Source organism: Eupeodes corollae, chromosome 2 (genome assembly GCF_945859685.1).
Source record: "Eupeodes corollae chromosome 2, idEupCoro1.1, whole genome shotgun sequence".
Taxonomy (NCBI): Eukaryota; Metazoa; Arthropoda; class Insecta; order Diptera; family Syrphidae; genus Eupeodes; species Eupeodes corollae.
In genome coordinates, this window is record NC_079148.1 from 126,566,831 (window position 1) to 127,143,546 (window position 576,716).

The 576,716-nt window shown below is 33.3% G+C and overlaps 14 protein-coding genes across 15 annotated transcripts; 5 read left to right on the forward strand and 9 right to left on the reverse strand.

Annotated features, from left to right (window-relative positions):
- The first annotated feature begins 17,333 nt into the window (after window positions 1-17,333).
- On the forward strand, window positions 17,334-18,691 carry LOC129947276 (uncharacterized). Its single transcript, XM_056057787.1, has 3 exons — window positions 17,334-17,516; window positions 17,574-17,757; window positions 17,828-18,691. Coding segments are annotated over exons 1-3 (924 nt in total). The 5' UTR covers window positions 17,334-17,514; the 3' UTR covers window positions 18,566-18,691.
- Window positions 18,692-19,971: 1,280 nt separating this feature from the next.
- On the reverse strand, window positions 19,972-23,862 carry LOC129947746 (nucleolar protein dao-5). Its single transcript, XM_056058426.1, has 6 exons — window positions 23,592-23,862; window positions 23,388-23,532; window positions 23,249-23,317; window positions 21,615-21,659; window positions 20,391-21,454; window positions 19,972-20,331 (listed from the first exon to the last, which is right to left on the reverse strand). The coding sequence occupies exons 1-6, from the start codon at window positions 23,781-23,783 to the stop codon at window positions 20,077-20,079; spliced, it is 1,770 nt and encodes a 589-aa protein (XP_055914401.1). The 5' UTR covers window positions 23,784-23,862; the 3' UTR covers window positions 19,972-20,076.
- On the forward strand, window positions 21,494-23,357 carry LOC129947747 (uncharacterized). The gene has a single exon (XM_056058428.1). It carries the CDS (start codon window positions 21,693-21,695, stop codon window positions 23,241-23,243), a length of 1,551 nt encoding a protein of 516 aa, XP_055914403.1. The 5' UTR covers window positions 21,494-21,692; the 3' UTR covers window positions 23,244-23,357.
- Window positions 23,863-27,539: 3,677 nt separating the features above from the next.
- LOC129946419 (ATP synthase subunit beta, mitochondrial-like) lies at window positions 27,540-29,866 on the reverse strand. 2 transcript variants are annotated; one of them, XM_056056605.1, is made up of 6 exons: window positions 29,747-29,866; window positions 29,602-29,679; window positions 29,381-29,539; window positions 29,172-29,314; window positions 29,000-29,110; window positions 27,540-28,943 (listed from the first exon to the last, which is right to left on the reverse strand). In XM_056056605.1, exons 1-6 carry the CDS (start codon window positions 29,769-29,771, stop codon window positions 27,645-27,647), a joined length of 1,815 nt encoding a protein of 604 aa, XP_055912580.1. In that variant the 5' UTR covers window positions 29,772-29,866; the 3' UTR covers window positions 27,540-27,644. The 2 variants fall into 2 exon arrangements, with proteins under 2 accessions (XP_055912580.1, XP_055912579.1); XM_056056604.1 differs by having other exon boundaries at window positions 29,172-29,326.
- A 6,194-nt stretch (window positions 29,867-36,060) lies between these two features.
- LOC129947953 (uncharacterized) lies at window positions 36,061-40,942 on the forward strand. The gene is made up of 4 exons (XM_056058737.1): window positions 36,061-36,360; window positions 39,278-39,388; window positions 39,467-39,811; window positions 40,560-40,942. Exons 1-4 carry the CDS (start codon window positions 36,214-36,216, stop codon window positions 40,707-40,709), a joined length of 753 nt encoding a protein of 250 aa, XP_055914712.1. The 5' UTR covers window positions 36,061-36,213; the 3' UTR covers window positions 40,710-40,942.
- A 12,252-nt stretch (window positions 40,943-53,194) lies between these two features.
- LOC129946006 (uncharacterized) lies at window positions 53,195-53,617 on the reverse strand. Its single transcript, XM_056056010.1, has one exon. It carries the CDS (start codon window positions 53,549-53,551, stop codon window positions 53,330-53,332), a length of 222 nt encoding a protein of 73 aa, XP_055911985.1. The 5' UTR covers window positions 53,552-53,617; the 3' UTR covers window positions 53,195-53,329.
- Window positions 53,618-69,109: 15,492 nt separating this feature from the next.
- On the reverse strand, window positions 69,110-71,427 carry LOC129947079 (tyrosine--tRNA ligase, cytoplasmic). The gene is made up of 7 exons (XM_056057512.1): window positions 71,004-71,427; window positions 70,809-70,951; window positions 70,464-70,759; window positions 70,036-70,402; window positions 69,627-69,971; window positions 69,437-69,554; window positions 69,110-69,379 (listed from the first exon to the last, which is right to left on the reverse strand). Exons 1-7 carry the CDS (start codon window positions 71,202-71,204, stop codon window positions 69,251-69,253), a joined length of 1,599 nt encoding a protein of 532 aa, XP_055913487.1. The 5' UTR covers window positions 71,205-71,427; the 3' UTR covers window positions 69,110-69,250.
- A 3,272-nt stretch (window positions 71,428-74,699) lies between these two features.
- LOC129948296 (elongation factor-like GTPase 1) lies at window positions 74,700-294,968 on the forward strand. The gene is made up of 11 exons (XM_056059249.1): window positions 74,700-74,936; window positions 74,998-75,227; window positions 75,283-76,140; window positions 76,198-76,532; window positions 76,591-76,879; window positions 76,945-77,155; window positions 77,216-77,349; window positions 77,414-77,846; window positions 77,923-78,036; window positions 278,290-278,474; window positions 294,720-294,968. The coding sequence occupies exons 1-11, from the start codon at window positions 74,807-74,809 to the stop codon at window positions 294,906-294,908; spliced, it is 3,108 nt and encodes a 1,035-aa protein (XP_055915224.1). The 5' UTR covers window positions 74,700-74,806; the 3' UTR covers window positions 294,909-294,968.
- Window positions 85,049-170,411, reverse strand: LOC129948297 (serine-rich adhesin for platelets). Its single transcript, XM_056059250.1, has 5 exons — window positions 168,344-170,411; window positions 100,295-100,446; window positions 99,976-100,054; window positions 86,640-86,790; window positions 85,049-86,419 (listed from the first exon to the last, which is right to left on the reverse strand). Exons 1-5 carry the CDS (start codon window positions 169,958-169,960, stop codon window positions 85,638-85,640), a joined length of 2,781 nt encoding a protein of 926 aa, XP_055915225.1. The 5' UTR covers window positions 169,961-170,411; the 3' UTR covers window positions 85,049-85,637.
- Window positions 233,827-271,865, reverse strand: LOC129948298 (protein giant-lens). The gene is made up of 4 exons (XM_056059251.1): window positions 269,789-271,865; window positions 236,288-236,994; window positions 236,015-236,186; window positions 233,827-235,128 (listed from the first exon to the last, which is right to left on the reverse strand). The coding sequence occupies exons 1-4, from the start codon at window positions 270,113-270,115 to the stop codon at window positions 234,916-234,918; spliced, it is 1,419 nt and encodes a 472-aa protein (XP_055915226.1). The 5' UTR covers window positions 270,116-271,865; the 3' UTR covers window positions 233,827-234,915.
- Window positions 294,969-300,547: 5,579 nt separating the features above from the next.
- LOC129944006 (proton-coupled folate transporter) lies at window positions 300,548-314,804 on the reverse strand. The gene is made up of 9 exons (XM_056053130.1): window positions 314,645-314,804; window positions 308,295-308,557; window positions 302,265-302,498; window positions 302,030-302,204; window positions 301,775-301,963; window positions 301,603-301,709; window positions 301,207-301,545; window positions 300,824-301,146; window positions 300,548-300,753 (listed from the first exon to the last, which is right to left on the reverse strand). Exons 2-9 carry the CDS (start codon window positions 308,304-308,306, stop codon window positions 300,594-300,596), a joined length of 1,539 nt encoding a protein of 512 aa, XP_055909105.1. The 5' UTR covers window positions 308,307-308,557; window positions 314,645-314,804; the 3' UTR covers window positions 300,548-300,593.
- Window positions 314,805-322,358: 7,554 nt separating this feature from the next.
- Window positions 322,359-328,747, forward strand: LOC129944005 (protein scarlet). The gene is made up of 7 exons (XM_056053129.1): window positions 322,359-322,798; window positions 326,553-326,602; window positions 326,655-326,791; window positions 326,843-327,808; window positions 327,997-328,238; window positions 328,297-328,397; window positions 328,464-328,747. Exons 1-7 carry the CDS (start codon window positions 322,461-322,463, stop codon window positions 328,637-328,639), a joined length of 2,010 nt encoding a protein of 669 aa, XP_055909104.1. The 5' UTR covers window positions 322,359-322,460; the 3' UTR covers window positions 328,640-328,747.
- Window positions 328,748-334,413: 5,666 nt separating this feature from the next.
- Window positions 334,414-451,435, reverse strand: LOC129944004 (adenylate cyclase type 6). The gene is made up of 28 exons (XM_056053128.1): window positions 450,484-451,435; window positions 414,903-415,018; window positions 414,355-414,582; window positions 413,957-414,077; window positions 397,956-398,083; window positions 397,245-397,750; window positions 383,808-384,100; window positions 383,418-383,538; window positions 383,117-383,276; window positions 382,749-382,898; window positions 372,564-372,685; window positions 371,486-371,578; window positions 371,106-371,252; window positions 363,546-363,704; window positions 355,595-355,739; window positions 355,358-355,449; window positions 355,116-355,275; window positions 354,907-355,004; window positions 354,735-354,825; window positions 354,522-354,635; window positions 344,679-344,870; window positions 344,450-344,607; window positions 344,208-344,341; window positions 343,877-343,986; window positions 343,218-343,387; window positions 339,279-339,460; window positions 338,865-338,989; window positions 334,414-337,450 (listed from the first exon to the last, which is right to left on the reverse strand). The coding sequence occupies exons 2-28, from the start codon at window positions 415,014-415,016 to the stop codon at window positions 336,278-336,280; spliced, it is 5,286 nt and encodes a 1,761-aa protein (XP_055909103.1). The 5' UTR covers window positions 415,017-415,018; window positions 450,484-451,435; the 3' UTR covers window positions 334,414-336,277.
- On the reverse strand, window positions 428,507-429,457 carry LOC129945233 (uncharacterized). The gene has a single exon (XM_056054893.1). The coding sequence runs from the start codon at window positions 429,455-429,457 to the stop codon at window positions 428,507-428,509; it is 951 nt and encodes a 316-aa protein (XP_055910868.1).
- Window positions 451,436-576,716: the final 125,281 nt, after the last annotated feature.

Below are 576,716 nucleotides of genomic sequence, written 5' to 3' on the forward strand. Positions count from 1 at the left end.
AAATTATTTGGACTGTTTAATAAATGCATAATCAATATTCAAAATAATGTATAAATCTTGTTTTGGTTCCCATTCATATTGAGGAAGATGGCGGTTGGTGCTACAAACGTGTTGTTTCGAAATTCTTCATTTTTTTTTGAAAAACCTTAGGTGTACCTTTTTTGAAAAACCTTAATATATACCTCAAAAAGGATAAATCCAAAAATATACATATAAGACGGTTGGTTTCTTCTTTTATTTTGAATTATTTGCTTAGGTGCATAACCCTTATTCAATAAAATACATATAATCTTCAAGTTGGTAGTTACCTTGATGTAGCCTAGATAATCATAAGAAGCTTATTTTATGCATGGTTTAGTTTTCAATGGCTGCAACTGTTTCCTCCATTTTCAGATTTCAAAATGGAGAAAATACCGCCGCAAGATTTATAAGAATGTGAAGACTTTTTTGTTTTAGTTTCTTTTTATTTAGTTTAGGTCATTGAGCTGCCGATGTACCTTAGCCTTAAGAAATGTTAAGGAGTTTTTTTACATTAAATCGTTTGTAAGCTTTTTCAAAATCCTTCATTATGTTTACTTTATAAGTTATTGTTCAAGATAGTTTAACTGTCCTTTTTTGTTTTGTTTTTTTTTTTGGGTCAGTGAAAGAACCATTTTGATGTTATGTTCGAAGTCGAAAACAACGTTTTTGAAACAATTTACACGTTAAAAACTTTGATGTTTGGTTTTTATTAAGAAAACAATTAGGGGGCACTTTTCTAAAAGTCTCAATAAGATGTTACTTAAGTGCATATCACTTCTCACAAGCAGGATAGTTTTGCCTTCTTCTTCTTAATTAATTTTGACAACGAACTTCTCCACTTCTTGGTTCTGTGGTTTTGAACGAATTTCGATTATTTTCTTTCGTTTTTCTAATATACCAATATTGTATTTTGGTATGTTTTAAGGACAAGCTTTATATTACAAGTTCAACATAGAAGAAGCAGAGAGTTCTAAAATTCCGACGGGAAAAAAATACCATGTTTTGATAAACATTTGTCTCAACTAAATGCGAAACATTTTCCAATTTTCTGTCAAGATTTCTGTCTTAACATTTTTCTGAGTATTTTTTGTTCAATTATTTACCTTTTTCTTTGTTTAACTATTTCTCTCTTTGATTTTTTAGTTAAAATGTCCTTCTTTCATCCTTTTACCTGGGTTCTATATAAATTCTATTCTCGTATCAGTCGAAGGTGGTACAGGGATGATGGGAAAAGCAGGGATGATTGTTTTTGATTTTACACTCACACCAGTTGAGTCTTCTTATTTTTTGTTTAATTTTTTTCAATTAAATGAGTTAAAAATTTTAACTAAATTTTCAACAAAATCACTTTTCAACATTTAAACTTTTTGAAAAAACAAAAAAACTAAAACTTTTCAATTGTTTTTCATTTCAAAAAATCACTTTGAATTTGAATTAAATTTTTGTTTCAATATTTTATTTCTTGCGCAGTCGAATATTCTACCTGTAACCATCTCTGAGTGCCGAATTGAAATGTTTATTCGTAAAACATGGATAAAAATGAGGTACACAAGGAGTAAGTTTTCAAAGAGATTCCATGGCCGTTGATAGAAGCAGGAGGAAAACAAATTTGCATGAAAAAATATAAATCTGAAGATCGGCACGTACGCCATATTTTCATTTAACTTGGCTGTTACCAGTCAAGTACAGAGATGACTGCCTGTAAGGTCACCCGCAGTTTTTGGATTTAAATCAAAATATGGAGCGTGTACAGTAGGTACCAAGTACCATTATTACGAAACGAATAACTCTTCATGCAAACAGGATGGTTTTTAGTTTGAAATGCAGTTTTAAATTTCAATTAAATTCAATTGACCAAAACTGAACTAGAATAGTTGCAACAATTTATTGTGTGTGTGTTTTTTTTTTGTTCGTAGAGCTATAGGTATGGGATGTGACGTCGTCGGCATCCTGACGTTAATAAAAGTAAAAGAAAAAACATCCCTGTGTTGCTATATTTTTGTCGCAGTTTTCAAAGACCAAGTAAAATTAAATGCCGAAGAACGTTTAAATTTCTAAAGAAAATATATAAAAATAAACAGCATTTGACCATAGGTGGTTTAACATTTTTTAAAAAAAAAAAAGGTTACACATTTGTAAATGATTGAAGGACAGTTTTGCAAAGAGATATCTGTTTAAAACGTTTAACATTCACAGACGTATTAATATCACTTGTGTATGTAGAAGGTTAAACAATATAAGCGAACCTAAACTGTTTACAATTAATGAAAAGGTTCTGTTGGGCGCCACTTTTTTATATTTAATGGTTTTTACTTTTTATTAAATTGAGTTGAAAATCGTTAATAAGAATAAAAACATTACTTTTTCAATAAAAGAATAAATCTTCAAGGATTGTTGGGCGCTAATTAAATTATGATTCATTTTTGGTAACCAAAACAACATTTTTTAGAAAGCATAAAACGGAGGATTTAATTTTTTTGTTTTGAAAAAAAGATTTTTTATAGGAATCTAGATTACAAAAATATAAATTAAAAATGGGAGATATTTAGATTGTTTTAAATAATTTACGAAACAATTATGACCTTATAGAAAATTGGACGGAAAAAACTGACTTCAATTATTGTATGGCTCTATTATTAAAAAACTGTCAATTCGAATTTTTTAAAAATCTTACCAAATGTTGAAAACAATATTTCTTATAAGATAAAATTAGTTTGAAGCCAATATTTAAAATTTTTGAAGAGATTTTTGAGTCGAAAATCAATTTTTACCAACTTATTTAAATTTTTTTTTAGGTTTTTATTTTTTGTAAAAAAGCTGTCAATTCGATTTTTCTCAAAATTTGTCCTAATGTTGAAAACAATATTTCTTATAAGAAAAAATTAATTGCAAGCTATTATCTCAAAGTTTTTAAAAGATATTTTAGTCTAAAATCATTTTTTACCAACTTTTGTTAATTTTTTTTTTCGGTTTTCATTTTTTTATAAAAAAAAACTGTCAATTCGATTTTTTTCAAACTTTAACTGAATGTTGGCAACAATATTTTTTGAAAGATAAAAGTAAATTAAAGCCAATATCTCAAAGTTTTGAAAAGATATTTGAGTCGAAAATCAATTTTTACCAACTTTTATATATTTTTTTTAGGTTTTTTATTTTTTGTAAAAAAACTGTCCGTTCGATTTTTCTCAACATTTTTCAAAATGTTGAAAACAATATTTTTTATAAGATAAATAATATTGAAGCCCAAATTTCATATTTTTGAAAAGATATTTCAATCGATATTCAATAATGTTTAATGTTTGTTTTTTTTAGATTTTTATTTTAGCTATGGACGACGAAAAAAACGTCGCGAACGTACAAACGTACGTACACACGCATGCACAGACATCTTTCTAAAAATCTTTTATTTCGACTCTAGGAACCTTGAAACGTCGAGAAATGTAAAAATTTTCAATTTGACAAATCGGACCCATTACAATAACTTCCTATGGGAAGTTAAAAATATACGCTTTTAAAAGTTCTTATTGATTTAAAAAAAAAACAATAACCGTTTTTTAGACCATAGCATAAAATTGGCCACAATTTTTTTCTGTAAACAATTAAATTATAAATATATTATAAGTAAAAAAGATCTATACTTTCTTAAGAAAAAATAAAACCGCTTGAAATTAGAAAAAAATATATTATTTTGTTTTATTTATTATTATATTTATTTAAGATGTTTCGATCAATCAAAAATTAAACAATAGTTGATTAGTTTGTTGTTAATTCGTGACATAAAAGATGTTTTAGTAAGAGAAGAAAGAAGGTTTTTAAATGTTAATTGAAATTTAAATTCTATTCTAAAGAAGAATTACATTTCTTTTCGGTGTTCTGCTCTTTAAAAAACTTAACCAAATCTTTTAAGTTAAATTAACAGGCGCTTTCATCGGTTTCAAAAGTCAATAGTTTGAATGAAATAAACTATCATTTTTTTTTCTTACTAATACTTTGATTTTAGTGTTAATTTCAGTCAGTGCGACTTTTTAAAATTCTGAAACAATGTCTTTAAATCTGAGATTTAATATTCTGAGTTGATTTCTTAGAAAGAAAGAAATTGAATTTATAAACTTCCAAAATAATGGCAATGCTTCAAAAATTATTAATGAAATAAATAAAAACACACGCCAAAGGATTTTGGTATTTTTATAACCTAAGTTATTAGAATAATGTACGATACAAAAAATTAAAATTCAAAAAGAGTTGAATGCAAGCTCCAAAATATTTCATTATGGTATTGAACAAATTCAAAAGTTTTTTGAACAAAATTAATGCAAAATTTAAAATTTGTTTGCATTAAAACAATTTTTAAATGCAACAATGGTGGATACAGACTTTTGATTAGGAGGGGGGGCTTACACACTTAACATAACGAGTTTTTGAGCACCCCTTAAAAATGTTCTGTAAAGGAGCTTGACAAAATTACAATAAAAAAATGTGAATACATGTTATCGTTACATTTAGTATTTCAAGGGCTAAATTGAAAATGTTTGTTATTAGATTCTTTAACAAAACTGTTGTCATGCATGGCATGGCCTAACTATTTAATTTCGCCGGCTCCTTGCATATGAAGGCATTCTAACGGCTCGCGTACACTAAAACCGAATTATCGGCCGATATCGGGTCGGAACAATTTGGACGAGATTCTCGAACGTTCGACTGCATACACTGCTTCCAACCGCGGACAATATCGGTATAGAGTCTTAATTTGTGAAGCTTGAATGTAAAAAAAATATTTTTTCGTCGATGTTTATGGGTTAATGAAATATTTATGCAAAGAAAAGAACTGAAGATTTGAAATTACAACCTATCAAATGTTTCAATATTTCTTTACATAAAACTCCCAAATCTATGAAAAGAAAAACGTGGATTTTGAGTTATTGGCAGCAATTTTTTACAGAGTTTTGTATGTTTTTGTGATTGGGTATCTTAGGTCGGGATTCTGTTGAGGTTGCCGGGTGCGATAACGTTGGGGAAGCAGGCTTTGATACATTTGGCTGAGGTTCCGTATTGTATTCTTGGCTGGGACTCCATATTTTATTTGGTTTGATTAAAGTGAGTCGTAGTAAGCCCAACCATACTTTTTGTTTTCGGTGTACTCTTTTTGGAATTGGTCCCTTAACTTAATACTCCACTTTTTCTTTATATCCGCAATAGTCAGTTCCATCTCTGAAGAAACTTCGGCCCATAGCTGTTAAGCAATGTCTCTGTTATTATTAGTTTTTGAAAATTTATCCCAGAGAGGTGCCCTTTTGTGAATACAATTAATTAATTTTTCGTTATTTTTTGTTCTTGAACTTTATGGTATGAATTTACCCGACAACGGAGGAAAAATCCAAACATGTTTGGATTATTTCGGTTCATGGGTTATCGGGCTTCATCGGACGTTATAGGACGATACCGCTTTCAGTGGTGTATATATATGTACGTGCTCTCTTTCCTGTGGAAACCTGAGATTTGTTTGCTTCCCAAAAGATCCAAATCTAATTTTGGCTTGGGTTAAAGCTTGTGGAAAACAAAATGTGAATACCAGCTTTGCACAAATATGCTCGTTGCATTTTAAAGAAGACGATTATTGTCTTAAAGATAAATTGATGAATGTGCCATTGCCTAAATCAAAACTTGAAAGCCGTACCAACCAGAAACATAGCTGAAAGTTGCGGTGACAATGCGCGTGCTTTATCAAGGGCTCTAAGGGCGGATAAAAGGAACAACCGAAGAACTGTGGCAGGTTGCCTCCAACATTATGAAGAGAAAGAAAATATTTCACCCGATGTGCAAAAACAATTGCAGCATGTTGTCGAGAGGGGAAATTCAATTTTAACTCAAACAAAGTAGGTTCATTTTTATATTAAAATATTAAAAAGCATTGTGTTAAATTAAAATTTTGCTTCAAATAATCGAGTTGGAGAAACAGTAGCAGCTTTGCCAAAAAGAAAATAACAACCGCAACCTTGAAAGCTCTGTTGCATCTATTTTTACTGATGGCCAGATGAAACGACTAAAGAATCCCAAAAAAAAATGTATCAACCGTCACAGTTCTGAAACCATCGGAATATGTTCAAGTGGTTATGGTTAGAGGTCTGAGTGGAAGTTGGAAGCAACCAGTCTTCTATGATTATGACTGTAGAATGACGGCAAGTATATCCTACAAAACATAATTATTACTCTACACCAAGTGGACTTCACTATCGTTGCAATTGTTTCTGATATGGGTTCAACAAATCAAGGACTATGGAGAGAGCTAGAACTTACAACGGACAATACTTATTTTGAGAATTCCGTAGACGAAAACTTAAAAATATTCGTATTTGCCGATGTTCCCCACCATTAAACTGTTCAACTATAAAAACTAAATTCTAAACTCTGAATCTCTTGAAGAACTACTTCAACTACCTTTATGCTCAGAAGTCAAAATTATCCGCCTAATGTTAAACAAGCTGGGCGACAAAAAGTTAAATTAGCCACACAACTTTTTTCGCACACTGAATCTTGTGCCATCGAGAGGGCATTTTCGTTTGGACTTTTAAAATGAGAAAATTCTTTTATTTGTGCCTACTGCATGAAAGTTGTAAACCACTGGTTTGATGTATTTAATTCTAAAGTGCCAAAAATTGACACCAGGGATTGAATGATGGCGTATGGGCTTTCACTTGATATTCAAAATAAAATTTTGCAAAAAATGACTGATTTAATATCGAATATATTAGCTCCGAAACGAAAAGCTCTACTTCCATTTCAAAGGAGTATATTAATATCGAACTCATCATTGCCTCAGCTTTGCAATTATTTAAAAGTATATAATATGGAGTTCATCTTGACGTATCGACTAAATCAAGATGTTTTTTTTTGCGTAATACGTGCAAAAGGTGGCTTGCATGACCAACTGCTTTAGAATTTAAATATCGCCTGCGATCATACTTATTAGGTAGATTTTAAGTTTCAATATTAAATAAACGCATTTATATTATTATTTTTATAACAAATAGTACCTATATTTTATTTTGTTATCGTCATTTCACTTATTGTATGTTTTTCATAGGAAGAAATGAAACATTGCTTCATACAAGTCAGAGTAGCAACGTAGAAGAAGACGATGAAACAAATATTTTAAGACTGAACTTCAATGAAAAAGAAAATATTGTGATAACGGAGAATTTGTTCAAGACTCTTAGAACGAACGATGATGAGACTGAAGAGAAAACTGAACCAACTGTGATCTGGAGTGAATTTGAAGAATTGGAGTTTGAAGAATTGAAATATGATGCATTAGAAAACTTAGCTGGGTATATACTTAAACGTATTGACATAACGTCTAAAGCCTAGTACATACTTGTGAACCATCTCGTGAACCCATACAAATTTCAGTTTTTGGTTCACCCGTGAACTTGCTCGTGAAGCTGAGTGGAGAACAAAGTGGAGAGTTTTCGTTCACGGGCAATTCACGTGCAAAATGTACGGGAACTGTTCGTGAAGCTGAAATCAAATGTTCACAACGTGTACTCACAAGTGTGTACCAGTGAGCAATGTCAAAAGTTCATTTTCTCCACTGGCGAACGTTCACTTCACGAGGAAGTATGTACTAGGCTTAAGCAAGAAAAGCAAACCTCATTTACATGGGTTGATGCAATATATGAAGGTGGTCTGCACAAACCATCTCCAGAAGTTATGGAAAAAATTGTTGCTCTTGAAAACATATTTATTAAAATCAATAGAAATAAGATACATGTGATAAGTGATAAGTGATTACTTAAATTTTCACTTAACAAACTGTGATGATGTAAATTTACCTAAAAAAGTTAAACTTTTGTTCTTTAGTTGTAGACTTTATTTTAGAATAAAGTCTTTAAATAATATTAATAACGAAAAAAGAAACAAACATACAAAAAAGAATACAAATTATTACTCAAAAGAGAAATACCTATAGTCAATCTTTTTATTTCAAAGATCATACATCAGATAGGAATGAAAAGAAAGCAAAGAAAATAAGGTCAACAAATTAAATAATGGTATACATATGTCGATACCCTGGCCATATTATTAGACGCACTTTAGATTTTATGCAAAATCTTAATATCCAGCTATTTTAATCAGGTTTTCGAATAATTGAATGCATTTAAATTATTTTTTATGCAGAATTATAAACTCCTTTCTAGATTATTTTCAGTTTTTTGTTGTTGTTATTTTTGTAATTTTGTTCAATATTTTGTATACTGTCAATGCGTGATTTGACTGTTTCCTGAATTTGTGGGTGATGATTCCACACGTGAATTATTCTTTCAATAAGTGACTGCATCTTTAGCTACTTCCCTCTTCATCAGCTCCCACACGTTTTCAATTGGGTTCATATTAGGCTGTTTCCCGGCCAGTCCAAGGGATGTTTTCTTCCCTCAAATAAGTTTTTATGGACCGGGCTGTGTGGCATCGAGCTCCATCTTGCATAAAAATGTAACCATACATCCATTCTTGAACGTTGAAACTATTGCGAATAATCTAATAATTATAAAAATTCTGCAGTGCTTTTAATAATAAGGTCAGGGACTGTATATCACATGCCTTCACCCTAGTTTGCCAAAGCAGGGCGTTAGTTACCAACACTGTTTACCCGCCGAAGTGCATATTTTTTTAATATAAATTTGTCACGTGACAAGGTTGGACCACATTTTTAAAACAGTATTTTATACAATTATATTTGTTATCCAATAAACAATAGTTAAATACATTTTTCTTTAACAAATTAGATAATACTTAAAATTCAACATTGTGCAACTGGCTTCTAAAGAAATGTGTTGTATAGGTTTGTGCAATACATTGAAACATACAGTTGTGTTCATAAAAATAGCAGTATTTGTATTCGAAAACTGTGTTTGGAGAGAAAAACGTGCCAAAATATTCAAGACATCCTAGGCTTCTTAGCAAAAATGGTCAGTAACGCCTTAAAATGGCAAAATAAATTGAAAACGCGAGGCTCAAAAAGGATGGCTACTGAAAGAACAGTCAAATTATTCAGTAAGCAAAACAGAACCCTTCCATAGGCTAACATAGGAAAATAAGAAATGGACTTGAACTGTCTGTTAGCGCTGTTATAAGCAAAGTTACCAGCCTGAAGTCCACGCAAGGTACCATTCTTGACGAAAAGAAATGTGGCAAAGAGAATGAAGTTTGTTAAAGCACATAGAGATTGAGCAAAAGAGAAATGGAGGAATGTTCTGTGGAGCGATGAAAGCAAAGTCGTTCTTTTTGGATCCAAGGGTTGTCGAGAATATGTGAGAAATGCAGCAAACGATCCACGGTACACTATCAAAACAGAGAAGCATGGTGGAGGAAAAATTATGTTATTGGCTTGCTTTTCATATTACGGGGTCGGGCCTATTTATCCTATGGGGGGTATAATTGATGCAACCGAGTATATGAAATGATCGAGGAGGTCATGTTACCCTATGCTGAAGAATTCGAAAGAATTGTGGGAAGCAGTGCTTGATTCGTGGAACGCAATACCAATCGAGAGGTGTCAGGTTTTAGTGGAATCGATGTCACGTAGATGCGAAGCAGTCATACAAAACAATGGTTATGCAACAAAATACTAATTGTATAAGCTAATATTATTTGTGTACTTTCATATAACTTATTACAGTTGTTCTTACTTCTTACGTAATAGATCTTGCACTGCTATTTTTATGAACAGTCATATATTTAAAAAGCGGTTTCTACTGTGACAAACCTAACGGTAAAAAATCGATACTACTTATTTTCTGTTATTACGAATAAAATATTTTAGTTTGTTATAAATTTAGTTTGTTATGAAATATATTATAACGTTGATATTGAATGCCTTTTTGTTTTATTTGGAGAGCACTGCTATTTATATGAACACAACTGTAGATTTTTTCCGAAAATAATATATTCTGTTCTTGTTGCTATTCCTACACATTAAAAAAATTCAATATTAAGAATGTTCTGCCTTTTTTAGCGAATTTTCTTCTGATGCTCCCATTTTCAGTCTGATAACTCGTAGATTGGAACCTGATGCCAGAAGACAAATTCAAAATAAATTAATGTTTTGGGTGAACGTTTTGAAATCTATTTGATCAAAAAGTAGTACAAAAAATTAAACATTAAAGAGAGAAAAATGGTTGTTTACAGAATCTCTTTTCTCTCTAATTTTCAAAAGATTCAAAGCTTTTTATTTTACATAAATGAAAAGATATGACATGCAAACTATGCATTCTAATAATCCATTAGTTTGACGATAGTGCCATTTTTGCTGTTATTGAAATTCACCTCAAAAAGTAGATTTATTCAATTTATTAAGATCTTAAAAGTTTTTGTATTTAATATATATCATTTTTTTTAATTATTTATGCTGGCAACAGGAGACTAATTTTCGAATTGATGTTCCTGAATTTATTGTTTGCATTAAAATTTGTACATTTCTGCATGGAAGTGTCTCTTAATTTATTTCGTTTCCTATACCGAAAGATTTCTAATATTAAGTAATACCAGATTTAACTTAAAATCGAAGACCACATATAATATAATAGTTTATGCTCTAGAGAAATAGCCAGCTGCATGCCTCCCCTTAAACAGTTCAACCGCGCTTCTAGGTATGCTCATCAGTATACCCTCGAACTCAACTTCGGTCGTACTGTCAAGTACATGGATTCGTTTTTTAGCCGTACTACGTGAATGTGCAATGCCTTTCGACTCGTCCTATTCCTATTTATTGCAATATTCAGGAATTCAAAACCAATGTGCATTGATATCTCCTTTAAGCACTCTCTCCTCTTCATAGTGCTTAGAATGTGCCTCTACATATTAAGGATATTTATATCCCCTTGAATGTGCTATTATTATAAACAAAAAAGCAAGGATGGTTTCATACTAGTTCTTGTTAAATTTTACATACATTGAAATAAAGGCCAAAGATATGCTATTAACTTACTTATTAATAAAAAACTAACTGAGATAATAATTTAAAAAAATTGTCTGTTTCGAAAATTTTAAACAATCAATCTTCATCCAGGTTTGTTCAAAATATTTTGGTTTTAAAAACTATATTCTTGTTGCCTGATTGGACTCAAATTTTTTTATAAAATTTGTTATTGCTTATCTAATAGGGATGGTTTTAATCATTGAAAACAAACATTGACAGGTCGTTTATAGCTATCCTTTAAAATTTATGCTATTGAAAAAAAATCCTGATTGGAAGCCATCGAACAAATTTTACTGACAGAAATCTGTCATTGGAATTGTGTGAAATCGGAACCCAAATCAATGGAACTATTCGTTTCAATTTTGAACATAAAAGCATCAGCTGTACAGGAAAATGAATTTCCGTTCGGAAAATAGAAAAATACATTTTCAGAGAAAACGACTGCACAATTTCATTTTTTTTTTCCTCAAGAAAATCTTTGGGTGATTTCCGATCGATCATTATATCATTTTCATTTATACCTATTTGACAAAGTGAAACTTCGTCAAATATCGATTCAAAAATGTTCGCAGATCGATTTCAATGATAGCTATAACTGGTCCCAAATACATTTTTAGCGAAAAATAAATGCGCAATTACACTCTTTTTCTCAAAAAAAATGTTACCGGGTCGATTTCAATGATAGCTATAACTGTCTTTATGTACTTAAAGTTGTCGTCGACGATTCCGAATTTCGGTAGAATTTATTTTGTAATTTGTAGACATTGCTTGTTCCTGCAATTTACTTTGATGAAAATGTTGAGTTTATTGATGATAAATGAAAAAATGCGTTTTTATAAATTAAATTTAGAGTTTGTAAGTTCCCATTGAAAAACCCGATAAAACAAATAAATTGAATGAATCTTTGTTCTTTTTTTTTTTGTAGACATTTTGTTTGTCGCTCGAATTAAAATGTTGTTCAATAAATTGGTTAATAATAACGGGTTATCCATTTTGCAGTTTAAAAAGTATATTATTTCAGTTTAAAGTCTGACATTTACGAAAATAAATCACTTAACTATCGCACAACGGATAAAAATTGTTAAAACCTTCTACAAAAATGGTGATTTTGCCACAGCCACTTATTGTGCTTTAAGAAGAGATTATGGTTTACAAAAAATCTTCCAACTACGCAAGCAATTGGCAAAACTGTAAAGAAATTTGAAAAGATCGGATTGGTTACAGTTATTCTAAGGCCGGTGCATCATCGTTTCACTTGTACCACTAAAAATATTGCTACTGTAAGTGAAAGTGTTGCCGAAGACCCGAATGTGTCGATTCCTCGTCGTTCTCAGGAATTAGGTCTGTTTTACGGCACATTATGGCATATTTTGCATATGGATTTGAACCTACATCCATACAAAGTCCAGCACACACAACAGCTGAAACACATTTCTCACTCGGGGGGTATGTTAATAAACAAAATTGTCGTATTTGGGGTTCTGAGAATCTTCAAGTAATTGAAGAGAGGCCATTATATCTACAAAAAGAATATGGCTTTATTGCAAGAGACATTTTCGCGTAACTACTCGTGGTGGCGATATCAACTGGCCACCAAGGTCAAGCGATTTGAACCCGCTTCACTTTTTTTCTGGGGCTATGCAAAAGTCCGTGTTTATGCATACAAACATTTAATTCTTGAGCATTTAAAAACCAACCACCTAACAGATTTGTTGGCATTGTCGAATACGTAATCGATACATAAGAAACAAGGAATCTCTTTTCTAAATGCAACATATAAGATCTTAACAACAATGTTACAGAAACGACTTATAGGATGGATTAAGACGCGAAGTGTGCTAAACGATATTTTTGTCCTCAGGAGCCTTGCTGAAAGCTTTTGCATGCAGGGTAAAAAATTGTATGTATTTTTCATTGATTTCAAAGCAGCTTTCGACACAATCAACAAAGGTGCCTTACTTTACAAATTGTTCAATCTGGGATTTTCGTTGAAGTTCGGCCTTATACTCGAAGAGTTGTACAGATGAACGCGGGCTGCAGTTTGGAATTAAGCGGAACTTTCGGATTGGTTTGCAACCTCGTCAGGAGTGAGGCAGGGATGCACACAGAGTCCTACCCTCTTTTCGCTCTTCATAAATGATCTAATTGATTTCCTTCATGGAGGAGTTGACTTTGCGGGAGAGCGTATTAAAGTATTGATGTTGGCGGATGATATAGTCTTGTTTGCTTACTCCCGAGAAACACTCCAACTTGTGATAAACAAGATTTACAATTACTGTTGTTTATGGAATTTGATTGTCAACACTTAAAAATCCAAGGTGATGATTTTTAAAAGAGGAGGTGGACGGAACGCATCGAATGAAAAGTAGGTGTTTAACGGAGAGCACATTGAATGCGTCAAAGAGTACAAATACCTAGGCGTCATCTGTTCGAGCAACTTAAACATGGAAAAGCATCTAGTAGAAAAACTGCACAAAGCAAAAACAGCTATATTTATATCATGAAAAAGAGTTTTTATGAACGTCAAAATAGCACATAGTATAAAATACAAAGTATTTGAATCTGTAGTACGGCGCCCAAGTTTGGGGATGTAAAAAGTTTCTCACAGTGGAGAAACTACTACGTTTCACTACGTGAAAAGAGTATTTCGTGTCTGCCATTGAACACACCAAACTATGTTATTCTTATTATGCTAGAGACAGGACTTTCACCTCTATTCGTCAAAACCCTTAAACTGCAAGCGGACTATTTCCTGAAAGTTTTCAATATGCCTGATTCCTGACTGGTCAAGAAAGTAGCTCTTAAAGCAGTACAAAATCAAAATAGCTGGTACAGGGAGTGGAATTGCCTCGCCGAAGGATGTATGTAACGTGGAATTCAATTTAAACGTTGGAAGTATATCAAGTTGCAAGGATATCTTATATGATGTGATTGGGAAAGTAGATGAAAAATGTAGAGAAGATTATGTAGCTGAAGCTGCCGAGTCCTTATTCAGAACTATTTATAGAAGGCTGAACCACAATCTTGCTGAAAGAAATTACTTCAGTGATCCAAATAGTGTGAACGAGATTTCAACAATGATTAGACTCCGAAGCGAACTTATAAGTCTGAATTTCATACCACATAGACCCGAATTTCCATTGGAGTGCAGTATGAGCAATCTTAGAGAAAGAGAGGACGTAATTCATTTCGTTGGAAAATGCCCTACTTTAAAGGAAACAAGAAGGAGCTTTTTTGGAAGTGACTTCTTATCGGATGAACAAGTTTTTGCCTTCCTCAAGGAGATGAATGTCGGCAATTTGTATAAACATTGCAAAATCGCGTAAAGTTATAGATCTAGAATTATTAACGAAGATATCTGATTTATCAAACAATAATCCACTTTAATTAATTCAAACTTAAAGTTGAAAAATTATCTTCTTTTTTAAATCCACTAAACAATTATAAAAGCTAATTACAATATTTGTATAATTTATGATAATTGTCAATCTGGCAAACGTCAATTGCCATGTCATAATGATTTTTGTTTGTATATAGGTACGTATGTAAAAACATGATTTGTTTAATGTATTTATAATATTCTAATAAAAAAAATCTAAAGCTAATCATCATGGTGTGCCCCAGGGATCTGTTTTATCTCCAACACTCTTTCTCATTTTTATTAATGATCTTCTGTCTGCAACATCTAATCCAATACATTGTTTCGCGGACGATAGTACTCTTAGCTTTTCATATTCGTTTTCAGACTCACATCCCTCTTCTTCGGATGTGAAACTGCAACGACAAAATATGATAAGCTCATTAAATTCCGAACTAAACAGCATTGTTCAATGCGGATTAAAAAACCGCGTGAAGTTTAATGCTTCGAAAACCCAATGCTGTCTTGTATCGTTAAAGCGAGATATACCCCCATTGCCATTGTCCATGGATGGCACTTGCATCAATGAGACTGAACACCTCGATAATGATCACACACGCGATGTCGCCAAAAATGCCGCAAGGTGTTTGGGTTTCCTTAGGTGATGCAAGAAATATTTCACCCCTTCTGATCTGGCTGTTATCTACAAGACTTACATACGTCCAAAGCTTGAGTATAACTCCCATCTCTGGGCTGGTGCTCCTGCAACTTACTTAAGCCTCTTGGATAGTATTGAACGTAGAGCATTTAAATTGATACATGATAATATCATCATACCTTTTTACCGTTATTTTCACGGCTTATGCTCTAGTGAAATAGCCAGTTGCATTCCTTCCCTTAAACAGTTCAACCGTAATACTCGCGCTTCTAGGAATGCTCGTACTACTCGAATGTGGAATGCCTTACCACACTCTGTCTTTCCTAGTCATTGCAATATTCAGGAATTCAAAACCAATGTGCACCGACATCTCCTTTTAAACCCTCTCTCCTCTTCCTAGTGCTCACACTGTGCCTCTGCATAATAAGGGTAGTAATATCCCCTTGAGTGTGTGTTTATTATAAAAAAAAAGAAAGAAACGATCTGCGATACACGTACCAGATATTGATCAGGGTCAATTTGAATTGATAGTTGAGCTTCTTTTCTTTTGATTAGAAATGAAAATTTTGTACTGATCAAAAATAACACAAACAATGTTTTCGAAAAAAAAGTTTCATTGCGCAGTTATTTTTCTCTAAAAATGTATTTCTCTATTTTCCGGACGGAAATTCATTTTCCTGAACAGCTAACACTTTTATGTTCAAAAGTGAAACGAATTGTTCCACTGATTTGTGTTCCTATTTGACATTTTTCCAATGACAGATTTCTGCCGGTAAAAATTTGTCAATGGATTTTAATCAGGAATTTTTTTTCAATGGCAGACATTTCTAATGATAGCTATTAACAACCTTTCAAAAAAATTCCAATGTTTGTTCTCAATAATAAAAACCAATGATAGCTATAACTAGCGTCTTAAATTAAATTGGAGGTATTAAGAAATCAGTAAGACCTCCCTGATGCCATCGGAACAATACAAAATTGAAACGCAATCAGTATAAGGGGCCAGTTATAGCTATCAGTAAAATGCATCAGTAAAATTTGAAACAGGAGGAATTTGAAATGTTTTACTGATGAGCGATCATAGCAATCAGTAAATTTACGTCATTAAATTAATCGAGCTTCGCGCCTCAGACAATTTTTTTGCTGTTGCTTTCATCAGTAAAATTTTTAATGATGTGATCGGAACAGCAAAAAATTGAAACACGAACAATAAAACGAAATGGAATTTCTTTTGACTTTTGGCAGTCAGCTGTTCAGTAAAATGAAATTTCATCATTAAAAAAATTAAAATGGATTTATAAATTAAATAAAACTTTAAATGCATTGTTTCTTTTTGAAAAAAATACTTCAATATAGGATTCATCTTATTGCATCAATCTTTTGTTAGAAATAAATCTATAACACGCTCAAAAACTAAAAACAAAAATTTTACTGATGGATTTTACTGATAGCTATAACCGGCCCCTAACAGAATAGAATTTTGAGGGATTTTGCAGTCAGCTGTTCAGTAAAAATTAAACTTTTATCATTCGTGATTTCTCAATACCTCCAATTTAATTACGTTAATTTCCAGATCAGAAGAGTTGAAACATTTCTTGCACCGACAAAGAAGAAATCCTAACCACTTTGCAGAATTGTTTGTATTTTCGAATACGTAATCATTCCATATGGAAAGTTGATTAGGGGCCAATTATAGCTATCATTGAAATCAATCTGGAAAATGTTTTGAGTGGATGTTTGAGAGTGTTTTCTTTTGATTAGAAATGAAAATTTTGTATTGATCGAAAATTTTTAGCTAAAAATGTATTTTTCGGACGGAAATTCGTTTAAATGAAAGCTGTTAATTTATGTTCAAAATTGAAACGAATTATTCCACTGATTTCTGTTCCAATTTCACACATTTCCAATGACAGATTTTTGAATTTTACTGTGGATTTCAATCAGGAATTTTTTTTGTAAATGGGAGAAATTTTTAATGATCGCTATAAAAGGCCTGCTTATAAAATTCAAATTTATGGTTTCAATGATGAAAACCAATAATAGCTCTAATTGGCCCCTCAGTTTGTTGCAATTGACGTTCACAGGAAACAGAATTAAGTTTTTGAAGCATTGAATTCTTCATGGTTAATAATATCCTAATGGACAAAACTTCCAATCTAGAAATAAAAGTGAAAAACTGAGGGTTATCAGTGAAACAGTTAAATGAATAAGAAGTGGCAAACATAAGATCGGTTATGAATTTAAAGAAGGAAGAAAGTCGGAAAGAAACGGAGCCAGCATTTATTTTGCGACTTTCCGATATGAAAGATTTAATGGGCCCTATCGTGAAAGAGATTTCCCGGGAAATATTTCCCACGTTCGAAAAATTCGTATCGTGAATGATGTTCGAAATTCCCCTCGGAATTTATTGCTATCGTGAACAATATTTGCATGGGAAATTTGATGTGATTTCTCTGGAATTTTTCCGCATTTATTTTGGCGGAGAAATTAAGGCGAGACGGAGCAATGTAAGTGCATTTGAAACTTTTTTGATAAATAAAAACAATTTTTTAATGTTATTATAGGACGAACTCAACAAATCAAAACCAATTAGAACTTCTGGTTAGTATTATGGAAAAGAATACGGATATAGCGACTGGATTTACCACCTATAGAGAAAAAGAAGATTTGGCAAAGTTTTGGAAGAAAACGGAGACGGAGCTCAATAGCCTTGGTCCACCAATCAAATCCATATCCGATTGGAAAAAAGTAATATTTTGTTTACAAAATTATAATGCTTGTGGCTCTAAAAATGTTTTTCTTTTTTCAATACAAACAGGTATGGCTCGACAAAAAAAAATATATTCGGAACAAAATGTCAGAAAATATAAAAAATAAAAAAGCTACCGGAGGAGGTCAATTTAAGGAACACAAATTTTCGCGTTTGGAGGAAACCATCATCAGAATATGTTCCATGAAGGATTCGATAGAAGGTTGCCGAAATGCATCTTCATTTGGATTACCTTCGTGTAGTAAAAAAAGGAAAATGGGCAACCAAGATAAAGAAAACGTTCCCTCACTTCAAGCAAGTTTGGAATGTGTTCTTGACTTCGATGAAAGTCATTCTAAGTCTCCAGTAGATCGTCAACAAATTGAACCAGAACCCCAGCCTGTCGCTGATGACATTATGAATTCAAGCAAATCGTCAAAAAAAAGAAAATCATTTAATACGACGAACCCAGAATATCTAGAACAAGAGCTTTCTATTCAAAAAGAGATTTGCACTAAAATAGGAAAAGCCGTCGATTTTCTGGAAAGTCATCAAGAGGAATTTTCTCAAAAAGTACAAAAAATTTACCGATCTATAGATAGGCTCTATGATCAGCAAAAACTTATGTTGAAAGAAATGTGTCGCCATAACATCCAATTGGAACAGCAAAAACAACAAAAGTTTGAAGAAATTAAACGCCACAATAACAAAATGGAAAACTTGAGACTCAAAGAAATTGAATCGAAGATAAAATTTAAAGAGGACCTCATTCAAATTGAGGAAGAAAAGCTCCGAAAGATGCAATAATTTGTTTTAAGTGAAGAAAGTTTTGTAACCAGTTACTTTATTTATTTTATGTAGTGAAATATTTTTATGTTTATTTTTTTGCTTATTTTATTTATTTTTTTAATAATAATAATATATATATATACATATAGATATGTTTGTGAAGTTCCTGACTGTGAATTGAAGATGATGTGATATATCAAATAAAAAAAAATAAGTTTCAAATGCTGTTTCTGCCCTGATTTCTGACCTGATTGCACTTTTTTTTGTTTCTTCCTCCTCCACCGCCAGTAATACAAATCCTATGCTATGCATTTTAAAGATTTAAAATTCGATGTAACCAAAACAAAAATTATTTCAAACAACAAGAAATGTAACTGTCAAAACAGTGTTTTTAGATGGAGGGACTTTTTATTCTTCAAATTCTTCAAGAGTCAAAGAGGACAATTTTATGCTATTTTATGCCAATTTTGAGAAAACAAAAGTACCATATAATTCTTCCTTCACATGAAAAAAAAAGAACGCATTTTAAATATTCCGGAACGAATAAATAAAAACCGCAAAATGATTTATCCGGAATATTCTTCTGAATAAAGAAACGTAAAATGATGTTTCAAATATTCTTAATGAATAAAGAAACAAAGTTGATGTTTTAAAAGATTTTACAAATTCATAATAGGGGAAATTTGTTTGGGATATTGTTTTATTGTACAGGGAATTTTAGGGAATTTCAACTAACAATTAAATTTTTTTTAAGTAAGATCCTATGATAACACTGCACACAATTCGAAATTGAGTTCCGAAAAAAATTTGTTTTTTCGATGTTGGTAGTTATTTCCCTGGGAAAAATTTATTCCGAGGGAAATTCACGATAACTCGAAATGTTTCTTGGGAATGAAACTTTCCGTGGGAAATAAAATTCCCCGGGAGATTCCCGATAAGGCCCAATTTGTAATCCAAGAAGGAATTCGTCAACATCAAAAACACACATTTGAAGTCTTGTTCATTTATGTAAGTAAAAGGGTTTTCTTTTTATTCAAGATAAACACATGCTCACAATAAAATTCCTAAGAAAACAAAACCTTGGGTAAACAAAAAAATTTAAGCACTGTAAATAACTTCTTTTACTATTTTGTGTATCATCCTATGATAAATACATAAATGTTTTCGCTAGAATAATTCAGTTGTAAATGTTTTACAGAACACTGCATATGAGGATTTTTAAATTAAGTAAAAATAGATATCGATCGAAATTATTAAAGCTCATAAGCTTGAGTTCAAGAACTTACCTAACTTGCTCAGAAATAAATAACATGTTCCTTTCAAAAATTCAGTTTTCAAAATGATATTTAATTTCCTGAAGCTTCACGAATTCAAATTTTGTTCCCGTTTAAAGATAAAAATCCCATTCTCCCTGAAACAATAAATTCTTCGTGCACAGCACTTTTAAGCTGTAAAATTAATTTTTATTTTTGTTCATGAAATTCTGAGTCTTAAATCAACACAATAAACTATTTTTACTAATTTACTTTTCAGTCTGTAGATTTTTTTGGTAAACTGTCCAATAACTCTTTATATTGTTCTACAGAACCCATTTCATGTTTTGATATGAAAATCACTTGCTGGGGTTTCTCTAGAGCTTTCTCATTTGCTGCTGCTTCTTCTATTTTCTTGGCTTTCTTAGATTCTTTGATTTTATTTCGCACCTTATTGCCTAGTCGGGATGCTGCTAATACTTTGCTAACTCTTCTGCTATTTAGCCATCGATCGTTCCAAGATTCTGTTTTCTGCAACACAAAATGGAAAGAATTCAATTTTTTGGCTCTTAGAACTTATTTATATTTACCTTTTTTATTTTTGCTTCTTCATCACTTGAATCATCTAAACAAATGATATCTTCGGGCTTTGTCACCTCCTCCACATCATCTTCCATGTGTTCCTTCATCTCATTGACAAGATCTCCGCCTTCTAGAGAAATCACATCGTCATTGTCATCATCTTCACTCTCGGAAAGTTCCACCCTTTCTGAAGCCTGATCTTTGTTTTCGGAAAACGGTTTTTTCTCGGAGTCAATTTTGTCCACAGTCTGAGTAGTGTCAGGATCTTTGCTGTTACCTTCCGCTTGATTTATAGAGTTGTCAGTTTTATCGGTTTCAGAAGCAGTAGTCTCAATTTTTTTTACTTTAGGTTCTTCTTCATCTTCGTCCACAATTTCACCTTCTTCTTCACTTTCTGGTTTTTCAACTTCTTTGGGTGAAGTACTGACTTTCGAAGGCTCATCTGCATTGTCAGGTTTCTTTGGAGGAGCTTCGATATTTACAACGCTTAAGATTTCCAGCTGTTGAGAACTCTTAGCCACCGCTACAGTCGATGTTGCCGTCTCAGGAACAGCAGTTTCTACTTGATTGTTAGCAACTTTTTTCTCCTCATCCGAATCACTTATGCAGAGGGTTTCGGGAACAGCAACAATTGGAATCACATCAGGCGATGGTGAGCGGGCTTCTTTTTTGGGAACAACTTCCTCAGTTGTTTTTCGATTGTCAGTTTCAGTTGATTTACTCTCATCGTAGCTATTCTCCTCGCCTTGAGTTTGTTTACGGAAATTCCGTTTCAATTTGATACGTTTCGATGGAACAGCAGGTTCTCCATTTGGTATTATAACGGTGAGGGTTGAATTTGATGTTTTTTTGCCAGCTTCAGAAGATTTTCCATTTGATGAGCTACCATTTGTGGTTTTGCTGGATTTTTTACGTGCGGCAGCAGCTGATGGAGGCCTCTGCTTTGGTGGTCCCTCTTCCTCGGAATCTGTGTTGACTTCTATTTTGGTAACCGGCTCTAGAGCTAGCTGCGAGCGAATAGCACGGGCTCTGGCTTGTAATTCAAGAAGTTCCAACACACTGAATTGTTTGTCTAAAAAAAAGGAAATACAAAGTTAGTTTTTTTTTTTGGAAAAAATTATTTATTTTTATTTTTCAATATTTGAAGTAAAAATTTTTATTAAATAAACAAAATTAAATCAAAATTCTTTTTAAAGAAAAACGCATCTAAATTATTTTGTAAAAATACTTACTTCCATCATCGGTGGCTTCCTTCTTCACCTTTTGTTTCTTTCTGCCTGAAATAGAACCGAAAAGAAAAAGATCAGAAAATGGAAAATGAATTAAAGAGGCCATCCGAACTGATTCGGCTTTTTGTGAATCCTCATATCCCAACTAAAGAAGAATTCCATGAGGTGACTCCGACTCAACTCGAAGAATACATTACCGAGACCAAAGAGAAGAAATCTAAATCCGAACACAAACGGAATAAATATCATGAACTGGCCATAATGGCAAAAGTAGACCACCTCACCACAGAAGCAGAATTAGAGAGGTTACTGCATAGCGACGTTCGAACTTTGATTGTCCAGAAGAATTACAACAGTCCAAAAGATTTCAAACAAATTTGTGAGAAAATCGAAAAGTGCGTGGATAGATTCTATTCAGAAAACCAGCACAGAACTCCAATTGGAGTGGCAGTGGAGATAAATGGAGAACTTTTGATTTCAGGTCGAATGAGAAACAATCGAAGTGTCTTTCTGGAGATGGGTCATATTATCGTTTTGACCAACAATAAGGACTACCAAAACTGTTGTTTCAAGGAAATCTTGTACGTGAGCAATTTGTGGAGATATTCGGAAGTTGTGGGCCTTGGAGACGTTTTTGTGATGGGAGCGGGAAGTCAAATTGTGACGAAAGTCGTAAAATGTGGCCCTATGCAGTCAATCACTGTGAAAGTTATGAAACCAGGTCTCCTGACTTCATTCATGCGTTGTAAGTTGCCCTATTACATCGAAGCTAAGGAGCTAAGTGAAAAGGACATTGCAGACATCGACGAAGCTGTGAAAAATGGAGCTCATTTCCTTATGATTCCCGGAATTAAAAGTGCTCCATTCTTGAAGTTCACTAAGGAACACATCGGAGAAGATATTGGCTTGCTGGGATCAATCGACTTGGAGTATTTGGAATCGAAGTTCATTGATATGGCAGATTTTCTGCTAGAACTTGATGGGGTCGTATTGAACGATATCATTTATCCAGCTTCACAGAAGCTTTTGGCAAACCCCATATCCCAGTGTAAACATCTTCAGAAGCCAATGATAGGGAGAGTTCCATTGGATTCATGCAAAGATTTCAAGAAACTAGAGAATCACATGAGATTCAAGCAAATGGATTGTTTGTTAATCCAGAAGAGTCCACTTCGACAGAAGTTTCCTCTCATCGCGAAGAAGTTACTCCCAGTTGGGAATCTTAAACTGAATCTCCCTCCAATTGATAGTTTGTCATGTAAGGATGGAATAATTAACTTTGTTCTGCGAATTATCTACTCGATTCCTTGTCAGGGACTTGTGATTACTAATTCGTGCTCGAAAGCGGCTGTAGCATTTTCGTATTATCAAATCTATTGCCCTGTAATAGTTGTCGTGGATAATGATCAAATGGCACGTGTATTGAACCTTAGAAAGAACCTCAAAACTGTTATTTGCGGCGATAAGAACCTAGCTATGGATTTGGGTATCGATTTTGGTCGAAAACAGGGAATTTTCACAACGGGTGACTTTATCATTTCAATTTCGGACAGTTTGGAGGCGAACTCTCAGGTTTGTGTGAATCTTAGGGCGCACTTTCTGCCTCCAATAGTACAAGAATTGTTTAGCTAACTTACCGGCGCCTTTGGAAACCTTGGATTCGGCAATATCGCTGTCTGATGATATCTCTTCCAGGGATATGTGCTCTGTAGATAAAAAAGAATAAAACATGTTCTTAAAATAGTATTCTCCTTTGTTTGTTTGAGAATTTCTAACCAGTTACAGCATTTACTTCATCCTCACTTGAAGTCTCTGTGTCGGTTGGACATTTGGTTGAATTGATGATGGACAGGAGACGTTTCTTTGAAATCCCAAGGATCTCATTTAAGCACTGTTCTTGTATGTCTTCCAAATTGTTTTTCTAGCAAGTATAACAAGTGGTTTAGGAGTGAAAGAACCTTGTTAAATAATGTGCTATACCTTTAAGAAGTCTGGAGCTAAATTTGTGATCGTTTTTGGTTTCAGGGATGAGAATATTTGTCGAATTAATTCAACTCTATCGTCGACATAATGTTCCATGGGCATTATGAGATGGTCATCCTCCTTTTTGATTTTAATTGGTTCAGGGATTTTAGATGATTTTGACTTTTTCTTTAATTTTGAAGAACTCATTGTGTGGATTTAGTATTTATTTATTATTTATTTAGAAAATAATTAATTTTGGCTGAAATGAATGAGAATTCTTGTATTTAGTTGGTCTTGACATATGAAATGTCAAAACAAGAGGTATGTTTGTTTTGTTGATTTATTTTTGTGCATTGGATGTGTTCAAGAAGAAAAAGTCATGTCGCTGGGTTTACACAGCAGCGGAAAAAGTTATTTTATTTTTCTGATTGACGTTTAGAATGTATAGTGAGTTTTTATTTGAAATATGATTTTTGTGTTTATCTTAGATTATATTTCATGCAACCTTCAAAAATTCAAATCAATTTCAGGTTGTTTAGCTATGTTTTTAGAAAAGTCCAGAAGTGTGAATTATATTTCTTTATATTTATTAAGCTGGATACGAAATTGATGTTATCTTATGAAATTAATTAACTTAACTGATAAAGAATTTCCTTTCTCTTAGACTATGTTCACATTGCAAACTGTTTTCATATGGGATTTTACATTGAATATCTCATTATTCGGGCAACTGTCACTTTTGAAGCTGTCATCTTTTGATATTTCATATAAACATCACCTTTTATAAAACCAAATACAACACTCATTAAAAACACAATGATATCGTTAAAACTCACTAAAATTACTAAGCTTGACGTTTAAGAGTTTGAAGTGTCAAGTTGGGTTAAACTTAAGCTCCCGCAAAAGATTTAAATAATTTGAAATTTGTTAATTAGTTAAACATTTATTTAGTGTTAAAAGCGTTCTGGGGCTAAATAAGAAGGTGAGTCGGCAGTCGGTGTTATATTAAGTAAACTAAGAGCATATTTACACCAAAATGTCTTTGAGACGAACGCCCCCTAACAATTCCCAACACAAGAGAAATAATGCTGATAATTCAGCAAAGAGGCAGCATAGAGACTTAACTCCATCTCCCTTATCATCGATGGGCAATTCATCGTTATCGGATTCGTCGAGAATGGTGGTCGGGAATTTGGCAGTTGACGATCTAAGATTATTAATCCAATCTTCCGTGTCCTCGCTTCTTGATGATAAACTGAAAAATATGGCTAAGAAGGCGGACATGGAGGATATTAGCCAACAAAGTAACAAATCGCTGCAAACACAGCTGGAAAACATGCGGACACGATGTTCGACCTTGGAGCGACAGATGGAGATGCTCGAAAAAAAGTTTTAGGAGCAGAATGTAATTGTTCACTTGCCAAAACCAAATGGTGTTAGCGCCATTGAAAGAACGAAAACTCTTTGTCTTGAAATGTTACGGTCTGACAAAATGACAAAATCCGAAGGGTACGCGAGCTCCACTCGAATGGAAATGTTGCAAATATTATTGTCGAGTTGCAAGACAAAAATGATGCAATTCAATTGCTAAGGACTAGGACAAATTTTGTCGGCACTGGTATTTCGATGCACAAGGACTTTCCCATGGCAGCAAGAGAACGTCGGAAAAGAATAATCAACCTGAGAAACAACGTAACAGCTAAAAACAAGGATTTAAAACCAATAATTAGAGGCGAAACATTAAAATTAAATGAAATCACATTTGACTTTGATAAAAACAACAACCTTGCGAGTGACAGTTCTGATGGATTGACGTTTTTTCAACAACTGATCGGGGATGGTACAGAGGTTCCTGCTTTCACCGCAGCTAATACTTATGCGGGAAACACAATGAAGTCGTATAGTAGCCGTTCTTTTAATAACCTAAGTAGCTCAAATTGTAATTTTTAGTTAAAATACCGTCTGCCGTATTAAATGTTATCGTAACCTATCAACAAGTAATAATTGTAATTATTCAGTTCTTTCTTATAATGTATCAGATCTAACCAATGAGACCTTATTTAGTAGCTTTTATAACTATGTTAACAGCTATGATTTTGTATTTTTGTTTGAAACCTTTGTAATATGATAAATTTGAAAATAATTTGAAACCAGTAATCAAATTACATTTATACGCTTAAAAATTGGAAACCAGAAACTTATAATCTTACCACATTAGATGTGGGAATGAAACCGGATTAGTAAATGAATTTGCTGGAATAATACGTCATTCCAAAGATGAAACGTGTAATGCTAGAGGAAAGAGATTACTTGACCTATGTGACACCTTTGGACTGCGAATTGTGAACGGGACATCCGCATCACACGAGTTTGGTGAACTAACTTTTGTTGGAGCACAAGGAAAATCTGTCATAGATTATTGCCTGATAGGAGGGACATGGAGCGACTATTTTCTTGATTTTAAAGTTGATGTAGTGACATTCTCGGAACATCTACCCACAACTATGAAGTTACGAGTCGGTGGATGTGAGGAGGATGGTATCGTTTACAATTGATACCAAAATTAAAGTGGAATCCTAATTACCTAGCTTCCTATCAGAATAGTCTCAATTCTTTATTGATGAATGTGGATTCCGAAATAGCATCGATCACAAATTCAATAAGATCTGCATATCCAGCCTTTAGAACCAACCATAGGAAGACATTGCCAATAGAACCTTGGTTTGATAGTCAGTGTATGCGTGCTAGACAGGGATCTTTTACGTGGTTGAAGACCCTTCGAGTTTACAATAATGAATACAGAAAAAATAAATTTTTAGAAGCCAATAAAATATAGAACGACCTTTGTAAACAAAAACGAAACCAATATTTTTGGAGTCTAGTAAAGCTCTTGTTATAAGCGTAGCCGAGATTCCCAGCGAGTTGCCGGGCCCCAGCTCTGCAGCTAAAAATAATTAAAAAACGCGCTGAAGGTCATCCAGATTAATCTGAAGCACTCTAATTGTGCTTTAGATAATCCTTAGGGAGGAAAACTTCGACATTGGATAAACGGCCTCAAGGTGCGAGGCCTCCAAGACAACCAATACGACCTCTTTTATAAAACCGCAGTCAAGACCAAGGTAATCCCAGAACTTGTATTTTAGCTATGAAACATTTAAAAGGTTTTTATGGCCAAATTTTAGCACTCCCAATCTGACAGTTGTCAGATTTGAAGATAAGAATACACAGGGTTTGTTGTTGGCCTCTTTTTACTCTGCCATAATGCACCAAAACCTCCGGAGGAGGTGTGCAAAATCATAACCGAAGCTAACATCAAAAAGGCAAACCTTCTGATCGGAGGCGACGCAAATGCTCGGCATATCCTTTGGGGAAGTTCTGTGATCAACGAACGAGGTGAGTCACTTTTTGATTTTATTATTGAAAATAATATGATCATTTGTAACAGAGGCAATACTCACACTTTCGTCTTTCCGAGCTCGAATAATTATGATGGATGGGAGGATGTACTTGATGTTACTTTAGTAAACAACCGTAATTTATTAGTGGAGAATTGGAGAGTTTCCCCATTGAATTCGTTTTCGGATCACAAGTGGAAAAACCCTCCGCCTTACAGAACGCGTAGTTTTAAAATCGACAGCTACACTCTGACAATTGTTTCTATGGACAGGTTCAGACGAAATAAAATCAACGAAAAATTTCCTTCCAATTAAGGCAACATTATTGGAAAATAAGTCCAGAAAAATCCCCCTAACTATCATGCCAAATCCACTTATGTCAAAATGACAGCTAATCATCTATTTCATTCAGCTGAAAGCTAAACTTTATTATTTTAGAATTTAATTATTGTCTGCAAAACTATATTTAACGTTTTCTGTAAGAAATGTAATCAATATTTTATATAAAAACCCTGGTCGAAATGAACGTTCAAAAAATACAAAATGAAAAAATGATTTATTTTACTAATTGAAAACTCATTTGCTGAAATTTATTAAGTATAAAATTAAAATTATAAATAATAACAAGTTTCAACATTTGTTTTGTTTTGAAAAATAACGGCGCAAATAAAATCTACATATTTTCTAGTTCAGCAGTTAACTTTCTAGCTTTCTCATGGACATCATCAATACTTCCTACCATATAGAAAGCAATCTCTGGATAATCATCCATTTCACCATTGAGTATCTTTTCAAAACCATCGATTGTTTTCTCAAGTGGGACAAGAATACCAGGCTGCCCGGTAAAGACTTCAGCTACTTGAAACGGTTGTGCAAGGAATCGCTGAATTTTTCTAGCTCTTGCTACAATCAACTTATCTGCTTCTGACAATTCGTCTATGCCAAGAATAGCTATGATGTCCTGGAGTGATTTATAACTTTGCAATAATTGTTGTACACCTCGGGCAACATTATAATGCCTGAATCCCACAATTTTGGGATCCATAATCCTTGATGTTGAGTCGAGGGGATCAACTGCCGGAAATATGCCCAATTCAGCTATTTGTCTTGACAGAACTGTTGTTGCATCTAAATGAGAGAAAGTTGCAGCTGGAGATGGATCACTAAGATCATCAGCTGGAACATAAACGGCCTGCACTGAGGTTATAGATCCGTTTGTTGTGCTTGTTATTCGCTCTTGCATTGTTCCCATGTCTGTTCCCAATGTGGGCTGATAGCCAACTGCCGATGGTATTCTTCCCAAGAGTGCTGAAATTTCAGCTCCAGCTTGAGTGAACCGATATATGTTGTCAATAAATAACAAAACATCTTGACCTTCAACGTCTCTAAAATACTCTGCTATTGAAAGACCTGTCAAAGCAACTCTGAGTCTGGCTCCTGGTGGCTCATTCATCTGTCCATAGACCAAGGCAACTTTGGAACTATCATCATCCAGAGAGATCACATTTGATTCTATCATCTCCGTATAAAGATCATTTCCTTCCCGAGTTCTCTCACCAACACCCACAAACACCGAGTACCCTCCGTGCTTTTTGGCAATGTTATTTATAAGTTCCATGATCAGAACAGTCTTACCCACTCCAGCCCCTCCAAAAAGACCAACTTTTCCACCCTTCACATAAGGTGCCAAAAGGTCTATAATCTTGATTCCAGTTTCAAAAAGCATTGGCTCCACATTAAGAGATGTCAATACTGGAGGTTCACCATGAATAAAGGAATATTGTTGTGTTTCAATGGGACCACGTTCGTCAATAGGTTCGCCGATAACATTAATTATGCGTCCAAGTGCAGCCTTACCCACGGGTACTCTAATGGGATAACCAGTATCGACAACTTCCATGCCTCTCACTAAGCCCTCTGTGCTGTCCATTGCAACAGTACGGACAATATTGTTGCCAATATGATGAAAAACCTTTAGAATCAAAAGTTGAGCTATGTCTTTCGAAAAACCAAATAACTTATGCCTACCTCCAAAACAAGCTTTTGTGAGCAATCCCACTTTATCTCGATGGCATTAAAAAGATTTGGAATTTTATCTGGAAAGTACACATCGACTACTGGTCCTATAATAGCATGGATCTTGAAAAAATCAACTCGAAATTTAATATAATGGTAGATTAGGAAACAAACAAAATCAAACCTTTCCAACTAAAGGCGGAGGCCTCAAGATGATATCATACTTGTCCAAAGGAGTTGTTTTGGTTTCGTCTTCGAGATTCTTCGGCTCAGGGATACAATCTTGTTCTGGAGGATCGCGTGAATCATCTGACAGTTTATTTGGATCTGAAAAAGTCTCTGGGAAAGTTTCAGACATAGAATATTAAATCTTGATGGTTTTCAAGGTCTTACTTGAATTAAGTCCAATTGATTCTTTTTCAGCAACATATCGTTGAGTTGAATTCTTTAAAAGGTTTTGCTTAGGATCTCCGAATGGAATTACACTTTGATCAGTAAAAGCTTGAAAAGTTGTGTTTTCATCATTATTAATGTTCTTTTGAAATTGTTCATCTTTTTAGTAATAGAAAAATTATATTTACAAATTGTTACAATTAAATATTATCCAAGTTTACCGATTATTGACTGTGAAAAACATCTGTACAATTCCCTTGATCGATCCAAATTAAGTAACGTCTTTCTACTGGACTGGCCTTTAATTTTGAAGAACAAATTCTAGAAGTTGCCTATGAAATGAAAGAATGTTATGAGAAAACTTACCAACATTTTGTATTATCCTAAACATCTTTAAATTGTCTTACAGGTAATAAACTTTGAACAGAAATGAATAAAAATGTATTTTTGATTCATAAAAAGAAAAGCAGATTAGGTAATGTTTACTTTGTTTAAAATTCTGCAATAGGTATAGAATGACAGTGGTTTTAAAAAACATATTTTTGATATGTTATCCTTATTTTAACCTTAGCCTTTAGTTTAACTTTTATAGGAATCGATAAACTGGAACCAATTGAAACAAATAGCAGTCCTTTTCCCCACCAAAAGGTGCATTTTTAATTACCGCCGATACCAAAATGAATATTGATTCACTTATGGGGTTTTCCATTCCATTTATCCATTTCTGTGAAAACACAAGTTTTCCCTGGTTTTGCATTCCTTGGGGCAAAATAAATTGATTTATTTTTAATTTAAGATCAAATCTGCAGATCTTTATTTTTCAGCAGATTTGCTCCTTTTCTACCAATAGGTAGGTAGAAATGGCGATCTCAAGGCAACCTAGCCTGAGATCCAATTAGCGCTGTAGCGCGCCCTTTTGATACCAAAAACTCGTTTGAAATGTGATAGAAAGGGAAAGATTTATAAAGAAGCTTCATAGCGGTTATGTTAGAGCCATTTTGTCGCATTGAAGATTAAATCTCTATTCTTTGTCTCAGATAGCTCATCAAGTTCTTGAAAAAATGCTTTTCCAAAGTATTTCATTCTAGTGTTTGCCAAAGCTGGACATTTACAGAGGAAATAGATTATCGTTTCACTTTCTCTTTGGTCACTACAACTACGGCAAAAGGTGTTGTAAGATATACTCAACTTATCTGCATGAACTCCTATAGGGCAATGTCCGGTACAAACCACAACAATCCTGGCTATGTCTTGCCTTGGCCTGCACAGCAGATCGTTTGTACGGGTTTTATCATAGGTGGGCCAAATCTTTCTAGATATAATGCAGTTGGGTAAATTGCTCCACCTTCAGTTTGATTCAGTTTGGTAGATAGAAAAGATTTTACCCTTCATAGCAGCAAGAGGAATGTTAACCATTTCCGCAAGTGAGCTATGAAGGGCCGATCCTTGCCTGGCTAGCTCGTCAGCCCGTTCATTTCCCACGACACCACTATGGCCCGGAACTCAGATCAGGGTGACACCGAGGTTAATATTCAGGCTCGCAAGCCCATCGTGACATTGCTGGACCAATTTAGACGAGGATGTCTCCGAGTTAATGGCTTTGACAGCTGCCTGACTGTCTGTAAAGATAGCCGCATTTCGGTTTTGGTTTGGGTTTTGTTTAAGTATCTTACATGCCTCCCTTATTGCCAGCAGTTCAGCCTGAAAAACGCTAGCAAAGTCAGGAAGCCTAAAGGATTTGGCTACATTTATGGACTCAGAAAAGATCCCAGAACCAACTCCGCACTCCATCTTTGAGCCAACAGTAAAGATGGTTGTGTCGAAACCTATCGACACGATGTCATCCTCCCAATCTTCTCTCGATAGGAAAATAAACTTAAAACCTTTACTATGGCTCAAAGTAGGAGTGTAGTAGTCAGTGTCTACCGAGATAATATCTGAGGGAATCAATTTCGTTGTGTTGCTGTGACCATAAGGTTTTGACAACCAGCTGTTTGATTCCTTCAGCCTTTATATATAGCGCTGCAGAGGTCGATTGGTAGAAGATCCAAAATAACGTTTAAGGCGTCCGTTGGGCAAGTACGCATGGCCCCAGTGGTGCCCACGCAAGCTGTTCTCTAAACCTTCTTTAGCTTATCAATATTATAGGCTTTGCTAAGAGTAGGCCACCACACAATCGAACCATATGTTAAGATTGGACGTACTACGGCTGTGTACTTCCATAAAATCATCTTCGATTGAAGTCCCTACTTTTTGCCGAAAGTTTTGCTGCAGGCGTAGCAGGCAACACAGACCTTTTTAACCCGTACTTCAATATTTAGTTTTCAGTTTAGTTTAGGGTCGAGTATGACTCCCAAATATTTTGCACTGAAAGACAATGATAGGATTTGACCGTTGAGTCGAGGTAGCGTGAAGGGCGGTACTTTAGTTTTGGTGGTAAAGAACAACAGTTCAGTTTTACTTTGGTTAACTCCTAGTCCACAACTCGTGGCCAAGTTTGCTAAAAGCTGACTCCGTGATTTCACTAATCACAGAGGTGTACATTCCTGACAACAATAGCACCAAATCATCCGCATAGGCTACCGCCTTCACTCCACATCTCTCTAATTTAACGAGATTGTATCCATGACCAGAAGCCATAGAAGAGGCGAAAGGACACCACCCTGGGGTGTTCCCCTACTCACGTGTTTCGTTGCGATTGTATTGCCTAGAGTGGCTCGAATCTTCTTACCACTGACCATGGAAATAATCCATTCTCGAATGAAGTCTTCTACACGGAACTTAACGAGCGATTCTTCTATGGATTCTGTAAGGACGTTGTTAAAAGCAACTTCTATGTCTAGGAAGGTGGCAAGAGTAAATTCTTTATAATGGATTGTTTGTTCTACAGTACGCACTACCTCATGGAGGGCAGTCTCCGTATATTTGCCCTTAAGATAAGCATGCTGAGAGCTTTCGAGAGGTTGTCCAACTAGGATTTCTCTAATATGGTAATCAAGAATGCGCTCCAAGGTTTTAAGCACAAAAGATGTTAAGCTTATTGGTCTGAAATCCTTCGCGGATTCGTGACCTCGGCTACCCACTTTCGGGATAAAACTACTTTGATATGTCTCCACGACATGGGCACATGTTTGAGAAGGAGACATCCTTTGAAAATTTGTTCCAGTCATGGAGCTGCCACATCATGCAACTTTTGAAGCATAACTGCCAGTATGCCATCCATGCCTGGAGATTTACATGGAGAAAAAGTATTGATGGCCCACAAAATATTTTCTCTGGTTATAACGGAATTGACTTGCTCCATATGAGCTACGTTTAGCTCTGTGGTTTCAAGCGATTCGGGGTTATCACTCTCGCAACCCGGAAAGTGCGTCTTCATCAGTAGCTCTCTATTCTCTCCAGCCTTGTCTTTTGGCTGATGACAGGGCTTGCTTGTAAATTTTAAGAGAGTCTTTATACGGTTGGTAAAACTTATGTTTGTTGCAGATATTGAAAATTGTCCTCGTCATTTTCCTAAGACTCGACAGTTCTTCATTCCACCACGAAGGAAGGGTTTTACGGCTATATTTAACTGGGCAAGAGACTCTAAAAGCTTTACCTATAGAAGTTTCAAAGGTTTTCACCTTTGAATCAAGGTCTCCTATCGATTCAGTGAGATTCGGTAAGTTGCTTAATTTGGAATTCGCAATTTGACTGAATTTCGTCCGGTCAGTTCTTTTGGGATTTCTATAAGGCGGAGGGTTTTCCGACTCAAAATTAATATGAAAAAGAATCCACTTGTGATCCAAAAACGACCTTCAGCGAGTTTTTTAATTATTTTTAGCTGCAGAGCTGGGGCCCGGCAACTCGCTGGGGAACTCGACTCCGCTTATAACATCGTCAACCCCGACGTTGTCATCAGCTTTGTCGGTGCCTGTTCCCCGACTCTGCAGAATTTTAATTTTGGCATTCCTTATGCCAAAACTGAGTTTGTATTCGGCCTTTTCGAGAGCCTCTAGACTCACTAATCCTCAGAAGGTAAGAGGTGCTGGTCCTTTGCGGTTCTTCTGCTTTAACTAAAGCCCAATTTTGCCTCTGAAGACCGCTGATCAGGTCCCGTCGGCTTGGCTTTATGCTCATAAGCGGTAACCAAATGCGAGCCTTCGACAGTCTAGGGATGTCCTTAGCTGAGATAAGCTTTAGCTTCAAGCCCTCCCAGTCATTGCTAACCTTAGCAATGCTTTCATTAAGGAAATCCCTACAAAACCTGTCCGCACACTTAATTACCCTATGCTCCCTGAGCATCTCTCCAGAGTCAAAACTAGGGTATAGGCCCTCACTGTTTGTTATAGTGTATGAAAACACCATCTCACAGAGCTTGACCTCGATAGAGTTCCACACGTTTAGCAGACCTTTGCTGTTTGTGGAGAGCTCATCCACAACTCCTACGTGGAGGTCATCCCTGAAAACCTCACTAAGAGTACGCAGTTGCGCTGCTCCAGAAGATGGTGCTTTCACTGGCTTTGTCCTGTCGTCAAGCTTGCTCTTTTTCTGAGACGTGCAGATCTCTACCTGAGATCTGTTTCGCTTAACGGCCTTTTCTTGGCTGGCCAGATGGCTTTTTGGTTCCTGGAGTTGCACTGCTACTCGAGGGTTTCGGTTTTGTATACGCTTTAAGAAGTATAGGAATGCCCTGCCAAGGCATCGGATTGAGCTCGTTAGCGACTGGTTTGCCCCCAGCCTTTCATTCTTCGGCACGGATTATGTAAGACGCTCACACCTCCACTGAAATTAGGGACCCCGTATCTATGGTCAAATTGCAGTGGTAATGCTTCCTAATATTAAGGAGTAGGAAACTTCAGCAATTCAACCTGACCTTAGCTGATCTCCATCTTGACAACGTGCAAGACAACTGTGTTGATCATTACCGCACGGCACCCACTGGGAGGGTTTGAAACGAGGATCTTTGCCAGGCTTTTCTACCAATACTAATACAAATAGAAAAAAATTGTTTTGATTTGAATTTGATTAACCAACACTAATACAAATTTAAAAAATAGTTTTGATTTGAATTTGACAGCTCTACTGATTTCGTTAACACGTACAAAAATTTACACTTACACAACGTCAACAAAAAAACAATTACTTTCGTGTTCCATACACCAAGAAAAAAATCAATTTTTAAAGGAAATTTGAATTTACCCATGGAAAATCCCATTAAATATCTATTTTGGCATATATATTGATTTATTTTTTGATTTAATCTAAATTTTCCCTCTCTCGAACCAATTCAAAAAAATACAATTTTTATCTGTCAGTGTGTATAAAGTTTTTTTTTACGTTATGAAAATTTCGTTAAATATTTTTAAGAACATTTCTTCCTCAAATATTTCAATATTTGAAGCTTATCAAGTTTTTATCCTAATCCAATTTACCAAAATGTCATAATACAAACATTTTTCAGAATTAAATGAATCACGATTTCAGTTCTGACTGACAACTGATTGGTAATAAGTGTTTAATGTGTACATAAGTAAAATCTAGATCTTCAAAATGTATTTCAACTCATATTTATCTATAGAACCCCGTTTTGACATTTAATTCTTGCTGTAATGTTCTATTTTGACGTTTCATCATTTACGCTCCTTGTTGGTTCATAGGAGATAATCTAGTGAAGGTAATATGAACAAATGTCAAAAAGGGATGCCTAATATTTTCAAATTTGTTGTTTTGACACATTCAATCCAAAAACCTTATGTTTTAGCAATGAATAATTCCATAAAAATTGCTGAAATCTACTTTTTGACAGTTGTAACATCGTTGATGTCAGTTTAAAGTATTCTAACGGTTAACAAAGATTCTTATGATTAAGTTTGTCAATAGTTTCTAGGGTGAAATTTACAAAAGGAACTTTTTAATTTGCTGAGCTCTTTCTTATGTTTTTATAAATAAATTATACCTAGTTCAAGATTAAATAAATCCAAGCTTAAGTCACTTTTCCATTATACCAAACTTAAATAATCTACATAATGAAGCTTCATAATCTTTGACCTTTATTGTATAAAAATAGCTTTTCATTCAAATTAATTGATGGCAAAATTTCCAAACAACACAAAGTCGCATTTCCTCAGTCTTCTTGTCCATTGCATTTCTCTCATAGGTCACTTAAAAATGTTGTTTTTCTGATCTAGATTCCTTGATTAGAATACAATTGGATTTATTAATTTGATGGTGTAGTTATCCATGTGCAGTTTTGAACTAGAGTAGTTACTGCTCATATAATTTAGTGCATGCATCCCACGTGAGTGGCGCATTTCACAAACCAGACTATACTATTCTATTGAGCTTCCATCGAACCCGCGTATCTGATGATGTTCATCTACAAACCGCCCTCTTTCAAATTTTGTTGTCTAATTGGTTTAATATTTTGAAAATGCGTTTATTAATTTACCCCCATCATCGCATCCCGAAAGAAAAACGAAACCACATGCCCAAAAATACGGTGTGTTGACTCAGAGAGTCTTTATCATTTTTATAGAAATTATCTCTGACCGACAATAAGCGTAAAAACTCATAGTCTCAAGCTCATCAGACTGACCGACCATATAAAACAAGAGTCATGTTTATCTATATGTACCACAACTGACATATTACAGATCACACATCACATCATGATGACTATGAGCAATGCGGTGGAATGGCAATGACAGTCGGTTGTGACAATCGCCAGGGATCGTACTCGATTTAGTCCGAATATAGAGTTCAGAGTTCTCTCATTTAAAAATATAAAAATTGTGTTTTTTTCGTATAAATTTAGATCGGAACCGTCAAAGAAATTTACCATCCGCCGGGTTATGTACAGGTTACATGCAATAGTTCTGATCCTTTGCGGGATTCTTATAACGATAAGTCGAGGTGATACAATTGAAGATGGAACGAAACAGACCCAATCGCAGTTTTGTAAAAATGTTCGATCACAACATTCTTTGAATATACAAGAAGTGTGTACTTTATTATTCTCCTTTTATTTTGAATTATAAATGAACAAATTACCTACGTATTGAAAAGGGTGTTTTTTTGCAAACCTAAATGTGACTTTAAGTACAAAATTAGTTATAGGTAGTTCATGAAAAAAGATAAGATTGTGAAGAGACATCTGAATTCCTCAATCAAGTGTCCCAGTTTTTACTCAAAAAATGATATGAGACTATGCCCAAAAGTATTTTTAAAGATCTCATATTGTTTCTATCAGTTTCATGTTTTTTAAAATGAATTTGACTGAAATTTAGACTAAAATCACAGAAACTTACGGTAAACGAACAGATCTTTTATTTTACTGAACTAGACGTTAATTGATTTTGTGAACTGATTACACACTTTATGACATCTAAGTGCTTATTAATTCAGGAAAATTTTGACTTTTCCACAAAGTAAACCCAAAAACCTTGTTCGAATCTACTAAAAAATCAATTTTGGTAACAGAAGTTTAGTTTTTTATATTTAATAGTTCTAGTTTGCTGTCAAAAAAGTTAAATGGGAAAGTGAAATTTTAATTCTTTTTCTTAATTTTTGACGTTTTTTTATTTATTTTCCCATATTTCCAGTTTAACTTGATTGCATTAGAAAATTGACAAGTGAGTGACACTTCTGACTTATACAAAAAAAAACACTCTTTAAGAAAAAAAAGTTTCAACACTGCGTTAAACGCACTTCTGTCAATAGTTGATTGATATTTTTTATTCAATTAGTGACCCACAGATTATGACTTGTATGATGACTATGTTCTTTATGGTAAAAAATAATAAATGGTGTCAAATGTGAGTGTAATAAAATAAATAGCAATTGAATTTTCAATAAGGGTGTTGGCGCGATCTATTAGCATCTTTTATTTGTATATGTTTTTTGATGTTTTGTTCAAACGTAAAATGGGAAAATCTTCGATTTGGTGATAAGAGAGGTTCAAGGTTAAAAAATTAAATGAAATTTATTGTTTCTTTTGTATCAAGGAATGTTATTATTTTTATTTTTTTGTTGAGCGTTAATTGTCTATGTAAATAGATTTAACTTGCAGTCCAGTATACAAAACAAACTGTCATTTGGGGTCATAAATTCCGTTTAAAAATGACTTTGACGTATAATTATGGTGAATATTTGATAGATTTGAGTGATTTAGTTTATATTTTGAATTCACTTCGTCAGCGTGATATTTTTTTGTGTAAACCTAGCTAGTAGATTTTTGATCACGGATACTTTGGGATGCATACAAAAATTGTTGCCTCCATTTACACGGCGAAGCTAGGAGCAAGTGATTTTTTGACGTTTTCATATGTCATAGAAAGTTAAATTAATTCTATAACTTAAACTTTTCTAAAAAAACGATAAAAGGAGACAAAAAAAATGTAGACTAAAAAGATGCATAGCTTTATTTCGTCAAGTTTGCCAGTGGACATTGTGCTCTTGTTTAAAGTTTGACAACTCCATTTTAAGATTAAACTATCAAAATATGCAGACTAAAAGGTGTATAGCTTTATTTCGTCAAGTTTGCCAGTGAACATTGTACTCTTGTTTAAAGTTTGACAACTCCATTTTAAGATTAAACTATCAAAATATGCAGACTAAAAGGTGTATTGCTCAATTTTGTCACGTTTGACAGTTTCTAGGAACTAATGTTTTCTTAAGTAAAAGGAGACGAAACATATGTAGACTTAAAAGGTGTATAGCTTTATTTCGTCAAGTTTGCCAGGGGACATTTTGCTCTTGTTTTAAGTTTGACAACTCCATTTTAAGATTAAACTATCAAAATATACAGACTAAAAGGTGTATAGCTTTAATTCGTCAAGTTTGCCAGATTCTGGGAACTAATGTTTTCTTAAGTAAAAGGAGACGAAAAAAATGTAGAGACTTTAAAGGTGTATAGCATTATTTCGTCAAGTTTGCCAGTGAACATTGTACTCTTGTTTAAAGTTTGACAACTCCATTTTAAGATTAAACTATCAAAATATGCAGACTAAAAGGTGTATAGCTTTATTTCATCAAGTTTGCTAGTTTCTGGGAACTAATGTTTTCTTAAGTAAAAGGAGACGAAAAAAATGTTGAGACTTTAAAGGTGTATAGCTTTATTTGGTCAAGTTTGCCAGTAAACATTGTGCTCTTGTTTTAATTTTGACAACTCCCTTTTAAGATTAAACTATCAAAATATGTACACTTAAAGGTGTATAGCTTTATTTCGTCACTTTTGCCAGTAAACATTGTACTCTTGTTTAAAGTTTGACAACTCCATTTTAAGACTAAACTATCAAAATATGTAGACTTAAAGGTGTATAGCTTTATTTCGTCAAGTTTGCCAGTTTCTGGGAACTAATGTTTTCTTTAGTAAAAGGAGACGAAAAATATGTAGACTTTAAAGGTGTATAGCTTTATTTCGTCAAGTTTGCTAGTGAACATTGAATTCTCGTTTCAAGTTTGGCAACACTATTTTAAGCGATTAAACTATCAAATAAAATACATCAACACTCAATCAAACTTAATCTCCAAATCTCATTGAACAAATGGGTTTAAACATCTTTTAAACTGTCAAAAATTTGATAGAATTAAGTGATTTATTGTTATCGTTGGTAGTTTTTGCACTGATAATCTTGTTTTTGTTGATATTTTCTAGATTTAAGTTTGTACTCTGATATTTCGAAACCTTGACCTTAATTAATGCCGACTCATTCAGAATACTTATCAGACATCGTCTAAGAATGCGAATCACATTTGCATTTCAAATCAAAACCATTAGTTGCTTAAATTTCCTGCTGCAATCTGAAGTACTTGAACATCAACAGATGCACTTATGAGTACATCAAAGTTCATTGAAATATTACAATTATCAATTTTAAAAGAAAATATTGTTTTATTTATATTATATTGTTACAGATTACAGGGTTGTGGTATGGAAGTGAAATAATCGCACATACCGAAAGCAGTCCAGGAACTTATTACTATGATACTTGTGTTTTAATTCATTTGACCGATATCACGCAACAAGTATGTACTCAGTTTCTTCCTTGTTTTGTTCTTGTTTTTAATTAGAGTTTACTCCACTCTTAATTTATTTATATAAAGATGGCAGCAACAACAGAAAGGGCTTATGCACATGGCGGTAGTTATAAAAAGTCACCTCATCTACGACAAGATCCGCATAATCGTTACTTACGACTGGCTTGGAATGAAAGGGAAAATGATTTGGAATATACTCTTAACTATACGGAAGCTAATCCAGGTCTATGGATGAGTATTGGTGATCAGCGGGGGACGATGTTAGACTTGCAGTACAGTCAATTTCGGGGAACTATTCAAGTGGCGAAGGCTGTACATGATCATATAGTTCTGACGTTTTGTGACTTCAAAGTGAATAGTACGTTTTTCACGATTGTACTAACGAGACAGAAGCAAGGATTGGGAGAAGACGTAAGTTGATTTTGGTTTCGTTAAAATAATTATGCATTGCATGATATTGTCGTTTCAACTGTCAAAACTAAAAAATGGTCATGTTGAGGCGACATAAGGCAAGATTCTAGTATCTGTTTGGCTTGCTGCCAAAATAGTGTCCTCCAATTAAAGCAACTTTATTGGAAAGCTGACTGGAAAGTTAGTCAAGAGTAGGGAAGATTCCCAACTACCTTTCACTTATGTCAAAATGACAGCTGATCATAAAGTTTTTATTCAACTGAAAGCTGAACTTTATTAATCTACGATTTATTTATTTTCTGCATAATTCCAATTGTCATATGGAAAAATAGTAAGTAATACTCCTTTAAAGTATAAAATACAAGTCGATAGGACTTGTAGCTTGCGTGAGGAATGTTTTGTAGAAAATTTACGTTAAAAAATACGATTGACTGCAAATGAGGTCCTTTATGTTGTCTGAACCTGGCACTAGTATCAGTAGATTAAAGGAACTAGTATCAGTAGATTAAAGAAAACGCAAACAAATATCCGCCATGTGATAGAATTATCATGGTAACAGTTTCCGATTAATGTTCTGTGGATGGACTTTTGTTTTGACATTTTTAATACTGTGCAAATGTCAAAATTCAAATTTGAAATGCCATATTGACATTTATTACCCTCCGCAGTTTCTCGTGGGATTATTGGATTATTCAATCTGTAACTATTATTGAAAGCTTTATTGACTCTTTTATTTTATCTCTTCCAGGGTCTCCGAAGCATTCGATCACTTTTGGCACGACGAGGACTGGCAACCGACTCCATACGAAAAGTATGTTCATCAAGTGCAACTCACATTATTTCTTCAATGACACTTTCGATAATTCTGTCAATGTTTCTCTTCTTACGTTCAAATTGATATGAAGTAACAAACGTCCATCAAAACTTACAGCCACTTTACAATTCTCTGTCTCTTTATATTTACCAATTAATGTAATCTAATTTTTACAATAATATTCTTAAGCTTTCTACCATAGTTATATCATTTTTAATTTATTTTATTTTCTCTGGGACTTGCAAGTGGGCAGTTTTCATTTGTTACTTTAGAAGACTAAGCAGCATTAAAAAATAAAAGTTAAACAAGTAAAAATATTATGTTGTGTTGTTTATTTTTATGTTTTTATTTTTTTGTAGATCTTAAAGATCATCTATCTAAGAAAAATTTATTAAACAATTAATTTGGTTAGCCAATTAAACTCAATTATTACCGATTCAATAATTTACCAAAAAGACAAAAGTAAAAAATGTGTAGGTGGATTAATGTAGGCGATACACAAGTTGAAAATTATGTAATTTGTGATGGATAAGTTTTTAGGTTTTGTTTACATCATCTCACCATCATCGGTGGATATGTTGCAATTGAAAAGCAAACAACAGAATTTTTATTACAAATTTCATTCTAGCATGAATAATAAGTTAATATAAATGGGTTGGATCTTAATAAATTAATTGGATAATTTAATTTTTGATGTCGATTAACGCATGTTTAATTTGCATATCTATGAGAAATGTACTAACTAGAAGAGCTACTTTTTGATTAGGTTTGAAGACAGAACGGTTTTTTTTAATTTTTGATTATCTTGAGAAGGAAAAAGTCAATAACAGTTTGTCATCCTTGTTTTAAGTGCTTAGCTAAATTATTAAAATCTATAGAGAAGTAGGTTATCATGTCATTCTAGAATATGATGAATAAATTGACGATGGCTATTTTCGACACTTTCATGTCAAATTGACTATTACACAAACTACTCATCAGATTCTGTAATCATTGTGAATATCTTTTAATGATTTTCATCAAATAAATAAAAGAATTTGTTATTTATTTAAATCTGTCAAATAATCGAAAATGCTCTTTTTCTCGTTCCATAGGGGAAAAAAATTGATTTGTCTCTGTTCTTAAACAAATGTCCATTTTCCTGATGTAAAATGTAGTTTGTTCGATTGTAAACATTTAAGAATATTTTTCTTTATACGAAATCAACTTTAAATGAATTAGTTGATACATAATTTTCTTTTTCCTATACGAAAGCACACCAGTTCAATGAAAAACAAAATAATGATCAATCGTTTTCCATTGGACACAAACAATATAAATTTTATTTATTAAAAACAAAGTTGACTTATGGAAAACCTCATAAGAAAAATATGAAGAACAGGTGAAACATCATACTCTTTTTGTTTATTAGAGCAAAAATATAAATAATAAAACTAATACTTTAATACTTTATAGTATGCAAAAAAACTAGACGTGTTTTCTTCGTGGTCTAATAAATGTTCCTATTTTTATGCCAGACTCACAGTTTACTTACTTACTTACTTAAGGTGGCACTACAGTCCGGGGCGAACCTGGGCCTCAACCAACATGCGTCTCCAGCCAGCTCTGTCCCTAGCTAGCTGTCTCCATTGACCACTAAATCCATCTTCTTCTCTTCCGTCGCAATGCTCAGAAATGTTCCACTGACATCACGCTTTGATCTTCCAATTATGTCAATATCATCTGCGTATCCGAGTTATTGGACGGACCTTTGGAAGATTGTGCCTCTAGTGTTGACGGTTGAGTTTTGAACAATTCTTTCCAGAACGATGTTGAAGAAGTCGCATGACAGTGCATCGCCTTGTCTAAAACCTTTTTTGACATCAAATGCATCGGTGAGATTTTTTCCGACCGTGATAGAGCAGCGTGCATTCTCCATCGTCATTCTGCACAAACGGATAAGTTTGACAGGGATGCCAAAACTAGACATTGCTCGGCAGAGCTCTTCCCTATGGATGCTGTCATACGCGTCTTTAAAATCGATAAAAAGATGGTGGGTATCGATTTGAAGCTCCTGGTTTTTTCCAAGATCTGCCGTAGTGTGAAAATTTGATCGATAGTGGACTTTCCTGGTCTGAAACCACACTGATAGGGTCCTTTCAGGTTGTTGACGAACGGCTTCAGGCGTACACATAATACGGCAGAAAGGATCTTATATGCAATGTTAGGGAGACTTATGCCTCTGTAGTTGGCGCAATTTAGAGGGTCTCCTTCTTTATGTATTGGGCAAACTATGCCCATGTTCTCAACATAGACTGCGGTTCTACTACGATGTTCCCTGATCGTATTCAAAGGCTTCGGTTCGTGGCTGTTACCTTTGGGAGTTTTTTTTTACCTCTTGGTAAAATATACGAACCTCATTCCTGTTGTGACATCCCTCTATCTCCTTGATCACGCGCTTCTGGTGCTCTCTTTTTTTTCATCTAAGAAGTCGGTGTTCCTCTCTCCTCTTCTGCTCGTAGAGCTCGCGAGCAGCTCTAGTCCTTTTGTGCAGCGCCGTTTTGTATGCTTCTTGTTTCGCTGCGTGTGCTTGCCAGGGGTTTCGTGGTGGTCCGAGTCAATGTTGGCCTCTCGGAATGTTCGGATATCCTGGATACTGGAGAAGTGTCGTACGTCGATCGCAATGTGGTCAATCTGGTTGACGGTTGATTGATCAGGAGATTTCCATGTCCCCTTGTGGATATTGAGATGCGTGAACTGCGTACTAGCTACCAGAACGTCTCGCCCCGCAGCGAAATCGACCAGCCTGAAACCGTTGTCGGAGGTGGTGTCGTGCAGGCTGTATCTCCCGATTATGCCACCAAAGATGTCTTCTCTTCCTAGCTTGGCATTAAAATCTCCTAAGGCAAAATTAATGTCATAGCCAGGGCACTGCTCATAAGTTTTGTCCAAGAGCTCAAAGAATATGTGTTTGGTGTCTTCATCTTTCTCCTCTGTTTGGACATGGGCGCATATTAGGCTTATGTTGGCGAATTTAGCCTTGATGCGGATTGTCGTGATGCGCTCGTCCACACTGTTGAAACTCAAGACTTTTTGCCTGAGTCTAGTTCCAACAACAAATCCACACCCGTAGTATACATCGCAGTCTTTTAGTTTGCGTTTGCTCGGTCCATCCCATCGCACTTCTTGGATGGCGGTAATATCTGCCTTGCAGGGGTTTAGGGCTTCCGCTAATTGTTCGGCTGCACGTGGTCTGTTAAAGATCTTTACATTCCACGTACAGATGCGAATTTCGTTTTCCTTATATCGTTTGCTTGGTTTTCTACGTGGTCATGAAGTCACCCCAACGCCACAACCCCCAACCTGGAAGGCCAGATCCTCAGTATAACCCCAAGGACGGGGAGCCGGCGATAAACCGCTCCTTATAGGCCTGGGCTCCGAATAAGTCTTAAAAGCCCCATAAGATGTTCACTAAGAAGTTCAACCTTACTGGAAATGTAGACGCCACGGAAAGGTGCCTTAGTGGGACCACCCCTCCCCCTCTCTCGTTTGCTGCCGCCAGGTACTAGGCATCCGATGTTCACCGTTAAAAGTAATCACTTGTTGCATTTTAATTGAAATAATTTTGCTTTGTTTTCTGCGATTTAAAAATGCCTAAAGTGATTCCGCACTCTACCACGTGAGTTTAAACGGTCACGTAACCATGTTACGAAGAAAGAAGTGAAGAACATTGGCTTAAGAAAAGGTGTCCAAGTTTGTGCTGACGATATTGATTTGGAGGATATGAGTCGTAAATTTTCTACTTTCAAAACCCAATTTAGTTGTATGTCCTCAAGAATTGCAGATACCGATAGTATGAACGCATATTCAATTAATGTTGTATATATGGGTTCAAGTATATCAAGTAAATCAAAGCGCACTGGGATTCTACATCTTCTTCTTCATCACATAACTCACATCTTCAACACAATAATAAAATAACATCTACATAGCCCACTTCTTAGAAGGTATCCAAAATTATCTCTATTCCAAAACAGATTAAAGCAAAAGGGGTACAGACCCATATCTATACTTCCTTTTTTATTTAAAGCCAAACCACTCTTGACACTTCTGCAGTCAGGATTCCCGATGACATAAGACAGGCCTTAGACCTAAAATTAAAATTTACCTACTGCGATAACCGTACTTGACTATTCGAAGGTATTTTATTGCGTCGATTATAATCTTCTCTGTGATAAAGTGACTACTTACTTTAACTTTTCTTACACAACTAAAAACCTTATTTTTTCATATTTGACCAGTCGTATGCAAACCGTATCTTGTAATAGTATAAGCTTGCTGTTCATACTAGTGTTCCTTGAGGATCAATACTTGGGCCTTTACTTTTTTCGTTGTTTATTAATGATCTGCCTTCTGTTTTGTCTTTCTGTCAATACCATATCCACGCTGATGATGTTCAGTTATATATAAGCTTTCCTGAGAGGATATAGCTAAAATGAACATTGATCTTTAGTCTATATAAGATTGGTCGACCGCAACGGCCTTGAACTAAATCCTGCAAAAAATAAAGCTCCTCCAATATCGAATAAAAAACTCAAACCTGAGAACTTCCCTTCCGTTATATTAAATAATTCCATACTTGAATATGTTACACAAGTCAAAAAGTTAGGCTTGATCTTTAACAATAGACTAACTTGAAGTTTCCACATCGATACTATTGTGTCAAAGATTTATGCTTCGCCTATAATAACACCGAAGTGCTAGCTGTTTGTAGACCTTGGCTCTCATTGGGCTCAGAAATTAAATGAAGCATTTGATGCCCCTCGATTCGTTTTAAACCTTTGTAGATTTGATCATATCTCGTTTCGGGCTCGTTAACTTTTTAGCTGTAACCTTGAAGCTTTCTTCAAGTATCGGTGTTGTATTTTACTTTTCAATTTAATTGTTAAAAAGACTCCAAGTTATCTATCTAATAGACTTAATTATTGTTTCGCAAGCCGTTTTATACGTGTTTGACATCTGTCAGCCAATTTTTTGTTTATGCTGTCAGACTGTGGAATAATCTTTCCAGTCATATAAGGTCAAGAATATAAAACAGAAAGTTCCAAGAAATTTGTTTTGAAAATTTCTCCGACTTAAACTGAAGTTATGTATATAAATTTCATATTCTTTTAAATTTAATAAATTGTACATATGTATGTACGTAATAAATCCTGTACTTTATAAAAAAGTAAATATCAAATACCAAACATCAAAAAATCAAAATGTCAAATAAATGTTTATCAATACTCAACAAATAATTATTCAAAATCAATTTCTTACTTTTTTCTCTATTATCATTACTACTTTTTGTTGTTTTTTCATTAGTTATCGTTAATCAAATTTATTGAGGTCTTAATAAAGATAACAAAAGGACTTTTAACTCACCCCACCCTTTTCTTTTCTTATCTCAAAAATTGAAAACAATAGTTGCCAACATTCAATTAGGAAAAAAAAATAAACAATTTTCGCACTCAAGAAGTTCTTGTGAAAAAGATTGCCTTCAATGATTAATCATATCTTATGTAGTATGTCAGTTTTTTTAAATTATTATAGCCATTCAAGAAATATTCATATGGCCAAGAGAAAATTGAATCGAAGTACTTCAGATTCAAGACCTGCCTCCAAAAAGTTTAATTTACTATCAATTTAGTGATTGTAGTCTTTCTGACAGACGTCATTTATTCAAACGAGTAATTATTATCTGTTCAGGTTCAGATGTCTTTCCTAAGGAAAAAATAACCTTTGGGCCAACTATGGAGTAAAAGGGGGTTGGCTAGCATCATCACACATGGCGTAAGACCGTGCTTATTTGGACTACCGCAGACTCTATTATCAGTTTTGATTATTTGAAGTAAACATGCATTTAGAGTTTTTTTTTCTAATCTTAATTTGACAGCCGATAGAAAAAAAAAAAACAAGATAAGAATTTTTTTCAAAACAAAGTTTGAATTGACATGCAGACACGAAAAATATTGTTAACACGGAAACATTTAGATATGAGAGTTTCTGCTATCATTTAAATTGGCAATAGATGGTCTTAATTCAATTCCACCAATAAAATGGTTTTTGAGTTTAGGAAAAAGATTTTTGAAGTGTTTTCGCAGTCTTAAGGTTAAGGGAAGATAAATAATAATATTTTGTTATTGTTTTTGAAAATGATTAAAGACATTTCTTCACCATGTTTATGTGGAATGCTGGTGGTGAGTAACCAACAATATAACAAAGCTTTTACATCAACATCATATTATCATTGTCTAGAGAGCTTATCTTTTATTTTCTTTTTGTTTGATTTTTTTTTATTTTTATCAATTTATAAATCTACGCCTTTTATATGAAATTGTGATAAGAGCACGTTGGCAGAGGGTGTGCAACTTTCAAAAATTTCACATAGATTTACTAAAGCTAAGTACAGATAGTTGTCAGATAAAACATGTCAGATTATGTGAGTCTGACAATAATGTATGTGTATATCTTCCAATGAGCTGACATTATCGAAATATGTACGTATCAATGAAGAACTTCCTGTTCACACGGTTTTCTAGTTTTTTCCTAAAAATCTTATGATGAGATGATTCGATTTTACTTCAGTGTACAAGATTTATTATAACTGATGTTTATTTTTAAGAGGTATACAATTTTAAGTTGGCAACACTTCTTTAACTGGCGGCCATTTTTTCAGCTGTCAAGTGATTTATTTTTAGATTATGATTTAAATAGAAAAGTGACGTTCAAATCATTGTTTTCTTTGAAATATGTACAGAATTTAAAATATGAATTTTTTAGCGATTAACCTCATTTTTGGTTAAACAACCCTCAAGACTGTTTGGTGTGCCTTATGGGTTGGTAAAATAATTGGTGCGTTTTTATTGCATATGATACCGGCTAGAACATTATACTCAATGGTGGCCTCTGTAGGGCCATGGTTACTGTCTTTTTTGCTCAACAACCATGATGTGCATGACATTTCACACAGCTTGTGTCATAATTGATTTATTAAAGGAAACGTCAGTTTCACATTACGGGTACGTCAATTGGACAATTTACCAGTTGGAGGACAGCATTTGACGTGTATTTGCCAATATACGACTACAAATGTTGATAAACGTCATCGAAAGTTACACCTCTAGATTAAACATGCCAGAAATAATATTTATATAATTGAAATTCAAGAAAATTATCTTCCGACTAAAGTACATTTTTTTTTTTCAAAATTAAGTTTTATTTCATTTTAAAGTTTTTAACCTTTAAATAAACACCCATTATTAAAAATAAAATAATTATTAGTAATTGTCAAAATTCTCAAAAAACGACATTTGACCACTTTAAACGCACCGTCTGACAATAGCTGGAAAAAATGTTGCTAGCTAGTAACACAAGAAATTTATAATCTCACAAACATTTGTAGCATTTTCTTTGACACACTGGAAATTATTTTGATTTCTGACATACTGCTGTGCTCAATAGAAATTATTTGTTAACTTTACAGACCAACTGTACAATTAATTTATATTTTTCAACTTATTGTCACCCCTAAGCTGAGTGAATACGATTTGTAGGTCGTAGAATACTGTCAATGAAAAACATGCTTAAAATATATGTTACATCCGTGAAGTCTGCCCAATTATAAGTTTAAATTTAAATAGCTGTCAACTTATTATATGAACACGTATAATTTATTGTCAGACAATGGACAGGTTCAGGTGACATAAGGGACTTGAAAGTAAGGCAAGTTTCTGGTATCTAATTGGATATAGTTGCCAAAAAATTACCTCCCAATTAAGGCAAATTTAATGGAAAGTTCACTGGAATGTAAGTAAAAAAAAATCTCCCTAACTATCAAGTCAAGTCAGCTTATGTCAAAATGACAGTAAACCAAGTTTTTTCATTCAACTAAAAGTTGAACTTTATTTTTCTATGATTTTTTATTTTCTGAAAATTTTTATTAAATGTCTTGTGGAAAAGGGTTCCTTGTCAAATTGGAAAAGAAATAAGTAATATATTTTTACAATACAAATGTTGATTGACATGTACATAGCTTCCCTGAGGAGTGACAAAATAGTTTTTGGTAGTTTTTGTACGATGAACTGAAGGTTAGTGAAGTAAGGTTCTGAGTTTGAAATTTATGACAGTTAAAAAAGTATCTAACTGTCTTGTTCAAAATTTGCGTTCAGTGAATGCAGTTGACTGCAAATTAAGTCTCTTATGTTGTTTGAACCAGCCCAATATTTACCAGTCACCTGACAATAAAGTTATGCGTTTACACGGTTGGTAGAAAGTCAGTTAATCTCTTGAATTGTATGATGGATATTTAGGTAGCTATCTGACAGTAAATTCTCAGCCAACTTCTGACAGTAAATTGAAAGTAATTGGAAGTTCTACTTCTAACCGTGTAAGCACACATTTTTAAACTTTCTGGTAGATAATTGTCAAACATTCTAAGAATCGTTATAGCCTAAAACATACGTTTTAAATTTCTTATTTAACAAGAGAAATTCAATAACATTAGGGTAAACATGATTTAGGGTAAACACGATTTTTGCGTTAACTAAAATTTTCTTTAAATTAATAATTATGTAAACGTGGCTTTTAGTCAACAAAGAACTTGAAAATGGTATCTAGAGGTCAGTTGATGATCTAAAGCAAGAAAATAAAAATTAATAACTAATTTCAAAAGTCTATATGACTGCGCAAAACCTTTAATGCAAAAAATAATAGTTGAAAAAATTAACACGAAAGTACAGTCAACAATGATAATAATATTTATTCTGTATAGTTACTCTGGGGAACTATTTGTAGATTAAATTGTTTACTTATAAAAGTACGACCATTTTTTATCTTAACTATACTTATTATACATGGAACACAAATAAGGTGTACTTTATGCCTGTATGTATATAAGTTTATAAATTAATATGTGGTCGCACTTAGGACTTTAAACTATTTTAATCTTGTTTACTTTCCGAAAAGTGTTTTTTTTTTGTTAAGTTTGCCATATTATTGTTGTTAAATAATAATATAGTTATAAAATGATTGACTGCAAAGATGATTAAATAGATAAATACTTTGACATATAATAATTGAAAGTAATAAAACTTTGTTTATGTGGATTATGAGTGCTGTTTTGCAGTTGATTTTTTTAGTATTTTATAATATTTAACAGATTTTCAATAAGCCCACTATTTGGACAGCTGCCACATCTGAAGCTGTCATTTTTAACATTTGACAAGTAAAAAACTACGCCGTTACTTAAAATGCAAAATGTTCTACCGACATGACGTGATTTAACACCTTTGGACTTCTTTCTTTAGGACGACTTTAAAGACAAGGTCCAAAAAAGATTCTTTTTATATTTCTTAGGACACGGACATTTCTGAGATCTTAATAAACTTTTACGAATTAATGGTCTGATCATACTTTTTGTTTCTACTCTCATCGAAAGAAATTAGTGATATTTTGTTCTTTATTTATGACGTGCTCAACTTTAAAATTGTTAAGACTTACTTACTTACTTACTTAAGGTGGCGCTACAGTCCCGGGCAGACCTGGGCCTCAACCCACATGCCTCCCACCTCGGTCCATAGCTAGCTGTCTCCAGTTTCGCACGCCAAGTTGGTTGAGGTCCTCCCCCACCTGGGTGCGCAACGTGAGTCGCGGTCTTCCTCTACTAGGCTCCCTCGGGATTGGATTCGAAGACCTTCCGGGCTGGAGCGTTGAAGTCCATTCGCTCTACATGACCTAGCCATCTAAGCCGTTGGAGTTTCGTCGTCATTCTGCACAAACGGATAAGTTTAACAGGGATGCCAAAAAAAGACATTGCTCTGTAGAGCTCTTCCCTGTGGATGCTGTCATACGCGGTTTTAAAATCGATAAAGAGATGGTGGGTATCGATTTAAAGTTCCTGAGTTTTTTCCAAGATCTGCCGTAGTGTGAATATTTGGTCGATAGTGGACTTTCCTCGTCTGAAGCCGCACTGAGAAGGACCAATCAGGTTGTTGACGAATGGCTTTAGACGTTCACATAATACGGCAGAGAGGATCTTATAAGGAGACTGATGCCTCTGTAGTTGGAGCAAATTAAAGGGTCTCCTTTTTTATGTATTGGGCAAACTATGCCCATATTCTCAACATAGACTGCGGATCTACTACGATGTTCCCTGGTCGTATGCAAAGGCTTCGGTTCGTGGCTGGTGCCTTTGAGAGGTTTTTTTTTACCTTTTAGTAAAATTTACGAACCTCATTCCTGTTGTGACAGCCCTCTATCTCCTCGATCGCGCGCTTCTCGTACTCTCTTTTTTTCATCTCTCCTCTTCTGCTCGTAGAGCTCGCGAGAAGCTCTGGTCCTATTGCGCAGCGCCGTTTTGTATGCCTCTAGTTTTGCCGCGTGCGCTTGCCGCCATTCGCAGGGATTTCGCTGAAACCTAGCACTTTAGAAGCGGCATCTTTGATGGCTACAAGACAATGTTCCCACTGGTTTTCAATGCTTAATGCAGGCAGCATATGACTGCTTAAGAGGTTACTAGAGACTCGATCGTAAAAGGACATAGCAGTCTCTTGCGATTGTAGCCGTCTAACGTAGAAACTTCTCACAGTACTTCCTTGTTTTGGCTTGGACTGGGATATCAGCAGCCGTACCTTGGCTATAACGAGGTAGTGGTCCGAGTCAATGTTGGCCCCTCGGAATGTTCGGATATCCTGTATACTGGAGAAGTGTCTTGCGTCGATCGCAATGTAGTCAATCTGGTTCACATTTGATTGATCAGGAGATTTCCATGTCCCCTTGTGGATATCAAGATGTGTGAACTGCGTACCAGCTACCAGAACGTCTCGCCCGCAGCGAAATCTATCAGCCTGAATCCGTTGTCGGAGGAAGTGTCGTGCAGGCTGTGTCTCCCGATTATGCCACCAAAGATGTCTTCTCTTCCTAGCTTGGCATTAAAATCTCCTAAGGCAAAATTAATGTCATAGCCAGGGCACTGCTCATAAGTTTTGTCCAAGAGCTCAAAGAATATGTCTTTGGTGTCTTCATATTTCTTCTCTGTTGGCGCATGCGCGCATATTAGGCTTATGTTGGCGAATTTAGCCGGATTGTCGTGATGCGCTCGCTCACACTGTTGAAACTCAAGACTTTTTGCCTAAGCCTAGTTCCAACAATAAATCTACACCCAAATAGATGATGCCTTTGTTCTCGGTAGCAGTCGCCGTAGTATATATCACAGGGGGCTGCTGGGGTTAGAACCCAATATCCAGTTGAGGTACTAGGCAACCGATGTTCACCGTGGGGAGGTAAGAGTAGGAGTTGATAGACAGAGGTGGGTTTTGAGAAAAATCTGTGGACGCTTGTGTTCTCTTGAATGCACATGTGTACCATTTGAACATTTGTTAAGACCACTTGAGAAAAAAATTAAATAATCCAAGCCTTCAAACCCCCTTCAAACATGACATCATTTAAGACACTATTTTGTAAGTATACCTATATGTAATTGAATTGTCTTTGAAGTTGATCAAAGGTTATTTTGTATTTTGTGAAACTAAACTTCTCAATACATAGTTGATTCAAAATTAACAAAAAATCGTTTGTTAAAGATTATTGCATTTGCTTTCCGGAAGTAACACTCTGAAACTTCTTTGTTTCAATGATATATTTTTTCCCAAACCCTAACAAGAAAAATTCGGCTTCAAATTTTTGTTTGAATTGTTTCCTTTAAAAATAGAGTGTAGACCACAATGTTTTAGACAGTTTTTCTCCAAATCCTTATCAATTGTATGAATAAGTTTTAATAATAATAATAATTTAACAAAGGAAAAACCTATTATTTTCTTTCCTCCACTCCAAATTAAGGTTAATTTTCATTAAATTTCAATGACGTTTAAATGAATCTCCTAACTAAAAATCTGTTTTCCGAATCTTGTCAAGTTTTATATAGGTCAGTTCAAATTTTGAAATTTATAATGTAAATGCCTAAATGTGAACTGATCTGAACATGTCCTAAGTGAAGGAACGGAGCTTCGTAACCATGACAGATCATCGATATTAATAATTCAGATATTCTGATTTGAGCTTAGGAGAGTTTACAACAGAACGCAAATATTTAAACTGCCTTATCGGAAAACGACTCGTAATGACTTTTCTTTATTTCTTACCACCTTATTTATGTGATTAATCATTTTAAAGTCAATACTATAAAATGCTTTGTAGACACTTTGTCTACTGTCTACCTGATAATATGTCAACCTTCCACGCGGCGAAAAAGTGAACTTCTGAAAATTAGGTTATGTATTTTTTGTAACCATTTAAAAGGCTTACAATTTAATTTCTAAGCAAATAAATAAAAATAAAAAGAATTTGATTTTTGTTTTGAAATTTTTTATCGATTTTTATTATTATTCAAACTTATTCTAAATTTGTTTGTTTGTTTTTTTTTTCTTTTCCTTGATCACAACTAAAATTGGATTAATTTTTAGAATATTTTTTTTTGTACTCCGATCTTGCAGTTTCCTTATAACTGCAACCTTTTTGGTAGACCTTAGCAACTTTTAGCCACATATAAGCTTAATTTATCACAAATATTGTTAACATTTCTTTTGTTTGCTAATCTCTTATTAACTACATTATTTATATACAACAACTTAAAAAATAAATTTAAGGACACTGGTTTTCTATTTCAGTTAAGTTCTTAATTTCAATCACTTCCTGGTAAGGCCGGGACTTCTGAAATTTGTGGTGTAGTTTGTCAATCGAATATTTTGTGGTGGCAATTTTTGACTCTTGTCGAATTCGAAGGTTTTGTTGTATTTGTACATCTTGCCGGATTCCTTACATCTCCAGTATACAGTTTGGACAGCGTTACGTCCAGCAATGTAACGGGTGGTGGCTCCGACCAAGGCGTTAATATTATTTGCGGTCATTTTTGTTTTTTTTTTATTTAAAAATACAAATAAACACTTCAAAATATAAAATTCCACAAGTTAAAAATTCACTCTTTCTTTGGCTAAAGCTTTCTACGGTCTCTGGTTAATGGAAGCAATAGCAGGGCGTTTTATAAAGGTTTCAAGTGCTCTCAAAATATAATAAACATATAAGCGATTGGTGCGACGACGACGCCTCTGATGTGATGTTGTTGTTGTTGTGGATTGCTTATCTGATCATGTGAACACAGCGAGTCTGGGACTGGGAGGAGTGCTCGCTTCGGGTTTGTATAGTAGTATCTTTAGTAAACTCTTGTATAAGCTTGTAATTATTGTTTTTTTATAATAATTTTTATTATTTGTTTGCAAACAATAAAATTCTGATATGAAAAGCACTCGCTGAGTAGGTGATTGGAGAACTATTGGATGATGTGTTATTCAATAATATGAATTTACTATTTTTCTTTATTTTTTTTCTTGAATTTTATATTTTCAAATGATTCAAGAAAACATCTTGCATCGCATATAAAGATTTTAATCTTATTAAAATGCGTCAAAGAAATTCACCCTATAGACTTAGTTTCAGAAAGTACATAGTTTAATGTGCCAAGTTGACCTTTCAGGCCTCTAATAGAGTTTTTATATGCACTTTACGTCAGCTTAGATTTCAAAGCTAATATTTTAAGGGTGTGAGTAAACTAGTGAAACAACGCACAGAGGGCGATGTCAATACTCTTAATTTGGTTTTGTTTGACATTGAGAGGCAGAACAATAAAATGTAAAGTCCACATTGATACAAAATGTTGTCCTTGAAATACTAGTCGACTTCCGGCTTTTGCGTAGTTTTTGACAATGCTATTTTAATCAGGTATTATAAAAGAGCAAAATGTCAAAACTTTTGAAACAAAAAATCGGAAAAACTGACAACGAAAAGTGACAGATAACAATCTTACAGAAATCAAAGGAGAATACAAAATATTGACAAATTTTAGCGGTTAAAAATGATTGTAGCAAATGTATTACCATCGTGTCAACTTACAATTTTGTGTGACAATATTTCCTTAAACGTCATTGTCAACTTCATCTGACATTCCTGACAAAGTAAAGTCGAATCATCTAACTATCTGATATTGGCTGCGTTCAATCTCGTGTTGGATAGGGTATCTTGGATAGGTGGATTTTTAGATACCTTGTTGAACGAGTTGGATAGCTGTATTTAGATAGCTGTCAAAAAATAAAAACAACTTTCAGCTGTTCAAAAAAAGCACAGAAACGATTCACGTTTAACAGAAAATTATCCTAACAGAAACGAGGACTATTATGAAGACAAATACAAAAAGCTGAAATCAATTTTCAAGTTTCTTGAAACTCAACCATATGTTGAATTAGCTGTTCTGTCAGATACCTACATACCTCAGAAATTCTTTGATACCTTTGGATTCCTTTTTTGACATCTCAACTGTTTTTGATCTGCTGTTATTTTACACGTAAAAAGCTGGCAAAAATGTATCCGGATACCCTATTGTGAAACTTTGGGGCAAAATCTGCCAACCGTGTGGACGGATGAAATTTTTTCATTGATTTGGTTTATGTCAGTTCATTGGCATTGACAATATCGTATGATCTGACAATTGTCTGTGATTAACTGTTGTTAGTTTTGTATTTATTGTTTTTATTTTTTGAATTTTGAGATGTCAAAATGTCGGTTTTTTAAGCTTTTAAAAAATCTAATAGATTCTGGAATTTGAATAAGTATGTTTTTAAGTATAGCTTGACAATTCAGTTTGACATTTAGTTGAATGACTGTGTTTGTTTTTCTGGTTGGTTTTGAATTTTAATCCAATTTAGAAGAAGAAATGTAATGTTTGAAGGCGAACAATCGAAAACGTCAAAAAATTATACATTTTTTATATGATATGATTAACAAAGTGTTAACTGTCACTTGAAATACGTACACAGAATCGTAAGTTAAATACGAATTGCAAACCAAATTGTTATCTATAGAAACAAATTAGTTCCTTATCAAAATAATTACACTTCTACCCCCATCCAACTAATCTAGTGCCCAATTGACTTACTTATTTAATAATTATTATGAAATACTTTTTTTAATTTTTGGCAATGCTACTTTCATTGAAGTCAAAGTATTATCTGTGGAAAGTTTTTGTTGACTCAATTTAGTAAAAGCTAGAAGTCAACAAAGTCTGGGAATTCGTTTGCTATAAAATATTTTTCTCCAGGTTGTTTTTGTTTTTATTTTTTATCAGCACCACAGTGCGTGTCGAAATGATTGTGCTAAGAGGCATTCTCTTTCTTGGGCGATGATGATAAGCACAAATTTCTTGAAGCCTTGACAGTGAAAGGTACATCAAAATAGCGAAGTATTACATTAGGGTGTTTCAAAAATAATGTTCCTGCTTTTCTTGAATACATAATTTCGTACACTTAAAACGGATACATTGCTTTATAAGTTTTGATTTTGCTCTAGAAAAATTATGTTTCTAACTTATTTTTGAGTGTGTCGCTTTTGCATTTTTGTAATAAGTCTTGAAATGTCAACGACTTTTCACATCAATTTTCAGTTTTTATGATTATCTAAATCGAATTTTCTCATTTTCTAAAAAAGTTGTTTTTTATACAGAATTTTTCAAAATATTGAATTTTAAAAATTCTATAAAGGAAATTATCATAATTGTACCCAAACAAAAACACTGTTTAAAGAATTATTTTTCAAATGTACCGTTATAGGTATAAATGTTTTATTTATTTTCTTAAATCTAAATTTTATAAATATTCCAAATATTGGAGTCCAATAATTTCACAGTTTCACTTAAATTTAATTAATTCTTGTAATTAACACTATTTTTTTATTCCACACTTCTTATAAAATATTTAAATGTAAGTTTTATTTAATTTTTTAAAACACTTAGGTTGTTCTTCATCCCTTCCAAAATCACAGGTCTTACTATACTTGTAGATTCTTCCTGAAGGCGAAGTCCTCCAATACACAGTTTGTAAGGCATTTCGTCCTGGGATGAAACGAGTTGCTACTCCAAAAAGTCGTTTAACAGCTGACATATTGCTTAAGTTTTTATTGATTTGTTTGATATTTCGAAATATATTTTTCGAAAATTGTAATTTACCGGTTAAAAAATATCCGGATAACTTGAGAGTGCGTACGAGTATAAGAAAGTTTGATTTCTAATTTGTTGTGGGTGAATGTTCTTTGCTTTTATACATAATAATAGGGGTACAACTCAAAAAGTTCTTATCATAATGGATTTATTTAAACAAAAGCTATGCTAGCTAAAGGCTTTATTTGTTATCATTTTCGTTTTTATGCCTTCTATGAATTTTAGAATTAACTGTCATATAGAACAGGGATTTAGTAATTTTTCTACTAAATTTTTAATGAGTTCTAAATGTAAACAACAAATACTTTTAGATCACCTGTTGTTTGAATGGAATACAAGGTTCGTACAGCAAAAGTTAGATAAAGAATGTCTAGACCTCACAGGAAACTCAATACAAAACGGAAGTATTATTGTGAGATCTTATCAGAGAAACTAAAAAAATTACGATTTTTGAAAATCATTGTGTTTGGGGATTTTGAGAAAATTTATTGATAACAATTATTTTGACCAGAGACTTTATCTGGGAGAAAATTGATTTGACCAATGGAACTTTTTGGCTGTCATTTTGATGACATAAACAATTTATACTGATAAATTTCCATTGGTGATTTTTATAAAACAAACTGTGATTTGAAGAACTATACAAAGTATTTAGACAAAAATTGAAGTTTAGTAAAAGTTTTGATGGGACGTTTACTAAATTTTAACAACAATTTTTTGTATAAGATGAAATGAGTTTGTCAATATAGTTTTTATCTTTTCTTGTTCTCAAGGTATATTTGAGTTCAAAATCAATGTTCACTAATTTTTAGAAACCAAAGCTTTTACTTGGATTTTCTAAACATTTTATCAGATTCCAATAGTGTAATTTTTCGTACACAAATTAACACAATTATTTTTTTTATATACCAATCTTCTATGACGTCTAATGTGTAAAACAAATTTTAATTGAAGTCAGCATTATTGATTCGTGGGTTATTTTGTGTCAGCGGTTTTTATTTTTTTTAAATGCTATACCTTGTAAAAAAAGCCTTTTGAATTGTTTTATCAAATTTCTTCACATCTTGATGTTATTTTAGGTGTGTTCCAGACATTTCTCGCACTAAAAGTTGGTCAAATGTCAAATTTGAGGAGTAGGGATGAAATGCTCTCAGAGAGAAAACAAACTGTCAAAATGCCTGGAACGGTTTTCAACAAAAGTAAACTTATATTTATTTTAAATAAAAATAAAATCATTCCTAAAATTTTGCAACTTTACCAAAACTAAAATGAAAGTAAAAGAATTACTTGGGCAACCCTTAGTCAACCTTCTGTCATTACTTCCCGGAAACGTCAAATCAAATTTGACAGACAGAAATTTCTCGCACTAAATCTCCCAAAAAGGGGAAATGTTTTACTCTCTCGCGCGCGCTCTCTTTTGTAAGAATTAGCACAACTTTTAAAGGGTGGAACGACTTCGGACTAAAAATGACTGAAACTTTCAGTCTGAAACTGTTGGAAACTAGATGTGGAACAGAGCTTATGTTTCCAAAAAAGTATATAAAGTCGATGTGCCTGCTAGTTCTTGAAGTAAATTAAATTAAATTGAATTGGGTGGCGCAACAGTCCGTTGGGAACTAGGGCCTAGTGACTTAAAACTCTCAACCATTCATGTGTGCGAGTAATGTTGTCAGGAATGGAGGGGACCTACAGTTTATGTGCCGAATCCGAACGGCTAATTTGAAAAAGCACTTTTTCATGACAAGAATTATTCTTGAAGGATTTGTCCATTCCTTAAGAGGCAGTACCCGCGAAAATTAACTTTTTAAATGAGGTGGCAGAGGCAGGGATTGAACCCAAGACCCCTTGCACGACAGTCCAACGCATTAACTATCTTGCCACGGGTTTTTGAAGTAAAGCTGACTTAAAAAAAAGGTGTCCCAACCTTAGGTCTGTTCTCTTTTGAACAATTGTTAACTATGGTCGTTAAATCAAAAAAATGTTCAATTGTCATTGGGCATGGATAGTCGACATAAGGGGCTTGAAGATATGGCATGTTTCTAATATCTGATTGCCCAGCAGCCAAAAAATTGCCTACCAATTAAGGCAACTTTATTGTAACGATGACTGAAAAGTTAGTTAAATATCCCACTCTAATTCAAGTCCAATTATGTCAAAATGACAGCTAATCTAGTTTTTTCTTTCATTTAACTGAAAGCTGAACTTTATTACTATATAATTTCTTGATATTTACCTAAAAGAGAATAAGTAATGCTATAAGTCCTTACAATACAAATTAAAAGTTGTGATGGACTTGTAGCTTGTTTAAGGAGTGTTTATTAGATAATAATGTTCTTGGTAGTTTTTACACGATGAACTGAAGGTAAGTGCAGTAATGTTGAGAGTTTAAAATTTATGACACTTGAATAACTCATCCATGGTTAAATATTTAGTTTTTTTTAACCAAAGAATTGTTAACAATGAAAAGCAAAAAGATGAATCAACGAAAAACATTGGTCTGTATTCTGAGCTGAGTTGTGAATTGCTACAAATCATAACTATTTGACACTTCAGCAATGAGTTTAGGAACGATGTAATTAAGACAAATTGTGTTATAAATTGTAATTATTTAAAAATCTAGGAGCGACAATGGTTAACAATTCTTAACAATAGTTAGAAAAAGAACAGACTTCCTACATACACGTGCACAACAGACACCTCACTAAAAACCATGGATTTCGTTTCTAGTGACATTGAAAATTCGAGAAAAGTTAATTTAAGTCTGACTAATCGGAACAATTAAAACAAAAAATTTCCAAGTGGAATTTTGAAATAAATGTGACATGATTAAACGTCACATTTATTCCCGAAACTACTCTGAGAAAAATGAAAAATAATAAAACTCCTGACATAGATGACATTCCGATTGAATTCTACAAGAATAGTACGGAACCGTTTAAAAATCATCTTCTGGAGTATTTCCACAAACTTTACGAAAATTCTTTTGTTCCAAACAATTTTAACGAAGCGGCCAGAGAACTATAGAGGAATCTCAATTCTCAACTCGCTACGAAAGATTCTAACTTCAATTCTGTATGAAAGGTTGACGGAATGGATTGAGAACAACGACCGACTCACCATGTTCCAGGCAAGATTTCGGTCGGTCTACTCAAGACCATATACTCGCTCTGACGAGTATTATCAGGAGATCGATTGAGCAGAAAAAGAAATTATATGCCTGTTTTGTGGATTTCAAAGCAGCCTATTAAAAGGTAAATAGAAATGCTTTGATATACAAATTGCCACCTTTAGGAATTGACGTAAATTCTTAATGTTTTATTTCAAATTTCTTGCCTCATCTACTGCATCAGTGTGGGACGTAACTAAATTTTTTGAATAGCTTAAAACAACATCAGGTGTCCCGCAAGGGTGTATATTAAGCCCGATATTATTCGCCTTGTTTATTGATGTACTTCCGGGTGATGTTCTTCCAGGTGGAATACTCTTTGCCGGTATACAAATCAAAGTTTTGCTCTACGCCGACGATTGAGTTTTACTGTCTGACAATCCATCTACCCTTCAGCTGCAAATCAACAAACTTAATATATTTTGTGAATCCTGGAGTCTCTGCGTCATTACTAACAAGACAAAATAATAATATTTGAACCGCGTCAGAGAAGAAGATTCGAATAGGACAAATTGGTCCCTAAACAACGCGCCAATTGAGGTCGTTCATTATTTTAAATATATTGGAGTTTATCTGTCTTACAATCTTATATTTCGAAACACGTGAAAGAAAAAAGCAAGGAAGCCAAAGTAGCCCTGAAATTGGCCTAAGTTATACTCTAATCAAAAAATCGATCTTAAATCCAAATATCGGTACCCAAGTATTTGGATATTTTAAACTGGAGAAGTTTGAAGCCGTGCAAAGGTATTTCTTCAAACGCTCGTTCCGATTGCCTACTTCAACACCCAATCATGCTATATATGTAGAGTCTGGCATAACACCTCTTTACATTACAAAACCTTAAAAGCAACTCAGACTACATATTGAAAGTTTTGAGGAGAGATGAAAGAAGAATCAAATGCCTCCCCATTTAAGGAATGGAACCATATAGCTTCTTCAAATGGCAGTAATCTATTCTTTTTGGAGTCCAATTTGAATCAATGGCACACCATGTTCAATGATCTGATCGCCAGAACTTATGAACATATCTTCCGTGAGCACTTTCAAGAGCCTCAACAACATTTATTTAGAGCCCGCGTCGAAATACTGAATCTTAACTCTATGCTGCATTGAACTGATCTTTCACAAATCTGTAACCTTTGCCATACCAGAGAAGCAGAAGACATCACACACTTCTTTGCATCGTGTTTTCTACTATAAGAGATTCGACGGCTGTATTTCGAACTGAGTTTTCTTCCCCTAACTCGGCTCTATGGAATCCTTAATGGAGCTTTGGGTCTGTCTATACCTAGATACTGCAAACATGCTCTAAATTACCACAATAGTTTTCGCTTTTACAAACTATAAATTTCTTGTTTTTTATACATATAATTAGTTGAACTTATGTTTATTATTTGAATTTCAACTTCTTTACATTTAAATTGTGCTTTTGTTCTGAAATGTCAATCAGCAGACGGCAGAGTTGCCATGTCCATATTCTTAGAGAAAAACATTTGTTAATAATTTATATCTTAAAATAAAAAAACTATCTATTCCTAGGAATTAATTTTTCGCTTTTAATAGAGATATAAATAACTTTAACATTCCTTTCCTTTTTCTTAAATCTGTTCCATTATTTTACGAAGAAGAGAAATATAAAAATTATAGTAGAATAAATAGAATCAAATTGTTTTTTTTTTGTGTATTCATCTGAATTCTGAAATTCGCAAAAAAAATGATCTCATAGGTATTCTTAAGTTCATGTCTAGGTACTTATTGATAGCTGTTTATATTTTTTGTAAATAGTGTAATCAGTTTTGTTTGTGTGTTGTAATAATTCAACAATTCAATTGTTTTATAACACACCCTTAAGTTAATTAGTTCACTTCCTATCTGACAATAAATTGAAAAGTTCTATATGCGTTTTAGATTTAGACTTCAAAGAACTTATAAACAGTCATTACAGAATTAGTTGGACAAACAAGTTTAAATGATTTGTTAATCCTTAACTTATATTATATATACCTATTTATTATAATCTTATAAGAAAGGTCTTAACTTAGAGCTTCTGTATATTTATTATTCCAACGTTTGATATATAAGGTCCGCCGAATAACTTCTTTTTTTTGTTTAAATGCTATACAAATATCGAGTGTAGCACGTAGCGCCGTCCTGTTGAAACTAAATGTTGCTAATATCTTACTCTTCCTTTTGTGAACAAAAATTAGTTCAACATGACCCGATAACGATGCCATTGACTTAACGGCCACGCCTTGCTCATTTTCGAAGAAAAATGGCCCAATTATGCCTCAGCACCAAAATTTGAACAAGTTGAATTTTGACTGCGTAACCACTAGATTTGTGAATGCAAAACTACACTACAAAGCTAGTCAATCTGGAACTGTCATATTATTGACAAATGCAAATATATAGGTATAATAAGAAACCTTTTTGATTTGATAACTTTAACTTATCTTTTGTGTTTTTAAATTCAATAAAATCAAATTTGAATTTAAATATTAACCTTTTATTTCATATTGAATTCGTGTTACTTTACCGAGAAGCTGATTGTGAAAAGTCAAAATCATTCTCCACTTACTTTGTAGCCCAATTTTTTACAATACGTCGGAGGGGAAATTTCAACTACTTTTGTGGTTAGATTTAACCACGGGAGCTTATAATAATATACTCGTAAATGCATTCGTGAATGTAAACGATAGGAATTTTTCTTAGCTTTTGGCAGTCAGCTGTTCAGTAAAATGAAATTTTATCCTTAAAAAACTAAAATCCATTTATAAATTAAATAAAATTTTAAATGCGTCGTTTCTTTTTGAAAAAAAATACTTGAATATTGGATAGATTTTATTGCATTAATCTTTTGCAAGAAATAAATCTGTAACATGTTCAAAATCAAACATTTTGTTGATAGATCTTACTGATAGAAGCTATAACCGGCCCCTAAGTGTTACCATTCACGAAAGAAGCCCTAGTTGAAAAAAACGTTAGATGGCGGACCCTATCGGTATAAGTCAATTAGTGCCCGTGCGCCGTGGATTACGAAAGTAGTGTGATTTTTCTGTGAAAAAAATAGTGACGCAGTTTTCAAAATGGAAATATTTTAGACATAATTTATTTCATTTACGCATTAGATTATGTTTTATTTAAGTAAAATATTAATAACTTCTTTGTTTAATTAAAAAAAAGAAAAAGATGTAAAATTTTATGAAAATTATTTGGTGTCCGGGTACTGAAGCCCAAATTTTTAGCTGAGTTTAGTTTCCGGACAGGGTGTCCGGGTACTAAAATTTGTATGAAAATTTTAAATTCACATTTTTATACTTTTAAACGATATCTATAAGTATTTTGCTTAATTTAAGTTAAGAGTATTGCACCTTTCTCTCATAATTTTAGTACGCGGATAGTGTTTTTTTAACTAAGAAACTGGCTGTCCGGGTACTGACAATTTTAGTTAGGACAGTTTTATATTTTTACTTTTTGGTAGGAATTTCAAACATTATTATTTATATTTTTTAGATCTAACCCAATATGGAAGAAAACGAATTATCACTTGCCTTAGAAGACATGTGTAATTGTGGATTTCCCTTACAAAAAGATGATCTCCTTAATAAGGTTCAACAAATAATTAAGGACGAGAAAAGGGAAACCCCTTTTAAAAATGATAGGCCAGGCAAAACATCGCTCAGAAATTTTATGAAAAAAATCCTTCTTTGGCTATGAGGGAAGCTGAGAGCATCAGCAAAGGCTTAAGGTTTAAGGAGCTGCAAGATTACTTAAAAAGTATAAACCAATAAGGGGATCATGACGAAATCTAGAATGCCAAAAATCTCGAATGCCGAAAAACTCGAAAATAAAAAAAAATTATCTAGAACGCAAAAATCTCGAATCCACAAAAATCCCGAATTAACAAAAATCTCGAAAGACTCTATCTAGAAAAAAATCTCGAAAAAAAATAAAAATTCGAGATTTTTTTTTTGTATTTTAAAACAGTTAAAACTCAATAAAAAATAAATACATCAGTTTACCCAATATTTTATTTTCTGAGCAAGAAAAATAGTTGCATGACTAGCAATGTGCAATTGTATGATTGATAACTTTACTTGTCAACTTTAAGATTGTCAAGGAGAAGTAAAGGCCCAACTATAATAGGCATAAGCAAACATAAGCTTATGTCAAAAATCCAACGAAAATTCACTTAAGTTTGTGAAATTACTGCATAGCCATAATGCAATTTTGCTTACGTATCTACATGTCAGATTTTACTTATGCGGCGAGCGATTGGGATCGCTCTTGCTTAAGTGTGCTTAAGTTAACGAAACTGAGAAAAATTGAACGAAACGGAGCTAGACTCCATTATGTTCACTCGTATTGAGATTCTTTGTATTCGCACGTTTACTTATGCGCGCATATGCTAGCTTATGTCTATTATAGTTGGGCCTTAAGTTATCCAGAATGTATGTTTGATTTTTTGAGACAATTTTTAAAATTCGCGCGAATTTTAAACATTGTCTCAAAAATTCAAACATACATTCTAGATTTTTGCATTCGAGATTTTTTTTTTTTAGATTTTGGCATTTCGAGGTTTTATTTTCTAGATTTTTGTTTTCGAGATTTATTCCATTCTAGATTTTTGTTTTCGAGATTTTCATATTCGAGATTTTTACCTTCTAGATAATTAATTTCTAGATATCGTGGTACCCACCAATAGGACATCATGCAAGACCTATTAATTATTCTCAACGGCGATGGAAGTAGTTTTTGCCTTTATCCAAAAACTGGCAAAGTTATTGCACCAAAAGGTTATAAGAATATTTACCAGACATGTGCTGGTAATGAAAAAGAAACATTAACTGTGCTGATTGTTTTCTGTGCTGATGGGAAGTCCTCCAAAGGACATTGGAGAAAGTATGCCTCCATCTTGGATTCTTGGGAAAAACGAGAGCGGTTAGACGCGCAGTGAAACATTTTATGAATATGTCGTGTGCATAAACGCTCACTGGCAGACCAAGTAAAACGTCCAGCGATATTATTTGTTGATGGTCAAAAATCTCATTTGGCGTTGGAGTTAAGTGAATTTTGCTGCAAGGAGCCAATTATTGTATATGCATTACCAGCTAATACAACTCATATAATGCAACCAGCTGACGCGAGTGTGTTTAAGCCTTTGAAATCTGACTGGAAAAAGACTGTTTGTGAATGGCAAACTACGAATCTTGGACAATCACTATCGAAAAGAAATGTCTGCCCTCTTTTTAATGAGTACATTATGAAAAATAAAGATATGGCGACAAAAATCAGGAATGGATTTCGGAAATCCCTTTATCCCTTAAATCCAACTGCTGTCGATTTCTCAAAATGTGTGAAGAACACAGCTGAAAACCTTGTGATTGCCGAAGCTCCAAAATCTATAGAATCGCTGCCAGTGGATAAATTTAAATTTGCTGCTGAAGTGATTGAAAGCCTCTCAAGTCTGTTTTGGATATTATTGCTGCAGAAGCTTCGAAAGCTGACAGAGTGCCATCAACAAGCGATCTTGATATTACTATTAAATGACTCAAGCGTTGGGGTTTATTATCTTACCAATGATGGCACTCTAGAAAAGGAAACAGACACAGCGACCAGCTCAAACGTAAATCCGGGCAATGAGGATGTTTCACAACACTCTCCAGAGCGAGTTCCTATTTGCAATAGTTCTGAAGTCGCAATAGCAATGACTCCATCGACAAGTGCATAGTATCTTAGAGACTTGGCAACAAACACAGGCAGTTTTTCTCCGTCTACATTAAATGTACCATCTCCATCAAGCTCAACCATTTCTTCACACTTCTTCTATTCTAAGTTAAATACAGTTGACCAAAAAAAAAGAAGAATTTGAGAACGCCAAGTGCAATTTCATCTGAGGTGTGGAGAGAAATTTATGCCAGCAAAGAAAAACAAAACAAAAAAAAATCGAAGCTATTCAAAAACGGAAAGCAGAACGTTTAGAAAAGAAGAAAAACAAAATTTCAAATCCAAAAAATCAAAGAAAAATGTCAAGAATGTGGCGACGAATTGTAAAGCGATGTCGAAGACGATAATTTGAAAAATATTGGCTGTGATACGTGCATTAGATGGTTCCACGTTGTACCTCCATGGAAAACCTGAACTACAATATTGCAAGCACAAAAGATTTTATTTTCAACCATTGCTGTGAAATTTTACCATAATTATACCTAGTCTAGGTCAAAGTAGTTTATATCCCGAAAGTGAGTAGGCGAGGTCACGAATCCGTGAAGGATTTCAGACCAATAAGCTTAACATCTTTTGTGCTTAAAACCTTGGAGCGCATTCTTGATTACCATTTTAGAGAAATCCTAGTTGGACGACCTCTCGAAAGCTCTCAGCATGCCTATCTTAAGGACAAATCTACGGAGACTGCCCTCCATGAAGTAGTGCGTACTGTAGAACAAACAATCCATTATAAAGAATTTACTCTTGCCACCTTCCTAGACATAGAAGGTGCTTTTAACAACGTCCTTACAGAATCCATAGAAGAATCGCTCGTTAAGTTCGGTGTAGAAGACTTCATTCGAGAATGGATTATTTCCATGCTCAGTGGTAGGAAGATTCGAGCCACTCTAGGAAATACAATCGCAACTAAACACGTGAGTAGGGGAACACCCCAGGGTGGTGTCCTCTCGCCTCTTCTATGGCTTCTGGTCCTGTATACAATTCTCGTTAAATTAGAGAGATGTGGAGTGAAGGCGGTAGCCTATGCGGATGATTTGGTGCTTTTGGTGTGAGGAAAGTACACCTCTGTGATTATTGAAATCACGGAGTCAGCTTTGAAAAAAGTTAGCAACTGGGCCACAAATTGTGGACTAGGAGTTAACCACAGTAAAACTGATCTGTTGCTCTTTACCACCAAAACTAAAGTATCGCCCTTCACGCTACCTCGACTCAACGGTCAAATCCTATCATTGTCTTCCAGTGCAAAATATTTGGGAGTTATACTCGACCCTAAACTAAACTGGAAACTAAATATTGAAGTACAGGTTAAGAAGGCCTGTGTTGCCTTCTACGCCTGCAGCAAAACTTTCGGCAAAAAGTAGGGACTTCAGTCGAAGATGATTTTATGGACGTACACACACACAGCCGTAGTACGCCCTATCTTAACATATGGTTAGATTGTGTGGTGGCCTACTCTTAGCAAAGCCTATAATATTAATAAGCTAAAGAAGGTTCAGAGAACAGCTTGCTTGGGCACCACAGGGGCCATGCGTACTTGCCCAAAGGACGCCTTAAACGTTATTTTGGATCTTCTACCAATCGACCTTTTTATTAAATACATAGTTTCCTGCAGCGCTATTAGGCTGAAGGAATCAAACAGCTGGTTGTCAAAACCTTATGGTCACAGCAACACAACGAAATTGATTCCCTCAGATATTAGCCCGGCAGACACTGACTACTGCACTCTTACTTTGAGCCTTAGTAAGGGTTTTAAGGTTATTTTCCCATCCAGAGAAGATTGGGAGGATGACATCGTGTCGATAGTCTTTACTGACGGCTCAAAGATGGAGTGTGGAGTTAGTTCTGGGATCTTTTCTGAGTCCCTAAATGTAGCCAATTCCTTTAGGCTTCCTGACTTTGCTAGCGTTTTTCAGGCTGAACTGCTGGCAATAAGGGAGGCATGTAAGATACTTAAACAAATCCCAAACCAAAACCGAAATGCGACTATCTTCACAGACAATCAGGCAGCTGTCAAAGCTATTATTAACTCGGCCATATCCTCATCTAAATTGGTCCAGCAATGTCGCGATGAGCTTGCGAGCCTGAATATTAACCACGGTGTCACCCTGATCTGGGTTCCGGGCCAAAGTGGTATCGTGGGAAATGAACGGGCTGACGAGCTAGCCAGGCAAGGATCGGACCTTCATAGCTTACTTGCGGAAATGGTTAACATTCCTCTTGGTGCTATAAAGAATAAAATCTTTTCTTTCGCCGAAGGTGGCGCAATTTACCCAACTGCATTTTATCTAGGAAGACATGGCCCACCTATAACAAAACCCGTACAAACGATCTTCTATGCAGGCCAAGGCAAGACATAGCCAGTATTGTTGCGGTTTGTACCGGACATTGGCCTATAGGAGTTCATGCAGAGAAGTTGGGTATCTCTTACAACACCTTTTGCCGTAGTTGTAGTGACCAAAGAGAAAGTGAAAAGATAATCCATTTCCTCCGCAAATGCCCTGCTTTGGCAAAGACTAGAATGAAATCCTTTGGAAAAGCATTCTTTCAAGAACTTGTTGAGCTATCTGAGACAAAGATTAGAGACCTAATCTTTTTTCTCAATGCGACAAAATGGCTCTAACATAATCGCTATGAAGCTTCTCTATAAATATGTCCCTTTCAATCACAGGTCAAACGAGTTTTTGGTATCAAAACGGCGCACTACAGCGCTAATTCGATCTCAGGCTAGGTTGCATTGAGATCGCCATTTCTACCTACCACACCTAGTCTAAGGAGCGAAATTTGTGCTTGATTTAAAATTAATTTTAAATCAATATTTCGCGTTTATCTTTTTATTGTTTTACTAAATTTAAAGTCTGATTTTGTTTTTGTTATTTTATCTTATTATTATTTTGAATTATTTTTTGTTTCTTTTAAAATGTGAACCTAGAAGTAAGCTTAAGATTTAGTTAGGTAGACACTGTACTGATATTTTATTTATTTATTATTAATGTTACGAATCGTGTGAACAAATAAGTTCTTTTTTATTTACTGAATTTGAAGTCTGAATTTTCTTTTGTTAAAGTTTTTTTTATTTATTTTGAATTATTAATTTTTTAAACGTGCACCAAAAAGTGTTCTTAATTATAAGTAACTGAAGTTTGAAATAAACTAAATATTAATCGTTGTACTGTGTACAAGTGAGTATTCTATGTTCTATTCTATAAAAGTATAAAATACTTTTTTATGAATTCCTATTTGTTTTGTTTTTGTTAAATTAAATTACTTTTTAAGTTATGAAGGAAAAATTGTCAACAAAAATGTGATTTAAAGCGATGTCCGGGTACTAGTGCCTCTACCCTATAACATATTTCTTAATTGGATGTAAACTTCTTTGGTGTTGAAAATTTAAAGCAACTTTGCCAAGCATCATGCAAGTCTCTCCATAATTGTTTTAATCCTGCTTTATGCCCATTCCTGGCTTAAAAAGTCTGCTATAACTTTTTTTTAGTTCCTAACCTTGATTAAAATCCCAATTTAAAAACATCAAAATATTTTTGCTCATTTTTCTTTTTTATTCCCGGTCTTCATATCAAACAAATGCTTTTTTGCAAAACAAAAATATAAATAAGTAAATGCTTTTAGATGCGCAGTGTAAAAAGCTTATTAACGTCGACTTTGTAGCTTATTCCATTACTTAATGGTGCAATTAACCAATTTACTAATTAATACTTCTCCATTGGGGGCTTGCAAGTTGTTATCCCTCCAAACGGCAACACCTTTGCTGTTTGTCTTCAAATCGGCTTGAAGTTTATCCCAAACCTTACGACAAAACAAAATTAGATTTTGTTCAAGATAGAAGATTGTTCAGAAACTTACTTTCTTTTTGGGATTAAGTTCTTTATCTGGAGTTCCGGAATATCCTTCAACGGAAATTCTATCACCAGCATTTGATCCACTTGGAACGATGATTGGTTCCACTTCAGTATGTTCGGCACTTGAAATAAAAAGAAACCAAGTTATTAGGACAAAGGAAGACCATTTCGATGTGATTGTTAGAAGAACCTACTTTGAGGCACACAAAATCATGCCTTCGGAGAGGATTCCACGCATTTTGGCAGGTTTAAGATTGCACAGCACCAAAACCTTTCTCTGCTCAAGTTCCTCGATTGTTGCGAATTTTACCAAACCACTGACAATTGTACGTGGAGGTTCATCTGCGCCCATGTCAACTGTCGACACGTACAAAGTGTCAGCGTCGGGGTGACGCTTGACTTCAGTGATAAGTCCCACCCTGAGGTCCAGACGATGTGGGCCATCTTCAGTTGCTTCGGCGGCTGCAGCGGCGGTGTTGTTGTTCGCAGCGGTTTTACCTGCTTTTGCTGGTGGAGGGTAGGCCTGTGCACTGAGTTTTCTACACACAGAAAAAGAAAAACTTTGAGAATCTCAAGAAATCAAGAACTATCATGGAAACCTACTGAAGCTCAGGACTTTCGAATGTCTTCCTAATTGGCTCGAGGAGTTTATTGATGTACTTCTCTACTGCAGCCTTCAAATCTGCAGGATGCAGGTTATTCTCGGCAAAACAGGTCTCGAGCTCTGGGTAGGTCAAGAATGTGACATCTCCCCCGTTCTTCTCGTTCCTGTTGACGGTGAATCCTTCACCTTTGGGAAACAGTGAGAATAGCACGTGTTTCACAAACGACAGTAGACCATTGTCAGTGATGTTTCCAGGTTCGCAGAAGGCCTTCTTTAGCTTCTTCTTGACATTTGCTGGCGAGTCAAGCAAGTCAATTTTGGAATCTTCCTCCGATGAGGACATCTTGCCTCCAGCTAGACCGGGAACTGTTCAAAAAGATAAAGAATAGTCAGAATTTGTATGTTTACTTTGGGTGAATAATTTTACCCATTGGATTCATGAAATGGATACGCTTCTCGTAGCCCAACTGAGGCAGGTACTTCTCAGCGAAGGTGAAGATCTTTCGCTGATCCACACCACCGAACTGGGCATCGACTTTCAGGTACTCTTCGTCAAGTGCTTGCAATCCCGGATACAACAAACCAGACAACAGTGGATATTCGACTTGTTTGACGACTTCGGCTCCAGCTTTTCTCGCGTCGTGCTGAGTAACGACGGAAGTTAGTTTGTAGACGTCGAGTGTGTACTCCCTCGAGAGTTGGTAATCTGTTCCCTTAACAAACCTGAAGCGAAATCTTTAGTGTCATCCGATAAAGAATGAATTCAACTTACTTCAACTTCTCCAAAGGCACTCCGATTGAAGTCAGCATTGCTTTGATGGCTGCTTCATAGTATTGTGTCCTCAATTCAAGGAGTGACCATGGGGCCTTCATGTTGTCCAAGTAGGCGTGCAGATCAGCAAAGAGGATGGTAACCTAAACAAGACTTGTTATCGATTTCGGAGAACAATTGCAACCAGATACTAACCTCACATCCAGCTTTAAGGAAATCAGCAATTTTGGACATTGGGACAAAGTAAGCGACATGTGGTTTTCCTGTCGTCGCTGTTCCCCAATAGATCTTGATGTCACGTTCCTTAAGCAAAGTATTCAATTTCTCCTCGCCGAGAAATTCTTGAAGATTTCTCGTGATGAGTTCTTTCTTTTCTTCGGGTGTTTGGACAGACATGGTTTGGATTGATTTTTGTTCAGTTTTCTATTGGAAACGAATATCAGAGTGCGATAATTTGTGATTTTGGAATTTCACAAATTCTTTGAGTATTTACGATTGGTCGCAACAGAGAAGCTGGAGACCGATACCGATACCGATGAGTCGACGGAGAAGAATTTCCACAAAATCCTATTCGAAGGAAAAAACGTGTGGAGTGAAAGGGTTTCTTTTTCTTTGCAGAGAAAGAAACGTCATCAAAATTCGAATGCATTTGACATTTCTGATTTTGTTTTGGTTCCATATTTTGACAGTTTTGCTTTTGGATGATGCACTTTTAAGGTAAGGTTACAATAGACTTCTTAAGGGGTGTTCTTTTTTTTAAATAAATTTGTTCAGGTTTTGAAATTAATTGAATTTTTTGAGTCAATTATTTAAGTAAAATGACAGATATATTTTTGTATGATCTTGAGCGTGTCACAATTGCATATAAAATCTGGATAGGTCAATTTTTAGATACCTTATTGCACGAGTCGGATAGCTGTATTGAGATAGCTGTCAAAAATTAAAAACAACTTGTTATTGTCTATGATAATGTTGTAGCGCTTTTTGATATTTTTTAATTTTATTTCTAATTCCTTGTTGAAAAAATGTTCTTAGCCGGGTTTTTGGGTCTCGAAGCCGGTCCTTTCTCTTTCTGCATTCCTCCAGAAAGAGCAGAATGGATTTATGTTCCAACCTTATAAAAATGGAATATAGTGGTTCTTCTTGTAGTACCCGTGGAATGATGGTTAGTGCGTTGGACTGTCATGCAAGGGGTTTTGGGGTCAATCCCTGTCTGTGCCACCTTAATTTAAAAAAATTAATTTTCGCGGGTACTGCCTCCTCTTGCGAGGAATTGACAAATCCTTCAAGAGTAATTCTTGTCATGAAAGAGTGCTTTCTCAAATTAGCCGTTCGGATTCAGCCTAAAATTGAAGGTCCCTTCCATTCGTGACAACAGTACTCGCACACAGGAATGGTTGAGAGTTGTAAGTCACTAGGCTCTGGTTCACAACAGACTGTTGCGCTACCCAATTTAATTTTTATTTTAGTGATTCTTCTTTCGGTTTTTTGAATCATCTGAAAGAAAAACTTACCTTTCCTTTCAACGACCTTATTTGCTTGTAGCTCCAAAAGCTGTCCGACTCTGTCTGCTTTTTTACATAAAAACAATAAATAAAGCTTTATTTATTTCCACAAGATTAATATATTAACTAACATTACACTGAAATCAATTTTCAAGTTTTTTGAAATTCAACCCTGTGTTAAATCAGCTGTTCTGTCAGATATCTACATACCCCAGACATTCTTGGATACCTTTGGATTGATTTTTTGACATCTCAGGTGTTTTTGATCAGCTGTTATTTTAAACGTAAAACACTTACAAAAAGGTATCCCGATACCCTATCTGACTAAGATTGAACGCAGCCATTGTATGGAATATTTTTCTTGCGGAGTAGATAAATTCACTTTCAAATTTGATGAAGACAGTGATAAATATCCTTATTGATCCGAATTGTTGAATGAACCTTATCCCAGAGAGGTTTCCCATTGGTAAAATAAATAAATTTGTTTTTGATTTTACTCTTTTAATACTTTGAATGCTCATTTTGAGATAGAAAAGGGAACGAGGCATACTTTTTGTTTGAAACGTCAAAATAAGAGCTCTTGTACAAAAAATCAAATTGATTTTAATTATAATTTCTGATCTTATTTTTCTGGATCAAAATCAATGGTTTAATTATGTGTCATTTTGATGAAATTAGAAGTGAAAATCGTGTTTGCAATATTATGGAAGAATTTCTGATTCGGGTGGTTATAACGAAAGTGTGTCAAATGGATCACCTCGACTTAGTGATCAGTTGATCCCAAATTTAATCAGGTTACTTTCTTACTTACATAAGGTGGCGCTACAGTGCTGTGTGAAATAGGGCCTCACCCAACAAACTTCTCCATCTAGCTCGGTCACTAGCTAGATGTATCCAGTTTCGCGCTCCGAGTTTCCACTTGTGCGTGCCACTTGATCCGCGGTCTTCCTCTACTGCGCTGTCCTGTGGGTGTGGATTCAAAGACTTTCAGGGCCGAGGCATTGGTTTCCATTCCCTCTATGTGACCCAGCCATCTTAGTTGTTGGAATTGTACACTTCTGGTTAAGTCTACGTTGCTGTACAGCTTGTCGTTCCATCTTCTCCTCCACTCCCCTTCGATGCCATCGGAACAGTAGATCACACGACGAATTTTTCTCTCGAACCGACCCAAGATGCTTTCATCCGCTTTCGTCATAGTCCATGCTTCTGCACCGTATAGCAAGACGTTGATGATAAGTTATTATATAGTAAAACTTTGGTCCCTCGAGAGAGGACTTTACCACTCAATTGCTTTCTTAGTTCAAAGAATCAGCGGTTACCAAGAGTTATTCTGCGTTTGATCTCTGCGCTGGTGTTGTTTTCTGCGTTTACAGCGGAGCCTAGGTAGACGAAGTCATTGACTTCCTCAAAGTTACGTCTGTCGATGGTGACGTTTTGACCAAGACGTCGGTGTTGTATGTCCTTTCTTGATGACAGAATGTACTTTGTTTTGCACTCATTGATCGTTAAACCCATTTTTGCCGCCTCTGCCTCAATACTCACAAAAACCCCATTGACATCAGCTGAGTTCATCCGATTATGTCAATTTCATCAGCATATGCCAGTAATTGGACAGATTTTTGAAAGATAGTGCCTCTAGTATTGACGTGTGAGCTCTGCACTATTCTCTCAAGCACGATGTTAAAAAATTCGCATGATAACGTATCACCTTGTCTAAAACCTTTTTTGACATCGAAAGGTTCTGTTAAGTTGTTTCCAACCTTTATGGAGCACAGTGAATTTTCCATGGTCATCCTACACAAACGGCTCGTCCCTTTAGATGCTGTCATATGCGGTCTTGAAATCCATGAAAAATTGGGTGGTGTCGATTTGGTATTCTTGGGTTTTTTCCACAATCTGCCGTAATGTGAATATTTGATCAACTGTGGACTTTCCTGGTCTAAAACCACACTGATAAGGACCTATCAGGTTGTTGACGATGGGATTTAGACGTTCACATTTTACGACAGAGAAGATTTTATAAGCGATGTTAAGCAGAGTGATTCCTCTATAGTTGGTGCAGTTTAGAGGGTCTCCATTTTTCAGGATCGGGCAAACAATACTGAGGTTAATTTAATTAGCTGCCAAACGAAATAAGTCAATTAACAAATAAACACTTAATTTTTGTTTGGACATCAAAAATACAATATTACAGCTCTGTTACACATTTTCACAAGTCAAAGTTACTTTCAGTAGTTTTGAAAAAGCATAATACATATTAATATGAAAATAAAATAAAAATACACACAAATTAAAAATCGAGTTTCTATAACCTGGAACGCCACTAAAAAATGTTTGACAACCTTCACAAAATCTGAAATGTCAAAATATTTTTGTTTCGCGATTTGCAAAAAGTAAACAACGCACGTGTGGAAATTAAACTCGGAAAGTTTATTCTCAGCATAATTTTAATTTTAGTTTTTGGAATTTAATTATTATTTGTCAACTCGAAAGATGCCACACATCGACACCGAAGACTTTATCCAGCTACAAAAGGACATAACAAAAGTCCGAAATATTTGCATTCTAGCTCATGTTGACCATGGAAAGACAACTCTAGCCGATTCACTTGTTGCTAGCAATGGTAAGCAAAAGACTCAAGGTTTCTTATAAGATTCGATTAATTGGAATTTTTTGGGATGCAGGAATAATCTCACAACGTATGGCTGGGAAGCTACGTTACTTGGACAATCGAGAAGATGAACAGGAACGTGGAATCACCATGAAAAGCAGCAGTATTTCGTTGTACTACCGAGACGAAGAGATGACAAAGAATAAGGATTATCTTATAAATTTGATAGATTCTCCAGGACATGTTGACTTCTCCAGTGAGGTATCGACTGCTGTGAGGTTGTGTGATGGAGCTATTGTTGTGGTAAGTTTGTTTTGGGTCTTAAAAGGGGGTAGAAAGTGAAGAATAATTTTTTCAGGTTGATGTTGTTGAGGGAGTATGTCCGCAGACTCGAGCATGTCTTCAACAAACCTACGTAGAACATCTGAAACCAGTTTTGGTTCTAAATAAGATCGATAGATTGATAATGGAGAAGCAAATGACTCCCATTGATGCCTATTTTCATATCTCTCAAGTTCTTGAGCAAGTCAATGCAGTTCTTGGAAGTGTCTTTGCCTCCGATGTGTTGTCAAAGGAAGACACTTCAAAGAAAGACAATCATGAGTCTGCTCTCGAAGATGTTGATGACTCTGCTCTCTACTTCACTCCAGAAAATGGAAATGTCGTCTTCTGTTCAGCCTTCGATGGATGGGCTTTCTCCATAGGTGACTTCTCCAGGACCTATGCCGAGAGACTGGAAATCCCACGCGAAGAACTCGATAAAGTTCTATGGGGAGATTTCTATTATAATTCCAAGAAGAAATGCGCCATGCCTGGAGCTCAAGAAAAGGCCAAAAAGCCAATGTTTGTGCAATTTGTCTTGGAGAACATATGGAACTTGTATGATATTATTGTGGTAAGAAAAGACAAGGAGAAGTTGCCTGTGATAGCAGAGAAACTTGGCATCAAGCTTAGTCCGAGAGATCTCAAGATGGGCGACGTGAAGTCGCAAATCAAGGCTGTCCTTGGGCAGTGGCTTCCTGTGGACAAATCAATCTTGCACATGGTTATTCGACACATTCCTCAGCCGAATGTGATTTCTGATGAGAGAGCAGAGCGGTTGTTATTCCCGACGAATGTCGAGCTCACCACATATCCCCCAGAGACGTTGGCATTCAAAGAGGAATTCAAAAAGTGTGATGCTTCGAGTGAGAATGTTGTTGCATTTATATCAAAGGTGTGTATTTTTTTGTCTCTTTTAGCCAATTACCTAAAACAAGTTGTTATTCAATAGATGACCTCGTACCATACGTCTCAATTGCCGGAGAACAAACCAAAGCGTATGACGGAGCAAGAGATGTCGGAACGACGAGCAATCATTCGACAAAAGATCGAAGAAAGAAAGCAGTTGGCTGAGCAAGCGGCTCTGGAGCAAATCACAGCTGGAGTTCAAGAGATGACTAAAGAACCAAGTCAAACAGAAGTTGCGAAACCCGAGGAGCCTCTACCAGAACCAGAAGAGAAAAAGGAATTTGTCTTTGTTGCTTTTGCGAGAGTTTTCAGTGGAACTTTGAGAACTGGACAAAAGTTGTTTGTTTTATCTCCAAAACACGATCCCAGAAATACGAAGTTTGTTCATGTCCAGTTTTTGGGAGATGTTTTATTAGTTTTCTGTTTTTTTTTTTAGTCGAATTGCTACAGATTCACCTTTTGTAACCGAAGTTACTATTGGAGAGTTATACCTGTTTATGGGTGGGGAACTTCAACACCTGGATTCAGCACCAGCTGGAAGTATTGTTGGAATCGGAGGCTTGGAGAATGATGTAATCAAAACAGCTACACTCAGTAGTACGACGTTTTGCCCTTCATTTAGTGAACTTACCGTAATGGCCACACCGATTTTGAGAGTTGCCATTGAGACAGTCAATCCTCTGGACATGCCTAAGTTGATCAAAGGACTTAAACTTCTTAATCAGGTAAAACGAATTTGTTTGGTGGAGTCCTATTTTAAACTAACTATGTTTAAACTAATTTTTTTAAGGCTGATGCTTGTGTCCAAGTTTCAGTGGAACCTTCAGGAGAACATGTTATTACCACTCTTGGTGAAGTTCATGTAGAGAAATGTGTTCGGGACCTAGAAGAAAACTACGCTAAGGTGAAACTTAATGTCTCCAAACCAATTGTTTCCTTCCGAGAAACCATAGTTCCCGAAGCTACAATGGATATGGTTAATGAAGCAATTGTCAAAACAGGTCAGCTTAAAGTTTAACAAGTCTATGACAAGGTGCATTAAAATATTTCTGTCATTTTAGCCACTGACAAAGACATCAGTAAAAAAGTTATAACTCTTCAGACCGTCAATAAATTGGGAACAATCAAACTCATAGCTCTTCCTTTACCAGAAACTGTTGTAGAAATTCTTGAAAAATATTCAACTGTTTTCAAGGTACATAACTTTTTTTTGGGGTAACTTTTCAGTCTCTAAACAGATTTCTTGATTTTGTTTACAGGAACTTTCAAACATGACAAAAAATTCTGTGATTTCCGACAAATACAAAACACTCCTTGGACAAATTAAAAAATCCCTCGCCACTGCACTTGAAGAACTCGACTTAAAAGCTCTCTCCAATGCAACATCGAATCTAATCGATCGAATCTGGTCAATTGGACCGAGAAAATGTGGAACAAATATTCTTCTCAATCTTACTGATTATGAACACGTTAGTTTTTGGTTAGATGATCCTGATTCGGTTAAATCCGAGGCAAATGCTGAACATGATGTACGTCGTGACTATGATAGTTCTTTTGTTAATGGTTTCCAATTGACAACGACAGCGGGTCCATTGTGTGATGAACCAATGCAAGGAGTTTGTTTTGTTGTCTTAGAATGGACTGTGGATGCAAGTGATGAATTGAATTCTAAGTCTTATGGACCGTTTTCTGGTAAAAAAATAGAAGAATTTAAAAACAAAATTGAAAGAAAAATGAGTAATGATTGATTTTTGTTTTATAATTTTAGGTCAAGTTATGTCAACAGCAAAAGAAGCATGCAAACAAGCCTTTTGTAAACAACCTCAACGTTTGGTAACACCGATGTATAGTTGTAATATCGTTGTTAATGCTGAAGTTTTAGGTAAGTTATAGGTTTTAAAACTGTTTGATTTTTTGGTGGTTTAAATGCCCATCTTTCAAAGTACTCAATATTCCTCTCTAAGGTGGATTTAAGTACATGCTAATCCAACAACATACATTTTAGGGTGGGTCATTTTTTTAATTTAGCTGATTTTGAATTCTAATAGTAATGAAACGTGGCCAAATGGGCTTTATAATGACCAAATAAAATATTTGCTCATCGACAGTGAAAATTACCTTAGAAAACATTAAAATCCCATATTCAAATTTTCAAATTTAATTTTTTTTACAATCAAAAGCGGAAGGAACTTCATTACTTTAACTTATTTCAAAGCGTCAAATAGTTATTTTTATTCATGTGATCGTGACCAAAACGCTGAAAGTTTGTTTGATAATATCAATAATAATACAAAATAATAATAATATTCGATCGTCGACAAACAGGATTGGAAAAACAGAGAAACTTCTTTTAAAGTTAGCATCATTTCGAAATGGAAAAAACAAGTCGTTGTTATAAATGTCCAGTTTTTGGAGCAATGGAGGAACTCAAAGAAAATATTTTACCAACTTACGCAGATGTTATGAAGTTTTACGAATGGACCAGATTTCATCTTAGGTTAGATAGAAACACAAAGAAAGAACCGTCCTTTTATGATGTAGAAAAACTAGTTTCTCAGATGAGGAAAAAAGCATCTCTGCCAATAGTTACCAATGCTCAAATAATTCAGTTATTGAGATCATACTATGCAAAGTGTAAAAATTTAAATAAATCTTTAAAAAGATGTTCCGACGAAAAGAAGCAAATTTTTTTGAAACAAACCACAGTTTTGTTTGACATTTGCTTATGCAAATTCAAAGACATTTCTTAACGTATTTGTGCAAAAGAAAACAAAGTGCATAAAGAAAATCAAACCATTTTATGAGATCTGATGTTTCAAGATTCTGAACTGTAATAATATTTATTTTCAATACATCAAACATATAAAAATTAGTACAATTTGATAACGATAAAATAAACTAAGACTTTAAAAACAAAGTATCAAATCTCAACTTTCAACAAGATCAAAGATCTAAGAGAAAAATGAGGATAGGTAGTGTCGATCGTGTAGCTTCTGCCAAATTGCAAAAAAATAGAAAGATCAATAAGACGTTCGGCTTCAATAATACAAAAAGAGCAACAGAAAGAACAAAGAAAGGAGAAACTTAACAATTTATCTTCATCGTGTGATTCTGATAGTGACAACCTTTCCATAAGACCTACGTCAAACGAAAATGGAGAGATAAATAAACCCTCAACGTCTAAATCAAAGACCAAAAAAGACCACTATTATCCAAGACATGTGATAGGTATGCAGTTTTTGATAGGGCAGCAGCCGCCATTGTTTCTGCTGCACTTTATGATCTAAAGTCCGATGTAGAGACGATTGATAAATCTAAAATACGTCGAGAAAGAAACAAAGTACGGACCGAATTAACATCCAAAGCTTTATGTTCAAATCAAATGTTCCTGCTTTGTATTTCTATGGAATAAAATACAAAACTCTTGGTGTCGTTAAAAAGGGTACCAAAAGATACAAACAACGAGTACGCTGGCAGATTTGTCAGCAAAGAATTACAACTGCAGTGATCACCGAAAATTTTCCATCTTACTTAGCAAATAAAGCGCCTGGAAAGATGTCTCGTGCCCGATGGCTTATGAAAGCGAACAGAATACTCCGCCTTTACGTATTTACAGCAAATCCATCACAAAATTTAATTTATGTGGCAGATTTTGTTGTGATGGTTTATGCACCACTATGGTTTCAGATAAAGATGCATTCAAATATGCAAGGTCGGTTCAAGTGTTCAAGACATTTTTGGAAACTTATTGAGGAGTATCGATAAGTTCTCTCCTGAACTCAAGCAAGTTATAAATCCTGTAATCCAGCGAAATGCATACTTTGCACACCCTGAAAACCTTTTATTATCAATGTTAACAGATAGTACACTACACGTTCGGAAGCTTGCTGCCAAACGAATTCTCAAAGCTAGAAGTTCGACTCAAGAAACGTGCAACGAGTTTTTGAAGTCCCAAAAATTAATTTGTATGCTTCATCATACACTGATATGATAGATTGGCAGCAAAAAATTTATGAACCCCCAGTTTTAGAAGATGTTCCTAATGATGAAATTTTGAAAATTATAAATTCAAGGGGGGTAAGCAACTTAACGTTTTTGAGGCTGCCTTGCAACACCCAAGCAGTCGAACGTTCTGTCAAAATTGTTACCGAAGCTGCGATGTCTACATGTGATGACAAATCTAGACAGGGTCTAATTCAAGCAAAAATAGCGTCCAGAAAATACATGCCGAAATGTGAAAGCAAAAGTGTATTCTTTGATAAAAATATTCCAAAGACTCAAAAGTTCCAAATTTGTTCGTAATTTTTTAGACTTCCTCCCTTCCATTATACATACATTTCTAACCAAACATATGTAATTGAATTGATTTTAAGGCTTCGAAAGCAAAGCTTAACAGTAATCATAACATAATTTATAATCAAAATAATTTAATTATAAAGTTTACGCGTTGCTATGAAGTTTGAAAACGAATTTCGAATATAGGATTTCTGGGATTCCTCAAATTCCTTCCTTTCAGAAGAAACATTTTTTTTATAATAAGCGCACACTCAAAGAGATAATACTACCCTTATTATGGTTGAAAGGAGGTGTTGGTGCACATTTCCTGAATATTGCAATGGCTGGGAAAGACAGAGTGTGGCAAGGCATTCCACATTCGCATAGTACTTCTAAAGAACGAATCTCTGTACTTGACAGTATGACCGAAGTTGGGCTCGAGAGTATATTGATGAGCATTCCTAGAAGCGCGAGTATTACGGTTGAACTGTTTAGGTGGAGAAATGCAATTGGCTTTTTCTCTAGAGTATAAACCATTAAAATAACGGTAAAAAAGGCTGAGACAAGTAAAATTTCGACGATGTTCAAGCGACGTAAATGATCTTATGATGGTTATATCACCAAACCAATCAATCTAAACGCTCTACGTTCAATACTGTCCAAGATTCTTAAGTAAGTTGCAGGAGCACCAGCCCAGATATGGGAGTTATACTCAAGCTTTGGACGTATATAAGTCTTGTAGATAACAGCCAGATCAGAGGAGGAGCAAAACTTCTTGCATCACCTTACAAAACCTAAACATCTTGCGGCATTTTTGGCGACAACTCGTATGTAATCGTTCCACAAAAGGTGGTTGGTGACACACATACTGAGAATATTGAGATATTCAGTCCCCTTGATGCAAGTGCCATTTATGGATAATGGCAAGGGGAGTATATTTCGCTTTAACGATACTAGACAGCATTGGGTTTTCGAAGCATTAAACTCCACGCGGTTTTTTATTCCTCATTGTACAATGCTGTTTAGGTCGGAATTTATCGAGCTTATCATATTTTGTCGTTGCAGTTCCACATCCGAAGAAGAGGGATGTGATTTTGCAAACGAATATGAAAATCTAAGACTACTATCGTCAGCGAAACAATGTATTGGATTAGAAGTTGCAGACAAGAGATCATTAATAAAAATGAGAAAGAATGTTGGAGATAGAAAAGAGTCCTGAGGCTCACCAGCATTTATTTTGTGATTTTCAGACTTGAATCCATCCAAAACTACTTGTATTGAACGATTTAAAAGGTAATTTTTAATCCGATGAAGAAGAGATTCATGAAAACCGAAAGCACGCATTTTCGATAAGAGAGCCTGATGCCAAACCCTATCAAATGCTTTTGAAATAGGTATCAAGTGCAACAATCTTAATTTCTCCAAAACTATGTAAAGATTTGTTCCACTGTTCGGTGAGATGAACCATGAGATCACCAGTGGCCTATTGCTATGAAAGCCTCATTGTCAGTCATTAAGAAGCTTCCGTTCTTCAAGATATTTCTTGAGCTGATAATTAATCAGCGTTTCCATGACCTTGGAAAGAAGGGACGTAAGTGCAATCGGTCGATAATTAGACGATGAGGAAGATTCGCCTTTTTTGGGAATAGGCTGGACAAATGCGGTTTTCCATCCACTCGAAACGAGACCTGAGAAGTGGTTTTGCCAGCGTTGAAGAACACCTCTTCAGAACAATATCGGGGATACCATTCGGACTAGCGGATTTATGTATGAAGATCTTTTTGGACTCTCGCTACACGTACGAGTGCGAAAAAAGATTTGTCCATAGAATCACTAACTCGCTCAAGTACGGACGGAGGCATAACACTCACTGGCAGCGTTGAATTGGTGGCGAATTGCCTAGCAAAGAGATAAGCTTTCTCTAAAGAGCTAACAAATGTAGTGTCATTTTTAAACGAGCGTACGAACCGTGGAAAAAGAAGAATTCCTCATGTTTTTTACAAATGACCAAAAATTTGTACTGCCTTTTGGGACGTTGCAGTATTTTTTGCCGTAATTTTTGGTCATGTAAAAATTTGTTGTCTGTCGAATATGGGCGTTGCAGGCCTTCCTGGCTTGCCTGAACTTATTCCGTTTTGAAAGATCATCACTTTAGTCTTTACCGTGTTTACCTCTAAGCTCCATACCTTGCAATATTCTGCTAGTCTGTTTATCATTAATAAGGACGTGGGTGACTCAGCAAACATGACAATATCGTGGCATACATTATGTTTTTTACCAGCTTGTCACCAAACCTTACTTCACAAGGCAGATATTCAGTCAGGTCATCGAGAAACAGCGCGAAGAGCAAAGGACTTAAATTGCAACCTTTTCTTACTCCTCGATTGACTTCCAGTTTCTTTGATATATTTTCTCCATCAAATACGTACGCTTCAGTCTGTTGATGGAGCTTTTCCAAAGCTTTTACAAATTTGTAAGAAACTCCCAAGTTATACAGTTAGTAAAAACGGGCCCTTCGGTCGATTTTCTGTACATAATATACTATGAAGAAGCTATTTGTTACGCACCAATCAATTTATCATCGTCCGACGAATCAGTTGAATTATTCATTAAATGTTTTATCTTAAAACAATTTTGACTTAGAAGCTTTAATGTTTCTCTACTTTTTGTAAAAAGCTAAAAGTTTTTATTTTTTGACAGCTATCTCAATACAATTATCCGTAGCGTGATGATTAGTGCGTTAGACAGTCATACAAGGGGTTCTGGGTTCAATCCCTGTGTCACCTAACTTATTTCACGGAAACTGCCTCTTGCGAGGAATTGAAAAATCCTCCAAGAGTAATTCTTGTCATAAAAAAGTGCTTTCTCAAATTAGCCGTTCGGTTCGGCATATAAACTGTAGGTCCATTCCATCTCTGACAACATTACTCGCACACAGGAATGATTGAGAGTTGTAAGTCACTAGGCCCAGGTTCTTCATGGACTGTTCCGCCACCTAATTTTTTTTTATTTATCTCAATACAGCTATCCAACTCGTTCAATAGGGTAGGGGTTATAGGGGTTTCAAATGTCAGCGTTACTTGAAATTACAAAATTAAAGGTCTTATATTTTACTTAAAATTGTGAAAAACAATATAATGCAAGTTATCATCAACTTAAATAGAGAAAATCCAAAATGTTTGATTCTTTAAGTTGCATTCTTTTCTCAGCATTTTTTGTATGTACTTTTCTTTTGAATTAAATTTCAAAAGAATAAAACCAAAAATGTTCAGTACATACTGTCTTTAAGAACTCCTTTTGACTCTAGAATTTGCTCGTCATATCCGGTGTTTCGTTATAACCAATTTTCAATTTTGTGTTCCCTAAAAAAAGACATTATTAATTATTTTTAGAAGATTATAATTTATTTATGGTTAAGAAGCAACGTCATCTGTGTCTACAAATCAAGTTTTGACATTTAAGCCTTTTCTTCAATACTACAAGCATCATGCATTAGTTTTGAAACAAACTTTCCACCTAATACAATATTGGCAGTTCCTCTAGTTTTTTTAAATTGTTAAAAACGATATATTTTAAATTTAATTATTGTTATAATCGAAGTCGTTATAACTGATTTTGACTGTATTTTCAAATAATGGTCAGGTTCAGACAACATAAGGGATCTAGCCAAAAGCAACTAGTTAAATTTTCAAGTGTCATGAATTTCAAATTCAGAACTTTAGTTTATAAATCTCTATTTAAGTTAATAGTACAGAAACTACCAATAACATTATTGTCTACAAAACACTTCTCCGCAAGCTACAAGTCTATCACGATTTGTATTTTGTATCGAAATAAGTATTACATATTTCTTTGACAAGAATCCCTTTTACAGAAAACATTAAATGAAGTTGTGCAGAAAATAAATAAATTATAGAGTAATAAAGTTCAGCGCAGTTGAATGAAAAGACATGATCAACTGTCATTTTGACAGAAGTAAATTTGACTTAATCGTTAGGGATTTTTTTTTTGACTTACTTTCCAGTCAACTTTCCATTACAGCTGCCTGAATTGAAATGCAATTTTTGACAGCTAGCCAATCAGATACTAAAAGTTTGTCTAACTTTCAACTCCCTTATGTCGTCTAGACCTGTCCAATGCTATGAAACGTGTGTTTCATGTAAAGAGCTTTCCAATAAATTTTCTGTTAATTATGAAGCTGTCATCTTTTGACATTTCAAAAGGTTAGAACTACACCTATTCGATTTTCTAGCTGTCAAAAGAAGATCTGTTCTACTTTTTTAGCTTACATATATTATAACTCTCAGGTTGTGCTTATTTTTTCAATCAAAACAGGCTCTATGAGCTCTGAATTAAATGTCCAAGCTAATGGAGTAAAAAGCTGAGCATGTAGGATTTCATATTTGTTTTATGTGTATTGGCTAATTCTAAAGGATTTGACAGTTTAGTTCTTCAGTTTGTTTCAGAAATAAAGCGAAGAAAGTGTACTGTACTCAGCCCCTTTTGTATCCATAAGACACAATTAATGGCGCCTTATTTTTTCCAATTTACTTTAAAATAAAAACAATCAATTTAAATTGTACGTTTTTATTTTATTTCATTAATCTAGTAAATGCTCCTTAAATCTAAGTACAAAAAATAATAAAATAAATAAAAATAATTTATCTTTCAATCTTATAATTTAATTATTCTGATATTACATAGTTCTTGTATGTTCATCGATTTTCAATACGTTCACACTTATCTATGTTAAACTATGTACCTATTACATTTTTTTTAAATATGTAATTTAAATATTATTAAATTGTTTATAACATATTTTAAAAATATATATTTATAATCCCATATTTCTGGGTACATTTCTCTAATAAGCTCTCCAAAAAATACTTAATTTGGATCTGGAACTCAATTAAAGATCGTTCCCAAAAAAAAAATTAATACTCCTCCAAACCCTTCTACTACACAAAAATACATTTTAAGTTTTTGTTTTAATATATAATTAAATTGGCGACGAAAATAAATGATGATGCTAAATGGATACATGTTAGGGTGTAGCATAAATGAGCTTATCAAAATGGAAGTTTTCGTCGGCAGACATTTAGTTAATAATACTCCTAGCGGATATAGGCTTTTGATAGTAGGTTTTTTGTTTTGCGCTTTCAGTCACAGTCGAAAAATTAAATTTATAACGGTTCTTATTCCCTTAATTTAGTCCCACACTATTGATCGTTGAAATGCCATTGCTCGTTGCCATGGAAATTCCGGTGTACTCTCCTCACTGTCATAAATTTCCGTTTCGAAATCATCGGCATCATCAACTACTACTGATCTTTTGTCTCGTTTGGTAGCTGCTCCAGTGGCGGCCTCTAACGTCGTTGGAGACTCATCAATTTCAGCTGATGATGATGTCCGACTGATTTCTTCTGATTTTGTTTCGCTCGAAATGGGACTGATGCTACTGCTGCTGGGAGGACTGTCGCTTTCACTAACACCGCTACTGCTGCTGCTGCTACTCGAGCTGGTACTAGTGACGTCTTCATCTGTAGCTGGAATTGGTTTCTCTCCATTGCGTTCATTATTACGGCCATAAATGCCACCATTAAAACTAATTGATTCTGGATAATCATTGTGACTATTGTGGCCATGGTTGTTGGATGAACTGACAAATAGAGTTGAGGAACTTTCAGGTCGGTTCAGGTATTGATAGCTGTCTTGTTGATGGAGAGTATGATGTTGTGGAGGAGGCTGGTAGTTGAGACTGCTGCTGCCTCCTAGCGACGGTGAACCGTACGATGGTCGACTGTGGTCTTTTATCGAACTGTATTTGTTTTGGGAATTTGGAATGTAGTAAGGCTTCTGGAGTTGGTAGCGTTTTGGTGGTTGAACTGATGGTTTTCTTATTGAGAATCCAGGTTTAACACACATCATTCCGAACACACGAATACCGGGTACACTGGCGTATGTGGGTTGATCATGCGCCATTGGTCCCTCTGTGAAATAAATAAATTTAAAATTTGAGAAATTACTTTAATAATGGGGGTGTTCGTGCATAATTTTTCCCCGGAATGTTTTTTTTTCTCGAATTCTCATTTCGAAGGAAATGTACTTCCAAGAAGATTCAAGATACCATACAAAATTTGGAGAAAAGAAATATTCCGACGAAAATCAAGATCTCTGATAAGACTCAATGGGAATTCATATGTTACTTACCCATTTTGAAGTGATCAGGACATCTGCAAATAACCAAATAATGTGACTTTCCAGTGCGTGTATTTTGTAGAGCAAGCAATGACCAATCCTTAGGTGTGCGGCATTCCCGCATCTCAGTTATAGCTTCACATGTTTTTGCCAATGTTATTGCCTTTAAATAAAAGAATCCAAGAATATGAGTTTCAAAAATTGAAGAATCTTAAACTTAAAATAGAAAAATAAATTGTGAAACTTTTTTTTTCAGTAAAATGTTGCATTTTAATTTTAAAAAAAGTAACTTTAGAAAAAAAAGTGAACAGTATTCCATTAACAAATTTCCGCCACAACTACAGCTGTAATTCCACATCATTCCCAAAATTAGATTACTTCACGAATCCTACCTTCAAGGCCTTTCAAGGCCCTCATAAAATAATATTTACATATGTATAGGAAATATTTTGAAATTTCCACTTTCATGAAGTGTGTGTTCAACCTTAATTTAAATATGCATGTGGCGTTACTGTCGTTAAGATAAATATAAAAAAACAGTGGTAAAAAACGTCACAGCTGTCAGAATTCAACAAATTGTAAAATGTTACAAATCTACTGTCAAAAAAAAATTACAGATAGAAAGGTGCCCTCAAAATATAATTGAAAGTCAAACTTTGGACTTTTATTTATTAAATTTGCAAAACTTGTAAAGCCTTAAGACATAAAAAGTCGTTATGAAAAATTTGTTGTAATGCCGTTTGTAGAATGCCTGTCATTGGTTTTTTTTTCAAATGTCTCCATTTTTATTTTACAAACACTCGGTTATGTTTGTCTCTATAGATCTATTCGTCAATTTAGTTTGCAAAAGAATGCAGTCGTTTTGTGAATACAATGATTCAAATCAAACATTGCATTCAATTAACTTACCCAAATACTGAGGCTTCCAAATTTTCAATCTATAACAAGATTGCAATGTTAAACACTTGTTAAAGTCCTTGCATTCAAATGTTAAGACTTTATATCTATAAGTGTATTCAAGGAATATAATTTTTTTCAACAAATTTCGATGACTAAAAGTATCCTTTTAGCTTTTATTTTCTTCGTAAATGATTTTTAAAAAAGTAACCAAACACTTTAGTGTTAACATCCTTAAAATGTGACATCAAAAAGAATTCAACCTTAAAGAAGTCCATTTCTTGCAATAAACGAAAAGGAAGAAGGTTGAGACACATCTAGATTTATTTTTGTATGCTCGTATGTTGTAGCTTTTTTTTGACCATCTTACAATCATCTTTAAGACATCCAGCATACTCGCCAATATCTTTCCTCATATGAGGGACTTATCACACAATTTGTTCAATAGGGAAGCAGAGCAAAAGAAAAAAAAACTTCATTAACTTCAAACGGAAATTAGATTTTTTCCCCCCAAATGGGTACCTATAGATGTATAAAAATAAAAGAACTATACACACACTTCACACAACAAGGAAGCAAAATAGTAATAAAAAGCGATTCAAAAAGTCCATCTTCTTTTTTCTTGACGATGTTACGCTTACGATGTTTGATGGCCACATGCCTCGCAGGCAATTAAATTGCTAAACAATGTTCCAATCTTTTTAGCTTCGGGAATTGCCTGGATGATGATGTTGATGATGATGTCGATAGCGATGCCTGATGCCAGATGCCCGAAGTCTGATGCCCAACTTGGCCTAAGACGATGACTACCTTGAAGGCAACATGAAGATGAAAACATAAACAAAAAACTAAAAAAAAAATAAGAGCACGCTCTGTCATAATTAAGCAATAAAAGTTCAATGTTGCATAAAGCCGATTTCCGTGCCCGTTCCCATCAAAATATATGTACTGTTTATAAAGACAGGCAGACAGACGGACCCAAACAACAAAACACGAACAACTGATCTGCTTCGCCGCAGAATGGTCTTGGTCATATCTGGAAGCTGACCCTTAGTAATTTTCTAATTTCTCACCGTATTTTTGCTCCTATAAAATATCGTAGAAGAAGATTGGCGTTGTACCTCTTTTTTTTGTTATTACGAAGAGAACAAACTCTTTTGTTGCAATTCCCGGCATTTGAGCTTCTTTGTCAGGCGCATCATCTTATGTTAGAGGTGCATCTATATGTGCGAGGCCAGGCCGCTAAATTAGCTAAAGGTTAATTGCATTGTTTCTATCTTCTAAGGGGGCTCTACAAAACATAGTGATGGCTATCCGTGCTCCATCTATCTTTTGTTTGTTCGAATCCCAGATATTCCAGGCTAATGTAGTTTCAATGTCGAGCCGAACTGGCATAGAGAAGAAGCAACCCATGACAATGAGAGTGGAGTTAGAGTCTAGGTATAGTGACGAGGGATATACCTATCAGAATCCCCCTCTTATAAAAAAAAAGAAGAACACGCCACCAAAAACAACTTTATGATGCTCCTCCATCGATTACGGCATTTTGCCACCAGCAGCGGTATTGACGTGATTTTAGGGGTCTTCGTGTGGCTATAGCTTTTCATATATAAACGCAAATGTCTAAGAGAGGATATGTGTAGTCATAGATATGGAAGAACGTGTGGTTTAGTTGGGGGCTATGTCAAGATACCGATGAAAGGAGTAGCACTATAGCACAGCATCACAACATCAGCTGAATAATATCAAAAACTTTAACAAAATAAAACAACACTTTGGCTATGCCAACAGTCTACACATCTTCACCTATGTATCTAACTATAGGGTCTCGTCCCAGGTCTGGAGTTTCATTCTCGTCTCTGTTTTGATCACGATATCAAAACGGATCATCATGACATGAGCGCGTTGTGATCATTCTTTTTTGCTGTCTCCACCAGCACCACACGATTTGATGTTATTTTTCCGTTTTTAATGCAAAAGTTAAGAGAAAGATAATGTTGAATAAATTTGAGTGGTGACGTTTAAAAGTGGGCGGATTTGGTCTTAATGACACTTTAAGTACTGTACTAAAGTTGAAAAGAGGTGGGGCTCTGTTTTACCATTTCATTTAAAATCAGTTTTCGATAGACTTCAGAACGCCATTTTGGATTTGAATATGGTAGCCACGAATGTGTCAAAAAAAGTGTGATTTGATTTATGTTCTATTGGCAACAAAAAGTTAATTTAGTTTATATTAATTTGTCAAAAAAATAGATTTTGAATATTTAGTTAGATTTGTATACTTTAGATCAATTAAAACTTGAATTTTTAACACAGTAAATGAAACAAGATTTAAAATTGATTTTTGATTAATTTTGTGACGTTTCTTTTTGTCTTAAAACAATTGTCAATCTAACTGTCAGATTTGTATTTCCTTTTAAGCAAATTAACTTGAAATACCAAATATATGATAAGTCAAATTGATAGTTTAAAATGTTATTGTTTTTGTTCAAGTAGCGATAGATCCTGAGACACAATTTAATTCTGAAAATTTGATGTTAAATAAATATTAATCAATTTATTTTGCCCAATGGAACGCAAAAACAAGGCAAAAAACGAAAGAAATTGATTTATCAAGTTATGGAAAAATTCTAGAACAGTTCAGTTCTTCTGTTTGTTTTATAAATAAATCGGAAAGTTTTGCTCACGACGTATTCAGGGTCTACTCTGTTCTAAATTGAGCTTACCAAGAAAAACGTGTTTATTAACTTGAAACAGATTGTAGAACATATTGTCAAATATGTTTTATGGAAATAAAAATATTTTGATATTATGGTGGTTTGACAAGCATGTTTGAGAATATTTGTCAAGTCTGAATGAATTTAAATTGTATGGCTGAGTCACAAACACGCTTCAGCTTTGGCTTCACCTGACGTTTACGAGCTCAGCCATAGATCATCACAATGGAGCTTCGATCTTACGTTTTGTTTGACAATCGTAAGGAAAAGAACGTTATGTAACGTAATGTGACTCCAAATGGAAGTTCTAGTTCAATTATCTAAACATTTGCTTTGTGTGACAGCTCAACAGCTGTAAAAAATGTCAAAAAACAAAATATTTGCTCTTTGGAGGGATGAAATAATAGAAATGTCATTCAAAGCAACCTCGAAACAGGCCCACCGTAACGCAGACGAAGCCGAAGCTGAATCGTTTTTGTGATTCAGCCATTAAAAGCAGAATATAATGGTTTACTTTTCTCTAGTTGTCTTCAAGTTTAGAAATACAAATATCTTCCCTGTTTTTTTTAGCCGTGTTTATTAAATTAAAATTGATTATAGAAAAGATTGTCAAGTATGATGAATAGAAATTAAAATATTTCAATATTTTGATGTTTTGACAAGCAAATTTGAAAATATTTGTCATGCTGATAATAGTTGAATTTTAAATGCAGAAAAAAGAATACATTTTCTTTAGTTGTTTTAAAGCTGGGAAAATTTAAATTAAGGAAATATCTCCATCTTTTAAATCTGTTTTTATATTCCTTATAGGTTCGTAATGATTAAAATTCAAACCGGAAGTTTTGTTTGACAGCATGATTGACGAATGTAAACGCTGATGGTTCTATTTCACCACATGTTTGACGTTTTCTGACATTTTTTTAAATTTTCATCTTAACGACAGCAGCGCCAGTTTATGAGTTGAGTTGTTAAAAGTGCACATATAATAAATATAAGGCTGAATACCTACTTGATAAAATTTCAAAATCTCATGATAACATGATTTTTCCATCACATTTTTGACGTTTACGGCCATTTTTTGATTTTAATTTTCATCTTAACGACAGCAGCGCCAGCTTATGAGTTGAGTTCTTAAGATCTTACATACATATAATTAAATTAAAGCTGAATACCTACTTCATGAAATTTCAAAATCTCAAGCTTAAAATATTTTAGCTTTTTTTGAGGAGAGTTGCTATTTTTGGAAATTCAAGGCCCTTTAAAAAGTCTATTTCTATTTCGTCCCTTTTTTCTTGAAGTGTATTTATTAAGGAGAGAAACCCCAAAAAGAAACTGACTCACGACACGGATAAATTAGAAAGAAGCTCTTAAGGCATTCCTCTACCGCCCTTCGCCTACTCCTCCCCTCTTCCAAATATATCCCAGAATCGTAGAGGGTACTAAAAAAATAAAACAAGCAACAAAGAAACAAGCCACGCAAAACAAAATTTAAAATGAAAGATGCACCAACATCAGGAAAAAGGGAGTCAGTCACATGACCGCCACCGCATGTGCTTAGCATAAAAACGAAGAAGATTTTAACAAAAACCACTCTTGTATCTGAGACTACTCTATGCAGCCAAGACCTACTCTAGGTTCATCTTCGTCTTCATAGTTTTCCAATTGTAAGCTATATCATTGCAAATCAAAGAAGCTAACCTACAATGTGATGTGATTTGATGTGATGTGATGCGCTGTGGCGAAGGTGGCTTCTTCTAAAAACACAATACTCGTCTTATGAGATGTGAGAGGAGCAGAAATGTTTCTTCTTCTTTTCGAAGAAAACCCAACCCAGAGACGGAGCCGGAGAAGATAACGATGACGACGAAGATGCGATGGAATTCTATTCTAACGGAAAAGTCAGTGGTTGCTACTTAGCGGTTATGATGAATGACTTTGGGGTTAATGATATGACGATTATATTCGTATTGTTGATAATCAGATCGAAGATTTAATTTTAGCCAAGAGGAGGCATATACATTCAATATTTAGGGCAGGGCCAGATGGTAGAAGCGGAAAAAGACGTAGAGGCTTATAAGAGACTAGGATAAGATATGAAGTTGCATGACTTAAAATAATATATCGTATTTTGATTATGTTAATTTATTCGAAGAAGAACCAGCTTCAATTTATTGGTTCGAGTGAGAGGAAGTATGAATTTCCACACACATCATGCGGAATATAATAATAATAATAGAAGATTATCACTTTAATCCATTGAATGGAAATGAATGGATATTATGTGTGATGAAGTATTTTGATATGGAGATTAAGTTATGTGGTTAAGTAAATTAGTTCACAGAAGATGAACTGGAGGATTTCCTCTACAAATATAGGAGTTTAAAGTATCGATGGATTGTTGATCTTGGAAGGAGTTTAAAGTGTTAATCATTGAGGAGGAATTCTATGTTCTCCGCACTTAGGATAGTTCAAATCTCTCTCAAAGTATAAAGACTAAAGGAAATATTATTTTTTTCTCTAAAAAAATGTATTATTTCATTATTCAAAATAAGGGGTATCATTTTGTATAGCCCGCTATTTGACATTTGTTATGTTTTGACATTTGACAAATATACACTACGCCATAACTAAAAATGGAACGACACACCAACGTATTTAAATAGTTGAAATTCAACACAAAACTTGGGAATATTTTACAGTCAGAGTTCGCAAAACAATGGTACTTTCGGGTCGTCGTTGAAAGTGTTGAAAAATTTGAGCTTTTGGGACAAGTTTTTGATGTTAAGAATCGAAACTGAGAACATTACTGCTGTAGCTCGTCTGTAGTTTTGACGAAAGCCTACAATTATCGAGTCCTTGTCGATCCTAAGATTAAAAAATTGAGTATACGCCAGAGTAACCCACTTTTGTTTAAAGTCTAATAACGTCATATTTTGAGGTAACAGGAAGTTAATTTAATTTACGTAATGAACATGAAATATTTGATCTTAAATTAATTTGTTATATTTGTAGCTTCTTACTTTTAACCATGTACTGTATAAGATTAATGTCAGAGCAGGATACATTTTGTGTTTTAAAAAAAACTAAACACAATTGTTTTATTTCTGAATTTTCGTAAATTAACTGCTATCCGGTCACTTTATGGTCTATAGATTAGATAGGGTCAAACATTTAAGAAACAGAGAAATTTCACCTTTTCCTGGAATTAATTTTAACGTTCTTTTGAATAATCTGATTTGCAAAATGATTTTCTGATTAACAAAATGCAGAAGTAAAAATTAGATATTGTCAAAAATATTATTTTGAGAGTCCGTAAATTTTTAAAAAGATAATTTTATTTCCATCGAGTTGATCCCCGTATTTTTACTTGCATCTGTCAAAGCATCGACTTTTTCTTTGCATTTAATGAAACATTAGTAAATTATTTGTAAGGTTTTTAATTTGTAGTATTATAATTTTATAAAATTGAAACTGATTAAAAAACGGTTTCAAATACACTTTTAACTTCCACTATATCTCAAAAACGAGTAAAGATATCGACTTTAAATAAAAGTCAAACCCATTTCGTATAAAGTTTATTATAGAAGAACGTCATTTCTAAATTTTAACAAAGGCTGGGATGCAACTCACACTGATAACTTCCCATCCCTTCTGTTGACTTGTCTTGCTTAAAAGGTTTGTAGGCTTACGTGTTTTGTCATTAAAGTTGCCAGTTGTATAATTATAAAAAAATACAAAATGCAAGTGAGAGAAAGTATGGTTAATTTCAAAATTTATTTTTGTGAATGAGATCTTTCGTCGAAAACCAATTTTTTTTTAGATTTTTATATTGCCAAAAAACTGCTTATTCAATATTTCTCAACATTTTGCTAAATGTTAACAACAATATTTGTATAAAATAAAACTAGTTTTAAGCCAAGATCTCAAATTTTTGAAAAGACATTTGAGTCGAAAATCAATTTTTACCAACTTTTGGAAATATTTTTGTATGTTTTTATTTTGTATTAAAAAAAAACTGTAAACTCGTTTTTTCTTAAAATTGTATCATTTTTTGTCCTTAAAATCGTCGAGGTGACAATTATATATTTTTCAGTTTTTTTTTTGAATTTTAAAACAACCGTTCATTAGATTTTTTTCTAAAATATATTGTTCTATATTTTACTATATCTTCTGTAGTATAAAAATAAGTCGGGTTTTCCTTCCTGACCTGACGCTGTAACTATAGAACGCACAAACCGATTTCCTCGGTTTTGCATTCTCTGGAAAGGTCTCGGGCTCCGTGAGGTTTATAGCAGACAAAATTCAGGAAAAATTTCAACAGAAAGGCGGTAAACTCCGTTTAGCTTTCCATAGAAAGCTATTGTAAAAGTTCCGATTAGTGGAATTGATTTTTTTTTAATTTTTTGACGTTTTAAGGGCCCTATATTCTTAACTAAACCTTACTTACTTAGTTGTACATTTAGCAGTGCATTTGGAAGATGGACAAAGAGTTTACTTCACTGAGGCTAATGCTGCACAACGAGCTGATAGGCCACCATCGACAACATTGACTAGCTTCTTTGCAATGCGTGCAGCAGATCCATTCGCAGCGACGCGACGCTGATGCATGTTGAAATTGAAATTAAATGCCCAAGTATTACACTTGAATCAATCAACAAAGAAATTCCAACGTGTCAAACAAGGAACCTCAGTTCCAGATTGGCCACAGGTGTCTTCGACTGATAAGCTAGGTCGCATGTACACTGTTCATCCTAGAAATGATGAATGTTTTTATTTGTAAATGTACGAGGACCAAAATCATTTGCGCATTTGAAAACTGTGAATGGTCACCAATGCCAAAACAAAAAATGCACTTCAATGAAATGGATAATTTTCGGACAAGTACAACGCTTCTATTCAGTATTTACTTTGGAATCACTTTAATTTTTTACTCAAAGAAGTTAATTTTTGTAATCGAAATGAATTCATTACTGTTGTTAAATGAAATACCATCTTTTATTTTGACTCTAGGGACCTTGAAACGTCGTAAAATGTCAAATTTTTCCAGGGCCGTCTTTACCCTTTTGGGTGCCCTGGTTCGAAAATGGGGCCCCTTTATGATTATATAAAAATGTTATGTTATGTAATAAAGGCATACAGAAAAAATAATTAGTTATTGCAGCATTTAAAACATAAACAAAATAAAAATAAATATTTCATAAAAAAATTCAAAATAAAATAAACAAAATTTAATGAAGGGGTCTTTTTCTTGATTTAAAAATAGCAAAATCATTGATTACATCTTTAAAATCTCTGTTTCTGAGGATGTCGCTTTCTTGACATCAGCGACAAGCATGTCAATCTTTCTTGAATCATTGTAGCTCTGAGTTCGTTTTTGATTCTTTTTAATTTAGAGAGGGAACCTTCCACACTGCAATTGGTCAACTGAAGAAAATTTTTAGTGTAATTTCAACATTTGAAAATTCATATCAATTTCATTAGTTTTTAAAAAAATATAAAGCTCTACAATGTTGTCAGTTTTTTCATTTTTGTGTCAACTAATTTTCAAGAAGTCTTTTAAATACAGGCATTCAGCATGTAGTTCATCTCCGTACACATCTTCGGTGTAAAATTTAGCAAAAGATTTGCACTTCTCTTTAATTCTTCTGAATTCAGATTTTTAATCGTTGGCCAATCTTCGTATGTTTTAAATGAACGCTTAGTGTGTCGACAATGGGAAGAAGGGTTTCAATTTTAAATCTTTCTTTCCCAGTCAGAATTACTGAAGGTCCAGAGCCGTCAAAAAAAGTATGGCGTGTGCTTCTGCACTTCATCCTTTCAGAAAGGTCCTTATATTCGGAATCCGGGTTTTTTGTCTGGCTGATGAATCAAAGTTATCAAAATGGTCCCTGAGTCCAATTATAGATTCATCTATTGCACTCAGCAAATTTATTGCAACATCCAGGGTAATATTTTGGTTTTGAAGTAAAGTACTTGTTTTATTAATTATTTGCATTAAGAGTTAGAAAGTTCTGTAAGTATGGTAAATTCAAGCTTGCACATTTTTTTGCGAAGACTAAATGCTTCGTCTCTGGCCTCTCGTGCCTCTCCTAAATCGTTCGCTGTAGACATCAAAGCTTCTTCAATTTCTTGATGACCTTTATGTAAGGCGCTTACTGCATCAGCTCGCGCCGATCATCTTGTTTGAGAAAGACTTTTTAAAACTTTTTTTGGACCTAAATGAGCAGTCAACACACTCCATCGATGAGAAGATACCTAAAAGAAGTTATGCAATTTTTGAATAATGTCAAAGAATTTGGTTTCTTCTAAGACACACCCAGCGGCATGCACTCCTACCAAGTTTAATGAGTGCCCTGCATATGGTGCAAAAGTGGCAAATTTACATTTTTCTTTTATTCTTGCCTGCAGACCAGAAAACCCTCCCGAAATCTGTTATCAATCTGTTATCAAAACGTCATGATCCTCCAAAAACTTCAGTATGGTTTTTGCTAAATAATCAGATCTATGTTCGTTAATTGGAAGCTAAGTTTGGACACTAGGCATCAAAGCGCATTGAAATTTTTGTGTAAAACTGGATTTTGAAAATAATCAATGAATAGGTAAAAATTAAGAGATCGTTTTTATACGTTGCTTGCTTTGTTTTATTAAGAGCAGCTCTGTTCGGAATTTCCATACAAACTAACATCATAAATTGGTGTATCATTAGAAATTCCTGAATCATAATAGAATAGCTAATTCCGAATTAAATAAATAATGACGAAATATTAATTTTATATGTAATTTGACATATATTCTGGACGGAAATCTATAAAAGTGAAACTCACAATAACACATACGAATACAATGATGTTTGTTATTCATAAATGAAAATGTTCCTTGTATTATAATTATAATTTGCATTGTAGCTGCATTAATTGAGATTTCATGTCTGTGTCCACAGTCCGTTAAATCCACGGCACTTTTTTGCTGAAAAATTTAATGGAAAGCCTATTTGTCTAAAATGTGCAATTACTATGGGAAATTGTTATAGATTCTATGTTCATTGGTAATGCCGAATTTTATTCATGAAATCATAATGGGAAACCATTTTTTTACTTTGTAAGTCCCTTTTTCAGTAAGGTGTAGATAAGTGCAGGGATTAATGTATTGATTATTAATTACTTGCAGACGTTTCTCCTGCAATTGAAGTGAAATACGATGTCAGTTTTGGTAATTTTTCAATTAATTCTTTCTGTTGTTTAGATTTCTTCCTTTTCTCGGATCCACATATGTACATATAATTTCGCAGGGAATGTGATTTAAATTGTTCAGCAAGTAAAGTACGAATTCTGATCATTCATTATGCATCTAAAATTGTATCGAAATATTTTTTTTTTTTCTTGAAAATAGACCAATAGAGGTTAAATAATGTTTTAGCAATGTGGGGGCCCCTGGTGATTGCGGGGCCCTGGGCCTGGGCCCAGTGGGCTAAAGAGGGGTCTGAAATTTTCAATTCGATAAATCAGACCTATTACTATAACTTCCTATGGGAAGTTAACAATAATGTAGAGTTTTATTTTTTTAGAGTTATAGAACTTTAAGTTGGCAATACCATTTGGGCAGCCATTTTGTCAGTTGTTAAGTGACTTATTATAATTATAATCCTAAATAGGCTGTTGCATGCAATTTTGGCAGCAATTTTTTTAAGTTTTTATTTAAAAAAAATACCGAATGGATTTTTCCAACAATACTATCTTACGTTAACAACACCACTTAGCATAAAATGGAATAATTTTGAAATCAATATTTTCATCTGTTCTTGAAATATTCGAATCAAACTTCACTTTTGACCAATTTTGCGTATAGTATTTTTTTTTGATTCTTATTTTTTAATAACTATCAATTGGATTTTTCTACTAATTTTACCAAAACTTGAAAAAAACCATATTTTTCATAAAGGCAATATTTTAAATTGTTGGCAAGATGTTTGAAAATCAATTTTTAACCACTTAAGTCACTAGCCTTATAAGTTCGTGTGATATTTAGGGTCAACCAAAGTTTCCACTTTTTTTTTAATTCAAAGTTATAACCGCATCTTTTGATGTTACTATCTGTTAAACAACATTTATTAAAAGTCGATGTCTCCACTTGTTCTTAAATTATGAACCATAAACTGCTAAAAGTTGCTAAAATATTTTTTTGACTCAAGTATCTTGAAAAGAAATAGCGATATTTATTAAAAAGTTATTTTTATTTTAAATGTTTTGACAAACCTAAAATAAAAGAAAGATTGATTTATTTTCCCAGTAAAAAAAATCATTTAAATAAAATTTGTAGATACACAAAATTAGCTCGACTGTCAATATAAATTCAGTTAAAATTTTTATTTCAAGCGGTGATACACAATTGAAAATAGAAATCTGAATTTATCAACGGAAAAACATATAAAGCTTAGAATTGTTAAATTGTTGTCTTGTTTCATTTCACTTTTCTAATCATTATCCGCTTAATAATATTACCATAGTTTAAAACCAGACCTATGCCACTGTTCACAAACAATAAATCATCAATAAAACCTACTTCCCACATCGCACTCTTGTACCTGCCTTCTCAAAAATCCCAACAACCTACAATCACAAAAACCACAAAGCTCTTAACCTAACTCACTATGCACATAATTCTATGAAGTGCAATTCAACCTTAAAAAAAGAACCATACATTGACCGACCTATTTGTTTAATGAATGTAATCAAGTGAAATTTAAAAATCACTTTCAGAACGATTTTCATTATCCAGTTTTTATGTTTTTACTAATTTCATCTTCGAAACCAAAAGACCGAATCAAAACCTAGAATTATTTGTTAGAAAATTTTCTCACACACAACACAAATAGATATACAAATTTATGTAGATACAAATTTTGTTCACTTTATTAACATCACACCGCAATCTGACAACCACACAACATAACACACATAAATTCTCAAAGTTGATGATATCTTCAGAAACTTAAGTCTTCCGGCCCCAACGACGACGTAGTGTCCCTTCCCTGCTTTTCGCTTCTCCCCACTTAATCCCAATCCCACTCCGCTCTCATGTCCTCATTATAAAATGTGCTGTTCAAGATTGTTTTGAACTTTTCCACCCAATTTCATTCCAACCAAACGGTTATCTCAATTAACACCTGTAAATTGATTGTTTCTTAAATCATTGTATCCAATCGGAGAAGGTGCGATGGCACCGCGTCTTGGTCTTGGCCATGAGTATATACAACTCTACGTGAAGGTATATGATTTAGCTGTAATCCAATCGATTGGTTGTTTAACTTCGATCGCGTCGCATCGTCGTCGACCATCATCGTTGTCCCCATCTGGTAATCGGATTTTGCATGTGAGGAGACCACAACCTCATCTCGACCATCATCATCCAGAGAGGAAGAACCTGTATCCTTGTTGCCCTGGACTGGCCTGGTCTGGTCGATCGTGGAAATGTTAATGGAAATGTGTTTTAGCCCAAAAAGAGTTTTTTTTTGTTTGGTTGCTGTTGTTGTTTTGTCAAAAAAGAACATGACTATCTGCCAGCAGCGCAGGCTCAAGCGCAGCACGCTAGAGCTCAGATTTCTAACCACCACTGGTCATGTAGAGAGATGCAATTACCCTATAGCTGTATAAAGTGATCGCACAAGTGCACACTAACTGCCCATTTCGGGGCAATTATGTATTTCTTTTTAGTGGTTGTTTAAGGAATAGACTTACCTTCTTCTTTCCATCGCCGACCAATTTCGTTGTATGCTGATCGTCCTCGTTCAAACTGGCCGAACATGGATCCCGGTACCTGTAAAACAATCGATTTGGCTCACATTAATTTCTTGAACTTGTTGTGTGATGCTGCAGAGAAGGCAGGAAGTGAATTTGGCTATGGCTTATAGTTGAAGCTCATGAACCTCTCTATGTACATAGATGGTTTAACCATACAACATCATCTTCCTCGATCCTCTGCTACATTGAAACTTTGGGACTTTGGAACTTTGGGAGGATATATTATTTCGTGGTTAAGAAAAAGTCTTAAAATTACCTTGATGGGCATGCGCAGAGTGGTTGAGTGTAGTTAAGTCGTACGTAAACTGCATTGCAAACTTGTTGAATAGCGCACTCTGGTAGCAAATAGATATGTTGGTTATGTGGATAGTAATGGTATTTCGTTGGCTTTGCTGTCGCTGAAGTTTTCTAAAAACAAAAAACAAAAAAATGGATGTCGTTAAGAATTGTTTTATATTGTATCTTTCTATAGTTTGTAAAGGTTAACATTTAATGTATGGTATGGTTATAAAGACAGAAGCAATATTGTATTATCCTCTCTCATAGGGTCATAGACCGAGCCGAAGAGCACAGCAGCAGAGGACAGAGGGCTTTAGAGTAATTGTTATTGCACGTGATAATGGACAATGGAATGTGTTAAGGACATGGTTTCGTGCATGGATCGGGAAGTATTCCAAAAAGGAAGTACATATCACGAATTTGTTTCTGATCAAATATTTGAGTGTTTTGCTGAAAATACCTGAATTGGCAACATTTTTTACAAGCAGCTTGTGGTTAAGAGTTAAAGAGTTACAAAGTTCACGAATAGATTTAAGACTCTCCATATTATAGCAGGCAATGACAGCAAAATTTCCGTCTGTCAAAAAAATTAAAAATGGCGATAGATGTAATTACGGCTCTAAAAGTCTTCTTAACAACTTGTTTAAATAACATTTTGCACCTAAATACTTAAACATTTACGAAAAGGTAACACCAAATAAAAAATGGCATAAGCTTTTCAATAGATGTAAACCAAATAGAGTGATTTCTGATGGTAACTGAAAATTTGTTTCAATTTTATTCTAAAGTTCTGTCAAATTGGATTCAATTTGTGACTATTGTGAATTTGTTTTCTTTAACTTTCAAAATTTTCCAAGGAGGAAAGTTGATGGTACTTAAGCGACAAGAAAATACATATCACCTCAAGTAACGAAAACTAATTCATATCGAGTAAAATTATTCTAAGCGTCACTTATTATTGAAGCATTTTGTAATAAAGGGTGATTTTTTAAAAGCTGTAGGAAACTTTTTGTTCAAAAAAAAAAACTGATAGTACTGTCATTATAATAGTCCAAAGGCGTTCAATCGCATTATCTTTGAAGAGGTACGGTCCAAAGATTTAACCAGCCCATAAACCGCTCCAAACTGTGACTTTTTCTGGATGCATTGGTAGCTTTTGAAATGCTTCTGCCTGATATTCACTCAAAAATCAACAATTCTTGTTATTTACGTACCTATCTTACTTAGTTACTTATGGTGGCGCTACAGTCCTGTGTGAACTAGGGCCTCACCCAACAAACTTCTCCATCTAGCTCGGTCCCTAGCTAGATTTCTCCAGTTTCGCGCTCCAAGTTGGGTGAGGTCATCTTCCACTTGTGAGCGCCACCTGATCCGCGGTCTTCCTCTACTGCGCTGTCCTGTGGGTGTGGATTCGAAGACTTTCCGGGGCATTGGTATCCATGCGCTCTACGTGACCCAGCCATCTTAGTCGTTGGAATTTTACCTTTCTGGCTAAGTCTTCGTTGCTGTACAGCCCGTACAGCTCGTAGTTCGATCTTCTCCTCCACTCCCCTTCGATGCATACGGAACCGTAGATCACAGAAAGAACTTATCTCTCGAAGCGACCCAAGGTGCTTTTATCCGCTTTTGTCATAGTTCATGCTTCTGCACCGTATAGCAGGACGAAGGTGATAAGGGTCTTATATAGCAACGCTTTGGTCCCTCGAGAGAGGACTTTACCACTCAATTGCTTTTTTAGTCCAAAGAAATAGCGGTTAGCAAGAGTCATTCAGCGTTTGATCTCAGCGCTGGTGTTGTTTTCTGCGTTTACAGCGGAGCCTAGGTAGACGAAGTCCTTGACTACCTCAAAATTACGTCTGTCGATTGTGATGTTTTGACCAAAACGTCGGTGTTGTATGTCCTTTCTAGACGACAGCATGTACTTCGTTTTGCACTCATTAACCGTTAAACCCATTTTTGCCGCCTCTGCCTCAATACTCACAAAAGTCCCATTGACATCACGCTAAATTCTTCCGATTATGTCAATGTCATCAGCATATGCTAGTAATTGGACAGACTTTTGAAAGATAGTACCTCTAGTGTTGACGTGTGAGCTCTGCGCTATTCTTTCGAGCACGATGTTAAAAACAGACAGCGCATGACCTTGTCTAGAACCTTTTTCGACATCGAAAGGTTCTGTTAAGTTGTTTCCAACCTTTATGGAGCAGCGTTAATTCTCCATGGTCATCCTGCATAAACAGACGAGTATGACAGGGATGCCAAAACTAGATATGGCTCTATACAGCTCGTCCCCGTAGATGCTGTCATATGAGGCCTTGAAATCGATGAAAAGATGGTGGGTGTCGATTTGGTGTTTTTGTTTTTTTTTTCCAGGATCAGCCTTAATGTGAATATTTGATCAACTGTGGACTTTCCTGGTCTAAAACCACACTGATAAGGACCTATCAGGTTGTTGACGATGGGCTTTAGACGTTCACATATTACGGCAGAGAAGATTTTATAGGCGATGTTAAGTAGACTGATTCCTTTATAGTTGGTGCAGTTTAGAGGGTCTCCTTTTTTTAGGATCGGGCAAACAATACTGAGGTTCCATCCATCGGGCATGCTTTCTTCCGACCATATCTTACAGATTACGTACCTATCGCTGAACACAATTTTTCGGTAAAGAACCGCTCGATGAACTTTCTTAACAGAGCACGCATTTTGATAATAAAACTCAATAATTTGCGAGCGTTGTTCGTTTGTAAGACGAAACATTGTTAAATTATAGACCAAACTGAAGATATTTGACAGTGAAACAAAACACGAAAAGTGCGTCAGCTGTTTAAACCAGTGTTGCCAAAAAGATAAAAGCTCAAAAATCACCCTTTAAATACTTTTTTATTCTTTTTGAACATTTTGGCATTTTTTTGAGAAAAGTGTGTTTCTTGGTGAGTTGGATTACATGCTTTTTTTTAAAATACATAAAGTTTAAAAAAGAACCCCTTTTGATTCAAAAACTAAAATTCCTATTCTAATATAAAGTCAAACTAATGTTATACATACATTTTTTTAAAATAAAAGTAACTTACAACCACAATTTTCAAACATACAAAAAAAAACAAAAGCGAAACAATAAAATTGCCTCATTTATACAAAGCCTTTCTTGTTAAACGATATATTTCAAGCGTAACGCCTATCAAATTATCCAGAAAGAAACAAAAACTTTCAGTTTCATGAGTACTGAAACCAACATACCCATATTTACAATGTCATTACACCAAATTATTCGTTTAAGAAAAAAATACTTTATTTATACTTTTTGTCGATGATTTAAACGGCTTAGTGCCGCCCTAGGCGAATTTTTATTTCTCTTGAAGTTTTCGCTTTCGTTTTAAGTCTTTTATAACAATTGTAAAGAATATTTCCTCACATTAAAGAGTGTAATTTTATTTAAATGTTTTGTAAAGGTTTTGAAGATGACAGTGTTGAAGAAATCATTATAGGTAGGTGTCTAAATATTGATGAGACCAATTTTACTAAATAAGCTCATAAAAAAGAAAAGGTGACAAACTTACAACATTGTGAGACATTTAAGAACAAGTGAAAAGAAAAATGATTTTCTAGTCTGGAAATTAATTTAATGTATGAATTGTGGTGTACCGTTGATGAAAGTTGACGCATACTTAAATTTCAAATAAATTGAATTGAAGCTCATACGGTTTAGAACATATAAGGCTTTAATTCCATTTATATAAAATTTTAGTTTCACGTTGGGCGCCATCTAATACTATCTTAAAATTTATTTGTGGAATGTTTTCTTGTGATGCTCTCAATACAATTATATTTCTAGATACCAAGAAATCTTTTAGAAAAAATAAAAAAGATTAATAAATACTCTAAAGCTCCAAATGCTTCAAAAAGTGTTGGTGTAATAATTAGGCTAATTTTTAAAAATACCACCAGGTATCTTGAACTTGAATGAATAGTAAAGTATCAATATTCTTCAATTTCAAGTTGAACAAATAAATTGGATAGATGATCAGTGAAATTTAAAGCGTCAAAACACTAGCTGTCAAAAGGTCCGGCATGAGCTGTTTCTTTTTCTTATAATATGCGCACACTCAAGGAAATTTTACTACCCTTATTATACAGACGCACAGTGTGAGCCCTATGAAGAGGAGAGAGGGTTTGAAAGGTGATGTCCGTGCACATTGGTTTTGAATTCTTGAATATTGCAATGACTTTGAAAAACAGAGTGTAGTAAGGCATTCCACATTCGCGTAGTACGGCTAAAGAACGAATCTCTGTACTTGATAGTACGGCCAAAGTTGGACTCGAGGGTATGCTGATGAGCATCCCTAGATGCGTGAGTATTACGGTTGAACTGTTTAAGGGGATATGTGTCGCCTTAATGATACAAGACAGCATTGGGTTTTCGAAGCATTAAATTCCACGCAGTTTTTATTCCCCATTGTAAAATGCTGTTTAGGTCGGAATTTAAAAAGAGCGATGTGTTTCTAAAAACGAATATGAAAATCTAAAAGTGAGGCAGCAAACGAGAGAGGGGGGGGAGAGGTGTTTCCACTAAGGCACATCCAGACGTCAGCTGACGAGTTCTCGAGATGGCATCAACGTTAGCGTCTACAGTTCCAGTAATATTGAACTACTAAGTGAACACCTAAAAGGGCTTCTACGACTTATTTGAAGCCCAGGTCTATAATAAGCGGTTTTATCCGGGCCCCTGTCCTTGGAGTTATACTAAGGATCTGGCTCTCCAGGTTGAGGGTTGTGCCGTCGGGGGTGACGTCCTGGCCACGTAAAAACATCATAGTTGCGAAGCACCAACAAGCCTCCGATACGGACGGATTTACTGTTGACAACCTACACAAACGAATTAAGGACACTGAAGTTCGAATAAGCACGTGGAATTTTAGGTCCCTTATCAGACCACGTGTGGCCGAAGAATTAGCGGAGTCCCTAGACTGCTATAAAGCAGACATCACCTCCATCCAGGAAATACGATGGGATGGGCCGGGAAAAAAGATATTAAAGCTGCTGGAGTAGATGGCTTGAATGCCGAGCTCTTTAAAGCAGTTGGAGATAAGTTGGTTAGGAGCATACACCAACTTATCTGTAAGATATGGTCGGAAGAAAGCATGCCCGATAAATGGAACCTTAGTATTGTTTGCCCGATCCTAAAAAAAAGAAGACCATCTAAACTGCACGAACTATACAGGAATCAGTCTTCTTAACATAGCCTATAACATTTCTCTTCCGTAATATGCGAACGTCTAAAGCCCATCGCTCAAATATTCATATTACGGCAGATCCTGGAAAAAACCCAAGAACTCCAAATCGACACCCAAAATCTTTTCATCGATTTTAAGACCGCATATAACAGCATCTACAGGCACGAGTCATGTCTAGTTTTGGGATTCCTTGCCAAACTCGTCCGTTTGTGCAGGATGACCATGGAGAATTCACGCTGCTCCATAAAGGTTTGAAATAACTTAACAGAACCTTTTGATGTTCAAAAAGGTTTTAGACGAGTTTTTTAACATCGTGCTTGAAAGAATAGTGCAGAGCTTACACATCAACACTAGAAGCAATATCTTTCAAAAGTCTGTCCAATTTCTAGCATATGCTGATGACGTACATAATCGGAAGAACTCAGCGTGATGTCAATGTGGCTCTTGTGAGTATTGAGGCAGAGGGGGCAAAAATGGGTTTAACGGTTAATAAGGGCAAAACAAAGTACATGCTGTCGTCAAGAAAGGACATGCAACACCGACGTCTTAGTCAAGGACTTCGTCTACCTAGGCTCTGCTGTAAACGCAGAAATCAGCGCCAGCGCTGAGATCAAATGCAGAATAACTCATGCTTACCGCTGTTTCTTTGGGCTTAGAAAACTGCTATACAGTGCAGAAACATGGACTATGACAAAAGCGGATGAAAGCACCTTGGGTCGGTTCGAGAGAAAAGTTCTTTGTGTGATCTACGGTCCCGAATGCATCGAAGAGGATTGGAGGGAAGATGGAATGACGAGCTGTACGGGCTGTACAGCGACGTAGACTTAGCCAGAAGGGTAGAAGTCCAACGACTAAGATGGCTTGGTCACGTAGAGCGCATGTAAACCAATGCTCCGGCCCGGAAAGTCTTTAAATCCACATCCACAGGACAGCGCAATAGAAAAAGACCTTGAATCAGGTGGCGTGCACAAGCGGAAAGTGACCTCACCCAACTTGTAGCGCGAAACTGGAGACATCTAGCTAGGGACCGAGCTAGATGGAGAATTTTGTTGGGTTAGGCACACGCTCACATAGGGCTGTAGCGCCACCTTAAGTAAGTAAGTAACTATCGTCAGCGAAATAATGTATTGGATAAGAAGTTGCAGACAGGAGATAATTAATAAAATTGAGAAAAAATGTTGGAGATAGAACAGAGCCCTGGGGTACACCAGCATTTATTTAGTGGTTTTCAGACTTGAAGCCATCCAAAACTACTTGTATTGAACGATTCAAAAGGTAATTACTATTCCACTGAAAAAGGGATTCATGAAAACCGAAAGTACACATTTTCGATAAGAGAGCTTTAGAAATATCAAGTGCAATAATCTTACTTTCTCCAAAGCTATGTAATGGTTTGCTCCACCACTGTTCGGTATGATGAACCATGAGATTACCAGTGGACCTATTGCTTCGAAAGCCGTACTGACGGTCATTAAGAAGCTTTAGACCTTCAAAATATTTCTTGAATGTAATTAGTCAGCATTTCCATGACCTTGGAAAGAAGAGACGTAAGTGCAATCGGTCGGTAATTAGAGGGTGAGGAAGATTCGCATTTTTTGGGTATGGGCTGGAAAAATGCAGTTTTCTATCCGCTCGGAACGAGACCTGAATAGTAGGACAGATGAAAAAGCTTACTCAGTGGTTTTGCCCGCGTTGAAGAACACTTTTTCAGATATGTTGAGCCGTCTCGTTGAAACCATAGTTCCTAATATAATGATTGTTCAATTAAAGACCAATAGAGTGGATGAATATTCATTCGAGTCTTCTTCTACGCTGTGCTCTACCAGAAGCAATGACTTCTTCTATACACCCTGTACGACCTGTTTGTTGGTGCGTATTATTATTAAAAGTAAACGTGGTCCTCTGATAGATGATTGACCGTAAAATAGACGTAGTACGCGAAACGTATTTCGAACAGAATCAAGAATTTGGAAGTCTTTTTCAGGCGTCTGTCAGTTGAAGTACCAAACCAAACAAAAATAAATCATTTGATAGCTGAAAAAATAGTGGCCAGTTAAAATAGTGTTTCCACCACTTAACAGAACCCTAAAAAGCTTCAAAAATAATAATAATAACTTTTCCTGTAGTTAGTCAGTATTTAAGACGTCATTCTGGAAATTTATCGCTATTACTCTTTGTTGGTTCTAGTTTTCGAGTGTAAACTGATACTTTTGACAGTTTAAAGTCTCATTCCATGTTCAAACATAAACTTTGAAAAATTTCTGTTACGTCTGAGTTGATTTGACTTAATATCTAATCATTCTTTCCACATAGGTAGGTTTACTTCGTAGTCTTGTTAGACAAACTACCAACATTAATTCCACCTTAAATTCCTATCTCATCATACTACGAGTATAGACCTGTAATTTTAAATCTAACAATTAGTTTAATCCCTGTTCTTGTGTTCCTATATAGTATAAATATACCCATAGATGACTTTGCTTGTCTAGCTCTATGGAGATGGATAAATACCATGCACCTGTTGTGCAAGAAAACCTTCAACTTCAACAAAGTAGTTAATCGTTGGTGTTGTGCATCATCGGTAAATTCCAACTAATCACAAACGAAACTAACCCGTCAATTTTGTGAGTACATGATGCGTTTTTTTTTATAAAGTTGGACTCTTGAACTTGGACTTGGTCGAGAGGGGTCCGATCTTTAATGTTGCCTCTTTTTCACTTGAAAATCTTGAAAACCCCACATCAATTTTGATTTGAATTGTGCTAGACTTGAGCTGAAGTTAAGTTAAGTTAAGTTAAGTTAAGATGGACTGCGGAAATGAATATCAAATGCAATTACATTCTATTTTCTTTATCGTTTCATTTTATTTCGTTTTTTCATCTTTTGTTGTTGTTGTTGTATTTCGAATATCATCGTATCTCTGTAGATTTTTACCTTTTTTTCTTTGAAGTTGCATGCACCGCAGAGTCTATATTTTTCTATTAACCATGGTAAAGATGATGCCTTATAACAAAAAAGACCTAGTTCTCAGGACGTAAAAGATATAAAGGGGCATGGCTCATGATGATGGTGATGCTGGTGAAGCTTTATAATAATATAATAAGACTTTCCGCACCGGGCACGAAAAGATGTGAAAGTGTGAAAAACAACACTTTTTTCCTTTTCTTCCTCCACGACCTTACATATCTTCATATTGTTGCTTATGATGGTTGTGTCTTGGTCGTTTTCATCGTCATTGTTGTTGGACAAAAAAATAATATTCATGACTCCATAAAGTTCGAATAATTTTCTATTATTATTTCTTACTTTTTTTTCAATTTTTCTAAGTTTTTTCCACGATTCATTTTTTCTTCGTCTTTTTGTTTTGTTTCAATTCCCAAAGAACAATGCTCGTCATTCACGATTTGAAATACAAAAGGCCAAAGTCAAAGCCAAGAGCACCAAACCAAGTCACCACCGAGTCGTAAAACAAAGCCAACTTTGTTATTGGCGAGTATCTGATTGGAATACGTAGCACCATATCGTTTCTTGTGGTCATTTAAAAAAATAGAAAACATAACACAATTGATCTTCTCACAAGCTGTAGTAAGGATTGTCAAACGAATTAGAGGCTTCTGGTCTTTTGGTGTAATGGTGAGGTGACCATTAACGGAAGAAATCTGTTTCCAAATAGATGCAGTTGGAGCATATCACTTTCGTCTGTCTTAGCCAACAAAGTTATGAGTGGACTAGTTTTTTGGTATGAAGCTTTGTAGGTAATTTGGAGGAAACAAATTATGTTCCTAAACAGATTTGTTACTCTTACTGATAGTCTGGGGAGTTATGTTGCACTTTTTTTTAAACTTAAAAAAAAAGTTTGAATCTTGTCGATATCTAAGTTTGTTTAAACCAAATGGAAAATTTAATGGAAATTTCTGGAAACACTAGAAGATAGCAGTTTTGAAGAATACTACTTCCTTTGGGGTTTTGAACATAATTAGTTTTAAGATGGATTACTTAGAATTGGAAATGTTATCGAGAATAGAATTAAACTTACGAAAAAACCGAGTTTTAAAATATTTCGATATTAACCTTTTTCTAAGGACTGTAATTGTCAGTATCTAGTATTTGAAATCAAGGATCATGATTTTAGTTTTTTTTTATTGCTACCAGTCAACTTTTATCTAATCTTAGTATTTAGTGAAAATTGATGAGCTAGACATAAATGTTTTATGAAAAATGTATTACAAATAAAAAACATTTTCAAAAAGAAAGGAACTACTGTGAGTTAATGTCCCACAGTTATGAATACTATTAAAGTCCTTACCAAGTCAGATAATTTTGTGTTCAAATTCCCCTTTTTTTAAATCTCAATTTATAGTGTATGCTCAGAAATGAAAATTTTCCATTTATTCAAAAGTATTTTGATCTTACTTTTTAAAATCCAACCAATTAGCTCTATCAACGTTTTTAATAAAAGTTATTATCCTAATGTTTATGGTTCCATTTTTACCATTAAACCCAATCAATTTCTTTTTAAGTATTGTTTTTTTTTTTCTATAATTCTGTAACATATCGAACTCTTCCAGCCATCCAATAATGTCATTTTTACCTTCAGACGTTTTATTATAATTTTAATTGTCATTCAAAATATGAAAGCAAATGATTTACTGATCATGATTATAGGACGTTCATTATAATAAAACAACTTTTCACTGACTTTTCTGACATCCTATATGATGACTACATTCCAAAACTAGAATTAAAGCTTAAAAATTATACTTATAGTTTTTAAAAATTCATTAATTGTAAGAAGAAAGCGTGTGGGTACCCTAACTGATTCGACATCAAATAGTATTGAGCCGAGTATAATTGCGAGCATGTTTGCAAACTACTTTAAAGATGCTTTTCTAGATCATTATACTATTAGTTTCCCTAACACATCTACCACTGTTTCAAATTTCTCCACTTAAATTCTATCAATTACGTTATAAGTAAAAATATACTGTCTTTAATAGTATCCTACAACCTGACGAATGTTTTAGTCCTGGTTCCGTCGGTGTACCATCATCCATTTTAAAGAAATGTGCTGCGTATTTAGCACACCCGTTATGTGTCCTTTTTAACACGTCTTTAAGTCACTCGCTGTTTCCTTTTATCTGGAAGAGCTCCTTCATAATACCAGTACACAAAAAAGGTCCTAAGGACGAAATAATGAGCTACCGACCCCATGTTAAACTATCTGTGATACCTTAACTGTTTGAGTCAATCGTATGTAGCGTCCTCTCTTTTCACTGTAGTTCAATTATTTGTGGCAGCACTGTTACTAATCTGTTTTACTTTACGTCTTTTTGTTTAGATGTTTTTGAAAAACGTGAACAAGTAAATTGTATATTTACTGATTTCAGCAAGGCCTTTGACAAACAGTGTCATAAAACATAACGTTTAAAACTATCACAGGAAGGTTTTTACGACTATTTCATAAACTGGATCTTCTCTTAAATTTCTTAATGAGTTTTCAAGTTCATTTGTTGTGAATTATGGTGTCCCCCAGGGTAGTCACCTTGGTCCTATTCTATTTTTTTTTTATTTATAAATGAATTGGTTTCGATCATACAAAATTCGTCTGTCCGAATATATGCTGATGACATTAAAATTTTTAAGTAACTCTGCATCTGACAGTCTTCTCTTGCAAGAAGACTTAATATTATTTAGGAAATGGTGCAACAATAATCGTCTTGTTTTAAATGTTGACAAATGTAAAACCATGAGTTTTACGCGTAAAAAAGTTAAAATCGTTTTAAGTTATGTGTTTCATTCTTGACATTTAAGTAGAGTATATGTATTTTCTGACTTGGGTGCTGTCTTAAATTCTAAACTAATATTTAATGAACATATTAACTTCATAGTTAAAAAAAGCAAATAGAGTTCTGGGTTTTATTAAGAGATTTGACCGTGATTTTCGTGATCCATATGTCTTAAAATTATTTTTTGTTTCATTTTTTGAGATTAGTCAACTTACTACGCCGTAAACTTCACAAGACTCGAAGCCATTCAGAAAAGATTTTTGCGTTTTTGTCTACGAGCACTTTCATGATATTCAAACATTACCGCCTTATTCACACATAAATCTTCTTTGACAAATTATAGGATGTACTTGCAGTCTTGTTTTATTGTTGGAATAATAAACGGACAAATTTCATCACCATCAGTTCTTGTAAGTTTAAACTTTAGTTTTTGTCGTTCAAGTATAAGACTCGAGAATACTCCATTGAATACTATATTTAGCATATCAAACTATGCTGCAAATAGCCCCTTAAATCAATTGATTGAAATTTATAATGAATTTTACTCTTGTATTAATTCTCCAAATGATACTATAAAAAGTATAAATAGCAAATTAGTTGAAGTTTTAGATTTTAAGTATAGATTATATTCATAAGAATTGTTAACGTTAGTATTTACCGAATTATAATAATAAACAAAAGCATTATAACTCCATATTTAAAAACCTGTTTTTAAGTTAATAATATAACCGACTTTCTAACATCCCAGTCTATTTTGAAAATTCATTAAAATTACTGATTTACTATAATCCCAAGTTCTATGGTCTCAGTTCTTACCAATTAATACTTTTTATCCTATTTAAAGTGTTATTCTTTCAAAATTTCATAAAATTATAATTTCAAATTTTAAATTTCCATTCAGTGCATTTCAGTAGTGGCATGACGGTTAGTGCGTTGAACTGTCATACTAGAGGTCTTGAGTATAGGTTCTGCCTCTTGCGAGGAATCGACAAATTCTCCAAGAGTATTTCTTGTCATGAAAAGTTCTTTCTAAAATATCCGTTTGGATTCGACATAAACTGTAGGTCCCTTCCATCTCTGAAAAAACATTACTTACACACAGGAATGGTTGAAAGTTGTAAGTCACTAGGCTCTGGTTCTTTATGGACTGGTGCCCAGCCTTATTTATTTATTCAGTGCATTTCGCCTCATATTCACATTTAACTACCCATTTTTCACCATTCAGCTCTTTCATCATCCTTTTAAGTTAGGATCGTTCAAAATTTTTTGTTAACTCTGAGACACTTTAAGATTCCATTTTAAAACGATTAAGTCCCTTAATTCTCTAATTCCCACACTTTGAGGTCCCATTTGTTAATTTATAACCGAAGTCACTTAAATCCCATTTCCAAAATCCCGATGTTTTCTTTAAGTTGCTGTAAACTCACACTTCTTGGACTATATTGCATAAATTGTTATGTTGGTTGCGTATGGAAATGTGAATTGAGTTTTATTACTTCAGTTTCTTGTATTTTAGGAAGAAATCGAAAAAGAAAGAATTTATTAATTGGCGAGAGAGGTTTGTTCAAAGAATTATAAGGTAGTATCTCCCGAGTATATTGTATGTAATTAGCATTGAATTTTATTTACTTTCATCGAATAAATGAAGAAAGTAGGCCGCTAAAAGGCATAGCTGATGTCATAAGTTCTCTAAGGAGAATACCAAAGGTTTTTATTTTATAGTATGTAGATTTCTTTGTTTGATAAAAAAATTATAATTATGTGCTTAATAATTGATGGTAAGTAAGTATCTGAAAGTGAAAACCTTATGCTTAGCAAAATTAGTTAAAAAAGCAACTCTTTTAAAATGAAAAGTGCAAAAATTAAGACGGTTGTCAGACTTGTGAACTCGAATATCTTATTCTACTAAAAAAATGACAAAAGGAATAAAAACAACATTTTTAGGAAGACAGACAGAAGTCTGTAATATAAAATAAATCGCACAAAGTTCTCCTTAAAAACAAATCCATCAAAAATGAATGTAAAAACTTTATTTCTTTGTAAAAAAAGTTTTTCTAATGTTTTCCGTTTAATTTTTAACTTCAAGTAATACGTACTTACTTATCATAAAATGAAAAACCATAGTTTCAATACACAAAGAACTATGTAAAGTTTCAAGTTTAGCTGAGTTTTTAATGAAAGACCACTCACTTATTCTACGGAAGAATCCTTCTCAAAGAAAAAAAAGTTTAGTAATAACAAAAGTTAAAAAAATTGCAGAAACTAATCTGCAAACAAAAAATGAGGAAAAAGAACAAACTTTTGTTTTTTATTTGCAAACTTCAAGGATTTTCATATAATTTATGTAAACAAGAAGAAATTGATATAATACTTAAACGGTAATTCTATCCTCTTTTTTTATTTTAACTTTTTGCTTTGAACTAAATTCTGTATTCCAAACTTTTACAAAAGTGACAGATATGGAAAGGATTTTCGAGTTCATGAAAAAGTAATATTTCACATTGACGTTTGCTTTTAATAAAAATTGATTTTGAAATAAGAAAAAAACAAAACCGTGACACTTAAACCATCGAACTGTCAAATGACCTCGAAAATCCTTTTCATATCTGTCAGATTTGAGTTACAACTGACCAAAACTAGCTGTAGCAACAAATTCTAAATAAAATAGTGTAAATTGGCCTAAATTGACTGAGAAAGTTGGTATTCTCTGCGATTTTTTACGTCCAAACTTCTATTTTTAAGTAATGAAGCAGAAGTGAACTTTTGAATCATTACGGAATTGTTTGATGTTTTTCTTTCCATGAAAGGTATTTATGATATAGGTACATAATTTCTATTTGTCATTTAAGCTTTTTGACAGTTTACGCTAATTAGTTCCGTTTTAGTCTCTTATATTTGTCACTTAAGTTGAATTGACAGTCAATTCCACTTTTATGAACTCCATTTAGATAAATCTTTCGGTTATATGCAGTAGAAAGTTTGTCAGGGCTTTTAGACTCAAATTTGTATAAATAATTACAATCCGACCTGAATTTTGAATCAGTCCCAAGTTTAATACGAAGCTAGAGCATTAAACTTGATCAAAGTTTAAACAAAGTTTGATATAAAATTAGGTAGCATAACAGCTCGTAGAGAGCTGCCTAGTAACTTTGAGGTCAGTTATAGATTTCGTTTGCTATCATCATTGAAAGAAATCATTGGAACTTTTTGACAGGTCGTTTATAGCTTTCATTGAACCTTTGTGCATTCAAACAAAATGTTCTGATTGAAATCAAACATTTCCTAATTAAATTTAAGAAATAATTGAAAACGCTTTCATCATCGAAAAATTAAAAATCAAAAGAAAAAGTCCTGGGTTAAATTACTCCAAATATTCTACAACTGACCAAGATTTTGATATTTAATCTTTAATCACTTTTAAATCTTAAAATTCTCAATGATGAAAATAAAAGATAGGTATAACTGGCACCTAACCGAAATCGTTCCATTTTTTTACATTCCCACCTGTCAGTTTTCCTTTAAATGACAACTCTAACCTACAAAACAATTTCAATGGTTGGTTTTAATGATGAAAACCAATGATAGCTATAACTAGCTCTTTACAACTCTGATCCATTCTTGTCTACGAGTAATGTCTGGGGTCGAAGCGCCCTACACTTTTCAGGACAAGAATTGCTCTTGATGGACTTTTCACTTCATTGCAAGAGGCAGTACAATCTACAACTGATCAAGCTTCATTTCGACATTTGATCACTTTTAAATCTCGAAAAAAAATCCTCAATGATGAAAACCAATGAAAGGTGTAACTGGAACCTATCTGAACAAAAGCTTTCCACTGAAATTGTGCCACTTTCTTTGCATTCCCACCTGTCAGTTTTCCTGTCAATAATCACATCTAACTTAAAATGCTTGATTCTTATTCCAATGGTTGGTTTCAAAGATAAAAACCAATGATAGCCATAACTAGCCCTTTACAACTCAGTTTTCCTACAGTTTTTATGCAGAATCTAAAAAGCTAGTTTGAGAAAAATTTTTTCAGGACAGGAATTGCTGTTTGTCAGAGCAGCATTTATATGTCTTTTGAAATATAAATACTGATCTAACCTAACCAGATACCGAGGTACTTCACTACACTTTTACTCGCTAATCGCTGCTCGTGAAGATGACCATCTTGAGCCAGTTCTTGCATGTATCCCTCGTGGCCCTAGCCAACGGAGCCTGGAAGTATCTCCGACTTCTGGACATTTATTTTCAGTTTTCTGGCGTCGCAATATCGCTGAATCTTGTCGAAATCACGCTGAAAGAGAATTTAAATAAACTCAACCTTTCGCGCCGTTCTGTAGTCAATAAGATCGTAGGCGTACCGAATTGCCTTTGTAAGAATACCTATCAGATCGCTGGTGTAAATGCTGAAGAGAATCGGCGAATTCACCGCTCTCTGTTGAAGACCATTTTTAATTAAGAATGTTGAGGTAGAAATTACATTGCCACTTTTGACAAGAAACTTTCTACCATTAAGCATATCATAAACTATATACAATAATGGTTGGCTTATGCCAAGCCTGCTCAGTTTTAGGTAAAGACCCTCTAACCATACGGTGTCAAAGGCCTTTTCCAAATCAACCAGAACAGCACCTGTACATTGTTGTTTTGATTTATTCCATCGGATATCAGAAACGAGTTTAGACGCAGCATGAATTGCGTCATGACTCGTCTGGAACCCGAACTGTTAATGCGGACTTATTTTTTTGTCCGCAGCCCACTTAGTCAGAGCCCTATTGATGATCTTTTCGAAAACTTTGCTGATGCTCGGAAGAAGACTTATCGACCGAATATTTGACGGGTTGGAGTTGTCCTTTCCCTTTTTCGGGAGAGGACGAACCACAGCGGTCTTCCAATGCACTGGATAATATTCATTATTCAGAGCATTGTTGAAGAGTGTGGTTTAAATGTCAATTGCTTCCATCGGTAAATGTCTTAGTACAACGTTGGATATACCATCGACACCTGTTGACTTTTTATTTTTTATTGAATTGAAGATGGGCTGAAGCTCAACCTTCGTTACTAATAAGGGACTTGGTCCCGTTTGCTTGGCGATTATGGTATTTGCCAAGGAATCGTCACTGAACCGCATGAAACCGCAGTTCTCAGATCGCTTTGTGTCATATCATTTGTAAGGTAAAAGGGTTAAGTAGGGCTCTGTTTTCCAGGTCGTGGTTGGGGCGAATGCTAACATTCAGCTTGTACACTTGCTGGAATGCAGCTCCCACTGCCTCCACTTTCTCCTTCGGATCTTCAATTATTAAAAACACATCGTCAAAGATGGCTTCTAATGTATCTATATGCGCTGTACTGAGTACTTCTCTGTTGTCTTCAGTTCTATGGAGTTTCAGGCACGAAAGGTCATTAGTCCAATATACTAAACTATCATGCAACGGGTACTTATTATCTAAGAGTTATCTTAGAAGACAAAAGTATGTACATTCCAAAATCATCATTCAATGTGTTGTTCAAAACTATGTTGTGTTTCTAAAAGAGGCATAGTTTTAAAACCAAATATGACTCGAAATCAGGAAAAAAATATTAAATCCTTAAAAAAGTATCGATTTGTTCATAGTACAGAAAAAATATTTAAACTGAAATTCCGGAAGTAGTTAAATACAACAAAGAAAATTGTACTTTTTATTCTATTTTTATTATGATCCGAAAAAATCTTGAAATTTCCACTTTGCGCGTAGGTTTATAAAAAAACCTCTACGTCAATAATGAATTCAATTGATCCCACAAATAAAAAGAATCGCCACCAAATAAAACTCAAAGTATTTTTCAACACTCAATATAATTTTAGAAAGATACTTTAATCCTCTTTTTATATTATTTGCTTCTGTAATAAAAACTTCTTTTGAATAAATTAATTCCAATTAAAATCTCACTTTCCATGAATATATTTTCCCCCCATCATTGAAATGTTTTCACATGGATAGGAGGAAAAATTATAAATCTCAGTAAAAAAATAAAATTAAAAAAGACGGGCAGACGGACATATACCATACAACCTCCAATCAATGTTAATAGAATTCTTAGGAAATGCAAAAAATATAAAAAATATTTTTAAGCCAATCTACATTCATCGAGCATCCATTCCATATAAATGTATGTACTTACTTATCCTATAGACCGACGACAAGCTTGTTGAGCTACCACTCTTAGATACTATATATGCGGAATTGCAAACTGAAAAGAGGTTAATAAAAATCTAGACCTTTAGATACACATAGACTCTGTGAAAACTATAGAAACCCGAGATAGAAATAAGAATGGAAAAAAAAAGAAATTTTTTGTTTAACCATCAGCGCCAGCCAGCGGCGGAAAACAATTGCAAATTAAATTTTCTATCTGAACACATTTTTTATTTCATTTCACTTTCCCCCCTTTAGCGTGCGGAGGTTCATGTACTTATAGATGAAAGTTCACTGCACAATCTTTGGTAAGGTAAAGGCAGACAGACACTTAGGTCTCTGAGAGAAGACTTTACTGCCTTATACCAATCTAGCTGATAAGCTATACACCTCAAAACCATATGGTTTGTTTCCCAGAAAATGGAAAAAAAGATTGGATGCATATTGGATTAAAAAAAAGAAACAGAAAAAAGATTGAGCACAATGGATGTAACGCAGCATTGGTCGAGAACAAGCTAACGATCTGAAAAAAAAAATCAAGCCAAACCTTATATGATTTTCATTTTCAAGTAAACTGCACGAAAATTGTAGCCAATCTTTGAAAAAGTATCTATGCATGCAAGTATTATGGCAAACATGATTATGAACTTATTTTGCAGTGAAGAACGCCAACAAAAACAAAAGAAAGTGATTTGTTTTCCTTTGTTTGGTTGAGGGGGGGGGGGGGGGAGGGGCTGGTGGAAGAGAGTGGTATGGATAAGAAGCCTGCCTCCGTGAGGAGCACTTTATGGTTTGGTCGATTCAAATTAATTTCTTTATAAGAAACAAAGAAATCTTCAATCTTGTAAGCTTATAAATTGGTTTCTTAATTAATCATTGCTTCTAGCAAATATTTTGCTAAGTTTTGGTATTTTTCTTACTTTCTTTTGCATTGTTTTTGGATTCTTTCTTTTCAAAAACAATTGTACGGGAAGGTCTTAGTGAATCTTCTTCAAATTGCAACACATTTATTTATTCACATAAGAATGCTTGAGTGTTAGGAGTCATTATTCAATAATTAAATTCGAACATTGATTGAAAGAAATGTAATTCCAATAAATTAACTTTCCAACATTTCTTTCGATATTTTCTTAAACAACAAAAGACCCAACCAAAAAAATCTGTTAATATATAAATATTCATTTTGGTGTTGTATGGTGGATATGGCGTCTTCTTAATTATGTTCAATTATTCACTTCAAATGCCACCACAAAAAATATCGGTAAGCATAATACCACGCTATTATCAGTATTAAATGAAGACATCATAATACAAAACAAAACAAAATTAAAAAAAGAACCGAATAATTTATTGCACTCATTTAAAATGAATGTAGACTTGTTCCACGAAAAAAAACTCCATTTTGTACAATTAGACATGGCAATTAGTCAAACTGTCAAAAGCCGCCAAAACAAGCATTACACTGTCATTGCTGTCAGTTCAGAACAAAGGCTATATTGTTATCTCTAAATGAAGACATAAAGCCATCATGACTGCCTCCGCCTGCCGTGGGCTTTAACGTGTAATGAAGCTTAACACAAATAATATTAAGAATAGAAATACAATAAACTAATATATAATTGCTTTTTTGACGTTTACATATGTCAGTTTTCCGAAATTTTGATTAATCAAATTTCATTTGAAAACCTATCAAGATTACATTGTTTGTTTATGATTAGAAGTAATGTGAATCACGGTTCCTGTCTTTAAGAATTATTGTTGAATGTGTTTTTTTAATCCAATGGTTTCTAGTAGTAATAATTATTAGTTATGAAAAGCTAATTTTATATATCAATTAGACAAATTTATTCAAATTAGGGTTTGTATAATATATTTGTTTGTTTTTATGAAGCTAAATATAAAAAATATGCACTATATCAAAAATTAGTTGGCTGACATTTTAGTGGTATTTTGAGTTCCTGATGTGCTTCCACTTTAGTGGCATAATTAAAATTACTTTTATTTGATTGGATTCATACATCCGGTGTAAAGATTGGATTGATTGGATTCATACATCCGGTGTAAAGAAATAAAGTTGTCAGAAAATTTAAATTAATTTATTTTATCATTTTGTTGGAAGTAAATTACGTCGATGTTAAACTGATTAATTTTCTACAATTTGAGAGCGTTCTGCCGTTGAACGATTCATGGTGAATTTCTTAACCATACTTTGAACAGTAATGTTAACACGGTCTAATATTCTCTACTGTCAAACCATAGACATTCACCACCATCTAAACTTCTCAACACATCCTATTCAATGTAGACCTGATTAATTTTTAATAGTGCCATAAATTTGTTATGGGGGAATGTTTTAAATACAACTATGATGTCCAATTATAAGAGGTTTTCGTAAGCAGAGAGTGCAGTCCTCTTAAAGTTTATTTTGTGCCTACATGTGCCAACCTTAAAAGTAAAGGGTTTCCAAGAAATTTTATTTTAGGGTTTCTAGAAATCTTTTGAAGAATGATTACTAACAGAATTTCAAAATAAACTGAAGTGCATTTTTGCATTTTAAGTTAGATTTTTGTCTAACAACTCCTCGCCCCTACTTTGTTCATTTCAAAACAAAAAAGAGGGATGCGACCCACAAGAATTACTTCCCTTCCCGTCTGTTGATTTGTCTTGCTTACAAGTTTGTAGGTTTTCGTGTTTTGTTAAGAGAGTTATGAATTGAATTATTCTTAAACATTTTAAAATTACTACCAATATTTTTCATATAAAGAAATAGTTTAGTTTGAAAATCTAGTTTTGTTGAATAGATTTTTAGTCGCAAGCAAATTTTTACCAATTTTAGTAGAATTTCTTAAATTTTTACAAATTGAATGAAATTAATTTGAGAGATGTCAACCATTGATCACTTTTTCTTGTAGATTTTATTTTTTTATGAAAAACCGACTGTTGGATTTTTATAAAAAAAACTACTGGATATCGAAAAAATAAAGTTTAAAGTAAATATTTTTAACTTCCCATAGGAAGTTATTGTAATGGGTCCGATTTGTCAAATTGAAAATTTTGACATTTCTCGACGTTTCAAGGTCCATAAAGTCGAAATAAAAGATTTTTAGAAAGATGTACATATGTGCGTGCTTGTGTACGTACGTTCGTACGTCCGTACGTTGGCGACGTTTTTTCGTCGTCCATAGCTCAAGAACCAGAAGAGATATCGATTTCAAAATAAATTTTGATAATAAAGCAGAAAGATGCAGAAAGGGCTCTCAAGAATATTGCGTGGGTGTTTTTTTTTACAATAGTAGTTTAAAAAAAGTGAACATTTTGGTTAACCCTAAATACCTCTTGAACCAATGACGTTAGAGACTTGAATTAAATTTTGTATTATATATTGTAACCCTAATTAACGGGTTTTTTTATATATCAAAAAAACTGAAAAAAATTGTCACCTCAAAAATTTTACGACCAAAATATGATTTTATCTCCAAAACAATTTTGTGCAACGAAGAATAATGTTTTTGACATCTGATTAAATTTTGAGAAATATTTAATTGACAATTTTTTTTTTATAAAAAATAGAAACCTAAAAAAATCATTACTCAAAGTTGAGAAAAATTGATTTTCGACTTAAATATCTTTTCAAAACTTTGAGATATTGGCTTTAATTTACTTTTATCTTTCAAAAAATATTGTTGTTAACATTAAGTAAAATTTTGAAAAAAATCGAATTGACAGTTTTTGTACAAAAACATAAAAACAAAAAAAAATTAACAAAAGTTAACAATTGATTTTCGACTCAAAAAGCTTTTCAAAAATTAAAAATATTGTATTCAAACTTAATTTATTTCACAGAAAATATTGTTTTCGATATTCAGTAATTTTTATATAAAAATCCAGCAGTCCGTTTTTTCATAAAAAATAAAATCTACAAAAAATACTACGCAAATTTGGTAAAAATTGATACGAGTACATATAGACAAACTTTTAAGCAGGACAAATCAAAAACAGACGGGATGGGAAGTTATCAGTGTGGGTCGCATCCCAGCCTCTTTTTAATTTTAATATTTTTTAAAAGATAAAAGTAGATTAAAGCCAATATTTCAAAGCTACGAAAAGGTATATGAGTCGAAAATCAGTTTTTCTCAATTTTTATTAATTTTTTTGTTTAGGTTTTTTATCTTTTGTAAAACAAACTGTCAATGCGATTTTTCTTAAAACTTTTTCCGAATGTTGAAAACAATATTTTTTATGAGAGAAAATAAGTTTGAAGCCATAATCTCAAAGTTTTGAAAAGATATTGGAGTCCAAAATCAATTTTTACCAACTTTTGTTCATTTTTTTTAAAGTTTTCATTGTTTGTAAAAAAACTGTCAATTCGATTTTTCTCAAAATATTTCGGAATGTTAAAAACAATATTTCTTGTAAGTTAAAATTAGTTAAACGTTTTTTGAGTCGAACATCAATTTTCACCAACTTTTGTTAAATTTTGTTTAGGTTTTTAGTTTTTTGTAAGAAAACTGTCAATTCTTTTTTTTTTAATTTTTTTTAAACGTTGAAAACAATATTTTTTAAAAGATAAAAGTAGATTAAAGCCAATATTTCAAAGCTACGAAAAGGTATATGAGTCGAAAATCAGTTTTTCTCAATTTTTATTAATTTTTTTGTTTAGGTTTTTTATCTTTTGTAAAACAAACTGTCAATGCGATTTTTCTTAAAACTTTTTCCGAATGTTGAAAACAATATTTCTTATAAGTTTAAATTAAATGAAAGCCATAATCTCTTATTGTTGAAAAGATATTTAGGTCGAAAATCAATTTTTACCAACTTTTGTTCAATTTTCTTTTAAGTTTTTATTTGTTGTAAAAAAACTGTTAATTCAATTTTTCTCAAAATTTTATCGAATGTTAAAAACAATATTTTTTAAAGATAACATTAATTTAAAGCCAATATCTCAAAGTTTTGAAAAGATATTTGAGTCGAAAATCAATTATTACCAACGTTTATTACATTTGTTGTAAAGGTTTTTATTTTTTATAAAAAAACTATCAATTCGATTCTTCTCAAAATTGTATCAGATGTTAAAAACTTTATTTTTGTGGCACAAAATTGTTTTTTAGATAAAATCATGTTTGGTAGCGCGTTACAATATATTATATAAAATGTATTTTAAGTCTGTAACGTTTTTGGTTCGTAAGATATTTAGGGTTAACCAAAATGTTCACCTTTTTTTTAACTGCAATGGTAAAATAACCGCCATACGCACGCACAGGCATCTTTCTAAAAATCTTTTATTTCGATTCTAGGGACCTTGAAACGTCGAGAAATTTACAAATTTTTAATTTGACAAATCGGACCTATTACAATAACTTCTTATGGTTAGTTAATAAACTGAAGTGCAGTTTTGCATTTTAAATTAGATTTGTGTCTAAAAACTTCTCGCTTAAATTTTGTTCATTTCAACACAAAAACTACTTAAACCAAAAGTTAAGAAGACGAAACAAAGTGTATTTTTAAAAAGAAAGGGCTAATAAAATATTTTGACAGATCATTGTAATAGGTTAATACAATTATAGAGTAAAATATTATTTTCGAAATGCTTGAATATATGTTTATAATATTTAAAAAATCTTTTCTTAAACTTTCAACTGTCTTTAAAATGCATAACAGAAGAGGCTTTGGAATCGACCATAAAATTAATATGTTAAACATTTTTTAACTTAATTAACTGACTCATGTGATTTTATGATCCTAGATTATCTCCGAATTAGGGAAAGAAAATTCTTCGCTTTCGGTAAAATTTACAATTCCTAAACATAGATTGAATGAAGTTCTCCATTGGTAAATTTTCATTTTAGTAATAAAGTTGATTTTTTGGAACCAATAGAAAACTATTAAAATTAATTTCTTTCCTTTCATTATGTTGGCGTTCTTTCTTGTAACTGAAAAGAGTAGATCGGCTATTGTCGAATTTTTATTCGGTTGATTTGCACCTAGATATTTCAAACACACTTTTTACATTTTATAACCATATTATTCAAACTCGCAAAATATAAAATTCGTTAATGGTTTTTTGTTGAAAGAAAAACTATAATATTTTCAAAAGAACTTGATCCTGAAACAAAAACTGATTTATGTTCGTAATAGAAAACCACATAAAATATGTTTATATTCATTTTAACGAAATATACTAGTACAACCTCACCAAAACTTTCTATAGACTATAAATCAAACATTTAAAGACAAACTATAAGCATGAGTTCTATCGAATCTTATACTCCGTTAAGCAAGTTGTTTAGAGACCACCTGAGGCAAAACTGAACTGTCATTTACGATGAACGTCAAACAACTCAAAATATATTTTTTTACATCAATAAATAACACGAATACTATAAATCATCAATTTCTGCAATAAAGAAAAACCCTAAAGCCTGTTTCTTTAAAATTGTCAAAGTGTGCACGGGGCACACATGTCAAAATATTGACACTTCCACTTTTTTTTTTCTTTCTATTTTTCATCATTTCTATATATGTTGCTTCGTACAAGAAGAAAAGTCATTAAAAGTTCACTAACAATTATTATTCTCTTGAGCTATACTCATCTATAACTGTGAAATGAATTACTGTCAGTCACAAAGAGTTAGGTATGTTCCTTCATTTTATAACAGTAACTTATTTGACCATCAAAAAAGAAACACATAGCATTCAGGAAAACTTCCACAACGAACTTAAAATACAATTAAAATGTATCAAAAGACAGAAGAAAAATAAAAAAAAAAAGATATGGCACACTACAAAACGCCATTTCTTTTGCGAAAATTCATCTCTTTCTGTCAGTTAGACGTCAGCTACGACGTATGTAAACCCATTAAAGGGTCAATGTCTCCCAAGATCAAGAATGACCAACATAAACTACTATTTTTATATTTGCTGTTTATGTCATAAAAAGAAAAACTAGGTACCTACATTTAAGTTTTTACTTTGCTTCTGTTAAATGCGGCGCATTCCAAAATATGACCGGTTGTTTGTTTCTCATGTGTCGCGGAAAGAGATAAAAAACATGGACCGTCATGATGACGAGGAGTTGAGCTGTTGGATGACAGAACTTTACGTAATCTTCAACACAAATATACCAGCAGCAGCTGTACATCACAGTGAGTACAAACAATAAAGACGCAACGTTAACGTGCTTCTCTCACTGTTTTGCTCATCACGTCTTCGTTGCGTCGTCGGTTGCTATCGAACGCATTACGTGTGTGCAACGCCATGTAATGTCATCTTAATAGCTTAAGGTCGGTCATTCATTCATAAGAAAGAAGCACCAACTCACAAGAAGATAAAAAACAGGGCCCATCCGCAGCAGAGCTCCAATGATGGTCATTACAACTTCTCCGGATCGGAAAGACTGGCCGCAAGCACCAAGAAATGCGTAAAAACAAAACAACCAAGAAACTCATCTCTTACCGCACCAAGTTGGGGTATTGTTTGTTTATTTGAGTTGCTGTTGACGTTTCTCATCTTTGCCGTCATATTCTTCATTCCATATTAGCAGATGCGTACCTATGTGATGTACAGTTATTAATACAACGATATACAACTCTGGCGGCAATTTTATTTACCATCTCAGCGCAGCGTGATGAGTGATGACAGAAGCTCAAAACTCACACACAGATGGTGCGAGAAAGAAATTAATTGACATTGACATTTCAAAGTCGCTGTTTTACAGGTGATTGAATCAGTTGCTTCTTGCCACTTTACTATCCATTGAACATGATGTTAAAATTTGTAATCTTCTTGTGTCAACCAAAAAAAAAAAACTTGAACATTTTAAACTTGAAAATGGCTACTCATTCCATCCGTCATCACTGTCATCACCTCACCTCGTCATGATGGATATAATGTTGTGTTGAATATGGAATAGAGATATGTTAAAAAAAAGAGAGAGATGAAAGGAAGTGTAAAATGTGTCACATCTATGCGAGGGACCGTAAAAACGTCACATTGAAAATGAATAATTTGAGAAAATGAAAAATGGATGTGTAGACAAGAGTGACTTTTGCGTTAAATTCCGTTTTCTTTTCACTTTTTTTTTGCTTTGCTAGGTTGGCATACCTACTTACTTCTGTTACATTTCTTTCTTTTTACTTGACACGAGTCTCGTAAACCCTGTGAGTAATTTACTTCGGCTTCCTGTCCAAATGGAAGCACGAAATTACTACTTCCCTCAAAATGAAGTACTTATACACATTCCTTCTCTCTTTTTTTCTTCTTCTTTTGTTTTGTTGTTGAGTGAAACAAAAACGAAAGACTTACGAATGACGGACAAATTGTTGATGATCCCAAAAAAAGAGACGAAAAATATGTTTATCATCTAAGAGGAAACGACCTCGTGTAAGTAATTGAAAGTTGTGTGCTTTCTTCTAAAAGCCAAGACAATTGGCAAAGATTTTTATATTATATCGCTTAATTTTGTGTTCTGTTGAAAGCTAAATTTAAATAAGAAACAAAAACAACAAGAAAATAGGATTTTGGGCTAAGTTCATATAAATATCTAACTCAGGGCATGTAAAAGTCGACAATTGTCCGAGGATTTGTCGAACAAATGTTTTTTCATCCACAGTTCTTTTTTTTTATAAAGTGAAACCAACCTCAACACACAACACGAAAATATCAAATCAAGTGGATGTAATAAAGTTTTGATGTTTTATGGAAGCAACAGGACATTAAATCCCAGACAGATAAAAATGTTATTCCCTCGAGGATGTACATGACACACTTATAAATTTGTAGCTTTGAGTACACAGATGAGTGTTTTTACTTTTTGTTCAAAGGACGTTAGACAATAAAGCATCAAAGATATTTTTATTCGATCTCTTGGGTCTTTAATTTTATTAAAATAAATTCAAGGATTTTATTAAGATTCTTCAAGTCCAACATGAAAATCCTTCTAATTCGGTTTGTAGGTGCTTTTTTGAAAAAAGTTTTAAGAACGTTTTGGAAGAAAATTGTCTTGGGTTCAAAATTTCATCTAGATATTTTCTTCTCAAAGTGATAGTTTAGGAAATATTAACGAAAAACTGATTTGGGGTGTCTTTGTCCCCCTTTTGAGTTTAAATTTGTTTATACGGGCTAGGAAACTTATTGGTGATGTTTTAAAACGTCAAAAAGAAACCGTACGCTATAATTAAACTGTCTCCTGAGTTTTAAGACTTCAATAATTTTAACTACTTTAAAAAACGAATAAAAGTTCAAAGTTTAATAGATTTTCTTGTGATAAATTTGTTTATTTCATTTGAATTTGATGCGACCACTCTCTATTTTAAGATGCATCTGTACGATCGGTTGTAAAATTAAACTAACCAATTACTTTCTATAAACCAATAAATTCCCTACAATTTATTTCTTGAAAGTAAAATATGAAAAACACCATTTCACTATAAACTTGTACACCATTCATAATAATGTAGGTCAGATTTTTCATTCATAAAAATGTATGTGTATGTTTATAATGGTCATATAAACGTTATTATATTCAATGACCTTGAATATTGAAAGCCTGATGATGATAATGAAGATGCAATGGTCAATTTTCTTGATTCGAGGCCTAAAAAAACGCAAGATGCAAGCTGTTGAGAAAGTAGTGCACCTCTTTTTTTTTGTATATAAAGACTGGATTCTGTAATATCTAATTCTTGATCTACTTTAAAACATTATTAATTTTATGTTTTGCATTTTCGTTTTCAATCAAGAATTAACATAAATGTTGAATGAGTACGCAAAGAGAAGACATTATTTTTGTTGATATTTTATATCAATACCAATTAAACTTGAATGTTAAAGTGTTAATAGAAAATAGTAAAATCAATAAAAATAAAAATGAAAATAAAGAGCTAGATATTAAAATGAAAGTTAGTGGTTTTTTGCCGTTATTGTGGTGGTGCAGCAATCAAAAGAAGAAAAAAGATTGTCTTTTTTGATTGCTGTGAATAATATTCCCAGATAAGGTAAACCTTCTCTTCCGTAAATATTTTTAACGTATGTTTTACGTTAAACTTCTGTTGGCTTACTCCCCATATTTTTGTTTACATTGGAATACAATTCCTTCCAAAATTATTTTTCTTTCCCTATGTCTATACTGTCAAAAGAACCGCAGAAAACCAGCGCCTCTTACCTTCTGAGGATTAGCGAGGAAAGTCTAGGGGCTTTCTAAAAGGCCGAGTACAAACTTAGTTTTGGCATAAGGAATGCCAAAACTAAAATTCTGCAGAGTTGGGGAACAGACATCGACAAAGCAGATGACAACGTCGAGGTTGACGATGTTGTTAGCGGAGTCGAGGTCCCCAGCGAGTTGCCGGGCCCCAGCTCTGCAGCTAAAAATAATTAAAAACGCGCTAAAGGTCATCCAGATTAATCAGAAGCACTCAAAGTGTGCTTCAGATAATCTGAGAGTTTTCCTTAGGGAGTAAAACTTCGACATTGGTGTTATCCAAGAACCGTGGATAAACGGCCTCAAGGTGCGAGGCCTCCAAGACAACCAATACGACCTCTTTTATAAAACCGCAGATCAAGACCAAGGTAATCCCAGAACTTGTATTTTACCTAAGAAACATTTAAAAGGTTTTTTATGTCCAAATTTTAGCACTCCCGATCCGATAGTTGTCAGATTTGATGATAAGAATACGCAGGGTTTGCTGTAAGCCTCTCTTTACTCTGCCCATAATGGACCATCACCTCCGGAGGAGATGTGCAAAATCAGGGGTAATCATGTGTAACAGGGGTAATACTTCCACTTTCGTCTCTCCGAGCTCGGAAAATTATGATGGATGGGAGGATATGCTTGATGTTACTTTAGTAAACAACCGTAATTTATTAATACGGAATTAGAGAGTTTCCCCATTGAATAGGTTTTCGGATCACAAGTTTATTCTTTTTCAAATTAATTTCGAGTCGAAAAACCCTCCGCCTTATAGAAATCCCAAAAGAACTAACTGGAAAAAATTCAGTCAAATTGCTAATTTCAAACTAAGCAACTTATCGAATCTCACAGAATCTGTAGGAGACCTTGAAACAAAGGTGAAAACCTTTGAAACTTCTATAAGTAAAGCTTTTAGAGTCTCTTGCCCAGTTAAATATAGCCGTTAAACCCTTCCTTCTTGGTGGAATGAAGAACTGTCCAGTCTAAGGAAAATGACAAGGACAATATCAATATCCGTATAAAGACTCTCATAAAATTTACAAGCAAGCCCTGTCATCAGCCAAAAGACAAGGCTGGAGAGAATGCTGTCAATCAATCGAAGACATAAAAGACTCCGCATGGCTCAGCAAAGTTTTATCGAAGGAACATTGTAATCCTTCTTTTCTAAAAAAGCCTGATGGAACCTGGACAGCCTCTCCAACCGAATCTCTTGAGCTACTGATGAAGACGCACTTTCCGGGCTACGAGAGTGATAACCCCGAACCGCTTGCAACCACAGAGCTAAACGTAGCTCATGTGGAGCAAGTCAACTCCGTTATAACCAGAAAAAATATTTTGTGGGCCATCAATACTTTTTCTCCATATAAATGCTTCAAAAATGGCTCTAACATAATCGCTATGAAGCTTCTCTATAAATCTTTCCCTTTCTATATCATTTCAAACGAGTTTTTGGTATCAAAACGGCTTACTACAGCGCTAATTGGATCCAGGCTAGATTGTCTTGAGATCGCCATTTCTACCTACCTGCCATGTCTATGTTGTACAAAACGAACAAACCTATTGTAAATATTGCAATAGTGTGAATAAGCCTTTATTATTTTGAAAATGGCGTTTATTGTCATTTGTGTTTTGATAAAGGCTACGTGTTTAAGTAGCTATCCAATGCTTTTCGAATTTCAAATTGGATTGTGGAAAACGGTACAGCTGGTTATGCTAGAACATCAACCGCCTGAGCTTAGAGAACTCCGAGGAGGATATTTTAATAATCTGCTCTATCATGCGTCGAAGGGTCCTTATTCAATTTTTTTTTCTATCATAAGCTTCCTCATATAAAGTGTTAAGTTTTGTTCTTGTACAATTTTCTACTTACAAAATTCAATAAACAAGATTCGGAGAAAAATCGGAACCTTGTGGTACACCATTTATTTGGAATTTACTTAAAATAAAAAAATAACTGGTAGACAAGAGCGAACTTTAATTCGTTCTTGAAGGTATCTCTAGGATGTTTGAACCTAATTTGAAGTTAAACTTAAAAAGGCTTAAAAGAAATATTCAACCAAAAGTAAAAAGAGGCTGGGATACGACTTACACTGGTAACTTCCCATTCCCTCTGTCGATTTGACTTGCTTAAAAGTTAGCAGATTTTCGTGTTTTGTTAAAAAGTTGTCAGTTGAATTATTCTTAAAAATTACCAAAAATATTTATTTACTTATTCGTTTTTCAAGTTACAATACTTCGTGGAGACTTCATTAAAATCAAACATTATATTTACAAATTGATAGTGGTAAAAACATAATGTTACAACAAATTCAATGCATCTTTCTTAATATCTACTCTATTTTTATTAACATCTATTATAAAACTCAAATTCGTTAAAAGCAATACAAAAAGCAGTTATTGGATTATGTTTCGTATAATTTGTGCTATAAAAAGAAACGTGTAGAAAATATCCATTTCTAGGACGCAAATTCCGAGATGGAATATACAAATTAGACTGAGACAACAAAAATGAACAATTTATGTTAGAGTTGAGCATATGTAAGCAAAGAGTGCTGAATACAATTTTTTTCTAGATACTAAAGGTTTAAAGGTCAATTTTGAATAATTTCGTTAATCTTTTCTAAACCTTTTCAATCCTTAAAATACTTGATTGTGTAAAGGGATTCCATATTATGCAACAATATTTAAGTAAAGGTCTTACAAAGGATAAAAAAGAGTCTTTAAAATATTAGGATCTTCGAATGACTTAGAAGTTCTTGAAATAAATCCCAACATGACGTTAGAGTTTGAAATAAAATTATCAATTTTTCGAGAAAAATTCATATTCGAGTCAAAAATTAAACCAATTATAAAGACATCTCGAACTTTCGATACAATTCGGTAAATCATTTTTAAATAAATGAAAAGGAGTGGATGGATAAAAGATGACTACCTTGTGGTACATCGGAAAAATTTTGTATTTCATTGTCTTCGTCCAACCAAATAGCTTTTGATCTATTTTAAGAGATTCGAGTGGAAGCCAAGCAATTCAAGTTTTTTCAAGAGAACAGAATGTTGTATCCGATCAAACGCCTTGGAAAAATCGGTATAATTACTCCACTTGAGTACGATTTTCTAAACGACCAAGAAAGTAATTTGTAAAAATTGCTAAATTTGTTGCAGTAGACCTACCACTCATAAAGCCATGCTGATGCAGGGTTATATGGCTTTGAACTAAACTATAAAGTTTAATTTTACAATTGCTTCAAATAATTTGGGGATTAGCTGAAGCTTCGCAATAGGTCTATAATTTTCCACCGATACTTTAGATCAAGATTTATGCAAGGGAGTTATCAGAGAACGTTTCCATGTATCTAAAAAAAACTCCTTGTTTCAAGGACAAATTAAAAATAAAGCAAGGTTTGGTTTTAAAGTTATATTTAAAAATTTCAAAACTAATGGTAGAATATTGTCCGGTGCAGCAGAGAAACTGTTGTAAAGCTACGATACAGCATTTAATATATCAACTCTCGATAAAAAAAGGTCACCAACATTAATGTTAGAATTGAAACTAAGTATTTCAATATAATCTTAACCCAAATCAGAAAAGTTCGATCAGAAAAATAAAGCAAAGTTTTTACAAATATCTTCTAAATTTTCAGAAAAAAAACCATTGTACGAAATACTGGAAGGAATGCCAATTGATTTTCTTTTAGTATTTAGAAATGACCAAAAACACTAACAATTAGTATTTATTTTGGTCTCGAGTTAAAACCATTTTTACATATTCGAGGTGACAAATATTTTTTAATCTGTTTGTTTTATTGATATTTAGATAATTTTTCTTGTTTGGTATCACGTTAAAATATAGCATATACAATTTAATTCAAGTGTCTAGCGTTATTGGTCCGGAAAACATCTTGGGTTAACCAACATTTTCACCTTTTAACTGCTATGGTAGAGTCCTTTTTTGCATCTCTCCTTATCATTATCTTTATGACAAAATTTATTTGAAGTTGATATCTCTACTGGTTCTTGAGCTTTGGTTGACGAAAAAAACTTCCATTAGTGGCGCTTGTATCAAGAAAACTGAATATCTCGAAATTTTCTTCAAACAAAGCTTTCGGAACGATGACTTTAGATTGCTCTCAAAATGCCAGATTTTCTGAGGCGATGCAAAAAGTTTGTCCTCAACTTTTTGGTTTGGTTAATATCCAGAGCTTGTTTAGTAACTTACACATTATTTGAGTCAGTAATAAAAAGCAAGTTTATTCAATTGATTTCGGAAAACCACATTGTTGATTAATTTATCTCGCCTTAACGCAGTCATTTGTCTAATTTTGCTTTCCTTTATTTGAATGTATACTGCTCAAGTGAAAAAATAAAATAAAAAAATATTCAGTCATACTGTCAAATACAGAGATTCATTATTTAGCCGTACTTAACGAATGTGAATTGGCTAATTAGACTCTTTGTTTTCCTATCATAGCGACATCAATGGAAACCAATGTGTGCCGAACCTTCTTAGGCGCCAGTTATACCTATCATTGAAATCGATCCGGAAATTTTTTGAATCGATATTTGACTTGACGGTGTTTCCCTTTGATTAAAAATACAAATTTTATACCGATCGAGCGCAAATCAGGTGCAAAAATGAACGAGAGCTGCTCATGAGCTCTATCAGCAGAAGAAGCCCCGACTTCTCAGGAGGAAAAAGAGATTGCACGAGAAGCGTGCGGTCGAAAATGTTGAAAGGTTTAAAAGCAGGAATGAAGTTCGAAAGTTTAACGAAGAGGTGAAAGAAATTCACAGGTACACAAACCTAGAACCGAAGGCTGCAAAGACGAAAGTAGAAACATCATAGTGGAACCGCAGTCAATGCTGAAAATATGGAAAAACCACTTCTGCAGACTGTATAACGGCGACGACGAACTGAATTCTGCTGTCAGGCAGGATGATCCATTCAATATAGACGACAAAAGCCAACAATCCCGTCCTACCGACTTAGACGAAGTAAAGATTGCCATATCTAAGCTGAAGTCTAATAAAGCCGCTGGAGTGGATGGCTTGAATGCCGAGCTGTTTAAAGCAGCTGGAGATAAGTTGGTTAGGAGCATGCACCAATTTATCTGTAAGATATGGTCGGAAGAAAGCATGCCCGATGAATGGAACCTCAGTATTGTTTTCCCGATCCTAAGAAAAAGGAGACCCTCTAAACTGCACCCACTATAGAGGAATCAGTCTACTTAACATCGCCTATAAAATCTTCTCTGCCGTAATATGTGAACGTCTTAACTCATCGTCAACAACCTGATACGTCCTTATCAGTGTGGTTTTAGACCAGGAAAGTCCACAGTTGATCAAATATTCAGATTACGGCAGATCCTGGAAAAAACCTAAGAACTCCAAATTCACACCCACCATATTTTCATCGATTTCAAGGCCGCATATGACAGCATCTACAGGGACGAGTTGAATAGAGCCATGTCTAGTTTTGGCATCCCTGCCAAACTAGTCCGTTTATGCAGGATCACCATGTAGAATTCAAGCTGCTCCGTAAAGGTTAGAAACAACTTAACAGAACCTTTTGATGTCAAAAAAGGTTTTAGACAAGGTGATGCGCTGTCATGTGATTTTTTAACATCGTGCTTGAAAGAATAGTGCAGAGCTCACACGTCAAGACTAGAGGCACTACTTTCCAAAAGTCTGTCCAATTACTAGCAATTATCCTGATGACATTGACAAAATCGGAAGAACTCAGCGTGATGTCAATGGGGCTTTTGTGAGTATTGAGACAGAGGCGGCAAAAATGGGTTTAACGATTAATGAGGGCAAAAGAAAGTACATGCTGTCGTCAAGAAAGGACATACACCACCGACGTCTTGGTCAAAACGTCACCATCGATAGACGTAACTTTGAGGTAGTCAAGTACTTCGTCTACCTAGGCTCCGCTGTAAACGCAGAAAACAACACCAGCGCTGAGATCAAACGCAGAATAACTCTTGCTAACCGCTGTTTCTTTGTACGGGCTGTTGAGCGACGTAGACTTAGCCAGAAGGGTTAAAGTCCAACGACTAAGATGGCTAAGTCACGTAGAGCGCATGGAAACCAATGCTCCGGCCCGGAAAGTCTTCGAATCCACACCTATAGGACAGGGCAGAAGAGGAAGACCGCGGATACTTTTTTGTTCAAAAGTGAAAATAATCGTTCCACTGATTTGTGTTCCAATTTCGCACAATTCCAATGACAGATTTCTATCCGTAAAAATTTGTCGGTGAATTTCCATCAGAAAATTATTTGCAATGACTGAATTTTTAATGATAGGTATAAACGACCAGCCAAAATAACGCCAATGTTTTTTTTTCAATGATGAAAACCAATGATAGCTATAACTGGTGCCTTACCAACTATTCTAAATCTTGCTCACACTGTGTCACTGGCGTAAAAAGGTTAAAAATCCAACTAAGAAACAAATCTTATTTCCATACCCAATAATTCAAACTTCCTCCTTAATTTATTCTCTATACTTGTTCTATATCCGATTGAAAAAAAAACTTCACTTAATCAAACTCCAATCAACTTGTATCGTGTGCCTTAAATTAGAATTTAAAAACTATACTTCTTTTTCAATATCCGACTAATTTTGCACTTAATTTAACTTCATTCCTACCGTCTTCGTCTTCTAAAGGTAATAATAAATATGCTCAATCGGCTTCTTTATCTCAATCTTAAATCTCACAAATTGATTTAATTAAAACTAACTGAACTTGTTACACTTAAGAGGCTAATTTTTCACCACAAAGAAAAAGATAGATAGAATGGACATGTAGACATCACTTTATTCTATAGCTCCGATATAATTCGTTATATAGGGTATACACGGGACCGTATTTCTAACATACGAGATATAATCAAAGTGCCAGAAGAAGTGCAATTATTACACACTAACCTCTTGAGTAACTCAAGTCGCTGATGTTCTGCGTGAAGACGAAGAGCAGAGCCTTAGGCTTTGTAACACGGTAGCGGCAGCGGCGCGGCGGTGACTTGGATGAACGGTGAGCGGTGAAAGAAGCTAAGACAGCCTCCGAAGCTTGTCTGGTTCACCTTTGTCAAACGGTTTCCATAATTAACCAAATGATCCATCCATCTTTTGTGCCCCACTGACAGTTCTACTGCGTTCTGTCCATCACCTATAGCTCGCTCCAATGCGATATGTGCGTTCGGCGTTTGGCGTTCCCCGTCATTAAGACCATCATCAGTGCTCTGCAAAAGGCACTTCTTGTACATAGTTTGTACGTAAATGCTATGCTATCGACCTGTTCACCTAATTAAAAGCCACTCATCTTTCGTTAGGCGCTGCACTGGTTGGTATACCGGTCCAAAGTCTCGCAGAGGCTCCACCAAACAGCATCACCCGATCGTCCACATAATCTTCCTAGAGTTGAGAAACGTGAAATTTTTCTTTGATAGTCGGACCAATTTGGAAGAATCATACGTCGCCGGCCGTAGTCGTTGGTCGTCGATTATTATTACGAGATGCGTGTATGTTATGGTGGCAAGTCATTTGGTAAATGCACTTGCCCCACAGGCAGACCTAGCTTAGGCTCTCTCCCTGGCTCAGGAACCAGCAATCACATGCACTATGCACATCACATCACTATCGCCAAAGAATAAAAGATATTTGCAAACGACCAACCGTTCGTCGACTTAAGCTATTTAAAGTTGCTCCAAGTTGGCCAATTGCGGTGATGTGTTCGGGAAATAAAAGTTCCACCAACTCAAATCGACTTTGCCTAAAGAGATGGCCAAACAACATTCCGTGCATTTATGTTCCCATCCCGGAATGGTTGGATTTGAGGCTTCTTGCTGCTGCTGCTGCTTGGTGTGTCCCTGCTGAGCGGTCGTTGTTTACAAGTTGCTGTTACTATGACTATTGATTATCTAATCTAGAGACAGAGAGAGGCACAATGGGAAGGAGGGATGAAGAGTGCAGGCCATTTGGGTGAAGCAGGATTTGCAATTAGCATTGCTTTGGGGCTCGCGTGGTGAATGCACGTAAAACAACATATTCAATCGCAGATACGCAATAATACTAGACGCCAGTTTGGCAGCAGGAGCTGAAGAAATAGTGTGCCTGTGCAATGCCTTGCAGGTCCAGTTCTCCTGTCGAGCCGAGACTTTCTATAGAATTTTTAGACACGCATAAGCGTTACAGTGTGCTGCAACTTCCACACACAACCTGTCTGTGTGTAAATTTCAAAGCTTAAAAAAAGAAAAGAATATCGAATTTACTTTGGCGAATATTGACCGGTGGTGTCCTCATTTTTTACCCAAACCACTCAACTCACAATCCAGCAAGTTCCGCATCTCCTCTTGTATTAATCAATTTCAAGGGGAAAGCCTGGAAGAGGAAAAAACACTATAGACGATGCGACGACGGACGTCACGCATACGACGGACGAACGGACAGAACAGCAGCAATATTTGAAAACTCTGGCGAAATGAAGCGGAAAATTTGTTACAAATGACCTGTTCAGGGAAATCGGTAACAAATTTCACGGCTATTTAGGCGTAGGTTTCGCGACTCGTATAAGCTAGCAATTATATTCTTCTACACTCTATAAAGGAGGGTATATAATTTTATGAAATTTAACTACTCTATTTTTGCAATGAAGGCTTTTTGACTTATTTTTGATTTATTACGTTCGATTCGATGGGAAAAGAGAGAGGATAAAAAGGAGGTAGGTAGATTTACAGGTTGTTAAATATCAAAAACTTATTTTCTCACACCATGAATCTGATAATGGGTGGTGGGCATAGAAAGTGGGGTGGGAATGAACCTAAATATTTACAGCTTTGCGCGTAGGTTAGGAATGAAGTTTTATTGAAATTAGAGCACAAAACATTGACAAAGAGAGAATATAGAATTGAATTTAGAAATAATTGATAAGTTTATAGAATTTTTAGAATTGAATTCAATTGAAATAAAATCTCATTGATTGTTTTTGATGGACGTTTAGGCACAAATATCAAATTCATCAAAGTTTTGAATTAACTTGTTTTGAAGGTCGTTAAACGGTTAGTTTACAAGTGATTAGATAGTTGTTAGGCGTAATTGATGGTGGTGATGTTTAAAATTTTTAATTTAACACTAATTTCTACAATTTTGATGTTCATAAAAGTTTTTCATTTTTGCTCAAGGACGTTTGCTGAATTTTCTGTAATAATGAAACATAAGCTACTATAAGGCTTATTGTCTGTTTTATTTTAGGAGGTTAGGGAAAAAGTTTAAAAATAGTTTTTGGATATAATGATGTCCCAGCTCCCAAAGGTTTTAGTTTCCACTCCTCAAAGCTTGTGGTATAAATAAAGAGTGTTTTTTAAACGTGTAGTTACGAGAAATAGAAGGCATAAAGTTTAATGTTTAAGCTGATAATTTACCTTTCTTTAAAAAGATAAACGTTTGCATAAGTTTTGAAAACGACTGCAGACAGTTTGTAGTCTTGGCTGGCTCGAATTAATTCCAGGCGGAGGCCTAATTTACGACTGCTTTTTAAAACAATTGGAGCCGTGTGTCAGCAGTAATGCACTTAATATTCTTTTGCAAGGCTTCAATCATCGTCATCTTATCTACTAAGTCGCATAACCTCACAAAAAAGTCCATCAAGGTTAAATCGCTTGAATTTGGAGGCCAAACCACAGGCTCACTACGATGCGGTCACTTTTCAAATTTTCCAAACATTGTTCGGGATATTCTTTATGAAATAGCAAAAATAAACCGAGCTTAAAAAAGTGTGCCCGTGGCATGATGTTTAGTGATTTGGACTTGAAATCTTCGGTCGATAAGTATTTTTCCGAGCATCAGCAAAGTTTTCAAAAAGATCGTGAATAGAGCTCTGACTAAGTGGGCTGCGTACAACAAAATAATCACGGATAAACAGTTCGGGTTCAAGGCTGGTCATGACACAATTAATGCTGCGTCTTGCCTCGTTTCTGATATCCGATGGAATAAATCAGAACAACAATGTACAGGTGCTGTTCTGGTTGATTGGAAAAGGCCTTTGACACGGTATGGTTAGAGGGTCTTTACCTTAAACTGAGTAGGCTTGGCATAAGCAAGCCATTGTTGTATATACTTTAATGCTGAACGGTAGAAAGTTTGTTGAAAGTGGCAATGTAACTTTTACCACAACATTTCTAATTAAAAATGGTCTTCAACAAGAATCGGTGAATTCGCCGATTCTCTTCAGCACTTACACCAGCGATCTGATAGGTATAGTCTTACAAAGGCAATGGCGTACGGCCTGAAAGGTTGAGGTTATTAGAATTTTCTTGCAGCGTGATTTCGACAAGATTCTGCGATATTGCGACGACTGGAAACTGAAAATAAATGTCCAGAAGTCGGAGACAATTCTATTTCAGACTCCGTTGGCTAGGGCCACGAGGGATACGTGCAAGAATTGGCGCAAGATGGTCATCGTTCATCTTCACGGGCAGCGATTAGCGAGCAAAAGTTTAGTGAAGTACTTCCGTATCTGGTTTTTTTTATTTTCCGACAGACATATAAATGCTGCTCTGACCAGGGCCAGAGGAGCTTTCGCTCTGACGAAACGGCTATTTTACAGCAGTCGGCTTGACCCCGAGTAAAGGTAATTTTTTACATGGCCTTCATACGGCCGATGATAGTTTATGGTTGTCCTGTGTGGTTCAACGTTGCCCCTTCCCAGATGGAGAAGTTTCCGGTACTCGAGCGGCAGTGTTTACGGCGCTGTACAGGCTTATATTGAACAGTCGAATCTTCTTACGTGCATTATCCGAACGACGAATATTTTGAGAGTGCACTCTTGAGCGGTTTCATTCCACCAGAAACATTCCTCTTCTTAAATATATGCGGTCTGATATCGGATAGATTGGTAGTTCCGCTAATCTACCACGTCAGACGACAAACCGTGGACAGGCGACTCCTGTGCAATCGGGACGTCATGGCACAAGGCGGAGCAGAGCTCCTTGGGTTCAGTAGGGTTGTGTCCGAACGAGACCGAGGTGATAGGGTGAAGCAGGAGAACCCCTACATCCCTAACAACAATACTCGAACACAGGAATAATTGAGAGTTGTAAGTCACTTAGCCCTAGTTCTCAATAGACTGTTGCACCACCTAATTTATTATAACAAAGTGATAGCTGTCAAAAAGACTTACCTCTGAAAAAGTATTACTAGAATAAAATCAAACGTCCCATTTTTAATTTTATTAAATGTTGTGTGATACGTTGCAATTATTTTCTCTCTAGATGCTCCAAACAGAGTTAGTCATAACTTTTTTCAGTAACCTTCCATAACCGTATCAGTCATCGGGCTTTTAGATTAATAACGCTCTTATTTCATATCTTCAGATTCTTTCAATAAAACGACTTTCTTTAATCTAAAATGGGGTTTGAAAATTTCTAAATATGGAGTCTCCTTTAGTTGAGATTCTATCCTTCAATGGAGCTTTTATAGTGAGCTTACTGTTTTAATGAGCTCGATCACTTTTTTTTTGAAGACTTGCTTTCGATTACATTAAAATTGTCCTGGAGCTTTTGTTAAAAATAGTTGCCTTTTGAGTTAAACTAGAGGCTTAAGACTTGAAAAAGGATAGTTAATTTAATAAACGGTTTCGTAATCGTAACTTTCAATAACTTCTTTACAACTTCAAGATGTTGTTATAGGTTTTGTTAGAAGAAAATGTCGATTTTGTCTAATAATTTCCAAAAATGTCCAAAAAACCAATAACCGCTAACAGTGGCACGTTTCTAATTTTGAAAAAGTAGGGTTTTATAATATCGTCAATAACTACACCAAGCAAGTAAATGCCTTTGAGTACATTGATCTTTGGTGCAATAATTAAAGATTTAGTATGCTGTTAAAATGACGGTTTTGAAATAGATCTCCCACCAATATATCTGACTTTCAATTAATGAATTCATGTAGTTGCTTATCTAGTCTTCTGGATTCACTTCCTTCCGTCACTAAAATCTTTTACGATTCTGTAGAAAATAAGATTGGTTGTCTAACTGCCGACGCGACGCCTAAATCGGCTAACTGATCTCTGAAAAAATTTTCTGGATCTTCGATCTTCTATATTGAGACAATATTTTTTTACTTCGTTCCATTATCTGTTTGGTCATGAAGGTAAAAGAATCGTGATCATTCTTAAACTCTTGAAACATACCACTGCTTAACCTGAAATTTGCGATACAACAGGGGTTAGGAGACTGAAATGCGAAAAAAAAAATATTCTTGCTGCAATAGTTATCCCCTTTAATGTTTCCCTCGAAAATATTTCATAATGTAGTCTTCATATCAAAAGCTAAATTTCATGCTGATTTGAACATCAACTTAACCTCAACCTTTAAGGTACCTACCTTTTTTCTTTATAATAGCAATCAAGTTCACTCAGTGTAGGTAAAGAAAATACAAATTAACAAACCTAAAACCCATTTGAAAGTTCAACAGCCTTCTTTTAATTTTAAATTCATACTAAAAATACCCTGATGGAAATAAAAAAAAAAATCATTCCTAATAAAACACGGTTCAGCGAGGATCAGAGGCGCTCAATAAATCTAAAATAAACTAGGCACAACTCACTAACAATCTTCTTACTTATAGGTATAATTTAAGTTCACGTGAAGCCAAGTAGTAAAGTTTTTCAAATTAATATTCAAAATAATTCTTGCATAACATTACCACTTCCCTAATAGACTTCGATAGCGTGATTATTCATATGTGTACGATGTATGTACATATTCATATAGTATTTATACTAGAAATGAAATTAATTTTATAGAACTAAAGCACGCGATATAAAAGATGACTGAATCTTCCAATAGACTGCTCTCATGCCATTTATACCAAATTCTCAAGTTGAATATATGCATTTTACGAGTAGGTTCTTTATATTTACACAATTTTAAGAGGCATTTAGTTTATACAGATATATCTACTTAGGGTCTAATATAACATGACCAAAAGAACCCTAAGCGTGATTCGAATTTCTATACCGAGTCACAGAGAATCAAATTTCGAATTCTGTCATGTTAAGAACAGAAAAAAACGAAGAAAACGAAGACCAAAAAAATATGTAGAAAGTACCATAAATGCCATGTCGTTCATTGTCAAATAGAACACAAAAACCTAAAAAGAGGAAAAAACGACAGAAACATACAAAGTACCAACAAGTTTCAATAGAAGACCAAAGTGACAGTGTCCAATTAATATCCCTCTCTAGGTTTTCAATTTAAATCAAACACTTTATCACCATTGCCAAATCAAAACACTGTCCTATTTTCCTCTTCTAAAGGTACGTAGGTACATAGATATGTACACATTGCCATTGCCCATATCTCCACTTCTACAAATTCGACATCAACTCGACATTGGCAGTGATAACTGATTGCCCATTAAGTTTGCTGCATGAGTGTGTCTTTGCAGAGCAGGCCAAACGCCCGTCAGCTTCTAAACAGGGCCATCATCGTCATCGTCATCATCATCATCATGATCATCAGCAGCAGCCAGCATTAGTATCAGCATCAGTTCTTTTTTGGCCTCAACTTAAACGGACCTCATCCCTTTTTAAAAGTTCGATTCGTCTATTGTACAGCTCAAACATGATGGCCCACAAATCGAGAGAAAGATACACGATTGTTGTTACGTTTTTTTTGTACTCGTATTGTTGTTATTTTTCTTTTTTGTTGGCCCAAAGTGAAAGTTCTTACAGTGGGTTATAGTGGGTAAATACGCCGAGCCGCCCGTTTTTATAAAAAAAAGGTTCCTACTTCAAGACTTCGAGTAAATATATAGGCAATAGTCAATTCTTACCTAAGAGCAATAGGACAAAGTACACTCCTGCTTGTCTACAGAAATAACAAATATAAAATGCTCTGTCTGTACTCGAATCCATAAATACTATTTTCTGTTTTGTGTAGGTACGCCAATTTCCTGGGCACTAACAACTTTAACTTCTATTTAAAAACAGGGTTGCCATAAAAAAAACAACTTGAAGTAAAGAACTCTGAAGTTTTGTGGTTGAAATGGTTCATGGTTTTTGTTTGGTTGTCAAACTTTGAAGTGACATTTGGACATGTTCTTTTTTATAAAATGGTCCCTCAAAATGAATAAGTATTAAAAATGATGTTAAAAACCCCCGAATTCTAATAACTGTTCAACACATTAAAGTAAATCATTTAATATAGATGTCTTTAAGTGGCGCCCGACATAAGGCAAAATACTATAAAGTTGCATTTTAAATTATTCAATGTTACAGAATCTATACTAAAATAAATTAGCGCTGAAAGTTCTTGTTTTAAAACTTATACAAAATAACCCAAAACATCATTTAAAGTAAATGACTTTAAGTGGAGCGCAACGTGACTTAAAAGTGTCCACTGTGAATAAACATTGGATTTTGTTGTTAAAAGTTGTTATTGTTAAACTGTCACAATTTAAAAATTTAATCAAAGTTAAACATAATTTTTATTAGATGACTTTAAATGGCGCCCAACGTGAGTGAACGTGTCTCCTATATTTAAATGTATTCATTGCTTCTGAAAATTCTTGTTGGTAAAACCTCATAAGCAAAAGAAAAGTAAATTAAATTAAAAATAAGCTTAAGCATCATTTCAACAAGATTCCTTTATGTGGCGCCCAACGTGAGTTAAACGTGTGAACTGTAGGATTGCATTTGTTCATATTCATTCCTGCTTAAAGTTCTTCTTTTGTAAAACCCTTTCAATTTAAAAATAAATTAAACTAAAACATAATTGTTAATAGATAACTTTAAATGGCGCCCAACGTGAGCTCAACGGATCTACTACTAAGTAGTAATTGAACTTATGTATTACTAATGAAAGTTTTTGTTGCAACTCTTGCAGTTTAATAATAAATTAAATTTAAATTAAGGTTAAAATATCATTTTAAATTCATAATTCACTTTTAGTGGCGCCCAACGTGAGTTAAATATGTCTAGTTTGAAGTATAATTTGATCTTGTTCATTTTTATTAAATTTTCTTATTGAAAATTCCTTAGAATTCAAAAATAAATTGAACTTAAACTAAACCTAACCATCATTTCAAAGAAAATGATTGTAAGTGGCGCCCAACGTGAGATTTAAATGTTGTTAACAACCCATTGTTGCCCTATGGTGAATACGGTAAATAGCCACTTGAACTAAATTTAAATACGAAAAAAATATCACTTTCGTTGAGTAGCATTCATTACGAAGAATTCAACGAAAAAGTATAAAATAATTTAAGATTTTGTTAAGAAATAAAAATAAAAAAAGTGCATCTTTAAAATTCCACTATGGCAACCTTACGTTTGTCAAAGTTTAGTTTAAATTATTCTCTTGTTTGTTATGCCTCCTTTATGTGTTCATTTTTCAGTTTGAATCTTTGGGTTAGTTTTGGGCCATGCAATTTGCAATTGAAATTTATTCGACCATCACCAATACGAAGTGTAAGTGTAGTCTAACCAATATTCCCGGAACTTTTTTTTAGATCTTCTATTCATAGCCCTATACTTTGTGTCTTTTTGTTTTGTCTGTCTGATGCCCTTCTTTTCAGGTCGGAGAAGAAGAGAAACTATAAAATTTTCATTGATAGATTCTTTTGTGGAGGGAAATAAATCGAAATCCGAATAAAGAAGGAAAATTCTCCAATGATGGTTGTTCCTTTGTATCCCCATGAGTCTGTCACACAGTTGATAGAAAAAAAAAATAGAAATTCTAAAAAGATCTTCGTTTACTCTGTAAATACGAGTACGAGTATATTCGCAGCCACACCCACAGGGTTGGTAAGTGGATGGTGCGAGTGAGCTAGGCTTGCCTTATGGCTCAAGCGTAGGCACACCAGAGTGCAGTGAGTGGCTCTTCCAGCTGGCTCACTTTGGTTCGCTTTGGATGTCTGTAAGGGAAGACTGCTTGCCTATAGTTTATGCCTTATAGCTATCATTTGATCTGAGAGATTTATCACAACTATTGGTTTCACAATTTTTCAGCGATTCATTGTTCGTAACACAATCTGGAACAAATCTTTTTTTATTCGACTACGAATACGACAACGATGACTATGACTATGAATATGACTACGACAACAGCAAGCAGCACAACGTACGTCTAGAGTACGGACTATGGAGTACCCTACAACTCGTATCTTTGGCGAGCTTGCTGGTATCTTCAATTTTTTTTTTTTATTTCTTACTGAATTCTAGATCGTCGAATAGGTATGTCTATAGATGAAGATGAAGTTGGTACAGGGGCACAATACAAAAAAAATAGTTGACGCGCTCAGGAAATGAGAATGTGGCTAGGGAAATATAATAAACTTGTTTATATGCGGAAGATTGCATTTTTTTGTTTTCTATTCTATTACTGACATGGGTGGTGTATAGCGATCGCAAGAATACCATCACCACACTGCACCGTACCGCAACAACACAATCCACAGTTGGCATCACACAGAGGCAATGTTAATAAAGTCATAGATTCCGATTCCAAATAGCTTCGAGGTTCCTAATCTCAATCCCGACATTGATATCACAACAAACTTCAAAAATACAGTGCGGTTGAGTTGATTAAAATCACTTTACTAAACATTTTTAATGAATGAAGATTGCAAAGTTTTTTTTTGTGTTACTCAGACAAGATTCTTACCCGATGTAAATTAGGGTAAAAAGGGATGCAAACTGCCCCGAATTTAACATTTTTTTCATATTAAATCCCTTTTTGTTAGTAATTTACTTTGAAAAATAACTCTTGAATTTGATATTTCATAGATCTAATTTTGTATAGGGTGATATAGGGTTAATTCGAAAAAAAGGTACAATCGGAAAACAGTATTACCCTTAACAAAAGGTCTGTTAATAGAAACCATCACAGATTCACTAAATTAAGCCTTTGAAATATGAAGAGAGTAAACATGTTAAAAAAATGTAGGCTGAAATAGGGTAAAGCCGACAATTTTGAGGTCAATCAAGTTATAAAGAGATTGGCTTTTATAAAGGGCAATATGGTAAGATAAACAAATTGTATTAAAATTGTTTTTTCGATTTCGAAAATATTACCTTGAGGAGGAATTAAAGAAAGGTAATTGTTTCGAACTAAGCAGTCTCCGTGGCATGATGGTAAGTGCGTTAGACGTTGGTGCAAGATGGTCATCGTTGATCTTCACGGGCAGCGATTAGTGAGCAAAAGTATGGTGAAGTACCTCGGTATCTGGTTAGATCAGTATTTATATTTCGACAGACATAGATAGCCTTAGCTCTGACGAAACGGCTGTTTTACAGCAGTCGGTTTGACCCCAGAGCGAAGGTAATTTGCTACACGGCCCGATGATAGTTTATGGTTGTCCTGTGTTCAACGTTGCGCCTTCCCAGATGGAGAAAAAGATTTAGAAGTTTCGGGTGTTCGAGCGGCAGTGTTTAAGACGCTGTAACCGGCTTATATCGAGTAGCCGAATATTCTTACGTGCATTACTATTCCAACGAGGTCCTATACAACAGGGCTCGAATCAACAAAATTGACAATTTCGTGATAAAACTCGTTCCAGGCCACATTGCTAGAACTATGCCTTCGACCAACAATTTAGTTTTCGGGGCGTTCTATCCGATCGACGAGTATTTTGAGAGTGCACGCTTGAGCGACTACATTCCACCAGAGGCAATCCTCTTTTGAGAAAGATGCGGTCTGATACCAGATAGATTGGTAGTTCCGGTAATCTACCACGTCAGATGATGAAACGTGGATAGGCGACTCCTGTGCAATCAGGAAGTCATGGCACAAGGTGGAGCAGAGCTCCTTCGGTTCAGTACGGCTGTGTCGGAACAGGACCGAACTGATAGGGTAGGAGAACCAGTTTTGGTGGCTTCAATTGGCACTTGATAGTGGGTAGTCGGGATGGGATTTTAAGCCTTGGCCGGCTAACATACTTGTTTTCTAGATTTAGGGTTTAGTTTTAAGTAGAATATAGGCATGGTGGCACAACAAAAAAGGACCTAATTTAAAGTAGTTTTTAAGTAAAAAATTAAAAAAGATATTGAAAATATTTTTCTTTAATCTTCTTCTTCGTCTTCTATATATATAAAAGAAAGACGTGTTTGTTACAACACTTATAACTCGAGAACGGCTGGACCGATTGCCATGGTTTTTGATTTGTATCTTTGTTTCCGAATAGCAGAATACATCTTAAAAAGAATGAAAACTCGATATGTGTAATGAATACTTAATCGTTTCAATAGCTGCTGATTTGTTTATTACAAATCAAACATTTGTTGTCCAATCCTGTCAAATTATGTAAGAAATATTTTTTTTTAAGCTTATGGCCTGGTTGCTGATACCTTTAAGCCACAACTTTATTTTTTTCTGAAGACATCATGTGTGCGTTCAGGAATATATTTTTTGTAAAATGTCTACAAAGTTCATATAAAGTTATATTTGTTTATTATAGACATTAATTTTCGATGTCAAGAGCTAAATTTGCTTGAAAACGATACTCATTGGGACACGACAATTGCTGAAGCAATTATTTCTGCATCTCCAAGTCAGATACGCACATTATTTGCTATCATCATTTCAACATGCTTCCCATCGAACCCACGTGACCTGTGGAACAAATACAAAGATAACATGTCAGAAGATATTTTACATCAAATTCGAGACAGCTCAAGAAATTCCGATCTTGAGGTGAATGACCAGACTTTGCTCATGATCGAAGATATGTGTTACCTCATGTGCGGCAATTTGTTAGGTAGGTTAGGAATGCCAGTGCCAGATCGCGGAATTGGAACGTGAATATGATCCAAATGAATTACTCCAATCAGTTCAAACGAATATACCTCTGTTGTATCCTAATCAGAGGAAAGTCTATGATACACTGATTAATGCAATTGAAGATGGAAATGGCGGCTTATTTTTGGATCAATCAATGAAATTTGTAATAAACTTTTTAACTGTAATCTAAAAAATCTCCTTTTGGTTCCTTCCGAACAAAACATACAAAATATTTTCAAAATTTTAAAACTTTTAAATCTTCACCAGAGTATTTAACATTTATTTATTAAAAACCCCTGCGGAGGCGGTCGGAGTAAGTCAGACCTATTACTCTTACTTACTCCGACCGCCCCCTGCAGCTGGCAAATTTAAAACATCATAATATCCAAAAATACTATTTTAAACATTTCAGCTAAAAGCCCTGGTAGCTATTAGCTTTTAAGTATTGTTTTGTACATTTATGTATAGTTCAATAAATAATAATAATAATAATAATATTTTTGGATGTTTCTGGTGGAACTGGGAAGACATTCCTCATGTCATTGATATTGGCCACTGTACGTGGAGATCCGAAATTGCGGTACCAATTGCTTCTTCTGAAATAGCGGCCACATTGTTAGACGGATGTCGTACAACTCACTCAGCGTTAAAATTGCCATTAAACCTTTAAACTACTGTACAACCGACATGTAACATTTCGAAACACTCCGCAATGGCCAAACTTTTAGTAGCATCAAAAATCGTCACATGGGACGAATGCACAATGGCGCACAAACACGCATTGGAAGCACTAGACCGAACATTAAAAGATCTGCGCATTGACTCTAGATGTTTTGGTGGTGGCGACAAACACTACCAGTCATTCCAAGATCTACCGCTGCCGACGAAATAAACGCTTGCCTCAAAGCATCAAATCTATAAAGAAACTTCAACTGTCTGTAAATATGAGAGTTGCATTGTTGAACGATCTATCTGCTGATGATTTCTCGAAGCAATTGCTGACTATCGGTAATGACGGTGTTCCTGTTGAAAAATCGAGCGGTTTGATTTTATTTCCTCCAAATTTTTGCAATTTCGTATCATCAAAAAACGAGCTTATCAACAAAGTATTCCCGGATATCATTGCTAACCACAAAAATACTAAATGGTTAAGTGAGCGAGCAATTTTGGTCGCTGAAATTAAAGATGTAGATGACCTCAATTTTATAATTCAAAATCAAATCGTACGTACTCTGTATTCATTCAAATCTATCGATTGTGTAAAAAACGAAAAAGAAGCCACTAACTATCCAAGTGAATTTTTAAACTCCTTGGATGTGCCTGGTTTCCCACCGCACAATTTAAAACTTAATGTTGGCTCGGTAGTCACTTTTAATTCTTTGCTTCTATCTATATAAATATATTATTTTGTATCATTGTTTTACGTTCATCAAAGCCTAAATTAGTTCAGCTAAAAAGTAACACGACATTCATTGAGTGTTAGGCGGTACAAAGTTCGCCGGGTCAGCTAGTTTTCTAATAAACAAAAAATTAGTAAAATGAATAACAGTAAAATAGATCTTAGGGTCAAAGGCATAAGAATTAAATATTATTGTTTAACTTAGAGTGTCCGTATGGAAGCAGTAAGTTAGATATAATTTATAGTTAATTAGGCTAGTTTTATGAATTTTTGTCTAGCTTTAAGATAGTTTTAGAATAAATTAATACAAAAAAAAGTGCGTTGGACTGACATGCTAAAGGTCTTGGGTTCAATCCCTGCCTGTGTCATCTAAAGCTTTGTACTACTTGTAGGTCCTACTACTTGTAGGTCCCTTCCATTCCTGACAACATAAGCCCTAGTTCTCAATAGACTGTTGCGCCACCTAATTTATTTATTTATGATTGTTTCCAATTTAAACTGTTTATAGGGCAAAGTGGGTTAAAAATCGAAAACTGCAGAACTTAAAAGGATTAACAAGCAGCATTGGAAATTAAAGGTTACAAAACAAGTTATTTTTATATTAAATGAGGCTCAAAACAAAAATTATGTAAGAAAGAGTAAAAAGACAGAATTAGTAGACAGAATTGTCACCTTTTTAGTGAAACTTGTGTAAATCCGTCTAATCAAATAATTTGCAGTGTAAGTTTATAAGAAATCTCTTAATATACATATCTATCCATCTACGTTTGCATGAGCCTTTAAGCATTCTGTTACAATTTCAATTTAAATCTTGTCTCCTCTTTGACTCTCTGAAACAGTGGTGCGGGTTTGAGTCTATTTTTTTGTTTTTATTGTGTTGTTGTTATTGGATTGTTCCTTGTTTCGTTCATGCAGATGTGATTTTCTGGGTTAGAAATTGAAGAAGACCACAAAAAGATGTTAGTGTTCCAAATATTTGGTATTCTTGATGTTTAAAGGTTTTCTCCTGCCTTTTGCTGCTTTATATGTATATCTATCTATCTTAGTTGTATCTTTTTATCTGAAATAGACAGACATAAGGTTTTGCTTACACTAGTGATGAATTAGCATAAAAATAAAAAAAATCTGTAAGAAGGTTTTCTTTCTAGAGTCATCTCTGTTATTAGTTTTTCACTTTTTATTTGAATACTTTTATGAATAGTTTACAATTTTTGAGGAAAAACGTATTCAAGATACAATAGAATTCTTAAGTATTTAGATTGTTTTGTTATGTTTATATTATTATTTCTAATTAAACTTTGATCTAAAAATTTGGAATATTTCTTATGACTTTTAATCGCTTTGTAGGATAAGATACTTTTGGATAAGTAAACAAGTTCGTTCGACCCAATCGTACACTTAACTCCTTTTCACTGATTTGCATCGATTCGCCATAGATATGAGAGTTTTATGTATGTTCTGGTGGATATATAACTTTTCTTGTCCATCGATGCGTGGAAAATTGCCTCGTCAGTGCAGGTGGCATGAGGCCGGGGCTTACACACAGGTAGGAGGTCAAAGAGTTTTGTTGTTAAAAAAAGAAAAAGTTTATTGCAAGATCTTGAAAGAAGATTTGTTGTCTATATGCGAGATGTGATGTGTTCTTGATGCTTGATGCTGATCATTTGCATAATTTGAATTGCACAATAAATTGTTATTGTTCTATGTTGATGGGGTTTGTTTTCTCTTTAATAAAATTTATCATTTCAATGGAATAGTTATTTGAAAATACCTTTTTGTACACGTTTTTGCCATATTTGGAATATTTTTAGATGCACATAAAGTCGATTCAAATTCAAATGAAGGATGATATTTTGAAGTGAGTGTTCATGGATGTGAAGGAACTTTGTATTTATAATGGAATGAGTTTTTAGATTTATATCTCCAATATGTTGGGAGGCCTTAAATTGTTCGTTAAGTTGAAAATCCTTGGTGATGGTTTAGAATTTCAAAATATTTTGATAAAAAAGACGTCAAAAAGTAACATTTTGAAGTACTTGAATAATTATTGAACTTAATTGAGTGATACCAACTAATTTCTAAAATTAATAAATGTTGTCCCTAAATGAACACAGTTCTTTGCTTGATAAAATTATGACAGTCTATCATTTTTTAAATTCATGTTTTTGAGCTTGCATTGATTTTGAGAAATTATTTATCGATTAGCCTTTTTCATTAAAATATGAATGATAGAAGTTCGACATCTGTCAGCTTCAAGTTCGAAAGCAATTCAAACTTTGGTGCGAAAATAAAAAATCTTGATATTAGCGGAAAATTTTATTACACACTTAATGCAAATTCGATTAAAACCGCAACGGAAGAAGAGAAGTACAGAAATATGAATTAATGAAGAATCAAACTCAAGTACTCAATATATTTTTTTGTTAACTTCCCATAGAAAGTTATTGTAATGGGTTCGATTTGTCGAATGGAAAATTTTGACAATTCTCGACGTTTCAAGGTAACTAGAGTCAAAATAGAAGATTTTTGGAAAGATGTCTGTGCGTGCGTGTAGCTCAAGAACCAGAAGAGATATCGACTTCAAATAAATTTTGTTATACAGATAATAGTGCAGAAAGGGCTCTCAAGAAAATTGCTTGCGTGTTTTTTTTTACCATAGCAGTTTAAAAAAAGGTGACAATTTTGGTTCACCCTAAATATCTCACGAACCAATAATGCTAGAGACTTGAATTAAATTTTAAATTATATATTGTAACGTAATACCAAACGAAAAATAACGTTTTAAACATCTGGTAACATTTTGAGAAAAATCAATTTGACAGTTCTTTTTTATAAAAAATAAAAACCTAAAAAAAAACTTTATTCAAAGTTGGTAAACATTGAAATTCGTCTCAAATATCTTTTCAAATACTTGAGATTATGGCTTCAAACTTATTTTATCTTATAAAACATATTGTTTTCAACATTCGGTAAAATTTTATGAAAAATCGAATTGACATTTTTTCTTACAAAAAACATAAAAATTTAAAAGAAAATTTAACAAAAGTTGTGTAAATGATTTTCTACTCAAATATCTGTTCAAAACTTTGAGATATTGGCTTCAAACATATTTTTTCTTATAAGAAATATTGTTTTTAACATTAGGAAAAAAATTGAGAAAAACCGAATTTACAGTTTTTTTTTACAAAAAATAAAAACCTAAAAAAAAAACAATTATAGAAGTTGGTAAAAACTGATTTTCGACACAAATATCTTTTTTAAACTTTGAGATATTGGCTTAAAACTATTTTTGTCTTTTAAAAAATATTGTTGTCAAAATTCAGTAAAATTTTGAAGAAAATCGAATCGATAGTTTTTGTACAAAAAATAAAAACCTAAAAAAGCATTACTAAAAGTTGGTAAACATTGATTTTCGACTCAAATATCTTTTCAAAACTTTGAGATATTGGCCTTAAACTACTTTTATCTTTTAAAAAATTTGATTGTCAACATTCAGTTATGTTTTAAGCAAAATCGAATCGACGGTTTTTTTTAACAAAACACTAAAAACCTAAAAAAAATTAACAAAAGTTGGTAAAAATTGATTTTCGATTTAGATATCTTTTCAAAACTTTGAGATATTGGTTTCAAACTAATTTAATCTTATGGTTAGTTAAGGTTAGGTTGAAGTGGCCGCGAATTCAGAATCCACACACTTAGGCCAAAAGAATAGGCCCATTGTGATACCACATGAATCTAGAGAATTACTTCTTACTAGTTGATTCATTTCGAGCTTTTTATAAAGCGAAGAAGATATTTGATATCCTTTTTAGCTAGTTCACTGGGATTATCAAAAGATTAGTCCCCCAGATAAAGTTTGCGTCTGAGTGAAAGAGCAGGGCAAGTGCAGAGGAGATGAGAGATTGTTTCCTCTTCTTCTTCATCCATACAGCTCCTACAGAAGTCATTTGAGGCTACACCAAGTCGTATTGCGTGTCTGCCTATAAGACAGTGTCCCGTAAGGACACCTATTAGGGAGCTAATATGAAGTCTGCTTTGAGATAACAAGTCTTTAGAGCACCTTAGGTCCAATAAAGGCCATATGAGTTTTGTGACTGCGCATGTTTATAAATTGTGCCACCTAGAGTTTGCTATCGCAAAAGCTGTTTCTTTTAGCAGAAGTCTACATGTTGCTATCGGTATACCTATGTTCTTCCTTTCAGGTGAAATAGGTATGACGTTTCCATTTTAAGCGAGTTCATTGGCTTTAAAATTTCCTGTGATGTCTCTGTGGCCCAGCACCCAACATTCACCTAATGTTAAATTGCTCCGTCATCTCCATAAGAGACGGTCGACAATCGAGGGCTGTTTGAGATTTGGTTGAGCAACCGTCAAAAGATTAAATAGCAGCCTGACTGTCATGAAAATGCGGATATAAGAAGTTGATATCAAATTTTCTCTTAGCTATCAAAATGTTTAAACATTTGAGAAAATTTTGAAAAAAATCGTATTGACAGTTTTTTAACAAAAAAGAAAAAACCTGTAAAAAGCATTTCTAAAAGTTTGAAAAATTGCTTTTCGACTCAAATAGCTTTTAAAAAATTAAAAATATTGATTTCAAACTTATTTTATATCACATAAAATATTGTTTTCGACATTCAGTAAATTTCTGATAAAAATCCATCAGTCCGTTTTTTTTATAAAAAAAAATCCCAACCATTTTTTTTTTGTAATCAAGGGGTTATTGATACTCTTAGAATGTTTGAAATTTAAACACAGTGCGAGCTTTAGAGAAACAGGGAAAATTAGTCTTAAGTTTTGAATATCAAAATGATAGGGAAAAACAGAGCTGGGTAACACATACCCCATTCTCGATGTGCAGTAACAAAAAGGAATCTCTATACTTGACAGAACGTCCGAAATTGAGCTCAAGGTTAAACTGATGTGCATTCCTAGAAGTACGAGTATGACGGCTGAATTTTTGTGGGGGGGGGGGGTGATGCAACTTTCTATTTTGACAGAACACTTAATAAAAATTTCTTTACAACAACGAAAAGGATGAAACAGTGATGATTATAAATGAAACTATGAAGACTTTAACTATCCCAATCACTGTTTTTTTAAAAAGCACCGATTACAAAACAGGATTTTTTGACGAAAGAAAATTTCAATTCTATATTGCATATAATCTAGATACAAAAAAGAAAATCATCACGATCACAATATAGGTTAATGGCATATCTCTAATATAGTAATCAGAAGCAGAAACGTATAACAATCTGTTCTTGTAATGGAATATCAATAAAATCGTACAACCAACAAAGTGCACAAACACAAATCATAATTGCATATTCAAAAGCTACACATTTCTATACCTAATAACGTAGGTAATAGCAGCTGCTGATTCTGATTCTGTTTCTGATGCTAAATCTTATTTTGAGCCTGATTCAGATGCTGATGTTGATTCTTATTCCGATGCCTAAATGCAAAGCCTTTCTGTCTAATCCTAGACTATACAGTATGTACATAGTCAATAATCATCATTACTTGGTTACCTTACAAAACACTTCCCGAGATTACTTAAAGAGCCCCATATCTTCTGAATCTGAATGGATGAAACAAGCTTAAGCGGCTACAACAAACCTATCTCTCGTTCACTTCTATATTTGAACACCTTTAAGGTTATGAAAGGTTTGGCTTTATAAAAGATGAACGAACACAAATTGCGTTTAACTCGGGCGTTGAATGGCAGCACCGCACTAAGGCAGGACTAGGTTATATATATATATAGCATTAATCAGGCCATAAAATCCATCCATCCATCTATCATTCCTTTCCAAATACACAACTACGTGTTCGGGCAATTGTTTGTACATCAGTCCGACTATTCGAGAACTCTAGGCAGCACCCTAGCTAAGCCCGCAGTATCCAGCTTAGCGCGTCTTGATAGTTGATAGCAATTGCAGCGCAATTGGGATCGGATTTGGATCTGATGCACGCCGTCCTGGTCGTCGTCATCGTCTCGGCCGTCGTCATAGTCATCGTTGCCAAATGGTTCTTTTCTAATATTATCAGCTAGAAACCCCTTTTGAAAATTACTCTCTGTCTGGCAATCATTGACATAGCCAATAATTTAATATGACACACTGTGAATGGAAAGGGCAATTCTACGAATCACCGAACGACCGGACGACACGATCTCGCAATAGGATGGGTAAAGAGGGAGGATGGAAAAGTGGCTTGGACTCGAACTTGGGCTCTAGCTCGACGAGCCAGGATTGGATTATTGTAATTTACGTAACACACAACAAATGGGTCTTGCTTTGTGTGTCTTGAATGGCAGCTCTCCAATTCCAATTCAGTTTCCATATTACCTCCATTGTAATGCCAAAAGCTACTTCGAGATCTACAAAAGACTCTTCGGCTTAGCCTCATCGTGTAACCTAAGTTTTAATGGATGTGTAAATGCTGTGTTTAGAGAAGAATTCTAGTATAGAAACGGACTTATTCAGGAAGGAGGTTCCTGGTTTTTTTGCTACTCTTGGATTGTTGCTCTATAAATAGATAAATGATGATGCTGATGATGATATAGGAACGTGTGAGGATGTGAAGTGAAGTGGCGAGAGTGTGGTGTGTCGGACGAGTAATTATCCGACCGGATGGACTTTAAAGGTGCGGGTCTAATAAACCTTTTGTGTGTCGAAATATGAATGGTCTCCGTTTAATTTGTCATTTTTGTTGCAAGACACCTCATTTGTTGTAACGTACCTAGAGCTTCTCAGGTTTTGTTCATCATATGAGATAAATAGAAGCCGCTGACCGACACGCTGCTGATTAGTCTTGTTTTTTCTGACACACTTGATTATATTTATGCTGATGATTAAACGATTAAGTTGATTAGACACAAATTATTGTGTTCTTATTATTGTAAAGCACTGTAAGGGTTTTTTGATGGAGGAACAACACCAGTAGCCATAATGTGAGTTTTAAAAATTCCTACAAGTAGTTTGTTAATGACGGAGAAGAAAAATAATAATCCCTCGAAAAAGCTTAAATTATAATACACCTGTTGTAAATGCTCCTTATATGCATTTTGAAAACACATGGACAAAAAATAAGTTAGAATGGTGGTCTGTGGTAAGCCCTTACAGTATTGAAAAACATGTTTTAGATGAAATTCATTTTTAACATGAAAAATATTTATGTTACATCAAACATTTTTCAGTTTTGTAAATCTAGCATACATTTTGACCAATAAACCAAGAAAACTCATTTTTTTGATCTTTTTCATTAAAACTTAAATAGTTTGCTTTAGTTTGAAGAAATTGAAGTTTTTAAACTCCAAAAAGTACATTTTGTTCTTTTTCGTTCGATCATCGACTGAAAAGGAAGGATAATGCACAGAAATACTGTTTGTAATAGACTTTATATAGCGTGGAAACACGGTAGGGGCGTTCTTAAGATGTTAATTTTATTGAATCTGCGGCCATTTTCACGTGATGAAAGCCGCTTTTAAGATCGAGTAACGAGAAGAATTTTTTATTTAATTTCATAATTTTTAAAGTACGAGTTTCATCGCGGTTATTACATAATTCAATTTTTAAAATTTGTTCGTCAAAATCTAAATCTTCAAAATTTCCGTTACAATCTTCATCATAAAATTCATTATTTAAATCTTCAATTAATTCGTAATTTATAACATTTTCAATTTTGTCTTGTTCTTTAACCTCAGCTCTTTCATTTACTAATTTATTATTAGAATTTTCAATCTTTAACTTAATATTGGTATTTCGTAAAAAATCTCGACCTAATATAATCGGATCGTTCATTGTTTTCTCACTCACAACATACATATAAACAAAAACTAACATAATTATCATACAATTTTGCGTTACATAATAAATTACCTAAGATATCCAATTTGGAATTATTGATACCAACAAAACTGCAAGGCGATGGCTCAAGTGATGTCATTAAAAATGGTGGATCATATTGTTGCTGGATAAAGCTTATTGGACTTCCAGTATCTATTATTGTCATGATTTTCATGCGAACTGCAAAAATTTCGGCCTCACGATTCGCAAAAGCAAGCTCATACTCCAAGACTCCATGAAAATCGGTCATCAAAGTTGAAATTAGAGTTCCATTAGAAAAATGTTCATTCTGGACAACCAAAACCGAAGATCCTTGTGGACAATTGGTAACGATGTGTCCTTTTTGTCCACAAGGGAAACACGAACCTTTTTCTCGTGGAGCCTAAGGACAGTTGTTTGACATATATCCAGCTTCATTACAGTTGTAGCATTTAACCTTTGTTTCGGCACGTGACAAAGGTTTGCATTTCTGACTTTATTTTTTCATACTTGCGTAGAATTCCCTTAAGCTCAGCGATGGTATTTGCAGTTAACATAAGCTGCCTGTTAAATAATGAATCTGGGATACCCTTGATTATATACGCAATCAAGTCCTGCTCGTCAATTTCTGCAGATGAAGAAATCTCCTGCATGGCCAATACGTACTGCTGGTAATTTTCGTCTCTGCGTTTCTTTCGGCTTCGCAACGTATTGTAAATGTCTGTTGCGGTTGTGTGATGATGAAATTCGGACATCAAAGCAACTTTTAGTTCTTGCCATGAACGAAAAGTCCTTGACCCCAAGAACAACCTAGCGGTACCTTAAAGGAGTCGTTTAAAATAAATAAAAGATTCAGACTCACTCAAGTGATAAATGACCAATGCGTCCTCGACGTTCTGAATCCACTTAATAATAGGGTAGTTATCATCACCACTGAACAAAAGCAATGAATCTTCGATATCACGTGACGAGTGAAAAGAACCAGTACGCGGAAACTCACGGACAGGGCTGTTAGCATTGAGTTCAACCAAACGTTTTTCCAACGTAACAATTTCTTCCTTTTTCTTCACTAATTCTCGAAGCCTCTCTAGACGCTGCGACACAGCATCATCATCATTTACCGACTCGTCATCACCACTTGTCTCACCTTCTTCATCGGCCACATGGAAAAATATTTCCAACTGATCAGGCTCAAGCGATTCGATGGCTTCGTTCAAACGAGCTTGTCTTTGTACCATGAGTAGCCAAATTCATCTCAGCTAGCTTTTCTTTAAGTTTTTGCATAAATTGATATAAATTGAGAGAGCACTCTTAAAATACATAATAACATATGTTTTATAAAACATAAGAATAAATTGAAAAGCTTTGAAGTCTCTTACATGTTCTTCAAACTTCTATGCAATTTTCCCGAAAGTGTAAATAGACGACCATAGCCATATTGTAATACGTGAAATGTATCAACGTTTGAATCACCAATTTTGTAGTAAGCTTCAATAATTTTAACGCGTTGTTAGCTAATATTATGACTGTTCAAATGACAGCTGTTATTAAAGGTGTCAAACCACCAATTTTAGAATATCACACAAAATCTGATTAGTTGTTTTAATGACCATCAATGATCATCAAAGACATTAAATGAAAGAATATTATACTATTCTTACTTTTCTTCTGGCTTTTTTTATTTTGTTTTTCTAAAGTAAACCTCCCAAAACAGTCAATCGTTAAAAAGTCACTGAAACTAAGAGAATGCATGTTTATAGTGTGGTTATCCATCACTGCCTTTTATCACATCACGCATGCTCAATTCAACTAATTAGGGTTAATAAGTGTCCATAAATAACACTAATAACACAACCATCATCACACAAGGCCCTAAAATTATAACTTTTGTACCTTATTTAAAATTCATTAATCATATACACCTGCATCATCAAGATTTATGTAAGGTACCCATCAGGTTAATTTCTATACGTATGGCTACTCTTCTGTTAGGTCTTGATTTTTCTCAACTTTTTCGTTGATGACCTGTTCTACAGGTCTATACTTTATTTCCTGTTTCTCCGCCTTCTTATTGCTCTTGCACCGCATAATTTAGAGAAGATTTCTCACTTACAACAAAAACTTCATCCATTGATCTTTCCTCTTTCACATCAAGATTCCCCCCCCCCCTCCTTTAAAGAAATAATTCCCGATCAATTTATCGCTTAGAAAAAGCGACTTGGAATAGATGGTATGTGTTTGAATAAAATAAATAAGAAGAAAAAAGAAGTAATAAATACAAACAATAACGGGACTCTTTAATGCCCAGGTAATGTTCGTATCTAACTTCAAAAGAATTCAATAGAATTCCAATTGATTACAAATAAAAACGCAAGATATTCATCGTCTCTTCGTTTCAAGTTCTACAAGTTTCATGGTGCGTATGAACCTAACCTAGCCTACCTCCAACAAACCTTCTTATGTTTAACAAAAGCAAAGAACTGAAGTCTTCCTTCCTCCCCGAAAGAGTATATCTATTAACCAACTGAATGGAAATAGATAAAAAAGAAGAAAAAGTCGAAGTCAAAGAAAAAAGTCCTATCTTAAGTTGTTTATTTTAGTTAAACTTGAGCCCATCAAGTGATTTGTTGCAAGGTTGTTTCGTTTAAGAGTCCCTCGACCCATCATCAGCAGTTCAGCTTTCAGCATCAGAACATCAGCATCAGCGACAATAATACAAGTGATAAACTACATCAATCGATTTTAAGCCTTCTTCAGGCTATTAAGCTTGTATATGGCACCAGGTGCTGATGAAGCTTCCATCAGAGTAATTTTCTGTTTCTCTATTTCGATTTCTTTTATATTCTTTTGAAGAAATATACATACAAAAAAAAAACAAACAATACGTTTGTCCGATACAATCTTGAAGAAAATAATGGACATTAATTGACGATAATATGACCCATTATTGCACTGCAAATGATAAAACCTAAGAGCAAAAAAAAAAAACAAATAAAGAAAAACACACAGAAGGTACACACCCCCCGTTTGGATTTTCCTGTCCATCACTATTTCGCCTTGAAAGGACTCACAAGGAGGAATAAGGGGGTGGGAGATTTACTTATGTGCACGTGGAGAGGATTAAGTGCAAAGTTGTTGATGCTTAGGGCGACAATACCTTAGAAGGCTTTGAAAAATTGGATGAATTTTCCAAAAATAAAAGTGGTAAGGACATTCATTTTGAAAAATTCAATCTGCCTAAAAATTTAACGTAGGTCAGACATTTTTCACCTTATTTGCACTTAAATCACAGAAGAACAAATTATGAACAAAAAAAGTGGGGTTTTGGAATCGTGGATACCAATCAAGTATTGAGATGGAATAATAGATTTTTCTGAGAAAGTTAAATATGAACAAGTTGAAAATTCCACCAACTCTAATTGCAATAAGGGTAAGATTAAGGAAGATATCACTCTCTTTTTAAAAAAACTAAGATTAGACGCATTTTCGTTACATGAAATTGGTAGATAATATTTTTCATTTAATGTTTCCTCTTCAAAGCACTATTAAACAATATTGCTCTTAAGGCTTTCGGTGGGAATTGCTAAAAAATAGATAAAGATTTTCGACAGGGCTTCTACAGGCGTCATTTTTAAGACATTGGTTTTTAAAGTAGACCAATTTTTCATAAATTTAAGTGCAAAAAAATATTTACAAACAAATATGTTTTTGTTCGGTAGTGAAATAAACTGATTGAAATGAAAGTAGTTCTCTGAGGTGAAAAAACTATATATAATTTGCATTTTAATGTTTTGTCTTCGAAACACTATTAAATAACATTGCTCATAAGACTTCCTTCGTGATCTACTAAAAAAAGAATAAAGATTTTCAACAGGGCTTTTAAAGGCATCATTTTTAAGTCATGGATGTTTATGGTAGACCAATTTTTCGTATATTTAAGTGTTGAAAAGTATTTTCAAAAAAATATGTTCTTGTTCGGTAGTGAAATAAATAGTTTGAAATAAAAGTAGTTCTCTTAGGCGAAAAAATTAGATATAATTTGTATTTTAATGTTTTGTCTTCGAAACACTATTAAATAACATTGCTGATAAGACTTCCTTCGTGATGCACTAAAAAAAGAATAAAGATTTTCGACAGAGCTTTTCTAGGAATAATTTGTGTGTTCTTCAAAGGACTTAATTTGTAACTGTCCCTCTTTAAATTTAGTTTAAACATTTTTTTATATTGGTTATGGATCAAATGCACAGGGTTATCCATTTTCCGGTTCCAAAAGTTGACGATAATAAAACACATAAAGGGTGTCCCAAAATTAACGCAAGATTTGAATTAAATAGAAAACGCCGTTTTTAGTCTTTTGAAAGTTATATTTTTATTGACTCATAAAGTACATAGGATAGGATTATGTATGGAATAACGCATCGGACAAATAGCCTTCATGGCTTTGCATGCACATGCGCACTCTTTTGTTGAAATTTTCCATGACCATTCTGCGTAAATGTGGCTGAATTTCGTTGATGCAGCGTTGAATCTCTTGTTGACTTGTTGACATAGACTTGTGATTTCAAATAACCCCATAAAATGAAGTCTAATGGTGTTAAATCACACGATCTAGGAGGCCAATTTTTATCACCGAAACGAGAGAGTACACGACCTGGAAATGTCTCATGCAGTAATTGAATTGTTTCACGCGCTGTATGACATGTGGCACCGTCTTGTTGAAACCACATATTGGACACATCAATATCATCCAATTTAGGCAGAAAGAACTGTGAAATCATGTCGTGATATCGAGCACCAGTAACAGTCACTGCTTGACCAGCATCATTTTCAAAAAAATATGGCCCAATTATACCTCCAGCCCAAAATCCAAACCATACAGTCACGCGTTGTGGATGCATTTGTTTTTCGACAATCACATGTGGGTTCTCCGAAACCCAAATGCGGCAATTTTGGCGATTGACAAAGCCATCAAGATGAAAATGTGCTTCATCGCTTAGGATGATTTTGCTCGAAAAATCAGGGTCCATTTGTTGATGTTCAATAATCCATTCAACGAACTCTCTTCTCTGTCCATGGTCATTAGGCTTCAATTGTTGTGTTAATTGAATTTTGTAAGCATGAAGACACAGATCTTTGGTGAGTATACGCTGTAAAGAGGTTCTTGAAATTTGCAATTCTTGTCCACGACGTCGAATTGAGGTTCCTGGATTGTCAGCAACTTTTTCACGAACTGCTTCGACATTCACATTTGAACGGCTTGTTTTTGGACGACCAGTGTGTTTGGCGTCTCCAACGGATCCAGTCTTCATGAATTTTTCAATTAATCTCTTCACAGTTGACGAAGTTAAAACACTATTCCGACCATATTTTGTATGAAATTTTCGAACTGCAGCCACCAAGCTTTCACTATTTTTGAAATATTCTTTAATAATGAAGACACGTTGTTAGCTGTCAAACTGCTTTTTTCAGGGTTGCTAACACTTCACTGCACAAATGGAGGCAAATTCAAACCTTGCGTTTATTTTGGGACACCCTTTATAAGATATATACAAAAATATTCGCTCGAGTTGTGTCCAAGTCGTATACTTCAATATTCTTCCATAACTCTACGGATTGACGGTGACAATCGTTTAATTGCGTATTCGAAGAAGTAAGGTTCAATCACACCTCCGGAACGATGAGCGCACCAAAGAGTATCTTTTTGTGTATATGATGGCCTCTCTTCAACTACTTGAGGATTTTCAGAACCCAAAATACGATGGTTTTGTTTATTAAAATACCAACTGCAAGGAATCTACACATTCGGGTCTTCGGCAACACTTCCACTTTCAGCAGCGATATTTTCAGTGGTACGAGCTTAACTATAATACATAGGCTTTACAATACCTGTCTCTTCAAATTTCTTCTCAATTATTCCAATTGCTTGCGAAGTTAGACGATTATGAAAACCATAATCTGCTCTTAAAGCACAATGTGTGGCTGTGGCAGCAGAATCACCATTTTTGTAGCAGGTTTTAAAAATGTGATGCATTGTGCAATAGTTAAGCGATTCATTTTCATAAATGTCAGACTTTCAACTAAAGCTAAAAAATTGGTTTAACAACTTAGTTTGACATATGTTATGTATGTCAAATTCCAGCCCTATAATCTTGAAACCGCAAAATGGATAACCTGTTAGTAAGATAGAAGATTCGACCTAGCTGTGAAAACTAAAAGAAACAAGTTTCAATTTCACTTTTTCTAACAAATAAAATATGATTACCGAAATATTCTCGTATGGATTCTGAAAAAAAAGATGAAGGTGCTGAGATGATGATTCCTTTTGATAACTATAAAGAGACTTTTTGTATTGATACTTTCTTTTAAAGAGTGCTACAAACTAGATTCCTACCAATCCTTCTTCAAAATTAATAAGAGGAAAATTGTTATTATGTATGTTTGAAGCTTATTCGAAAGAACTTTTCAAGGAAAGGTTGCAGTTCCATTTTCACTATAGATTGCAAAAATGTCCTATCAGATTCCAACAGGACTTTTCTCAAGTAGTTTCTTCAAGAATCTTTTTAACAAGATATTACTTAAGAATTCAAAGGAGCCAGTTATAATTTTTTTAGGTAATAGCTATCATTGAAAATTTCTGTCATTGGATAAACATATATGATTGTTGATAATTGAAAGAAAGCTTCAGTTTAACGAGTTTGTTTTGTAAAAACGAATTTAAAATTTACTTTAAAAAAAGTCCTGCAAATAAAGTATTTATCTTAGTATAAAAGTTCTTCAACTAATTATGTAAAACATAACAAACCTAACTTTCCTCATCGAATTTAAATCTCTAAACGAAATTTTCAATGATAAAAACCAATGATAGTTATAAGGGGTGAGTCATTGCTACCATTATTGGTTTTTGGATCATTGAAACTAGGAATTCGAATTTTTTGACAAGTTATGGCTTCCATTGAAAATTGTTTTGATTGAAACAAAATTTCCTGATTTAAATTAAACATTTCCTGGTTTTAGTCTAAAATTGGAGGCAAACGAAATGAAACGCTTTCAGTTGAACAATTATGTTTCGAAATGTGAATCAACTATCAACTCTTCTTTGAAATGATTGCAATACCACTTTAGCAGGATTTTCAAAAGGTTTCATGCTAAAGACAAAAAGGATGTATAATTTAATAAACTGGAATTAAAAAATGAAGTTTTTATAAAAGACGTAACATAATTGAAATTTAGTGGCGATTGTTGAAATATACTATGAATTTTTTTTATTTTTATTAAAAGCGTATTTTTGACAATTTTTAATTACAAGAATTAGTTTCGTGATTATGATTTCAGAAATAAACCACCTTTCCAAATTCCAAATAATCGAAACCTACCACTGTTCAAATGTATTCCGGCATTGATTTCATCCCAGATGATCAAGAATGATTTTTGTATTCTTCTCAAATTTTAAATCTAGCTTCAAGGACGACAAAAATATAAAATTTATATAACTTTCTGAATTCCAAGAATCTTAAGTCCAAATTGTACAGCAGTAAAAAGTCCATAAATCCACCACTGACATAATAATAATGATTCTTAAAAACTCATGGAATTAAACTCAAAATGTAAGATTCGAACTTATTGCAATTAAGCTCTCGTATTGTAGAATTTTAATGTTCATAAATCATTTGAGTAATTATAGATACTTAAAGAACTGACATTAGTGTATCCCTATCTATCTTTTGCTTGCTTTCATATTCTGTTGGATAGTCGCTGTCTGTACCAAATGTATCCCTGATGAATAAAGGAAGTCATCAAGGGAAAGATAGAGTTCTGGTGTATATTCCAACCGAACCGACAACGATGGACAGACCAGACATTTATATAGATAAACCATCCAACCAATGACGCTGACGATGACGACGCAATGTAGCATCATCATGGTATATACCTAGAACTACAAAAACATCTGACAAAGAACACTTTAATAGTTCATTTAGCTAGAAAAATAAAAATTCAAAAAAATAGTTAAAAGAAAACACAACCAAGAAAAACTGAATGAAGAAGAAAAAGAAAAGTTTATATAGCTATTTGGCTCAAGGCAAGTCTCTAATTAACGGCAGGTAATTTGTTCATTTTCTTTCGCAATAATGAAAGGATTTAAAAGGATCTCATTAAATACAAACGTGAAACGCTTTTCTACAGATACCTACTTAACTACCTACCAACCTTAACCTACCCACAACTTATAGATACATACGTTATGTCGTATTTAAGCACATTTAATGGACCTTCAGTGATTGAATTCAATGGCAATACTTATAATGTAAGGGAGCACATTAAGCTCTATAAGAACAAGTGACTGGCAGTGATGGTAGCAATCGGTGGCGGAGGAGGCGGTGGCGTTGGCAGTGAAGATATAATGCGAGAATTTATGATTGAAACAATTTGCAAAGTGCATACGTAACCTACCTTTACAGACTCCAAGGAGAATTGTAGATTTTTATGAATCGAATAGGAAAGATGCTGTGAATATCAATGATTTTGTTTCTGTTTCTTTTACCGACAAATAAGTCTATAAAATCTATAAATAATGAGTACTTATGTTGTCTCCTTATAGCAATGAACAAATTATATGAGTACATTAAATCGTCTTAAAAAAGGAAATAAATGAACTAAATTTACCACTGTCTCACGCTTGTATCCCTTTTCGTAGTTCGTGTGGGAATAAACGTTGAAAGGATTATACTCATAGAAAATTTAATTGTTCATTTAATTGGTAAACAAACTCTGAAAAAACATAGTTTGGCTTTAAAAAGGAACATATGCTGTAAAAACACAAAATAAATGTTTAGAAATCATTGGTGCTCCGAAGTGCGCTAATCTGGTTTCCACGCATCGTTTAAGCAAATAAAGATTTTGGATTGATATTGTATTGATTTTGTATTAACTAATAATTTTTTAGAGATATTTTTCACTAAAAACGGTTGCTAAAATTAACTTTTGAAATTCAACTTTAAAACTTTGATTCAGTTAAAATTTTTAAATTTTTCCAAAAATGGTCGTTCTTATATTCATTTTAAAAATAGTAAAATTCGTTTTCTCCATTTATTTTTGATCATTTACTTAAATAAAAAACGGATCAGTTTAAACAATGAAATAAATATTAATATGAAAATAACGTTCAATGTTGGAAAATTTTACAAAAGTAGGTACGACAAAATAAGTTGTATAAACCTTTTTTTTTAATAGTTCAAAGAATGGGAAACACAAAATTCTCAAAACTATTATTCATAGTGAGTTTTATTAAACAATATTTTAGCCGAAACATTTGCCCGGAAAATCAAAAGTTCTTATGAGTTTCATCTTAAAGCTATTTAAATTCCAAGATGAAATAAGTAAGTAATCAAATTTCGAACAGCTTTGAAAATCTAAGCAAACATTTTTGTTTTAAAAACATACATTTTCGAAGAGATAAATGAGTGGGAATTTTTGTAAATCCACCAGAAACTCGATTGAGACATTGTTTGATATTCCCGGTGAAATATTTTCAAAAGTTGGATCAATTAAGATTATAAAATACAAAAATGGTTTGCAAAAACTCCTCAAATCAACACTGAATTAATAAACTAATTTTATTACAATAAATGATGCAATAAAAATAATGCTAAAGGGAATTCGACTCTTAATAAATTTGTTTTCCTGTTTAAAAAAAAACTTGATTTGCTTCTTTTTATTATAATTAGCGCACACACTTAAGGGGATGATGCCACCCTTATTATGCAGAGGTTAAGACAAGAAACATTTCGACGATGTTCAAGCGACGTAAATGATCTTATGGTGGTAATATCACCAATCAATCTAAATGCTCTACGTTCAATACTGTCCAAGAGGCTTAAGTAAGTTGCAGGAGAACCAGCCTAGATATGGCAGTTATACTTAAGCTCTGGACGTTTATAAGTCTTGTAGATACCAGCCAGATCAAAGGGGGAGAAAAACTTCTTGCATCGCCTTAGAAAACTTAAACATCTTGAGGTATGTGATCGTTCCACCAAGAATATCGAAATGTTCAATCTCCTCGATGCAAGTGCCATCCAGGGATAATGGCAAGAGATGCTTAATGCTTTCGAAGCATTAAATTCCACCCCAATGTACAATGCTGTCTAGGTCGGAATTTAATGAGCTTATCATATTTTGTCGTTTCAGTTCCACATTCGAAGAAGAGGGATGTGAATCTGAAAACGAATATGAAAGCTAAGAGTATTATCGATCATTAATAAAAATGAGAAAGAGTGTTGGAGATAGAACTGAACCCTGAGGCACACCAGTATTTATTTTGTGGTTTTCAGTCTACTTTCTATAAACAAAATGAAATAACAAACAAATGATGTTCGCTTGAATTTTTTGAGTACGTATAATATACAAATTTGAATTACAAAACTATTCAAACATTATTGCAGATTTCGTAGTCTTAACAAGTTTTAATCGTAAAGGTTTGAAATTTAAAAAAATGTTTCTATTTTCGAAATTAAAAAAATATTTTATTAGAAAAAGAATTATTTTAATTTTGTATTTCCTTGTGTAATGCTTAACGAGAAGAACGTAAACATATGGGCCTACGGTACAATCCGGCCTTTTAGATCCAGCTTATTGGCAAGCCCTAAAATATTTTAAATTTCAAACAAAAAATATCAGATGTCAATACAAAAATTCATGAACTTGTAAATACAAGCAAAAATTTAGTTTTTGGAGAAATTTACTTTAGAAGCTAAAAACGTTTACAAGTTGGATATTTGTTTGAGTTTCGGTTTTGGTGTTATTTTTAATCTAAAGTAGTTTTAATCTGTCCATTGCATACTTAAAATTTGTAAGACAACCACTCCTCAAAAAAATATATGAATGTTTAATTTTCAACAGAAAATCACACAAATAGTTTTTAACTATGCATCTTTAACCGCTCCTTCGGAGCCTCAAAGTCTCTTTCAGCATTACTCAAGTATGCTGAGAAGCCGAGTTCTTAGTAATATGAACTTTGCATAGAAACGGTTTGACTTGTCGAAATTAAAATGTAGTTTTTTTGTTGTTGTTCATAGGTCTAGAGATATCGACTTCAAATAAATTTTGATACACCGATAATAATGCAGAAAGATGCAGAAAAGACTCTCAAGAAAATTAATTGTGTGTTTTTTTTTAAATTTGAGATATCGGCTTCAAACTAATTTTATATTATGGAAAATATTATTGTCAACATTCACTTAAAAGTAAAAAAAATCGAAATAACAGTTTTTCTTACAAAAGAAGATGAAAAAAAACCTAAACCAAATCATTACCCAGATTAGTATTTTTTTTTAGCCAAATATCTTTTCAAGGATTTAAGATCATGGCTTCAATCTAATTTTATCTTATAAGAGATATTGTTTTAAACATTCGGTCAAATTTTGAGAAAAATCGAATTGATAGTTTAAAAAAAAAATTAAAATAAAAACAAAAAAAAATACTGAAACTTAGTCAAAATATACTTTTGACTCAAATATCTTTTCAAACATTAAAAATATTGGCTAAATAAAAAAATAAAATCTTCAAAAAACTACGATGTTATCAGTGCCCCTTTTTTTTTAAGTTCCTTGTGTATACTTAAGACCTAACAAATATTGGCCTACCGTATAATTTATAAGCTTTACAAATCCAGCTTTTTCGCATACCTTGAATATTAAATTTTAAACACAAAAAAATCGGGTGTCGGGTGGAATTCATAAACTTGTAAATACAAAATAAGTTTTGCTTTTCGAAAATTAAAATTGGAAGGTAAGAATGTTTAAAAGGTTTTCTTTTTTGAAAACTTCAGACTATCAATCTTCAAAAATAAATGTATATACATATAACTTTCCACAGAAAATCATATACAAAGTTTTCAAGTTTCTTTAACCTTTGGTTCTGAACCTATCAGTGTCTTTAGCATAACGCAAGCATGTTTTAAGGCCGAGTTTTTAGTGTCACTTTTCTTTATTTTAGACTAATCAAAACTTTGAAATTAAGAAGAATTACTCCAATGAAAAAAAAATATTTTATTCCAAAAGAATCAAAATATTGACGTATGAATTCTTTCTCAGATTGAACTTTTCAAAGAGCTAATTTTTCACCTTAAGTAATTTTCAAAGTAAATTACATACAAATAATGATCCGAACATTTATAACCATTTGATGAAAAATAACTATTCAGGCAAGTAGTTATTTTATACCCAATAAATTCCTATTTTCCTTATCCTTTAAGTGTGTTTAATCATTGCCATAAGGTAATTAAATCCTCTTAAGCTCATTAAAAAGTCTATACAAGAACCTTTAACAAATTCAATGAGTACACGAGTATTTTGATTGCCTTCATTCTTCCAGTTGGAATAAATTACTTTCAATTTATAAATTGATTAATTGGACTAATGACTTCTTGTCGATTGATTAAAATCCAAACATAACACCCACCCATCCCCTCATGAAAACGACGACGACGCACGACCAAAGCGACGCCTGCAGGATTGTTGTTTACCTACATATTTTACAAAACACCTCCTGGACCATTCAATTATTCATAAACTGTCATGTAAATGTTACTTCCCCCTTTTCGACCAAAAAAATAAACAGAGGGACTTTATATGAACTTACCTTATCCTTGTTATTAATTCCTGCCTTGTTGTAGAACTCCTCGCGGGCATTATTCAAACTGTCGATTATCGAAGATGTATTCACATTCGAATCGTAGAGCATGTCTGAGCTCAAACTGCTTCCATCTGTGTTCGTGATGATGCTCCCTGAACTGCTGCCAATAGTTCCACCAATTGGTGTCCTCTGTTGTATTTGAACTGCTGGAGCTGGTTGCTGTTGTTGTTGTTGCTGTTGCTGCTGCTGGAGGATCGGTGGAGTTGACATTGTTTTTTGTTCAATTTGTATTTGCTGTTGTTGTTGGAGTGAAGCTAGCGAAGACGCTGTCGCCGCCGCTGCTGCAGCCGCAGCCGCAGCCGCTGCCACAGACGCTTCTTGCTCTTGCTGCAACAGTTGCTGTTGATAGGCTTGTATTTTATTCAACTGTTGGTGTTGTTGCTGTTTTTGTGGCGATTGATGCTGCACTTTCATCATTGTCTCCGAAGGTTCCTTGGATGGAATTGGAGACGATGGTTTTTGTATCTTTACCATCGGCTGAACGGTTGTTATGGTAGAAGAAGAAGGAGACGAGGAAGATGTGGCAAATGATGTCGTCGTGGGCTTCATCGACGATCCAACCATCGATGATGGCTTTTGGCCATTAACACGTTTTATCGATGACGTCGATAATTTAGTCAATGATGATGATGACGATGATGATGCCAATGATGATGACGAACCTGGCCTCTTTGTTGAGTTGGGTCGTGATTTAGTCTTGCTCGTGGAAACTAGGGTACGATGATTATTGTTATTAGATCTTGCCGCAACAAATTGATCCTCATCCGTCTCCCCAGAGCCGATAGTCGTCGAAGTTGGAATTTCTCCATCATCTCCACCGCCTCCTTCGTTGTCTTCATTTAATTCAGATGATATATCATCATGAATGTTAGATTCATCATCGTTGTCGGCATTGGCAACGGAATCAGAATCAGTGGCGATGGCGTCCATTTCTTTGGCAGCAGCAATTTCTCCACTTGCGTTGATGTCTTGATTGGTCGCCATTGAGTAATCATCCATATCTTCCACCGCTGTCGACATCATCAGTGATCCATCTGAAGTGGTTGTTATGGCATCGAGATTTTTTGTCGTATCTTCGATCGAACTGGACGATGATGGTGAATAGGCCGCCTCCGATTCAGAACTTGTCGCCAAGCTATCCGATAGAGTTGTCTCTTGGCTTTCAGTTGGAGGCGAAGCATCAGCTGATTCACTGCTACTTGCATTAGTTAAATTATCCTGAGCCTGGTTTATGTCAATAGATTCCTTGAGACGTGCCACTCTTTCGACAATTCTTTCGAGGATTTCCTTTTGGGAATCGGGCAGGTTCTTCGTATCCATTTTCAGGAGTTTATTGTATTTTTCAATATTTTGTTTGACCGTTTCTATGTCGGCAGCCATTTTGGTTTTTGATTGACGATGCATGTCATCGGGGGCGATGTAATGGGTGCGGGCTTTTCGATCGCTAAATCCGACTAATTCGATTACTCCCGGATAATTAGGACTGGGTGTGGGAAAGACACTGTCTATAAGTCCGGCAAGGGTACACAGCACTAAGGCCCAACTAAGAGGGTTAAAATACATTTTTTCACTGTAACGTTTTTTTTTTTCAAAACTACTGTCAAACACTACCAAAATGTTATGTTCACACGCGAAGGCAAGAGCGAGTAACACTTTCCAGGACACTTTTTGGTATCCTGCCGTTTTTTTGTTGAAGAAAATTTGAAGTATTTAGTTTTACATCCACGGTTAGAAAAAACGAACTCGGGTATCTTAAAAATTATCCAAGTATCTTTTGCACTTAAAAAGTATCTAACGATCAAAAATTTCCGAAAATCAAAATTTCACAAAATTTCCTTTTCACTTTCAAGTTTTCTTCCTATTTTTTTTTAATGAGCTTAAATTTAAATAAAATCAGAGAACTTGTTGGATACAAAAATAGTAAGAAAAAAAAGTATCTATCCAAAAGAGGATCTCCTAGTTTGTTCTAAGTGACGATCTAGCTTCGGATGACAAACACAACATACTAGAAGCACCGCTGCGGTACAAATGTTCCATGAAGCGATTTTGCTGCGTCTTATAAAATTTCATGACCAACTTGCAGCCGCAAAAGTTACAATCTTTCTTTCTTTGGTTCTACCTTTTACTTCTTCATATTATTTCTTATTTCTCGTTTGTTTTCTATTTTCTTTTATTATTTTCTTCTCCGTCGTCATCATTAATATCATCATCATTATTATCATCATCGTCGTCGTCGTCAGAATGGATGATGATGGTCTTAAAGTCGTGGTTGGTCTTCACTTCTTCTGGTTGAGCATTATCTTTGGTTTTTTTTTTAACTTATTTTTTTTTTTGGCCAAAAATCATGGTCATGGTTTGAAGAGACTTAGATACTAGATATATGTATGTAGTTATAGTAGCGCACAAGATTGGAATACTAAAAAATAGTATTAACAAAAAAGAAAACAACAAAAAAATGTTAAATTCACGAGAATGTTTTATACGGTAGTACACTATAAGTTGCAATGTTGTGAAGTTTGGTGTTATATATAGGTGGATGGAATATATTTTTTTAAAATTTTTGTTTTTGTTTTTATTCATGCTTAAAAGGTATAAGCTACTGATGATGATGGAGATTTAGCCTTTATAGTGGGTTTCTATTTGAGAAAAGTAGAATTTGCGTGTAAACTTTATGAATTTATGGGCATCAGGAGAGTTAAGGTCAGAGTTACAGTTTTCCACAGTTTATTGTGTTTGTATGAATTTAGCCAGAATTTGGTAGCTCATTAAGAAAGTTGCTTAAACAGAAAAAAGTCAAAGTTGACCATTTGTGCAATTGGTTTTGATATGTTGAGTATTTTGTTCGAAAAGCAAATATAATCGTAAACTTGTTTGGAAGACTCAAATGTAAATAAGCCTGTCTTCTTGAATTGACTTAAACTATACAAATTCTAACATTACTTGACCTTGCTTACTTTATAGTTTTTTTCGCAGCGCTGTAAAAATAAGTAAAATGAATATATTGAAAGTCATCTTGAATCTTAAATATGCCTACTTTCTGGAATATCAGTGCTATATAATTTTTCTTATCGTTTAATTTTTTTTACAGCTAGAATATAACTTTGCGAATAGAAATTACAAATTTTTAAACAAACCTAAGCAAATTTGGATGCAGATGCAATGGTGCAATGTTGACTAGAATATTTTCACTTATAGAATCTAAAAGCTAAGAATGATTAACGAAGTTAAACTGTCACCTGAATCTACACATTTATTAAAGGGTTTCATTTGAAAATTGAAAAGAGAAATTCATATATGTTTATTTTTTGAACGAAAGATAGTGTGTCAATAACTTTGAAAAACGATATCAACCAATTGGCCGCCACGGCTACGCTTGATGCAATATATCCTTTTCATCCAATTTTCCAGTCCCGACTTGCTAATTTATAAATCAAAAAGACTGAAAATTTCGACTCAAATATCTTTTATAAAATTTGAGATTATGGTTTTTAACTTATTTTGCCTTTTAGAAAAAAATTGTTTTCAACATTCAGTAGAATTTCGAAAAAAAATCGAATTTCTTACAAAAAATAAAAACCACGAAAATGTACAAAAGTTGGTAAAAATTAATTTTTGGCTTAAATATCTTTTCAAAACTTTGAGATATTTGCTTAGAGCTAATTATATCTTAAGAAAAATTTTGTTTTTAATGTTCAGTAAAATTTTGAGAAAAATCGAATCGACAGTTTTTTTTACGAAAAAATAGAAACCTAAACAAAAAATTAATAAAAGTTAGTAAAAATTAATTTTCGGCTTAAATATCTTTTCAAAACTTTGAGATATTTGGTTAGAGCTAATTTTATCTTATGAAAAATATTGTTTTCAATGTTCAGTAAATTTTTTTGAAAAATCGAACTGACAGTTTTTTTTTACAAAAACTAAAAACCAAAAAAAAATTAATAAAAGTTTTATAAAAATTGATTTGCGACTAAAATGACTTTTCAAAACTTTGAGAAATTGACTTTAAACTAATTTCATTTTTTAAAAAATTGGCTGCCAAAATTTAGTACCATTTTAAGAAAAATCGAAATGAGAGTTTTTTTTACAAAAAATTAAAAACCAAAAAAAAAATGAACAAAAGTCGGTAAAAATAGATTTTCAGCTTAAATATCTTTTCAAAACTTTGAGATTTTGGCTAACATCTAACTTTATGGTATGAAAAATATTGTTTTGAAAATTCGATACAAATTTTTGAAAACAAAAAATAAAAACCATTGAAATTGATTTTCGACCCAAATGTCTTTTCAAAAATTAAAAATTGATTTAAAACTTTTTATCTCACATAAAATATTGTTTTCGACATTCAGTTAATTTTTGATAATAATCCAACAGTACATCCAATTTGTATTTGTTGATATAAGAAATAAAATCTTTTAAGAAATGCTACTAAAATTGGTAAGACTTGATTAACGACTAAAAAACTCGTTAAGAAAGATTTCATTATACAGGGTGTCCCGTAAGTAATGGATAACCGCCGAATTAGTGAACGTGAAGGATTTGCCCAGAAATTTGTAATGCAGCTGCCTCTATACGATTTCTTAGGTCTTCTAAAAACCTGATCGGCTTGCTGCATACGATTTCCTTAATGCATCCCCAATAAAAAAATCAATTAGATTCAAGTCTGGTGAACAGGGTGGCCATCCAATTGGTCCCAGACGTCCTATCCATCTGCTTGGATATCTGGCATTCAAATATGCCCGCACAGGCACAGCATAGTGTGCTGAAAACCCATCATTTTGAAGCTAATGGGATTCCCTTAGTTCTTGAGGAACTTCTTTCAGCAAGGTTGGGAGATCATTTTGGAGGAACTGAACAAAAAAAATCATATAACTTTTCTTGTGGTTGGGATAGAACTTTTTTTTATCAGTTTTCAGGACGGTCATAAAGTCTAATATGCGGCATTTCAGGGTTATCCATTACTTACGGGACACCCTGTATGTAAAATATTCTTATTAATTTTAAAATTGTTTAGAATAATTCAATTGACAACTTTTTTAACCCAACACGCAAACTTAGAAGAGTTTTAAGCAAGACAAATCGACAGACAGGATTGAAAGTTATCAGTTAGGGTCGCATCCAAGCCTCTTTTTACCTTAAATGTCTTGAATAGAACATTGACATATTCTAATTTTCAAGTTGTAACAATGAAAAATGTCTATAGGTGTTAAATCATAAGAAACAATTATCATTTTTAATTGTCTTATCGAAAATTTAAACGGCAACAAAACTTTTCTACAACTTTATTTAAATTTTTGCAAATTTTGAAGTTTGTATTTGTCAAAAGGCGACAGCTCTTAAAGTGATGTCTCCCTAGATTGAGAATTCAAAATAAAACCCTTTATTAGAAAGCCCCATACATAGCTCTGCTTTTATCGCAAGAAACTTAAATGTTTTTTAAAAAAATTCCAAAAAAATGTGCAACAAAATGAAGCAGTTGGATTGAATCCACAGCTATTTAATACGCAAAAATATTGTTCACAAATACTCAAGTTTTTCGAAATTCTTAAAATCGCTTGTCTACGAAATCTATCTTTTAAGATCAATACTCTTACATTAAGATGGTGACCACCAATTCTCTTAAATCAAGATACTTGAAGGCTATAAAATACGAACCTTTAGAAAAAGAATCTAGACACCAGAATCAACATCAAACATTTCTACTCTAAAATCTGGATACTTGGATTAACTCTTGATTTTAGAATCTTTAATCTTAAAGTAAAAGCCAGAAAAAAAGCTATAGAAACTTATACCTTAAAAGAAAAGTAAAAGTATTGTCAAAGTATAAAATGGTAGAAGCTTACCACAAGAATTAAGAAGTCTTTAACAAATATGCATATATTTACTATAGTCCGGTCAATTTAGACATTTGACCCACGACAAATTCAGGGGAAGCTGAAAATTCTTAAAATTGTTTAAATTATAATTATAAACATTGTCTTAAAAGTCCCAACCGATCCCATGTAAGGAAAAAATTTTAGCGGGGTAATAAGGTCCAAAAAATGAGTTTTTCGCGATTTTCTTGAAAACGGTAAGTTTTATCGCAAAATTACCCAAGACATAATTTGTAGATCAGGGAATTTCCTATAAAAAAGGTATCAATAATTTTTTCCCTAAAAGCCACCGCTTCTGAGATATAACGATGCAAAAAATTGCAAGCGTCATAAACGCACACGTTTCCAGGCCAACTCTGAGGTAATGTACTTAGCGCGTTTTTTTTAACGTGGTTTCCCCAATAGGCCTATTCCACGGGTCTGTTGTGATTAGATTTAGAAATTAATAGTTTATTCGTCGGATTCGGAATCGTCAATCACTTCTTCTTCTTCCTCTTCCTCTTCTTCTTCTTCTTCTTCTTCTTCTTCTTCTTCTTCTTCTTCTTCATCCTGACTATAGGTGAATTGTGTTAAAAGTGAAGCATCACATGTTTCTTCGTCGGTATTAAATGAATCCTCTGTTGTTGGTGATTCTACATTAGAACAAGACTGGCCTTGACAATTCGTACAAGCCAGAGAACAAAACAGCCCAACTTTTTTGCGACCACATTTAGCATTGCATCCTTTTTAATTTATTTATTTATTTATTTATTTATTTAAATCTATCAAGTACATCAAAACTTTCTTAGATTGATAAAATATTGTTTCTTATTTCGAGTATTTTTGACAAAAGATGCATATTCATCAAATAAAATGTCGGAAGATGAAGATGTTGCCAAAGTTCGACGACGCTGTTCTGCTGCTTTAATATTTGTCGTGCAATCATTATAGCCATCAAATACGACAGTAGCTCTGGGACCAAAATGTCGACGTACATACTGAACGTACTTATCAAAAATAACACTGAATGTTTCTTCAGTATCCCAAACAACACGGTACAGTAAATATCCACCATCAATAATGTACGTCGCATTATCGTTGTTAATATCAATGTTTACTTTTTCGAAACAACCGTAAATGGCACTTGTAAATGTAACTTAAAATCACCGACAGAAACATATTCTTACTTACATTACAGCTACAGAAAGTATATGGGTGAGGTACTTAGGCATATTATGACGCTTGCAATTTTTTGCATCGTTATATCTTAGAAGCGGTGGCTTTTAGGGAAAAAATTATTGATACCTTTTTTATAGGAAATTCCCTGATCTACAAATTATGTCTGGGGTAATTTTGCGATAAAACTTACCGTTTTCAAGAAAATCGCGAAAAACTCATTTTTTGGACCTTATTACCCCGCTAAAATTTTTTCTTTACATGGGATCGGTTGGGACTTTTAAGACAATGTTTATAATTATAATTTAAACAATTTTAAGAATTTTCAGCTTCCCCTGAATTTGTCGTGGGTTTACTGATTTTTTGGTCTAATTTGACCGGACTACTAGACGATCTAGAAACTTAAGAGTAACATCAAGAACCTTGAATCTTTCCACTAAACTAAACTGGTACCAAACAAAATTAAAAGAAAAAGAATTAAGAACATTTGTACGCATTTAAAAAATCGACAAAGCCTCAAATTTATAAGTTTTGTTTTGATTGCTTTAAAAATAACGTGATAATTCGAAAAATATTGTAAAACACTTCTAAAAAAATATTTCTTTTTTAAAAAAGCTCTTATTGGATTTCAAAAATATTTATTAAACGTTTTATACATTTTTCATCTATTTTAAAATCTAACCATTTTCCTAAAAAAAATGCCATTTGGTTCGTACAAACGACAAGTGTTTTAAAATTAATATACCCCAGGAACTGTGCGGCTTCAAACAAATTCCAGAAATCATAAATAACCAAAATCAAGGTAACAAGAAACCTTGCCAGACTGGCAGTTTTCTTTTAAGATTTCTTTCTATACTTTTAAAACCCTCATTGCATACAAAGATATTTGTATCCTTGAGTATAGTTCTAAGCTCAGTGCCCAATGCCCATGCCCATGTTTATGTTTATATGTTGCCTTGAACAAATCGGTCAGTCAGAGTTCAACTGCACCCAGGCAACTTTTTTTGATTATCAACTTAAATTTATCTAAATCTTTTAAGCTATTCCTTCTCATTTTACATTCTATTCAATCTTTTAACAGGACGGAAAATTCAAACAAGATTTTAAAGGATGGAAAGATTGCATTAACTTGCACTTGCGCTTCAATTCCTGTAAGGTGCAATTTTTGTTTCAAAAACTTGGAGATTCCTGAATCCGATAAAGGTTGAACCCTAAGTTGGGACTCTATTTACAAAAAAGGGAATGCTTTTCTCTTAATCATGGTTGCTTAGTCAAAATTTCGAATGATCCAAAATGAAGACTCAAATTTACGAACAGCGGAATTTTTTTCTCTTAATGATGGTTGCTTATCAACATTTCGAATATCGCAAATTCAAGACTTCAAATTCTAAAATTTCGAAACCTCAATATCAGACTTTCTGTATATTTTGAGATTTGCGATTTTCAGGATTTTGAGTAGTTGGAATTTAAATTTGTCGGGATATGAGAATTATGTAATATATGAATTATGAGTTATGGAGTTTAAGGTTTAAGGGATTATGGAGGCTATAGGTTGTGGAAATTATGATATAAGGGTATTATGAATCACGAAAATTATTATTAGTTAATTGAGTTGTGGGGATTATAGATTAAGAAAATTATTTGTTAAGGATACAGTAGGTTATGTGGAACGTGGGTTATGTAAAGAACGAGTCATGGGCATTGTGTTTTATGGAGATTAAGGGTTTTATAGGATTAGGTAAAACAAATTTTAAGTTTATCTGATTTAAAATGTTCTAGATCTTGGGTTTTTGAATTCCAGATGTTTTTTTTAAATTGAAATAATTAAATAAATACAAAGTTGTCTAAATTATTTTATATACTAACCCAATACTCTGCCTTAGAACAATTTTCAGCAACAACACAAGTATAAACGTCTAAGTTTTTCCTTTTACAATATAGCTCCCCCTCATGGGATAGATACATTTTTGTTTTTTTTTTTTGTATCTCTTTCTCTTCTTAACTTATAAAATATACGAAACCTTTAGAGAAGAAGCATCTTCTTCCTTGTAAAATGTCTATCTTTCCGTGATAGGCACAAGTATACAAGAAGTTGAAGAAGTAGTAGGTTTTATAAGTATCTTCAAATATATACAAGTACTTCATTCTCCTTCAATTTGAACTTTGGCCGATTTGAGTATCTATCAATGCGCCATTAGATGTGTTTGCATAAACTCTCAAATAGTTAGCCTAGCCGCAGGCCGCGTGCAAGATTCTATTCATTTTAGTTTGACTAGACAAATGTTTTGAAAATACAACAACAACAAAAAAAAAAACAACTTTAGTGTCTAATGGGCCATAATCGTTTATATACACGGAAAGTTTAGTCTTCCCCGGATACGACACTCACACTATGGATATTTGCATATTTAAGAGCTTAGAGGTATGAATTTTCTTCTATTAAAATCTGTTCCTTTTTTTAGGGTAGACAGTAGAATACGTTGATTTTACATCTGTCTTTTTTGCCTGTTTTTTCTCTCTGTTTTATCTAAACAGAAACACTTCACTGGCAAAACTTCACCACCAAAATACGGTGAAGATTAAACAGCGAGTATTTAAAAAAAAAAGCAGAAAGTAATGGAAAAAGATTTCCGAAATTATGGCCTGGGTCATAAAATATCTGTTGGTTTGGCGAATTCAAATAATATAAACTTTATTTAGAGAAAAACTTAGAATGAAAATTAGAAATTATACAAAACAAACTTCGATTTGTTACAGTAAAATTATAGCAAAGTAGATATTCTAATACCGCCTCTTAATTTTATCAGTTATCAAATTAGTAACAAACAAACAAGATTATTAAAGCTATACATTCTAAAACTCAATAAATTAATATTTACAATTAAAAAAAAAACAAATTTCGTTTAAATTAAAGTAGTTGGAAAAATTAGTTAATATAGTCTTTTGAAAAAGAATTTTTGCAAGACCCTTTGTCATTATATCAGCAACTTGATTGTTAGTAGAGATGTATTTGAGTTTGATTTCTTTATTTACAATAGATTCTCGAATGAAGTTGTATTTCACATCAATATGTTTCATTCTTTTATGATCACGTGATTCTTCAGCTACCTTGATGCACGCTTGATTGTCTTCAAATATTGTTGTTGGTGAATTGCAAGGATGTCCAATTTCTTTTAAAAGACAGCGCAACCATTTTGCCTCACAAATACATTTTGCTAATGCCAAATACTCAGCTTCAGTTGATGGCAGGCTAATAGTTGGTTGCTTTTGTGATAACCAACTTACTGTATTCCCAAAGACCTTGAATACATATCCCGATGTTGATTTGCGATCGTTCTTATCACCAGCCCAGTCAGAATCGGCGTATCCAGTCAAAATATCAGCCTCAGAATCACGACGATAAACCATTTTCATATCAGATGTTCCCTGTATGTACCTTAAAATACGTTTTGCATACATGAAGTGTTCATCTGTAAAGCAGTTTTGAAATCTACTAAAATAGTTTGTCGATGCACATAAATCTGGTCGAGTTGTTTGAGTAGCATATGTTAAGCATCCAATGAGTTCTCTATATGGCTGACTAGATAAATTATTGCCATCATCATTCTGCAAATGTAATCCATTTTCGATTGGTGTTGCAGCCGTTTTGCAGTTATTCATATCAAATTTCTTCAAAATATTTTTCAAGTAATTTGACTGGCTTAATTGAATTGAATAATCATTTAAATTTCTTTCAATAGAAATTCCAAGAAACGAATTGATTTTACCAAGATCCGTCATCTCAAATTCTTTTGACAATTCAGTTTTAATTACATTTATCATTTTTGTACTGTTTGAAATTATTGCTAAATCGTCGACGTATAAGAGTATGTAACAGACAATACCATTTTCAATTTTCATGTACAAACATTGATCTGATTGACAACGATTAAAACCAATTTTAAGAATGAATTGATTAAAGCGCTCATTCCACATCCGTGATGCTTGCTTTAACCCATAAAGCGATTTGTTTAATTTGCAAACCATAGATTTTTCTTTCACAAATCCTTCTAGTTGTGTCATGTAGATGTCTTCCTTTAAATTTCCATTTAGAAAAGCACATTTAACGTCCATCTGATGTATATCGTATCCAAAATGGTTAGCAATGGACAATAAAATACGGAAGGTGGTCAATTTGGCTGTTGGTGAATATGTTTCGTTGTAATCGAAACCTTTTTCCTGTGTGAACCCACGAGCAACAAGTCTGGCTTTATACTTGTCGATGTCACCATTTGACTTATATTTCAACTTGAAAACCCATTTACAAGTGACAGCCTTTCGACCAGTGGGTAACTTACACAAAGACCAAGTACGATTCTTCAACAACGAATAATATTCATCATTAATAGCCTATTCCAATTTTGGCCAATCAACACGCTTCCTTGCATCATTCATCGTGACCGGATCATTCTGTACAAATTCCTCAGCAGAAAGTGCAAAGTTTGCAGACCATGCAGCACGTCCATATCGATCTGGTTTATTTTTCTCACGAACACTGCGACGCAAATCATTGTTGTTATCAGCACTATTTGAAGCACTGTGGACATTGTCACTGATGTTACCGATGCTTTCCAAATTTGCACCGTGGATTTCTTGTTCACATTTTTCATCGATGTCATAATTAGCTACCTCTGAATCAAATATGTTGATATAATTCAAACGATCAAAAATTGATTTTTCATTGAACGTCACATTACGACCCATGACAAGCTTGTCACCTTCGATGTCCCAAAGACGATACATCTGTGAAGACGAACCATATCCAAGCATGTAACATTTAAGTGATTTTGCATCTAACTTCGTACGATTTTCTGTTGGTACATAGTTGTAACAAATCGACCCAAAAACACGAAGATGAGATAAATCTGGCTTTTTACCATACCAAATTTCAGCGGGTGTTTTATTTGCAAATTGTTTGCCAACAGCACTAGTTGGTGAGCGATTTTTAACATAATTTGCATGTAAAACTGCTTCGCTCCAAAATCGACGACTCAATCCACTCGACAAAAGAATAGTCCTTGCTTTTTCAACTACTGTGCGATTGAAACGTTCAGATACCGCATTCATTTCCGGATTGTATGGCACGGTGTAATTCAGTCGAATACCTTTCTTGACACAAAAAGATTTAAATTCGTTTGAGCAATACTCACCGCCATTATCCAAATGCAATTTCGAAATTTTTAGCCCATGTTGTGCTTCAGCCATAGAAACGTATTGTTGAAATTTTTCGAAAACTTCACTTCTCTTCTTCATGAAATATACCATGGATGCACGTGAAAAATCATCAGTAAAAGCAACGAAGAATCTGGAACCATCATGTGCCACTTCATTCACTGGACCGCTGACATCTGTATGGATGAGCTCCAAAATACGTTCAGATCGGATTTCCTTTCGTGGTGGATATGGTAAACGCGTCTGTTTACCAAGCACACACGATTCACAAAATTTGTCAGCACTATTTATACCTAATTCTAACAATCCAGTTGCCATGTTTTGATTCACCATCTTCTTCATATCATTAACATTCAAATGAGCTAAACGAAAATGCCATAACGTTTGCGAAGCTTTGCTCAATTTTTCCGCACCAGCAATTCCAGCATACACACTTCGTTCAACATAAAAAGTGACTTGGTACAGTTGACCATTTCGACGAGCGGCGAACATATTTTGACCATTTTTGGAGATAAGGGCATCAACACCATTAAAGGTGATCTTGTAGCCTTTGTCAGTTAATTGACGAATTGACATCAAATTACATTTTAGATTCTTAACAAACAAGACGTTTTGAATAGTTTTTGTTGAATTATCTCCATTAAAGAAAGTTTTGACCGAAATGTCGCCTTGCTGCTTTGCTACCAAGGAATCACCTGCTTTTGCTGTTGAAATATTTATTGGCTCGATTGTATGTATATTGTTGAAAAAAACTTTATTATTAACAATATGATGGGTAGCACCCGAATCAAGAACAAAATTAATTTCTTCAAAGCCCTCATTACTATTTCTTGACGATTCACTTATACAGCTAGACGCAATTTCATTGTTGTTCACTATCGCCTTTCTCTTTGATAACATTTGTTCTTCACAAAGTAAGAATTCAGGATCTTCATTTTTTCTTGCACAATTTGCACCTGCAGTTTTCTTACCATACGAATCAATTTTCTTCGACAAATTAACTTTACATTTCGATTTGATGTGGCCTGGCTTTTTGCATCTGTGACAAATTATTTTCGAACGATCTGCTTGCATAGCCATTGAGTCGCTTGATTTTATGGTACGCCTACAACTACTAGCTGCACGCTTTCCACATTCATCCAAAAGACGACTTTTAACGAATTCAATCGTTAATTTAGTTGTATCCATCGTTTCCAGTGCGGTAATTAAGCCATCAAAAGATTTTGGTAAAGTTAAAATCAAATGACATGCCACATCCAGCTCTTCTAATGTTGCACCAATCGATTTCAACTCACGCACTACATGATCAAACTGAAGAAAATATTCATTGATTTCATCTCCATCTTTGTATCGCATCGTCAATAATTCTTTGCGCAGAAGTAATTGGCCAGCAACACTCTTGCGTTCAAATACACCAATCAATGTATCATATATTTCCTTTGCGAAAATTTTGTCTTTGATATATTCCAATTGAGAATCACCAACACATTGAACTAAGATGGATTTGCATTTCTTCTCTTCAGATTTCAACGATTCTTTGGCCTTGATACTATTTTCATTAGCAGGAACATCCTCCAACAACGATTGCAATGTATTTGCTAGAAACTTCTCCAAACCTTTTTCTTCCAGCAAAATTTGAATTCGGTATTTCCAGTTAGAAAAATTCGTCCCATCAAATGGCTTCAGTTTTTGTACATTATTTTCCATATTGTTTTATAATAAAGAAACACCGATTCAATGCGCCCAATTCAATAAACGCGTGCGATTTTTATTTAAATAAAATCTTCCTTTAACGCAAACAAAAATTAAAATTTTTTTTTTATTGAATTTTCTCCTGGGCCCATAACCTGTTGGTTTGGCGAATTCAAATAATATAAACTTTATTTAGAGAAAAACTTAGAATGAAAATTAGAAATTATACAAAACAAACTTCGATTTGTTACAGTAAAATTATAGCAAAGTAGATATTCTAATAATATCCATGCTCTAGATTCACTTTGAAATGAATTCAATCCAAAAAATAAACACCTAATTTTGTATAGAGTTCCAAAAAGTTCATATTTTTAAAAACTACAAAAGATCTTCCTTTCAAAAATTTAATAAATTAAAATAAAAACAAAACAATGCATTTTTGAAACTTGAATGATAAAAATCAGTTGTTTTAAAATACGGTGAGATCTTCGAAGTCTTCATACTTTTTAAGGTACCATAAACTGATTTACATATAGAAAGTTGCGATGTGATATTAATTTTTAAGCATTTCTTAAGAGAAATGAATTGATGTTTCTTTCATTGTAAAGAGGAATTTATGCCACCGTTACACCGTATTCTTTACATGAAATTTCGCATGAATAAATCGTATATTTGCTCCTAAATTTTCTCGATAACCTTACGAATTCTATCTTTATGGCTGAAGAACAAACACGCTTCAGCTTCGGTTTTGCCTGACGTTTACGAGTTCAGCCATAGGAATTCAATGAATGCTATCACAATGAAGCTTTGACTTCATGTTTCGTTTGACAATCGTAAGGAAAAGAACGTAATGTTACGTAATGTGACTCCAAACGAAAGCTCTAGTTCAAATTCTTGACGAATATTTGCTTTGTCTGACAGCTCAACAGCTGTAAGCTATAAGTCGACAAACAAAATCCATTTGCATTTGGAGGCATAACCATTGTTTATAACAAAAAGTTGAAAGGCAAGTTATTGAAATATTGAAAACGTTTTATTTCTGTAAAACAGAAAAAGTGTTTCGAAGAACTCCTCATAAATTGAAGAACTCCGTAGATTGAGATCCCGGACCCACCAAATTCTCTCAATCTGCGCTTTTTCTTGCTCCATGAGCTGAACATATCAACAATAGGCTCTGTAAGCTACTTCAAATTTTGAGAAAAAATAACAGATGGTAAGGACGGTCATTATCATGTCATTCAAAGCAACCTCTAAGCAGGTTCCATCGTAACGCAGACGAAGCCGAAGCTGAAGCATGTTTGTGTTTCAGCCATTAAGGTCTTAAATGAAGAGTGGATCATTTGATAAACTTTATCTTTCATATAACCCAAAAGATAAAAACCTTAAAATGACTAATTGTGATCTTTTCTTCGAGAAATAAAATGATCATTAAACGTTCCACATCAAAATTCTCTAATTCCGGCCACACAATTCTTTTTGAAATAAGTAAGGTCCAATTAAACCACTAGATCAAAAACATTCGACGATGGCGAGGATTTTTAAACGAGGTGACATTAGCCTCATCACTGAAGGTAATGCTTTGAGGTTAGGCAAAAAGGACTTAAGGCAGGAACTGGTCACATAGACTCGATGAACTTTAGACGTTAATACCAAAACAAATATGAATGTCTCTTTCGTATTGTCTTAAGGCTAAATTGATGGTAAATTTAGCATTTTTTCATGACACAAATTATTATTATAACAAAAAACATACAAAAAAGTCCTTTACACAAAATCAAAAACCTAAAACGCAATTTTTTGACTGACTTAAGACCATTTTATTTAATTCCAAAGAATTTTTCTTAGAACACCTTGATCATTTTGTTACATTTTAAAGACTCAATCAGATCGGAAGATACGCACTTGCTGGTCATCAATCGGCTTGTTTTCTTTTTTAACACTCTGGTTTTTCAAAAAGCCTTTGCAACTAAGTGTTTCTGAAAAAAGAGTGTCGTGTCATTTGTGAAATGTCTTAAACCTTGGTTTTCTTTAACAGTACAACCTACGACAACAATAATCTCAGTAGTTCTTGAGTGAAGCAGACGGGTTCAATTTTTAATATCACGGTTTCATTATTACGATTTAAATGAAATCGTGAAATTGTCACCATTGTAATGGTGAATTTAAACAATTTTGATGCTTTGATCGAGCGGTTCGACTATAAGTAAATTTGGACAACTTTCCATTACCGCAGCACGAATTTCGATACGCGTTTTTTTTTATTTGATAGTTATGTGCAAATAATTAATAACTAAAGCAATTTTAAAGTAAGGAAACATTTATTTCTATTTGAAATTAATTTTCAAAGTTCACTTTTTCACATACAAAATACGCAAAAATGGTTGAAATTGACATTTCAAGACATTTGATTGCAGGGAACAGCACGCCTCTCTTACATACCTAGCTATAAGTACGCCACAAAGTGGTTCAGGTTGTATGGGAGAGTGAAAAAGTCTGTTTAATCTGAACGGTTCAACGGATTTAAATACAATTTAGCAAACATGTTTAGATTAGTCTTATACATATTTGGTCAAAATTTGGTTGAAAAAAAATAATTATAAACAAAGTTATTGACATTTTTCTAAAATTTAAAGGTTTTGATGTTTGTATGGGAGAGCGAAAAAAAGTCTGTAAAATCTGAACTATTAAGCGTATTTTATTGAAATTTTATGCACATTTTAAGATTAGTCTTAGACAAGTTTTGTCAAAATTTGGTCAAGAAAAAATTATTACAAAAAAGTTTTTGAAATTTTTATAAAATTAGAGGCTTGTGATGTTATATTTAAAAGAACATTTTTTTTTGTAAAATTTTGTCTTAATGGCATGGCATGACGTCTTAATACTTAATATTGGAGTTTCGACAGTTCAGCTTGTTAAATAATGCAAGAGCTTTATCCAGATCATATTGAAGCAGGAAAAGCAATCTGATGTTGATGCATAGTTTAAATCTTCTTAAGGAAATATTTTTCTAATTTCGTCCCTCTTATACCTTTTAGCTCGATCACATCATTCGTCAAAACTCTTTCGTGGTCTTCCCATAATAGTTGACGTTTCGGGCAATAGACTTTGGGTTAGTTCTACTTCGAAAACTCCTTCGAACCAGTGAGTGTATTTTTTTTCAAAATTACTTTTTTTGTATAAACTGTGGTCCATAGGCTTAAAAAATGAGACAAAACGTTTTTTTTAAATCTGACAGCACAGTTTCTATTTGCTCAGAAATTAAGCTGGGGTATTCCCTTACAAAATATGGTAGAAGATTTTGAAAATCATGACCATTAGTAAAAAGTTCACTATACAACACCGAATAAGGAATTTCGATTGAATCCATTTTAATGTATTGAATTCATCATATTTGTTTGTTATTATATTTTACTTCTTGGTTGATCAAAGAGTAAACATTTTTCTAAACACCTTTTTTTTTTAAATTCATTTTTATTCATTCTTAAACCTATCTTAAAGCTAGACAAAAATTCATAAAACTAGCCTAATTATCCATAACTTACAACTAAGTTAATGGTCCCATACGGACACTCTAAGTTAAACTATAACACTTACTACTAATGCCTTTCGGCCCTAAGATCTATTTTAACTTCAATTCAATTTTATTTATTTTTGTATTAATTAGAAAATTTAAAAAAAAACTAATATCAATATCCTTTTTATTTTTGCTTAAAAACTACTTAAATAAGGTCCCTAATATAAAACTTAAAACTAACTTAAACTACCTATTTTACCTATAAACTACTTAAAACTAGAACAACCACAGCAGCAAATCTAACGTTTTTTGTTTTTATATTTTACTGTCTTTTTTGTGTGTTTTTTTTTTTTTTTAATTTTGTTTGTTTTTTAAATTCCATGTTTTTTTTTTTGTTTTTTTGTATTTTTTTTGTGCCACTAAGCCTATTCTACTTAAAACTAAACCCTAAAACTATAAAACAAGTATGTAAGCCGGCCAAGGCTTAAACCCCATCCCGACTACCCACGGTCGAAGTCATAGCTCTTGCAATGTGACCTCGAACGAGTTTTATCACGAAATTGTCAATTCTGTTGATTCGAGCCCCGTTGTATAGGACCTCGTTGGAATAGTAATGCACATAAGAAGATTCGGCTGTTCGATATAAGCCGGTACAGCGTCGTAAACACTGCCGCTCGAACACCCGAAACTTCTCCATCTGGGAAGGGGCAACGTTGAACCACACAGGACAACCATAAACGATCATTGGCCGTATGAGGGCCATGTAGCAAATTACCTTCACTCTGGGGTCAAGCCGACTGCTAAAAAACAGCCGTTTCGTCAGAGCGAAGGCTCCTCTGGCCCTGGTCAGAGCAACATTTATATGTCTGTCGAAATATAAATACTGATCTAACCAGATACCGAGGTACTTCCCTACACTTTTGCTCGCTAATGGGTGACCGTGAAGATCAACGATGACCATCTTGCGCCAATTCTTGCACGTATCCCTCGTGGCCCTTGCCAACGGAGTCCGGAACAGAATTGTCTCTGACTTCTGGACATTTATTTTCAGTTTTCAGTCGTCGCAATATCGCTGAATCTTGTCGAAATCACGCTGCAAGAGAATTCTAATAACCTCAACCTTTCGGGCCGTTCTGTACGCAATTAGATCGTCGGCGTACGCAATTCCCTTTGTAAGACTACCTATCAGATCGCTGGTGTAAATGCTGAAGAGAATCGGCGAATTCACCGCTCCCTGTTGAAGACCATTTTTAATTGAGAATGTTGTGGTAGAAGTTACATTGCCACTTTTGACAACAAACCTTCTACCGTTAAGCATATCATAAAGTATATACAACAATGGCTTGCTTATGCCAAGCCTGCTCAGTTTTAGGTAAAGACCCTCTAACCATACGGTGTCAAAGGCCTTTTCCAAATCAACCAGAACAGCACCTGTGCATTGTTGTTTTGATTTATTCCATTGGATATCAGAAACGAGTTTAGACGCAGCATGAATTGTGTCATGACCCGCCTTGAACCCGAACTGTTTATCCGGAATTTTTTTGTTGTCCGCAGCCCACTTAGTCAGAGCCCTATTAATGATTTTTTCGAAAACTTTGCTGATGCTCGGAAGAAGACTTATCGACCGAAGATTTGACGGGTTGGAGTTGTCCTATCCCTTTTTCGGGGGAGGATGAACCACAGCAGTCTTCCAATGCACTGGATAATATGGATTATTCAGTGCATTATTGAAGAGCGTGGTGTAAATGTCAATTGCTTCCATCGGTAAATGTCTTAGTACAACGTTGGATATACCATCGACACCTGCTGACTTTTTTTTTTTTATTGAATTGAAGATGAGCTGAAGCTCAACCTTCGTCACTAACAAGGATTTTTTTTCTAAACATCTTGCAAAAATGCTTAATAACTCAATACTGACTTTTATGTTACATAATCTTTTATGTATATAGGTTTAAGTAAGAGATTTTATTCTAATAAGCCAGGTAATAAAAATTTACGCAATAAACAACAGAAACAAAGTAATAAAACTTTAAATATAACAAATTTTTTATTTCTACCTGCTCTACTTTTAGCGAAAAATTAAGAAAAATAAAAGACTATCCCCAATCCTTTTCTTTATTTTTATTATTTTGAGTTCAGAGTTAAAATAAAATTCCAAACTTTTTGGTAAACACCACCTTCAAAACGGAGTTTTTTGAAATCCGATTCAGTGAAACATTTTTGATCATAACTTCCACATCTTCACGTATCTGCAGATGATTTTTTCTTGAATGTGTGATTCATATGCTGGCATACTTACTTTCTTTTGGGCCTTTTTTTTAAATCAAAAAGTTGAAAAAACGCATTTTTTTCTAGTACTAAAGCTTCTGACTACTTATAGAAGGTATATTTTATAAATAATCAATTTTTTAAGAGGCTAGAAAATTTATTTTAAGGAACTTGGGAAAATACCATCTCAAAATTTGTTGAAAATACGGTTCGCGATTTGAGTAAAATTATTTTTCAACTTTGAGGGCTTGTAAATCAGAACATAAAATATATATGTTAAAAAATACTTTCAAATCATGCGCTCGAGTTATCTAAGAGTACTTAAACATACATTTTAAAAGGATAAATATGACTTTTTAAAAAGACTTTTTTCCGCTCTCGCACCACTGTGCGCCGCGCCGTGCTATCAGTTCAAAAAAACGTATTTTAGGCTTAAAAATAAAATACAAAAAATGTATCGTAAAGACCGAAAAAAAAAATATTTTTTTTCTATGACTTAAAGGTGTTTCCTCCCATTCATATATTTAAAACATGTTTTATTGAGACCCCTACCTAACTGCAAAAAAAAATCAAATTCGTGCTGCGGTATTGGAAAGTCGCCCAGTAAATTTGTTTTATGACACAGTGTTATGATTTTCAAGGTTTTTCTGAAATTTTTCTATAAAGCTCATTATCTTACAACAAAAGTCCACACCTGATTTTTTGTTGGAGTTCATGTTGAAAAACGTTCACAAGTCCTATTTTTGTACATTCAACACATTTTTAAATGCAAATTATAGGGTATCCTGCAAATAATACTCTTTAACCTGTAGCTCCTATAAGGCAATCACTTTTTTATCAAGTTTAAAAAAAAAATGCTAATAGTGTGTCAGTGTGGTGCAGCAGGTTGCATATGAGATGAAAAACAAAAAAGATCCATTGGACTCTCCTGATGGTGGAACCCTGCTGGACTTGTCTTAAAACACCAACTGATTGTATTCGTATTCCGTACCCACAACCCCATCGGGCATACTACCAACTCATACACAATTTGTTTGTGCACAGCATCACATTAGAAATATAAGACAAGATCGAGAAGCTTATGTAGATGCGGGCAAATGGATCTCATCTGGCGCTAGACCGTAATTTGTCAATAAGAAACTAATCTATTTGTATGTATATGTGTTGTTATAATATATTTGTATTGGTTATACACTAATAGCCTAAAGGATTTAAATAATTTCTGCTTTCAGCTGGCTTGAAAATGATGCTGATGTGCAACTTCTTAAAAACGACTTTTCATTGGATTGGTGGATACCTAGATTCTTGGTCAAACCGCAGGTTTTCTTTCTTTCTATCTGTCTCTGCCTACTTGCAAAACCGCACATAATTCATTAGAAAATAAGCTTCCTTCAATTTCAACAACAATGTTATGGCATTGCAGTCAGTCAGTCAGTCAGTCCGGATAGTTGTTATTTCAGTATTAAGGTGGAAGCTATATGGAAGAACTATCATTATCAGGGTTGCCAGGTCATTAACTAGCTCGATAACACAATTTAAAAATAATTGTAGCCCAAAATTGGAACTGAAAAAGTAGCTCAATTTAAATAGTAAAAGTCTAGTAACTTCAATTGGAATTCATATTTTTTGAAATAATAAACTAAAAATTTTGTTAATGAAAAAATGTATGATGATTAATATTAATATCATAATTAACGGTTTTATCTGATTTGGGCTAATTATAGCACAATTATTACTATTGGACTGTGTAACTAAATTTTCTGTAGTCAATTTTGGAAAAAGAAAACCAAATTTCCAATGAATATCCCAATGTGGCAACCCTGACCATTATCCGTTCACATAAGAAATGATAATATGAGAGTTTGGTATGGTGTCAATCATCTGACGCCATCATCCATCTCTCTAGGATACTGGTACAATGTGTGTGGTTTTTTTTTGTATTTTCCTATTTTCTATAAAAATAAAACTTCTCAACACTGCTGCCGCCGTGTGCGATGTGCTATAAAAATGAAGTTTTTAAAAAGGAATAAGTATGAAGAAGTCAATTAGAAATGGAATTTGATTAATGCAAAATTGTTTTATCAGTTTTGTTTGTTTGTTTCTTCTTTTTTTGTTCACTACATAAATGATGAAGTGCAATTAATGATGATGAAGAAGCTATCTATGAAAATGATGCATAGCGAGGGTTTAATTAGATTTGTTCATTTTCATTAAAAAAAAGCTGAGATGAGTTCAACTGATATTCGAGACAGATAATTGAAACGGTGGTTGGTTGTTTCATTTGTAATGGCAAAGGACTTATCTTAACTTTTTTTTGTAATGAATAACTGATTTTTGTTAAATAGTTTTAAACAAATTAGTAATAATAAATCACCTAGTTTGGTAAAAAGGTATGCGCTTATAATAATCTAGTTTCATTCATTACATTACATTACATTCGCTCTAAGTTCTCTAACCAACATTTTAATTCTATTTCAGAGGTTAAATCTGATATGTATTCATTTTTGCAAATGAACATTTGTCTTGAGATTTAATAGGATAAACCTGACTTGAATGTTAAAAATATAGCTTTGTATATTTTATGGAAAAATATCAATTTTGACATTGGTTAAAATTAAAACAAATAATCAAATTCATAACACGAATTGGCAACCACTGATATTTGATCAAAATGTCTTGGCAGTGAAAATTTTACAAAAAAGATATTTAACAATTTATTTTTTAGGCAAAAATGTGAAGTCATCCCTTTTTGATTAATAATGAATTTATTTATGTGTAATTCGTAACAGAACGATGACGGTAGCATAAAGAAGTACTGTATTCTTACTTCTGCTAATACTCCAGCAGGTAGATGAGAAGAATTATCGTCAATGAACAGTGAAAACAATATCGACAGCCTTGCTTCACTCCTGATGTTGTGTTAAACCATTCTGACATACTTTTGCCATCCCACACCGATTGTCGAGTATTTTGGTACATATTTCTGAGGACTGTTGACAGCTTCGTAGACAATCCTTGCTTTGACAGCTTGTAGAACAATGCATTGCGATCAATAGAGTCAAAAGCTGCTTTAAATACTACAAAAAACGTGTACAATTTTTTTATTTGTTTCAGAAAATGTTGGACAATGGTCGTCACAGTGAAAATGTCGTCTATCGTTGAGTAGCCTTATCGAAAACCTGCTTGATACTCGCTCAGTACTTCGTTTCTTTCTATCCATTCGTTTATTCGATTAAGTAGAATTGAAGACAAAAAGCTTGCTGTTCAGTTTAAAAACCATAAACCCCTGTAGGTAGATGCTAAATTAACAGCACCTTTTTTATAAATCGGGTACACTACAGCATCTTTAAATTCCTGAGGCACCATACCGGTTCTGAAGATGTAATTGAAGATGTCAAGCATGTGCGTTAGAAACACAATAGGAGCATTTTTGTACAATTCGTTAGGGATTCGATCAGGACATGGTGCTTTTTTGTTCTTAGAGTTATACAGGCGCAATTGCAGCTTATTTAGAGTTATTTCCCGATCAAGTAGTTCATCTTCGACAAGTGGTTCTGCGTAGAGAAAGTTCTGCTCTTCCAAGTAGCATGGGTTCAGCAATAGTTTGAAGTGTTCGGCCAGTTTTCCTGCCGTTAAGTGTATCCCACAAACGAAGTCTAAGCCTTTAAGTGACTTTATTTTTGCCCAAAACCCTTTGGTATCTCTAGTACAGGAGAGCTCTATAGCTATTGCATTGTAGTATAATGTTTGCGTTTATAAAGGCATAATTTTTTATAATTTTTATTTGCGGTGAAATATTCTTCTCTTATAGTTTCGTTATGACCGAAGGTGTTCCTCAATTTTCTAAGCGGAACAAATGATAGCTTTCTTGCGGTGAAGCATTCTTGGTGGAACCATTTTTGACGGTAGTTATTAGATTTTGATGGGGTAGAATTTATGTACGACTTCCTTTATAGAGTTGTTTAAAAACGTATTTTTTCGTCGTTCCGAAGTTCAAATGTAGTTGAAAAGGTTAAGTTGATCTGGCTAAGTACGTTTATTTGAACTATCTTTCCAGACAAATTTTGGGGGTAGTGCCATTTTGTAGTGATATGAGGATTTGTTGAGCAGAGTTCTACTTAAAGAGCCAGAAAATGTTTTTACTCCTACTTCGAAAGACGATTTGATTTTTATCCATTCAATTAAAATTGCGCAAAAATTAATTTCTGATTTGCCTGATCCTCCAATTCTCCTAGTGAATAATTTTTACTACAGCCATTAAGAATAAAAAGATCGTTTGTTTGACACATTTCCATAAAAAGTCTACCATTTCTGTTGACTGTTTTGTCTTTAGAATTTTGTGTTTATTTTCTATCCGAGCATTAACGTCACCGATCAGCATTATATTTTGAGACTGCAGTGTGTGTACACAATCATCGAGAGCATTGAAATGTTTATCCCAGAAATTGCAATATATATACGTGAGCACAATAAAGTATCTTTTACTCAGGTTGTTGATTACAAGACATGTTTGATCATTTACTACGGTAAAGTTGCCACTGACGTTACTTTTAAAGCCAAACAAACATCCATCTATCGCTTTGCCAAAATTGATCTCACGAGTGGCAGGTATCCAGTGTAAGTTATACTCGCTGAAATATTTGTTAAAATTTTCTATTTGTTCACTTAATTAAAACGTCTCAAATAAAAAGAAAACATCATATTCTTTTACAAATTTAAACAAATCTACAAAAATAATTTGTTACCTCAACCAGCTACATTATAAGAAACTATTTTAATTTTACTTTTTTTATATTGTTCATTTTCAAAATTATTATTATTAATTTAATGTATACTTAAAATTTAAAAACTGTTCAAAAGTATTAATTACTTTTTATATTATCATTTGGTGAATAAATACAAGAGTGAAATTTATTAAAGATTTCAATTAATTGATTTAAGGGGCTATGTACTGTACAGCGTACACCATAGTTTGATCTGCTTAAATTAGTATTCAATGGAGTATTCTCGAGGCTTATACTTGAACGACTAAAACTAAAGTTTAAACTACCAACAACTGATGGTGATGAAATTTGCCCGTTTATTATTTCAATAATAAAATAAAACTGCAAGTACATCCTATGATTTGTCAAAGAAGGAAGAATTATGAGAGAAAGTCTTTGTGAATAAGCCGGTATTGTTTGAATGTCATTAAACCACGAAAGGGATCGTAGACAAAAACGCTTCGAGTCTTGTCACGTGTACGGCGTAGTAAGTTGACCATGCATAAAACATGTCAAGGACTGATCTCAAAAAATAAAACAAAAAGTAATTTTAAAACATATGGTTCACGGAAATCACGGCCAAATCTCTTAATAAAACCCAGAACTCTATTTGCTTCTTTAACAATGAAGTTCATTAAATGTTAGTTTAGAATCTAAGACAACACCCAACTCAGAAAATACATGTACTACACATAAATGACAAGAATGAAACATGTAACTAAAAACGATTGGAACCATTCCCTGAATAATATTAAGTCTTCTTGCAAGAGAAGACATTAAGATGTAGAGTTATTTTTTTTTAAATTTAATGTCATCAGCATATATTAGAACAGACGAATTTTGTATGATCGAAACCAAGCCATTTATAAGTAAAACAAATATAATAGGACCAAGGTGACTACCCTGGGGGACACCAGAATTCAAAACAAATGAATTGAACACTCATTCATTACGAAATTTAACAATATAACGTCCATTTTTTAACAATGAAGAGATCAAGTTTCTGAAAAAGTCGTTAAAACCTTCCTGTAATAGTTTTAAATTTGTCAAAGGCCTTGCTGAAGCCAGAAAATATACAATCTACTTGTTCAGGTTTTTCAAAAACATCTTAACAAAAAGACATAAAGTGAAACAGATTAGTAACAGGGGAACGCTTTTTAACAACACCATGCTGGTTATCACAAATAATTAAACTACAGTGTAAAGAAAGGACGCTACTTACGATTGACTCAAACAGTTTAGGTATCACCGATAGTTTAACAATAGGTTCATTACTTCTGTTTTAGGAAATTCTTTGTCTACTGGTATTATGGAGAAGCTTTCCAGATAAAAGGAAACAGCGAGTTACTTAAAGACGTGTTAAAAAGGACACATAACGGGTGTGCTAAATAGGCAGCACATTTCCTTAAAATGGATGATGCTACACCGTCGCGTCGGGACCAGGACTAAAACATTCGTAAAGTTTTAGGATACTATTAAAAACAGTATCCTCACATATAACGAAATTGATAGAATTTATGTGGATTAAATTTAAAACAGTGGTAGATGTGTTAGGAAAACTAAAAGTAGTATATTCTAAAAAAGCATTCTTGTAGTAGTTTGCAAAATTGTTCCCAATTATACTCGGCTCATTACTATTTGATATCGAATCAGTCATTCAGTTAGGGTATCCACATAATTTCTTCTTACGATTATCGAATTTCCAAAAACTCAGGATTATTTTTAAGGTTTAATTCAATTTTCCGAATGTAGTAATCATATGGGATTTTAGAGTAGTCAGTGAAAAGTTGTTTTATTATAATGAACGTCCTATAATCATAATCAGTTCCTGTATGATTATACTTTATCAAAGCTTTGTTCCTTTTGTGTTTCAAGTTTTTAACTTGAGATTTTAATTACATAAATAAGAAAATTAAAAATTTTTAAATTTCAAAATAATTAAATTTTCTTTTCTTTTTATTACAGGTAAGTCCCATACAAATTTTAAAGAATCTACCAAAAATGGTGAGTGACGAAATGTTTTTCAATTCAATTCAAGAATTAAGTCAACTTAAAATTTAGTATATTAGTTACAAATCCAATGAGCTCATAATATTTTCTGTGTTGAACCTAAAACCGTAATTTTAGAATAAATCTTAATATTGTGTAATAGTAGAATATTAACTTTCCAAAACTGTCAGTTGTAAGAACGAAATTAAAATCTTGTGTTAATTTGGGATACATTTTTAAGTAAGAGGTTATTTTTTTTTACGGTTTCAAAAGTAAACATTAATAAAACACATTCAAATTCTGTTTTGCATGATATTTTTCAAAGTTTAAACTTTGATATTATGTGTAAAACAATACATCATTTAAATCACCACCACGCGAATTGTTGAGTTAATTTTCGACCACCATTTTACACATATTAGACGGTATCTCAGCCATAACTTGACGAATGTTGGGTTTTAGATGCTCAATACTTAAAAGTTGACGTGCAACAAAAACGGTCTTTTGTGGAGCCCCACAAGATAAGTCCAGCGAGAAATGTCGCTGCCAGAAATGTCTCTTGTAATAAAGCCATATTCGCTTTAATAGTGTAGCATGTGGCACCGTCTAGTTGGAATCGCACATTCTTCAAGTTGTATTCTTCAAAAGCAGGTAAATAAAAAGAAGGTTATTATATGTCCATAACTCTCCGAAATAACGGTGACAGTCGTTCCATTGTCGTTTTCCAAGAAGTAAGGTCCAATCACACATCCGGACTAAACAGTGAATTTTTGTGGATTTAATGGCATCTCTTCAATTACTTGAGGATTCTCAAAGCCCCAAAAAAGACAACTTTGTTTGTTATAATACTCACCGAGTGAGAATAGTGCTTTGTTCGAAAAATCGCCGGTCACCGCTTGTTGCTCAAGCACTCATTCGACGTATCTACGACGTTGTGAATGGCCAGCTGACTTCAGTTGTTGTGTGAGTTGGACTTTATATGGATGTGGGTGCAGAGTCAAATGCAAATTACGCCATAATATGCCTTAAGCACTCCTAATTCCTGGGAACCACTAGGAATCGACACATTCGGGTCTTATTCAACACTCTCACTCACACAGCTATATGTTCACGATATTGGTATGACCGAAATTATGATGCAAAGGCCTTACAATATCTGTAACCAATCCAGTCTCTTTTTCTTTACAATTTTCCCAATTACTTGCGTAGTTTGACGATTATGTAAACCATATCCTCTTCTTAAAGGACGATATATGAGTGTGGCAGAATCACCATTTTTGTATTAGGTTTTAACAATTTGCATCCGTTGCACGATAGTTAAGCGATCCATTTTCGTAAGTGTCATAGTTTCAATTGAAAACAAAAAAAATGGTTTAACAACTTACCTTGACAGGTGTCGATTTCAGCCATATACTTTTGAAACCGCAAAATAGATTATCCCTTATAATTGTTAGATATAGATTTTTTTGAAATATTAAAATGTTTTGAAAATAAAAATGATTGACTGGTTAAGCTTGTAATTTAAAAAGAACATAAATAGACAGAGTGTGTTGAAGTATTTTCTTTCATCGACCTTACCCATAACATATTCTTTATAATATCCGCAGTTAAGAAATTGTCAGTTACCAAGATTGTACACGATTCGAGTCGGAAGTAACATTGAGCTTATTTTCACATTTAAAAAAAATCTGATTTTTTGGAGTTGATTTTTGACGAAAGAACATTTCTGTTTTCCCCCAAATTTAATTTGTATAAACTCTGAACCAAGGCGTCAATGAGTAAAATAAGCTTCTTTTAGTTTATAGAATCATGATAATTGAAAAATATCGAAACTGGAGCTTTTAAAACTAAATTACTAAAAAGCTAAGCAGTTTGTAAATACATTTTTTAAGAACTGTGATTACATGTACAATCGTCTAGAACATATTTATTTATCAGAATTTTTATCAATTTGTTTGTTAAAGGTGGTTTGCTCAGGATTGATGATTCGAGGTAATATACTCCCTGCTTTTCCTACGTCACACGAGGTTTTTTTTGAAATAGCTAGGGTAGGAATACATTTCTTGGATTATATATGTACAATTAATTTCGATCCAAAGCTTCAGAATATGTCAAATCTCCGAAGACAATAGTCTCCTTAGACTTTTGAAGAAGACAACAAATTTAATTCCTCTCTCTCCTAATCTTCAGTAAAAAATCACCTATGACCCTTTGAGATTGTAATCCTTAACTCATATATCTATAAAATTCATTCCTATCCCATTATAATTTTGGTTGATTGATTGCATGCATAATTAAAAACATGTTCGTGATTTCAAATACAATTCATGTACTCCGAGCTGCTCACGTGTCATGATACCTATACGTTTCTTCTTCTTAAGGCAAAACACCTGCATGCTTGAGGTGGTAAAAGCATAATAAATGACCCTCGAGAAAAGAAATGAAAAAAAAAAATATAAAACAAATTCCAATCTAATGAATACCTTTTGGAAAATGACTTTCAACTTGAAATCAAGTCAACACAAGGAAAAAACATAATAACAATAACATAACACAAGGCTCTATACTGAACTTATGTGTTGAAGCTGAAGGTATATCTTCATTAAGACAGTTTCGTGTCAATTAATTTCTCGAAAAGAAAACGAAACCAAACTTTCATTTTTTCTCCAAAATGACAAAATAAATATGAGGATTTGTGTGATTCTATTATAAGTAGGTGAGTATGGTTAGACGATTATGAGAAGTATACCCTCTTTGTTGTCGCAGCTTAAAGCATCTAAGAGCCAAATCATTGTTGTTAGAAGGCATAAGTATCTTTATCCCAAAAATAGACAAAACGAACATCACGGTGACATGACACGCCATCCATCCGCATATTACTCCAACTATGGAACGCAAAAGTCGTCGTCTTGGATTGCAATTAACTGCTTGGTTGCTTACTTCCCATAACGAAATGCTTAAGCCACAATGGTTTCGGTATTTTTTTCTATTTTATTCATCAATTTTTTTACGAACAAAGATCGTCGCATGCAGTTAAGTTTTTCTTTGCTCAGAAACCAGGCAATAATTTTTCATATCTTCCAGAAGAAAGCATCATCCTCAACCTCCACCACCACCGCTACCGCATTGAAAATCTTCCAACCTATGTGCTAGATACTTACCCAAAGTTATTTAAATGAGCCAAAAGACTGAGACTGAGGCTGATTGAATAAGGCACAAGATGGCGCTATACCAACTCGTAGTGTAGTAGTTACAGTTGTTGTTTTAGCAAAAATGTTTCTGCCAGAAAGTTCAACTCTAAAAACGGAAATCAAATTCTTAAAACAAAGAGATACGAGTGAAAATTTCCATTTCCATTTCCCCCGCAATACGGATCTGATCATCTGATGGTCTTGCTACTTTTGGTCTTGGTTTGGCTTCAGTTTCGTATTCAAAAGATACGAATGTACGAATTGTTGTAATTCTCTGGTGAAAAATAAAAACCGCACAACGGAAATGGACAGATATACTCATTTATTATTTGACACTCTCCAAAAGCGGTAGTTCTTGTTTTAATGGAGCTGTAATTAGGGACGTGTGAATATTTTATGATTTTAGATAGCAACGTGCACCGCACGCCACCACCCGCCATCCGTCGCGGTCCCTGCAAAAACCTAACACAAATGGATTTTCCTATCTAACATGAGATTTTATTTTTATTTGTATTTTTTATTTATTTGGTTGTTGTTGTTGTTCTATTTTTATTATTTTTTGGTTGTTGGAAACATGTAGAATTATTTTTATTGTCTGAAAGGTTTGCATAGTGTAATTCTGTTTTACAAGAGGAATTTCATAAAAAATGCATACAGCTTACCTTAGAGCTTAGAGAATATTGTAAAATGTTGAAATCATTCTAAAATAAGTATTCAAAAAGGATTTCAGATTGTTTGGATTAAAAAATGAATACATTTTTAAGCAAAGTGTAGGTGAAAGGGTCGAATGTAACGTGTGAGAAGTAAACATCTGTTAGTTTTGATTTTGATATCCGTCTGATAACAAAAACAGAGTTGCCACCTTTTAAATATTTGTATAAGCTTAACAAGCTCTTTGGAGTTAAATAAAATAAAAAAAACACAGTTTCCTCAAAAAGTTTTCATGTTCTTCAAATCTTATGAAAGAAAGACCAGTATTGATTATGGCAAGTATGACCTTAGTTTCCCAGACTAAGTCGAAAGTATTCTTAGCTTTAGCGCCACTTTTGCATACACTATTTCACAATTTAATTAATTTAATTACACCTTTTCCTCTATCCTAAAAAAACTGAATATCTCAAATTTTTTGTATGATGCCAACTGGGACGGTCTCAATGAATTCTTCAGGAACTTTACCTGGTCACTATGCTTCCTCTATAGTGACGTGGATTCCAGCGCAGATATGGTTACAAATTTAATTATTTGTGGAATGAAAAATTTGTTTTCCGAATAGGTTGAAATCTATCAACGCCAAAGAGAACTCATGGTTTGATTCGAGATGTAAAGAGGTTATTAGGTTCAGAGATGTTAGTTTCCGTTGTTATAAAATCCACCGGACCGATGAAAACCGGAATAAGTTCAAACAAGCTAGAAAGACCTGTAATGGTCATATTCGATGAACCAAATTTTTGCATGATCAGAAATTAAGGTAAAAAATACTACATGTCCCAATGGTAGTAATCATTTCTGGTCATTTGTAAAAAACGTATGAAACACCACGTCATCCGCGGTTCCAACGCTCGTATGCAATAACACTTCCTATGCTAGCTTGATTGATAAAGCCAATTTACTTAAAGCACAGTTTGCTGTTAATTCGACGCAGCCAGAAAGTGCCATGAGTCCTCCAGTTTTTGAGAACGTAAATGATTCTATAGGGCGAATATTCTTTCGCACTCGTGAAGTTGCACAAAGACCTTGACATACATAAATCCTCTGGCGTGGATAGTATCCCCTCTATTGTTCTGAAGAGGTGCTCTTCAACGCTGCAAAACCATTCTGTAAACTTTTCCATCTTTGCTACTCTACAGGTCTCTTTCCAAGCGGATGGAAAATAGCACTTTTCTAGCCTGTGCCTAAACAAGGCGAATCCTTCTCTACCTTCAAATGTCGTCCAATAGCACTCACGTCCCTTCTTTCCAAGGCCATGGAAAGGCTGGTAAATTATCAGCTTATATGTTTCACATATCGGCTTTTATGGAATGATCACATATTTGATATTACCAAATATGCTACCAGGTGCTTAGGATTTCTCCGACCACGACGGTGTAAGAAATGTTTCACCCCTTCTGATCTTCTGTAATTTTCAAAGCCTTCATCCGTCCAAAGCTTAAATAAGATTCGCATATCTGGGCAGGTTTAAATCTTTTGGATATAATTCAAAGAAGGGCTTTTAAAATGAAAAGCGATAAAACTATAATCGAAACATTTCCATCGCTGGCAATGTCTTATGCCTTCCAATGTTCTGTTGAATTGACAGTTGCATTCCACCTCTTAAACGATTCAGCCGTAATACTTGCTCTTCCAGGAATGCTCATCAGTTCACTCTTGAGCTTAATTTCAGGCGTACTGTCTAGAGATTAGAGTATAGAGATTCTTCCTTAAATCGCACATTGAGAATGTTGAATGCTTTGGCCAACTCTGTTTTTCCCTTCCATTTTGATGTTCAGAACTTTGAGACCGATGTGCACCGGTATCTCCTTTAAGATCCTTCCCTATTTTTCTAAAATATAAATATGTAAAGGGTACTAATAGCTTCTTGAGTGCCTGTAAATTATAAAAAGAATGTGAATCAATTATCTCCTGTGGAATATTCTCGAAGGCGCTGTCACCAAAAATTCCGAAAAATATTTGTGGTTTCCTGAAGTTATACAAGAAGCTTGTTTCCTGTTCTGATCTCACCTTTACCTTTAAAACCTATACACGTCCAAAGAACTTAAGTTTAATTCCCATCTCTGCACTGGTCTGGTGATCTTAGCTTACCGAAGTGAATGGTGAATGCTTAAATCCTCCTCTCTACCACAATTTCGATGGTATTGTCATGTAAAGAGATTCCTTCTAGAATGTGAAATATCCTTTTTCTTTGTGAATTTATTTGACATGAATATACCTTTCATAGTAGAATCGCAGTCAATGATGAGGATATGGAAGGACCACTTCTGCATATTTTACAACTGCGATTCTGCTGTCACGCAAAATTATCCAATTAACATAGATGACAAAAGCCAACAATCCCGTCTTCTCAAATTAGACTAATTAAAGATTGCTATATCTAAGCTGAGGTTGTACCCGTGGCATGATGGTTAGTGCGTTGGACTGTCATGCCAGAGGTCTTCGGTAGATACCTGCCTATGCCACCTAACTTTTTCACGGTAACTGCCTCTTGCGAGGAATTGACAAATTCTCCAAAAGTAATTCTTGTCATGAAAAGTGCTTTCTCAAATTGGCCGTTTGGATTCGGCTTGAAAATGTAGGTCCCCTCCATTCCTGACAACAGTACTCGCACACAGGAATGATTGAGAGTTGTAAGTCACTAGGCCCTAGTTCTCAACGGACTGTTGCGCCACCCAATTTATTTATTTTATTTTACATCTAAGTTGAAGTCTAATAAAGCAGCTGGGGCAGATGGATTGAATGCCAAGCTCTTCAAATAAGAAATAATTTTGTTAGGAGCATGCATCAACCTACAACACCGACGACTTCTTGGTCACAACGGCACCATTGACAGTCGTAATTTTGAAGTAGTTAAGAACTTCGTCTTCCTAGACTTCGCTATAAACGCAGAAAACAATACCAGCGCTGAAATCAAACGAAGAATAATTCTTGGTAGCAGCTGTTGCTTTGGGCCAAAACAGAAATTGATTAGCCAAGCCTTCTGCCGAGTGACCAAAGTGTCGCTATATAATACGCTCATGATTCCCGTCCTGCTATACGGTGCAGAATCATGGACTATGACAAAAGCGGATGAAAACTCCTTGGGGTGCGCATAATTGTAAAGTGACCGCAACAAACGTGAAACTGGAGACATCTATCTAGGGACCGAGAGAGATGGGGAAGTTTGTTGGGTAAGGCCTTAATTCACACAGGAATGTATAGCTCCACCTTAAGTGAGTACGATTATACCTTTCACATTGCATGCTTTCATAAGACTTAATATCTTACTTTTATCCATTGGCAGTCATGAGTTCATATATGTACATAGCTTACCTAAATACCAACCCAAATAGAGGTCGTAATCATCATCACCTTAGAAATTACTCATAAAAACACTTTCTTCCATCATCAGAAACATCATCACCACAACCACCGTTTATCTTGTGATTTATGAAATACAAATTATCCCACCAAAATGATCCTAATAAAACCCTCAAACCGAACAACAACAACAAAAATAAAATAAAAGAAAACTTAAATTAAACATCTCATTAATTCACTTCCCGCAAGAAGACCCATTTTCCAAATGAGCACCTCATATCATCTTATGCTGTCATTTCTATGTAAAAATAAAAATCCAACAACTTTGCGCAAATCTCAAATTATACGAATATGTTCTTTCTATACGAGCGCACTAATCTCACATTTGCTTCATCTGCGTTGCGCGCTACGCCACAACACTTAAGTTTCCCTCTATAAGCGTGATATACGGCCTCGTGTCGGTCGGTCGGTTGGCTCATCAAAACTAAATACCCAGACAAATGAGTAGTTACGTCTTCCTTCTAACTCGTGCGTCACCATATCAAAAAATTTCGCCAAAAAAAATAACAACATTCAACAAGAGGAAATAATGTCCAATTAATGTTCTAGAGTAAATTAGTCTTCTAATTTGTTATTCTGGCCATCGTCAGGAACTACATAGGAATGTTCCTCTATTAATAATACAGCCTTACACATATTGAGACCGAATGACTTGTGGTGGCGAAGGTGGTGTGATTTTGGAGGCTCCCTTTGCTTACCTGTTTTTATTGTTGCCGTAATTGTTGTTGGTCTAATAAAACGGAATCTATTTTATTCCCAGGCGGGATGATGATGCGTGATCTAGTTTTAATGAGCCAACCACATACATATGTATGTGTATGTATCTAAGCTACATCGTATGTATGGTATCGTGTAAATAGACTTTAGTTGACTTTGAATCTTTATAACAAAACCCAGCAACGTAGGAACTTCGAAAATACATATACTCGTAAATTATACAGCCTTGTCGTGAGAAAACCCAACTTTTTACGATCTTTTCTGTTAGACCCCTCTCTCCAACCCTCGTTGTTACAGGGGTGGTGTGGTATGAGACGTCGTCGAGAGGAGGCTGTGTAATGCGAAGATAAAATTTCCCATTTTACCAAAAGTTCCACGGTGAGATATTAACATTTTGTGCACCGAACAACGCCACAGCAAAGCCACCGCAACAACTTTCCAAGTTCCAGCAAATGCCGCAAAAGCCAACCAGCAGCGGTAGAAGCACCTCTGGGAACTTAGATTTTATTGTGTCTTGTCTGCGAAATTTCGTTTCTTATTGATGCTGAACACACTCATTTCACTCATTGAATTTCTGTAACGAGGTAGATACATATACCAAGACCTACCTTACCTACATAGGATTCAAAAATGGCCGAAGTCAAAGTCGAAGTTTAAGTTAAGTCTTGCGTCTCATCTCTCGCCGGATCGATGGATGCATGGATGAATGGTAATGCGGTAAGGAATGAGAATTTAGGTCATTTTAATCCAATTGAATCAATAATAATGTGCGACAAAAGTGTCGATGATGGCAAATCAAAGTCAGGTATCATAATCTCTGCATAAAGTCTCTCTCAATCAAATTACAATTCAACTTTGCATATGATTAATGGAAACTGGGAATTGTTTGCCTCTCTTCCGAACAATCGATCTCTTTCGTTTGTCGTTGTTATCCCAGAGATTGAGCTTCAGAAGAGGAAGGGAAAAAGAACGTTTTATTCGATTGCGGTTGATGTATTGGCGATATAAAGTAAAAATGTATCGCAATATCTCATCTCAAAAAGCAAGAGAGAAAACATTCAGCGCAGCACAGCAGATAAACGTTGACTTTTGACATGAAAACGTTCGCTCTCATCGAACTGCCTACCGACCGACAGACCGACAGACGATGGCAGCGGATATTGGATGGATGTGAACATTGTCGAAGTCGTCACCATTGTCTTTTTTGTTGTTGTTGTTGTCATTGTCGTCGTCACGTCTTTTTGCAATGAGGTGAGATAAATTCTGCTCGTATACAAAAATATGTACCTTCTCTGATTTTTTTCTGTATTGACAAAAGAATGAAGCACTCAAAGTGCTGTGCCATAACGAGAAACTACTCTAGTTAACGATTGATGAGAAGTCCTCCAGTCCTGTACAGTTAATACATAAGAGAAAGAAAAAACGAACGGAAAGGCATCCAATTTCACTGTGCACCAATAAATACCTTACGGATATGGAAAATGTTGATACTTGTGATGTGAAAAGTCTGAAAGGGCGAGCATTTTTTTTTTTTTTTTTGAATACCCATGCTGTGCCTTGGTGCCTTTTTGATGATGATGATAGTTGTGAGAGTCTGACGGCTCTGAAGCTTATGGGCTGTAGAGATTTGTGCTATAGCTTTTAGGAAAGTTCGTAATACTTGATATTGACTTGTTTTATTGATGTTGTAATTTATATATGGAAACTTGTTTACTTTTTTGTATGCCTTTTAGATATTTGGGAAAAAAATAAGCATTGGTTTTTCTTAAAGGCCTAGTTTCCTGACATAGCTTTTGTGTTAAATCAATATTTGAAATGTTACAGAGATCGACGTCAAAAGGCTTAAAGGTTTTGTTTTCCGACTTTGAGGGATTTGTTCTTATGTTCTTTTAACATTGTGCACATAATAATGAGGCTTAAAATCGTGTATTTCTTAAAACCTTACTGAAAATGTAAGAATTTAGTCAAAAAGTCTCAAGCAATTGTATATGATAAGTAAGATTAGAAAGTCAAAAGTCGTAATTTTAATTGACATAAACTGTTAAGAAAAAGGATGATTTTTCACATTTCATAAAATGTCAGTTTTACTTAGTGAAGGTACAGGTATTTGGTTAAGTGACACCTTAATAACTCTCAACCTTCTATAGGTTGTATTCGGTTAGTTCTATCCCCTCTCCTCTGGAACCTAGTGGTAAATGAAATCCTAACTAGTGTGGATGCGGAGGGCTTCAGACGACGTTGCTATAGCAGTCTCAAGAGAACATCTTAACACCTTAAAAAAAACTCTTACAAAATGCCTTAGACAGACTTATACTTTGAGCCGATCGGTGTGGACTGGTTGTTAACCCACACAAAACCGATTTGGTCTTATTTTCGAGGAGATACAAAATTCTATTTGTCAACCCTCCCTATATTAAAGGAATCCAATTAAAATTCGCAGACGAGGCTAAATACCTGGGTCTTGTCTTAGATAAAAAGCTAAATTGGAAACGCAACGTAAAGGAAAGAGTCAAAAAAGCTACTGTAGCTCTCTTTTCTTCCAAAGAAGCTATTGGTGATAAATGGGGCTTACAACAAAGAATCACGCATTGGCTATACAAATCAGTAATCAGAACAATTTTAATGTACAGTTTGGCAGTATGGTGGACTGCTTTAAAGAAAGCTATAAACCGTGACAAATTATTTAAAGTCCAACGTTCAGCTTGCCTATGTATAAGTGGATCGCTCGGCACGACCCCCTTACATATTTAGAAAACAAATAGCTGCAAGCTCTGCTTTTCGCCTAAAAGCTTCGTTGCAGTGGACTAATAACAACATTGGCCACTCTACAATTCTTAGGTATTTAGAATCAATTCCCAAGCACACAGACTACACCATCCCCCAACTTCAATTCGACAGAAACTTCCAGATTTCCTTACCTCCCAGATCTATCTGGAAGATGAGTCAATCCATTTTTATACAGATGGTTCAAAAACGAAGAAAGGGGTGGGTTGGGGACAGTCAGGAAGTAAAGAAGGCAAACACCAGGTGGAACGAAAAACAACTGGCCAACACAAGATTTAAAGCGTTGAAGGTGCTTGATATCTCTTAGCAGATCGCATATAAGCTCGATAAAAGGTGTTATAACCGGACACTGTCTAATAGAAAAGCACGGCACGCGGTTAGGCGTATTCTCAAATGACTTTTGCAGAAGCTGTATGGACGAGAAAGAGGAGGAAACAATTCTTCAACTTCTTTGTACGTAACCTGCTCTAGCTCAAAAACGCATGAATTACCAAGGAGAATTCTTCTTTAAGGATCTAAACGATTTAAATCATTACAGCATAATCAGCCTCTCACATTTCGTAAGGGACTCAATCTGGTTCCAATGAGCTTAGGAGGAAGACTCAAGATTCATGTGGTATCACAATGGTCCATTAAACTGGCCTAAGTGTGTCCGTTTCAATCTTGGACATCTACTTTATTCTAAGCTAACCTATCGGTTTTAAGAAGTTTTCCAAAATGAACAGAGGATTTGATTAAGATACCATTTGTTTAGTAAAGTTTTGGCAGTTCTTTCTTTAGAGTACAATTTCAGTTGTAGTACGAAAAACTTTGCAGTATTGTAAATTTTAAAGAAAACAAAGAGAAATATCAATTTCATGGGTTGCTTAGAAATCTAAGCAATAAAAAATACCGAAAATATGTTAAATATTTAATTATATTTAACATATTTTTCAGCGTCTAATTAAGAATAATAGTGACTAATATTTAGGTTAGATCGATGACAATAAAGAACTTTTCGATTTCTATGAAGTTAAAATTTAAATATTTCAAATCTATTAATTTAATGATACTTACTTTTTTTACCGGTTCCTGGTTATTTAAATTTCTAAAGAATTTATATTGTTTATAAATTTTTCAGCCGATTCAAATAGCTTTTTGACCTAATTTTATTTATAGTTTAATCAAATTCACTATAACAATGAAACTGAATAAAATGATCTAAATTTAAGGTCATCAAACCTATTAACCGTGATTAATGCCAATATTATTTTATTGATATGATATAAGATAAAATAAATCAATTCAATTTTTTCTTTTAAATAATAAATTGATCGAAAAGATTAATTAATATTCTTAAATTTTGATACAAAAACGAATTAAAAAATGTTGAATTTATTATTGATTGTAACGGAATTCGATCAAAATATGCTGTTTTGATTTTTTTTTTAAATATTATAATAGGAAAAGATTAGCAAAATTATTTGACTGTTATGTTTCTGTTTACCATTATACGTGCTGTATTTAAAATATGTAAATTTGTATAGTTTTTATGTGTCTGTAGGTCAAAACCGACTAAGACGATTTATGTGACTTACTTTTGGAATATTTGTTTTGTTTGTTGATTTTGTTTATAGCTGACAAAGTATCTATTAATAGTTTGAAAATTTAGGCGTCAAAAAGTGATAACGTCTGAAACTGAACTGAAAAAAAAAATCAAACAGCAAAACTTACAATAAACTTTTATACAGGTTTGAAAAAACAATAAACTCGTTCATTGATCTTAAATCCAAATCAAATTATTTATGTTCATAGGTTTTGGAAACCATTTGGAAAAACACATGGCAACCTTCCTGACTGATTTTTTACTACCTCGACCCTTTATTACTATGAAACTTTACTTAGAAGACGGAAACGTTAAAACTTTTATACAAATTTACTGGTTTAAAATTTGAAAGACAAGGGCTTTGAACACAATTGATCAAAATTTTCGTACAATCAAAAATCAATATAAAATAATTAAACTTGAAATTTATAATAACTTATATTAAGTTTGTAACAAATGAGAACATAACAAAGTTTTTATTAAATAAAATGTGACCTTTAAACTTATAAATAAAGTAAAAATAAAATAATATTTATTATTTTGAATTATAAATACTTTTAATTTAAATTTGATAAAGCACTAATTGGTCCACAATATTTTTGGTTAACCAGTCTTTCACTAACACAAATATGTTCGACGGTTTTCCTACACGTGAACATTCTACATATATGTAGATGCGCATGAGAACAACATACATTTTTTTGGCCTCATTGTTAGACATATTCGCAAAAGCGCAACGGCACTGCATAAAAGGACGAGAGCTGCTCTGAGCAGAAGAGGCGAGAGGCACGCCGACTTCTCAGAAGAAAAAATAGAGGGCACGAGAACGTTCGGTCGAAGATGTTGAGAGGTTTAAAAGCAGAAATGAATTTCGAAAGTCTTATGAACAGGTGAAACGAAATTCACAGGTACATAAACCTAGAACCGAAGGCTGCAAAGACGAAAGTGGAAACGTCATTGTGGAACCGCAGTCATTGTTGAGGATATGGAAGGACCACTTCTGCAGACTGTATAACGGTGACGACGAACTGAAGTCAGGCAGGATGATCCATTTAATATAGACGACGAAAGCCAACAATCCCGTCCTCCCGACTTAGACGATGTAAAGATTGCCATATCTAAGCTGAAGTCTAATAAAGCCGCTGGAGCGGATGGCTTGAATGCCGAGCTCTTTAAAGCAGCTGAAGATAAGTTGGTTAGGAGCATGCACCAACTTATCTGTAAGATATGGTCGGAAGAAAACATGCCCGATGAATGGAACCTCAGTATTGTTTGCCCGATCCTGAAAAAAGGAGACCCTCTAAAGTGCACCAACTATAGAGGAATCAGTCTACTTAACATCACCTATAAAATCTTCTCTGCCGTAATATGTGAACATCTAAAGCCCATCGTCAACAAAATGATAGGTCCTTATCAGTGTGGTTTAAGACCAGGAAAGTCCACAGTTGATCAAGTATTCACATTACCGCAGATCCTGGAAAAACCAATAACAATAACCTTTAGTCTAAGTAGCACGTGGCCAACTATACTAACACCAACAAATTAAAAAGTAAAATTCACTGTATTTCGTTTGCTACAAAATAAGTGTAACCTAAACTTTAGCCTCAGCAACATTTGGTTATTATGCTATTAAATTTTAGCTTCTATTGAATACTTACTCAATCCAGTCATACGGAAAGGCTGCCGAGCTAGATAAATAGTATCCAATGTCCGTCTCCTGGCTCTAAGCTACCTACCCACCAATTTTCAGATATATCGGTTCAGCCGTTCTTAAGTTATACATAGTGTAACTAAACGACTTTCTTTTACAAAGATAATGCCCTTATGTCTTACTTAATAAAACCATTTGTTCATGACTATAAAAACTTTGAAATTAATTCATTTTAGAAGCTATTAAATTGTGTCAGTTCTTTGCATCAAACTAAAGTTTAAAGTTTAAGCGGCATCCTCATATTCTTTTCTTTTTTTAATTTTTTTTTATTTTTTATTTAATCTACAAGTAATATTCAAGCTAACGGATATAAGCACTCCAAGACCAAATTAAAAAGTGAACAAATATAATGCTTCAGTTTAAAATTTATTACGATTAAGATTAAAAAATAGGTCAATACTTGAAGAAACTTCATTGAAATATACAATAAATATTGATAAAGTTTCATTAATACCATAATCTGTCATGTGAATAAGAATCTAGCTTTCATAGACCTAGCGGGAACAAAGATTGGTACCAAGGTAAGAAGAGATGGACATTTAATATGGTAGCATAGTAAGTCTCTAATAAGCATTACACTAACAATTTTTCTTTTTGATTGTAACGACTTTATTCCAAGTAATTGGCATCTAGCCTCATAACTAGGACTAAAGTTCCAACCAATTTTCTTACCTATATATTTTGTAAATCGTCTTTGAACCTTTTTAATCCGATCAGAATGAACTATATAAATATTACTCCAAATAACATGTGCATATGCCAAAATTGATCTGACGAGAGATAAATACAAGGATAATTACACGAAAGTATCTTTTGGTTCCTAGGAACCAAATAATCGAAATGACCTTTAAAAGAAAGTTGGGAACCAAGAATAACTCCCAAGTCTTTAATAGTTGAAACCCTATCTAAATCCACAGATTCAATTGCATAGTTGAATAACAAAATATAAGATTTTCTGGAAAAAGAAATCGTACTACTTTTTTAGATATTCAATTTAATGTTATTGATGTGACACCAATTTGATAAAGAATCAATTTCAGATTGCAAAAGTTGACAATCGTCCAAACTCGAAACTTTTGAAAATATTTTCAGATCGTCCGCATATAATAAGCATTCACAATAACTAAAGACCCAGACAATATCCTTAACGAACATTTTAAAAAAACGGACCTAGGGACACCTAATGTACACTAAATTTCGTTAGAGTATGTATCTTCAATCTTAACTTGTGTTCTACAAGATATATATGACGATAACCAACGAAGAAAGTGAGAATGAAAACCAAAAATCTTAAGTTTTTTTCAGAAGTATTTGGTGGTTCAAAGAATCAAAGGCCTTACTAAAGTCAGTGTACACTGCGTCCACTTGAAATTTTTGTTCCATAGCATTAGGGACATACGAAGTGAAATAAGTTAAATTGGTAACAGATGATCGACCGGTTACAAAACCATGCTGTTCTTCTGATAAATATTCACTTGTAAGAAAATCAAGCTTTATTTTCACAATGCTTTCAAACAATTTGGGAATTGCGTAGAGTTTATCATTTTAAGAATATGATTTATGTATAGAGACCAAGTAAGAAAGTTTCCATTCATCAATAAAAATACCTTTTTAAAGGGACTTGTTCAATATTCTCAGTAAAGGAGCATAGATGGAATCACAACAATTTTTTCACACTGCCGAAGGAATGCCGTCTGTTGCAGAACTATAATTAGACTGAAGTGATTTTAGTCTGGAATTAACTTCTTCAAAACTTAACTGGATCGAACCAATATCAAACCTACTTATTATGTTATTTAGTGAACTATTATTAAATCCTGAATGAGAATAAACGGATTTGAAATAATTAGCAAACAATTCAAGTATGGAATCTAAATCCGACGATTCAACACCTCTGTAAAACATGGTATTTGGAATGCCTATCAATTTTCTTTTAGAATTGAAAAATGACCAGAACGATTTACTGTTGTTTTTCATATTATTTTCAATATTCAAGATATAAGCTCTATATAGAAACTTACTAAGAACCACAAAATCTTTACGTAATTTACTAAAATTATCATAATCCGATTGATTTTGTAATTTATTGTATTTCACGTATGCATTACGTTTCTTTCTTTTTAAGTCGGATAATGTTCTCAAGATTATTTATAAACTTTGAACTATTTACTTGAGGATCCTAATATTGGATTGACAAATTTAACTTGTGGTCAAAAAGAATTTCATAGCTATGAGAATAGTGTTATTCAAAAAAGGCCGCTTGTAAATTAGCACGTAAATCTAAAAGCCTGAAAATGTCCTTACTTCTCGTATATTTCGAAGATCTTTCAAAGATTGTCTTACCATACAATCCTTATCTTATTTTAAACTGCTCTCTAGGTTGTTAAACATGTCAAAGGTAACTGGTTATCTTTTGTTGTGGAAATAACCAAAACAATATTTACATTTTTAGACTACTTGTCGCCTATAAAAAAAAACTATTTAAAAGCAAACTGTGGCGTATGTGTAACATTTTTTTCAATGTAAACAAAATAATAATGTTTTATTTGTATAACCCGCGCAATTAATATTATATTACAGTAAAAATGTTTAGATTATTTAAGCAGACGTTTCTTCACTTCTTTGAAATTTATTAAAAAGTGATTTTCAGTCAACAGAGTGAATAGTGAACTTACTCATATTACCTATACGTATTTTGTCTATTATTTTCTAAAGTGCTGTAAAGACTCAGCGGTCATGATGTCGGTAAAAAAACACATTATTCTTCAATTCCAAGAAGTTCATCTTTCTCATAAGTCATGAGATACTACTTTTCTATTTTAAACCTTTTCCCTACAAGTGTCTGCTGCCACCAACGCCACTGTTCTCAGCGACTTCCGCCACCGCCGTACAGTAACCTACATCCTGTTTTAAAATGATGGAGTGTAAAATTAATGTTTGTAATAAAGTTAATTTATACATAATATTTGGACATTTATGTCCGGTGTAATATCAATTGCCTGTAAGCCCAAATTTATTGCACCTCGCTTTAAGAGAGACATTACCATTAAAAATTTTGTGAAACGAACAATTTCTTGTGTCTCCATTTAACAACAAAAAGAAAACACTAATTAAGGAAAATTCTTTTTCTTTTTTTTTTATTATTCAACTTCCCATTACATCTCATTTCGTTGATTAATTCATTATTTGTGGGAAAATATATAAACTCTCACCTTATGCAGCAGGGGGAAATATGAATATTCTTTAATTAAAGTTTGTGGTTTCTTGTCTTCATGGTTTTATGTTTATGTCTATGGCACATCACTTTAAACAATAACCGCACAAAAAAGTCTTTTATAATCTTCACAATTCGCGTTAAATTACTACCGCTGCTGATTTTGATGTTGGCGCTGCCAAATAATAATACGATGACAAATCAAAGGCATTATAGAAAAAACAAAATTGAGGCCGTCTTAAGTATATATTAGTGATATATTGACTTAATACAGGTCGGTCAATTCTGCGATTTAACAGTACTCACAGCGGGATTATTATTATTAGTTTATGGGCCATGTTATAGTGGTGACCATATTTATAGAATCATATTTTGATGTTACTAAAATTTTGAATGTGATGTTATTTTTAAAGAATGTGTGCAATCTGCATTGGGGACATAAGTCCATAGTTCAAGAATTGATTATTATCTTTTTTTATTTTTAGCTGTTAAAATAACCAATAATGTTTAAGATGGTTAGTATTTTAAAGTATGCTTCTTTCTATCTTCTAATTTCTTAGCAACTTCAAATTTGAGTTAGAAATATAAGTAGAAGACCAGAAGATGGTCACCTTAAACAATAGCAATGGAACGCATAGTTAAACAATCATCAAGATGGCCAAATATTTTCTGACCCTAATTTAAAATAGGTTTCCATTTCTATTTGATATTTGCTTTGTAGCTTTGGAACTACATAATTCATTCATTACGATGTGTATCATGTTTTTGTTTTGGCTTTTAAAAGAATCCGCGTAGAACTCCGCAACCGAAGAACCCATTAAGGTCTTTGGCAAATTTGATCATAACTCATCATCATCATCAACTCTTAACATAGAAGATGAATTACTATGTGCCATTGTTGTGATTGTGATTTGTTGGCCAACATTCCGCTCGGCTTGTTCATCATTCTTACACACAAAAATAAAGTGTGTCTATTCTTTGATTATATTCTCGTATCTCTGGAACTCGAGCATGATTATTTTGAGATTTTAATTAACAAACAAAAAAACTCCACAACAATAGCTTATAAGTTGTTTGGAGTGTTGTTTTCCCATCAGAGTAATAGATCGGCAGTGGCGGTGTGGCGGCGGTACAATTGGTAGCACAATTTTTCGTGTTTTGTCCATTTCCAGGAGGATGGACTTTTGTTGTTATAGGATATGTGATTAATTTTTTTTGTATCTATAATAAATTGATGTTAGGGGCGTGTATTTGATGAATGGAAAGATTCCATTTCTATAGACCTATATATTTTATTTTGCAAAGTAGGTCGTGGGCGAATCAATGTTAATTACTTAACGGAAATAATCTAATAATACAGACCAAAAAGATTTCTATTGCTTTAATACAACAACTCAAAGTATTGTTGATGATTCCAAAAAGTTTCGAATATCAGTTTAAGTAGTTTTGAATATTTTTGAGAATTGTGTAAAGCTAAATAATTTTTTTTTGAACGGGAAATATTTTTTGAAGAACCTGTAAACTGTTGATACAAGAATTTATTTTTCTTAAAATGTTGAGTTAGACATTTTCTGGATTTTCGATATTAGTTTAAAAATGTTTTTTGTTTGGTAATTTTTTTATTTTGAAGTATTAACTTATTTTCCCACTAAATTCCGTATCCTATTATAATTTGTATTATAGCAACATACGAGAGACTTTTTTTTGCGTCATCCTTGCAAATCCTGTGTGGGATATTTTTGTTAACAAAAATTAGCTATTTTCAGAAGTTGGTAATCCATTGAAAATTCAATTAGAAGTTTAAAATTAGAAAGATCCTCTGAGATGTTCGTCGTTTGCTATGGGATATTCGAAGTTAAAAGAAGGAACACTCATTACGAAGTTATTGAAATGCCATACAAATTAAACTCATTTCTCTTGCTTCACAAATCAATCAGAGAGTCTTAGGTAACAGAGATTGATGATATCTCATTTCTGGTAAATTCGATCAAAAGTTATACTAGTTGAAAAGTGAATGAAACTTTATGAGAAGTCAAATAATAATTTTTTTAATATTTTGTCACAATTTTTATAAAAGTATTGTTAAATAATCAAACAAAAAAGTCAATATTATCAAACGATTTTATTTTCATGAAATCTCGAAACCAATCCATTTAGAAGGATATTTACAAATATTCAAACAGAAAATACAAGTTAAAAATCACAGAGTCGAAATAAAATATTTTTGGAGAAACATCTGTGCGTGCGTGTGTACCTACGCTCGTACGTCCGTAGGTTCGTGCGTTAGCAAAGTTTTTTTCATCATCCATATCTCAAGAACTAGTAGAGATATCGGCTTAAAATAAAGATACAAAAAAAGCTTTTACTCTGTTTCGGAGCATTTTAAATTTAGCGGTTTCTTCTTACGTTCCTAAAAAACTTTATTTAAAAGTTCAAATAAACCTTTTTGGTTCAGCAAAATTATATCAAGACTGAAAAATGTCATAAATTAACTTAATAAAATTAAAAGAATCTTCAATTCATTTAAATGAACAGTTCAAACAAATTAGAATTGAATATGATTTTTTGAAAACAATGTATACAAGCAATATATCTCGTCTCCTTAATCGAATATTAAGAATAAGCCTAAGAGTTTTTGGTCAACTGGGATTCCATCTAGCAAGACTTATAATAATATGTTGTCAGATGATATTAATATAATTTGCAATAACTTCGCAACTTGTTTGTTTACAGAAATAAAAACTCTTAAGAAATTCTTTTTAATTTCTTAAAAATTGGTTTCGACTAAAAATCTCGTAAACAAAAATAGATTTTAAAATCAAACTATTTTCTTTTTATTCCTTCCCATGTTTTTTTGGACCATGAGCTCTTGAGGCTTGGTTCTTCTTAATCTCCGAACATGGTTTCTTATATTCAAGACGGACTTCATTTCAGAATTAGTATGACTTTGCAGTCTCTGGTTGTGCGATACAGCGTATTTTTTAACAACTTCTGTAACCATTTCTATTTGTAAGTCACGATGTAGATCGGTATTTCTTATGTACCAAGGTGCATTAACTATTCCACGAAGGACTTTGTTTTGGAATTTTTGGATGATTTCATTATTTGTTTTCTTTCCAAAGTCATTCCAAGGTATTTGGCCGTATTTTCGTAAGATACAGCTTGATTATTAATGATTATTGGAATATTGTTTATCTTTTTATTTGTAAAGTTTATATGTGAAGATTTTGTTTCATTAAGTTTGATACGCCATTTTTCGGTCCAAGCTCTCACTGTGTCGACGGCATTTTGTAGTTTTACTGCTGCCTTAGAGACACATTTGTCGGGTACCAAAATTGAGGTATCATCTGCAAAAGTAGCCATTATGGTGTAATTTCCAACTGGAATATCCCTTGTGTATAGTAAATACAGGGTTGGACCTAGGACACTTCCTTGTGGTACACCGGCTTCTATTTTCTTCAATTCCGAGTATTTTTGATCGTACCTTACCATAAACAATCGGTCTGGGATGTACGATTTTAATATTTCAAAGTACTGCCTGGGAAGATCCCTTTGCAGTTTGTACTCAAGTCCCTCATGCCAAACCTTGTCAAAAGCTTGAGCAACATCTAAGAAAATAGCTGAACATACTTGTTTTTCTTCTTATGCTTTTTCTATTACATCCGATATTCTATGAACTTTGTCTATCGTGGAATGTTTATTTCTAAAGCCAAACTGATGGTTTGGGATTAACCTTCTTTCTTCTATGATTTTGCTTAGTGTCTTCAGAAGCAGTTTTTCAAAAACTTTTGCCATAATTGGTATAAACGATATTGGTCTGTAAGCCGTCACTTCTGTAGGTGGTTTACCTTGCTTTGGTATGACAATTACTTCAGCAATTTCCCAATGGTGCGGGACATACCGGTGCTTAAGGCATGCATTTATTATATATTGGAGTTTTATGAAGGCTTTCAATGGCATTTCTTTCATAACCTGAGCAGTAATTAGATCGTAACCTGGTGATTTTTTATTTGGTAGTTGATGTAAACACATACTTTTTATTTCTTTGAGTCTTACAATTGGTATTTCACTTTCATCTTTCTTTTCAACAAACTGTAAATTATTTTCAGCCGCGTTTGAGGAGTATGGCTTAAAAACATTCGCCAGATGTTCAGCGAAAAGGTTAGCTTTTTCTTTCGGGTTACCGATCCATTTCCCATCTTGGGATTTCAAGCACGAGTTTCGTAACTGCGGTCTTTTCCGGCGCTTGGCTGCTTTCCATAGCGAAAAATCGGTTGAAGCACCAGTCGTTAAATTCCTAAGGAATGTACTGAGTGAATCATTTTTGAATTTGTAAATTTGTTTTTTAAGATTGTTGCTTATCTGGAAATCTTTTACTTTTTGAACAAGTTTTAACTAATTGATAAAATTTAAAAACATTTTCTAAAATGTATTTCCAAAATAGCACTTTTCAAATATCTCAAAAAAAAAAACACTTTTTTTAATAACAGAATAAAAAAACACTTTTTATGAATATCCTTAATAAAAATGTTTTCCTAGTTTATTTTAGTTTCAAAAATATTTTGTATGCTAGATTCATATACGTTTTTTGGCATTAAAATAGGTTTCGTCGAATATCCCACAAATGAGTAGATACAAATTTAAAAAAATTTGATTATGTCTCGTCCTTTTAAGACAAATATCTCAACCAAATTGTTTTTTTGCACACTAAGTTAAGGAGATTGTCTACCTTCGCGTTCAAATTTCGGGCCTACTATTCAAAGATGAATATTAAAGAAACTACACATGGTATTGGAATAATTTTGTTTATTTGATTAGTCAATTTTTCAACTTTAATAAAAAAGACTTTAAAAATCGAAAAATTTGAAAAAAGCTTGTGTCTAGACCTAACGAGATGTTTTGTAAGTAAGTAACGCTTCACAGATTCAGGATATCTTCTATAGTTTTCTCAAAATCGTGCAAACAGTTTTGAAAAACTGTTATAATTAAACATGATCGGCAGAACTTACAGTTCAATCAGCTCTACCATCAGGACCGTACAGCAATACATAGAGCGATTCCAAAATAGCACTTTTCAAATATCTCAAAAAAAAAAACACTTTTTTTAATAACAGAATAAAAAAACACTTTTTATGAATATCCTTAATAAAAATGTTTTCCTAGTTTATTTTAGTTTCAAAAATATTTTGTATGCTAGATTCATATACGTTTTTTGGCATTAAAATAGGTTTCGTCGAATATCCCACAAATGAGTAGATACAAATTTAAAAAAATTTGATTATGTCTCGTCCTTTTAAGACAAATATCTCAACCAAATTGTTTTTTTGCACACTAAGTTAAGGAGATCGTCTACCTTCGCGTTCAAATTTCGGGCCTACTATTCAAAGATGAATATTAAAGAAACTACACATGGTATTGGAATAATTTTGTTTATTTGATTAGTCAATTTTTCAACTTTAATAAAAAAGACTTTAAAAATCGAAAAATTTGAAAAAAGCTTGTGTCTAGACCTAACGAGATGTTTTGTAAGTAAGTAACGCTTCACAGATTCAGGATATCTTCTATAGTTTTCTCAAAATCGTGCAAACAGTTTTGAAAAACTGTTATAATTAAACATGATCGGCAGAACTTACAGTTCAATCAGCTCTACCATCAGGACCGTACAGCAATACATAGAGCGATTCCTCTCGCCATTCGGAATAATAGCCGTCCGTGACACCTGCGGCCGAGCCACGTAAATAGGCAGGGTGGGCTGGGTTTGAGGCTCGATATCTAGTAAACCAGCATCTTTTCGATCAAATCATTAACTGAACATGTAGATGTCCCCCTTAAAAGAAAAATTATTTTGTTTCGAATATCCCAATCTTTAGGGTTTTATGTTATCATTCTATTCTAAATCCAAATATTTTAAGTTATGCATAAAATGCTTCTAGTAAGGTGCATAGTAGGACAAACTTATTTATTGTGAAAGTTCAAAAATAAAATAGCTTATTTAAAATTTTTAAAAATTCTTTTGAACTTAAAACTTGGAAATGTACAAATTCTTTTTTTACCCTTATCGCTTAATAAATAATTCACTTTATATCTTTGTTTTTGGTTCAATTCCTTTAATTTAATTCCAAACTTCATAGAGGGCTTTGCAGAGTTTTAAAAAATTTCCGGCAATCATAACTTGAAATGCCGCATTAATTTAAAATGTTCTTATAGCGTTTTTTTCTCGTTCAAGATATGCGATTCCAATATACTTTTAAAATTACACAAATAAGTAATTTCACAGCACACTTTCTGATGCACAAAATTTCCATCTGATGAATTCAACATTCTGCATTTAAATTTTCTTTCATCTGCATTTAATAAAAATTGCTACCATAAGCCTTGAGTCTTACATTATTTATTCTTACAATCCCATTGCATTTGATGATGATAAACAAGTCTGGGTGTATGGTATATCATCATCAGAAAGTGCCTTCACTACTTTGCGCTTTCACAGCTTGTCGTAGTTAAACTCAGCATCAGATTGTTAATAATGCATTTATGTATGTAGCGTGTGCATTATTATCTGCAATTCCTTTGTAATTAATATTACCTCGTCTCGGATCAACCACAAATTGTAACTCTTAAGTGCATATATGTATAAACTTATGTATATTTTTATGTAAGCAGGCTATGGAAATAATTTACTTACTCTATGCCAAGTCAATTTATAATTCACTCAAAACCATCAATCTTATAGTTTAATTCATATTCAGAAAACCGAGGCGGCGTATTGTAAGTAAGGTAAATTGAATGTAGATCAGAACAGAAGCTTCTATCACGCTTGTCTTGTTTTTTTGAAATCGTTGTTGGAATGTATAAAAGCATAACTTACCACCTAAACAAATGAAAGAACCAACGGGAGCCCCCTTTCATTAAACAATTGACGGAAGTGGTACTTGAGAAAGCGCGTCGTCGTCGTCGTTGAAAATTTACTGTACAGTGTACATAACTTTACGTCATGTGCGCCTGCGCTATTTTTTAGTTTAGTTTTTGTTAATTTTTCTTTTTTGGTTTGTTCTTTTTTTTTAACGAACTGACAAACTGAAGACGGTTCTTATCGCTCACTTGTGATCTACCACCACCAAAGTGTGATCCTCATTTCATTTCAGAAGCGACAAAAGAAAATGTTTGTAATTCACTTTTTAATTAAACGAATGTTGGATATGTTTGGTGTTCTGGCGCTGCGAGATCTGTAGTCGGAGTCCAATTAAGAGTACACTTTGTTTTTTGTTGTAAGGTCATTAAAATTGTACTAAATTTAGCTGAATGATGTATTATTTTTTTGTTTTTTACTTTAAAAAAGAGTTTCAGGTAAAGTGATAGTAAGTTAAACTATAGTTTAAAAGACGTGTGTGACTTTTGCGAATGAGTCACTTGCATGACTTTGATTTAGTGGTTTTTGAAAAGTAACAGTATTCAGTAATATGTGAATGAATTTTTCGCTGCATGTGAAATTGAAAAAATTTCTCTTCATCACTTTCGCATTTTTTGGTGAAAACGATTTTTTTTGCAAAAAAACGGTCCATTAAAAATTAGAAATGTGTTTTAGAGATTTGTAACCTATATAAAACTTACTGTTAACTGTTTTGGAATAATGATACGATAAAGTGTAATTAAGTACATATTTCTAGTTAGTAAAATGTATCCATTATTTTAAACAAACCTCTGGAGCAGCTTAGTTCAATAAATTGCCAAACTTTATTGAATTGCCTTCTTGATCTAAGCACTGGTTCGTACTATTATAGCTTGTTTTGTGACATTGCTAAAAAAAAAAATTCTGGAACGTTAAGGTCTTAACGGATGCATGCATTGGATTTATAAAAAGTAAGTAGGGCAACCAAAAATATGTTCGAACATATTTTTTGTTTACATCATTACTAACACGAGACTGTGATAGAAATGCGTTTCATTGAAATCTTCGTTTTTTAAACGCCATCTCTTGGGGCATATTTTTGCATATTTCACTGAATATAAATTTTTTTTCATTATTCCTTTCAAAAGGCATATTATAAGCAATAAAAACAAAGCATTAATAGAAACGAAGAATGAAACGCAACAGTTGTTTTTTCGAAAATCTTTGAGTGATTCAAAACATACAGAGTTTGAAAGAGATTGATGTGGTGCTTTTGTTGGGGCAAATATACCCTTGTTCAAAATTCGCAATAAAAGTATTACTTTTTTGGAAAAATAAACCGAGCACACAATTCCTTCAGAAACAATCCTTCGCGAAAAAACAATTTGTTCACAAAAAAAAAACAATCGATGCAATCGAAAACAAAATAAAAAATCGATGTTTATGGGTTTCAATGGAAATGTTTCAAATGTTATCATCGGAATTTTTGATCCAGATGAAACGTTCGCTAAAGATACATTTGTATGAAATGTAGATTAAACGGAAATGATTTTAATAAAGACTCGATCTTACTTTTTTTATCAGATGCTTCTCCGTATATGAAAAAAGCGACAGAAGCTATTCAAGTTTTTTACCCAAAAATAATGCATGTTTCATGCCCCGCACATGGACTTCACCGAGTATGTGAAAAATTAGAAGTGAATTTGCTGATATTGACCGCTTTATAGCAAATGGAAAAAAAGTGTTTTTAAAAGCTTCATCCATTGTGAAAACTCTTAGAGACATAGAACCTGGACTAGAACTTCCTCCACAACCAATCAATTCGTGATAGGGGCCATGGCTCGAAGCGGTGAACTACTACTCCAAGCATTTTTAAAAGATTGTTCGAATTTCGTATGCTTTTTTTTGGTATCAAGTTATGGGTTTCTACTAACATCAATTTCGAAAATTGAATCACGTGGTTTATCGCTCAATACCAGCAAATAAATTATAAGTGATGTAGTGAAGACAATCTACAGCATTAACAGCAAGGCTGTGAAATCAGTGAAGAAAAAATAGAACATGTAATAGAAAAAAATGCTGGCTTCAAAAAACTGAAAATAATTGCAATGGCTTTGTCAGGAAAGAAATTCATAGCAGTTGAAGAATATACAATTGCTTTTTTTAGTTTTAGCATTTAAAATCGCTCCGATCACTTCTGTTACGTTGAACGGAGTTTTTTTGAATGTTCTTCGATCAAACAAACAAATCTTAATTTTCAAAAATTTTAGTGAAATGTTAGTTATTTACTGGAACAAAATTTTGCAAATTTTTTTACTGATCGCCAACATTAAAAAATGTCTTTTATTCAAAAATGAAATTGCTTAGTTTCCTTTTTTATTCGTAAATAATATATGTGTGCGAAGTTGAACTATTCGCCATTCAACACATTTTTTGGATGTTTTATGTATCTTCAAAATGATTTGGTGAAGAAGGAAATTTTCTATTATTTTCTAATAGTGACCAAAACGAGTCAAAAATCCTGTAGAAAGTGATCTTTTGAAATATAACAAAAAACTAAAAATTTGAAAAAAATGAGTCTTCAAAAAATAAACGCGTTTATAACACATCAAAAAATTACGTATGATTAATATGTGCAAACGTCTAATGAAAAGAGTCAACAGAATTTTGTTTTTTTTTTCACGCTGTGTAAATAATTCTTTTCTTTTCCCATGAGACTTTGCTTCTTCTTAATTCCTTTAAATGTGTTTAAGTCGCCATTTTAGTATTATCAAATTAAAAACTAAACAGTACCGAAAATAAAATTGAATGTAAAGAGATTTCATGCTTTTAACGGAATTTTATCAAAGCCTTATAATAAAAGACAGAAATATTGTTGAATGTAATCAAGATCAAGAGCAAGTAGAAACTTACAATTGGCTATGCACCATAAACCAATACACCCAATTTATTTGGCAGGTTGTCTGAGCAAAATATTGTTACTAATTTGATTTCTTTTGATACAAATCCAGAAGACTCCAGCAAGCTACTTTTAAACCTATTTTCCTTCTTTTTAAAAGCGAATAGAATTCAAATTTTAACAAAGCGAAGTAGTCCTAACCGCGGCTAATACAGATTCCGTGTGAAAGCGATCGAGTTTAAGCTCATCTTCGTTATCTAGCTCAGGGTCATCAAGCGGCTAACTAATATAACGATGATATTCTGAATGATAAGCCTTACATATCAAAAACTTTAAGCGATAGTGAAAACAAATGCAACGAAGCCGCACAGATTTCGACTAGTACTCAAGAATTTCCTCTTGTTTCTCCCCAAAACTTAGACCCAGTACATCAAGTGTAAGAGAAAGCCCAAAAAGGCACCGAAAAAAACGAAAGAGAAATGAAAATATGTGGAAAAGAAATCTTGTCAAAAAATTGAGAAACAGCGGAAAAGAATTCAAAATGTGAAGTGAGGAAGACACCATTCGAAATAAGAGAAAACTTAAATCTTCCTGTAATGACAAATGAAAAAATTAATTTATAAAGACCGAACCCAAATTTTTACATCTTATTGGGAATTAGAAGATTTGTCGAAGCAACGTCAATATATTACCCGTCCAGCCAAAATATCTTTATGTTCGTGAAAATAGTACAAGGAAGAAAAAAGATAATAATAATGCGGTTTATTTCCATCGCAATGGTGAAAAAGTAAGATTATGCAAAATATTCTTCAAGAGCACGCTAGATATTACCAACGGAACAATTCGTACAGTATTGAAAAACCAAACGTTGCAGCAAACAACTTGTTGGAAGATGATCACCGGGAAAAAATTGATCAATCTTTGAATGAAGGTGTCAAAGTTTTTATTGACAAAATTCCAAAGATCGAAAGCAACAATACAATCGACAGAAGTAAGTCAATTGCGGATATTCATAGGGACTATGTAACTGAGTGCAAGTCAGAAAAAAAACTTCGTTTATTATCTAATGTTTTACAAAATATTCACAGAAGATTTTCATATATTGTTTTTCGTGCCCAAAAATGATCTTTGCGAAACGTGCACTGCCTATGAAAATGACATTGCAGATGGAAAACCGAAACTATAAGACATTTACGAGCGCCATCTCATCGAAAAAGCAGTATGGAGAACCGAATAACAAAATGATAAAGAGAAAACATAATAACGACTCAATCTAGTTAATACACAGAAACCGTCACATTTTTATACCAATAACGTCATAATTCAACATACACTTCTTCTTAAGGCTTGCCATTAATTGCAACAGTGGTTTCTTTCTCATTTCGATAGAAATAAGGACAAAGGCCAGCGTGATAACCGCACCAAAAAGTCAATTGACTGATTTAATAGTAACTTTTTAATGGTTTGAGGATTGTATTCTCTCCTTGTTTATTGACGAAGCCATTTAACCAGAAATGAGCTTCATAACTAATTATCTTAACATGAACAAAATTGTTTGTAAACTTCTCCGAGAGTTTTGTTTTGTTTTTCAAAGTACATTTCCATAATTTTAAGCTGTCTCTTACCGTTAAATGACTCATGCGATAACTGAAAAGAAATTTCAACACAGTTTAACGTTCCCGATTGTCAAAACTTTTTTTTAATACCTAAAATCTGCTGTACTACCGAAAGATCTTCTATCACAAATATCCCTTGGTTGTTTTTTTAGGAATCCAAAACTTACCCGTTAGTAAATTGATTGCATTAAAATATAAATCCAGCGTAAACAAAAGAAAAAGTATTTAATTCTCCTAAACAAACAATTATCAGTCATCACTCATCAATAAGAAAAACATTTAATTATTCTTCCATTACCCAAGCTTTTACACTTGTCTTTTATCCACCTGCTACCATTATCTGATTGACTTAAAAAAAAAACCCACACACTATTACCCACAGCTTAAATGAAATGTAAGCTTCCCTAAGCAATATATTATAATATCCATGCATCTGTTGAAATGCCTCATTTATTCCTGTCAAAAAGAAAATTGAAAAGGAAATCCCTCTAATTGTTTGTCATACTTCGTCAATTGTTATAAGTCTAACTCTTTAAACCCTTGAATGTTTTGAACGATTGTCCGTCCCCATTTTAACACTTTCTGTCAAGACAAACACCACAAACAAACAAAACCACCTAGAACCAACCTACAATGCATTTAAGCACGTACAAGCTTTGGTATATGAGTTATGAGAATAACATTTATCCCAGTGACCTGGACCTAGATAAAAAAATGCCCATTTTAAGTGCATTAAAGGTGTGCTCTATTCACAAACAACCCATCAACCGCCTTCTTAGTTTCTTTCTTATATAAAATGTTAAAAATGTAAACTAACTACATACATAAATACCAACATATATACTTAAGGAAAAAAGAACCCAAATCATCAGTCATTGCTGCTCTATGGAGCTAGGAAAGTTATGACAGCAACAGCTTATTCAAAATAATTGTTCAAGATCAAGATGTAAAAGTTTCGAGTACAAAATAAGAAACAAAATAGCATCCAACAACAACAAATAGCTGAAGTAGTATAGAAGAAGAAGAACAAGAACAACGACATGACCGGAACTAAGTATGCAGTTAGACACTGCCTTGGAGTGCACTCGAAGACGTGATAACCATCTCATTATCGTTGAATTCGTTGGGACAACATTAGACAATGTGCATGATGCAGCTGGGGTTTTGCTATGCTATGCGATTGCAACTGCAACTGTGGCGGGCGATGGCGTTTGGTGTTTGGCGGTTGGAAGAGCAACTTAGAAATGGAACAAAGTGGAGTCATTTTTATTTCAGAGGGGACACTCTTGTCATCTTTATCATCATCATTGTCTAAAGCCTAAACGTTTCACCATCATTGCATCGCGCAAACATGACTTCCAGGAGCGGAGTATATACACCATAGTCGTCCCATCAGCCAGAGCTATAAGGCTTTTGCAGTGCAGCGCAGAGCATTGTGCAGTACAGTGCAGTGCACCAAAAGAACAACCAACGAAGAACTAAACAATTGCCACCATTGACCTATACCAAAACGACTATATGCCAATCTTCACTACTTTCTCTGATCTTATAGAGTTGGAGCCATGGATGGAGGATGATGCCTGATGATAATGATGATGATGATCGTCTCTACCATTTGTTATTAACTTTCTTCACCACCAGCTAAAGCAGTATCAAGTATTTTGCAAAATTTCAAGGCTTTTGTCGATGGATCAGTGGATTTAATTTTGTTCATATATTTCTTTTTATTCTATACCATCAAGGTGGAGCCGGAGTTTTGGGTCTAAGTCAAGGAATTAGCTAAAGATTTTCAATCTTTATTAATGGTTCCCAAAGGCATGATGATATATTAATATGAGTCTCGAGTCTTAACACCAAAATGGGTGGTCACCTGAGATGATTCCTTAAAATATCCATCATACATCGCTGAGCAGTTAAAAGGTAAAAATAGTTAAAGAAAAACAGAAGAAGAAGAAGAAGCCAGTTTTTATGGAGCACCAACTAACCATCAGAAGCAGAGTCGTTCGTCTTGGTCGTCGCCATGTTAGAAGTTATAAAACCACGATTGCTTCCTAAACACCACGACAGACGACAACAACGATGTTAAAGACAGCAAAATTCTGTTAGCCAGATATAGTCTTGGGAGCTATGTATTGGAGTGCAAGTATGTAGGGAGCTGTGACCTTTGAGGAACTCGATTTTTGAGTAGGTTTTTGCATTAAAGTCATAAAAAACCAAGTGTAGGATGTGGGATGTGCCTTTACTTGTATACCTACTTATATAGACCGTTAACCGTTTGTTTTATCATGATGAGTAGTGATTTTTGATATTTTCTTCTTTTTTTTTGTTGTTGTTTCTTGAAAAGGTTTGAATTCTATAGAAAAGGTGGACTGGAATGTTTTTAATAAAATAAAATGTCGGTCTGAAAATCCTTTCCAGCACCCAGCACAGCCTCAACTATTTTTGTTTGCAATAATATGAAGTTGAGTAACAAAATACAAAGAATCTTGTTGGTATGCAATAAATTAAATGAATACTCTAGACTTTTAAATGAAAACAAAACAAGAAAACAAATAACTTGAAGTAGCATTGTAGTGAAATTCTTCCATTCAATGGTTTTATATACAAGTTTGATTTTCGAAAATTAATAAATATAATTTCTGAGCTTAGAATTTGTATAAAATATCAAATTTGTTATCATAGATCTACCAAAACAAAAATAAATACAGGAATGAAATGTGATTTTTTATTGCAAAACAAAAGAGCTGAGGTTCGAACTTAGTTATATAGATTTTTTATTTAATGCTCACAGATAGAACGTCTCTTGCACGATATTCGTAATAATTTTTCTAATGCATTTTGAACAAGGCTTTAATGTTGATTTAAAAAATTCGATACGTATTTTATATTCATGTTTTACATTTTGTTATGGAGGAGTTCATGTAAGAGTCCTAAATTTCTTGCGCTTTGTTCGTGACTTCAAAGACGAAGGATCAAGTCCCTTCGCGACAACAAAATAAATTGGCAACACCTGCGCAAAAGATGAAATACAGCCGTCTCGCTCATCAGTCGCTTTCAACTACTAATTAATCTTTGTTTATTCTATTTTTATACGTATGATTCTTGTTTTGAAATTACTAATGGCTGGTTGTGGCTCTTAATTCAAATTAATAGTTAACTTACTCCTGAATAAATATTAAAATTGTATAAAGTGCTAAAAGGATTGTTTATTATAGGAAAAATAATAACACAATTAGTTGCAACAATAACTTCCATTCCTCCGCGTGTTTGAAAGACTATATTTCATACTTGCTTGCTTTTTTAAAAATATTTTTGTGAGTAATCTTCTAAAACAATTGTGTTTAGTTTATAGGTTTAAATAGATGTTGAATATTGTAGCCATTTGGTTATTAGCCTGTCCCTATTTATGTACATTATAAAACTAACTGCTAGACACCAAATCTACAGATGAAAAATAAGTTTTAAGTTCTTAAACAGTTTTATAAACTCAATCAAATAATCAATCAATTACTTGTGTATTTTTACTGCTTTAAAAAAATCTTTAATCCATAACTGTCCAAAAACGTATGCTGCTCATTTAATCGTGCAAGAAAGAAATTTTAAAATTGCTTGAATTTGATTATAAATTTTGTATGAATAAGTTATTATCAATTTCCGTTTTTATCGCAAACTTTTCACTTTCTAAGCCCAAAAATTCCCACACTAAAAGAGAAAAATAATAGAAAATTAAATAATTTCCATAATAATAAAAATTTAATAACTTATTCTGCAGTTATGATTAGTGTGACTACAAATGATATAATGATGATTATTTTGACGATGATCATTAATCAATTTAAAAATGTGTGATAAACTATAAACATTTAATGACCTTCACTTTTAATAAACACTAATATTAATTCTCTTTCTATATAATATCATCGTTATAGGCATCTCATGAAAATCTCAGAACCATCATCTTCGCTATATCAGTGCCGCCTTGCCTTTAACCTCCACCCATTGCCAATGGCTACAAAATGGACATCAATTATTATTACGACGTAAAACAAAAAAGTTTTTCATTATATACTTACAGACTTTCTCTAGTCAAATTATATCGCGTACAATTAAATTAACTCTCATCAAAAACCAACGATATACGAATAAGAATCTCTTTACATTCCCCTTGATTTATAAAAAAAGCTCTTAACGTTACCAAATACAAAAGAGGACAAAGTCACCGGAATAGCTTCTGAAATTAAGTCAGACTATAAGTAGGCATATCAAATCGGAGACTGAGAGAGATAATGCATGACCTGAAGTATTTTTGGTCTGTTCATTTATTTATAAGTCACTCTTTGATCGCTGTCCGTAGCTTCCTTATGAGACTTCGTTTATGATACTTAGTCTGATTCCGGGATTAAAAATAAACCCAAAAGTCAATTAACCTAATGAGTTTCTCTATATTTATACATTTGAACTTTGTATGTGATGTTTATATGATACTGAACACCTACTCGTACCTATACGCTTATCTCAACACCACTTCACGAAGTCCACCGCCATCTGTTGTCTGATTTATAAGAGATTACAACCGAAGATAAAAGTTTTGCTTCTTAAAATTAGATTATCTGAGAAAAATCGCTAATGGCATTTGATGATAGTGCGAGAAAATCACCAAGATAAAGAATCTTTGTTTATGTTTTTTTTGTCCATCTTCCATCGATTAGGTAAGTTGAAGCCGAAAAAAAACTTTAAGCTAAATATTGTCTTTCGCATAACAGAATATCGGATTCTTTGGGTGGTTGATGATGATGATGTCTAATTAGGTCACATTATTATATGTTTTCAGGGGTTTTTATGAGCTCAAAAGGTCTCATACCTGACGACAAGCAAATTAATTAGTCGTAAATTCTTTGTTTTGCTTTTGTTTACTCTTTTTTTGATTTGGCCATGTTTCCTTTCTATTTTTTGTTTTAAACGGTTTTTAATTCTTAATTGATTTATGGTTTTCTTTTTCTCATCGAAATTTAAGGTGCTTAAGGCTTTGTGCTACATTTGGTCATAATTATAAGGTAGTGGCTAGATAATTAAAATTGAAATTAAACAAAAAAAACACTAGTAGCAGACATGTATAGGATTTAATTTGACAAGCTAAATACATATTGTAGCCGAAGTTACTTTCAGTTTGATGCCCGTCATTTGATTTAATTCGCTGAGAAAGTGTTAATTGATCCCCCATCTTCCATCATATATTTTCATAAACTTTTAAAATATTCTATTCTGAAATTCTTTAATAAATTGCCTGTGTCTGTTCCGGGTAGTCTTTATGTCATAAAAAGACTTTAAAGTAAACTCAGTAGCCATGCTAATATATAGAACGCGCCCCTAACTCAAATGAATTTAATATTTAAATTATCAGGTGGCGCTACAGTCCTGTGTGAAGTAGGGCCTCACCCAACAAACTTCTCTATCTAGCTTGGTCCCAAGATAGATGTCCCCAGTTTCGCGTTCTAAGTTTGATGAGGTTACTTTCCACTTGTCTGCGCTAACCGATCCGCGGCCTTCCTCTTCTGCGCTGTCCTGTGGATGTGGATTCGAAGACTTTCCGGGCCAGAGCATTGGTTTCCATGCGCTCTACGTGACCCAGCCATTTTAGTCGTTGGATTTTTACCCTTCTGGTTAAGTCTTTGTCGCTGTACAGCGCGTGCAGTTTGTCGTTCCATTAAAAAACACATAATTTCATCCTAGTAGAATATTTCTCTGCTTTTGTTTTTGTATTCTTCTTTGCTTTATAATATAATTAAGTTTTTCATATGAACAATTTTATCCGTTACCAGTATCTTACCATAATTTAGCAATAGCCATTATAGCAGCATTTACTTGAACCACAACGATTATGTTAACGGAAAAGGTGCATACTTTTAGGGTTTGTTTTATAGTTGCCTACATGAAAACTAAAAAATTTTGACTTGATCTTTTCTCTAAACATTATCACTAAGAAAACCCCTACAAGTTAGCAAGTTTTCTGAAAATCAATCAAAATATTTTTTCAGCTTAAATGTTTGTAGTAAAAATCGATTTTATTTACAACGCCCTAATTAAATTCATATCATTATTCTGCTTAGTTTAAAATCGAGCCTAGATAAAAAAACAAGATCAATTTCAAAAAAAAGCTTCTTAATAGTTCAAAAATTTAAAATTCAATGTAGCACAGAAAAAATTGAGTCTTCCAAACCTAAATAAGACAATGACATACATTTTAGACTCCATTTATTTAAAAAGAAATTGATTTGAGTCGTATTGTAGATAACTTTCCTGAAAAAAAGTTGTTCTTATACCTTTTCTTTAAATAAAAAATATTTTGTTCAAACATAAATTAAAAAAAAAGAATGTTCCCATCAAAATAAAGCATTTCGAATATTTTTTTTTTTGACAAACCTTGCGACCGGTTTTTGTTTTCTGTGTAAAACTGTAGTTAAATTTGTGTAAGACGTTTTAGAAGCTCGTAAATTTTGTTATGAAATTTTGAATTTTTAAAGATTTAACTTTGAATAAAGTTTACCCAAAAATATTAAATTAAAAAAGAATATTAGAAAATTGTACTGGTATTTTAGCAGTATCGTTTTAAATCCTTGGCTGTGCCACTTAAAAGTCTTTTCACAGGTACTGCCTCTTGCAAGGAATTAAAAATCTTACAAGAGTATTTCTTGTCATGAAAAGTGTAGATTCGAAAACAAAAAAAGGAAGGTCCCCTTCATCCCTGACAACATTTCTCGTACACCGGAAAATTTTAGAATTGTAAGACTATATGTCTGGTTCTTTAATTTATTATTTTTCTTTTTAATTTATTGAAAATATTTAACATCCAATCTTGACAAATGAAGGTTGGGACCATACTTTGTTTTCCAATAAAAAGTTTTATTGTTAATATCAAAATAAATATATTTTTTGGGGAAATTAAGTTATATTTATTTCATTATTCAAAGGAAAGTTTGCCATTAAAAATGAAAAACAAAACTATCGAAACGGCCGTCACGACTGCATTGAATGCACCATCCTTTAAATGAAATTTTCCATCAACAGTTCGCTCATTAGAGTTTGTCTGTCCTTGATAACTTCATAAGTTCCATCTTAAAAAAAACCTTGGATTGATTTTTAAATATTTGCAAAAAGTTTATCTTTGCTCAATTTTTAATTTTCTCTTCGAGAAATAATACCATCGGAAAAGTTTTCTTGACAAACACCTAACTATCAACTGTTTGTTTTAATAATTTAAATTTTTTTTGGAAGCGTGTTCTATTTTTTAGTGTTGAAGTATATGTCACTTGTCAAATGTCAAGGGATGATAGCTTCAAAAGAGACAACTGACTTTAAAGCGCGGTATTTAAAATAAAAGCATTTATTGGAAATCCTTTAAATATTTAGGTAAAACTTTTTTCAAAAAACTCTTAAATCCTTCTTTGAGTAATTTATATAAAACTCGTAGCAGGTAAATTCTAGAAAAATATCCTTATTTTTATTTTTTGAAAACAAATTACATTTTAAATTAAGACAATTTTGTACTTATATAAATAAATTTTGAGTTAATAAAATCCGTTGGGGAATAGTTTGGAAGACCACTTAAATACAAAACTTTTCAATAACTGCTGAAAGAAATTTATAAACAAAAATTAATCATAATAAGATGGCACGATAAAAAGCATGTCTTAAAATGTTTTAAGCTGATACAAAACAATGAAATAAAAAATTTAATAAGATTATTTTATAATGATACGTATTTTAACTGAATATTAATTTAAATAGCTGTTCACATATACAAACATTTCATTTTTTTATACGCTTTACCCTCAAAACGAATCAAGATTCAATATCATTGAGAAACAAAAATGAATTTACAAAAAATATATTTGTCCACAAGTTAATACAAAAATTAAGTTATTTTTCTTTAAACCTTAAATTTTAAAGCCTAAAACGTACAAAATTACTTTTCTCAAAAAAAGACTCTTAAATAAAAATTAATTCTTTGGTCCCCCTTGAATTTGAAAAAAAAAACTTTTTGAAATGGAGATTTACTATTATGATTTTCGTAAGGCTGCTTTCAACAATCTTCTTAGGTCAGCCGACTTTCAATTAAGATGCCTCCACTCAACATAAGAGTCCCTTACAAATTGGTTTTATTAGATTCTCTCATACTGTATTAAAGAATCAGTACTGTTCTCTTGTAAAAAAAAGAGGTCCGTAGCCTTAGAAATCCCCTTAACAAGCTTTGAAAGATCTTTTACAGTCCAAATCTGATACCGACCACAACAACTATCTTCTCGCCTATAATTCTTTCTCTGAATCAAAGGAATCCCTTTATAACCAATACCTCAAACAAATAAAAAATAACCTTCTTTCTGATGCAAGGACATTTTTCAAGTTTATAAATGTCAAACGAAAATCTGATGGGTTTCCATCTTCAATGAGTTTCTCCAACATAATCTCCTCAGATCCAACAACCATATTAAATCTATCTAATTTAGCAAATCGTATACTGAACATCTTCATAACCCTGATCCTAACTTCTTTAGTTATTTAGATGGTTGCACTCAAACCTCTCTTTTATCTTTTACAATAACTGAAGAAATGGTACTTGCCAAAATCGTAAGCCTCAAAGAAAACTTTAACCCTGGTACTGATGGCATCTCAGTTGTTCTAAAAAATGTATGCATTCTCTGTCAAAGCCTTTTCCGTAACTCAGTTTCCAGTCCCATACATACAACTTCTGGCGTTCCACAAGGTAGTCACCTTGGCCCCTTTCTCTTCGTCTAATCTGTTAACGATAAAAATTAAAAAAGTTGGGTGGCGCAACAGTCCGTTGTTAACCAGGGCCTAGTGACTTACAACTCTCAACCATTCCTGTGTGCGAGTACTGTTATCAGGAATGGAAGGGACCTGCAATTTTTGGCCGAATCCGAACGGCTAATTTAAGAAAACACTTTTTTATGACAAGAATTACTCTTGAAGGATTTGTCACTTGATCGAAAAAGACAGTACCCGCGAATATCATTTTTTTTTTGAAATTAGGGTGGTACATGCAGGGATCGAACCCAAGACCCCTTGCATGACAGTCGAACGCACTAACCATCATGCCACGGGTACTTCATCTGTTAACGATGTCTGTCTTAAATTAAAAAACTCAGACATCCTTATGTTGGCGGATGGTAAGAAAATGTTTAAGATTATCTTAACTCCACCTGATTCCTTACTTTTACAAAAACATCTTAATATCTTTTTGGTCTAGTGCATGCATAATTTCCTAGAGTTGTTAGCAAATGTTCTTTTCGCGCAAACAAATCCCATCTCATTCCCGTTTTGACCAAATTATTAATAAAGCTAATAGATCTCTCATTTTATTAAGAGATGGTCAAAAGAATTGTCCAACCCCTATGTAACTAAAGCGTTTTACCTTTTACTAGTCCGTCCTCATCTTGAATATGCATGCCAAGTATGGTTTCCCTTTTAAGAAAACCAATCACTCAGAATTGCAAATGTTCAAAGACTTTTCGTTCGATTTGCCTTAAGTGGCCTCCCCTGCGAGGATACATCCAACTTGCCTCCTTTTGCCGATCAACTAAAACTGATAGGTTTTCGACCCTTATTAGACGCAAAAACGCTGATATCTTATTTGCTCATCAATAGTTAATGGGCAATATATATTCCCCAGCAGTCCTGAGTGATATTCATCTTAACACCAACCCTTGAAATCTGCGATCTGTCTCCCTTTTCTATATCCCTCACCACCGCACTTATTACGGGCACTTTGAACCAATGTCCAGAATTCTATTCCTCGACTTTAACATTTCCAAATCCCATCTGAAAGAAACCATTTACTTTTCCCTTTTTGAGTCCGCATTTCTCGTCCCTTTTAATTTTAAGTCTAATAAAATCAAAATTGTAAGTTCTTGTACATTAAATAACTTATATTGTGGCCTTATGGCCCGCATCAATTAATGTTGAAAACTGATATCAAGTTTTGAAAACGTCAAATTTTTCTCTCTATTTTCACTTTAAGAAAATTTGCAACTTCACTTTTGCGAAATAAAACATCAATTTCCTTCTTTTTTTTACTCTATTTCACAACTTTATTTGTAAAATAATTTTTTTTACGAAAAATAAATTTGTCACCAATTTCTCTCATGTTCAACATAAAAGTATAAAAATAATTTTTGTGTTTTTGAAAATAGTTTGTATTTTATTCGCATTTCGTTCGAAATAATATATTTTCTTTTACTCTTATCATAATCAAAAAAAAAATTAACTTACATGTTTTAAATATAATTTATATTTCCATTTTTAATAGCAAACAAATAAATACTACGTTCTAGGAAGATATACATAAAATATTATTTTATTACTACAAACTACTATACAGGCATTTTATTTTATTTTTATATAATTTGTATTTATGTATTTTATATATTTATGATATACAATACGTGTTTAGGTTATATATAAAATATATTTTTTTATAGTATACTTTTTGTATTTTGTTAAATTTTGTTCAATTTTTAGTTTTCAGTTTTTTTTGTTTAAGTTTTTTTTTTATTTATTTAAAAAATTAAAGCAAACAGTTTATCGTAACGCCAATTTTTATATAGCGATTTTCACAATTGCACTTTTTATTTGTTTTCATCAATTTTTGTCCTTCCTGTTTTTATTTAATATTTTACCAATTTATTAATTTATTTTTGGAGGAGCCACAGAAATATTTATAGGCAAGAAATTAAAGAAAAAATATCATTTCATTTACACTTAATTTAAATTTTTAATTTTTATAACTTAAAACAAATAAAATAAAAATATAGAATAATATACAATTATTGTTGTCAGGTACATCTATATTATACAATGATTACCATTATTTTGTTTTGTTATTTAAATTTAATTAGCTGCATTGTTGTGTACAAGACTGTTGGTTTTTTTTATGTGTTATAAAATTATATTATTAAAATGGAATATTTTTAACATTTTATTATTTTGCACCGACATTTGGCACTCGAGAAAATTATACAAAAAATATATAAAATATATACATTATTTATTAATTTTTCATAAATATCTACGATTATGACAAGACAACTAAAATTAAACAATTTACTTTTTTTCTTTTATTTATAATATATTTATATACTTCCTTTGTATAAATAATAATTACATGATACACTATATATAAAAGATTTTCCTTAAAAGCCTACTTCATGCTTTTGTTTTTTTTTTTTTTAAATTGAAATAGTATATAAATATTTTGGTAACTCTAACAGCTTTTTTGCGATGCATTTGCATTTCGTTTTTGTTTTTAAAATTATTATAAAAATAGTTACGTTATTTGTATAGTCGTCTTGGTCGTAAGTCAAATCAATCGTTGGCCATACAATAACCAGAATATGTTTGAATGTTATCCTCAAGATATGTTTCACCAGGTATAACCCCAGAATTCGTATGATGACTCGGACAACGATGTCCTTTGGGACATTGACACAATGCATTGATATTAACTTCGTCTAGAAATTCTTGACGTTTTCTTACTGTAAATAATTTACAAGGTTCTTTTCGTTGACATCTTATTCGCTGTAAAGAAAAAATATAACATTTTGATTAGTTTTTATTGCTTAAATGATTTCTTTAACAGACAAAATTCTAACTGATTTCAAAAACTGTATCTATCTTTATTATCAATGTGAGATGCCTCACTTTTAAGACCAAATTTAGTTATTCAATATTTATTTTCGATTTTTGACTACAAAATTTGCTCTTGCTCGATCTTTAACAGATCTAAATCTGCTATTGTTAAATGAATTAAAATGAAAAAATACCAACAAGAAAATCAATTGATTTCTGTTCCAACCCAAATTCACCCAAGTTTTACACCTGAAATTCTTCAAAATTTGAAACTTTAAGCCTCCCAAAGTAAAGCAACCCTTAAGTTACCTAATTTTCCAGCGAATAAACTTTGTCATGTCTAAAGTTTTGTGAATTACGAATATTCCCCGAAAATTCTCATAACTTTCCTTACTCGTGTATTCGAAGAATTTTTTAATGAAGCCCTAAAGCTAAGTAAGATTTTGTCATATTTTCAGTTAAACCGCACAGCAGTAATTTATCAATTCCCTTTGACAGCGTTTTTGAATGGAACTTAATTTTGAAAGTGTTTGCCCTCACCGCGTTCCAGAAATACCTACGTCCTTAGCGTTCCTAAAATTCTTTCTAAACAACTCTAAGTCCTAACTTTTGTCAGTTATAATGAATCTATAATTGTATGTGTGGAAAAGTTAATTAAAGCAATACACGAGATTGAAAAACCACACATGTGAATCTCCTTTTGGATTCACTTGAAACCCAAAAAAAACTTAGCTATATCTTTTTGTACCATCATTTCTATTGCCAATGATCATCACCATTGACAACAACAACAATAATAATGAAAAAATCAAATCAATATCCAATCAATACTTACAGTTAATGGCGAACATGCAAACAGATAAGTATATCCATTGATGCCATCTGTTTGGGGTTCCCGCTTTGTCAGGTATGTAACTGAATTGCGAGGACACCTGCAGTGAACAATTTGTTCGGTTACATTCGTTTCCGCTGAAGTTGTCAGAGTCCATGTGTAGTCCCGGAAGTGTCTGCAAAAAGTGATAGAATTTTGTTTTCATTATTTTTTATTTCCTCGATTTCGGATTTCAAAACCTTTCCCAAAGAGAAAGAAAGAAACAAACAAACATACCTGCAAACTGGCAGCTTATGTACAGGATTGCATAATTTATAGTGCCTTGTCTTGTCGACAATTGTATGGCCATCCTCGATTCCCAAACTACTAGGACATCCGCCAATAAAGGGAATCTCCTTTGGCCTATGCCCATTGTGGCTTGAGTGTCCTGAATGCCTCATATGTGTACCACGATTCGATGCCACCGCTGATGATGATGAAGATACAACTCCTGTTTTATAGATGTTGCCACTGCCGCTGCTGCTGCCACGATGTACCACTATTGGCATTGGGAATTCATTGTCATGAATTTCAAATGCACCAATAGCACTTTCGGAATCATCACCATCGACATCGCCATCGGCTCCACCGTTAACGCCGCCACCACCGCCAGTGCTATCGTCCAGCATCACATCATCCAAATCTAGTTCATCTGAATAAACTGCACCAAGTTTCTGCATTAATTTCTTAAAGTGAATGCTCTCGAATTTCCTACTGCTCTCGTTGTAGTCAAGCAGTCGCTTGTGCTGCAGAAGTTTTTCACTTTCGTAATAACTGTGGAATTTTTCGTGCCTCGAATATGAATCTTTGTGATGTAAAATTACATTTGGTATTCGATTCAAATCTGAACATCGACATTGTCGTTCTATCCATGGTGTTTCGTATAGATCGATTTTTGAACAGACTGCATTTGGGGCACAGATGGGTAGATCTTCTTCGGACTCCTAAAATTAGATTGCAAATGAAAAAGAGAAGAATTTCAATTAGTATATTGTGCATACTTTAGGGAGAGAGATGAAAACTAGAAAATATTTTTGCTCGGTATTACAGTAGGTGTAGAAAGTTTTGTTCTAGATATATACAAATTCGTATTAATTGCCTTAAGATAAACCAAGAAGACTTTAACTTTATTTTTTTTGATAAATAATTTAAGGACAACAGACCATGGGAAGATGGTTGATTCATAAGACTTTAAGCGCAACCATTCTGAAAAAGTTGACCAATTCAACTCATAAATTGAAAACATAATTTTTAATAAGAGGTATTTATTTTTAAGTTAAAAACTGCCTACATTTTAAAAAGGTAATAAATTCGAACAAATTCAATTCAATTGGAAGAAATATTGTAAAAACAAAATTTTTGGTACCATATAATTTATAATTCTTAAATGTTGTTATAAAAGATTGCTAAGGTGAATCAGATATAAATACGTTTTTTTTTCAACAACCTCCTGACTTTTTAAAGAATTAGATATGTCTTAGTCATAAAATGGAAAAAAAGTAAAGGACTAAATACGCTTTCATGAAGTACTTTTTTAAACTTAGATTTAAAATCTGAACCTTAAGTTGATAGATAGATTTTAAACCTTGAAACGTATATCAAATTAATGTATAACCAACAAAGCCTAGTTATTTCTAAATCAAATTTTAAAAACGGCCTACAGTAAATTTGTATCTTCATTTTCAAAACTTAGTCCGAAAAGATCTCTTAAGTCAATTAGAATTATATATAAATTCTTTTTTTCATAGATAAGTTTTTCCCAAAAAATTAAAAAAAAAAGTAAAGGATCGTAGACTCTACCTTGGGGTACACCGACTAGGTAGAAAATTTATTCGTTTTCCTTAAAGCAAAAACTAAAAATGTGGAAGATTTATTGAGGTGATCGATGGATTAAAAATCTTTACCCATCGATCAAATTGAGTTAAGTATTTCTTTATAGAGTTTAAGGAAATACGAACAATAAATTTCGATCTACATTTAAAATTATGTTTGTCGAAAAAAATCTCTAAAGTCAATTAGATATAAATACGTTTTTTTTTTCAATAATCTTCTAACTTTCTAAAGAAAAAAATATGTCTCGCCCACAAAATGGACATACAAAATTAGACTATAAGCTATACTCTTCCATTTGTGATATTTTTAAACTTAAATCTAAAATCTGAATCTCAAGTTGACAGATGGCTTGCAAATCTCGAAAAGTATATCACATTAAATGAAATGCCAACAACGCTTAGTAATTTGTTTATCAAATAAAACAGAAAGGTCTATTATCTACATTTTAAATTAGAATTAACATATAATTCTTTCTTAAATGAAATCCGGAATGATTCTTTAAAAAAATGAAAAAGTGAAGGACCTTAGAAGCCTTCTTGTGGTACACCGACTTAAAGCATTGAATAAAGATGTTAAAGACTTGAGTTGATCGATAGGTTGAAAATCTTTATCCATCCATCAAATTTATAACCAGAGTTTAGTTTTTCTTTAAAAAACAAAATTATGATCTCCATTAAAAAAAAAAATTGTCAGGAAAGATCGAAAAAGTCGATCATAAATATAAATCAGGTTTTTTTTTGTCTTAACTTCATTAACATATATCCATTTGTCCTTGATTTTTATTTAAAATCAAAAAATCATTTCCAAAAAAACTTACACCTGCTACACATGCACTGCCCTCATTCTATTATAATTCAAAGAAAGCAGAGAAGATCAGCACTTGCCTCTTCTTCTCATAATGAAAAAAATAAGTATAAAAATAAATCAAAAACCTACAATAACCTAAAATTGAGGGTATGTATTTTCTACTGGTGCATATACGAATATAGTAATAAACCCTCCATATGTTTCGATATTAAGAAAAACGAAAAAGACGAAAAAAAACACAAAATTCTTCATGGGAAAATCAGATCCTATTCCATGTTCAATATCCTCCAGAAAAAAAAATAAAGAAAAGAAAAGATCAACAGAAAAAAATAATAAAAATTGTCACCACCTGCGAGCCCATCGACCTAATCAAAAAAACATAAATCTTCTTTTTTTTTTCTTCATTTTTTGATAGAAAGAGCATATGGTAGCATATTGTATGTTTAAGGTACATTTGATCACCCTTCTTGTATTCATATGAAAAATATAGACTAAGATACTCGATACATATCACAGCATGAATAATAATTGTTTGCTTTATTACCAGTTTTGGAGAAATTTTCAAGAAAACGTTTGATCCCTAAAAATCAACTTGGTCTTAGACATATCAAAATTTTGGCGACGACGTTTCCTGAAACCACAAAAAATCTTATGTCATATACACAAAGTGAATAATAAAATTGATTTCTTTCAGCGTTTGCATTAAAAAATTTAAGTTTCGAAGGAATTAAGCATATTTCGCTTATAAAAAGAAAAACAAAATGTAAAGGACCTAAGGCACTCCCCTGTGGTACACCAACTTCAATTAAAAATGTTTTAATTTTTAGCAATACATCAATTGCTAGGAATTGATTCTATACCTTCAGCGTGATAAAGGAAAATTAAAAGATCTTGAATCGTTATGTAGTGTTTCTTTTCAAGAAAAATTTTGATTCCAAAAATCAGCTAGGTCTTAAACTTATCAACATTTTGGCTTCGTTTCCTGAAACCACAAAAATCTGATGTCATATACATAAAGTTGGTGATAAAATTGAGTTCATTTAGCACTTACATTCAAAACAACTAAGCTTTCGACAGAAATAAGCATATTTCGTTCAGAAAAAATAAAACAAAAAGTAAAGGACACAAGACACTTCCCTGTGGTACACCAACTTCATTCATATATTTAATAGCTTTTAGCAACACATCGATGACTGTGCAATTAATTCTAGTGTGACAAAAGAAAATTAGAAGTTGGATTTAAAATCTTGAACCGTTATGTAGTGTTTCTTTGGCAAGTGTAAAGAACAACAGGAAGTTAATTTAGGAAACTCAGCTTTGACTATTTTATTACATTTGAACTTAACTCTTCTTCCTTGGTATATTTTTGTTGGTTTGTTTGTTACTCGTGCATCGTATCCTCTTTCAGTTGAAGCATTTAATTAACACCTAAAGAGAACGTGTCCGAAGGTTATCTACTTCCGACCTACAAGTTGAAGTTGTACCTTCTATAAGTATATATTTATACTTATATATCTAGCAAGTTGTTATTTTTCCTTTCTTGGGTTAGATGCATCCAAAGAACAAAAAAAAAAAAGAAAAAGAAGACGAAGTGTAATTTTCTATCAACATCCGCTCAATCTGTCAAACGTTTGACCTGTGTGTGTCGTGTCCGTGTCTCCTGTCGTCCTCCAGAGTTCAATCCGCCATAGCATTTATTTTGTTGTTGTTTTTTGTTCTTGATTTTTTTTGTATCCTTCTTGAGGCATCCTCTCTTTAAGTTTCGACTGCGATATGAAGTGGCTACTAATTATCATCAGTTGTCGCAACAGGCAACAGGCAGTCAGCCAGCCGGGCACTTGCCAAGATATATACCTGTCCGGTGCCGGTCCGTGTGTCCGTTCATCCGTATAGTCGTCGTCGTTTGTTGGTTGGTTCATGGTTTGCCATCATCCTCGTAGTCTTCATCTTCTTCTTCGTCGTTGTCGTCGATGCTGTTGTTTTTGGTTTTTGTTGATTCTAAGGTCTGGAGTTGCACACGCTTATCCTTGCGTCTATAGAGAGATACCTCACATCCATCGGAGCCAGTTTATGTTTTGTTCCTTTTTTTTCCCTCAACTATTTCTTATTTGCTTTGAAAAAAAAGGAAGTTGAAAAATCCTAAAAGAGATACAGAGTTACACAAAGCAATGAAATGAGAATACAGCAAAAAATCAGTTTACGTCAACGCCTACGGGCATCATGCGGTCTTTTGTGTGTGCGATTTTAGTTCCGGAATATATCTATTGTCTGAGGACGCTCAAGCCGCTGCTGAACAGACCATTGCACATCAGGCAAACCATCAGAGATAGTAAAATAGTTTTATGTAGGCACAAAGCAGATATCTGAACGGACAACGCAAGGACGTTTGTCAAATTCCAAAGCAACAATCTGCCTATAAACACAGGCAGGAAGAAACCAAAGACCGGACGTAAACGAATGGAATTTATTTCCGTATTTTGTTCTCGGTTTTATTTTTCTCTTCTTAATGTGTTTGTGTCCTTTCAAATGCGAGAAGGGAAATAACATTCCACCTGTCTATAAAGGTCATACCTACCCATACATTGTTTGTGATAGGATATATTTATTTTTTGAAGGGGAAAATACCGGAAGTCCGGAAGTGATTTAGGTATACCTCTGTACCTACCTACAAACAATTTGCTATTCCCATTCCCCCGCACACAACAATCATAACCTTTAAGTTGGTCAAAAAAGGATTACCATACTTCATGCTATTTAGAAGAGTTTATTGTGTGTTGTGTTTTTTTTTTTATTTTTTTTTGTGGAGTTCCTTCTGCTTTATGAACATTTAACACCGGCAGGGGTCCGGAAATACACTTATGTGTGTTACTTCCGGATTTTCTATGAAATTACAAAAATAGAGGACTGGGAATTACCTTAAAAAAATAACGACAAAAACGACAACGACGAAGGCGACGGAGATATTCGTTCACACAAAAATAAAAGAAAACAACATAAAACGGAAGTAGAACTCTTAATAGATCTAAAAATCAAACTAAAAAATACAAAACAAAACTTTGGGTGTACATCTTTCTACGTATGGACACATCTGGCTATACACGATGGGATGGGATTATTTTAAGCTCTATACACATCGTATATCGAGTGTGAGTTTACACAAGTGATTACGATCGACGACCCTCGATATTTTCATATTAGAGTTACGCATATAAGAAATATGATAATACCGTTCTTCCGTTTCTTTTATTTATTTTAATTTTTTGTTTGTTCGGTTTTTGTGTTTTTTTATACAACACAAGAAATCTGAAGGGCGCAAAAAGAATCCCTTAAAGACAAAAATTGATGAAGAATTGCGTCGTATCTTGTGGGCACCACCACCGACTTCACCATCATCAACATAACACTATCTTCTTCCTTTAGAAATGATAACAACGCAAAATAAAATTCAATTCAACAAACAAATGTACATATATATATAAAGATGTGATGTGCTCATGAATAATAATAATACAAATATATTTACAAAAAAAAAGAAGAAGAAAAATACAAATCTGCAAATCAGACCATATAAGTACCCCATTTATGTCTTCTTTTCAGAGTTCATTTGAATGGGATAAAAAGGATGTGATGCGCAATAAAAATGTATTTTGAATAATTTTTTTTATCTAAGGTATGGGTAATCTTCATTATTATCATCATTTCGAAAAGAGTAGGTAATTGAAGAGCTCAAAAGATAAACGGTAACAATAAAATATTTACACTTAGAAAAAAAAAGAAAAAGAGTTCACATTGTTGTTACGTTAAAGACGCATATACTCGTAGCTGGAGGAAAAGTCTATTGTTTGACATCCTGTATACTCTGATGTATTTGCAATTTTATAGTGTGTCAATTTTTAAGACGCATCTTTTATGTGAACTCAAAACAAAAAATGGTCATTTTACTTTAAGTCAATTCAAGTGAAGTTCCTACCTATTTATAGATTTTTTCAATAAAAGGTTTCATTTTGGAAATCTCGTTATTTGGACTTTTTATCAATCTTGAAGCTATCATTCTTGACATTTGATATGTTAAAAGTACATCATTATTAAAAATGTAAAGATATGAACAAATTATAATATTTCATAACGAAATTGGTAAACATTTTGAAGTCACTGTTTGCAAATTTACAAGAAACGTTTCCTGACTGTGTTTTTTCTCCAAGAGGAATAAAAGGCAACCATTAATTCTTTTCTTAGAACTTTCCTTGAATTCTTCAAAAAACAATTAAAAACACAATTTGAAGAAAAAAATTCAAAAACTTTATTTGGTTGACTTAGAGAGTGGTCATAACATAAGCCATAACCGCCTAAGTCATACTTTTTAGGAGATCAGTTTGAAGTTTTAGATCGTGTTTGACAAAAATTGTATGGGAATTTGTAAAAAAAAAAATTATGCAAAATTGAAGAAAATTCACTCTTTTTTAGCAATTAAGATTTTTGTTAGAAGATTATTTTTACAAATGACAACTAAGGAGTAATTTGAGAAAAAAAAACTTAAGCTGTTATGGCTTATTGAACTTGAAAAAAAAAATCTTAGGTCGAGTTAGGCTTTTGTGACATATTCAAGAGGAAAGAAGAAAAAATCTTAAGTTGAGTTATGCTATTTTCGCAAATTAAGGAAGAACAATTAAAATTTCTTATGTCGACTTAGGTCGATAATCTTTGTGTCAGAATGTGGTATATATGTTCAGTTAAGTTCTTTTTCTTACCAATAAGGAACCATATTTTAAGTTTCTTTTCCTAGATTTTAACTTACGTGTCTGTATGTTTCATTTTAATAAACAAACAATTTTTTGTTTTTATTTTAGTGACATTTTTTAATTTTTTGACCAATATCGCTGTTTTAAACAACATCTTCGTTGTCAGGCTCCTTTAAATCAGGATGGGTATCTGGCTCGTCCATATTTGTTTTAAGATTATCATAAAAGGATAAAGAATCATTACTTATGCATTGTTTTAAGCTCATAAGATCCCTTTTTTACTTGCGACATATAGGAACTATATGGCAAGTTTTGCATTCGTGCAAAATTTCGAACTCGAGATTTTAATCAAACATGACATTACGATGGTAGAGAAGTCGAAAAAAGTGGGTCCCGCGATTCCGTCTGGTCGGTTTTGTCTGTCTGTCCACGCTCCTACAGCCTAAACCTTTGGGTCGATTGAGTTCAAACTTGGAAGTTAAGGTTTTGAGCAGATTCGCGTTAGGCGTTTTTTTCATTTTTTTTTTAAGAACAAAACTAACAGTGGCCCCCATACAATTTTTTTGGTCAAAAACAGAAAATTCGAATTTTCTCAAAAACAAACCGATAGATTTTTTTTAAATTTTCTCTAAAATTTTATTTTTTAACTTGGCTTCTTTTTATAAGAAAACCATATTTTTGTATTGCTCAGGAAAGGTGCCACTCATAGAACCGTTATTTTGTTTTTTAATTTTCTCAGCAACTTATGATCCGATTTCAATAATTTTTTTTCGGAATGAGCTCTTATATTGCTTTAACAATATTTGATTATCAAAAGTGCAATTTTTTATTGTTTGGATTTTTAAAAAAATATTGAATTTTATTTTTTCAAAATTCGATATCTCGAAAACGGGTCAACATTTTTTACGAAATTCAAATGTATAGCGTATATTAATAATCTCTAAACAACTGCGTACCAAAAATATTTTTAGAACAAAATTTTAAAATTTTATATATAAAAAATGAATTTAAAAAAAAACCGCTCTAACGATTTTCAAAAAAAAAAATTTGAAAAATCAAATGCTTTTTTATTTATAAAATGACATTTAAATTTTTGAAGACAAACTTATTTTTCGGGCGAAATTTCGAATCTTAAAATAGTTTTTTTTTTTAATATTTTAACTGTGCATGAGCCCGAAAGAGCGCATTATTTTAACAAAATTGTAATTACATTCCTAGCTTTTATCTAAATTAGTGCATAGTGCAAATTCATCAACCTTCATATGGAAGCTCTTTATGTGAAAACATATCCAAGGTTAGATCAAATAGAATGAAGGAAATTGTGTAGACTTTTTGGGTCGAAAATTAATTATCTCCCTTACTCTGTTGGCTGCTTATGGGAATGGAAATAATATTTTTTTCTCGCTCCATCTGAATTTCTCCACTTTCGATACTAACGCCACGCCAACGACTCAGTATCTGGTCGCCCTCAAAGTTTCTGCTCATGAGAGTACTATGGTTTTCATATACAAAGAACGTGCGGTTTTTTTGACAAATCAAATGGCATTTATAACTTTGAAGAGAAACTTATTTTACAGGTATATTTTTAAATCTTATATAAGTACTTTTTTAAACAGACTCTTAGCATACAGGAGCAAGTTCGTGCGACCCAGTCGTGCATTTTATTTCTTGAGAAATGCTTGGTAATTCCATTACGTTGGAAATTTTATTTACAGAAGCTCATCTCTATCCTCCTATCTGATATGTCTGTCTTAAGCAAAATTCTAAATGTTCAAAAACATAAAATGATTCAATTATAAATTTTAAAATATACAAGTTTTAACCTGTAGTATTGCTCCTGGCGAAGCTCTATTTTGGCTAGTACAGCTTTAACACTAAAACTATAAACAAAACTTAAACTAAATTTAATCTAATATAAAATAAAAAAAAAGAGGCTGGGATGCGAACCACACTGATAACTTCCCATCCCGTTTGTCGATTTGTCTTGCTTAAAAGTTTGTCTATATGTACTCGTATCAATTTTTACCAAATTTGCGTACTATTTTTTGTAGATTTTATTTTTTATGAAAAAAACGGACTGTTGGATTTTTATATAAAAATTACTGAATATGGAAAACAATATTTTTTGTGAAATAAAATAAGTTTCAAGCCAATATTTTTAAGTTTTGAAAAGCTATTTGAGTCGAAAGTAAATTTTTACCAAGTTTTAGTATTGTTTTTTTTTAGAGTTTTATTTTTTGTAAAAAAAACTGTCAATTCGATTTTTTAAAAAAATTTAACAAGTGTTGAAAACAATAGTTCTTATGAGATAAAATTACTTTGAAGCCAATATTTAAAATTTTTTAAAAGATATTTGAGTCGAAAATTAATTTTTACCAACTTCTATACATTTTTTTTTAGGTTTTTATTTTTTGTAAAAAAACTGTCAATTCGATTTTTTTCAAACTTTAACTGAATGTTGACAACAAGATGTTTTGAAAGATAAAAGTAAATTAAAGCCAATATCTCAAAGTTTTGAAAAGATATTTGAGTCGAAAATCAATTTTTACCAACTTTTATAAATTTTTTTTTAGGTTTTTATTTTTTGTAAAAAAACTGTCAATTCGATTTTTTTCAAACTTTAACTGAATGTTGACAACAAGATGTTTTGAAAGATAAAAGTAAATTAAAGCCAATATCTCAAAGTTTTGAAAAGATATTTGAGTCGAAAATCAATTTTTACCATCTTTTATAAATTTTTTTTTAGGTTTTTATTTTTTGTAAAAAAAACTGTCAATTCGATTTTTTTCAAACTTTAACTGAATGTTGACAACAAGATGTTTTGAAAGATAAAAGTAAATTAAAGCCAATATCTCAAAGTTTTGAAAAGATATTTGAGTCGAAAATCAATTTTTACCAACTTTTATAAATTTTTTCTTAGGTTTTTATTTTTTGTAAAAAAACTGTCAATTCGATTTTTCTCAACATTCTTCAAAATGTTGAAAACAATATTTCTTATAAGATAAAATAAGTTTGAACCCTAAATTTAAAGTTTTTGAAAAGATATTTGAATCGATATTCAATTTTTACCAACTTTGAGTAATGTTTTTTTTTAGATTTTAATTTTTTATAAAAAAAACTGTCAATTAGATTTTTCTCAAAATTTTATCAGATGTCAAAAACATTATTCTTCGTTGCACAAAATCGTTTTAAAGATGAAATCATATTTCAGTCGTAAAATTTTGGAGGTGACACATTTTTTTTTTCAGTTTTATTGATTTATAAAAAAAACCGTTTTATTGATTTTTTTAAAAAAATATTCCTGTTTGGTATCACGTTACAATATATTATATAAAATTTAATTCAAATCTCTAGCGTGTTTGGTTCGTAAGATATTTAGGGTTAACCAAAATTTTCACCTTTTTTTCAAACTGCTATGGTAAAATAACCACCCACGCAATTTTCTTGAGAGCCCTTTCTGCATCTTTCTGGCTTATTATCTGTATAACAAAATTTATTTGAAGTCGATATCTTTTCTGGTTCTTGAGCTATGGACAACGAAAAAAACGTCGCGAACGTACGGACGTACGGACGTACAAACGTACGTACACACGCACGCACAGACATCTTTCTAAAAATCTTTTATTTCGACTCTAGGGACCTTAAAACGTCGAGAAATGTCAAAATTTTCAATTTGACAAATCGGACCCATTACAATAACTTCCTATGGGAAGTTAAAAATACTAAAGATACAAATTTTCCCCAAATAATATTCTTAACAATACCTTCCTCTGTACTTGAAAGAGCATCTTTTACATAAAAAGGGATTTATTTAACGTTTGCTTCTGGTCTTAAAACAGCGATTGACCCCTTATTGAAAATATTAAATGATGACAGATAATATTTGCCGACTGCACTATCATTGGCATTGGAGTCCCTTAGGGATCTTATCAATGGGTTTACATGTACATTTATTTTAAATTTTTTTTTTGTTAAAGAGAAGACTATTTGAATACCATTTCTATCAGGCTCTGGTAACAATCCACAACAAAATCTTAATATTTTTCTTTCAAAGACTGTCAATCTTTGTGCAACAGTTGCGTCGTCGGTGATGTGTTGAACCAAGTTAAAAAAGTGTATGTCAGAATCGGCCTAATAAATGTCTTTAACATTAGAATTTTCGTTTTTTCTAAAAGGAACTTTGAATTAAACAGTACTTTAATAACGCGGTAGCCATTTTTGCCTTTTTTAGTACCTCCCTAGCATGTGTATTGAATTGAAATCGTTTCTTGAAGTTTATTTCCAGCTACTTCGTTTCTAGACATAGTGGTATTGCTGCGTTAATTATTTTGAGATCTCAGAACTTATTTTCTTTATCAGCGAGATAGTGTCCTTTTCCGCTGGTGTTTTTGAAACAAATCAATCCACACTTGTTTATGTTGATTTTTAATCTTAATTTTTTGGAAATAGTTTTCTATAAGTCGCAACTTTCTGTTATTTTTTTTAAAGCCTGGAATTTGTCGACTGTCACTAATATGGCAGTATTACAAGATTCATTAGAAAAGGATTCTAAAAGGGGGAAGTCTTGGAGATAAAAGTTGAATAAAAATGGACCCAATATCGATCCCTGAGGAACACCTGAACAAATCAGAATTATTATAAATAAAACTTTTTTCTGTTTGTTAAAAAAACTGGAAATTATGTTGATATGCCAATTTTTAAAATTGAACTTCATAAGTTTATGAAGAAGTACCCGATGCCAAAGTAAATTATCTAGATTCATTCACTGTGCACGTTTTATTTCAAAAGATTTAAATGACCTTGTCTTGAAGTAGAAGCAAGGCATGTTTTGTTGAATTTTTTTTCTTGAAATCTTTCTTCACAGAAGCCATTTAATGGCTCAGCTAAAGCAGTCTACCAATGTTAGAAAGAAGGGAGATAGGCCAAAAGTTATTCACTTCTCTTGAAGCTTCATGTTTCGCAATTCGCAAGATCATAGCTCGTTTCCAAATGTTGAACTGAAACCTCTTATTGGAAACTGAAGTGAATACTTTTAATTTATTTAATTTCTTACTAATTTTTTTCTAAGTGTGAATGTATGTACCTCCGATAATAAGACATATGCCTGGAATTCACACGGATTCCTTTTTCTTGTCTATACACACATTTCTACATATTATGTATATGTAAGTGAGATAGGGGCTGATTGTATTGTGATGTTCTAAAAGGCTTAAAATTCATGTCATACGGTATTCTACTGATATATCTTAGTATTGTGTTTTTGTTTCGATTTTGTATTGTTTATTTATTACATACACATCCAAAGATATTTGTATGTCTCTTTAAGGCACTTGTTTGAATTCCTTGGGGGTAAAAAAGATATAAATTCTTTTTTTTTTTAAATGCAAATGAAAGAAAATATGATTTCTTATTTAAAAAAAAAAAATATGAAAGTTAAGAAAATTGATTTATGTATTTTATTTATAGACAAAAAATAAATAATGAATATTTATCTGTTTTAAAAATTGAATTACTCGTATTTCTTTTACCTTGTGTCGTATTTTTTTGTACATTTTTACATGAATCACAAATAATAAATTACGTGGCCTTGTTTTTCTTTATATCAATTTCTAAAATACCAAATATGTTACTTATGAAAATAAACTTCTATATAAGTCCTAGAAAACTCAGTGTTTTCAATTAAATTTTAACTATTTATTTCTTTATTTCAAACATAAAAACAAATTATACAGAAATTTCAACTTTTATCCATGTTGGCGTTTTTAAATTAGTTTTTGTATTTTATTTTCTTATGGGATTAAAAGTCAAAAGATGAAAATATAGTAAATGCTTTTTTTTGTTACCGTTACGTGCAAAATTTCAAGAATTAATAAATATCTTAAAGTTCTTTCAAACGAATATAAAATCGACTACTAAGGCGTATACGTACTATTTTTTAGCCATAATATTTCAGTTTATTAAGACAAATTAAAATTTTTAGAGAATCCATCTCAGATAAGAACAGAGCTATAAGATACAACAAAACATCGTTTATCAGGCTATCTAGTGACTAGATACGTTCCAAATATCAAGGTATGGCCGACAGTCGCAATAGAAATCGGAAAACATTCATTTTCTTAGCGCGTAGATTAACAAACTCTTTAAATAAATAATTTCGTTCCAAATGATTAATTTGTTGATTCAAATCTTAATTTTCTATTCACAACTTATTGGCTGTCATGTTTTATGTCTAACTTAAACTAAACATATTTTTTGTATTCCATCTTAAAGCTTCCCCCTATATGTGTATTTATCAAACAAATTCACATTTTAATCATATAGTTTTGTTTTCGAAAAAAGAACATCATCATACCTAGACATAAGTTTATGTTGTGGGGTTGATTTATATCTAAACACATATCTCTTCCAAAAAAAAAATATATAAGAAATGATAGACATACATCTCTCACGCACATCGATCATCATCTAGTTCAATGATTAAAAAAATGTAAAAAAAAGATTCCAAAACAGAAGGAACATCACACAAAACTCTCTCGAGAAAGAAAACTTGCTTCGTCTAAAAATGGATGCGGATGCAGTATAAACGTTGATTTCCGGGCAACTAGACAAGAACTTCAACTTTTTTCTTTCTGTTTTTTTTTTTCTTCTGTTCATCTTCTTTTTGTACTCTTCTCCGTTTCTTATACTTTGCTGTGTTTCAATATTTCTTTTTATTTTGCTTCTCATACTTTTCACTAGATTCTCTTAGAAAAAAAATTGAAAAACAACAACCAAACCACAGCAAACATCACATGAACGATTGGTGTATGTTGAACATTTATGGTAGGTATATCCATAATTTACTGTACCTACCTACTATGGTAGCTTTAAGGAGCACCTTACCTATAAAAACCCTTTACACAAAACTCGTATACGTATTTGATTGAATTCCTCTCCCCCAATCGTCAAAAAACAACAACAACAAACAACAACAATGGTATTGACTCAAAAATCCTTGTCCTGTCAGTTTATCCCCTATATCGGTATCGGGGGCCTTTTAAAACCACAACCACAAGTCTCCTTTCTCAAAATCAAAATAAGAAGTTTAAAAAAAAACACTGAAAACAACAAACTGAAAAATGTTAATTTCCACAACATAAGGTCAATCGAGTTGCCACTTATGCGAAACTAAATACATTTTGTATATGCAACGCACCCAAGAAAAATGCCTCTGAAAGCAGCAGCACCAACCCCCTTCCCCTCATTCACGACTCAATCGTCTTTCAGACACGTATGCATAGGCATACTCGTATATCTCATTCGAGCGAGTACACCTTCTGGTTTCGCAAGGTTTTATGAATGAATTGAAAATAAATTCCAATTGTATCTCAAAAGAAGCATAAAAAGAGAAAAAAAGATACAAAACAAATGAATGGACGACTTGATCATGAATGGATGTGTGAATGGTTTAAGATGTGTGATGATGATGATGAAACTGGAACCAATAAGTATACATAGCTTGATTCTCCTCTGTTCCGTCCTTCGAAAAATGCACCTCACTTTGCCATCAGAAAGAGTTAAAACCAACCATGCAAGCTATGTCAATATATCGTAGATTAAAAAATGGTTACCAATCGTTAAAATTAGACTGACGTTAAAGTGTCAAAAATCTTAGAGGGTCTTGGGTCTAGATAGTCAGTACTCTTGGTAAATTTGTATTTTGTTCAAAAATGACTCAGAGGTGTTTGTTTATGCAAATACCTATTAATGAATATCTATGTGTCTAAACGTCAAAGGTGACATCTATCATTTTGTAGCAAATGCCAGAAGTTGGATAGAAGACAAAGAAACGTCAAAAATGACATATATCATTTTGAAGAAACTGCAAGAAGTTGGATAGAAGAAAAAGGAAATGGCGAAACGTTCTTTTCATAAATACAATTTGATAGTAATAAACTGCCTATTCCAAACATTTTGAAATTTAGTTTGTGTAATTTATTCAGAGAAATGTCAAATTCCACAAAGTGATGATTTTGACGTTTGCAAATAAAAATAGAGACAACCCTAAAACTGTAAGTTATAAACGGTTATTTTCAAACTTAATGGACTTCACATAAATATTCTTCCTCACAAATGTCAAATACACAAATATCAATGCGTCTAAATGTCAAAAGTGACAGACATCATTTTGTTAAAAATGACAGAAGTCAAACGAAGAAAAAATGAATGATTCAATGTTTATTATGACATTTAAATTTGACAGAATATGAATTTTTTTAAATATTTAAACTATATAATTTGTTCAAAGTCATTTAAATTTCCAAAAAGTGATTGTTTTGACATTTGCAAGAAAAAATAGAACTTTAATTTTTGCTGTCAAAAAACCGTTGTGACATATAAGTTATCAATATTAATATAAAGACCGAAAAAGCTTAACTAACACTCTTCTCCACGAACGTCAAAACTGACTCTTCTTACTTCTAAAAAGCTTTAGCTCTGAACTAGTTTAAGAATAAATCAATAACTCAAAGTGGCATTCATAAAAATACAAATTTTCAGAACTTTCCGAACGGATGATCGAGTGCGAAAAAAGACCAACTAAAAAAAACGCACGCATATCGGAACGGATCTTCACTCCATCATATGCAATCCAAATGGATCAATGTATTCGTACGATCAATCTCGTATTTAACGATGATTTTATGAATGAAATGCTAAAGTTGTTCTAAACTCGGTAAGATCCGGCGGCGATCGATCGTGGCGGCAACCAGCAGTGACGGCTGTAGTAGCAGTGGAGCGGCAGTGGGAGACACGCACAAAAGTTTTGGAATTCCACCATCTTTTTGGTGTCGTGTTTTTTTGCTCTATTATCTTTTTAGCCGCTCAATCGATGGCTGAATGCGTGTTTGGAGTCCGTTTGTCCAGGTTTTATAAGACTTCTTCATCTTGTTTTGGACGAGCACAACAAAAAAAAAATCAGTCTGCTGCCAAATAAGCGGTGAAACTAGTTTTTTTTATCCAACCGACGACGTCGACTACGACGATGTATAAAAATACGCCATGTATATGTGGTTACATCCGTTGGATGGTGGTTTTCTGTTTTGGAGCCGTTGCTCCTCTCATCATCATTATCATCATCATGATCATAGTGGCAAAGATCGTCGTCGTGGTCGTCGTCAACATCAGTTACAATAACAAAAACAACATCTTCCTGTTATCTGGTATGGCTATCTGGCCTGCTGCCATCTTCCAGTCCCAACTGGACGATTTAAACAAAAAAAAATAAGCTGAAGTAAAAAAGGCCAATACGGCAAAACTTAAACGACAATGACTCCAATCTGTCGGTACAGTAGGCCAAGTCTTCTAAATAGTTAAAATGAAATGAACGTTGAATTGTTGTACTTTGTGTCGTTTTTCCTTTTTAAGTTCATTTATCTTTTATTTATTTTGTTCGAAAAAGAGTTTTAAAACAAAGTTTAAGGCATTCCACCCACTGCCACGCCTATTTTTTTGTATACATAGTGCCTTTTAAATCATAAAATTTAAGCAGTTAATATTTTTGTAGAAAACTTCTTGAAAGCCAAGTCGAAATTTTGTAATGATTTAAACTAAAAACTGGTATATGTAGAAGCTCTTTTGAGTTTAATTCCAATTTTTCCCTTTAACCGACCCCACTATGCGATATCGTCCAGCAGCAACAAGTTAGTTGTAGTATTTATTATTATTCTTTTTTTGTATTTTGTAGCTATCAGATACAATTTTTTTTTTACTTTGCTTTTGTGGTATTTTTGGATTTCATTCATCGATTTTTGCGGCAACTAGCTCCAAGACTATACCAAGCTGGACAACCAACTTTAAAACCAAACCAAAAAACGACAATGACGATGTTGGTATAGACGGGACAAACTGGATTCCAGCAGTCATACCAAATGTTGGAATCATTTCGCCGCCATCGTCAGCCACCACCACCACCGCTGCCGCCGCCGCTACCGGCACTGTACATCCTCTCTCTGTGGAACTTTGGGTCTGAAGCTCTGAAGGCAGGTTAATGTTCAAGTCTTTATTTTTTTAGTTTTGTTTTTGTAATCGTTTTCTTTATGATTTTGTGTTCAGTAATGATTTTTACTATGGCGACGTAAATAGCGATTAACGTACAAATATGTACGTACAAATACCGCGAGTGTGCGCTCGCGCGCGCGCGCGTTCGCTTGTTTTCTTTTCGATGGTGAATCTGCCAGCACCACCACCACCACCGCCACCGTGGGTCGAAGTCGCCGCCGCCGCCGTTGCGCTCTGCCGCCGTTGTGCCGCGCCGGCCGCAGTATTCTACTTGATGTGAGTTATGTATTAATCTGGAGCCGAATAAATTACGAGCTGGTTTTATTTTTTATTTAATTTTTCTTATGATTGTACCTTTTTTTTGTGTAACTTCATTTTAAGAGAGAGAAAGAGGTTCTCTTGTTGTTGTTGTTGTTATTTTCTTGCATTCAATTCTTACCTATAATTTAGGTTGTTTTTTCTTATTCTTATTAAATAATTGTATTCTTTTATCTCATTTTAAAGATTCAAAAAAAAAATAACGTCGCGTGTTTGACGCGAGCGATGAAATTCTTTCTTGAGAATAAAAAACGATTCGTCAGTTAAGTTTTATTTCTTTTATTATTTTTATTATTATTTTTCTTTTATGTTTAATCTTCTTCAGTTTTGGTTTTAGGTCTTTTTGGTGTATAAGATAAATTTGGGTTTGTGGAATTTTAGAAAATCGATTAAAATGCATAAAAGGTGTTTGTTTGTTTTTATTTTAGGTGAATTTTTAAGACATTCTTTTGATCAGAAATTTCACTCTTACCCCACTCGAATCTAAAGTTAATCATAGACAAAATTCCAATAAGTCCAAATATCTAAAATATAAACTAATTAATCACTTAAGATGATTTTCCGTTGTTATTAAAACATTAATTTAAGAGATTTCAATAATTAAACTAGAGTATACTCAAAGCTATGGTACCCGTGGCATAATGGTTAGTGCGTTGGACTATCATGCTAGAGGTCTTGGGTTCGATCCCTGCCTATGCCATCTAAAGTCTTTTCACGGGTACTGCCTCTTGCGAGGAATTGACAAATTCTTCAAGAGTAATTCTTGTCATGAAATAGTGCTTTCTCAAAATAAGCCGTTCGGAGTCGGCATATAAACTGTAGGTCCCCTCCATTCCTGACAACATTACTCGCACACAGGAATGGTTGAGAATTGTAAGTCACTAGGCCTTGGTTCTCAACGGACTGTCGCGCCACCCAATTTATTTATTATTATACTCAAAGCTAAACTATTTTTTAGAATAAATAGAATTTGTGTTGAAATGCCAAAAAGAATAAATTATATCTTAAAAGGGTATAAATGTTGTATAGTGAAATAAAACGTACAATTAAAGTGCTCTCTACTTAAACAACATTTGTATTTTCAAAAATTAATTGGTGATAAAATTTCTTCAACAAATAATACAAAGTACTCATAATTATAGAAGAGAAATAGATTCTTTTTTTTAACCATTGGTTACAAGAAAAATTAAACTTTTTGTTTTGTTATTCATTTTTTATTCGTCGATGGATAAATCAACTTCAGCAATTATTTCTATTTGAATACGTTATACCAGCGTTTTATTCTGAAACTCATTCAAGTGCATTAAATAATTCTTTACCCATTTAATACTTTACATGTTCCGTTCATACCTCACCACGATTTTTAACTTCGTTGCAAAAACTAAAAAAGAAGTGTTCCCAGATGTTAATTTTTTTTAATAAATGAAATAAAACCCCATTCCAATTTAGATCTCAGGAATATTGTAAAAAAATGTGCAGTATTAACAGACTTAGTTTCAGAAATGAAAACATATTTTTTAAACAAATAAAAATCTGACAAATTAAACTCTAAAGAAATGTAAATGATTGCAATTGTCTTGAAACATTAATTTTTGAAACTATTTAAAAAATAAATAAATGTATTTCTGAAATATTTCAACATACATTAAGGAAATAAAAATTATAAATCAAAAACTAGCAGAAAACATAATTTCTTAAAATCAAAACCTTGAGGTAAAAAAAATTAAATAAATTTAAGAAAATGTGAATTAGATAACATAAAATTTTGAAAACAGTTCTTCAATATTTTGCATTAGATCCATAGAGTGTCCTTAACCTTTTTTACGAAAACGTTGTTGCTTAGAAAATGTCTTTATGTATATTTAAAAGTTTACACAAGAATTTCACACATTTTTGAATAAGTTCCAAAAAATTTTGAATAAATTCCACAAATTGTTGATTAAATTAATATCAATAACATAGAAAGTGAATACAAACATTTCACAAAATCTGGAATTAATTCTAGAAAATGTAGAATAAATTCCACAAAATTGTGAATAGACTAAAATATTAAATAAATACCTCAAAATTTTGAAAACAGTTCATAAATACTCTGTCAAAAAATCGTTTATATGAAATTTCGTTTCTTTTTTGAACTCATTTTTCCTTAAAAATCGTATTTACTTAATTTTATTACCTAATGATGTTTTTTGTATGAGTACTTTTTTTATATACAAAAACTTAAACAAAAAGTGGCTAGGATGCGACCCACACTGATAACTTCCCATCCCGTCTGTCGATTTGTCTTGCTTAAAAGTTTATAGGTTTTCGTGTTGGGTTAAAAAAGTTTTCAGTTGAATTATTCTTAAAAAATTTAAAATTACCAACAACTTTTTTCATATAAAGAAAAAGTTTAGTTTGAAAATCTAGTTTTGTTAAATAGATTTTTAATCGAAAACAAATTTTTACCAATTTAGGTAGCATTTCTTAAACTTTTACTTTTAGATGAATAAAACTAATTAAGGAATTTTGTGTACTATTTTTTGTAGATTTTATTTCGCGTATAAAATAACGGACTGTTGGATTAAAAAAAAAAATCTGAATATCAAAAATAATATTTTCTGTGAAATAAAAAAAGTTTGAAAACAATAATTTTAATTTTTGAAAAGCTATTTGAGTCGAAAATCAATTCTTACCAACTTTTATTAATTTTCTTGTTAAGGTTTCTGTTTTTCTAAAAAAACTGTCAATTCAGTTTTTCTCAAAATTTTTCCCAATGTTGAAAACAATTTTTCTTATGAGTTAAAATTAGTTGGAAGCCATGATTTAAAATTTTTGAAAAGATATTTGAGTGGAAAACCAATATTTGCCAACTTTTAAGTTTTTATTTTTTGTAAAAAGAAACTGTCAATTCCACTTTTCTCAAAATTTTACTGAATGTTGACAACAATATTTTTTAAAAGATAAAAATAGTTTAAAGCCAATATCTCAAAGTTTTGAAAAGACAAAGACAAATGAAGTTTTTTACCATCTTTTATTAATTTTTTTGTTTAGGTTTTTATTTTTTGTAAGATTTTTTCAAAATTTCATCGAATGTTGAAAACAATATTTTTTATAAGATAAAATAAGTTTAAGACCATAATCTTAAGTTTTTGAAAAGATATTTGAGTCGAAATCCAATTTTTTACCAACTTTGAGTAATGTTTTTTAAGGTGGTAATTTTTCCTTAAAAAAAACGGTCGGTTTAATTTTTCTTACCCGATATTAAAAACATTATTTTTTGTTGCAAAAATTGTTTTGGAGATGAAATCAGTTTTTATTTGTAGTGTTTTAGAAGTGACACATTTTTTTTAAGCTTTTCTGATTTATAAAAAAAAAGCGTTAATTGGATTTTTTTACAAAAATATACTTGTTTGGTATCACGTTACAATAAATTATATTAAATTTAATTTAAGTCTCTAGCGTCATTAGTACGTGAGATATTTAGGGTTACCCAAAATTTGCACCTTTTTTAACTGCTATTGTAAAAAAACCACTCACGCAATTTCATTGAGAGCCCTTTCAGCATCTTTTTGCGTTATTATGTGTATAAAACAACTTATTTGAAGTCGATATCTCTTCTGGTTCTTGAGCTATGAACGACGAAAAAACGTCGCGAACGTAAAAACCTTTTGTCTCGACTCTAGGGACCTTTAAACGTCGAGAAATGTCAACATTTTCAATTCGACAAATCACACTCATTAAAATAACTGGGAAGGTAAAAATTATTTTAACTACAAATCTTTATTGGATGATATTGATTTGCCAGTCAAAATATAAAAATTATAACTTACATAAATCTCGACCATTACAATCTCGTTAACCCTATGGCAACCCTAACCAAAGAATGTAATCAAATGAAAAAAAAAATATATTCAATTCATAACAACTGACTATCGATTTTTAACCCCTTTATCAATTTGTAACTACGGCATTTTTTGTTGTTGTTGAAACATACACATTTGTTTCCCATAAAATATACAAGTTGTACATTCTTGTATTATATGTACATACATATGCATCTATATAAATTATATTTTATTTACTTTAACATTGTTGAATGGGATGTTATGAATTTAATTTAAATATAACTTTATAAATTTATGTTTGCGTTTTTTTTTGCTGTTGTTGTTGTTGTTGTTAAACTCGCAAATGAACATAATCGAATGATTTATTAACATGATTTCAATTTAAATAAATATAAAACGTGCCAATCTATAGGTTAATCTTACGGACACCACCACCGCTGCCCCTGGTGATGTGTATTTACAAATAAAACTTTATGGGGTATTATATTAATTTGATGATAAAAAATTAAATTAAAAATCACCATAAGGGTGCAAAATTGAGAGGGCTATTGTTTTTTTTTTGTTTTGGAAGTGAAATAAGTGAATTATCAAAAATATATTTATTAAATTAATTTCAATGTATGGATGTACAACTTACTATTGTTTGTTTTGTTTTTTTTTTTTGTTCTTATTCAAAAAAATTATTTAATTAATCAGTAATTGATTTAAAATAAATTGATTGCTTTTTGGTTAAAAAACTATAAGTACTTTTCAAATAAAAAGAGATTAAACTATTAGATGTTGTTATTAATTAAATCAAATAAAATCCGATTAATTAATTAGATGTGTAATTGAGAACAGTATCAAAGCAATTATCCAACATGTGTTTTGTGGTGAATTTTTAAATGCCTAATCTAATACGGAATCCAATTAATAAATAATAGACTTAACAATTTCGTGTATTAAAAACAGTTTGCATATTTTATGTAAATAATACAATTTGTGTGCATTAAAAGAAATAGACAACAAAATATTGCCAGTAATTTGAGGGCTTTGTAAAAATTGAATAGAGAAGGATTTCAATCTTTTTGCTATTTTTTTGTTGGTCCAAGAAGAACTTAAACTATTTATTTAATTTCAATTTTGTTTGTTTATAAAATTTAATAGTCTAAAAACTTATTGCATGGGTTAGCCCTTACTAAAAAACACATTTTTTCAAGTATTTCCAAAATTCGTTTCCAAAAACATTGTTGGCAGAATAACAGGCACTATATGTATTTTGGAAATGTATTTAATAATGGGGTATAAGGACGCAACTGTCAAGACACTTGTCATTAAAAACATTTTGCCGAGGGTTCAACAAATAAGAAAATATCTTCAAATTTTGAAAGTCCAACCGATTAAAGCAAACAAATTTATATCGAAATTAAGACAATCTTCTTCATTTTTGTTGATGCTTGTTCTTAAATTCTTCTTAATTTCTTCCCAAATACCTTGATGGTGATAAAAAGTCTTAAGTTGTCACTTTAAATTTTTATGTTTATGACTGTTCTGAAAATATTTAACAGAAAAAGATACACAATCTACTGATTGCCGCATGAACTTAATATTTGGCCGGAAATGGTTTTTCTTCAAAGGAGCAATGACCAGATTTTCAGATTAAAAAATAGACATACAAAAATTGAAAGTTAAATCCCATCATTGTTTTATTACATTTCAATTTTGTTCCCGCAATAAATTAAATAAAAATCCAAATACAATTCAATTTAAATCAAAGCCACCACAAACATTACAAACATTATAAACATATATGTATATTTTTTGTTCAATTTAATTTCCACTTTCAATCAATTCACAAAACGACATTTAATCAAATAAATAAATTAAACAAGAACTAAAAATAAAATAAATAAATTACCAATAGGTACCTATATCACGTCCAATATATGCCCGATCAAACCACAAAACGAGAAGCACACTCCATCAGACACTATATAAATGTATCTATATATGAATGTATCTATGCATACCTCCAATTACATTTCTATAACTTTATACGATACTTGACAAGCTATATGTATGTAAGCTACATCTAAATGATTGCTCATTTCCTTTTATTGAATTAATTAACCAAACAAGAGTCAACTACACAATTCACTTCGCAGTCGTTATAACCTCACTTTTCTACAACAGCATATTATAGTATATGGCCTGGTCAAGCTATTAAACAAAGACAACTCTCCATTTATGCATACTTACAACAACAACAAATTAAAAAATATTTTATATTAGTTTTTTTGTTCTCTTTTTTTTTTGTCTATATAGACAAACGACATTATGTTCAATAGGTCACCCAAAGGCGCAATTGTGTATCTTATGGATATTGTATCTTATTGAACATTGCTTGTTAAACGTTTTAAGATCATGTTTCATTTTTTTTTGTATCTTTTTTTTAATCAAGTAAAGTTGCTGAGAAAAGATATTTTGTTCATAGAATGTTTATGTATATCTTAACTGTCTGCAAGTGAATCTGATGACATGGACATGACAGACAAAATGTCAGCTGTTATGCATATCATATTGTCCATCTTTTGATCGATATTGTATCTTGATGCGAATAATTCTGAAAATATTACCAAACGTCGTCATCGTCCCTCTGGATGTTCATTGTTCAAGTCAACGTATCCTTGGTATGCTAAAAAGCAAAGCCAGTAACAGCAACAACTAAAAAAAAGCACACCTAAGTGATTTTACATCATGCATCACTCAAAGTACTCTCGTCTCGAATATGGGTAGAGCTATGTGTATCTTTTGATGAAAAGTGATATCAGATACAAAAAGCTTTATTATTTTTTGTTTCTTTTCTTCCTTGGCGTTTTTTTTTTAATTTGATATTGTATCTTCAGGTGATCAAATTACAGGAATGCCAAGAACGCACTCACTCTGTGTGTGATGAGGATGACGATGGGAGAGAGACGCCCTGCCTGATGACAATCATAAACTTTTTTTTTATACAGACATTCCCAGAATAATCTTTGGAATGCTTCCTGTCTGTCACCATTAAAACCACTATAGACACACCACCAAGACACAATATGTAATTAGTCGCCGTATCCAAGAATTACTGAGTACCTTTATCTACCTTCCTTTATACCACCATCTTTAAAGTATCTATCTCTGGGTAGGGTATGGGTACCTTGTTGTTGGATTGGGGTTAAGTATGTTGAGGTTGGATGGGGCGACTGACGACCGACGACGACGAGTACTTGTATATCTACGCATATAGAGTTCACATTCCATTGTCATGTTGTACCTTTATATTGAACAAAAGATACAAAGATACTTTACAACTTTATTTGTCCATTTCACTAATGAACATTTATATGGTTATAAGGAATGTATGTGAGTATTTGTATCTACAATATGGTTAAAAAGTTATAAAACCTCGCCTTATACTCTCTCTTTAATCTGATTCTGTCCAGAAAAAGCCATGGAATTTCGCTATTATTTCAAGCTACAAGAGTGTGTAAAGTATCTTTGTATCTTTCATAGGCCATTTGACACGAAATCCGGAGGACGTGGTATCTTTGAAATTGTATGGAACTTTATTGTATGATTTTATTACCTTCTCGACGAGTGACGACGACGAGGAAGACGATCTTTTGACATTTAAACTCCTTGTTTTTTTCTTCTCCTGATATGCCTCTCCCTGCGTATGGAGGGAATTCCTTTTGACATTCTCAACACGATGTTGAGTTTTTTGTTGTGTTGTTGTTTTCTTACTTCCAAGGAAAGGAAGTTCGACCGCAAGTGCTCTAGATTCATTGAGAAAAAGAAACAACATATAAAAACCGGACATCCGGTGTGTGTGTGCTGCAACAAGCGCACAGAAATGGCAGCTTAGAAGCATACCAACGACAACGAAGCCGACAACGATGATGATGAAGACAGTGCGGTGACTTTATACAAAGGGTATTTTGTAGTCATAGTCAAGTCGATGAGTTTTGAAAAGAAAAAAAAAACCGAACGTGTGATGAAGAGAGAATTTTCGCTACTGCTTCAGCATAATAAAGGATTAAAATGTATCTAAGCAGTGAGGTGTTGTTGTGTGATGATGGAAGGAAGAGACTTTATTATAAGTAACTTAAAGGTAGGAATATGAATGTATAATGTGTCCTCGTCCTCAAAGACTCAAATGCTGCATGCGTCGTCGTCTTTGTTGGTCGGTCAGTCGAACCTATTTAAGGGAAGAAGATTCTTTTTTTCGTAAAGCCTTACGACGACAACGACGAAGACGCGACGCGACGCGACCCAAGCCATCGTCATCATCATCATGCTCAACATCATCCAGCTACCGGTGTTGATGATCCGTGTGGCGTCTAATAATCACGTATTGCGTCTGTTAGTTATTTAATTCAAAGGAAAAGATACTTTTCTGTTTCTTTTGTCTAAAGGGATTGTTTTTTTTTTGTTTGTTTCAATTTTAATTTTTTTTCTTGTTCCGTTCGTGTTATGAGTTTTTTTTTTTTGTTGTGTCTCTTAAGAAGTTCTTCTAAGAAATTGGGCTTTTAAATGGTAATTTTCGAAATGGATGTAGTTTTTATTTTTTTAGTGTTTCATTGAATCAGATGCTTTAAGGGTTATGGTAAGATTGTTAAGAGGATTGAAAAGGCTTAAATAGGTTCAGAGAAGTGATTGTAATTAAGCTGAGGTCATCAGATTTTTTTCACAAGTTAAGTACTCTTTTCTCTCGGTTTCTGCTGAGAATAAAACAAATAGCTTTAACTTACAGCGAATAGTATCTGTTCACTACATTTTTAAGGATAAAAGCAAATCAAATGTAAGATCCGGCTCTAAAACTTTGAGATCTAGCAAGAAAAAACATATTCAATCAAATCAGTCATATTGTTGTCATTCTATAAAATATCGCCAAAATGCCGCATTGCATTTGGGTTTTTAACGCGATGCAAGGAGTTTTTCTCCCCCCCTAATCTGGCTGTTATCTACACGACTTATATCCAAAGCTTGAGTATAACTCCCATATCTGGGCTGGTGGTTGTGCAACTTACTTAAGCCTCTTGGACAGTATTGAACGTAGAGCATTCAGATTGATTTTTGACATTACCATCGTAAGATCATTTACGTCGCTGGAACATCGTCGAAATGTTTGTTGTGTCACGCTCTCTTACCGTTATTTTAAAGGTTTATGCTCTAGAGAAATAGCCAGTTGCATTCCTCCTCTTAAACAGTTCAACCTTAATACACGCGCTTCTAGGAATGCTTATCAATATACCCTCGAGTCCAACTTCGGTCGTACTGTCAAATACAGAGATCCGTTCGTTAGCCGTACTACGCGAATGTGGAATGCTTTCCAATATACATGAATTGAAAACCAATGTCTCCCTTTCCTAGTGTCTACATAGAAATGGTAGTAATATCCCTGCGCTTATTATATAAAAAAAATGTAAGTTCGAGATTTTTCTTAGAAGGCTCTCGTGGCTGTAGGCAAACTCGAAAGTGGTTTCGATGAAGATTGTATATAGTTAGTAATTGCAGCGTCTTAGAAGTCAGAAAAGTTTATAACTTAGTACATATGAGTATTATACATAAGTTTTCAAAAAACAATACGTGTACACTCTGGCGTATACGCACTTTTTTAATTTGCTGAATTTTCAGTAATTTTATCTTTATTTTTCATTTTGAACTAGTATATTCAGCACCACCAACAAGCAAATATTAATTGACAACTTAGACGTTAAACTTAAATAAATGATTGACTTTTTTTGTAACTCTTTAACTGACATAGTTGTCAGTCAATGTTTATCCATCTTGATCGTTTAAACTATGTTGAAATATTCTATCTTCCAAATCATTTTAACTTTGACCTTGAAGTTTCACATTCCACACAAATCTACATGTAGTGCACGCAAATTGAAAAAAGTCTTCAACATATCTGCACACATAAAACGTATAAACAATAATTCCTTTTTCCAATATAAACACACCACCAACATATCGAAATATTCGATAATAATTTCATTCATAATTATTTTGTTTATTGGACATTAATTTACGCATTTTCTATAAATATATCGTAAACTTGTTATAAAATTGAAAATTAATTCACAGATTTTCCATTATAACTGAAAACAAAGCAATAATAATTATTGATAATGATCAAATTATTTGTATATTATTATTGCCTTAAAAGCTCTTGAAATAATTTTATAAAAGCTGAAATCATCATCGTTGATATAATAATAATAACAATAATTTGTAGATTAATTTTTATGTTTTTGTTGTTGTTGATGTGTTTTCAGTTGATAGTTTATGTGTCAAGCCTTCGTATGTTATCTTTGTAGGCCTATAACCTATATTTCATTCATAAATTGTATTAAAAATATTTACAATAAATATACATTTGGAATTAATTAGCATTTTTGCTTTGAACTTCCATATTTGATGATTGTTTTATATTGTTTTTGAATGTCAATTATGTAAATTTGATAAAAGGAATAATATTTAATGGATAGTTTCCAAGAACTGCTATAGTTTTTGACGTCAATGTTTTGGGTTTGGTTTTGTGAGTTAGAAGTAAACTATTTAAACTTGCCTTACGGCCAATTTCTTGACAATTTTTTACAATAACTTTATCTTCTGATAAATTAAAAGTTAACAAGAAAAAAATTGTTATTTTCATTTGAAGGATCTCGTTATTTCCAAGAATTTTGTTTTATTATCAGTTCTTTTTACAGTTCGCTAAATCTGCTCAACGTTTTCACAAGTCTCTTCTTAAATGGCATTAATCGAACGAATCTGACTTATTTGCCTTCAGGGATAAATCATATGGATTAAAATTAAGTTACTTTTGATAAAGCGCTCCAAAGGTTTTTTTTTTATAAAGCAGTTTTATAAAAGTTAATGCTTTTTTCAATATGAATTAACCAAAACATGTTTGAGTCATAGAAAGACTTTCAACGCTTCTATTGCATACCTTCATACGTCAAAAATTATTTTTAAAACAAAAAATGCATTAGTTAAACATTTATTGCCAGTTCTTATGATGTCATTTTTTTCAATTTTATTAAAAGTAGAAACGTCACTTTTTGTTTGTCAGAAATAAAAAAAAAACATATTGTTTACTTCCACCAAAATCTTGTTTTTTTATTTTTAAATTCTATACAAAGAAAAATACAAATTATTTTGTTTATTTTATTTTGGCAAAGAAAACCTGCCCCAAGAACCTATGAATCAACAAAAAAACTCTTCAACTACGAGTATGTTGTCAATGAAATACCATTTAAGTGACGAATTTATTTATAGTATGTTTCTCTCATAGTCTAGGGGATAAATTATGTATGTATACATAATTTCAATTTTGTGGATTCTAATGTTTAAAAAACAATACACGTTGTTCGAAAACAGACAGAAATAAATAAATACTTTAAGGCTAAGTATAGGCCTTTATCGAATTTAACAATATTGTCAAGTCTGGTAATGTTCTGACAATGGCTTTTAATGAGCGTGCAGAAGACAAATTTTCAAGAACTATCAGATGTCTTAAGGAAGCAATTTCAAATGTCATTTGACAATGGTGGAAAATGACGTTTTTAGCCAGATTGTCACACAAAATTGCAAGTTTTTACCATTTGAAGCCTTTTGGGTAATTGTTAGTACTGACAAATTTGTCAATATACATAGTAAAAGATCTTACAACCTCCTGTTCTTAACCTAAATTACTATTACCTTCGATTGCTTCAAAAACGTTGTACAAGAAATATATCAAGGACACTCTTTGTCGCATTTAAATTCATATCAAAGCTCTTGTTATCTTCATTGTAAGTCGTCAATTTAAGTCCCATAATAATGAACTTAGTCCTGAACAATACAAATTTGGTAACTTAGTCTAGATTTTCCTTTTTTAAAAAAACACACAAAATCCAACTCCACGTCTCGAACTCTATGACAACCGATGACGTATGCCGTCCTTGAAACTATTGATGTTAATTAAATCTATAAAAAGGGACGCATCATTCGTCGTTGTCGTGTCGGCGCGGGGCAGTGTTGTTGCCTATAAATACACTGCCAAGAATCTTGTGGTTGTCGTCTGCAAAGCTAAAAATCTCTCAGCTTTTTAACTGATCTACCAAAAAAATATTGACGTCTTTAACGTGTCATCACGGTGTGGCGGTGGTGGCGGCTGCGGAACGGCAGTGTGATGCCAGAAACTATACTGCGGATACCACGAGCATCATAAAACAATAACAATGAACATGTTGAAGATGATGAAGACTTCCGATAGTGATTCGATGCCAAATGTTCCACCGTCACAAATATGTGATGCACCTTCTTTTTCGTCTTCGTCAGAGTCAGCGTCAGCATCGTCGTCGTCCGCTGTTGCTCGTCTTCATTTTGTACGTATATCAAAACAAATGCCACAGGTGTGACGGATCAAAATCAGATGCCAGCAGATGCTGCTGCTGTTGCCTACCTACTCATATATATACAACATCGCTTATACATTAATCCATCTAAAAGATACATCTATACACAATTTGATGTTAATGTTGTCTCCATTCATATAGGCAATGGTTTTTATTATTTTTTTTGTTAGTATCTTTCGTTGTTGTTGTTTTGTTTAACGACCGAAAGGTCATAAAATACTTAGATTATCCAACCCACTGTCTATCTCAAGAGGTAAGGTTAACTACTAACCGACTTAACGACGATCGTTAGATTCAACAGCCATTAACGAAAGATATTTCTGACGAAAACAAAAAGAAAACAAAACAACAACAACCTCATAGACGACTACGAAAATGTTGGTCAATAAAGCGAAGGTGTTGAACTTTTGTGTACTATTTAATTACGGTCTTCAAATATTGATCCAGCGTGCTAAAGAGGGAAAGGTGAAGAAATACCAAACAAAAAAAAACTTTAACTAGTGCTAGGGTGTAATTGCTTCACACCCGTTTTCACACAATCCCCCCATCTCAAGACCTCCAAACTCCATCCATATCTACATAATTCGAATGTTAAAAAAAAAAACGGAACAAGTATTGTACAAGTCTGCTGCTCCCACATGTGTGTCCCGTATTTTCATAGTGGGCCCATCCATCTATCCATCGGCATCGTTGGTCGGTCGGTTTCGGTATCGATATATAAGAGTCAGAGTATCTCTGTAAAGGCTGTGTGTTGTAGTCGTCGTCGTTTGCTTATGGCTTGCGATGCAAAGTCAGAGACTTTTGAAGGCACCTCTACCTATCTACAGATAGAGATACTACAGACAATCTTCCCGCGCATTTTCTTCGAATAATGGCGGTGAAGGCGGTTAAGGTGGTGGTGATGGTGGTACTGGTGCTAGCTTGCTGGCTGACTGGCTGGTTAGTTAATGCTCGGAGAGCGATAGTGTTTTGCGCGCCGTAAAATATGTGTCGGCTTTAGAGGAGGCTATTTGGTATTTTCTTATATTATTATGGTAATATCGTATCGTGCGTTCGCGTACAAACACTTTTTTTTTGTTCTCTAGTCAATTGGAATTTCGAATTAGGCATGCCACGCGTATTTTCATTCATCCGCACCGGATTTGGATGAAGTTCTTTTTCTTCTTTTATATTTCATACAGAATAAGAAAAAAAAGATATTTTTGTTTTTGTTGTTGTTTTTGTATCGCTTAACTCAACCGTTGGTGTTATTTTTTTGAAAGGAACGTGTTGTTGTTTTCATTTTTTCTTATTTTTTTGATTTTGATGGTTTTTAAGTCGATGGACGAAATCTTTTCTTTTTGGGAAGTTATTTGCTTTGGATTTTTTTTTCAAGAATGTAGTATTATTGTTTTTTTTTATTCTCATATTTTGAAACAAGCTAAACAAAATACTACGTATTTACTATATTGATTTTTGATAGTGGACTTGGTGTGATCGGAAGTTCAAGTTAAATAATAGATAGATTTGATTTTATTTTGACTGAAAATTACTGTCAGATTGCAGGAAAGACCTTTTTTTGTTGTTTTGTTTGTTCAACTCTGCTTTTAGAGTTACGGGTAATTTTATTTAAATACAAAATTTTATTTTGATATTTTTAATGGAGCAGCGAAGAAGTGGGTTAGTTTTTGGGGATTATTTATGTTAAAAAGTTCGATGGCAAGACGGTTGTTATGTTTCCTTCAGTGTTTTGAATAAGAAAAATCAGCTGATAATTGAAGTATATTTATGAAAATTAGTTTCAAAACAATTTATTGATGTTTTTAAAACGTCAGAGAATGATTTAACTATTAGATACTTAGCATTTTAACACTTTCATTAATAAATTACAATCTCTTTTTGAAATTTATTGACTGATAAGAAAGTAGCACCATAATGAAAATTTGTTTTGTTAAAGTTTTTTAAGAGCTGTCAAAATAATGTTAGCAGTTTAATAACATGAAACTTAGCACCTGTTAACAAATAATAGCTTTTGTTTTGAAGGTTTTACCCGTCCACCTTTAAAGTTAATATTAATCACATTAACATTTTGACTTTTTTCTAAAGTTTAGAGTTGTCGACTTTTTTCCAAAGTTGAGAAGTATAAGTGACTTCGTGTTGGGAAATTTATGAATTGAATATTGTTATTCTTCAAGTTAAGCATTATGTCCAGTAAATTTCTCTATCAAATTAGACTTGTTTTACAGAGCAAATATGTAACTAGAATGTTTTTTTTTTTCAATTGCCTAACGTTCAGACTATTTTTTCAATATAAAAGGCATCTCCTAAATATTGGTCGTTTTCCGAATACCCTGTCGAGTATATCCTTAAGAATAAAATGAAGGCACACAATTCGCATGAGTATGACAGTTTATACTACGACTAATCTATTGGGCTTCTTGGTCAGAGCCTCAATATTAGCTTAAAGTAGTTGACGTTAATTAATATCTACGATTTTATTAGTAATTGAGGATCCTAGATTTAAAAAAGCATTGGAATAATAATATTCAAGGTGAATTGTTTGCTTGTTTGTTTGTTTGAACGCACTAAACTCAGGAACTACTTTACGGATTTTAGCAATAGGCTATTGAACATCGCGTCAAGACTAATAAGGATTTTTCACTTCGTGCTCTAATTGACTGTTAAAGTTTGGCTATGAAAATGTATAACAGAAATAGTTCCCATTCTAAAATAAAAAGTCAACGACAGAATATGTCTATCTTTAAAATCAGTATAATCATCATCAGTATAATCTTTTTTATGCTAACTATATTTTTTCTGAAACAAAGCATGAAACTTCGGACAAAAAATAATCTCATTATTAAAGGGAAATTACATTTTAGACAAATGCAAACATTACATCTTATTGGATATTAAAATTTAAATATTTCAGGAGAGTAAGCGGTGTAATTTTGTTTATATTCAATGTTAGTTTCAATCTACAGTAATTTTACTGACAATTATACACATAATCTTTCTTTACAGAAATGGCAGTTCTCAGTGAATCAATACGAATTAATGATTTCTTGTGACTTATTAAATTTTCTAATTTCCCTAAAACTCATTTTTATTCTTTTTTACATTTAACTCATTATGAATTCTTTGAAAATGATAGTGACTGAAAATACATAGCTTTCCGTGAAAACGAGAAACCTTGACCTGCTATAGAAAAAAATCTGAAAATTCCTTACCCTGAATCATCATCAGCATCATCCCATCTCGTTCTTATTCTTCATCTTCTTCATTATTATTATCATCTCGTTCGCAACCTCATTCTCATTTCATATGTTTAAATTTACATTCCCACTTAAAACTACATATGGGTGAATTTAAACCAAACTCCTTGTTGCATCATATGTCACTTAATAGAGCATCGTATGTCTATACAATATAACCCACCCACAAAAAGCAACACAAAAAAAATCATCACCATAACATCTTACAAATAGCCCATCAGTCTCAAAACGAAGCACACTAACAAATTTTAGTCTTTCTATCTTTCAGACTTATGGCAATTAAAAATTCTATGAAATTGATTAACTTAATTAAGTTCGGTTCAATTGATAGATAGAACTTTGATGTATAGAGATACATGAAACAAAATGTATCTACACTACTGTGACACCCCTTTGAGTTTTCGTATACTGATGTAGTAAATTCATCTTCAAAAATGAAGATCTTTTTGTAACTGAAAATTTCTAACAAACAAAAAATAAAGAAATCAAAAATCCTTACCCCAATTTGATATAATATCTTCGTCGGCATATGTTGCTCCCGCAACAACTCATTCTGACTCCTTTGATGTTGTTTCTGCAACATTTCCATCATCTGCCTTGGTTGTCTAATATCCAATTGTTCAGCACTGTCCGTCGATTTCTGCTTCAAATAATTACTATTCCCTTCGAACACTTGCTGCTGCTGTTGTTGGTGCTGCTGCTGAAGCTGGTGTGTTGCAATCGGTGAGGTTTGTGGTATTTCGTAGACTTCAAGTGGCAATCTTGTTCCAATCACAAGATCACTCATTTGACAGAAAACCATTAATGATAATGTTACTGTCAGCATTTTTGTATATTTATTTATTTATAAAGCTTTTCTTAAATACGAGTTTGCTTCTAGTAGTTCTAAAGCTGATTTGTATAATGTAGTTCTTCGAGCACAGTGCTCAGATCTCAGTTAGTGCACTTTATATGTCTATATACAAATACACAACTTGTAGTCCTTGAAAAACGCGCGAGCCGAGCCAGCAATAATTAGATATTGTATGCGATATCAAATGCGAAAAACGAAAAAGAAAACACACTGCTGAACAAGCGAAATACACGATCAATCAATAAATTTTACACGATCGTGATCGTGAGTTTGACGTACGTTACGTTTAAAAAATAGAAAAAGAAACAAAACAACAACAAAAAAGTCACTCAAAGATCATAAAATCGAGATCGTTGTTCGAATCGACTCTGACTATGACTATGACTATGGCAATTCACGATACCAATCAATTGCTCTTGCATTTTCATTCATTAAATAAAATACAATTCGAGCATTAAACAAAAATCACTGTCTTTCCTTTTTTTTCTTTTGTTGTAAATTATTGTTTTTGTTGTTGTAAGTTGTTGCTTTTGATGATGGTTATTGTTGTAATGTTGGTGGTTGTTGGTGGTGCCCCCAAAAGTGGTGCTCTTTCTCTTTCAATAGTTCACGTTGAGCTGCTGCTGCTTCAAAACTATATACACTACTGTGCCTGAGCTTAGCTTCTCGAAAATATCGCCGACTTCAGTTCAGTTCTGATTGAAGCCCAATAATAAGCGTCTTATTCACGACTTTTCATATAGTTAAAGATAATATACCTTTTTACTCAACTTTTGTTGTTGTTGCTGATAATCTCAGTGACTATGAGATACATGGAATGTTTCGTAGTAATTTATAGATTTATTTATTTCTGTATTATTATTTGAAGAGAATAAAACACCACATAACTTCGTTTCACATTTCACATAGAAGAATGTAGATAGGTGCGCGGTAAGGAAAGCAGCATAATCAATTCAAAAAAACGACAAACAAAAAAGTTAGACACAAAAATAACGACTTTTTTCCGACAACCAACACGACAGGGAACGTCTAAACACTGTACGTATCTTTTTTCCTTCAATCTATCTATTGGCAATGGATTGGTGTTGATATTGATTTACCACGATAAAACATATTTCTTAGAATTAAAAATTTTGCATATTACAATCAAAAATACCACATGTACTTCAAAGATACTCTCGTACTCTCTTGTGTGCCGTGTAAAAGTATCTTTTAGTTGTTGTTTCTTGTTATTATGCTATATTTTCACCACTATACTTTGATGAATGAGAAAATATTCGCGTGTATCTATCTATATCTGTATCTATACGTACATTTATACGAATCGAATTTTTTTGTATGAATGAATATAAAACTCGTGAATGAATGAATTTTATATTGAATGAATATAATGATGATGATGATGACAACGACCGACCGGGGTGCGGCGGCGATTCACGTTAAGACTTTGTGATAATACTCGTTTGTATAACTTAAAATTTTCGTGGAATGTATCTGTATCTTTTTGTATATTAAAAAAAAAAAACCTTTTACAACATAAATTCGAGATGAAATCAAAATCTTTTAAATATTAACGATTATTTTTTTTGTAAGAAGATACAAGTTTAAGTTTTATGTTCTTGTCTTGTAGATAGATATGTTTTTTTTTTTATTTTAATTTTTATAAATTTCAAAATGCGCGCGTCCAAAGAGAAACAACTTCACTTTCCGAACTGATCAAATAAACTAAAAACAACGTAAGTAAAAAAATACAACATCATCGGGAAGCGAAAAACTTGAATGAAAACCAATACATTGGTGCAAGGAATTCGATTTGCTATCGATGTGTTAGTCGCATGGTGTGTAGATACATACATGTGCATATTTGTTGTGTAAAAGATACTTTAAAACTCATACCAAGACAAGATGTTGGGATTTTTAGTAGCAGCTATCGAGCGGAGTGAGCAAAAGCAGTTGGAGTTGGAGTTAAAGTGGTACGGCCGACGACGAAGAATACGAACCTGATGTTATGAATGAAGATTTTTGTTGTTGTTTGTGAAGTTGGATGATGATGGTGGTACTTTGCTGGTGCTGCTGATGATGATGGTATAGTCTTCCTTTCATAACGAAGCCGTGAACAGTGATGCAGTTGGTATACCTCAAGAGGTATTAAAAAGGAGGAAATTTGAATTATGAAGAGTGAGTTGGGAGTGAAGAGGGAACACTTTACTCTTATGAATTTTTTAAGGTAGGCTTTTGCTTTTTAAATCATCTTCTACACGGACAACTCTGGTCAAAAATTTGTGGAGAGTCTATTCATAATTCTACAATATTTGGTTCTTCGTATGCGATTATGACGAAGTTGAAGATGATGATGCTGTGATAGCGAGATGCTGGCGAGATGATGATGCTGGCTACGCGAGAGCAATGAGAGATAGAGTTTTTGTTTGTTTCTTCTCAGAATCTACCTGCGCGCACAACATGAATATAGGTACCATATAATTAGTATTACACTCACACTATAATCGTTAAGATAGATTTAAGTAAAGGTGTATCTATGTGTATTTATTTTTAAGTGTGTGTTTGTGTATTGGGGGATTAAAGGCAAGCTTAAGATTTGTATAAAATTTAATTGAGGCTACTCTTAGGTTAACTCTTTAGACTTTAGGATACTAAATTAAATACACTGAAAGTAATATATGGCTTAAAATGTTCTTTGACAGAAAAAAAAATAAGTTTCTTATATGAATCTTTTTTATAATACTAGATATTCTTCGGAGATTTGTCTCAAGAAAAGTGATTTTATGTTTATAACTTATTGATAATATTTGCAATTTTCATTTGAAATAAAAAAAATATTGGTTTTCTAGAACTATAAACCAACATTTAAGCTAAAGAGAGAAAAATGTCCTATTTCTACTTGACTTGAGTATCTTTCAATTTTTTTTTCAATTCAAAAAACTTATGATGTATCAGAACTTAAAAACAATTTTTACTTTTTTCAGTTCATTTGAAAAAATGACATTTATCGATCATTTAAAAATTAACTTCCACAGACTCTTTAAATGTTGTTTTTTAAGGTTCAACTAATAGTTACATTATAATTAAATATGTGGTTTTAAAAAGTTGTGACAAAATAAATTAGTATCTATGTTCGCAAGATAGTATCAAAATAATATTTAAAATGTATCTCTGTTTTTTAATTTCTTTTGAAATGCATGTACTCAATAAAAAGTTCTGATTCTTAGTTAACACTTCAAAATTCTTACCTTGAATTTTTCAATTCTTGTCAATGGACCAATAAAAATCTGAATTTTGTATCAAAGAACCTCTTTTCATGTTTTAGAAAAGATACTGAAAATTCATTAGGTTTTGTTTACTTTTACTTTTGTAAGAAAAAGGTGAACCTCAATTTTATAAAGCTTTGAGACGGCAGAAATTGCTCTTGACCCATAAGAGTTTCTGTTTTTAAGCTTTCTTTTACATTCAATTTAATTTTTACCACAAAAGTAAATTTGTAAATATTTTAAACTTACTCAAATACTTTTCCTTATCTTTTCCAAGCCCGATTTGTTTTATACGTATTTGTATATTTTGCTAAATTGCAGTGTTCGAAAATGTCTTTTAAATCTTTAAAGCCACATTACTGGAATTTACCGTCACTTGTGATGAAAAGTTACTGACATCAGAAGTAGAAATGAAGTTTCACTTAAAAAAGTAACGTGTTTTTATAAATTAAACAAATTTTTCAAAAAATAACAAATTTGAACGCTCTAAAGTAGGTAGTGTACTGACATTTGAAAATCTTGTTCTTAAACAACCAAAGTTCTTAGTGAAACAATAAAGCCACCAAACATTCCTCATTTTTGAAGTATTGTGCTCCCAAAAATAGCACCAGAATAAATAACTCCAGATTTATTTGTGTCCAAAAAAAGCAGATTTTTTTTCTTTTTTTCAGAAAATAAAGAAAAGAAGAAATACTACGCCTCTAACTTAATGTTATGGCCAATAGTTTAGCTTTATAATGAAAATAATGGTCCGTCATTATCTTTTAAAAATGATTTTGGTAAGTAGTCGCCGTGAATGGTTAAAAAACTTCCCATCTGGTCTGTCGATCTGGCTTGCCTATAAGTTTGTAGGTTTTCGTGTTGCGTTAAGTTGTCAGTTGAATTATTATTAAAAATTTTTAAATCACCAACAATATTTTTCATATAAATAAATAGTTAAAGTTGTAATTCTAGTTTTCGTAACGAGATTTTTTGACGAACACAAATGTTTGCCAATTTTAGTAGCATTTCTTAATTTTTTACAAATTTGGATGAATTAAATTAATTTGAGATATATCAAGAACTGAACATCAATTTTTCCAAATTTGCGTACTATTTTTTTTATAAGAACACACACTGTTATATTTATAAAAAAAAACTACTGAATATCGAATACAATAGTTCCTGTGAAATAAAAAGAGTTTAAAGTTTATTTTTTTAAAAGCTATTTAAGCCGGAAGTAAATTTTTACCTAGTTTTAGTATTTTTTCTTTTTTTCAGGTTTTTATTTTTTGTAAAAAAAAGCCAATATATCAAAGTTTTGAAAAGATACTTGAGTCGAAAATAATTTTTTAAAAACTTTTGTCAAATTTTCTTTTAAGTTTTTTTTTTTGTAAAAAAACTATCAATTAGATTTTTCTCAAAATTTAAACGACTGTTGAAAACAATAGTTCTTATAAGATAAAATGAGTTTGAAGCCATAATCTCAAATTATTGAAAAGATATTTGTGTGGAAAATCAATTTTTACCAACTTTTTAATTATTTTTTGTTTAGGTTTTTATTTTTTGTAAAAAAACTGTCAATTCGATTTTTCTCAAAATTTTACTGAATGTTAACCACAATATTTTTTAAAGCAAATATCTCAAAGTTTTGAAAAGATTTTTGAGTCGAAAATCAATTTTAACGAACTGTTATTAATTTTTTTGTTTAGCTTTTTATTTTTTGTAAGAAAACTGTCAATTCGATATTTCTCAAAATTTTTCAGAATGTTGAAAACAATATTGCTAATTAGTGAAAATTAGTTGGAAGCCATAATCTCAAATTTTTGAAAGATATTTGAGTCGAAAATCAATTTTTACCAACTTTTTTTCTCAAAATTTTACCAGATGTTAAAAACGTTGTTTTTCGTTGCAGGAAATTGTCTTGGAGATGAAATCATTTTTTATTCGTAAAATTTTAGAGGTGAAACATTTTTTTTTAGTTTTTTTGATTTATAAAAAAACGTTAATTGGACTTTTTTTGAAAAAATATACTTGTTTGGTATCATGTTACAATACATAATATAAAATTTTATTCAAGTCTCTAGCGTTTTTGGTTCGTGAGATATTTATGGCTAACCAAAATGTTCCCCTTTTTTAAAACTGCTGTAGTAAAAAAACCACCCACACAATTTTCTTGAGACCCCGTTCTGCATTATTATCTTCAGGTTTTTGAGTACGAACGTATTTACACACGCACGCAACGATATCTTTCTAAAAATCTTTTATTTCGACTCTAGGGACCTTGAAACGTCGAGAAATGTCAAATTTTCAATTCGACAAGTCGGACCCATTACAATAACTTCCTATGGGAAGTTAATAAATTCTAGCTGAGAGGCCCAATTTTCTGCAACTTTTTGCAGAAATTTGCTCCATGTGTTAGAAATATTGAGCCCCCATATATAGTCTTTCAAGGCATCATTTGTCTCGAGCTTATCTGCGTACACAAACGACTTCACATAATCCAACAGAGCTGTTTTCAATCGCAATACTTCAGAAGTCATTGCATATGTTCCATTTACTAACTCTGCTGGGAAATTATATCGACCGAATATAGGACGTAGAGTGCGATGTGTCGCGCGAACTGAACCATTATTTTGTACGATTTGCAAACGTCCATCAGAAGTTAGTCTATTTATTTGAATAAGGCAAACCAAACTGAGCATAAATCAAGTGACAGCTGTCAAAAAGACCAATTCCAAAAAAGTATTTCGAATTGAAAACCAAACTTAAAAAAAAAACAGAAATTAAATTATGCTCCATTAAAACTATTTCTTGAGTATCCGCTGTCATGTTGTCTCTTAACCCTTTAAAAACGTTTAAGATGGAAATCGTAGAACCCTTTTTATAAAAGATATTCCTGTGTTTGTTTTGAATCCACTTAAAATAATAATTAAAAAACAAAAAAACAACTAAATTACAATAGAAGATTATTCAATATTATTTATTTTAACTGATTTAACCGTTTGTTATAATCATTAAAAACCAACCCACGAAAAAACTATCAAATTAAATACAAAAAAACTTTTCACCGAACGGCTATACATTGCCATACACCTATTGATTGCCATTTAACTTGCATTAAAGTTTTAAATTTATTTAATTTAAACAATAATTTTTCGATTAAAATTAAAATATAAATTAAATATCAATTCATATTTTTATTTTAATCAAAAAATTAACAAATCAATACAAATGTATTATAATTTCTTTCCGTTGACTTTTATTGCAGTCCTTAATATTTATTTATCAGTAAAATAAAAAAAATAATGAAAAAACAAAACTTTATCTATTATTAAATCTAGAGTATAATTTAATTTAATTTTTTAATGCAAATTTAATAACTCTGCTTCCAACTCACTTGACTTAACATTTTATTTTAAACAAGCTTCCTGTCAAATATAAAAAAAGTAGAAAGTGAAAATAAGATTAACCAACCTCAACTTCCAGTTAACCTAAAATAATAAAAACCATCGATATTTGCAATATTCATTTCATTCCAAAGAATTTCAAATATTTTGACTTTGAAGATGCCACGCTAGACCATCAAACACATTGACCTGTTCCTCTTACTCATCTTTGAAGCATCTTCAAATTCCAATGAATAACTACACATGTACCTCTTCATCTTCTCTGATGTACACACCGGATGTTCTTCTGACCCGGAAGTTATAAACTTACATAATACCCAACCGCTCTTCTACATTGAGTTGTTTTTCTTTTGGTAACTAACAACACCACCAACTACCATCATTAAAACAAGAAAAACACACATTGGTCTCCTCAAGATTGATCATTAAAAAAACCAAACCTCAACTCTCATGAAAATAATGTACCAAAAAACCTCTTCGACCACCGCACTACAAAAATACCTACAAAAATAAATATAAGCGCACGCAATATAATAATTTCATATGAATATCAACAAAAAAATTAATAATAAACAGATAAGCCGTTATTACATTGTAAATAATACATTTTCCGGTCGAATGTGTTGATGTGTGAAGTGATACATTGTTGTAATACAAAATCAATGAAATTCGAATTCTCTCGGAAATTATCGACAATCGTATCGAAATTCTATCAACGCCAAACAAAAACAAAAAAAAAAACCAATGTGGGTTTGCATGATTGATTGTTATTTAGTTTTAATTTAAATTAAGTTTTTTTTTTTAACTTTTGCTTCTTTTCATTTCTTAAATATTTATACAAATTGGAAATTTAATCTAGTTATAAATTTAAGGTGTGCTTCCTTCGTTTTTATTATTTTAGTTTTTTTTTTTTACTTATTTTTGAATTTGGTTTATGACTTTTTAGGTGTGTCTCTGTATTGACCTTATGGATCGAAATATTCTGTTTAATAATTTGGTCCATAAATAAAACCTCTATTTTTTATTTGTTCTTAAACAAGCCGAACCTTTGCTTCTGGGCTGGTTATGCAAAAAAAAAAACAGAATCTTTTCTAATTCTAAGAAATATTGACTTTGGCAAGAATAAAAAACTGATCCAATAATTAATGATTGATACAAATTTCATCACTACTCGCCAGTTTCAAAAATATTATAACTTGTATTCGTTGTTTTTTTGTTTTATTAAAAACGATAACTTAAAAAACTGCCATAGAAATGAAATAAAAATTAAAATAAAAACATATAATTGCAGCTCTCGCGCATATAAAACTCGTATTAAAAATTCAAATCAGATTCCATAAATTTGCTATAAATTTTTTATAGTCAAAGAAAAAAAAAGGAATAAGTTTATGGTTTTTAAATTATTGAATTTTGTTATACATAATTTAGTTTCACAGTTTTTGTTTTTTTTTCCTTTTTTAAATATTTTATTATCTTTTTTTGTTAATTTTAGGAAAAATGTATGCTGTTATTGGTCGCCGACATGGAAAAATTGTATCTGGTGATTTAACACAAGGAAGTGGAAATTTCTCGGTTATGGCGTATCTTCCGGTTATTGAATCGTTTAATTTTGCCCAGGAAATTCGAAAACAAACATCTGGTTTGGCAGCACCGCAATTGATGTTTAGCCATTGGGAGGTGAGTGTTTAAGAAATTTTTGTTATATATAATGTTATAATAATTTAAATTGAGTGTACGAGAACTAATGATGTTTTGAATATTTAGAAATGATGTGTTGAATTTATTGTAGAGCTGGTAATGTAATGAGAAAAGCGTTACGACCAATCAGTTTGTTAGTTTTATTACTTTTAATTTTTGAGCTTTTGATAAAATTCCTTACTAACTTACTTACTTAAGGTGCCGCTACAGTCCTGTGTGAACTAGGGCCTCACCCAACAAACTTCTCCATCTAGCTAGGTCCCTAGCTAGATGTCTCCAGTTTCGCGCTCCAAGTTGGGTGAGGTCACCTTCCACTTGTGCGCGCCACCTGATTCTTGGTCTTCCTCTACTACGCTGTCCTGTAGGTGTGGATTCGAAGACTTTCCGGGCCGGAGCATTAGTTTCCATGCGCTCTACGTGACCCATCCATCTTAGTCGTTGGACTTTTACCTTCTGACTAAGTCTACGTCGCTGTACAGCTCGTCGTTCCATCTTATCCTCCACTCCCCTTCGATGCATACGGGGCCGTAGATCACACGAAGAATTTTTCTCTCGAACCGACCCAAGGTGCTTTCATCCGCTTTTGTCATAGTACATGCTTCTGCACCGTATAGTAGGACGGGGATGATAAAAGTCTTACATAACAACACTTTGGTCCCTCGAGAGAGAACTTTACTACTTAATTGCTTTCTCAGTCCAAACAAACAGTAGCTAGAAAGAGTTAATCTGCGTTTGATCTCAGCGCTGGTGTTGTTTTCTGGGTTTACAGGGGAGCCTAGGTAGACGAAGTCCTTGACTACATCAATGTCATCAGCATATGCTATTAATTGGACAAACTTTTGAAAGATAGTGCCTCTAGTGTTGACGTGTGGGCTCTGAACTATTCTTTCAAGTACGATGTTAAAAAAATCACATAACAGTGCATCGCCTTGTCTAAATCTTTTTTGACATCGAAAGGTCCTGTTAATTTGTTTCCAACCTTTAGCAGCGTGGTCCACCATGGTCATCCTGCACAAACGGACGAATTTGATGCCGTCATAAGCGGCCTTGAAATCGATGAAAAGATGGTGGGTGTCGATTTGGTGTTCTCGGGTTTTTCCAGGAACTGCAGTAATGTGAATATTTGATCAACTGTGGACTTTCATGGTCTAAAACCAGACTAATAAAGACCTATCAGGTTGTTGACAATGTGCTTTAGACGTTCACATATTACGGCTGAAGAGAAAATTATAGGTGATGACTGATTCCTCTATAGTTGGTGCAGTTTAGAGGTTCTCCTTTTTTCAGGACCGGGCAAACAATACTGAGGTTCCATTCATCGGGCATGCTTTCTTCCAACCATTTTTTACAGATAAGTTGGTACATGCACAAGTGCTCGGCATTCAAGCCATCCGCTTCAGCGGCCTTATTAGACTTCAGCTTAGATATGTCAATCTTTACAATCTTTACGTCTAAGTCAGGAGGACGGGATTGTTGGCTTTCGTGGTTTATGTTGAATGGATAATCCTGCCTGACAGCGGAATTCAGTTCGTCGTCGCCGTTATACAGTCTTCAGAAGTGGTCCTTCCATATCCTCAGCATTGACTGCGGTTCCACTGTGATGTTTTCACTTTCGTCTTTGCAGTCTTCAGTTCTGGGTTTATGTACCTGTGAATTTCGTTTCTCCTGTTCATAAAACTTTCGAACTTCATTCCTGCTTTCGAACTTCTCAACATCTTCGACCGCACGCTTCTCATGTCCTGTCTTTTTCTTTCTGAGAAGTCGGCGTTCCTCACGCCTCTTCTGCTCATAGAGCTCATGAGCAGCTCTCGTCCTTTTATGCAGCGCCGCTTTGCGTGCCTGTTGTTTGGATAAATTTGCATTCCGACATTCCTTATCAAATTAAGGGTTCCTTGTTGGTGGTAGTAGTAGTAGTACCCGTGGCGTGATGGTTAGTGCGTTGGACTGTCATGCAAAAGGTCTTGAGTTCGATTCCTGCCTATGCCATCTAAAGTCTTTTCACTGGTACTGCCTCTTGCGAGGAATTGACAAATCCTTCAAGAGTTAATCTTGTCATGAAAAAGTGCTTTCTCAAATTAGCCGTTCGGATTCGGACTAAAATTGTAGGTCCCTTCCATTCCTGACAACAGTACTCGCACACAGGAATGGTTGAGAGTTGTAAGTCACTAGGCCCTGGTTCACAACGGACTGTTGCGCCACCCAATTTATTTATTTATTTGTTGGTGGTTACTTGAAACCTAGCACATCAGAGGCGGCTACTCTGATTGCATCTTGGCAATGTTGCCACTGGTTTTCGATACATTGTGTTGGCGGCAGAGAATTTTGAGAGAGGTAACTTGTAACTCCTTGCTTATGTTTTTAAAAATTTTGAAAATGTGTTTTGATGAAAATGCAATATTTTCCAGATCTAAGTTTTAGATCGAAAAAGCATAGCTTCTAGATGAAACGAAAAATTGAGTATATTTTAAAATTTAGTTTGTTTTGTTTGTATTTCAGGTCGTAAACTGTTAAATTTCCAAATGACTAAAAATCCCTTTTTCTATGATTTTAAAGCACTTTTAAGTAAGTGGTCTCATTTTGGATGAAATTGAAATAGAAAAAAAGGTGATCCAATTGGCCACCGAGATCTTGTGATTTGACTATTTAATTTAGGCTATGAAGAAAATAAAGTATACATAAAGTGTTTTACAATAAGGGCGGCTAGGTGTTGAAATGGAATAAAACAAGCTTAAAGGGCACATGTATTCCATTAAGTCTGAAATATAATATGATTCCAATGACAACCTCGATTTCTTACGATGGGACGGAACCGAGTGGTCCAATTTCGAATGACTCTTTCGCTGAATTTTCGCGATGGCCTTTGTTATGTTCTATTTTCGGGCATCGCTCGATTGTGGTTTATTTGAATAGACCTGCGACTTTAAGAAAGAAAAACTCTAGTGTGGTAAAATCGTATGCGACCTTGGTGGCCAATTCACATAACCCCTGCGAGAGATAACCTTACTCTCAATTCGTTCAAGCAAAATGTGAATCGTGGCGTTTGCTCTGTGGCACGTAGCGCCCTTCTGCTGGAAACACATGTCGTCTTGGTCCATATGGTTCAATTTGGGCCATAAGCAATTAGTTATTATCGTTATCGCTCACTGATCCCGCTTTAACGGCCGGCGTTTTAAAAAAAAGTACGGTTCAATCACGCCGCCGGCCCAAAATTCACATCAAACGGTACATTTTTGAGGATGCATTATTACCTTTTTTTTTTTTTTTTTATAATAAACACACACTCAAGGGGATCTTACTACCCTTATTATGCAGATGCACAGTATGAGCACTAGGAAGAGGAGAGAGGGTTTAAAAGGAGATGTCGGTGCACATTGGTTTTGAATTCCTGAATATTGCAATGACTAGGAAAGACAGAGTGTGGTAAGGCATTCCACATTCGCGTAGTACGGCTAAAGAACGAATCTCTGTATTTGACAGTACGACCGAAGTTGGGCTCGAGGGTATACTGATGAGCATTCCTAGAAGCGCGAGTATTACGGTTGAACTGTTTAAGGGGAGGAATGCAGCTGGCTATTTCACTAGAGCATAAGCCGTTAAAATAACGGTAAAAAAGGGTCAGACAAGAGACCTTACGACGATGTTCAAGCGAAGTAAATGAACTTATGATGATATTATCACCTATCAATTTAAATGCTCTACGTTCAATACTATCCAAGAGGCTTAAGTAAGTTGCAGGAGCACCAGCCCAGAGATGGGAGTTATACTCAAGCTTTGGACGTATGTACGTCTTGTAGATAACAGCCAGATCAGAAGGGGTGAAATATTTCTTGCATCGCCTAAGAAAACCCAAACACCTTGCGGCATTTTTGGCGACATCGCGTATGTGATCATTCCATAAGAGGTGGTTGGTGACACACATACCGAGAATATCGAGGTGTTCAGTCTCATTGATGCAAGTGCCATCCATGGATAATGGCAATGGGGGTATGTCTCGCTTTAACGATACAAGACAGCATTGCGTTTTCGAAGCATTAAATTCCACGCGGTTTTTTAATCCCCATTGAACAATGCTGTTTAGATCGGAATTTAATGAGCTTATCATATTTTGTCGTTGCAGTTCCACATCCGAAGAAGAGGGATGTGAGTCTGAAAACGAATATGAAAAGCTAAGAGTACTATCGTCAGCGAAACAATGTATTGGATTAGATGTTGCAGACAGAAGATCATTAATAAAAATGAGAAAGAGTGTTGGAGATAAAACAGAGCCCTGGGGCACACCAGCATTTATTTTATGGTTTTCAGACTTGAATCCATCCAATACTACTTGTATTGAACGATCCGAAAGGTAATTACTAATCCAATGAAGCAGGGATTCATGAAAACCGAATGCACGCATTTTCGATAAGAGAGCCTGATGCCAAACCCTATCAAATGCTTTTGAAATATCAAGTGCAATAATCTTACTTTCTCCAAAACGATGTAAAGATTTGCTCCACTGTTCGGTGAGATGAACCATGAGATCACCAGTGGACCTATTGCTACGAAAGCCGTATTGCCGGTCATTAAGAAGCTTTCGATTTTCAAGGTATTTCTTGAGCTGATAATTAATCAGCGTTTCCATGACCTTGGAAAGAAGGGACGTAAGTGCAATCGGTCGGTAGTTAGAGGGTGAGGAAGATTCGCCTTTTTTGGGAATAGGCTGGACAAATGCCGTTTTCCATCCGCTCGGAACGAGACCAGAGGAGTAGGACAGATGAAAAAGCTTACGCAGTGGTTTTGCCAGCGTTGAAGAACACCTCTTCAGAACAATAGCGGGGATACCATCCGGACCAGCGGATTTATGTGTGTTTAGATCTCTTAGGACTCTTGCCACAGTACGAGTGCGAAAAAAGATTGGTCCCATAGAATCACTAACTCGCTCTAGTACAGGCGGAGTCATAACACTCACTGGCAGCGTAGAATTGGCGGCGAACTGCCTAGCAAAGAGATTAGCTTTCTCTAAAGAGCTAACAAAAGGAGTGTCATTGACAACGAGCGTAGGAACCGAAGAAGAGGAAGAATTCCTCATGTTTTTTACAAATGACCAAAAATTTTTACTGCCTTTGGGACATTGCAGTATTTTTTGCCGTAAATTTTGGTCATGTAAAAATTTGGTCCGTCGAATATGGGCGTTGCAGGCCTTCCTGGCTTGTTTGAACTTTTTCCGGCTTTCCTCAGTACGGTTGGCTTTATAGCAACGGAAACTAACCTCTTTGGCCCTAATAACCTCTTTACAGCTCGCATCAAACCAAGCGTTTACCTTGGGTCTGATACTTTTAACCCTGTTTGGTATAAAAGTTCTCATTCCCAGGAGAATTAAACTTGTGATCATATCAGCGCTGGCGTCAACGTCACTATCGAGGAAGCATAGTGACCAGTTAAAGATCCTGAAGTAATTATTGAGGCCGTCCCAGTTGGCTTTCTCGTATTGCCAAACGGTTCTCTTAGGAGCTCTTTCTTTAACTGAACAGTTTTGACACGAGAAATTTGCTGATATAACACAATGGTCAGATGTGCCTAGAGGAGATAGAACACTAACAGTGTACTTATCAGGGTCAGAGGTAAGAAAAAAGTCAAGAGTGTTTTCTGCTCGACCTTCAACGTCCGATATTCGGGTGGGCTCGTTGACAAGCTGAGTTAGGTGGTTCAACTCAGCGAAGATTTCTGCACACACTCCATCGGGTGTTGTCTGGCCTGAATGTTGAAGCCATGAAGAATTGTGTACATTGAAATCGCCCGTAACAACGATTTCAGTGCGAGGATAGGACGAAACAATTCTTTGGATGGAATCAGACAAAGCATCAAATTCACGAGAAGTTGATACTCTGTCTAAATTTGGGCTTCGATAAAGGAAGCAGTAGTGAATGATTTGCTTATTCACGGAGAATTTAAACCACATATAATTAAAAAAGGAATTGGTGCAAAGACCATATTGTGGTAAGAGCTGATAAGCAACATCATTCCTAATGTATATGGCGAGGCCATGGTGGGAAAAGAATAAAGGCACCAAGCTATACCCATGAATAAAAAATTCAGCAGGATCGGAATCCTCACCTACTTGGGTTTCACTTAGTGCCAAAACAGCTGGCCTGTATGAAACAGTATGGCGGTATGCTAACAAAAAATTTGCCCTTAGCCCACGAATATTACAATAATCTACTCTGAATTGTCCAGTCATTGCAAAATAAAAAATGTCTAAAACCAATACAGATAGAGATGAAAATAAAATTCACTGAATTGAAACACAGAATAATCATCAATACCCTTCACTGCTAGTGTTATGCCTTAGCAGTGACGAGAACCGATCCGACCCTGTGATGCAAAACAGTAAATTCAATTCAAATAATCTGCTGAAACACAGATTAGCAAATGCACCAATTCCAATTGTAATTGATACATAAACTAGGCTGTGCAACTGTGGAAGAAGGGGAAAGTAAGGATGGGATGGTACTCACTGTGAAGTGCTGTGTTGAATGGCTTATCATTTTTGTTTTTGGTGTGTTTTTGTTGTTTTTTGAGTGGCGTGATTTTTTTGTGAACCTGGTGAACCTCGTAGGGGTTGGTGTCGTCCCAAACCCTCGTCAGTAAAGATGATTTTTCGGCAGAAATTGGGATCCTCTTCCAAACGATTCGAAGACCAGTCAGTGTACCAACGGCGTTGTCTGTGGTCATAAACTTTGAGCTCCTGAGTCTGTTGGATGTTGTGCGGGTGCAGGCCCAAGTCCCGACGTAAAATTCGCCAATTTGAAGTCCGCGAAAGCCGAGTTCTTGCGCATGGCGAGGAATAGACTGCCTTGGGTTTTACGGACCGTGCCGATCTTCTCCGATCTTGAGTTCCTTGAACGTACGGGTGTTGGGTGATTGTTTTTTGAACCAGTCGTCTCAAATTTGTCCACCAATCGTTGAAGAGTCTACCGTAAAATGGGCGCAATGCGCGCAACGTTTGAGATAACGAACACTAGTTTTTATAATACAGTTTTGTCATTTAAACGTGCTGTTCAAACGTGTAACGTACCATGATGATTTGGCATAAACAACTGAATAATAAACAAAAGATTTGACAGATGTCATCAAAACAAAATGGCTGCGTAGAGCCGACAAAATCTACCCGCGCCAATTGAAAAACCCTTTATATCTTTACTTCGCAATCGATTCAAAATCTTAAATATGGAAGTCGTAAAGTTATTGAGAACGTAAAGCGGGAAAAGTAAAAAGTGGCCATGTTAAGCTTACGAACAAGAGTTGGTGGTAACATTTAAGCCAATTAGCTGATATAGTCTTTCATTGAAATGGAATACCTTTCTCCTTACAACGAAATAAACTTCGATTGCTTTGTTTTAAAAAGTACTCCTTTAAAAAAAAATCAAAATGAAACCTGCTATTTTAAATATTTAAATACTCCTTCGAATATTACTCATCTTCTTTGGGGCATAAGAAATATGTCGAAAATACCCCTTAGAGTTTACTTATGTCTGAAATGAAAACTCCAAGAGGCTTTAACTCTCATCCCAAAAAATCAACTTTGAGCTCCTAAAATACAGTACAGAAGTGTTGGAATTTTCATTTGACAAAACATTGACTTTCCGGTAACGATAACTATTTGGTTGACTGTAATCGATTGTCAGAAATTCAGACATCAGTGAGTGTTTTCTCTTTAAAATTGGCATTAACTGCTTATTTACATAGGAGGTAACTGAGGAATTCAGTCAGATTAGACATACCAATTTTGAAAGCTATTGAAAGAAAAAAATAATTTCTCAATATTTCTTTACCAAATATCAATCCTTCTTTAGTGAATTGTACACAATTAATTCTTTCTCTCTTTCGAACCAAAAATGGACAAAAATTGTCCTAAAGCACGAAGAATTATTAGTCTTGAATAAAAAATGCTCCCCCTCAACTGTCGGACTCATCCCAACGCTTTTGATAAATGGTGCCGTGAAATAAAACCAACATCATTATTTTGAGAAATAAGAGCAAATTGTTTTTACGGTAAGTATAAACAGTAAGATATGTTAGTTGCTGGGGGCAACCCCCCTGCTTGGACACACTATTCGTAGTAGGTGCGAGGCGTATGCAAAGTTTGTATAGTATTTATCGCAAACCATACTATTGAAAGTGAAATAAAACCAATTTAGCTTTATTTTATCTTGTTTAAGAGTTAAAAGGCAAACTGATGAAAATTGGCTCTATTGAGTTTTGTAAAAGTGAAATAAGGCCGAGTTTAAAAATTGTACTAATTTCACTTGGTTTTATTTCACGCACCTCAAAAATCTTGAATTATCCAAAAATAATTGGAGCTTCCAGAACTAGAATTGGGTAAGATTCAGGTTTAGGCTCATACCACGGAAATTAAATCCTAAAAGCACAGGTGCATCAAGTTAGCTTTTAACTTGTGTCAAGTTCAGCTATTTGTATGCTTTATATTCAATTCATCATTTGTCCTTCCTTTTGGTCAACTTATTCAAACAATTGTTCCATATAGTCCTGTTTCTACGTGAATCTCGTATTTAAAAAATCAACGTGTCTTAAATTTTACTTAAACGAACACAACTTTCAAGCCTAATTTTCTGATTATCGATAGTTTGTAAGGTCCCAAACAAAATTAAGGTAAGAACAACAATAACCTCTAAACAATCCATACTTTTGTACACGTATTCAAAAAACTTAATTTTTTAGTGTAGTACAGAAAAAACGGGATCTATCATTTGTGATATTACTGCAATTGCCACTGGATTGGAATATAAACTGTCTTCAACTTTCCATTGAACCTTTCTGTATTTTATTTTATTCATTCCTGAATTAAAAAGCAAAACTAAGTCACACGTAAATGTGAAGTAGTTTCTTTAGTTGACCCCACCCTTACAATATAAACATACATAAAGTCGTAGTTGCACCTTATTTCCAAATGACCAAAACTTATTAAGAAGCTGTTTGTTGTTCGAAAGTGTTAAATCAAGTCCACCCCATAAAGTCATCATCATTAGTACCACCAAAACCGAACCCACTCAAAATTATTGTGATCCAAAGCGTTTTTCCATCAAACACTTCTAAACAACAAAACAACTTACACTTATTATTACACACTACCAAACTATCTTATAGATACGAGTACATATTATGCGGGGACTAAAGATATAAGTATACGATATCAAAACGAAGTATTTATATTGAATTATTGAATCAAATCAAAACCAAAGCACGCATATATTCTAATTTAACGGTAACGTTCAGAGCAAATTGCATGCAACACACGGTTTGCCGGTTCCACCACAAAATATATGTAAAATAAAAAAATAAAAAAAAACAAGGTGGGGAAGTCACGTGTAGAGGCGTGGTATTATACGCCTGATTTCAAATCCTGCATTCAATGTGTACTTAGGCATTCATAACAATGCCATAAAACCTCCAGCTCGAGCTCAAGCTGTTTAGCTGTACGTACCTTGTATATATCGCTACAAACTATACTCTACGTCGTCGTCGTCGGTCGTTCGTACAAATACAATAAATGCGATGTATCTTCTGGATTCGTTTATTTTCATTTTTAAATCCATTGCTTCGGTTTGTTTGCCTTTAGATACTTGTACCTACTTTAGATATTTTTTGTTGTTTAATTTTCTTTAGCTCTGGATTTGTGGCACATCACACTCCACTCTCGTGTCGTCGTCGTAGTCGTGTTAAAGCCTGGCTACTGGTATTTAACGATTGTGTATACGTTGCGAGCGTGCGGTGGGACGTGTGGGGTAGGGCATCGGTTTAAAGTTGGTTGGACAGAACAAAACAAATAATCTGATAACCCGTTTTGGTTTGAAATTGAAAAAAAAATTAAAAAAATGTATCTCGCGCTCGACACCCTGTAGATCTGAGTGTATCTGTAGTACAACCAACAACTTACCACGCGGTCAGGCCAAACCAAAAAATCAAAATCAAATACGAAACCGAAACCAAAACCGCGCAAAGCCAAATCCAAAACCCAAAAGCCGAAGACGAATACGAATACGAAACCTAAACCGGAGCCGATGCCGATGTCGAAGCCGGTGTGTTGCTTGCTGCTGCTGCTGCTGTTGTTGCTACTTCAACCTCAACTTCAACTTCAACGGCTACTGGGCTGCGCTATTGGTGCTGTCAAAATGACGAGGCTCTCAAAAGATAATCATCTTTACGTATTTCGGTAGCTGGTTCGTAAATTACTCTCGAATCACGACGTTCTTAATCTGTTTATGTCACGTAGTATTATTTTTTGTTCCTTTTTATATACTTTTTTTTTGTTTTGTGTAATCCTCCTCCTCCTGCTCCTCGTCTTACACTTTGTCCTTTAACTTTTTTGTGTTTATATTTTTGTTGTGTTGTATTTTTTTTAGTTTGGGACTTTTTATTCAGTTTCAGAGCCTTCGAGTCGAGGTGCTGTTAGCTGTTGTTTAAATTGCCCTAAAGGTCTCTTTCACTCTCCTTCCATGTTGCTGGACAGAGGCCGCGGGCTTGAAGTGCTATAGATACACAGCAGATATGAATTGATAGTTGGTATTTTTTTTCCTTCTTATTTTTAATTGTTATTCAGGTCTCTTTTTGACCGGTCAAAACCCAGGCTTGATAAAGGTGTAAAAAATGTTTGCCATCAGTGCGAGTTTAGTTTTGTGTATCTTTTGTTACGAACCAACAACAATATATATGACACTATCGTGTGGCTCAAGCGATCCAGAAGAAGATTCATCCTACCTGAATTTTGGGATGTTTCCAGAGAGATTAAACCTCGATCAATGGTCAACAGGAAGGTCGACTTTTATATGTGTCATTCTCCATCACAAAATACAAAAAAAAAAAAAAACATATAAACATGAATTTAAAATAATGTTGGTATCCATTTAGTTTCACTTTTAAAGATTTTTATAGCTTGAAGTCATAAATTTCATTAAAAGATATTAAAACTCGAACAAATGAGCCATAAAAAAAGCAAGTTTTTTTTTTTTTTTAATGTGAAATCTCTTAAGAAATGTTTTAAAAAATATTAGGTCGATTTAAATTCAGTAAAACATAATGCCCCTTATGATCCTCCATTTTAACACGGCTTTTTAGAATCGGAAAGTCGTGTCCAACTTTGCAGGGGTTAATATTCAGAAACATTCAGCAAAAATTAAAAAAATTGTACTGTCTTCGATAGAATAAAATGTAACCTAATGAAGTTATGAAATGCATTCTTAGAAAATATTTAGTAAATTAAGATTTAAAAACTTTGAAGTAGCCAGATGTGAGCGTACCCTAAAACTGGTCACCAAACTGTCAATGTCAAAGCATTTATTAACAATTTCACTACAATATCAAGTTGACCCTTCAGAACTGGTGTTTAAAAAAATTCAATTTATTGGCAAGATCTTATAGAAATAATGCCTAAAGTAAAGAGGAGGTTGTTAAAGCTGAGATCTAAAAAAATACGAGTTAATTAGGTGGCGCAACAGTCTGTTCAGAACTAGGGCCTAGTGACTTACTGTACTGTTTTCAGGGATAGAGGAGACCAACAGTTTTTTTTTAGCCAAATTCGAGCGGCTAATTTGAGAAAGTACTTTTCATTACAGAAATTCTCATAGAGGATTTGTCAATTCCTAGCAAGAGGCAGTACCCGTGCAAAAAAAACTTTAGATGGCACAGGCACGGATCAAACCCAAGACCTCTGCTATGACAGTTCAAAGCACTAACCATCATACAGGTACTACACATAAAATCTGAGATCTAAATTGTATATAAAAGGTTTTCCAATTGGCGGGGTAGATTTTGGCGCCCCGTGGCGGCCATTTTGTTTTGGTGACATCTGTCAAATCTTTGTTTATTATTCAGTTGTTTATGCTTAGTTATCATGGCGAGCACTTTCAAATGACAAAACTTTATTATTAAAATTAATGTGCGTTTACGCAAACGTTGCGCACATTGCGCCCCTTTTACGATAGAGGTGGTAGTCCTTTACAGTCGACTCTTCAACGTGGCCAAACTTGAGACGACCGGTTTAAAACTATCAGCCAACACCGGTCGCTTAAAGAACGCAAGATCGACTGAGAATATCGCCGCGGTTCGTGAAAGTGTACAGCAGAACCCGAGGCAGTCTATTCCTTGCCGTGCACCAGAACTCGGCCTTTCGCATACTTCAAATTGGCGAATTTTGTGTCGCTACTTGGGCCGTTAAAGATCCATCTAATACAGGAGCTCAAAGTTCATTACCATAGACAGAGCAGTTTTTTCGCTGATTTGACCTCGAATCGTTTGTAAGAGGACCCCAATTTAAGCAGAAAAATCATCTTTAGTGACGAGAAGCATTTTATGGGCCGACACTATTCTACGACGAAGTGCATCGTCAAAAAGTTACCGTTTGGTCTGGATTTTGGGCCAGTGGCGTAATTGTTCCGTTTTTTATGGAAAACGATGTTAGTGAGACGGTAACCGGCAACAGCTAGCGCTATATAACGATAATAACTTATTTTGTATGGCCCAAATTAAACCATATGGACTTAGACGACTTGTGGTTCCAGCAGAATGGCGTTACGTGACGCACAGCAAACGCCATGATACTCGCCCTTATTGAAAAACTCTTTAGATTTAAGTGAAGGAATTGTTGGTCCGCTTTGTATGCCAAAGACACAGTGCCAGCGTTTAAAAGGAAAGGTTTAAGTTCACAGTGTTTTTCAATTACTGACAGAGATTGTTATATAATAACCGTGTTTTTTTGGCATTCTTAAAATAGTATAGTATAATATTACCAAGAAACCCCATCGCCAGTAGCCAGATTTGTGTATTGAAAAATTGGTACAACTGATAAAAGATCTGTCACAATAATAATAGAAAAAAGACAAATAGAAGAAAGTTTTGTGAAAATCAAAAGTTAAATTAACTTCAGCAAAAAAAATTAACTAAAACTAATAAAATGGACCTTACCCGTGGCATGATAGTAAGTGCGATGGACTGTCATGCGATAGGTCTTGAGTTCGTTCCCTGCCTATGCACCTAAAGTTTTTTTCACGGGTACTGCCTCTTGAGAGGAATTGACAAATTCTCCCAGAGTAATTCTTGTCATGAAAAAGTGCTTTCTCAAATTAGCTGTTCGGATTCGGCATATAATGCAGGTCCCTTCCATCCAGTTTTCAGTCATTAGGCCCTAGTTATCAAACGGACTGTTGTGCCGTCCAATTTATTTAATAAAATGGACAATTTTTTAAGAAGAAATTGAGATAGATATTGAGATCCTATAAAAGTATTTTGACCAAAAATAAAAACTTCAAGAAAGAGGTTCGTTCGTAGACTACTTTATTAGCTTGTGGTGTTGAAGCGAGCTTAAAGATCGCCTCAATTCTTTACATACCTGAATCGAGTTGAAATGAGCTTGATTCGACTGGATTTCGGTCGGGGATCGGATTCGAGTCAAAACTACTGAAGAAAAACCTGTGTGGAGAAATTGGTTTTACAGATAATGCATTATGGTCTGTTTATTTGCATGTTTGTGTACAAAAAATATAGTTTGGTTTCAAATTAAAAAAAACATTGCACATGGAGTAGGTAGCATATTCTAATATGGTGTTGAACTATTTAGTTCTTCATTGTTTAACACGAATCAAACTATCTCACTTGCACTTCATATGAAACATCGAAACATTATTTGCATTTTATAAAGTGCCGTCAAACTTAATCATGTTTAAATCTTCTTGTGTGGTGAAAACACCATGAAGATTAATTTATTGTAACCTGAGAACAACCATTGGTTGAAACATAGCAAAACTTAATTATCTTTTCTATTGTATTCTCTTGCAAAATAAGTCCAGTAAGTCCATTTCATTAACAAAACTAAATGATAATCAACAGTAACAGATTGATTTTTTCCCCCAATGGAAAACACATGACTCCAAGCGCACAACTACTCAACGAACACATCCATCGAGATGCAAATGCAATATCAATCGTACCAAAATTTGAGTACGAAATCATATAAGATCCATTCGAGGCTCGTATAAATGTCAAAAAGCCATCCGTAGTAAGATTCTACTTTAACTATTATCGGTAGTATTTATACTGCGGACAATGTTTTTGTTAATCGTCTAAGATCCTTGTATAGTAGGATATGTTTTCCAACAAAACACGGGTAATGCCATATTCGTGTAGTATGTTTAAAAAACAGTAAGAGTTATTACATTTGATTTGCTAAAATAGATACATAATCTTTTGCAAGAATGGTACAAAAGGGTGAGACAAGATACATTACAACCGTCGTCGTCGCAACAGTGTTCAAACTAAGTAAAGGAATCAACGATATTATTGTCCAAATTGCCAACTACTTTGCAACCTTTTTTTGAATAATATCTAAGAGACTTAACTAAGTTTTAGAATATAAGCGAGATGGAAACCTTACTTAAGACACAAGTCTTACATCGACTTGGGAAACTCAATCAAATAACCGAGTTTTTGGTGACCGAAATTTCGTATGCGATCTGTCCACAAGAGGTGATACGCATACCTAGAATTTCGAAGTGGGCAGTTTCTTTGATGCAAGTGTCACTCCTGGATAAGTCAAAGGCATCATTTAGTTTTTGACGCATTAAATTCTACACTAGTTTTTACACTAGATTTAACAATTCAGTCCAGGTCAGAATTTGATAAGCTTAAGTCAACTAAAATTAGGGCAGCAGTTCATTAGTTAAAATGAGAAAGAGTGTCGATGACAGGACAGAGTCCTGCGGTACACCATAATTTAGTGTGCATAGTTTTTAAATTTGAACCAATCCAATAAAACTTTTGAACATTGAACAAAACGAAGTGAGAATTTATCAAAGTATATCTGATATGAGGTTCAAGAAAACTATAAGTTATAGGCTGGTTTTAAATCTAGACTTCTAGTATGCCAATCTTCAGCTATAACCATCATGCAACAGGGGCACTGTACGACGTATTGACCATGATCTAAATGTGAATGAATAGTGACCCTCTTGCTTACCTCCATTTTAACCAACAACAAAACAATCATCAATTTATGTTCATTCCTCTGTTAAAAATAAAAAAAACCATGCCATCAAGGTGTGAAAATAACAACGAACCAGCAAAAACCTATGCCCACTTCAACTCAAGGGTTTTTCATGGAAATTACCGCACAACAACTGGAACAACAACAACGACTAAATATATGAAGGTATATGATCCTTTTGTTATGTGTCAAGTACTTGCTATTGTCTCCGGGTGAATAAGAACACAGGTACGCACTTTTGTGCGAACAAAAGGTATGCGAATAAATTCCACAAAATTAAATGCTGCATACTCGGCTGAGCTGCTGCCGCTGTTGAAGTACATACATAGCAATAGGTAGGTTAGGTAAAGGTAGGTTAGAGGTTTAAGGTATTCAACTTTAATTTATTTTCTTGTTCTTCTTGTTGTTGGCAGGAAACCACATCAAGAGGGAAAGGCCAATGGTTTCCCTTTGAAATTATGTACGTTGTCGTCGTTATTCGTCAATACTTAGAATTCCTTAGGGATGGGTCTTGAGAGTATTATGGAGTGGCGTTAAATGCGCTTTTGTCTTGTAATCCTGTTATATTGGAATGTATGAACTGAACATACCTATATCTCACATTGAGAAACAACAATTGTTATATTTTTCGCTTCCTGGGGGGATAAGACATTTGTATAAGGTCCTATCGTAAATGATTCACAAAAGTGATGTCGGTCATTGAGAAGATGAGAGAAGAACTGTTATTCAATTCGATTCTCTTTACGGTTGGTCCTTAAAAATGACAAAAGAAAAACCATTAAGTTTTGTTGTCTTTTCTTTTTTTTCTCTCTTTATTTTAAACATTGTTTTTTAAAATTTGAATAGAATTAACAAGAATCTTCTGTTGAATGATACTCGAAGCAGGTGATATGATGATATGCACATTTGAAAAGAAAAAAAATCTTACACAATATGGGTAAGGTACCTATCTTCGGTACTTTTTGTTTGTACTCAGAAGGAACAAAACTTCTATCTTCTATCCTTGAATGAATTGTATTGAAAACCATTTATCAACATACTTTTTTCTAACGATTTTTAACATTTAGCTGTGCTTTAATAACCGCTAAGGCATAGGGATTTATTTTTCAGAATTTATCATAATTTCATTTACATTTGGTAGTTAAAATTAATTAAAATACAATATTATGACGATTTCTTGCATTTCTTTCCAGATTATTAATATGGATCCATTTTGGGTTCCCTCAACCGAGGAGGAGTACACTCACTTTGGAGAAAAAGCCGATTCAGCAAATCGAGCCAAAGTTTACATGGACAGCGTCCGCAGACGTAAAGGATTGTATGTGGATGATAAAATAATTGAACATGCTGAAAAACAAAGAACTTTATCCAAAAATAAGTAAACTAAATTGTAAAAATGTCTGTTTTTTTAAAGTAAATGAAATAAAGTGCACTTTTTTTAATGGTTTTTTTATTTGAACACATTTAAGGAGAACCTTTTGATACAAAAAGTTTCTGATAAATCATGCAAAATGTAATTTTGATTGAATTTACAAAATTTTAGAAAGGATTTAGTTTGAAAAATCAGCATGTATTATTGCTTCAATTTTCTTGAATTACCAGCTGTCAAATATGTAAATAAAATAATGGGACACAATTTGTATTTGCATTTTATTTCGATGGTTGTTGACTGAGAAAAAATATCATGAATAACGAATACAATCGCAAGTTTAAGGAAGTGTCATTAATGTTACTTAAGGGGGTATTCTGGTCTAGAGACATGAATTTTATGTAATTTTTGAAGTGCTGTAGAAAAAAGCAAGCTACAATTTTACCATACATTTTTTTATACATTATTTATTCACATTAGAAGCATACAAAAAAAAATAAAAAAGTAAAAAAAAATAAAAATTCCGTTAGTTATCAGCTGATAGAGTAGTGCGTCTCAAAAATTTGGTGCGTGACCATACCCACGATTTTAACTCTCCTAGAAATCTGAAATCAAAAACTAAAAAAGATTATTAATCTACAATAATGTCGCAATGTCTGGAACTACGGAAAAGTTACAAACATTTTTTTTTACAAAATGGCGGCTGTCTAAAGAAAAATACAAAAAATTTACCATTTTTTTGAACATTCTTCGATTTGTTAAAAATATTAAAAATGAAAATTTGGGGATGGCCGTAGTTCCGGACGTAGACAAGTCCCTAAAGAAGAATCTCTTAAAATTTCAAGTAAATCGGTTCGGCAGAACCTGAGAAATCGTGGGTATCAGATTCAAAAAGACAGTTCTGAGAAAAACGCGTTTAAAGTACCCCATTATGTATTTTGTTCTATTAGTTGCAGCCCAACCGATTTGGATGGCTGCTCAGCAAAATACTTATTTCTCCGAAAATAATTTGAATTTGGGAAAATCCTCTAGTAGACATATTCTTAAATAGTTAAACTATGAAAATATGAAAAGAAAAAAAAATCGATTTTTTTTAATTTCTAGACCAGAATACCCCCTTAAGTAGCTCTTGGAATGAACTTGTACCTTGAACTATCAAATCTTTCGGTTTAAGAAGAAAACAATTAAAATAAATAAACTAGACAATGTTTACAGATTAGGAATATGTCTTTCAAAAAAGAAATGTTTAACATATATTTTAAAGTGTTACTAGTTTTTGTTCAAAAACTGTATATCCACGTTTAGAAACATGAATTTATCAAAAATGAAAAAAAAAAACTATCACGGGAAAATTATCTTTAACCTTATAAACATTTCCAGGAATTGTTGGTGATTGTATAAATGTTTTATGGGACCGACATAGTTTTTAATGTATCAGAAATTAGACAAATAAACAGATATGATATTCCGAAGATTACTTCTTCTATATATTAATAACACATAGAAAAATACTTCTTAATGATTAAATTGTTGAAAAGCAACTTTGATGTATTTCTTGAAAGAATTTAATTTTTTAAATAAAGTTCAACCTCTTTTTTACTGAAAATTCCTCCAGCTGATATTCAACGTACATATGTATATTGAACAGAAATAAAAAATGGTAAATTGAGTATTATATCACACTGAAACAATCCAAGGGATTGGAAGGCTGCACAATTTTGTAATGTGTCAATCAAAATTTATACACAAATTAAAGGTATTCGCAAAAGTGATCAAATTTAAGACTGTCTTGCGTAGGCAGTGTTTTTCTTAGAAAAGTGAAAGTTGGTATCATATTCAAATTGACTAAGTCTTAAATTCTTTAGAGTTGACAAATGTTTGAAGAAATGTTATGGGTGATTAAATATTACAGTATATAATCGACTTTAGTTAGAACTATTAGAAATTAAAAAAAAACTTCCCATAGGAAGTTATTGTAATGGGTCCGATTTTTCAAATTGAAAATTTGCGCGTGCGTGTGTACGTACGTTCGTACGTCCGTACGTTTGCGACATTTTTGCGTCGTCCATAGCTCAAGAACCAGAAGATGTCGATTTCAAATAAATGTTGCTATACAGATAATAAGGCAGAAAGATACAGAAAGGGCTCTCAAGAAAATTGCGTGTGTGGTTTCTTTACCATAGCAGTTTGAACAAAAGGTGAACATTTTAGTTAACCCTAAATATCTTACGAACCAAAAACGCTAAAGTCTCGAATTAAATTTAATATAATATATTGTAGCGTGATATCAAAGAAGTATATTTTTTGCAAAAAATCAACGGATTTTTTTATAAATAAAAAAAAAACTGAAAAAAAAAATTTGCCACCTCCAAAATTTTACGACTAAAATATGATTTCATCTCCAAAACAATTTTGTGCAACAAAGAATAATATTTTTGACATCTGATAAAATTTTGGGAAAAATCGAATTGACAGTTTTTTTTACAAAAAATAAAAACCTGAACAAAAATTAATAAAAGTTGGTAAACATTGATTTTCGGCTGAAATATCTTTTCAAAACTTTGAGATATTACTTTTATCTTTCAAAAAATATTGTTGTCAACATTCAGTACAATTTTGAGAAAAACTAAATTGACAGTTTTTATACAAAAAATTAAAAACCGAAAAAAATTAACAAAAGTTGGTAAAGAATGATTTTTGACTCAAATATCTTTCAAAAATTTGAGATAATAGCTTAAACTTAATTTTCACTCATAAGAAATATTGTTTTCAACATTAGGACGAATTTTGAGAAAAATCGAATTGACGGTTTTCTTACAAAAAATAAAAACCTAAAAAAAATGTATAAAAGTTGGTAAAAACTGATTTTCGAATCAAATATCTTTTCAAAAATTGTAGTTATTGGCTTTAAACTACTTTTATGTTTCAACAAATATTGTTGTCAACATTCAGTAAAATTTTGAAAAAAATCCAATTGACAGTTTTTATACAAAAAATTAAAAACCAAACAATATTAATAAAAGTTGGCAAAAATTGATTTTCGACTCAATTATCTTTCTAAAAATTTGAAATATTTTCTTCAAACTAATTTTATCTTATAAGAAATATTGTTTTCAACATTCGATAAAATTTTGAAAATAATCGAATTGCCAGTTTTTTTTACAAAAAATAAAACACTAAAAAAAAAACAATACTAAACCTTGGTAAAAATTTAATTTCGACTCAAATAGCTTTTCAAAAAATTGAAATATTGGCTTCAAACTAATTTTATCCTATAAGAAATATTGTTGTCAACATTCAGTAAAATTTTGAAAAAAATCGAATTGACAGTTTTTGTACAAAAAATTAAAAACATAAAAAAAATTAACAAAAGTTGGTAAAAATTGATTTTCGACTTAAATAGCTTTTCAAAAATTAAAAATATTAGCTTCAAACTTATTTTATTTCACAGAAAATATTGTTTTCGATATTCAGTAATTTTTATATAAAAATCCAACAGTCCGTTTTTTCTTAAAAAATAAAATCTACAAAAAATAGTACGCAAATTTAGTAAAAATTGATACGAGAATATATAGAAAAAGTTCTAAGCAAGACGTTCGAAAATAAAAGAGGCATTTAATTCCAAGACTTCAAAAATGTCTTGAATTGACAGGAAAGATTATCGTAGGTCGCCCTTTTAGCATGATACTAAGATTCAAGTGCCCTGTTGATAAGTATGTGAACAGTTGAATTAGTCATATCATATGATGGTAAAAGTTCAGACAAAAATGCGAACTTTTGAACTTTTCCAAATTTTATGTTCCTATAAAAATTTTGAGTTGGCAGTTCCGTATTCGCCGTAATGTCTTAACTCCTAAAAGCATATACAAATTATAGCAGAATCTTGTGCTTATTTTAATCTCCTTAAAATATTCTGTATATTTTATATTGCGTTTTGGCCTCCTTAAAATATTCTCTTTAATTCATATTACCTTTCATTCTCCTTAAGATATTCTGTACATTTCATATTTCGTTTCATCCAAAAAGTATGCAAATATTGTTAAAACTTGTTACAATCAGTTCAGTTTAAAAATACTAATGAATGTACTAACTTCCCATTGGAAGTTATTGTAATGGGTCCGATTTGTCGAATTGAAAATTTTGACATTTCTTAACGTTTTAAGGTCCCTAAAGTCGAAATAAAAGATTTAAAGAGATGTATGTGCGTGCGTGTATGCGTACGTTTGTACGTCCGTACGTTTACTACGTTTTTTCGTCCTCCATAGCTCAAGAGCCAAAAGACATATCGACTTCAAATAAATTTTGTTATACAGATAATAATGCAGAAAGGACTGTCAACAAAATTGCGTGGGTGGTTTTATTGTCATAGCAATTTAAAAAAAAGTGAAAATGTTAATTAACCCAAAATATCTAACGAACCAATAACGCTAGTGACTTGAATTAAATTTTATATTATGTATTGTAACGCGATACCAATCAAATATGTTTTTGCACGAAAATCCCAATTAACGATTTTTTTAAAAATCAAACAAAAAAAAACTGAACAACAAATATTTGACAGCTCGAAATTTGTATGAACAAAAAACGATTTTATCTCTTTAAAACAATTTTGTTCAACGAAAAATAAAGTTCTTAACATCTGGTAAAATTTTGAGGAAAATAGAATTGAAAGTTTTTTTACAAAAAATAAAAAACTTAAAGAAAATAATACTTAAACTTAGTAAACATTTTATTTTGACTCAAACATCTTTTCAAAAGTTTAAAATATTGGTTTCATACTAATTTCATCTCATAAAAAACATTGTTTTCAACATTCAGTGCATTTTTTATTGAAATCCAACAGTCAATTTTTTGACAAAAAAAAAACTACGAAAAAAGTACGGAAATGCTACTATAATAGTGAAAATTTATTTTTTGACTTAAAATCTCCATCCGTAATGTAAAATTGTATGAGATTTTCCACTACGAAAGGATTTCATGATACAGTTTTTCGGGATTCGAAAAAATTTCCAATTACGATGGAATTCATGATAGGGCTGAATTTTAAAATCAGACTATATTGGCATAAATCGACAGACGAGATAGGAAGTTATCAGTGTCGGTCGCATTCCAGCCTCTTTTTTCAAATTGAAATGTAAAATTTTACTTTATCGTTGCCTAAAATCAAAAGAAATAAATAAAACATTGGTTAATTTCTGATAAAAAATTAAATCTTAAAATTTCTTGTGATCTAGTGAAAAAAAAAACTAATGGCAGTAGATAAAAAAACCAGTCAAATCGTCATTTGAGGCCGATCCACTTTTTACAAATTTGATTAATGATATTTTATAAAGCTTCGCCACAAACACTCGAAAACCAATAAAAAATGAAAACAAAGCTATTTTTATAAATATTTTTGGAAACAAATTTTGAAGTGCTGTAAATTTTAAGTTAAGATTTTAAAAATTCTTCCGCAACCAAGGTCTGGCAGTTTCTAACAGTTTTGCTAAACTTTAAACTCAAAACCTTTAACGAATGTTAATATCACTAAAAAAGTGTAATTTTTTGACTTTTAGGTACCAACGATTTTTTTCAAAAACTTTTGTATCAAAATAAAAGTCGTCAGTATAAAAATTAGCATTTTTTATTTAAAATGTACACAACTCAACTTTTTACTTTTAAAAAAACTTATTCTAATGTTTGTTTTGTTGAGCTATTGCTAGCTTATATTGTTACTGCTTTCTATGCTATTGGAACTCTTATTGGCTTGTGACTCGATTATTTCTGGCGATTTCTTATCGTCAGTAATCAGACCATTTTCTTTGTCATCGGCAGCAACAACAGCGAGTTCATTATTTCCAACTTTCAAATGAATCCCTCTGCAATGAAATATACATATTTAGATGTTTAGTTTCAAAGAATTAAAATTATCAACCAAAATCCACTTACAAAATTAAGAAAAACACCGCAATTTGTGTAGCGATAGTTAACAAAAATACTGCTGATCTTTTACCGATCGTAGATCGATAGATTTGCGAATAACAAACTCCACTAATGAAAGGTACTGCATTATCACAAACTGACAGAAGAGCGAAAACTTTCCCTCTTTCGGATTGTGGGACGATCTTAGAAGTGATCGATCTGATCATTGGGCCAACGATCGGTCCCAAACTGCAAATAACAGCTCCGGTGTAGAAAAATGTGGGTGTATCGGCAAAGTAGTAGAATAATCGAGCTATTGCATGGGCCCAAACTCCAATGAAGACAATTGCCTAAAAACGACAGAGAAGTTAATATTTTCACTTTTTAAGTTCAACTTTCAAAAGACTCACAGTGTCCCTCCATCCAAAGACCTTGTTTAGAAGAGGAATTGCTATCAATGCTGCGATCACATAAGCTGTTGATTGGAAAGTCTTAAAGTTGCTGTAGATCTTAACGTCCCACTGGAATTTCAATTGAGCATAGAGATACAAGTAGGGCTTCTCATCCCTTTGGAATGTGTAAAGAGCCATTGAGATCAGTAGAATTATGAGAAAGGATCTTCGATTTCCTGGACGTTTCTTCGCTAACACACCAAATGAGTCCTGCAAGTGTTGAATGTCAAAGAAGTCGGGAAAGAATCCACAGAAGGTTATTTCTCGTAGAGATCTTTGCTTTGAAGTTGTTTGCCACTGAAAATTAATTTCTATAAAATTAATCATCTCAATTTAGAGAGTGATCTTACCAACCTTAAGGAAGATTATGCTGTAGACGATGCCAACGAACATTATTGATGCATTTATGGCAAACATTGATGCATGGGACTTATTAAGGACATTATTAAACATATAAGAACCTAGAAATAATAATGTTATTCAAGAAATAAATTATTGTTTTAAAGGGTGGCATTTGTAGTCTTACCAAATGCCACTCCAGTTGGCATGGCACTCAAATAACAGATATCAAGAATTGTGACTCGCATTGTTCTATTTTTCAGAGATGAAACATCTGAAATATAAGCAAAGCAGGAGGCAAATATCGCAACATCAGCTCCTGTGAGTGCACATGGAAGAGTAGCAGTGAAAATTACATATTCCACTGGCCAAGATTCTATTAAATAAAAAAGTGAGGAGAAAAATTAAGAAGACGTTAACAAATCGGTAAGTGTCCACCTACTTTGCCTTGCATTCACAACCATCATTATCGAATAAATGAATTTGCCGCACAAGCCCATAAGCAATGGGAATTTACGGCCCCTTTTATCTGACCATGATCCTAAAAATAAAGCTAATACTATTGGAAATATGTGCGCTGAGATATTTTCCCATTGATGAAATTTTGATGTTGTTATCTAATACGAGATTTATTGATTACTTCAAAAGAATAATTTAATACAATAAATTTTACTTACCTGTACTTCTTTTTTGATTTCAGGAAATTTATCTAAATTATTACAAATTTCTAAACTATAATTGTTATTAACTAAACATGATTTTCGAACAAAAAAGTCTTGTTCTACCACAGAGGTGAATAAAAAGGCAAACATATATAAAAACATTGTTGGCTCGACGGATATGTCTCGGTACCAAGGCGAGAGGAAATTTCCTTTCCATCGTTGAAAGCGACTTTCTGGAGGTTGGTTGGTCTGAAATTCATACAAAAATAATTATAGATTACTAAATTGAACAAGGAGTTAGTAAATAGAATGAGTGAATACATTTTAAACAAACATAAAATATTTTTAAACGAAAGAGTTCTCGTACGAACTTGCTTTCTCCCTATATCATCTTATATGAAGCAGAGATGCTAATAAAATGTCATTTTACTAAAAAATCATTATGAAAGTGAAACCACTATAATAAAATACCAGTTTTTTGTAAACTTATGGCAATTGTTAAGGTTCCGGTCAGAAAATCATGAATTAAATGCTTGCTGTTTCAGGGCTGCATTTTTGCTAACTTCTTTATTAATATTCCTTCATTGTTTTGTTGATAAAAAATGGTATTTTTTGTTGGCAACTAATTCTCAAATACATCAAAACCTATCTTGTATTCAAAAAATTTGATTTAATTGTGTATTTGGGTGCGAAAAGTTGTATTTTTGGGTTTTCTCTGGAAATATATTTTTTATAAAAAAAACACATATTTTACAGTGGTACCGGAATGGAAAAAAATATCTTGGAATTTATTTTAATAAACACTCGAAAAGTTCATATTTTCGCAATATGATATTAAAACAACACAAAAACTTTTAAAATGTAATTCCCACAATTTCTGCATTATAATGGGCTGCAGATCGTTTTATTGAAAGACTTCAATTTTTTGATATCTCAAATACGGGTATGTTTGTTTTTTTTTTAACTTCCCTTAGGAAGTTATTTTAATCGGTCCGATTTGTCGAATTGAAAATTTTGACATTTCCCGACGTTTCAAGGTCCCTAAAGTCGAAATCGTCGGGATCGAACACAAGACCTCTTGATGACAGTCCAACGCACTAACCATCATCGTGCCACGGGTACAGCGTTTTTTTTTTGTTTTAAAATAGCAATTTAAAAAAGAACATTTTGGTTGACCCTAAACATCTCACGAACCAATAACGCTAGAGACTTGAATTAAATTGTATATTTAATATTTTAATGCGATACCAAACAAATATATGTTTGGAAAACATTACAATTTACGGTTTTTTATTTACGGTTTTTTATAAATCAAAATCTGAAACAAAATATTGGTCCCTCAAAAATTTTACAAACAAAAAATGATTTTATGTCAAAAACAATTTTGTGCAACGAAGAGTAAAGTGAAGATGAAAGCCTAAGGAAACATTACTCAAAGCTGGTAAAAATTGATTTTGGACAAAAATATCTTTTCAAAGCTTTGAGATATTGGTTTTTAACTAATTTTATCTTATAAGAAATATTGTTTTCAAGTCAAATCGACGGCCGGGATGGGAAGTTCAAGTTATCAATTTGGGTCGCATCTCAACGTTTGTTTTCATTTCTTGCTTTGAGGTTATTTCTTGAGGTGTTATTTTACGGAGACCGGATTGACACCAAAGCCCAGCTTTTTTGGATTTTGTTTGCGAGTGATTGTTCAAAATATTTCTATGGTAAGTGGAAGTATAGTTTTGCGTTGGCTTTTTTGGTCACTGTAACAATTTCGAAATGAAACAATTAAGTTACATTAACTTTCTCTAACGTTTGAGGGGAACTTTATTAAAAAGAACTCCCTCCGAGCATTTGCCTACCCCTGTAGCATATAAGAAATATGTTGATTTGTGTAATAAAAAACAAAGGAAATTCTTCCGCCCGATCTACCTTCTCAGATAGTGCTTAGAGCAAAAGAAGACAAACCATTAAATTGCCGAGTCTATTTGCCATCGGATGTTGTCCAAAAGAGGAAAGTTTGTCGAGTGAAAAGCCTCATGGAAAAAATGCCCACTGATTTAAGTGAAATAAATATTCCAAAGAGATTGAGGTAAATATTATTTACATACAAGTTATATCAGCGCACACTTTTGCGTTCCCATAAATCTTAAGTAATATAAGAACACACTTGTGTGTGTTTGTCTCCGTACAAATAAAGTAAACAAAAAAGGGATATGAGAACTATTAAGATATGATGCAGTATCAACACTACTTGGCCTAACCAATTCTTTGTATTTTTGTATAATTAATTATTGCATCATCCGCAGACAAACAAATCCGGTCTCAAACTTTTCAGATCTAATATTCATCTCGACGTATAAGCTAAAGATTTCCCCCCACCAGTGGTAAGGGATCTAAGGCTTCAAATTGAATAAAGTGACAATTTTTAAATACAAATCTTTGTCTTTTATTTTCTGTTCTCCGGTGGAGAACAGATAGAATATATTTTTTAGTATATCGGCGATACTAAAATATAAATTACATAAGACGTATTGCTGCGCTGATTTATAAATCGAGTCGACCTATGTCGATTGAGTCAATTCTTAATTCTTATCGCAAATTAAAATAAAGCAATTCAATCGAAAAAAGTTGACTCGATTGCCTATCCACAACCACAATGCGGGTCATATTTAAACATTATTTATTATTATTTTACTACTACCCAAATTACAGGTACGTCGATGGAAATACATTTGTTCTGTTAGAAAAAGAATACGATGGCGGGAATAAGCTGATAATTTTGGCAACGACCGAACAACCTCAACTGCTCGGGTCATCAAGTATCTGGCTGATGGATGGCACTTTTGAAGGCGTTCCATCTATCATGCGACAACTGTTTTCCCTGCATTGCATGATAAAGGATGAAATTGTCCCAGTAGTTTTTTGCACCATGGTTTCAAAGTCAAGGGCCGCTTATGAGATTTTATTTTCAGAGATTATTAAAAGCTCTTCAGAAAATAACATCACACTCAATCCATCCATTATTATTTCAGACTTTGAAAAAGCCAGCTATAAATCAGCCCAGTTTTTTTTTCCTCGAGCTCAATCAAAAGGATGATATATTCATTTAGGTCAAATCCTTTATCGAAAGATCTAAAAAGTAGGCTTGGCCAAAAAGTAAGGAAAGGATGAGAACTTCAGTATGCAAATGCGAATTCCTGGCTTTTGTACCTGCTGATGAAGTTCGTGACTACTTCAATTCATTGAGTGATCAATTTAGCGAAAGCAGTAAATTAATAGGAAACTGGTTTTATAGAAACTATATTGGCACCAAAAAATCGAAGCCAATGTATTTTCCCTCATTTTGGTCGTGTGCGGACCAAGTAAAGCAGAGCCTCCCCAGAACTCAAAACAAAGTTGAGTCTTGGCACAGAAGGCTTAAGATTTTAGTTGGAAGACCTCATTAATTTAAATTTTGTAGAATGAATCTGTTTAAGTAAGGTGTCTTGTTGAAAAACTGCAGATGGGAGAGGAGACGAGATTAGACGAGAGTACTTACAAAAAGAAAAACGTATCTTGAAAGTCCTCGACGAAAAGGAATAGAAAAGTTATGTTGGGTTCTTGAGAAGTCTTGCGACAAAACAAATGTATAATACTTGTATTAAGTAATTATTATTTTTTTTTGTTTTGTTTATTTATTTAATTTGTTTTTGTTTTTGTTTTCTTTTTTGTATTGTTTGCAACTATTTTTCTTGCTCAGAAAATAAAATATTGGGTAAACTGATGTATTTGTGTTTTATTACGTTTTAACTGTTAAAAATACAAACAAAAAAATCTCTGAATTTTTTAATTTTATGTCGGACTTATGATTCGAGATTCGTTGTCTTAGAAGTTGTTTTGCGGTCCCAATATAACACAGGTTGCAAGTTCATTTGTCAGTATCAGGTCTCGTCTTGAGTTAAGTAAAACAATAGTCAAGTGTTTTATTTGATTTGAAAGCAAGGCGAACCTCTGTTAATTTTTTGGAAATGGGTGTTTTTAAGTTTTCGGATAGAGTTGGGACGTAAACCATGGTTATGTGGTGCGTTCTGTTGGTTTTTGATACTAGTCGAAAAAGGAACGATTTTCTTCACGGTAGATTTTTACACCTAAGAAACATATTGTTTTGTTAACCTCATTTTCAATTGAATATACAATTTCAAAAAGGACACATCTCTGAAAAGTTAAATTGCTTAGAAATTGAAAAAAACTGGTTAGTTTTCAAACTAGTGCATACATTTTATTTGATTTTTATTAATAGCAGAGATGTGCTGTTTTCGATCTTGATGGGTGTAGACAAGCACTTATGTCACATTGGTATAAAAAACGTATTTAACAAAACATCCGACATGTTTCCTTTTCGAAATTGTATATTTAATTGTGAATTACGTTTTTGAGTAAAATCCGTTTAGAATTTTTAGTATTTTGTCTATGTTTCTTTTATCCATTATGGCAAATACGTAGTCAACATATTTTGCTGTGAACGCAGGGTTTTCTTCGTTGTTATTTTAATATTGATCTAAAACGTGTTCCAAAACCAGGTCTGCAATAGTCGGAGATAGTGGGTTGCCCATTGGCATCCCAAAAATTTGTTTGTAGATAGTGTTTTTGTATTGATGAAATTTGTTTTCTTTAAGACAAAAGTCTAGAATCTCAATAAATTTGTTTCGTGCGATCTTTTTGCTTTTAATTTATTATATCCCGTTTTTTTCTTGCCAATGGTGATAGTTTGTTGAACGGAGATGTTAGTGAACAGTGAAACTGCATCAAACGACACTAAAATATCATTTTGGTAATTGTTTCATTGCGAAAATTTCATCGACCAAAAAAGTTGACGTAAAACTATGACTAATCACAACTATTACACAAATTGGTCAATAAATTAACACAATCATAATATTTCTAGACTATACTTCGACCACTATTAAGGTGAGTGCAGACCAAAAACACTTTTTTAAAACATTTCAAAAACTTTTAAAAAAACGTATCAGAAATAGAGAAACATTTCTGAAAAGTTGTCTTTGGTCTGGCAACTAATGAAGCATTTCTGAAATGTTAATAAAATGTTTCTTTGTTTACCATTTCAAATTTCAAACTTTATTTGTTTACCTAGCTTTACATATGTAGAAAGTACTTCTTTGGTTATTAATATAAATATTAAATGTAGCTAAAAGTGTGGCCAACGAGAATGTTAGCCAATTGATACAAATGTATAAAATAAAAAAGTTTTGTGAAATTGTGAAAAAGATGAGGTAGAAAAAAAAACATTAGGATGAATAACCACACTATCAGGGCTATTTCTTTAATACTCCATTTTCGTACACAAAACTGGAAGCATAACTGGGGAATAAAATCTGTTTCAGAAATTCTACTCCGAAATGTTGTCTGAAATGTTTCTGAGACGTTTTTAAAACAAATCGGAAACATTTCCGAAACGTTTTTTAAACAAGATTTCCCTTTGGTGTGAATACACTTTGAAAAGCCCCCATCTGTCCTAAACATTCCTATAAAATTAAGAGCAAGTCTATGCGATGCACTCGTGGTCGTGAGTTTAAGTTAAATTTATAAGAATACAAATAATATTGCTTTTCCCTTGCGAGTTAACTTCAAGGTAAGAGAGCTTAGTAAAGAGAATCCAAACAGAACTGACACAAGCAATGTGAAGTAACAACAAATGACAAAAAAGTGTCTCGATGAAGAACGAACTAAACGGCGGCGAGACGCAAGACGACACCGAATTAAAGCAAGAATTTTTAATGATTAAGAGAATCAACAACCACGTGCTTTGAATGCGACCTGCGCATTATAAAAATAGCACATTTATTATATTTTGTTATACACAAAACAAAAACAAAACAGAAACGACCGAGAACCAGAATCAGACGCTCACGTTTCGAACACACAGATGCTGTTATACAATCCAAATTTGTTGTGAAATCGATGAAATGAAGAGAGCCACCACCACAAAAATGTTTTATCAGTCAAATTCTTATCAAATTTTAACATTTAAATTCTGAGAATATGTAAAAATTGTACCTCTTTGTCCATTGTGAATAAATAATTTAACAGTTTTTCCTTTTTGAAATTGTGGTTGTTTGTCTACAGTGGCTGTTACAAGCAGCCCCACCAACCGAACGACTTTTCACAACACAACACTTTCGCGGCACCAACTAAACTATACTGTGGAAGTATTGTAGACCGTAGGTAGCTGTCATTCGACTTGAACTGTACGTAAGCGATTCATGCATCTGATGGATTATTCACATTGAATTTTTTATAGATGTTGGTTGTAGCGTGTTCTGAAATTGAAAAATAAAGAGAAGAGAATTTTTTTTTGAACTTTGTTGATTATATTTTGCGGCTGAAAATTAGTTGTTAATTTAAGTGTTTTGTTTTGTAAACAAATAATTAAAATATGAGCTATTAAGAGGTTTAGGAGATAAGACTTAATGTGTCATTAAATATTATAGTAATTTTTTCAGCTATATGTTCTTTCATGCTGGCAGTTCTGGGTTCTAAAAAAATAGGAAATGATGGTTAAATTGAATAGCTTGAATTGTGATAATGTATTGTGGTATTTTGCTCTAACATTCTAGGTCAAGTTAGGTAAAACATTCTAAGAAAGAAATGAATTGGTTTTTCCTAATTAAAAAATCCAAGCAAAACTAATAAACTGATAAAAGTATTGAAAAGACAATCGAATTAACTACTGAAATTAACTCCCAATACTTTGTTAAAATAACGTATCAAATTGGTAAACCAGATCAAAAACAAATAGTAATAAAAAAAACACAGAACTATTTACCATAGGCTTGGTCTCAAAAAACAAGTGTATTAAGGTGAAGACCAAAGACTTTTAAAACATTTCAGAAACATTTAAAAAACATTTTAAAAAGAGAGACACATTTCTGAAATATTTTCTTTGGTCTGAACGTTTAAGAAACATTTCTAAAATGGTTCTCTGTTTTAAATTGCAATGTTTTCCCAATATTTACAAATGGGTAACAGAGACCCGAAAAAAATGGATAGATAAATTGGAAACAAAAAACATTTTAGAAATAATTCTCAGAGCGTCCATACCAAAAAAACAAATCAAAAACATTTCTTTAATATTTTTTAAACAAATATCAAACATTTCAGAAACAAGTTTTTTTTTACTGTCCCCTGAAATCTTTCTTTGGTGTGGACACATCTTCAAAAACCAATTAAAAATAAAAGTATTGTAAAAAAATATAATTGATGATATAATAACATTTATATCTATCTATCTAAAACTGTTTTATTAGAAGGGGTTAAAATTATTTACAATTTTTTAAAACATTATTGTTATTTTTGATAAGGGAACTACATTCATTTTCTAACCATTCATCAATTTGAAACATTTTTTTAATTGCTTATCTATTTCCTATTTTGTCCTATGAGGCGTGCTTCATTTTTGCTTTGAACTATGATCATTTGAATTTAAGTCTCTTTATTATTTTGTATATGCTAACTATGTAACTGATATGGGCACCTCTTTGAAAGAGAATCCTTAACAATTCTGGAAACTTCACTTACAAGAACCTTTCATTAGATAAAACTGTTGATATCTGTAACGCTTTCACAACAAATTTGATTGAGTCATTTGTTAATAGCCTTGATTAAGTTGATGAAGTATATTTTCATAATCTTCACTCCTTTTCGCAAACTAGCTGTGGTCACATACCTATGTCCTTGTCCTTTTATCTGCTTTGAATGATGACCTCCGATAGTATTAAAAAAGTGTAGTAATGCCGTAGTTGAATCACTTACGTTCTTATTTAAACTTTTCTGAAATATGGCAAATTTCCCGGTATATGGAAGAAATCATTTCTAACGCCAATTTTCAAGAAAGGTAACAAGTCAGATATAAACAACTACAGGCCCATTGCAAAGCTTTCTTGCATTCCTTTAAAGTGTATGAACAAGTTGTTTGTAAAAGGGTAGCATTTTTTAGTAAGAATCTTATTTGCAAACAGCAACATGGTTTTGTGAAAAAGGATCAACCGTTACAAGACTCCTCACATTCTCGAACATATGTTGAAACGCTTTAGAACAAGGTTATGAAGTTGACTGTAAATAGACTGACTTTTCTAAAGCTTTTGACCAACTTACAACATTTTTCTTAGCTTGGATCATTTTATGAGGTAAAATTTAGAAATTGTCATTCTGAACCTTTTGTTGCTTAATCATGGTGTTCCCCAGGGAAGCCGTATTGGTCCTTTTCTTTGTATGTCTACGCTCAAGTGGTGTTCTCATTTTTGCTGTTGATATTCAAATTTTTAAGATAGTAAAGTCCACCCATGATCGTATTCTTTTACAAGCCGAGATTGATAGTATCACATTTTGGTGTGGGAAAAATAGCCTTTCACTCAACCCTTTGAAATGCCAGACGATAACTTTTACTAAAAATTAATCGATAGTGTATTTGATTATTGTATATCACAGCAAAAACTATGTGTCCACATTTAAAAGTTTGGGTGTTTATTTCCGGCAAAGGAGTTCAATGATCTTTTTACAATTGTCATGTTCGTTCTCATCCTGAATATGCAAACTGAAACGGTCTCAATAATTACTTCAGGATCTTTAACTGGTCACTATGCTTCCTCGATAGTGACGTTGACGCCAGCGCTGATATGATTAGATCACAAGTTTGATTCTCCTGGGAATGAGAACTTTTATCCCGAATAGGGTTAAAAGCATCAGACTTAAGGAAAACGCATGGTTGGATGCGAGCTGTAAAGAGGTTTTTAAGGTCAAGAAGGTAAGTTTCCGTTGTTTTAAAGCCAATCCAACCGAAGAAAACCGGAATAAGTTCAAGCAAGCCAGGAAGGTCTGCAACGTCCATATTCGAAGGCCCAAATTTGTTCATAACCAAAAAATACTGCAATGTCCCAAAGGCAGTACAAATTGTTGGTCATTTGTAAAAAATATAAGGAATTCTTCCTCGGTTCCTACGCTCATTGTGAATGACACTCCATTTGTTAGCTCTTTAGAGAAAGCAAATCTCTTTGCTAGGCAGTTCGCCGCCAATTCAACGCTGCCAGTGAGTGTAATGACTCCGCCTGTACTTGATCGTGTTAATGATTCTATGGGGCTAATCTTTTTTCGCACTCGTACTGTAGCGAGAGTCCTAAAAGATAACATACATAAATCTGCTGGTCCGGATGGTATCCCTGCTTTTGTTCTGAAGAGGTGTTCTTCATCGCTGACAAAACCACTGCGTAAGCTTTTTCATCTGAAAACCGCATTTATCCAGCCTATTCCCAAAAAAGGCGAATCTTCCTCACCCTTTAACTACCGACCGATTGCACTTATTTCCCTTATTTCCAAGGTCATGGAAACGCTGATTAATTATCAGCTCAAGAAATATCTTGGAGAATGGAAGCTTCTTAATGACCGACAGTACGGCTTTCGTAGCAATAGGTCCATTGGTGATCTCATGGTTCATCTCACCGAACAGTGGAACAAATCTTTAAATTGATTTGGAGAAAGTAAGATTATTGCACTAGATATTTCAAAATCATTTGATAGGGTTTGGCATTAGGCTTTCTTATCGAAATACGTGCTTTCGGTTTTCATGAATCTCTCCTTAATTGGATTAGTGATTACCTTTCGAATCGTTCAATATAAGTTATATTGGATGGATTCAAGTCTGTTTTATCTCCAACACTCTTTCTCATTTTTAGTAATGATCACCTCTCTTTAACATCTAATCCAATTCATTGTTTCGCTGACAAAAGTACTCTTAGCTTTTCATATTCGTTTTCAGATTCACACCCCTCTTCTTCGGATGTGGAACTGCAACGACAAAATATGATAAGCTCATTAAATTCCGACCTAAACAGCATTGTACAATGGGGAATAAGAAACCCTGTGGAATTTAATGCTTCGAAAACGCAATGCTGTCTTGTATCGTTAAAGCGAAATATACCCCCCTGCCATTATCCATAAATCGCACTTACATCGAGGAAACTGAACATCTCGATATTCTCAGTACAGTATGTGTATCACCAACCAACTTTTGTGGAACGAGCACATACGCGATGTCGCCAAAAATGCAGCAAGATGTTTGGGTTTTCTAGGGCGATGCAAGAAGTTTTTCTCCCCCTCGGATCTGGCTGTTATTTACAAGAATTTTATACGTCCAAAGCTTGAGTATAACTCGCATATCTGGGCTGCAACTTACTTAAGCCTCTTGGATAGTATTGAACGTAGAGCATTCAGATTGATTGGTGATATTACCATCATAAGATCATTTACGTCACTTGAACATCGTCGAAATGTTTCTTGTCTCACCCTCTTTTATCGTTATTTTAATGGTTTATGCTCTAGAGAAATAGCCAGCTGCATTCTTTCCCTTAAACAGTTCAACCGTAATACTCGCGCTTGTAGGAATGCTCATCAATATACCCTAGAGCCCAACTTCGGTCGTACTGTCAAGTAAAGATATTCGTTTCTGAGCCGTACTATGCGAATGTGGAATGCCTTGCCACACTCTGTCTTTCCCAGCTATTGCAATATTCAGAAATTCAAAACCAATGTGCACTGACATCTCCTTTCAGATCCTCTCTCCCTTTCCTAGTGTTCACACTGTGTCTACATAAGAAGGGTAATAATATCCCTTTGAGTGTGCGCTTATTATAAAAAAAAAGGTATGGGCTCCCTATTACGAAATTCATAAAAAACGTATTGAATCAATTCAACATAATTTTATTCGCTTTGCCCTAAAGGGTCTTATGATCCTTATGATTTGCCACCCTATGAACATCGTTACTGCTTTTTCAAATGCAATCTCTCCATCAAAGTCGTGTTAATAATGACTTAATATTTCTTCATCTTATTTGCTACCTTGCGTACTTTTGACTTTATACATATTGACTTCCATAGAACTAACTATGGAAAGAATAAAGCTTTAAATCGAGTGAGCATTTTATATGACTTAAACTCTTCATCGATTGATTTAAATTTATGTTATTAAATAAGGTGGTATTAAATCATTGATTACAACCAGTGCTCCACTATCGTAAAAGTTCTCATTTTAAATTCTGAAGTGTTAAAAAAGACTGGGTATGACCTTTTTGGAACACGTTAATACCATTTGTTTGATTTAATTATCATAACAAACTTATTTTTCGCTAATTTTAACATAAGTCTACATAAGACACTAATAAAATCAAATTGCTGTCCCATTTTAATGAAAACGTTTGTTAAGTTAATATTAAAACAAGTTTCTAAGAGATCGCGTGATACACAATTTAAAAACTTAGTAAATGCCAAATTTGTGGTCTTCAAAGGACAAAAATGTGTCGAAAATCTTAAATGATTGTTTTTAATCCAATGAATTGCTATTACACTTCGTTTAGAAGGATAATTTTTAAATAGCTTTTGATACTTCGAAGTTGTTTATTAAGTGTAGTTTTTAAACCACCATTTTTTGTCAAATATCTGAAAAATATAAACCGTTAATGAATTAAAACTGCAGTTCTGAAATTCTCGATGATCTTATTTGTATTCTTTCTCTTGTTGGCAACGTACAAACAGGATTGTACAACATTTAAAGAATGCTTTTGTATTCCTTCAAACTTGTTACACTGATAAAAGAGATTGACGAAAAAGGCAGAAGATTTTTCTATAATCAACCTCAAAATCAATGTTAGTTTCCTTTTAACAAAATATTCTTTTTTAAATATTAAAATTTGTTTACCTATTTCAACTTATTTGACGAAAGCAAACCACTAGCTATACAAAAAATTAGTTGAATGAGATTATAAAAAATGACTTTTTAATCTTTCACGATATTTATACCCTCCGGCACAGTAACAGGAGTATTTTGTTTTGTCTATAACTAAAAAGTAATATCAAATTCAAGGGTAATCCGTCAACACGATTTTTTTGATTTAAAATATATTCTTATCATTTAATCACATGAAATTATTATTGAATTATGGAACAAAAAAAGTAAACACAATGATAATCCATTTTAAGTGGGCTCTTATCATCTTATTTATCTCGAAACATAGTAATCTTTAACATTTATAATGTGTATTGTTTTCGTTAATTATAATCAAAATATAACAACACTTATCTCTGATCGATTTAGTAGAATTTTTGTTTTGATTTATTGGCGATCATTTGATGGAATCTTGCGTTGAACATAAAAAGATTTGAATTGACATATTATTTGACATCACTATTTTCTATTGACAACAAACTGACAATAATTTTTCATTTGTTTGCTAATAAAATTCAATTTTTGCAAAACTGTTATGTTCAATCAAAATCCATTAGAGACACATAATTTTTTAATTGACTGATAGATGAAGGTTATATTATGCAGTATAGATTTGATTACAGAAATATCTTACTTCAATTCAAAAAATGTATAACATCTTATATGTGAGTGTCGCGAGAGGTCAATGTCTCTTGTAGGTTGTTTCTGTTTGTACGATTATAATATTTTGTAGTAAGACATCAGTCTTAAATTACGACCGGCCGGCAATACAATTCGACAACAACTGAACTGAGGTCTGATAATAATTTTTTGAATTCAATTATTTCGCTGGGTAGCTATAGCTGCATACGTAATATGCCATGAGTGTTCTGAGTCTTTAACTAAGTATATCAATTCAATTAAAAAAATCTATAGATTTGTTTAAGTTGTCAATTTATGTTTAGAATTTATTTTGTTTTTGTTTTGTTTTTTCTTTAGGTTTGAATTTTCGCTGACGTTTGTTTTGATGGTAGATTTCTGACCTAAAGTCAGAAAACAAAGATATGCTTCGTGGTGTTTTGAATTTTTTTTGTATGTCATCTGCTTTATGGGTTGTAAATCAGATTTATAAATTATACAAGTAATTTCCGTAGGTATTTTCGTCGTATTGGCGTGAATAGTTGAGATGCAACGGCAAACCTGATTTGACCTTTTTTCAACAACCTACCAAACGCTAAGTAAAATGAAGAGGCTGGGACCCACACTAATAATTTCCCATTCCGTCTGTCGATTTGTCTTGCTTAAGAGTATGTTGGTTTTCGTGTTGGGTTAAGAAAGTTGTCAGTTGAATTATTCTTAAAAATTTTAAAATTACCAACAATATTTTTCATATAAAGAAATAGTTTAGTTCGAAAATCTAGTTTCATTAAAAGATTTTTAGTCGAAAACAAATTTTTACCAATTTTAGTAGCATTTCTTAAATTTTTACAATTTTTTTTTCAGTTTTTCTGATTAAACCGTTCATTGGATTTTTTTACAAAAATAAACTTGTTTGGTTACATGTTACAATACATAAAATAAAATGTAATTTAAGTCTCTAGCGGCATTGGTTCATGAGATATTTAGGGTCAACCAAAATGTTCATATTTTTTTAAACTTCTATGGTAAAAAAAATTCCACAGTAATTTTCTTGAAAGCCCTTTCTGCATCTTTCTCCATTATTAACTGTATAACAAAATTTATTTGAAGTCGATATATCTTCTGGTTCTTGAACTATGGACGCGACGAAAAAATCGTCGCGAACGTAAGGATGTAATAACGTAAGTACACTCGCACGCACAGACATCTTTCTAAAAATCTTTTATTTCGACTCTTGAAACGTCGAGAAATGTCAAAATTTTCAAATCGACAAATCGGACCGATTACAATAACTTCCTATGGGAATTAAAAAAACGACATACTTTGGTATCAACTCGATTAGCCACTTTTTTGTATTCGTAAGTACATGGTGTCAGGTTATGACTTAACAAAATAGAGAAACTTGTCTGTCTCGGCGGTATTATGAGGGCTTTTGTAAGATAGTTAGATAGAAGCTATATGGCAAGTTTTTGTTTTTGTTATAATAAATTTACAGTCAAGGAAATATTACTATCCTTACTATGCAAAAACCAGACAACACAAGGTTTGTCGTTGCCCATTGGTTTTGAATTCCTGAATATTGCAATGACCATTCGACATTACGCATTTACGACGATGTTCAAGCGATGAATGATCCGAGGATGATATTATCACTTATAAATCTAAATGCTTTACGATCAATACTGTACAAGAAGCTTAAGTAAGTTACACTAGCACCAGCCCAGTGATAGGATGTATATAATTCTGCCATATCAGGGGGTTGGTAGCCATAGATTTTTGCGTAGCCTTCAATCACATTGATGAAAGTGCCATCCATGCACGTTAAGAAGGGGGTTTATCTCGCTTTAACGATACAAGACAGCAGTGGGTTTTTTATTCCCCATTGAACAACCCGGTTTGAAAAAAATTGTAAGGATTGAATTCGTAAACAAAATTCCGAACACGGGAAATCAATCAAACATAATTAAGATGGTAAAAAAGTCGTAAAAGTGGGTTTGGCGATTTCGTTCGTCTGTCTGTCTTCGCCTTTACAAATTACTCATTTCTTAAAACGATGTATAAAGTACTTTTTTAAAAATTGGTCTTAGATCGGAAATTTCAATTTATCTAACACCGACCCATAGATTTTTATGAAATTTTTACTCTATTTTAAGATTTAAAGTAAATACTTTTTTTCAAAATTTGATATCTGATAAATGGATTTATTTTTTGTCGAACGAAAATCAAATGTAAAAAATATATTAATAAGTATTCAGTAACTAAATATAGTTATTTTTAAAAAAAATTAGAAAGTTGCATATTTTCAAAACTATTTTTTTTTTTAAATCTGATCTTAAGATTTTCGAAAAATATCAATAAAATAAGATTTTTTCGATACATTAAATCAAATTTCAATTTTTCTAGGTACTTTTTTTACACAGACCCTTTCATTAGTTAAACGTTCGCTCAAACTATGCACCCGTTTTATTTTTAACATTTTTGTTTGTTTACTTCGGTCCGATTTGTCGAATTGAAAATTTTGACATTTATCGACTCTTCAAGGGCCCTAGAAAAAGAAAATTGTTACTCAAGGTTGGTACAAATTGATTTTGGACTCAAACATCTTTTCAAAAAATTTAAGATTATGCCTTCCAACTAATTTTATTTTATAAGAAATATTGTTGTTAACATTCAGTAAGATTTTGAGAAAAATCGAATTAACAGTTTTCTTACAAAAATTAAAAACCTAAATAAAATTAATAAAAATTTTTAAAAATTGATTTTCGACTCAAAAATCTTTTCAAAAATTTGAAATATTGGCTTTAATCTAATTTAAACTTTTAAAAAATAGAAATATTGTTGTCGAAATCTCGTAAAATTTTGGGAAAAATCGAATTGACTGCTTTTTTTACAAAAATAAAAACCTAACAAAACAAAGTTGGTAAACATTGATTTTAGATTCAAATATCTTTTCAAAATTTGAGATTATGGATTCAAACTAATTTTGTCTTATAAGAAATATTGTTGTCAGAATTTGGTAAGATTTTGATGATAATTGAATACATAATTTTATTTCAAAAAATAAAAACAAAAAAAAAAACAATACTAAAACTTGGTAAAAATGTATTTTTGACTTAAATATCTTTTCAAAAGTTAAAAATATTGCCTTTAAACTTATTTTATTTTACAGAAAATATTGTTTTCAACATTCAGTAACTTTGTAAAAAAGCCCAATGTCCATTTTTTCATAAAAAATAAAATCTAAAAAAAGTAGTGAGCAAATTTGGTAAAAATTGATGTTCGGTTTTTGATATCTCCTGAACAATAAAAGGTATTAACTTCAAGTTAATTTCATTCATTCAAACCTACAAACCTTTAAGCAAGACAAATCGACAGACGCGATGTGAAGTTATCAGTGTGGGTTGCATTCCAGCCTCTTTTTTAATCTCATTTGCATTATAAAGTGCTTAATAATAAGACAGATATATGTTAGTACAAAAAATTGATGTCCATTACCACTTTGTTAAAATTTAATAAGAGTATCAACCTTACAAAAATTTGTATAGCTTTATGTTGGTTTATTTAAAATTAAATTGGAATATCTAGCTGAATAAATATTCATTGAGGTATTTCTTTGAAGCTTTCTTACGACTCGCAGATAAGTTTTATTTTTAGATTTTTATCTCTATAGCGATTAAGGGAGAGTGAATGGCAAATATCTAAGTTATCTTTATTAGATATATTAAATAAAAATCTCATATCAATTATAATTAAATCTAATGAAATTGCTTTTAAAGTGTAAAACCTCAATTAAATGTAATCTCGCTTTTAATTCTGTGTGGCACTGAAAAAAATGTAGTTGACAGCATCCGCTCTAGATTTTCGTATGATATTTACCTCTTTTATTACAACTAACTCTTGTCTTAAAGATGTATTCCAACGGCCTAGAGACAGATACAGAATGAAAAGGAACAAAATAATCCACATGCACAGTTAAAGTATAGACCTTTAGATTTTTCACGCCTAAATAACGTATTTTTCTATCTTCAAAACATTACTTATAGCACAAACAAAGTAATTAAGTTCATTAAAACCTTAGAAAAAAGTGTATTAGGCTTTCTAGGATTATTACTTTTATTTTCATATGTTTTCATATGCTTTTAAATGAACTTATAATTACACATTTCATTTAAGGTCATTAACTTATATAAACTTTTTCAAAACAAAGAATAACATACAACGAACTATACTCCTGTATCAACTTACTCATAAAACATTTTTATGCTTTAGCTGCAAAAAAAAACCTGATTGAATCAAATGAAAACCACAAATAAATAGACAATAATAATTTATACAGTTCAAGCGAACTTACTTTATTTTACAGGGTGTAATTTGTTCAAAGAAATTACAATATATCCCTATCTGAATTGTGGCTTCAGGAATAAATATCAGTTTACCCTTGATCTCAATGTTAGACTTTATGTCAAGATGTTCTTTATTCAGCTACACATCACGAATGTGGAATGCTTTACTGAACACTGTTTTAACTACCATTCTTATATTTAGAAGTTCCCAAAAAATAGTACTTAAATTTAATATATTTAAAATCAGTAAATTAATAATTGTATGTGAAAATTTAGATTGCAGTTAAAATATTTTAAATTGTTGTATAACACATTTTATTTTATAAATACAAATCAAAAACGATCTTTTAATTTGTTTAGTTACTCTAAAGAAAAAGGATTAAAAGTTTTGATTAAATAAGATGCTTATATTTAATATATTTTAACTCATTGTTTTTAATCACCCTGTAAGAAATTTAACTTTAAGGTTATCATTTCCATGTTATTTGATTTTAATTCAAATTTGGTCTTATCTATTTTCTTGAAGACAAATTAATGTTCTACTTTATCCTTTTCATTCAAACATATTATGTGATAAAGGTTTTAATAAGTTTTTCATAAACAATTTAAAGAAAAATCCAAAAGTCACATTAATTTGTCTGATAAACTTATTATATCTCATTTTTCTTATGATCCAATAACTAGGTACGTTTTTATAGTATCTCTATAGCTTTAGATGATAAATATAGGCTTTTACTTTTGCAACTTGTGTACATGCATAACTACATGGAACTCCCTTAAAGGGCTTCCCTATACCTACAGCATGGATATTGCAGATGTAACTTGATACACTATATTTCTAGTTTGTCAGTCTCCAGCTATTGCATGGTCAGGGTGAGAGGGGTATTCTTGGAGTTTCTTTAGAAGTAGATACATACATTTATTGTATTTGTCTGGTTAAATCCCTTCTTCTACCACTCTCCAACTTTTATTTTCTCTGTACAAGTGTACATAGATACAAAGTTTATAAACAGTAACTATATGTTTTATTTTTATAGGAGTTTGTTTGCCTATGATTCACAGTGAATCTAATGAAAATAAAGGGGAATTTCACCAAGAACATTTATACAAATCCACCTCTCTAGGCCTAATTTCTATTTGTGCTAAAAGATTAGAAATCAATAATAAGTTTATAAAATTGTTTGAATTAATTCTAAATAAGAAACCAAGAAACTCTTGATTTAATTAAACACTTAATGATTTAACTTAACTTCCCTTTAGACACAAAATTAACATCGGGATTTACTTATCTAATTTCTTAAATTGTTGTTAAGGTTGTTGGTTAGATCAGAGTAAGCTAACCGAATCTTCCAAGATTCTTAGTGTTTTTACTTTTAGAATATTGGACCAAAATTTAATTTATTTCTGTAAGCAAAAAACGTTCCTTTGATTTAACTTACCACTTAAAATTTTGGCCTAACTAAAGCTATTGTTATGGACTTCACAATTTTCAAGGTATTTTACAATTTACTAAGTATTCTACCACTTAAAACCAATGCTAGCTTTTTAAATACTGTTTCCTTTTGATTACATTATATTTATAGGTGGGTATTCTGAAACCTATTACGAATACTACTTAATTTTATTTATTTATTTTATATTCTTCTTTTTATACATTTCAAATTTAAATATAAGAAAATTAACTTAACATGATTTATAATATAATTTATTTAACTAATATTAAATTACCATATTTAAGTGTTTTTCATTTGGTATATAAGAAGAAGGTACAATCTGTTGCCAAGGATAAGAATCGAAAGTACCGAAAGAAATTCAAGATATAAAAGGATTTGACATAATTTTACATTAGAAGTGTTGAGGGGTGAACACTTGAAAAAGAGTAAACTAAACATTACATAAGAATCCTGATAATGTTATTGACTTCATTGAGATCGAAGCTAAAAAATTGAGTGCTTCGTAATTCAAAAGGCAGTAAGTTAAAAAGTCTTCTTGAGGAAAAGAAATTTAAAAATTGACTAGTATTGTGCGCTGCAATAATGGCAAGGTTTCCTATGTTAATGGTTTTCACTTCACTGAAGTTGCCACCTATTTTAACAATCTGTTTTCTATTTTAAGGTAAGAACAATTATAATTTAGCATAAGGCCTCAGAATCCAGCTTTCACTAACTTTCTAAATAATATTTTATGGTCTACTGTATCAAAAGCTTTTTTTATGTCGATATATAAATCACTAAAGTAGTACCCGTAGCAAGATGGATAGTGCGTTGGACTGTCATGCAGGGGGTCTTGGGTTCAATCCCTGCCCGTGCCACCTTAATTTAAAAAAAAAAATAATTTTCGCCTCTTGCGAGGAATTGACAAATCCTTCAAGAGTAATTCTTGTCATGAAAAAGTGCTTTCTCAAACCAGCCGTTTGGATTCGGCTTTAAATTGTAGGTCCCTTCCATTCCTGACAACAGTACTCGCACACAGGAATAGTTGAGAGTTGTAAGTCACTAGGCCCTGGTTCACAACGGACTGTTGCGCCACCCCATTTGATTTAATATAAAGCACTTGTTAATTTGTTTTGGTTAAAACTTTCATAAATTAGACCGCAATGAGCTAAGAGCTCATCTTCCATCGATTTTCCAGCTCTAAACCCAAACTGCTCATGATTGAAAAACAAAATACTCTCTAAAGAGCTCAGAACTCTTGATTTCACAACTTTTTCAATTTTTTTTGAAAAAAAACCGGTACAATAGAAATAGGTCTATAATTCGAAATACTTTCTGTATCCCTTTTTTAAAAATTGGAGTAATCTCATCAAGTTTTAAACTATCCAGGAAAATGCCTTGATAAATACTCTTGTTAAATAAGTGGATAAGGTATCAACTATATTAAGACTTATTATTTTAATAAAATTATTTGTAAAACCCCTTAGATGTAGTTGAAAAGGACCTGTTAAGATTTTGAAAAGCTCTGATGAGCTAAAACCGACATTCAAAAGCACAGAAGCTATTAATTTCAAATGTCAGAAAGAAGGAATCTTATTTATTTAAGAAGTTACTAAAATATAAAATAAAATAACTTTGTAAAATTGTAAGTTTGTAAAATCGTTAAAAAACATTTACCCCAACTAAAATAGCTCAAACATTTCATTAAATTGCTCATAAATTTCCTGCTATTAAAAAAAGAATCAAAAAAACAATAAGTTCATTAAAATACTAAAATTTGTATGCTTCTAAGCACTTGTAAACTTTCTAGAGTGGCTGATGAAATGCACCTCTTCAAACCAGGTGAGAGATACTATGTAGTCTTCCGATTAAATACATGCTTGGCGGGTGTGTCTTGGACGACGAGGGGGATGAATAACTAGCAGCTCCACCGCAGCCAGCTATAGTACTACTCTCAGTTATAATTCAACCGTGTTTGCATACAGATGCCATTATTTTTAAAATTATTAGATTATCTACAGTAATTTAAAACAGACAATTATTATAGAGAAAAAAAATGTCAACTGAAAAGTTAACGGGTGCGGGTGCCACTGCCTCCACCGTCGCAGGAGAGGATGGCCTAAGTGAAATGGAAATGCAAAATATAGAATCGAACTTGGGTAATAAAACGTCCAGTGACTCGAAAATTTCGACTCGTAATAGTTCCGAAAGAAGCCTCCCTTTGAGGAGTTACAGTAAATGGGCACCATCCGAACAGGGTGCAACTCTAGTTTGGCGTGATCTCTGCGTTTACACATCCTTGGATGGTTCGGGCTTAAGTAAAATGAAAAGGATTATCAATAATTCCACAGGAGCTGTTCAACCCGGAAATCTAATGGCTCTAATGGGTTCAAGGTGAGATTCTGCGTATCTTTTCATACACCTCATACAGCTCTATGCTTTCTCGGTAGTGGCATTTCCTCATAAAACAAGTCCGTGTTTTTGTTTGTTGTTGTCTTTAATTTGCGAATGTTTCCCAGAATTTCAACTCTAAGTGCATTTTTGTTTGCATATTTCATGTCGGGTTGGAGTATTATATTACCAGGCTTACACGTTACACTTATCCACCTCCTGTTACAGTAATGAGCACACACATGGTATCTATAGTTTTCTATATGAAGTGAAGATACATAAGCTCAGGTGATAGATACACTTTGTTATGCTCTATCCATGAATGCACTCATTGTGTACAAAATTCTATTTTTATATAAATTATTTATCTATCTCGGCTTCGTGGCCAAGAGCAAAGTTGTATATCTATGTCTACCTTATTTAGAGTGATAGTGATAAGGAATTTTCAACATTTAAATTTTCTGGATTAAGATTTTATAACTTTGCACAGTGATTTCTAGAGTTTTATTTATTCAGTGATAGAAACGACATTTTTGTGTACTGGCTGGTACTCGTATTCGTACATTTTGGATACGTTTTGAAGATAAATTTTGTGTTACCAAGAAATATGTAGATACTGAAAGTGAGTTCTAAGCTAAAAGTGATGTATGTACATATTTATTTTTGCTTAATTCAAAAACACTTGAATCTTGTGATAAGATGATACGTTTAAGAACGTTTACTTATAGAAGAAACACTTTATTTTACAATTTGTGGTTGTTTTATTTGTTTACAAGAAACTAGATCAAGTAAGTAGATGAGATTGGAGTAGATGACATATTAAGAGTAGTCGGGGACAAATACTTATATAAAAATATATTAAATAATGGTCATATAATTACTGATATATTTATGTGTCTCATATACTTATGATAAGTTTTAGTTAATTTACCCATAAGTACATAGACATTTTTTTGGATACATCAATTTGTTTTTGAATCGTTTCAAAATGTTTGTTTAATAATTCAGTATTCAAAAATTCTATAAAATAATTATAGTTGATCAATTGTAGTAAACTAGTGCTTCCAAGAAATAATGTTTTACAATTTCGAAACTGTTCTTTTCTTATTTGCTGATTCCTATAAGAGATTTTCGAAAAGTCATTTTCAAAGCAATATTTGAACCCCAAAAGTTTTTTTTCCATTGACCCATAAAGAAAAACATTCGAATACAAAAGTGAGAATTGTCTTAGTTTTTAAAGCTTTAAATAGGTATACCATCAATATTTCAAATATTCATCAATACGGTCAAGAGAAGAATAATTTTTGTAGGGTGGGATTTACACTATCTTTAAAATTAGACTAAAATACAATGATTTGATAAGTCACGATCTCCTCGATTTTTATTAAATTAAAAGTTTTCGATACTAAAATTTTACTTCAAACTTTTGTTAGGTATCGATTGTTCCCGGAAACTGCGTTCGACACGTTGTTTTTTTAAATGCTAGGAATGTATTTCTCGTTAAAAATGGATAAAAATGAGAAAATGAACACTAGAAGCCTTGAAAATTGTGCCCGACAGAAATGGAAAGAAAGTCAGAAAGAAAAGTGAAAAATAAGAAAGAAAATCAAAATTTATATCCTTTAGTATCGTTGTTTTTCAATAAGAGCGCTACAAAAGTTTTATTTAAATAAAACAAAAACGGTTTTGGATATCAATGAAACTCTTTATTCCTGTGAAAGTACGTTTGACTTCATTATGTATGGAACTCGATTTATTTTGCTTGGACACCAAAGGTACGCTTGCAGAAGCAGAAGTCGAGATTTTGAACCCAATTTTTGACGGTTTTCAAGCATAAATCGGTCGATAATGCTGCAATTTCATGTTCGATATTCGTACGAAGTTCATCAATCGTCGCTGGCTTGTTGGAATAGACCATAGACTTGACAAAGCCTCACAGGAAGTAGTCTAACGGCTTCAAATCACACGACCGAGGCGGCCAAGCGACTGGACTATTTCGTGAAATAACACGTTCTCCAAACTTGGATTCCAAAAAATTGATTGTGACATTCGCAGTGTGGCTTGTGGTGCCGTCCTGTTGGAACCACATGTCCTCCAATTGGGTCCATAAATATTCGGTTATTATTGAACGATAGCGATCCCCATTCAAAGTAACGTGCCGGTCTTGATCATCACGGAAGAAGTACGGCCCAATGAAGCCGCCGGCCTTTAAACCACACCAAACGATATAAGCCTCATCGATGATTTTTCGATGAAAATATGAATCATATTGAAGTTGTTGCTCAGCCCAACTCACGAACATACGACGCTTCTGGTGGTCAATCGGCTTCAGTTCAAGATTTTTTTTTGCCCAAAATTCGCCATGACGACGTCAAAGAGATGCCAACGCTTGAAAACAACGTGTGTGAGACACATTAAGGCTTCTACAACTGAAGCCTGTGCAGTGGCAGCAATATTCTCGGCACTACGGGCACTTTTTTTCTCACTGACACATCAGGAAATTTTTTTACAATGCCTGTGGATGCAATTGTTGATCTGGTAGGACGGTTATGACGACCATAAATTGAACGTAGAGCTCTTAACGTTGAGTCTACTGACTCCGAATTTCGGTAGTAAATTTTAATAATTTTGACTCGCTGTTGACTCGTATATCTTTGCATCATGAAATTACAAACCTTACTGAAGAGAAATATCAAAAGAGCGGCAAGAAATATTACGTCGTTTGCTGGCCCTGTTGCTCTACTTTTGTAGTGTCCCTTTTGAAAACCCATGCCTAATCTCCAAATCGCAAGGTTTAACTATTGTAGATCAAATGGTTTCTATTACAGTTCCAGTATTTACTGTGAGGCACGCCTAGGACGCATGTAAACCATAAAATGTTTTTGGCCTTTTTGGCATTTCTGGGCCGCACGAACATGCTTATTTATCCAAAGATCTAAAAATGTACCTGCAAAAAAAAACAACATTTAATTTTTCAAAAATATCCTTAATATTATTGAGACAGTAAAAAAATTTTTAGAATCGGTTGATTAGTTCTTGAGAACACTTAGAAACAAAATATCGGTTCTATGAGGGTACAAAATAAAATGAATTGGGTGGTGCAACGGTCCGTCCAGAACTTGTGATTAGTGACTTACAACTCTCAACCATTCCTGTGTGCGAGTACTTTGCCAGGGATGGAGGAGTCCTACAGTTTTAAGCCGAGTCCGAACGGTTAATTTGAGAAAGCACTTTTCATGACAAGAATTACTCTTTTAGAATTTGTCAATTCCTCGCAAGAGGCAGTACCCGTAAAAAAAAAACTTTAGATAACATAGGCAACAATTGAACCCAAGACCTTTGGCATGACAGTAAAGCGCACTTACCACCATGCCGCGGGTATTACTACGGGGGTAACCTTCCTTAATTTTTTTTTATCTATCAGGTAGAATTTTCAATTTTTGACAAAAAAATACTGTTGTTCGTTTTTAAACATAATTTAAAAAACGTCTTCCCGAAACATGATATACTTTTGATTTTGAGTGAGTAATTCATGCCCCATTTAACTTATTCTGTACCGAACTATTTTAAAGTATTGTCGAAAGCCTTTGTTTTGTCTTTGAATTTAGAAAGCTTCTTATATTTCATCTGAAAACCTGTGCGTATTGATTTCTTAAAGACTTACTTTAGCCTTATCCTAAATACGCTAGAATGAAAGAATACAATTTTTGAAAAAATTTTATCTAAAACTAAAATAATTTTATAATCGTTCTTATAGTGGATCTGGAAAGACAACCCTTATGTCAGCTTTAGCATTTCGTCAGCCTGGTAAGGTAAGCTTATTTATAGAATATCTTCCTATTGACATTTTTAATTTTAGCCGGAACACTTATCCAAGGTGATATATTGATCAATGGCCGACGAATAGGACCATTTATGCATCGTTTAAGTGGATATGTCTACCAAGATGATTTATTTATTGGACAACTAACAGTCTTAGAACATATTAACTTTATGGTAAGACCGTCTACACTGTGCAGTTCCTCAATTTCAAACCCATTTCTATAGGCCAATTTGCGCTTGGATCGTCGTGTAAGCAGAGCTGAACGAAGAATTATCATATCCGAATTGCTAGAAAGAACTGGATTGCTGGGCAGGGCAAATACTCGCATTGGAGGTGGAGACGATGATAAGGTCCTATCCGGTGGTGAACGCAAGAGGCTTGCTTTTGCAGTAGAACTCCTCAATGATCCATTGATTCTATTTTGTGATGAGCCCACAACTGGCCTGGATTCGTTTAGTGCCCAACAACTGGTGCAAACTCTCTATGACCTGGCCAAGAAGGGCACCACAATTATTTGCACTATTCATCAGCCTTCGAGTCAGCTCTTCAATATGTTTAACAATGTGCTGCTACTGGCAGATGGTCGAGTAGCTTTTACTGGTTCTCCTGAAAATGCCCTCGCATTCTTTGCGGAAAACGGCTATCATTGCCCTGAAGCTTACAATCCAGCAGACTTTCTGATTGGAGTTCTAGCCACCGATCCTGGTTATGAGCAGGCCTCTCAAAGATCAGCACAATATTTGTGTGATCTATTTGCAGTCAGTTCGGCAGCTAAGCAAAGAGACATGTTGGTCAATTTAGAATTCCATATGGCTCAGAGTGGTGATTTTCCATTTGACACGGAGTTGGACACATTCCGGGCACCATTTTGGCTTAATACATTCTTTTGGGTATGGCGTCGAGCTACGATTGCAGCGTTCAGAGATCCTTCGGTTCAGATGTTGCGATTTGTGCAGAAAATGGCAATAGCTATAATTATTGGAGCTTGTTTTGCTGGCACTACTGATAAATCCCAGTTAGGTGTTCAAGCTGTTCAGGGAGCATTGTTTGTTATGATTTCTGAGAATACTTACCATCCGATGTATTCGATATTGAATGTTTTTCCTCAAGGGTTTCCGCTGTTTTTAAGGGAGACACGTTGCGGGATGTATTCGACCGCACAGTATTACATTGGGAATATATTGGCTTTGGTGAGTTTTTAGCTAAACTACATTTTAAATTTAAAATATAATAAGAACACATTCTGAAAACTATTTGACTCAGCTTATTAAAATATTGTATTATCGCGTGTAGAAGCTTTTTTAAAATATGTTCCAAAACTTTAAAGAATGCAAATTAGTTAAAGAATTCTACAACATTTTTGTTTGATGATTTTCAGCTTCCTGGAATGATTATTGAACCTCTCCTGTTTGTTATCATCTGCTATTGGATCACAGGCCTTAGAGCTACTTACTATGCATTCGGTGTAACAGCTATTTGCGTGGTTCTGGTTATGAATGTTGCCACAGCATGTGGGTGCTTTTTCTCAACGGCTTTTAATTCAGTTCCATTAGCAATGGCGTATTTGGTTCCCTTGGATTACATCTTCATGATAACTTCAGGAATTTTCATTAAAATTAGGTAAGCTATTTAGAATCACAGATCTTCCGTGCGTAATAATCTCATTTTTCTTTCTCAGTACACTTCCTATGGCATTCTTTTGGACTCAGTACTTTTCTTGGATGTTATATGCTAACGAGGCTATGACTATTGTACAGTGGACTGGTGTTCAAAATATAAGTAAGTTTGAAAAACATATTGGTTTACAGTTTGTATGAGACTAAATTTATTATTTTCATTTTGAAGCTTGCTTTGAAGAAAGTGATGATTTGCCGTGTTTCCATTCGGGAAAAGATGTCCTTGACAAGTACAGTTTTAATGAATCAAATCTGTATCGGAATCTTTTTGCAATTTTAGCAATCTACTTTGGATTTCATGCTTTGGGCTATTATTGTCTTTGGAGAAGGGCAAAGAAAATATAAATTACTACCTGAGTTTTTTTTAAATTCTAAATGTATTTGAAATTTTAGTAAAAAATTTAAGGCAATGGGGCTCGATTTAGTAAATAATAAACAACTTTTTGTATTTTATATTTCGAACTGTTTTTTGAATATAAACAAAACTTTTGTAGAATAGCTAAAAAATAATAGATATTTTTTCTTTTCAGTTTTCTGTATTTTAACATTTTTATAAAATTTAAACCACTCAACTAAAAAACAAAACATTCAAAAATGTTGTTGATTGACTTCGGAAATATTTACTTAATTATAGTGAACTCATCCAAATTATGTTAGCTCGTATTTTTAATGGATGGTAAAATATATTTCATGAATTTCTTCGGATTCAAGCCGGAAGTAACGATGATAATAATTTTTAAATGAAAAAAACCACCCAACTAACAATTTGAATTTTATAAGGCTTAATACTGTCTAATTTCCGACTGGTAAAAAACACATTGAACTATAAATTAAAGGACAACTATTGATTTAAAAAAAAAATCGTTATTGTAATAACAATAAAATGTTCATTCATACCTTATCTACTAGTTAGAAATTAAGTTTTTATAAATTAATACTTTATTGTAAACTTCAGTGGATAATTCGACTGTATTAGTTTGTGTAAGTAGCTTTTAAACTTCTTTAAGAAAACTAACGTTTTTCCTAGAGAAAGGTATCAATCAATCTCAAAAGGAATACTTCCTAGAAAGTAAAATGAAAGCTTTACAAAGTTTATACGTATTATTTTTGATTCCTAATTTGCGTATAATTTAGTTGTCTTGCTTAAAAGGTTTGTAGTTTTCTAAAAAATTAAAATTAGCAAAAATATTTTGCATATAGTTTGATTTCAAAATCTTTTTTTGCTAACCAAATTTTTTAGTCGTAAACTTGTTTCTTTAACCTCTGTAAAAAAAATTACGGAAACACCCGCGTGAAATCGGTATTGTCAAACAATCTTAAAAGCCTGTTGGTGAAGTCAATTGTGATGCTCTTAACAAAAAGTTTACGTAATTGCCCTTAAACGTTGCTTCAACCGTTCATTCCCTTACTGTGTAGGAACCAATTGCTATTAACAGCTTTTTGAGTTTTATAAGAATACAAGAGGAAGACATTGTAGAGGCAATACTATCGATTACACATTTAACAGCATATTGACTACTTCCGAGTTTCCTTTAGAATGGAAGAAGGCTAAGATTATTCCCATACCAAAAAGCATATACGTACTGCTGCAGAATTTCGGCCGATTGCCATTCTTCCGTTTCTTTCGAAGGTGTTTGAAAAACTATTCTGGGGCAGATCCAAAAATATCTTAAAATCAACAACCTGTTAAGTACCTGTCAGTCTGGTTTTCGGCCTTAGTGCAGCTGCAAATGCGCCTTACTTTTTGTAACTGATGAAATAAAAATGGCAATGGACAATGATCATGTTACATTGCTTACTCTGTTAGATTATTCAAATGCTTTTGATACTGTTAACCACTAAATTTTTTTGTGGGAAGCTGCAAATTAACTTTGGGTTTTCTTTAGAGTCCTGTAAGCTTGTTCTTTTGTATCTCAGCGGGAGGCAACAATGCGTAGTGGCATTTCTCAATGTTTTGAGTGGAGTACCACAGGGATCAATCCTTGGACTAATCCTCTTCTCACTTTACATAAATGAATTACCACAAGTTGCTAAACATTGTTTAATTCATCTTTATGTTGATAATATGTAGCTCCTGATAAGTCGACCTTTTGGGGCTAAAAATGACGCCGTAGCTTTAATGAACGAGGATCTGCTCCGCATTTCACAGTGGTCAAAAAAGAACGAAATTTGTATAGAAATTTTCGTTGAAACTTGACGACTAAACCATTGAATATGTTAGGACTGCATAGAAACCTAGGAGTAGTATTCAATCGCACTCTCACTTGGGATGACCACCTTAATTGTGCCATTGGTAAAGTCTATGAAAGTCTCCGCCTTCTTCAAGTCACTCGAAATTTCATCCCGATCAAAACTAAACTGCTACTTGTTAAGGCAATTATACTGCTAATTGGGCGGTATCGGTGTGAAATCTTTTGTAAACTAGACTGTATGACTATCCGCAAATTGAATATTGCTTATAACAATATTGCCCGCTATATTTATAATCTACGTCGTTATGATCACATATCCATTTTTGCGGTACTGATTTCTGGTTATAGCCTAGATGCCATTGAATGTATTTACAATATTTTTGGTTAAACCCTGAGGTGTATAAATAAATAAATTCGATGGTTTTCCAACTCTGGAACACGCAACATATAATTTCCCGTGAGAAAAACATTGGTTTTCTAAATCTAAGCCACAAATTGTCATTGTTTGGCCTTGTGACTTATTTATAATCGTAGCATATGCCAAGCGGATTGGAAATTGTAAAGGTTTGAATGGTATAGGCGAATCTGAAGGAATCATTGGGATCCGTGGTAAAAGTACAACTTCACCTTGAAATTTTCTACTCAAAATAGTGGCTTCATGAATGTTGCCCATGATTTTCTTTACAACTAATCGCGTGCCATTACACAATTTTGGGGCATTTAAATTTCGAAGCAAAATTATAGGTGAGCCCATTTTCAGTCGAAAATTATGTTGTGGCATTTCAGGTAGATCTAGTGAATTTAGAAACTCTACAGGATAGTTGGCAACTTCGTCAGGATCAACAACAGTGTCAATCGATTTAAATGTAATTTCATCACCAGGCAATGACTGTTGTATTTTAAAATTGATGGCGTCAACATCTAAATTTTTTGCGGCTAAAATAGCTAGCTTTCGTAGCCATTCATGATTAGTATAATTATGTCTTAAATCTGGAAAGATACTTATTATTAACTCATCTTTGGTAGCCACCATGTTGCAAAAATTCTCTGGAAGTCGAATACATTGTGTATCTTCATACAATTGAATTGTACCGTTGCCAATGTCTAACAATTGTTCAGAGAATCCTGACGCTAATGGATCATTTTGAAGTCGAAGGCGCATATTAATAGTAAGGCATAATTAAGTGACACTTGGCCATAGATAAGATTCTTTCAAACATGCGTTTATTTCGTCTGCATATGTCGCGCGTGGAATGACTGGTTATGTTTGTCTGAAATCACCAGACAGCAGCAGTAGAGCACCATCGAAAAGCCGAGCATTATTTTTGATATCTTTCAGGGACCTGTCGAGAGCTTCAAGCGAATGCTTGTGGGCCATTGTACGTTCATCCCAGATAATAATTTTACATTTTCTCAAAACTTCAGCCATGCCTGAATGCTTCTTTATGTTACACATTGCTTCGGGATTTGTATGAACGTTCAAAACAATGGCCAATGCAATATGATTTTGAGATCGAATCTGCTCAAGTATCAATTCAAAATATCCTCACTCATTGAGTCTTTATATTTGTTCCACATCTGCTCTGTGGAACGGAAAACACGTTGTCAATATTATTGAAAATAATATTGTGGAGATGAGCTCAGTGCTGCATCTGCAAGTGTGAGATCCTAATGGTTATAATCGCAAAAAAAAATATTCGCGTTGCTTAGGATGAACTGTATATAATCGACCTAAAGTTTTTGTCATAAATATGTCAGCGAATCCTGGTACTAGAATGCCACGTTTCCGCGGTTAAAACATTCCAAAATCAACAACTACTAATAAATTAAAAATTAATTAAAAAAACATTGTCCAGCGGACAAAATGGTGAATCTAAACCATTCTCATATACCCTTGAACACACACAAAAAATTTCATCAAAATCGGTCCAGTCGTTTAAGAGAAGTTCAGTGACATACACATTCACAGAAGAATTATATATAAACGGTGATTTTTAAAAGAGCTTGAGAACTTTAAAAAAAAAAAAAAACGCATAAAATTTGCAAAATCTCATCGATTCTTTTTTTGAAACGTTAGATTGGTCCATGACATTTACTTTTTGAAGATAATTTCATTTAAATGTTGACCGCGGCTGCCTCTTAGGTGGTCCATTCGGAAATTCCAATTTTGGGTAACTTTTTCGAGCATTTCGGCCGGAATAGCCCGAATTTCTTCGGAAATGTTGTCCTCCAAAGCTGGAATAGTTGCTGGCTTATTTGTGTAGACTTTAGACTTGACGTAGCCCCACAAAAAATAGTCTAAAGGCGTCAAATCGCATGATCTTGGTGGCCAACTTACCGGTCCATTCCTTGAGATGAATTGTTCTCCGAAGTTTTCCCTCAAAATAGCCATAGAATCGCGAGCTGTGTGGCATGTAGCGCCATCTTGTTGAAACCACATGTCAACCAAGTTCAGTTCTTCCATTTTTGGCAACAAAAAGTTTGTTAGCATTGAACGATAGCGATCGCCATTCACCGTAACGTTGCGTCCAACAGCATCTTTGAAAAAATACGGTCCAATGATTCCACCAGCGTACAAACCACATAAAACAGTGCATTTTTCGGGATGCATGGGCAGTTCTTGAACGGCTTCTGGTTGCTCTTCACTCCAAATGCGGCAATTTTGCTTATTTACGTAGCCATTCAACCAGAAATGAGCCTCATCGCTGAACAAAATTTGTCGATAAAAAAGGGGATTTCCTGCCAACTTTTCTAGGGCCCATTCACTGAAAATTCGACGTTGTGGCAGATCGTTCGGCTTCAGTTCTTGCACGAGCTGTATTTTATACGGTTTTACACCAAGATCTTTGCGTAAAATTTTCCATGTGGTCGAATAACACAAACCCAATTGCTGCGAACGGCGACGAATCGACATTTCACGGTCTTCAGCAACACTCTCAGAAACAGACGCAATATTCTCTTCTGTACACTGTACACATTCGTGTGGTTGGTTTAATGTCCAATAAAGTAAACTGAATGCGAAACTTGGTCACAATCGCATTAATTGTTTGCTCACTTGGTCGATTATGTAGACCATAAATCGGACGTAAAGCGCGAAACACATTTCGAACCGAACACTGATTTTGGTAATAAAATTCAATGATTTGCAAGCGTTGCTCGTTAGTAAGTCTATTCATGATGAAATGTCAAAGCATACTGAGCATCTTTCTCTTTAACACCATGTCTGAAATCCCGCGTGATCTGTCAAATACTAATGCATGAAAATCCTAACCTCAAAAAAATCACCCTTTATTAAGATTTAAACAGAAACCTTAGGTATATAATTTCATGTCCTACCTTTTTAATGTTCACCTTTTTTAAATTGTTTTGGTACAAAACCGCCCACTCATTTTTAGAGAGTACTTTCTGCATCTTTCTGTTTTATTATCTGCGTAACAAAATTTATTTAAAGTCGATATCTCTACTGGACGACGAAAAAAACTTTCATACTAAAAATGTACGACCCTTGTATATGACCTGTCAATTTTATATTCACAAGTGTTGCAAGCTTTTATTTTGAAAAGTAGTTGACTTGCATAAAAAAGCCTAATGCTGTTACCATACAAATTATTGCTTCCCATTATTCAAAAAATTTGACCTTATAGAAGCTTAATAATTATTAGTTAAGCTTCTTTTACTTACCTTAGAAAAAAAATGCTTTATTCCTGTAGGAATAAAAATCAACTTTTCTTACTCTTAAAGTAAAACATTTTATAAATTTGTATTTTATTAATATAATTTTATTTTAATCTCATCATACAAATTTACAATAAATAACTTAGCATTTACAATTTAAATATTTTTGTTTTCTTTTTTGCAATTTTAAAACTACTATTTTCAGTTTGTAATTCGTTTTTTATTTAAGCTTTATTTTGAATTTATGTTTTTGATTTATATTTTTAATATTATATTTTTAATGTTCAACAAATTTAATTCTTTAATTTATTTAACTACATCATTTTAAAATTATTTTTTTTGTGTATATAGATTTTTCATTTAAAGATATATATAAATTTTATGTTTTGTCTAAAGATTCTTTGGTATATGTATGACAAATCTAAAACCATTTTGGTACAAAATAAATGGTTTTTCTTTTTTAAAATATAATTTCTTTTCTGACCAACATTTTTAGATAATACTTTTTTTTCTTAATAACTTTGTTTCATTTTATAGAGATTTATTTTTATAAAGATATCATAAGCTTGAGCTGTTTTGTTTTTTACACACACTGATTAGAATTTAACATTTTTTTGTTTCTTTTTTTTTCAATTGTACATCGAAACTACTAGAATAGTTTTAGTGTTTTTAATTATTTTTGTTTGATATATTTGAAATTGAATTGATCGCAGCAATCACAGATTAATAACAGACATACTTACTATGCTTTTTTATTTTAGTTTTGTACACGAAGACGGATGAATAGTATAATAAAGTGAATATGTATACATTTTACACGTGAAGGAGAAATTTGAAATTAAGTTTTTAGAATTGTTTTTTTTTTTTTAGAATTATATTATTTATATCTTTTCTTACTTTTCTTCTTAATAAAAGAATTTTGTTTTCATTCGAATTAAAAATACAAAATAAAACAAACATAAATTTGATAAACTAAACGTTTCGAAAAGAATAATAGTATTTACCCTGATAATCATGAGTTTTTAAGAAAATCTCTAATTCCTGAATTAAAATGTGTACATTATGAAATGAAATAAGTTTCAAGATAAAACAAAATATTCATATTACAAACTATAACCTAAATGAAGAATAATACTTTCAGAATTCCTGGCCCCTTGGACTATAATTACAAGTTGCAATATTTTTACAGGCTTTAAATGGATAAGACAGCAGGAAAACAAACACTAATACTATATTTTGGCTCACTTGGGTGTTTTGAAGAAAATAATATCGAAAAGTATTTTTAAAACCAATTTATGCAAACAAATTTTAAAAAGTACACTCTGGCGTATGCACACTTTTTATTTTACTAACTAAACACTTTATTTATTTTGACAGAAGATACTTGAGTGATTTTCTGGAGGCTATGATTTTAAAGTAAAGCAATAATAAAACTGCGAAATTTAGGGTTCGAGCAGTTAATTAATGTTGGGGAAGGGTTTGTTTGTGGACATTTTTGCTTAAGTTAATTTGCTTTGTTATTTTGTGTCGTGAATGCCACCACTTTAGAATGAATTTCAAGTTCAATAAAAAAGAAATTTATCATAATTTAATAATCCAACTTAAGTTTGAAAAATCAATTATGAAATGATTTTGTTTTTGTTATATTTTTTAAACTAATAGCTTAGTATTTGAAATATTGTTTGACAATAAAGAAACGTTCCTGCCGATACTGTCCAAAAATATTCTTCAAAGGAATATTTAAAATATAATTATGATATGAGTTTCATCAACTTTAAAGTGGTCGATTGGTTTTCTTCTCAACTATTCATTAAAAACGAAAACAAAACGAATAATTTAGTATCTTTTAATACATTTAAGTTCTTTATGTTTAAAGATTAAAAGGTCAACAAAGAAATCAACTGAAGCTTAAACAAGATTAAAATGACATGTTAAAATAAATGTAGGATAGTTTACAAGGACCCGGATATTGTAAAGACCTGTATAATGTTTTTTCCTCCCCCCACTTCCCTTTTTCAAAACAATAAAAGATACAAAATTACCATTTACATTTTTCATCGCTCGAACTACAGCATTAACTCCTGCTTTTATGTTATATTCCAATTGATCCTGTAATCTAATCCATTGTATTGGTTACATCAAGAAGAACATAATTAGCACTTCCCTTGCTGTTTATCAACGTCAAACTACGACTATTGGGTATGACATATGCTTGCGTGGACAAACCTATCGGACACATCGACTGTGAATTCTTGATGGGGCTCCTTTGTGTGTCCAATTTTAATAGTTTGGTCCATTCATGATGGTCATGTGGTGAGGAGTCGTCTTTGTCCTTATTCATGATGTCATGGATGTCCTCGTTTTCGAAACTCTTGTGGCTGTGACTGCTGCTGGTGCTGGTGTTGCGACGATGATGATGTTCCATTGTTGTTGTTGATGTGATTGTTGATGTTATCGATTTGGTTGTGTAGGTTGTAAATTGAATTACCCGTTCGGACTTGAAATTCAAAACTGTCTCCTTTTTGAGAAGATTCTTGGTAGATTCGGCTTGCCGTAGGCTTATTTGTTGTTTATTGCTCAGATCGGAAAGGCTTATGTTGTTTTTCAGTAGAATCTGTAAATTCTCGATGGAGTCCTTGAGAGCTGCCTTCTCGCCCATCATAAGGTCGTATTTTAGTTCGGTGATTTTGGTCTTGGGGACAAATGTTTGTTTGTTGGTCAAGGAGTCGGGTGTAGCATCACCACCACCAGAACTTCCACCACCACCACCACCGCTAACAATACCAGTTACTGTCGTTGTTGCAGAAGGAGTACCAGCTGCAGTACCAGTACCAGTAACACTACCACCACCACCCCCAGTTCCAGTCCCACTTCCTGCACCAGCTGAAGGAAGATTTTTCACAATGGACACATGTTGACTGCCGAAGGCTGTCATACTTGAACTATTCGATTGACTTGGAGTGATTCCGGCACTATATGTGGTTGTTCCGAAGGACGATGAAATATTATGCTGACGGCACAATGATTTGCGTCTTTGTGATGTGAGATTACTCATGTTGGAATTCATGTCAACTTCGTCAGCTGATATATCTTCAGAGTTGCCACTATTTTGGTTTGGTAGAATGTTTGCATTTGGTTCGATTGTGGTTTGGGGACTTGCAAGCGATGGTGGTTGCTTGCCCTTGAGGAAATATGTAACCATTGTTCCTTTGCCTTTGACGTTGACATTGCCACGACACGTAAGCAGATAGCCTCGGTGTTCTAATATGTTGAATGTTTCTTGGGTGACCTATTTTTTTTTTTATGAAAAAAAAAACACAAACAGAAGTTAGGGTTTGTATTTGAACTTGTTTCGAAAATGCATTATATTTGTTCTGAAAGAAATGGAAAGAAATATTAATATTTTGGGAGAGCACTATGAATTCATGGACGTGAGTAGGAAATTTGTCACTCTTTGTATTTATTTTGAATATTTAAAACCTCTACATACAGATGCTAGAATATTTAAGGTTAGAATTTATATAATTGATTGAATATTTGACATGTGATTCAGCTTTTAAAATGTATAGATTTTATGCAAAAGGCTAATGTTTGGGCCGCACAAAAATCAACACTGTTCCCACAAGACCGTTGACCTTCAGTTTATCAGTCTATGGAAACTTAAAAGCCATGACATTAAATATCAAAAAGCGGAATAGAAACTCAAACTACACTCTCAAAAAGGAAGGGATTGAATTGATTTGTGTAAAACATCATACCACGGGGTAGAATATTGAACCAGGAGTTAAAATATCAAATTACTGGTTGAAATCGAAAAATATTGAACCAAATTGTAAAATATTGAAGAACAGAATAAAATATCAAACCAGGCGACAGAATATTAAGCAAGTTATTGATATTACAGCTTGAAATAGTGAAATATTTTAGAAGATAAGTTAAATATTTTACAACAGGAAAGATTATCAAACCAATTAAAAGTATTAAAAAGCAAAGTATTGAACCACGAGGCAAAATATAACCAGTTGAAAAGATATTGAACCACGTAGTAAAATGTTTAACCACAAATTGTAATATCGGAAGATTAAATAAGGCAATAAAAAAAGAATACGAACTTCAAGGTTTTAAGCAAAAACTTATTAAAAAAGTGTCTTACATATAAAAAGTAAGTGATAGGTTAGATAAAAAGTGTTCAATTTGGTTAGGAAACACTTTTAACCAAAAAGACAAGTATTTTTTAAAAAACCTTAATCAATCTAAAAAGGTTACAATTTGAAAAGATTGCTTTTCTCAATAATTTACGGTTTATCGTTTCTGACAATCTGTAAGGATATTCATCTTTTATTATAGGACACTCTGAGAATTATGTAAAACCTCACAATGATGGTTGATATTCCTAGAAATTGCCCCCAAATAGATACAATCTCTTAGAACTATTGGATATTCTATTCCATCATCATTCGACATTCATGTATTATTCATTCATCCCTATAACTAAAGTCAATATTGTCAATAAAGTCCTTTGCATTCAATCCCCCTAAAATATACAATAATTCATTCACTGATGCTTCTTGTGCCCTATATTCATGTTTGAATGAGTATAATATAGAATCATTCAACTAAAACAATAGATGAAATTAACTTATCCATCTGAGGGGCATTTATATATTCATACATATATATATGTATATGTTTAATCAAATTACCTGAATGTGATCAATTAGACCAGTTGAATCCATGCGGGAGGCGACATTAACAGCATTTCCCCAAATATCGTATTGTGGTTTCCTAGCACCAATTACCCCCGCAACCACTGGACCAATATTGATACCTAAAATCATTATTTCTATATGTATAGTAGTTGCTCTATTATTGATAAAATTATATATTATGTTTGTGCATATGTAAATTAATTAAAATTATATAATACTGCGTCTATAGTATCTTTAAATTATTATGGTTAGTTTTTGGTTTGGTTTGTCGATTCGATGTTGAATTAATATTATGATGTTATGGTTGAGTTGTGGTTGATACTAAGTATTGTCGAAGTATCTATTTTGTGTTTATTTTGGTCAATAGGGGTTAGATACAACCTTTAAGGGGATCAAGATAAGACTTACCTATTCGCATTCGGAAATTATTGAATGAATGTTTATTTAAATCGTCGATTTTATCAAACAGCAGCAGCGCATAGTCTGCCATGGCAGTGACGTGAAGAAAGTTCTCCATGTCGCATGTGTTAGCGGTAAGGCCGGATGCTGCCATGTATGTGGCTCCAGTGCTTTTAATCTTCTCAATGTACCTGCGAAAGAGAACGTTTTTGTAAATAGAAAAAATGGACAATTATTTAGTTTTTACACTATATACACAAAATATTGGTGCAGGAAAAAAATGTGCTTAGTTTATTTTCCTAACTTGATGTCTCTGAGAAAAATTGTCTGATAAAAACTAGAATCTCCGGAATTTTTTCGAAAGACTATTGGATTGGATATATTTATTTAAGCAGAAAATATATTACATTGATATCTTAACCTTTATTGCACAATTTACAGAGGTACGGTATATAACTACCGTGCTACTGACAATAAGCATAAGCAATATTTTAAGCAAATGAATATGTAGACCAAAAAGATAGTGAAGGAAAAGCTTCTAAAAACCTTCATTAAAGGAGTTGAAACTAATGTTAGGCGGTGAAGCTTTAGATAGAACCAAGCTTCTCTCCGAAAAACTACTTTTTCTTATATTTCACTCTTTTGTAGAATTTATGTGAAATATTCTAAAATATAATGTTACGTTTCAAGTGGTATCAGCAATGGATGAATTACGCCTCATTTGGATAAACAAATTTAAGAGGGCATAAGTTGAAATTCAGCTTGAAGGCTGTTTGATTGTCCTTATTTTCGGCAGAACTCTAGGATGTCCCTAAGTGCCAAGTACGAGAATTTGCAGAGGTTATCCAAACAGCGCTTTCCAAGGGCTGGTATTCTGTATGTAGAAGTAAGAAGTCTCCAATTTCACCTCATCTTTTAAACCTCATGTAGATGAATTGATACCAATTACTGTCAAGTGTTTTTAGCTGTGAGGGTACCATTAAGAAGAATACTGCTTATCTAAGTTGTAACGTAGCACATAATTTTCTTTTATTTTTATTAGATGTATTAACTCGTAAAGGAGGTTATTGTAATCGGTCCGATTTGTCGAATTGAAACTTTTGAAATTTCTCGACGTTTCAACGTCCCTAGAGTCGAAATAAAAGATTTAATGAGAGATGCTTCTGCGTGCGTGAGTACGTACGTTCGCGACGATTTTTTCGTCGTCCATAGCTCAACAACTAGAAGAGATATCGACTTTTTTTTAAACAGATAATATTGCAGATAGGGCTCTCAAGAAAATTTCGTGGGTGCTTTTTTGCCGTAGCAGTTTAAAAAAAGGTGACATTTTTGGTTAACAACAAATATCTCCCGAACTAATGGCGCTAGAAACTATACCAAATATGTATATTTTTGAAAAACAATCCTATTAATGGTTTTTTTTTTATAAATAAAAAAAATGTTCACGTCGAATATTAACCCACACAAAACCGATCTGGTTTTATTTTCGAGGAGATACAAAATTCCATTTGTTAACCCTCCCTATATCAAAGGAATAAAATTAAAATTCTCAGACGAGGCTAAATACCTGGGTCTTGTCTTAGACAAAAAACTAAATGGGAAACGCAACGTACAGGAAAGAGTCAAAGTAGCTACTGTAGCTCTCTTTTCTTCCAAAAAAGCTATTGGTAATACATGGGGTTTGCAACCCAGAATCACGCATTGGCTATCGGCAATCAGGCCGATTTAAACGTACGGTGTGGCAGTATAATGGACTGCTTTAAAGAAAGGTATAAACAGGGATAAGTTACATAAAGTCCAACGTTCAGCTTGCCTATGCATAAGCGGATCGCTTCACACGACCCCGTCTGCGGCACTGGACACCTTGCTCTACCTTACACCTCTTGACATATTTAGCAAACAAATAGCTGCAAGCTCTGCTATTCGCCTCAAAGCTTCTTCGCAGTGGACTAACAACAACATTGGCCACTCCTTAATTCTGAGGTACTTAGAATCAATTCCAAAGCACACAGACTGCACCATCCCCCAACTGCATTTCGACAGAAACTTCCAGATTTCTATACCTCCCAGATCTTTTTGGGAGGATAGGACATTCTTGGAGGATGAGTCAATCCATTTGTAGACAGATGGGTCAAAAACAAAAGAAGGTGTTGGTAGAGGTGTGTACTCTGAAGGACTGAATTTAAGTCTCTCATTCCGCCTTCCCAATCATTGTAGCGTGTTCCAGGTGGAACTTTTGGCGATAAAAGAAGTCTTATCTTGGCTCAAAGAAAACGTGATATAAACATCTGCTAACCGTATTTTCTCAAATAGCCAGGCCGCTATCAAATCTCTGGACTCTGTCTCTGCAAACTCTATAACAGTCAATAACTATCGATCATCTCTAATGGAGATGGCGCAACAGTTTAGTATTCACCTTTGCTGGGCGCCGGGCCATAGAGACATTCCAGGTAACTGTAAGGCAGATGAACTCGCCAGGAACGGCAAGTACTGGCATACCAATCGCTACTTGTAAACTGCTGCTAATGCAAGACGCTGTGAGGAGGGCAGGCACCAGGTGGAACAACATCACCACGTTTTAAGTCACAAAAACCATCTGGCCAACACTGGATTTAAAACGTTCAAGGAGCTTGCTCTCTCTTAGCAGATCGCATATAAGCTCGATAATCGGTGTCATAACCGGACACTGTCTAATAGGAAAGCACGCCACGAGACTAGGCGTATTCTTGACTTTTTCGGAAGCTGTGTGGACGAGGAAGAGGAAGAAACGGTTCTTCATCTTCTCTGCACATGCCCTGCTCTAGCTCGAAAATGGAAGAATTACCTAGGAGAATTCTTCTTTAACGATCTAAACGATCTAAATCATATCGCTATAATCAGCCCCTCACGTTTTGTAAGGGACTCAAGCTGGTTCCATTGAGCTTAGGAGGAAGCCTCAGGATTCATGTGGTACTTCAATGGGCCATTAAACTGGCCTAAGTGTGTCGGTTTCCATCTAGGACAGCCACTTTAACCTAACCTAATGTAACTGCCGATGATGAAAATGTCTTATCAGTTTTGACTTTGAAGAGGAGGATTTTAATTTCCATCTGACCCTAAAAAGAACATTTTTTTAAGAAGAGTGAAAGACACTTCAATGGACCAGGATCTTTACATTGTTCAGATTAAATCCAATCTCCTTTTCAATCCACCGTCTGCAGTGTCAGTCTCTCATGGTTTATTATTAACCTTATTTTAATGTCTTAATTTTTTCATGACCGAAAAAGGCTCCCTTTTAGTTTTTGAATTTTTTCATCCGGAGCACTTCTTCTTTCATAAAAAATCGAATGGAATTGGTAAACACAATATTTCTAGGCCTCCTGAATTTTCATATTCGTTAGGTTAAGCCCTTAGGAAAAATATTAAGATGCTGAAAAGAAGACATATTTATTCAGTTTGATTTCCAGTTTACAAAGGGTCAAATCCTTACAAAGGGTAAATAGCTAAAATAAAAGGCATTTTTTAATTGATTAACAGATTTAATAAGATTCCTTTAGTTTTTAATATTAAAGTCTTCTGTTAAAAGGCACCAATTAGGGGAGAGAGTGAAAATATGTTGTCAGTAGTATCAGGAACCCTCTACTTCTTAAAATTCAGTCTCACTGCAACCTGTTTGCTCAAAAGTTAAAAGGTTGATAAAATGAATACCAAAGATTCTTAATTCTGAGAGTCGAACATCAGGATATTAATTTCATTAACCCACTTCAAAAGTTTCTACGCGTTGTACATATATAATGTTCTCAAAAGCAAGGAGTACATTCTTTACACTTTGATAACCTTCAAAAGTATAGGTACCTAAGTCAAAGTCCTTTAATTTCAATTTCAACAGACAAAAACTTTCGCTTATATAACAATCATCGCCTCATATAATTATATCAAAATGTATAATTAACAAGAGAGTAAACTTACCGAAATCTTTCGTCACTTAGCAACTCATCAAAATCAGCTATAATTTCATTTAACAGTCTTAAGCACTCAACTCCTTCATTGTTTGACTCAAGTTCAACGTAGAACTCTGAAAAGTTGGGTATTGAAGCAAACAGGATACACACGCTATCACATTGTTCGTGGTACAGATCCTGGAAAAAAAAACAAAAAAAGAAATATTGAACATAAAGAATTTGCAGGACATACAACTGAAAAAAAAACACCAAACCTCCTTAAAGACCAAAAGTAATTCATTCAATTGTATATAATGATATGATCCTGATGGAATCTCATATTACAAATGCAGACTGCAAATCATTTGGTTAAAGCAAAGCAAAGTACTTATCATGTTCATGATGTACGAAAACGGAAATACACACAATGCATCCTTAAGGATACACCTACTCGTATGTACGTAACGTAAGAGTACATTCAACTAAAGTACTCCCCAGTCGAATGCACCTCTTACTGTTTACACATGCAATTTAAATAAATGCATCGCACGTAATGGGATTGCAAGTGTATCATGCACATCTCTAGAGTGCACCTTCAATACGTACCATACCTACCGGTATCCTGGTTCTAGGACATAGACAACAACAACAAAAACAACAACAAGTTCTCTTTGTTAAGATACTTACGTCGATATTTTTATCCCTGCTCAAAAAGTGCTCAGCCACATGCACGGGAAGGATATTCTCCAGGAGTTTTCTATTGTACGCCTGTAAGTGCTCCATGTCCTCTTTTTCCTCTGCAAAAACCAGACAAAGACAGCAAAACAGAAAAATCACATAAAAGCTTCTTTAAACAGAATCACGTGCTTTAAAAATATAAATCTTTTTTTTTCTCTTCTATTTCACTGATGGGACATCATCTCTTATAGAATCTCATATTGCACTCACCGCACTTACTCACCACCATCCTCACCAATCTATATAGGTAAGTGAACAATATCCTTTTTCATTAACTTACCGGTGGCTTGCAGCTTCCAGATAAAATCCAACCTGTACGTAGCTTCCGTTTGATGGCTATGGAATATGAGGGCCATAACGAACGTCAATAGAAAAATTAGATCAATTATGTATCGAAATAATGTTTCCTCGTTCCTGAGAGTGTTCCAAGGATATCCGTAGGAGGTAGGTAGGTAATAATGAAAAAGGATACATTTTACATTATTTTTACTATGTGATGGTATGTAAGCAAAAGTGACTTACTCTAATGAAATGTGAATCCCCCGTTTCGAATAGTAACACATTGAATAGCCAATATAGAAGAGGCCCGCCGAAAGCAGGAGAATGATTTTAAGCAAAAGCCGGAGCACTTGGTAAATGGCACATGTCATCGTTGATAACAGAGTTAGAAGTAGAAAGGTCTGAAAGCCAGCCAATTAATGTGGAGGGGTTGAAAGATGATTATAATCAAAGTGAGACTACTTCCACTTACATTAATGACTAGGTAGTGATCACAGAGCATGACTTCGTTCGCCCCTTCCGTCCCATCGCCGACGACGTAACCATCACCACTGCTTCCAATAATGACACCATCAGATGTTGCTGATGCTGCTGCTGGTCCAATGGAGATGGAGGAGTTCTTTACTTCTGATGAAGAAGACGTGTCACTTAAGTCTTCGAACATCTATATTCATATACATATACACAACCAAAAGAAAATGCGTGAGGAATAATAAAAGATTAATTTGAGAGCTTTTTAGCACACAAGAAAAATGAGGACATAATTGAAGGAGTTTTTTTAATTACAATAAAAGTGTACAGTTCTTTAAACATGATTCTAAAGCTGAGATGTATTTAAATTTCAATTAGGTAGAAGTTTTTTTTCAAGTTAATTATTTTGGGTCTTTCGAGAAATATGTGAAGCTAAGAAGGATACAAAAAATCAGGCTTTTATTGCTAAATGTAGGAGAGCTGGTTAATAAGTCGTCTTTTTAATAAATGCTAAGGTTAAAATATTTGGTTTGTTACTTCCACAAAATACAAATTTATAGCTTATTGAAAGGGTTTCAAAATTCTTTATTAAAAAGTAGGTTTTTACAATTTGCTCATGCAATTATTTTATATATAATATTAAATTTTAGAATTCCTCAGAAGTCTAACATTAACTCGTATAATTTTATAAAGGTTAAAAATGGGGTTTTTTAAAAACCGATTTACCTATACAGATTAAACCATCAAAACGAACACAAAGGTTTCGGTGACATTTGTAATGTTTTTGAGAAGAACCTCTCTCACTGATTAAATTTCCTTGATTGTTTTTTCACCAGTGCTTATTTTCTATATTTTAACAGTTTCGGTAAAGAATATTTTAAGATTTGTTTAGGCCTTCTATCCTGATATTTCTGGATAAACTTATGATTGAAATAATTAAAAGCCAAACTACCGTCAAATGATATAGCTAAGGACCGATACTGCACTGAAAGAATCGGTTTATTGGATCCAGTCTTATGCTTTGTATCCTATATTTGAACTAACTATACCTGATCCAATCTTAATCTATATCCTAATATCTAAAATTGTCCGGATAGCGTCTGATCTCAACTATGGGATTCAATATTTCAATATCGGACACTTAAGTATGTTTCGATATCTATTCGTTGATTTGATTTTATAGAGCTTTTTTGTTGGTATGATATGCTTGGTTTTGGATCAGCGTTTTCATAAATTTGAAATCTTAAACTGTTCAAATAATGACGTTCTTAGATAAAATTATAAGAACTTCGTAAAGATCCGGTCACAGTTCAGCACGACTTGAGGCACATCGATCGGATACCCATACCGAGAATATCGAGATGTTCAGTTTCCTCGATGCAAGTGCCATTTATGGATAATGGCAGGGGGGGTATATTTCGCTTTAACGATACGAGACACCATTGCGTTTTCGAAGCATTAAATTCCATGTGGTTTCTTATTCCCCATCGTGCAATGCTGTTTAGGTCAGAATTTAATGAGTTTATGATATTTTGTCGTTGCAGTCACATCCGAAGAAGAGTGACATGAGTCTGAAAACGAATATGAAAAGCTAAGAGTACTATCGTCAGCGAAACAATGAATTGGATTAGATATTGCAGACAAGAGATCATTAATAAAAATGAGAAAGAGTGTTGGGGATAAAACAGAGCCCTGGGGCACACCAGCATTTATTTTGTGGTTTTCAGACTTGAATCCATCCAATAAAACTTGTATTGAACGATTCGAAGGTAATTACTAATCCAATGAAGGAGGGATTCATGGAAACCAAAAGCACGCATTTTCGATAAGAGAGTCTGATACCAAACCCTATCAAATGCTTTTGAAATATCAAGTGCAATAATCTTACTTTCTCCAAAACAATCTAAAGATTGGTTCCACTGTTCGGTGAGATGAACCATTTGATCACCAGTAGACCTATTGCAACGAAAGCCGTATAACGGTAATTAAGAAGCTTTCGATCTTCGAAATATTTCTTGAGCTGATAATTAATCAGCGTTTCCATGACCTTGGAAAGAAGGGACGTAAGTGCAATCGGTCGGTAATTAGACGGTGAGGAAGATTCGCCTTTTTTGGGAATAGGCTGGACAAATGCGGATTCCATCTGCACGGAACGAGACCTGAGGAGTAGGACAGATGAAAAAGCTTACCCCTCTCTCCCTTTCCTAGTGCTCCCACTGTGTCTACTTAATAAGGGTAATATATCCCTTTGAGTGTGCGCTTATTAAAAACAAAAAAAAATAATGACGTTCTTAGATAAAATTATAAGAACTTCGTAAAGATCCGTACAGTTTTTTATGAGCTCAGTTCTAGCTTAGAATTTTCACCAAAACTAACGAAGTAACGCAGGGCAGCTTTAGGGATTCTCTGTCAATTTCTCATTTTTTTCAACCAGTCAATTTGATATGAGCTACGAAATTCTAAGAAGTTTTCTTCTACTAGTTCTTAACACATCATCGCATTCAAGTTGCTGTGGAAAACTATTTTTTACGTAATTTGATAGTTTTTACAGCAATTTTCTGAACTCTTCAGATTAAAACCGGAGTTCGCTTCCAGAATAATTCATGATAGAGAATATCAGCTCCATCGTATACTTGAAAAATGTGTTGAATTAGAAATTATGCTTAAGCTCGTGCTTGGGTTAAGTAGAAGGAATAACCTTTGCCAGCTCCTTAAAACAAAACAAAAATTAAAATGCTCTGACACTGCCATCCGCAGGACTCTGTTTGCTGCTTTAACCCTTTTTGCTCATCTTTTCCTGAATAACTAATGTAAATTAAAAATTCCGACCAAGTCTACTTTGCATTTTTCTTCTTGTAATTATTCTCTTTGGTTAGAATACCATGAATGCATCGCACAGCTAATATCAACCATAACAAGATGCAAATTTAAACATTGCACTGCAGGGTTCATTGAATCTTGCCTCCATCTTTCTAGACTTTTTAATCGTTCAAAGCAAATAACATCCAGGACATCTCCATTAACTTTTTTTTCATCCTTTCCCTCTGCGATGCGTTTCTATTTCAAAAAATTGTTTAAATGAAAAATCTTAGTGGTCTTGCTAATCTGCTTCTGTGTCAGAAAAGTTTGTTTTTTCCTCCTCTTAGTTTTGCTTTTTATCTTATTCCTCATCGACTTCGACAAACATTTATAGGATTTTTTAGCTGTGATGCTGTGACGACTTTTTTGCTATAAAAAATGTGAAACTTTTTCCATTAAAGTTTGAAAAGTGTTTATATCACTTGCGATTGAAAAACGTGTTGGATGTTAACAAAATACTCACAAAAAAAAGGTCCTTTAGAATTTTGTTTTTGTTCAATATCATTTCCTGAAAAAGTCGATATGGTAACTAAGGTTTACAATGGTATTATGTGTTTTGTTCTTCCTTTTTTTCCGACACTCTTAATGTGTGCTACTCGAGTGTTTTTTTGGGGCAATTTTGAAAGTTAATCTTTGACATTTTCCACACTTCAAAAATGTACAGAGAGGGAACAAGGTGTCTTTATTTGGAACAACAAAAGGACGTTAACAAGAAGTCCTTAAATTGAACACAATTTGTTGTATCTAAGAAACAGTAACAAAAGTCACCAATTGTGTGTGTGTGTGTGGTACATTATATACAGTGAAGTGGTAATTTGGTCTTCATCGTGTGACATCCTTGTTACTTACGTGTTATTATTTTGTTCAAGTTGATAGAACTTTTCACTTTGTGACTTTATTATAAAGGAGATGACAGAATATAATATAGAGGCTTAAAGACGAAATTCTAGGGAGGGATATCGTTTGAAGAAATTGTTCAAGGTTTTTTTTTTTTGAGGAATTATGTATGGTAATAATTTTATTCTTTGAATGACATGTTGACAGTCTTTAAGTTTAATTCACATCGTCAGGGGAGAGTATTTTAAATAAACATAAGCATATGTTTATTAACTATACAATATTGTCATTGTGCTTTGACTGATGATGATGAACACATGAAAGGAATGCCCGTGCCCACGTGTTTTCAACAAAAAAAGTCAAGAGACTTGGCTCCTTTATTCAATATTAATATAAAGTTATAAATGTATATTCTTACATTTCAAAGAAAAAGCCTTGACTACTCGATTTCCATACTGACTGTGGACTTTGCTTGGATATCTATTGGTAATTGTAATGTCTATAAAATAGACAAGACAAGACATTAAGTGTCATTCACATCAAATGTTTATAAAGATTATTCTCAATTCATCGTTGAAGGATTTATTTCTTTTCATTGAAATCATTGCAAAACTATCATCTTAAAGAGACAACAAGATTTGCAGCACTTCTGGATGGAAAAGTATTTCCCTTTATAGGTTAAGCTTCTTGGAATTATGTACAAAGATTTTTTTAATATTACATTGAAATTAAAACAAAAATAAAGAAAAAAAGATGACGAATTCAAAGTGTTTTTGAATTATCAATCGTTAATCGTTTTTTTGGCGTAAGGAAAGATTTATACTGAACTTAAAACTGTTACTAGTAAATTTGTATGTTTTTAAGAAATGCTACTTTAGAAGTTGTGGAAATATTAAATCTGGTATATATTTTTGAATATGCTTTATCTAAACGCATTAGAAGTTTTGAAATTTGTTTACCGGCGAACTCTGTTCCGCCTTAAAGGCATGAATAAGTAGATTTTTGAATTTTATATTTTTCTTTTTATAAGAAAAAAACAAAACAAAAAACCAAGTACCTACAATTATCATTCATTATTTTCTAAATAGGTTGGTTTTTACTTAAGTAACTTGTGATACACTACATTTTTTGTTTTATTATGAGGTGCGAAAACAAATAACGCAGATGGTCTTCCGACCCGTGAACATGCTACATATAATTGACCATGGGAGAAATATGGATGTTCTAGATTCAAACCAAAAAAAGACGGATCGGAAATTGAAGTCTTTAAAATTCAAACGGCAGGTCGGTTAGGATCATCGGGATCCTCGGAATGAGAACTTCTTCACCTTTGAATTTATTGTTTATTAATTTTCTATAACCACCAAACGCGTACTGTTGCACAGTTTTGGTCGGTGATAAGCAATTCACATTCAAAGAGTCTAAAAATGCTATTGCATATTTGGAGGTTTCGTCTTCATTTGGGACGCAATCAATAGATTGGTCCAAGGATCTTATTTTGAATTATGTTGTTCAGGTCATCTACATCTTTATTCTTAGCCGTTAAAATATCTCTCTCACTCAACCATTCAATATTTTTGAAGTTAGTAATAATTATTGGAAATGATATCAATCCACTGGATTTATTGACAGGTACTTGACCATTACCGATTATCAGTATTTGCTTAGAGAAATGTTCACCGACTTCAGCAGATCATTAAATAATGCAACTCTCATGTTTGTTGTCAGCTACAGTTTCTTCACATAGCGCCATAGATTTGATGATTTGAGGCAAGCGTGTATGAGTACAATGGCTAAGGTAGCGGAGTCAACAATGGCAATATCAGTTTACCACTAAGGTATAATTCGGCCGTTTCTCCGGAAAACTTTAATGCACTACAATACTGGCAAACAACCTTCATTTGCCCAATGCGCTAGGATGCAAGCTCTATGATCATAATCTGCACTTAATAATTCTCTTGTTCTGCGTTCCAAATTATATATTTGTTGAGTTCTGTTGTTCGCTCGAAGATTTTGCATTGCCAACTGAGCCGTTTCACAGGCTGTGATAAAGAAGCACTAACTCGAGCCATACTTACGTGGCGGTGGTCACGTGCGATTTCTTGTTCTTTTTCTATCGCGAAAGATTCGATCCTCTTGGTCGCAGCATTATGTTTATTAAACTTCACTTAATTCACCTAAAAATGTATTTCACACCTCAAATTTTCAAGGAATCATTCCTAGACAAAATTACTTAGCTGTTACAGATGTGCAATTTGTTATTCCAAATGCATTTTTAGTTTACCATCTTTTAAAGTTCAATTCACTTTTCTGTCATTTGCGTTTTGTTATTCCAAGCCTGGTTCTTTTTCGTTATACCACGATTTATAGTGACAGACTTTTTATGTCAAGTCGAACGTAATTAACAGGATACTACTACCGTCTCCTCGCTCTAAGCTACCTACCCACATTTGGATAGCTGATTTTAAGAAGTTCTATTTGAGATGGTAAAAGAATCCACCTTGTCCCGCCGAAACTGCAAGCATGATGTGGTCATAAACGGTTCTTTGTTCTTCATTCATTAGTGGGACATTGCGAGCAACACTTGCTGCCATTTCTACAGTATTGTATTGAAGTTCACGATTCAATTCGGTGTCTATTAAATCAGATGCATTTGAATTTGGTGAATGCATATTCGAATGACTGAGTGGTAAGTTGTTAATGATAACGCAAAGAACCTCGATAGCAATCAATGTTTCTTTGTACATAGCGTCACTTAATACTATCGTAAGTTTGTTGCACCTTGTATGATGTTTATGCAACTAAACCATAGCAGTTAGGAATATAAAAAATAGATGAATTCTATTCTCAGGCCTAACGAATGTATAAGCGAAATTTCATTGAAATTGGTTAAGCCGTTTCGGAGGTGTACGGCAACTAACACTGTGACAGGCAAATTTTATATATTAGAAAGAATAAATCGAAATCAAGAAATTTCAGCTTTTCACTTAAAATCAATTTTTCTACACTTTCCAAAGTTAGAACATTTAGCATTTCTGGGACTTTAATTCCTGGACTTAGGTTTTGAAAAAATACTTGCGGAAGGCCATCTTTCTATAGCCATACTATTTGGAGAACCTCAGTTTTGTTTGCCCGATTCTGAAAAAAGGAGACCCTCTAAACTGCACCCACTATAGAGGAATCAGTCTACTTAACATCGATAATAAAATCTTCTCTGCCGTAATTATGTGAACGTCTAAAGCCCATCGTCTACAACCTGATAGGTCTTTATCAGTGTGGTTTTAGACCCGGAAATCATCTACAGGGACAAGCTAGATAGAGCCATGTCTAGTTTTGGCATCTATGCCAAACTCGTCCGTTTGTGCAGGACCATGGAGAATTCACGCTGCTCCATAAAGGTTGGAAACAACTTTACAGAACCTTTCGATGTCAAAAAAGGTTTTGGACAAAGTAATGCGCTGTCATGTGCTTTTTATAACATCGTGCTTGAAAGTGCAAAGTTCACACGTCAACACTAGAGGCACTATTATTAAAAAGTGTAATCTCAATGGAGCTTTTGTATTGAGTATTGAGGTAAAAAAAAATAAAAAAAAATAAATTGGGTGGCTCGTCAGTCCGTTGAGAACCAAGGCCTAGTGACTTACAACTCTCAACCATTCCTGTGTGCGAGTAATGTTGTCAGGAATGGAGGGGACCTACAGTTTATATGCCGACTCCGAACGGCTAATTTTGAGAGAGCACTTTTTCATGACATGAGTTACTCTTGGAGAATTTGTCAATTCCTCGCAAGAGGCAGTACCCGTGAAAAGACTTTAGATGGCATAGGCAGGGATCGAACCCAAGATCTCTAGCATGACAGTCCAAAGCACTAACCATCATGCCACGGGTAGTGAGTATTGAGGTAGAGGCGGCAAAAATGTGTTTAGCGGTTAATGAACGCAAAACTACGGCAAACGTAACGTCTACCTATTCTCCGCTATAAACGCAGAAAACAACACCACCACTGAAACCAAACGAATAATAACTCTTGCTGTTTCTTTGGGCTAAAAAAGAAATTGAGTGGCAAGGCCCTTTCTCGAAGGACCAAAGTGTCGCTTTATAAGACCTTCATCATTCCCGTGCTGCCATACGGTGCAGAAGCATGGACTATGAAGGAAGCGGATGAAAGCAGCTTGGATCGTTTCGAGAGAAAAGTTCTCGTGTGATCTAGATTCCGTATGCATCTAAGGGGAGTGGAGGAGAAGATGAAACGGCGAGCTGTACGGGCTGTACAGCGACGTAGACTTAGCCAGAAGGGTAAAAGTGCCAACGACTAAGATAGCTGGTTCACGTAGAGACCATGGAAACCAATGCTCCGGTCCGGAAGGTCTTCAAATCCATACACAGAGGACAGCGCAGTAGAGGAAGACCGCGAATCAGGTGGCGCGCACAAGTGTAAAGTGACCTCACACAAATTAGAGCGCGAAACTTGAGACATCTACCTGGGGACCGATCTAGATAGAGAAGTTTGTTGGTTGAGGCTCTAGTTCACACAGAACTGAAACGCCGCCTAAAGTAGGTATGTAAGTAAGTTAAGAGCTTATAAATATACGTTTAACATTTGAATTTCCTTAAAAAAATTGTTGACACATTTTTGACATATCGAGTTTCTAAAAAAACTGTTTCAAAAATCAAATAAAAAGAACAACGAAATTTATAAGCTTCGAATAATTTTAAGATAATATTTTTAGTCCTAAGAAAAAATAGAAAAGCTTAAAACCTTAATTCAAAGTTTAAATTGAATTGACCCAATGGTTTTGTCTCTAGGTTCAAGGACAGACAGATGGACGGGTCGAATCGGGGGACGAACTTTTTAAGACTTCCCTACCATCATGTCATGTTTTAAAACCTCGAGTTCGAAATTTTTTACGAATGCAATACTTGCCATATATTTCCTCTTTTTCGCAAATAAGAAAAAAGAAATTGGCTAAGCCAAAATATCTTTCAAACCAAAAATGCTAGCGACTTCAATTGAATTTTATATTATAAACTAACTCACTTGTTATATTCGAAATAAAATTTCATGACGATAAACAATGTTTTTGACATTTAGTAAATTTTTTAGATAAATCACATAGATTGTTTTCTACACCGAAATGAAATCCTAAAAAATACTACTAACCACTTTTACAACTTTATTTTCGGCTAGAATATTTTGGCAGTAATTGAAGATATTGGTTTTAAAATATGTTTTTTAAAACAAGCATTTTTTTTAGCATTTTAAGCAAAAGCCAATGTTTTTTTATAAAAATAAATCTGCAAAATATACTGCAAAAAATTATTAAAAGTTGATTTTCGACTCAAATCTCTCAAGGTATTGACTTTAAAATTATTTCGTTCTTCAGAAAAAATTGTTATTAACCTATGGTAATTCTCTTAGTTAAATCCAAGTGGAATTTCTGGAAAACTCAACAAATGTATTCTTAGTTGGGTGAGTAGGAATATAAGTAAAATATGATATTTTAAAAAGGGTTTCGTAAGTTTTGAAACACTTTTTAATGTTTAAGTATTGAATGATTGACTTATAAGAAAACAAATATATAAATTTTTGCTCTAAAAGCATTTCAAAATTTCGTATAATATGTATAATTAACGTTTTCCAACAAAAAAATGGTTTAATTTTGCTTAAGTACATTTTTGTTAAGTTGTTAACAAGTTTCTAAAATTATTAATGGTTGTTTTCTTAAAGTTTGGTAAAAGATAAAATCTGTTTTAAAAGTGTCGACAAACTTTCACGGCAACTGGAATCAAGGTATTAATAAAATCACAACCCTTTTGGGAACTAGAAACTACAATGATATAATTGATTAACATGTATATTTAAAATAAACTTAAATCAACTTGTGACTCCGAGCAAACAAACTTTATTTTTAGTCTATTTGAGAGTGTCTTGAGATTGTGATTGATTTAGGTTAGATTAGATTAGATTTGGTTTTTATTTTGATAACGTAGGCAATCTAAAGATTGTGATTGCTATTCAATGTAATTTAAAAAGAAATTAGAACTTTCTTATGTTCTAATTTTCATTAAAAATTACATCTTATATTTGCTTATACTCATTTATATCAAATAATTTAAAAAATCAAAAATAATTTTATACTTTACTTACAATTGACAATCCCGTAAGGAATCCAATCAGACTCACAGTGAAAAATCCAAAACACTGTGACAGCACTCGATTACTATGGATTTTCTCTGAAAACCCTCTCATTGAGCTTAAAGCCTTTAAACAGATAAGAAAAAAAAAAATTGTTAATAAAAAAAATCATTAAACTATTTTAAGTTTAATTTTAATTTTATGAATAATCAATAAAAATCATACTTTCACATTGAGATCATAAGAAGCGACTAAAAGAACTACAAATAGCAATAGGATAATAGCAGCACCGGTTGATAGATAAGTTAAATAATTTCTGAAAATATAAAATTAGTTTCAAATTTTAAGATTATCACATTTCATATATTTGCACAAATCCTTGCCATTAAAAACTTACTGCTTAAAAACTACAAGACGGATAGTTGTCGTCCCTATCAGGACAATAAAACTGCAATAGAAATACAAGCTCAGCATTCGATCCGGCTCGGAGGAATACTATATATATTATAACGGAGAGGATTTACGTGGAATAGAAAAACGAAAAACACATAAGTAGTATATGATAAATAGGATAATAACAAGTGTGTCAATCATGTGACAATCTACCTTTCTTTCTAAGGAAGATTTCTTAAAGGATAACAGCACTGACTTACAGTGCTCTGATCTCAGATGATCTATGCTACGAGCATCAATAGCTCGCATAAGGTACTCATTCACTTCGTCCTCTGGGTCCTTAGTCATCTCAGAACCGTCTGTGAAACCAAATCTGTATGATGAAGTGTGTTCCAAAAGGACCTCATTAAATCAAATTTTTGTTTTTTTTTCCCAGAAAGTAGCTGTCTACTTACTTTGAGGCATTTTTCTGTGTGGCATGGCCCATCATCCGCAGCTCCTTCGATATGTTTCCATTAACCTGAAGTTTATTTCGAGATTTCTTATTCTAAACAACAAAAAGGGAAAAACGAAAAGAAAGAAAAAAAATAAAATATCATAAAAATGAAGAAATATTAAGGTAAAAAGTTTTATTTTTTATTCTTTTAAATCGTGTATGTGACATTTTAAGGATATAAATATGTTTCTCTTACTGGCCTATAAGTATCTCCAGGTACGATTAAATATGTTTCTATTTCATGGTCCTTTAAGTATGAGTTACGTTCACCGCCTTTGCCCTCTTCAACTTCATAGTCACCGTCTAAGCATTTAAGGGTCTCCTTTGTGATGTGAACTCGGCTAAAAATTTAGAAACAAAAAACAAACATAAAATAAAATGAGAAAATAAAAATACCAAGATTTTCCATCTAAATTGAATGTAAACAGATTTTTGTTATTTCCCCATTTTTCATCCTTTTTTCGTTTCTGTTTTATTTCCTGATTAATTTTATCATCTACCACCACAGAGACTTAAACAGAAGCGTTCTGTGCTATAAAAAACATCAAGGACCTTTTTTAATTCTTTCTGTTTTTCATTGTTTCTTCTGTCTTTTGGTTTTTTTTTTTAAAGAGTCATAAATATAAATATTTTATGATTAGAACTTAGAACACAAAACCAGCATTCGGTGGTGCTTTAAATAACGTAAATAATTGAAAAGGATATTAATTTGCGTGCTTACCATTTTCCGTCACTGCTACCATTGCTCAAGCTATACCCTCGTTTGCGCGTTTCAACTGTTTTTAATGAAGAGCTTTTCATTAACACAGGATCATTTAGCTAATTAGTTTGTAATATAATATTTTATGAGCTGAATATTCAACATACGAGTACTCGTGCTGGATTTTATTTTTGGGAGGGAGGGAGTTTAATCCGAAAAAAGGAGTATTTTTATTGTAAAGACCTCTAAAAGAACTTGAACAAAGTTTTATGTTTCTGGTGCGCGGGTAATTGTTAAGCACTTTCTAAGATGGAGAACGATTATTTTGTTTTTATTTGCCAAAGGATGTGTTTATGTTTATTGGAATGCTTTAAGTAATATTTCAATTGCTCAATGCATGGATAAGTGAAGAAATAGAGACGCAAAACAGTTTCCGTACATTTTATTGTGTTTGTAAAGTTTTATGCTTTTTTGAGGTTTTGTTCTTTTTTCAATGATTGTTTTTTTTTTTCTAGTTTTGCACTCTTGAAACTTTATAAGACGTACACAGATCTTTTTTAAGTAACACATACGCTATGTAAGATTAATTACATCCTAAGCCGACTAAACTCCTGTTTGCAAAGGAATGCCTCAAGAAGAATGTATGTGGCCCCTTTTTGTTTTTTTGATAAATCGATAAGTATTTTCGGCTAAATAACTTCAATCTTTTTTTTGTTTTTATTGGAAATTTAGTAAAACTAACCCCCAGATTGAGATACGAAATTGACACTAAAGTAATTTCAAAACCAGGGATTTACAAAAGGGATGGGTTGATTTTGACAGATCAAAAAATCTTTTTTATTAAGTCACTAGGGGCAAATCATTATCATAAGTAACAAAATTGAGAAACACGACGTTCTTTACACGTCGTGCATATGATAATTTTTTTTGTTTGAATGGTTATTCCCTAGCCTCTTTTACAGGGTACATGGTAGTCCTTCCAAGTCGACTAGCTGTCCAAATTCGAGAGCACTGGCTTAGTAAATGATCAGAAAACACGGTATGTTTAAAATATCGCTGCTGTTTGTGAAAGTATGCAGCAGAATCCAAGGCAGTCTATTCTACGTTGCTCACAAGAAGATGACCTGTTTCAGACCACAACAAGGCAAATTTGGTCCTGCAGCCATACAAAACATAACTGGACCAAGGACCTGAAACCAAACGAACATACGCAAATTTGGAATACGAAAAACAAAATTCCTTTGTGATTAACGAAGAGCTCATACATCCAACTAAAGTTACTGTTTGGTGTGGATTTTCGTTTGGAGGCGTTGATGCCGCCATTTTTTTTATAGTAAACGGCCACTCAAGGGGTTATTAATACCCTTAACATGTTTAAAGTTTCAAAACAGTGCGAGCGTTAGGAAAATAGGGAAGGATTAAAGAGGAGATACCGATGCACATTGGGCTTAAAGTTTTGAATATCAATATGATAGGGAAAACAGAGCTGGGTAAAGTATTCCACATTCTCGATGTGAGGTTAAAAAAAGAATCTCTATACTTGACAGTACGTCCGAAATTGAGTTCAAGGTAAAATTGACGTGCATTCCTAGAAATACGAGTGTTACGGCTGAATTGTTTTAGGGGAAAATGCAACTGGCTAATTCGATAAAACACTGTTTATACAAATATCGGTAGTACAACGAAAGGCATGAAACGGCGGTGTTCAAGTGACGTAATTGTTTTGGTTATAGTTTTATCGCCTATCATTTTCAAAACTCTGTTTTGGATCCTGTCCAAGATACTTAAACTTGTTTTAGGGGCACCTGCCCAAATATGTGAGTTATTATTCAAGTTTTGGACGAATAAAGGCTTTATAAATTACAGCCAGATTAGAAGAGGTGAAAAATTTCTTGCACCGTCGGAGAAATAATAAGCACCTAGCAGCATTTTTTGCAATATCGAATATGTGATCATTCCATAAGAGGTGATCTGTGATATTTATACCGAGTACTGAAAGTTGATTAGTTTGCTGGATGCAGATGCCGCTCATGGATAGCAGCATCGGGGATGGGTTACTCTTTAACGACAGGAAACAGCATTGATTTTTCGAAGCATTAAATTCTGCACGGTTTTTGATTCCACAATGTACAATGCTGTCGAGATTAGAATTTAATGAGCTTATCATACGCTGCCGTTGAAGTTCCACATCCGAAGGACAAGAATGAGAATCTAAAAACGAATATTAAAAGCTGAGGGTACTGTTATCAGCGAAACAATTTAGTGGGTCAGAAGTTTCAGACAAAAGATCATTTATAAAAATAAGGAAGAGCGTCGGAGACAAAACGGAGCCCTGTGGCACACCAGCGTTTATTTTGTGAATATCAGATTTGAACCCGTCCAACACTACTTGAATTGAACGGTCCAAAAGGTAATTTCTAACCCAACAAAGAAGGGATTCTTCTATACCAAAAGCACGCATTTTCGATAAGAGAGCTTGGCGCCAAACTCTACCAAATGCTTTTGAAATATCAAGTGCAATAAGCTTACTCTCTCCAAAACGATGTAAGGATTTGTTCCACTGTTCTTTGAGATAAACCATGAGATCACCAGTAGACCTATTGTTACGAAAACCGTACTACCGTTTATTAAGAAGCTTCCGTTCTTCAAGATATTTCTTGAGCTGATAATTAATCAGCGTTTCCATGATCTTGGAAAGAAGGGACGTGAGTGCTATTGGACGATAGTTAGAGGGGGAGGATGATTCGCCTTTTTTGGGAATAGGCTGGGCAAATTGCCGTTTTCCATCCGCTCGGAATGAGACCAGAGAAGTAGGACAGATGGAAAAGCTTACGCAGTAGTTTTGCTAGCGTTGAAGAACACCTCTTCAGATTATGATTTGTGTATGTCTGATTTGTGTATGTCAATATCTCTTAGTACTCTTGCAAATGCACGAGTGCGAAAGAAGATTCGTCCCATATAATCGTTTACACTCTCAAGAGGACTCATGTTACAGCAAACTGTGCTGCAAGCAAATTGGCTTTATCGATCGAGCTCACACAGGGAGCGTCATTGTGGACAAGCGTTGGAACCGAGGATGACTTGGTGTTTCGTACGTTTTTTACAAATGACAAGAAATGTTTACTACCTTTGGGACATTTTAGTATTTTTTGCCTTAATTTCTGGTCATGTAAAAATTTGGTTCGTCGAATGTGGCCGTTGCAAGTCTTTCTAGCTTGATCTTACATCTCTGATCCTAATTACCTCTTTACAGCTCGAGTCAAACCATGAGTTCTCTTTATTTTTAATTAATTTAACCTTATTCGGGATAAAATCTCTCATTCCACAAAGAATTAAATTTGTAAACATATCTGCGCTGGAATCTACGTCACTATCGAGGAAGCATTGTGACCAGACCAGTTAAAGTTCCTGAAGAATTCATTGAGACCGTCCCAGTTGTTGATTGTGTATTTATTAGAATTAGAAGTAAGAAACAAGTCAAGGGTGTTGGCGGATTGACCTGCAACGTCAGGGACTCGCGTTGGCTCATCGACAAGCTGGGTTAATTGATTTAACTCAGCAAAGACTTCAACATACCTTCCTTCCGGTCTTGACTGGCCAGAATAACGAAGCCAAGAAGAATTGTGTACATTGAAATCGGCCGCAATGACGATTTCAGTGTGAGGATAATGAGCAACAATTCTTTAAATGGAATCGGACAGAGCATCAAATTCGTTAAAAATTGAATTTCTGTCCAGATTTGGACTTCGATATAAAACACATGCGTGGATGATGTGCTTATGAACCGTAAATTTTAACCACATGAAGTTAAAGTTTGTGTTAGAGCACAAACCATATTGGGGTTGAAGTTGGTACGCAACATCATTTCTTATAAATACGGCTAATCCGTGGTGGAAAAAGAATAATGGCACTAAGCTATACCCATTTAGATCAAATTCCAAATGATCGGAATCTTCACCTATCTGAGTTTCACTTAATGCCAAAACAGCTGGCCTATTTGTTGAAGTGTGAACGTATGCGACACAGAAATTCTTTCTTTTTCCAAAATGATGCTGGCCAGACCATTGCCGTCAGTAGGAATAGCTGTTAATCGATGATCATCAATTTCATGTTTCCCGAATTCAATGATATGGACACTACGTGCCATACAACTCAAGATACAATCGATATTCTGCGCGAGTGGTTTCATGATATGGTTATCTCATGTCAAGACGACGTGATTTGACCCCCTTTAGACTTTTTCTTCTGGGGATTTCTTAAGTCACAGGTCTATGAGATTAAGTCGCAAACCACAGCGGTCCTCAATACAACATAATCAATACCGAGTCGGTCAAATTCAGACTTATTTATTTCTTATAGGAAGTTATTGTAGTGGGTTCGATTTTACGAATTGAAAATTTTGATATTTCTCGTAGTTTCAAGATCCCTAGAGTCGAAATATGATTTTTTTCGTTCGTGATGTTTTTTCGTCGTTCCAGCTCAAGAACCAGAAGAGATATCGATTTCAAACTAATTTTGTTATACAGATAATATTTAAGGAAGATGAAGAAATGGTTCTCAAGAAAATTGCTTGGGTAGTTTTAAAAAAAGATGAAAATTCCGGTTAACCCTAAATATCTCACAAACCAATGACGCTAGAGACTTGAATTAAATTGTGTGTGTTATAAAGTGATACCACACTAGTATATTTCTGAAAAAAAAAATCAAATTACGGGTTCTTATAAATCAAAAAAACTAAAAAAAATGTTGTCACCTCGAAAATTTTACGAATAAAAAATGATTTTATCTCCAAAACAATTTTTTGCAACGAATAATCGAATTGACAGTTTTTTTTTACAAAATATAAAAACTGAAAATAAAATTTAACAAAAGTTGGTATAAATTGATTTTCGACTGAATTACTTTTCGCAAAACTGTGAAAAATTCGATTGAAACTACTTTTATCTTTTAAAAAATATTGTTGTCAACATTCAATAAAATTTTGAGAAAAATCGAATTGACATTTTTTACAAAAAATTTAAACCTAAACAAAAAAATTAATAAAAGTTAGTATAAATGTATTTTCGGCTCAAATATCTTATCAAAACTTTGAGACATTGGCTTTAAACTACTTTTATTTTTTTTTAAATATGGTTGTTAACATTTAGACAGAAACAGAAACAGAAAAGTTAATAAAAGTCGTTTTTTTTATAAAAATCCAACAGTACGCAAATTTGGTAAGAATTTATGTTCGGTTCTTGATATCTATCAAATTAATTTCATTCATCCAATTTGTAAAAATTTAAGAAATGCTACTATAATTGGTAAAAATTGGTTTTTGACTAAAAATCCATTTAACAAAACTAGATTTTCAAACTAAACTATTTCCTTATATGAAAAATATTGTTGGTTATTTTAAAATTTTTCTGAATAATTCAACTGACAACTTTTTTAACAAAACACGAAAACCTACAATCTTTTAAGCAAGACATATCGTCAGACGGAATGGATGAATGGAACCTGTTGTTTCGCATCCCAGCCTCTTTTTTAATTTTAAATGATTCGGTGTAATAAACGGCATTGCATTGTTGTAGCCCTATATTTTTTAGATTTAACTTCTTCCACAAAGATAGGTTAAATTAATAGTCAAAAATTAACTTGCCGTAGAAATCTTGAAAAGCAAAGACTCAATAAAAAAAAAACTTTAACGCAAAAACGTCAATAAGAAAGGCGAGATGCCGAGACTTGCATTTTTCTTTATTCACAAGACCGAGAAGAGATATGAAAAATTATCGCCACATGTTTCTTGTAGCAAACACAACATCTGAAGGAACAAATTTAATCTCAATACATGATAATTCAAAATAAAATTAAATGTCCAAAAATCTCAATGTGACTTTATAAATAGTTGGATTCTTGTGTCCTTTTGCTGAAAGTCATAATTAATTACATTTTCTGTAATTTTTGATTATGGGTGAACTTTTAAAACCATTTTCAGATGATCTCTTTTTAAAAATAAATTACAAAGTGTCAGAAATATGACGACGAGCATGAATATAAAGGTACATTTTATTCCGCATTCCAAAAAGTGTACTCATAAAGACCAAGTACTTCCATATGTATGTACACTCCTTTGTAATATTAAAAATTGACATTTCATTTATTAAATCATTGCAATTTATATAACAGAGCTTCATTTTAATTAACTTTAATTAGATTATTAAAAATGCGTAGCACCCACGAAAGTTCATACAAAAAATCTCATTATTAATATTATAATAATCAATTTCTGTTCGTATAAATCCCCTGAGGTGTTTTAAATCTTTCATTAAAAAAATTATATATCCCAAATTGGCTTTATGCAACGTTTCACTAAAAAATTGAAAAACATATGTATTTTAAAATACCCATGCATATAAACTGTATTATATCACAAGTGCATTGTTCATGTTTATGGAGCATTTCATGATCCTTTGTGACTTTTATTGAGTTATCACGCTTTAAAATCAAAAACGGCTTCACAGCATGTGTCGCATCATGTCGTATCGTATTGTCGCGTCGCCGTCGCTCGTCGTAGTCTGCATTACGTACATCAACATATTCATCGGTGTTCCAGGAAATTAACTCGATGATAAATATTCATCTAAATACATTTTCACAGTTGTTCTTTTTTTGTTCACTTTCACGGGCTTTATATTTATAAAGGGTAAATTCATTTTCCGTGTGTATATCTATGAAACCCCAAAATGGCATTGAATGCCTAGCCTATAGCGGCATGGGATAGATATACTAACTGATTTATCCTTTTTGAAAAGTTTCATATATAAGGACTATTCGTCTAATACTCCAACCCATGCTGTAACAAAAAACCTCCATCAACCAACCAACAACAGTGCTCCATCATCATCAACATCTCGTCATCATCATATGGCTATATGCACAACACTACCCCCTTAACCATCACGTCGGTCGTCGCCATCGTCGTTATACGTGTCATGGGCCCAAAGAGTGTTTTGAAATTGAATGATGATTGAAAACGTCAGGTTTTTCACAATGCCATTCTGGCACTTTGAACAGTGTATGATGTGCTATTCCAGGTGAGTCATCAACATCGACAATAACAACAACAATAAAACAAAAACAACAATCATAACAATGGCAATATGAAGGCTTCGCACAAGTATACCTTAGGCACACATAAATGGAGAGCTCAATTCAATGAAGTGGATACCCTTCTCATGCATCACACAGGTAGATATTTTTTTTGTATACCTATTTGTCCTTTTTTGTTCCTTCATGATACTATGGAATTACTCCTTTCCGCTCCATTAGCTTCGGAGCTTTTTTGAATGACATTCACATTCCACCCACTCCTACACACCACCCCCATTATCATCCACCCAATAACCACCACCCCCATTTAGCCGTCTACAGGCTTTTAAAATTATGTAAACTCTCACTCACTCACCCAGGGATGCCTCCACTCTCCATGTAGTTAGCCAATGTCACATCATTTGACCATACATCGAATTGCCATTTAACAAGGCCCAGCACTCCACAATGTACACGTCCGGTGTGAATGCCAACCCGCATGTTCACATTGACAGCCATTACTTCTCGTACCAATCTGCAATAATAAAATTGAGAAATAAAAAATATAGAGCACGAAACACAACAAATAAAAATCCACTTTGTAGAATCAACCCGCAGGTAATAATGTTTTTATTTTTCAAATAAAGGGTGTTTCATAAGTATTATTTGCAATGCACAATTCAATTTTTGTTACACACTTGAAAACTCTGCCATAATTTGAAGCTGTATCACTATTATTCAAGCCATATGTATGAATGTGGAGTTGAAAATTGTGGTTTTATAGAATTGAAGACAGTCGAACATTTTTTGTAGAATTGGAAATACTTTCACCATACAAAATACCAGACATTTTGTAAACAAACAATTAATACAAAAACAAATAATGCGTATACGCCCGAGTGTACAATTTTTATATGATCAAACTAGATTTCCGCATCTTTGTCATCAAAATCTTCTTTAAGGAATTCAACACTTTTAAGATAAGAATAGCAACCATAAAATAGCCTTAAAGTAAAACATAAATTAAAGTGGGAGAAGTGAAACTTTTGACTTCAAAAATGCCAATTGGTAAACTTTTAAACTGGGAATGATAGCAAGGCTGAATAGTATTCCTGATATTTCAAATATAAATTTTAATCAATCTCAAATTGATAAAAATATCGCATTATTCACATCTGCTATTGTTAAAAGTGTTGAAAGCTCTGTGCCTAAAAGAAAGATCAAACTTGGAAACACTAATTTCTTACCTAATAATTTACTGGAACTGATTAAAATACGGAATAGCTACAGAACCAGGTGGACAAGAACAAGAAATTGTTTTTATTTCAACGAAATAAAAATTCTTAATGCCTTGATTAAAGAAGGAATATCATAATTTAGAAAAAATTCCTGGAACCAAAAACTATTAGTTATGGAAAAATCTATCAAACCGTTTTGGAATGTAGTAAGAGTAATTAAAAAATGTAATTCCCACATTCCTGCGCTTAAGATAGGAAACCAAATTATAATGTTGGGCATTGAAAAGGCAAATGCACTGGCTGAAACATTTTGTAATAATCAATTGTTAGCTGGCAGCACTACAGGTAACATTTATGTGGAATCTCTAGTTTCAAATTCAATTTATTTCATTAACACTAGTGCTGCTAACAATACTATAGATCAGTTTAAAACTGACGATATAAAAGACATCTTCATTTCTTTGAAAACACGAAAGTCACTGGGCTTTGACAAACTCAAAAACGTGTATTTAAAACACCATTCCAGATCAAGATTTATATTTTTACAATCGTTGTTTAACTCTTGTCTTCAGCTTGGGTATTTTGCAAACGAATGGAAAGTTGCTAAGGTTATTCCTATTTAAAAATCTGGAAAAATTGCAACTATGCCGGCTAACTACAGACCAATAAGTTTACTAAGCTCCTTAACCAAGTGCTTTGAAAAATTAATAAAACAAAATTATAATCTTTATTGACCGAAATAATATTTTACCCCCTGAACAGTTTGGTTTTCGGCCTTCTCATAGCACTTTTCATCAAGTCCATCGTATTACAAACTATATCAAGGGAAATGTTTGTACTGGAAAAAGTACAGATATGATATTGCTTGACGTAGAAAAGTCATTTGATTCTGTTAGGCATGACGGACTTCTTCATAAGATGTTTGCTCTTAATTTTCCCATGTACCTGGTAAAAATTGTAAATTCCTTTTTGTACCCAAGAAAATGTATAGTGTCTGTAAACAATTTTGTATCTGATATGTTTACTTGTGTAGCAGGTGTTCCTCAGGGTTCTGTTTTGTGCCCGATTCTTTACACTATTTTCACTAATGACTTTTCTAGATTCCAAAACTGCGAGACAGCTATTTTCGCTGACGATACGTGTATATTTTCCACACATTCAATTGCTTCCATTATTGGAAATAATTTGCAATCTACCCTAAATATAACTAAAAACTATTTTGTTGTTATACTGGCCAGGATGCCTTCTGAGTGCTTTGCCGTGTGCGTTGTTCATTAACGATATTCCTGGTGGGTTTCGGATAACTAGCACTACAATCAATGTTCTACTGGATGCAAACGATCTAGTGAACCTTTCAGAGTCACCAGAAAAACCGCAACACATGGAGACTTGCAATAAATACTAATAAATCTAAAATAATGGTATTTACAAGATCTTAACACAGTTTAAAGTTGCCATCGTCTTAAAATCACTAACGATTACAATTATTTCGGCGTGAATTTGAACAAAACGATGGATTTCATAAAATCATCTAATTGAAAAGGCAAAGTCTTCCCAACGCTTGCTGAATATGGAGACATTTTTTCTCAAACCAAAATGTGTTGATGTCAGCTAAATACAAAATATTCGAATGTGTTGTTCAAACATCTCTTTGTTACGCGGCACAAGTTTGGGCAACGGATGAGTTTGAAGCAGTAGAAAAGATCCAAAGAAATTTCATCAAACAACTTTTTAATCTGCCAAATGGAACACCTAACTACGCAATTTACTTCGAAACGAGAGTTGCACAACTGTTTACCAAAACCTTTTGGATGCAGGCAGTTGACATCTATAAAGTTGCTTCACATGCAGATGCTCGTTTGACAAAGAAAATGCTGCTTTATGAAATGAGGAATAAGGACTGGTGGTTTTCAAAATGACAAAATATTGGCGATAGCTGTGGAGAAGATATCTAATTTAATTTGAATAACTTGGCTTAACTAAAGGAGTAGTTTAATTATATAATTCAAAAACACGAAGACTTTGTTCAAGAAAAATAATAAGCAGTCTGAGCAGTCTGAGAGCAGAATAATTTTCTTGCAACTAAATCATAACCTTTTAAACAATAATTATTTTGAAAACATATTCAGCTATAAAGAAATATCGTTAATATTCAAATATAGATGTGAGCTCCTAAAACTAAGTGGCAGTTCATACAACGGAAATTTAAAGCAATTCTGTACCCTCTGCAACATGAAAGCAAAGAAAACCGCTTCCATTTTATAAGCATTTTTCCAGTGTTAAGATACCAAAGACTAAGATTTTTACAGAAAACCAGATTTAGAATGCAATGCAAGAAGCAATAGAATTATTATATGGTGTGAATTCAAAATTATTGCATTGTTTTTTAAATTCAATTTAAAAGTATATAAATCTATAAATGACTGAATTTATTTAAATCAATTCATTTAAACTTTATGATATAAATTAAAATCGTTTGATATACTTTGCCAACTGAGCTGGCGGCTATGACAAAGTTGTATTAAATTTGTTATGTTTATTCAAACTATATTGAAACATTTATAAATAAATTAAATTAATTTTTGTAATATTTTGAATGAAGGTTTTTTTCGTATTTTCCTTCGATTTTCTTATTAACCATTTATTATATTTTTTTTTTCCCAAGATAATGTTTAGTTGTAAGAGATAATTATCAAATCTCTGAATTGTAAAATGAACGGTCATAGACTTTTTCGAAAATATTTTTTACATAATGAAGGAACTAACATTTCATTTAAGTGACACATAAGCGGACGAAAACTTAATCTTGAGTTACTTAATGCTATTGTTTTATTTTTCAAAAATTGTAAATTATTGTGTGTGAGGTTGGCAGTACTATTAAAAAAATAAGAGGTTGAATAGCCTCCCGAATATTACTCCAAAATTTGTAATTAGAAAAAAACACCTGAATTGGAAAAAAGACGATGCCAGAGAGCAATATCATTCCAGCATAATTTCAAAATCTCTTAGGTACAATAATATTATGCATTATGGTGTGTAAACGCGTTGAAGTATCCAACTTGGACTATTAGTTTTTAGGGTAGCTGGTAAGGTAGGGTGTTTGCAAGCTAATACTTCACTATTTGCATATCGCTATGCATAATTTTGTACACTTTTTTCACGTACTAAATGCTCAATGTATTTTTTTAATAATTGTTATTATTTCTGACTTTCCCCAAGCACAAAAAAAAAACGCGGAAAATTCAAAATGTCGGAAAATAAACATATTTAAAAGAAGAATTTTCTCAAAAATTAAAAATCTACTGCAGTTTATCTAATTTTCGAAGTTAATTTTGTTACATACTTCTATTTTTTTTAAATGTTATGGAAACGTTTTTATTTTTTTCAAATGCTGCTAACAAATGTTGAAAGGACAAATACTAAAGGTAAGTACAAATTATCAAAATTTTGTATTATCGAAATATAATAATAATTACGGTGGTGGTTTGAAAATATTCATCTCGCCGATAAGTTTTCCAGTTTCCAGTTATGGAAGAAGACATTTATGTATTACACCGGTCTTTAAAAAGGGTAACAAGTTTGACATTAGGAGTTTCAAACCAAACTATAAACTGCCCTGCATTCACAAACTTTTTGAACAAATGTTGAATTCGATTGTAATTATTTTCTTTTAATATTCTGTATAAATCGTTCGAATGAAACTGCGGCAAAATTGTTGGGACCAATTGATAGTTTGCCTAAACCTGATGAAGTTGAAAGTGATATTGATCAAGCATCAATGACGCAAGTTTCAAATGACGTATGTTTTCTTGCTCATTATGGTCAAAAATAAATGAAAGATCCGGAGACAGCAGCTCTGTCTCGTGTTCAAGAAAGCAATGTTATCAAGTCTGGTGGAACTGTTGGACTACGATTAATTTGAAACACTCGTCTCTTATCCAAATTTTTAATCGAATTTTTAACCTGGATATGAGAAACGAAATCATAAATCAGACAAACAAGAAGGCCAGAGATATCTACGAAAAATTAAATGCATAGCGAACAAAGCAACGTTTTTGGAAGCTTTTAATGAATGAAAGATGGTCATCAGCGTCTACATACACTTTGGGATCCAATACATGGCCATACAGTTCTTCGCGCTGTGATGTCAATTACACGTTTTGAGGAGTTGAATGTATTTTTGCGATTCGATGATTCAATTTGCCGTCGAGGACAGTCAGCCTTTTCCTTTTGAAAGAATTGAATCAAACCTTGACATCAAATCACATTCCATCCGAAAACCTGACCATTTACGATCAATTAAAAGCCTTTCGTGGGAGCTGTAAGTTTCATCAATATATGCCAAGGAAACCTGCTAAATATGGTATCAAGTTTTGGTGGCTCAATGAGAGTTCAACTGGATATACATTTTAACTTCCAATATACACTGGCAGAAGTGATCAAAGTGTAGGCCTTGGCTGTGGATACGATGTTGTGATGTCATTGATGCCGAGGTATTTTCACACCGGAAGGAATCTTACAGTAGATAACTTTTTTACTTCTGTAAATTTGGCACTAAAGTTATTGGACAGAAAAATTACTCTTCTTGGGACTATTCGCAAAAACAAACGCGACATTCCCAAACCATTTGTTGTAAAGGAACTCCTAAATGAATATGATATACCAATCAAAATTAACAACAAAAAACAATACCGTTCACTTTATTCTTCACTTTTTGGATTTTTAGAGAAAATGGCATTAGTTGTATATGTTCCAAAACAAGTTTTGCTGCTTTCAACACAGCACGTTGTTGAAAAGGCAGTTTTCGGACCTCAAAATAAACCTCTCATGATATTGGACTATAACAGAACAAAAGGAGGAGTCGACGTTTTTGACCAAATGGTATCTTTATTCTTATGTTCTCGTCAAACCAATCGGTGTGGCCCATTTTTGTTTTTTTACATTTTTTTTTGATGTTTCAGCTTAAGCCACAGTTATTATTTTTTGCCATTTTAAACTCTCCTTCAAAAATATAAAGGTATTTAGAATCAAAAAGCTTATCCAACTTGCACAACAACTAATGGAAAAGGAGTTCGTTCGCATCGTTCAATGGAAAAAAGGTTATCCAAAGTAAGTCTTGATGCTCTCCGCGTTATGGGAAGACAACTGCAGGTTTTTCGTTCAGTTGACAAGAAATTTCCACGAAAACAGGTATTGATTATTATAAAAAAAAAACAAAATGTTTTTAAAAAGCTTTTTATTTTCAGGCCAGATGCCAACTTTGTCCGAGAGCAGACGACAGGAAATCCAGACCAACTTGCGATGTTTGTGAAAAACACATTTGTCATCGCCACGTCAATACAGTTTGTACTAAATTTCTTCCAGAACTTCCATCTATACCACAATAATATAACGCATCGAAATGTTAATTATAATTATTATTAATTTATGAAAAATAAAATAAACATTAAAAAATTGATTTATTTTACATTTTGATCATTGGGGTGTAACACACCCCAGGCAAGTGTGAACGACCTTTTTTCACACGAAATTTCCAAAAAATCAAGTTGAAGCTCTTTGATTAAATAAAGAATACATTTTTTCAGAAAAAAACAATTTTTTTCACAGATTTTTTATCCCAAGTCGAAAATCCTCCTCAGTTTATCACATGGATTTCATCTTATCTTCAATCTTAGTAAGTTAAATTCAATTCTTTCTCTAACCCTTTCATTCCCAAATCAGGAGTACCCCAGGGTAGTCATTTAGGACCTCTACTCTTTATATTAGCCATCAATGATGTACCCCTTTGTTTACGATATAGAAACATTTTAAATATACGGATGATATGAAAATCTTAAAAAGCATAAAATCTATAAACGATAGGTTACAACCTCAAGAGGACAGTTTTTTATTTGGTGCAGAAAGAATGGGCTAAACCTTAATGCAATTTAATGTCTGTCAATGGCTTTTTTTTAGAAATGCACTTCTAGTTTGTTTGATCATAAAGTATCACAGCACTCTATAAATCGTGTTCATGGTTTTAAAGATCCAGGAGTTATTTTTAATTCTAATCTCGGTTTCACGAAGCATATTAAATCTTTGGGTGGTAAAGTCAACTCTATGTTATAATTTGTTTAACGTTGGTCTAAAGAATTTATGGATCCCTATGTTGCTCTCGTGCTATATACTACTTTGGTCCGCCCTCTTTTTACTAGATCCACTAGATCTACAAGAATGGGATAGAATCTGAGCAACGCAAGGTAATACGATTCGACGTAAGAGGGCGACCATTGTATGATCCTTATAACCTCCCTCCTTATTAATATCGGATAAGGCCTCTTTAAATGCACCCTCTCAATGTTGTATTATCTCTTCGGAAATAATAACCATTTGTTAAGAGTCAAATAGTTTTAAGAAAAGATTGAGAATTTTCAAAAACTGCTTTGAAGAAAAAAGTTATTGTATTTTTAAATTTGTCAAATGAAGCATTAGTGATGTTTATTGCACCAACTTATTTTTAACAAAACTATCACCGATTTTTATTAAACAATATAATTTTTTTTTAAACACAGCACATAAGTTAATTCATTTAGTCTTATTAAAATACATTAAAGAATATTTTGGGAATGTTAAGAAACTTTCAGGAATATTTCTTTTTTCATATCTTCAATTTTATGAAACACCCTTTTTTGCTTAAATTCTGTAAGTACAATACATACGCAATAGCATCAATCATGTCCAGTCCCATTTCGACAGCACAATGTGCGTGGTCTGGTCTTGGTTCTGGTAATCCTGAAACACAATAATAGCAGTCACCCAAAAGTTTTATCCTTAAGCAATGATGTTCTGCTGCCAATCGATCAAACCTGCACCAAAAACAAATACAACAAAAAATATGTAAATGTATAGGTAGGACATATGTATGTATACATATGTTGCTATAAGGACATATGATAAATTGCATGGTTAATTAAAGCTTTTCCTTTTGCTTTTGTTTTTCAATTCTTCTTTTGTTTTTTGTCAACAAAACAAACATTTATGATGAATGGAAATTGAAATTCGTGTGTATGATTACTTTATGTATGTATGTTAATTTTACCTGGCAAATAATTCATTTAGAAGTCGTACCAGCTCCTCTGCTGTACATTGATCGGAGAGACTTGTGAAACCACAGATATCAGCAAATAGGATGCTGTGAATTAGAAACAAAAATAAAATACAACATTTTACAAAATTAGGGATAAAAACATTCGGAAATTATAATCAAAAGCAGTTGGACATTTTCTTGAAATACTCGTACATGAACTTACACCATTTTGCTTATATTTCTAATTATTTTACCGATTTTTCGATTTGATTTGAAGAATTTCTTTATATTTTCACCCCTAAGCCGATCAATCTCTATTTTCAATATAATTTGACATAAATACAAAGACTTGTATTTATAGAAAAATAGGAACTGCAAATGACATCAAAAAGATGTCATAAAACGATAATGTGTCTTATATTTCTGACAAAGTATGCTTTCCTTTGCTACCCCTTAATTCGTGTATTGTATAAGGAAGGCAGGTTGATGGTAGTCATTATTGATGTTTCAAGGATGTGTATTACTGTGTACGGGATATACAGTGCTGTGTAATGACTGCTTTCCATTACTTTTACAGTATAGAGAATTTTGTTTTGAACAAATCTTTTAACTCTCTTAATTGTTAACTTTTCTCAGTACCTCAAAAATAAACACTTTTCTATGAGAGCCAAGGTCTTCTTGGATACTTGATTCACGTTTAATTTTTTAAGGTTCCCCATTCTTAAACACTGTCAAAACTACGTGTGGAATTCTTTTCACGATACCCCAAAAAGTATCTTTAAGACTCAAAGGATCAAATATTTCGTTTAGTTTTTTTGGAATACCAATTAGTCCTTTGGCATTGCAAACAATCTCTTCTTTCAATCAGTAAGGAAAATGGTTAATATAATGAGAACAACACTAAGTTAAAATGTTTGCTGGAGTTAAGATAGTTTTGAAAGCTAAGTTTCAAATATGGTATGCTTTATTGATAAGTATTCCAACAGCACTGTACCCAATATAAAATCTCTGATGTAAGGACATGTGAGTTTTTTGAATTGTGAATGAATGAATGTCAAATATATAAGTAAAGCCGTCTATATTTTCTTACCTTACATTCTCGTGTCGTTGTATATAGATTTTGTGAAATTGTGTGTCCCGGGGCTGGCCTGCTATATCATCTTTCATTTCCATTGCAACATGACGTGGCAACACCGATAGTAGAAGACGTTCCTAAAAGCAGGAAATTCACAACACACAAAAAAAAGAAAAAAAAAAAAATAGAGTGTCTCGAATTTATTTGGATCATCATTAAATTTTCAGAGGAATTTCCAATATTTTTTTCCAATTTGATTTTGATTCGGATTTCAAGATATTTGATTTTCTACATTTTTTATTTAGTACTTTAAATTTTTAAACCTTGACAATTTATTCCTACTTTTCGTAAGTATATGTTTATAAAATGATGGAGACAGTTATGTGAAAGGAATGTCATATGAATTTATAGTAAACGTGATGGGCAATATTTTAAATTGATTTAATGAAATTAGGGGAAAATAGTATCTTGTTTTTTTTTGCATACAGTGATTTAATCTCAAAATTAAATTTGATATTAGGTGCATGCAAGGAGTAAAAATACCTAAAAACTGGTTTAAACTAAATTCAACAACTGACACGCCCATATTTTGAATATTTTAGTTAAACTCAAAGTTATGGTCTTCAGTTATTATTTTTTAGTTGAGATAATAGCAAAAATCCGTCCGTATCCGAGGCTTGTTGGCGCTTTGCAACTAAGGTATTTTTTTACGTGGCGATTAAGTCACAATGACGGCGCAAAGCCCAACCTGTAGTACCCGCGGCATGATGCACTAACCGTTGGAATGTCATGCCAGAGGTCTTGGGTTCGATCCCTGCCTATGCCATCTAAAGTTTTTTCACGGCTACTGCCCCTTGCGAGGAATTGACAAATTATCCAAGTGTAATTCTTGTCATGAAAAGTGCTTTTCAAATTGGCCGTTCGGATTCGGCTTAAAAACTGTAGGTCCCTTCCATCCCTGACAACATTACTCGAACACAGGAATGGTTGAGAGTTGTAAGTCACTAATTACCACCAATTTATTTATTTAGTGGAACCGCAGCCTATGTTGAAAATATGGAAAGAACACCAACTACAGATCTTCCTAAGGTCCATCCAATAACTCGGATGCGAAGGTGATATTGAGAAAGCTGGAAGATCAAAGCGTGATGTCAGTGGAGCGTTTTTGAGCATTGCGACGGAATCGAAGAAGATGGCTTTAGTGGTCAATGAGGGCAAGCCCATGTTATAACTAAAACATAAATTGGGTGGTACAACAGTCCGTTTGAGAACTAGGGCCTAGTGACTGACAACTTTCAAATTTTCATGACAAGAATTACTTTTGGAGAATTTGTCAATTCGTGGCAACAGGCAGTACCCGCGAATAAAGCTTTAGGTGGCACAGGCAGGGATCGAACCCAAGACCTCTCGCATGACAGTCCTACGCACTAACTATCATGCCATGGGTACTACAGACCAAGTATATGCTGTCATCAAAAAAGGACACTGAACAACGACGTCTTGGACAAAACGTCACCATGGACAGCTATAACTTTGAGGTAGTTAAGAACTTTGTCTACCTAGACACCGCTATAAACACAGGCAACGATAGCAGCGCTGCAATTTTACGAAGAATAACTCTTGCAAATCGCTGCTTCTTGGGACTTAGAAGACAATTGAGAAATAAAGTCCTCTCTCGAGCACCTAAAATCACTATCTATAAGGGACTCATAATACCAGTTCTCATTTATTTCGCTGAGGCCTATACTCTATCAAAGAAAGATGAGAGCATCTTAGGATGCTTCGAGAGAAAAATTCTTCGGGTGATTTTTGGTCCCGTACGCATAGATGGAGAATGGAGGAGAAGGTATAACAACGAACTGTACGGGCTATACTGCGACACTGACCTAGTTAGCAGAATTAAAGTCCAACGGCTTAGGTGGTTGTGTCATGTTGAGCGAATGGACATCAACACTCCAGCCCGGAAGGTCTTCGAATCCAATACCGAGGGACGGTGCAGTAGAGGAAGACCGCGACTCAGGTGGAGCACTCAGGTGGGTGAAGACCTCAACCAATGCGAAACTGGAGACAGCAAGCTAGGGGCCGAGCTGGCTTGAGACGCATGTTGGTTGAGACCCAGGTCCACCCAGCACTGTAGCGCCACCTTAAGTAAGTAGGCAAGCAATAGCAAAAAAAATGTGGAAAAAGGAACCCAGTTTTGGTTTCAACAAGAAATTTATTGTAAAATTGTATAAGACCTAAAAATATGCTAATATGAAAAATGTTTAGCTTTTTAAATTTTAATATTTCTCGTAGATTTTTAATAGAAAAAGAGGCTGGGATGCGACCCACACTGATAACTTCCCATCCCGTCTGTCGATTTGTCTTGCTTAAAAGTTTGTCTATATGTACGCGTATCAATTTTTACCAAATTTGCGTACTTTTTTTTGGAGATTTTATTTTTTATGAAAAAACGGACTGTTGGATTTTTATATTATAATTACTGAATATTGAAAACAATATTTTCTATGAAAAAATAAGTTTGAAGCCAATGTTTCAAATTTTTGAAAAGATATTTGAGTTGAAAATCAATTTTTACCAACTTTTGTTAAATATTTCTTACATTTTTAATTTTTTGCACAAAAACTGACAATTCTATTTTTTTTAAAATTGTATAGAATGTTGAAAACAATATTTCTTATAAGATAAAATTAGTTTGAAGCCAATGTTCCAAATTTTTGAAAAGATATTTCAGTCGAAAATCAATTTTTACAAACTTTTGTTAAATATTTTTTACATTTTTAATTTTTTGCACAAAAACTGTTAGTTCGATTTTTTTCAAAATTTGACTGAATGTTGTAAACAATATTTTATGAAAGATAAAAGTAGTTTAAGCCAATATGCACAATTTTTGAAAAGATATTTGAGTCGAAAATCAATTTTAACCAACTTTTATTGCTTTTTTTATGTTTTTATTTAAAAAAAAACTGTCAACTGTCTCAAAATTTTATCAGATGTCAAAAACATTATTCTTCGTTGTACAAAATTGTTTTGGAGATGAAATCATATTCTAGTCGTAAAAATTTTGGAGGTGAAAATTTTTTTTTTCAGTTTTTTTTTGATTTATAAAAAAAACCGTTAAATGGATTTTTTTTTTAAATACACTTCTTTGATATCACGTTACAATATCTTATATAAAATTTAATTCAAGTCTCCAAAATATTCACTTTTTTTAGTCTGTTATGTTAAAAACCACCCACGCAATTTTCTTGAGAGCCCTTTCTGCATATTTCTTAAACATTGTCTGTATAACAAAATTTATTTGAAATCGATATCTCTTCTGGTTCTTGAGCTATGGACAACGAAAAAAACGTCGTGAACGTAAGGACTACAGACATATTTCTAAAAATCTTTTATTTATTTATTAGGGACTCTGAAACGTCGAGAAATGTCAAAATTTTCAATTTGACAAATCGGACCCATTACAATAACTTAATATGATAAGTTAAAAAACTGCCAACAAATATTTGTCACCTCGAAAATTTGACGATCAAACATTTTTAGATCATGCTTATTTTGTCTTATAAGAAATATTGTTTTCAACATTAAGTAACATTTTGAGAAAAATCTTTTAACAAAAAAATATCATAAACAAAATTGCTCGTAAAAATTGATTTTCGACTCAAATATCTTTTCATTTTGACAATAATCGAATGGACATATTTCTTACAAACAATGAAAACCTAACTAAAAAAAAAACAAAACTAAAACTTCGTAAAAATTTAATATCACTCAAATAGCTTTTGAAAAATTAAAAATATTGTCTTCAAACTCTTTTTATTTCACAGAAAATATTGTGATATTCTGTAGTTTTTTAATAAAAATTCAACAGTCCGTTTTTTCCACAAATTTGGTAATAATTGATGTTCGGTTCTTGGTATCTCTCAAATTAATTTCACTCATCCAATTTGTAAAAATTTAAGAAATGCTAATAAAGTTGGTAAACATTTGTTTTCGACTAAAAATGTATTTTACAAAACTAGATTTTCAAACTAAACTATTTCTTTATATGAAAAATATTGCTGGTAATTTTAAATATTGTTAAGAATAATTCAACTAACATTTTTACTTGCGACATGTAGGAACTATATGGCAAGTTTTGCATTCGTGCAAAATTTCGAACTCGAGATTTTAATCAAACATGAAATTACGATGGTAGACAAGTCGAAAAAAGTGGGTCCCGCGATTCCTTCCGGTCTGTTTTGTCTGTCTGTCCACGCTCCTACAGACTAAACCATTGGGTCGATTGAGTTCAAACTTGGAAGTTAAGGTTTTGAGCAGATTCGCGTTAGGCGTTTTTTTCATTTTTTTTTAAGATCAAAACTAACAGTGGCCACCATACAATTTTTTTGGTCAAAAACGAAAATTCGAATTTTCTCAAAAAAAAACCGATAGATTTTCTTTAAATTTTCTCTAAAATTTTATTTTTTAACTTGGCTTCTTTTAATAAGAAAAACAAATTTTTGTATTGCTCAGGAAAGGTACTGCTCATAAAACCGTTATTTTGTTTTTTAATTTTCTCAGCAATTTATAAACCGATTTCAATAATTTTTTTTCTGAATAAGCTCTTATATTGCTTTAACAATATTTGATTATTAAAAGTGCAATTTTTTATTGTTTGGATTTTTAAAAAAAATATTGAATTTTATTTTTTAAAAATTCGATATCTCAAAAACGTTTCAACATTTTTTTACGAAATTCAAACGTATAGCGTATATTAACAATCTCTAAACAACCGCGTACCAAAAATATTTTTAGAACAAAATTGAAAAATTTTATATATAAAAAATTAATTTAAAAAAAAATCGCTCTAACGATTTTCATAAAAAAATTTTGAAAAATGAAATGTTTTTTTATTTATAAAATGGCATTTAAATTTTTGAAGACAAACTTATTTTTCGATCGAAATTTTGAATCTTAAAATTGTTTTTTTTTTTAAATATTTTAACTGTGCATGAGCCCGAAAGAGCGCATTATTTTGACAAAATTGTAATTACATTCCTAGCTTTTATCTAAATTAGTGCATTTGGTACATATTTATGTATTTTTATAACTTAAAATCTTGTAAATACCAACGATGGCCGCCCATGTAGCGCAACTGTAGCGGATTAACGAATATGATATATTTAATCAACAGTCTATTTTAAAGTGTCTATCAAGCAGGGGCGATTTCTCATAGTCAGCAGGTTTAGCGGCGCTAAACCAAGAATTTAAGAATAAATCTTATTTTGTAGTATAAATATTATTTGGTAATTGAATTACTAACCAACTCAACAGTCGACTATTATGTTAAACAATTCGGTTTTAGTTACATAACTTGTAATCAAAGTGACAATATCTAATCTATTTTGAAACATTGTTCTTGGGCATAGCAAAAGCTTGCGCTATCAAATTTCATAAGTTTTACAGAAACAGATAATTCAAATAAAAGCCTGTACAGATAAGTAGAAGGGTTAGCGCAAAATAAAAACACAACAGAGAGGAAGACCCGGTGCAATAAAGATGTCTTCTCACTTTATACTTCGTATGGACTAAGTAAGAAAGAACACCACTGACAAATCGAATCATACCATATTCGTTTTTGAAAGCAGAAAATTGTGCGAGGTTATTTATTTATGTGAAATGGGGGTTTGCTGGCAAACTTGCTTGACCTTGTTCTACAAGAATATAGTGAGCAATGCATGTTCGTGGGTTAGCCCTGCTTTTAGCGATTATACTGATTTTTGACGATCTTTGAGGAAAAAAAAAATGGCAAAGGCTTTGTAGCTTAGGCGGATTATTCATATGTTTAATAGGAAGTAGTTTTTGTTTGGAACCTTCTTTTATGAGAAAAAGAAAGTGACTTAAGAAAGTGCATTTTCATCGCTATTGTTTTTTAACTAAAAACAAAATGTTACATGATCAATATGTTTTTTTTTGTACATACATTTATTGTAATTACTATTAATATAGTTTCATATCAATTCAAACACGGTACAGGCAAGTCGTAAGAAATTATTTTATTTGATTTTCTTAGAACAGCTTAAATATAAACAAGCAATTCTTTTTCCAAAAATAAAAATTAAATTTTTTAATAGCTTTCAAAAAAAAAACAAATATTTAGTCGAAAAATCAGTTTGAAGTGTGATTTTTTAAAATGATTATTTTTATTAATTTATTATTAATGCTTAAAAAAATGAAAACTATAAGACTTTAAATTGAAAACTCCCAGAGCGAAACAAAACTAAATAAAAGAACATTACGACTTATGCAGCTGCATTGGATCAATTTCAATTCTTTTGCAATTAAAAAAAAATATTACAAATTTTTTGAAGTTTATTTTTCAAAGTTGACTTCTAAGTCATGGAATTGCATAATTCTATAACCAGCTAAGAATAAGTTTTAAGGTCATAGCCTATAAGTCGTTATAAAAAGACTGTCTTCTTTGTTTGTTTAAAAATAGATACTTTATGTTCATGATCTTGGTGTAACAAAAGGAACTTTTATTTTGGTAGGAATTAAAATGGAATCTCCAATACTTCTCAAGCAAAGCCCACAATTGAAAAATTATTTTAGAAACCATTTTCAACAATATCGTTTTCGAAGAAGCTTATAATGGGAGTCCTACAGATTTTAAATGAACACACAAGTATAGAAACAGAGAGTATACTCGAACCTTAAGCGAAAATCAATCTTCAATATTGTAATATTACCAATTGCTATTTGGTAGCGAAAATAACAAGAAATTATTTTGTTGATCTTGTTTGCTTAATTTCGGTATCTCTTTCACATTGAATTCCTCGGATGAAGACAATTTAAACACTCTAACCACACTTTAGAGAAAGCACAAGCTATAAGTGCCTCTCATTTGCAATGTGTAATTAAATTAGCAACCTTTGGTCAGACTAGGAAAGACGAAGCTGTGTCTTACATAACTTTAAAAAAATCGTGCGATATTTAAACGTCAACAGTTTGTAAAGTGTTTCAATTGCTATCCAAAATGGTTTAATCAAAACTCTTGCTAGGTCATCACATTACTGATAGAATCCAACCGCAAGAGTTTATAGCTTTGTCTGACATTCATCTTAAGTCCCAATTATCTATTATTATTCCTTTCTTAACAAAAACCATGAAACATTTGCTGCATTTATCTATGTAAGCTCAGGGCGGACTGCAGAAAATTCGAATAAAACTCATTATTATTTTTGAAAACTTATCTTCCACTTCTAGAAGAAACTATCTAACCCTGAGATCATGAGCAGGAATCGCCACTGCTATCAAGAAGTATTATCTTGGTAACTTTGTATATGTGATTTTAAAATATTATTCTTTACGAATAAGGTTGTTTCACACATGATTTACTTTCGTTCGCCTATATAAACCTAGTACAAGTTAAAGAAACGGGCTAGAAAGAGTATATGTATTTACTATTAGAATCAATTTTCCAACGTATACACATTATACCTATTTATAAAAGTATTACGTACGACTTCTACAACTACTGCTTACGTGTCACTTCATAACTAAAATCCCAAACGCACAAAAGCCTGACTGGAAACAAAACATCAATAGCAATTTCTTGTACCTGTTCGTATGCTTGTTATTTTTTTAAACTTTAACAAAATAAATAAACTGAACGTAAAAACTTCTTGTTAGCGCTGAAAACTTATAGTAAAGAAGGAATGTAGTATGTACCTTTTAGCTACCAATAACATTCCTTCATTATCATCATAAACATGGTTTTATCTATCTATCTGCATAAAGCTAAGCTCGCCAATGAACTATTCTTTATTCGTTTTAGACATCTACCTACCTGTTACCTAACTACAGAACCAATAGGCGATCGCTTTACAATTTAAACATTCATGGTCATACCTCTTTCTTATCTTTTTTATTTTCCATCCTGGTTCTTCTAATATAAAATTACAATAAAGCTATCTAAAGGAAAAAAGCTTTTAAGGCTTAAGCTTTATCTTAATAGAAACCATTTTTCATATACAATGATCGTACCGGAGTAAAAGCAGACTTATGAATGTAAATAAAAACAAATATCGGTCAAAGATCCTAAACAGCTGACGTAAGAATGCAAAAGTTTGTTTCATCCCCTTATTAGATACAATATTAAGTAATTTTGTTTTTTATATAAAGTGCATTGATATAAATAAAACAAAAACAAATTCATCAACCTTCATATGGAAGCTCTTTATGTGAAAATATATACAAGGATAGACTCAAGTAGAATGAAAGAAATTGTGTTGACTTTTTGGGTCGAAAATTAATTATCTCCCTTATTCTGCTGGCTGCTTATGGGAATGGAAATAATATTTTTCTCGTGCTCCCACTGAATTTCTCCACTTTCGATACTAACGCCACGCCAACGACTCTGCATCTGGTCGCCCTAAAAGTTTCTGCTCATGAGAGTACTATGGTTTTCATTATGTACAATTGTACATAATGGCATTTATATCTTTGAAGACAAACTTAATTTACAGGTATATTTTTAAATCTTATATACAAAGCACTTTTTTAAACATACTCTTAGCATACAGGAGCAAGTTTATTTTTAACCCAACGCTACAAACTTTTAAGCCAGACAAATCGACAGACGGGATGGGAAGTTATCAGTGAGGGTGGCATCCCAGCCTCTTTTTGTCTAAGTTTTTGGTAACCTTAACATTATGGATAATAAAGTATCAGACGTTTTCCAGACAATCAATTACAATTGTTGCGATATTTTAGATGTCACTAAAATTACTTATGATTTAACGTTCACATTTATCCAAGTGGATTTAATTTTAAAAGCTTAGTAAATATTGCAAATTTTAAATAACGGATTTTGTGGTTTTGAAGTTCAAAAAAATCAAATGGGGTGGCGCAACAGTCCGTTGTGAACCAGGGCCTAGTGACTTACAACTCTCAACCATTCCTGTGTGCGAGTACTGTTGTCAGGAATGGAGGGGACCTACAATTTTAGGCCGAATCCGAACGGCTAGTTTGAGAAAGCACTTTTTCTAGAAGGATTTGTCAATTCCTCGCAAGGGGTAGTACCCGCGAAAATTATTTTTTTTAAATTAAGGTAGCAGAGTCAGGGATTGAACCCAAGACCCCTTGCATGACAGTCCAACGCACTAACCATCATGCCACTACTACTACTACTGCTACTTTTTTTTGAAGTTAGGGACGAAAAAAACATCGGCTAATTTTGTTCCTATAAAAAGAGGAAGTGTTCGAACTTGGTTTGCACTACAAAGATGCAATTATTCAAGGGAAGACATTTCAATATAATTACAAAAGTTCTAAAAAAAATTCCGGTCACGCCGTTTACTTTTTAATAGTCTTGTTAACTTGAAAACTGAGTTTTCTTTTTGATAATTTAACTATAGAGACTATTTGTAAGAAATTCCAGAATGTGTTGTTAAAAATCTAAAAACAAAATTTAAACTAAAAAAGGTTACAAAAAACATCAGAAAGCTTTCAAAATATTTGTTTACTACATAACTCAACAAATTTTTCGACCTTTGTCCTGAAAAAATAAGAAGCTTAAAGTTTTTATTGAAATAGAGGATACTGTTGTATTTATTCATTTCATATTAATTTATTTTGCTCCTTCACCCCTCCTCCTTCAACTCCATGAATTTGAATCGCAATTTTGAAATTCGAATTACTAAGTCAAATGGGTGTGCAAATCATAAAAGCTTAACGAAAAGTCAAACTCAATATGAATATCCTCTTAAATGGTGAAGAGAAACCTTTCATCACAAAACGCGCATATCAAACTAAAAACCCTGAATAATAGAAACCCTATATTCAAAACAAACTTTCCTACCTCCCCGATGTCAGATGTCAAAAATAGAATACACATAATCTACTTTGAAACAAACAACATTTTGTTATGAAAGTTGATAAATTTCTTAAATAAAAGGTTATTTGTTTAAAGGGGGAGGGCGGCAAAGTAAAACTCTCATTGTGCGTGTTTCACGTTGTGTAAATACATACAAATATTTTAAAATTCAATTTTAGTTTTCTTCATCAGGAAAGAAGAAGTTGAAACACAAATAAACAAAAGATAAACAAGCCAAATAAGAAGAATGTACTTTGTACATAGGGTAGGGATGGTTTAGTGTTAGGTTTCATGGAAATATACGTATATATAAGTTCATACTATGTAAATTTTATCCTTACCTGTTGTTGATTTTCCCTTTGTGTCCTTAGACGCGCTTCAATGCATTGACGTGTCTCAATGAATGCCTTCCTTTGAGCTTTCTCCTTGGGCCAATGGGTAAAAACTCCCGCTAAATTGGTGCACAGTAACGCTAATATCGAACACAATAGCTATTTCAATGTTATATGTACATTCATACATACATTCCAAGAAATAAAATAAGAAGAAGAAGAAGAAGAAAATTTAACTACATAAATACATAGCTTTAGATGTTTGAACTTTGCTCCTTGAACAAAATTTAATCCTTGCCCTTCTGCTGACAAAATACAATCGCAAGGCGTCGTCGGTCGCGCGGTGCTTCACTCTGTTCAAACAACAACAAACTCACCTCTTGCCATAGAAACCTTTCGCTATTTCGAAACGATGAATAAATATGCGCCAGCGATAGAAGCACCCCGCCAATAAACGCTTCCCTCAGCCGAACAGGAAGCATTGTATAGGTCATGTAGATGAATATCAAACAACAAGCGCTGCCGTTAAAGGACCTCCTGCAAACAACACACACTATTGCGTTATTATAAATGCACACAAAAATAGTTCAGCTCAGCAGCTCCTCTCTTCTCGACCTTTACGACAACATTTAGGGGATGAAGAGGGGTGGCGGAGGTCTGTTATGGGATGATATTTACCTTGGCACTGTTGCATAACCCACAGCTACCTCAATGGCAAGGAAAGTGGCCACAATTACATAGGATACAAGGACGAGGAAAATCTCGTTCATAGCCGGCTTCGAGAGGATACACAGGAGACCTGTTGCAGCAAGGGATGGTTCAATGGTTCGATGGTTGGGTATAGTTCGATGGTTCGGTGGTTAGTTGTTGATGGTGTTTTCGGGTTTGAGGGATCAAATTTGATTTATGAATTGGAAAAAGAAAATATACGATAAATAAAATTGAATACTTGTGCCTCTCGACACACGAAAGGACCCTTTAACAAAATCAACTGGATTAAGTATGAATTGATTCTGAAATAGAGCCGTCTCGTGTTAAGGCTTATGATGACTATATAAATCCACTTACCAATATAGACAACACCACAGATGGCCAAAACCACTAGCAGGGCAATAACTTGATCCGTTAATGGAATTGTTGACATTATGGTGGAAAGTTGCTCCATGGTACTTTCGTTGGCGTTGTCGTCGTTGTTGGGCAACAACTCAGAGTGGTTCTTTGTAGATATCGCATCGTCCACTGCCAAATTCAATTCGATTTCATTGTTCAGGTACAAAACCCTCAAGTCGTTCTCATTGTCATTGTACCCGTGCTGCTGACCGTTGGCCACTTCTATCCAAGTACTTATCTGACGCTTGAATCTGCAAGAAATGAAATAAAATCTATAAGAGGACTCACAGGACATAAATAAAGCACCTAAATTGCTACACAATATCTATGGTCTATCCTCACGATATGGTCTTTAGACCAATATATTGAAGTGCTATTTTTGTGAGGAGGGAAAAGGGGAAGGAAGAGGATAATAAATTGATTTTCTCACAAGAGGATGAACTGGGACATAAATATAAGGCCAACAAAGTTGGAGAAAGGAAACGAAACATGTTATGGTTCATTCAATTAGGGGATTTTGTTACTTTCCAAGGACCACTTCAGGGTGACTTATTTTTCTGGGGAAGGTAAGTGTTCTTTTCTTTTTTCGAGTAGTGCGAGACACATAGGCAATATTTCGTAAAAGAATATATAACTTAATTGGACGAAGAGCTTGTGTTATTTTGAAAAATGAGATGAAACAAGAACTCGAGATCTATTATATAGGAGTGGAGTAATTAATCTTAATCTGACGTATATTATTATTTGGCAGGACCTTATTCTTGTTTTTAATACTACTTAAGGATTTGAGGATTTTGACTATTTCTGAGGGAGATTGTTGAGTTTCTTAAGTACAAATATCTTTTTTCAAGAAATTTGATTTAAAGTTATTAAGTGGAAACTAAATCTGTGTATTTAATTAAGAAAGTGGACTTTGTTAAACAAAAACAAAATCTAATTAATTTTTCAAATCGAAAGAAGTTATTCAAGACATTATAAAGGCGTAGTGAAATATGATTTTAAAATAATACACTTGAGATTTTTTGTTTTATTAATTCCTTAAATCTTTGTATATTTCTAGAACATCAATAGGCACTTTTTTGAAACACTTGAATAAAATCAATTGAAGCGATAAAAAATATACAGAAAAATTCCCAAAGGTGTATTTTTTGAGTATTGAGTAACAACTAGTAGTATTAAATTACCAGATAGCAATTCCTGGTGAAGAAGTTCATGAAGAACCAGGGCCTAGTGACTTCAACTCTCAACCATTCCTGTGTGCGAGTAATGTTGTCAGAGATGGAAAGGGACCTACAGTTTATTTGCCGAATCTGAACTTCTAATTTGAGAAAGCACTTTTCACGACAAGAATTACTCTTGGGGGATTTGTTAATTCCTCGATTGAGACAGTACCCGTAAAAAGAGTTAGGTGGTACAGGCAGGGATTGAACTCGAGACCCCTGTCCAACGCCTTTTTTTGGTATTCATTTTTATTAATTCAATCTTAAACCTTTCTCAAAGCAAGACAAAAATTCAAAAAACTAGCCTAAATCCCATACGGACACTCTAAGTTCAACAATAATACTTAGTGATAATGCCTTTCGGCCCAAAGATATATTGACCTTCAATTCCATTTTATTTCGCCTATCCATGGTTCGTCGTCTGACGTGGTAGATTAGCGGAACTGCTATCTGTATAAGACCGCATCTGTCTAAAAAGAGGAATGTCAATGGTGGAATGAAGCCGCGCAAGCATGCACTTTCAAAATACTCGTCGTTGGGATAGAACGCCACGAAAATTAAATTGTTGGTCGAAGACATAGCTCTTGCAATGTGACCTCGAACGAATTTTATCACGAAATTGCCAATTCTGTTGATTCGAGTCCCGTTGTATAGGACCTCTTTGGAATAGTAATGCACATCAGCTGTTCGATATAAGCCGGTACAGCGATCGTAAACACTGCCGCTTGAATACACGAAACCTCTCCAGCTGGGAAGGGGCAACGTTGAACCACACAGGACAACCATTAACGATCATGGGCCGAATGAGGGCAAATTACCTTCACTCTGGGGTTAAGCCGTCTGCTAAAAAAAGCTGTTTCGTCAGACCGAAGGCTCCTCTGGCCCTGGTCAGAGCAGCATTTATATATCTGTCGAAATATAAATACTGATCTAACCAGAAACCGAGGTATTTCACTACACTTTTTCTCGCTAACCGCTGCCCATGAAGATCAACGATGACCATCTTGCGCTAATTCTTGCACGTATCCCTCGAGGCCCTAGCCAACGGAGTCCGGAACAGAATTGTCTCCGACTTCTGGACATTTATTTTTAGTTTCCAGTCGTCGCAATATCGCTCAATCTTGTCGAAATCACGCTGCAAGAGGATTCTAATAACCTCAACATTTCGGGCCGTTCTGTACGCAATTAGATCGTCGGCGTACGCAATTGCCATTGTAAGACTACCTATCAGATCGCTGGTGTAAATGCTGAGGAGAATTGGCGAATTCACCGCTCCCTGTTGAAGACCATTTTTAATTGAGAATGTTGTGGTAGAAGTTACATTGCCACTTTTGACAACAAACTTTCTACCGTTAAGCATATCATAAAGTATATACATATACAACAATGGCTTGCTAATTTTAGGTAAAGACCCTCTAACCATACGGTGTCAAAGGCCTTTTCCAAATCAACCAGAACAGAACCTGTGCATTGTTGTTTTGATTTATTCCACTGGATATCAGAAACGAGTTTAGACACAGCATGAATTGTGTCAAGGCCCGCCTCTAACCCAAACTGTATATCCGGAATTATTTTGTTGTCCGCAGCCCACTTAGTCAGAGCCCTATTGATGATCTTTTCGAAAACTTTTCTGATGCTCGGAAGAGATTTGACGGGTTGTAGTTGTCTTTTTCCTTTTTCGGGAGAGGATGAACCACAGCGGTCTTCCAATGCACTGGATAATATGTATTATTCAGTGCATTATTGAAGAGTGTGGTGTAAATGTCAATTGCCCCCATCGGTAAATGTCTTAGTACAACGTTGGATATACCATCGACACCTGCTGAGTTTTTGTTTTTTATTGAATTGAAGATGAGCTGAAGCTCAACCTTCGTCACTTACAAGGGACTTACTCCCGTTTGCTCGGCGATTATGGCATTTGCAAGAAATCGTCAATGAAGTGCATGAAACCGCGGTTCTCAGATCGCCACATAGATTGCTAAGGACACTTATTACTAGTGATATCGATGTTAATATTTCAGCAACTGTCCGAATTGCCAATTCCATCCGGTTCTCAAATTATTCATGTAGAGTTTTATATTTTTTACATGAGTGATCAGAATATCACCTCCAACACATAAAAAGACTATTTCGGACCTTCAGGCCAGTTGAGCGTAATATAAAATTAAATTCAGTACCAAAAGTTACAGTTATGTGTTGATTCCAAAATTGGAAGTCGAAAAGACGCCAGGCTAGAAGCTTTTAAAAATTACATTTCTGAGTATAATAATAATCTTACAAAATTGTTCTTACGCAAGAATTAAAACCATATTTTTTAAGTTAGTTTGCCAATTTTCATTTCTTATTACAACAGTTGTCATAATTCCTAAAAAATTGCTTTCACCTAAAAAAAAATTCAACAGTTTTGAAACATGGCACACTTACTAAAGGATGGCTGGTGATGATTCAAAAAAAGTCCCCAAAAATCCGACGTGAGCCCTAGCGGCAGTTAAGAGAAACATGGAGTTTGTTTCAGTTTTTTCACGTTTATCTCGAACATTTTTGTCGTATCAAAAATTTAAAGATCATTAAATTTTATAAAAAAAGCTTCTATGAATTTTTTTGTAGCTCTTATAGTTTATAAAATAACTCTAGCGGCAGTGAAGAGAAATATACGGTTTTTTCGGCTTTTCTGTTTTACCTTGAAAACTATTTTTCGTATCAAAAAATAGTCTTATACAAAATTAAAGCTTATTAAATTTCCGAAAGAAAAAAATATTATTAGGCTATTAACAACTCCATCCACATTGAAGGAAAACAAGAATTTTGTTCATGCTTATATTGAAAACGGTTTCTTGTATCATTAGTTTTATTTTTCAAAAATAAAATATCATTGGGTGCAAACATGTCCTAAGTTGTGACTATCTACCCCAACTTTTAGCTGTTAATTGGTTTCCCATCCAAAGTTGTACTTGGTGGTATACCCTTGTCCTTTTGCTGCAGCTTTCTTGAACATTTCATATTAAGGGGTGTACATTTAGGTGATGCTCCGTAAAAACATTATATTTCCTGCATTTTCTATAGTTTTGTGAGAAGAGGTCGGGCTGTTAAAAGTATCAGCCACACTTTGCAACTCTTCAGTATACTTTTTAAACAAGTTAATTGGTTTTATTTTTCCTTTGCGACGTCTTGGACAAAACATCACCATGGACAGCTTTAACTTTGAGGTAGTTTAAGACTTTGTCTACCTAGGCACAGCTATTAACACAGACAACGGCCTGAAATCAAATGAAGATATGCTATGATAATGAATTTTGTAAAAGTGTTTTTAATTCTGTTAATTGCAAAAATAGTTTCCTTATTATTCAACAAAATATTAGAAGTCTTCGAAAAAATTTTGATTTGTTATTGATTCATTTGGAATCATTTGTTAATAAGCCTAAACTAATTTTTCTAACCGAAATTTGGATTTATGAGCAAGAAAATGATTGCTGCAGGTGGTACTGCTATTTTCGTTAATGAAAGTTTAAATTTTGGTTGTTGTAGCACAGACCTCGTAAGCTCTGATATGGTTGAGATATCTTTAGTTTTTAATTCAGTTAAACTGGTTTTATGTGTTTCTACAGATTTCATAATGTAAATGAAGAGGTTTATTTAAATAATAGCGCAAAGCACTTGTTTATTTTGGGTGACATAAATAAAGACATCTTATCTGAAACTGCAGCAGTTGAAAAGTACAAATCGTAAATGTCAGCTCATGGTCTTGTATTGTATTTCTTGTATTAATGTAACAACTAGAATTACTTCTACATCCAATACATGCATTGATCATATTTTAGCTAGAATTGATTTAAAAACTGATTTAACCCTCACTAGTTCATTGTCTGATCTTAAGATTTCAGATTTCATCACATGACTTGTCCATTTTTCAATTTTAAAGAAAAGTGCGAAGTCGGTTTAATGTAACAGGTCCTGAATAGGCAAGCTATCATAACAAATTTTGAAATTTTGAATTCTATTTTATTATTTGAAAACTGGTCAAGAATTCGAAGCGATCCTGACCCTTCCATTGCTTTTGACCATTTTTTGTATCCTTTTGAAACGTTTCGATTATTAAAGCTCTGAAGTTATTTCAATTAAAAAAACTCCAGCCCTGGATGTCTAATTGTTTATTAGAAAAAAATTGATTTTAAAAATAAATTGAGGATTAAGTGTAAGAAACACTCTAATAACGTTTTATACCGTGAAAACTATGATAATTTATGTAAAGAAATCAGACTAGAAATTCCAATATGTAAGGAAAATTTTTATATGGATAAGTTCCATAAAGCAAAAGGTGATTTAAGAAAAGAATGGGGTATAGTCAACTAATTATTCAACAAAAACAAAACTTCTGATTTACCTTCTTATCTTTCTTTCAATTCCCAGACTATTGTTGATCATTCAGAAATGGCTAAAATTTTATGATTATTTTATAAAAATAGCTGTAGAAACAATCATAAATGCTGGTATCAACTGTACTGAAATGTGTTCTGAAATTTGTTTCAAAGAATGTTTTCAATCTCATAGTTTCCTTTTTCAGCCGATAACTTCTTTCGAAATCTTTAAAGTAATTCAAGGTTTAGATAGTTCTCATTCTTCTACATCTAATAGTTTTTGAAATTTTTTGATTAAAAAAGTTAGTTTTAATATAGTTGATACACTATCTCTTTTATTTAACAAAAGTATTTTTCACGGTGATTTCCCGTCAAGTTTAAAAATAGCTGAAGTTATACCTATTTTAAAAAAAGGGGATAAGAAATGTGTCAACAACTTTAGACCTTTTTCTCTATTACCAGTTTTTTTTTTTTAATTTTCGAGAAGATGTTAAAAGAAGGGTTATTAATTATCTGGATGGCATTTCTTTTTTCAACTCTAAACAGTTTGGTTTTAGAGCTGGAAAATCTAAAGAAAATGCACTTTTAGCTCACTGTAGTTTTATCTTTAAAAGTATAGACCAAAAAAAGTATACTGCTGCTCTATATACTGACATCAAGAAAGCCTTCGATACTGTTGACCATGAAATATTATTAAGAAAATTAGAGAAAGCTGGTCTCAGGGGTTTTATGCTGGATTGGTTTTCTTCTTATCTAAAAAACAGAAAACAAATGGTCAAAAAAGGCAATAATTTCAGTGATGTCAAAAATATTAATAAAGGTGTCCCACAAGGATCAGTCTAAGGTCCAATCTTGTTCCTTATTTATATTAATAGTATTTTTCATCTTAACTTTAAAGGCAAAGTCTGTGGTCTTGCTGATGACATAGCTTTTGTGTATTATAGTACCACTGTTCTAGATATGATTTCGGATATAAACAATGACTTAGAATTATTCAGACATTGGTTCAGCATCCATAAGCTTGTCATTAGTGAAAAAACAAGGTTTATGTTTTTAAACCATTTGATTCCTTTACTAATCCGCCATTTCTTGTTCAACACAGTTTTGACTGCAACAATATCCCGCTAAGTAGTGTATCTTGTTATTCATCTAATGTTTTGTCACCAACTAATGTCTTAAATAATCACTGTTCTTCTAAGTGTTTTAGTATCGAGCAAGTTTTCGAATACAAATATCTTGGTTTAACTATTGATCGCAAAATAAACTGGAAAATTCACACTTCTCCATTAAAAAAATATTTGTTATCAACTACTTATATTATGTTTTAATTGAGGAAACTGGTATAATTTGTTGGGGTGGTACATTTAAAAACAATTTACAACCTCTGACAGTTTCTCAAAAACATATTTTAAGAACCATCTGGATGACAAAGAAAAATTAACATAGCTTTCCGTTATTCCTCAGCTCTAGTATCCTTCCGCTCTAACATCTTTATTTTTTAAAGTTTTAAAAATATTTTTCTTGAAAAGTGGTTACCTCTTAAGTCGCAATACGCCAGCTTACTCACTACGAAGCAACGATAGAAATCTTTATGTCATTCCAGTGCACAATTCTCATCACTTTTTAAACTTCTATACCTCGGTAGCACCTAGACTTTTAAACGCGTTACCTTTTGACATTATTCGTTCTGCTCATTTATTCAATAAAAACATTAAAAAATGGCTTTTTAACTTTGATTTTGAAGAAATAAATAACATTATGATTATGGTTTAAATTTGTATATTCACATTTAATTTCCCTTGGCAAGAAAAAAAAGTAATAATAATAATCTTAGATTTTCTTTTTCATACGATACCCCACAACACTTCTTTATGTAATTCAATTTTAATTTATGATTAAGTTAAACTTATTTGGTACTTTCGACTCTTGTCATAGGACAACAGATTGTACCTTCTTTTTCGTTCTCTATTATGAAAAACACTTATAATTAGTATTAATAGAGTACATTTACAAAATTGTTTATTTTTATTTTTTTTTAATCAAGACTTAATTAACTAATTGTTATGTTTGAATTTTATACTGTCTATATTTAGCGTAAAAGAAAAAGTAAATAAACTGAACTGAAAAAAAAAATAACTCTTGCAAATCGCTGCTTCTTTGGACTTAGAAGGCAATTAAGTAGTGAAGCCCTCTCTCGAGCTTCTAAAATCATCATTTATAAGACACTCATCATCTCGGTTCTCATTTATGGCGCTGAGGCCTGGATCCTGTCAAAGAAAGATGAGAGAGTCTTAGGATGCTTCGAGAGAAAAATTCTTCGGATGATTTTTTGGTTCCGTGTTCATAGATGGGAAATGGAGGAGAAGTTATAACGACGAACTGTACGGGCTGTACAGCGACACTGACCTAGTTATAAACCTCTTTCATCGTAAATGCCAATAAACTTTGATGCCAACCAAAGAGTGTCATATGAATATGGCTGTAAAATTTCTTGGAAACACGCATTCACATTCTTAAAAAACAAAATTTTTTAATCCGCCAAGGTAGTTTTTGAGCTTTTCCATTCATGTGTCGGTTTCTTTTTCTTATTCATCTTCATCCGCCCAAAGAAGGAAATTTTTTTAGTCCAACTAACGTTCTGAAATTAAAGTCCAAATTTTTAAACACAAATTGGTTAAATGAACCGCTAAAATTTGGTAGCTTATGGAAAATATCTGGTATTTCCAACAACTGAGCTTCAAAGTATAACAGACAAGAACAATTTTTTATAAAATTTAAAGACCTTTTTTTTAGTTAACAACATTTTTTGATACCACAAACAGTTTTTTAGATAAACGTGAAAACCTGAAACAAACTCCATGTTTCTCTTAACTGTCGCTAGAGCTCACTTCAGATTCTTGGGGAAGCAAGTTTTCCAAGTTTTAAAAACTCTTGGATATTTTTTGAGGTGAAAACCCTTATTAACTGGACTATACTTTATCAACAAATTTATTTGAACAGTTTTGTATGTATAAAATTTTGCAATTTTAAAAGTTTGAAAATATTGCTGGTATCCAGTTTTGCATATCGGTTCGGTTCTGAGAAAATTCTGGGCCGTGGGATCCAGGACAGGCAGACGGAATCGGGGGACCCACTTTTGTGACTTTTCTGCCTTCTTAATGTTTTGATTAAAATCTAGAGTTTGAATTTTTTTACGAATGCAATGCAATACATCGGTCCTATATATCGCAAATAAAAAATAAGAATGCGACACTCTTGCGTATACGCATTTTTTTATTTAAAAAAAAATGTCTCCCTATTTTTGCGTGATATAGATTTTGCTTTAAATATTCAATAACTTTAAGGTACAATTGGTGAAAATAAAATATTTAACAAGAATTCCATAACTAAGTTTTAAGTTTATCATGACCAATTTTGTCTAAGATTCAACCAAGTAGAAAAATCTTTTAAGAATATTCAACTAAAAAACCTTTCTATTTTAATTCAATTGCAAAATTATTATTTCTATTTCCATTTTGAATTCATATTTGAATCCTCCCTTATTTTATGTGCACGCACTAGAACGAAAAATATTCCATTTTCTTCGTTTAAGAGCATATTTTCTTATGGCTGTTGACCACTAACCGCTGCCGTTATTACAATATTCTCAAGAAGTCCTTTTTTCAAATTGAATCCAACCATATTGCCTAAGTACTCAAAGGACATTTTTATTTTTTTTTTTTGTTTTATTCTCCGAATGCATAATCCATGAAAATAATGGCAATTTTATTTTTTGTTTTCTCTTAGAACAAATAAAAAAACATCATTAAATAAAATAAAAAAATGCAATCAAAAAATAAAAACCTTTTTTCTATAAAAAGAATAAAAAAAATAGATTCCAAAAGGAAAGTGTGAAGTACCAACTAAAATAAGAAAAATAAGAAGAAACGAACACAAACAAACTAGTGCGGTATTTAAGTGTTTGTTTTCCAAAGGACTTTCCTATCTATTACAATCCTAAAGCCTTTTTTGAACAAAAACAAACACAAACAAAAAACAGAAAAAAAACAAACTCCAGAATACATTATCCCATTTTTTGCCTTCTTTAAAATTCGATCTAATATTTTTATGCCATCGGCAAGGCACCCTTTATGATATTTTCCACTTTCTAAATGTTTACCTTGGTTCGTTTCGTTTACTTCTTCTTCTTTTTTATTATTTTTCAATCGCATACAATCATATAAACAGTCATATATTTAGATACATTATGATACCTTTTTTTTGTTATAATGTTTATTGTGAATTTTGTGAAAATATTTCAATTTTCGAGAAAAGTGTTTGTTAAGAAATTTTTTCTTTTTAAAAAGTTCCCTTTGAGACCCTTGGCGGTATAGAAAAGTTTGAGTTTCTTCTTTTGTTATTTTCAAGCTAATGCTATTTTGAAAGATAAATACACAAAGGAAATAAACCCTTCGACAATAATATATATAAGAAAATACAGAATTACATAAAAGCTTATGTCAAAACTATGCACGATAAAATATACCCTATAAACGTTTTTAGAAACCAAAGGTTTTTTTTAGGAGAATTTAGATAGGTATTTATTCTTAAAATATAAAACGTACCTATATAATATTGTACTTTCAAAAATAATATGCCACAATTGGAATGTTTTACAAAGTGCTCGGACCTAATCCCTAATTCGATTTTCAATCCTATTGTTTTTTTTTCATATATTCTCAAAACGCAATTTTAAAATTAATATTTATAAATTAAAACCAAATAGAAACCTTGTAAATTTCTGGAAAACCTTAATCATTTGAAAATTGATTAAATGATTATGAGCCATGCTATGTTTTCTATGGTAGACATGTGCATTCAAGAGGACACAAGCGTCCACAGGTTTTTCTCAAAACCCACCTCTGTCTATCAACTCCTACTCTCACCTCCCCGTGGTGAACATCGGGTGCCTAGTATCTCAACTGGAGATTGGGTTCCAACCCTAGTGGAAAGTTGTTGGTGGCAGCAAAGCAGGGAGGTGGGGAGAGGTGTTTCCACTAAGGCACCTCTCCTTATCCAGACGGCAGCGGAGGAATTCCCGAGATATAATCAACGGTGGCGTCTACAGTTCCAGTAAGGTTGAACTACTTAGTAACCACCTTATAGGGCTTCTTCGACTTATTCGGAGATCAGGCCTATAAGGAGCGGTTTTATCCGGCTCCCCATTCTTGGAGTTATACTAAGGATCTGGCCCTCCATGTTAGGGGTTGTGCCGTTGGGGTGACTTCCTGGCCACGTAAAAGCTTTTATAGTTGCGAAGCACCAACAAGCCTCGGATACGGACGGATTTACTGTTGACAACCAACGCAAACGAATAAAGGACAACGAACTTCGGATATGCACGTGGAATGTTAGGTCTCTTAACAGACCAAGTGCGGCCGAAGAATAAGCGGAGGCCCTAGAAAAATTGCGATATTTACTATGGTGACTGCTACCACGAAAACCAATAGCGCTTATTTGGATGCGGCTTTGTCATTGGAGCCAGACGCATCAAGGCTCAATTCGGGAACATTAGTCTGATATGCGCGCACGCCCCCACAGAAGAGAAAGACGATAACACCAAAGATATCTTCTTCGAGCTCTAAGACAAAACATATGAGCAGTGTCCTCGCTACGATATTAAAATAGTCCTGGGCGATTTTAACATCGACTCGAACCACTTCCTCGTTTTAGCCAAGGTAGCACTTCGGATTTGCAGACCCAAGGCAAAACAGGGAGGTGCTGGGAGAAGGTACAACGTCAAACGGCTACAATCACCAGAGATCTCCAAATCCTTTTCCGACCGAGTTACAAGTAACCTCTTTCGAAGTTCTCTGCCGCCAATACAATGTATCGAAAACCAGTGGCAACATTGCCAAGATGCAATCAGAGAAGCCGCCTCTGATGTGCTGGGTTTCAAACAACCACCCCTGTTTTGATGAGGAATGTCATGAGGAAAATGCCGCCAAACAACAGGCACGCAAAGAGGCACTGCATAAAAGGACGAGAGCTGCTCATGAGCTCTATGAGCAGAAGAGGCGAGAGGAACGCCAACTTCTCAGAAGGAAAAAGAGAGGGCTTGTAAAGCGTGCGGTCGAAGATGTTGAGAGGTTTAAAAGCAGGAATGAAGTTCAAAAGTTTTATGAACAGGTGAAACGAAATTCACAGGTACACAAACCTAGAACTGAAGGCTGCAAAGACGAAAGTGGAAACATCATAGTTGAACCGCAGCCAATGATGAGGATATGGAAGGACTTCTTCTGGAGACTGCATAACGGAGATGACGAACTGAATTCCTGTCAGGCAGGATGATCCATTCAACATAGACGACAAAATCCAACCGTCCCGTCCTCCCGACTTAGACGAAGTAAAGATTGCCATATCTAATCTGATGTCTAATAAAGCCGCTGGAGCGGATGGCTTGAATGCCGTGCTCTTTAAAGCAGCTGGGGATAAGTTGGTTAGGAACATGCACCAATTTATCTGTAAGATATTTTCGGAAGAAAGCATGCCCGATGAATGGAATCTCAGTATTGTTTGCCCGATCCTGAAAAAAGGAGACCCTCTAAGCCACAGCAACTATAGAGGAATAAATCTACTTACCACCGCCTATAAAATCTTCTATGCCGTAATATGTGAACGTCTAAAGCCCATCGTCAGCAACCTGATGAGTCCCTATCAATGTGGTTTTAGACCAGGAAAGTCCACAGTTGATCAAATATTCACATTATGGCAGATCCTGGAAAAAACCCAAGAACACCAAATCGACACACATCATCTTTTCATCGATTTCAAGGCCGCATATGACAACATCTACAGAGACGAGCTGTATAGAACAATGTCAAGTTTTGGCATCCCTACCAATCCAGTCCGTTTGTGCAGGATGACCATGGAGAATTCACGCTGAAGGTTTTAAACAACTTAACAAAACCTTTCGATGCCAAAAAAGTCTTAGACAAGGCGTTGCGCTGTCATGCGGTTTTTTTAACATCGTACTTGAAAAAATAGTGCAGAGCTTTAACGTCAACACAAGAGGCACTTTCTTTCAAAAGTCTGTCCAATTAATACCATATGCTGATGATATTGAGGTAGTCAAGGACTTCGTCTACCTAGGCTCCACTGTAAACGCTGAAAACAACACCAGCGCTGAGATCAAACGCAGAATAACTCTTCCTAACCGCTGTTTCTTTAACCTAAGAAAGCAATTGAGTGGTAAAGTGCTCTCTTGAGGAACCAAAGTGTTGCTATATATCATCCCTGTCCTGCTATACGGTGCAGAAGCATAGACCATGACAAAAGCGGATGAAAGCACCTTGGGTCGCTTCGAGAGAAAAGTTCTTCGTGTGATCTACGGTCCGGTATTTATCAAAGGGGAGTGGAGGAGAAGATGGAACGACGAACTGTATGGGCTGTACAGCGACGTTGACTAAGATGGCTGGGTCACGTAGAGGTCCTTTAAGCCAATGCTCCGGCCCGGAAAATCTTCAAATCCACACCCACAGGACAGCGCAGAAGAGGAAGACAGAAATGGAAGGTGACTTCACCCAACTTGGAGCGTGAAACTGGAGTCATCTAGCTAGTGACCGAGCTAGATGGAGAAGTTTAATAAACAATTTTGAATAAACATTCAAAATTGCATCCATTAATTTTTTCAACAATGACATTATTTTACCTAACAACTCAAACGCACCCTACTCAACTAGTTTTGTATATAAAAATCACAACAATATTGAATTCCTTCTTAACCCAAAATGTTATCCTTTATGTCCTTTACAATATAAATAAATACAAAATTTAGTTACCTTGAAGTAGTTTTATATCGATACTTTCGGAATTTCCGTTTCTCTCGAAAGTGTGAAACTCCTCCATTGTCCGTTATTGTCTCCGGCAACGACCTTCGCATCAATCTGGCCGAAGATGACACTAAGTTGTCTCCATCCTTCCGTCGTTCACGTTTCCAGGATTCTATGCTAATTGGAAAATTTGTTGAAGACCTTTCAGAACCTCCCGCACCGCCATAACTTTCATCATTCACACTGATGCCCGCTCTATACGATGAAAATGATGGTGAAGATTTGTTGAATGTGAAATTAGATTCACTACCGCTTCCGCCGATGCCACCGCTAGCGCCGTCCATTGAATTGAATGGTGAAAAAGTTTGTGAAAAGTTTTTGTAATGGATATTCAAAGTTGCCAAAACTATATGAACTGCAATAAGGGCAAGGATCAGAGCTAGAAGGAGACCAAGAGTGTGTGTGGTGTTGCTTTGATTCATTCGCAGGAAATAACGTTGGTAAAGCATTTCCACCTGACAGAAAAAAAAATTAAATAAAATAAAAAAGAAGTTTATTTTTTTCATATGTATGTTGGCCTTCTAAGGAAAAATGTAATAACTTAAATTAAAATTACGAGCTTCCTGCAGGCTTTGGGATTGGGATTATTTTATTTTTTCTTTCACTTTACACTAGCCTGCCTGGGAGCTTCTCATTCTGTGTGTGTGAGTATTCAATTACCTGTAAGTTTTTGAATTGGTGGGTACTGCACATTCGTATTACGAGTTTATTTAACCGAAACCAAAAAGAGATGGTGGGACTTCCAGCATTGGTGTTGGCTTCAAGGTTTTTAGCGTCCATTTCGGATCCTGTTTTAAAATAAAACACAAAAAAAAATAATAATGATGATGATAAAAATTCAGGAGAGCATTAAAATAAAGTAGCAGATATTTCATTTTCATTATTTTGTTTTTGCTTATTACAGAAATTCAATATCTGCTATTGGAGTTATTTGATCCAATTTATATTATTTTTTTTTGTTAGGAATTTTGTTATGAGCCACGATAAAATCTTTTTGTTGATGGGAATCTAAAATTTTATGCCAAATTCTAACAACTCTTATATAAGCAAAATAACCTTTGCAAACAAAATTTGTTTGGGTGGAAAAATGAGATTAAAGATATTTCTGGTGGGAGACTCCTGTACCACGCCATCGTGTTTACAAAAATAATACCTTTGTTTTAAGATTAAATAAAATTAAGACCATATTTCAATTTTAATTGTCCTTGCAGGTCACATAAGCTCGGCATAAACCACACAAAAAAATACATAAAAGTAACCTCTTAATAAACCTCGCTCACATACTCGTAAATCAAATCTATACCTACGTTGAAAGGTCCTTTTTTGGGGTTTTCATACCTAGAATTTATTAAAAATTATTATAAGAATGTTTTTAAAATCTCTGTTAACAACCAAAACATATTCTTTTACTAACACACTTAATTCCCACACAAAAAAAAACATGCCATAATCGTGTCGATAAAATTGAATTTTTCAACAACACAGCACAAAGAAAAAACAAGTCTCATAATCCTAAATGATTCTGCCTCATTTATGTACCTTAAGGGTAAATAAATAAAAATCTAATAGACCACAATACCACTTCTTTGGCAAAGATAAATAGCAACATTTCTATACCAGTATTATATCGGGAGGAACATATTCCAGAAAGATAATATTGGTTGTTTTTGTTCATCGTTGAGAAATGGATATGACTCCAAGCAATAAATTTATAGACCTTGTAAAGCTAAATAACCATTTATTAACTTGAGAAGTGTAATGTTGTAGGAGCACTGTACAACCTTTAAGAAAAAAGCATTCGAAATAATCTTTTTACCTTTAGGGTTGTAATATCAGTTCATTCTATTGTGATTTCAATTTTCTTAAAAAATGGATTGTGTCAGAAAGTCAGTGATATACGATAATTTGAATAACTTTAAAAATTTGTGGAACAAAGATTTTTTCGTATCGTAAACAATACGAGATAAAGGGTGATTTTTTTGAGGTTAGGATTTTCATGCATTAGTATTTGACAGATCACGCGGGATTTCAGACATGGTGTCAAAGAGAATGATGCTCAGTATGCTTTGACATTTCATCATGAATAGACTTACTAACGAGCAACGCTTGCAAATCATTGAATTTTATTACCAAAATCAGTGTTCGGTTCGAAATGTGTTTCGCGCTTTACGTCCGATTTATGGTCTACATAATCGACCAAGTGAGCAAACAATTAATGCGATTGTGACCAAGTTTCGCACTCAGTTTACTTTATTGGACATTAAACCAACCACACGAATGCGTACAGAAGAGAATATTGGGTCTGTTTCTGAGAGTGTTGCTGAAGACCGTGAAATGCCGATTCGTCGCCGTTCGAAACAATTGGGTTTGTGTTATTCGACCACATGGAAGATTTTACGCAAAGATCTTGGTGTAAACCGTATAAAATACAGCTCGTGCAAGAACTGAAGCCGAACAATCTGCCACAACGTCGAATTTTCAGTGAATGAGCCCTAGAAAAGTTGGCAGAAAATCCGCTTTTTTATCGACAAATTTTGTTCAGCGATGAGGCTCATTTCTGATTGAATGGCTACGTAAATAAGCAAAATTGCCGCATTTGGAGTGAAGAGCAACCAGAAGCCGTTCAAGAACTGCCCATGCATCCCGAAAAATGCACTGTTTGGTGTGGTTTGTACGCTGGTGGAATCATTGGACCGTATTTTTTTAAAGATGCTGTTGGACGCAACGTTACGGTGAATGGCGATCGCTATCGTTCAATGCTAACAAACTTTTTGTTGCCAAAAATGGAAGAACTGAACTTGGTTGACATGTGGTTTCAACAAGATGGCGCCACATGCCACACAGCTCACGATTCTATGGCCATTTTGAGGGAAAACTTCGGAGAACAATTCATCTCAAGGAATGGACCGGTAAGTTGGCCACCAAGATCATGCGATTTGACGCCTTTAGACTATTTTTTGTGGGGCTACGTCAAGTCTAAAGTCTACACAAATAAGCCAGCAACTATTCCAGCTTTGGAAGACAACATTTCCGAAGAAATTCGGGCTATTCTGGCCGAAATGCTTGAAAAAGTTACCCAAAATTGGACTTTCCGAATGGACCACCTAAGACGCAGCCGCGGTCAACATTTAAATAAAATTATCTTCAAAAAAAAAATGTCATGGAACAATCTAACGTTTCAAATAAAGAAGCGATGAGATTTTGCAAATTTTATGCGTTTTTTTTTAAAAAAAGTTCTCAAGCTCTTAAAAAATCACCGTTTATAATATGCCCTCGTGTTACAGGTACGTCACTTTAAAAAATCAGAAATTTTAAGAATTCTAAAGTTAAAAATCTGGAGTAGAATTTTCAAAAAAGAATATGTTGCAAAGCGCTTGATATAGAATATTTGGAACAGTTCGTGGTTCAATTATTTGTTATGCAGGTATGGACAATTTAGCACTTCGACTTTAAAGACACTTCATGAAAAAAATTATTAGTCTTTTATATAATATGCCAAACTACAGCTCCATCTAGACAACGCGAAGAAGTAGATTAACCAACTAGTACATCACCTTATTAACTTTTCATAGGAAGTTATTGTAACTGGTTTGATTTGTCAAAATAAAAATTTTGGCTTTTATCGAAGTTTTAAGGTTTTTAATCAATATCGAATATTTTAAGAACACAAAATTATTTTACCTCGATAATAATTCAATGCAATGAAGAATAACGTTACTGCAAATAGTTACGTTTTGAAAAAAGTCAAACTTATCTTTTTTTAGAAAAAATAAAAACCTAGAATAACATTACTAAATGATGGTAAAAACTGATTTTCGACTCAAATATCTTTTTTAAAAACTAAGTCTTTTGGTTTTAAGCAAATTTCATTTAAAAAAAAAAATAGTTTTTAACATTCAGTTTAATTTTGGGGAAGATCGAAATAACAGTTTTTTTTAAATATAAAAAAAAAATTTGTAAAAATTGATGCTGAATTAAAATATATTTTCAAAAAATTAAGATATTGGCTTCAAACTAGTTTTATCTTATATATACTTTTCGATATTCAATTTTTAACTTCCCATAGAAAGTTATTGTAATGGGTCCAATTTGCCAAATTGAAAATTTTGACATTTTGTGCAACGAAAAATAAAGTTTTTAATATCTGGTAAAATTTTGACAGAAATCGAATTGACGGTTTTTTTTATTAAAAATAAAAATCTAAAAATACATTACTCAAAGTTGGTAATTGATTCTCGACTCAAATGTCTTTTTAAAAATTTGAGATTCTGGCTTTTAACTAATTTTTACTTATAAGAAATATTGTTTTTAACATTCCGAAAGATTTTGAGAAAAATTGAATTGACAGTTTTTTGACAAAAAATAAAAATCTTAACAACAAATTTATTAAAAGTTAGTAAAAATTGATTTGCGACTCAAATATCTTTTTAAAACTTCGTGATATTGGCTTTAAACTAATTTTTGCTTTTACAAAATATTGTTGGCAACATTTAGTAAAATTTTTGAAAAAAATCGAATTGACATTTATTTTTACAAAAAAAAACGTAAAAGGAAATTTAACAAAATTTGGTATAAATCAAATATCTTTTTAAAACTTTGCGTTATTAGCTTTAAACTACTTTTCTCTTTCAAAAATGTTGTTTTTAACATTTAGTAAAATTTTGAAAAACTTCGAAATGACGTTTTTTTTACAAAAAAACTTAAAAGGAAATTTAACAAAATTTGGTAAAAATTGATTTTCGACTCAAATATCTTTTTAAAACTTTGAGATATTGGCTTTAAACTAATTTTTACTTTGAAAAATATTGTTTTTTACATTAGGACAAATTTTGAGAAAAATCGAATGGACAGTTTTTTTGCCAAAAAATAAAAACCTAAACAACGAATTTATTAAAATTAAGTAAAAAATTATTTTCGACTCAAATATCTTTTCAAAACTTTGAGATTATGGCTTGCAGCTAATTGTTACTTACAAGAAATATTGCTTTAAATATTCGGACAAATTTTGAGAAAAATCGAGTTAATGGTTTTTTGACAAAAAATAAAAACCTAAACAAAAAAACTAATAAAACTTGGTAAAAATGTACTTTCGACTCAAATAGATTTACAAAAATTAAAAATTTTGTCTTCAAACTCTTTTTATATCACGAAAAATGTTGTTTTCGATATTTAGTAGTTTTTCTTTATAAAAATTAAATAGTCCATTTGTTCATAAAAAATAAAATCTTTAAAAAAAAAAGTACTCAAATTGGTTAAAATTGATGTTCGGTTCTTGATATCTTTCAAATTAATTTCATACATCCAATTTGTATTTTTCGACTAAAAATCTATTCAACAAAACTCGATTTTGAAACTTAACTATTTCTTTATATGAAATATATTGTTGGTAATTTCAAAATTTGTAAGAACAATTCAACTATCAACGAAAACCTACAAACTTTTAAGCAAGACAAAAAGACAGACGGGATTGGAAGTTATCAGTGTGGGTCGCATCCCAGACTCTTTTTTTTTAATAAAATCCAACAGTCAGTTCTTTTATAAAAATTAAAACCTACAAAAAATGAAACACGAAATTATTTAAAATTGATGTCAGATTTAAGATATCTCGTGAATAATTGAAGGTATTGACTTCAAAATGATTTCATTCTGTGCTAAATTTTCTTAGAAAAATTGAATCTGTATTTGTTTATATAAGAAAAAGAAATATTCAAGAAATGCTACTAAAATTGGTTTTCCACTCAAAATCTCTTTAACAAAAACAGATTTTGAAATCGAACTATTTCATCGTATGCAAAATACTCTTGGAAATTTTAAGTTAATTTTTTAGAAAAGTTTAAAAACTTTTTTAACAAAACACGAAAATCTGCAAAAACAACAGAAAAAACTGAAAGGAAATGGTTTTCAACTCAAGTATTAGGTGAACAAAGAAAGATATTATCAAATAGCTAATCTTACATAAAATATTGTTAAAGTTTTTAGACAGACAAATCGACAGACAGGATGGGAAGTTATCAGTGTGGGTCAAATCCCAGCCTAAATAACAATGTACCAACAAATGGTCTAGCCTCTGCAGAGAAAGTGAAAAGTCCGCCCAATTTGCACGATCAAACCCAAGATATTCAAATAAGATACTTCCATACCAAACTTACTCAGAATCAACAAGCCTCATGCAACATGTTTTTTTAAGTCTAAAGGGAAAAAACTGGAACCTTCTCTACAATACTATCAAAAATGCCCTCAAATACCGACAACAAATAATAAAGTTCACTTTTATTGCTAAACTTTCTAAGACGTAACGTTATCAAAATACAAATGAAATTTTTTTTGACTGAAGCTCTATAATCAATAACACCATTCTAAAAATTTTCCACTTCTTGAATTATAAAATGCTAAGATTTTGAAAAAATTTAACTAAGGCAAAAAAAACGTAATTTAAGTAGCTACAAAAATATTTAAAACACAAAAGTTTTTCAAAATAAACAGTAAATCCCTTAATATTCATATTTAAAAAAAAAGAGGCTGGGATGCGACCCACACTGATAACTTCCCATTCCGTCTGTCGATTTGTCTTGCTTAAGAGATTGTCTATATGTACTACTATCGATTTTACCAAATTTGCGTACTATTTTTTATAGATTTTATTTTTTATGAAAAAACGGACTGTTGGATTATATAAAAATCACTGAATATTGAAAAGAATATTTTCTGTTAAATAAAATAAGTTTGAAGCCAATATTTTGAATTTTTGAAAAGCTATTTGAGTCGAAAGTAAATGTTTACCAAGTTTTAGTATTGTTTTTTTTCAGAGTTTTATTTTTTGTAAAAAAGCCGTCAATTCGATTTTCTTCAAAATTCTATCGAAAGTTGAAAACAATATTTTCTATAAGATAAAATTAGTTTGAAGCCAATATTTTATAGATTTGAAAAGATATTTGAGTCGAAAATCAATTTTTACCAACTTTTGTTAATTTTTTTTTTAGGTATTTAATTTTTTGTTTTTCAATTCGATTTTTTTCAAAATTTTACTAAATGTTAACAACAATATTTTTTAAAAGATAAAAGTAGTTAAAAGCCAATATCTACAATTTTTGAAAAGATATTTGAGTCGAAAATCAATTTTTACCAACTTTTATAAATTTTTTTTAAGGTTTTTTTTTTGTAAAAAAACTGTCAATTCGATTTTTCTCAACATCTTTCAGAATGCTTAAAACAATATTTCTTATAAGATAAATTAAGTTTGAAGTCTAACTTTCAAGTTTTTGAAAAGATATTTGAATCCATATTCAATTATTACCAACTTTTGTTAATTTTTGTTCGGTTTTTAATTTTTTATAAAAAAAACTGTCAATTTGATTTTTCTCAAAATTTTACTGAATGTTAAAAACAATATTTCTTATAAGATAAAATAAGGTTGAAGTCTAAATTTCAAGTTTTAGAAAAGATATTTGAATCGATATTTAATTTTTACGAACTTTGAGTAATGTTTTTTTTAGATTTTTATTTTTTATAAAAAAAAACTGTCAATTCGATTTTTCTCAAAATTTTTTCAGTTTTTTAAAACATTATTCTCCGTTGCTCAAAATTGTTTTGGAGATGAAACCATATGTTAGTCGTTAAATTTAGGAGGTGACAAATTTTTGTTTTTCAGTTTTTTTGATTTAGAAAAAAAAACCGTTACATGGATTTTTTTCAAAAAATATACTTCTTTGAGATCACGTTACAGTCTATTAAATAAAATTTAATTCAAGTCTCTAGCATTTTTGGTTCGTAAGATATTAAGGGTTAACCAAAATTTTCACCTTTTTTTTAAACTGCTATGGTAAAAAAAACCACCCACGCAATTTTCTTGAGAGCCCTTTCTGCATCTTTCTGCCTTATTATCTGTACAACAAAATTTATTTGAAGTCGATATCTCTTCTGGTTCTTGAGCTATGGACGACGAAAAAAACGTCGCGAACGTACGGACGTACAGACGTACGGACGTACGGACGTACGGACGTACGAAAGTACGTACACACGCACGCACAGATTTTTTTCAAAAAATCTTTTATTTCGACTCTAGGGACCTTGAAACGTCGAGAAATGTCAAAATTTTCAATTTGACAAATCGGACCCATTACAATCACTTCCTATGGGAAGTTAAAAATCCATAGTTCGAACTCTATAAGTCCTACATAAAGTTACACAGTTTTAAAGAAAATTATTTTAGTTTTTTAGTCTTTAAGACGAGATTCAAAAAATCTGAACTCGGAATCAACATTTTAAGTTTTTATTCCCCAAAGTCTGTGGCTACTTTAGAAAAAAACAAAATAACATGATATACCACAAGATTGTGTTATAGGACCAATTTTTTGTATTGTTCTTATTCGCCAAGTATAAATTCTATTAAAAATTTATAGAAGACTCTAAAGGAAAACAGAAAAAGACAATGCAGAATTAATACAACATTTTTTAAGACAATAGAGGAAAACAAATATTCATTTGGAGGATAAAAAGTTGAAGTAGCAAAAAATTAAAAAGTTCAAACACAACTTTGTCCCAAGAACATAAAATTACACGAATAAAATACAAACAACACATAAAGAAGAAAATAAAATTCATGGTTGATAAGAAGACATGAGGAGTGAATTAAATTTATTAATGCTACATGAACATGAATAAAACCTAAGTAAGTAAGTAATGGAGTCCTTTTTGGACATATTCTGCATGTAATTGCAAACAAAGAAAAACAATAAAGGAACATTTCAAAATAGGAATTCCAAGAGAAAGTCCTTCGTGGAATATTTTGTCCATGAAAAGAACAGTATTATGCATCGTGACCTTCATTTTGTATGTATGCAAATGTACTCATAGTATATTCACGGTGACACATCCTGTAATGCAAACAGGAAGCGACGGTGGCGGTTCGGTGGTTTAAACAACGAACACATTAACTTTGAGAAGGTTTTTTGTATGTTGGTATTTTACTGAATAATTTTAGGTAAATATCGGAAGAATTAATTGTCTAAATAGTCTCCAACGTTGTTTGAATTTCAAAAACAAACATAAACAAGTTAAAAGATCTTAAATACAATCTTGAACACTGTTTTTTAGAAGAACTGAAATTGGGTATTTTTATTCCAATTACCTACTTTAAAGAAGCTCCAATTAATAGACCCGTATTACACCACATCCCATCACACTGACACGTTCTATGAATAATTTTCCACACAATTCAATTGTGCTATGATAAGTTATCATCATTAACTGCTGACATGACAACTTTGAAAACTGAGAAATAACTTGTCAAAAGAGATTTATACTGAATTATTTGTTTTTCTTTTTTTTTTATTAGCAGAAAACTTTGCTAAGAAAAGTTTGAGGAAATTTTAAATCCTGTTTTTATTTTTGTTTGGAGTTCAAGGAAATCATTAAATTAAAAAAAAATTGAAAATATTTTGATTTTCGCGGAAAATATTCATGTTCACCAAAACAGACAAAATGAAATAAGTGTGTTTTTTTTTTGGAATCCTTTTTGGGGTGAACAAGGCTTGAATATTGAAAATATTTTTTTTGAGTTTTCGTAAGAAATGTTTTTATATTTATAGTATATAAAAGGGGTTATAACATTAAAGTATAAACATAGTACTTTAGTACATAGGGAAGCATATAAAGGGTATACCTGTACAAATGTTAAATGGTAGAGAAAAACAAAGCACTCAACATTCTTGATTTATAGCAATAATATATTATGTCTATACTTGGCAGTACGTCAAAAATTTAGCTTATATTGATTCAGCCAAGTAAATCTTTTAAATATCTTTCTTTTCAAAAAGAGGACGAATTATTAATAAACCCCCAAACATCCTTATGTTTTAAGAGTCTAAAAATCTTGGATGTATTCGAATTAAGTGACTTGGTATAAATGTGAATATAAATTTTTCGAGAGTTACTAACTGCTTAAAAAAATTCTTCAATATTTGGATTTCAATTTTTAATTCAAACAAACATTCTTGTCGCATTTATCAAATTTATTTAAAGCCTAAAACTTCCCATTTTGCAATCACACATAATTTTTTAAGTGGTTCCTATTAGACAAATCAACTCTTCTTCGATAATATTTGTCCATTTTCTTTGTTTGTAGGTACCAGGCTTGTAAATGAATACAATCTCTTGGGAATGCAATACTTTATGACTTCGATTTGAGTTCATGGCCTTAACTTTTAAACTTTGAATGATTTCGTACTTCACATGACTGTGAAAAGAGGCAAAGTACATTTCTGTTTTTAGACTTTCAGGTACGTTACTACCAATTCGACCGAAACCGCTAGGTAGAGATGAAAGTATTTTCAATAGTTTTGATAGGTAGTATTTCCAGTGATGAGTCCACCTGAAGTCCAAGATATTTAAACAGACTAACTTGGATATATAAACAAAAAAGTGTTGGTCCAAGTACACTACCTTGTGGTACCCCATCTCAAATGGTTGCTTATGGCTTGCATATCCTTCCAAACTTATGTACTGACATCGATTTGATCCAATTAAATGAAAGAGCAAAAAGCTTTCGTAGCAGGATTTAATAGTTGACGGGTAGTCGAATGCTTTTGAAAAGTCTATGAAAAGCGCGATGGAAAGGTTGCGATTGTCTTTATTACTTCGAAGTGCTGTTTTAGTGTCTGATTTTTCCGGAAACCATTTTGTGTTGTGCTTGACAGTTTATTTCGCTCGATATATATTGAAGTAATTGGTTGTTAATAAATTTTTTGATAATCTGCAATAAGATTGATAAAATTAAGATGGGACGATAATTGTTGTAGTCTTCAACATCACCATTCTTAAAGACAGGGATAACACGGGCTTTTTTCATCATACTTGGAACGTAGCCAACTTTCACGGATATGTTGATAATTGTTGTAATTGGAACACACATCTCTTCTTTGCACTTCTTAATTATTTCGGTAGAGAGATTATCAATGTGATTAGCTTTTGATGGCTTCAAATACATTCGAATGTTTTCGAGATTCGAATTAGTTGCCTTTGAATTGGAAAGACGATATTTTCAGATGTTCATTTTGAGATGAATTTTTTGCCTATGCTAGAGAAGAATTTGTTGTTTAGTTGATTAATTTTATCAAGTTTTTCTTTCCCTGAGTAATTTTTCAGGAATGGACAATCCGTATTCTTTTTCGGTTTGGGATGTAATGAACTATTTATACTCTCCCAGGTTTTCCTGTTGTCAGTTTATGATTTTTCAAATTGATTCCTGAAATAATCTCGATTAATTTTTACATTCTGTTGATTCAAGAATTGTAAGGCTTGGCAACAATTTTGCCGTCTGCCTGATTGACATATTACGAGTTTTTAATAAAAAGAAAAAAGTTAAGGTTATAAATACAAACATATTTATCAAATATAACATATTTGAAAATATTAAATCAGATTTAATAAATTTTTAATAAATAAAAAAAAAATTAAATTTTAAAACATGTTTTAACAAAAATATAATTTTACATTTTGTTTAATCAGCATTTTCATTAGTTTAATATTCAATCGACGAAACTGTTACGGTAACCTAAGGCATGATTCACATAGAGACAAAGAAGTTTTCAACCTAAGCAACCATTTAAATCGTTTCTAACTTCAAGTGTAAGGAAACTCGGAGGCCAATTGACCGGTCCTGAACGTGAAATAATATGTTCACTGAACTCTATAAGTATATTGTTGCGTGTGCTTTGTGGCATGTGGCAGCGTCTTGATGAAACCACATTTCATGCAAGTCAAGCTCTTGCATTTCGGGCAAAAAAAGTTGGAGACAATCTCACGGTAGCGCTCACCATTTACAGTTTCGTTGCGATTCGCATTATCTTTGAAGAGGTACGGTCCAATGATGAAACCAGCCCATAAAACGCACCAAACTATGACTTTTTCTGGATGCATTGGTAGCTCTTGCAATGCTTCTGGGTATTATTCACTCCAAAATTGATAATTCTGCTTATTTACGTACCCATTGAGCCAAAAATAAACTTCGTCGCTGAACACAATTTTTCGGTAAAAAAGTGGATCTTCGGCCAACTTGAACACGCATTTGATAATGAATTTCAATAATTTTCAAGCGTTTTTCGTTTGTAAGAAGGTTCATTGTTAAATGATAGGCAAAATTAAGGATGTTTAATAGTGAAAAAAAAAACACAAAATGTGTTTCAGCTGTTTAAATCAATGTTGACAAAAAGATAAAAGCAAGAAATCACCGTATAGGTGTTGAGTTATCAATTTTAAAGATGTGCTTATAAAATAAGCGTTGAATTACTTTAAACTCTTCTAAGTTTTGATACTCAATCACTTGATTTCAATAGCACAGGCATGTTTTAATGGTCCGCTAAAGACTCTCAACTTAGCAATTCCATCCACATACAGAAGAAATTACTCCACATAAGATTTATTGCCGTTTTGGCTGCATTGCATTTTTTTTACATATGTGCAAAAGTCAATGTTATGAGTTATCAAAAAACCTTAGTATTTGAACTGACTTATTATTTATATTGTGTCACGTTCTAAAATCCATTTTTCTTGTTAAGTTCTTCTTCACTGAGTATTTTCAAAAACCATGATTTTCGAGTTTGCACCAGTTAATACCCATAAATCACAAAAACGCTTGAGCTTGTTTAGTTCTAACTGCAAAGCCATGGAATTATTAGCCAAAAGCACAATGTTATCCGCTTATAGAAGCATTTTATTAACTTTTCACCAACCTTTATACCACCAGGGAAATCTTTGGATACGTCATCAATTTGTAGTGCAAACATTAATGGACTTAATCCACAACCTTGTGGAACATTTCTTTTTTGGCGATATTCAACAATTAAAGAGTTCTTTAGTTGTGGTGTATCTTCGATTATTTTATTAACAGTGTCACTGGATTAAAATGTATGATTAACTGTGGACTTGTTTGTGATTCCATTTGTGAATTCATGTGTATTTTAAATTGGCAATTCAGCATTTTCTCGGAGCTGGAGAAGCCCAATGCAAGATTGTTTTGCAAAGTCAACTTTATTGGGTTTCTCTTCTGCTGGAAAATGCACAACAACAGAATTTTCATTTTCTTTCCGCTATAGAATTTCATGTTGACGTTCCAACGCTTGAAAGTAGCTTTCCGTGTTCTGTATGCTGTTAAGCAGGTAAACGTTTTGTGGCCGTAACAACTGAATATTATTTGAGACAGCTAAAACTTCTGTCTTCTTTGTTGCAACATCCTGAAATATTAGGATCAGGCTCTAATTTAAAACAATCTTTAGTTGCTCAATCGACATATTTCCTACTTCTATTTTTTTGGCTTTCTTGTTGTTCAAAGAATGTTCCGGTGATGCTTTTTGAAGATTTCGTTTTGCTTGCATATGCGGTACGTTCACAGTGTGCCGATCAATTTATCCCCAATAATACGGGTAGTACCCGTAGCATGATGGTTAGTGCGTTGGACTGTCATGCAAGAGGTCTTGGGTTCAATCCCTGCCTGTGCCACCATAATTTAAAAAAATAATTTTCGCGGGTACTGCCTCTTGCGAGGAATTGACAATTCCTTCAAGAGTAATTCTTGTCATGAAAAAGTGCTTTCTCAAACTAGCCGTTCGGATTCGGCCTTAAATTGTAGGTCCCTTCCATTCCTGACAACAGTACTCGCACACAGGAATGGTTGAGAGTTGTAAGTCACTAGGCCCTGGTTCACAACGGACTGTTGCGCCACCCCATTTGATTTGATTTGAATACAAAAAATTAAAAAATTCGCACGTTTTTGAATGACGAAGTAACTTAATTTATATGTTGTAACTTTAAAAAACAATAATTGTAAATTTTAATTGCTTTATTTTAAAAAAAAATCAAAGGGCACACAGAACTTCAACCTTTATAGAATAACCAAAGAGCTGATCGGTGCACACTGCTCAAAGCAACACTTGGTGAATGAAGTAGATGGTACTATGATAAGTTCGGTGGATGAGCAAGTAAGAAGGTGGAAAGAACACTTTTCCTCAATTTTAAACCGATGCTTTCTGAAGTGCCTGAACGAACTTATCTCCGAATCCGCACCGGACCTCCCAGTAAAGATGAGATATTTGCAGCAATTAACAATGAAGCGATAGGACTTAATGGAAATCCCGCAGAGCTTTTACAAGCACCTCTAACGTCATCAAGCGGACTGCTTCATCTGCCTGCACCGCCGAAAGCTTCCCCTATGAGTAGAAGAAAGGAATTATAGTCAAACTCCCAAAAAAAGCAGATCTAACAAAGTGCGAAAACTGGAGAGGAATTTTCGTTCTACCTACGGTTGCCAAAATAGTAGCAAAAGTCATATTGGAACGCAACAGAGAACACCTTGAGGCCACAATCGATGCCGAACAAACAGGATTCCGCGCTGTATCCTCCTGTATTGATCATATCAACACTCTGTGGACCGGTGGAAAACGTTGAGAGCTTTTAATACCTTGGAAGTATCATTTCCATCGAAAGCGGTACTAAACAAGACGTCACCTGCCACATCGGCAAAGCAAAAGTGGCGTTCGGTATGTGAAAAATTTGGAGGAATAACTCTATCAGCTTAAGAACAAAACTACGACTGTTTCGCACAAATGTCGAATCACTTAGAAGGTTACTTCAGCCATTACAAGAAAGCTGCAAAACTTCGTGAATAGATGTCTTCGTAACATCATAAGGATTTTCTGGCCAAATCGTATAAAATAAGGTCCTTCATAGAAGGACAGGCCAGGAACCTATAGACTTTATAATACAAAGGCGTAAGTGTCAATATATTGGACATACGCTTCGAAAAGGTAACGAGTGCATTGCAGGCCAAGCAATGCAGCGGAATCCGCTCACACAAGAAGTAAGAAGAGCTGGACGTTCGAAAAGCACATGGCACAAAACAGGCGAGTTGGGATCAACTTCACTAGGCAAAAGTTGGAGGGAGCTGAAACACATCTCTGGAAACCGTATACGATGGCGCGTAGGCGAGGTAGAGGCCCTATGCCCCTCGTCGTTCTTAGGAATTAGGACTATCTTGTGGCACATTATGGCCTATTTTTCAATTTAGATCTACACCTTAGTCCATTTAAAGTCCACCTTACACAACCACTAAAGCCAGCTGACCACACACAACGTCGTAAATACGTTGAATGGATTCTTGAACAATATGCGGTGGACAGCGATATTTCGAACAAAATTTTCTTCAACTACTAACCCCATTTCTCTCTCAATGGGTATGTTAATAAACAAAATTGCCATATTTGAGGTTCTGAGAATCCTCAAGTATCCGCAAAAAGTCACTGTTTGGTGCGAAAGTGTGATTGGACATTACTTCTTCCAAAACAACGATTGTCACCTTCAATTTGGAGAGTTTTGGTGATATGGTAACCAACTTTTATTGCAGAAGACGACTTGGAGAATCTATATGGTTTCAACAAGATCGTATGTAGCCTAACACAACTCTCTAGCGAATATGGCCTTATTGCTAGGGACATTTCCTAGCCACGTAATTTCTCGTCGTGGCGAAATCGACTAGCCACCAAGATCGTGCGATGTGACACCGCTGAACTTTTTTGTGGGGCTTCAAGCAAGACAGTGTTTATGCAGATAAACCTTTAACTCTTGAGCACTTAAACCCAACATTCATCCAGTTATGGCTGAGATACCGCCCAATAAGTTTCAAAAAAGTGGTTGAAAATTACCTCAAAATTATTTCATATCAAAAACCATTATTTTAAAAATGTTCGAATTCTTTGACAGAGTTAAACAATTATTAGTATGAATCATCTTTTAAATATCCTTTCTTAAGTGTACATAAAATAATGAGTAACATACATTTTTAATGAAGGTTTTTTGAAAACTAGAAACAAAGAACAATTCTAACCACATTTTCCAAAAATCAAATTTAAGAAATATTGGTTAGGACTAAAATTCATTTTATTTAAATCACGTTCACCTTAAGTTTTTCAAAAATATTACCCAAAGAAATACAAAAATTAATCATTTTAAAACGTTAGGTAATCCTTTAGTTTTTGTGAATTAAGACAGCTTATCAAAATTTGATGTAACCCACCTCCCGTTTTTCATTCTAAAAATAGTTCTTAATTTCATAACACTTTTAATGAAGCATAAAACAGACATCCTCCTGCATTGCTGGATGCAGCATTTATAAGCTCACTTAACTTTCAGCTTTACTCATCTGAGTAAAGCTTTAGTCTACCTTCAACATGATATTCTTCTATAAAATATTTATAATTAAGTTAGAATAATTCAATAAATGTTTCATCAACGCAATAAAGACCGAACAAAACGGCCCTAATCCGGATGCAGTGAAATTTGATTTAAGTTTATAAAGAAAAAGATTATATTTCTTCCGGTTAGTTGGGTAAATGCAAACAAAAAACTCCTGACACAAGGAAAAGTACGAAAAGGAGAATTCCCAAGCTTTTTTTATCTGCAAACTTATCCTTTTTTGTGCAAAAATTCTTCATGATTTAGTGTCATTTTTTTGTACCTAAAAAAAAAAACGAGCAACAAATCTCCCCAATCAAGATACCTTGCCTTAGCTTGGCAGCAATAATAATTATAATGTCCTTGATGTGGGAAAAGCTTAATCCTTGGCAAAATTGTGTTATAACTAAACAAAAAGAAAAACGAAAAATCAAACTTACCCTGGTGCTGTTGCAGTAGCTGTGCAGCCTCGTCTCGCTGGCATAGCATTGGACTTGTACACGTTGAACCCGAGTTGGTCGAATCCAAGGACTCATCAATATTGCATCTCGTCACACCTACCTGGGGGTTGACAAAAAAAACACAAGCATACAACACAAAATGCATCTCATCATCATGATTATAATAACAAATGAGTTTCCTGTATTTGTACTCTTTAGAATGCAAATACTCTTTCACATACACTCTACGCCACTGCAAATGGTACAGTTTATTTTTAAATGTCAAAAAGAAATGAACTCAATTTTTTTCTTTCTCAAGTTCCCTTGAGGCAGTGGCAAACTATGTACCGACAGAAGTTTATATGGATATGAAAGTTTGTTTTATAAAAAGTACTTACCGCTATAAGACTGCTACTAACAGACGATTTGCCTCCCTTCGAGGGGTTAAAATGTTCGATAACTTCCCAATTGGATTTCTTCGGTGTGGTGGGTTGAGTAGTTGTTGGCAATTGAATTTGCGGTTGAGGGATGGTGGGTACTTGTAGCTCGAGTGCTGGTTGAACAGACCGAGGCTGTTTGAGTGAGGAAGATCGACCGGAAAACTTTCCAGATGTTGTTTTCTTCTCCTTTTTTAGTACAGATGATACAAAAACGATGCACAAGTTGGTGTGAGGTTTATCAAGGCGTATATATAGATTTTGAAATGAAATAAAAAATGGAAAAATAAACAAGGTTCAAGGTGATGGGACGGCATTGCCATCGCCATCGGCAGAAGAAAAAGAAAAACTAAACTAAACTATGTACTTTTGACTGTGTTGCAATATGGAAATGGAAAACTTTCATTTTCTTTTTCTTGAATTCTTTTTCATCTCAAGTTTAAAAGAGCAATTTTCAAGAATTGAATGCATATATTTGAATAAAGTGTACTTATGCAATGGCTACTTACATCTTTCTGGGAGTGGCGAGTGCCCCTTAGCGACAGACGCTTGCTCCATTCCTTCTTTTGACTTTCCGAAGAGAACGAACGAAACATGACCGAAGGGTTGGTGTGTGAATTCATGGCTGAAATGAAAATTGGAAATAAATTATTAAATAGTTTTAAAAGAGTTTTCTTAAGGACATAGAAAGTTTTGCATGTATCAAATTTGCCCAATCTCTCTAGGACAAGTAATAATCGCATAAAAGTGGTGCAAAAATGGAAGTATCGTTTCCTTTATAAGGACTTACTGATGTTTTAAGAATTTGATAGCTTAAATATAATATATCAATATTCTCTGAGCCTATAAGTCGTTGACATAAATGAACCCTTCTGATGGTTTCCTTCCCTTGAAAGCAATTCAGCTTGAGTGCAAAAATCTGTCAACATTTCAATCATCAGGAATCATAGGTTGTCCCTTGTGATAAATAGGTATCCGTTTATCCTGTTTTTTATATTTATTGAAAAAAGCGTTAAAGCCACAATAAAGTAATACACTTTCCTTCATCCGTTCTATGGAGACCCCTTATCCTACATTTGGTCTACAAAACTTATTTTGTCTTTCTCTTCTTAAAGGAAACAAACTTTAATACAAAAAGCACTGAATTCGTGAATAAACAATTTGAATTTTGTTTACTTAAAAGGTAAAGTCTAAAATTGAACTTCATTCCAGAATTAGACCCAAACTGACAATTCCGTTCCCTATCATTGTCAAAGTGTGCCAAATGATGGGGAAAGAGAAAAATCTTTTTCCAAACAGAAAAAAAAAAACAGATCCTTTTAGTCGTTTTTAAGTGCTAACAAACTTGCTTGCTTCTGTCGCTGTTAGATAGTCCTTTTTTGTTGCTGTTATTATTTCCTCTCCCCCACACAAAAATACTCTATCAATTTAAATAAACAAGGATTCTTCTTCGATTTCACAACGGAATTATTAATGAGGTGGCTAAGGGTGGCTTTTACCTTTTACTTATTTCTTATTTTTGTTTGTATTTTTATTTTATTTTTGCAGAACCGTGAGGATTAAATTGAGTGAAATTCATTGAAACGAGACGATGAGATGGTGAATTTTTGTATTTTTGATTGAGACTGATAAAGACAGAGAATAATAAATGAAAAATCATTAAATTAATGATTAAATTTATGTCATTAGAGATTATATTTCTTGAAATTTAGAATTTTTTTTTGAGAAATATCTTTTCCAATTTAAATCATACAATTTTAATGAAATCGAATATTTATATATCTTTTGATAGGATAATTTTATACATAAAGGTACATGTTCAGGGGAGAAGGAGGTAATGGAATTATTCTCAAAGTGCATGCAGCAATTTAATCTTTAGAAGTATACATTTATGTATATCGAACTTGGTATACTTTGTCGAAAACAATTATCCACTTCAAACTGATTGGAAAGATATTATTTCTAACAACTGAAATTTGTGTAAGTGTTCCCAATTTATTTGAATTTTTAGAATTTACTCATGACAATTATTTTGATAAACCGTGTTTTAGAGATAATTGAGACTGTATTTTCAAGTAAAGTTTGTTATTTTTACATATTAATGATTTTCTGACACAATTTTTTTTGTTTTACTTACAGCTTAGGTATCTCAAAAACATCTTTTGGGATTTTAATGAAAAAGTATTTAGGTATTACTTTTTTGACAATGTTAATTGCTTTTTCCAATATTTCTCTGTAAAATTAGTGTAATTTTTATAGAATCATTTATTTCACTTTAATTTTCATTTGGACATTATTTTATAGCATACATTAAAACTACTTTTATTTTACTCTATGATCTATAAAAGTGGCATCACTTGAGCATCAAGATTATTCGGATTTTCGTTCATGGTCAAAATGTTGTTTTCCATGATGCGATAAGCCTTAATGATTTTGGTAGAGTTCGATTAGAAAACAGAAGGGAAATTGATAGAAGGTATATGGTTAGATACTAAAATTGAATTATTCTGATAGTTTCATAAATGCATAAAGCTTTTTGATGGCCTATAAAAGCAAATTACATAGTTAGATAACTTGATTTGATTGGAGACTTGATATTATCAAGAATATGATACAATTCGGGCCACTTTCTCTTTATTCCTAAACCTCTTTTAGAGTTTTTTTTATTTCTTATCAAAATTTAATTTGTTTTATTTTTTTAATTATTCTGCTTTTATTTTGTAACAAGGACTTCATTTATTTTAGCTATTTTTGAAACATTATGAGTTTCCTCAGTTCTGTTAAAATAGAAAAGTTAAAATTTAATTGGTATTTGATTTTGGAAAGATGCCTTTTATATCCATAAGTGGAACCTTATCTATCATTTTAAATCAAATATCTTAAAATTTCCTGAGATATTGTTTGTGTTTTCAATTTATTTACATATACATATATTTTTAAATGAAGACTTTCTTATGGTAAAATGTTTGAATTGGTTTTTTTCTGACTGATGGGATAGACATTTTTTGAAAATAGTTTTTCAACAACGTATATGAAAGTTGTTTCCACATAACCTAAAAATTCCGAAATATAACTCAAAAAAGAGGCTGGGATGCGACCAACTAATAACTTCCCATCCCGTCTTTCGATTTGTCTTGCTTTAAAGTTTTTCTATATGTACTTGTATCAATTTTTACCAAATTTGCGTACTATTTTTTGTAGATTTTATTTTTTTATGAAAAAACGGACTGTTGGAATTTGATACAAAAATTACTGAATATCGAAAACAATATTTTCTGTGAAAAAAAAAATAAGTTTGAAGCCAATATTTTTAATTTTTGAAAAGCTATTTGAGTCGGAAGTAAATTTTTACCAAGTTTTAGTATTGTTTTTTTTTTTAAGAGTTTTATTTTTTGTAAAAAAAAGGTCAATTCGATTTTTTTCAAAACTTTATCGAATGTTGACAACAGTATTTTTTGAAAGATAAAAGTAGTTTAAAGCCAATATTTCAAAGTTTTGAAAAGATATTTGAGTCGAAAATAAATTTTTATTAACTTTTATTAATTTTTGTTTAGGTTTTAATTTTTTGTAAGAAAAATGTCAATTCGATTTTTCTCAATATTTTTCAGAATGTTGAAAACAATATTTCTTATAAGAAAAAAATAAGTTTGAATCCTGAATTTTAAGTTTTTGAGAAGATATTTGAATCGATATTCAATTTTTAACAACTTTGAGTAATGTTTTTTTTTGATTTTTATTTGTTATAAAAAAGCTGTCAATTCGATTTTTCTTAAAATTTTATCACATGTCAAAAACATTATTTTTCGTTGCACAAAATTGTTTTGGAGATGAAATCATACATCGTAAAATTTTGGAGGTGACAATTTTTTTTTTCTGTTTTTTTGATTTATAAAAAAACCGTTAAATGGTTTTTTTTTTTTAAATATATTTTTTTGATATCACGTTTCAATATATTATATAAAATTAATTTCAAGTCTCTAGCATTTTTGTTCGTAAGATATTTAGGGTTAGGGTCGAGAAATGTCAAAATTTTCAACTTGACAAATCGGACCCATTACAATAACTTTCTATGGGAAGTTAACAAGATGCTAAATAATAATACCAGCTTTTTATTTTCAAATTAACGTTAGCAAAATAATATTTTGACAAAACTTAATCCTTTCCAATTAAAGGAAACAAATAATTGAACCGATTGTGGAGTATCGGTACAAATCTTATCTTTAAAGTTATCTCAAAGGTAAAATTGAAAAACCTTATGTAGTTAATATTTTATTGTTGCTTCTGTGCCACCTTGTATTACATTTCAACAATTTAAATGAGTATTTAGAGAATGAATCATGTTATTTTTAGTAATAGCGTAATTTATTTATTTATTATAGGCTTTTCAAACCAAGTCCAAAACCCGGTTTTCGCAAAATTATCGGGTTTCGCCGAAAATCTGCATACATTTTTGGTAAACCACAAGTTTTATATAAAACCTTTCGAAAACTAGTAGCAATTCAAAGTTAAACTAAACAAACAAATCTTTCGAAACATCCAGAGCTCAAATTAATGTAAACAAAACAGCCGATGGCTGCTGTCAAAACAAATATTTCATTTTGAAATAAATTTTTTCGTGGTAAGTAATATTATTTATACAAATTCCTTACGAAATAAGAATGATTGCTTTTTGTATTTTACATTACATTACATTTTGCACTACTGAGCACATAAATGTACAGAGTAGAGAACACAGCACCTTGAGCGACTTGACTATTTAAGGTGATAACAACACAAGACATTAATACAAGACAGAGGGACAGAAGAGAAAGAATAACAGACAGAAAGAACACATAACAACAGCACCCGGTAGGTTTCGAGACGGTCAACCATCTGCCTACTAACCACGCTGATGCTTGATTTCGGTGATCGATAGGAATCGAAGCTTTATCAGTGACTAGGCCGTTGCCCTTTCTGTATTTTATTAACATAATATGGAAGAGAAAAAAAAACAGAAAAAGGAACATTTTGGGGGAGCTGCGTGGCAGCAGAAGCTCTTTGTTAAGCGAGGAACCTGAATTAACTATGAATTCTGGCGTGATGACCCCAAGAACGAGGAAGACTTTCTCATAGTTCGTATTGACGTTTCCAAGAGATGCGTCTTTGAGCTCGTAAATCCAAATATGTTCAACGCTTTCGCTTACTACCTGGAGAAAGACTTTCCGGTAACTCCGTTCAATCACAAGGGTTTGGGAGATATGAGAAAAGCGATAAGTTAATTTGTGGAGAAGAATAAGTATGAAAAAAAAAATGGACAGCGATGCCAGCATCAAGAAGATCCTTAGTGCTTTAAACAAATTTGGCGAGTCCTCAAAGGAAGAAAGAGATAGTCATGGAAAAATTGCAGCCCATCATAAAAGATCGCTCTGGATGAGTATATTTTTGGTACGAATCTGGAACTAGGAATTGACCTTTTCTGTTTTGGCCATAAGGACCTACACGAAATTGTTCAGAATCTTCTCAACTCCGCCTATAAGTTGCTCGGACGGACACAATATAATATGGCAATTCTCAAGGCACATTTGGCCAACATAAGCAATAGTCAGAAGCTCAGTATGTTGGGTTGAATTTGTAGTCAAAAAAGAAGAAAATGTTTGAAATAAAATTAATTTTTATTGTAACAGTTTTGTTTGTTGTTGATTCTTTGATATATTTTCTAGACAATTAGCTAAGTGAAATGTTCGGACCGGTTGAAGTGAACAAAGAGGATTGCTGCAGCCAAGCAAGCTTGCAGTTCTTGGTGGTACATGTCGTGAGCCCATTCCACCCGTCTCCCCAGAACTTCAGTTGAAACTCTTCTTCGAAACGAGCTCGTGTTACGGTTTTCTCTGCGCTGATATGCTGCTCTATCACAGCACAGGAAATGATTATGGACTTAAGAGTATCGACGGCAAATACAATTCCGAGACGGCGGATTCGAAACGTTTGTTTAACCACTCAATGACGTGGTAACATTCGTCCTTTTGGAGCTCGTATTAATCTTTGTCTTCCTGAGGTTAAAAATGATTAAGTATGCATTTCCAGATAATTTATTACATTGCAGGGCATATCGAAAGTTTTGCGGCTCATTCTGAAATGTTGTTTAAAATACTCATCATCGTTTACTAACATTTTACGTTCCCAAAAAGTGCTGGTACGAACCTGCATAAAACATTGAAGCCCTTCTTTTCTTTCGAAGTGCCAAGATTTGCAAGAGAAAACTAGTTTTTTTATGAGGCTTGAGCTAATAAAAACAAATTTAACAAAATCTTTATACTTGAACTTCAACTTTTTTTTATGTATTAAGATCAATTTGAATTTATTAGAATTCATTTTATTTTTACAAATAATTTCAGAAGAACAAAACTCACAAATTTTTCAATACAAAATTTGACAGTTTAAATGTCATTTGAAAACATTTTCGGCTTTTCGAAAACTTTTAGCCGAAAACTGGGTTTTGGGTTTGGTATGAAAAGGCTAGTACATCAATTATAGTTAACAGTATTTCCAAATAGACTAATGAATAACACAAGTTTTATTTAAAATACTATACGAGTATTATAAACTAAGAATGAAAAGTTAAAAAAAATAGACTTAGCATATATTTCAATGTATTTCTATTAATATGAAAATTAAAATCAATAAAATTTGATGCGTTAATAATTTCTCTCACACTTCCACTTAATGGTTCGTTGAAGGCATAGTTCACTCTATGAGCGTTTTCGCAAGGGATCGTATGGATCTATAAGAGCTTTTAAAAATGGACAGTTGATGTGGTAAGATAAGATGTCATAAATAAAAGTTATCGCATACATATTTTTTCGGTTTTCTAGTCACTGAATACCAATAAGTTGACATCTTACTATGTAATAGTGCATTTCAATGTTGCACCTTAATTTATTGAACATATATCGTGTGAATCTTTTTTTAATTGCTTCTATTCTACGGTTATGGATATGTTACAAAAAGGATTCCTAATGATGCAGCAGTATTCTAGAACTGACCGTACATCTATACTAATATTATAAATGCGAATGTAAGTTTGTTTGTTACGCTTTAACGCAAAAACTACTTAACCGATCATCGTGAAACTTTGCACATACACTCTTGAAGGTATTAGAAGTAGCATAGGATACTTTGTATTAAAAAAAATAAAAATTTTGTACGAAAAATAAGAAAATTGTTTGTCAAAATATCGTCAAATTTAGCCACTTCAACGCCATCTTGCATAATTGTAATTGTAATGAAGTTTCAACCCTGAATACTGTAATACCAACCCACTGTATTATCGACGGCGACGACAATATCTAATTCAATTGAATATAGTTTCAACTGTTTCTAATTTTTCTATATTTATTGTTATTTTCTTCTGTCGTTACATGCAGTATAATACTATTCACATTTTTGAGGTTATCCGTAATTTTTGTGGTTAGCTGTTACTTTTTTATTTTAGATCTTACTCGCTGATGTTACTTCTTACTCCAACAGAAAAGACCAAATAATAGCAGTTGCTGTAGCTTCGTCAGGTATTGCCGCGACGCTATTAAACGCTATTAAAGGGCGGTCGTACGGCACATTCCGTTTTAAAATTACCATTAAATTTGGCACAGCAAGATTCGCCCATCTGTAATTTTAGTAAAAATAGTTCACGAGGTAGGATGCTGCGAGAATGCAAGCTTTTAGTACAATGTCTTACAAAAAGGCTATAGAAGCTTTAAACCGGGCCCTCCAGGACTTGCGAGATAGTACAGATATAATGGGAGGCATGGTAGTTTTATTGGCTGGTGATTTCCGTCAAACCGTCCCAGTAATTCAAAGAGGGACACCAGCAGATGAAATTCAAGCGTGCATTAAATCATCAAGCTTATGGCCGACAGTTGAAAAACTCCGCCTGAAAACGAATATAAGAGTGCATCTTCATATTGACGTGGTTTCAGGACTTTACGCAGAAATGTTGTTGAAAATTGGTGATGGTTGTTAAGACGTTGACGAAGAAGGCTACATATCACTGTCAAGAGAATTTTGTAATTTAGTAGAAAGTGATGTGGATCGCATTGCTAATGTTTTTCCGGAATTGCAACAAAATTTGTGTAGTGATCAGTGGTTGTGTGCAAGAGAAATATTAGCACCAAGAAATGAAATTGTAAATAGGATCAACACTGACATTTTAAACGAGGTTCAAGGAGAAATGAAGGAATATTTGTAAATGGATACAATTATGGATACGGAACTAAGTATTTCATATCCTGTGGAGTTTTTAAATTCACTTAAACTATCGGGTGTACCGTCACATAAACTTCAATTGAAACTAAATGTACCAGTAATGCTTATGCGAAATCTAGATGCTCCTCGGCTATGTAATGGAACAAAGCTTCGGATAACAAAATTGGGACAGAACATACTTGTGCTACTTTTTTAACAGGTGTCGGTAAGGGATATAGTGTTATAATAAATAAATAAATAAATAAATTAGAAAACCCATGCTTCTCTCATGGTCAACTTTATGTAGCCTGTGCACGTGTATCTAATGTCCGGAATTTACACATATTTGCACCCGACGGGAAAACTTATAACATTGTCTATATAAATATCTTAAATTAATACTTTGTATTTTATTTTTTTAAATTGTTATAGATTTCAGAATTATTTATTTTTGTTACGGTGAAATATATTTTAACATTTGTTGTTGCATTTCAATAAGCGTATATTAAGGTGTTGAAACTTCATTGTCTGTAGTAATTTTTAAAAATTGTTGATCTCAGCCAAGCAATAAAATTTAGTTATTATATTGACTCATTTCTATTATTACACCTTTACCCTTTATCTCTCATACTTATTTAATTTCTCCACTGCGGGCGAAGCCGCGGGTAAAAAGCTAGTAACTTATAAAGAGACTCTTCAACTTTTACGGATTATGTAAGTTGACATAGTTTCGATAAATAAAACCAAGCATGGAGTTCGCTTCGTTAACTAAAAATTCGATATTTTTGCGAAAGTTCAATTTATGGTCAAAAATAGCACCAAGATCCTTTTTTGTAAAAACTTTTTCAAGTGTATGATTTCTAATGTTATAATTATAGTCAATTGAAAATTGGAGGCGTGTGAGAGTGATTGACATTTTAGAATATTCAGATTTAATTGATTTATCTTACACTAGTCAGAAAGTCTTTTGATTTCATTTTGCAAAAGATCGCAATCGCTTGTACTTTGTATACGTATAAAAAATTCCAGATCATCTGCAAACAGGAGACACATTGAGTTTTGAAGTACATTAGATAAGACATTAATGAAAACGAGGAATAAGATCGGACCTAAATGGCTTCCCTGGGGAACTCCTGATGAAACAATTATATCATTCGATAGATTTGAATCAATATGTACATATTGACAACGATTAGTTAAATATGTTCTTAACTAGTTAAGCATTTTAGAATGAAACCAGATTTTTGTAAGTTTTTTCAATAGAATATGGTGATGCACCCTGTCGAATCTGTGTAAATAACATCCGCTTGGTGACCCTTCTCCATTTCATTCATAACATAATTAGTCAAAATAGCTAAGTTCGTAGAAGTGGATTCTTTGAGTATAAATTGTACTTTTCCGCAAATAAGCTTTTCAAATAACTTCGGTATCACACATAGTTTACTAATAGGCTGATAGTTACAAAAATGTATTTATTAAATTCGTTAAACAAACTAACGTTAGAACTTAAGACTAACATTGCATTTATTCTTAGATTAATAGATTAACAATTCTTTAGATTTACAATTCTTTAAGCAATTTGCAAAAAAAAAAAAGCTAAACTGAAGTATTGAAAAAATGTACTTTAAATGTTTAACTTTTAAAATCATCGCTTACGGAATATACCAAAAAGTAATACTTGTTGTAAACTGAAATCAATTGGTTGAGGGGACTGTTTTTACCATAGTTCGATCTGCTTGATATAAGACGTAAAGGAACTTGTCTTCTAATACTTGAACGGCTATGAATAAAGTTTAATTGTTCCAAAATTGGTGGTGATATGACTGACCCATTGATTAATTTTATAAAAAAGCTCAGCTGAATGCACTCTTTGTGTTTAGAAAGCGATGGAAGATTTATGGGCGTGAGCCTATGATTGTAGGGTGGAAGTTCAAGCCTATTTATATGCTGTTTATATGGACTGAATAAAAGGGAGACCATTTTATCTAGATATATTCCTATATTGATCTTACAAATGATATATCAAGAAGTTTAAGAATATAAGGGTCGCGAAAATCATGTGAAAACCGTGTTATAAATTCGAGCGTCTTATTTGCTTTTTTAATAATATAGTCATAATGACTTTTAAAGTTAATTTTGAGTCAAGAATAATACCTAGGCTAGAGGAAAGTAGAGAGTTTAGTCAAATAAGAATAGTCTAATTGATAATTGAAAGTCAAAACATTTTGTTTGCGAGTAAAACACATTGATTTAATCTATGTCTAGTAAAAGCTTATTTATAAAACACCATTCGCGATCGTCTTGTAGGAGTAAACAGTCGTCATGTTTCAATACGTTTGAACATTTTAATGTCATCAGCGTAAATTGAAACAGATGAGTGTTTTATTGTTTTATAATAGAAGGTAAGTCATTAACGTACAAAATAAACAGTAAAGGTCCTAAGTGGCTACCTTGCGGTGAGCCAGAGTTGGTATAAAAATGTGATGACTCATAAGTATGACGAAACCCAACTATTAAATTTATCGTTAAAGCCTTGAGATTTAAGTTTGAAAGTTAACGTTTTATGGCACAATTTATAAAAAGCCTTACTGAAGTCTGTGAAGACACAGTCAACTTGTTTGCGTTTTTAAACGAATCTAAATAAAGAGAACTGAAATGAAAGAGATTAGTAACTGTTGACTTATTTTAAACAAAACCATGTTGACTGTTAGAAATTATAGACTTACATTTAAACGATATGACTTTGCAAATAATGGACTCAAATAATTTAGGGATGACGGACAGTTTTGCAATGGACGATAATTTTGTAGTTTATTTTGACTACCCTTTTTATGTATCGGTGTTATGAACGTCTTGTTTTAGAACCATTTTTATGGATTGGTATTATACAGGACGTTATCAATTCAGAAGAAACAACCCATGATGAAGTAAAAAAATTATAAAAAAAGATGAATACTATTTTGCAACAAGCGGAAGCACACTATTTTAAAAGAATAGAGGGAATTCCACCAGTGCCAACATTATTATCTTCGTTTAACTCATTTAATGCATTCTGTACTTCTGGTATTTCAGTGTCCTATGTTTACATTGCTAAAGGATTGTTCATCAGAAAAAATTGAATTATCATTTAACTTGATACAATTCGATTTAAAAAAAAAAACTCAGAGAAAGCATTACAAATGTCAGTCAGAGTATTTAAAGTCGATCTTGAATACTGCATACATTTTGGTATTCTATTAGATTTTATTTTATTTTTTATAAAGGTCCAGAAATATTTGCTGTTGAATTTAATTTTAGATTCAATTTGATTGATATAATTCTTAAATACGAATTTATTAAGAACATTCAAATTCTTCTCCAAATTTAAGTAATTTTTTACGCAGATTGGAATTAAATGGAGATTTTCGTGAAAGTTTGTTAGCTTTGTTTTGTTTGTATTATTTAAATTAATAAGCTGTCTGTTATACCAAGAAGGTTAAGATGTATTGAGACATTTAATTTTAGACACATATAGATCAATACCCTCTTTCAGGTAGTTACAAAATTGTAATAGTAATGATATAAATTTTGGACATTCAATCGTGTCTGGTGGCAACGAAAAATTGTTAATACAACTGGAAAAGTTACTGAAATCGGCTTTCGAAAAATTATATTTAATTCGATCTTAATTTGGTTTAAAAAAAATTAATAACATTGAAATGAAAAGTAGAAGCTACATGGTGAATTGAATTTGAAAAAAATTGGGAAAAGGCTATTATTGAATGATACACAAAGTTCTTCTTCTTTCAAAAATGACAATTGTCCAAATGTCAGACTATGCAATATAAATTCTCTTATTGAGAACCCCTTTACATTATATGCAAATATATTAAATAATGATAAAATGTATAGCTTTTTATTGTATTATTTAAAAACAAACAATTATGATATAATACAAACTTTTGAAAATCTACCAGGGATCCCTTGTGTGTTCTTTTTTTTCTGGAATGAAGTTTTTCAAACTTATTAAGTATACCTATATTTATTTTCTAGATTCTTTGTAAATTTCTTTTCGTTGTTCGTTTTTGAATTGCACTTAATAAGTTTTTTTTTCTAGCATCTTAGAAACTTTAAATTAGAAGAACAAGTTCATTGGAAACAAATTTTTCAGTTAATTCAAATTTTGTGATACAATGATACACAGAAACACTTTAAGTCGGTTTTACATTATTACTCGTATGTTCAGTGAATATCTTAAATTTCTTAAAATGTTTGTATGCCTAACAAGGGTAACCTTGAATGAAGGTTTTTTGACAGAATAATATTTGTTTTGGCAACAGATAATGTATCTACCCCAAACACGTGCGGAGTATATTTCAAAAAGAGCTTTTTTATTGTTTAACGTATGCAAACATTAAATATTTCAGTTGAGTGCCTTTCTTACCTTACCTACATTATATACCTATTTGTGTATAACTTTTGTAACAGGAAAAGATAGGGTTTGAAATGTGTTTGGTTAATGATAATAATATTTTTTTTTGTTGTTTAACTTTTGAATTTCTTATTAAAATGAAGAAGAAAGTTCTCATACACTTTTTTTTAATCTTGTACCCTTATCATCCTATACTTATGATTTGTGGTTATGGACAAATTATTATATATCAACAAATAAAAAAGAAAACTCTTGGACTAACAGAGGCTTATTTTAAATGGAAATTTTATTGCTTATACATATAGTTATTATTATATAGTTTAAAATCAAATAAACCTTGTAAAGATAAAGAATAGGTAGGTTTGTTTTTGACATATGGTTCACATTAAATGTTGTTTGTTAACCTTACTTTAGAGTTAGAAAAAGTAGCAAATATAGCAGAATGTTGAAATGAAGGATATTTCGGTGTTAATTCTTAAAAATTGAGATCTTTTAAAGAAAGTAAATACTTAATCTTACGAATAGAACATCACTTCTTAAAAAAGAGGATGTGATGAGACCACCTCAAATTCTTGAACTTAATATTTTTCCAATAAGGAAAAGTGTCGAAATCAAATTTAAGCTGTTGTCTAAAAAGATTCAAATATTCCCGTTAGATTTTTGAAAGGTTTTATTTTTTTCTCATGACGTTTGATTAATTTTTTGTTTTATTTAATGAAATGGTTTTCATGTCAATACTTGATAAAGTCATAATGCCTAAAATAAATTTAATAGATCACTTTTTTTCAAATTACTATTATTGAAATATCGTATATGAGGTCACGTACGTTGGATGTTAAAATAAAACATACTTATTGGACAAGTACCTTTCTTTTATTAATCTTTGTTTTGAACTGACAAAAAGACTGACTTTGGCTGGACGTTGCCAGCATAATATAACATTCTGCCCCCATTAAAGTTCACTTTAATTAATAATTAGTTTAGATATTTTTACGATGGGACGTTTGAGTTCTCCCAGTTTTGTACGCAAGGTAACTGCTCGCACCATTTCATCTTTTCCTGGATGTACTTCGGTTATACGCCCAAGAAGCCAAGCAGTTGGAGGCAGGTTATCTTCATGTACAAGGACTAAATTGTCAACTGCGACATTCTTATGTTCCTTTCTCCATTTAGGGCGTTGGTTAAGTTCATGTAAATAATCGCGTGACCATTGTTTCCAATATGATTGAACTATCCGCTGAATTTGTTGCCATCGGTTAAGTCTTTGTGGGTTTGTTTCTAAAAGACTCTTTTCTGGAAGTGCAGTTATAGCAGTGCCTATTAAAAAATGACCCGGAGTTAAAGAGTCCAAGCTGCTTGTATCGGAGTCACTGATTTGAGATATCGGGCGGGAATTAAGAATTCCCTCAATTTGTGTTAGTAGTGTGGCCATCTCTTCAAATGTTAGCACAGCATCACCTATTACACGCTTTAGATGTGTTTTTACTGCTTTGACACCTGACTCCCACAATCCGCCAAAGTGGGGTGAAACAGGCGGGATGAAGTGCCACTGGCACTCGTTTTTGATAAAAATGTGGATAAGATGTTGTTAAAATCTGTTGATAAAACCATCTTATAAAGTTCTGAGAGCTTTCTTTTAGCACCAATAAAATTGGTCCCATTATCGCTGTATATTCCAGCTGGAATTCCCCGTCGCAAAATGAAACGTTTTAATGATGCAATGAATGCATCTGTTGTTAGATCGGATACCATCTCCACGTGTATTGCCTTTGTACTGAAACAAACGTACAGTGCGATGTATCCTTTACTTGTTTTTGCACCTCGACCCTTGTTGAGACGAATTTTGATGAGACCAGCGTAATCTACGCCGCAATGCAAAAAGGGCCTGCTTGGATGTAGTCGTTTTTCGGGCAGGCTTCCCATAAGTTGTTGTTGTTTGATGCGTTTAAGTCGAAAACAGTTCAGACATTTGTATATATAATGACGAATTGTGCTTCGTCCCCCAATAATCCAGTATCGTTGCCGCATGATGGAAAGGAGAAGGGTCGGGCCTGGATGCAAATATCGTTTGTGATACTGATCTATCAAGAGAGACGTTATTAAGTGTTTCTTTGGGAGTATGACTAAATGCTGTGCGTCGAAATTGCATAACGAGTTGTGAAGTCGACCTCCAACTCGCAGAATACCATCACCATCGATGAACGGAAAGAGCGATGAAAGTTTGCTACACCCGTTAACTGATTTGCTCGTTTTAAGACTCTTAAATTCTTTGGCGAATTCTACTTGTTGTACCCAGCGAACGAAGCTAGTTGTAACAGTTTTTATTTCATGTGTCGAAAGTAAGCTGAAAGCAGGCAAAGGTGTTATAATATCAAGTTTTTTTTGTATTACCTTGAATTGTAGAATGCTTCTAAGCAGCAACCAATACGCCATCATGCGAACGATTTTGTCAAATGAAGATGATGTCGTCAGTATCTTCTCCAATACGGAATCTCACTCAGTTGTATGGAAAACTTGAAAGTTGATTCTTTTCTCTTCATTTTTTGTTTGGTATGATGATGATGACTGTTGCGAAGGCCAATATGATTTAGGTTGAATTAACCACATTGGACCCTGCCAGCAGATAGATGAAGATTTCAGAGTTTTAGGAGATGCACCCCTTGATGCTATGTCAGCTGGATTGTCTTGTGAGGGAACGTAGTGCCACCAATCAGCTTGACATATGTTTAATATTGCTGCGGTTCTGTTTCCGACAAAAGTTGTCCACCGCCGAGGCTGGGAGTTCAACCAACTCAATACTATTTGAAATCTGCCCATGCTGTCATGCTTTGTATTTCATTATTTAAGGCTTTTCGTATATACTCAAAAAGACTTGCAAGTAGGAGAGCTCCGCAGAGCTCAAGACGTGGAAGTGATTGCTGTTTCAGTGGAGCTACCCTAGTTTTTGCAGCGACAATTTTGACGTGTATATTTCCTTGATCCTCTGTTCTGCAGTAAATGACGGCTGAATATGCTGTCTCTGACGCGTCACAGAAACCGTGGAGCTCGCAACTTTAAAAATTAAAATTTGTTTCTTCTTTACATTTCAATTAGTAAAAGAATATTTTTCTAAGTCCATATTGAAAATGACCAAATTTTCCAACGATAAGAAAAATAAATCCCAGTTCTTCTAAACATTAATTACTTCCTCACAAGAACAAGAAAATATATCAACTTCAAATTAAAAAAAAGGCTGGTATGCGACCCACACTGATAACTTCCCATCCTGTCTGCCGATTTATCTTGCTTGAAAACTGTGTGGTGTGTTTTGTTAAAAAAGTTGTCAATTGAATTATTTTATAAAATTTAAAAATTAATAACAATATTTTGCATATGATGAAATAGTTTGATTTCAGAATATATTTTTGATAACGAGATTTTTTAGTCGTTAACCAATTGTTACCAATTTTAGTATTATTTGTTTAAAGTTTTTTATTTCTTATATAAACAAATACAAATTGGATGAATGAACTTAACTTGAAGTCAATACCTGCTTTTGTTCACGTCATATCGAGAACCGAACACCATTTTTACCAAATGTTCGTACTGTTTTGTGTAGGTATTTTTTGTTTGTGAAAAAATGGACTCCTGAATTTTTATCAAAAATTCACTGAATGTCAAAAATAATACTTTCTGTGAGATGAAATAAGTTTGAAACCAATATTTTTAATTTTTGAAAAGACATTTGAGTCGAAATTCAATTTTTACGAACTTTTAGATTTGTTTTTTTTTAGGTTTTTATTTTTTATAAAAAACTGTCAATTCAATTTTTCTCAAAATTTGTCCTAATGTTGAACACTATATTTCTTATAAGTAAAAATTAGTTAGAATCTCATCTCAAATTTTTGAGAAGATATTCGAGTCGAAAATAATTTTTTACCAACTTTTGTTAATTTTTTTCGGTTTTTAATTTTTTGTAGAAAAACTGTCAATTAGATTTTTTTCAAAATTTTACAGAATGTTGACAACAATATTTTTTGAAAGATAAAAATAAATTAAAGCCAATATCTCAAAGTTTTGAAAATATATTTGAGTCGAAAATCAATTTTTACCAACTTTTATTAATTTTTTTTAAGTTTTTATTTTTTGTAAGAAATACTGTCAATTCGATTTTTCTCAACATTTTTCAGAATGTTGAAAACAATATTTCTTATAAGATAAAATAAGTTTGAAGCCTAAATTTCAAGCTTTTGAAAAGATATTTGAATCGATATTCAATTTTTACCAACTTTGAGTAATTTTTTTTTTAGATTTTTGTTGTTTATACAAAAAACTGTCAATTCGATTTTTCTCAAAATTTAATCAGCTGTCAAAAACATTATTCTTCGTTGCACAAAATTGTTTTGGAGATGAAATCATATTTAAGTCGTAAAATTAAATGGAATTTTTCCAAAAAATATACTTCCTTGATATCACGTTACAATATATTATATAAAATTTTATTCAAGTCTTTAGCGTTTTTGGTTCGTAAGATATTTAGGGTTAACCAAAATGTTCACCTTTTTTTTCAAACTGCTATAGTAAAAAAACCACCCACGCAATTTTCTTGAGAGCCCTTTCTGCATTTTTCTGCCTTATCATCTGAGAAATATCAAAATTTTCAATTTGACAAATTGGACCCATTACAATAACTTCCTATGGGAAGTTAAACAGGTTGTGACCTAGAATATTTTGCTAATAAAAAAATGATATTACCTCCAATATAGTTGTATGAATAAAAAACCAACGTTTTAGACCTCTGGTAAATGTTTTACAGAAAGTAAAGTGATAGTTTCCCATAAGAAATAAAAAATGTCACTACTAAAAGTTGGTAAAAATTAATGTTCAACAAAAATATCTCCTAAAAAAAAACAGAATTTTCAATCAAACTTATTTTATCATTAGCAAAATATTGTAGTTAACTTTATTATTTTTTTTCTAAATTCCAATTAACAATTTGTTAAAAATACCTCCAAAAACTTTAGACTTAAGTATATTGAAATCAATGGAAGATATTGACTTCAAACTTTGTTTGTCTTACACACAACTTTGTTAACAATATTTTTTAACACTTTTAGAAATATCGACAGATGGGCACGAATTTCAAGATATCAGTTCAGTGTTGGTCGCACTCCAACTCCAACCTCAATATGGAATGGACGTTTTGAAATTTAAAGAAATTAAAGTGTCAATACCCAAAAAAGCAAATAAATAATTGGATTGACTTTAAACAGATAATATACAAAACAATTACTAATTGAAGAGTTTAAAGTATGTTTAACATTTAAAAATTGAGAAAAAGTGGATTGATTGTTGGATGCCATGGAACAAACCGTCCAAACGTCAAAGGCATTTGATAATGCCTGGCATCTAGCTCTTTTATCAAAAATTCCTGCTTTTGGCATTGAAGAATCTCTTCTTAGTTTGCTTAGAAATTTTCTTTCGAAGCGCTCAATTCAAGTTGTTTTGGACGGATTCAAGTCTGAAGTCCTAAATCACATAAAATGAATGCTGGTGTGCCCAAGGGCAACCAATCTCCAACCGTATTCCACATTTGTATGCGAATGATCCCCCGTCTGCAACTTTTTATCCAATACATTGTTTCGCACTCCTAGCTTTTCATATTCAGCATTGTACAATAGGGAATAAAATAAAATGCACGACTGGGTCGCACGAACTTGCTACTGTATGCAAAAAGTACTTATATACAATTTTAAAATATATCTGTAAAATAACTTTGTATTCAAAGATATAAATGCCATTTCAACTATTTCGTTCAATTGGATAGCCTTATTTTAATTTCATGTTAAAAGAACCAGGATGGAAAGTAAATTATCTGAAGATAAGAAAGAGGAAGAATATGTATGTTTAAATTGTAAAGCGATCACCTATTGATTGTGTAGGTGTAGGTATCCTTCTTTCCTACAAGTTTTCAGCGCAAACATTGAGTTATTCCGTTCAGTTAATTTTTTTCGTCAAAGTTCAAGAAATTGCTATTCATGTGTTGTTTACAGTCAGGCTCTTCTGCGGTTTGGATTTTAGTTATGAAGTGACACGTAAGGTGTAGTTGTAGAGGTTGTACGTTTCTTTATCTAGTACTAAGTAGGTATTTATTCTTTTATATAATCGAAAGCAAGTAAAATATGTGTTAAACAACCTTATTCTTAAAGAATAATATTTTAAAATTAAAGTACCAAGATAATACTTCTTGATAGGCACTTTAAAATAGATTGTTGATTAAACATAGCATAATCGTTTCAAGGCCATAGTTGGTATTTGCAATAGTTATATGTAGTTATAAAAATACATAAATTGTACCAAATGCATTAATTTAGAGAAAAGATAGGAAAGCAATTCAAATTTTGTCAAACAAATTTACTAAAAATAAAAATAATTAAAATAATTAAAAAAAATATTTTAAGATTCAAAATTTTACCTGAAAAATAAGTTTGTCTTCAAAAATTTAAATGCCATTTTATAAATCAAAAAACCGTTGATTTTTCAATTTTTTTTTTTTGAAAATCGTTAGAGCGGTTTTTTTTTAAATTAATTTTTTATATATAAAATTTTTCAATTTTCTTCTAAAAATATTTTTGGTATGCAGTTGCTTAGAGGTTGAAAATATACGCTATGCATTTGAATTTTGTAAAAAAATATTTACAGGTTTTTGACATATCGAATTTTGAAAAAAAAAATTTCAATATTTTTTTAAAAATCCAAACAATAAAAAAATGCACTTTTGACAATAAAATATTGTTCAAGCAATATAAAAGCTTATTCAGAGAAAAAATTATTTAAATCGGTTCATAAGTTGCTGAGATAATTAAAAAACAAAATAACGGTTGTATGGGCGGTACCATTCCTGAGCAAAACAAAAATATGTTTTTACTTTTAAAAGAATCCAAATTAAAAAATAAAATTTTAGAGGAAATTTAAAAAAAATCTATCGGTTTGTTTTTGAGAAAATTCGAATTTTCGTTTTTCGACCAAAAAAATTGTATGGGAGCCACTGTTAATTTTGATCTTAAAAAAAAAATGAAAAAAACGCCTAACGCGAATCTGCTAAAAACCTTAACTTCCAAGTTTGAACTCAATCGACCCAATGGTTTAGGCTGTAGGAGCGTGGACAGACAGACAAAACTGACCGGACGGAATCGCGGGACCCACTTTTTTCGACTTGTCTACCATCGTAATATCATGTTTGATTAAAATCTCGAGTTCGAAATTTTGCACGAATGCAAAACTTGCCATATAGTTCCTATATGTAGCAAGTAAAAACGTGTGGACTTTAAAGCTTCGAAACCATAATGCTGTCTTGTATCGTTAAAGCGAGATATACCCTCCTTTCCACTATCTATGAGTGGCACTTGCATCAATGAAACTGAAAATCTAGACATCCTTAAAATGTGCATCAGCTACTTGCTTTTGTGAAGCGCTCACATACGCGTTGTCGCCAAAAATGCCGCAAGATGTCTAGGTTTTTTGAGACGATGCAAGAAATGTGTCTCTTCGTGGGATCTGGCTACAGTCTACAAAACCTATAAACGTCCGAAACTTGAATATAACTCTCATCTTTGGGCTAGTGCCCCAGCCTCTGGGACAGTATTCAAAGAAGAGCTTTTAAATTGATTCGTGACCTGAACATCATCAACTCGATTACGTCACTCGACCATCGTCTTAAAGTTTCTTGTCTCGCGCTTTTTTACCGTTATTTTAAGAGACTATGCTCTAGTGAAATAGCCAGTTGCATTCCTGCCCTTGAACAGTTTAACCGTAATACCCGCGCTTCTAGGAATGCCCATCAGTTTACCCCAGAGCCTAACTTCGGCCGTAATTTGAAGTACAGATATTCATTTATTAGCCTTACTACTCGAATGTGGAACGCCTTGTCACGCTCTATCTTTCAAAGCAATATTCAGGAATTCTATATCAATGTACACCGACACCTGCTATCCAACTCTTTCTATTTTTCCTAATGCTCAGACTAGATGTGGGATACAAAAGGTACATAAACACTGTCATGCGAGGGGTCTTGGGTTCAATCCCTGCCTGTGCCATCTAACTTTTTTCACGGGTACTGCTCCTGGCGAGAAATTGACAAATCCTCCAACAGTAATTCTTGCCATGAAAAGTGCTTTCTCAAATTATCCATTTGGATTCGGCATATAAATTGTAGGTCCCTTCCGTCTCTGACAACATTACTCGCACATACTAATAGTTGAGAGTTGTATGTCACTAGGCCTTAGTTCTTCATGGCGCCACTTATTTTTTTTAAACTCCTTTAAATGTTCGCTAATTATAAAAAAACTAATTTTCGAAACACTGCTTGTGAAAAGTAAAAACAACAACATCATTAATTCATCAAACTTTCATTAAATTTGTGAATTCGCAGTGTTGTTCTATTATTTTCCTGGGATTCACTCCGTTCCTTCTAGTTCATTAATTTATACAATTAATTTATTAATTTTATTTACATTTTAGAAAGGAAGTACGTGTATTATGTGGTATAAACAATAAACATGCAAAATTCCAACTGAAAAACAATGTTGTTTTTATTTTGATCCTACACCAAATGTGATGCAAATTGTAATTTTAATACTCACTTCCTTTTTATAAACATAGTTTTAGATTTTACTTTGTTTCATTATAAAAACAAAATTAACCTCTGTTTACATACTGCTATTTCCTCAGTAAATATTGTTTTTTTTTATCAAAGTTGATTAAATATTGTAAATATTATATTTATGTACATTTATATCTTTTACTTTACTCGTGCCCCCAGCAACAATATTTTTTTTCTCAAAGTTTATACACATGATATTTACACCAAAAGAGTTAATTACAAGTAAACAATTTGTGCATGTTTCAGTGTTTACATTTATTTCAAAAATAACCAAAGCTACATTTTTTTGCTCCAAAAGTCTACCGATCTGATATACTGTGGTCTTCTGTACTTATTTAACAATTTTATTTAATCGAGAATTTATCTGACTTGCAATAAATTAACTAGGTACATAATTATAAATCGCTACTGAAATAATGTTTATTAATCTGATCATCATATAACAGTTCATATATTTATTATATTTTGTATATAATGTACTTATGTGAGAATGTAATTGAAATTCACTGAGGAAGAAAAATTAATTGGCTGCTGAAAATCACTTGTCTTCTTTAATTAAATCAAAGATTATAAATAGATAAGAACACAGTATTGGGAATTTTGTTTATTAAATTTTGCATAAGATTCTTATTTTTTTTTTCGTTATATTAAAAATATTTGAACAGCACTACTTGTATAAAATCTTCAAGAAATATATTGTAGAAGAAAGTAATAAGATTGGTATGATAGGCCTTTCAATTTTACGAGGCTCTTATTTCAATTATTTACAGGTAGCATAAATTACTAAAGGGTGAGTTCTTAGCTTTTATATTTTGAGAAACACTGGTTTAAACAGCTGACGCACGTTTAGTGTTTTGTTTCACTGTCAAAAATCTTCAATTTGGTCTATTATTGAATTTTATTATCAAAATGCTTGTTCATAGCGCGCTTCTTCGAAAAATTGACTTTTTTTTGGCTCGATGGATACGTAAATATCGCAGAATCATTGGTTTTGGAGTAAACGTCAGCTAGAAGCATTGCAAGTGCTACCAATGCATTCAGAAAAAGTCACAGTTTGGCGCAGTTTATGGGCTGGTGGACCGTACTTCTTCAAAGATGATGCGAATCGTAACGTAACTGTTAATGGTGAGCGCTTCCAACTTTTTTTTGCCCAAAATGCAAGACATATGGTTTCACCAAGACGGTGCCACATGCCATAAAGAACGCTCTACAATGGACTTATTGAGAGGCGAGTTCGGTGAACATTTTCTTTCTCGTTCGGGACCGCTCAATTTTCCACCTAGATGGCGCTATTTAGCGCCTTTAAACTATTTTTTGTGGAGCTATATTAAAACTCATTGTCTACACAGACAATCCCGCTCCAAAAAATGATACCAATATACATTGCCAAATGTACACATTTTGCTATAATTTTATTTATGTTTTACGAAATTATATTTTGTTTTTCCATTTCCATTATCGCATTGACTAAATATAAAATCAATACAAAAATATTTCATTTTCAGCTTATAAAAATGTTAATATGGAAATACTGTTTTTATTGGAGTGAAAAAATTAATGTTTGTATCACAAAAATTCACAAAAATGACCCAAGCGTGAAGAAGGATTTCGCTTTGTTGTTGGTATTAAAATAAGTTGATGGTCACATCTGGATCAATGAGGAACATAAATCGTCAAGTTATGCTAATAAATGACAAAAAAAAATTTAAAGATGACTTTAAAAAAAGTTCATAAAATTAAAAATACTCTAAAAAAACATTGTGATGTACATTATTTTAGATAATGGGTCCAACAATTCTATTTTGAGTCTTTGTGTAGGAACTTCAACCTACAGGCTACATCACAGACATCAACATTTTTTTCTACACCTTTAAAGTTCATAATATTCTATTGTGGCAAAATATGTTTTTTAAGCTTAAGAAAAGAACTGTATGAGAAGTTTAACATTCATAAAAAATTTCGATCTCGAGATATTAATCAAACATGACATAAGGTTTGTAGAGATATCGAAAAAAAATGGATCCCCGATTCCATAGTTCTATTTGTCTATCCTAGCTGATACATCCCAAAACATTGGGTAAAGTGACTTCAAATTTGGAAATTTTGATTTTGAGCCGATATTTGTTTGCTTTGTTTTAGAAGCTAAAAATAACAGTAATCCCAATACCAATTTGTTGGTCCAAAATCGAAAATTTGAATTTTCTCAAAAACAAACCGGAAGATTTATTTTCAATTTGAGTTCTTAACTAAGCTTCTCGAAATGTAACACTCATATTTTTGCAGTCTGTCAAGTAAGCCCGATCCTGAAAAAAGGAGACCCTCTAAACTGCGCCAACTATAGAGGAATCAGTCTACTTAACATTGCCTATAAAATCTTCTCTGCCGTAATATGTGAACGTCTAAAGCCCATCGTCAATAACCTGATCGGTCCTTATCAGTGTGGTTTTAGACCAGGAAAGTCCACAGTTTATCAAATATTCACATTACGGCAGATCCTGGAAAAAACCCAAGAACAACAAATCGACACCCACCATCTTTTCATCGATTTCAAGGCCGCATATGACAGCATCTACAGGGACGAGCTGTATTGAGCCATGTCTAGTTTTGGCATCCCTGCCAAACTCGTCCGTTTGTGCAGGATGACCATGGAGAATTCACGCTGCTCCATAAAGGTTGGACAAGGTGATGCGCTGTCATGTGACTTTTTTCACATCGTGCTTGAAAGAATAGTGCAGAGCTCACACGTCAACTCTAGAGGCACTATCTTTCAAAGTCTATCCAATTACTGGCATATGCTGATGACATTGACATAATCGGAAGAACTCAGCGTGATGTCAATGGGGCTTTTGTGAGTATTGAGTCAGAGGTGGCTTAAATGGGTTTAACGGCTTATGAGGGCAAAACAAAGTACATGCTGTCGTCAAGAAACCGCTAACCACTGTTTCTTTGGACTAAGAAAGCAATTGAGTGGTAAAGTCCTCTCTCGAGGGACCAAAGTGTTGCTATATAAGACCCTTATCATCCCCGTCCTGCTATACGGTGCAGAAGCATGGACTATGACAAAAGCGGATGAAAGCACCTTGGGTCGCTTCGAGAGAAAAGTTATTCGTGTCATTTACGGTTCCGTATGCATCGAAGGGGAGTGGAGGAGAAGATGGAACGACGAGCTGTACAGCGACGTAGACATAGCCAGGAGGGTTTAAGTCCAACGACTAATATGGCTGGGTCACGTAGAGCGCATTTATACCAATGCTCCGGCCCTTAAAATCTTCGAATCCACACCCACAGGACAGCGCAGTAGAGGAAGACAGCGGATCAGGTGGCGCGCACAAGTGGAAGGTGACCACACCCAACTTGGAGCGCAAAACTGGAGACATCTAGCTAGGGACCAAGCTAGATGGAGACGTTTGTTGGGTGAGGCCCTACTCACCCAACAAACGTCTCCATCTGTATCGCCACCTTAAGTAAGTAAGTACGTAAATCAAGTAAGAGCGTGGTCGACTTTACCGACAGTTAGTGAAAGACTTCACTTTTATTCCTTAGCCAGAAGGTAGAGGGAAGCTTTGTCCTTGATGCATTTTCAAGAAAGGTTCAGTTGTCTTTGATCTCTTGAAAGAGAGTCAATTTAAACGCCATGAGTGCTAAGTACGCATCGGGCTACTAGTCTGTGTTCCTTTCCATCCACCTGAAAGGTCCCTGTATTCAGTGGAAGACTCAATCTGGCATCGTTACATTGGATTGGCCGTTATAGTAGCCCGATACAAACCCTATCGAAAATATGTGGGCATATATTAAACAGAAGCTTCGTGGAAGACGCACATAAACTTTGAAGCAGTTGTCTTACGAAATTCGTCAGATCTGAAGATCCTTGCCTCTTAAATACGCCGTCAAATTAGTAGAAAGAATGCCCAGAAATTGCCATGCAATTCTCGACGCCAGTGGTGAAATGTAGTTATTAAATGAGATACTAGACATTTGCTATTGAAGAGTTTAAAACTAGAACAAGACAGAGCATGGAACAATAACTTTATGTCATTTAGTCCATTGCTGAACATCATGAGTTTGGATTTGTTAATGACTAAAAATTTATGGTCCACAAACCATACCCTTAATAAATGTACAGCAGTGTTTATATGTGAAACCAAATTTAATGGACTAAATGAATTGTATCCAATTGCTATATCATCAGAAAATGCGTTAACTTTCCCTTAAAATTGGCAGATTGAGAATGGAATTTATATAAACCAAGAAAAGAATGGGTACAAGAACTGACCCTTGTGGGTCACCCAAGCTAATATCTATGGAATCACTTAGAACATTAACTACTTTGACTGTCTGAGTCCTCGGAAACCAACATCATGCAATTTTTTCAAAAGGAAAGAGTGACTGACCATATCATAGGCGGTTGTAATGTCAACAGTGTAATAATAGAAATAAAAATATTTATCAAAAATATCCTACACAAACCTTATTGTTTAACACACTTGGATAATAAAACAATACATTTTGATATAATACTACCTATCTGTGATTTATTTGTACCAAATGCACCCTTAAAAAGATCCTTAACAAACAAATTTATATCCGATAGTAATAAATGATAATTCAAAATTCAAAGTTAGAAAAAGCGTAATTTTTTTACTCAAAACAATAAATGAATAAAAGCAAATAATTGGATTAATTGTATACTTCCAAAAAATATCAACATTTTTTATTCGAAAAACAAATTTATATTAAGTCACAAAACTTAAAATACATTCTTTTAAATATAATTTGAGATTTCGAAGTCTTCGCAAATTTTAGTGAACATACCATAGAATTATGAATACAGTCATACCTACAACCTGTGCTTAATAACTCCAGCAAATGTTTAATCATGTTCGTTTTAGTGAAATAAGTGCATCAATCATTTAAATTCCACCAAAAACCTTTCAGTTAGAAAACCTTAAATGAAAACAAAATTCCAAAGCAAGTTTATTTGAAGTCCAATGCATAATTTTCCCCACAAAACTATCTTCAAAAAAAGTTGAATTCTTCCTTAAAATGTTGTTATTATTAAAAATAATTTTGTTATTCTTTTTTTTCTTCAACTAAAAATCTTAAAATTCTTGATAATTCCACAGAAATAATAACAATCTTTCACAGCACCTGAGCTTAAATCGTAAAAACAACAACAGCAACAATAATATTCATCTTGTAATTGAAAAGTTCCGGAAAAGAAGAATTTATGTACCACAAATATCTAACAAATATTATCGTGTCGTGGTTCTACCGTTGCGTCGTCGTGTCGTCTTCGTCGTTAGAAACATTTCAACATCAGAAATGCAAGAACAAAATCAAATCACATTCAAGAAATAAAAAAAATATATTCCCATTTCCCTCTGTATCCCTCTCTGATGTTTCTGCTGCAAGTAATGCAAAAATCAATAAAATTTAAATTAGTTTTTCCGAAATTGAATTCTTGTCATTCTTAGATTTTAAACAAGAAAATAGCTTTTTGAAAGAGCAACAACAAAAAGGGTTCAATTATACATCAAACAGAAACAAAAATAAAAATGTCATAGAACGTAATATGACTTCTCGTCATGCCAATTTTCATTTTTTAAGACTTTTGTACATTGAAAAACATAAATATGATTGCTTTATTAAAGGGTTTGGTTCTAAGTCTTGAACTATATAATTTTATAGAAGTATTTCCTGAAAAAAATAATAAGCATGTTGTTTTTTTGGAAAATTATTGATTCCTGCATTATGAGGAGCTATTAGAAATGATTTTCGGAACTCTTCTAAGAATTTGAGAAATCGTCCGAAAAAAACTCCTGATTATTTTTGATTCTATAAAAACTCAAAAACATAAAAATCATTGAAAGTTTTTGACACGAGTGACTAAAGTATTTTATCCAGGAAACTTCGAACAGCTCTTCAAACATTAAACAAAAGACTTCTTCTTTAATGCAGATTTAATTTGTTTAAATTAGTGGACCATATGAGCAAATTTCAACAGACAATTCGTTAAAGAATAAAATTTCTCAGAACTTTTGACTTTAGTCCTAACATACGAGTACTCTTTAACTCACATCTTTAATCCAATAGTTAGCCGCTTTAAAGCCTTTAACCATAAAAACTAAGTATCTTATGTCTGGGCTTAAATCAATGAATTGAATAATAGATCTTTTGCAATTTATCTGTATAAACCCTAAACATCATCGTTTATGTGTGTTTTTATTTTGTATTTTTCCTTTTCTCGAAATCATATTGAACTCAAGCCCATCCATTTTCAATGTTAAGAAAAGCAATTTCATTTTTTAAAGTAGTGTGCTTATTCCCTACCCGAATGATGAAGGCTTCTAAAAATACTTAATACATATATATTTTGAGCACCTTACTAAATAATACGAATCTGTGTGTATAGACGATACAAAAGCCCTATACAATATGTTATTGAACCATTCAGAGCCTCTATATAAGAAGCAAGGTCAAGAATAACGCCGGCAAATTTGCTCTGGATGTAATCTTTGTGTCAGAGACACATAGTTTTTTTTTGCTCCTTCTTCTTCTTCTTGAATCAACAAAAGAAAATCGATGTCCTTGTAAATGAAATCTTATTTTTTTTTGCAGCATTTCCTTATTTTTTTTTCTTACTTGAAGATTATAAATTCAATATCCTTTTCAAATGGCACGTGATGAATTAGGATTTAATATATTTGAAGAAGCAAGGAAAGAAAAATTTAAAAAGGTGATGAAAACATTTTGTTGTTGTCATGTTAGACACAACTTTTAGTTATGGATTGTATGTACCTTTACACCTAGCTAAAAAAAAGCAGGGTTTTAAAAAATGTACAAAGACCGAAAATCAACAAATAAAAGATTAAGGAAAAGAAGGACCTTTTATGGGTTTATCTCTAATATTATATGGATTGAAAAGTTATTTACAAAGTTCCTTAAAGCTATTCCCAGACCCTCACCTACCTGTTGGGTAAAATATAAAATTTAGGGTGTCTTGAATTTTTTTTTTGTTGAAGCCTAAATTTACAAATAATTGAGTGTAAACAATGATTTTATCATTCTTATCGTGATATCCGTTCTCAGAGGAAACTTTTTTGGGGTGTCTTATTCGTTCTATGAAAATAATGACAAATAACATTAAGACACATTATCAAGAAGCTCGGAGCTGTGCAGTAAACATATACACAAAAATAAAAGAAGAAAATAAAGAATAAAAAAATGTTTGTGTTAAATTTTCGATAGCAAAAATTTAAATAGGATTTCGAAAACACAACGAATCTCCGTTGATAGAATTTAAGAAAAAAATACTTAAAAATCTACAAAAATTAGTAGAATTTTCTTTGAGGGAGTACTTTTTTTTAAATAAAAGTCAACCAATGGTTTTAGAAAAAAAAATAATTTTAGAAATACAAAAAACAATGAGGAAGAATTCCTAAAATTAATAATTACTTTTTATTACAAGTTTTTAAACACGTTTTAAAAAATTTCTCACAAACGGAATTTAGGAACAGAATTTAAGACAAACACTTTTATACAAGATGATATTTTTATTTTGTTTTAATTTGAATAGAAGAAATCTCCTTAACAAATATTAATGTCAATAATTTTAAAAATTTTATAAAAAAAAGTTGTCGGTTGTTCAATATTTTTAGGTGTTACTTTAATTAGAATTTAGGTTTAATTTAAAATTTTAAAAACAATGTTATCTAAAATAACCACTATTTTCAATTATTAATTATTTTCACTAAACAATATTTTGGCAAGAACTGCAACTTTAAAGAAGTATAATAACTCAATTTTTAGCAGTTGACAAAATGAAATAAGGCCAAAAAATAAGTATTTATTTATAACTATTCCATGACGCAACCAAGTTTATTTATTTGAACTTTCTTTTCTCACTTGAAGAATTAACCACCGAAGAATGTAAAATCACCAATGTGCTTCAACGCAAAGGTCAGTATTTTCTTAAATAATAGCGTTTTTCAAGATACGATTTTCTATAAGTTCTAATTTACACTGCGCTCGATACTACGTAAATTTGATACAAATCTAAAAACTGTATTTTTTAAACTCGGAAAAAAGAACTACCGTTTGGAATTTCCATTTTATGGAAACTTTATTAGTTAAATTATTGTTTTTTTAATTTAAAGTACAATATTTGATTTTCGTTTAAATTTAATCATTTAGTTTTGGTTATTCCACAGGCAATATAACTTTAATTTAATTAATTAATTAATTTAATTTGTTGGTCTAAATATGGCGTTCTGAAGATCGCCTCTAAGAGAGATGAGCCGTTCGGGGAAGTGTTCACGCAAAATAATCGTGTGGATTAAGTTATTGCACTACGGAATTTATGGAGAATTCGTCTCACTGTGCGACTAAGAATCTCTTAAGCAGTCGAATGTTTGTGTGCAGAACGCCTAGGGAATTTAAAAATTTCCGCCCTTACCCTTTCGATGTTTTCTGGCGTTCTGACGGTTCTGGAAGGTCCATTATGTTTCTTTTGTACACTAACCAAACTACTTTCAATAGCCACTTAGTTGTGAGAGTTTCAAATAAGAAAGTAACCACGCCCCACCCTATACGTCCTTAAAGTGATAGTGAACTACAGAAACTTATATTGTAATAAATTTGTAAGTGACCTTACAGTTTACATGTAGCTATATAATTACTATTTTTTATACTCGAAAACTTCAGCAGAAATAGGAAATATTAAGATTTTTTAGTATTTAGTAGTACCCGTGGCATGATGGTTCGTGCGTTGGATTGTCATGCCAGAGGTCTTGGTTTTGATCCATGCTTATGCCATCTAAAGTCTTTTCATGGGTACTGCCTCTTGCGAGGAATTGACAAATTCTCCAGGAGTAACTCTTTACATAAAAGAGTGATTTCTCAAATTATCCGTTCGGATTCGGATTCGGCATATAAACTGTAAATTCCCTCCATCCCTGCAATTACTCGCACAGTAATGGTTGAGAGTTGTAAGTCACTAGGCCCTCGTTCTGTAAGGCCTGTTGCGTGACCCAATTTATTTATTTTTTAGTATCATAATTTAATGATTTTATTTTATTATTTTCTGGTTGATTTTAGAATATAAAAAAAAACCTTAGTACTTTTTGAAAACATAATTTTTTGGACGAATTTCATGTTTTTGGACTTATTAACTTATTTATAAATTTTAAACTGTTCTGCATTTTTGTTTTATTTTCAATTTTAATGCTCTCCCTGGATTACCATAACAAAAATAGAAATTTTGAAAGTACAAATTTTTCAAATTTAAGAAAATCTTAAACTGCACAAATTATAATTTTTTTAACTTGCAATAGGAAGTTATTGTAATGGGTCCTATTTGTCGAATTTTTAACTTTGACATTTCTCGACGTTTCAAGGTCCCTAGACTTAGTGTCAAAAAGAGTTTTAGAAAACCGTACGTTCGCAACGTTTTTTTCGTCGTCCATAGCTCAAAAACAAGAAGAGATATCAACTTCGAATGAATTTTGTTTTAATAAATAATAATGCTGACAGATGCAGAAATTGCTTCCAAGAAAATAGCGTGGGTGATTTTCTTACCATATCAGTTTTAAAAAAAAGATGAACATTTTGGTTAACAATAAATATCTCACGAACCAATTACGCTAGAGACTTGAATTAAATTTTTGTATTAAATATTGTAACGTGATAGCAAAGAAAATGTGTTTTTTGAAAAAAATCGAATTTATGTTTTTTTATAAATAAAAAAAAACCTGAAAAAAATATTTGTCACCTCGAAAATTTTACAAATAAAAAACGATTTTATCTCCAAAACAATTTTTGCAACGAAGAATATTGTTTTTGACATTTTTTAAGATTTTGAGAACAATCGAATTGACAGTTTTTTGTATAAAAAAAAAACCTAAAAATACACTGCCTAGAGTTGGTAAAAATTTCGATTTCAATATCTTTTCAAAAATTTGAGATGATGGTTTAAAAATTATTTTATCTTATAAGAATTATTATTTTCAACATTTGGTACAATTTAAAAAAAAACCGAATTGACAGTTTTTTACAAAAAATAAACACCTAAAAAAATATATTTTAAAAGTTAGTAAAAATTTATTTTCGACACAAAAGTTTTTAAAGCTTTGAGAAATTGGCTTTAAACTAATTTTTTTTATATATTTTTGCAAAATTGAGTAACATTTTGAGGAAAATCGAGTTGACAGTTTTTTTTAACAAACAAATTAAAAACCTAAGAAATAATTAACAAAAGTAGATAAAAATTGATTTTCGAATTAAAATTCTTTTAAGCACTTTGAGATTTTGGCTTGAATCTAATTTTATCGTATGAAAACATTCGATAAAATATTTTGCAAAATTAATTTGAAAGTTTTTTAACAAAAAAGAAAAAACCTAAAAAAAGCATTTCTAAAAGTTCGTGATACTTGATTTTGATTATTTTATCTCAGTTGAAGTATTGTTTTCAACATTCAGTGAATTTTTGGATAAAAATTCAAAAGACCGTTTCTTCATAAAAAAAAAGTAAAATCTACAAAAAATAATACGAACATTTGGTAAAAATTTATGTTCGGTTCACGATATATCGTGAACAATAAAAGATATTGACTTCAAATTAATTTCATTCATCCAATTTGTATTTGTTTATTTAAGAAATGCAAATTTTTAAGAAATGATACTTAAATTGGTAAAAATGGGTTTTCGATTAAAAATATCGTTAACAAAAATAGATTCCGAAATCAAACTATTTCATTTTATGCAAAATATTATTGGTAATTTTTAAATTTTGAAGAATAATTAATAGTAAGAAGTTGTCAGCGTGGGTCGCATCCGAGCTTATTTTATTTTATTGTTTTCTGGTCGATTTTACAATTTTACAGATTTGAAAAGAAAAATATTTGTTCTCTTTGAAAGTATAATTTTTCGGAAGAAATTCATTTTTTTGGACTGAATATATAATAATTCATTCCTGATATTGATGGACTTTTAAGACAATGTTTTTATCTCCAATATTCCTTTAGTGAAATATCATTATCAAAAACCAAATAGAAGTTTTGAAAGTACGAGTTTTTCTATGGCTATTTTTAAGAGTGAAGTCACTTGCACGCTTAATTTAAAAATTAAACTAAACTAAACAAATTTGTTTTAACAAAGCATGTAAAATATTTTTGAATTGATATTTAAATCTTAAAGGAGTCCTAACGTACTTTCAAAAATATCTTTGCAAAAGAATTGAAGTAATAATATATTCTTAGGCATTATCCTTTGCTTAAAAACTTTTATTAATAATTATTTTAATTCAAATCTTTATATCGCACAATAAAAGTCTATTCTATTGTAAAATTTTTTAAGAATCACAACTTTTTGAATCCTTACAAACTAACGAGTTTTTGGTTTCAATACGAACTCATAGCCTATATTTATTTAAAATAAAAAACTTAAAATATGTTATATTCAAAGAAATTTGTTTTCTATGCCCTTGAACTCAAAACAAATTTTTCCCTTCAACATTTCTCCATTGAATTGCAGTAGCCCTATGATTTGAAAAAAGATAAAAAGGTACATTCTATTCCCTTTGAGTGAAGAACTGACAAACACATAAAAAGGGTGTAAAATAAAAATAAAAATAAAAACTTTTTACCCTAACTCAAATTTATCTAACATTTCTTTTTAAGATTTTATTTTTCATATGCTTGATGTTTTGGATATGTTTTGGATTTATTTTTTCATCTTCGTACACAGGATTAGTATCTTCAGTGTCATGTTTTCAATCAAAATACATAATTAATAATAATAATTTATCATACACAAATTTATTTTAGCAAAGACATTTAGTTTGAAAGTTAAAGGGAACTTCATCACAAGACAGTCTTTTTAACCGAACCTACGAAAAACTTTAAACAACTTCATTATTTTTTAAATTTGCTATAGTTCTCTTTGAAAACAAATCTCTACTAATTCTTGAATTTTTAGTAATAAATGTAACTCCAAAAATAAGAGTTGATTACATAAAATTAACATTCCCTTCTTGAGCATTAATCTTCCAAACCACGGAAAAACCAACCATTCCCAGGAAATTAGTATTTTATTTTTACCAAATTTGCGTACTATTTTTTGTAGATTTTACTTTTTATGAATAAACGGACTGTTGGATTCTTATATAAAAATTACTGAATATCGAAAACAATATTTTCTGTTAAATAAAATAAGTTTGAAGCCAATATTTTTAATATTTGAAAAGCTATTTGAGTCGAAAGTAAATTTTTACCAAGTTTTAGTATGGTTTTTTTTTAGAGTTTTATTTTTTGTAAAAAAACTGTCAATTCGATTTTCTTCAAAATATAATCGAATGTTGAAAACAATATTTCTTATAAGATAAAATTAGATTGAAGCCAATATTTTAAATTTTTAAAAAGATATTTGAGTCGAAAGTAAATTTTTAGCAACTTTTGTTAAATTTTGTTTAGGTTTTTAATTTTTTGTACAAAAACCATTAATTTTTTTTTATTCAAAATTTTACTGAATGTTTACAACAATATTTTTTGAAAGATAAAAGTAGTTTTAAGCCAATATCTACAATTTTTGAAAAGATATCTAAATAGAAAATCAATTTTTACCAACTTTTATACATTTTTTTTTAGGGTTTTATTTTTTCTTAAAAAACTGTCTATTTGATTTCTCTCAAAATGTGTCCTAATGTTGGAAACAATATGTCTTATTAGTAAAAATAAGTTAGAAGGTATTATCCCAAATTTTTGAAAAGATATTTGAGTCGAAAATCATTTTTTGCAAAGTTTTGTTAATTTTTGTTCGGTTATTAAGTTTTTGTAAAAATACTGTCAATTTGATTTTTTTCAAAACTGTACTGAATATTGACAACAATATTTTTTGAAAGATAAAAGTAAATTAAAGCCAATAGGTTTTTATTTCTTCTTAAAAAACTGTCAATTCGATTTTTCTCAACATTTTTCGAAATGTTGAAAACAATATTTCTTATAAGTAAAATAAGTTTGAAAAGATATTTGAATCGATATTCAATTTTTACCAACTTTTTTTTACCAACAAAATTTTATCTGATGTCAAAAACATTACTCTTCGTTGCACAAAATTTGTTTTGTTCATATTTTAATCTTAAAATTTTGGAGGTGACAATTTTTTTTTCAGTTTTTTTTTGATTTATAAGAAAAACCTTTAAATGGATTTTTTTCAAAAAATATACTTCTTTGATAACACGTTACAATGTATTATATAAAATTTAATTCAAGTCTCTAGCGTTTTTAATTCGTAAGATATTTACGGTTAACCAACATTTTGACCTTTTTTTTAAGTTGCAATGGTAAAAAAACCACCCACGCAATTTTCTTGAGAGCCCTTTCAGCATCGTTCTGCCTTATTATCTGTATAACAAAATTTATTTAAAATCGATATCTCTTCTGGTTCTTGAGCTATGGACTACGAAAAAAACGTCGCGAACGTAAGTACACACGCCCCCACAGACATCTTTCTAAAAATCTTTTATTTCGACTCTAGGGACCTTGAAACGTCTAGAAATTTCAAAATTTTCAATTTGACAAATCGGACCCATTATAATAACTTCCTATGGGAAGTTAAAAAACTTTGTTGGTGTTAAATTATATCTAACTCAACACTCCCTGTCGAGGACACTACTTAAACACAAAAAATATCCTTGAACAAGAGAAATCCATTAAAAAATATTATTAAATTAAATGAACTTGACAAATTTTCCACGAAAGGAACACCAAACAACAATTAATTTTCCTAGCTAATAAGATTCTAATTATTTTAGCTGTTACTCTCTCTGTAGGAAGTGTTTGTTTTTTTGTTTATTCCTTTTTTCGTTTTTCTCGTGCTTAACCAATTTTGAAACAAACCATCAAATATCTAAATCCCTACAACAACACTGCAATGCTGATTGAATTTAATTTAATTCTCTTTCACTTTCACCATCATCAGAATCATCATCAGAAACAGCAGTCCAAAACAATTATTATTACCTAAATCTCAAAGTCAAAAATAATAATTCGCCACGGCATTAGCATCCGCAGTCAGAAAAACACCTTGATTGCTCGAATTAATTCAATTTTTATTCTAAAAACACTTTTAATTACTTGATAAACTTATCTCCCAAGCTTGCAGCAAACAAATTTAAATTTTATGGAAAATCTCGTTCGTTTTTCAATTGAGAAGAATATCTATAAACAAAAGCGAAAAAAAATGGTTTTTTTTTTTCACTTTTGATTTTCTAACTTTAATTGGCATCTTCTTTTCCTTTTTTTTTCCCTCAGCACTGCTGATGCTCATTTTCCACCTTCGCATAAAATAGCTTAGAAATTCAGATTCACAACTGCCGGGCACAATTTTCTTCTTAATCAACGCAACAAAAATCCATTAAATCCAATTTAAATTTCATAAATAAAAACGAACTGAAAAAATTATTTCAAACTAAGTTAAAAGAAAAAAAAGAGATATTTGAAAACAAATTAAAAATAAAACAAAAACAATCGATAGGGGATATCAAAAACTACCCGCAGGGAATATTTCAAAAAATTAGCATAATATACTTTTGGTATGGGCCCCCTTCTTCCCAATGGAAAAAAAAGAAAAACAACTCGAAGAAAAGTGTACAAAATCGAAAACACCATACAGTAGATAGATATTGTATCTGAAAGATACTCAAACTCACTTCGGTTTTGCAGATGAAGAAAAAAAAATATTCAATATTCATACAGTGGTCCGTAAAAATAAACCAATCACGCACAAGCTATTAGGCCCCCTCCTTATATCCTTTAGGACCTACCTTTAGATAAACATATCCTGAGTTTGATATGAAGATTGCAAATTTGACGCTGGGGGATTGTTTGTTTTTTCCTTATTTTGTATTTTGATTACAACTTCGACAGTGTCTGAGGTACATAATCCAGATTCGATATATGATGATATTTGGTGCTGGAGGAAGGTATCCGAAATCAATTACTTAAAGATAAAAATGAAGATCGACACGGGAAACACTTGTCACACACAGGACACAGGACGTGATGAGATCCGAATTCAATTTTATGAATTATCTTTTCTCCTTATTTCTTTTTGAGATATTTTCTTTACTTTGGTTTTTATTACTCGTATTCAATTTTAATCAAGAAACTTCCTATGAGGGAGGTATTTTAAATTTAGGATTTATTCACATCAACAACCCTCAAAACACTGAAAGTATCTTAAAGATACACAAACTTGCTATCTATGCGGTAGGTGTATTTTTTTTTGTAGTAAAAATTTCACTTTAATTAGTTTGGCCTAAAAATAAAATCACCCTCTTTCACTTTACTTTTACTATCTCGCATGCACTTTTGCATTTCCGAATGCAATAAATCGCATCACATGCAGTGTGCTGCTATTACTGCAGATACAAAGGATATAAAGGATACAATGCACCATCGCACAGTACAATCAACTTCATGCAATGAACCCGGTTGTTGAAAAAGATTCCAATATTCAAAGGTGAACCTGAGCACCGAGATCCGAGAGGTTGGATATTGCGTTTTTTTCTGTTGTTGTATTCCTCTATGATAAGAGTGGCTCTTGTATATTCACTTGTGCAGCACTAAACACAATGAAACTATACACAAATACTAACACAAACACATAGATATTCTATCTTTATTTGTGTGGCACTTTATAGAGATCCTTTTTCCATCTAAGGAGGGAGACATTTTCCTTCCGATTTTCAGCTTGTTCGACCGTAGTCGACGAGGGAAAACGCGAGACTAACCATTTTGAAGACAATCTGAGGAAAATCTATCTGAATTTTTTTGGAATCCAAAGATTGAGCTTTTATGAAAGATTTTGTGGAAAAGCTTTGGGAAAAGTTGGATTGTCGTCGTCGTCTCGTTGCGTCGCTTTGGTGGATTGGGAGAAGATGGATACGAATATATTTTTGGCGAGAGAAAGGATGTTTTGTTTTGGTTATAAAATAAATCTACAAAATACCAGACCAGACATAGACCACCTGTTTGGCACAGAAACAGTGTTGTTTTCCGGCAGAGAGAGAATCAGATAAACTTAACGAAAAATAACACTTGTGGATTTCGTTAAATTTCTAACCATACCGAGAGAAAAGAAGAAAATTAAGAGAGTAATTTAAATCACATAAAACTTGTAATTTATGTTAGTAAAAGTACAGGTTTATTCAACAAGTTAGCTTGTGGACTATATACACGGTTTTGAGGGAAACTTTTTGATGTTATGACGTGAAAATTATTGATGTTTTTCTTTTTCATTACATGTATTTTTTTTCTGTAAATCTGAATTTTCAGTAGATACAAACATGAAAAATTACATAGTCTTGAATTAAAGAAAATGAAACTTAGTTTAAGTTCAAGAGCTTTAAAGGGTTGGGAATTTGTAGGAACTTATGTTAAAAATGATACTTTTAATGTTCAATTATAATAATTATTAGTTACTCAAATTAGTTTTGTAGAGATGAAGATTCTTTTAACGAAATCATTTTTCAAACAATTTTTATGACTATAAGGTGATTAGAGGGAAAAATGTTTTTAAATTTTACTTATTACAGTTGTTTTTTGTGAATTTTTAAAGTTTGAAATAAAAGCGATGAACTTTTTTAAAAAAGTAGGTATTTTAGATCTTTTGAGCACGAAAAATAAAATGAACGACTTATCCGTAAGAAAGAGCTCCTGTATCTAAAGAATTACCTACATTTTAAGATAATCTTAAAAATGAATTTATCTTCAAAAATTTTAATGGTATTTAAATTTTCCAAAATAATTTAGCTTTTTTTTTAAAAGAATTTTGTATATACACATACAATTTTTCAACTTTTTAACTAAGTTATTTAGCATTTATAAAATGCTTAAAATGTTCGTTTTACGTTTGAATTTCTTAAAAAATGTTTACTTGTCTATGAGAAAGCTTATTTCAAAATTAAAGTAAGGCTTTCAATAGACGATGATTTTGTGGACGTACACAGGCATTGTTATCAATTGTGTAGTGGCCTGCGCACATATTGCACATTGGACTCCTATTTTATAGTTATATAGCTTAATTTTAAAAGTTAAAAGTTTAATTTTAGATTTGATATAATATCTCTTTAAAATTTCAAGTGTATTTTGAACATTGGTTTCAATATTCCAAACTCATGCGAAGAAATTATGCAGATGTCATCTTCATAAGTCACTACTTTACATAAAATAATTGTGGAAACTTAGACGTGTACACATTATATAAAACAGGACCAAGAATTGAGCCTTGAGGGACGCCATATTAAATATTAACTAAAACGGATTTACATTTATTAACGTACACTTGAAAACATCTTCCTGATAAAAAACTTTGAATTGTTTTTATGAGAAAACTTGGAATCGCGAATGTTTCCAGTTTGTAAATAAGAGCACTATGTCAAACAGAGTCGAAAGCTTTTTGGATGTCTAATAGGACCATACCTGTAGATCTTCCTTCAGAATATTTATTTTGATTATGTTAAAAATCCTAAGGACTTGATGGGAATTGCTTTGATGGCTCCTAAATTCAAACTGTTGGTAAGGAAAAATATGTTTTTCTTCAATTAATAAGTTAATTTTTTTAATACTTCTTAGAACACCTTACTCAAACTACTCAGAAGACTGATCGGCTTTCAATGTTGGTATGACCTTCGCTATTTTCCAGATCTAAGCAAAGTATTGATTCTTCATACAGGCGTTGGTAATAAACATTAAATACTCTCTTCCCGACTTGGGTAAATTTTGAGGTATAGATTTTGTATGTTATCAAATCCATCGGTTTTCCGTACTCTCAACTCTTTTATTATAGCAGAAAAATCGTCAACAGAAATGTATTCATATTAGGGTGTTTCTGCTTTAGAGGATACGATTCTATGAGAGGCAGCGTCTACCAAACTTATAGTATCTAAATCACTTAGCTGTTGGGAAACGTCATGGTTTTTCCTTATCTCGCAACTCAAGTATTTGATCGACTGTGAACTTTCCTGGTCAGGTTGTTGACGAGGGGCCTTAGACGTTCACATATTATGGCAGAGATGATTTTATAGGCGATGTTGAGTAAACTGATTCCTCTATAGTTGGTGCAGTTTAGAGGGTCTAATTCCTTAGGTTCAGGCAAACAATACTGAAATTAAATTCACCGGCCATATCTAGATAAGTTGGTGCATGTTCCTAACCAATTTATTTCAAGCTGCTTTAAAGAGCTTGGCATTCAAGCCATCCGCTCCAGCGGCTTTATTAGATTTCAACTTAGATATGGGAATCTTTACTTCGTCTAAGTCGGGAGGACGGGATTGTTGGCTTTCGTAGTCTAAGTTGAATGGATCAGTTCGGCGTCGCCGTTATACAGTCTGCAGAAGTGGTCCTCCCATATATTCAGCATTCACTGCGGTTCCACTATTATGTTTCCACTTTCGTCTTTGCAGCCTTCGGTTCTAGGTTTATGTACCTGTGAATTTCGCTTCACCTGTTCATAAAACTTTCGAACTTCATTCCTGCTTTTAAACCTCTCAATATCTTCGACCACACGCTTCTCATGCCCTACTTTTTTCCTTCTGAGAAGTCCGAGTTCCTCTCGCCTCTTCTGCTCATAGAGCTCATGACCAGCTCTCGTCCTTTTATGCAGCGGCGCTTGTTGCGTGCCTGTTGTTTGGCTGCATTTGCCTGCCGACATTCCTCATCAAACCAGGGGTTCCTTGTTGGTGGCTGCTTGAAACCCAGCACATCAGAGGCGGCTTCTCTGATTGCATCTCGGCAATTTTGCCACTGGTTTTCGATACACTGTGTTGGCGGCAGAGAACTTCGAGAGAGGTTACTTGTAACTCGGTCGGAAAAGTTTTTGGCGATCGACCTACTGGCTTCCATGACGTTTCGCTTCTCAGCAAAATCTATGAGCTTGAATCCGTTGTCGGAAGTGTTATCGTGCAGGCTGTTCTTCCCGATTAATCCACCAAAGATGTCTTCCCTTCCTAGCTTGACATTAAAATCGCCCAGGACTATTTTAATATCGTAGCTAGGACACTGCTCATATGTTTTATCTAGGAGCTCGAAGAACATATCTTTGGTGTTGTCGTCTTTCTGTTCTGTGGGGTGTGCGCTCATATCAGGCTTATGTTGCCGAATTAAACCTTGATGCGTTCAATAGCTCAAGACAATTTGCCTAAGTCTGGTTCCAATGACAAAGCCGCATCCAAATAAGCGCTCTTGGATTTCTTGGTAGCAGTCATCATAGTAAATATCACAGTTTTTCATCCTCTTTTTGCCGGCCCATCCTAACGTATTTCCTGGATGGCGGTGATGTCTGCTTTATAGCGGTCTAGGGCCTCAATTTATTCTTCGGCCGCACGTGGTCTGTTAAGAGACCTAACACTCCACGTGCATATCCGAAGTTCCTTGCCCCTAATTCGTTTGCGTTGGTTGTCAACAGTAAATCCGTCCATATCCGGGGCTTGTTGGTTTTTCGCAACTGTGAAGCTTTTACGTGGCTAGGAAGTCACCCCGACGACACAACCTCCAACCTGGAGGGCCATATCTTAATTATAACTCCAAGGATGGGGAACCGGATAAAATCGCTATTTATAGGCCTTGGCTTCGAATAAGTCGAAGAAGCCCTATAAGGTGTTCACTAAGTAGTTCAACCTTACAGGAACTGTAGACGCAACCGTTGATTTCATCTCGGGAGTTCCTCCGCTGCCAACTGGATAAGGATAGGTGCCTTACTGGAAAGACCGCTCCCCCCTCTCTCGTTCGCTGCCCCAACAACTTTCCACTAGGATTGGAACCCAATCTCCCGTTGAGGTACTAGGCACCCGATTTTCACCACGGGGATTTGAGAGTAGGATTTGATATACAGAGGTGGGTTTTGCGAAAAACCTGTGGACGCTTGTGTCCTCTTGAATCCAGATGTCTACCATTTGAACATCTCTAGATTATAAAGGCGTTTCTAATTTTTCAATAGAAAACAGCTCAAGTTTGTATTACATTTTCGAAGCTTAAATGCTATTTGCATCTTCTAAATAAACATACACCAATAAGAAAATATGTGATGATATTTACAGTCTTTTGGTAAAACGCAAACTTTTTTAACGTTAACATTATTTTAATTTAGGCATTTAATTTTTTTTTTTGAAAAACTAATTACCAAATAAACAATTTATGTTCAGATTGTCTGCGGTACTTACAGACATCATATTAACTGCTCAACAAAATGCCTACGTTTCTTTTTATTCTGTATGAAATAATTTATATTTCCACATTTGTTTTTACAATTGAAAAAAGCTTACACTTCGAGTACAACAACCTTGAAACAACAAGGAACTTTATTTATTATAATAAACACTAAACAGATGTATTTAAAAATTGATTTGCGAGTCAAAATACTCGCAGCGAAAAACTACATTGAAAACTCAAAAAAAAAAAATTATTATGATTTTAAAATACATTGAACTCTTTCGCATGAGTAGGAATATCATTTTATGAGTTTAATAACTTAAAACAAACAAAATATACAAACAAAATTTAAAATATGTACTCAAATGAATTTATTGAAAATGTTTGTTTATAAAGAATTTTGTTAAACTGAATATTTTATTGGTAAAGTACCTGACTGTGTATAATTTTTTACTTTACATAAATGTATATAGTGAAGAAAAATAAAATTAGATTTTGAAATGAAACATACGGCCTATCATAAACTTAGAATAAATGAAATTCAAAAATTGAGTACTTATTAGTTGTACTCATAATATAATAAGGAAAAGATGCTTATTATTATTTTAATAGTACATGAAATTAAAATAAAATGGAAAGAAACATGAAGAAGCTATAAATTGTAATGTTGTATTTTCTGTCCAACACTTTTATTAAAGGGCGAATATTATAACCCAAACACAATTTCATGATCTAATTTCTTGATAATTTAAGACTTCTTTATCTAACAAGTATCTTTCCTAAAAATCTTCAAATCTTAGCATAAGTTTCAATTTGTTAATATAGATTAAGTTTTTTTTTTTTTATCTTTAAGTCGATTCATCTGAGTTCAAAAGTCTTCATCAATTATCATTTTTCGGTAACTACGTGAAGTCTTGCAAAATTTGTTAATAACTTCCCAGTCGGGACCGTTTAAAGCATTTTTCACTTCTTCGGATGACAAGCTTGGTTTCCCAAAGCAGCTCCTTCTGATGTCTTAAAATGCTGGGCATACTCCTATGAAATGAACGGAATCCTCACGCTGTACCATGTTGCATATTGAACAAAAGAGTGGTAGATCACTTCTATGGGGTATGAAATTTAAGGGAAGCACCTCTCCTCTTGCTCTAAATATATATGAAATTTTTTGGGTGCTATGACAGTCTTTGAAGTAGTTATGGGAGCCCAAGTTAGGTTCCAAGGTCATGTAAATTTCTCTGTGAGTGGAGGCATCTGCGTCTTCTCTCCATTTTATTCGCATTTGGTCATCTATGTGCTCAATAAATATGTAAAGGGTTTCCTTTTATTGGGTTCTTGAGTGACAATTCAGTTGAAGAGGAAAGTTGTAGCTCTCTACTATGTCCAGAGTATCCTTATGCCATAAGGAGTTATTATTGGCTGCAAAGTTAATAAGTTTCCGTGGTTGTCTATCTGCATCCATATTAATTGCTTTAAATATATAGTTGATATTGAGTTTTAGGGTTTGAATAAATAAAGCGGACATTTCTGTTTCAATCATCAACAAATAATTCTACAAATATTCTACGAAGTTAATATATTAACAGTTTTGCAACCGTATCAAACTATAAGTGGCCCCATGCCTGGGCACCATAAAACAAAATGGATTTCTCTACTGCTTCAAAAACTTGGTATTTTGCATTGTGCGCGATAATACTTTGGAGTGACATTTCAACTGTCAAAGGTGAAAGTTTAAAATTTATTCGCTCGGACAAAAAGTTTATTTTTCTCATTAAAGTATCTGCAAATTTTGAACAAAAACTTCATAAAGTATTTTTTGTTGCCTTTTTTATTTATACAACACAAAATTCGTCTGTAACAACATAAGGTACGAAGTTTATTCTTTGATTTTATTATCGCCAAAAGGCATTTTCGTCGTTACGGTATTGTCCTTATGAACCATAATTGTAAAAAACGAAATATAAACGAAACTTCTCCCGAACCGAACACCAGTAGCAAAAAATACTCTTCATCAAACGAATTTAAAATCTATTAATCGATGAATTGAAAGGCATCCTCAATGATATCTTTCACCGAAAAACTTAAAGATCTTGCTACAAGGGATGATCTAACGAGACTTTACAGCGAAATAAATTCTCTGAAAGAAGAAAACTTGAAATTAACAACCAACTTCATGTGATGTCGGAAAGATGCGAGCTTCTGGAAAATCAACTTGAATTCTTATAACGTAAGGCCAACGAATGCTCCATTGTTGTATACCTTCCCATAAACGCAGAAACCAATGCAATTCAATTCGCTACACAAAGTTGCAAGTGGCTTCTTAAACTACATAGTCCAGTCAAATTAGACGAAAAAAGGGGTTCAGCTCGGAAAAATTCCCACCTAGCTGAATTTTGGTACACATCTTCTTTATGTTGTTGTTAACAATGTGTAAAAAGTCGACCTCGATATCATGTACGCGTCAAAGGTTATTCGAGGTCAAAGGTCACGGAATTAGCCTTTTTTTTAATATCTCGTTTTTTATTGGTCGTACAAAAAAAAATTGTGGACACAAATTGTAGAGGAGGTAATTATCTACAAAAATGGTCTTGTGACATTTTCACGTCAAGTTGATAGTTTTTCCGTTATAAGGCCAACAAAGTGTACACTTTTAATGAAATTTGAATTTTTCGCTAAAAACAAGTAGCCTTTGCGTTAATTTCTCGCTCCATACTGTTTGTACAGTAAAAAGCCTCAAACAAAAATTGTAGAGGACAAAATTATCTACAAAATGGTATACATATACAATATATATCCAATCGCACTTGCGCTATACATATTTTAATGTTTACCATACAAAATTACAATAATGTATAATATATCATATTATAATAAAGATAATAAGAATGCATTCGTTTCCACACCACCATTCAAATTCAAGCGAGCAAACAGAGTTCTTCCGCTTTTGAGTGTTAAAAGCTCTATTAAAGTGCATGATCATTCAGTTCCTATTGATCCTCTACTACTATTTCAAAGAATTAGTTTAAATTCAAAATTTCAAGATAATCTAAATGAATATTTAAAATATGAATTATCTCCATACCCTTTGGCTATATTTGACGATGTAGGTATGCGAAAAACGAATAAATCCACATTATTCAAATGTTTTAAACCAAGTCTTTACGAAATGGATACTTCAAACGCTACCTATATCATCTACGGTGGATTTCTTTTGCATCGTGTTATATGGCATCAAGATGATACTTTTCAATGTATATTTAATAAATATATTGCATATTTAAAAAAACATTTTGGATCCAATGTAATTGTTGTATTCGATGGATATAACGATAATAGTAAAAATATAAAGGCGATGGAACAGTTTCGACGGTCTGAGGCATTTAGTGGGTCTTTTGAAGTTTTTTTTAATGAAACAATGAAAGTGCCTATAAGTCAAGAAAAGTTTCTTTCAAATCGATCGAATAAAAACAGATTTATTTCTACATTGATGCAAAAATTAGAAAATGTGAATATAGTTTCAAAACAAGCTCAAGACGATGCTGACGTACTTATTATAGAAACAGCAATTGAAGAAGCATACACTCGGAAAACTGTTATTGTTGGAGAGGACGTAGATCTCTTAGTTATACTAATAGCACGCACTCCGTCGCAAAAACAAATTTTTTTTTTAAAACCCGGTAAAGGAAAAGTTGACACAAAAATATACTCATCTACTAATAGCATGGATCACTACAATTTTGGTAGAGAACATATTTTATTTTTGCACGCTGTCACAGGATGTGATACGCCATCTACATTTTTTAATAAAGGAAAGGTAAAAGTTTTAAAACTATTAGAAAATCGTCCAGACCTTCAAAGTGCAGCAGCAGTGTTCAAAAAACAAAATTGCTCCGTTCAAGACATTTTCAAACATGGAATTAAATTTATTTTAGCAATGTATGGTGCCCAAAAACAAGTGGTCTCCATCGATAATTACAGATATATAACATTTGCTAAGCTAACTAGAAATAATAAGCCTGTGAAATTATCATCTCTACCACCAACAAATAGCGCCACCCAACAGCATCTGCTTCGAGTTTATTACCAGATACAAACTTGGTTGGGTAACAAATTAAACCCAGAAAACTGGGGGTGGATAATGAATAACAATGTTTTGGAACCTATAATGACATTGCTACCACCCGCACCTGATGAATTGGTGAATATAATTTTTTGTAACTGTATAAAAGGTTGTGGTACTAACTGCAGTTGCAAAATTGGTATCAAATGTTCGATTATTTGTGGACATTGTCGTGGACTGTCATGTTTCAATTCAAGTTCCGATAATGCTTTAGATAAAAATATAGACACACTTGACGTTTTGTCAGCGGATTTAACGGAAGAAGACAATACATATAATTTTGAAAAAAATGAAGAAGATCAAAATGACGAAGAAGAAGAAGAAGAAATGCATGAAGACGAGAGCGATGTTGATGATTAATAATAATTTAAATGTAATATTTATTACTTTGTTTTGACGATAACTATGATACCTATAATAACTATTGTTGACTACATGGACTAGGCCTACCGGGGAAACCATGAAAAAAAAACGCACCATGCTTCTTCCTCAATGGTGGTGTGGAAACGAATGCATTCTTATTATCTTTATTATAATATGATATATTATATATTATTGTAATTTTGTATGGTAAACATTAAAATATGTATAGCGCAAGTGCGATTGGATATATATTGTATATGTATACCATTTTGTAGATAATTTTGTCCTCTACAATTTTTGTTTGAGGCTTTTTACTGTACAAACAGTATGGAGCGAGAAATTAACGCAAAGGCTACTTGTTTTTAGCGAAAAATTCAAATTTCATTAAAAGTGTACACTTTGTTGGCCTTATAACGGAAAAACTATCAACTTGACGTGAAAATGTCACAAGACCATTTTTGTAGATAATTACCTCCTCTACAATTTGTGTCCACAACTTTTTTTTGTACGACCAATAAAAAACGAGATATTAAAAAAAAGGCTAATTCCGTGACCTTTGACCTCGAATAACCTTTGACGCGTACATGATATCGAGGTCGACTTTTTACACATTGTTAACAACAACATAAAGAAGATGTGTACCAAAATTCAGCTAGGTGGGAATTTTTCCGAGCTGAAAACCTAATTTGACTGGACTAACAGGAAAGTGATAGTTTTCACATTAAAAAGTCCCGTCACAAGTCAAGTCAAAGTCAAGTCAAGTCAAAGTCACAACAACAACGCACAACGGGGAACTGTTGTTCTCGAGCTTCTTTCGGCAGAAATCGTAGACAAGATTATAACCGCGGCGCACCATCTTAAAAACTCGGGCATCAGTATCTTTTGGGAGCAATCACTTTTATATAGAAAAAAGAGGCAAACACTATTGTAATGTCAAAGCAAACTCCTCGAAATTAATCCGAACGTGAAAATTATTGTCAAAGGCGACAAAATGCAAATTAATAGCCACACATTTGTTTACAAATATTCACGTGGACTTAATGTCAAAAGTTCTACGGAGTTAACATTTATCAAGCAGATGTTTGGCGACAGATCGTCTGAATTTTTTGACTGCGGCGAGGGAGTGATATTTGCACCAACTTCGATCTCTCCATCTTCTTTACCATCTTCCTCTCAACCGATTATAGCGCCACCTGTGAGTCAACATTCACAAATCGTAAAGGGGGGTTCGCAATAGGAAGAATCTGTCGTCTGCCACAATATTAAAACTAACAATAATTTACAAACTTTAAAAATTGTACCGTATAATATTACAGGTCTTAGAAGTAAGCTTGCACAACCTGATTTCTTTAACTTTATTCAAGATTTTGATGTTATAATTTTATTAGAAACTTTCTTAGAGGAAAAACACGAAAATGATTACATAAAATATTTCAAAAATTTCAAAATAATGTGTTCACCTGCAACTAGAACAAACGTCCTCGGTAGAGCTAGTGGAGGAATTTTATGTGGTGTCGAAAAAGCTAAATAAAAAGCTAAATACTCAGTAATTCCGGTGTACTTGAACTGTAATAACTGGCAGAGTGACTTCGATTGCTTAATTGATTACGTGAATAACAATAATCTGGAGAACATCATGATCATTGGAGATCTAAACGCATGTATTGGGAGATATCAGATTCCTTCAAATTATGAATTACTGTCGCTAAACTTACTAAATGTTGCTACAAACTCAAAAGATGAGAAGTTTAATAGGAATGGTCGACTTCTTACCGAATTCTTTGAAAAGTTTGGACTATTTGTACTAAATGGTGCGATTATATGCGAAGAATATGGATTGTTTACCTTTATCAGCGGGCAAGGACAGTCAGTGATCGATATTTGCGCAGTATCAATTGAGTGGCTAAATACAACCCCAAACTTCAAAGTCGGCATTGCGAACTTCTCTGCACACCTTCCAATAGAAGTCAACGTTAAGTTCTTTGATGTAGCTAGCCAAAGCATCTCAAAAAATTTCCAAAAGTAAAGGTGGAAAGAAAACAGTGCTACCGTTTATAAATATCTCCTGGATCGTAACTTTAGCTCCTTCCCCATGCCACAACCGAAGTAGAACATTTAGATGAACGAATAACAATTGTAATTTGCCATTAGCAATAACAACTCTAACTCTTTTACTCCTAAAAACTTATGATAATGATTGCAAGAAGCTCCGCAAACTATTATTTGTTTATCTGAAACTATTTCGATCCATAAATGCATTGTTCTTCAAAAGTATTTACCTTCACGTAAATAAGGAGTACAAGACTTTATGGGCAGCAAAAAGAAGAGACAACAATACTAGTCTGGCGAAGAAACTTGTAGATTGTAAAAACTCAAAAGTATTCTGGTATAATATTCGCGAGCTAGGAGGACGTTGTCGATATTCGGTGAATACTCTCGCAGCTGAGACACTAGCGACTCATTTTTGAACGCTTTTGTAGGCTGACGTGAATTGGAATCAACTTTATAAAAAATGAAAAATAATAAAGCACCTGGTATCGATGGAATTCCAGTAGAATTTTACAAAAATGGTACTGAGCAATTGAAAAACTATCTTCTTCTATACTTCAACCGATTATAAGATGAGTCTCATGTTCCAAACAATCTAAACAAAGCAGTTATTTTTGCAATTTATAAGAGTGGAGATGTGAACCAGCCAGAGAACTATAGAGGCATATCTATTCTTAGCTCATTAAGGAAGATCTTCACTTCAATACTCTACGAACGGCTGACCAATTGAATTGAGGACAAAAACCTTCTCAGTATGTTCCAAGCCGGTTTTCGAGCGGGTTCCTCAACGCTGGACCATATATTTGCGTTAACAAGTATTGCCAAGAAATGTATTGATAAAAAGAAAAAATTATACGCTTGTTTCGTTGACTTCAAAGCTGCATTTGACAAGGTGAATAGACAAGCATTGTTGTACAAGCTTTCAATGCTTGGAATCTCTCGGAAATTCTTGCAGCTATACTTCAACTTCCTTATCTCGTCGACTGCCGTCTATCAGATTGGTTTGAAACGACAACATGTGTCCCACAAGGCTGCATTTTAAGCCGAATCCTCTTCGCTTTATTTATTGATGATATTTCCGATTTTCTTCCAGGAAGAATATCATACAAGTAAAATTTTTACTCTATGCTGATGACCTAGTATTGTTGGCGGTAAACCCTTTCACTCTACAGCTGCAAATAAACAGTGTAAATACATGGGGGTTAGCTATCGACACTAGCAAAACTAAGGTGATGATTTTTGAGACTCGTCAAAGAAGACAACTAAATAATATTGCTTTTGAAGTGGTGCAAGAATTTAAGTATCTGGGAGTTTTAATCACACACTACCTTAACTTCGCAAAGCATGTTAAGAATAAAAGTAATGAGGCTAAATAAGCTTTGAGCATAATGTGGCCCAAGTTCTTTGCGAACCAAGAAATTGATCTGTTGTCAAAATACCGTGTGTTTCGCGCGACTGTGAATACATGCATGTGCTATGGTACCCCGGTTTTCGGACATACTTATATCGAGGCGTTCGAAGCAGTACAAAGATATTTCTTCAAGCGCTTATTTAGATTGCCAAATTCAACGCCAAGTTATGCCATCTACGTTGAATCTGGATTATCGCCTCTTTACATTGAAAATCAAACTACGACTATTTAATAAGAGTTATGAGAAGAACCGGAAAAAGTCTTTATAAATCAATCATGGTAAGATTGTTGCAAACGAGGGCTTAACCATTCAAATATTGGAACGAGTTAGCCCTAATCTTCCCCTAAGTGAAACAAACGTTGATGAATGGCCGGGGTTTTTTGCTAATGTCATCGCTAAAATAGATGAAAAATCTACACCCAGCATCTATCTAGAGCAAATGAAACTACATCTAGAAATATGTATAAGAACTTCAATCACCAGTTACTCTCGGAAGCGAATTATTTCTGTACTGAATTTTCTTTTTCGGCCGAAGCTATAAGCTACATATTCAGAGCTCGTGTCGAATTGTTAAACCTAAACTTTATGCCCCACCGAGCTGACTTGTCACAAGTTTGCGAGCTTTGCAACAGACGAGAGAATGAAGATACAATCAATTTTATTGCGATCTGTCCAATGCTGCAGGAAATCCGACGATTGTATTTCGAATCAAGTCATCTCACCCTAAACTGACTCTATGAAATACTCAATGAAGCGATAGGATGGTCTACCCTCTATAAGTACTGGAAACACGCCTTAACATATCGCAATAGTTATGTAACTTAAAACAGCAGTTGTTGCAATTCAAGCACCAAAATTTTTGTTGATATCTTTTGTGTTTCAAATCACTTTAAAATTGAAAACGTATATTTGTCATTATTTAAAAATTGGTATCTTTTTGTGTTTCAAATCATATTAAAATTATAAAATTTCTCAATTGAATTTTGTCAATCTAATTTTGAGTTACTTTATGCTAAAAAACACTTGTTACTTTTATTTATTTTATTTCATTTTTATTCTTTATAACACTAAATGAAATGTGACGGCAGAATAAGCCATGTCAATATTCTTAAGAAAAGAAATATTGTTAATCAGAATTTTTTGTTAATAAAGAAGTTATCTATCTATCTATCTATCTATCTAATACTTTTTAAATAATTTCTTCATGTTGAATTAATTGCACACTTATCTTGGGATAGTTTTTCAGTTCAATGAGATTCCATATTCATATTTGAGGTGAAAATCCTTCTTAGGTACTTGTATTGCTTAACTACTTCGATTGATTCTCTCGCAAATACCCATTTCTCTGTGCTGTGCTCTAGCCAAAATGACAATGTCGTCAACGTACGAAAGAGCCTTGATATGCATTCCTGCGAAAGTAATTCCACTTGAGAGGTGATCCATGATGTGTTCGATGTAAAGGCCGAAAATTGATGGACCTGTGTTGGATCCTTGTCTGACTCCACCTTTTGTTGTAAACCACTCTGACAAATCGCTTCCGCACCATACAGCTGATTTAGTTTTATCGTACAAGCTTTCTAAGGGTTTACCAAATTTGTGGCTCTAACCATAGTTATATAGCTAGTAAAAAATTTTTTTGCGATTAATGGTGTCAAAAGCAGCTTTAAAGTCTATGAAGAAAGCATATAACTTTTGTTTTTTAGCAATAAAACTTGCGTCTATGCTGCGTAACAAAGATATGTGATCGGCCGTGGCATAACCAGAATGAAATCCAGCTTGAAACTCTTTCAGAAGCTTGTTTTTGTTGATCCAAAGTTCTAGCCGGTTTTGGACAATACTTGTAAAAATTTTAACTGATAAGTTCAGCAGTGAAATTCCCCTACCTACTACTAACCGGGTAAATTATTGCTTGCTTGAAACCAATCGGTACGATTCCAGTTTCGAATATATTATAAAATGTTTCAGTTAGTGTGTTCTTGAATCCTGTTGAACTATATTTATAAAATTCTATGGATATTCGGTCTAATCCTGGAGCTTTTAGATCCTTCGCCCTAACTAATGCATTCTCAACTTCTGGGGTCGAGATTGACTTATCTAAGGTTTCATTAAAATGGTTTGGTCTACTTAAAAGGTTTTAGAAGTGAAATTTAAGAGTTTCGACTGTTAACTCAATGTTTACCTTTGGCTTACTTGAGGTGGCGCTACAGTCCGGGGCGGACCTGGGCCTCAACCAACAAGCGTCTCCAGCCAGCTCGGTCCCTAGCTAGCTGTCTCCAGTTTCGTACGCCAAGGTGGTTGAGGTCCACTCCCACCTGGATGCGCCACATGAGTCGCGGTCTTTCTCTACTGCGCCGTCCCTCGGGATTGGATTCGAAGACCTTCCGGGCTGAACCGTCGATGTCCATCCGCTCTACATGACCTAGCCATCTAAGCCGTTGGACTTTAATTCTGCTAACTAGGTCAGTGTCGCTGTACAGCCCGTACAGTTCGTCGTTATATCTTCTCCTCCATTCTCCATCTATGCGCACGGGACCAAAAAATCACCGGAAGAATTTTTCTCTCGAAGCATCCTAAGACGGTCTCATCTTTCTTTGACAGGGTCCAGCCCTCAGCGCCATAAATGAGAACCGGGATGATGAGTGTCTTATAGATGGTGATTTTACATGCTCGAGAGAGGACTTAACTTCCCAATTGCCTTCTAAGTCCAAAGAAGCAGTGATTTGCAAGAGTTATTCTTCGTTTGATTTCAGCGCTGGTGTCGTTGTCTACATTAATAGCGGTGCCTAGGTAGACAAAGTCCATAACTACCTCAAAGTTATAGCTGTCCATGGTGACGTTTTGTCCAAGACGTCGTCGTTCAGTGTCCTTTTTTTATGACAGCATATACTTGGTCTTGCCCTCATTCACCACTAAACCCATCTTCTTCGCTATCGTCGCAATACTCAAAAACGCTCCACTGACATCACCCTTTGATCTTCCAATTATGTCAATATCATCTGCGTATCCGAGTAATTGGATGGATCTTTGAAAGATTGTGCCTCTAGTGTTTTTTTGCACAATTCTTTCCAGAACAATGTTGAAGAAGTCACATGACAGTGCATCGCCTTGTCTAAAACCTTTTTTGACATCAAATGCATCGGTAAGATCTTTTCCGACCTTGATAGAGCAGCGTGCATTCTCCATCGTCATTCTGCACAAACGGATAAGTTTGACAGGGATGCCAAAACTAGACCTTGCTCGGTAGAGCTCTTCCCTATGGATGCTTTCATACGCGGCTTTAAAATCGATAAAGAGCTGGTGGGAACCGATTTGAAGTTCCTTGGTTTTTTTCCAAGATCTGCCGTAGTGTGAATATTTGGTCGATAGTGGACTTTCCTGGTCTGAAGCCGCACTGATGAGGACCTATCAAGTTGTTGATGAATGGCTTCAGACGTTCACATAATACGGCAGAGAGGATCTTATACGCAATGTTAAGGAGACTGATGCCTCTGTAGTTGGCGCAGTTTAGAGGGTCTCCTTTCTTATGTATCGGGGACACTATGCTGAGATTCCACTCATCGGGCATGCTTTCTTCCGACCATATTTTGCAGATGAGTTGGTGCATTATCCGTACCAAGTCATCGCCTGCTGCTTTGAATAGGTCGGCAGTGATGCCGTCAGCTCCAGCAGCTTTGTTTGACTTAAGTTAAGATATAGCTATCTTCACTTCGTCAAGGTCGGGTAGGCGGAATTGTTGATCTGCGTCGCCGAGGTTGAGTGGTTCTATCTCCCTTACAGCGGAATTCGGTTCGTCATCGCCGTAATATAATTTGGAGAAGTGATCTTTCCATATTCTCAGCATCGACTGCGGTTCTACTATGATATCCCCTTGATCGTCTTTACAGGCTTCGGTTCGTGGTTGGTACCCTTGTGAGGTTTTTTTACCTTTTGGTAACCTTTGGCTTAATTCTTTTAATTTTATTTGCTGCTTTCCAAAAATCCGAAGGATTGTTGCAGTTTGAAAGTTTTTGGGTTCCAATTCAAAATGTTCCTTTTTTTTTGCTCGACATAACTTCTTGTAGTGACTGTTGGCTGTAATGTAGAGTTTCTGGAAAGTTGCAGTGTTGAATTTTCTAAACGACCTTAGGTAAGCAAATGTCTTCTGTTTCGCTTTTAAACACTCATTACCAAACCATTGATTTCTGAAGTTTGTTTTTTGACTTTTATTTCCTGAAGGAGTTTGGTTTGGTATAGAGAGTTTAATTATTTCTTCTAAGTTTGACATATTACTTGTAGATCGCTCTGATAACAGGTTGTTAATATTAAGCCTATAGGTTTCAGCTATCGAATCGGCCCACACACATTTTGGCAGTAGCATAAGCACACGCATGTTATCTACTTCAACACCTTCTAGCCCTATTTTTGCAATAATAGGGAGATGGTCAGAGTATGGGAAAGAATCAACTTTAAAATCTGCAATAAGGGAGCACCAGTCTCCTCCTATACAGCAATAGTCAATTAAAGTTTGATGTTTTCCTTTGACGTAGGTAAATTCTCCTTTCTGGTCTGACTTTGAAGTTCCATTCACAATTCTCAAAGTCCAAAGAGTCCAAGAAATCCAACAGCTTACGACCACATGTGTTAATGGTTGAATCTTTCGAGTTTATTTTAATTCCTTGTCTTATGTTCGATTCACCTCCCAAATTACCAGTCCTTCCATTTAAATCAGATATCACAAGTTTACCTGGCAACAACCTGCTTTTTTTCAATCTGATTAAATGCGGTAGGTCCTTTTGAACTGTGATACCAGTTGCTCGTAGTTTGTTGGCTCCTTTCAAAGCGCTAGTTACACTTAGCTTTAAATTCAATTCAACGACGAAGCTGACGAAAACTGTGTTCAAAGGCTATTAAAATGTAGTTTTGTCTTTAAAGATTGATTTATATGCTTCAAAAACTTATTTCAGGAATGTTTTTATTTCAAGAAACAGTTGAAAGTCACAAAGCATCAGTTTTATATGAGCTGTTGTGCTCATAACCAACATTAAACAAAAAATGGTCACTAAGGCGTATACGTAACAAAAAAAAAATTTGCTTTATCAGCGATGTTTATTGTATAACGTCCAAAATTAATTCCCATAAAGTGTTTTAGGTGTTTTCTTAAAATAATCTTTTCAAAATTATTATTATTCAACATAATTTTTATATACAACCTGTCTCAAAGTTAAATGAATTGTCTTACCACTGAATCAAATTAATTATATTTTTAATACCACACTGCCTCAAAAATGAGAATTTTAACAAAGTTTTTAATCGACTTGTAAATGTTATACACATCCAACCCAAAGAAAATATAAAAATAAAAATCAACACGTTGATTAAGGTATAGGGCAAAGTATCAAAGTCTGATGATATAAAGTTTTTAACTAAATGGAATTTTGTATTTAAGAAAAACTGATTTTTGGTAATCCACAAAATTAATGAAAAACACAAAAAGAAAAAACAACAAGCTATGTGTCTGACGGACTTATGTGGTTGAACCTTTTTGCCTTACTCAATAAAACTTCATGAAGACGTAAATTCTGTCTTGCCCGCAATTAATATCGATTTTAAGTGAACATATATTTCATCAATCCTATAGCATGGCCTTAATAGCTATTAGCTAATAAAGGAAAAGTACTTTTCAAGATGCAAAGTAAATGTTAAATACAATTATTGATTTCTTGAAAGTAAAAATAATTTCATTTCTGTTAAAATCTAAAACATATATATTCTTATTCAAGTCTTAAGGTTGATGACCATATCGTTTATGCCTTCAACCTTTTTTTGTAATTTATGGATGTAACCAATAATCTTTAAATAAACAAATATTTTATCTTTAAGAACTCAAGTTGTTCTCTTGTGTTAATCTCAAAGAAAAAAAAACATTAAATCAACACTTTTGCCATTTTTTTGTCACTAGACTTTAAAATGACCTTCACATTCTAATTTATTCAAACTTAGGGACTTCTGAACAAAATTGTATTTTGAATAAAGTGAACAACCTTAATATAGTCCGTTTTTATTTGGGATGAATATTCATTTTCATTTATTTTAAAATTCAACAGGAAAAAAATTAAAACCACTCCATGTGGCCTTTTCATCGTTCCTTCTTTTCATAGAGCCGCGTCTTTATACATTATTACTTCAAGACCAATGTATATACTTACATCCATAGGAAAATAATTTAAAATAAAATTAAGTTAGGAATACTTTACGGATGTCTAATGAGAATTTATTACAAATCCAGCATAAAAATATCCCCTAACTAAAAATAACAAAAAAAAGTAAGTACTTTTTGGTATAATTCCAAGGATACGATTACATTTCATTAAATTCAAATGAAAATTTATATTTATTTTCTTATGTCTGGAAATCATCTCATAGTAGATTAAAGCTATTTTTAAAAGTTTCTGCTGTTAAATCATCAAAAATATATAAGCTAAAGAAAAGAGACAGCTTTAACAATGAAATTTCAAAATCATTAAACAACCGAATATGATTTGATTTTTAATTTATTCTTCAAGCCCTCAAGCTCATAACTATCCAACTTCCTTCTCTTTCGATATCGATTTTTCAAAACATATTTTAAAGCAATTTAAATTTTCTGCTAAATAAGTTGAAAATACATAAAAGAAGATATAAAACGGATAATCGGTTTAAATGAAAAGATTGGAACAAGGAAATTGAAAGTTTGTAACTGTAAGTGGACTGGAATCAATTGGATTATTATATATATCAAGAAGAGACCTACGCCACTCTGTAGTACATAATTTACATCACATCTAGAAGACAAGAATAAGACATGACAAGATAAGACCATCAGTTGAAGTATTTAATCCAATTTTGATGGAAGCTAAGTCACATCACCAATTAACTTATATTCCATCAGAGGATAGAAGGATAAGTACGAGAATGCAATGACTTTTATTTTTCAATTTCAATTTTTCTATTTTTCTATTTTTCGGAATCAAAATTAATGGAACGATGTTTATATTGAAAAGCTCTGAAACGTGCTGTAACATATTTTTAAACTTATATTAGAAGAAGAAGAAAGTATTTCAGTAGGATTCTTAAATGATAATTGGGATTTAAGGGTATTTACTTTTACTAACATTTATGTACATATGTATGTAAGACATTAAAGGAGCTGTAAGAAATATATAATTTCTGGTAATTATTTTATTTTCCTACAAGCCTAAAAATGAATCTTGAAGTTACCTATGTTTGCTTAAGAAATTATTTCTAACCATTGACAATAACCCTGTAATAAAAAATTCTAATTATTGTATTATAGTTTTTTTTTTTGCTTAAATATGGATGGCAAAATCTGATTCTTAAAGCTTCCCTTAAAACAATTGTAATGGGTCCCATGTTTCAATTCAAAATTTTAAAATTTCCCAAAAGTTTCAAGAATCTTTTAATTCAAACAAAAAAATATTTAAAATTGCTTACTATTTAAATCTCCTAATAACCCAATGATATATTGTTTGTATTATATTGATCAGTAAAGAGTAACAACTAAAAAATAGAAAAGAATTGGGTACTCTTATTATGGGTTAGTCTAAAACAGTTGGATAAACAATATTTTTCGTTTTTCCATTTTGAGCATGAATAAATAAACAGTTGGGCGTACCGACTCTGGAACAGGCACCATAAAGTTAGCCATGTAAAAAACATTATTCCTCCAAATTGACACCACAAACTATAAGTGTTTGCCTTGGGCCTAATTTATGAACATCGCAAATGATAAACGCACAGGATATTGTAATCTTTTGAATTCAAATGTCATGTCAGTTGGAATCATAGGGATACGAGGTATCAAACACACTTCTTTTTTTGATTGCCAGTTAAGATTGTAGCTTCAATCAAATTTTGCAATAACTTTTTCACTGCCAATCTGGTGCCTTTACACAGTTTTGGTGGATTAATGCTTCGCAAAAATAAAATCAAAGAACCAATTTTCAGATTCAAGCAATGCGGTGGTATTCCAGCCGGTTTCTACTTACTTACTTACTTAAGATGGCGCTACAGTCCGGGGCGGACCTGGGCCTCAACCAACATGCGTGTTCAACCAGCTCGGTCCCTAGCTAGCTGTCTCCAGTTTCGTACGCCAAGTTGGTTGAGGTCCTCTCCCACCTGGGTGCGCCACCTGAGTCGCGGTCTTCCTCTACTGCGCCGTCCCTCGGGATTGGATTCGAAGACCTTCCGGGCTTGAGCGTTGATGTCCATTCACTCTACATGACCTAACCAACTAAGATCTAAGCCATTGGACTTTAATTCTGCTAACTAGGTCAGTGTCACTGTGCAGCCCTTACAGTTCGTCGTTATATCTTATCCTCCATTCTCCATCTATGCGTACGAGACCAAAAATTACCCGAAGAAATTTTCTCTCGAAGCATCCTAAGACGCTCTCATCTTTCTTTGACAGGGTCCAGGCCTCAGAGTCATAAATGAGAACCGGGATGATGAGCGCCTTAATGATGGTGATTTTAGATGCTCGAGACAGGACTTTACTTCTCAATTGTGTTAATAATAATAATAACGGTGCCTTGGTAGACAAAGTCCTTAACTACCTCAAAGTTATAGCTGTCCATGGTGACGTTTTGTCTAAGACGTCGTTGTTCAATGTCCTTTTTTGATGACAGCATATACTTGGTCTTGCCCTCATTGACCACTAAACTCATCTTCTTCGCTTCTGTCGCAATGCTCAAAAACGCTCCACTGACATCACGCTTTGATCTTTCAATTATGTCAATATCATCTGCGTATCCGAGTAATTGGATGGATCTTTGGAATATTGTGCCTCTAGTGTTGACGGTTGAGTTTTGCACAATTCGATGACAGTGCATCGCCTTGTCTAAAACCTTTTTTGACATCAAATTCATCGGTGAGTTCTTTTTCGACATTAATAGAGCAGCATGCATTCTCCATCGTCATTCTGCACATACGGATAAGTTTGACAGGGATGCCAAAACTATACTTTGTTCTGTAGAGCTCTTCCCTATAGATGCTGTCATACGCGGCTTTAAAATCGATAAAGAGATGGTGGGTATCGATTTGAAGTTCCTGATTTTTTTCCAAGATCTGCCGTAGTGTGAATATTTGATCGATAGTGGACTTTGCTGGTCTGAAGCCACACTGATAGGGACCAATCAGGTTGTTGACGAATGGCTTCAGACATTCACATAATACGGCAGAGAGAGGATCTTATACGCAATGTTAAGGAGACTGATGCTTTTGTAGTTGGCGCAGTTCTATCCGGTTCCAATGAATTTAAAAATTTAATTTAATAATGCACTGCCTCATCGTGATTCATAGCACTGTCAATTGATTTATTTGTCGTGACTACACCTGGCGGTGTCTCTTGAATTTGAAAATGAATGCCATTAATATGAATTTTTTTCGGTGAATGTAAATATGAATGTAAAATGGTGCGTTCCCTCAACCAATTATGATTTCTGTAATTCTGAAGAATATTCTGAAAAACACATTCAATCAACTCATCTATAGATTGCGCAATTGTACACAAATTATGCGGTAAAGTGATCACTTCGTTGGTACTGTCAATTGTTATTTTTTCATCACCAATTTTCAACAATTGTTTTGAAAACTCATGGGTAGTTGCATCATTATGTAGGTGAATACGCATATTAATGTTTAGTGTCAATTTTCGTACGTACATATCTCCAAACTTATGACTTCAAACAGGCGTTTATTACATCAGCAGGAGTTGATCGAGGAATGAGAGCCAATGTTGGACGAAAGTCCCCTGACAGCAATATCAGAGCACCACCAAAAATCTGTTGATTACCGCGAAAATTATTTGCCATTGTGCACTTATCCCATAAAATAATTGACGTTATTTGCAGAACTTTTGCCATAGAAGAATTTCTGGAAGAAACAAGTTGGAGTTTCAATCACCCATGCATTCAATGACAATTTTAATGCAGAGTGTGTGGTCCGACCACCTTCTTATTGTGAAGCAGGTGCATCCAAAAAATATAATCCACCTGCATTATTGGAAATGGCTTGCATGATTGTGTCATATACATTATCAGAATTTTCAAGACTTTATGATTCAGATTGATATAAACATGGAACAATCCTGTTGAGGTTTTCTTTGCAGCACGTTCAAGCTGCGATGCATTAGCCTGTGCGTGTTCATCTGTAATCTGAGATCGTCTTAATGATGCCACTTGATTTGCATTACACGTTCGCCGGACTATGTTTGGTCGTCTTGCTCGTGACATTTTACCTTCACTCAACAATATTTTGGAAAATTTAAACACAACAAAGCAATAATTATCGCTTGTAAAATGAAATGACATTTGATCACATTAAATTGGTTTGACAGAACTAACGTTACTTTCTTTGATAGAATTATGTTGATTTTCGACTTTTTCGAGATTTTTTTTAAATTTTCTCTACGTACAAACCTTCTCTGAGCTTTCACGAATAATTCAAGACCAAATTGGCCAAATCGGTAAAGGCATTGTTGAGTTATAACATTACAACGAAAAGTGGTATTGTATTTGATATTGTAACGTGATACCAAACAAGTATATTTTTTGAAAAAAATCCTATTAAGTGTTTTTTTTTATGCATTCGAAAATTTTACGAATACAAAATGATTTTATCTCCAAAACAATTTGTGCAACGTTTTTAACATCTGGTAAGACTTTGAGAAAAATCGGATTGACAATTTTTATTATAAAAATAAAAACCAAAGAAAACTTTACTCAAAGTTGGTAAAAATTGAATTTCGACTCAAATATCTTTTTAAAAATATGAGATTATGGCTTCCAACTTATTTTAACTTATCTTACATAAAATAAAATTCTAAAAAAAAAATTATAAATTTAGTAAAAATAAATTTTCGATTCAAATAACTTTTCAAAACTTTGAGACATTTGCTTTAAGCTATTTTTATTTTTTTTTTAAATATTGTTGTCAAAATTGAGTAACATTTTGAGAAAAACACAATTGACAGGTTCTTTTACCAAAAATTAAAAACCTTAAAAATAATTAACAAAAGTAGGTTAAAATTGATTTTCACCTTAAATGTCTTTTCAAAAATTAAAAATATTGGTTTCAAACTTATCTTATCTCACATAAAATACTGTTTTTGACATCTACTAAAAACAGTACAAATATTTGGTAAAATTAATGTTCGGTCGTCAATATCACGTGCACAAAAGAAAGTATTGACTTTAAATTAATTTCATTCATCCAATTTGTATTTGTTTATATAAGAAATAAAAACTTTTAAGAAATGCTACTAAAATTGGTAAAAATTGGTTATTTGACTAAAAAATCCCGTTAAAAAAATAGATTTTGAAATCAAACTATTCGATCATATGCAAAATATTGTCAATAATTTTGAAATATTAAAGAATAATTCAATGGACAATTTTTTTGACAGGACACGAAAACCTAAAAAAAGCCTTTAAAGCAAGACACATCGACAGACAGGATGGGAAGTTATCAGTGTGGGTCGCATCCCAGCCCCTTTTTTTTAATATGGCTTTATTTTTTTTATTTATGAACTTAAAAGTTTTAAATGTAAAACTTAATAATATTTATTTTCAAGGCTTGTCTGAAAAGAACTCTCGATTGGATCTTATTTGTACGCAATTTGATTTCCTTCATAAAAATGCAAGTTAAGATTGAATTTTCCTACCTCAATGATTTAGAGTTTTTGAGGCAAAATGTTGATGAGAAAAAAGTTCAAAATAGCCGATTATAACCATCAAAACAATTTTTTTATTGCTGAATTACTAAAAATTTTTAATTATATTACCATAGCTAAAAATAAAAGGTTAACATTTTGGTCCAGTCAATTATATGATTTAAAACATCTCTTTAAATATTAATATTTCAATATAACCATGTTCACTAAAAATGAAGTGAACACATAGATACAAAAACTGATAGAAGTTTTAACGAAGTTAATTTTTATTGTTACTTTTAATTAAAAAACTCAAATTTATTACCAAATGAAACCAATATTTGCCCTAATGATAAAACCCAAATACCAAACATTTTTTTTAAACGATAGATTTATAAATCATTACGAATGTTTGGATAGTTTTTGATGATTGAACAGAAAACTGTGTTCACGTGGAAAAAAGAGTATTTGAATATGTTTTTTTTTTGTTAACAAAAACATTAAATATAGATTTGATTGATTGCAGTCAAATCATAAATTTTCTAGTCTATTTTTTATTTGTGTGTTTCAACGAAAGCTAATCCATTCATATTGATATATTACTATGAATAATATTTGTCATTATTTGAAGAGGACTGCAAAGCCTAGATAAATATTCATTTATCTACCTCTGTCTATAAAATAGATATAATATTTTCTATTCTATGTAGTTGAATGCATTTGATTTATGTGATTTCGTGAAGTCTAAAATAAAAGTTTTTATGATGAATATTTCTGTGTACATTTGAGTTAATCTGCTGTCTGCATATTTTTTTGCTAATAAATAAAAAGTGGCTTTTTTTGGTTGGCCCTTCAGAATACTCTTTCATTTCTAAAATGACATTTTCCAAAATAACTTCAAAATAAACAATAAAAGTCTCTTCATCAATAAAATATTGTTTGATGAAGTATCATCTCGTAAAGTATAGGTTATAACTTATTAACAATTCATACTTAACACTCGAGTGAAATCACTCATAAACTGAAATTCTATATCCCACTTATTATTTTCGATCTGGATGTAAAAGCCACTTTAGTTTTGAGTTCTCGGATTCTTTAGATATACGAGTATATCAACAATCTATAAGAGCAGTCAAATTAGAGGCCGACATTTTTATATAGAGCCTTCTTTTGTGGTAAAAATAAACCTTTTTGGTCAAGTAATCATATTAAGGTTGAAGGGTTTCTTTGTTGAATATAAAGAATTTTACACAATACTGAAGTCAATTTAGGTCTAAGAGAGATTTGTACTTTGGTACTTTTTGAAACCAAAGACTTATCCATTATTTTAACTTGGAGGGTGTCTTTGTTAAGGGAGTATATGGCAAGTACAAATCATCAGCAATAACTTAAAAGAATAGCAAGAGGTATATATATAATCAAGGACATACAAATTGGCGTGCCATCTCCCTTCTCTTCTAGTCCTTAACATTCTTTCCACCCCCTCGAAGCCCTTAAATCACTTAATTTTTGAAATATGATTTGAACTTAATGATTTTAGGAGTTTTCTGGACTTTGCGATTGCATATTTTATCCGTTTTCGAACTTAAAGTTAACATACTCGTAAATCTCGATTTGCATCTTTTATTTCTGTTTGCAATCATTATTCGTTCTTGTGCAGTGTCTTTCATTTTTTTGCTCTCTTTATCACTCTTTACGCTTCTAAATGTCTTAGCATAGCATAGTCTTGAAGAATAGGTTTAAAATTAAATTGATTCGGTCTTAAAATATTTGGATGGTGAGTCTTTGGGCTATCGTTTTTGGGTTTTTCTAGATTTTGGATTTTCAAAATTTTGGGTTTTCTGAATTTTAGAGATCTGTTTATCCCACTCTTAAATTTGGCTATGGTCAGAAGATCAACGTTGGTTGAACTAAAAGAAAAATGTTTAAGTGATTTTAAAGGCTGTACAAAAAAGTAAGAGGAAGATTTGATTCTTTTAGGTTTCATTTCCATATTAAATATAGCGATTGACCCAAAAATATAAGTATAAAAGTACCACAAGTTCTCAGTTGTAATAATCTCTTTGATGATGGTCATGGTCAGGACTTTTCTTAAAAAATTGATATTTTTGTTTGCAAAATTTTAAAAATGTCAATACGTGGTTGTAGTGTACATCATTGCATCTTCAGTAATGGAAGAGTTTACTTGTCAAATGCCAAAATGATGGCTGCCTTAGGTTAGGTTAGGTTAACGTGGCTGCGGATTAGAATGCACACACTTATGCCACAAGAAAGGCCCATTGTGATACCACATGTATTACTTCTTACTAGTATTACTTCTTACTAGTCGAACCATTTTGAGCTATTTATAAAGCGAAGAAGATATTTGATATCCTTTTTAGCTAGTTCACTGGGATTATCAAAAGAGTAGTCTCCCAGATGAAGTTTGCGTCTGAGTGAAAGAGCAGAGCAAGTTCAGAGAAGGTGAGAGATTGTTTCCTCTTCTTCTTCGTCCATACAGCTCCTGCAGAAGTCATTTGAGGCTACACCAAGTCGTATTGCGTGTCTGCCTATAAGACAGTGTCCCGTAAGGGCACCTATTAGGAAGCTAATATGAAGTCTGCTTAGAGATAATAAATTTTTAGAGCGCTTTAGGTCTAGTGAAGGCCATATGATTTTTGGTCTGTGCATGTTGGTTAATTGTCCCACCTAGAAGTTGCCCCTAGCATGATGGTAAGTGCGTTGGACTGTCATGCAAGGGGTCTTGGGTTCAATCCCTGCCTGTGCCACCTTAATTAAAAAAAAAAAAATTCGCGGGTACTGCCTCTTGCGAGGAATTGACAAATCTTTCAAGAGTAATTCTTGTCATGAAAAAGTGCTTTCTAAAACTAGCCGTTGTTCGAATTCGGCCTAAAATTGTAGGTCCCTTCCATTCCTGACAACAGTACTCGCACACAGGAATGGTTGAGAGTTGTAAGTCACTAGGCCCTGGTTCACAACGGATTGTTGCGCCACCCCATTTGATTTTTGAGAAGTTGCTATCGCAAAAGCTGTTTCTTTTAGCATAAGTTTACTTTTAGCTATCGGTATACCTATCTCCTCCCTTTCAGGTGAAATAGGCATGACGGTTCCATTTTAGCGAGTTCATCGGATCTACAATTTCCCGTGATGTCTCTGTGGCCCAACATAGGTGAATGTTAACTTGCTACGCCATCTCCATAAGAGACGATCGACAATCGAAGGCCGTTTGAGATTTGGTTGAGACACCATCAAAAGATTCAATAGCAGTCTGACTGTCAGAGAAGATGATGATATCAGAAGTTGATATCACGTTTTCTATTAGCCAGGAGAGAACCTCTTTGATCGCTAAAATTTCCGATTGAAAGACGCTACAATGATTAGGGAGGCGGAATGAGATGCTTAGATTAAGCTTTTCTGAGTACACACCACTAACAACTACCTCATTTGTCTTGGATCCATCTGTATAAAAATGAATACTTTTGTTATCCAGGAGTTTTTTGTCTTCCCATTCATCTCTGGATGGAATAGAATCCTGGAATTTTTTTCCAAATAGGGGTTTAGGAATAGTGTAGTCTATGTAGTTTGGTATAGAACCAAAGAGGTTCAAAATGATGGAGTGCCCCACATTGTTGTTGGTCCATTGCGATGAGGCTTCGAGTCTTATCGGTGTACTCGCTGCCGCTTGTTTACTGAAGATGTCGAGGGGTTTCAGTTGGAGGAGATTGTCTAACACTGCTTAGGGTGTGGTTCTCAATGCCTCGCTTATGCAGAGACATGCAGTGCGTTGGACTCTGCTGAGTTTGTCGTAGTATGTGACTTTCTCCAGTGCATTCCATCATACTGCAACCCCGTACATAAGTATTGGTCGAATGACCGATGTGTAAAGCCAGGAGGTTATGTGAGGTTGAAAACCCCATTTGCTTCCTATGGCTTTCTTGAAAAGAAAAAGAGCTGCTGTAGCTTTTTTAACTCTTTCCTATATATTGGATTTCCAACTTAATTTTTTGTCCAATATCAGACCAAGGTATGTGGCTTCATTGGTAAAAATTAGTGGTACACCTTTTATTATCAGCCCATCTAGTGAGAATATTGAAGGAGGTCTCTCAGTGTATTAGGATGTTCCTCTGTGACGTCGATAGCAACATAATCGGCATATGCAACCACTCTGTAGCCATCCCTCTCAAGGGATATTAGTAGTTCGTTAACCACTATGTTCCACAGGAGAGGGTACAGAACACGGAGTGCCTCTACTGACAGACCTTTTTGTGCAAAAATCCCCCGACTTAGAGTTGATGATCCAGCTTTTTAGCATTAGATTAATCAACTCACAGACTGAAGTGATTGCGAAAGTGTCAACGTTGTTGAAAGCGCCCTCAATATCCAGGAAGGCCACCATAGTATATTCCTTTTGCTCTAGGGAGTATTCGATAGTTCTTACCAGAGTGTACAAGGCTGTTTATACCGATTTCCCTTTGCAGTAAGCATGCTGAGACATTGATAGTCTCTTTTCAATGCTATTACGTATATGGATATCGATCAATCCTTATAGAGTTTTGAGAATGAAAGATGATAGGCTAATAGGTCTTTAAGGTTGACATGCGAGCATTTTCCCGCTTTGGGAAAGAAAACTACCTTTACATCTCTCCATAGAGCTGAGGTATATAGACCAGATTTATACAACTTTTGAAGATCATCTCAATGATGGGCAAAGTTATATCAGTGCTATATTGTAGCACAGACAGCTGCCTTAAAAATTATACTTTTTATTGGTAAACCGTATATAACTCAGTTATACAGAATATTAAAACCAGTAGGTATTGGATGTTCTAGGAAACTACAAAGCTTAAAATTATAAAGCTGAAGTCAATGTTTAGACAAAACATTAATCTCCTTCTTAAAACACCGTTTTTTAATACATTATCTTTGAAATATTTTTTATTATAAGAGAAATCTTAAATTTGTCTTTTCTCAAATAACCTTCATTAACTCAGATTGATGACGAGCCAACTCAAATTCCTGACTTTGCAGGTCAATCCGCCAATACCCTAGACTTGTTTATCGTATCTGCAAATTTCTAATGCCATACAATCCCAGTTAAAGAAAACCTCCTAAGAGAAACGTTCGGTGTTAGGTTATTACGATCAAAGATATAAGTTTCCAGAATAATAGTATCCCCGCCCACCCATTGTTCCGAAAAGGTGTTTAACACTAGCCAACCCACTGCGTAAACTTTTCCATATTTTCCACTTTACAGGTCTCTTTCTGAGCGTTTGTGAAATAGTATTTGTCCAGCCTGCCCATAACCTTCCTCCTTTAACCATCGTCTCTTCTTTCCAAGGTGATGGAAATACTGATTAATTATCAGCTTAAAAATATCTCTAGGAACGGAAGCTTCTTAATATGTAGATCCACTGGTGATCTCATGGTTTATCCCACCGAACATTGGAACAAATCTTTACATCGTTTTGAAGAAAATAAGATTATTGCACTTAATATTTCAAAGGCATTTGATAGAGTTTGGCATCTCTTATCGAAAATGCGTGCTTTTGAACCGTTCAATGCAAGTTTTATCGGATGGTTTCAAATCTGAAATTCTTTTAAAAAATACTGGCGTATCCCAGGGCTCCGTTTTGTGTCCGACTCTTTTCCCTATATTCATAAACTATCTCTTGTCTGCCACTTCTACTCGTAGATTCACACCCTTGTCCTTCGGATGTGGAACTTCAACGGCAGCGTATGATACACTCTTTAAATTCTGATCTCAACAGCAATGAGCAATGGAGAATTAAGAACATTATAGATTTTAATGTTTCAAAAGCTGTCTCCTATCGTTGAATCGTAACCCGAACCCGATGCCCGTTTGTCCATAACTTGAATAGAACTCACATATTTGGGCATTTGCCCCTAAAACATGTTTAAGTATTTTAGACACGATCCAAAAAAGAGTTTTGAAATGAAAGGCGATAGAGCTAATAACATCGCAGCAATGTTTCATGCCTTTCGTTGTTTTACAGATATTTTTACAAGCAATGCTCTATTTAATTAGCCAGTTGCATTCCCTCCTTCAAACAATTCAGCCGTAATACTCGCATTTCCAGGAATGCTCATATAGGTTATAGTTTACCCTCAGTCTAAATTCCGGACGTACTTTTATTGATTCTATTTTTAACTACTCATCGAAAATGTGGAATGCTTTACTCTGTTTTTTCCTCCTATTTTAATATTTAAAATTTTAAGACCAATGTGAACCGGTATCTCCTCTTAAATCTTTTACTATTTTCCTAAAACTCGCAATGTGTTTAAAAGTAAACATGTTAAGATTATTAATAATCCTTTGAGTATACAAATAATCTCCTTAAATCCTTTACTAGCTTGTGCGTATGTTTTTTCAAGACATTCCTTATTATTTGAGATAAATTCAAGTAAGTTAGTAATTTACATATCTCTAAGCAAAAAAAACTTAACTTTTTGTGTTGTAATTTAATGCAGACACATCTCATGATGTCCTTGTTGATTATGTACCTACATACGAAGACGATTATAACATCTCACATAATTTTATTATTTAAAAAAAAAAAAGGATTAAACAAAATAACCTGTCTCCTTTCATATCTGAACACACCTAAGCCCTAAGTTGATAAAATTCAAAAACTCAGACAAAAAACAACAACAAAGCCAACTTTTGTTAGATACTTCTTGAAATAAATCTAGAATTCCAATTTATGTACATTGAAAAGTGAGACTAAAAAACTTTCTGCATATAAAATTCTTGCTTCTAGTGGTTCTCATTCAACACAAATTATTATCATACCTTTCTTTTTTTTTTTAAAACTATAAACTTTTCCATATTCGTACTTCAACTACAAACATTTACTCCAAATATTTCCTGAGAAAAACTTTTCCTTTCGGTTAAAGGATTTTGAAACTTTTATTTTTCAACTATTGAATAAAAAATACAAACGAGTAGAAAGTATGTTAAAATATGCATGGAAGTTGTTCGTTTTGAAATGAAAAAGCAAAAAGGAATAATTGCTGTTGTTGTCGTTGTTGGATCCATGTGATATATTAATTTGAATTTAAAAGTTTTTTGATTTTTATCAAAAGTTGTAACGAAAGGTACCTTACGTATAACAACTAATAAAGTAGTGTTTCTAAGTTTTTGTGGTCTTGTTTACTTTTGTTTCTTCACTTTTTGAGGTTACTATCATAGTAACACTAATTTACACCTCGTAGTAAGTTGAAAATTCATTTGATAACTTTCTTTATTCGATTTATGAAGGAAGTCCAAAAATATTTCCAATATTTTAATAAAATGTATATACTTCGACAAATGGTTAACGACAACCCAATATTCTTTGTACGTTTTTTTGCAGGAGAAGATATTCTCGAGCAATCAGGTTCTGGTGTTAATAACGCACAAAGGGTACCTGACAAACAAACGAAAAAACCCAAAAAAGAAGCCGAGATAACTCTGGGCTTGCTAGAAATTGTACCTTCCTCAATTAAACATTCGCATAGTACGGCAAAGGAACGAATCTCTGTACTTGACAGTACGACCGAAGTTTGGCTCGAGGGTATATTGATGAGCATTCCTAGAAGCGCGAGTATTACGGTTGAACTGTTTAAGGGGAGGAATGCAGCTGGCTATTTCTCTACAGAATAAACCATTAAAATTACGGTAAAAGAGGGTGAGAAAAGAAACATTTCGACGATGTTCAAGTGACGTAAATGATCTTATGATGGTAATATCACCAATCAATCTAAATGCTCTACGTTCAATACTGTCCAAGAGGCTTAAGTAAGTTGCAGGAGCACCGGCCCATATGTGGAAGTTATACTCAAGCTTTGGACGTTTATAAGTCTTGTAAATAACAGCTAGATCAGTGGGGAGAAAACTTTTTTCATCGCCTTAGAAAACCCAAACATCTTGCGGCATTTTTGGAGACATCGCGTATGTGATCGTTCCACAAAAGGTGGTTGGTAATACACATACCGAGAATATCGAGATGTTCAGTTTCCTCGATGCAAGTGCTATCCATGGATAATGGCAAAGGGGATACATCACGCTGTAACGATACAAGACAGCTTTGGGTTTTCAAAGCATTAAATTCCACGCGGTTTTTTAATCCCCATTGAACAATGCTGTTTAGATCGGAATTTAATAAGCGTATTATATTTTGTCGTTGCAGTTCCAAATCCAAAGAAGAGTGATGTGAGTCTGAAAATGAATATAAAAAGCTAAGAAAACTATCGTCAGCGAAACAATGTATTGGATTTGATGTTGCAGACAGGAGATCATTAATTAAAATGAGAAAGAGTGTTGGAGATAAAACAGAGCCCTGGGGCACACCAGCATTTATTTTGTGGCTTTCAGACTTGAATCCATCCAATACAACCAGTATTGAACGATTCGAAAGGTAATTACTAATCCAATGAAGGAGGGATGTATGAAAACCGAAAGCACGCATTTTCGATAAAAGAGAGCCTGATGCCAAACCCTGTCAAATGCTTTTGAAATGTCAAGTGCCATAATCTTACTTTTTTCAAAACGATTTGTTCCACTGTTCGGTGAGATGAACCATGAGATCACCAGTGAACCTATTGCCACGAAAGCCATATTGTCGGTCATTAAGAAGCTTCCGTTCTTCAAGATGTTTCTTGAGCTGATCATTTATCAGCGTTTCTATGACCTTGGATAGAAGGGACGTAAGTGCAATTGGTCGGTAGTTAGAGGGTGAGGAAGATTCGCCTTTTTTGGAAATAGGGTGGACAAATGCGGTTTTCCATCCGCTCGGAACGAGACCTGAGAAGTAGGACAGATGAAAAAGTTTACGTAGTGGTTTTGCCAGCGATGAAGAACACCTCTTCAGAATAATAGTGGGGATACCATCCGGACTTGCAGATTTATGTATGTTTAGATCTTTTAGAACTGTCGCTACAGTACGAGTGTGAAAAAAGATTTGCTCCATAGAATCATTACCTCGATCAAGTACAGGCGGAGTCATAACACTCACTGGCAGCGTTGAATTTGCGGTGAACTGCCTAGCAAAGAGATTTGCTTTCTCTAAGGAGCTTACAAATGGAGTGTCATTCACAACGAGTGTAGGAACCGAGGAAGAGGAAGAATTCCTCATGGTTTTTACAAATGACCAAAAATGTTTACTGCCTTTGGGACATTGCAGTATTTTTTGCCGTAATTGTTGGTCATGAAAAAATTTGGTCCGTCGATTATGGGCGTTGCAGGCCGTCCTGGCTTGCTTGAACTTATTCCGGTTTTACCTTATTGACTTTAATAACCTCTTTACAGCTCGCATCGAACCATGTGTTTTCCTTAGGTCTGATACTTTTATTCTTATTCCGGATAAAAGTTCTCATTCCCAGGAGAATCAAACTTGTGATCATATCAGCGCTGGCGTTAACGTCGTCACTATCGAGGAAGCATAATGGCCAGCTAAAGATCCTGAAGTATTTATTTAGACCGTCCCAGTTGGCTTTCTCGTATTGCCAAACGGTTCTCTTAGGAGCTCTTTCTTTAACTGGAGAGTTTTTACACGAAAAATTTGCTGATATAACACAATGGTCAGATGTGCCTAGAGGAGATAGAATACTAATAGTGTACTTATCAGGGTCAGAAGTAAGAAACAAGTCAAGAGTGTTTTCTGCTCGACCTACCACGTCCGATATTCGAGTGGGCTCGTTGATCAGCTGAGTTAGGTGGTTCAACTCATCGGAGATATCAGCCCACACTCCTTCTGGTGTTGACTGGCCCGAATGTTGAGCCATGAAGATTTGTGTACATTGAAATCCCGTAACAACGATTTCAGTGCAAGGATAGGACGAAACCATTCTTTGGATGGAATCAGACAAACCATCAAATTCACGAGAAGTTGACACTCTGTCTAGATTGGGGCTTCGATAAAGGAAGCAGTAGTGAATGGTTTGCTTATTGTGGCAAAAACTGATAAGCAATATCATTACTAATGTATATGGCGAGACCATGGTGGGAAAAGAATAATGGCACCAAGTTATACCCTTGAATAAAAAATTCAGTGGGATCGGAATCCTCTCCCACTTAGTGTCAATACAGCTGGCCTGTTTAATGCAGTATGGGAGTACACAGAAAGAAAATCCGTTTTAAGCCCACGAATATTACAATAATCTACACTGAAATTTCTAGCCATTGCAAATAAAAGAATAACAAAAACCGAAACAGACGACGACTATTCGATACACGCCACTACTAGTGTTATGCCTTAGTAGTGACAAGAATTGAATCCGGCCCTGTTAATACAAAACAGTTAAATTTTTGTTGTCAAGAATCTGCTATCAACGATGACGTAGTCTGTGTATCAATTGCATTAGTTATTAAACTCAATGCAATTTGATACACCATGCTAAGCCATGCGACTGTATCCTTAATAATTGTTAAGAAAAAAAGTTTCCTTTAACGAAATCAAGAAATGCAAATTTTAGCCACCCTAGTACATGAAAGAATTGAGTTTACTGCGTAACAAAAAAAAAAAAACAAGGCTTGGAAAACTTATCTCAAAACTCTGTCTCCAATCAAATTCTCTTTTCATGTTGAACTTTTTAACGAATTTAAGTCTCTTTCTAATTTTTTATTTACTATTTATGTTACTGATATGGGTACCTCTTTTATATTTTGTGTTAGGCTTTAATTGTATGATGAGCCTCTGATTGTAGTTTGAAGCTTCCTATAAGCTAACTACTTTCTGAAAATTCTCAAGTGTAAATTGTCCTGTTAAGTGTGAAACATTCAATGTTTAATCAAATTAAATTTTGTTTCGTCGTCTGTTTGTCGTTTGTTTTAAGGATTGTTCGTTATTAACAAAATTTCAAAAATTACAAAGTTAAAATTAAATTAAATTTGTCTGGTCAGAATTCAGGTCAAAAGTAAAACCTCGCTGTATAAATGGAAGAATTTTTTAACACATTCGATAGAAATACGATAAGTTTAAAAGGCCCAAGTCTGAAAAAAGGATATTCATCTCCAACATCAATACCTTTGAATAATAAACATGTTTTCATTCTATAATTAAGATATTTTAAAAAATACAATATTTTAGATTTTCACGCGCCGACAATTTTGTTTACTTTTTAAACTAAACTCAAACAATCAACAACAAGCAAATAATGGTTCCGATTCGATGGAAAATATAAATAGACCCTTAGCTACAGTAAAATAAACTTTAAATCACACTAAATGTCCATTTTCGAAAATATTTATATACATATACGTATGTATGTGTATTTATAGAATTTAAAACAGAAACTCATAAAAAAAAAAACAATTAATTAGTTAAAATAAAATAAATTAGTTTTAATGAACAACTAAACAAAATGGTTATAAATAGACAGTTGTTATATTCTGAGCTCATTCCTTCCGGTATTAATTTCCTCAATTTTGAAATTAAACCCACCCGTGTGTATGGGAATGAATGAAGGTCAAACAAAGGTAAATAAAAACAAAAATACAAATAACATTTTCTTGTTGATCTAACAAAGATCAAAAGCTTACAACAACAACATTCCAAAGAGTATCCTTTATCCTTTTGATGCGAAGGCAATGGAGCAATGTTATCAACTATACAACAAAACCAATATCACTCTCCCTTGGCTGATGCTAAAGGTTGTTCTTCGTCCAGCCATCCAGCGCCAGTGCGAGCTACCAGCGTGTCATCATCACCCCCTTGTCCCTTCAACTCCCCCAAATAAAAGAACAACAATGAATAGTAATTAACAGTGCGCAAAGTTGTTTTGTTTATATTTTGCCTGTTTTATAATGGGATCCTTCTCGTTCATTGTAACTGGGAACTGGACTACAAATTCCTATCAGAAAGACCTCCGTTTATAATGTTCCCTGCTGTCCCTGGAGGATATAAAGTATGCGCTAACGTTTTGGTTGATAGTAATGATGTTTCTATATGTTTCTAATGGCTAATTTAACAACTAAACAATCGACCCCTAGTGTTTTTTTGTTTGAAGAAGACAACATCGAATTATGTGCGAAAGAAAAGTACCATGGAGAATGTTGAGAGCGTGTGTGTCCGGTTGGTTGGTTGTCTGTTTGGTATGTGAATTGGTAAATAATGATTTTAATTAAGTAAGAAATTTAATTTTTCTAATTGTTGACAGGGAATTGAAACAAATACTCAATTCTATTCAATTAGAAAAAAAAACACTTTATTTCACTTAAAAAACTCATACACAATTTTATCCTTATGGGGATTTTGAACCAATTTGGTAAAGTTTTTAACTTTTAAATTGAAAACTTTGTTAAGTTTTGTTTTACAAAAATTGTAAATATTTATTATAGTTATAGAGGAAGCTAACTTAACGAATCAGGGATACATTAATTTATATTAAATCTGGAATTGTTCTTTACTAACTGGACGGATTTTAATTAAATTAATTAAAAAGTCTTCTATTTTGTGTCTATTTAAAATATTCTATAATGTGGAGAATAAACAATGAAACGAATTTAAGCAAAACAATAATTAGATAAATCATTTAAAAAGCTCTCCATTAAAAAGAAAATTGGTTAACCTATATTCCAAATTACGTCTTAATTAAACACAATGTAAGAAAAAATGATGAAGTAAAGCTTACCAAGAATTAATTGTTTACTTCACTTGGTTCTTAAATACATGGGTTTTTATAGTTAATTTCTTGTTGCCAAACGAATTTAAGAGTTTATTTCCTAAATGGGGGGTGCTACCAACACTAAAGAAATCTAAACAGTGTCCCTGAAAGTTTGAAAAATGATTTTTTGTTAAAAGCAAGAATCTTTGAAAAATATACGAACAAAATTTAATTGTAAGTTATTTTCTGTTAAGATATTCAGGACGTTTTACTTATTAATTATAACTTGATTTAGGGTGTATATTTCATAAAAAATTCTACCAGTTGTCTACAATGGAATTGGGTTGAAATACTGGTTAAGTCATAATACTTATTTAAAATATAGATAAAAGTGATTTTTTAAAATCCATATCAAATCAAAAAAAAAACACATACAATTCAGAAAAATTCATGAAATCTTTATTTAAATCGATAGTACGGTCCATATTATTTAGTTTTTGAAGATTATTTTATGCAAATGACTGCGCCTCCACTTATTCCAATTTTGGCATACTCTTTCCAATATTTCGACTGGTATCTCACGAATAAATTCTTCAATGTTGCCTTCCGATGCGTCAATTGAAGTGGGCTTGTCTGTTAAGACATGAGCTTTAACATAGCCCCACAAAAAATTGTCTTAAGGCGTTAAATCGTTCGATCTAGGTGGCCCAATCGACCGGTCCCGAACGTGAAATAAAATATTCAATGAACTCGCCTTTCAATAGGTCCATTGCTGCGCTTGCATGTGGCATGTGGCACCGTCGTCGTGTTGAAACCACAAGTCATGCAAGTCAAGCTCTTGCATTTTTGACAAAAAGTTGGATATCATCTCACGTTATCACTCACTATTCACAGTTCTGCTAATCTACGTAATCATTGAACAAAAAAATGGGCTTCGTCGCTGAACACAATTAAATTGAAGAAGCGGACGATGAACTTTCTTTACAGAGCACGCATTTTGATAATAGAATTTAATAGTTTTCAAGCGTTGTTAGTTTGTAAGACGATTTATGGTGAAATCTACTGCGTAAGCTTTTTCATCTATCCTATTCTTCTGGGCTCATTCCGAGTAGTTGGAAAACTGCATTTGTTCAGCCAATCCCACAAAAAGGCGAATCTTCTTCTCCCACAAATTACCGACCGATAGCATTAACGTCCCTTTTTTCTAATGTCATGGAAACGCTGATCAGCTTAAGAAATATCTTGAGGAACGAAAGCTTCTTAATGACCGGCAATACGGCTTTCGTAAGAATAGGTCCACTGGTGATCTCATGGTTCACCTTACCAAACAGTGGAACAGATTTACATCGTTTTGGAGAAAGTTAGATTATTGCACATGATATTTCAAAGGCATTTGATAAGAACTGGCATCTTGATCTTTTATCAAAAATGCGTGCTTTCGGTATCGACAAATCTTTTCTTCGTTAAATTAGAAATTTTCTTTCGTACCATTCAGTACAAGTTGTTTTGGACGGATTCAAGTCTGAAAATCATAAAATAAACGCTGGTGTGCCCCTGGGCTCCGTTTTGTCTCCAACACTCTTCCTTATTTTTATAAATGATCTTCTGTCTGCTACTTCTAATCCAATACATTGTTTCGCTGACGATAGCACTCTTAGCTTTTCATATTTGTCTCCAGACTCACAACCCCCCTCTTCGAATGTGGAACTGCAACGGAAAAATATGATTAGCTCATTAAATTCCGTCCTACATAGCATTGTACAATGTGGAATAAAAAATCGTGTGGAATTTAATGCTTCGAAAACACACAATTATGAAAAACATTATTTCGATGCGTTCCCAATGGAATTGTGTATAAAAATGAAATAATTGTTTTCATTAGTTTTCAAGATATTTAAGTAAGGAAATTATTATTTTCAATGCTTACAGTCTTATTTAATAGAATTCACTAAACAAATGAATAGTTACACAATACATAAGGATTTATTTAGGCTCTATGTAAAAGTACCAAAATGGAGGATTCTATTCCATTTATCTGTCAATCAAATCTGTTGTTTGTCATTACAAATACAATTCAAACATTTGTGTTGTGGATGGAAGGACATCATGGAAATTAATTGCCAAGTTTTGAAGAACTGCTAAGGCTATAATAGTTGTTTTGGCGTTTTCTAAGGAGCACCTCATACCCGATAAAAAGTGCGGAATCTTTGCTTCCAGACGCCAAAGCATCTTTCCATCGTGTTGTATTGTATTATATTGCAGCATCCTTCGAGGATTAAAAACGTAGAGAGTATATTATTACAATGGTACACACCATCTCCTAGCAGACGACCACTGAACTCTCTATCATCAAATCTTTGCTTAATTCTGCTTTCCCTTAAAAATTCTGTGTCATTAGTGCTGCGTCTCCAGTGGCAAACAATGTCATTTATTTTTAGGGATGCGTCCCATATTACTTGGGAGTAGTACCCTTTTCTGTTTATATAGTACTGCCCTGAGAGGCCACCTACTTTTGGGATCCTTATGTTGGTACAATCAATGGCCCCAACCACTTTTGGAAACTCCCGTATTTGAGGGAACTTGTTCATAGTTCTTAGCTGGTTAGAAAAGAAGTTGGAATCTTAATGAATAAAGGTTTTTTGGTAGATAATGCTCTTGACACTCGCTTAGAAATTTGGCAAAGAGTAAGTTGACTAAATCCATCGTCTTGAATCTATACACAAATCGTAAAAAGTACGGATTTCGAATTGGTGTGAACATTTAGTACAAACGTACCTCGTTCCGTAGCCAATATCTGATTGCAGCCGTTACTTGCATATCTATGGGGATATGGCCTCCTCTATTGTTACTGCTGAGTTATGAACGGATAATTCCAATTATTTTGTATGACATATTTTTTTTAAATTCTTTGTTTTTTAGCTTCACTTTGTTTTATAAACTTTACCCCTTCTTGGAGTTGGTAAAATGCGATTTAAATTTATTAAAATCATAAATAAACGAGCTAAACTGGAAAGCCAATTATTGTTTTCTTTTTAATTTCAATAATGGAGAGAAAAAAATGTCCTTATATACGCTCTATTCAACTTTAAAACGCGTTTAGCTCATTATAGGACTATGCAACCTTGCATAAGTTTTATAAATAGCATTTTTGCGTTAAGAGGCAATAAGACACTGTTTAGTATTTGAATTTTTTCTTCTACGAACTTTAAACCAATCCCTTTAACAGTCCTTATGTATGCAATTAAATTCCCATAAGCTAATAGCATTATTTGTTTAGTAGATATGTGGGATCAATCAAAATTTCGAAATTGGTTTCGAAAGTAGTTATAATCGCATAATTTTTATCCAATATTGTTTTGAAAGCCGATGTTAAATTTAAAGCTAGCTTTTCTGTTCCATATTTAAAGAATTCCAGTGGTAAACCATCATCATGAGTTATGACACTATCCAAAATATCATTCGAGTACGAAGGTTAAGCGTATTGGATAGGAAGCGTAAGACTGAGGGTTTTATGAATTTTTCATGTCGCCTATTGAATATGATAAATATATATTTATTACTAATTTTGAAACTTCCATAAATTTCAAAATTTTTGATAAGACAAATTTAAGCGATACTAATTATACTTAATCGGAAGTTAAAAACTCCATAATGGCTGAAACATAAACACGTTTCAGCTTAGGCTTGGCCTGACGTTGACGAGATAAGCCATAGGAATTCCATGCATGCTATCACAATGAAGCTTTCACCTCACGTTTCGTTTGACAATTGTAAGGAAAAGAACGTAATGTGACTCTAAACGGAAGCTCCAGTTCGCTTTGTCTGACAGCTCAACTGCTGTAAGAATAGTCAAAGAACAAAATACATTTGCTTTTGGAGGGATTCCCATTGGTTATTATAAGCTGTGATTTAAAAACTCATATATTTTACTTTAAGAAAAATCAAAACAAAATTTTGAGAAAAAATAACAGCAGCTTATGACAAACGTGTAATTTTAGAAATGTCGTATTGGAAATATCATTCAAAGCAACTTCGCAGCAGGCCCAACGTAACGCCGCAGACGAAGCCGAAGCTGAAGCCTGTTTGTGTTTCAGCCATAAAAGTATTAGTTATTTGTAATTGTATTCCTTTCCAAATTGCTCACAGTGTGGTTAGTCATTATAAGGGTATTCATAACCCTTTGAGTGCGTTCAAACTACAAAAAAACCTTTTTTGTAAGAAACATTTTTCAATAAATTTTAAGATTAAGGCATAATCCTTCGTTATTCCTCGTTTTATAATTTGGCTGTTGATGTTTAGAAATTTTGATTTGAAATTTCTTTAAAAATTTAAGTATTTAATCCCTATTAAAATTTTACAACTCTATTTGGAAAAAATTTAAATCCAATTAAGTTTAACTTCAAAAACAAGTGGAACTTCCATTCCTAAGTACCCAGACTTTACATATTAAATTCTCGATATTCGTAACTAACTGTGAGATTATTCCTAACATTTCTTCGATCTTCGAAAATGTTTTATTGAGAATTGGACTTCCCTAAAAAAAACAAAAGACATCCTTTAACAAAGTGTACCTATAGTAGTACTCGTAAAATAATATCAGACGATATTGAATGGAAATTTATTCGGCAGGGAATATTTTGGTAAACTTACTTACGTCAATATGCTATAACCGTGTCTATAAATCCTATGCCATTTAATGAGCTCATGTTTTCATAATCCCAAACGAGCACATGTTCCCAAGGGAAACAACAACATTACCTATAATATTTGTAACTAATTGAACCTTTGATGCGAATAGAAATCCACTCAAAACGTCGTTCGTGTCGTCGTGCGTCGTTGTCGCTTTCAGTGCTCATTATCGTCAAGCTAATCGATTTATCGTTAATAAATTATGAATCACAAAATTGTGTTGCTATCAGCAAGACTCTTGTTAGTACCTATTTACGTCTTGTTTTTGGAAGAGGTCTTGTGTGTACATAACATTAACTTTATGGAATATGGAAATGTATAAATGGGCGTAGATATTTAAGGTTGATTAAATACCAGGTGGTAAAACATCTTAGAGTGTTTTTTGGTTTGAGAAAATAGTTAAGACGTGTGACTGGGGGAATAAGTACTTATTTGTTGTCGATAAATTAACTTTAATGAAATAATATTAATACATTTCCGTAGAGGCCTAAAGTTATTTTCAATATAATAAGGTAATAAAGTATCCGTGTCTAAATCAAGGCCTCTGGGGAATGGGAAAATGATGGCATATGGGGTGAATTCCAGGACAGCTTTCCCGAGTTATCGTATTCTTGTGGCCTTATGTGAAATTGTATAAAAAACGAAACTATTTATGTTCTCGATTTCAGGAAATATTAAGGAGAAAGTAAAGCTTATTTTAAAGTTGAATTAGAAATTGAAAATGAGCATATACTGTTGAAGAATTTTGATGTCCTCAGCTATTCTTTATGGTACATAGTAAATACCTTAAAATGTCATTAAAAGTTGTTCAAATAAAATATCATGTATTATTTAAGCTATGACAAACGTTATGACATTTCAAATGACAGCGTGTTTGACAGGTGTCAAATACCTACGCTACTTACTTAAACCACTGAATGAATTACTTTATTCAACGAGAATTGACTTCATTAAAATTTCTTGAAATATCACAGGAAAACCAATTGACATAATAGAAAAAAATGTGCTCTTAGAGAATATTTTCACAGGTTCCAATGGAAATTTTTTGTATACCTGGAAAATTTAATTTTTGTCTCCGAATTTTAAATCGAGATCAAGGCAGTTGATCACTAATTATAGACTAACATGTATAATTTCTTTATTAAAAAAATTACTCGAGAAACTAGTTTGTTACAAACTTTCAGATTTGTTTCGTAGTCATATATCAGTTTTTCAATATGGTTTTATGTCAGATAGGTCAACTGAGACAAATTTAGATTTGATTACTTATGACATAATATCAAATATGGAAAAGATGTGCCACAGACTTTGCAAAAGCATTCGATAAAATAAATCAAAAAGTATTACTTCATAAATTATCTTTCTTAGGTATTCACTATTCTTTATTGAAGTGGCTAAATCATATTTAACATAGAGAATCCAAAAAGTTAAAATTGATCGCTCGTTCTCATATAACATCACTGTTTTATCAGGAGTTCCACAAGGGAGCCACTTAGGGCCATTACTTTTTTGTTTTAATGACCTCCAAAATTATCGTAAAATATGCTGTGAATCTGATTGTCTTTTTTTGTGAAAGATTATGCACGATAGATCACTGGTGTGAACGGAATAAACTTCTCCTTAATATTTCAAACTGTCAAATTTTGACGTCTTTTAGGAATTACCGACCCATTTCGTTTGAATATAGTATCAATCACATTAATTTAGAAAGAGTGAAAAAAAGAAAGACCTATAGAAAGCAACTTGTCATTTTTACCTCACTATGATTATATGGTAAAAAAGAATTAAATGCTTGGACGTATCATAAGAAATACTAGAGAAATCTCAGGGCCCTATGCCATAAAATCACTATACAATTCTTTATTAAGGTCGGTTTCGGAGTATTGCAGCATAGTCTGGAATCCTTATTATAATAATTCAAGTGATAGAATCGAAAGAGTTGAAAATATTTTCACTAGGTATGCCTTCTTCAAGTTAAAATGGAAAATTTCAATACCGGCCAATAGCATTTAGTGTTTGCTGTTTGGAATACAACTTAAAGATCGTAGAGTATTCTTTTCTGTGATTTTTATTAAAGACATCATAATTTATCATATTAATTGTCCTCCGCTACTATCATTATTATCTCGAGGAAATGCTCCATTCAAACAACAGGTTGTCGATTTTTATTTTATTAACAATTTCATCATTCCAATTATGGTCAGAATGAACCTCTTTTCCGTTGCATCAGGCAGGAAATCTTAGTTTTTAAAGGGTTAATTTGTTTCCAATTGCTTAAGAGACATTTTTTAATTATTTAAAATAAGACAATTAAATATTCTATTTTTATACTTTAGGTATGTTTAATACATTCGTATAGTTCACATAAAAAATAAAATTATGTACTTTTTGTACTAGTCTAAGAGATTAAATGTAATCTTATTGATGTAAATAAATAAACGGCAAAATAAACAAAACAATTTCATTCCATATATCACAACCATCCCAACCTCTTTTACAGTTTATCCCTCTTTCCATTCCGGTTTGACATAATTTTCAAAGTTTCAGACTCACTTTCAAAAATATCTTCTATTGCCCACAAGATTTCGAGAACCGAACATTTTTATTTTGTTTTCATGAAAAAAACAGACGGTTGGATTTTTATAAAAAAAAGAGGCTGGGATGCGACCCACACTGATAACTTCCCATCCCGTCTGTCGATTTGTCTTGCTTAAAAGTTTTTCTATATGTACTCGTATCAATTTTTACCAAATTTGCTATTTTTTGAAGATTTTATTTTTTATGAAAAAACGGACTGTTCGATTTTTATATAAAAATTACTGAATATCGAAAACAATATTTTCTGTGAAATAAAATAAGTTTCAAGCCAATATTTTTAAGTTTTGAAAAGCCATTTGAGTGGAAAGTAAATTTTTACGAAGTTTTATACATTTTTTTTAGGTTTTTATTTTTTGTTAAAAAACTGTCAATTCGATTTTTTTCAAACTTCAACTGAATGTAGAAAAAAAGATTTTTTGAAAGATAAAAGTAAATTAAAGCCAATATCTTAAAGTTTTGAAAAGATATTTGAGTCGAAAATCAATTTTTACCAACTTTTATAAATTTTTTTTTTAGGTTTTTAATTTTTGTAAAAAAACTGTCAATTCGATTTTTTTCAAACCTTAACTGAATTTTAACAGCAAGATTTTTTGAAAGATAAAAGTAAATTAAAGCCAATATCTCAAAGTTTTGAAAAAATATTTGAGTCGAAAATCAATTTTTACCAACTTTTATAATTTTTTTTTTAGGTTTTTATTTTTTATAAAAAAACTGTCAATTCGATTTTTTTCAAACTTTAACTGTATGTTGACAACAAGATTTTTTGAAAGACAAAAGTAAATTAAAGCCAAAGCTTTGAAAAGATATTTGAGTCGAAAATCAATTTTTACCAATTTTATAAGTTTTTTTTTAGGTTTTTATTTTTTGTAAAAAAAACTGTCAATTTGATTTTTCTCCACATTTTTCAAAATGTTGAAAACAATATTTCTTATAAGATAAAATAAGCTTGACGCCTAAATTTCAAGTTTTTGAAAAGATATTTGAATCGATATTCAATTTTTACGAACTTTGAGTAATGTTATTTTTTAGATTTTTATTTTTTATAAAAAAACTGTCAATTAGATTTTTCTCAAAACTTTATCAGATGTCAAAAACATTATTTTTCGTTGCACAAAATTGTTTTGGAGATGAAATCATATTTCAGTCGTAAAATTTTGGAGGTGACAATTTTTTTTTTTCAGTTTTATTGATTTTTAAAAAAAACCGTTACATTGATTTTTTTCAAAAAATATAACTGTTTGATATCACGTTACAATCTATTATATACAATTTAATTCAAGTCTCTAGCATTTTTGGTTCGTAAGATATTTAGGGTTAACCAAAATTGTCCCCTTTTTTTCAAACTGCTATGGTAAAAAAACCACCCACGCAATTTTCTTAAGAGCCCTTTCTGCATCTTTCTACCTTATTATCTGTATAACAAAATTTATTTGAAGTCGATATCTCGTCTGGTTCTTGAGCTATGGACGACGAAAAAAACGTCGCGAACGTACGGACGTACAAACGTACGTACACACGCACGCACAGACATCTTTCTAAAAATCTTTTATTTCGACTCTAGGGACCTTGAAACGTCGAGAAATGTCAAAATTTTCAATTTGACAAATCGGACCCATTACAATAACTTCCTATGGGAAGTTAACTAGCGGACCTGACAGACTTCGTCCTGTCATAAAGATTTGTTATTTTCAATTGAAGATTGTGAGTTGGTAATACTGGCAAATCCAGCAAGTTTAAAAACTCCGGTTTATAATTGACTACATCATCTCGGTTTGAATGTAATTTATTCTTGAATTTTGAAATTCAATTCATTTACGTCAATGTTTTCTGCAGCCTATATAGCTCGTTCGCTCAAAAAATCATGGTTTCTGTAATTTTGAGAAACATCCGAAAACACATTCTGAATAATTTCGTCTTTTAACTGCGTTAACTGACATGTTTCCATGAAGTGTTTGACGAAAATTTCCTGCTAATAAAATCATTGCACCACCAATTATGATATTATTGCTTCGTAGATCTTTTAATGTTCTGTATAAAGCCTCCAAAGATTTTTTATGTGTCATCGTACATCCATCCCAAACTATCAATTTACATTGCTGAAAAACCTTTGCCATTGCAGAGTTCTTCGAAATGTTGCAGGTTGGAGTTTCATTGCTTTGCATATTTAATGGCAATTTTAGTGCTGAATGGGCTGTTCGACCACCTTCAAGAAAAGTTGCTGCGATTCCCGACGAAACGAGTGCAAGTGCAATTTTATTTTATGAGCGAATTGTTCCTAATATTATTGATATCAAAAAAGCAAAAGCAACTAAGAAGTAAATCCCTCCAGTTTCATCATTTATTACTTTCACAAGAGTATCAAATACATACTACTGTTATTCATTCAACAGTGGAAGATTTGTTTGAATTAAAGTGTTGAGATCTAACAGGTTTTTTAGATGCAACTCTTGGTTAAAAGCATCATACATTGAGTGCAGTCAGGCCTAATTGAGATGTTATTTTTGTACCAAACACTTCAAAATAAAACAAATAAGCAATGAGTTATAAATTTATGGATTGTCAGTGATCAAACTTTAATAATATTTGATCTTTTAAAATCATATACATATTTAGTTGTAACTAAATTCTATCAATAAACGCATTAACTTAGGTGATAGAACATTTTGGTCGCTTAAATAATTATGAATAACTGTTATAATACATACCTTGAAAGTTGGCATGAAATTTTCACGAACTACATTTCATGCCCCAAATGAAGCAATTGTTATAGTGTTGGATATGTGTCAAAAAGTCTATGGAATCTGTTCCTATTGAAACCAATGAGTACAATGGCTCTGATGGTGGATCCAATGGTATCCATTTATTTGACTTTACCATTTGCGCAACACAATCCATTACCTTCGTTTTTGTATTTCAATGCCTTACAGTGTGAGTTCATAGAACCAATAACAACACATTGGAAGTTACTGTAGTCAATTGAAACATCGTAACTGAAAGCAGCTCTTTTCAAACTTGAACGATCAGTAGTTGAATGTCTCACTAGCGTTTTACGCGTTTGTGTTAACCGAATTCTTTCACGTTCAATTTGGTCTACACATTCTTGTGCACTACGATTAGATCGGTAGTCAGCTTCTTTTGTAGCAGTTCAGGTTCTTCTACCTGAATTGCTATCGTAATAAATTACCTTGTCACTAAACACTAACTAAACAAAAACTAACACTCTGCACAAAATACGATATACGGATTTGTTTCAGCCCTTTATCAGTTGAAAAAAGCAAACTCAGAAGGTAGGGTAACATAAGATCCAAAAAAACAACAGCAAATCGACATCAACACTTTTTTTTTTTTAATTTGATATGACTTGAAATCAAATTCTTTAAGACGACTACGTTTTAGTTAGTAAACATTTTTATGGGAAAAAGAAAAGGGCAGTTTGTATGGTTTTTTTTTGCCATCCTTGAACTTAAACGAATATTTAAAAAAAGAATTGGTCCAGGCGTTATTGAGTTATGCGGTAACCAACACATTTTGCGATTCATTTTTATATATAAGATGAACTGAATGTGGAAAACAATCTGTGAGATAATTTGATGTCAATATTTTGATTTTTTGAAAAGACTTTTGAGACCTTTTTTTTCAATTTTTTTCTGAATGTTGAAAACAATATTTCTTATAAGATAAAATTAGTTTTAAACCATAATCTCAAACTTTTGAAAAGACATTTGAGTCGAAATCAATTCTTACCAACCTTAAGTAATTTTTTTAGGTTTTCATTTTTTATAAAAAAATCTGTCAATTCGATTTTTCTTAAAATTTTACCAAATGTTAAAAACGTCATTTTTCGTTGCACAAATTTGTTTTGGAGATTAAATCATTTTTATTCGTTAACTTTCGAGGAGAAAAATGTTAATTGGATTTTTTTTTTCCAAAAATAAACTTGTTTGGTATCACGTTATGATATATAATATACAATTTAATTCAAGTCGCTAGCTTTATTGGTTACTGATATATTTTGGGTTAACCAACTTTCACCTATTTTTTAAAATTGCTATGATAAGAAACCACCTACGCATTTATTTTTAAAGGTAATTTCTGCATTATTATCTGTACAACAACATTTGTTCAAATTCGATATCTCTACTGATTCTTGAGCTACGGACGACGAAAAAAACTTCTCGAACGTACGAACGTATCTTTTATTAGATTGTAGGACCTTGAAACGTCGAGAAATGTCAAAATTTTCAATTCTATGTGTCAGCACCTGAAACTAAATCATCTATGTACGTACATGTCTTCACGGATCATTGCGGCGGCTAGTGGGTATGCTGATTCTTCGTCAGAGGCAAGTTTTTTGAGAGTTCTGTTCGCTAAATATGGAGCTGGAGCAGTACCAAACATCAAAACCTTAACCTTGCCAATACAGCATTTGATAATATGCATCATCTGGATAAATGTGGATTTGCCTATACATTTTTTCTATATCAGATGTAAAACTAATTATATGTGTTCTTCACCTTAAAACTATTGCTATAATATCTGTTTGTGTCTTAGGTCCAGTCATAAGATGGTCATTCAACGAAGTTCCATTCGAAGTTTTAAATGATGCGTTGAAGACTACACGCAGTTTTGTGATTGTACTGGAGTCTTTTATGACGGCATGATGTGGCACGATGTTGTGAAAAGGTGAGTTGTAGATGCTGTCTTGAGTGGTATCCACTTCTTTCATTTGGTTAAGTTTTAGATATTCTGCCAGACATTTATTATATTCTTCGTGTAATGTTGGGTTGATAAGTAACTTCTCTTCTTGCTTGTAATACATCCTTAATGCTGTTTGTTGTGTTGATTTTAGTTCTGGACGTTGATTTGCCTTGAAAGGTAACGATATTTCAAAACGCCCTCCCGGCAACCTCTTGACGTGTTCGAAAAAGTGATTTTCGCAAGCTTCATCTTTTTCTGTTTCGGTTTTTTGGTAAAAGCCCTGTTAATGTTTTATATACACAACCTTTTGTCGACAGAGTAAAATCTAAATAATTTGAACTTAGGGTAAGTTCAATATAGTTTTGACAAGAACTGCTTTTGTTCTGCCCTAATACCGAAATATCAAATGAAGCATTGTATTTTTTGAGTCGCAAAAGTTGAGATGCTGATTCCGTTATAAACGTAGCTTGTGATCCAGGATCAATCAAAGCTCTTAATTTAATAAAGTTTTTATCAGCTGATTTGACTTTTATGATTGCTGTTGCAATTAATATTTGTGTATTTTTAAAGTCTTTTAAGTGAAGGCAATTTGATGATGTTGATGGTGGTGGATCGTTGAGATAGAAGGATGATGCATTTGGATTGAATTCTGTTGATATATGGTGTGCATGTGAGCTGTTTGTGTTATTGAGTTGGTTTTGTGCGTTACCGAAATGAAGCAATGAATTATGTTGCTTTTGACAAAAATGGCATTTTTTATGTCTAGGGTAACTATTTGTTTTATGACTATATGTCAAGCAGTTAAAACGGTTCCCCAATTGTTTTACAGTTTGTTGCCTTGTGTTGACATCCATTTTTAAAAACTTTGTCCATGTTTTTAATGAGTGTGCACCCTTATGGCACAGTTTACATGACAAATTTGCTGTTTCAGCATTAACATGAAATACTGTTTTTAATGGTTTTTTTATGTGTTGAGGTTGATTTCACATTTTGTTGCTCATCAACCATTTCCAGTGTTCGGAATCTTGTCTCTAAGAAATGCGAAAACTCCTTATAAGTGGGTATCTCTTTCTTAGTTAAAAGTGTTGCTTCCCATTTCGTTTGTACTGTTGATGGAAGCTTTTTTAAAAGCATGAAAATGATGATAGCATCCCAATGTTGGACTGGTATACCTAGGTTTGTGAGGGCGTGTAAAATTTTGGTTGAATTATCCGACAATTCGCGGATACCTTTCGAATTGTCCTAATGAATTACTGGTAATTCATAAAACAACTTTAACTCGTTATTAACAAGAATTCTCTTAAAATCATACCGTGAATTTAATAATTCCCATACCTTTTCATAGCTAGCATCATCTACGTTTATATGTTCAAGCAAAATGACTTTAAATAATGTAGTTTTTTCTATATTTGTTAGTGATTTATTGCTATGGACCAAAGAAACGAATTGATCTCTAAATGAACGCCAATTCTGATATTCACCCGTAAATGTCGGAGGATTAATTTTGGGTAAGCGTACATCGTGGTGCATATTATCGTCAGATTTTGCAACAGCAAGAGGTATTTCTTTCGCTTTCGCCTCTGCAACTTGTCCAACTCATCTAATAGCATAGCTCTGTAGAGCGTATAGATCTCATTTACTTCATTAAACAATTTTTCGGTGCTTTTTACTACATCTTCTTTAACGTCATCACTGCAAATCATTAATTGATATTGATTTTTTATGTTCACCCAATTGTCTTCAAGGGTTTCGAGAAGTGTGGTTACATAATTTTTGGTTCTCCGAGTGGGGCTCACAGTATTTTTTGGAAATTTTCAAAATCTTTTGAAATTTGCGTGCAGGTGTGTTTTACAATCTTAGTTGCATTCATTGTTTGTATTTATTAAACAAATTATATTTCTTTTAGTGTAATTGTTTCAACAAATAAACGAAAAGTGTACTCACTGTGATTTTTGTACTTATTCCAGATAAATGGCTGCTTAAAATTGATGGCGCTTTGTGATGGGTTGCTATTGGCGATGGGTAGTTATTTGCGATGGGTAGCGATTTGATTACTCTTCAGATGATCGGCATTGGACTGCACGAATTCCTTTATTTTTTTTGTATAAATTATTATATCAATGAAAAGTTGTTTCAATGTTGTTTGTAATTTTCAAAGTTTAAATATATATTATCAAACAACAAGACGTCGGCACACACTCTTTTAAATTTTGAGGATTTGTGTAGCAAAATTTAATGTTTATGGTTCGCTTTTTAATAGGCAACGAAGGACCAAAATGTTCTGCACAAAAAAAAAGTTTGATTTTGTTATAAAAAATATAAAAAGAAACTCAAAACTTCAAATTTATTAAATTTGTCTTAATTTTAGAAAACACCCTTTTCAAATCACAATTTAAACCGAAGAGTCCATGGTTCTTGTAATAACCTCCATCTGACCTTCTTTTTATTAAATTTGTATAACAGCTGGTGATTTTTAATCCCACATTATATTAATGGTACGAGTAAGTTGACATTCCGATTGTGGCATAATCCAACTAGTTTCATAGATCCGCAACAATTCTTATTTTTCAAAATGAATCTCCTTTTGTAGATTGTAAGATTATGTATAATACCAAATATCCGTTGGTTTTTCCAAGTTTTCGTATTCCCAAATAATTGGTTGGTTGTGCTTTTATTGTTTCCACTTAACTTGTGACTTGTTTATTTTGTGGAACTATATAAAAATCCCTTAAGGCCTTTTTTAAGTAACCTTGCTCCATTTGATTAGATTTGTAAATGTACAGTACGTGTATTTTTTCATTTAATGGATGCAACCACTTTGTCTGATTCAATATTTACCGTCTGCTGATTTTCCACCAGCAGACATTTGCCATTACTTTATTCAATTAGGAATGGTTTCGGGTTTTCTATAATGCAATAAAATATTTTTTCTTTTTTGAAAGAACGAACAAAAATAAAATCAAAGCAAAATAAAATATTTATGTTTTTATGTACATAGATCAGGTGCGCTTTGTCTAAATTCATTGAAATCAAAAAATCAATCATGTTTTATTAAACTTTAAATTTATTTCAACTTCTGTTAAAGTCACTCACGTTTTCAAAACATTTATTTTATTTAAATAAATACATGTTTAACCTAATATTCGTATGCAGATGAGCAGAACTTGTCTAGATAACTGCATAATGTTTTTCATGGTTCACTCAGGCGTATGCGCACTTTTTTTTTATTTGCATAAAACAAAAACCCTCTTTTACGAATAATTATTATTAATACCATTAAATTGTTCTCTTTATATTCCAGTTTGGAATTGAACGAACAATATTAATTCACATGTGTGTTAAAAACACGTTATGTATTCACATATTATTTGTTTTATAAATTTTCAAATGTAAACAAAAAATCTCTTGTGTTTAGATTGAATTAAAGGGAAATCTAAATAAAATTATGCCAAATCATTTCCCAGTTAGAAATGTATCTAATTTTAAAAGGAAACTCAAATATGAAAGTGCCAACAAGGACGCGATTTGAGGAGATTAAATTAATGTTACATATGAAAGTACGTCATCCACACGTTTGCAGTAGGAATGAAGGAATATTCGAGGATTTAATGGTATCTCAGTAATCTTTGTTTTATTTTTAATGCAAACAAAGGGGATTCGTTTGAAATTAAAAGATTTGTATATTTATTGAAATAAATGTGGGTTATTTGTATGGCTTTAAATATTAACCTTATGTCAAACGTAATTAAACAAGAAGTTGTTGTTTCATCCATAATGAGTTAGTTAGTTAAGTTAGTTAATTGACTTTTTATTAAAATTATTTTTTTGGTGATAATACAATTTTTTTTTATACAATAGTAATATTAAAACAAAGTCTTTTAGTTTGGCCTAAGAGCCGTCTACTAGATTAACATTTTTGTATTAAAATATAAATGTTTTTGTAAATAAGATAAGTTATTAACAAATTAATTTAAGTATTGACAAAGTAGTATATTCTTATTATTTTTTTTTCTTAAAAATCTTCTTCTCTGATTTGTTGTCTGTACTTCAGGGTAGCTTTCACATATGTATAGAGTATATTCCATCCTCGTCCACCATTCAGAATTCGTTTAAACTCATCGACGTCTAAAGTTCTATCTCCAAAATACAAAAGCCGGAACTCGCAGAGTATTGGACATACAGCCATAAAATGATATGTGTCTTCTCTCTCGTTTCGATTGCAAAGATCACAGATTATGGGGAGGTCAAGTCCATGAGGCACATAATTTAACCCTATCAATTCACCTCTTATCATAAAGATGTTTCTTATCATATCTGACGTATATCTGTTTAAGAAGTATGTTCCCTCATTTAAAACATAATTAATGGTGCTGTAGTAAATTCTATGTTGTGAAGAACGTGCTTCATTTAAGTAATTGTTGTACAGGCAAGTTGCCGCACTCTTGATGATGGTATCATATTTGATTCTTATTGTGGCCTCGTCGTCACTTGGATTGAGTGTAAAATTGCAACCATAACAAGTAGCCATTTCCTTCCATTCATTTACAAGATCATTATTTTGATTTATCATGTGTTTCAGCAGAACTTTTGGTAAGCGTTCATCTTTCATTTCCATTACTTTCATCATATATTCGAAGTGAATCTTTAGTGTTGTAATTATAAGTGGACTACCAGTCTCGAGATATAACGTGTAGTCTTTGAAACTTTTCAACGGTTTTTGACGAAGTATATCCCCAAGCTTGAGCTGCGTATAGAAGTATGCTCTGAGCAGTTGGTTTTATTAGTTTTATTTTTGAGCTATGCGCTACATATTTGCTTTACATCGTTTTGGAGAAAGTAAGATTATTGCACTTGATATTTCAAAAGCATTTGATAGGGTTTGGCATCAGGCTCTCTTATCGAAAATGCGTGCATTCGGTTTTCATGAATCCCTGCTTCATTGGATTAGTAATTACCTTTCGGATCGTTCAATACAAGTAGTATTGGATGGATTCAAGTCCGAAAACCATAAAATAAATGCTGGTGTGCCCCAGGGCTCTGTTTTATCTCCAACACTCTTTCTCATTTTTATTAATGATCTTCTGTCTGTAACATCTAATCCAATACATTGTTTCGCTGACGATAGTACTCTTAGCTTTTCATATTCGTTTTCAGACTCACATCCCTCTTCTTCGGATGTGGAACTGCAACGACAAAATATGATAAGCTCATTAAATTCCGATCTTAACAGCATTGTTCAATGGGGATTAAAAAACCGCGTGGAATTTAATGCTTCGAAAACCCAATGCTGTCTTGTATCGTTAAAGCGAGATATACCCCCATTGCCATTATCCATGGATGGCACTTGCATCAATGAGACTGAACACCTCGATATTCTCGGTATGTGTGTCACCAACCACCTCTTATGGAATGATCACATACGCGATGTCGCCAAAAATGCCGCAAGGTGTTTGGGTTTTCTTAGGCGATGCAAGAAATATTTCACCCCTTCTGATCTGGCTGTTATCTACAAGACTTACATACGTCCAAAGCTTGAGTATAACTCCCATCTCTGGGCTGGTGCTCCTGCAACTTACTTAAGCCTCTTGGATAGTATTGAACGTAGAGCATTTAAATTGATAGGTGATAATATCATCATAAGTTCATTTACTTCGCTTGAACATCGTCGTAAGGTCTCTTGTCTGACCCTTTTTTACCGTTATTTTAACGGCTTATGCTCTAGTGAAATAGCCAGTTGCATTTCTCCCCTTAAACAGTTCAACCGTAATACTCGCGCTTCTAGGAATGCTCATCAGTATACCCTCGAGCCCAACTTCAGTCGTACTGTCAAATACAGAGATTCGTTCTTTAGCCGTACTACGCGAATGTGGAATGCCTTACCACACTCTGTCTTTCCTAGTCATTGCAATATTCAGGAATTCAAAACCAATGTGCACCGACATCTCCTTTTAAACCCTCTCTCCTCTTCCTAGTGCTCACACTGTGCATCTGCATAATAAGGGTAGTAATATCCCCTTGAGTGTGTGTTTATTATAAAAAAAAAAAGGTATTACAGATAGAATTGATTGCTCTTTTTTCTTCCGCAAGTTTTGTTTTGTGATGTTTTTCCATGTTCAAGTTTGCTGTAAACAGAACTCCAAGGTACTTATACTCTCGTACAACTTCAATAGTTTGTCTTTGGTATTTCCAGTTTCCATTCCTCGAAAAGCGACCTCCTCCATTCCTGAAAATCAAAACCTTTGTTTTTTCGAGGTTAATTGTTAGATTCCAAGATTTGCAGTAGCTTTCAAGCTTATTTATTTTAAGTTGCAGGTTGTTTACCGTATCTCCTAGGAGGAAAATGTCGTCAGCATACATAAGACCAGGTATTGCGACTTGGTTTATCGCGACTCCACTCACCATTTCATCAGTTAAGTCGTTGATGTATAATATAAAAAGCAAAGTACTCAGTATGTATCCTTGTTTCACTCCCATTGTCGTAGGAAACTCTTCCGATTGAAAATTTCCATCCCAAACTGTTGCTACATTATTTTCATACAGGGCTTTTATTATGTTAATCATCTTATAGCTTATACCAATTCTATGGAGTTTGTAATATATGGCTTCACGTGGTATTGAGTCAAAAGCTGATTTGAAGTCAACGAACAAGGCGTAGAGTTTTTTTGTTTTCGTTTGTAAATTTGGGCAATACTTAGAAATGCAAATATTTGGTCGAAAGTTGAATACTTTTCTCTAAAACCAGCTTGGAATTCATGTAAAATATTTTTGCTTTGAATCCATTTTGATAGTCTATTATAAATAATGGCTGTAAACAGTTTGGCTGAGGTATTCAGAAAGGATATGCCTCTGTAGTTGGCTGGATTAGTAAAATCCCCTTTTTTGTAAAGAGGAAATATAATGGCGTTTTTGAAGCTTTGTGGTATATCCTCGTTATGAAACCATCTGTTAAAAGTGTCGGTTAGGGCTTTTGCATATTCAGTGGTGCAGTTCTTATAAAATTCGAAAGGAATTCCATCTTCTCCTGGAGCCTTATTGTCTTTAGAATTTCTAATTACTTGAATTGTTTCCTCAATATCAAACGGTGCATCAAGGTATTCATCAATAAAACGGGATTCAGCATATTGAATCTAAGGGGACATCTGCGTGATATTCAAGAGATCTCTAAAATACGCATGCAATTTACATGATTTGAGCTGTACCGATATTCTGTTTTTTCTGCCATTCATTATTTGACTGCTTTCCAAAATTCAGCTGACGATCGGGCATTGTTAATTGAAGCAATATTCCTGAATTCAAATTCGATTTTTTTTGTTTTGCAGATAGACTTGATTTTTCTATTCGCTTCAGCATACAATAGCTTGAAAACAAATGTTTCGTGTTTTCGGAGTAATTTAAGAAAAGCAAATGACTTGTTTCTCGCTTTTATACAATCCTGATCAAACCATTTTTGCTTACAGTACTTATTGTTTCTTGAGAATTTTAGGCTGGGTGATGCAGTCTTGATTATATCCGTTAATTGATCAATACTCAGTGTTTCTTCAAAAGTGATTTGATGATTTAGTTCTGTGTTAAGCGAAGTTTGGTAATCAATTAAATTGTTTTTATTCCAGAAAAACTTAAGCAAGAGAGTGAGCTCAGTTGTATTTCGCTCATTATGATTCTGAATCAGTTCAAATTCAACTTCCAACGGTATTTGATCGGAAAATATCTGACTTCCTATTCGAAAGTCTGTAATCAAACCACACCAGGTAGCATTGGCAAAACAATAATCAATCACCGAGCATGCAGTGCCTCTTATAAAAGTGAGCTCACCTTTTGAATCCCCTTCGCAACTTCCATTTAAAACATGACAGTCAAAAGCATCTGTAAGTTCAAGTATTTTACTACCTTTCCTGTCACATATCTCGTCTTTGGATTGTCGATTTGATTTCAAAAGTTCACAATTTGTGCCTGACGAGAAATCGTTCTGGGAGAGTCCTATTCTACCATTGAAGTCACCTATGAGAACCAGTTCTTTTGAATTTAAATCGTTAAGTAGGTCACAAAGCTTGTCGAATTCTTGTTGCCATTTGTTGCAGTTCAGGTAGATAGGAACCAGGTATAAATTATTTGTACTTACACTTAACTTACTAGTACATGCGAGTTATGTACATACGTTAACAAATTCTACATTCAAATCTATACTTTTACGGTATGCAAAAAGTTCACCTCCACTTGCTCTTCCGAATATGTTTAGTTTCTCTGCAGGAATGCATTTTAGTTCATAATTTATAAAAATATTGTTAAATTTTACTTGATCAACATTTAATAAGTGCGTTTCAAATAAGAAGAAAATTTCAATTTTTTTTAAATAATTAAAGAATTCAGTAGCATATAATTTGTTATTAATTCCAGAAATATTATAACTTAAGATTTTATATTTTCTGTTGTCTTGAATCGAGTAGACGGCTTGGGCTCATTGACTGTGCCTATCTAAAGCTCCAGTCATGTTTTGTACAGCGTCGTTCTTTTGTCTTACTCTTACTATCCCTGTACTTGTACTCGCTGTCGAATTTGACAGTTGCACTTCGTTATCATTATTTTGGCTTTCATTCATAAGTTCGCTTATAGTATTTCGTACACCTGTTGGGATATTACCAAATATTTGTATCAAAGTTTGGATTCCATCAAAATTTCCGCACTTCAATCCATCAGAATTGTCCCATGTGAATATTTTATCCTCAACATGCAAGCGATCGTCTCTTAATACAATCTTTTTCTGAGGTTGATTAACTTTGATCTTCTTTGGCGTACATTAAATGGAAGGTCTTTGCTGACGGAGATACCAGTGTTCTTAAGTTTGGCTGAGTTTCGTAGGACACCCAAAGCTTTTTCACGGGTTTTCATTTGGATAACAATTGTGGCTTTTTGATTATCTCGGGTTTGGACTTTGAAGGCGCTCTCCATAAGTTATACGGAAATTTTCAATCTTCATACTTTCTTGAGTTTTTACTGGCAATCGTAGAGTCTTAGTATAATATGGCTTTTGCTTAAATTTTGACCAAGAGAAACCCAAAAAAGTACGTCTCAAGTCTACTTACATTTTTTCAGATTCTTTAATTCAAAAATGTATTAAACATTTTCCTTATGAAAATTGTCAATTTTCATCTTAAAATCAATAACGATTACTCATTTCCTTGTTTTTCTGTACGTCTTCTATTTCCAACGACCTGAACTCTAATCTTTAAGTTATAAAAAACATAAGCTTTTTAGATCTCTTATTTTACTCGTTACAAACAAAAACATCGACCTTTTATACACTACATTGAAGACAATAGTGAGTTAGAAATTGAAATTGTTTTCCACCCTTCTGATGCTTTGGGGGCTAAAGGTAAAATGGAAAAATGATTTTGTTACATAAACCTGAAGCTATCATCATCGTTCTCAATCTATTTAGTAAGGTTGGAGTCAGGTGGGAAATACAAAAAAAGTTTATATTTTCTTTTGTTTACCTTTTTGAAAGTGTGGTGCGTCTTGAACGAACAAAAAAAATATTTTTCCTGTATTTTGTATTTCCAAAAGATAGAAAAACCACGGTATGTAAAATTTCATATGCAAAAACCTCCATGGCCTTAGAAGGTAAATCAAATCGATTTACATAAAGCCATTTGCACCTGATGTTTTGGTTCTTTTGCTGTATACACTCCCTCCAATATTATTAACACCTTTTCGCTTAGGGTTGACTATATGGCATGTTAAATTGTTGCATATCTTTTCTATCCGCTATCATTTTGAAATGGAGTGGAAAATATGCCACTTAATGTTTGTTTATTGTTTTTGTCTTTCACGGCTTTAAGGTTTGGATAAGAGGAAAGTATTTTTTATTTCTTGTGACAGTTTGATGGGTTAGACAAAATGTTTTTGTAATCAAAAACTGGCAAATTGAGTAATAAAGAGATTTTGAAAATTGAAATCACTGTCTGCAAGAGAAATAAATATGTTAGAAATAGATTACTTAATCCTCTGAAGAAAATAGCTGGAGCTTACGTCAAATGTCTTCTGACGCACGTTTTTGAAGAGAACAATTTTATTTGATTGATTGCAACTGTCAAAATTAATGTGCAAATTTAAAATTATGGCATTCTGTCAGAAATGAATAAATTTAACAAATCTTTTACAGTGTATCGTAAAATTACCATATTATTTAAAATTTCTGACAGTTCTTATGTTTTACCAACTTATACTTGACTCAAGAACTATTCCATTCACGAAATTCTAAGTTGTTTAGTTGCCTGTAAAATGTTTACCACTTAAAGCCAATTACATTTCAGCAAACCTAAAAATGTGTTCAGCAATATCATTATATTTCAATGATACATACCATAAGAAGCAATGATGCCTAAACATCAAAATAAGGGTGAGGAAACGACATTTTAAATAATTTTGCTCTAAATTTTATTCACCCATTCCATTATGTAAATTAGAATGAAATTAAGTTTTTCCTTTTTCATTTTGTTGTTGCTGTTGTCGTTTCTGAAAACATAAACCCTTAGGCGATATAGCTTTCCTTTTGTGGGAGGAACTTCTGTTTTTTTTTTGTGTGTCATGGAAGAAAAGCAAATGTAGCATTGTATAAATGCGAAGAATTAAATGTAATATCCTGTTGAATTGCCATCATAAGTTTAACCACGTTTTAGTCTATTGTTGTAGGCATTTGTTGGATTTTACCTTAATGGACATTAAACGGAAACAGACGATAATAATAGGTAAAAGTGCTACACGACTATGAGAATGAAATTGAATAGTCCTAGAATTTAAGTTATGAATTAAAAAAATGTTTAGCTACAGAATAAGTTTTGCGCTTAATGTAAACTCTTAAAAAATGGGTTGCATCAGTCAGTTATTGTATTGGTATAAAGTAACATTGCAACATTTTAACCGTTTTCCGAATGTTAAAATTTTAATTTAAATATTGAGAACAGCCCCTCGAAATAAACTCCGGAAAACTAAAATATAAAATCCTTGCTTCGGGGAAATACGTTACAGATTGAGGGGAAACACTTTTTATTATAACCAAAACAATGTTTTGACATGTGATAAGGACCGAGGTATGGAGTTTTTCCAACAACTGACAGTTGATGTGTCATCAAATGAAATTCCCACCATAGACCTTCTAACTGTAGGTATGCAGATTGCAGGTGCTGCCAAATTTTATTTAATACTAATTCCGTCAGCCATGTTTACCCCAGTAATGTTGGTAAAGATTTAAAAAATATTATTTCTCGTAAAATATGTTCTTATAATGTATCAGGATTAGTGGACAAAACTCTTTTCATTCTCTCTCCGAACTCGGTAGTGAGTGCAAGTGTTTTCCTATTGTCATCCGCAAAAACCTTACTATTACTCGTAAAAGAGTTCGTACTAACTCTGGTGAAGGCGTCGCGTCGACCGTCCTCCCAGTAAGCATATAAATATAACAAAAACTGATCATTTTTCTGAAATATCTAATAGACACAATTATTACCAACCGTTGTAAAGCCTTATGGCTGATACAAACGTAATGGAAAGTGAAAATAATAATGAACGTTTGAACGTCATAACGTTTGTGGTCATAAAATCAACAAATCAAAAAATGCGTGGCATTCTGAACGACTTAAACATTGAGAAAACCTATGAGAAAATCAAAACTGAATTAAAAAATAAACAGTGTGAATTATTTTCTTATTCACGCAAGGAAACCAGACCTCTCAAGGCTATTTTGTCAGGCCTTGACTTAATAAACGATAAACTGATCAAAGAAGAACTCATCTCTTCGGGTTTAAAATGCATAGATGTAAAAACAATTTCTACCAAAAAGCAATTCAAAAGCTACATGGTTTACTTTGAACGAGACACTACCAAATTTAATGAACTAAGGCGATGTTTTTCTAGCATATTTTACACTTTTTAACACATATCCCCGGGAAGGTTACACAGTGTCATAATTGCCAGCTTTATGGTCATGGGTCTTCAAATTGTCACATTAATAGTTTTTGTGCAAACTGCTCCGGCTCCCACAAAACTGATGACTGTACTTTGATTGATGTTAGTAGCTGCGCTAATTGCAACGGTCCGCACAAGCCACCCGATCCTAACTGCATAAGCCGTAAACAATATTTGGATAAACGAAATAAAATTTCTTCTCGTCGTCAAATCAATAACGTCAACAACATTCAAGCTCCAGCCTTGCCTAAAGTGCAGCACCAAGTCTCACATGATCGTTTTTCTCTTTCACATTTTCCTACGTTGTCTCATCGTTCAAAACACTGCTCTGTCGAACAAATACCAACAACTACAACGTCATCGTCATCAAAAACTAGAATGAATTCACATGTTCCTCTTGAGAACAACTCTCTATTAACTGAAGTCATGACTAAGCTAAGATCATGCCTCACTAAATCCGATCAATTCAACGTAATTACATCACTAGCTATTGAGAATGTCTATTCAAACTAATATGTTAAATTCCTCTCTTAAAATTTTCAAGAAAAAACTTGAATTTTTCAATTTCATTAGAAATAAAAAAGTTGATATTGCCCTAGTCACAGAGACTTGGTTAAAAGAGGATAAATCAGGAGGTACGTAGACATCTGAACAAAATTACTGTTGGAGGCGATTTAAACTGTCGTCATCAACAATGGAATTGTCTTCGTGCCAATTGTTGGGGCAATCTACTATACGAAGTAAATGAAGTTTATCCTAGCTTTTCATTCCTATATCCACCTAACTATACTTATGTCCCCACATCTCGAGGTAAGAGTCCCTCTACCCTTGACTTTTTCGTCACTAACATACCCAACCACTGCACCAGGACATTTACTTATAATAGGCTTGGTTCCGACCACCTTCCCGTAAATATTACTTTAGACAATGTACACCCTGTTCAGCAGAAGACATTTATTTACAATTACTCTGATGCTAACTGGAATCTATTTAAATCTTTTATTAATGCTAACTGAAGAATAAATGATTATGCATCTAACGTTGACATCAGCTCGCATCAAGTCGATTCCCTATGCGACAATTTTGTATCTCTTGTTAACCGGGCTTCCGAAGTTGCAATCCCTTAGCTATCTACAACAGCCCATAGTCAAAAACAAAAACTTCGTTTGAGAAACTTTGATAGACGTAAATGGCTCCGCTATCTTTACGACTTTTTCCTCGATAATGTCAAATATTTTAACAAAATAATCGAATGGCTTATTATCTTAATTTGACAAATCTAGTAAACCATTCTGGAAGGTTACTAAAATACTAAAGAAAAAAGGTACTAATATTCCACCTCTTAAAGCACAAAATCAGCTTTTCATTGCTCCAAAAGATAAGGCTAATCTTCTAGCAACAAGTTTTGCAAAAAACCACAATATTACTGGTAACCATAATGACAGCAATACATTGAATACAGTTTCTAGCTCTATTACAACCATAGCCCATTGTTTTCCTGACAACTATTTGGTGAATCCTGAAAAGAAGAATAGACAGGATAAATGACTATTTAAAATGAACAATTTATGATCGTACCAGTGTTTATCAATTGTAACAAATGGATGGAAAAGTATGTGGAGCTTTTTAATATCCTTCTACGCCAACATGTGACGCAACGCTTGACACAAATGGGAAAAAAAACTAACAGAAATGTGTGAATCAATTGGTCTAACCATGTTGTATGGAAGAAAAAAGGGAAAAAACTGGTAAGTTTACCTTTTTTAGAGGAACCACAAACTCCGCAATAGACTACTGCCTTTTACGTGGAAAGTGGTGCTAGTACACAATAGACTTACCGGTGGAACAACTGGTATACTCAGACCATCTTCCAGTGGTTATTTGTTGTTATTTCACCAAAGACTCAGAATAACCCACCGAAAGTCTAGAACTCTTACCGAAACTCCAGTGGAAGGAATGTTTTTTGCTGTCATACCAAACAAGCCGTGACACAAGTCTGACCCTTGTAAACGATGATCAAATTCAATCTATAAGTGGTCTTGAGTTATTGGTTACGTGTGTCGAACAAGCCGCCCAACCAGTTCAAGCAAACCGCAGGCAAAAGTACAGGAGGGACCCATGGTTTGATGAAGAATGTGAAGCAGCTAGGAAAAAATCTTTCAGGATGTTTAAGCTAGTCAGGGAAATCTGTTTCGACAACTCAGTGGCGAGCTCTGTCCGCGATTCCAACTTCTATATAGAAATAAAAACACAACGATTTTTAAAGTGGAAAATTAAACAAAAACCACTATCTTTCCGTTTTATTTAGAGCCGACCTAAATAAAACGGAAAAGTCTCTAATCTTCTTTTACATTTATTATTGGCTCTAAACATTCTTATACTCTATCTTACTATATAGAAAACATCGAATGCAGAGTTGCCAGACTCATGCAGTTCTATACAAAATCAATTCAAACTCAGCAAAAATAATGTTACAAAGCACAAATGTGGCTTACAAAAATCTCTGCAAGGAAAAACAAAAACAAAATTCTTTGTCCCTCATGGTAAGGCTGAAATTAGTGCAGGAACTTAATGGGATCCCTTTCGTTAGGAAAACCGAAATTAATACGGAACTATTAGCAAATCATTTTGAACTATTCCTAGGAAGGCCAGAAAGACCTTCCCAAATACAGTTTGCTAATCCTTGGATCAAAAACGAAATTTTGGATCAAGAATTCACAATTCAAAAAGAAGCGACTGTCCTTCACAGATGAAACAACAACGAAGCTATAGGAGACCATCGCATTCGCTATAAATTTCTCCAGAAAACTTTTTAATAAAACTAACAGATGCATACAACTACATCTTCAAGAGCAATGATTTTCCGTAAAGCTTCCGAAAGAATATAATTTTCATAATTTTCCAAAAATAACCAACAAACTACCTTGACATATCTTTTATGAACTCTGTCATGAAAATCTTTCCAAGTGTAACTCTAGACAGACTTAAGCTATGGGTTCCAGATAACAATCTGCTAAGTGAATATCAGGCTGGTTTCAGAAAAGAATACTCAACAGTGGACATGCATCGCCAGATCATTCCTAACAAAACGAAAGAAGTTATACACTTTCTTCATTGAATTCAAGTCATCCTCCGATTCAATTGATCCGAATGAATTGTTTTACAATCTAAGTTTCTTAAGTATATCCACAAAAATGTTGAATACGCTGAAAGGACACTACGTGAGCAACCAAACAACGGTATGAAATGGAACATAAAGATCAGAATGGTTCCACACGACATCAGGTGTTAGACAAGGCTGTCTTTTGAGTCCAGTTCTATTTTCTCTTTTCCTAAATGATCTCACTACTTTTTTGCTTAGTGGTATTAGTTTTTTCAGCGCCACAATTAAACCACTGATATATGCAGATGATGTTTTCATATTTGCAGAGACTCCAAAACAAACTGCAATCATATTGTAACCTATGGAATCTGACTGTTAATACCAATAATGGAAATGTATGATTTTTCCGCAACGGAACAAGACGATATGCAAGAGAAGAAAAATGAAGATGAGAAAATGTAGATCTTGAGGTGGTGAGGGAGTAGAGGGCAAGGCAAATAGAAGCAAAAAAGCTACAACTGGAAAGAAATCTTGAGCAAGAAGCATATTGCCCCAAGCACAAAGTTTAAAGGGGGTAGAGAAACGTTTAAGATGCATCTAGAGACAGGAGTTGCACCAATCCATATCTTCACATTGATGATGCATCTGCAATATATTTAAAAAGTTACAGACACATCTGCTTTCTAGGAATTCCCAATTCTTTGAAGAGTGGTCTCGACTTGGTTGCTAGAATCAGGAATAGAGGATTTTAAAACTTTATGTCCACTATTGCTTGGAAAAGTTCTAGCATCCTGTTTTTTGCAAAATTTGGAGAGTCCGCTCAACAAAGTGAGTCTCGAATTCTATATGAACAATTGAATCACGACATAGGTGTGCGCAATTATTTCGACGATAGATATCCTATAAGTGCAATAGCCTTCATTTTTAAAAACTAGAGTGAAATTATTGCGTTTAAATTACCAACCACACGGCTCCCACGAAACCACTCTTTGAACATTATGTAACCTTAAAGAAACAGAAAATGTTTTTTTCCTAGGGAGATGACCTATCTTTAAGACAATTCAACGAGCTTTCTGTGAAAAAAACGTCCTCAACAACGATGATATCATTTTAATTCACAATGGTGAAAACTGGACAACATTGTCCAATTTCGTCCGCACGGCGCTGAACTAAAAAATAAATAAATTGGGTGGCGCAACAGTCCGTTTTAGAATTAGGGCCTAGTGACTTACAACTCTCAACCTACAGTTTTATTTGCAGAATCCGAACGGCTTATTTGAGAAAGCACTTTTTCATGACAAAAGTTACTCTTGGAAAATTTGTCAATTCCTCGCAAGAGGCAATACCCGTGAAAAATTAAATTATTATACTTGAAAATAATATTAAATGATTATTTTGACTGTAGTTTTTCATCTAAGAAATACTTAAAGACTATAATTTTTTTCTAATTGGTATTCTTTTAACGACTTTTAATTCAACAGATTTCCAAAGCGTAACTTTACTTCTCAAACTTTAGGAATTGTTTTATTCTGTTTTCTTGCGAGTTACTTAAACGATACTCTATTGAATTGAAAAAGGTTCGACCGAATTAATATAGAACCTTGAATCTTATTGTTATTGTTTTGTTTTGTCTGTTCTTAATTTAGCAATACGATTTGATACTTTTCAATATCATCGCGGTTCTAAAGAGTGTATAAGTTTAAATCAATGTTATTAAATGAAGACAAATATTTGTGGAGGGTTTAACATTTGGTGGAAGGTGTATTACCTTTTAAAATGTCAAATTTTATTGCTTTTATGTAACAATGAATAAATTAAAGGTTATAAGATACTGTTGGTGTTTTGATGTGGGCGATTTCAATCGAAGCTGAATCCAATACATAGATGCTAAAATGTTGGGTGCTACCTCTTGAAATTTGTATCTTTCTTTTAGAAATTTGACATTTTGAAACCAGATATTTTCAATAGTTTGGAGTTCTTTTATTATTTTATTAAATTCGTTATATTAAAAATGTTAATTTTAACTGGGTTTAAAAAACATAACTAATTCGAAATTATGATTAACTCAAAGTTTTTCCACGTGGCAAACTTGAAAATTTACTGTGAATATACTTATAACTAGTGGCCTAACTTTAAATGTTAAAACATTCAATTATTTATCTAAAGCCACATATTCACCAGGCAATATACAACTTATTAAAATTAATTACAAACATTCCAAGTCCTTTTTAAAATCTTCAAGAGGTCAGAAAAATGAAAATAAAAATACAAGATTTGGTAAGTAAACTGCACTAAAAAGGCACTTAAAATGCCCCCAACTTATCCTGAACATTACATATAAGATCCTTCCTGCCATTTTATATGAACGTCTGAAGCCGTTCGTCAAAAACATAATTAGTCCTTACTATCAGTATTTACCAAGGATTCATATTACAGCAGATCTTGGAGAAAATGCTGGAACTTCAAATTGATACCCACCATCTCACTATCCCACCATCACCATTTTAAAGCCGCGTATGACAGCATCTATAGGGATGAGCTGTACAGAGCAATATCTGGATTTGCATCCCTGTCAAACTTATCCGTTTGTGCAGAATGATGATTTAGAATGATGGTGCTTATCAAGGTCAGAAAAGATCTCTCCAGACAAGGCGATATACTGTCATATGCGACTTCTCCAACATCGTTCTGAAAAGAATCGTACAAAAGTCAACCTTCAACACTAGAGGCACAATCTTCCAAAGGTCCATCCAATTACTTGGATACGAAGGTGATATTGACAAAACTGGAAGATCAAAGCGTGATGTCAGCGGAGCGTTTTCGAGCATTGTAACAGAAGAGGAGAAGATGGGTTTCGTGGTCAATGAGGGCAAAACCAAGTATATGCTGTCATCAAAAAATTACATTGAACGACAACGTCTTGAAGAAACATCGTCACCATGGACAGCTAATACTTTGATGTACCCTAGGGCTTTGTCTACCTCGCCACCACTTGCAAATCGCTGCTTCTTTGGACTTAGAAGGCAATTGAATAGTAAAGTCCTCTCACGAGCATCTAAAATCAGCATTTATAAGACACTCATTATCCCGGTTCTCATATATGGCGTTGAGGCCTGTACCCGGTCAAAGAAAATTGAAAGCGTCTTAGGATGCTTCGAGATAAAAATTTTTCGGGTGATTTTTGGTCCCGTATGCATAGATGGAAAATGGATATATGTATAAAGCAGCAGAGGTTCAGGTCAGAATCCAAAGATCAGGAATCTTAGTAGCAGAAGCCTGAGCCTCTGCGGAGTTTTTTTGTGGCCTCCTTCGGGCTCCAGCCCGGAAGGTATCCGAATCCAATCCAGAGGGACAACGCAGTAGAGGAAGACCGCGACTCAGGTAGCGCACACAGGTGAGTGAAGACCTCAACCAACTTTGCGTGCGTGAAAGTGGAGACAGCTAGCTAGGGATCGAGCTGGCTTGAGACGCATGTTGGTTGAGGACCAGGTCCACTCCAGAATGTGGCGCTACCTTAAGTAATTAAGTAACTAAAATTCCATGGCTTGATTTGTAATTTTACTCGCAATAAATAAAATTATTAAGTTTATTTTTTAAACATTCTTTTATTAAAAAATTAACAACCAAGAAGTTAAATTTTTTGTAGAAAGAAGCAATAATATAAAAAATGGGTTATATTTTGACCTGCAACCAGTCTCATAAATTTGTTGAGTACACTTCCACATCAAGTCAAAAATTAAATTTTCGAGATATCTCAAATCGTTTTTATTTTATTAAAAAGTTTTATAATTATTGTTCTAAGATATCAGAAAAAAAAAGAAACAAACAACAGATATTTAGATAGTCCCCACAATTTCAAATTTATTTTTATAGAAAAAATATTTATCAACAATAAAAAGTTTAACAAAATATCAATAATATTCAAAAATTATCTTTCTTCATCTCAAAAATTAAACTTTCAAAACTTTTTAATATCTATTCAACCATATTAAAATTTATAACCTGAGTTTGTGTGTTCCTAAACCTTATGCGTACCTTTATCTTATGATTAATTTTTGGTAATCTTTGATGATGGGTTTTAATTTGATTTTATATTTCTGTGCTCACTGAAGTTTATTTTATGATTGCCTTTTTATCTCTTTGTTAAAGTGACTTATGATAAGAATACTTTGAATGATGGAAATTGTTGGATGGATGGTTGGTTGGATATTATTGGCCCTTAAGGGTGAATTTCTGTCCAGTTTTTTGGGCAGAATTTTAATATGACTACGGTGTCTAGACAAAAAAAAATATAGAAATAAACTTTTGTATCTAAATCCTTTAAGGGTTCTTGTTTATCTAAGAGATTTCTGGGTTTATTTATTTAAGGGATTATAGTGGAATTAGATGGAGAAGTGCTCAGTAGATGGAGAAGAATAAATTGATTTTTAAACCTCTAAAATGAAAAGAAATCCAAAATAATAATCCTCAAACCTATACAATTAATATTACTTTTAGTTACTTCCAAACTTGATAAATCCAAGTTCGTCAAAATTTAAAACCATGGTCCTCAAACATTGACAAACAAACTTTCTCTATCAATCATTTTTAGCTCAATTTGTGTATTCAAAGAAACAAATACACATTAAAAAATTGTACCCGCCCTTATATAACAACAAAATTTTACATTTTGAGTTTCTTTAAATTAAAATTAAGTGCACAACTAAGTCGCACAAAATTTCTTCTGTAAAAGAATCTTGAAAATGTAAATTCCATTAATAAGAAATGAGCATATCCCATCGAAATGTGTAACCATCGTTGAAGGCGATGTAGGGTCACATGTGGCAGCTTTTTGGATGGATTGAAAATCGTGACCAGAGGTTGGTGGTCTGTAACCAGTTGAAATTGACGTCTTAATAGGTATTGATGGAATTTCTTAACTCCATTAATGATGGAAAGAGCCTCCTTCTCTATCTCTATTTTTTTGAGGCTCGTCAAGTGTTTTAGACTCGAAGGGTATGGGTCTCTCTTTTCTGTCTGGAGAAGTCACTGCACCAATTTTTTTGTATGAGGTGGCATCCGTAGTCAATATGATTGGATAGTCATCCCGAAAATGTACCAATCTTGTTATGTTCAAAATATCATATTTAAATTGATTAAAAGCCTTCTTTTGCTCTTCGCCCCAAAAGGATGGCTGTTCTGCTAAACGCAGTTTGTTTATTGGGGCTGCTACTTGGGCGGAATTTTTAATGAAATGATAATAATAATTCAGTTTGCCGATAAATGCCTCCTGGTTTTTAAGTTCTTAGGTTCACGCTATCGTCTGAACTATTAGACCCTTGCTTTCCTGGTAGTTCTCTTACCGAAACGTGCAACAGTTATATACGTTTAAGTTCAAATACAACATACCCACAAGGTCTGATCACAAGAGATAAGCTTCAATGGGCTCTCAATAGCTTCAAACCATTTAAATCTGCAGGACCAGACCAGCCGAATTACAAAAGACTTCTGATATAATTGCACCAATCCTTGAGGCAATTTTTACTAGCTGTCTTTACCTGGTTTATGTTCCCTCGGCATGGGGAGAAGTTAAAGTTGTTTTTAAAACCAAAGCAGGTAAATGGTCGCAAGTCAATCCCAAAGATCTACGATCTATAAGTCTATCATCATTCCTTCTTAAGACCTTGGAAAGATTGATTGATATCCATTTAAGGGCAAGTATTGATACAAGACTTCTGTCTTCGACTTAACATATACCTAAAGGTATATCAGTGGAAACAGCGTTACATACGTCGAATATTCCCTCCATCATAAAGAGTTCACTATGGTTGCTTTCCTTGACATCGAAGGTGCATTTAACAACGTGGACACATCTGCAATCACATCTGCACTGACATCTCTAAATGTAGAGAGTTCGCTTAGGGAGTTGATTCATTTAATGCTGACTAGCAGAATAATCAACTCAAAACTGGGCAACTCTTCTAGTAGACGATTTGTTAGTAGAGGGACACCGCAAGGTGGTGTTCTATCCCCTCTCCTCTGGAACCTGGTGGTGGAGGGTTTCAGAGTGATAGCCTATGCGGACGACGTTGCTATAGCAGTTTCAGGAAAGCATCTTAATATCCTAAAAGAACTCTTACAAAATGCCTTGGACAGACTAATACTTTGGGCTAATCGGTCTGGACTGGGTGTTAACCCACACAAAACCGAGCTGGTCTTATTTTCGAGGAGATACAAAATTCCATTTGTCAACCCTCCTTACATTAAAGGAATCCAATTAAAATTCTCAGACGAGGCCAAATACTTAGGTCTTGTCTTAGACAAAAAACTAAATTGGAAACGCAACGTACAGGAAAGAGTCAAAAAAGCTAATGTAGCTCTCTTTGCCTGCAAAAAAGCTATTGGTAATAAATGGGGTTTACAAATCAGAATCACGCATTGGCTATACCCATCGGTAATCAGACCGATTTGAACATACTGTGTGGCAGTATGGTGGACTGCTTTAGAGAAAGGTATAAACAAGGATAAAGGATAAAGTGCAAAGTTCAGCTTGCCTATGTATAAGCGGATTGCTTCGCACGACCCCGTCTGCGACACTGGACACTTTGCTCCACCTAACACCTCTTGACATATTTAGCAAACAAATAGCTGCAAGCTCTGCTATTCGCTTCAATGCTTCGTCGCAGTGGACTAACAACAACATTAGCCACTCCGTAATTCTAAGGTACTTAAAATCAATTCCAAAGTACACAGACTACACCATCCCCCAACTACAATTCGACAGAAATTTCCAGATTTCTATACTTACCAGATTTTTGGGAGGATAGGACATTCTTGGAGAATGAGCCGATCCATTTTTACACAGATGGGTCATAAACAAAAGAAGGGCTTGGTGAAGGTGTGTACTCAGAACGACTGAAATTAAGTCTCTTATTCCGCCTTCCCAAACATTGTAGCGTGTTTCAGGCGGAATTTTTGGCGATAAAAGAAGTCTTGTCTTCGCTCCAAAAAAACGTGAAATCAACATCTGATATCCGTATTTTCTCTAATAGCCAGGCCGCTATCAAATCTCTGGACTGTCTCAACAAACTCTATAACAGTCCATAACTGTCGATCATCTCTAATGAAGATGGCGCAACAGTTTAATATTCACCTTTGCTGGGTGCCGGGCCATAGAGACATTACAGGTAACTGTAAGGCAGATGAACTCGCCAGGAACGGTTTACTGCAGCCCATCCTACCACGTTTGACACACGCTGGCATACCAATGGCTACTTGTAAACTGCTACTAATGTAAGACGCTGTGAGGAGGGCAGGCACCAGGTGGACCAACATCACCACGTGTCAAGCCACAAAAAACATCTGGCCAACACTGGATTTAAAACGTTCAAGGTTCTTGCTCTCTCTAAGCAGATCGCATATAAGCTCGATAATAGGTGTCATAACTGGACACTGTCTGATAGGAAAGCACGCCACGAGACTTGGCGTATTCTCAAAGGACTTTTGCAGAAGCTGTATTTACGAGAAAGAAGAAGAAATGGTTCTTCATCTTCTCTGCACATGCCCTGCTCTAGCTCGAAAACGCAAGAATTACCTAGGAGAATTCTTCTTTAACGATCTAAACGATCTAAATCATATCGGTATAATCAGCCTCTCACGTTTCGTAAGGTACTCAAGCTGGTTCCATTGACCTTAAGAGGAAGCCTCAAGATTCATGTGGTATCACAATGGGCCATTAAACTGGTCTAAGTGAGTCCGTTTCCATCTTGGACAGCCACTATTAATTAACCTAGGTTCAGGTAAATCACGGATCTCATTTCAGCACGGACAACTTCTTTGCATCCAAATGGGACGGGTCGATGTTTAAAATACTAAGGTTGACTATCCGAATTCAAGGTTAAATGAGCGACAAATAGCGACAAATAATTTACTGCAACCTTATCCAGGACTGAAAACTGTTTTGTTATTTCTCACTGATAGACCTTGCATCGGTTTGCAGACTTTATTCGTCTGAAACTTGTAAGACTGATATACCGCTTGAAAAATTGATTGTGAAATCGAATGCCTCAAACCAATCTAAGCCCGTAATATTTGAACCGTTTTGATACTCCCTCATCAAAAATGAAAGCTTCCAAACTTTTTGTATGTTGAATTAATGCCTTTGGGACCCCTCTTATGGAAACCCTTACACCTCCGTAAGCCTTTAATGAACAATTTGTAGGTTCATAGGAAGGATTTTTAAATGCATGATAACCTTCGAGACCCACAACGGAACAATTTGCTTTAGTGTCCAGTGAAACGACACAAAAATTTGACGGCCCTTTCGATGAGCTAACAACACTTTATCGTGAAGACCGTCTTTGATTATCTCATGAACTAAATGATTTATTTCAGTGTACTGGGGGCGATTGTTAGGTTTTTATCGGTTTTACAACTGTGACGATATCCTTTATATGTTTTTTTTACGACCTCGACGTTGCGTCGATTTCTTTCTAAAAACTGTGTTGGTATTTTTTTTATAAGCAAACTGTGTTTATGTGCCCTTTTCGATTACAATTATTGCAAACTGAATTTCGGTGTTTGCACTGATCACGGTTGTGATAAGTAATGCAGCCAGGGTAAAACTTTCTTACAAGATAATGATCATTGCAATTACTTGAATGGCGTTGTTCACGAGCATGGTTGAGCTGATTAACTTCAGCAGTCGATTTCAGTGGCTGTTTGGGTTGATTCGAATGCTGTCAACAGTTCTTCGATCTCTGCTAAGGTCGGATCTTTCTTCTGGGTTGCAGACACGCGGATAACTTCCTGTGGAGTGTAGTATACGATCATATCTCGAATCTTACAGTCGGCATAGGATGTACCAAAGCCTTCCTTTGTGCAAATGAACTTGCAGTCTCTGGCTAATCCACTCAAATCGGCAATCCATTCAGCATAAGTTTGTTTAGGAGTCATTTTCTGCCGCAGAAATTTGTATCTCGATGCGGGTACATGCAGTTTTGTTTGGAAATGTTTTGTCAATTCAGATATTAAATCTTGGAATGTCTGTAGACTCACACCGTTGGTCTCGAACAGTTTTTGGAGTACCTCATTTATGTAATTATCACAGGTTGACAAAAAATGTGCCTTTTAAGTTATCGTCTACTACAGCATTGGCCTTGAAGTGTTGTTGAAGCTGAAAAACATAGTTTTCCAAAGTTTCTTTTTCTACAGCAAAAGCGCGAAACTGTGAAATAGAGTTTGATGTCGAACACTTGGGGTTAGACGATGATGAACTCTTGTAAAGTTTCTCCCGCATTTTGGATTGCAGTTGTTGCTCCATCCATTCCTTCTGCTGTGCTAGTAATCTTTTGACCAAATTATTATAAATGGGTTCTTTCTAATAACCTCGTCGCCAGATGATATATTTAGTACCCAAAGACTGGAAATGGTTTAAATTACATTATTTATTGATTGATTTGTATCTTAATTCGAGGTGGATGTGATCAACGCTGAGGGCGGAATAGAAGTGAAAATCGATCGCCAAAAAAAACGGCGAAAAGGAATTATATTCATTGGACACCTACACTGAAGTTGTCATCGTTTGAGAGCACGAACAGAGTTGCCAGATATAACAGTTACAACATGCTACGTTTAACGTTTGAATTTTGGTGACCAATTTTTGAGATATGGAATTTTGATAAAAATATAAAATATTTTTTTAAAGTCCAAAATAAATTAGATATGAGAAAATTATAATTTTGGTTTTGAAAATATTACAATAAAATCACCTGAAGTGAATCTGCTTAACTCCTAAATTTCCAAGTTTAAACTCATTCGACTCCATGAAACAGGAGAGTTAAAAATTGTGTACGATTCCAATACTTGTCATATAATGGGTGTTTGCCGCAAGTAAAAGGGATATTTTCTATAATGAATCACGGCTGTGCAACCCACAACGCCTCCCTAACCCATCAACCTTTGCGTGCTTCGTTATCAGACAAAAAATGAACTTACCCACAAATGCGACGTGTGTGACAAGATTGTATCAATTTGCAAATAAAGGCACAGAGTATATCAACTAATGACTATTTACCCTTCGTTACCTTGTTGTTACACCTGTTGTGATGATGAACATAGACGTGCGTTACATTTTCAAACAAAAGATAACAAAACCCCCCGATACTCAAAATCAGCAGTGTAAAAGTCCGTCTTATTGTGACAGAGATAGACTCTTATTCGTCTCGGTTCCGAATCCTTTCGCGTGCTTCCTTATTGAAATTGTATAGCAGACGAATAAAAGAAATGAAAAAAATTTGATACTATTGTTGATATCTCTCTTATATCACATATTTTTTTTTCATTCATTGTGATATTATGGGCGTATCAAAAAAAGGGTAAAAAAAGGATTTTCCTATGAAATTGTATACAATGCAAATGTCTCGTGTATCGCATACACTTTTGTTATGTTGCGAATCAAAATATAATTGAGTCTTTTGAAAAGTATTTTCCTGGAAATTTTCATTCTGTTATTTTTGTGTTGCTTATGTTCAGGAATTTATGCGATGATCTCAGTTTCGGTCGTGGCCATGACATAGGGCTTAGCTTTTTTAAATTGGAATTTTTTAAACAGAGAATATTCAGCAAAAAAATAGGATAGATGGAGCGAGATTGTTATTTTCTGATACAACCTATTGTTGTGCAACAAGTATGATTTTTTTTTTCGTCCTCGATGTTATATAACAAAAGATTTATGAGCAAATTCATAACTGGATTTCGTGGATACTTTTTTGTATATGGCCAAGAATTTAAAATTCGAAATGGATACCAATATATGTCTGTGCATATTTTAAAACAGTGTTCAATGTGCCTTAACTTCACACAAACTTTCAAGGATTCGTTAAGTGCTCAATAATAGCTAAAGTTTATTAACCTCAAAAAGGTTGGAGTTAATCACAAATATGATAATAATTGAGCTTCTAAAAAATGACAACTTTTTGAATTTTTTGTAACAGATTAAATTCAAATTATTTTTTTCTGCCCAAAAAAAAGCAATACGGTTTTTAAAGGATAAAGTTGTCATGAACATTTGAATCTTGTCTTATAATTTTTCTATCACATCAAGTTTTTTAAAATATTTCTCTTTTAAAATGTCGATAAAAATGTTTTTAATACTAAGGCAAAACACAACATTGTTCTTAACAATAAATTGATTGATTATTGTACATGTCGTCTTGGTCCATATGGTTCAATTTCAGTAATAAAAAATAAGTTATCATCGTTATGTAGCGCTCGCTGTTGACGATGAGCGCTTCACTAACGTCGTTTCCCAGACTTACATACCAATTATTACGCTGACGGACAATAATTCATACCAAACGTTAACTTTTTAAGGAAGCATTATCACGTGGTGAACCTCGCGTGGGTTGACGTCTTTTCATGTACAGTAATTTTGGTTGCCATTCATCCAAAAATGCACCTCGTCACTAAATACGATTTATCGGCCAAAACTAGGTTCCTCTTCCAAACCAGTCACCGAAGTTGAAGTCTGCGAAAGCCCAAGTTTTTGTGCATGGCGAGGATTAGACTGCCTCGGGTTTTGTTGTACAATTTCACGAACCACAGAGATGTTATCGGCCGGGATCTTGCGTTCGTTAAGCGTACGATTGTTGGCTGATTGTTTACCGAACCGGTTGTCTTAAATTTGGCCACCATTTGCGTTAATGAACACTCATTATGGTAATAAAGTTTGATCATTTGAACGTGCTGTTCAATCGTGTAATTTGCCATGATGGTTTGGAATAATCAACTGATAAATAACCAAAAGATTTGACAGATGTCATCAAAACAAAATAGCCCCCAGGGTGCGCCAAAATCTGCACGCGCCAATTGAAAAACCGTTTAGAACCTAATTTTTGGAATATGTTTCACAAATAATGAATGATTTAAACAGGTTAGGCGTTTATAATAATATCAATTATTTAAGGCCTATTCACACTATTCACAATAGAACAATATAACACGTTTACAGAACGAAAAAAGTCATCCTATTGACTATTTTGGTAGTCAATATGACTATTTGGTAGTCAATTTTCAGCCGATAACCGCGATAGTCAATAGAACAATTTTCGGTTGTCAATTTTGGAATCCGAAATATTTTTACAATTTGGTAGTTAATATGACAACTTTGGTTGAAGGAATTTGAAACACCGGTTGTCATATTGACAACTGCGGTAGTCAATATGACAACTGCGGTAGTCAATACGACAACTGCTGTAGTCAATATGACAACTGCGGTAGTCAATATAACAACTGCGGTAGTCAATATAACAACTGCGGTAGTCAATATGAAAACTGCGGTAGTCAATATGACAACTACGATAGTCAATATAACAACTGCGGTAGTCAATAGGACAATTGCGGTAGTCAGTAGGACAACTGCGGTAGTATCCACATTGTTGGAACCTTATGCCTCACTTTAGGGGTGCGAACAAGACGACACTCATAAAATAAATATATTGTATGAACACAAGTAGTACAGTCGTCGTCGGGATATAAAAAGATATGTACACTTGTCTGCATCTATCATAATTTGTGCGTACATTTCATTTCTTGTTTTTTGTGATTTTTGTGTGCATACTTTTTAGTGCAATTTTGCAACTTGAAGTAGGAACGATAAAAAAATATAAATCCAGATATCGCACATGAATTCTAATATTTGCAACAAAATGCATTGCCGGATTTAAATCCATTGATGTCTTAAGTCCTTTTTTTCCATAAGAAACATACAATTTTAATTTAAATACACAAAAAGTTCGGTTTGAACAATTTAAACATGTCAAATATTATAGATTTCGATAATTCCATTCTTGAAGTTAGACTAAATCCCACAAACCAAATTCTTGAGAATAAGACAAAATCAAAAAAATCTAGTTTATAAAATATATGGACAATTTAACTTTTAGAAATTTAAGAAAATTAAAAATACTAAATAGCAAAACCTGGAAAACCAAATATACTCAAATACTCATGTAACCTTATTTGGTGAAAACAAAAACCTAGAAAACTTATAATTCCAAAAATATTAACAATTTAATGAATCAAAATTTTACAAATTAAGATTTAAGAAAACCAAAATCACATAAAATCCTCAAAAGCTAAGACCTTGAAAATTGTAAATTAAACCCAAAAGTCAAAAAATTAAAAATCTTATAACACAAATTCCTAAAAATCAAAGATCCACGATAATAGACATGATAATAAACATTTTAAATAAAGAACAGAAATTCTTGATTCAAAATTCTCGCAGCTTAGCTCTATAAAACTCATGTGTCAAACAAAGTCAAGACTCCAAAAATCTAAGATCTTGAAAACCCAACAAATAAAGTAAATGATTGTGTTAGAAAATTGCATATAAATTTGGAAACCTAACATTCGAAGACTAGAAATCCACAAACCTTAAAACAATCGAAAGGCTCAACAATCCGTGGTTCTTTAAAAATCTCATAATCAAAGAAAATTCTCGAAACCTCATCATCAAGCGAACCCAAAACTTCGAACACCAAAAATCTTAAAAATCAATGATTTTAGGAATTTAAAAAAAAGTCAGACTAAAAAACAGAACGTCCTGGATAATTCAAATCCAAATTGGCACAAATTCCTTAACTAAAATTAAAGGTTTGTTAAATTTAATGGTTTGTTTCAACTCATTGACAAAATATATTTACCCAAAAAATATACTATCAGTACTTTGAGTTTTTGAAATGAACTAGTGAAATTTTGAGTTTTCTGGGGTTCAAGTTATTGGGACTTTTAGTATAGATTGCAACACAACACCATTTCAAAAGCTAGAAATGTAGGAACTTATATAGAAAATTTTCAATCCAGAAAATACTGGAGATCTTAAGAGCTCAAAACCAAAAAAAATAGAAGTTTTTGGAAAACCTTTAAATCATACCAAATATTGAAATGCTAAAAATCTCAAATTTTCTAAAACCAAAACCCCAAAAACCCAAAATGTTGAGATTTCAATAGCCCATGTAGCCAACATTTTTTAACTAGAATCCAAAAAATTAAGTGCTCAAATTCATGGACAAATTTAACGTTTTTGAAGCCGCAAAGATATCTTTGAGTTCTTGTAAATTAATTTAGAAAAACGTATGTTTTGAAGACACAAAGACTTCTAGGAGGTTTTGTAAATTTGGGTTTTCTGGATTTAAAATTTTGGGACTATCCGAATTACCAAAATTCGAAAAAACTAAAAGCATGAGATGCAAACGCAAAAATTCCTCAACAAATTAGAGATTTGAAAACCCTGATAACCCAAAATCTGAAAATTAAAAAAAAGTGACCAAAATTCCTTAAACAAAGTGAAAAAAACAGTAAGATTTAAAAATCCTTCTTATTACTAAAAGTAATTCGCTGCCTAAGATAAGTCTTCTTATATCTATCATCTACCGCACATAGCCCAACAAAATGAAAAACATTCTCGCGATCTTTCAAGTTGCACAGGTTGCATAAAATCAATGAGTCATCGCGGTCAGGAATGTAGTTCAGACTAAAGAGTTCTCCTCTTAGCCGGAAAATGTACGAAATTTGTTCCATGGTATATTTGTCGTGGAAGAAGTTCCTTTCCCGGAGATCGTGTTCTAGTCTACTTTAAATCATGCGGTTCAGTGGATATTCAATATGAAAACTGCGGTAGTCAATAGGACAATTGCGGTAGTCAATATGACAACTGCGGTATTCAATATTTTAACTGCGATAGTCAATATAACAACTTTGGTAGTCAATATGACAACTACGGTAGTCAATAGACAACTGCGGTAGTCAATACGACAATTTCGGTAGTCAATACGACAAATAAGGTAGTCAATACGACTACTATGGCGGTCAATATGAAAGCTGCGGTAGTCAATACGACAATTGCGCTAGTCAATATGACAACTGCGGTAGTCAATACGACAGCTGCTGGTAGTCAATATGACAACTACGGTAGTCAATATGACAACTTCGGTAGTCAATATGACAACTTCGGTAGTCAATATGACAACTGCGATAGTCAATATGACAACTGTGGTAGTCAATACAACAACTGAGGTAGTCAATACGACAACTATGGCGGTCAATATGACAACTGCGGTAGTCAATACGACAACTGCGATAGTCAATATGACAACTGCGGTAGTCAATAGACAATTGAGTCAATATGAAAACTGCGGTAGTCAATATGACAACTTCGGTAGTCAATATGACAACTGAGGTAGTCAATACGACAACTAAGGTAGTCAATATGACAACTATGGCGGTCAATATGAAAACTGCGGTAGTCAATATGACAACCAAATTGTCGTATTGACTACCAAAGTTGTCATATTGACTACCGCAGTTGTCATATTGACTATACAAAATTGACTATCGAAAATTGTTCTATTGACTGTCCAGTAGTCAATTTTTAAAAATAAGGTTGTCATATTGACTATTTTGGTAGTCAATGCGACAATTTGGCCAAATTTCAGGTTCACTATCGACGATTGTTAATATGGCAACTTTTTTTTTCTGTACAAAATTATTTATCAATATTCCTAAAAGAATGTTCCAAAGATTACAATTTTATCCATAATTTTCTTTGTCTAAAGAGGAGAGATTTTAACACTTCAGTCAGCAGGTAAATTAAGTTTCTTTCTTAATTTTTATTATTACAAATAAACAAATCATATAAAGCAGACCTGCATACATAATTTTTGTTATAAGTAAGAAAATATTGTTCTATTTGTCATCCTACACGTCCTGAATTGTGCATAATTCCTTTTTAACAAATGACAAAAACAAAATAAAATTAATGACACACACTTTATGTAAAACATCAAAGAAATTTTATGAAATACATCTTGATTAGAAGAACATTCTCATTCTCACACACTTTGTATTCAATTCAATTTGAAAATTTGTATTAGATAAGGATATTTTTTTGACATATTCTGTAGGATCACGTAAAAAACACACATATTTTTCCCGAAGCGAAAAATCTTCAGTTGAGTTTATTTTTGTTTCAAATTCAATTGTTACAATAAAAATACACAACAATATAAAATGCCTTCATACAACACATAAAATAAAATAAAAGTACTTCTTGTTAAAAGAACAGAAAATCAATTCAAAAGGTTTATTTTTTTATTTTACTTCAAAACAACTTCACACGAAATCGTTTTATTTTATATTTTCCATCGAAAGGAAAAACAATCCTGACAGCACTGGAAATACAAATAAGGTCATGTTGAGTTCAATTTAACAACACTTAACTTTGACAGACAGATTTTTTTCCATGTATGTGTGTAAAAATGTGAATTGAGTGACGTATTCTGACACTATATGCCAATCAAAATCAGTTTAGATGTAAGTGTGCATAGTTTTTTGACTTATCAGGGTTAATGTGAAGGTCTACTTTGTACCTTTGAGAGTTGTTTTTAAAGGAAACAGTCATTAAAGGATATTTTTTTATTGCTTTCGAAGAAGTGATTGATGATTGATACAAAGAAATTGAGATTTAATGTCAGATATTATGAAACAGTTAACAATTTAAAACAGGATTAATTTTTATATTTTTTTGGTCATAAGAAGGTGAATAAAGAATGATTTAATAGCTCCAAAAAAGGTGCCGTTATTTACTACATTCGGCAACACATCAAAATGTTGCCTAAAAGATTTTCCAATTGTCATTTGACAACTTCGAATTTTCACTGTAAACGAAGCCTTAAACCAGTTATCAAACTGTCAACGTCAAAACATTCAATCAAAATAAAAAGTATTTGTACCATTATTGGAGAGACTGTTTGTGGAGTTAAGCTTAAGACAAACTATATTTATAATCTTCTCTGATTAATTATCATCTGATATTTTACTACTCCAACTTTTACCCTCAATACTTGTTTAATTTTTCAGAGTCCATTTATAAATAAATTTAATTGGTAATCAAAACTCAAGCTAAATTAAAACCATTTGGGGAAAACAAAGTATCAATTATCTTTATCTTGTAAGTCCTTCCTTATTATCAGTGTCCTTATTTCTGCTAACAAACTTACCCTCCTCTTACACAATTAATTCCGATTCCATAACAACTTAATAATGAACACATTTTTTGAATCAAATTAAGTCCTTTTTTATTCTTCTTTTATTCTTAAGCTAGAAAATCTTTTGGTTTGGTTGGGTATCCAAAAAAAAGATAAAGAATCATCAGATCACCCTCGAATTTCTTTTGTGAACTCAACCATTACGAAAAACATTTAAATGTCGTCAAGTTAAGCGTAACATTTTACACTGATTTTAAAATCGATTCCCCATTTTAAGATCATTATTCAATTCGAAAATATTTTATTTTTCAACAAGATGGTGGTGAAAGGAAAACGAAAAAAAAACTTGATAAGGACACTTATCGTTTGTATTCTAACAAATTGATTTTTTCTTCGTTGTTTTTTAGGGTAACAAGTTCAATTTTTGGGTGATGAGAAGAAGTTTTGTATTTTTGGGTGATGAGAAGAAGTTTTGTATTATGTATTATATATGGGGCTTGACTTCCATTTGAATCAGTGGAGCGAAGTGAATCAAAAAGAAGATTAATTTTTATCTGGAATTGTGTTGAATGATTTTATTGTTGTTACTGTTTTCCAACATTTTAAAAATTGAATTTTTTGTTATAAAATTGAATTTTTAAAATTTAATGTTAAATTCAACTTCACATATCAAATAAAATTGGCTAGCTTATTAAGTTCTAAGAATTCATACATTTCCTGTTATCATTACAAAAGAGCAGAAGGGTAAAATATACGTAAAATTTCTCACATATAGCTTACTAGCTTCTTGAATTCTTGACAGCAAAATTGAATTACATTAAATTGAAGAATCTTGTTCATATTTCTAAGAACACGATGGACTCTGACATCTGAGAAATATAAACTGTCTTAATTTAAAATATTGTTCTTGTGCAGAATTCTTTGATGTTGACATCTGTCATGCAGTTAAAAATTGAGCTATAAAGACCATTAGTAATTGTTCAACTGTACGTGAGCTTTTGATGGATATCACATTCTACGTATGAAATAATTGAAGTTCATTTCTTTATATTTTCTGCTGTACATGTCATCTATTTATTAAGATTGTTGAAAATACTGTACAATTGGATTAATTAGAATTTCTTTTGACATGCACTTTTTCCAAAAACACTTTTCAAAACCATTGTTTCTTATAGCAAAAGTAAGAATTTATGAATGTAAACGCAGTGAAAAAAAGAGGCTGTGGTGTGACCCACACTGATAACATCCCATCCCGTCTGTCGATTTGTCTAGCGCAAAAGTTTGTCTATATGTACTCGTATCAATTTTTACCAAATTTGCGTACTATTATTTGAAGATTTTATTTTTTATGAAAAAACGGACTGTTGGATTTTTATATAAAAATTACTGAATATTTTCTGTGAAATAAAATAAATTTGAAGCAAATTTTTTTAATTTTTGAAAAGCTATTTGAGTCGAATGTACATTTTTACCAAGTTTTAGTATTGTTTTTTTTAGAGTTTTTTCTTGTAAAAAAACCGTAAATTCGATTTTTTTCGAAATTTTATCGAATGTTGACAACAATATTACTTATAAGATAAAATTAGTTTGAAGCCAATATTTCAAATTTTTGAAAAAATATTTGAGTCGAAAATAAATTTTTACAAACTTTTATTTTTTTTTTTAGGTTTTTAATTTTTGTAAAAAATTCTCAATTTTACTGAATGTTAACAACAATATTTCTTATAACATAAAATAAGTTTGAAGCCTAAATTTCAAGTTTTTGAAAAGATATTTGAATCGATATTCAATTTTTACACACTTTATGAAATGTTTTTGTTGCAGAAAAAAAAACGCAAAACGGTATATTATTGAAGATTAATGTCTAAAAAGTATGAAAAGCAAGTTAACAAAGATTTGATATGATAAGTTTTACATAAGTTCTGTTAAGTAGAAACAAAAGAGAGTATTGTTTTGTTCATTATATAAAAATACAGTAGAGTAAATAAATATTCCAACAATCTCCCACAACGCAATACTATAGTTAATTTTAAAATAAACGGTGATTTTTTAAGAGCTTGAAAACTTTAAAAAAAAAAACGCATAAAATTTGCAAAATCTCATCGATTTTTTATTTGAAACGTTAGATTGGTCCATGACATTTACTTTTTTAAGATAATTTCTTTTAAATGTAGACCGCGGCTGCGTCTTAGGTGGTCCATTCGGAAAGTCCAATTTTGGGTAACTTTTTCGAGCATTTCGGCCGGAATAGCCCGAATTTCTTCGGAAATGTTGTCTTCCAAAGCTGGAATAGTTGCTGGCTTATTTGTGTAGACTTTAGACTTGACGTAGCCCCACAAAAAATAGTCTAAAGGCGTCAAATCGCATGATCTTGGTGGCCAACTCACCGGTCCATTCCTTGAGATGAATTGTTCTCCGAAGTTTTCCCTCAAAATGGCCATAGAATCGCGAGCTGTGTGGCATGTAGCGCCATCTTGTTGAAACCACATGTCAACCAAGTTCAGTTCTTTTATTTTTGGCAACAAAAAGTTTGTTAGCATTGAACGATAGCGATCGCCATTCACCGTAACGTTGCGTCCAACAGCATCTTTGAAAAAATACGGTCCAATGATTCCACCAGTGTACAAACCACACCAAACAGTGCATTTTTCGGGATGCATGGGCAGTTCTTGAACGGCTTCTGGTTGCTCTTACTCCAAATGCGGCAATTTTGCTTATTTACGTAGCCATTCAACCAGAAATGAGCCTCATCGCTGAACAAAATTTGTCGATAAAAAAGCGGATTTTCTGCCAACTTTTCTAGGGCCCATTCACTGAAAATTCGACGTTGTGGCAGATCGTTCGGCTTCAGTTCTTGCACGAGCTGTATTTTATACGGTTTTACACCAAGATCTTTGCGTAAAATCTTCCATGTGGTCGAATAACACAAACCCAATTGCTGCGAACGGCGACGAATCGACATTTCACGGTCTTCAGAAACACTCTCAGAAACAGACCCAATATTCTCTTCTGTACGCACTGTACGCATTCGTGTGGTTGGTTTAATGTCCAATAAATTAAACTGAGTGCGAAACTTGGTCACAATCGCATTAATTGTTTGCTCACTTGGTCGATTATGTAGACCATAAATCGGACGTAAAGCGCGAAACACATTTCGAACCGAACACTGATTTTGGTAATAAAATTCAATGATTTGCAAGCGTTGCTCGTTAGTAAGTCTATTCATGATGAAATGTCAAAGCATACTGAGCATCTTTCTCTTTAACACGATGTCTGAAATCCCGCGTGATCTGTCAAATACTAATGCATGAAAATCCTAACCTCAAAAAAATCACCCTTTATTAGTTTAATTTACTAAGCCCATTAAATTAGCAAATTTAAAATGTTTTACTTTAGCCAGATTCTTAGTCAACACATTGGCCATCATGTTACCCGTGCATTGGTAGTTCAGCTTGATAATGTCATCTTGAAGTAGCTCTCTGACAAAGTGGAAGCGTATGTCAATATATTTTGTTCGGGGGTGATGCACCGGATTCCTCGCAAGTTGCGTTTAATTAATAAATTTCTAAGATAAACTGCCTCTTTACTGGCTTGAGACAAAGCCATATACTCAGCCTCTGTACTACTTAGAGCAACTGAATTTTGTTTTTTTTTGACTCCCATGAAATCGCAGCACCTGAGAGTATAAAAACAAATCCCGTGTAAGATTTTCTGTCGTCTATATTTCCCGCCCAATCTGCGTTGACATAGCCTTTTATATCTTCAATTTTTTGTGTGTATGTAAGTTTAGCAACACAAGTAGTGCTAATGTAGCGTAGCAGGTGCTTAAGGGCAACTGCATGCTCTGCATGTGGATCAGTATTAAACTGTGAGAGTTTACTTATTGTGTGCACAATGTCCGGACGCGTACAAACTGCCAAACACAGAAGAGCCCCAACAACCGATTGATAAGAACTATGGTCTTCTCTCTTGCATGCCGAGTTTGAACACTTTTGCAACTTTATCCCTGGATCCAGTGGTGTGAGCTGAAGTTTGCAGGCGTTTAATAACATCCATTATATACTGCTTTTGGTGTATACTTATGGATCCTCGTAGTCCTTGGCCTTTATCTATACAATCGAATTCCTCACTTATTTTACCTTTAATTTCATTCATAGACTGTTGATCAGAACATGCGATCATGATATCGTCTACGTAAACAGCTATAATGTTAAATTGTTTTTCTTTATTCATAACATCAAGACAATTATCTCCATTCCATCTCGAAATACCTATAGCATGCAAAACACTGTGAAGCCTCTTATTCCACTCTCGGCCTGCCTGTTTAAGGCCATACAAGGATTTGAGTAGCTTACATACTTTATTTGGATGGCGGTCATCAGTGAATCCTTCAGGTTGTGACATGTAAACAGTGCTTTCCAAATCGCCATTCAAATATGCCGAAGTCACGTCTAAATGATCCAACAGGAGCTCTTGTTCAACAGCTATTGCAATTATTAGACGAATCGCTGAAAAACGTGCAACCGGTGAAAAAGTTTCGTTATAGTTCACTTAAAACTTCTGGGCACAACCTTTTGCCACTAGTCTGCATTTGAATCTATCGATTGAACCATCTGCGTTCCTCTTCACGGTAAAAACCCATTTGCAGCCTATCACCTGACTCTTCTCCGGACGATCAACTAACTCCCAGGTATGATTCTTCTTAAGTGCATCCATCTCGAGATCCATAGCTTTTTTTCATTTCGTAGACTCACTACTTAACATTGCTTCTGCAACTGTCATTGGAACAGATGGTACTTCAACAGCAAGAAGGTTGAATTATTTAGCTGGCCGACCAGGTTTTCGTGTACGTAATATTTTTGTACGACCTAGTCCTCTAACGTACTCTGCTTCAAGAACCTCGTTCTCCTTCTTCTTTTGCCTGTTGATGTGGAGCTATTAATTGAGGTTGATGTTCAACTTCAGTTATTAGAAAATCGTTTTCCTTATCTTCAGAATGTTTATGAAAGTCCTTAAAAAAATATGAAATTTCTACTTTTTTCGACCTTTCTTGTTCTGGGATCAAACAAGCGATAAGCCTTCGATTCGGCAGAGTAGCCGACCTGGTTTCTTTTCTAATACCACTGCCTTAGATCCAAAAAGTCTGAGATGAGAAATTATAGGCTCATATACGACATGACCAAAGCTCTTGGGGTGTTAATGTTCCAGCTATATTTGTTGGAGACCTATTTCTTAAATAAGCTTCCGTATTTATGGCTTCTGCCCACAAATACTCGGAGAGCTCAGAACCTACCAGCATGCACCTAGCCATTTCTACCAAGGTGCGGTTGTCCCTTTCCGCCACCCCATTCTGATGAGGGGTATACTCCACTGAGAGCTGTCTTTTTATGCCGCATTGATTTAAGAACTCATTAAATGACCTGTTCAGATATTCCGTGCCGTTATCGCTCCTAAGTGATTTGATTTTGCATCCTGTCTGTAGCTCTGCCATAGCTTTGAATTGTTTAAAAACAGTGAAAACCTCGCCTTTGCTCTTTATAAAATAAACAAAAATATTTCTAGATTTATCGTCTATAAATGTTAGAAAATTGTTTGCTCCCCCAGCTGACGTCACCCGCATCGGACCGCAGAGGTCCGTATGCTCCACCTCTAGCAACTCCTTGCTTCGATGTAAGGATTGTTTAGGAAACGGTTTAACATTTATTTTCCCTTTAGCACAAACTAAGCAATCCACCTTTGAAATAACTGAGTTGAAATTCAAACCTACAACCATATTATTTTTCTTCAGCTGCTCAAGACTCTGACTGTTCAGGTGGCCAAAACGTTGATGCCATTTGCAAAAATATCTACCTCGCTACATGAACTATAACTTAAAACTTCTCGTTCCAGATCTAAAATAAACAAATTATTTTTCCGATCGGCCTTCAATACGGGTTCATTGCATGCATTTTTGACTAAAGCTTTATTCTCAATAAAATCTACTGAACATTTATGTACATTATTTAGGATGACGTTTCCAATTGATGACTTAAGCTTAACCGTACCTATCCCGCTAGATAAAACTATTTTGTCATTCGCCAGCTGCACCGTTTCTATACTGTCCATATTTAAACTGCTAAAATATTCTTTATTGCAACACATATGCGAAGTGGCTCCACTATCAAGACACCATTCATAAGGCTTTAGCACTTTACAATCGTCAAAGTTTGAAGAAAATAATCCAAAAGATGCTGTTGAATTTGTTGAACTATTTTTCTGTTGACGACAGTGCTCAGCAAAATGACATCTTTGACCGCACGCGTAACATGCTCCCTTATTCTTTTTATCGTTTGCACTATTGGTATGAAACTTATTGTTTGCTTTAACAGTAAAAACTTGGTGAGCTTCTGCCCCATTATTCCCCTTGTCATGACGACGCTGCTCTTCCTCCAGTAATTTTATTTTTAAGTTAATTAAAGATGGTAAGCTATCTCGGCTCTCGATAGCAACTATGAAATGTTCATATGAATCAGGGAGACTACATAACAGAATTATACTGAGCAAATCATCTGGTATAAGCACTTGGATTTCATGCATTTTTTCAACTACTTTATAAAAATCATTAACATGAGCTGACATAGACTGACCATCTGTCATCTTGGCATGCATTAATTGTTTAAAGAGGCTCACCATACGAGCTGGACCTTTAGGTAGCTTATCCCTAGCTTCCTTCGACTTCTTACAGTGTTTTACATGCATAAGTTCAGACGGCTTAACGCTGAGTAAGATTGTTGCGAGTGCCTTCCCATCACTAGTCTTTCATGTCACAAGTTGATCATCTTTTGGTTCCTCAGGTAGAACATTTGACCCATCAACAAATGACCACAAATCCGCATGCACCAGGACACTTTTCATTTGAATTGCCTATGTCAATTCGATTTTTCTCAAAATTTTATCAGACTTCAAAAACATTATTCTTCGTTGCACAAAATTGTTTTTAAGATGAAATCATATTTTCGTCGTAAAATTTTGTAGGTGACAAATTTTTTGTTAATTTTATTGGATTTATAAAAAAACCGTTAAATGGATTTTTTTTTTCAAAAAATATACTTCTTTTATAACACGTTACAATATATTATAAAAAATTTAATTCAAGTCTCTAGCCTTTTTAATTCGTAAGATATTTAGGGTTAATCAAAATGTTCACTTGTTTCCAATCAAGTAAAGTAAGTCATTACAGAGGATATAAAGGATCGAACTATCCAAACATTAGATGGTATCATTCCATTATCCAGATATCTGACCTAATGACGATTTTGCAGATTTTAGTCATTTCATTGATAAGGAAATCCGGGGATACATCTGTATAGGATAACTAAGATTATCCCAATTGTTACTATTGTTGACACACCAAGTTTGAAAAAATAAAAGAAGAAGAAAGATAATGTTCTCATCAACCATTTAACCAATACTGTGTAATCCGTTTTGAAACATTTAAATGCAAAATCCTGTCTTAATTTGTTTTGAACAAAATTAAGCATATTTAAATTTATAAACAAAAGCTGATTGAAGATTGAAATATAAAATTTGTATCTTAAAATAAAATGCATGACAATTAAAGGAATCAAATAAATTTATACTTTGTCTATACATACACTGTAATTATCATTGCTGGTTATTGTTAAAGAATTTTAATTGTCATGAAAATGGGTAAGGCAAATATTGTCTAATTATATGTTTGATAATGAACAAACAAAAAAACCGATTATCGATAAATTAATACCCTTCCGGAATGAAACTCAAACACATAATTCTCAGTTATCATCATAATGAAGCACTACCATATCCACGTTATAAAATTGCAATAATCACCATAGTAACTAAAACTCAAAGACAAAAAATTAAATGTTGAACCAACAACAACTAAGTAAAATAGAGGTACTGTTATAATAAATCTTTTTTTTTTGAGCTCTTAAACTCTAGTTTTCGTCTACTGTATAATTAAAAGTGCACACAAAATTCCACTCAAATAGTATCTGGAATTCCATCGTTCTTTTTTTTAATCAAAAGCAAGAATAACATCAATTAAAATTCCAGTTACATTCACGAAAAATATTAAATAAAAATAATTCAATTGAAATTATTACATTTTTGATTAACATCTACGTTAGTTAATACAAAATCACACGAACCTTTAACAATTTTCATTTAATTTGTTGTCTTTGATGTGTTAACTGAACTAAAGGCATCTCTTTTTATTTATCCAATATCAATGAAATCATATTTCATTCCACGCATCATAAATTAAACTGAGTTTCAAGTTTATCTCTACAAACAAATCATAAAAAAGGACTTCGATAAAATTATTTTATGCCACTGACTTAGCAAAAAATGGTGATAAAATTAAATTTAATATTAATCAAATAATAATTTCACATAAATCTTTAAATCACACTTTTACTTTTTTTTTGCATGGATGATTTTTTCTTTAATAACAAAAAAAAACTTTGAAAAATAAAAACACATTCATAATGAAAAAAAGGTCAACTAAAATGAATTTAAAAAGGAAGCATTTTTTTGAGAGGGTCAAATAAAGCTGATTAATATAAAAGGTCTAGATAGCATTATGGTCTAATTGGTAACTTAACAATATCATTCAATTTTAGTTTTAGATGGGGAAGGATCCTTAAGACCTTTTTTGATACTTTAAAGAATTGAGAAGAACTTTTACATTACACTACATTCACATTTACAATGTTAATACCTACATACATACATATATAAGGGGTAAATACTTGCTGCTGCCAAAAGTGATTTATGACAAAAATATGATAGAATGATGGATTTGCTTTAAATTTGTAATACTCGTAACGACGTTAATGTTTTTCTAAAATGAAAATTTAAATTGGATTTCAACTTATCTAGTACGAGAATATAGAAGATTTAGAACAGTATTTTTCTCGAAAACAATAAAACAATTTAAAATAATCTTTTGAAATGTAGTTTAAGGAAATTTAAACCTTTCCTTAGTGAAACAAAAATAAACATGAAAAGATTTAACAATAAAATCAGTTGGCGTTCCGTAAATTTATATTTTCTGTTTCAACATTATAAAGCTACTCTAAGTGCCATTAATTCCGTTGGTTATGTTTCTGGTATTTTATTTCAATTAGAACCATCTGTTTCAATTGACATATTAAGGCTTCGGTTGTATGGAAAAATAGGCTTTGAGGTATCTACATTAAAAATAAAGTTATTATCTTTTATTTACACTCTATAGGTATATGGAAAGCCCAATACATTAGTAAGCAAATGTACACATATGTATTAATAACTAGATTATATATAAAAAAAACAAAGGGCTTTGAAATAAGTGCTTTTATTATGTGTCTACCAATTTTTAACTTCCCATAGGAAGTTATTGTAATGGGTCCGATTTGTCAAATTGAAAATTTTGAAATTTCTCGATGTTTCAAGGTCCGTAGAGTCGAAATAAAATGTTTTTAGATAGATGTCTGTGCGTGCGTGTGTACGTACGTTCGTTCGTCTGTACGTTCGCGACGTTTTTTCGTCGTCTATAGCTCAAGAACCAGGAGAGGTATCGACTTCAAATAAATTTTATTATACAGATAATAAAGCAGAAACATGAACAAAGGGCTCTCAAGAAAATTGCGTGGGTGGTTTTTTTACCATAGCAGTTTGAAAAAAAGGTGAACATTTTGGTTAACCCTAAATATCTTACGAACCAAAAACGCTTGAGACTTGAATTAAATTTTATATCATATGTTGTAACGTATTTTCAAAGAAGTATATTTTTTGAAAGAAATACATTTTACGGTTTTTTTAATAAATCAAAAAAACTGAAAAAAATATTTGTCACCTCCAAAGTTTTACGACTAAAATATAATTTTATGTCCAAAACGATGTTGTGCAACGAAGAATAATGTTTTTGAGATCTGATAAAATTTTGAGAAAAATCGAATTGACAGTTTTTTTTCAAAGTTGGTAAAAATTGATTTTCGACTCAAATATCTTTTCAAAAACTTGAAATTTAGGCTTCAAACTTATTTTATCTTATAAAAATATTGTTTTCAACATTCGATAAAATTTGGGAAAAAATCGAATTGGCAGTTTTTTTTACAAAAAATAAAACTCTGAAAAAAAACAATACTAAAACTTATTAAAAATTTACTTTTGATTCAAATAGCTTTTTAAAAATTAGAAACATTGGCTTCAAACTTATTTTATTTCACAGAAAATATTGTTTTCGCTATTCAATAATTTTATATAAAAATCCAACAGTCCCAGCCTCTTTTTTATTTATAAACATGAGTTCATAACCAAATTTTGTGTAGGATGAAATAATTGTAAAGTCAATACCCTAATTTCTTCTCGAAACATTCGAATCGAACATCAGTAATTGTCTATTTTTTAGATTGTTAAAAAATATTTTTATAAGACAAAATTAGTGTAGGTAATATCTTTAATTGTTGCTGTTATATTCGAGTCGTTGTTTACCAACTTTTTGAAGCGTTTTGTTTGACGTTTTTATATTTTTGTGAACGAAAAAACAGTTCCTTTAATTTTTCTCAAAACGTGAAAAAAAATGTTCACTTTTTTTTTTAAAGTCCTTTCTGCATCTTACGATATTATTATCTGGAAAACAAAATCTATTTAAAGTCAATATCTCAAATGATTTCTTAGAAATAGACAACGAAAAATAGTAAACCAATTGTACGAACGTACTTCCACAAGAACAAACACAAACGTATGATTAAGATTTTAGGGACCTTCAAACGTTGAGAAAGTTAAAAATCAATTCCACAATCGAATAAATACCTATACTTTTCCAATAATTTAGAAAAAAGTGTACTTGACCCCATTTTACCCTAAATTTTTTGATCCGGTCCAACATCAGAAGGCTTTTTAGGGATTGTTAGGGACATTTAAATAAGACTCTTTACCCTTGTAGAACCTAATTTTTTGAATATGTTCCACAAATACTGAAAATGCCAGTTAAGGGTTTTCCAATAGATGTTAAAATAGAATACAACAAACCGCGTGTGAGGTATTACCAAAATTATTTTTTATTTGAAGGAGCATGTATGCTATTAAGTATGCAATATGACATTATTTAAATGCCCGCATCGAGCGATGGCCTATGTTATGTTCACCTCTAGAGCAACGGTCGATTGTGGTATATTTAAATGGACCTGCCACTCTAAGCAACTCCACGGGGAAAAGTCTAGCGGGGTCCAATCGCATGACTTTGGTGGCCAATTCACATCACCCCTACGAGATATAACCTTACCCTTAAATCGTTGATGCAAAAATTTTAATCGTAGTGTTTGCTGTGTGGCACGTAGCGCCGCCCTTCTGGATCCAAATGTTGTCCATGTATGATGAAAATTTTATTTGTATTCTTTTAAAAAGAAACTGCTTATGTATTTTGAAGAACTTAGAAAATTATTGTCAAACTTCTTGATTTCACATAAAATGAATACAAAAATAAAAAAAGAGGCTGGGATGCGACCCACACTAAAACCTTCACATCCCGTCTGTCGATATGTCTTGCTTAAAAGTTTGTCCATGTGTACTCGTATCAATTTTTACCAAATTTGCGCACCATTTTTCGTAGATTTTATTTTTTATGAAAAAAACGGACTGTTGGATTTTTATATAAAATTATTGATTATCGAAAACAATATTTTCTGTGAAAAAAAAAATAAGATGGACGCCAATATTTTAAATTTTTGAAAAGCTATTTTAGTCGAAAGTAAAATTTTACCAAGTTTTAGTATTGTTTTTTTTTTGGAGTTTTATTTTTTGTAAAAAAAACTGTCAAAAAGATTCTTTTCAAAATTTTATCGAATATTTAAAACAATATTTCTTATAAGATAAAATTAGTTTGAAGCCAATATTTTAAATTTATGAAAATATATTTGAGTCGAAAATCAATTTTTACCAACTTTTGTTAAATTTTGTTTAAGTTTTTAATTTTTGGTACAAAAACTGTCAATTCGATTTTTTCCAAAATTTTACTTAATGTTAACAACAAGATTTTTTGAAAGATAAAAGCAGTTTAAAGACAAAATCTTAAAGTTTTGAAGAGATATTTGAGTCGAAAATTAATTTTTACCAACTTTTATTAATTTTTTTTTTAGATTTTTATTTTTTGTAAAAAAAACTGTCAATGCGATTTTTCTCAACATTTGTCCTAATGTTGAAAACAACATTTTTTATAAGATAAATTAAGGTTGAAGCTTAAATGTTAAGGTTTTGAAAAGATATTTGAAAAACATTATTCTACGTTGCTTTAAATTGTTTTGGAGATGAAATCAATTTTGGAGGTGACAAATTTTTTTTTTTCAATTTTTTTGATTTATAAAAAAACCGTTAAATGGATTTTTTTAAAAAATATACTTCATTGATATCACGTTACAATATATTATATAAAATTCAATTCAAGTCTCTAGCGTTCTTGGTTCGTAAGATATTTAGGGTTAATCAAAATTTTCACCTTTTTTCAAACTGCTATGGTAAAAATACCAATCACGTAATTTTCTTGAGATCCCTTTCTGCATCTTTCTGCCTTATTATCTGTATAACAACATTTATTTGAAATCGATATCTCTCCTGGTTCTTGAGCTATGGACGACGAAAAAACGTCGCGAACGTACGGACGTACAGAAGTACGGTCGTACGAACGTACGTACACACGCACGCACAGACATCTTTCTAAAAATCTTTTATTTCAACTCTAGGGACCTTAAAACGTCGAGAAATGTCAAATTTTCAATTTGGCAAATCGGACCCATTACAATAACTTCCTATATGAAGTTATTAAAAGTTCGTAAAAATTGATTTTCGACTCAAATATCTGTTAAAAAATTTAAGATATAGGCTTCAAATTAATTTTATTTAAAACAAATATATTTTTCAACATTTAGTAATTATTGTATAAGAATCTAACAGCCCAGCCTCTTTTTTCAAAAAAAGTTAAACTATAGTTGGCCGAAAATTGTATTTTATTACATTTTATTTCTCGATTAGAAGCCATTTAAATAATTGTTTCAATATTTGTGCTAGTTAATAAGCTTACAAAAATGCCCACCCAATAAAACACTTATTTGTTATAAACTTTGTTTTTTACGAAAATTATAGTGATTAAAGATTTATGTAATACTTTACCGTAGATAAAAAATTTATTGAAAGCCAAAGTATTAAAAAATATTTATAATTTTGTATCTGAATTTATGGCAATGATATCCATAAATCCGCAATTAAATTCATAAAAATGTAAACAAAAATGCAAATGCTCTTAAGCCTCATGGCTTTAAGCAAAAAAACACAAATTTTTTAACTTTTCAATGCAAAAAATTACAACTTATTTCGAATTTCGCAGAAAAAAATGATGTACACAAAGTAAATAAATCATTCAAAAATGTATCATTTTATTATTTTTAAATTTGTATCAAAATTGATAAATTTATCTGCGTCAGAGGCTGCTTATAGATTCAAAATGATTTATTTTTAAATTTCTTCATAAAATTCAAAAAAATAAGATAAAAATATGAAATAAAAAAAAAATAAAAACACCAATTGAAATGGAAAAACTGATCAATCAATTTCAAGCACTCAACAAACCGCCTCCAGACTCGGATTTGGGTCATTGCTCGTTTACAATAAAAATGCCAATACGTATTTTGAAAAAGAAAAAAATAAATACTTTCATATCAAATACGAGTACTTAATGACTGTGACATTATTTTTGAACATGAAATTGTTTTTATCTCTCGACTTTTTGTATATTTCATAAAATTCAACTCGGCTTGTTTGAGGAATATTTTAAAGGATTTCGTTCCAATGAGTGGTTTCGTCGTACTAAAGTATTTTTGATAGCTCAAAGGAAAACGAAAAAAAGGATGAAAAATATCCTTTTGTAACTTTTTTGAATTATTTCTACTTGAAAGCAGATTGTCGCGTCTCGCAAATGATTTATCATCAATCATGATATACGAGTACGGATAAATATGAAAGAATGAAAAAACTCCCTCACAAGTCACGAGTAAAGGCATTCGAGTATTTATAGGGAAAATATTTTTCAAGGTAAAGCATTCAATCCTTGTAAATATCGTCGTCAATGGCCTTAATCATTTATGAGAAGGAATGCAAGTTCTTTGTGTAAAAAAGAAATACAGAATTTATAGGTTGAAAATATTTCCTACACTATAACTTACCTGATATTCGATAAGCTTTTATGTTCTTCTATCATCCTTCTTCAGAAGGATTTAATATCTTTCTATCCCATTATTCTTTCATATTTGTGTTTTATAAATGTGTTTAGAAGAACAAGTATTTTATTTTCAAACATGTGGAGTTGAAATTGGAATAAGTTTAATGTGTTTCAAAAAAGTGTTATTTATATTCAAATTCTGTCTTGTGTGGTATGACAAATATAGAAAAGAGTTCAACCCATACTAATAACTTCCCATTGCTGTTCATAAAAGCTATCACTTAATATTTGTTTGTAATAACCAATTTTTTGGGGTTCAAGTAGACAGATATTCAAAATTTATTTATTCAACGTATTTATGAAATAATTTTAAGGCTAAAGTAATTGTTGGATTTAAATAAAACTGAGCAAAATAATTAGATACCCTTCTCAAAGAGAATCAAGGTAAACACTGTTTGTTTCAGATTATTACTTGTGTTTTTCAGGAACTGAATCACTGCAAAAAATTATCGTATTGAAATTGAAGCATCCAAAAATGGAGATTTAACTATTTAATACATTTTTAAAATTAATGTCAAAAAAAGTCTATTTTTTCAAAACTTGAATTTTTTTACTCATTTAACAGTTGAATTGAAGAATTTATTCTTTTAGTTCCAAATTTAACAAGTTTTATTCACACTAGCTAGGTAGGCAGAAAAGGCGATCCCAAGGCAACCTAGCCGGCAACTCGCTGGGAACCTCGACTCCGCTAATAACATCGTCAACCTCGACGTTGTCATCAGCTTTGTCGGTGTCTGTTCCCCGACTCTGCAGAATTTTAATTTTGGCATTCCTTATGACCGCGGATCAGATCCTGTCCGCTTGGCTTTATGCTCATGAGCGGCAACCAAATGCGAGCCTTTATTTGTCTAGGGATGTTCTTAGCTGGGATAAGCTTGAGCTTTAAGCCCTCCCAGTCATTGCTAACCTTAGTTATGATTTCACTAAGGAAATCTTTAGAAAACCTGTCCGCACACTTGATTACCCTATACCCCCTGAGCATCTCACCAGAGTCTAAACTAGGGTAGCGGCCCTTACAGTTTGATAAAGTGTATGAAAAATTCATCTCAGAAAGCTTGCCCTCGTTAGAGTTATACACGTTTAGCAGACCTTTGCTGTTTGTGGAGAGCACATCAACAACTGCTACTTGGAGGTCACCCCTGACAACCTCACTAAGAGTACGCTACTCCAGAAGATGGTGCTTTCACTGGCTTTGTCCGGTCGTCAAGCTTGCTCTTTTTCTGAAACGGGCAGATCTCTACCTGAGATCTGTTTCGCTTAGCGGCACTGCGGAATAGCACTGCCTATACTTCCTGTGGTTTTGTGTTGCTCACAAGTGCTGGAACTACCAGCACTAAATAAGCTCCCCTGCAAGGTCTCCTGGCTGGAGGCCAAGAGTTAATATTTTAAGTCTGTGGATGGTTCTTGTTTGTCATGTCTAGTTCGTCCATTTTGTTTAAGTTTGTTGTATGTTGGTCCCCCGAGTATTTCGAAAAAAAAGAGGTCAGGCCCGGCAGAGCCGTTATATCGGGGTAAGGCAGAAAATAAGACGGACCTTGCCAAGGCATCCGAATAAGCTCGTCAGCGAATGGTGTGCCCCCCAACCTTTCATCCTTCGACACGGATAATGTAAAACGCTCAAACCACCACTGAAATTAGCCACACCGTATCTATGGTCAAATTGCATTGCTAAGGCTTGCTACCATTAAGGAGTACGAAACTTCAGCTATTCAAACTGACCTTAGCAGGCCCCATCTTGACAACGTGCAAGACAACTGTGGTGATCATTACCGCCCGGCACCCACAAAGAGGGTTTGAAACGAGGATTTTTGCCGGTTTTTATTCGACCTACAAATTTATTCATAACCATATCTTATCTTGGCAAAAAGTACAATTTATGGTAATTTTTAAAGTACTATTTTATAGGTTCTTATTTTGTATGAAAGAACTGTCAAATGGATTATACTGCGGTTGAAAAACCATTGAAAGTCTTAATATCTAACTCAAAATCGAACAAATTCGATCGTACGCGTTACAGAATCTTATTGCACAATCTCTTTCATTTATGAAAAAAAACGAATGTTGAGTATCGCTTTTTATAAAATTTGGGCCTTTAAAACGGTTCAATGCAGAGAATTTAAATTTAAAGCAGATACAATGCTTTTATTAATTTTCCATATTAAATTATTGTAATCTATTCCATTTGATGTTCAAATGGTAGAGATGTGGATTCAAGAGGACACAAGCTTCTTTCTCAAAGCCCACCACTGTCTATCAACTGTTACTCTCACCTCCCCGTCCATCAACGGTGGCGTCTACAATTCCACTTAGGTTGAAATACTTAGTGAACACCTTATAGGGCTTCTTCGACATATTCGGAGCCCAGACCTGTAAGGAGCGGTTTATCCAGCTCCCCTTCCTTGGAGTTATACTAAGGATCTGGGACGCCAGGTTGGAGGTTGTGCCGTCGGGGTGACTTCCTGGTCACGTAAAAACCTCATAGTTGCGAAGCACCAACAAGCCTCGAATACGGACGGATTCACGGTTGACAACCCTCGCAAACGAAATAAGGACAACGAACTTCAGACCTGTACGTGGACTGTTAGGTCCCTTAACAGGCCACGTGCAGCCGAACAACTAGCGGAAGCCCTAAACTGCTGCAAGGCAGATATTACCGCCATCCAAGAAGTGCGGTGGGATGGACCGAGAGAGCGCAAACTAAAAGACTACGATACATACTACGGCGACTGCTACCGAGAACAAAGGCAGCGTCTATTTGGGTGTGGATTTGTTGTTAGAACTAGACTCAGCCAAAAAGTTTTGAGTTTCAACAGTGTGAGCGAGCGCATCACGACAATCTGCATCAAGGCTAAATTCGAAAACATAAGCCTTATATGCGCCCCACAGACGAGAAATATGAAGACACCAAAGACATATTCTTCGAGCTCTTGGACAATACTTATGAGCAGTGCCCTGGCTATGACATTACAATTATGTTAGGAGATTTTAACACGAAGCTAGAAAAAGAAGACATCTTTGGTGGCACAATCGGGAGATACAACTTGCACAACACCACCTCCGACAACGGATTCAGGCTGATAGATTTCGCTGCGAGGCGAGACGTTCTGGTAGCTAGTACGCAGTTCACACATCTTGATATCCACAAAGGGACATGGATCGTAGTCTTTTATCAATGAACTGTCAACCAGATTGACCACATTGCGACCGACGCAAGACACTTCTCCAGTATACAGGATATCCGAACTTTCCGAGGGGCCAACATTGACTCGGATCACTACCTCGTTGTAACCAAGGTACGGCTACGGATATCCCGGTCCAAGTCAAAAAAAGGAAGTACTTTGAGAAGTTTTGACGTTAGACGGCTGCAATCGAAAGATACTGCCATGTCCTTTTCCGATCGAGTCTCTAGTAACATCTTAAGGAGTCGTATGCTGCCTTAAGCATTATGCATTGAAAACCAGTGGCACCATTGCCTTGCAGCCATCAGAGAGGCTGCCTCTGAAGTGCTAGGTTTCACACGACCACCCTGGTTTGACGACGAATGCTGGCAAGCGTACGCAGCGAAACAAAAGGCATACAAAACAGCACTACACAGGAGGACCAGAGCTGCTTGCAAGCTCTACGAGCACGAAAGTTGAGAGTAACACCGGCTTCTTAGATGGAAAAAAAGAGAGCGTGGGAAGCGCGTGATCGAGGATATAGAGGGATGTCACAACAGCAATGAGGTTCGTAAATTGTACCAAAAGGTACAAAAAAACTCCCAAGGGTACCAGCCACGAACTGAAGCCTGTAAAGACGATCAGGGGAACATCGTAATAGAACCGCAGTCTATGTTGAGAATATGGAAAGACCACTTTTCCAAATTCTATAACGGCGATGATGAACCAAATTCCGCTGTAAGGGAGATAGAACCACTCAACCTCGGCGACGTAGATCAACAATTCCGCCTACCTGACCTTGACGAATGAAGATAGCTATATCTTAACTTTAGTCAAACAAAGCTGTTGGAGCTGACGGCATCGCTGCCGAGCTATTCAAAGCAGCAGGCGATGACTTGGTAGGAAGCATGCACCAACTCATCTGCAAAATATGGTCGGAAGAAAGCATGACCGATGAGTGGAATCTCAGCATAGTGTGCCCGATACATAAAAAAGGAGACCCTATAAATTGTGAAAACTACAAAGGCATTATAGTCTCCTTAACATTTCATATAAGATCCTTTCTGCCGAATTAAGTGAGCGTCTTTAGCCGTTCGTCAACAATCTGACATGTCAATATCAGTGTGGCTTCAGACCAGGAAAAGCCACTATCGACCAAATATTCACACTACGGCAGATATTGGAAAAAACCCAGGAACTTCAAATCGATACCCACCATCTCTTTATCGATTTTAAAGCCGCGTATGACAGCATCCATAGGGAAGAGCTCTACAGAGTAATGCCTAGTTTTGGTATTCCTGTTAAATTTATCCGTTTGTGCAGAATGACGACGGAGAATTCACGCTGCTCTATTAAGGCCGGAAAAGATCTCACCGATGCATTTGATGCCAAAAAAGGTTTTAGACAAGGCGATGCACTGTCATGCGACTTCCTTAACATCGTTCTGGAAAGAATTGTGCAAAACTCAACCGTCAACACTAGAGGCACAATCTTCCAAAGGTCCATCCAATTTATCGGATAGGCAGATGATATTGACATAATTGGAAGATCAAAGCTTGATGTCAGTGGAGCGTTTTTGAGTATTGCGACGGAAGCGAAGAAGATGGGTTTGGTGGTCAATAAGTAAGAGCAAGACCGAGTATATGCTGTCATCAAAAAAGGATACTGAACAACGACGTCTTGGAAAAAACGTCACCATGCACAGCTAAAACTTTAAGGTAGTTAAGGACTTTGTCTACCTAGGCACCGCTTTTAACACAGACAACGACACCAGCGCTGAAATCAAACGAAGAATTACTCTTGCAAATCGCTGCTTCTTTGGACTTAGAAGGCAATTGGGAAGCTCTCTTGAGCATCTAAAATCACCATCTATAAGACACTCATCATCCCGGTTCTCATTTATGACGCTGAGGCCTGAACCTTGTCAAAGATAGACGAGAGCGTCTTAGGATGCTTCGAGAGAAAAATTCTTCGGGTGATTTTTTGGGTGATTTTTTGGTCCGATATAACGACGAACTGTAAGGGCTGTACAGCGAAACTGACCTAATTAGCAGAATTAAAGTCCAGGTTGGTTGGGCCCAGGTCCACCCCGGACTGTAGCGCCACCTTAAGTAAGTAAGAAAGTAAGAGTCGGGGAACCGACACCGACAAAGCTGATGACAACGTCGAGGTTGACGATGTTGTTCGTAGAGTCGTGGTCCCAGAGAGTTGCCGGGCCCCAGCTCTGCCGTTAAAAATAATTAAAAACGCGCTGAAGCTCATCCAGATTAATCTGAAGCACTCTTAGCACTACAGCGCTAATTGGATCTTTGGCTAGGTTGCCTTGATATTGCCATTTCTACCTACCTACCTGGAACCGGACCATCCTTTCAAATACATATTTGCTCGCAACCGGTGGAAAAAGTGGAGAGCTTTCAATATCTTAGAAGTATCATTTTCATTGAAATCGGAACCAAACAAGACGTCAACTGCCGCATCGCAAAGCAAAAGCGGCGTTCTGCAGGTTGTCGACAATTTGGAGGAATAACTCTTTCAGCTTAAGACCAAAGCTACGACTGTTTCGCACAAAAGTCGAATCTGTGCATCTTTATGGGTGCAGCATTTGAAAGATTACTTCAGAGATAACAAGAAAGCTGCAAATCTTCATGAATAGGTGTCTTCCTAACATCCTAAGGACTTTCTAGCCAAACCGTATATCAAATATAGTCCTTCATAGAAGAACTGGCCAGGAACCTATAGGCTCTATAACACGAAGGCGTAAGTGGCAATGCATTTTACAAACGCTTCGGAAAAGTAACGACTGCATTGCACACAAGAAGGAAAAGGAGCTGGACGAACGAGAAGCACGTGGCGCAGGACAGTCGAGGCGGAATCAGCGTCACTAGGCAAAAGTTGGAGGAAGCTAAAACATATCTCCTGAAACCGCACACTATGGCACGTAGGCGTAATAGATACCACATGCCCCTTAAGAGCTTTTCAACGGACTTAAGTGGTCTGATAAATATTGAAATTTGAAATTCCACTTGGTTAACTTCTGAAAAAGTCATCTTAACAAATTGAGAACTTTTTTTTCACAAAAAATTTCAATAATATGCAAAATTTTAAATCCAATTCAAAAACAAATAATTTTAATAAATGTTTAAAAGATGTTTGGTTTATATTCATTAGAAACTATATTTAAATATGGCAATAAACAGAAGAATAATAATTTTTTTGCAATTTTTGATCAAAGTCTGAAAAATGACTTAAAAACAGGCATTTCGCTATTCCTTAACCTCTTTTAATTATTTTCAAAATAAAGCAACATTAAAAATTGTATTTTTCCTTAAAGATTACCATTAATTCACACAAATTTTAATAATTTTAATTTAAAAAAATAAAAATGATAAACGAAAAATAATCTTCTTTTCGAATTTATTTGGCTTTAATTGACGTCATGATAAAAAAGCAACTTGTCCAAAAATAAAATGAACCAGAAAAGTTAGGTTATTTCCATTTATGCAATTCCCTCAAATGTTTTTTTTTTAAACCCAACAATATTTAGGTCATGCTGATGATGGTGGGTTTTAGTAAGTTTGGTGTCAGTTGTGTACTGACATTGTTAACAACAGAAGTGACAGCAAATAAGTAAGGACCACCAATTCTTAAGCAGATTTGGCACTATTTTTCATAAGCGAAAATACTGCCAACAGTTTTCACATTTGCTTCTCTGAAAATAGCAAAAGTTAATTCCGATTTCATTTTTTTCCAACAACGCAAAATCTGTCAGTGCTACAAAAAAATGCCTTAAAAAAATAAACCATCAACAAGCTAACCCCCTTCAGACTTAAAACAACATCTAGAGTTATATTCCAGAACCGAGAGTATACAAACTATGTCATTGTTACAAAAGCGTCCAATCCACTCTCAGAAACATTTTGAATTGTGTTTTTTTTTTTTAATTTGCAAAGACTTGTCCATCATCGTTAGTTTCGTATTTCTGAATTGAGTGGCATGGCTGTCGGGGTGGGTTGGGAAAAACGATGTAAAAACACAAACGTTTTGCAAAAATAAATTGAATTGAATGATTTAAAATTGTCTATCAATCAATCAACTCCAATATGTAAATTAATTACAATCAAATTCTATAAATAAAGAATTAATTTAAAAAAAGAAAAACACACATCCCGCAAACATGTGTAGATTTATAAATAAAATATTTTCTAATTGAAGCGGTCAATTAGTGTCGAATTATTTGGACAGATATCATAAAACCGTTGTTTATATAAAATGTTCAACATTTGGATACATGCTGCAGACAACAAAATGCTGTTTCCGAAATAAACTTCATGATTATTTGATTAATTTTTGGTACATGCATCATTAGCGGGAATTTGTATAAACTCGCGTTCATATACGCATAAGCTCTATACTCAAAATACTCACACTAACGCGAGGACATACTAAATTCAACCATAAAGTTAATATTTGAATTTTGAATGTGGGTAACTTAAGAGCATTAATTTGACTACCGTACATTACATATATGCCGTATGGGAATTTATGGCATCAAGAAGCCACAAAACAAAACATGTGAGTAGGGTTTGATGTTTTTGGATTCAAGTACATATACGTACTACACCTATAGTGTATTCCACAAAATAAATTTAATTATTTTGTATGTTAACCATATTGCAGGAGCTCACGACAAACATATCTAACTAAGCTATAAACAAAATATTACAACAAGTTTAGGAGTACGAGTACGAGTACAGAATTTGCTGTATTTTAAAAATTAGATACAATAGTATCTATAGGTACACCTAAAATAACTGAAGGTTGGTTATACAGATTTTTGGGGTTGGGGTTGGGGTTGGGGTTGAAAGATATGTGGGATGGGATTTTATAGGTAGGCAGACGGTTTTAGATATATAGGATTTGTGGTATTTTGGAAAGTTTTATTCGATATGGAATTATTATTCGTTATTTAATGTATACGTGTTACATACGAATGTGTTTTAAGCCGGGATTTAACCCTTAGGCATTTCCTTTACAAAACATGATGGAAGTTTGATAGGTGGTGCAGTGGTGTGTAATAAACATTATTAAGCAAACAAAATCTCTGGAAGATAACTTAAAAGTTTTTTTTTATATCTTAATGTTTAGATGTTCTTCTTATAATATGCACATCATATATTGTATTGTCTAAGTTTATGATGAGTATTCCTCTGTAAATACTTAGGCTTGTCATAATCATGTTTTCTTAATTTTAATGAAAAATTTATGGAGAAATCATTCAAGTACATATACGTGTAATTTTATTATCCTTGTTATTTGAGCTTGTTAGTACTTATACCGAAATGAGTATAGGTATTTAATTTAAATGTTCTTTAAATAGCTTCATAGACAACTTAGGATTCCTTAAAAGTGTCAGTTTCATGGAAGCTTAATAAAATTGATTTTAAATAATAAGAAAGCATATACGAGTATACCTAATACCAAATTGATTTTAAGGAAGAAATTTATTTTTCTCGGAAACAGATTAATCTTAGGCCATGGGGTAGGTACATATACCATAAAATTCAATTTAAGGATTTCGTTATTTTGTTAGGTTTGTTTGCACTCCTTAACTTGAGTCTTTAAAATTTAAAAGTCTTGATATATTTTTAACTTCATATATGAAGATTGTAAAAATGTGCGGAAGAATGAAGAGACTTCCATAAAAGAAATGCTACAACTTATTCTTAAAATAATTGATAAACAGGATTTGAATATCAAACTGCTAAGCGAAAAAGTCGCTCTTTAAAAACAATGATGGACAGAACACTTAAAATCGCTACATGGAATGCAAACGGTCTTATACAACATTCATCCGAATTAAAAATCTTTTTAGATCTAGAACATATTGATATTTGCCTGGTGTCCGAAACTCATTTCTCCAATGGGCAAAGTCTAGATAATGTAATAGAAAACTATTCATGTTACCACGCTCCACATCCAGCTGACAAGGCAAGATGTGGATCGGGGATTCTTATAAAAGAAAGCTTAAAACATTATGAAGTAACCAAGTTTACTAGGGAAAATATGCAAGTAACAACTGTTAGTATTGGTATGAAAAAGAAAGAGTTTAAGATAGCAGCTATATACTGCCCACCAAGACGCTCCCCGACAGAAGATGACTTTACAGATCTATTTAATCCTCTTGGGCATTACTTTCTTGTTGGCGGAGAATTCAATGCGAAACACACCTATTGGGGTTCAAGACTTATATCAACAAAAGGCAAAAGACTTTTCCAAGCAGGTTGTAAATACAATTGCGAATTCTATTAACCCAGGTCGCCAACTTACTGGCCTTCCGATACTAACAAAATACCAGACGTTATTGACATTTTCGTAGCTAAAGGAATCAAACGAAATCACATTAGTGTCGAAGGTAATTATGACCTGTCATCAGATTATACTCCAGTGATTCTATCACTAAGTGAATCGGAAGTACTAGAAAAAAGTAATCCAAAGATTGTATAAATAAGAAAACAAACTGGAATGATTTTAGAGAAAGGATTTTAAGTTTTATAAAATTAAGATCTCCCATGGATACAATCGAGCAAATTGACCATGAAGTGGAACAATTGATTGCTGATGTGCTACATAAGAAATACCGATCTACATCGTGACTTACAAATAGAAATGGTTACAGAAGTTGTTAAAAAATACGCTATATCGCACAACCAGAGACTGCAAAGTCATACTAATTCTGAAATGGAGTCTGTCTTGAATATAAGAAACCATGTTCCGACATTAAGAAGAACCAAGCTTCATGAGCTTATGGTCTAAAAAAAAACATGGTAAAGTATTAAAAGTTTAAACTTCCCCAAAGTACAAAATTAAGAAAGAAAAATCGAAAGTCGATCCTTCAAGAATGGTCCTGATTAAGAGGTTGTTTTAGTGGTTAAGAGTCCCACAGTTCTTGGTGTCGAATACTGCCAAGTGTCTTTTGAAGATTTTCTCCTTTCAAAAAAAAAAAATATCGGAAGTTGTGGTAATGGGTCTGATTTGTCAAATTGAAAATTTTGACATTTCTCGACGTTTCAATGTCCCTAGAGTCGAAATGAGAGATTTTTAGAAAGATGTTTATGAGTGATTGCGTACGTTCGTTCGTACGTCCGTGCGTTTGCGACGTTTTGTTCGTCGTCCATAGCTCAAGAACCAGAAAAGATATCGACTTTAAAACAATTGTGTTGTACATATAATAATGCAGAAAGGGTTTGGAAGAAAATTGCGTGGGTATTTTTTTAAATAAAGCAGTTTAAAAAAAGTTAAAAACTTTCGTTAATATCTCACTAACCAATGACGCTAGGGACTTGAATTTTACTTTCGACTCAAATATGTTTTCAAAACTTTGAGATATTGGCTTTAATTTACTTTTATCTTCCAAAAAATATTGTTGTCAACATTCAGTTTAAGTTAGAAAAAAATCGAATTGACAGTTTTTTTTACAAAAAATTAAAAACTAAAAAAAAAAAATTATAAAAGTTGGTAAAAATTGATTTTCTACTCAAATATCTCTTCAAAAATTTTAAATATTGGCTTCAAAGTAATTTTATCTTATAAAAAATATTGTTTTCAACATTTGCTAAATTTTTTTAAAAATTCGAATTGATATTTTTTTAACCAAAAATAAAACTCTAAAAAAAAAACAATACTAAAACTTGGTAAAAATTTACTTTCGGCTCAAATAGTTTTTAAAAACTTAAAAATATTGTCTTCGAACTTATTTTATTTCACAGAAATTATTGTTTTCGATATTCAGTAATTTGTATATAAAAATCCAACTGTCCGTTTTTTCATAAAAAATAAAATCTACAAAAAATAGTACGCAAATTTGGTAAAAATTGATACAAGTACATATAGACAAACTTTTAAGCAAGACAAATCGACGACGGGATGGGAAGTTATCAGTGTGGGTTAGCATCCCAGCCTCTTTTTTTTATAAAAAAACGTACTGTTGGATTTTTATAAAAAAAAATACTAAATATCGAAAACAATACTTTATGTGAAATAAAAAAAGTTTAAGGAATATTTTTAGTTTTTGAAAAGCTATTTAAGTCGGAAGCTTTTTTAGGTTTTTAGTTTTAGGGACCTTGAAACGTCGAAAAAAGTCAACATTCGCAATTCGACAAATCGGACCCATTATAAAAACTTCCGATGTGAAGTTAATAACTCATAAGTGCTACCAAATGGCTTTAATTACATACATATGTTAAACGGCTGTCAACCGATTCATTATTTGAGATACTTGATCTTTTGTTTTATTCATATTAATAACAAAGCTTTTCTACCGTCACTAAAAATCAAACCTTGACCAACTATAGAGTATATTTCGTAACTGGTAAGAGCTAAAGGGCCACCTAAGAATTTTTGAAAAAAAAAAAAAAAACAATTTAAAGTTTTCCACTTAAACGATTCAGCCGCAATACTCGCACTTCCAGGAATGCTCATCAGTTTACCCTTCAGCTCAATTTAGGGCGTACTGTCAAGTATAGAGATTCTTTCTTAAATCGCACATCGAGAATGTGGAATGCTTTAGCCAACTCAGTTTTTCCCTTCCATTTTGATGTTCAGAACTTTAAGACCAATCTACACCGGTATCTTCTTTTAAATCCTTCCCTATTTTCCTAATGCTCGCACTGTGTTTAAATTTAAACATATAAAGGGTACTAATAACCCCTTGAGTGCCTGTAAATTATAAAAAAAAGAAGTTATTGTAATCGGTTCGACTTTTCGAACCACAAAGAATGTTTCAGAATCGGAGATTTTTTTAAAGAATTTCCATTGCGAATGCTTCATAAGTTTTGGTAAAAAACTCGAGTTACGCAAATAAGAAAAAAAAACTTTTATAAAATGCTACTTAGTTTTGGTAAAAAATAGTTTTTGACTGAAAATCGGAATAACCATACAAATTTTAAAATGAAACTTTATTTTTTCATGTGCAAAATAGTGTTGTTAACTTTTAAGGAAAATCCAACTGATATTTAAAAAAAACCTATAAAAACAGTATTGATAAGAAACCGTTTTTTAATCAAGTATTATGCCAACAATGAAAAATATTGACAGCTAAATTTGTGTATATGTTTTTTTTTTCAATTTTTGAGAACATTAACTCAAAATAGAACCTCAAAAACTATGTCAGAAAATGAGGGCTTTCGAATTGCAGACTTATTCACAACTTTTATCTCAATACTGCATTTTTTAGTTGGCTTGACTTAAAATTCAGTAAATTTTCAACCGATTTTTGAATTAATATTTAAAATATTATATTAAAAATTATTATCTAACGATAATTACAATACAAACCTGTTGCGAGCGCATTAATGATCAAATCTCGATTCCTTAAACTTTGTAGTGTTTGCGAAAAAAAAAAATATTTTCAAAAATAATAATTTTTTGCCTTCTATGGTGTCCAAAGGTCTAACGTTACGTTATATGTAGGCTTTGTTTTTATACGAAATATTACAGAACATGTCGAGCCCTTTACGGAACATTTTAATAAAAACGACAATTTAATTATTAAAATTTGCTAGTCAGACATAGAGCCTGGAAGGCTATTGTCATGTCTTAACTTAAGCATAATTAAGAATTTTCAGTACTGCCTATGGTTACAAATTGTATCAAAGACCAGCGGGAAGCTTTTGAATTGTCGTTTACGATAAGATTTATTTTGTCGCTTACGATAAATTGGCGGGAAGGGTTTGATGTGTTTGAGCATATTATTTCTTTGAGTTTGCAAGAAATTTTTGAGGTCCGTAAAGCTAGAAACACCAATTGAATTTTAATGATGCAGACATTTAGGGCAGTTTTTGTGCTAATATAGTGCTTTAATCCCGACTTGTTCAAAAACCAAACGTCAAACTGGAAACACCACACCTTTAAATTCATAATTCCAAAAATTGATTATAAGGGAATTTGGGGCTTTTTTTGGGCTCCCAAGTTAGCAAAATTCCAAACTAGTATCTCCACCCCTCACTTCCTAAATTAAGTCGTAATTGAGAGTTAATCAAACAACATTTAAAAAAATTTAGATGGGGTCCTTAAGTGCCATTTTTGGGCTCCTTAGGGCTCTAAATTGTTTCTTTAAGTCCTTATCCCCAAACTTATGTCGTAAAGCTTAAACTTTTGGAAACTTTCTCTACCAAACACAATTTTAAAAATCTAACGATGGGGTGGTTTAACTCTTTTTCTATGCTAATTTAGTGCTCTAATCTCGACTTGGTTTGAGGGGGAAGGGAGATTCGAAAAGACTCCTGAATTTTCCGCATCACACAACCGATGGAATGTGTGCAGAAATCTTCGCTGAGTTGAACCACCTAACTCAGCTAGTCAACGAGCCCACCCGAATATCGGACGTTGAAGGTCGAGCAGAAAACACTCTTGACTTGTTTCTTACCTCTGACCCTAATAAGTACACTGTTGGTGTTCTATCTCCTCTAGGCACATCTAACCATTGTGTTATATCAGCAAATTTCTCGTGTCAAAACTGTTCAGTTAAAGAAAGAGCTCCTAAGAGAACCGTTTGGCAATAAAAGAAAGCGAACTAGGACGGTCTCAAAAATTACTTTAGGATCTTTAACTGGTCACTATTCTTCCTCGATAGTGACGTTGACGCCAGCGCTGATATGATCACAAGTTTAATTCTTTTTGGAATGAGAACTTTTATACCGAACAGGGTTAAATCAGACCCAATGAAAACGCTTGGTTTGATGCGGTTATTATGGCCAAAGAAATAAGTTTCCGTTGCTATAAAGCCAACCGTACTGAGGAAAGTCGGAAAAAGTTCAAACAAGCCAGGAAGGCCTGCAACACCCACATTCGACGGACCAAATTTTTACATGACCAAAAGTTACGGCAAAAAATACTGCAATGTCCCAAAGGCTCTAAAAAGTTTCGGTCATTTGTAAAAACATGAGGAATTCTTCCACTTTTTCAGTTACTACGCTCGTTGTCAATAACACTCCTTTTTGTTAGTTCTTTAGAGAAAGTAAATCTATTGCTAGGCAGTTTTCCGCCAATTCAACGCTGCCAGTGAGTGTTATGACTCCGCCTGTACTTGATCGAGTTAATGATTCTATAGGGCAAAAATGTTTTCGCACTCGTACTGTGGCAAGAGTCCTAAGAACGCATAAATCCGCTGTTTCGGATGGTATCCCCGCTATTGTTCTGAAGAGGTGTTCTTCAACTCTGGCAAAACTACTGCGTTAGCTTTTTCATCTGTCCCACTCCTCAGGTCTCGTTCCGAGCGCATGGAAAACTGCATTTGTCTGGCCTATTCCCAAGAAAAGCAAATCTTCCTCACCCTCTAACTACCGACCGATTGCACCTACGTCCTTTCTTTCCAATGTCATGGAAATGCTGATAAATGATCAGCTCAAGAAATATCTTGAAGATTGAAAGCTTCTTAATGACAGGCAATACGGGTTTTGTAGCAATAGGTATACTGGTGATCTCATGGTTCATCTCACCGAACAGTGGAGCAAATCTTTACATGGTTTTGGAGAAAGTAAGATTATTGCCAGTTGCATTCCTCTCCTAAAATAGTTCAACCGTAATACTAAGCGAATGTTGATTGTCTTTTCTAGTCATTGCAATATTCAGGAATGTGTGTTTATTATTAAGAAAAAAAAATTAACTTGCCTTTAACTTTTTGACGATCTTGTACCTTTTTTGACCTTATCTAAACACAATGAAAAACACTTTTAGATATAAGGATGAAGAAATATAGAGGGACAATTTTTGAATTTACACCCATCTCCCTAACCACACACACATCTTCACATGACATCTATATCTTTTTTTATCTAATGTTGTCCTTCCTTATGTAAGCTTGTTAAATTTGTTCCTTATTTCCATCAAATATCAGGCACAATTAAGGCTCTCGGCACGTTTTTTTTTTTTATTATTTATTTTTCGTTCACTCTTCCTTATATTATATCCTTATACCCTTAACTGACACCTTCAACATCTCAAACCCCAATCACGCCTCCATACTCGTTTATTTTTTTTTTTTCTTATTTATTGAACTTAAGTTTTTACGACACAATTGAATAAAAGGATATTATGTTGTTACGTGTGATATATTGTGGCAAGAAGGGATAATCACTCATATCATAGGTAGGTTTGTACATATATAGATAAAACGTGAGTTTTTCAAATAACAAGGTTTTACTCATCCTATTGTTGGCTTGTCGGTGTGAGAGATGATAGCAACACAACGACGCACGGTGACAGTAGCATTGTCAATACATATTAAACATATCGATATCGTGCGCTTACATAAATTTCGTCATAAAAAGTCAGGTTGGATGTAGATTTTATGTCCTGATGGAAATGGTTTGTCTGTTTTGTTGATGTTGTGAATTTAAGGCTTACACGTTTCACATATCCTTATACGAGTACTTGAATACGCATCATCATTAAACATTATCAATTTGCATAAAAAACAACCTTAGAATGTTATGAGCACTTTTTGGTTTCCTTTAAGAAATTATGAACTTTTAATCAAATGTTATCCTGAAGTTGCATCAATAGAATTTAAAATTTTAAATCATAAGCAAACGGCGATGTATTGATTTTCTTTTATACTTAAACACCAAAAACTTGCAATCCTATCACTTTTCTGTGTACTTCATTTGATACTCGTAGATACTTAATTTTCCGAACCACATTTGATGGTTCGTTAAGCAATTTATTCTTCCTTTCTTTTTGTATAGAACCGTAAACAAGTCTTGTCAATGAACCCATCACAAGCGCCACCTATCATCCACCCATCTATAATAGTCGACTAGGAACGCACTCAATTAAATGTTGCTTGTTTTTGTTACCTAATCAAACACCTTTATAAAAGGCTACACGACCAAAGAATCAATATTGTTCTTATTGTGGCCCCAATTCAACTATGGGGTGGGTTTTTTATCTGTATGGTCGGGTGGGGGTGGTTTTATTTATGGTTATAGTAAACCACAATGATGTTTGACTGCCAACACGTAGTCGCAGTAGTCGAAGAAGTTGTAGTCCAGTTATTTATTTCACCTGAAGAAGGATTTATACTTGGCTAAGCTTTAAGTTTGTTCAACTAACTGATGAAGAAAATTATTTTATTTTCCGTTTTTTTTTTTTTTGTTGTAGGATAGGAAAATAACAAGGACTAAAGTTCGAGTTATATCGATCGATACTTTACCTACTTTTTAATGGCAACTGGCTGTGCATAAGGATGAGGTAAGGACTAGATAATAGAGTAGATACTTAAACTTAAGAGTGCCTAGACATACCTAAGCAGCTGCAGCGCAATAGTTCCAAGGAAAGGGAACTTTTGTGAAATTTGTTTCTGCTGTTTTTTTTTTATATTTTTCCTTCCTAATTTTAGTTTCATTTCCATTGTAAATTTAACATTTTCCTGAATTTAAGTTAGAATTAAAAAAAAGGTAGACTTTTGTTTGGAAATCTTTCTTTTAGCTATAAATATTTCAAAGAAAACAATTTTAAAACTACTTTTCTAATTAAAAATAACATTAACCGCGAGTTAAATAAAAATTAAGTGGTAACACTTACTTCTGTAATTTAGGATGCGAATAAGTTTACCTTTTAATTGATTCATGAATGCTACCTGTAATTTAATAATCAATAGCTAATTTTGTATCTTAAGACTTTTATCTAACAGTGACACCATGTCAACAGTAAGACTTAACTGATATTTCACCAAAGTTAAGGGTTGAATCTTTGAAATTAGACTATTTGTTGACAATTTTAGAAACACTGGTGAACAAGGTTTTGTTATTGGTTGGCTATAAGATTGCCCAGATATTGAGGCTCTTATCACAGAAAAAGGTACTTCGTCCTCGCTATCAAAATCCTTATTCCTAATAGAAGTTCAATGTTACCAGGTACATCATTGGGTATGTGATCGTTATTAAAATTGTACATTTCTATTTCATTTCATATAGACCGCTAATAAGCAGACATCACCGCCATCCAGGAAATACGATGGGATAGGCCGGGCAAAAAGCGGATGAAAAACTGCCATATTCATTGGAGCCAGACTTAGGCAAGAAGTCTTGACCTATACGTGCATCAATGAGCGCTTCATGACCATACGCATCAAGGTTAAATTTAGCAACATTAGCCTGATATGCGGGCACGCCCCCACAGAAGAGAAAGACGACAACACCAAAGATATGTTCTTCGAGCTCCTAGACTAAACATATGAGCAGTGTCCTAGCTACGATATTAAAATAGTCCTGGGCGATTTTAATGCCAAGTTAGGAAGGGAAGACATCTTTGGTGTAATAATCGGGAAGAATACCTGCACGACAACACTTCTGACAACGGTTTCAGGCTCATAGATTTTGCACCGGGGCAAAACGACATGAGGCCAGTACGCGTTTTCCACACCTCAACAACCATAAAGGAACTGGGACTTCTCCAGATCAATCTACCGTCAATAAGATTGACCATATTGCGATTGACGCCAGATGAATCTTCCGTCATAAGCTTTATGAGCAGAAGAGGCGAGAGGAACGCCGACTTCTCAGGAAAAAAAAGAGAGGGCATGAGAAGCGTACAGTCGAAGATGTTGAGGTTTAAAAGCAGGAATGAAGTTCGAAAGTTTTATGAACAGGTGAAATGAAATTCACAGGTACATAAACCTAGAACCGAAGGCTGCAAAGACGAAAGTGGGAACATCATAGTGGAACCGCAGTCAATGCTGAGGATATGGAAAGACCACTTCTGCAGACTGTATAACGGCGACGACGAACTGAATTCCGCTGTCAGGCAGGATGATCCATTCAACATAGACGACGAAAGCCAATAATCCCGTCCTCCCGACTTAGACGAAGTAAAGGTTGCATTATTTAAGCTGAAGTCTAATAAAGCCACTGGAGCGGATGGGTTGAATGCCGGGCTTGGTAAAGCAGCTGGAGATAAGTTGGTTTGGAGCATGCACCAAATTATTTGTAAGATATGGTCGGAAGAAAGCATGCCCGATGAATGGAACCTCAGTATTGTTTGCCCAATCCTGAAAAAATGAGACCCTCTAAGCCAAACCAACTATAGAGGGATCAGTCTACTTAACATCGCCTTTTAAATCTTCTCTGCCGTAATATGTGAACGTCTAAAGCCCATCGTCAACAACCTGATAGGTCCTTATCAGTGGGGTTTTGATCAAATATTCACATTACGGCAGATTCTGGAAAGAACCCAAGAACACCAAATCGACACCCACCATCTTTTTATCGATTTCAAGGTGAATTCACGCTGCTCCATAAAGCTTGGAAACGACTTAACAGAACATTTCGATGTAAAAGCGGCAAAAATGGGTTCAACGGTTAATGAGGGCAAAACAAAGTACATTCTGTCGTCAAGAAAGACAACACCGACGTCTTGGTCAACGTCAACGTCACAATCGACAAACGTAACTTTGAGGTAGCCAAGGACTTCGTCTATCTAGGCTCCGCTGTAAACTCAGAAAACAACTCCAGCACTGAGATCAAGCGCAGAATAATTCTTGATAACCGATGTTTCTTTGGACTAAGAAAGCAATTGAGTGGTAAAGTCCTCTCTCGAGCTACCAAAGTGTTGCTATATAAGAACTTTATCATCCCCGTCCTGCTATACGGTGCAGAAGCATGGACTTTGACAAAAGCGGATGAAAGTACCTTGAGTCGCTTCGAGAGAAAAGTTCTTCGTGTGATCTACGGTCCCGTATGCATTGAAGAGGAGTGGAGGAGAAGATGGAACGACAAGCTGTACGGGCTGTACAGCGCCTTTGACTTAGCCAGAAGGGGAAAAGTCCAACGACTAAGATGGCTGGGTCACGTAGAGCGCATGGAAACCAGTGCTCCGGCCCGGAAAGTCTTCGAATCCACACCCACTAGGACAGCGCAGTAGAGGAAGACCGTGGATCAGGTGCGCGCACAAGTGAAAGGTGACCTCACCCAACTCAGAGCGCGAAACTGGAGACATTTAGCTAGGGACCGAGCTAGATGGAAAAGTTTGTTGGGTGAGGCCCTAGTTCACACAGGACTGTAGCGCCACCTTAAGTAAGTAAGTAAGTTTCATTTCATATCGCAAGTACCCGTGGCATGATGGTTAGTGCGATTTAAAAAAAAAAAAGTGCGATGTACTGTCATGGGAGAGGTCTTGGATTCGATCCCTGCCTATTTCGCCTAAAGTTTTTTTTTTCACAGGTACTGCGAGGAATTGACAAATTCTCCAAGAGTAAGAGGATTTGGCTTAAAACTGTAGGCCCCTTCCATCCCTAACATTCCCTGACATCAGTACTCGCACACAGCAATGGTTGAGAGTTGTCAGTAACTAGGCGCTAGTTCTCAAACGGACTGTTGCGCCACCCAATTTATTTTGTATTCTATTTCATTCTCGTATGTATTAAAACCAGCAGATGGAGGTATAAATGAAATGTCTTTGATTGCATTTATTGCATTATGAATATTATCGAATTTCCTTCCATAAAATGATAATGTTGCAAATGCTTTTTCCCTTTCTAACCAAGCGGGTACACCTAAATTTACATGTACTTCCCTATCGTTTAAATAAATGAACAATTGGTTTTTAATTTTTACTTGGTTTTATTATACATTTTTGAACTATTTCCAAAAAAAATAATAAGAAAATTAGTAAAACGAACATTTCTGAAAAACCGAGGGTATCGTAATAAAAAAGACCACCGATATAGTTTGTTTACAATAAACTGCATACTTGTGACTTATTGAAAACACGTCAACGACGAACAAAAAATTTAATTTCATCTAAACTTATTTGAAGAAGGACAACGGTAAACCAATACTGTTGTTCAATTCAAAAGTGGTAGTAAATAGGTTGTTTTATCCTTAAAAGCTTTACCTGTAGGCGTTGCATTCCTTTTTCCTGAAACAGTGCAAAACTTTCCCAAAATAGGCGGAAACAAATGTAAAGGGTTTTTCAATAAGGGCGGGTAGATATTGTTGTTTCTTGAACGTACGGGTGTTGGTTGATTGTTTATTAAACCGTTCGTCTCAAATTTGTCCACCAAATTTTGAAGAGTCGATTGTCTACCGTTAAGGTGCGTATACATTTGAGAGTACTTCTGCTAATTAACTCTCGAAAGCAACTCCCGGGAGACTATCCCTTTGAGAGCCAAATTTTAGAAATTTTGCTATCTCGAGCTCTCTGCTAGAATATGGAGAGTTTTCTTGCTGTGGGTACTTTCATATTCGTGTCCAGTTGATAGATTTCTTCTGCTAGCATATTATTAGTTGGCTTTGTACTTTAGAAGTGAAGGTTTGCAGCTGCTTTAATTAATGGCACTGTTCTTAAGGAAGAAAAAAGAATAAAAAAAATGTTAGGTCAAGCCTTGGGTAAATCATCGTAACCAATTCGGCGCAGGGTCTTCTCTTTTAAGAGAGCTTCAAATTTAAGACCGTTAACAGTTTCAAAATTTTTGCAGTTTGTCCGTTAGTGAGTTTGAATTTTTGATACAAAACGTTGGTCCCATAATTTGTATAAAAGATACCCAATTAAGGGAAGTCATACCAGTACGCTGGTAACACTTAGATTTTTAGCATCCGGTAAGCATATGAATCACAAATCATTTTCGAAGAAAAACTGATAGTTAATTGAAGGATCTGTGCTGGTGATTCATACGGCAGCCTTCAGTACCTTTTTCGGATTCCAGTATGTTAAATAGAAAGAATTGTAAGAGGCGTCTGTCCAGAAATTTTCAACTGTTTTATTTGTATTCCGTCTGCAGAACACGAGAACTGTTTCCCCAATTCGGTTAATATTACGCTTCTTTTATGTCTATCGCGAAATGATTTATTCATAGTTCTCCACAATAATTCAACTGACTCATATTATCCAATAAGTTGATTGGCTTCCTCCAATGTCCATTGCTTTGCCATGTTTACTCTCGACAGCTACTCGCAAAATACGAACTGTGTTTGTATTCCGAGAGCTTATCTTGGATATTAGTAAACACTTGCTAGTAACTTTCAAAAAGGTCGAATGTCGAGAGTAAGTATTCAACTCTCTGAGAGCTACTTTCCAGACTATGTTCACTTGTGAAATCGATCTCTAGAGCAGCTTGAAAGCTACTCGCAGCACGTTCACTCTCAAATGGACACCCACCTTAAAATGAGCGTTAATAAAGTTTTAATAATAAAGTTTTATCTTGCCATATTGATTTGGCATAAAAAACTTAATAATATACAAACAAATTTGACAGCTGTCACCAAAACAAAATGGCCGCCACGGGCGTCAATCGAAAAAATGTCTATGAGCAGTAAATTAAATAGAAAAAAATTACGTATACGCCCAGTGTGCCATTTTGAGGTGATATTTCTAAATTCATCCCAACTGTCAAACTATAAACACAATCCTAACTTGCAGCATTTTAATCAAAAATACTAATCTTAGATCCCCGGGAGTTATAATAATAATTATTATTATACCTTGGAATACCACATGTGTAACATATTCCCTTATGAAAATACCAAAATGTATGACTAATAAAACTGTCACAGAAACAATTTGTTACATAATTAGAAAATCATGTTTCTACAATTAAATCCCAAAAGTCAAAATAAATAACTCCTAGTCCCAATTTACGTCACAATATAGTCAGAAGACTCACAGCCCAGTCTAAAGTTACAGGTAAATACTCGTATGTACGTAGGATAGGTAGAAATGAATAGAGGAGCTTTTGTATATTTATTTCAATCAGTATGAATATATAACAACATTAAACGCATGAATGAGCTTCTTAATTATGAGAGGACTCCAAACCTATACTATACACACATTATACATTATGAAATATCCCATAGGAATGACCTTTTGCAAAACAGAAACTTTTGATTTTATTTTTGATACTGTACCTATACCTGTAGGTAAAACATTCATTCATATATGAGTACTAGATATTGTATATATTCATAGAATGATGTTGTTGTACTTTATGAAGATTGCCAGTTGCCACTCCTTGTTTTGAACAATAAAGGTCCCTTTGGTTGACATCAGAATTGAGCATCTAGGAAGGAAATATTTCTATACTCCGAGTCGACTGTGCAGTGTGCATGAAGGTATTGTACACTGTAAACTGTATACACGTATAGAGTACAAGACAGTAATTGAAATTGAATAATTAATGTGGTTTATTTTATGAAAGAGTTCTTTTAAGAAAATAAAGGTAAAGGTACATACCTACCTTCCTAGAAGGAAGTCTATATCCTTATTATGGTTCCTTCAACTCTTATTGAAATTCACACTTTGAACCCAACAGAGACCAAGATAAGATGGGAAATAGAAACCAGAAATTGAAACCTATTAAAAGTTTAAACTTTTTCTTATGGTTTGTTTTTATTTTTATATATTTAAGATTCATATCTACTTTGGGAATCTATTTTAGACAATTTTTTGTTTGTCTTTTCTTTCAATTTTCTTCTTAGAAATAAAAAAATGATAAGAATTCGTAGGAAGTGAAAAAGGCATCACCATCAACGCTATGAATAATTCTTAAAGAATTTTCTTAAATATAAGACTCAAAATAAGAAAAGGTTTTTATTCCAGAAAAAAATGAAATATCATGAGACTTAAATTCAAGATTAATTTCATGCAAATTTGTTCTGTGACATCGAAACTTTCAATACAAGTTTGGACTTTTAATTCTAAAAAATATCTATGTAATTCTGTCATTACACTTTTGGTGAAGTTTTATTTAAAGGTTTCTTATTTGATTAATAGATATTTTTTACTTCCCACAAATAGGAACGTTCAAGGAACGCAAGATCGGCAGAGAACATCGCCGCTCTATCCATGAAAGTGTACAGCAGAACCTGAGGCAATCTATTTCTTGCAGTGCACAAGAACTAGGCCTTTCGCAAACTTCAACTTGGCAAATTTTTTGTCGGGACTCGGGCCTTTCTCGCTGACTGGGCTTTAAATCGTTTTGACTGAAAAATCGTCTTTCGTTACGAGGCGCATTTTTAAGGTATGATTGTATAATCACGTGAGGTTTACCAGGTGATAATGCATCCTTAAAAAGTTATCGTTTAGTGTGAATTTTGGGCCGGTCGGCGTAATTAGGTAGGTAGAAATGGAGATCTCAAGTCAACCTAGCCTGAGATCCAATTAGCGCAGTAGTGCGCCGTTTTGACGCCAAAAACTCGTTTGACTCATCATAGAAAGTGAAAGATTTATAGAGAAGCTTCATAGCGATTATGTTAGAGCCATTTTGTCGCATTGAGAAGAAAGATTAGGTCTCTAATCTTTGTCTCAGATAGCTCATCGAGTTCTTGAAAGAATGCTTTTCCAAAGCATTTCATTCTGGTGTTTGCCAAAGCAGGACATTTGCAGAGGAAATGGATTATGGTTTCACTTTCTCTTTGGTCACTACAACTAGGGCAAAAGGTGTTGTAAGAGATACCCAACTTCTCTGCATGAACTCCTATAGGCCAATGTCCGGTACAAACCGCAACAATCCTGGCTATGTCTTGCCTTGGCCTGCATAGAAGATCGTTTGTACGGGTTTTATTATTATAGGTGGGCCATATCTTCCTAAATATAATGCAGTTGGGTAAATTGCTCAACCTTCGGTTTGATTCAGTTTGGTAGATAGAAAAGATTTTACCCTTCATAGCACCAAGAGGGATGTTAACCACTTCCGGAAGTGAGCTATGAAGGGCCGATCCTTGCCTGGCTAGCTCATCAGTCCGTTCATTTTCCACGATACCACTATGGCCCGGAACCCAGATCAGGATGACACCGAGGTTAATATTTAGGCTCGCAAGCTCATCGCGACATTGCTGAACCAATTTAGATGAGGATATGGCCGAGTTAATAGCTTTGACAGCTGCCTGACTGTCTGTAAAGAAAGCCACATTTCGGTTTTGGTTTGGGATTTGTTTAAGTATCTCACATGCCTCCCTTATTGCCAGCAGTTCAGCCTGAAAAACGCTTGCAAAGTCAGGAAGCCTAAAGGATTTGTCTACATTTAGGGACTCATAAAAGATCCCAGAACCAACTCCGCACTCTATCTTTGAGCCGTCAGTAAAGATGGTTGTGTCGAAACCTATCGACACGATGTCATAATCCCAATCTTCTCTGGGTGGGAAAATAGCCTTAAAACCCTTACTAAGGCTCAAGTAGGAGTGCAGTAGTCAGTGTCTACCGAGATAATATCTGAGTTAATCAGCTTCGTTGTGTTGCTGTGACCATAAGGTTTTGACAACCAGCTGTTTGATTCTTTCAGCCTTAAAGCGCTGCAGGAAACTTTGTATGTATTTAATAAAAAGGTCGATTGGTAAAAGATCCAAAATAACGTTTAAGGCGTCCGTTGGGCAAGTACGCATGGCCCCTGTGGTGCCAACGCAAGCTGTTCTCTGAACCTTCTTTTGCTTATCAATATTAAAGGGTGATTTTTTTGAGGTTAGGATTTTCATGCATTAGTATTTGACAGATCACGCTGGATTTCAGACATGGTGTCAAAGAGAAAGATGCTCAGTATGCTTTGACATTTCATCATGAATAGACTTACTAACGACCAACGCTTGCAAATCATTGAATTTTATTACCAAAATCAGTGTTCGGTTCGAAATGTGTTTCGCGCTTTACGTCCGATTTATGGTCTACATAATCGACCAAGTGAGCAAACAATTAATGCGGTTGTGACCAAGTTTCGCACTCAGTTTACTTTATTGGACATTAAACCAACCACATGAATGCGTACAGTGCGTACAGAAGAGAATATTGCGTCTGTTTCTGAGAGTGTTGCTGAAGACCGTGAAATGTCGATTCGTCGCCGTTCGCAACAATTGGGTTTGTGTTATTCGACCACATGGAAAATTTACGCAAAGATCTTGGCGTAAAACCGTATAAAATACAGCTCGTGCAAGAACTGAAGCCGAACGATCTGCCGCAACGTCGAATTTTCAGTGAATGGGCCCTAGAAAAGTTGGCAGAAAATCCGCTTTTTTATCGACAAATTTTGTTCAGCGATGAGGCTCATTTCTGGTTGAATGGCTACGTAAATAAGCAAAATTGCCACATTTGGAGTGAAGAGCAACCAGAAGCCGTTCAAGAACTGCCCATGCATCCCGAAAAATGCACTGTTTGTATTGAAGAACTGACCTTGGTTGACATGTGGTTTCAACAAGATTGCGCTACATGCCACACAGCTCGCGATTCTATGGCCATTTTGAGGGAAAACTTCGGAGAACAATTCATCTCAAGGAATGGACCGGTAAGTTGGCCACCAAGATCATGCGATTTGACGCCTTTAGACTATTTTTGTGAGGCTACGTCAAGTCTAAAGTCTACACAAATAAGCCAGCAACTATTCCAGCTTTGGAAGACAACATTTCCGAAGAAATTCGGGCTATTCCGGCCGAAATGCTCGAAAAAGTTACCCAAAATTGGACTTTCCGAATGGACCACCTAAGACGCAGCCGCGATCAACATTTAAATGAAATTATCTTCAAAAAGTAAATGTCATGGACCAATCTAACGTTTCAAATAAAGAATCGATGAGATTTTGCAAATTTTATGCGTTTTTTTTTTTTTTAAAAGTTCTCAAGCTCTTAAAAAATCACCGTTTATAGGCTTTGCTAAGAGCAAGCCATCACACAATCGAACCATATGTTGAGATTGGACGTACTACGGCTGTGTACGTCCATAAATTCATCTTTGACTGAAGTCCCCACTTTTTGCCGAAAGTTTTGCTGCAGGCGTAGAAGGCAACACCGGCCTTCTTAACCCGTACTTCAATATTTAGTTTCCAGTTTAGTTTAGGGTCGAGTATAACTCTCAAAAAATTTGTACTGGAAGCTGACTTCGTGATTTCACTAATCACAGAGGTGTACTTTCCTGACACCAATAACACCAAATCATCCACAAAGACTACCGCCTTCACTCCACATCTCTCTAATTTAACGAGAATTGTATCCATGGCCAGAAGCCATAGAAGAATCGAAAGGACACCACCCTGGGGTATTCCCCTACTCACGTGTTTTGTTGCGATTGTATTGCCTAGAGTGGCTCGAATCTTCCTACCACTGAGCATGGAAATAATCCATTCTCGAATGAAGTCTTCTACACCGAACTTCACGAGCTATTCTTCTATGGATTCGGTAAGGACGTTGTTAAAAGCACTTTCTATGCCTTAGAAGGTGTCAAGAATAAATTTTGTATAACGGATTGTTTATTATAAAGTACGCACTACGTCATGGAGGGCAGTCTCCGTAGATTTGCCCTTAAGATAAGCATGTTGAGAGCTTTCGAGAGGTCCTCCAACTGGGATTTCTCTAATATGGTAATCAAGAATGCGCTTCAAGGTTTTAAGCACAAAAGATGTTAAGCTTATTGGTCTGAAATCCTTCGCGGGTTCGTGACCTCACCTACCCACTTTCGGGATAAAAACTACTTTGAACTGTCTCCACGACATGGGCACATGTTTGAGAAGAGGGCATCCTTTGAAAATTTGTTCCAACCATGGAGCTGCCACATCATGCAAACTTTTGAAGCATAACTGGCAGGACGCCATCCATTCGTGGGGATTTACTCGTATATGGAGAAAAAGTATTGATGGCCCACAAAATATTTTCTCTGGTTATAAAGGAATTGACTTACTCCACATGAGCTACGTTTAGCTCCATGGTTTCAAGCGGTTCGGGGTAATCACTCTCGTAACCCGGAAAGTGCGTCTACATCATTAGCTCAAGAGATTCGGCTGGAGAGGCTGTCCAGGTTCCATAAGGCTTTTTTAGAAATGAAGGATTACGTAATAAGGTCGGCGTAATTAGTCCGCACTTTTTTAAATACGACGTTAGTTGCGTGGTCACCGTCAACAGCAAGCACTACATAACAATGATTACTAACTTCTTATGACCCAAATTTAACAACATGGACCTAGACGACATATGATTCCAGCAGGATGACGCTACAGCAAACGCCACGATTGCCATTTTGAATGGGGTTCTATGAATTGTCCACCAAGGTCAAACTTTTTACGGTGAAGTTTCCTAAAGTCGCAGTTCTATGCAAATAAATCACAATCGACCGATGCCCTAGAGGTGAACGTAACAGATTCCTTTGCTTAAATTCAGCAGGATCTATGCTTAACAGTCATTGAAAATTGGACCACTCGGAGTCGTGCCATCGTAAGAAGCCGAGACTTGCATTGAATGATGTCATATTTCACACGTAACATGAGCCTTTCAAATAAAAAAATTATTTTGGTAATGCCTTGTTGTTTCTCCAAAAGGTAATCACAATTGACCACCTACATCTTGATATATAAAACCATTAAACTTTTTGTTTGAAGCCACGTGAAAGTTAATGTTTAGGCCAATGCTTCAAAATCGATTAAAAACATGAAAGAGGAAATTCGTGAAGATTACAAGGACATCATGTGAACTATCAGCCATACTCTCATTATGTTTTAACAAGTTTTTAATAATGAAAACAAGTTGTTTTGTTTTGTTGCAAACATTAATTTACACAAAGAAAAACATTCTCATAAAAATCACACCATAACTTTAGGACACCCTTTTTTGAATGTATGACAGGTTTAAAGACGTTGCGCGAAATGACTTTTAAGTAGCAGCTTCAAAACCCCTTTTTCAGGGATAATATCACCATTTTATTAGTTTTTAACGAGCTAATATTTCTCCTCTCGTTTTGGCTACCTTAAATATTCCAAGATTTTGCAAACTTGTATAAGATCTTTAAAAAGGAACCAAAACTTAACCACGAGTAGGAAGTGTTTTTTAAAAGAACTTTCAGAATACCCTAGACTTAAATATAATCCCATTGATTAAATTAAACCTTCATTAAATACTTCCATCTTAGCAGTTTCATAAACCCAACAAAAAAAACTTGACCTTCTTTTCCGTTATTTTCTTTTGTCTTCTGACATTAAATACAAATAATAATAACAATTTACAAAATCTTAATGTCAAAACTCTGTTTCTTTACCAAAAAAAGAAAAGAAAAAAAAAATATCCTCTCCCGAGGGTTACGAGAGGCTGAATTTGAAAGGTTTTAATCCAATTACAAACTTTATTTCAACTTTTACCATTGAAGGTATGTAGAGACTATAGAACTGTACCTACCTTATACTTTGTGGTAAATTGTATTCCTTTTTTACTTTCGCATCGGTGGTGAGACTTACTTGAGAGAATTTTATATTTCCGTTGTTGTTAGAAACTTTCTTCTATACTTTTTCCGGTAAACTTAATCAATTTTCTGAAATAATGGGACCAAACGAGCGTAGTTATATCTACGACTTAAAATTGTATAGTTTTTGATGATGGTATAACTTTCTTCTTATAAAATTTAAGAACTGCGGTTATAGTAATGTTATTTAAAAAGAGAACAGAATTGTCAATTTGGGTCACAATAACTCTCAATGTTTAAGGTTTTTATGTAAATAAAAAGCCACACTTTATAAGTGCCCTTAAGTTGTTGAAGTCCTTACAATTTATTTCGATATGCAAACCCATGAAAGGTGATAAAAAGATAGTAAATGGGACAATGTCATACTTCTTTGGACTTTAATTCTTTTCACACCACTGTTAGCTCCGTTTGTTTAGTTTTGTTCAATGTTTTCTTCTGTCAAATTCTATTTCTCGGTAAGTTAGAGACTTACATTTTATATCGACATACGTTCCGAACAAAATCATGAAAGGTGCTAAAAAGATTGAAAATAACAAAATGGCACAGTTACATTTTCCTCCTACTTTTAAACTCCTTGAACAACATTATTAGCTCTGTTTGTTTAGTTTTTCACTGTTTTCTTCTATCAACGTCAATTTCTTAGTAACTTGAAGGCCAATAAATGGAGTAAAATTTTGAGTTGTTTGGAGAAAATGAATGAACATATGAAGGAACAATAAACGTGCTTCCATGGAAAATAGTCTTACCATCGCATTTTAAAGAGCTATTGAATCCCTTTACCGAAAATTCATCAGTATCCAATGCAGAGCCATACACTGAATGCGATAATAACAACTTCAGAAGTTTTATATACTTTAAAAAGCTTACAAAATGTTAAAGCAGCTGATTCCGACGGAATTCCAGTTGAATTTTACAAATACGGCACCAATGAGCTGATTACTTCGGAGTTTAACCATATTTGGATGGTGGATATTTACTAAAAGGTTTTAAGGAGTCCTTAATCTTTCCTATCCACAGAACAGGAACTACTCAAAAACCAGTTTGTTGAAAGCTCCATACCAAATTTTTGCAGCGACTTAGCAAAGACGACTTAATTTGTGGATTACACATAACGGTTTATTGAAGTAATTTCAAGCTAGTTGCAGAGCCGGTTTCAGAGCCGGTTACTCCACGGTCGACCAAATTTTTGGTCCTTAAGAGCATTGCCAAGAACTTCCTATGAAACAAAAAGAAACTTTATTGTTTCTTCGTGGATTTCAAAGCAGCTTCTAATGCGGTGGACATAAATGTGCTCTTATAGAACTTTAATGATTTTTTAAACAGACATTGTACGATACAATTTTAAAATATTCTTTTTCTTTGCTTAAATTACTAGATACTACAATTTTACTTGAATGGCAGACGGCTTTAGTACTAAACACTACAATTAAAACCCTCTTCAACACCACTGGGTAATGGCAGCTGTACTGCATTACCGACGATATTGTCTTGTTGGGCAGTTTCTCTCAGTTGATGACTGTCACTACCAGCTGTCACGCTAATGAATTTGTTTATTACCGCCATTCCGTCTTCTACTTCACACTTCATAGTATTGTTGTGGTCGAAGAAATAAGTTTTGTTATCGAATAAAAGCTGTTGTCCACGAATAGATACTTTGGTTTTTTTTATTGTCTGCACTGATTTTCGCTTTTATTTGCATAAGAATTCGCCGTTCTTCTTGAGCAGTTCTGGTATAATCTCGGTGGATATAAATTCCAGTATCTCTCAACTTTATGGCAGCCTTCAATATGCGTGGCACGTCGTCACTGTGTTGCAGCTCTACGATGTCATTAGCCAATCTTTTGTTCCTGGAACGAATGACCTTTGTTTTTCATATTATTGCTGGGTTGTTTTGTTGTAGAAGGTCCAGGC

Bases quoted from the DNA above. Each gene is read 5' to 3' on its own strand.
- LOC129947276 (XM_056057787.1), top strand. The intron at 17,758-17,827 runs GTAATATTTTGT...CAATACAAACAG, and splicing joins CCATATCCGATTGGAAAAAA to GTATGGCTCGACAAAAAAAA.
- LOC129947747 (XM_056058428.1), top strand. From the start codon at position 21,693: ATGGAAAATGAATTAAAGAGGCCATCCGAACTGATTCGGCTTTTTGTG.
- LOC129947746 (XM_056058426.1), bottom strand. From the start codon at position 23,783: ATGAGTTCTTCAAAATTAAAGAAAAAGTCAAAATCATCTAAAATCCCT. The intron at 21,660-23,248 runs GTAAGTTAGCTA...GTTCTATTTCAG, and splicing joins CAAGGTTTCCAAAGGCGCCG to GCAGAAAGAAACAAAAGGTG. The intron at 21,455-21,614 runs GTAAGTATTTTT...CCTTTTTTTTAG, and splicing joins GGAAGCCACCGATGATGGAA to ACAAACAATTCAGTGTGTTG.
- LOC129946419 (XM_056056604.1), bottom strand. From the start codon at position 29,771: ATGTTTAGGATAATACAAAATGTTG. The intron at 29,327-29,380 runs GTAAGACCTTGA...AAACTTTCCCAG, and splicing joins ATCAATTGGACTTAATTCAA to AGACTTTTTCAGATCCAAAT. The intron at 29,111-29,171 runs GTTTGATTTTGT...GATTTTTTCAAG, and splicing joins CTCCGCCTTTAGTTGGAAAG to ATCCATGCTATTATAGGACC.
- LOC129947953 (XM_056058737.1), top strand. From the start codon at position 36,214: ATGTACAGGTTACATGCAATAGTTCTGATCCTTTGCGGGATTCTTATA. The intron at 39,389-39,466 runs GTATGTACTCAG...ATTTATATAAAG, and splicing joins TGACCGATATCACGCAACAA to ATGGCAGCAACAACAGAAAG. The intron at 39,812-40,559 runs GTAAGTTGATTT...TATCTCTTCCAG, and splicing joins AGCAAGGATTGGGAGAAGAC to GGTCTCCGAAGCATTCGATC.
- LOC129946006 (XM_056056010.1), bottom strand. From the start codon at position 53,551: ATGACCGCAAATAATATTAACGCCTTGGTCGGAGCCACCACCCGTTAC.
- LOC129947079 (XM_056057512.1), bottom strand. From the start codon at position 71,204: ATGTCTGTCCAAACACCCGAAGAAAAGAAAGAACTCATCACGAGAAAT. The intron at 70,760-70,808 runs GTAAGTTGAATT...ATTTCGCTTCAG, and splicing joins GTGCCTTTGGAGAAGTTGAA to GTTTGTTAAGGGAACAGATT. The intron at 69,972-70,035 runs GTAGGTTTCCAT...TTCTGTGTGTAG, and splicing joins TTCGAAAGTCCTGAGCTTCA to AAAACTCAGTGCACAGGCCT.
- LOC129948296 (XM_056059249.1), top strand. From the start codon at position 74,807: ATGCCACACATCGACACCGAAGACTTTATCCAGCTACAAAAGGACATA. The intron at 76,880-76,944 runs GTAAAACGAATT...AATTTTTTTAAG, and splicing joins GACTTAAACTTCTTAATCAG to GCTGATGCTTGTGTCCAAGT. The intron at 78,037-278,289 runs GTAAGTTATAGG...TGTTAATTTTAG, and splicing joins TGTTAATGCTGAAGTTTTAG to GAAAAATGTATGCTGTTATT.
- LOC129948297 (XM_056059250.1), bottom strand. From the start codon at position 169,960: ATGTATTTTAACCCTCTTAGTTGGGCCTTAGTGCTGTGTACCCTTGCC. The intron at 100,447-168,343 runs GTAAGTTCATAT...TTTTGTTTTTAG, and splicing joins GAATTAATAACAAGGATAAG to AAAACTTCAGCGACAGCAAA. The intron at 100,055-100,294 runs GTAATTTTAAGA...ATTGTTTTACAG, and splicing joins CTCTGCGCATGCCCATCAAG to GTACCGGGATCCATGTTCGG.
- LOC129948298 (XM_056059251.1), bottom strand. From the start codon at position 270,115: ATGCTGACAGTAACATTATCATTAATGGTTTTCTGTCAAATGAGTGAT. The intron at 236,187-236,287 runs GTATGTTTGTTT...CACTTTTTGCAG, and splicing joins CATAAGCTGCCAGTTTGCAG to ACACTTCCGGGACTACACAT. The intron at 235,129-236,014 runs GTAAGTATTGAT...TTTTCTTTACAG, and splicing joins TTGCATGTTCGCCATTAACT to CGAATAAGATGTCAACGAAA.
- LOC129944006 (XM_056053130.1), bottom strand. The intron at 301,147-301,206 runs GTGAGTCTTTTG...TGTCGTTTTTAG, and splicing joins TCTTTGGATGGAGGGACACT to GCAATTGTCTTCATTGGAGT. The intron at 300,754-300,823 runs GTAAGTGGATTT...ATTTCATTGCAG, and splicing joins GCGGTGTTTTTCTTAATTTT to AGGGATTCATTTGAAAGTTG.
- LOC129944005 (XM_056053129.1), top strand. From the start codon at position 322,461: ATGTCAACTGAAAAGTTAACGGGTGCGGGTGCCACTGCCTCCACCGTC. The intron at 326,603-326,654 runs GTAAGGTAAGCT...TTTTAATTTTAG, and splicing joins TTTAGCATTTCGTCAGCCTG to CCGGAACACTTATCCAAGGT. The intron at 326,792-326,842 runs GTAAGACCGTCT...CCATTTCTATAG, and splicing joins TAGAACATATTAACTTTATG to GCCAATTTGCGCTTGGATCG.
- LOC129944004 (XM_056053128.1), bottom strand. From the start codon at position 415,016: ATGAATTCACACACCAACCCTTCGGTCATGTTTCGTTCGTTCTCTTCG. The intron at 354,826-354,906 runs GTAAGTTTTTAA...TTATATTTTCAG, and splicing joins CGTCTTGTAGTTTTTAAGCA to AAATTATTTAACTTATCTAT. The intron at 343,987-344,207 runs GTAAGTTAATGA...TGGTTTTTGCAG, and splicing joins CTGGAAGCTGCAAGCCACCG to AGGAAAAAGAGGACATGGAG.
- LOC129945233 (XM_056054893.1), bottom strand. From the start codon at position 429,457: ATGGCGTATTGGTTGCTGCTTAGAAGCATTCTACAATTCAAGGTAATA.